Consider the following 576,716-nt stretch of genomic DNA (forward strand, 5'->3'; position numbering starts at 1 on the left):
CATAAAACAAACATTTAAATGAAACCTCTGCATGTCTTAGCCTAGCCTCCATACCTGGGAGGGGGTGTTAAATGGGGCGAAGTATTAGGCATAGTGGATACTTCGGGAAGAAGAGGTGTAGGAGGGTTAGGTGCGGTTGCAGGAATAGTTCTAGACAATAGCGTCTGGAGAGCCTGAGCTATCTGATCCATACGGTGGTCCTGCTCTACAAACCTAGCCCTATGAGAAGCCATTTGCTGAGCTAAATCTGCGGGGTCCATGGCCCTATCGTAATGTAACGAAAATATACCCCAACTCACAGGATTCAACTCAACAAAAGACAACACAGAGGAGAGATATGTCTACCGGACCTTAGAATGGCCGGACTCGACGTATATGAGAGGAGACAGAGTCAGGAACGATACGAGGTCAAGGGCACAAAGAGATAGCGTAAACTAGGACTAGCCGGGGTCTGGTACACAGTAAACAGCAAGCCGGCAAACAGAACAGATAAGGATAAAGAGATAACGTAGTCAGAAACAAAGCCAAGTTCAATACGAAGGAACACAACTGAACACAACAAGCGCTAAAGGGAACTGCAACAGAAACCTGGAGACTGGGAATCCCAGGGATGGATTACAGGAGTGAACCCAGAAATCCCAGCATAAAGAAAACCAGACATAGAATAGAAAACCCAAAACCAAGAAAAACTAAACAAGAATTGTAACAAGAGTACTGGATACCAGAAGCCATTGCCAGACATCTTCACAGAACAGAGCAGGACGTGACAATCACAAACAAACGTTAGCTGAGACAGACCTACGTGAACTCCTATCCAACAGGAAGGATCTTGTGTCACTTCTTGCCTACTAGCTAGAATGCTTAAAAATGTAGGTAGTTGATATAAATCGGGAAAGAGATCAATATATTTACAAAAACAGTAGGCACTATAGGTGCCCAATGGACAACACGTGTCTACCCAGGAAACTGGTGGCCAGCAATATTAGGGTAATAGTCTCCCCGTATAGAGGAGTTTCAGTCTTTCCACGTTAGCGCCCCTAGAGGATACACAGGCGAGTGCCCGGTTATCTCCCTCAACCAGGGAATCTATGTGAGAGTTGACTATTCCAACTGTGTAAGTAGAGTCTCCCACCTCGGTAGTCCCTGCGTGTATGTAGATTCTGGTCCAAATGTCAATCAAGTAAATGTGTTATGCCTACACCCCCTTGGCTAGTTCGATAGTATGTCATGTTGCAATTCCAAAGGTGGGCTCCCAGAGGAGTCCCCACTGTGTAGAACGACCAACTCCCAAAGAGGTATCAGTGCTCCCTGTTCGCGATGCACCAAGGGGTAAGCAGAGTATGTCTGTTCCACGGGACACCAGAAGGGAGCTACTCACGACAACCAGGCTCTGATCCTGACGGGTAGTATGGACAAGCCGTAACACATACAAAAGGTGCCTTAGTGCAGCGACCTATCTTGCCTGCTTACCCCTCGTCCCTCATTCCTACCCGGTTTCCTCAGTACATTATAACATGCATCATCAGGACATTATAATGTGTTTCTTCAGTATATTATAACATGCAGCGGGACATATCTTTCACCATTGCCTGACCGGGCATGCACATTTCCTAAGGTTAGCAAGGGCATGATTGTGGTGGGTCGATGACAAGCAGAGGGGGAAAAAAATAAAAATAAAAACAATAAATATTTATGGTAAAGCAACCTAGCCAACCTGCTCCCCCCCCCACCTCTGCCCACCTATCTACATGGCAGTAAGGTAAGCATTAGTGTTACATTATATCATGCAACTGTACATATCTTTCAACATCGCCTGATAGGGCATATCCATTTCCTTAGTGAGGTTGCAAAAGAGAAAAAGAAAGAAAAAGAAAATTTAAAGGGGGAAGAGGGGGTGGCCCAACTGCAACCATTCACTCCCTATGACATATGACCACACATATCTATTTAATGCTATCTAAAAGGCACATCCGGTGCGAATAAGTAATGTAAGCAACATAACATAACCACTAGAAATCACTTAGCAATTTCAGCGTCCCATTTGCAGCTAAGTGTTCCTTATGGTAACTTCTCCAGTGCAGCCCCTAAGGTTGTGTGATCTGAGACTGTGTGGTCTATAACTCCCACGTGAGCACCCAACTGATGCGGATCACGGCCAGTTCGGCCCTGATTGTGCCTTTCAGGGAGGTCCCCATAGCCTCTGCATCTGCCTTAGTGAACATAGCCTGAGAAATTACCTGTGAGGCATGTATCCCCAACAGTACCCCAGGGGCAGGTCCCAGGGCCCCACGTCCGGGAGCTCAGCGTGACACAGGGTGTGGAGGGTCATGGGGAGTGCAGGGACTCTTAGTGCAATCCATTTGGACCAGGTATCTTGCTGTTAACAGCTATTTCAGGGACCTGGTGTCAGGAGCCAAGGTATCAAGCGGCCATCTCATCTGCGTGCCAAGCCACACCCCTTCTGGAAGGTAAAATTTTTAAATTATTTAATATGTTAATATTTTTGTATAATCTATTTGCCAAAGTGGAGGAGGTTGCAGTAAGCACTTCTTGCAATTTGCGTTAAAGAGGAACACAGTCTCACCCGTGGCCATCAGCCTGCCCTTATTTCCCCAACCCAAACACCGTGATTTCCTACCCAAGAGGGTTGATGCAATACATGTCCCTAATCCGTACCCCCGGGGCAGGACCCAGGACTCCATATCTAGGTAAGCAACTCAGCAGAACGAGGACAGGAGCACCGTTGGCACTCTCTCCAGTAAGGAATCCTTGCGTGGGTGCGCTTCAATTGAAGTACCCCTCGTGTTAGCCCGGGTCCCCACCTCCCCAAATCACATTAAACCCCATCTAGGTACTCTTAAACTTGTTATGGAAGTCACAACTGTGGGGCTGGAGCAACCAGTCATTATGTGTGGTATCGTTCGGCCAGAAGCAGCGGGGGTCAGTGTAGGGTAGGGCATCTATTCTGGCCTGAGCGCTGTTATCTCGGCGGTAGAGTGGTCAGATGTAGTATCCAGTTTTGCACCGTTGCCTAAGGCAGCTCGATGGTTCAAAGACACCATGGTACATCTTCTGGTGTTTTTATCGTGGCCCAGGTATTGATACCGGAGAAACTGACGGAAGCCAAGCACAGAGAGATGGACACAGGTTTCTTCAGGAAGGAAGAGATTCTTTATTCGATTCACCGAACGGGACTCAGAGGGACTAATGTCACCAAAATACAACAAGATCTGAGCCCCGGACAATAGTGTAGGTGTAATGATATTGATGTTACAAAGTGTTGGAGTCCAGTAGCCAGATCAGCAATGTTTTCTGCCAGAGGTAGCCACTCGTTACCCAGGTGGTTGAGCCCCTGAGCCTTGAGTGGCCTTCTGGTCTTAAGCAGAGATGGGAGACTGGAACAGAGAGATGATAATCGTAGTGAGGCAAGCCGAGGTCAGTGGGAAGGAGAAGCAGCAAAGTCAAAACGGTCCAAAATCAGCAACAGGTAGGAGAAACAGGAACAAGCTTGATTAGAGAGTACAGGAACCACAATAATCTGGCAAAGGTACAGAGACAGGAAGTGGCTTTTATAGGACAAGAACCAGACACATGACCAGACACAGCTGAAGAGACTTGTCACTGATACCAATGCTGTAGAGTCAAGGATACCAGATCTCAGGTACATCCTCACATTACTCCCACCTCTACAGGCGCAGCCTCTGGATGCCCTATTTCCTGGTTTAGCAGGGTACTGTGCATGGAAAGACTGAAGAAGATCAGGAGCATGAATATTGTCCACTGGTTCCCACGATCTATCTTCTTCACCATAGCCTTTCCAATTAACCAAATACTGAAGCTTGTTGCGGAATATCCTGGAGTCAAGAATTTTTTCCACCTCGTATTCATCTTCACCATCCACGAGGACTGGTGGTGGGGCAGGCAGGGCTCGACCAGGGAAAGTATTTTCATGAAAAGGTTTAAGCAGTGCAACGTGAAACACCGGATGTATTTTCATGGAATCTGGAAGTTGCAGACGGAAGGTGACAGCATTGATCTGAGCGATGATCTCAAAAGGTCCCATGAACTTTTGACCCAATTTATGAGAAGGAATCCTAAGCTTAAGATTCTTTGTTGACAGCCAAACCTTGTCACCAACATGATAAACTGGGGCCTCCTTTCTATGCCTATCAGCAGCTCTTTTGTAACATTCCTGAGCCTCCGAAAGAAAGAGTCTTCTTCAACAGTTCTTGGGAATCTCGTAAGGCGGTTAGCCGGTCAGTGACTGCAGGAATGGAAGTAGTAATTGGGAGACTCACTAGAAAGGTTGGATGGTAACCATAATTAGCAAAAAATGGGCTCAGAGAAGTGGAGCAGTGTTGGGCATTGTTATAGGCAAATTCCGCCGTGGGTAGAAAATCCAGCCAGTCATCCTGCAGGTAACTAATATAGCACTGCAAATATTGTTCTAAAGTCTGGTTGGTTCGCTCAGTCTGTCCATTACTTTGTGGATGAAAAGCTGACGACAGATTTACATTAATACCTAGAATAGAACAAAAATATTTCCAAAAATGAGATGTAAACTGCACTCCCCTGTCAGAAATTACTTCATCAGGCACTCCATGCAAGCGAAATATTTCCCGAATAACTAGGTCAGCAGTCTGTTTAGCTGAAGGGAGACCACGAGCTGGTATGAAGTGACTCATCTTAGTTAACCGGTCCACAACAACAAGAATGGTAGTGTGTTCCTTAGAGGGAGGTAGTTCCACAATAAAGTCCATGGATATAGATCCCCAGGGACGATGAGGAATAGGAAGAGGCTGAAGCATGCCAACAGGGGATGAGCGAGGAGTCTTATGTCTCGCACATACATCACAAGAGGACACATACTTCTTAACATCCTCATAATATTTAGGCCACCAAAAGGATCGGGTAAGTAGTTCTTGTGTCTTTCGGATTCCTGGATGACCTGCTGGTTTTGAGTCATGGTAGAGACGTAAAACGTCCAGTCGCACTGATTCTGGAACAAACAGACGTTGTTGAAAAATCCAAAACCCATTAAGCATGGTCATATGAAGATCACGAGGAGGATCATGAAAAACTGGATCTTCAGCGTAGCCCTTTTTAATGCGAGACATTAGATCAGAAGGAAAGGTAACTCCTAAAAATCTACTCTCAGGCAAGATGGTGGCTTTGGTTACTGTAGTATGGAGGGGGTCAGCTATCCTAGACAAGGCATCTGCCTTGCCATTTCTGGAACCAGGGCGGTATGAAATCAAAAAATTAAACCTTGAGAAAAATAGGGACCAGCGTGCTGACAGTCTCTTAGCTGATTGAATACATTCCAGATTTTTGTGATCTGTGAGGACAGTAATTGGATGGGTGGCTCCCTCCAAGAGATGTCTCCATTCGGCAAAGGCAGCTTTTATAGCCAAAAGTTCTTTATTCCCTATGTCATAATTTCTTTCTGCTGGTAACATCTGGCGGGAATAGAAGGCACATGGATGTAACAACATCTTAGGTCCAGTCCTTTGAGACAGTATAGCCCCAACAGCTGAATCAGAAGCATCTACCTCTACAGTAAATGGCAATTCTGGCTGAGGATGTACCAGGATAGGGGCAGATGTAAACAGAGTCTTTAATCTGGAAAATGCAGTGTCAGCCTTATTGGACCACTGAAAAGGAGTCCCTTTACGTGTAAGTTCAGTGATCGGTGTAATAACGGCAGAGAAATTCTTAATGAAACGCCTGTAAAAATTGGCAAACCCCACAAATCTCTGAATATCTTTTTCATTCTTGGGGATGGGCCAGTCCAGCACAGCTTTAATTTTACTTGCGTCCATACTTAAACCTTTAGTAGTTATTACATATCCCAGGAATTGAATTTCTGTTTGTTCAAACTCACATTTTTCCAGTTTAATGTATAGGTGGTGGGTACAAAGGCGCTCAAGAACAATGCAGACCTGTTTTCTGTGATTTTCAAGATTATCAGAAAATATGAGGATATCATCCAAATATGCCACAACAAACTGATCCAGGAGATCCCGTAGTACATCATTGATTAGATGCTGAAAAGTTGCAGGGGCATTACAAAGCCCAAATGGCATTACTAGATATTCATAATGTCCGTACCTGGTTCTGAAAGCTGTTTTCCATTCATCATTTGGTCTTATGCGAACCAGATTATATGCCCCCCGTAGATCAAGCTTCGTAAATATTTTAGCTGAGCGAAGTCTCTCCAGAAGTTCAGAAATGAGAGGCAAGGAATAGCGGTTTTTAACAGTGATTTTATTAATGTCCCTGTAATCGACACATGGCCGTAGACTGCCATCTTTCTTTTCTACAAAGAATATAGGAGCTCCTGCTGGAGAAGTAGATGGTCGAATAAAGCCTTTGGCAAGATTTTCTTGTATGTATTCACGAAGTGCTTTCAATTCAGGCTCAGAAAGGGAGTATATACGGCCAAATGGGATAGCAGCTCCAGGTAGCAGCTCTATGGGGCAATCATAAGGCCTGTGAGGTGGAAGCTGATCAGCATTCTTCTTATCACAGACATCTGCAAAATCCCGATATTGTAGAGGAAGCTTAGTTAAGTTTGTATCAACCATTTCATTAATTGTTGTGGCAACAGGTGTTGCCTTAGAGGGTTGACATTTCATTAAGCAGTGTTCTGAAGGAAAGGACAAAGTTCTAGTCTTCCAATCAATCTGTGGGTTATGCAGAGCAAGCCAGGGTATACCCAAAATCACTGGAAACTGTGTTGAGGAAATTAGGTGGAAAGATATAGACTCATGGTGATTCACTTCCAGAATCAATTTTAAGGGCACAGTCTCATGTGTAACCGGGCCTGACGTAAGTGGAGAACCGTCTACTGTTTCCATTAACACAGGTGAAGATTTAGGGATAGACTGAATTTTATTTCCTGCTGCAAATTTAATATCCATAAAGTTTCCGCCTGCTCCAGAATCTATCATAGCTGTAGTTGAAATTTTATTATCACCATATTGCAAAGTGATAGGCACCACCAAATGAGGATGTTGAGTCATCATACCCTCTTCACCCTGAGCCAGAGAAAACAAGGGTTGTGTGACAGAATCCAGTTGGTCTGAAATCTGGGATTGGTGTTGAATCTGTGCACCCTCGGCAGTCATATCTATTGTTCTTTTAGACTTGCTAGGGCAATTGATGGCATAATGCCCTGCACTACCACAATACAGGCATAAATTGTGAGTGCGTCACCACTGTTTTTCTTCATTGGATAATGACCCTCTTATTAGATCTACCTGCATAGCCTCAGGTTCAGAGTCCGTAGGTGTTTGTGGGGTCGGAGTAGAAATTCTTGAATAGAAAGTAGGAGTAGCACTTGGTTTAAAAGAGCCCTGTCTTTCCAATCTTCTTTCTGAAAGTCTCCGATCAATACGGATAGCCAACCGCACAAATGCATCAAACTCAACAGGAAGATCAACACGAGCTAGCTCATCTTTTATAGCTTCTGAGAGACCCCTTCTGAAGTGGAACCTCTGGGCTGATTGGTTCCAAGTAGTATCAGCAACCCACTGTCTGAATTCAGCAGCATATTCAGCCACAGAGCGCCTCCCTTGATGTAAATGAAGGAGAGTGGCTTCTGCTGTAGCACAGCGATTGGGGTCATCAAAAACTAGGCACATGGCCTCAAGAAAGTCTTTTAAATTTCCCAAGACTGGACTGTCCTGTTCCAGAAAAGGGGAGCCCCAAGCCAGGGCTTCATCTTTGAATAGGGAGAAAATAAATCCCACCTTCTCTCTTTCAGATGGAAAACAGTTAGGTAACATCATGAAATGCAAACGGCATTGATTTAGGAAACCCCTAAATTTTTTACGGTCTCCTCCAAATTTTTCTGGTAGAGGCAAGCGGGCATCTTGTGCAGGTGTAACAGTAGTAGCAGCAGCAGCCGCAACATCATGTGCCCTGTAGCTGGTAAGCTCACTATGCATTGATCGAACTTCATTTTGCAGTTCAGCTACCTGATCTTGCAGCACTTGAATGGTCTGTGCCTGGGTCTGCATAGTTCTTGCATTATAAGCAACCTGCTGGGCCAATGCAGAATCTGATCCGACGGTCTCCATGAATGGGCCAGATTATTCTGTAATGATATTGATGTTACAAAGTGTTGGAGTCCAGTAGCCAGATCAGCAATGTTTTCTGCCAGAGGTAGCCACTCGTTACCCAGGTGGTTGAGCCCCTGAGCCTTGAGTGGCCTTCTGGTCTTAAGCAGAGATGGGAGACTGGAACAGAGAGATGATAATCGTAGTGAGGCAAGCCGAGGTCAGTGGGAAGGAGAAGCAGCAAAGTCAAAACGGTCCAAAATCAGCAACAGGTAGGAGAAACAGGAACAAGCTTGATTAGAGAGTACAGGAACCACAATAATCTGGCAAAGGTACAGAGACAGGAAGTGGCTTTTATAGGACAAGAACCAGACACATGACCAGACACAGCTGAAGAGACTTGTCACTGATACCAATGCTGTAGAGTCAAGGATACCAGATCTCAGGTACATTTGCAAAAGGCAGGCTGGTGTACTGGTAAGGAAGAGGTTTAGCAGCATGTAAACCTGGGTTCGAAACCCAGCAGAGTCAGTTCCTCACAGTAGGCTCCTTATATAGGCATGTACCGTTGAACGATGAGCTTCCCGGCCAATGCACCAAATGATACCGGAGAAACTGACGGAAGGCAAGCACAGAGAGATGGACACAGGTTTCATCAGGAAGGAAGAGATTCTTTATTCGATTCACCGAACGGGACTCAGAGGGACTAATGTCACCAAAATACAACAAGATCTGAGCCCCGGACAATAGAGTAGGCTCCTTATATAGGCATGTAACTCCTCCCATAATAAGCTCCACCCACACATACTCTTACCCAATCAATCGAACAAGAACTAACTTCCTGTTTGACCACATGGCTTGCCCAGCACAATGGAGGAGGGGAATACTACATCCTGTATTCTCGCACATGCTCCATACACTACTGATTGTATCTTTGCCATGTGCAACCAACCGACCGATACACCAGTATATGCACGTACACATGCCACGTGGTAATCTCGGCCTACTCAATTTATTTTTACCGAGAGTCCACCACATTCCCCCCTTTGATGCTTCTGATATTTTCACAATTCCAGAGGCATCACTTTAACCATAGTTTGCATATACCTCAAGCTGCCATGAACCAGACCAGACTTTGCGACTCCCTAAAGACGTGAATCCCTCAACATTCCTCTTCCTGCACTGGTTCTCCCTGATTTAGAGCCTCAAATCTATATATGGCCATAATCTGTGCAGCAGCCTTTCTCTCTGCTATATTTTCTATAATGCCCTGCACAGACCTAACTACCAAAGGAACAAGACATGGTAGGAGAAGACACAGCATTAAGATTAGCATGACTCCACCTACCAATGCCTTAAGTCCTCCAAACTGCTCATACCAATTACCAAACCAACTACTTGGATTATACCCTTTCCATACCTGAGTAGGCACATGCGCTAGTTTAACCATATGGCTAGTAAGCTCAGCTATTGCTTGCCCTTCATCATCTATTTGAAGACAGCAATTGCTTAGGTTAAACTTCCCACATACACCTCCCTCTACTGCCAATAGGTAATCCAAAGCTAATCTATTTTGGTAAACGGCTGTCCTCATCCTAGTATTATGCTTCGCTAAGAGATTGAGCGCTTGCGATGTCTCATTGGTAATTATCTCAACCACTGCCTGTAATCTTACAATACGGTTGAGCATATATATTGGGGTTCTATATCCAAAAGTACCATCCTCTGCCCACGTAGCTGGCCCATAATAATCTATAATACGCTGGGGAGGCCATTCATTATCTTCCCAGGTACCTATCTCTAGGGGTCCCCTTTTCTTCCTATGATTCACATCATATACTTTAACTCCCAAAGTCTCTCCTGTTTCAATAGGCAACAAGAAGAAGGATGGTTTGAGCATACCTAACACACATGCCCCTTCCCAGTCCTGTGGTAACTCCGAATAGGCTTTCTTACCACAGATCCAGTACAAATTTGCCGGGGCTTTCCAACTAGATTTGATAGATAGATCAAACCATACGTCCTTTAAATTGGTATAACTTGCAAACGGGTTGTATGCGGCAGAGCTCACACTATCTAGCAAGATATACACGCTAATACAACAATCTTTAACACATTTACAATTCCCAACTATCTATTGGCCTTGATGGACTACCTAAAACTATCTACATCCGTTTTGGTTAGCCACACTGCGCAAGCACCACATATAGCGAACTAGAGGGCGGAATTTACAACAGCACCCTTTTAGTCTATTTACTCTATCAAAAATCTAGTGGGTTCCAAATTTACACGCCTTCCCACTTAGCCAAGATAGGTTGAGATCTAGCGAACCGAATTTACACAGGCGCCGCTTAGTCTCCCGTTCCCTCCGACCTAGCGCTAGTCTAGACAAGACCCCGGTGTCCGGCTAGGGCTATTTACACCAGAACCAAAATTAAACGGGCTGACTACAGGGCGTTTAATTGAGCGGTGCGCCTTCGCTCCTTCCCTCCACTGGAGGGGGCAGATTCCAAATAACCCCTTATGGGCCTACCGCACAATCGGTATCCAATACCCCTAGTGGGTCCGCCGTCTAAAACAGAGGTCGTCTTACCTCCTCGTTCCTGAACCTGAGTTCACACTCATCGACGGGGACACCCCAGCACTTACTACGTAGAGGGCGATGATCTCCTGGACAACAGACCAGTGTCGCCGAGATGAAGGGAGGTCCACGCAGAAGTTCAGGGGTGCAGCCGTAGAGAACGTGGGCAAAGATAGACCATCTCACGCCTCTGCTTCTCAGCTACCGTTGAACGATGAGCTTCCCGGCCAATGCACCAAATGATACCGGAGAAACTGATGGAAGGCATGCACAGAGAGATGGACACAGGTTTCTTCAGGAAGGAAGAGATTCTTTATTCGATTCACCGAACGGGACTCAGAGGGACTAATGTCACCAAAATACAACAAGATCTGAGCCCCGGACAATAGTGTAGGCTCCTTATATAGGCATGTAACTCCTCCCATAATAAGCTCCACCCACACATACTCTTACCCAATCAATCGAACAAGAACTAACTTCCTGTTTGACCACATGGCTTGCCCAGCACAATGGAGGAGGGGAATACTACTGTCAGGGTACCTGTAGTCTCTACCTCTGATAAGAGGAGAGACTTAGACGTTTTCCCGTTCAGAAGGGCTGTTTCCTCCGTTCCTCGCGGTTCCTCCGGTCGGTTACACGCCGGCCGCGAGGGATCCACGCCCTTTTATGACGTGACGCTCAGTAGCCGACGTCATGACGCCAAGCCTGCTCGACCTGTCACTCAAACCCTGAACACGAACCAGGACTCGTCGGGGGTGTGATTACCTCCTAGAACCGGGGTATTTAATAGAGCTTCCCGCATTTGCTCATTGCCCTGTCGTGGTTCTAGCCAGTCTAGTCACTCAGTGCTCTTGTATGTCTATTGTCTCTTTGGTTCTGACCCGGCTTGTTTGTATTACTCTGCTTATCTCTGTTATCCTTTGACCCGGCTTGTCTCTCGCTTACCTGTCTTCTCGTTCCCTCGACCTCGGCTTGTCTCTGACCATTCTCTACTTACTCCTTACGTTAAGTCCGGCCATTCTAAGGTCCGGTATACGTACCTACTACACTTTGTACTCTGCGTGTTGGATCCCTGTCCCGATCCTGACAACTACGTCCTGTATTCTCGCACATGCCCCGTACACTACTGATTGTATCTTTGCCACGTGCAACCAACCGACCGATACACCAGTATATGCACGTACACATGCCACGTGGTAATCTCGGCCTACTCAATTTATTTTTAACCGAGAGTCCACCACATTCCCCCCTTTGATGCTTCTGATATTTTCACAATTCCAGAGGCATCACTTTAACCATAGTTTGCATATACCTCAGGTTGCCATGAACCAGACCAGACTTTGCGACTCCCTAAAGACGTGAATCCCTCAACATTCCTCTTCCTGCACTGGTTCTCCCTGATTTAGAGCCTCAAATCTATATATGGCCATTATCTGTGCAGCAGCCTTTCTCTCTGCTATATTTTCTATAATGCCCTGCACAGACCTAACTACCAAAGGAACAAGACATGGTAGGAGAAGACACAGCATTAAGATTAGCATGACTCCACCTACCAATGCCTTAAGTCCTCCAAACTGCTCATACCAATTACCAAACCAACTACTTGGATTATACCCTTTCCATACCTGAGTAGGCACATGCGCTAGTTTAACCATATGGCTAGTAAGCTCAGCTATTGCTTGCCCTTCATCATCTATTTGAAGACAGCAATTGCTTAGGTACACATGCCACGTGGTAATCTCGGCCTACTAAATGTATTTTTACCGAGATTCCACCACAGTATCACCCGCCCTCGCGTGAAAGCAGAAGGGGAAGCCCCACTGGTACGGAGGAGACTCATGATCAGGTTCAGAGCCCACCTTGCATTTAATGTGAGTGGTGACAGATCCTGGTACAGATTGATCGCTGCATTGCGGAATTGCCATACATGGCGTTCCCTGGCTTGTTGTATGATGAGTTACTTTTGCTGGAATGAGTGCACACAGCAGATAACATCACGGAGTTGGTGGAGGGCCCATTGTGCCCGGTCTAGTTGGAAATTCTCTGGGTCTTCATTTACCAGGATGAAGTTAAAAAGTGCTTGCAGTGTGGCCTCTAGCGGTTCCCTCTGTATGCTATCAGGTAGGCCATGTATCCTAATATTACACCTCCTACCTCTATTATCGAGGTCTTCTACTTGCCTTCTTATGTCCAACAACATGTTCCCTTATCTTGTTGCTGATATTTCAGCTGTGGTGTGCTGCTGGGCGAAGGTGACAGCTGTGTCCTTGAGGGAGGTAACTCTTCCCTGAAGGGAGGTAATATCCTGGCAGGTCGCGACCAGTTCGGCCCAGATTGTGCTTTTGAGGAAGGCCTCTATAGCTCCTGCATCTGCCTTAGTGAACATAGCCTGAGAGATTGCCTGCAGGTCAACTCTCAGTTGCGCCATCGGGTAGTGTGAGCCCGTATCACATGTCTCGTAGGGTCCCGTGGAGACCACCATGTGGCAGGTGGGCACTATGTCAGCCAGTTCTGCAGCAGTGGACAGGTACTCATCCATCGGCTGTGGTGCGCAGGGCATCTTAGTGCGACCCATTTGGACCAGGTATCTTGCTGTTAGCAGCTATTTAAGGGACCCTCAAAGGCACAATCCGTCAGGAGCCATGGTCTCAAACGGCCATCTCATCCACTTGCCAAGCCACAGCTTTTTAAATGATTTTATATGTTAATATTTTTGTATAATCATTTTGCTGACCATAGTTCAGCCACTCACAATGCAACATTGTAAGTGGCATTAGAGATTGGTCTAATTTAGCCAATAGGATATCCACCCATGAAAATACGCACTTACATTCTTGCATGCTGCTTCAATAATGGGAAAATGTAAGAGAAATAGAAAATGTTTAAAACATCTGAAGTAGTATTTGGTTGTCTTATTAATGTGACATTAACCATAGCTAAATATAACTTTGGTCACATGGAAGTTTTAGAAGATGTAAACAAGTGAAATTTCCTGTCCATTATTGATCTGTTAGCTAAATATTCATGTACAAAAATTGAACTAAAAAAAAGGGGGGGGGAGGACAAAAACTCTTTATCAAAAAAGAATAACATATAAATAAAACTTAGCTTTGATTTAACTCTTATAAAATTGTAAATATAATTATAAAAAGTTATAAAATTAAATGTAGAACAATGAAAATACCGTATATACTCGAGTATAAGACGAGTTTTTTAGCACATTTTTTGTGCTAAAAAACCCCAACTCGGCTTATACTCGAGTCAATGTCTGTATTATGGCAATTTACATTGCCATAATACAGACAATGGGGCTGTGGGGGCTGCAGAGATCTTACTTACCTCTCCTGCAGCTCCTGTCAGCTCTCTCCTCCTCCGCGCCGTCCGTTCAGCACCTCGGTCAGCTCCCAGTGTAAATCTCGCGAGAGCCGCGGCTCTCGCGAGACTTACACTGGGAGCTGACAGAGGGAGCTGAACGGACGGCGCGGAGGAGGAGAGAGCTGACAGGAGCTGCAGGAAAGGTAAGTAACGCTCTCTGCAGCCCCCTCTCCCCCCCACTGAACCACCAATGCCACTGGACCACCAGGGAAGGAGAGCCCCCCTCCCTGCTATGTATCAAGCAGGGAGGGGGGACGAAAAAAAAAGATAGTAATAATAATAAAAAAAATAATTAAATAATAAATAATAATAAAAAATAAATAATAATTAAATTAAATAAATAAAAATAATAATAAATAATAATAATAAAAAAATTAAAATAATAATAAAAAAAAATTGCCCACCCCCCACCAAGGCTCTGCAACACACACGCACACACACCACTCATACACACACTGCATTCATATACACACACTGCATTCATACACACACTGCATTCATACACACGCTGCACTCATACACACACACACTGCATTCATACACTCACACTGCATTCATACACACACACTGCATTCATACACACACACACACTGCATTCATATACACACACTGCATTCATTATACACACACTGTAAATAAATATTCAATTTTAGGATCTAATTTTATTTAGAAATTTACCAGTAGCTGCTGCATTTCTCACCCTAGTCTTATACTCGAGTCAATAAGTTTTCCCATTTTTTGGGGGTAAAATTAGGGGCCTCGGCTTATATACGGTAGCTAAGAAATGGCTAGGGGTAGATCTAAAAAGAAACAAAGTGTACTTATAACTATACTGCTGTGTCTTTGAGGGCAGCCCTTAAAAAGAGCTAACCACTAGTGATGTACCGAACTGTCCGCCGGCGAACAGTTCCCGGCGAAATTAGCGTGTTCGCGTTCGCCGCGGCGGGCGGACACATGCGCAGTTCGATCCGCCCCCTATTCGTCATCATTGGGCAAACTTTGACCCTGTGCCTCTCGGTCAGCAGACACATTCCAGCCAATCAGCAGCACTCCCGCCCTTCCACACCCTCCAATCTCCCTCCCAGCATCCATTTTCGATTCATTCGGAAGATGCATGCTTAGTGAGAGGAGGGAAAGTTTAGCTGCTGCTGATTAGATAGGGAAATTGATAGCTAGGCTAGGGTATTCAGTGTCCACTACAATCCTGAAGGACTCATCTGATCTCTGCTGTAAGGACAGCACCCCAAAAAGCCCTTTTTAGGGCTATAACATCAGGCTGCTTTTTTTTTTTTTTTTTCCCTGTGTAATGTAATTGCAGGTGCCTGCCTGCCAGCTTCTGTGTGAGGTTCACATTGGATACTGTGCCTACTTGCCCAGTGCCACCACTCATATCTGTTTTAACAATAGGTTAAGCTTTACATTTAAAATAAATCTTTTTTTTTCACTGTAATAGAAGAGCAGTTGCCTGCCTGCCAGCTTCTATGTGAGGTTCACATTGGATACTGTGCCTACTTGCCCAGTGCCACCACTCATATCTGTTTTAACAATTGGTTAAGCTTTACATTTAAAATAAATATTTTTTTTTCACTGTAATAGAAGAGCAGTTGCCTGCCTGCCAGCTTCTGTGTGAGGTTCACATTGGATACTGTGCCCACTTGCCCAGTGCCACCACTCATATCAGGCCCTGGGGAGATAGCGCAGCTAAGCGGACAAGGGCACATGTAGGAGTGTGGGGATAGATGCATGGGATTGGTTGTGAAGAATCTGTGGGTGTGATTATGTTTTGTTTAAGACAGTGTGGGGGAGGTCTTACCTCAGTGCCACTTGGGATTCGGGCCAGCAAACAGTTTCCTGTCTCCTGCTCCTGTTTGCCTGGGCCTGCAGATTGACACAGCTTGATGTTTGAGGCTTCTGGCTTCCCTCAGGGCTGCTGCAGCGTGGATTGTGGCCGGCACCTGTGGGCACAATGGGCAAGCATTAATGAGGTATGGCTACCGGTGTGGGCCCCCCCCGTGGCCTACCTCCCCCTGCTGCCTTCCCCTGGAGCACCCCCTGGGGTCTCCCCTGCTGCCTCCCCTGCGGCCCCTGCCCCTGGGGGCCGCAACAGCACTGGCAGGCGTTCCCACCCACCTGCCAGGCTCTCCCCTGATTCCACTCCTCGGGCCCGGTTGATGAGGTGGAGCCCGGGCCCGAGGCATCAACGGGCCGCGTGTCTGGGGGCTCCAGACACGCGGCCTACCTCCAGTTGCTGTGCTTTGCGGCCTTCCGCGGCTGCGCGCGTGGCACGGCCTTTTGCCACGAGGCCTGCCGCGCAGCCAGCCGCTTCCATTGGCGCACAGCCTGGGACTCCCAGGCCGGGGATGCGGCCTGGTACCGCCGCGCGGCCTTCTGCTTCCGCAGCCGCGCGGCCTATTGCTACAAGGCCGGGGATGCGGCCTGCCACCGCCGCGCGGCCTCCTGGTGCGGCTGCCGCGCGGCCTACATGTTTTCTCCTCATTTCACCATCCGCCCCGGCCGCCTGTGCTGGATTGCGGTCCGGGGGCGGTGGGCGGCGGTTCCAGCCATCCGGGCGGCAGGCGGCCGCCCGGCAACGGTCCGGGTCCCCCCGCGGCCCGCGGGGTGGTGTGGTGGTGAGTAGGCCCTTGCGGGCCGCGCGGGGTACCTTGGTACCGCCGTGGGGAGTCCAGGGGGGGTCCCCTTGCTCGTCGGGAGCCTCCTCTGCCAATGAGGAAGGCTCCCAGGGCTGTCTCACCTGTCCCCCTCTTTCCCTCCTTCCCCTGTTGGGCTGTCCTTTCCGCTGGGGGCCCCCCTTGGCTGGTCCCCCCCCCCCCCCTCCGCTTGCCTGGTTTCCTCTCCACCCGCCCCCCCCCCCCCCTCTTCGGTGGCCCCCTTTCCCCCCCCCCCTTTCTGCTCTAATTTCCCCCCCTCTCCCTCTCCCATCCTGTTCCCCCTTTTCTGCTGTAATCCCCCCCTCTCTGTCTCTCCCCTCTGCCCCCCCCCCTTACTAAACCTGCCCCCCCCCCCCCATGTAGGTCACTTACCTCGGCCATCTCCTCTGGGGCGTGGGCTCTCATCTTCTCTGCTGCTTCTTCTCAGGATACTGCTGCAGTTCATGGACCGTCCAGCAGGTGGCGCCTGGATCAGAGCTGATGTCTTCTGTGGATGTTGGGACTGCTGTTTCTTCGCCTCAGCCTTCTGTGAGCGCAGTGCCGGGCTTGGATCGCCAGGCTGCGACCGGTGAGTACGCTTCCCCCCTCCTTTTCGCGCTTCGCGTGCATACGTTGTTCCTTCCTTTATTCAGTCTGGTCCTCTTGCACACAATAAAAACAAAAAAAAAAAAGATAAAAAACAAATTATTACAGGACAGAAATAAACTGTAAATTGCCACATGGAATAAATCACAAAAAATAACAAAATAAAAAAAAAAAAAAAAATGATGAGAGATAAAAATACAATGACAAATACAGGAAGAAGGTTAAACGTTCAAAAAAAAAAAAAAAAGAAAACCTGAAATATAATCCAAGTACTTGGGTGCATGGACGCCGCTTCCCCCTCCCCCTTAATTGTCAATATGTATCGTATGTTTAAGTGCGCTTTCCTGCAGCGTCCAGGGTTCGCGTGACTCTGGGTGTTGCTGAGCTACTATGGCTCGCTTGGCTTGCGCGCAATGCTAGGGTGCAGATGGGGGGAGGGGCTTTTTACTGCAGGGGCGTTCCCTCCTGCCTCGGGGGTGCCTTGACTAAAAAGGAACATTAAGGTTTCCGGGTGGGTCATGGGGTACGTGCCGTGGACGGTAGCGCCCCATGGCGCATGTTCGAATGCACCCTGTGTTCTGGATAGCATGGTCGGGGTGAGGGCTCCCCGAGAATGCGCTGCTGTCAGAGCTGGGTTGGTGGAGGTACGTTTTGCACTTTCGTTGGCGGTGCGCCCCTTCTTGGCCTGGGGCGGGATGGACTGCGGCCTCTGGTGATACTTAGGACTCGCCTGGTGCCTCAGCACGGTGCGTTTCTCGTCCTCTCTGCAATCTGTCGGGGTGGGGACAGGGGTGCTCTCGGGGCAGGACCCTCAGAGTGCTCCTTTCGGGTGATGTGGGTCCAGTTTACCAAGAGCGCTCGATTAGCTTACTTCCCGATCGTTTAGTGGGCCCCTGGGGTCCACTTTGCGGGTCCCCCCTGGGGGATGTGGTGCCCATGGAGGAACGGGGTTGATGTAGCCTGATTCATTATTTACTCAGTTGTCGTTTCTCTCCGGGGCTGGGTTTTGAGTTGGTGGCTCACCACAGCGGTCTGCGTGGGTAGGGCTGACGAAGGCGGCTGTGGAATCGGTTTTCCGGCTGCTGCCGGTATGCCCGTCGAGTTGTGGTTTCGGGCTGTGTTTTTCTGACGGTCAGGATTAGGTGGCTATGTGCCTCCACGTGAGTTGCTCCCGATGTCGCTTGTGTGGGACCGTCAGTGGTGCATGTACGCGCTCTACTGCTACAGTGTTTTCTTGGGATTGGAGTTTCGGAGTTCCGTGGCCCGGGCCTTATCCGTGGGTCGGGATGTGTGCTCTTGTCTCTGGATAGTGGGATCAATTCCTGTAAGGGGAACGTCGGTGCCCCTGGCTGCGGTATGGGGCATCGGGCAGGAGGCGTCTGTGGTTTGGAGGGGCGTTGTGGGTTTCGGCCGCGCTACTCATGGTCTCTCCTGGGAAAGCTGGGCTTTGCCTGTTGGGGTTGCCCTTGGGACTGTATGGGGTTCCTGCAGGGGCCTCTTTTAACGCTGGCTTGTGCAATCTGGCCCCTGAGTCCTTTCCACTGGCTTCCAACTGTTTTGCCGCCGCAGTAGGTTTTGGGGATTTGGGTCTCGGTGGTGTGCTGCCTCTTGCCCAATACGCTGGCTCTGACGGACTCTGGTGTTCTTGGAGGTCCCCCTTTCTGGTGGCATGGTAGGCATGTGGTACCCAGCTCACGAACAAGGGGGTGGGTTTTCCTTGGGGACCATCGTGGGGTGATGCTGGCTGTCTTCACATGTTACAGTACCCTATACCCCGGAGGTACTCTGGTACTCTGGATCGGTGCTGTTTGAGTCTAGGGGCGGCTGGTCAGGGTTTGTCCGGTGGTTACCGATACGATGGCCGATGCTCTGTCTTGTTCATTATAGAGCGTACTCGGGTGGAGGTGTCACGGGGTCGATTTTTATGGCAGTGGAGGTGTGGTCACTTGGTCCAGCGGTCTGCTGAAGCTGGTCTGTAGGCAATCTCTGGGGCGGCGTGGGGCCCGCTCTAGTAAGGTTGGAGGGTTCGGGACGGATGGGTACGTTTCTTTTTGGGTTCCGGGATTTGACTGCTCATATACATGTTTGGTTCCGTTGAGTAAGCGTTGGAATGGACTTCCTTCAGGTTTCGCAGCTCGATGTCTGTTGTCGTCGGGAAGGGTACGTTGGTTGAGGTTGGCTGTTTCATCGATAGAATCTGTACAATTCTTGGATGTTGCAGGGTTGACTTTCTGCACCCTCCTGGGGTAGGTGGGATGCACGGGGTGATGGTTGGGCTCCTACCAAGCTGTGGAAGTCTCTACCTACCTCTATTGAAGTCTCATTCCATTTTGGTCCGCTTGGAGTTCCAGTGGAGAGTGGAGACGTCCAGCCGCCCAAGCTTATCCGGGCAGGCACTTGTTCTGGTGATTTATTCACTTTGATCTTGTGAGTGCAATCTTGTATCAGCGCATTATCTTTTCTTTTGCGGTATTACACTAGGTAATTTTTATTTATTTATTTTTTTTTTTTTTTTTTCTGTTCCTGTTTTAGATTATGTACAGCCGTATCTCATTCCCCTCTGTGTCTATGTATATGTTGTAAAGGTCGGGAACTGGGCCACGACCTTGAGAGGCTGTTGTAACTGCACCAGATAAGTGTGGGTGTATCTAGATGCCATTGTCACTAATTTGGAGGTATCATATGTAGATATACTGTTTTGTATTTTGTCCTAGCAAGCTGTAATGGGTTTCCAGGATGGTCTGTAATATACCGTTCCGATCGGGGGCGGTGCAGGGTTCCGTCATTTGCCTGTTTTCGTTGGGAGTACTGTTCCGTCCCTGGGATTGTTCGGCCTCCTCCCCGGTTTGTTTCTCGGAGGTGGGTTTTTCAACCCCGCGTCCATCTAGTTGGGGTTCTTCCTCTTGGGGGCTCGACTTCCTGGATAAGGATGGTGGGGAATTCAAAGGGCATTTATTTGGTTGGGGGCGGCTACAGACGCCGCCAGGCTGGGCGTGCCTGCGCCGATGGTTCGGAGGGCTCGAATGGCGGAGGTTCGGTGGTCTGGCTCCGGCTACGTGAAGGGAGTGTGGCTCCTCCTCATACGGGGTCAGCTGCCCCGCCTCATGGGGTACCAGGGGTTTTGTCCTCCCGGGGGTGGAATGACGTGGGTCGGTGGTGGTTTAGGACTTGGGTGCTCTTCGGTCGGGACATGTTACGCATTCTGTTTCTTCCCTGAGGTTCCCAGGGGCTAGGCTGCGCCTATCGCCCTTTCCTGTTGGCAGTGCACTCCGCAATGTGAGTGCCCTGGTGAGCTGCCGTCGGTCATCAGAATAGATGGGTTTCTAGGTTTGTCATGGCCATAACAAAATGACTAAACGTATGACGGACAAAATGAATAACTAAAACATGAACACTTCCGGTTCGCATTTTGGGTTTGGCCAAAGGTGGCCTGGGTATCTCGAAGGGAGGGGTGCGCTTGCTGGAGGTCGGACTTGACCTCTGTTACTCTAGCGCTGCGTGAAGTGGTGGAACAGGCCATGGCTGGTTGTGATGGGGTCCCCCGCTGATTTAGGCGTAAAACAGCGGGGTTGTGGCGGGGGTATGTCCTTGCCAATTGAGTTTGAGGTTACGTTTAAGTAGATGGAATGAGATGAACAAGTTTTTTAAGGTCTCAAACCTCCCCTGCTCTAAAGGTTTTAACTTTAGGTTGCCTGAGGTCTCGTGCCCATCGAGCGTGGATAAGTTCGGCTGATGGCAGGCATTGGAAGGATTTTTATGACGAGGGGGGAGGTGAGAGGGAGTGGTGATTAGGAACCACTCCATGTTTTTATTGGCAAGGACGGTTGGGTCACTGTATAACACTATGGGTGGAGTTATATATGTATATATGTTAATTTATGCTTATTTATGTCTAATGTTTTGGTTACAGAAAAGAAGAGATTTAATAAATAAAGTTATGGATGTGTTATGCAGTAATTTAGTTGTGATAATAAATGCTGTGGCCTGTTTCATCCATACTAAGTGGTCTGTCGTTATTGGGGGTGTTTAATGGGGTTAGATTTTGTTCTAGGCTGCATCGCAATTCCCCACTACGTACATACAAGGCCCTGGGGAGATAGCGCAGCTAAGCGGACAAGGGCACATGTAGGAGTGTGGGGATAGATGCATGGGATTGGTTGTGAAGAATCTGTGGGTGTGATTATGTTTTGTTTAAGACAGTGTGGGGGAGGTCTTACCTCAGTGCCACTTGGGATTCGGGCCAGCAAACAGTTTCCCTCCCGCCCACCCTCTACTATAATTTGTCGCAGCTAGCCGGGGGTATGTCCTTGCCAATTGAGTTTGAGGTTACGTTTAAGTAGATGGAATGAGATGAACAAGTTTTTTAAGGTCTCAAACCTCCCCTGCTCTAAAGGTTTTAACTTTAGGTTGCCTGAGGTCTCGTGCCCATCGAGCGTGGATAAGGTCGGCTGATGGCAGGCATTGGAAGGATTTTTATGACGAGGGGGGAGGTGAGAGGGAGTGGTGATTAGGAACCACTCCATGTTTTTATTGGCAAGGACGGTTGGGTCACTGTATAACACTATGGGTGGAGTTATATATGTATATATGTTAATTTATGCTTATTTATGTCTAATGTTTTGGTTACAGAAAAGAAGAGATTTAATAAATAAAGTTATGGATGTGTTATGCAGTAATTTAGTTGTGATAATAAATGCTGTGGCCTGTTTCATCCATACTAAGTGGTCTGTCGTTATTGGGGGTGTTTAATGGGGTTAGATTTTGTTCTAGGCTGCATCGCAATTCCCCACTACGTACATACATGTTTTAACAATAGCTTAAGCTTTAGATTTTAAAGAAATCATTTTTTTTCACTGTAATAGAAGATCAGTTAGTTGTCTGCAAGCGTCTGGGTGTCAGGCCTATTTCAGCGTGTGCTCTGTAGACCTGTTCCAGCGTGCTTTGACAGTTGCCAATCATATTTGGTGTCTCTATAGCGTGCTTTTAAAACCAAAATTTGTTTTTCACTGTTATAGATTGAATAGCAGTTACTTGTCTTCAAGCGGGTGTCTCAGGCCTACAGTGTGTGCTCTGCAGAACTGTTCCAGTGCACATTGCCAATCATATCTGGTGTCTCTATAGCGTGCTTTTAAAACCAAAATTAGTTTTTCATTGTTATAGATTGAATAGCAGTTACTTGTCTTCAAGAGGGTGTCTCAGGCCTACAGTGTGTGCTCTGCAGAACTGTTCCAGTGCACATTGCCAATCATATCTGGTTTCTCTATAGCGTGCTTTTAAAACCAAAATTTGTTTTTCACTGTTATAGATTGAATAGCAGTTACTTGTCTTCAAGCGGGTGTCTCAGGCCTACAGTGTGTGCTCTGCAGAACTGTTCCAGTGCACATTGCCAATCATATCTGGTGTCTCTATAGCGTGCTTTTAAAACCAAAATTTGTTTTTCACTGTTATAGATTGAATAGCAGTTACTTGTCTTCAAGCGGGTGTCTCAGGCCTACAATGTGTGCTCTGCAGAACTGTTCCAGTGCACATTGCCAATCATATCTGGTGTCTCTATAGCGTGCTTTTAAAACCAAAATTTGTTTTTCACTGTTATAGATTGAATAGCAGTTACTTGTCTTCAAGCGGCTTTGTCAGTCCTTCCTTCAGCGTGTGCTCTGCAGAACTGTTCCAGTGCACATTGCCAATTTACGTTGCACTCATTAGAACCAAACACTGTGGGGTGATTTCACCAAGGACCACACGACGGAACAGGATCTGATTTTTAGGGTCCTTCAAATTGAAAAGGAGGATCCGGTATTTATTCTTATATCTGCTGTCAGTACACAGGAAAAGTTTAAATATTTCTTGTTCTACGTTCTCTGCAACTCCACGCACCGACTCATCCAATACGTGAAGATCTGGGGTTTCTCTGACTCTCCTCAGTAGTGTATCAAACAGAGTCTGCACTGTGGTAACACGGACATCTTCAGGACATAACTCAACTATTTGCAGATAGGCAGTCTGCAGCTTCTCTTTTTCACCTGTTCTCTTCTTTCTCTTATGCGTATTCTTGTCTATATGCAGGTGGTCTCTTGCCTTTCTTTTAACCAATTCGTTCCTTCCATATGGTTTCAAAAGATCTCTGGCATCATTACTTTCAACGCAAATAACGTCATCATAGTTAGTCTCCTCATTATTCACCGGGAAGAGAGTGTTTGCACTGACTACCCACAGCATGCTCTTGCCATTGCCTACTCCACCTTCAACGACAGGGTCCAAGTCCCAAGGAGAAGGATCATTCACTTTATTATCTGTCTTTATTTCACAAGTAGTGCCTGGAACATCCTCATGGGTCACAAGATGTAAATCTGAACTAATGTCAACCCCAGGGTCTGGAAAATCATCAATTTGAAATTTTTCGAATAATCCCAGTGGGCTGCCACATTCTTCCTCCTCTGATGGTATTAAAGTTTGCAGAGATTCACTATGGGGTGGTGTCAAGCATTTTGGAGAACAATTAAGCATCTCCATCCAAATACGTTTCAGATGTCCTATCAGCTCTTCCACCCTATGCGATACTATGGGCAGGCTACCCGTGACGTCATTACTCACGGCCCTATTTCACGCGGACACTCTGTGTCAGTGTGTATCATGGTCTCTGTGGACAGGGAACAGTCTCTATTCTGCTCTGTGTCAGTGTGTATCATGGTCTCTGTGGACAGGGAACAGTCTCTATTCTGCTCTGTGTCAGTGTGTATCAGGGGTTTTGAGGACAGGCGTCAATCCATATCGGCCAAGTGACCCTATGTAGGGGGTACAGTCCCTATTCTGCTCTGTGTCAGTGTGTATCATGGTCTCTGTGGACGGTGAACAGTCTCTATTCTGCTCTGTGTCAGTGTGCATCATGGTCTCTGTGGACAGGGAACAGTCTCTATTCTGCTCTGTGTCAGTGTGTATCAGGGGTTTTGAGGACAGGTGTCAATCCATATCTGCCAAGTGACCCTATGTAGGGGGAACAGTCCCTATTCTGCTCTGTGTCAGTGTGTATCATGGTCTCTGTGGACGGTGAACAGTCTCTATTCTGCTCTGTGTCAGTGTGTATCATGGTCTCTGTGGACAGGGAACAGTCTCTATTCTGCTCTGTGTCAGTGTGTATCAGGGGTTTTGAGGACAGGTGTCAATCCATATCTGCCAAGTGACCCTATGTAGGGGGAACAGTCCCTATTCTGCTCTGTGTCAGTGTGTATCAGGGGTTTTGAGGATAGGTGTCAATCCATATCTGCCAAGTGACCCTATGTAGGGGGAACAGTCCCTATTCTGCTCTGTGTCAGTGTGTATCATGGTCTCTGTGGACAGGGAACAGTCTCTATTCTGCTCTGTGTCAGTGTGTATCAGGGGTTTTGAGGACAGGTGTCAATCCATATCTGCCAAGTGACCCTATGTAGGGGGAACAGTCCCTATTCTGCTCTGTGTCAGTGTGTATCAGGGGTTTTGAGGACAGGTGTCAATCCATATCTGCCAAGTGGCCCTATGTAGGGGGAACAGTCCCTATTCTGCTCTGTGTCAGTGTGTATCATGGTCTCTGTGGACAGGGAACAGTCTCTATTCTGCTCTGTGTCAGTGTGTATCAGGGGTTTTGAGGACAGGTGTCAATCCATATCTGCCAAGTGACCCTATGTAGGGGGAACAGTCCCTATTCTGCTCTGTGTCAGTGTGTATCATGGTCTCTGTGGACAGGGAACAGTCTCTATTCTGCTCTGTGTAAGTGTGTATCAGGGGTTTTGAGGACAGGTGCCAATCCATATCTGCCAAGTGACCCTATGTAGGGGGAACAGTCCCTATTCTGCTCTGTGTCAGTGTGTATCAGGGGTTTTGAGGACAGGTGTCAATCCATATCTGCCAAGTGACCCTATGTAGGGGGAACAGTCCCTATTCTGCTCGGTGTCAGTGTGTATCATGGTCTCTGTGGACAGGGAACAGTCTCTATTCTGCTCTGTGTCAGTGTGTATCAGGGGTTTTGAGGACAGGTGTCAATCCATATCTGCCAAGTGACCCTATGTAGGGGGTACAGTCCCTATTCTGCTCTGTGTCAGTGTGTATCATGGTCTCTGTGGACGGTGAACAGTCTCTATTCTGCTCAATGTCAGTGTGTATCATGGTCTCTGTGGACAGGGAACAGTCTCTATTCTGCTCTGTGTCAGTGTGTATCAGGGGTTTTGAGGACAGGTGTCAATCCATATCTGCCAAGTGACCCTATGTAGGGGGAACAGTCCCTATTCTGCTCTGTGTCAGTGTGTATCATGGTCTCTGTGGACGGTGAACAGTCTCTATTCTGCTCTGTGTCAGTGTGTATCATGGTCTCTGTGGACAGGGAACAGTCTCTATTCTGCTCTGTGTCAGTGTGTATCAGGGGTTTTGAGGACAGGTGTCAATCCATATCTGCCAAGTGACCCTATGTAGGGGGAACAGTCCCTATTCTGCTCTGTGTCAGTGTGTATCAGGGGTTTTGAGGACAGGTGTCAATCCATGTCTGCCAAGTGACCCTATGTAGGGGGAACAGTCCCTATTCTGCTCTGTGTCAGTGTGTATCATGGTCTCTGTGGACAGGGAACAGTCTCTATTCTGCTCTGTGTCAGTGTGTATCAGGGGTTTTGAGGACAGGTGTCAATCCATATCTGCCAAGTGACCCTATGTAGGGGGAACAGTCCCTATTCTGCTCTGTGTCAGTGTGTATCAGGGGTTTTGAGGACAGGTGTCAATCCATATCTGCCAAGTGACCCTATGTAGGGGGAACAGTCCCTATTCTGCTCTGTGTCAGTGTGTATCATGGTCTCTGTGGACAGGGAACAGTCTCTATTCTGCTCTGTGTCAGTGTGTATCAGGGGTTTTGAGGACATGTGTCAATCCATATCTGCCAAGTGACCCTATGTAGGGGGTACAGTCCCTATTCTGCTCTGTGTCAGTGTGTATCATGGTTTCTGTGGACAGTGAACAGTCTCTATTCTGCTCTGTGTCAGTGTGTATCATGGTCTCTGTGGACAGGGAACAGTCTCTATTCTGCTCTGTGTCAGTGTGTATCAGGGGTTTTGAGGACAGGTGTCAATCCATATCTGCCAAGTGACCCTATGTAGGGGGAACAGTCCCTATTCTGCTCTGTGTCAGTGTGTATCAGGGGTTTTGAGGACAGGTGTCAATCCATATCTGCCAAGTGACCCTATGTAGGGGGAACAGTCCCTATTCTGCTCTGTGTCAGTGTGTATCATGGTCTCTGTGGACAGGGAACAGTCTCTATTCTGCTCTGTGTCAGTGTGTATCAGGGGTTTTGAGGACATGTGTCAATCCATATCTGCCAAGTGACCCTATGTAGGGGGTACAGTCCCTATTCTGCTCTGTGTCAGTGTGTATCATGGTCTCTGTGGACAGTGAACAGTCTCTATTCTGCTCTGTGTCAGTGTGTATCATGGTCTCTGTGGACAGGGAACAGTCTCTATTCTGCTCTGTGTCAGTGTGTATCAGGGGTTTTGAGGACAGGTGTCAATCCATATCTGCCAAGTGACCCTATGTAGGGGGAACAGTCCCTATTCTGCTCTGTGTCAGTGTGTATCAGGGGTTTTGAGGACAGGTGTCAATCCATATCTGCCAAGTGACCCTATGTAGGGGGAACAGTCCCTATTCTGCTCTGTGTCAGTGTGTATCATGGTCTCTGTGGACAGGGAACAGTCTCTATTCTGCTCTGTGTCAGTGTGTATCAGGGGTTTTGAGGACAGGTGTCAATCCATATCTGCCAAGTGACCCTATGTAGGGGGAACAGTCCCTATTCTGCTCTGTGTCAGTGTGTATCAGGGGTTTTGAGGACAGGTGTCAATCCATATCTGCCAAGTGACCCTATGTAGGGGGAACAGTCCCTATTCTGCTCTGTGTCAGTGTGTATCATGGTCTCTGTGGACAGGGAACAGTCTCTATTCTGCTCTGTGTCAGTGTGTATCAGGGGTTTTGAGGACAGGTGTCAATCCATATCTGCCAAGTGACCCTATGTAGGGGGTACAGTCCCTATTCTGCTCTGTGTCAGTGTGTATCATGGTCTCTGTGGACGGTGAACAGTCTCTATTCTGCTCAATGTCAGTGTGTATCATGGTCTCTGTGGACAGGGAACAGTCTCTATTCTGCTCTGTGTCAGTGTGTATCAGGGGTTTTGAGGACAGGTGTCAATCCATATCTGCCAAGTGACCCTATGTAGGGGGAACAGTCCCTATTCTGCTCTGTGTCAGTGTGTATCATGGTCTCTGTGGACGGTGAACAGTCTCTATTCTGCTCTGTGTCAGTGTGTATCATGGTCTCTGTGGACAGGGAACAGTCTCTATTCTGCTCTGTGTCAGTGTGTATCAGGGGTTTTGAGGACAGGTGTCAATCCATATCTGCCAAGTGACCCTATGTAGGGGGAACAGTCCCTATTCTGCTCTGTGTCAGTGTGTATCAGGGGTTTTGAGGACAGGTGTCAATCCATATCTGCCAAGTGACCCTATGTAGGGGGAACAGTCCCTATTCTGCTCTGTGTCAGTGTGTATCATGGTCTCTGTGGACAGGGAACAGTCTCTATTCTGCTCTGTGTCAGTGTGTATCAGGGGTTTTGAGGACAGGTGTCAATCCATATCTGCCAAGTGACCCTATGTAGGGGGAACAGTCCCTATTCTGCTCTGTGTCAGTGTGTATCAGGGGTTTTGAGGACAGGTGTCAATCCATATCTGCCAAGTGACCCTATGTAGGGGGAACAGTCCCTATTCTGCTCTGTGTCAGTGTGTACCATGGTCTCTGTGGACAGGGAACAGTCTCTATTCTGCTCTGTGTCAGTGTGTATCAGGGGTTTTGAGGACAGGTGTCAATCCATATCTGCCAAGTGACCCTATGTAGGGGGTACAGTCCCTATTCTGCTCTGTGTCAGTGTGTATCATGGTCTCTGTGGACAGTGAACAGTCTCTATTCTGCTCTGTGTCAGTGTGTATCATGGTCTCTGTGGACAGGGAACAGTCTCTATTCTGCTCTGTGTCAGTGTGTATCAGGGGTTTTGAGGACAGGTGTCAATCCATATCTGCCAAGTGACCCTATGTAGGGGGAACAGTCCCTATTCTGCTCTGTGTCAGTGTGTATCATGGTCTCTGTGGACGGTGAACAGTCTCTATTCTGCTCTGTGTCAGTGTGTATCATGATCTCTGTGGACAGGGAACAGTCTCTATTCTGCTCTGTGTCAGTGTGTATCAGGGGTTTTGAGGACAGGTGTCAATCCATATCTGCCAAGTGACCCTATGTAGGGGGAACAGTCCCTATTCTGCTCTGTGTCAGTGTGTATCAGGGGTTTTGAGGACAGGTGTCAATCCATATCTGCCAAGTGACCCTATGTAGGGGGAACAGTCCCTATTCTGCTCTGTGTCAGTGTGTATCATGGTCTCTGTGGACAGGGAACAGTCTCTATTCTGCTCTGTGTCAGTGTGTATCAGGGGTTTTGAGGACAGGTGTCAATCCATATCTGCCAAGTGACTCTATGTAGGGGGAACAGTCCCTATTCTGCTCTGTGTCAGTGTGTATCAGGGGTTTTGAGGACAGGTGTCAATCCATATCTGCCAAGTGACCCTATGTAGGGGGAACAGTCTCTATTCTGCTCTGTGTCAGTGTGTATCAGGGCTGGGCTTTGAGGACAGGTGTCAATGTTAGGTGATTTCTGCCCTTTATGGATTAAAAGCAGACTCTGCATCAACTGTGCAATTTTCCATGGGAGTTTTGCCATGGATCCCCCTCTGGCATGCCACAGTCCAGGTGTTAGTCCCCTTGAAACAACTTTTCCATCACTATTGTGGCCAGAAAGAGTCCCTGTTGTTTTTAAAATTCGCCTGCCCATTGAAGTCAATGGCGGTTCGCCGGTTCGCGAACATTTGCGGAAGTTCGCGTTCGCCGTTCGCGAACCGAAAATTCCGGGTTCGCGACAACACTACTAACCACCCATATTGTTTGTCTAAATCGAACTTGGATAGAGGAGCAATTTAGCTAATCCCAAACCCCACAGGAAAGGTTGAATGAACCAACAAAAGCGGAAAATATCAGAGATAAATAATGAAAGAATAAATCAAAAGAAAAATCTTATCAAGAGTGTGTGGTTGTAATGTCTCTGTATTCGTAACAAGCTGCAGCATTGTCCCATATAGCTAAACACCAAAACACTAAGGTGTCTCAACATGGGTTTTGCCACTGACTGGCTCTTCAACAGCTCTTGTAGAGCCAGTCAGTGGTGAAACCCGCGTTCGGATGCCTTAGTGTGTTGGTGTTTTGTTATATGGGACAATGCTGCAGCTTGGTAACATTTTTATAAATAACCTTTGACTTGACATAATGACTATAGCATCTTTGCGTATGGCTTGAACTATACAGTAATACTTTCAGCTATTAATGGATAGAAAACCAGTAGTTCAAGAAGATGGAAAAATTGAATATTAACATTTTCTCACTCACCTCTTTAATAAAACTTTGACACTGAGTGGGTTAATCCACAGCTGAGGTGTGGCTGTAATCTTAGCATTGAGGTGTGTCTGACAAATGAAGAGACGCCTCTGTAAACCTGTACAGACACAGCACGTGTAAATTCTCAGAACAGAAGTTGCAGCGTGTGAACAGGATCCTTTTTTTGCTTATTCTGGATTGTTTTTCAGAACAATATTTAGCACATTTATAGGCACATTAAGAAACATATATTTGATTTCTCTCTATCTATCTGTCTATCTATATATATATATATATATATATATATATATATATCAAATTTCTTTCATTTTTTTTTTTTATATATACACTCAAAGAAATATACGACATCAGCCATGCTGGCTTCACCTTCCCCTCTGAAAACAGCTCTTCAATCAGAGGTTTTCCAGTGGCAAAATGAATCTTCACTTGCACTCCCATCAGATCACCGTCTGCGTATAGGATCATCTGGAGACCAGCGAGTCAAGGAACAAGTGATGATGACTGTTAGAAAGCAGAAGCCAAAAAGCTCACAATCATCATCCTTGAGCTACGCAAACAGAGGTATATTGAAATAGACCAAGCGAAGATAGCATGTGATTCCTGCTGAGGTTTATGAAGAAAGCACAAAAGTAGAAATATGTTTATGAAAATGAACATTGTATGATATACATAAATTTTTTTTTTACTTTAGAATGATGGTTTAATTGGTTTATAATACTCTTTAATTCATAATATTTTAAGACATAACTGTGACAAATTATTTAATTATTCGTTTGTAGATATTGGCACAATAGAACTTCAGAATACATTGTATTGCCCAATGTTATATACAACATTATTTAACAAATTAATTAGGGCCATTTAGATACATTTTATAATAATATCTATTTCTATATGTTTCCATCTTTTTGGTGTTTTGGTGACACAATACGAGGCATGTTGAGCCCATTACAATATTGGTTTCAGTCATACACCTATTTAATCTATGTAACCCTCTATGTCAGTGGTTCCCAACCTTTTTTCACTTGAGTTCCCCTTGGCAGCCCATATCCATAAATTGTAACCCTCCCATTAACAAAATGTTTGAAATTAATATAGTTGCATTTATTTCAAATTTATACATTTTCTCTGTCCCATATCCCCCTTTCTCTTCGCTAGGCTCTCCTTTCTTCTCCTCTGACCCAGGCTCCCACTGCTACTTCTCTGCCCCAGACACACAAACTGTCACACATGCAGACACACATAAACAAACACTGACACGCATATAGATACAGATACATGCACCTGCAGATACACAGATGCAAACACTGACACATGGTTATATACACATGCAGATACACATTTGCAGATACACATTTGCAGATACACACATGCAGACACACAGATACAATGATACACAAACATACAGATAAAACCAAAGACATATATACACAGACGCACAAAAACATACATACAGATACAAACACTGACACATGCAGACACAGAGAAAATAAAACACTGACACACATACAAGTACACAGATACATACCCTGACACAAAGATACACACACTGACACATATGCAGATACAGACACATGCATATACATACATAGACACAGACACAGATACCCACACTGACACACACAAATACACAGATACATACACTGACACATATACAGATACAGACAGAAACAGATACCCACACTGACCCACACACATACACATACACTGACACACATACAGATACATACCCTGACACAAATGCAGATACATACCCTGACACACAGATACATACCCTGAAAAAAATGCAGATACAAAGACACACATACAAATACACCCCCTGACACACATGCAAATATACACACATGTAGACACACACACACATGCAGACACACAGAGACACACACTGACCCACAGATACATATACCGACGAACATGCAAATACACAGACACATATATACATACCCTTACACACATACAGATACAGGGATGCTGTGTGTGAGTTGTGCTCTGTGCATGTGTGAAGGGTGCTGTGTTCATGAGGGGTGCTGTGTTTGGGAGGAGTGCTCTGCCTGTGTGTGTGAGGGGTGCTGTGTGTGTGTGTGAGGGTTGCTCTGTTTGTGAGAGGTGCTGTGTGTGTGATGGTTGCTCTGTTTGTGAGTGGTGCTGTGTGTGTGTGTGTGTGTGAGGGGTGCTGTGTTTGTGAGAGGTGATGCATGTGAGGGGTGCTGTGTGTGTTTGTGAGGGTTGCTCTGTGTGTTTTTGAGGGCTGGGTATTTCCTTAATCTCTCATTTTTGTTTGCAACATCCACACACAATTCCACAAGCAACCCCCAAATAAAGCCAACATTCATAGGTATCATAAACAATACCGCAAACCACTCATTAACATGTACACTAAAACAGCCCACATATGCACAAATATAATGCTAGAAAACAACTGCAGCACCCATGAATCACACAGCAAAATATGACAACATACACACCTCAATTTAAAAAAGAAAAACTGTCACGCCAAGGGACTTAACCCGTTAACACAATAAGGGTGTTCGGTGCCATCTACATTATATATTATATTGGGGGCTTTAAAGTCATTTCGGTGGCATAGAACGCCCTAATGGTTTTAAGCCTCAGTGCCCAAGGTGTACTCACCTTCACCGCAATTTGCTTCTGGGGGACTGCCTGGCAGCCCAGGAAGTCCCCCCTCTGCAATTTAGGCCCCTGGGGGCCATGTGTTTGCTCTGAAAGAGCAATCACATGGTAGGCATAGCTGTCTATCTGTCTACCTAAACTAACAGGCAGATAAAGCAATAAGCAATAATAAAGCAATCAGGGGAAAAAAATAAAAAATAAAATATATATATATATGTAATCCATAAAACGTGTATTTTTATATTGATAGTTCTAGATATCAATTTCAAAATAAACTTAATATGGAGTTATAACTATATATATATATATATATATATATATAGTTATAACTCCATATATATATGTGTGTGTGTGTATGTATATATAGATATATATATGTGTGTGTATATATATATATATATATATATAATATAAATACATACATTAATTGTATTTATTATACATATGAAAAAAATTAAAATAAGTACATTAAATAATTACAATATTATATTTATATGCAATTTCCTTATAAAATTATTTATATATATATACATAATTTCTGAAATATACATGTAGGATTTAAATACATATATATGTATATATCTAATTTCTATGTGTATATTTATGTATTCTTTTTACATAATTAAGTCATTTTATCAATTAATTTGAGGGACCAGCCCGAAAACCCAGGCAGCAAGTCCAGAGAATTTAATTTGCAACTCCTATGTAACTTTCCAAAACACCATAAAACCTTGACATGGGGGTACTATTGTACTTGGGAAACTTCACTAACCACAAATATGAGTGTTTCAAAACAGTAAAACTTATTACGACGATGATATCACCAGTAAAAGTGCAATTTTTGTGTTAAAAAAAAAAAAAAAGCAAAAAAAAAATATGAACTCTAACTTTGGCCAGCGTTTGTGACTAAGTGGCTACTTAAAACACTGGACATATCCCATTTTTAATACCCTGGGTTGTCTACCTTTTTAAATGGTATGCCATGGTGGGGTTAATTTTCATTTTGTTAGCTGCCACACAGTCTCAAATGCAACCTAGCCAATCTGGCAAATTTCAATTAGCAAAAACAGAAATTGGCAAATCTTATATTTGACCCTGTAACTTTCCAAAACACCATAAAGCCTGTACATGATGGGTACTGTTGTACTCATGAAACATTACTCTACACAAATACGCATGTTTTAGAGCAGTAAAATGTGTAACACCGATGATATCATCGATGAAAGGGCAGTTGATTTGTGAAAAATGCAAAAAAAAATATATATATAAGTGCTAACTTTGGCCAGGGTTTGTGATTAAATGGCTACTAAAAAAGACTGAACATAACCCATTTTGAATACCCTGGGTTGTCTACTTTTACAAATGGTATGCCAATATGGGGTTCATTTTCAATCCTGGGGTACAATACAGTCTAAAAGGTAACATAGGCCCAGCAAACCAACCTGACAAATTTCAATGTGCATAAATGGAAAAGGGGAAAGCCCTATATTTGACCCCGCTAAGTTTCCAAAAGCTCATAAAACCTGTACATGGGAGGTACTGTAGTACTAGCAAGACATTGCCGACTACAAATATGAGTATTTTATTGCAGTAAAACAGTATTATGACATTTACAGTTAAAATGTCATGCAGAACTTGAAAGATATTTTTTCTTCCTTTTTTTTAAATTTTATTTACATTCAGTTATGTTTCATATCTCAATATGTGATTTGAAATGAAAGCAATGTTTCTCCTGAACAAAATGATATACAATAGGTGTGGGTGCACTTAGTAAGAGGTGAATTATGGTTGAACAGTTCTACAACTCTCCCAGACTCAGCTGTAAAGGAGGTGGTGTAGGCATCCTTCTCTCCCCTCAATGTACCTTTCAACCAATCATTACTACCCCTGCCCTATCCTTTTCTTCTTTTGAAGTTCACACTGTCCGCCTATTTAAACCCACTCCTTTAAGAATTGCTATTATCTACTGACCTCCCCTCTTCCCCCCACTCGGTCATCCTAGGCTATTCATTGAGCACTTTTATTCCTGGCTTCCTCAATTCCTCTCATCTAGCACTCATTTCCTTAAACTTGGGGATTTCAATATCCCAATGAACAACTCCAACTGCACTGATGCCTCTCGTCTGCTCTCTGTTACCTCCTCCTTTGGCATCACATAATGGTCCAATTTAGCAACCCATACAGCGGGAAAAACTCTTGATCTCGCCTTAACCAATCTCTGTACCGCCTCTAATCTCTCCAATATTCCTTTTCCTCTATCTCACCACCATCTGCTGACTTTTGACATCGGCATACCCAAGACCCACTTGACACCACCGTTTTAACATCAATCTCACAGAAACCTCCACTGTCTTGACCTAGAGCATTTCTCCACTAATCTCCAAACTCTCTTTTTACCTATCTCAAACCTCACCTGTTCTAGCTCTGCAACCTCCTTCTATAATTCCACCCTCTCCTCTCAACTAGACATCACAGCACCTCCTACATTTAAATGCAGCAAGCGCCCCCAACAACAACCTTGGCACAACAAGCTGACTTGATACCTCCAAAAATGCTCCCGAACTGTTGAACGCTGTTTGAGAAAGTCTCATTGTGCGTTGACTTTCTTCACTATAAATTTATGCCGCTCTCATACAGCTTGGCTCTTTCCTCTGCAAAAGTAAATTACTTCAATACTTTCATAATCACACTCTTCTCCCTATTGTTCCTCCTCCATCTACTAACTTGACCGCCTCAGACTTTGCAACTCACTTCACTGACAAGATCTCTACAATCAGGGAAGAGATCTCACATCTGGAAGAAAGAACATTTCGTCTAAGGCAAAGGAAAGTTTTTTTTTTTACTATAAGAACAATAAGGATGTGGAATTCTCTTCCTGAGGAAGTGGTTTTATCAGAGTCCATACAGATGTCCAAACAGCAACTAGATGCATACCTGCAAAAACAGAATATTCAAGGATATAATTTTTCAATGTAGGGTAATAGCTGCTTGGTCCAAGGATAAATCTGACTGCCATTCTGGGGTCAAGAAGGATTTTTTTTCCTAGTTTGTTGCAAAATTGGAAGTTCCCCAAACTGTTTTTTTTTCCTTCTTTTGTATGAACAGAAAAATACAAATGTGAGGAAGGCTGAACTTGATGGATGTAAGTCTCTTTTCAGTTATGTAACTATGTAACATCTTTCTTCTTCCCTTTACAATATTTCCCCTAACCTCACTCCCTCTGCTGTTCTATGTTCATTCGCACCCACTACAGCGGAAGAGGGTTCTCCTCTGCTCCAGTCCTCCCGCCCCCCACCTGCTCCCTAGATCCAATTCCCTTGCATCTCATCAGTACTTTGTCTTCTCTTTCTCTACCTCTCACTAAAATTCTCAATCTCTCTCTCTCCTCTGGCATATTTCCATCGCCCTTCAAACATGCAACTGTAACCTCAATTCTAAAGAAGCCCAATCTTGACCCTAACTCCCCGTCCAACTACCGTCCTACCTCACTACTGCCTTTTGTGTCCAAGATCCAAGAGTTGTGTATGTGAGATTGACAGACTTCCTCGAGTGCAACTCTCTGCTAGACCTGCTTTAGTCTGGTTTCTGCGCTAAACACTCTGTGGAAATGGTACTGACCAAAGTATGATCTACTCGCTGCAAAATCTTGTGGTCACTACTCTATCCTAATTCTCCTTGACCTTTCTGCAGCTTTTGACACTCTGGATCATCAACAGCTTCTTCTCATGCTCCGCAATATCGGTCTTCAAGATATTGCTCTCTCCTGGTGCTCCTCCTACCTCTCCCAGTGATCTTTCAGTGCTTCTTTCTCTGGCTCTGCTTCTTCTCCCCAACTCCTCTCTGCTGGCCTCCCATCATAAACTCATAAACCCTTTGGCTTCCAATATCATTGCTATGTGGATTACATGCAAATCTGTCCTCTCCTGATCTCTTTCTTGACTTGTGTCTCTGACTGCCTCTCTGCTATTTCTAACTGGATGGCTGCCCACTTCCTTAAACTCAACTTGACCAAAACTGAAATTCTGGCCTTTCCTCCCTCAAGTGTTGCTACTCCTGTGTCTGTCTCCCTCCAAGTCAACTGTGCTACCATCAGCTCTACCATGCATGCTCGTTGCCTAGGTGTTCTCTTTGACTCTGACCTCTTCTTCCCATCTCATGTTCTGTCTATCGCCAAATCCTGCTGCTTCCAACTCAAAAACGTTGCGCACATCTGACCCTACTTAATGCCAGATGCAACAGGTGCAGGTCCATTCCACTGTCCTTTCTCGCCTTGACTACTGTAATTCGCTTCTCAGTGGTCTTACGTGCTCCCAACTTGTGCTGTTACAGTCCATAATGAATGCGGCGGTGGGGCTCATCTTCCTGTCCGCCTGCACCTCCCACGCCTCACCCTTCTGTCAGTCCCTACATTGGCATCCTGTAAAATATAGGGGTCAATTTAAAATTCTGGTTCTTGCTTTCAAATCTCTACATAACGCTGCTCCAACCTATCTATCCTCCCTAATACATAAGTATGTCCCGTCTAGGCCCTTACACTCTGGTAAAGACATCTATCTTCTGTCCGTACTCCCACTTATGATGCTCACCTTCAAGACTTCTCGATGGCTGCACCGTTCCTGTGGAACTCTTTTCCCTCCTCAGTTAAATGCCCACCAAGCCTCCACTCCTTAAAAAAAATCATAAAAAAACACTTCTTCATAAAAGTGTATCAATTAAACTGTTAATAGCTCCCGACTGATTCCTCTCTTGCAACTGTCATTAGTCTAATAATATCCTTACCTTTTGTGTCACTTTACCCGACTCCCTCTAGCATGTAAGCTTATTGACCCTCAACCCCTCTGTTCCTCTGTGTCCAACTTGTCTGGTTACAACTACATGTTTGTTCATCCACCCACTGTAAAGCGCTGCGGAATTTGTTGGTGCTATATAAATACCGTACATACTCGAGTATAAGCCGACCCGAATATAAGCCGAGGTCCCTAATTTTACCCCCAAAAAACTGGGAAAAAACTCGAGTATAAGACTAGGGTGGGAAATGCAGCAGCTACTGGTAAATTTCTAAATAAAATTAGATCCTAAAAAAAGTATATTAATTGAATATTTATTTACAGTGTGTGTATATAATGAATGCAGTGTGTGTGTATATGAATGCAGTGTGCGTGTATATGAATGCAGTGTGTGTGTATATGAGTGCAGTGTGTATGACTGCAGTGTGTATGTATGACTGCAGTGTGTATGTATGAATGCAGTGTGTTTGTATGAGTGCAATGTGTGTTTGAATGCAGTGTGTATGAGTGCAGTGTGTGTATGACTGCAGTGTGTGTGTATGAGTGCAGTGTGTGTATGAGTGCAGTGTGTGTAACGGAGTGCAATATTAAAATCCACGATCTCCGCTGGTATTAAGGGTAAATCCACAGTCAGCGCTGAAAAGTAAGGCAATATCCCAAATCCCCCAGTAACCGGACGAAACCCAGTTCTGGGAGTCAACTGAGGTCTTTATTCGCAGGCTTCCATATTTATACCATTCCCCATGCAAGGGGTTTCCAGACAGACTTAGCAGGGGTAATACAGTAGGGGACTACATGGGGGACTTACCCAGGGCCGGATTAACATAGGGGCTGATGGAGCTGCAGCTCCAGGCCCAGGCCCATGGAATAGGCCCATTTAAAAAAAAAAAAAAAAAAAAATTTTTTTTTTTTACACACTACTCTTAGGTTTACCACCTGACTGTTTTTTTACTGGCACAGCTGGTACTTGAGGCTGCCTGGCTGTGCTGGTATTGCAGTAATACCGGCAATACAAATACAGGTAATTTTCTCAGAATAAATGGAGATTACTCTGCAATACCAGCACCGGCCAGTAGGGGTCACTGTGTGTGGAGAGAGGCAGGGATAGGAAGTTAAAACATATCCCTGCCTCTCTCTACTACTCAATGACCATGGTCCAGACAGTCCAGACAGTAGCTCTACAGCTCAGGTAAGTGAGGAATGGGGGGAAAGGCAGCAGGGACATATGGGGACACTGAGACACATGGGGACACTGAGACACATGGGGACACTGAGACACTAGGGGACACTGAGACATTAGGGGACATATGGGGACATATGGGGACACTGAGACACTAGGGGACACAGACACTAGGGGACAGATGGGGACACAGACACTAGGGGACACTGAGACACTAGGACACAGACACTGGGAGACCTGGGAACACTGAGGCACTTGGGGACACTGGAAAACATGGGGACACTGAGACCCTAGGGGACACATGGGGCCACTGAGACACTAGGGGACACATGGGGACACAGACACTGGGAGACCTGGGGACACAGACACTTGAGGACACTGGAAAACATGGGGACCCTGGGACACATGGGGATGCTGAGCCACATGGGGATGCTGTGAGACATAGTGACATTGGGAGACATTGGGAGACATTGGGACATGGATACACTATGTCCCCATGTCCCCCAGCCAGTGTCCATATTGTCTCAGTGTCCCCAAGTCTCTCAGTGTCTGTGTCCCATGTCTCTCAGTGTGCCTAGTGTCCCTATATGTTCCAGTGTCCCCATGTCTATGTCCCCATGTCTCCAAGTGTCTGTCTCCCAGCCAGTGTCCCCTAGTCTCCCAGTGTCCCTAGTGTCTTAGTGTCCCCAAATATTTCAGTGTCCCCATGTCTCCCAGTGTCTGTGTTCCTAGTGTCTCAGTGTGCCTGGTGTCCCCATGTCTCCCAGTGTCCCTATATGTCCCAGTGTCCCCATGTCTATGTCCACAACTGTCCCCATGTCTCCCAGTGTTCCCAAGTGTCTGTCTCCCAACCAGTGTCCCCTAGTCTCCCAGTGTCTGTGTTCCCATGTCTTAGTGTCCCCAAATGTTTCAGTGTCCCCATGTCTCCCAGTGTCTGTGTCCCTAGTGTCTGAGTGTCCCCGTTTCTCCCAGTTTTCCTAAATATCTGTGTCCCCATGTCTCCCAGTGTCCCTGGGTCTCTCAGTGTCCCCATGTCTCTGTGTCCCCAGTATCCTAGTGACATGGGGATACACTGAGACATTGGGACACTGGGAGAAATGGGGACACAGACACTGGGAGACTAGGGGACTGGGCAACATGGGGACACTGACACTGTGATACATAGAGACACTGAGACACTGGGTGACTTGCAAGACTGAGACACTGGGAGACAGGGAGACACTGGGAGCAATCCATCTATACAGCAGAATCAAACTGTGAGTAGTTTGTTGGTGATTTTACTGGATTTTCTCTGATGTCACTCCTTGTGATTTACATCATGTGATGTCACGCATAACTAATTAATTATACCAATGATTAAGGCTGGTATTTTTTTCCAAGAAATGTGGCAACCTTAACTACTCTTCACATACTCTTGCTTAACCCCTTAAGGACCAAACTTCTGGAATAAAAGGGAATCATGACATGTCACACATGTCATGTGTCCTTAAGGGGTTAAAGGAGCACTATAGGGTCAGGAACACAATCATGTATTTCTGACCCTATTATGTTAAAACCACCACCCTGGCCCCTTCTTGCCTCCCTAATATAGTAAAATATTACTTGTATTTAAGTCTGCAGCTGCTGGCTCAGAAGTAGTGGTCTGAGCAAATTACAATACTTCCCCATAGGATTGGCTGAGACTGTCAACTAGGCAGATCAGAGGCAGAGCCAGCACAAGTCCAACGTAGCCCTGGCCAATCAACATCTCCTCATAAAGATAAATTGAATCAATGCATCTCTATGAGGAAAGTTCAGTGTCTGCATGCAGAGGGTGGAGACACTGAATGGCAGTGCTGCACACTAGGCAGTACTGCCCCAGGAAGCACCTCTAGCAGCCATCTAAGGAGCGGCCAGTGGAGTTATTTTCTCTGAAAAGACAGTGTTTACTGCAAAAATCCTGAATGGAATGATTCTACTTACCCGAACAAATACAATAAGCTGTAGTTTTTCTGGTGACTATAGTGTCCCTTTAAGTTTGGAAGCTTAAGAGCGATGTATGGGAACAAAACTTGTGTGGACTGGCTGACATTAAAATTAGTTTAGGTAATGCAGACGTTGGTCTCTCTAACACTGTGGCATGTCCCCTTTCTTCTACACTCACTACATACACCTTCTCTCTGTCTCAGACTATATATCAGGAACTTCTGCCTGCTAGTAGGAAGGTAAGGAGACAAGTGGACCAGCGAGTGCTAGGGGGCAGTCCTTAGAAAGCATGGAGTGAGCGCATCATTAGACAGATTTATGTCAAGCTCAAGGTGCTGCCTGCATAGTATGCCCTTAGTTGGACAGCCTGCAGGATTGGCAGGCAGCCTGACATGAATTCATGCCAGACTGACCTTCCAATTCTTTGGACAAACATGCTCCCTTTTTGGGCATGTTCACCACATTTGGCAGGTCTTGTCATGTGATTCGCGCCAGTGGCACACCCTTTTACCCCGCCCATTGACTTCCTGCTTCACTGGACACTGCTGTTAGGGGTTATGGATTTCCTTGAAAGATGAAAGCATAAATAAGAGAGAAATTAGCATAGAGTATGTGTTTGTTTCCCTCCAGCACCATCTCCATCAGATACATGACGCTTGGGAGGTATGACTGTTTTAGTGTTTTTGGTTGATAAGATTACGTAATTAGGCCCATCATAATTGTCAGCACCAGGCCCACTATGCTCTTAATCCGGCCCTGGACTTACCATTCTGGACATTTCTCCCATCAGGCACTGCTGCACGAGAGGGATACTCCCACTGGAATACACCGTTAAGTGGATTATCCCTCCGTGCAGTAAAACCGACAATTCACATTAAAATCCATAACTTCCATATAATTCACTATTTTTTCACGAATGGATGGTCGGTAGATAGCTGGGGTCTGGGGTTATATTTCGTGAGAATACCGCTCAGATCCCAGCTAAAACTACCGAACGGCGCACAAAATAAACGTAACCATCGAGTTCGGTTTAAAACTACCGAACACCGATGGGAAACATAATGTGATACGGGCGGCACTCCCGACCGCTCTGGAAGTCCAGCGGTGTTCATGTTGTCGAGTAGCCATTTTCAGTTCCAGGCATTAGACGACCAAACACCGCTGAAGAGACAAAGGATCCAAGATGGCCGACCGCCGCGTGGTCGGTAGTCGGACGACGGCCACCTAGGAAAGCCTTTAATTACCGATTGCAACATTGTTGCAATCGGTTAACGAGCGCCACACGTCCCTTAATGTGTGGTCTATCAGAGGGGCCTATATTCGTTTCACGAACAGCCCGGATAGTCGCTGTTCGTGAAACAAAGTACTTGAATGCTAGTGGCTTACGACTGCTAGCATACGAATTACAATGGCCACATAAGACACAGCAAAATACATACATAACATAGCATAAAATACAGACAACCTTTTGACATGTAAAGTCCAGTGTTCCAGAAGTGGCTAGGTCTGCCACAGTGTGTATGTATGAATGCAGTGTGTGTGTATGAGTGCAGTGTGTGTATGAGTGCAGTGTGTATGTATGAATGCAGTGTGTGTGTTTGAGTGCAGTAGGTGTATGAGTGCAGTGAGTGTTTGACTGCAGTGTGTGTGTGTGTGTGAGTGCAGTGTGTGTGTGTATGAATGCAGTGTGTGTATGAATGCAGTGTGTGTGTTTGTATGAGTGCAGTGTGTGTGTGTGTGATGCAGAGTGTGATGCAGATCCTTGGTGGGGGTGGGCATTTTTAATTTTTTTTTTGTTATATTATTATTTATTTATTTTTATTATTATTTTTATTATTATTTTATTATTATTATTATTAATGTATTTATTTTTTCGTCCCCCCTCCCTGCTTGATACATGGCAGGTGGGGGGGGGGGGCTCTTCTTCCCTGGTGGTCCAGTGGCATTGGCAGTTCAGTGGGGGGGGAGGGGGGCTGGCATAATACAGACTGGGGTTACTTACCTCTCCTGCAGCTCCTGTCAGCTCCCTCCTCCTCCGCGCCGGTCCGTGCAGCTCTTCTGTCAGCTCACAATGTAAGTCTCGCGAGAGCCGCACTATGACCCCGCGGCTCTCGCGAGACTTACACTGGGAGCTGACAAAGGTGCTGAACGGACCACCGCGGAGGAGGAGGGAGCTGACAGGAGCTGCAGGAGAGGTAAGTAACCGCACACAGCCCCCAGTCTGTATTATGGCAATGTAAATTGCCATAATACAGACAGTGACTCGAGTTTAAGCCGAGTTGGGGTTTTTCAGCACAAAAAATGTGCTGAAAAACTCGGCTTATACTCGAGTATATATGGTAACATAATAGTAATAATAATAATAATAATAATAACAGCAAATTCCAGGTTTTGTTTACGTTTTGATCACAACTGGGTCCGTCCTTCAGGGGTTAAAGATCTTGTTTTGTAATACTAAGAGGTTGCATATTCCTTTCATATATGCAAGATAATATGCATATATGACATAGGATTATACATTTCCTAACTATAGGGTGGTAAAATAAAAATGGTCAGAAAATCAAATCAAATGCAGGGTTGGAAAGTACAACCCATTGGGTCTGATATGTAATGAATAAACAGAAAAAAAGTACCATGTAGGAAACTCACAACCTTTGTATTACAAGCTTACAAGTACCAGTTAATAAGATTGAGTAATTAAATGTTTTAACAATTTTACACAGGGTGAAAATTTTTGTAGAAAAGTTATTCTAACATATTGAGTCATTTGTAAGCTGTATTATATTGAGTTGCAAACCAAATAAACATGCCTGCCTCTCAAAGCAAATTCATATACTCCAGCTATCCCACACACAAATGTATACTAATAACACCCAAGTATAATTATATATATATTTGTATTTATTTTCAATAATTATACTTGGGTGTTATTGGTATACATTGCGTGTGGGATGGCTGGAGTATATATATATATATATGTGTGTGTATATATATATATATATATATATATATATATAAATAAATATATATATATATATATATATATATATATATATATATATATATATATATATATATAATATAAGCCTGGAGTTGTGGGTGAGGTTAGCTTTGGCTATTTAAAGTACTCCCCTCCCTTAGCCAGTATCCATATCGTTATCATTTATCATCACTTATAGTTTCTTGGCTCTTGTTTTTTTTTTTTTTTTTTTTCTAATTCCCGTGGTTTGCTGTCACTGTAAAATCTATTCTCCAGCATTGGGCCTTCTCAGCATTCGCAGAACTGAAGGCCTATCCATTTGATGGAATTGCTCTCTTCACTCAGGGTGGTTTCAGCCTAGCTGGCCTCAAGTTCAGCTCTGTTTGATTATGTTCTGGTGTATTTCAATCAACATTTGGCTCCTATTCAACCTCTTTTGGATGAAATTCGGTTTCCTCCAAAGATTCGTAAAGAGACAGGTCGTAAGTAAGAGGCCTAGCCCGCGGTTAGACTCCCTGGTTATATTGTCATTACTTATCAATATATACTAATTTTTGGACTATTTAGAATTTATAATATTTACATTCAGCTGTTAATATATATCATGTACAGAATTGCTATATTTTTGAGATATACATTTTATGTTTTATAGATAAACAGTTGTAATCGATATATTTCAACCCCACCTGAAAATCAGGCTTATTGTCAATATTTACAGACTTTATCTGTATCATCATCAGGTCGAGGTGAGAACGTTCTAATGAGCATTCTAAATGGGTTATCGGGGTGGACCCATTCGGGAGGCGAATTAATTTAATTCATGGAGGCACTCCCGAACGGGGAGCAGGCATTTTGCATGAACACACAGGGTAGTATACGTAATAAAGACCTGGGGAATACATGAACAACTGGGGTTCCTTTACATGGACGATGCAGGAACTCTCCCTACATATCAATTTTCTAGAGTTGCTGGCAAGAGCCTTCACCATATGCAGCCTGGTGAAAGGGAGATCCAACTGCTGTACTCTCCTCCGCATGGATAATGGCTCCGCAGTATGCTACGTCAACCATCTGGGTGGCACATGTTCACATACGTCGGCGGAACTTACAAAGGAGATTTTCAATAATGGGACCGGATGTCTGATGAACACAAGGTGTAACAATGTTAATGTTCAAAATGCCAATTTCTATTGAAATCCAAACTTTTCATAAAATGAAAAAAGAGAACACATGCCAAAGTGCTTGAGGGGTCTGGAGTGTCCTTTAAAAGTCTGGAAAGGTAGTCATAACTTTAATAGTATCGTACACACAGAGCTGTATCTACCGCAAGGCAAATAAGGCATTTGCCTTGGGCGGCACTTTCCAGGGAGCAGCAAAAAAAATCGCCCCAAATGCCCATGGTAATGCCTTGTTTGCCTTGTTTTATGGGGGCCTAAGAGCTGGCCGGCTGGCCACCTTTGGGTTTCCCCTGGGCAGGCGGCCAGTTGTTTCATCGTGCAACCCGCATTGATGTCAGGAGATGGCATATGACATCACTCTGGGTTCCGGCATCACTATGTGGCTCACGAGGGAGCTGAGCAGGGAGATCACAGCTCCCTCGTTAACAGCTAAGCGTCCACCCTCCCGTCTGCCTGCACGTTTGCCCGCCTTCCTTCATGTCTGCCCACCTTCCTGCCCAGCAGACCCACTGGACCCCAGGTGAAAAATCCATCCAGCTCTCCCAAAAGTAGAATGGCTGGGTAGATTTACATTTTTAAAAAAATAATAATAATTGTTAGTGTTGGGGGGAAGTGTGTGTGTGTGTGTGTGTCTGAGTGAGTGTGCGTGTCTGTCAGTAAGTGGGCACATCTGTCAGTGCTTATGTGTGTCTGTCAGTGAGTGAATGCATCTGTCAGTGTGTGTCTGAATGATTGTATGTGTCTGTCAGATTGTGCCAAATCAGTGAGTGTATGTGTGTGTGTATGTCAGTGTATCTGAGAGTGTGTGCTGGTCCGTGGGTGTGTTTCTGTCAGTCAAAATGTGTGAAGGGGCGGGTACATTTAAATTAGGAGGTGCCCGAGATCTGTCATGCCTAGGGCAGCAACATTTTAAAATACACCACTGCATACACATGTTCAGACATGTAAGAATTCTAAGGGGAGGAACCAGGGCCGGACTGGCCTACCGGGATACCGGAAAAAAGGGGGGCAGTAATGTATTGGGGAGGGGAGGGGGCTAAGGGGAGGGCAGTAATGTATTGGGGAGGGAGCGGGGTCAGTAATGTATTGGGGAGGGGAGGGGGGCAGTAATGAATTGGGGAGGGGGGAGGCGGGTCAGTAATGTATAGGGGAGGGGAGGGGGGGTCAGTAATGTATTGGGAAAAGGTGGTCAGTAATGTATTGGGGAGGGGGGTCTGTAATGTATTGGGGGAGGGGAGGAGGGTCTGTAATGTATTGGGGAGGGGAGGAGGGTCTGTAATGCATTAGGGGAGGGGGGGTCAGTAATGTATTAGGGGAGGGGGTCAACTGTATATTTGGGGAGGAGGGGGGTGACAGCAGTATATTAGGGGAGGGGGGAAGCAGTGTATTAGTTTGGGGGGGAAGATCTGACTTGGGAATTTGAGATGAGGCAATAATTATATTTTTGACATTTATACTTGTGGCCCAATGAATATTATATATATATATATATATATATATATATATATATATATATATATATATATATATATATATATATATGTGTGTGTGTGTGCGTGTAGAAGGAAATGTAAATAGAGAGGCTACATGGGTGAGGGAATTATATTTTTTATATATATTTATTAGGAACTGTGGGAAGGGGGTTGGATGAGAGCATTAAATATTATATTTATGGGTTAGGTACTGTATTATATATTATTGGTTTAGTGCAGGGGTAGGTAACCTTCGACACTCCCTTTGTTTTTTGACTACATCTCCATTAAGGCTTGCAAAGCATCATGGGAGGTGTAGTCCACAACATCTGGAGTGGCAAAGGATGTCTACCCCTGGTTTAGAGCATAGGTGTATAACCATTCGGCTTCCCCAGGCGGTTTTCCTGACACTATAGTGCCCTGAGGGTGCCCACACCCTCAGGGTCCCCCTCCCGTGGCGCTAAAGAGGTTAAAATCCCTTCAGTTACTTACCTTAATCAAGCGCCAGGCTCCCTCGGCACTGGTGACCTCTCCTCCCTGGCTGACGTCAGCTCCCCCGTCCGACGTCACTGGAGCTGAATGCGCATGGCCGCGCGCACATTCAAAGTGTCCATAGGAAAGCATTTCTCAATGCTTTCCTATGGACACTCTGCGCGATGTAGGCGAAATGTGCCTCCAGCGTCGCAGATGCGCCTCTAGTGTCTGTCCGGAAGACAGCCACTAGAGGCTGGATTAACCGCAAATGTAAACGTAGATGTTTCTCTGAAACTGCTATGTTTACATGTGAAGGGTTAAAACCTGAGGGACATTGCACCCAGGCCACTTCATTGAGCTGAAGTGGTCTGGGTGACTATAGTGTCCCTTTAACGTTGTTACGGTGTTATATGCCGTCTGCATTTTAATGGGCTGTTAAGCTGAATCCTGATGACTCCGCAATACTTGCCTATCCTGCGATCTGCTCAGAGGGACTGGCTGACTGCCCAGGCAACACCCTTCGGGAAATCAGGCCCACTTTGTAACTTTCCAAAACCCCACAAAGCCTGTACATAAGTTGTAATGTTGTGCTTGTGAGACATTGCTGAATACAAATTTGTGTGTTTTATTGCAGTGAAAGCTAACAGTATTATGACATTCACAGTTAAAATGCCATGCAGAATAAAAAAAAAAAGAAAACATTTAATTTCATAACTTTTGTTAGATTTTATTCATATTAAATTGTTTCATATATGAATACTTGATGTGAAATGAAAGCCCTATTTCTCCTGAACAAAATGATATTTAATAGGAGTACAGTTAATATGAAAGAGGTAAATTATGGTTGAACAAACTTATAGCACAAGTTGCCAGTTTTGTTTTGACTACAACTTGTACAACTGGTTCAGTCCTTAAGGGGTTTATTTATATATTTCATTTGTTTAGTACAGTGCTTCCCAAATCAGTCATCATGGCCCACCAACAGTCCAGGATTTATGTATTTCCCTATTTTATTCCAATGGATATACTAACAAAACCTGGACTGTTGGTGGGCCTTGAGGACTGGTTTGGGAAATGCTGGTTTAGTAGATAACTCCCTTATTTGTTATCCTTATGTGGGATTGCCATATTTAGGGACAGGGCTGCCATCAGAAATTTTGGGGCCCCTGACAAAGCACAAGGTCTGGGCCCCCCCGCCCCCTCCCTCCCGGGCCCGCCCACGCCCTACCTAGTCCGCTGACAATGATGCGGGACTGAATGTGGTGTGTATTGTGGAAGTGAATTAGAATGTGTGTAATGGATGTAGTGTTTGTGTGTATTAGATAATGTTTGTGCAGTGAATGCAGAGTGTGTGTTTGTGTAGCGGATGCAGTGTGTATAGTGAACGCAGAGTGTGTTTGAGTAGTGGATGTAGTGTGTGTACAGTGATGTAGTGTGTGTTTGTGTAGCGGATGTAGTGTTTGTATGTACTAGATGAAATGTGTTTAGTGGATGCAGTGTCTGTAGTGGATGCAGTGTGTGTATTAGACACAGTGTCTGTGTATAGTGAATGCAGAGTGTTTCAATTTGTGGTGGATGTAGTGTGTGTACTGTGAATACAGGATGTTTGTGTAGTGGATGCTGTGTGTACAGTTGATGCAGAGTGTTAGTGTAGTGAATGCAGAGTGTGTGCATAGTTTAGTGAATGCAGAGTGTGTGTTAGTGTGTAATAAATGCAGTGCCGGCGCGTCCATAAGGCGGCACAGGCGGCTGCCTTAGGGCGCCACAGAAGGGGGGCGCAAAAATCCAAATCTCTGGCACCTGGCCAGAGACTTGGATTTTTAAATATTTCTGACACCCTAAGCCCACAGCAGCCGCGCCTCACAGCTCACACACTGCCCGTGTTTTGAAGGGCAGAGCTGCTGCTACGGAGACACACTATGGAAGCCTGGATGCTGTAGGACCTCCCTGAGGCATTGTAACAGCCCTGCAGAGGTTTGATTGGCTGCTGTCTGCAAAGCTCCGCCCCCTTGCTCTGTATCAGCCCTCCCATAACATGACGTATGTCATTAGACCGCGAGGGAGTGGGAAACAAGCTTCAACTCTGAAGGCTGGCTCCAGCTCCTACAGGTAGGAGCTGCCACAACACACATGCTGCCTGTTACAGTGAGGAGCACTATCGGGCAGAAAGGAATTAGTAGCTCTCAGCAACAGGAGCTCAGTGTGCATGAGGAGCTACAAGGACTAAGGGTGCATTAACTATGGATGTGTCTCCATGAGTGACTGTGAGTAAGTATCTGGTGTGTGAAAGTGAGTGGTTGTATGGGTATGTGAAAGTGAGTGTGTTGTCTGTGTGTGTCAGAGCATAAATGTCTGACTGTGAGTGTGCATGCCCTGCATGCATAATTGTAAGTCTGTGTCTGTGATTTGTGTGCATCTATGAGTGTGACTGCAGATGTATGCTGTGAGTGTGTATCACTGTAAATGTGTATGAGAATATTTATGATTGTGATTTTATTTGACTGTAACTGAATGTGTTTGTATGTAATTGTTATGTATATCTCTGAGAATTTATGTTCCTGTGTGACTGAGGGCAGTGTGTGTATGACTGTGTGCCCCTATCTGTGAGTGAGTGTTTTGTGACTGTTACACTGTAAGTGTGCAGAGCAGAAGTAGCTGGAAAAGCTTATAAAAGGGTGCACACAGGGAACCTGGAAGGGGTTAATTGACCTAATGGCTATGGGAAGCTAGCCATGATGTGAATTGAGGAGAAAGGGGTACATTGCAGAGAAATATGGAATTTTAGTTTAGGAGGGTATAATTGCAAAGAAATAAGGACTTCCAATTTTTAGGAGGCATGGAGTAAACTGCAGGCCTATGTGATTATTAATATTGCTTAGGGAGGGGGTTAATTTTCAGGAGGCTACCACCAGAAACTCTGTTATTGAGCTAAGCCCAGCCATGTAGGACCTCGCTTATTGGTTAAGAGCTTCAGCTAAGCGCTGTTAGCCAATGAGAGAGTTAATGCATGGCTGGGCGTACCGTGTTTCTCCGAAAATAAGACCGGGTCTTATATTAATTTTAGTCACACAAAACACACTAGGGCTTATTTTCAGGGTAGGGCTTATTTATTTACGGTTCCGGTATGTACATTGAACCCCCCCTTTAATTAATCCACCCCCCCCTTTAATTAATCCACCCCCCTTTAATAAATCTGCCCCCTCTAATTAATGCACCCCCCCTTTAATTAATCCACCCCCCTCTTTAATAAATCCACCCCCTCTAATTAATCCACCCCCTTTAATTAATCCACCCCCTTTAATTAATCCACACACCCTCTAATTAATCCACCACCCCTTTAATTAATCCACCCCCCTTTAATTAATCCACCCTCCCTTTAATTAATCCACCCCCTTTAATTAATCCACCACCCCTTTAATTAATCCACCCCCCTTTAATTAATCCACCCCCCTTTAATTAATTCACCCTCCCTCTAATTAATACACCCCCTCTAATTAATCCACCACCCCTTTAATTAATCCACCACCCCTTTAATTAATCCACCCTCCCTTTAATTAATCCACCCTCCCTTTAATTAATCCACCCCCCTTTAATTAATCCACCCCTCTAATTATTCCACCCCATCTAATTAATCCACACCCCCCCTCTAATTAATCCACACCCCCCTCTAATTAATCCACACACCCCCTCTAATTAATCCACCCCCCTCTAATTAATCCACACCCCCCTCTAATTAATCCACACACCCCCTCTAATTAATCCACCCCCCTTTAATTAATCCACCACCCCTTTAATTAATCCACCCTCTCTTTAATTAATTCACCCCCCTTTAATTAATTCACCCCCCCTTTAATTAATTCACCCCCCCCCCCTTTAATTAATTAAGTCCCAGGCATAAAATACCGGTATCTACTCACAGTTCAGAGTCCGACCACTGGGTGCCTCACCGCCCGGAATGGATCCTTCCGCTGAAGATCCGTGAAGGCAGACTGACGGCGCTGCGCACGTCGTCATCACGCTGCGCACGTCGTCATCACGCTGCGCGATGCCGCGGCCCGCAACGCTCCTCCCCCTCCTCATAGAAGAAGGAAGTCCCGCCAAAGGTAAAATGCCTAGGTCTTATTTTCGGGGTAGGGCTTATATTGCAGCCCACCCCGAAAATTCGGCTAGGGCTTATTTTCGGGGTAGGTCCTATTTTCGGGGAAACACGGTAGGTCAGTGGCACTAACCAGAGCTTTCTTGTAGGCCTTTCCAGCAGCAGGGGAAGTGTTACATGCCTATCAGTCCCCAGGGGACCAGTGTGTGTGTGTGGGGAAGGGGGGAGGGGGGGCAAAATCAATTTTTGCCTGTGCAGCCAAAACTCCTTGCACCGGCCCTGAATAAATGCAGAGTGTGTGTTAGGGTGTAGTGAATGCAGAGTGTGTCAGTGTAATGAATGTAGTGTGTGTGTAAATTTGTAGTGAATGCAGCGTGTGTGTTAATGTGTAGTGAATGCAGAGTGTGTGTTAATGTGTAGTGAATGCAGAGAGTGTGTTAATGTGTAGTGAATGCAGAGAGTGTGTTAGTGTGTAGCGGATGCAGAGTGTGTGTTAGTGTAGTGAATGCAGAGTGTTAATGTGTAGTGAATGCAGAGAGTGTGTTAGTGTGTAGCGGATGCAGAGTGTGTTAGTGTAGTGAATGCAGAGTGTGTTAATGTGTAGCAAATGCAGAGTGTGTGTCAGTATAGTGGATGCAGTGAGTGGGTTAGTGTGTAGTGTATACAGAGTGCATGTTGTATTAGTGAATGCAGTGTGTGTATTGTATTAGTGTATGCAGTGTGTGTGTGTTGTGTTAGTGTATGCAGTATGTATGTTGTGTTAGTGTATGCAGTGTGTGTTGTATTAGTGTATGCAGTGTGTGTTGTGTCAGTGTATGCAGAGTGTGTGTTGTGTTAGTGTATGCAGTGTGTGTTGTGTTAGTGTATGCAGAGTGTGTGTTGTGTCAGTGTATGCAGAGTGTGTGTGTTGTGTCAGTGTATGCAGAGTGTGTGTTGTGTTAGTGTATGCAGTGTGTGTTGTGTTAGTGTATGCAGAGTGTGTGTTGTGTCAGTGTATGCAGAGTGTGTGTGTTGTGTCAGTGTATGCAGAGTGTGTGTTGTGTTGGTGTATGCAGAGTGTGTTGTGTCAATGTATGCAGAGTGTGTGTTGTGTCAGTGTATGCAGAGTGTGTGTTGTGTCAGTGTATGCAGAGTGTGTGTTGTGTCAGTGTATTCAGAGTGTGTGTTGTGTTAGTGTATGCCGTGTGTGTGTTGTGTCAGTGTATGCAGAGTGTGTGTTGTGTCAGTGTATGCCGAGTGTGTGTTGTGTTAGTGTATGCAGTGTGTGTGTTGTGTCAGTGTATGTAGTGTGTTGTGTCATGTGTGCAGTGTGTGCAGTGTGTGTGTGTGTTGTGTTAGTGTATGTAGTGTGTGTGTGTGTTGTGTTAGTGTATATAGTGTGTGTGTGTGTTGTGTTAGTGTATATAGTGTGTGTGTGCATGTTATGTCAGTGTATACAGTGTGTGTGTGTGTGTGTTGTGTCAGTGTATGTGTGTAAATGTGCAATCTGGGGTGAGGGGGAGGGGGGCATTTTAACATAATAAAAAAAAAAAAATAATTAAATTGTTTCTCCCCCCTCCCTGCTTACCTGTGTCTAGGGAGGGGGGAGATTCCATCCCTGGTGGTCCGGTGGCATGGTGGGGCCCCCCGGCTTCCCTGTTACCGCAGAGGGGGCCCAGGCAGCACACAGCCTCTTCTCTCCTCCAATAACTCTCGCGAGACCCGCGGAGCGTTGCCATGGCAACCGGGTCTCGCGAGAGTTATTAGCAGAAATGAGAAAAGAAGAGGCTGTGTGCTGCCTGGGCCCCCTCTGCGGTAACAGGGAGCCGGGGGCCCGCGGCTGCACACATAGATAGCGATATTCGCTATCTATGTGTGCAGAGAGGGAAAGTGGGACCCAGGACTGCCAGAGCAGCCCGGGCCCCCCAGGGCCGCCGGGCCCGTGACAACTGTCATGGTTGTCACCCCCTGATGGCGGCCCTGTTTAGGGATGCCAAATTAGGGAGCTATCTGCTAAAGACATGCACATGTATATACGTAACAGAGATATACATCAATCACATACACACACACACACACACAATTATGAGGGCCACCCAGCCTCCCTATGTGAGGGCTAGAGTGTTGCAGCCCTGACGGCAAGTGGGCTGCATTACAAGCAGCTCAGAGTTGGACATGCCTGGTTTATGGTGATTATGTGAATATGAACAGTTACCAGGTTGGAGTCCCCATGGCTACCCTTTCTGTTATGCCTAGACAGCATCATTGAAGCCCTATGGTTGGCTCAGTGTAATAGGAACTGTAGTTCCCAGCTGACATTGTTGATACTCTGTAGACAGTGGTGTATCCTGGTTTTGTGCTGCCCTAGGCAGGACAAAACTCAGGCGCCACCCCCACCCAACCTTTCCCCCCGCCCTGCATTCTAAATACACACACACACATTCACTGACAGATACGCATACACTAGCTAACAGAAACACACACTCGCTAACAGAAACACACACTCACTAACACACACTCACTAACAGACACTCACTAACAGACACTCACTAACAGACACACACTAACAGACACACACTCACTTGCCGACACAAACTAGCAGACACACACACTCACTAACATACACACACTCACAGGCAAACACACACACTAACAGACACACACAGTCAGACACACACACTAACAGATGCACACAGTCAGAGACGCACACAGACGCACACAGTCTTACCTTTGGGAATGCTGGGGGGGGGGTCTCTTCCTCCCTGGTGGTCCAGTAGCTGCTGGGCGAGTGGCACTGGCTGGCGGGCGGGCGGCTGGCGAGGGAGCACTTCCTCTGAGCTGTCTGCTCAGCTCCCTCGCGCGCCTCAGAGTGAGGCTGGGGATCGGAATATGACGTCATATTCCGGCTCCCAGCCTCACTTTGCGGCGTGCGAGGGAGCTGAGCAGACAGCTCAGAGGAAGTGCTCCCTCGCCAGCCGCCCACCAGCGCCGCCCGACCGCCCAGCAGCCCAACATTTGCCTTGGGCATTTGGGGGCGGCTTTTTTTGCCGCCCCCTGGAAAATGCCGCCCAAGGCAAATGCCTTGTTTGCCTCGTGGCTAATACGCCCCTGTCTGTAGAGATGAGTATAACTGGGTTTTGCCAAGCTTGTGGCTGTTAAACTATAAAGGAACACTATAGTGTTAGATATACAAACCAGCTGGCAAAGGGTTAATAACCCTTTTGTCACTTATCTGATTCCAGCGCCAATGTCCATCAGCACTGGGTCAGGCTCCTCCTCTGCCGATGTCACTGTGATTCTGAAACCGCCACACGTATTAGGGCATTTCCTAAGGAAAGCAGCTTTCCTACTGGGTTTTCAATGGCGCTGGATGTTCTCATGCACAGTGTGAGGACATCCAGCGTCCTTTAATGGATCTCTGTTATTCAGCCACTAGAGGAGGAGAACAGAAACTGCAATAATTAACAATGGAGCGTTAATGGGACAGGTGCACTGCACCCAGACCACTTCAATGAGATTAAGTGGTCTTGGTCCCTTTAGTGTCCCTTTAACTGGACTTTGCCACGGCTGTGGCTGTTAGACTGTTTTTTTATTAACTAAACTTTGCCTTGCATGTGGATTTTAGATGGTCATTTATTAGCTGGATTTTGACATGCCAGTGGCTGGCAGACTGTTATTAACCTATTATATGAAAGTTAATTGTTTTGGTGCAGGAGGAGGCCCTCAGAGGCACTCTTACCTCAAGAGGTTAAACTGTTCTCAAATGGTTTAACCCATAAGTTGCCTCCAGCGCTGGTCTCTACTCGTCCCCTGGCAGCATCTGCCATTTGAATTTTAAAATTCAGGAACCGCGGAGTGCTGCCGGGGGAGGCGCCACTTTCTGACAGAACTCCGCTCTTCCTGAATCTCAAAATTCTGAAGCCAGATGTTGCTAGGGGAGGAGTTTAGACAAGCGCTGGAAGCAACGTAGAGGTAATCCCCTCCGGGGGCATCCTGATAGCCAAACAACTTCATTTAGATGAAGTTGTGTTGGTGCCTGAAGTGTCCCCTTGAAAACATTTTACTTCACACATTTGTAAAGTACTGCATTGTGATTTATTTCTTCTAATTCTTGTACCAGTACCAGTGAGGTCATACAGAAACAACCTGGACTCTGGAATATTGCTGAGATTTTAGACCTGCACAGAAGGCAGAGCACAGGGTGAGACGTCATTCAGAGAAATATAGTGACAAAAACTGTTATATGTATTATTTTAAACACGTAGATCGTGTTTGCATAAGTGAAAAAAGGATGTTGAACAACTCGGTGCCAATACCTTATTTGGCCCAATATGATGCATATCATCAACAACTTGAAAATTCTACATTCCAGTTGTACTTGCAATGCAGGGTTTGCATGTATTATTCCAGGGCTTGGCAAACTTCTGTAGCCTTGAGGAGCCAGACCAAATCAGGAGCAAGAGAAATGTAACTTCCGTAAAGTTTTATAAAATACAATCAAAAAACTTAGGAGCCAGCAGCAGCAATTTTAGGAGCCATGGCTCCCGGGATTTGTCAAGCCCTATGTTATTATATTTATCTTTACTTGCAGTGCAGGTTTCACGCATATTCTCCTGTTGATCTCTACCTGCCGTTGCAGGTTTTCATGTGTTATTCAGTTGATCTCTACCTGCCGTTGCAGGCTTGCTTGTGTTATTCAGTTGATCTCTACCTGCCGTTGCAGGTTTTCATGTGTTATTCAGTTGATCACTACCTGCCGTTGCAGGCTTGCATGTGTTATTCAGTTGATCTATACCTGCCGTTGCAGGCTTGCATGTGTTATTCAGTTGATCTATACCTGCCATTGCAGGTTTGCATGTGTTATTCAGTTGATCTATAACTGCCGTTGCAGGCTTGCATCTGTTATTCAGTTGATCCATACCTGCCATTACAGGCTTGCTTGTGTTATTCAGTTGATCTATACCTGCAGTTTCAGGCTTGCTTGTGTTATTCAGTTGATCTATACCTGCCGTTGCAGGCTTGCTTGTGTTATTCAGTTGATCTATACCTGCCGTTGCAGGCTTGCTTGTGTTATTCAGTTGATCTATACCTGACGTTGCAGGCTTGCTTGTGTTATTCAGTTGATCTATACCTGCCGTTGCAGGCTTGCTTGTGTTATTCAGTTGATCTATACCTGCTGTTGCAGGCTTGCATGTGTTATTCAGTTGATCTATACCTGCAGTTGCAGGCTTGCTTGTATTCTTTGCTTGATGTCTGCCATATGGTATTGCGTTGATCTATACCCGAAATGCAGGGTGGGAATTTGTTTTTCAGTGGATTTGTTATTCTCTGTACGGTTAATCTATAATCTATATGCTTTATGCTTTTTACCTTGCATTGCTTACTTTGGATAGTCAAGTCTTACTTGGTTGATGTATATAATGCTTTTGTACATTGGCTTAAAGTGCCTGATGTTGCGTTCATAAAACATGTTTAATGCCAGGCTTTAGCCCTGGCAAGCTTTTATTTCTGAATATATATCAGAATTTATTATTTGGCTTCATTGGGACATGTTTCAGTCTTTATCATTTTCAAATGACCCAGCGGACAATTTTAATCAATTTGATTAGAATCACCATTCTAATGCATCCACTCCCATAGTTTGGGATTCTGGATCGTTTTGCCAATGGTTCAGGTGTAATTAATTTGTGTTTTGTAGCTGAATCAAATATAGCAAATATATCTTCTTTTTTTAGTGATTGCCATGGATAAGAAGGATGAAAGTAAAAGAAAACAGAAAGGTGGAGCAGAAAAAGAACGTGAAAAAAAAAATGTTAGAAAAAGATGCACACCAGTATCAAAAAGTCAGTAGCTTGTTTAAGATAGTGGCAACAAAGCATGACTTACCACGCGTATCTCCACATGAAGACATTGGCGCTAGCTGTAGCACAGGAATGCATAGCGCTATGCAAAGCACTGTACAGTTGGATATAGATACCGATGCAGGTGAAGATATTCACCACAGTATTGGAGTTCCTGTTGAGGGAGAAACTGATGAATAGTGATGTACCGAACTGTTCGCTGGCGAATAGTTCCTGGCGAACATAGCGTGTTCGCGTTCGCCGCGGCGGGCGGACACATGCGCGGTTCGATCCGCCCCCTATTCGTCATCATTGAGCAAACTTTGACCCTGTGCCTCTTGGTCAGCAGACACATTCCAGCCAATCAGCAGCACACCCTCCCTAGCAGACCCTCCCACCTTCCTCCCAGCATCCATTCTCGATTCATTCTGAAGCTGCATGCTTAGTGAGAGGAGGGAAAGTGTAGCTGCTGCTGATTAGATAGGGAAATTGATAGTTAGGCTAGGGTATTCAGTGTCCACTACAATCCTGAAGGACTCGTCTGATCTCTGCTGTAAGGACAGCACCCCAAAAAGCCCTTTTTATGGTTAGAACATCAGTCTGTTTTTTTTTTTCTGTGTAATGTAATTGCAGTTGCCTGCCTGCCTGCCAGCTTCTGTGTTAGGCTGGATGCTGTGCCCATTTGCACAGTCAGTGCCACCACTCATATCTGTTGTCACAATAGCTTAAGCTTTACATTTAAAAAAAAAAAAATTCACTGTAATAGAAGAGCAGTTAGTTGTCTGCAAGCTTCTGGGTGTCAGGCCTACAGCCTGTGCTCTGCAGACCTGTGCCAGTGCACATTGCCACTCATATCTGGTGTCTCTGTAGCGTGCATTTAAAACCAAAAAACTTTTTTCACTGTTATAGATTGAATAGCAGTTACTTGTCTTCAAGCGGGTATGTCAAGCCTACAGCCTGTGCTCTGCAGACCTGTGCCAGTGCACATTGCCACTCATATCTAGTGTCTCTGTAGCGTGCTTTTACAAATAAAAAAAGGTTTCCAGTGTAAGCTAATAGCAGCAAGTCAGTGTCCTTCAAGCGGCTGTGTCAGGCCTACAGCCTGTGCTCTGCAGACCGGTGCCAGTGCACAATGCCACTCATATCTGGTCTCACAGTAGCTTGCACGCATAGTACCACTAATCCCCAAAAAATGACAGGCAGAGACAGGCCACCCCGCAGGGGCCATCGTGGTCATGGTGCTGTGATTCCCTTTGGCCCTAGAATAATGCCCAGTTTTCAGAGGCCATGTACCCTGAACTTGAAAAGTTCTGAGGACATAGTTGACTGGCTAACACAGGACACCCAATCTTCTACAGCCTCCGCTCGGAACCTTGACGCACCATCCTCCTCCAGCTTAGCTTCAGGCACCTCTCAAGATACCACCCGCCTGCCGCCACCACAGCCGCTTTACTTGGTATGTCAGAGGAGTTATTCACACATCCGTTTGAAGAAATGAGTGATGCGCAACCATTATTGCCAGAGGATGTAGATAACAGGGATATGTCTCAGGCAGGCAGCATTACACAAATGGACGTACGGTGTGATGATGATGATGTTGTACCCACTGCTGCTTCCTTTGCTGAGTTGTCAGATACAAGTGAAGCGGTTGATGATGAAGATGCGTCCATGGATGTCGCGTGGGTGCCCGCTCGGCAAGAAGAAGAACAGGGTGAAAGTTCAGATGGGGAGACAGAGAGGAGGAGGAGGAGGAGGAGGAGACGAGTTGGAAGCAGGGGGAGGTCGTCGCAAGGAGCTAGTGGCACAGTCAGACAGCATGCATCGGCACTGTGCCAATCAACGCATGCTGTGTTCACCACCAGAATGCCGTCATTGCAGAGCTCAGCAGTGTGGAATTTTTTTGTGTGTCTGCCTCTGACAACAGCGATGCCATTTGCAACCTGTGCCAAAAGAAACTGAGTCGTGGGAAGTCCAACACCCACCTAGGTACAACTGCTTTGCGTAGGCACATGATCGCACATCACAAACGCCTATGGGATCAACACATGAGTACAAGCAGCACGCCTACTCTAAGCCGCCATCCTCCTCCTGGTCCAGCATCTTCAGCCACGTCAACCACTGCTGTCCTCCTTGCCCCCTCTCAACCATCCTTCACTTCGTCTCCCGCCTTGAGCAGTTCACGCTCATCTGCCCACAGTCATGTGTCTGTCAAGGACATGTTTGAGCTTAAGAAGCCAATGTCAGAAAGTCACCCCCTTGCCCAGCGTCTGACAGCTGGCTTGTCCGAACTATTAGCCCGCCAGCTTTTACCATACAAGCTGGTGGAGTCTGAGGCGTTCAAAAAATTTGTAGCTGTTGGGACACCGCAGTGGAAGGTACCCGGCCGAAATTTCTTTTCACAAAAGGCAATCCCCAACCTGTACTCGATTGTGCAAAAGGAAGTAATGGCATGTCTGGCACACAGTGTTGGGGCAAGGGTCCATCTGACCACTGATACCTGGTCTGCAAAGCATGGTCAGGGCAGGTATATCACCTACATTGGGTAAACCTGCTGACTGCTGACAAGCATGGAATGCGTGGCTCTGCAGAGGAGTTGGTGACACCGCCACGACTTGCAGGCAGTCCTGCTGCCACCTCCTCTACTCCTCCTACTCCATCCTCTTCCATAACCTCCTCGGCTGAGTCCTCTTCTGCTGCTGCGTCTTGCTCCACATCAACGGCACCCCCTCAGCTCCCCAGGTACTATTCCACATCCCGGATACGGCAGTGTCACGCCGTCTTGGGTTTGACTTGCTTGAAAGCAGAGAGTCACACCGGATAAGCACTCCTGTCCGCCCTGAACGCACAGGTTTAAAAGTGGCTGACTCCGCAGCAACTGGATATCGGCAAAGTGGTTTGTAACAATGGAACAAATTTGTTAGCGGCATTGAAGTTGGGCAAGTTGACACATGTGCCGTGCATGGCACATGTGTGTAATCTGATCGTACAACGCTTTGTGCATAAGTACACAGGCTTACAGGATGTCCTGAAGCAGGCCAGGAAGGTGTGTGGCCATTTCAGGCGTTCCTACACGGCCATGGCTCACTTTGCCGATATCCAGCGGCGAAACAACATGCCAGTGAGGCGCTTGATTTGCGACAGCCCGACACGTTGGAATTCAACACTCCTAATGTTCGACCACCTGCTCCAACAAGAAAAAGCCGTTAATTAATATTTGTATGACCGGGGTGCTAGGACAGCCTCTGGGGAGCTGGGAATTTTTTTGCCACGTTACTGGACGCTCATGCGCAATGCCTGTAGGCTCATGCGTCCTTTTGAGGAGGTGACAAACCTAGTCAGTCGCACCGAAGGCACCATCAGCGACATCATACCATTTGTTTTCTTCCTGTAGCGTGCCCTGCGAAGAGTGCTGGATCAGGCCGTAGATGAGCGTGAAGAGGAAGAGGAAGAGTTGTGGTCACCATCACCACCAGAAACAGCCTTATCAGCATCGCTTGCTGGACCTGCGGCAACACTGGAAGAGGATTGTGAGGAAGAGGAGTCAGAGGAGGAATGTGGCTTTGAGGAGGAGTAGGAGGAAGACCAACCACAACAGGCATCCCAGGGTGCTCGTTGTCACCTATCTGGTACCCGTGGTGTTGTACGTGGCTGGGGGGAAGAACATACCTTCATTGACATCAGTGAGGAGGAGGAACGTGAAATGAGTAGCTCGGCATCCAACATTGTGCAAATGGGGTCTTTCATGCTGTCGTGCCTGTTGAGGGACCCTTGTATAAAAAGGCTGAGGGAGAACGGCCTGTACTGGGTGTCCACGCTACTAGACCCCCGGTATAAGCAGAAAGTGGCGGAAATGTTACCGAATTACAACAAGTCGGAAAGGATGCAGCATTTGCAAAATAAATTAAAAAGTATGCTTTACACAGCGTATAAGGGTGATGTCACAGCACAACAGGAATCTAACAGGGAGAGAGGTGGAAGTCATCCTCCTCCTCCCACGACCACGCCGGCAAGGACAGGACGCTTTAAAGACGTGTTGTTGATGGAGGACATGCGAACCTTTTTAAGTCCTAAGCATCGCCACAGCCCTTCGGGATCCACCCTCAGAGAGCGACTCGACCGACAGGTAGCAGACTACCTCGCCTTAACTGCAGATATCGACACTCTGAGGAGCGATGAACCCCTTCACTACTGGGTGTGCAGGCTTGACCTGTGGCCTGAGCTATCCCAATTTGCGATAGAACTTCTGGACTGCCCCGCTTCAAGTGTCCTGTCAGAAAGAACCTTAAGTGCAGCAGGAGGTATTGTCACTGAGAAGAGAAGTCGCCTAGGTCAAAAAAGTCTAGATTACCTCACCTTTATTAAGATGAATGAGGGATGGATCCCGAAGGGACTGACACTGGGCGATAAATTCGATTAAAAAAGGCCTGATGAGATGAGCTGCCTTGGGCTAAAAATGGTCCACACGCTGCTGTATTTTAGCTCTGAATGCCGGTTGACTTGCGTGACTTATCCGCCACCAACTAGGGTTCAAGCCGCCATGTTTTAGGGCACTTTCTGCCTGTGAAACAAACATAAATTTTTCTGGCCGCTGCTACGGCAGCGGCTGCAACAATACAAATTTTTTCAGGCATATGTACATGCCTAATTTTTAGGCCCACTGGTGCTGCACTGTGGCTTCAAAAACCAAACCAAAAAAAAGGCACATAGTGACCCTATGTAGGGGGAACAGTCCCTATTCTGCTCTGTGTCAGTGTGTATCATGGTCGCTGAGGACGGGGAACAGTCTCTATTCTGCTTTTCCATTTCTATTTCTTCTTAGATAACAAAAAAATTCTGAGACGACATTGGCATGGCTATTCACTTGTGTGATCTGTCATCAATTGTCATTTGAATGTTAATTTGAACTGTAGAAACAAGAACTTGAATCTGACAATTTTTATTTTATCAGAGAACTTGTTCGGGATACAGAAAGGAAAAAAGGGAGGGTAAGCGGGGAAGGGGGAAACCTGGGGACAGGCTACGGTAGGGGAAGAAGAACGGGGGAAATAGACTTCGGAAGCCCCTCATCTCCCTTTGTCTCCTTCTTAGTTAGCACGCTGTGTGCGGTCACTGGCTCTATTCCCTTATCTAACTACTTAACTATGTACAAGGTGCGTGTTTGTTCCGTTATGCCCTGTAGATTGTTTAACCTCAGCTTGGTATACCTCAATGTTGGCTGTTGTATCATGGTGTTTGGAGTGGTTGTCTCTCTGCGTCAGAGCAGTTAGGTCTTAGGAGTGGTACTATTCATCCTTCGTGTATATATTTATATATGTGATATGTTATTGTTCTAACACGACCCCCTCCTCCTCCTTCCTCAGATACCTCCCATATGTTCCTGGCTTCCACTTTGTGGTGTGGGGGGTGTAGCCGCTGGCAGGTTTTTGTTTCATATGCTAGGTTAGGGAGATCTGTTGGAGAAGGCTAGATCTCTCCGGTGGCTGTTGTTGTTTCCACCCTCTGGCTATTAATAAGTTGGCAGCAATCAAAATATGATATGTTAGGTCGGCATGTGCTTTTGGGAATGGGTCAATCGAGATGAAGAGTAGGGCATTTTCTGGTCTCAGGTCTCAGGTCCCAGGTCCCAGGTCCCATCTTTCATCTTATTTGGTGCTTAAACTACATTAGTTCTGATGCCAACCAACATTCTAGGTCCCCAAGGTTACTGAGCCTGTACATCGGTTGTTAACCCGGATCCCTAATATCAAGCGTCCAATGAGTTAACCATCAGTCCTGGAATGTACATGACTTAATTTCTGCACACCATGTCTACAACAATCCATGCTTGCAACATTGTTTGGAGAGTCTCTGGTTCTGCCCATGATTGGTTGTCTCTCTAATATTATCCATGGCCCTTGTTCTGTTCAACTCTATGGTTCTGCCCGTGGCCATGGTACCACTAGTGTGAGATGGGGAAAACTATAGTTCTCAACCCACTCCAAGTGCTGTTATTTTTTTTTATTTTTTTTTGGTGAGGCTTTACAGGACAGAGTGCTTCTCCACGGGACATGTTAACTCACGGGCAGCTGGCTCATCAAGGAACCAGAGCAGCTTTCCATGTACAGGTAAGACACGTGCAGCCGGTAAGGGTTCAGGCTCTTCTTCTTGGAGGATACGCTGCAAGACACAAGCATTGTAAGTCTACTTAGAGTACTTAGCCCCCCCTGCAACCCCCACGCTACGCCTCTGCACTGATAGGAGACGCGGAAGGTATTAAACTGATCAGAACAATACTAAACACACCACTCCTATCTGGTGGCACATTAGCTTGCCCGAGCAGTGCCCCAAAATTGAAGTAAGAGGACCGACCAAGCATCTTCTTCCATCTCCCTGTTACAGAAATCGCTGCCATATCCATACCAATTGTACATAATGTCCTTGATAGTTTTCCAGGGCCAAATCTTGTCGCCTGTTGAAAGAGGTGACCTTGCTCTGGTCCCAGGTGTGCGGTTCCTAAAATGGCTGCCATATACACGTCCACTGATAGGAGACGCGAAAGGTATTAAACTGATAATAATAGTACACCACTCCTATCAGTAGGTCCCCCCCATTGTGATTTATGCCCCCCACCCACCGTGCAGGGGTGGGGCCTGGGGGGAGGACACTAGGTCCCCCCATTGTGATTTATGGCCCCACCCACCACGCAGGGGTGGGGGCCGGGGGGGGAGGACAGTAGGTCCTCCCATTGTGATTTATGGCCCCCACCCACCGCGCAGGGGTGGGGGAGGACAGTAGGTCCCCCCCAGTGTGTATCAGGGTCCCTGAGGACAGGTGTCAATCCACATCTGCCAAGTGACCCTATGTAGGGGGAACAGTCCCTATTCTGCTCTGTGTCAGTGTGTTTCAGGGATCCTTAGTATAGGTGTCAGTAACAGTAAGCTTACTCAGCCACAATAGCCATCGCAAGCAGAATGATAACAGGTGTAATAAGCTTGGTATGTCATATGGATAGACAGTACAACATTTTTGGTTATAAATGTATGAGGATTAGACAATGGAAAAAACATAACATATTATGAGAAACAAGCATTGTTTTCAACGTGTATAGTACGATTATAGTGCAGTCAAGTGTCGGCTGGCCCTTCCTTTAAGAGGAAACTGCACTATTATGACATCAGGGTTCAAGAGATTAGCGTGATGGCGTGCCTATTTATTAGAGCACTGTAAGAGACATATTGATGGGCCAGTTCCTATGTACTTTTCTAGCGGTCTGTAGAAGAGAGAGGCACAGTCGGGGTCTATACCCTTATAAGCCTGCCGGACTGATATGTCAAAAGTGTCCGGTGAAGCTAACTGAGGGAGCATATAGAGTGTGATACCTTATGTGTGGGTCTCTTAGTGACTGCTTAGTTGATTGTGTGGTAACTTGTTGGTGACATACAGGTGTACGTGCCAGGGGGACCACTATGGCCACAGGAAGGCAACAGCCCCCGGATGTTCGTGCGTGTGAGTGAGTGATTGGCGGCATGGGGTTTGGAAATGGGTTCGCTTAGTGCTGGCGTTGCAGGATCATGGCTAACAGATTGCTGGGCCTTGGAACCAATGTATTAATTACAGAGTTGCAGTATACGTAGTGCTAATTTGCATAGCCGAGGCAGTGGTAGGAAAAACAAATCAATACAGGAAAAATGAAAAAGGGGAGGGACGAAATGACCACTGTGCGCAGCTGCAGTAAAGAGTCCCCGGCAAACAGAGATTATACATGACATCTGTGCTGATAATCGAAAACAGGTGTCCCAGTAAAACTTAGAGTAGTCGTCCGACACAGGTTGCCAGGTTATACGGGTACAAAAAACAAAACAGAAACAAAATTAAAAAAAACACACCATATAAGCAGAGATAAGCGATCAGTCCTTGAGTCTTACGTATGGGTATCAGATTATCATTAAGTCCCGGCACTGAAGGCTATAATGTTGTCTTGTCTCAAATATCAGAGGCTTTAGGTTTATACCTCTGTGTTCTCTGGTTTGTGGGTTCTCTATCAGTCCGTGCCCAACATAAGGGATGGAGTCCAGGGGTGCTTGGGGGCCTGGTGTTGTTAGGGGTCATCCCGGCTTCTCTGGGTTGGTCTTCTGTGTAGTCAGGTTGTGGCCTCAGCTCGAGAGGTTTGGCCCTTGACCCTGCTTACAAAGTCCCATGTGGCCTCGGGATCCCAGCCGTGAGGGTTTGTTGGGCGTAGCGAGTCCAGTGGCAACCCCAGTGCCTGTAGGTGATTTGTTGCGTCTGGCAGGTCTCGTATGGTAATGACGGTTTCTCTGTGAGGTATTTGTAGTGACCGGGCTTGGCTCCAGCGGTAGCTGATTTTCTTCACGCGTAGTTGAGAGGTAAGGGGTCGGAGTGACCGCCTCCAAGCGAGGGTTACCCCAGATAAATCAGCGAAGAAGGTCAGGGCCTTCCCCTCGAAGTTGTATGGGGTTTGTCCTCTGATGGCCGCCAGCACGGCTGCCTTGTCTTTAAGGCTTTGGAACTGTAGCACTAGGTCTCCTGGCAGGTTTTGGGAGTCGGAATATGCCCTCTAGTTGCATTGCTTTGGCTTGCTTTGGCTTGCTTTGGCGTAAGTATGGGCGTCAGGAGGCGCCTAGCAAAATGCGGGAGTTCCTCCGGTGGTACCGTCGTCCCTGTCGTCTCATGTCTTCTAGCGTGTCAAATTTGCTTTCATACTTGTTGCTCTGTTTTGTGAGCTCTTCTACTTTCTGCTGTAGTTCGGTAATTTGTTTTGTGTGGGCCTGAGGACAACATCTGCTGGGTGAATGGAACATACAGCTTCACATACCGAGCGCTGCAGAACAGTCGAAAACCATGCATTCTTCTCCCATGAGAGTAACCAAAGACTGGCAAACTGTGGCAACTGCCAAGTGACTGTTTTACTTTACAAACTTACCTGCCTGCAAGCCCCTTGCCAACTAATGGCGTGGTAACTAGTGATGTACCGAACGGTTCGCTGGCGAATAGTTCCCGGTAAACATAGCGTGTTCGCGTTCGCCACGGCGGGCAAACATATGCGCGGTTCGATCCGCCCCCTATTCGTCATCATTGAGTAAACTTTGACCCTGTGCCTCACAGTCAGCAGACACATTCCAGCCAATCAGCAGCAGACCCTGCCTTCCAGACCCTCCCACCTGCATCCATTTTAGATTCATTCTGAAGCTGCATTCTTAGTGAGAGGAGGGAAAGTGTAGCTGCTGCTGATTTGATATGGATATGGATAGCTAGGCTAGTGTATTCAGTGTCCACTACAGTCCTGAAGGACTCATCTGATCTCTGCTGTAAGGCCCTTTTTAGGGCTAGAACATCAGGCTGCTTTTTTTCCATGTGTACTCTAATTGCAGTTTCCTACCTGCCAGTTTCTGCGTCAGGCTCACAGTGGATACTGTGCCCACTTGCCCAGTGCCACCACTCATATCTGGTGTCACAATAGCTGCATCTAAAAACCCCAAAAAAAATTTCACTGTAATAGATTGAATAGCAGTTAGTTGTCTTCAAGCGTCTGTGTGTCAGGCCTACAGCGTGTACTCTGCCAACCTCTGCCAGTGCACAGTGCCACTCATATCTGGTGTCACAATAGCTTGCATTTAAAAACAAAACACGTTTTTTCAATGTTATAGATTGAATAGCAGTTAGTTGTCTTCAAGCGTGTGTGTCAGGCCTACAGTGTCTACTCTGCCAACCTCTGCCAGTGCACAGTGCCACTCTTATCTAGTGTCGCAATAGATTGCATTTAAAAACCCAAAAACTTTTTTCACTGTTATAGATTGAATAGCAGTTAGTTGTCTGCAAGCGGGTGTCAGGCCTACAGCGTGTACTCTGCCAACCTCTGCCAGTGCACAGTGCCACTCTTATCTAGTGTCGCAATAGATTGCATTTAAAAACCCAAAAACTTTTTTCACTGTTATAGATTGAATAGCAGTTAGTTGTCTGCAAGCGGGTGTCAGGCCTACAGCGTGTACTCTGCCAACCTCTGCCAGTGCACAGTGCCACTTATATCTGGTTTCACAATAGCTTGCATTTAAAAACAAAACAAGTTTTTGACTGTAATCTGATAGCAGTCAGTGTCCTTCAAGCGGGTGTCAGGCCTACAGCTTGTACTCTGCCAACCTCTGCCAGTGCACAGTGCCACTCATATCTGGTGTCACAATAGCTTGCATTTAAAAACCCAAAAACGTTTTTCACTGTTATAGATTGAATAGCAGTTAGTTGTCTTCAAGTGGGTGTCAGGCCTCCAGCGTGTACTCTGCCAACCTCTGCCAGTGCACATTGCCACTCATATCTGGTGTCACAATAGTGTGCATTTAAAACCAAAAATATTTTTTACACTGTTATATATTGAATAGCAGTTAGTTGTCTTCAAGCGTGTGTGTCAGGCCTAAAGCGTGTACTCTGCCAACATCTGCCACTGCACAGTGCCACTCATATCTGGTGTCACAATAGCGTGCATTTAAAAACCCAAAAACTTTTTTCACTGTTATAGATTGAATAGCAGTTAGTTGTCTTCAAGCGGGTGTGTCAGGCCTACAGCGTGTACTCTGCCAACCTCTGCCACTGCACAGTGCCACTCATATCTGGTCTCACAGTAGCTTGCATGCATAGTGCCACTAATGCAAAAAAAATGACAGGCAGAGGCAGGGCACCCCACAGGGACCATCGTGGTCATGGTGCTGTGATTCCCTTTTGCCCTAGAATAATGCCCAGTTTTCAGAGGCCACATACCCTGAACTTGAAAAGTTCTAAGGACATAGTTGACGGGCTAACACAGGACACCCAATCTTCTACAGCTTCCGCTCGGAACCTTGACGCACCATCCTCCTCCAGCTTAGCTTCGGGCACCTCTCAAGATACCACTCACCCGCCTGCCACCACCACCAACACTAGCACCACAGACGCTTCACTTTATCTGTCAGAGGAGTTATTTACACATCCGTTTGAAAAAATTAGTGATGCGCAACCATTATTGCCAGAGGATGTAGATAACAGGGATATGTCTCAGTCAGGCAGCATTACACACATGGACGTACGGTGTGATGGTGATGATGTTGTACCCACTGCTGCTTCCTTTGCTGAGTTGTCAGATACAAGTGAAGCGGTTGATGATGACGATGCGTCCATGGATGTCACGTGGGTGCCCGCTCGGCAAGAAGAACAGGGCGAAAGGTCAGATGGGGAGACAGAGAGGAGGAGGAGACGAGTTGGAAGCAGGGGGAGGTCGTCGCAAGGAGCTAGTGGCACAGTCAGACAGCATGCATCGGCACCCGGGGTCAGCCCGACAGCACACCAATCAACGCATGCTGTGTCCACCACCAGAATGCCGTCATTGCAGAGCTCAGCAGTGTGGAATTTTTTTTGTGTGTCTGCCTCGGACAACAGCGATGCCATTTGCAACCTGTGCCAAAAGAAACTGAGTCGTGGGAAGTCCAACACCCACCTAGGTACAACTGCTTTGCGTAGGCACATGATCGCACATCACAAACGCCTATGGGATCAACACATGAGTACAAGCAGCACACAAACTCAAAGCCGACATCCTCCTCCTGGTCCAGCATCTTCAGCCACATCAACCACTGCTGTCCTCCTTGCCCCCTCTCAACCATCCGCCACTCCGTCTCTCGCCTTGAGCAGTTTCCGCTCATCTGCCCACAGTCAGGTGTCTGTCAAGGACATGTTTGAGCGTAAGAAGCAGAAGAATGTCAGAAAGTCACCCCCTTGCCCGGCGTCTGACAGCTGGCTTGTCTGAACTATTAGCCCGCCGAACGAAATTTCTTTTCACAAAAGGCAATCCCCAACCTGTACTCGATTGTGCAAAAGGAAGTAATGGCATGTCTGGCACACAGTGTTGGGGAAAGGGTCTATCTGACCACTGATACCTGGTCTACAAAGCATGGTCAGGGCAGGTATATCACCTACACTGTGCATGGAATGCGTGGCTCTGCAGAGGAGTTGGTGACAACGCCACGACTTGCAGGCAGGCCTGCTGCCACCTCCTCTACTCCTCCTACTCCATCCTCTTCCATAACCTCCTCGGCTGAGTCCTCTTCTGCTGCTGCGTCTTGCTCCACATCAACGGCACCCCCCCAGCTCCCCAGGTACTATTCCACATCCCGGATACAGCAGTGTCACGCCGTCTTGGGTTTGACTTGCTTGCAAGCAGAGAGTCACACCGGACAAGCACTCCTGTCTGCCCTGAACACACAGGTGGAAAAGTGGCTGACTCTGCAGCAACTGGAGATCGGCAAACTGGTTTGTGACAACGGAACAAATTTGTTGGCGGCATTGAAGTTGGGCAAGTTGACACATGTGCAGTGCATGGCACATGTGTGTAATCTGATCGTGCAATGCTTTGTGCATAAGTACACAGGCTTACAGGACGTCCTGAAGCAGGCCAGGAAGGTGTGTGGCCATTTCAGGCGTTCCTACACGGCCATGGCTCACTTTGCCGATATCCAGCGGCGAAACAACATGCCAGTGAGGCGCTTGATTTGCGACAGCCCGACACGTTGGAATTCAACACTCCTAATGTTCGACCACCTGCTCCAACAAGAAAAAGCCGTTAATTAATATTTGTATGACCGGGGTGCTAGGACAGCCTCTGGGGAGCTGGGAATTTCACCACCAGAAACAGCCTTATCAGCATCGCTTGCTGGACCTGCGGTAACGCTGGAAGAGGATTGTGAGGAAGAGGAGTCAGAGGAGGAATGTGGCTTTGAGGAGGAGGAGGAAGACCAACCACAACAGGCATCCCAGGGTGCTCGTTGTCACCTATCTGGTACCCATGGTGTTGTACGTGGCTGGGGGGAAGAATATACCTTCATTGAGATCCCTGAGGAGGAGGAACGGGAAATGAGTAGCTCGGCATCCAACCTTGTGCAAATGGGGTCTTTCATGCTGTCGTGCCTGTTGAGGGACCCTCGTATAAAAAGGCTGAAGGAGAACGACATGTACTGGGTGTCCACGCTACTAGATCCCCGGTATAAGCAGAAAGTGGCTGAAATGTTACCAAATTACAACAAGTCGGAATGGATGCAGCATTTGCAAATTAAATTAAAAAGTATGCTTTACACAGCGTATAAGGGTGATGTCACAGCACAACGGTAATCTAACAGGGGAAGAGGTGAAAGTAATCCTCCTCCTCCCACGACCACGCCGGCAAGGACAGGACGCTTTAAAGACGCGTTGTTGATGGAGGACATGCAGAGCTTTTTAAGTCCTACGCATCGCCACAGCCCTTCGGGATCCACCCTCAGAGAGCGACTCGACCGACAGGTAGCAGACTACCTTGCCTTAACTGCAGATATCGACACTCTGAGGAGCGATGAACCCCTTCACTACTGGGTGTGCAGGCTTGACCTGTGGCCTGAGCTATCCCAATTTGCGATAGAACTTCTGGCCTGCCCCGCTTCAAGTTTCCTGTCAGAAAGGACCTTCAGTGCAGCAGGAGGTATTGTCACTGAGAAGAGAAGTTGCCTAGGTCAAAAAAGTCTAGATTACCTCACCTTTATTAAGATGAATGAGGGATGGATCCTGAAGGGACTGACAGTGGGCGATACATTCGACTAAAAAAGGCCTGATGAGATGAGCTGCCTTGGGCTAAAAATGGTCCACACGCTGCTGTATTTTAGCTCTGAATGCCGGTTGACTTGCGTGACTTATCCGCCACCAACTAGGGTTCAAGCCGCAATGTTTTAGGGCACTTTCTGCCTGGTAAACAAACATAAATTTTTCTGGCCTCTGGCTGCAACAGTACCTAATTTTTCAGGCATGTGTACATGCCTAATTTTTCGGGCCTCTGTGGCTTCAAAAAACAAACCCAAAAAAAGGCACATAACAGGGATTAAACTGATAGGAATAGTACTACTTAACACACCACTCCTATCTGGTGGCACATTAGATTGCACGCGCAGTGCCCCAAATTTGAAGTAGGAGGACCGACCAAGCATCTTTTTCCATCTCCTGGTTCCTAAAATCGATGCCATATACACGTCCCCTGATAGGGCGCCAGCTCGTTATTCTCTTGGGCGCCAGCTCGTTATTCTCTTTTTCACTTCACTAGGGACACTTTACTGCACTATGGGCACTTAGACCCACTCTTTGTCTTGCACAGTGTTATTCCTAGCCAGCATCTGTGATGGGAAATCAGGCAGTCACCTAAACGTTTAGATTGTGCTTTAGCTTAGAACACCCTTGAAGGTGTTTAAGGAGATTAGGGCTAGTTTAGAGGATTCTTCTTAGAGTCTTTATAGCCCTTCTACCTATCCAGCATTTCTGGAAACTAGCTAAGAGAAAGGGTGGCTGTGTGTCTGTGATACGTTTAACTTTATATCACCTTATTGACACTTTTTATGACAGCATCACTCCGGTCTCCATACTCTCTGCCTATACCCATCTATTTAGAGGGAATTTCCTTGCCCCTTGCAATATTATATAATAGGTAATAGTATTACCATTATTACGCAATTCGTCACTATAGGGGAATGAGTATAGTATCCCTTTGTTATTTATAAATGATACAATAAAGACTTTTGTCCATTACTCAATTTACTTTAACAAAGGGTACTAACCACGGTATTAGGAAGCATTACTCTGCTTTCCCTTTCTCCCTCTATTATACACCTATGCTCACTAGGATTTGTAGGTATCACTTTATTATAGTTGTCTAACCTTTTCCTATGCCAGTTTTAGATCTCCTTCTTGGGAGATTTTTTCTTTTTTCAGTTTTAGCATACCTGGGTACAAGCCCTCGGTGGGGCTGGCACCACCACCTGACCACATTTCCTCGTTTCTTCCACTCATACCGCTTTTTCCATCTTTGAAGGGGTTTGGCGAAACAAGGAAATAGTCCTCTACTCATAACAGGGATTAAACTGATAAGAATAGTACTACTTAACACACCTTATAATAATGCAGAGAGAGGCAACGCAGAGAGAGGAGTCTGAAGAAGAGGAGTCAGAGGAGGAAGGTGGCTTTGAGGAGGTGGAAGACCAAACACAGCAGGCGTCCCAGGGGGCTTGTTGTCACCTTTCGGGGAAACTTGGTGTTGTACGTGGCTGGGTGGAGGAAGAGACCTTCAATGACATCAGTGAGGACAAGGAATGGGACATGGCTAGCTTGGTATCCAACCTTGTGTAAATGGGGAGTTTGCGGTTGTGCAAATGGACTGTTTGCGGTGCGTTAAACGGGGAGTTTGGTTTGTCACTGTGAAGCGGGTGTAACCCTTACACTAACTGATCAATACAACATCATACGGTAGGTCCCACCTCATTATTTTTATGGCCCCCACCCACCGCTCACGGGTGGGGGCGGGCGGGAGGACAGTAGGTCCCCCCATTGTGATTTATGGCCCCCACACGGGTGGGGGCCGGGGGGAGGACAGTAGGTCCCCCCCCTTATCCGTATTTACTGAATATTCCCCTGTATAACAATGTTTGGCATTTAGTGAATATTCCCTATTCTGCTCTGTGTCAGTGTGTATCAGGGTCTCTGAGGACAGGTGTCAATCCATATCTGCCAAGTGACCCTATGTAGGAGGAACAGTCCCTATTCTGCTCTGTGTCAGTGTGTATCAGGGTCCCTGAGGATAGGTGTCAATACATATCTGCCAAGTGACCCAATGTAGGGGGAACAGTCCCTATTCTTCTCTGTGTCAGTGTGTATCAGGGTCCCTGAGGACAGGTGTCAATCCATATGTGCCAAGTGACCCTATGTAAGGGTAACAGTCCCTATTCTGCTCTGTGTCAGTGTGTATCAGGGTCTCTGAGGACAGGTGTCAGTACATATCTGCCAAGTGACCCTATGTAGGGTGAACAGTCCCTATTCTGCTCTGTGTCAGTGTGTATCAGGGTCTCTGAGGACAGGTGTCAATCCATATGTCAAGGTGTCAATATGTCATATGTCAGGTGTCAATCCATATCCATTGTGATTTAGGAATGTTAGGTGATTTATGACCTTTATGGATTAAAACCAGACTCTGCATCAACTGTATAATTTTCCATGGGAGTTTTGCCATGGATCCCCCTCCGGCATGCCACAGTCCAGGTGTTAGTCCCCTTGAAACAACTTTTCCATCACTATTGTGGCCAGAAAGAGTCCCTGTGGGTTTTAAAATTCGCCTGCCCATTGAATTCTATGGCGGTTCACCCCGTTCGCCGGTTCGCGAACATTTGTGGAAGTTCGTGTTCGCCGTTCGTGAAACGAAAATTTTATGTTTGCGACATCACTAGTTGTAACGTATGGCATATACATACATGTTTTACCGTTTCAATGGTTATCTTTTGCATTTTTCTTCAGATTTTACACTGGGAATTGTTTGGGATATATGGGATACCCCTTTAGCTCTACTTATAGCCCCAATAACCAACACTACTAGAAATACGCTTCCCTAAGACGACTCGTGCACGGGAGTTTCCATGACCTCTTACTGCATTGGCCCAATTCTACACATAATTCCTTCATGCTGACCAAAAGAAACGGGGTCAGACACCCACCAATGATCACCCGTGCCTCCCTAAGCAACGCAACCAGGGACTGCGGTCCAACTGGTCGCTGTAATATCTACCCTTACCCACTATTAGCAGTAAAGTCGCACGCCAGGTGGGCTATCCACCTTCGCTCCCCACAGGCTCTTCAGAGCCATGATTCTGCCATCGCAACGCACTTGTGCTGCCTCGGATGTCTCATTGTACATATGTTTTACCCTATTCCTGTCCTGTTTTAATACACCCTCTGTCCACCAGTAACAAGTTGCAACCTATCCACCAATTTATACGCACGGCCCAACAATTTGCTAATGACATGTCTCTAGTAAGAGCGGGCCCCTTTCGCTCCGAGTTTTGCTTACTCCTCATTAATTCTGACAAATATACCCTATCAGCAGCCCTCTCAAGCAATCACACATGGGTCTAAAACTCATTTCCATAAACACCAAAGGTCTGAATTCACCCAATAAATGAAGACAGGCCCTGACAGAAGCAAAAAAACAGAGCGCAGGTAGCTTTTTATCAGGAAACCCATTTCAAATTGGGTAGCCAACCGAAATTCGGCTCAGCTCACTTCCCACATGGCTACCACTCATGCTATTAGAAAAAGAAGAGTGTCTATATTGATTAGCAGTGATGTCTCATTTCAACTGACTAAAAAACTAGGAGACAAGAAAGGGAGATACCTACTACTACAATGCTACCTTAATAATGAGCCTTACACCCTGATTAACATATATGGACCTTATACCAACCAAGGCGAATTCCTAAACAAGATATTTGCCCTAGCAACCCTTCACAAGTTCGGGATGGTTATTATAGGAGGGGATACAAACTTTCTGATGGACAGCACCATAGACACTACATCCTGTACTAACATTGCCCCCTCCACGGAACACAAATTGACGACAGAGGCTGCCGCCTGATGCACGCAAATCTTACACCACGATTACCTCGACCCATGGAGGATACTACACCCAGCAGACAGAGACTATACCTTCCACTCTATGGCACACAACACATACACTAGGATAGACAGATTCCTCATATCCGCCACAACAATCCACACCATTCAACAAGCTGACATAAGACCAATTACACTGACCATACAGGAACGCTTCCCATCCCTAGGAACAGGCACCTGGCGACTTAACGATTCCCTACTGAACGACCCTGAATTTGTCAACACAGTGAACAAAGAGTTTGTCTATTATTACGAGGCAAACAACACGAAGGATTGCTCGATTGAAATGATATGGCTGGCGGACAAAGCAGTAATTCGCGGCCTCCTTATCAAACAAGCTAGCTACACTAAGAAACAAAGAACCAAACAATACACTGCACTAATTGAAGAACTCACAGCACTGACTCACAGCAACAAAACAACCCCCTCCAACACACTAAAAGCACGGATCTTAGCCATCCAATCCGAGCTCAGAAATATAGAACTCCAAAAAACAACGTATCTCCTACGAAGATACAAACACAACTTTTTTGCACAAGGCAATAGAGCAGGAACGCTGCTAGCATCGCAACTAAAAGTGAAAAAACTCAACACCAAGATTGCATATCTACACACAAAACAGGGCTAAAAAATTTTAAACCCCCAAAACATGGTTAATGAATTTGCCTCCTACTACAACGACCTATACAATCTCGCAGATGACACCCAAACCACGCCCCCTACCATAGAGTCTATTCAAAACTTCCTCACAGACGTTCATCTACCCCAATTGACTCAAGCTAACATTGACTCCATATCCACACCATTCACAGAACTGGAAATCAAACAGGCCATTCATCAATTACCTAAGCATAAAGCGCTGGGCCCTGATGGATACACCAACAAATATTACCAAGCATATGCGGATACACTTGCCCCACACCTGACGGCACTGTTTAACGCCTGCTACTCTAATGGCCAAATCCCAAGTGAAATGCTGACAGCTCATATCTCCACACTACCCAAACCAGGAAAAGACCCTACACAATGCCAGAACTTTCGGCCCATCTCGCTACTCAACGGCGACGTAAAATTATATGCAAAACTGATGGCAAACCGACTGTCTGTGATCCTCCCTTCCCTCATACATAACGATCAATCAGGCTTCATCAAACATAGACAAGGGTCAGACAATACCAGGAAACTGCTGAACATCCTATCCCATATGCACTCAAACAACAGCTGGGGCCTCCTCCTCGCCCTTGACGTGGAGCCTTTGATAGGCTAAATTGGACCTACATGTCCCAAGTTCTACTGCATATCGGCTTCCCACCCGCGTTTCTACAAGGCATAATGGCCCTCTAAAACAATCCCACAGCCCGAGTATCCAATGCAGGATTCCTGTCCACACCGTTTCAAATTACGAACGGGACCAGGCAGGGGTGCCCATTGTCCCCCCTGTTGTTCGTCCTGTCACTAGAACCCCTAGCGCACAAGATAAGGTCACACCAACACATTAAAGGAATCCAGATGGGTAAACAGGAACACCGACTGTCCCTGTTTGCAGATGACATACTACTAACCCTAAGCAAACCTGACAAATCACTACCGGCACTATTGTCTCTCTTAGACTCATATGGTGCAGTCTCTTATTATAAGCTGAACAGATCCAAAACCCAGGCCTATAGCCATCCCAACCTTATCTTTACAAGCGCTCCGACAACAACACAATTTTGATTGGCGCACTAACCACATCACATACCTGGGGATCAAGATAGCCCCTAAAACGGGAGAATTATTTGCGCACAATTTCAAACCACTAATCTCTCAATGCAAAACCGACATTCTCAAGTGGAAGTCAATCCACCTCTCATGGTTGGGAAGAAATAACACAATCAAAATGATACTGCTCCCAAAAGTCCTATACATTTTACGCATGTTGCCAATACACATCCCTGTCTCGTTCTGCAAACGGTCCTTACGACCTTCTTGTGGGCTCCAGGCAAACCAAGGGTACCTGCATCCCTACTACATAGGCAAAGCTCTAGGGGAGGAATAGGTCTACCTAATATACTATCCTACTACAAAGCCGTCCATATAGAAGCAGCAATAAAATTACATACCCCAGATAAAACGCTCCAATGGGGGCAGCCATGGACAGAGACTGACAGACCTACTGTGGACCCCCAAAGCATTACGCCCAAACCTACCGGGCCTATTCCCCACTACAAAACTAGCAATGTGCCACTGGGACCTCCTTCAGAAACAACTCCACACCCACCTTCGATTCCCGAAGGTCACATGACCCACATATGGTGGGGCTGTAAAGACCTACAACCACTGTGGTCCGCAGTTTATGATCTATTCCGAGCAGTAGACCCGGATCTACCTCCCTTAGACGTACAAGCTGGCCTATTCTTGAAACTACCCAAGACCATACAGGCCACACACAGGCAACCATTCCTACTCTCTATACTAGCGGCTAGGAACCAGATAGCTACGCACTGGAAACAGCATAAATGCCCACCTGTTCCACAGCTACTAGATACATTTAAGCAATATTACATATATGAAAAAATGTCTCTTCTATCTGCCAAACACACTGCGATCTTCAACAGAGCAGGGAAACCATGGCAAGACAAGGGGTTTATTGGGTAACTGTAATCTGAGTCAAATGCAAATTAAACATGAACTACTATGTTACTATATGCTTGATTGTGTTAGACCATCCATGTTAGAATATTCATTAAAGATTGTACTCTGCGACTTGATACTGTATAACATGTATAAATGACAACACCCCCCCTCTTTCCTTCTGGACCCCTTCCCCCTTCCTCATGTTAATATTGCAAAACGAAATAAAATATTCAAATTTGAAAAAAAGTGCAACAAGTAGCAAAGGACGTGGTGGCTTTGTTACATTAATTTCAAAAACTACAGTCAACACTAGTGATGTCCCGAACTGTTTGCCGGCGAATAGTTCCTGGCGAACATAGCGTGTTCGCGTTCGCCACGGCGGGCGAACACATGCGCGGTTTGATCCGCCCCCTATTCGTCATCATTGAACAAACTTTAACCCTGTGCCTCACGGTCAGCAGACACATTCCAGCAAATTAGCAGCAGTCCCTCCCACCTCCCTCCCAGCATCCATTTTAGATTCATTCTGAAGCTGCATTCTTAGTGAGAGGAGGGAAAGTGTTGCTTCTGCTCATTAGATAGGGAAATTGATAGCTAGGCTAGGGTATTCAGTGTCCACTACAGTCCTGAAGGATTCATCTGATCTCTGCTGTAAGAACAACACCCCTAAAAGCCCTTTTTAGGGCTAGAACATCAGTCTGCTTCTTTTTTTTTGGCTCACAGTGGATACTGTGTCAGGCTCACAGTGGATACTGTGCCCACTTGCCCAGTGCCACCACTCATATCTAGTGTCACAATGGCTTAAGCTTGACATTTAAAAAACAAAAAAAAATGTTTTCACTCTAATAGATTGAATAGCGGTTAGTTGTCTGCAAGTGTCTGGGTGCCAGGCCTTCAGCGTGTACTCTGCCAACCTCAGCAAGTGCATTTGCCACTCATATCTGGTGTGACTATAGTGTGCCTTTAAAAACAAAAAACTTTTTCACTGTAGCTAATAGCAGTTAGTTGTCTGCAAGCGTCTAGGTGTCAGGCCTTCAGCGTGTACTCTGCCAACCTCAGCAAGTGCATTTGCCACTCATATCTGGTGTGACTATAGTGTGCCTTTAAAAACAAAAAACTTTTTCACTGTAGCTAACAGCAGTTAGTTGTCTGCAAGCGTCTGGGTGTCAGGCCTTCAGCGTGTACTCTGCCAACCTCAGCAAGTGCATTTGCCACTCATATCTGGTGTGACTATAGCGTGCCTTTAAAAACAAAACAAAGTTTTTCACTGTAAGCTAATAGCAGTTAGTTGTCTGCAAGTGTCTGGGTGTCAGGCCTTCAGCGTGTACTCTGCCAACCTCAGCAAGTGCATTTGCCACTCATATCTGGTGTGACTATAGCGTGCCTTTAAAAACAAAAAAAAGTTTTTCACGGTAGATAATAGCAGTTAGTTGTCTGCAAGCGTCTGGGTGTCAGGCCTTCAGCGTGTACTCTGCCAACCTCAGCAAGTGCATTTGCCACTCATATCTGGTGTGACTATAGCGTGCCTTTAAAAACAAAAAAATATTTTCACTGTAAGATAATAGCAGTTAGTTGTCTGCAAGCGTCTGGGTGTCAAGCCTTCAGCGTGTACTCTGCCAACCTTAGCAAGTACATTTGCCACTCATATCTGGTGTGACTATAGCGTGCCTTTAAAAACAAAAAAAGGTTTTCACTGTAACCTAAGAGCAGTCAGTGTCCTTAAAGCGGGTGTCAGGCCTTCAGCGTGTGCTCTGCCAACCTCTGCAAGTGTACTTTGCCACTCATATCTGGTGTCTCTATAGCGTGCCTTTACAAAGAAAAAATTTTTTTCACTGTTATAGATTGAATAGCAGTTAGTTGTCTTCAAGCGAGTGTGTCAGGCCTACAGCGTGTACTCTGCCAACCTCTGCCACTGCACAGTGCCACTCATATCTGGTCTCACAGTAGCTTGCACGCATAGTACCACTAATCCCCCAAAAAATGACAGGCAGAGGCAGCCACCCCGCAGGGGCCATCGTGGTCGTGGTGCTGTGATTCCCTTTGGCCCTCGAATAATGCCCAGTTTTCAGAGGCCACGTACCCTGAACTTGAAAAGTTCTGAGGACATAGTTGACTGGCTAACACAGGACACCCAATCTTCCACAGCTTCAACTCGGAACCTTGACGCACCATCCTCCTCCAGCTTAGCTTTAGGCACCTCTCAAGATACCACTCACCCGCCTGCCGCCACCACCAAAACTAGCACCACAGCCACTTTACTTGGTATGTCAGAGGAGTTATTCACACATCCGTTTGAAGAAATGAGTGATGTGCAACCATTATTGCCAGAGGATGTAGATAACAGGGATATGTCTGAGGAAGGCAGCATTATTGATGATGACGATGCATCCATGGATGTCACCTGGGTGCCCGCTCGGCAAGAAGAAGAACAGGACGAAAGTTCAGATGGGGAGACAGAGAGGAGGAGGAGACGAGTTGGAAGCAGGGGGAGGTCGTCGCAAGGAGCTAGTGGCACAGTCAGACAGCATGCATCAGCACTCGGGGTCAGCCCGACAGGACGCCAATCAACGCATGCTGTGTCCACCAACAGAATGCCGTCATTGCAGAGCTCAGCAGTGTGGAATTTTTTTTGTGTGTCTGCCTCTGACAACAGCGATGCCATTTGCAACCTGTGCCAAAAGAAGTTGTGGGAAGTCCAACACCCACCTAAGTACAACTGCTTTGCATAGGCACATGATCGCACATCACAAACACCTATGGGATCAACACATGAGTACAAGCAGCATGCAAACTCAAAGCCGCCATCCTCCTCCTGGTCCAGCATCTTCAGCCACGTCAACCACTGCTGTCCTCCTTGCCCCCTCTCAATCATCCGCCACTCCGTCTCCCACCTTGTGCAGTTCCCGCTCATCTGCCCACAGTCAGGTGTCTGTCAAGGACATGTTTGAGCGTAAGAAGCCAATGTCACCAAGTCACCCCCTTGCCCAGCGTCTGACAGCTGGCTTGTCCGAACTATTAGCCCGCCAGCTTTTACCATACAATCTGGTTGAGTCTGAGGCATTCAAAAAATGTGTAGCTATTGGGACACCGCAGTGGAAGGTACCCGGCCGAAATTTCTTTTCACAAAAGGCAATCCCCAACCTGTACTCAATTGTGCAAAAGGAAGTAATGGCATGTCTGGCACACAGTGTTGGGGCAAAGGTCCATCTGACCACTGATACCTGGTCTGCAAAGCATGGTCAGGGCAGGTATATCACCTACACTGCGCATTGGGTAAACCTGCTGGCCGCTGCCAAGCATGGAATGTGTGGCTCTGCGGAGGAGTTAGTGACACTGCCACGACTTGCAGGCAGGCCTGCTGCCACCTCCTCTACTCCTCCTACTCCATCCTCTTCCATAACCACCTCAGCTGAGTCCTCTTCTGCTGCTGCGTCTTGCTCCACATCAACGGCAACCCCCCAAGTCCTCAGGTATTATTCCACATGCCGGATACGGCAGTGTCACGCCGTCTTGGGTTTGACTTGCTTGAAAGCAGAGAGTCACACCGGACAAGCACTCCTGTCCGCCCTGAACGCACAGGTGGAAAAGTGTCTGACTCCGCAGCAATTGGATATCGGCAAAGTGGTTTGTGACAACGGAAAAAAATTGTTGGCGGCATTGAAGTTGGGCAAGTTGACACATGTGCCGTGCATGGCACATGTGTGTAATCTGATCGTACAATGCTTTGTGCATGAGTACACAGGCTTACAGGCCAGGAAGGTGTGTGGCCATTTCAGGTGTTCCTACACGGCCATGGCGCACTTTGGCGATATCCAGCGGCAAAACAACATGCCAGTGAGGCGCTTGATTTGCGAATTCAACACTCCTAATGTTCAACTGCTTGCTCCAACAAGAAAAAGCTGTTAATGAATATTTTGTATGACCGGGGTGCTAGGACAGCCTCTGGGGAGCTGGGAATGTTTTTGCCACGTTACTGGACGCTCATGTGCAATGCCTGTAGGCTCATGCGTCCTTTTGAGGAGGTGACAAACCTAGTCAGTCGCACCGAAGGCACCATCAGTGACATCATACCATTTGTTTTCTTCCTGGAGCGTGCCCTGCGAAGAGTGCTGGATCAGGCCGTAGATGAGCGTGAAGAGGAAGAGTCACCATCACCACCAGAAACCGCTTTATCAGCATCGCTTGCTGGACCTGCGGCAACGCTGGAAGAGGATTGTGAGGAAGAGGAGTCAGAGGAGGAATGTGGCTTTGAGGAGGAGGAGGAAGACCAACCACAACAGGCATCCCAGGGTGCTTGTTGTCACCTATCTGGTACCCATGGTGTTGTACGTGGCTGGGGGGAAGAACATACCTTCATTGACATCACTGAGGAGGAGGAACGGGAAATGAGTAGCTCGGCATCCAACCTTGTGGATGTCTTTCATGCTGTCGTGCCTGTTGAGGGACCTGTTGAGGGACCCTCGTTTAAAAAGGCTGAAGGAGAACGACCTGTACTGGGTGTCCACACTACTAGACCACGCCGGCAAGGACAGGACGCTTTAGAGACGTGTTGTTGATGGAGGACATGCGGACCTTTTTAAGTCCTACGCATCGCCACAGCCCTTCGGGATCCATCCTCAGAGAACGACTCGACCGACAGGTAGCAGACTACCTCGCCTTAACTGCAGATATCGACACTCTGAGGAGCGATGAACCCCTTGACTACTGGGTGTGCAGGCTTGACCTGTGGCCTGAGCTATCCCAATTTGCATAGAACTTCTGGCCTGCCCCGCTTCAAGTGTCCTGTCAGAAAGGACCTTCAGTGCAGCAGGAGGTATTGTCACTGACAAGAGAAGACGCCTAGGTCAAAAATGTCTAGATTACCTCACCTTTATTAAGATGAATGAGGGATGGATACCGAAGGGACTGACACTGGGCGATACATTCGACTAAAAAAGGCCTGATGAGATGAGCTGCCTTGGGCTAAAAATGGTCCACACGCTGCTGTATTTTAGTTCTGAATGCCGGTTGACTTGCGTGACTTATCCGCCACCAACTAGGGTTCAAGCCGCAATGTTTTACGGCACTTTCTGCCTGTGAAACATCAATTTTTCTGCAACAATACCTAATTTTTCAGGCATGTGTACATATCTAATTTTTCGGCCCTCTGGTGCTGCACTGTGGCTTCAAAAAACAAACCAAAAAAAAAGGCACATAGTGACCCTATGTAGGGGGAACAGTCCCTATTATGCTCTGTGTCAGTGTGCATCAGGGATCCTTAGGATAGGTGTCAATCCATATCTGCCAAGTGACCCTAGGTAGGAGGAACAGTCCCTATTCTGCTCTGTGTCAGTGTGTATCAGGGGTTTTGAGGACAGGTGTCAATCCATATCTGCCAAGTGACCCTATGTAGGGGGAACAGTCTCTATTCTGCTCTGTGTGAGGAGGAGGAATGGGAAATGAGTAGCTCGGCATCCAACCTTGTGCAAATGGGGTCTTTCATGCTGTCGTGCCTGTTGAGGGACCCTCGTATAAAAAGGCTGAAGGAGAACGACCTGTACTGGGTGTCCACGCTACTAGACCCCCGGTATAAGCAGACAGTGGTGGAAATGTTACCGAATTACAACAAGTCGGAAAGGATGCAGCATTTGCAAAATAAATTAAACAGCATGCTTTACACAGCGTATAAGGGTGATGTCACAGCACAACGGGAATCTAACAGGGGAAGAGGTGAAAGTCATCCTCCACCTCCCACGACTACGCCATATCTGCCAAGTGACCCTATGTAGGGGGAACAGTCCCTATTCTGCTCTGTGTCAGTGTGTATCAGGGTCTCTGAGGACAGGTGTCAATCCTTATGTCAAGGTGTCAATATGTCATATGTCAGGTGTCAATCCATATCCATTGCGATTTAGGAATTGTAGCGGAGTAGAGGTATTATCCAAGGTATCTCCGCTGCTAGACAGGAAAGGTAATCCAAGACAGGTACAAGACAGGTAGCGTAGTTACAATCCTTTCCCTCCAAGAACTAGACGACACATAGCTTGGAGGTCAACTGAGGTTTTATTCACACACTCACAGTATTTATGGGATTTCCCATGCAAGGGGTTTCCCTACAGACAATTCAGGGGTGAGGAAACAGGGGACTACGTGGGAAACTGCACAAGAGGGACATTTCTCCCATAATATACTGCTGCACGAGAGGGACACTCCCACCAACATACACTGTTAAGTGGATTATCCCCTCGTGAAGCAGAAACCATATTTTACATTAAAATACACGAGGAATATTGTTCGTCAGATTTAGACGAACGGGTGTTCGGTAGATAGCTGGGGTCGGAGCGCACATTCCCTGAAAGTACCGCTCCGATCCCAGCTTAAATAGCCGAACGCCGCATGAAATACATTTATTTTCTAAGTTCCCCTCAAACTACCGAAGGATATCATAGAAACCTAATAACGAAAGACCGGGGCTCCCGAACGGCTTGGAAGTCCAGCGGTATTCGTGCCGCCGAGCAGCCGATTTTAGTTCCAGGCGCTCGACGACCAAATACCGCTGGGCTAACGAAGGATCCAAGATGGCCGACCACCGCGTGGTCGGTACCCGAACGACGGCCACCCTGAATCCTCTTAATTTACCGTTTGCAACAATGTTGCAATCTTTAACGAGAGCCACACGACCTCCTGAGGGTGGTCTCCATTCGGCAGTTTGTTCGTACACGAACAGATATGGAATCACTGTTCGTGGAACGATTACCTGAATGCCGACGGGTTTTTATGCCGCCAGCATACGAACGCTATGAACCTGCAATACATTACACCCGCGTACTCTTGGTTCTTAAAGCGGTACGTACATGTTAAAGGAAAAACAGTTTTAAAAGTGGCTGCTGCTGCCACAATGCTCCCCCAGAACCAAGCCAGCATACACAGTCTGATCCCAACGGATCGGCTTGGGGATGTCTGGAGGAGTACCCACAGATCACTTGTCCAGTTCAGTTTGTCGAGATAACCCGTCGGCATTTCCATTTAGCTTTCCTGGGCGGTATTGGATGGTAAAATCAAAGGGCTGCAGCGCCAAACTCCAGCGCAGCAGCCGGGCGTTGTCCCCTGACACCCGGTTCAGCCAGACCAACGGGGTGTGATCTGTGAGTAGCGAAAAGGTTTGTCCGTACAAATAGGGTTGCAGTTTCTTGAGGGCCCACACCACGGCAAGGCATTCCTTTTCGATGGCGGCGTAGCTTACTTCTCTGGGTAAAAGTTTTCTGCTTAGGTAAGCTACCGGATGTTCGCCGCCATCTGCTCCGACCTGGCTCAGTACTGCTCCCCATCCAAACATAGAAGCATCTGTATGAACGAGAAAACGTTTAGTTGGATCAGGAGCAGCCAGAACAGGTGCATTAACAAGGGCAGTTTTCAGGAGTTGGAATGCCTGTTCACACTCTGGGGCCCATACTACTAACTTAGGGAGGTTCTTGCAGGTTAGATCGGTGAGGGGTTTTGCCAGGGTACTGTAATTAGGTACAAACTTCCGATAATACCCTGCGGTACCCAAAAAGGCTAGTACCTGGGTTTCAGTGCGGGGGGTTGGCCATTGTGCTACGGCCTCTATTTTGGCCGTTTCTGGTTTCTGTTGGCCACTGCCTACTCGGTGTCCTAGGTATTGGACTTATGCCATCCCTATATGGCATTTACTGGGTTTAAGGGTTAACCCTGCCTCTCTGATGCGGTCCAGGACGGCCCCTATGTGGTTCAGGTGATCCGTCCAGGAGTAACTAAAAATCGCTATGTCGTCCAAATAGGCGCACGCGTATTCTTGAAACCCATCTAATAGTCGGTCCACCATCCTCTGTAATTTTTCATCCCAAATGGCATGACCCTAAATTGGTACAGGCCAAATGGGGTGACAAAGGCCGACTTGGGGATAGCGTCCTCGGCTAACGGGATTTGCCAATACCCGTTGCAAAGATCAATGGTGAACTAAATAGGTGGTGGCACTTATACAGAGGTCAAGATAAGGACCGGTGGATCAGTGTCACAATGCCCTGTAATAACTCTCCCGGAAGGGAATAACCCTTGTTGTAAGTAAATAGAAAGAAAAAGAAGGAACCAGAGAGAGTCCCTGAGGTGGAGAGTTATAATGAGAAAATGGGGAATCCCTACCTTTAATAATCCTAAGGGAAAAAACAAACAATGGGGAAGGTACAGGACAGGTTTAACAGGAGTAAGAGGTAGTGCCAACAGTCAAAGGACAATTAGTGTGACAGGTCCCCCTTGGGGTCAGGAGGTGCCTAACTATATCCTCAGTGGACTGGGCTCCCCTTAGCTCTTGTAGAGGGATCTAAGGTAGTAGGTGAAACTTGCTGCAAACGGAGGAGCAAATAAGGGGAAAGTCCTCTATCAGGGGACACAAACAGGGTCCCGACGTGGACCTGAGCAGGACTACTAAATACAGAGGACTAACCCTGAATACCTCGGCACCATATAAAGAGTACTAGTGCCTACTGTTACCAGAATACCCTAAGGCTCCCCCAGACAGAACCCTTGTGATACAGAGCAACGAGAGACCCCTAGAAAGGGACACACAAGATCCCAAATTAATCTAAGCAGGAACGCTGAGAGAAGAGGTCTGACCTTAAGTACCTCGGCACTGTATGGGAGCAGCTAGTGCCTACTATAACCAAAATCCCTGCCTGTCCTAATAAATGAAAACAAAATTAAATTAAATAATCGAATCCATGAGTGCTACCAAAAAAGTGTGAACAAATTAAATAAAGTCTAGCTCGCCGGGGGTCGCGTAACTAGTTAGTAGTTTCACCTACTACCTTAGATCCCTCTACAAGAGCTAAGGGGAGCCCAGTCCACTGAGGATATAGTTAGGCACCTCCTGACCCCAAGGGGGACCTGTCACACTAATTGTCCTTTGACTGTTGGCACTACCTCTTACTCCTGTTAAACCTGTCCTGTACCTTCCCCATTGTTTGTTTTTTCCCTTAGGATTATTAAAGGTAGGGATTCCCCATTTTCTCATTATAACTCTCCACCTCAGGGACTCTCTCTGGTTCCTTCTTTTTCTTTCTAAAGATCAATGGTGGTTAGATATTTACCCCTGGCCATTTTACTAATAACTCGTCTATCCGGGGCATGGGTTAGGCTTCGGACACTGTTTTATCATTGAGCCTCCTATAATCTACGCAGAAGCGGGTTGTTCCATCCCGCTTCGGCACTAGTACCACTGGGGATGCCCATGGGCTATTCGAAGGCTCAATTACTCCTAACTGCAACATTTCCTTAAGCTCTTTGTACATATTCCCCCTGACTGCCTCGGGGATGCGGTAGGGCAGCTGACGGAGAGGTGTTTGGTCTGGGGTTTCTACCCGGTGGGTGGCTAACGGGGTATATCCGGGGAGGTTGGAAAAGGTATCTCCTTTTTCCCTAATTAACCTTTGGGTCTGAGCTTTCTCCTGGGGGTTCAAGCGCTCTCCTAACTGTACGGCGGCTAGATCCTCTTGGTGGGTTTCCCGGGCGAGAAGGTCAGGCAGGGGTAGGTTATCTGCGTCCTCGGTGGCCGAGGTGCAGCTGGCGGATACCTCCTCCGTGCGCTCTTGGTAGGGCTTCAGCATGTTCACATGGAGCATGCGTCTGCCCCCTGCCCCGGCGCAGGGGCCAATTATATAGGTGGTATCGCAGACTTGCTCTATCACTTTGAATGGGCCCTGCCAGGAAGCCTGCAGCTTGTCAGTAGGGACGGGTCATAGGATTAATACCTTCTGGCCGACCTGAAAGCTACGGTTCCTGGCTCCCCTATCATACCATCGGCGCTGTCGTTGCTGAGCCGCTTGGAGGTTGGTACGTACAGCCTGGGTTAAAGCCTCCAAGCGGTCCCGGAATTCTAGGGCACATAGGGTACGATAGGAGGGCCATTAGTGGTCGTTCCCCCCTCCCAGTGTTCTCTGATTAAATCTAGGGGACCCCTCACTCTCCTTCCGAACAACAATTCAAAAGGGGAGAACCCCGTGGACTCTTGGGGAACTTCTCTGTAGGCAAACAGTAAGTGTGGTAAAAACCGCTCCCAGTCTTTTTGTGTGTCTACGAACGTTCGGATCATTTGTTTCAGCGTTCCGTTGAAACGTTCGCAGAGACCATTGGACTGAGGGTGGTACGGGGAGTTAAGGATAGCTCTAACCCCGCATGCTTCCCAAAGCTGGTGAGTGACCTCTGCCATGAATTGGGTGTCTCTATCTGAAATAATCTCCCGGGGTAATCCCATGCGGGAGAATATGCGCATAAGGGCATCCACTACGGTCTCAGCATGTACATTGGTCAGGGCCACCGCTTCGGGGTACCTGGTGGCGTAGTCCACTACGGTCAAGATATACTTCTTGCCGGAGGGACTAGGTTTTTTCAGCGGTCCGATTATGTCTACCGCTATTCTACTAAAGGGCTCCTCTATGATGGGTAGGGTGTGGAGTTTGGCCTTGTATCGGTCCCCCCTTTTTCCAACTCCCTGCAGGTATCACAGGTATTACAACAGTGCTTAATATCCTGGGAGATCCCTGGCCAGAAGAAATTTAGCATCAGCCGATGTTTGGTTCGGCTGATCCCTAGGTGACCTGACAGTGGTATGTCGTGGGCTATTCGCATTAGCTCCTGCCTATACTTTTGAGGCACAATTAACTGTTTTATAGGAATGGGAATAGATCCAGCTACTACTTTCTCAGTGTACCGGTATATTTCTCCCCTTCTAGGCCTGCCTGGTTCTTATCTATCCGGTCTTTGTAAACCTGTAGGGACGGGTCTAGGGCGACCTCGCTACCAAATTCTAACGGGGCATCCCAGGGTAGGACAGTGTGATTAAGAAGAGCCGGGCTTACCTGAGCCTCAGAGTCGGTGGGTGGTGCCGTGGTGCGAGCCTGTTGACGGGTGACGACGGGGTAAGCCTCTTGTGGAGTTGGTCGTGTAACAAAAGCGGAGGTTAGTTCCCCCAAGTCATTCCCCAAAATAACATCTGCAGGCAAGTCCTGCATCATCCCCACTTCCACTTGCCCTGCCCCCGCTCCCCAATTCAAATGTAGTTTGGCAGTGGGGACCTTGTAAATGGCTCCCCCTGCCACCCGTACTGCTATACAGTCTCCCGTGAGATGTTCTGTTGCCACTAGGTGGTTCCAGACCAAAGTGATGGTGGCCCCGGAATCTCTCAACCCCTCCATCCATTTTCCTTCTACATGGACCACTTGTCGGTGACCTTGGCGGTTGTCAGAGGCCGCTTGCACCGGGTTTACTTCGTGGAGGGTGCCTAGTGGTTCTTCCATCTGGGTAGGGGTGGAAGGTTGGGCAAATGCTCCTGTCTGATAGCAGTGTACTGCTGCTCGAGGGACAGGTGGTTGTCTTTGAGGGGGCCAGGATGGTCGGACCCTGTTTCGGGGACAATCTCTTTGTACATGTCCCAGCTGGTTACAGGCATGGCATCAGATATGTGCCCGGTTGTTGTATCTGTGAGGCTGTGGATGGTAGGTCCCTCCTGGTCGGGGAGGGTCTACCGGGTTAGGTCGGGGAAGGTTTGGTGGAGAGTACACTTTAGGTGAGGAGTGCTGTTCCCGCCTGATATCCTGGTGCTCATCAGCTAGTTTAGCGGCCTCTTGCAAGGTACAGGGTTTACGATCCCTTACCCAGTTCTGTAGTTCTGGTAATAAGCTCGTGTAGAACTGTTCCAGTAGCAATAACTGCATTATCTCCTGTGGAGTGATGGCTTTTGCTGCCTCAACCCACCCGGTGGCTGCACGCTGTAGGCGGTGTGCGAACTCAGCGTGTGAGTCCTTCTCTTGTTTTTTCAGTGCCCGGAACTGCAGTCGGTATGCCTCAGGTGTAATGGCATATCGTGCTAGGAGGGCTAGTTTTACCTTCTGATAGTCCCTGCAGTCCTCTTCAGGCACGGCTCGGTACGCTTCTGCTGCGCGGCCTGATAGGTTACCAGCTAACAAAGGCACTTGATCTTGAGGGCTGATTGCATGCAGCTTGCATAACCGTTCAAAGTCCTGCAAATAGCCATCAATGTCGCCCTCTGTATCCATAAAGGCTTTAAACGCTTGGTATGGAATCTTTGCTTTTCCTGGCAGGGTAGGGACAGGCGTTGTGCCTCCCTCCCCCGCTTGCTAGTTCATCTGCGACCTTCGAAGCATGATGTAGTCCTGCACATCTGTGTAAACCCTGTCCGCGATCTGTTCAGCTAGGGCTGGTGAGAACAAAGCCATCCTGCTCCTATATTCCTTAGCAAATTTGGTTTCCTCCTCCTCCCTTGGAGGTGCTGCAGCAGCTGCGGCTCTGTCTCCTTCCATGAGTTCTGCGATTAGAACAGCCTTTGCTTTGTTGCTTGCTATTCTCCCTCTCGCTTCCAGTAATTCCTTTAATGTGTTCCGTTTCAAAAGGGAATAATCCGTTTCCATTCACCGACTGTTCGTGTGTTTCTCTGTATTCCCGAACTCCGGTTTCATCCGAATGGTTTAACTCACGGATTAGTATTTCTTTCCTTCAATTAATTTAAATTCCTGCCGAACTCTTCTTGCTGTGTAGTTAAGATCCCGCCGCTTGCCACCAATTGTAGCGGAGTAGAGGTATTATCCAAGGTATCTCCGCTGGTAGACAGGAAAGGTAATCCAAGACAGGTACAAGACAAGTAGCGTAGTTACAATCCCTTCCCTCCAAGAACTAGACGACACATAGCTTGGAGGTCAACTGAGGTTTTATTCACACACTCACAGTATTTATGGGATTTCCCATGCAAGGGGTTTCCCTACAGACAATTCAGGGGTGAGGAAATAGGGGACTACGTGGGAAACTGCACAAGAGGGACATTTCTCCCATAATACACTGCTGCACGAGAGGGACACTCCCACCAACATATACCGATTATCCCCTCGTGCAGCAGAAACCATATTTTACATTAAAATACACAAGAGGAATATTGTTCATCAGATTTAGACGAACGGGTGTTCGGTAGATAGCTGGGGTCGGAGCGCACATTCCCTGAAAGTACCGCTCCGATCCCAGCTTAAATAGCCGAACGCCGCATGAAATACATTTATTTTCCAAGTTCCCCTCAAACTACCGAAGAATTCCATAGAAACCTAATACCGAAAGACCGGGGCACCCGAATGGCTTGGAAGTCCAGCGGTATTCGTGCCGCCGAGCAGCCGATTTTAGTTCCAGGCGCTCGACGACCAAATACCGCTGGGCTAACAAAGGATCCAAGATGGCTGACAGCCGCGTGGTCGGTAGCCGAACGACGGCCACCCTGAATCCTCTTAATTTACCGTTTGCAACAATGTTGCAATCTTTAACGAGAGCCACACGACCTCCTGAGGGTGGTCTCCATTCGGCAGTTTGTTTGTTTCACGAACAGAGATGGAAATCACTGTTCGTGGAACGATTACCTGAATGCCGACGGGTTTTTATGCCGCCAGCATACGAACGCTATGAACCTGCAATACATTACACCCGCGTACTCTTGGTTCTTTTCCAATGTATTTTATTTTTCGTTTGACATAAATAAGAATAACATGAAAAACCACAATGATGAAGGGGGTACAGAAAAGAAAAAGGGAGGGGGAAGGAGAGGACAGCGGCATATATCACATCTGCTTTGAAGTCACAACAGTTGTATACATAGACGGTTTCATCCAGTTTGTACAAAGTGTAAAAAAATTGGTACAGTTGACAGATTAACAAATTAGTTACTAAGCATATAACAAATCAGTTCAGGAATACCTGGTAGCGATGTGTGAGATGGCCTATACGCATCTTGTCCTAATTGGGTAGTGGGGGGGAAGAGGGAGGGAGGCAGCAGCGCGTGCTAACCTGTGACCGCTATACTACCTACGTTGCGCTAGATATTCACTGGCCCTATATTTAGTATTATTTGTCGTTTGGCTGTTGGCCAATTTTTTTTTCTTTTTTTTTCTCATGTACATGTTTCTCCATGCCGGTATTCCACCCATCTGTGCCAGCGTGTCATGTGTTTGGTTTGATTACTGGTCAGACGACTAGCCATGCATTCGTACGTGTAGGTGGAATCTAGTCTACTTAGGATCTCTGACAGGGTAGGCGTCTGTGTGGACTTCCACTTATGGGCTATAGCAGTCTTAGTTGCCGACAAGCAGTGGATCATCAAATAGAGTTCGTCTGCAGGGAGGGTGTTCGGGAGGATGTGTAAAAAAAAGCTTTCAGGCCTCATAGGCTCCCCGATCCCTAAGTGATTGCGTAGGAATGACGCCACATCATACCATAGTGTGGTGATCTTTGGGCAAGTCCAGAATATATGGTTCTGACACCTCCAACACATGTTATCTGACCCTGGGTAGATGTGAGCTAGTTTGGAGGGAACCAGATACCAGCGCATAGTCAATTTGCAATATGATTCCCAATGGGTGAGGCTACGGGAGGCCTGTTTAGTTTTCTTTTGGGCATGGTACCATGTGTCTATCGGGAAACAGTTCCCTATATCTACTTCCCAATTTGTCATGTATGAAGGTTTTACTTGTATGTTTTGGAATAACAGTGCATGATAACACATAGATAGTGCTTTAACCTTCGGTAGTTTCCCCATACATTTTTGGATAAACGGCGGCAGGAGGGCTGGCTGCTCAAGCCGGAGTCCGCACTCTAGTGTTATATTCCTAATCCGTAGGTAAGGGAACAGTTCTCGGGATGGTAGTTGGTATTCCCTAGCTAATTCCGGAAATGGTTTGATGCCCTGGGGCGTCAGTAGGGAGCGAACATAGTGGACCCCTTGTCTCAGCCACGGGTCAACCTGGAGGTTCGAAGTCCGGGCCGTCAGAGCCTGTAGCGGCGCGGCCATGAGTAGGTTGTTTTTCCTGAGAAACAGTGGGGAAGTCTGTCTCCATGTATGGAGCATGGTTTCCGTGACTGGTAACAAGGATTTTGAGGTGGGGAGCTTAGTGCCCGCCCAAAGGATAAGAGGGATCGTGTTCATGGGCATACATGCATTTTCCAGCGCTAGGCATACCGGAGGAGATGCTCGCTCAAGGATCGTGAAACCCTGTGCCAATATTGATGCTTTGTAGTAAAGTTTTATGTTGGGTATGCCCAATCCGCCTTTAGCGAAAGAGCACCACAATGAGTTTTGTGCTATCCTCGGCGGTTTTCGTTTCCAAATGTGTGCGTTAATTGTGGCCTGAAATTTATGTAAAATGGGGTTAGGGATTGTGATAGGGAGGGTGCGAAAGAGATATAATATGTGAGGTAGTATCATCATTTTAATAGTGTGGATTCGCCCCAGCCACGAGATCTCCTTGTCTTCCCATTTTTTAAGTTGTTGGTCTAGTCTATTAATGAGCGGTAAATGGTTTTCTCTTATTATCGCTGCGTGTGATGTGGGCAGTTTAATGCCCAGATCCGAAATAGAAGTTGACCGCCAATCAAAGGGATATTCTGATTTCAGTTGTGTTAAGGTGACAAGTGGGAGCCCTATCGCTAATGCCTGCGTCTTTTGGCATTATTCTTGTAGTAGGACATCCTCCCATACCTCTCCAGCAGTGCTAGCAGGATTGGCAACGTTGTCTCCGGATATGTTAAAAAAAGGAGAACATCATCCGCAAAGAGGGCTATCTTTTGGACCCCCAACGGAGTATCGAGTCCTCTAATTGCATGAATATTCTTAATGTGTCTGATCAGGGGTTCCATGCATAAGATAAATATTAAGGGGGACAGGGGGCACCCTTGTCTAGAGCCGTTGGTAATTCGGAAAGGCTGCGACAGAAAACCAGAATTGAATATTTTGGCGGCAGGATTAGAGTATAAGGCCATAATAAATTTCAGGAAGACTGGGGGGATACCCATGTGTGACAGTACCGCCTGCATATACGTCCAATTTAAGCGATCAAATGCTTTTTCTGCGTCTAACGCTAAAAGCATGCCTTTTTGGTTGGTGGTTTTGGCCCAAGTGATTAAGTTTTAAGAAATGACGTGTGTTGTCCCCCGGTTGTCTGTTTGGAACGAAACCTGCCTGTTCTGGGGAGACTAAGTCTTGTAGGATGGGTTGTAAACGCGTAGCTAGTAGTTTGGCGTACAATTTCACGTCCGCATTGAGCAGCGAAATCGGCCTCAGGTTGGCACATTCGGTGGGAGGTTTGCCAGGTTTGGGGAGCGTAACAATATGGGCTAGCAGCATCTCCTCCGGAATGGTCCCTGATTCCCTAAAAAAATTAAAGAGGTTCATAAAAGCAATTGGGGAACCCATCAGGGCCAGGAGCCTTGTGTTTGGGAAGTTTGAGAATTGCGGTTCGCACTTCATTTTCTGTGAAGCTGGCTGTCAATTTAGCGCTATGGTATGCAGTCAGGCAAGGCAAGTTCGCCTCTTTCAAGAAGATGTCTATCTCCGTCTCTAGTGGCTGGTGGAGGCTAGTGTCCTGAGTGAGGTTGTAAAGCTTGTTGTAAAATTTAGCTAGTTTGTTCACTATATCTTGTGGATTGAATAGTTTTGCCCCCGTGGCTGACGTCATAAAGGGGAGTTTGGACTGTATATATTGGGATTTTAGGCGTCTTGCAAGCATTTTACCTGCCTTATTGCCGTGCATATAATGGGAGAGTTTCAGCTTGCGCAGCTGTCTTTCTAATGTTATTAAAGACAACGCGTGTAGCTCTTCTCTTCTCCCAATTTGTTGGGAGAGTTTTTTGGTTGGCCTTACTTTGTTATCTCTGTCTAGTGTCTTGAGGTGTGTGAGTAGTTTGTCAGTTTCATTGTGTACCTTTCGCTTGTGTATCGATCCGGCTTGGATTAGGAGCCCCCTCAATACTGCCTTAAGGGCCAGCCATTTAGTGTCAGTGCACAAGGGGTCATTTTCATGGATTTCATAGAATGATTCAATGCATTTACACAGTGTGGTGGCAGTGGCCCGGTCCTCAATGAGGGATTCGTTCAAGCGCCACGCACTCCGCCCTCGGGCCGGGTACATGGCCCTGAACGTAACAATTACTGGGGCATGATCCGACCAAGTTCTGTCTCCTATTTGCACCTCCACAAGGTTCGTAAGGGAACCCTTGTCCACCCAGCACATATCTATGCGGGAATACGTGTGATGGACCCGTGAGAAATAGGTGTAGTTTTTCTCCTCTGGGTATAGGGTGCGCCACATTTCGTAGAGATCGTGCCTGTGTAATAGGGCATTAAGATGATAGCTCATAGTGTTGGCTTGTTGGAGTGGATGTTTGCCTTCAATTCTTTTAATGTCTAATTCTGGGTCTAGCGTGCAGTTTAAGTCCCCACAAATTATAGTATGGCCCACCCTTATTTTGCTTATTTTGTTTAGCGATTTTTTTATGAAGGAGGTTTGGGAGTTATTGGGTGCATAGATGGAATCAATCGTGAGTTGCATTCCGTTCAGTGTGCCCACCACTATAAGGAGTCTGCCTTGTACATCCACGTAAGAGTTATTTAATTGGAAAACCCAGTCTGAATGGAACAAAATGGCCACTCCTTTAGTTTTATTTGGCGATAGTGCGTGGTACACTTGAGGATACCTGGAGGGTAGGAAGGGAGGAGGGTTCTGTAACGGACCGTTTCAGCAGAAAAGGGAAAAAATCAGTTCAGGCGATAATCCCCTTTTCACAAAAAGGCACAGCTACTGTAAAAGCATCAAAACTCACGAATTGGATATAGGCGAATGCATCAAACTCCCGAACTGTATACCAGGGAATAAGATAGCACTCCAAACTGGAACCTCACGAATAGCTGCTAGCAGACGAACAGGAAAAGCAGACATCAGCTTACACTCCTAGCAATCAATCTTCCAGCAGCATACAGTGAATCCCCCCAAGAACGAGACAAGGCTCCGTGTTGAGGGTCAAGCAGTGGTCTGTTTATTGAGGGCTACCTGCCCCTGTATTTATGCAGGTCTCCCACCTGGTGGACACTCCCCTAAGGGACCAGATGGAAGACTGAAACAGCAGACAGACATGTATCATTTTCGTACACACAGCCACAATACTTTCCCACAATGCATCCTGGTTTCCTCCTCTCTGTCCTGGAGGATAATTAATGAAGTAATTCAATTATATCCCAGGACAAAGGCCAGACTCCATTATGCACGTGGTGACACAGAAACAGACTATCACTTTAAAATACATAAAGACACATTCTATACATAAAACACAGACATGTAACATATCCCCAGATAGCTCAGGTCTGGGTGCACATTATTAGGTGAATGGCACCCAGACCACCCGAATACAATTTAAGTGCCATGGAGCTAAAGTCTTTAATTATATGAACAGGCTCCATGGCATTGCTATCTGGGTTAAAGCATTCACATAAAACAAAATACCGAATTTCCCTGCATTCACCAAATCCATACGAATGAGAACCAGGGGCTGGAGGTTCAGCGGTGCCTGCATGTAAAAGTGTCCGATTTTGGTGCATGAAAGCCGGGCAGAAAAGCGCTGCCTGCCCGGGGAGCTCCAGAACACCGCCACCTAGCGGCCGCAAAGTGTAACAGCAGGCACAAAGTTAACAAGCAATTAAGCTGCGGTTAACCGCAGCTTCAGGGAGGTAAATAGGAGGCACACTCCAGCTTCTGGGTGGCCAATTAACAACGCCGGCCGGCTTCCCACGGTTCTGGGGAGGTTGGTGAACGGCTGTATGTTCGGTATATGAAATCTACCGAACTGCTGTGCAGAAAGGGAGAAATAAATCCTTCTACACAGTAAAATTAACCCTTTAGCTGCCGGTCCATAATCCAAAGGCAGCAGGCGTGCAACCAGGCTCCTCCAATACAATGTGGCGAGATTGGTTTCGTCACAGGTTCTTAGTGCACATATGTGTCTCCTGGAGACATATTATTGCTGCCTTAGATTTGAGCATATCTTTGATCGCTACGCTCCTTTTGTACGGCCTATTTAGGCCATTCACGTTCATAGAGAAGCATTTAAAAATGGCATGCCATTAGTGAGTTCAAAATATTCTGGGTGGCTTAATAGAGGTGGGTCTGCATCCACACAGGAGTGCGGCCATCGGGAGAGCTATCCAATCAATAGGCATTTGAAGATGGCTAGACGCCTGGCAAGGCTTTACGGAGTTACAGGAGATCAGCGCTGACTGGGTAGGGGGGGGAGTTTAACCAGGGTAAAACAGAGAATAAAAAAATTAAGTATATACAACGTCTCTCGAACCAGAGAGAATGACAAGGGATACAATGGGGAGACTACTCGCTCCTTATCCATTGAAAGTCCCGTCTGGGGGTCGTGCGGAGCGGGTCCGCACCCGGGCCAAATAGTTGTCGTTGGGCCGCATCGGTGGTAGTGATTACCGAGGGGATTGTCTTTGCTGACAGCAGCCTCTCTAACAACGGAGTTCCCAAAGAAACATAAATTAGGATCCTATACGGTGCCACTCCGGGGGACCTTTGATAACAGTTGTGTTATATAGTAAACTATTATACATGCGGTTTTTTTTTTTTTTTATATAATATACGTTTTGAGAGGCCTGATTTAGCCACCATCAGTTCCTTGCGCTCTACTTCTTCATAAGGGCTGTGTGATACGTAAGGGTATACTGCGGTAGTGATCTGGGTTGGGATTTGGGGTAGCATGAGAAATCAGTGGCAGGTATTGTTGGGGATATCACAGCAAAATAAGCATACATTAACATACTAACCACATTTCAAATATCAGTGTGCAAAAAAGGTACAGCCCCAGTTAAGCGTGAAGCAACCAGTTGGGTAGAGACCTCTATGTCCAATATGTGAGTTAAATTCTCTTGAGAGTTTAGATATTGTTTATGCTTAGGGTCATAGTGTGGTAGCTATCTAGGTTGGGATTTGTGATAACGTGAGTAAATGTGACAAGTATTGATAAAATCACAGTTACCTAGGCATATATTGATAGGCTGAGCCACATTACAAACAACAGTGTGCGTAAAAGGGTACATCCCCAGCTGAACGTGGACTAACCAAGTGGGTAAAGGCCTCTATGCCCATTGCATGTGTTATAGCCTCCTAGAAACTAGTACCAGAGCAAATGTGAATCTACTAAACACATGGAGCAGTAAAAGTGTTATAATAAGTACGGGCACTGGACTAAAGCATAATGGAGTCTGTTAAGAATTGTGGTTGCCATTTTTTTTTTTTTTTGCACATTTTTACTTTGTTTAAAGTGTTCTACTGCACTTATTTAAGCCCCCACATAAATACCAGTCTTGTCGTCCGGTGTTATCAGCCAAGTCCAATACGATAAAGCAGGAATGAGGAAAGAGCTTAGGACCTTCAGGTGGCAAATGAGCGATAGTTCTTTTGACGATCCGATCTTGTAAAATCACAGTCATTTGATTAGGTTCCTCGTAGCACTATTAGTGTGTCCTATGTTGAGAGGAGAGAAGGCCGCCGTCTTCAACTTTCTTCTAGCGGGGTGGTAGGCCCACCATCTGCCAGTCCGGCCTGATCTTCTTCGGCGGGGGTGTTACAGCTACAGATGCAGAGGCCTGGCCTTGTGCGTTCCATAAGCCCCATTTTGTGAGCGTGGCCAGTCCTCCTATCGGGTCTTCTATAATGTGAAGCTTGTTGTTTCTCCACACCAGGAGTTTGGTGGGAAAACCCCATCTATACGCCTGCTCGTGGTTCCGCAGGGTTTTGGTGATGGTGGAGAATTCCTTCCTTCTTGCCATTGTTAGTGCTGACAGGTCAGCATATAACGAGATTGTGTTGAATGGCTCCGGCAGCGCCGGATTTGATCTGGCCGCCTTAAGGAGTGCTTCTTTGGCTTTAAAATAATGAAAGCGAGCAATAATATCGCGCGGCACTTCTGCTGCCAACCTGGATGGTTTTGGGATGCGGTAGACTCTGTCTAGCTCCCAATTAACGTCTTGTAGACCGGGCACCAGTGTGGAGCTTAGGGTTTTAATGTAGGTGGGAAGCTGGTCAGTTGTAACGGTTTCTGGGACCCCATGGAATCTCACATTGTTCCGGCGGGAACGGTCTTCCATATCCGCCATTTTTTGCCAGAGCTTCACATTTTCATCCTCCAGCTTCTGAACCTTATCAGATAAGGTATTGTGAGCTGCGCAGAGATCATCAGTTTTCCTTTCAACTTGATCTGTGCGGTCCCCCAGTTCTTCCAGTTCTTGGTGGATGCCAGACACAATGGATGTGAAGTCGTCTTTAATCGTTGTTCTTAAGTCCATGAGCATAAGTTTCAAGTAGCCTTTAGTTATATGGCTGTTGTCTGTTGCGTTTTGTGAGAGCGCCTCTGTGTTGTTGTCAGTCTCAGGAGACTGGGCTCTGCTGACGGCGCCATCTTGGGCCTGCTTCTGCCGGTCCTTTCTGTGCTGACGGACCGCGTCCATTAGTTTCATCTGCTTAGAGGGCGACATAACACTCCTCCAGACTGTCCCACTCGGTTTTGGGTCTATTTGTGCAGGTAAGGGAATATTTGGTTGCTCGTTCGGCCCAGGTTAGTACGGAGCTCCTACTCCATGTGACCGTCCGTGCCGGAAGTTGGACACACCCGCGTACTCTTGGTTCTTAAAGCGGTACGTACATGTTAAAGGAAAAACAGTTTTAAAAGTGGCTGCTGCTGCCACAGGAATGTTAGGTGATTTATGCCCTTTATGGATTAAAACCAGACTCTGCATCAACTGTGTAATTTTCCATGGGAGTTTTGCCATGGATCCCCCTCCGGCATGCCACAGTCCAGGTGTTAGTCCCCTTGAAACAACTTTTCCATCACTTTTGTGGCCAGAAATGGCGGTTCGCCGGTTCGCGAACGTTTGCGGAAGTTCCCCTTCGCCGTTCGCGAACCAAAAATCTTGTGTTCGCGACATCACTAGTCAACAATATCATCTGTGTAATTTCAGCACTTTTGAAAAAAGGTATTGCCCAAGAGATCAGAGATGCTGGCATGTTCTTAATACAGCTCGATACAACACAGGATATAAACGTCTCAGTCCAGTGTTCAATAATAATTCGGTATGTCACAGATGTGGTCCATGAACGTCTGGTTGCTGTGGTAAATTACACATCCACGACAGGGAAGGCTTTATGTGAACTGGTTTGCAATGTATTGGAATCCATGGAAATTGATGTTACGAACTTCTAATATGCAGGGTCAGTACAACGGATTAAGCACATGGCTGAGTAATAAAGCACCTGGCCAGATTCATGTGTGGTGCTATGCACATGTACTAAATTTGGTGATGATGGATGTCACAAAGATATCTGTTCAGGCAATATTGTTGTTTGGCTTGTTAAACTCCTGTGCTGTATTTATCCGTGAATCCTACCTTCGGATGAATGTATGGCGTGAAAAGTCTCAGGAAGAAAGATTTCGATCTCTTTCTGTGATTGGAGAAACAAGATGGTGGTCCAGAGATGCAGCACTTACAAAGGTGTTTGGTTCGTTTAATGATCCAAGTCAAGCCTTGTATGTAGATTTGATCGAGACCATGGCTGAAATATCACGTTCTGATCATTTTAATGCTGACATCAGATACAAGGCTGGAACTTACTTAGAATCCCTCAAAAAATTCCACACACTTATAACGGCACAGCTGTACTTATTTGTTTTCAAAAATACCACTCCACTATCCTTGTACCTGCAAACACAAGGTATGGATGTATTGCAGGCATACCAAATGGTGACAGAAACGGTAAACAACTTGCAAGCACATACCAAAAAAAAGGAAAGGTGAAGCGCTACATACAATGCTCAAATATAGTCCACACTTTCAGGAGTATTCCCTTCCCAAAAGGTCGTAGGGTGGATGAAGTTTGGTACCCAAATGTTCTGAAAAACAAATTAAATCTTCATAGTGCAACTCTGTGTTTCCATGAATAGATTGTAAACTTATATATAGAACCACTCACATTTAGTTGAGCTTATAGCCAAGCTCAGGAGTACACGCTTTCAGGTCCGTAAAGGCGACCTTAACCCTTCTTCAGTACTTTTCTTCGGATGTGGCTAGAGCTCAAGCGAGAAAATATATAGTACAATATCGTCTATAACCAGTATTCAGTATAAAAAGAATATAGGGATTATACTCACAAGTCAAGAGCCAACTTATAGGCTCAGTTGATGCACAATGTGTAGTTCAGGACTACACTCCTTTAAGAGCAGGAACCAGTAGCCCAGGTAATTTATAAAAAATATATTTATTTATTAAGCATTAAGATCTAAAAATGTAATGGCCAATTACAATATATAAGAACCAATATACTTAAACAGGTAAATAACATAAAATAACTATGTATACAAATACACTGGGCATAAAGGTGATACTAATTTGCAATTTCCCAGGACGCGTTTCGCCAACACAATGTCGGCTTCCTCAGCTAGGTGCAAAAGTTTTCCAAGTGTTCCTTCTACTGTCAGAAGTCCTGCTCTTATACCTTCCTGTTCAATCTTCAATCCGACGTTCAGCTGTTCTCTGGCGCGCTCCTCTTCCCGCCTCTCCGACTGCCTCTGCATGTGTCTCAAGCCTCATTCTCATTCACGTTCACTTCCGCATGTGACGGCGTGCGTCTCAAGCCTCGTTCTCATTTCCGTTCACTTCCACATGTGACCGCATACCGGTGAAGAAATGCTAGTGGTACTATTAACCCTGTAGGTACCGAGAGCTGTACACTCTCTCTTCCGATGTCCTTAATATTTGTACATGGCATTCATAACCAGAGAATGTATTAGAATGAAATAGACATATATGCACATATCGGAATCCCAATTTCTATATAGGAAATAATCATTATATATACACACTATTTTCAAGATAAATACACTGTATCTAGTATTATAAAAATGCTAAAAATTCTAGATCATAAAAAATCTCCCCTTCTAAAGAAAGGGGGGACACAAAACTATAAAAACAATTTTATAACTATTCTAGTAAGATGAACATTGCACTTATATCCATGCATATCAGAAAAAACGAGAAAAATATATATAATAAACCAGATGAATATCCATGCATATCAGAAAAAACGAGAAAAATATATATAATAAACCAGATGAATCATAACATAAGAATAAAGGGTAGAATGCATCAAGAAGGCATACAACTATCCTAAAAAATAATAATAATATATCTCCAGCACAAAATCTAAAATAGAAAATAAATCCTTAAAAAATTAGTCTAAAAAAATGGCAAATTTCGAATTCTGAATTTAAGCCGTAGGGGATGAGGGTATTTAGCTCGAAGATCCACTTCATTTCTTCCTTGCTGAGTTTCTTATTAAAATCCCCCCCCCTCCAACTTGCAAGCACATGATCGTGATTCCTGTAAAAACTGGTTTGGAATCGTCACAGTTAAATCTTCTTAATTTCTTCTTGTCTTCAGTTGATTGATATATACGTCTTTTGTATATATGGTCTTGGGCCAAATGCTCGCCACAATAATATATGTCTATATTATTGAAAAGTACTAATACGCAATCTGACTTACGGTTTCTTCAGGTTTATTCTTAGTTACTGATACATAATAAAACAACAAATGATGTTACAGGATAATGGACATTCAACAGCAGATGGTAATTGCTGGACTTCTTTACACCCTTACATCTTTACATCGAGAGAGAGCCAGAGAGAAGAGACCTCGTGTATCTTTGTTCAATTACTATAAATGTGCCCATACTGACGTAAGAGCATGACTCTTGCTATATAAGGACAAGACCCCGAAATCCACATTCCAGAGCTCTCGGACAAAGAAAGCCTTGTGACTTATTGATACCATCTGTTACTTATGTCAATCCACACATCCATATATATAATCAATAGAAACATAGAATATGCAATATTCTACAATTCCCAAATGATTATAGATGTTACAAAGAAGTTTGCAGTCTGGGCAAACAGCAAGTTGGATACAACCGACTGCAAAGTTTTGATTGAGGACTTTCCATCACCTCAAAGAATACAACGTAAGAAAAGAATGGCTGGTGAGCTTGGCGGTGTACAATGTGACCTTGGACAAGATCATTAATAGTCTGCATAGCCGATTAACAACACATGGTCAGTTATTTGCAGATTTGGCATGTTTAGATCCCAAAAAGATATTTTACTAGACCTTCCCAGCAGTGCATTAGAACGGCTGAGTAGACTTGTAATTAAATTTGACTCCATTGCAACTAAAGAGAAACTGCAAAGTGAGCTACTTGATAATGCATCAAAGTGGCAAAGATTGAAAATGTCACTTGATGAAGAATATACTGATGCTAACAATGAAGGTCAAGATGAAGACACCATCCATTCTCATCTTATCTCTGAAACTGAGGAACAGCCATACTCCAATGTTGGTGATAAAAGTGGAAAGTGCAAAACTTGTAAGAGCTGTATAGCCTGCTGCTACAATGTATTATTCCGTTACAACTTATACAGTCTAACGTATAGTTCACTTTTTAATGCATACAAATTGACACTGACACTTTCCTCTTCGCAAGTAGCATGTGAGAGGTATTTTTCAAAACTTAAATACATCTTGACCAGACTAAGAAATTCCCTCTCTCAAACACATTTGGAGGCCTTTATGCTAATGTCCGTGGAGAAAGAGGCCTTGATTGGACTAAACAATGAAACCATCATTGATGTTTTGGCTTCGAAAAGCAGCCTGCTGCAAGGGATAGTTACATAGTTACATAGTTAGATAGCTGAAAAGAGACTTGCGTCCATCAAGTTCAGCCTTCCTCACACCGGTTTTTTGCTGTTGATCCAAAAGGCAAAAAAAAATTCCTTCTTGACCCCAGAATGGCAGTCAGATTTATCCTTGAATCAAGCAGTTATTACCCTACATTGAAAGATTATATCCTTGAAGATTCTGTCTTTGCAAGTATGCATCTAGTAGCTGTTTGAACATCTGTATGGACTCTGATAAAACCACTTCTTCAAGCAGAGAATTCCACATCCTGATTGTTCTTACAGTAAAAAAACCTTTCCTTTGCCTTAGACGAAATCTTCTTTCTTCCAGTCTAAATGCATGGCCTCGTGTCCTATGTAAAGTCCGGTTTGTGAATAGATTTCCACACAATGGTTTGTATTGGCCCCGAATATATTTGTATAATGTTATCATATCCCCTCTCAGGCGACGTTTTTCTAAACTAAATAGGTTTAAATTTGTTAACCTTTCTTCATAGATGATATGTTCCATTCCTTTTATTAATTTTGTAGCCCGCCTCTGCACTTTTTCTAGTGCCATGATATCCTTCTTTAGAACAGGTGCCCAAAATTGCACAGCATATTCAATATGTGGTCTTACCAGTGATTTATAGAGAGGCAAAATGATATTCTCGTCCCGAGAATGAATGCCCTTTTTCATGCATGACAATACCTTACTGGCCTTGGCCACTGCTGATTGACATTGCACATTGTTGCATAGTTTGTTGTCTATAACAATTCCCAAGTCCTTTTCGTGTGTTGTTATCCCTAATTCACTTCCATTAAGGGTATACGTTGCTTGTGTATTCTTTACGCCAAAGTGCATAACTTTGCATTTTTCAACATTAAATTTCATCTGCCATTTGAGTGCCCAGTCCTCCAGTCTATCTAAATCCTTCTGCAGCAAAGTAATATCTTGCTCACATTGTATTATTTTACAAAGTTTTGTGTCATCTGCAAACACTGAAACATGACTTTCAATGCTGTCTTCAAGATCATTTATAAAAATGTTAAATAGAAGCGGTCCCAGAACAGACCCCTGAGGGACACCACTTGCCACCTCTGTCCAGCGTGAAAATATACCATTAACGACAACTCTTTGTATTCTGTTTTTAAGCCAATGTTCTACCCAAGAACAAGCATTTTCATCGAGACCGATTTCCTTGAGTTTGAACACTAATCTTTTGTGTGGAACTGTATCAAATGCCTTGGCAAAATCCAAATAGATCACATCCACTGCAACACCCTGATCTATACTTCTACTTACTTCTTCGTAGAACGCAATCAAGTTAGTTTGACATGACCTGTGCTTCATAAAACCGTGCTGATTTTTGCTGATAACCATATTCTTCTCAAGGAATTCTTGAATATTATCCCTTAATAACCTTTCAAATATTTTACCAGCCACAGAAGTTAAGCTCACAGGTCTATAATTTCCAGGCAAGGATTTTGAACCCTTTTTGAATATAGGAACCACATCTGCCTTCCTCCAATCCTCCGGAACACTTCCTGAAAGAAAAGAATCTTGAAAGATTAAAAACAGAGGTTCACTTATTTCTACACTTAGTTCCTTAAGTACACGTGGATGGATACCGTCAGGCCCTGGAGCTTTGTTTATATTAACTTTCTTTAGTTGCTGCAGCACATTGTCTTGAGTTAACCAATTACAATTATTCTGCTTGCTTACATAATGTTGCTTACATAACTTACAAGCATGTCAGTAAATTACAATGTTGGTCAATATTTATTTTTCTAAATTTTGACTGGATTCATTTTTTGTTTTTTTAAGTTATACCGTATTTATCGGTGTATAACACGCACCGGCGTATAACACGCACCTCATTTTAGGAAGGAAATTCCCCCCCCTCCCATAGTATTCTCCCCCCCTCCCATAGTGTTCCCCCCCCCTCATCCCATAGTGTTCCCCCCCTTTCAATAGTATTCTCCCCCCTCCCATAGTATTCTCCACCCCCTCCCATAGTGTTCCCCCCCCTCATCCCATAGTGTTCTCCCCCCTCCCATAGTGTCCCCCCCTCCCCTTGTCCCATAGTGCACTTTCCCTCCCCTTGTCCCATAATTACTTACCTGTCTTGAAGCGTGGGCCGGCTTCACAGCGCGCACCGCGGTACAGGAACTTCAATTGCAGGTTCCGGTTTCCGGCGGGACTGAAATGAAGTGTGCACACTGAGTGAGCACTTGCTTTCAGTCCCGCTGGAAACCGGAACCTGAAATTGAAGTTCCAGTACCGCGGTGCACGCTGAACACCGGCCCACGCTTCAATACAGGTAAATAAACCTTCACATTCGCTCCATAAGACGCACAGGCATTTCCCCTCACTTTTTTTTGTAATTCTTTATTTTGCAATGACACAAAGCAAGACGTATGGTTTGGCTCATGCAAGAGCCCCATATTTCGTTGGGTTATGGTTACACAGTTTGCTGAAACATTAATACATGAGCCCAGAGAAGGTCAGCTCTCATTTGCGTACATGTGTCCTGTACCAAGTATCATCGTTTTAGTAACATAAAAACAAAACAAAACACGTGAAAACAGAACATAACTTTGTAAAAAACCTGGGCCGGGGTACCGGTATTCCCGGACCCATGGAGGTCGAGTGGGATGGGGGGGAGGAGGGGGGGAAGGCGTGCATCCTGGTCGTCAGTTCGATCATAGCAGTATGACCAGTCTGGTTATGGAACCTATCTATTTAGGTAGTTCCCAGGTCTTGGCAAAAGCTTTTGTGGAGCCACGTACTCTGGCCGTAAGGTCATCCATGAGATGACAGTCCTTGATTTTGGATATAACCGTGGATATTGGGGGAGGGTCTGGCTTTAACCATGTTTGGGCCAGGGCCCTTCTGGCTGCTAGGGTCATTTTGTTGAGCAGGCGTTGGTCCGACATGGGCCAGTCATCTACAGGCCTGGCTAATAGAAAGGTCCAAGGGTTTAATGAAATATGTCTGTCCATGACTTGAGAACTCAATGCTTGGATTGCCGTCCAGTAGGGTTTAATTTTGGGGCAAGTCCACCACATGTGAACATATGTCCCTTTTTCACCACAATTGCGCCAGCAGAGATCATTGGGTGTCTTATTCATGTGGTAGAGTTGCACCGGGGTGGTGTTCCACCGGAGCATTGTTTTATAGGACTGTTCCTGCATTGTAACACATATTGAGGTTTTAGTATTTGCCTCCCATATATCCTGCCAGTCAGTGCCTTCTAAGGTCTCCCCTAAGTCAGATTCCCACCTATCAGTGTAGTGGAGTGTTCCCCATTCTTGGGTGGAGGAGCAGAGGTGGGAGTATAACTGTGAGATCATGCCCTGTTGGTATCGTTCTGCGTGACAGATCCTTTCAAAGAAGGTCTGTTTGGTTTTAGCGGCTCTTTTCTAGGTTGGCGTAGTTTCGCAGTTGAATATACCTTAAAAAGTCGGCTGGGGTTAGGGTAGTTCTGGTTTGTAGGTCTTCAAAGGGGATTATCGTGTCTCCTACGTATAGGTGGTGGACCCTTTGGAGGCCCGCTCTTTCAAGGCCTTTAAAGTCCCAAGGTCGCATACCCGGGGTGAAGGCCCTGTTTCTTAATATAGGGGTGAGGGGGGAGGTGGTGGTTGTCAAACCGTATTTTATGTCCGTTTTGTCCCACAATTGAATAGAGTTAGAGATGGCTGGGCATGTTGTTCTTGGGAGGGCCCTGCATTCACTGGGTGTCCAAATGTAGAATTGCGGGAGATCTGATTGCATGAGTGCTGATTCGAGGTCCACCCACCTTCTGGTGTCTGGGGGGGGGGTGTGCCACATCGCTATTTGGGATAGTTGGGCTGCTAAGTAGTAGAAGTAGAGGTGGGGCGATAAAGTATGTTGCGGGCTACTCTGTGCCTTTTGTTTTGCCATATGAAGCGGTCTATTGTCCGCTGGAGTGGTATTAAGTCCTGTTTTGTGACTGGTATGGGCAGGGCTTGAAATAGAAATAGGATACGGGGTAGGACATTCATCTTGATCGAGTGGATCCTCCCTATCCATGATATTGGTTTATCCGTCCATGTCTCAATGTCTGTAATGAGTTTGGCTATGAGCGGTGTGTAGTTTAGGCTGTATAGCGTTGTGGGGTCTGCCGGTAGCTTTATACCGAGGTATGTGAGTGAGGTGGACGAGATGCGAATGTGGTACTCTGATGCAATTTGATGAATGGCCGGTTGTGTAAGGTGTAATGGGAGGGCGCTGGATTTCTCCATGTTAACTTTGTATCCCGATAGCTCGCTATACATCTGGAGGAGGGGCAGTAGTGCTTGCATGGAGGGGATAGGGTTGGTTAAGGTGAGGAGTACATCGTCCGCGTACCCTTAGACCAGGAATTCCTGGTTTCCTATTGTGGCTCCTGTTATTTCGGGGTGTTCCCTGATTGCTTGGAGGAGGGGTTCGAGGGTGAGCGCAAATAGTAAAGGGGAGAGTGGGCAACCTTGTCGGGTGCCATTGCGTATGTCAAAGTGAGGGCTGTGTGCCCCTGTTATCATTATTTGTGCTGTGACGTTTGTATATAGTGCTCGTACTGCTGTAATGTATGGAGGGGGAATGTGTAAGTGGTCCAAGAGGGTGAACATGTAGGGCCAGTTCACGCGGTCAAACGCTTTTTCGGCGTCTAAGGAGAGGACTAAGGACGGTGTTTTGGCTGTGGTGAGTGTCCAGATAGTGTCTATGTTTCGCCTGGTGTTTTCGAATAGTTGCCTGTTGGGGATGAACCCTAACTGGTCTGCGTGGATTAAGTGTGTCAGGTGTGGATTGAGTTGTGTGGCCAGTATTTTGGCTAGTATTTTGCAGTCGTGATTTATGAGTGATATTGGTCTATAGGCCTCTGGTTGGGTGTGGTCCTTGTCTGGTTTGGGTAGGAGTATGATGTTGGCTTGTGTTATGTCTTTGGTGGGGGCTGCTCCGTTCATGAGGTCCCGGAATAGGGTTTCCATGTGAGGGAGCAGTTCCTCTCTAAAAGTTTTGTAGTAGCTTCCCTTATAGCCGTCTGGGCCTGGGGCTTTGTTGCTTTTTAGGGAGGATACGGCTAGGATAATTTCGTCTGTGGTGATCGGTGTCGAAAGTTCTGCAATAGCTGTCGTATGAAGTTTAGGGAGGTTTAGCTTTGTTAGGAAGTTTGAGGTACCCTGATGGGGGCTTATGTCAGCAAGGTCCCTTGTTGTGGGCTGGTTGTATAGTGCTTTGTAAAAGGATGTGAAGGTTTGCGCTATCTCTGATGGTGAGGTTTTCAGCTTTCCGTCGGGGGCTCGTATGGATGTGATGTGGGGGCGTTGTGATCTGGGTCGTAGCATGCGGGCGAGGAGTGTGTCCATCTTATTAGATTTGTCATAGTATGTCCTTTTGGTCCAGGTCAGTGCGCGGGCTGTTTCGTCCAGCAATAGTTGTCTGATGGTCCTGCGAGTGTCTAGCAGGTGTTGCAACGTTTGCGGGTCTGGGTCTGTTTTATGTCGTTGTTCTGCTGTGCGTAGGGCGTCTAATAATTGTGTAAGTCGTTGGGTTTTTAGTTTCTTTTTGTGTGTCGCAATTTTGATGAGATGGCCGCGAATTACGGCGTTGTGGGCGGCCCACACTGTTGCGATTGGGACATCTGGAGTCAGGTTGTCTGCGAAATATGTATTTATCTGTTATTTAATGTCGTCTACAACTTGTTGGTCTTTTAAAAGGGAAGTGTTAAGTCTCCACGTCCATGGTGTGGAGCCGCAAAGGTCTGCCAGATATATTGCAATATCTGCATGGTCTGACCATGCTATGGATCCGATCTCAGTTTTTTGGGTCTTTGCGAATCCGGTGTCGTTGGTGAGGAACAGGTCAATGCGGGAGTAAGTGTCATGGAGAGGTGAGTAGTCCCCTCACTTTTGAGGGGAAAAAACGTGCGTCTTATGGAGCGAAAAATACGGTAATTACTTTTAAAAGTTGTTAAATATTTTATCCTCTAAAACTTTAGAAAACAGTTTACACATTGCAACCTCCTAAAGCAGGGCTGTCCAACATGCGCCCTCCCCAGATGTTACTGAACTACAACTCCCATAATTCCCTGGCCATCTGTTTCATTAAAAGAATCATGGTAGTTGTAGTTAGCAACATCTGGGTGGGGCACAGGTTAGACAGGTATGTCCTAAAGGGTAATGAGCCCTGTTTTTATCTACTGTTAAACAAATTTACTTGTTTTAAAGCACTTTTTTGAGTAATGTTTGTACATTACATTTTGAAAACTGTTGGGTTGCTTGCCGTGGTGCCGTTTTCCTGTTCTAAAATTGGACTAGAAAGCTAGTCAGCAATCAGTGGCGTACACACACTCCATGGGGCCCCGGTGCGAAACTGATCCGTGCCCCCCCTACCCTGACCCTCTTCCCCCTGACTGTGGGCCCCTCCCCCCGCCAACACATACATACAGACACAAACACAGACAAAGACACAGACATAGATACACACAGATGCACAGACACACACATACAGAGACACAGACATACATACGGATACACACACACATACAGAGACACAGACACAAACATACATACACAGACATACATACAGATACACACACAGAGACACAGGCACACACATACATACACACATACAGAGACACAGACATACATACACACATACAGAGACACAGACATGGACATACATACAGACATACATACACACATACACACATACACAGACACAGACATACATACAGAGATACAGACATACATACACACAGACACAGACATACATACACACATACAGAGACACAGACACAGACATACATACAGAGACACAAATACACAAAATGTTTCCTACCATGTGTGACTTTCCCTGGGGTCCAGTGGTGGCTCAGCCTGATGGTAGTCAGAGTTCCCACTCTGACTCCCTCTTCCTTTCTGTTTCCTCCCGCGCGGGCTCTCAGTAAGCTGGGAGGAGTGACGTGCGGTCACTTCCTCCCAGCAGTGATGATGTAATCACAGGGGGCCCGGCCAGCGCAGACCGGGCCCCCTTACAATCCATGTCCATCGGGTGGCCCTGACAGCATGGGCCACCCGATGGACCCCTTAACATGCAGCCTCGGTGGTTTGCCGCACGGGCCGGGGTCGCAAAGCGTGGCAGCTGCTACCCGGTCGTGGGGGCCGCAGGGCGGCCGGGCCCCCTAGAGTGCCGGGCCCGGTTGCAGCTGCGACCCCTGCGACCACGGTACGTACGCCACTGTCAGCAATATGTTTCAAGGTATTTAAACTTTATTGAATTCCAAAGGTTTTCGCACATTTTGTACTGTTACAGAATTAACAGCAAGTTTATTATAACTGTTAAAATATTTAATTACTGTCTAGTATAACATTTGCACTTTTTGTTACCTCTAAAAGTTTATTTGCATTTACTACTGTTTTGTGTGTTTATGAGTAATTTATATGTGTTAAGTTAATACATTTTGGAAACCATTTGTGTTTTCTATACTTGGAAGTAAAGCTCTTTGATTATTCTTTATTTGGACAATTTTGATGGGGCAGACACAATTACATGGGATAATAGTCTACTGTGATATTTGGAACAATGGGGGTTCTACATAAAGAGCAATTGTGGGGCAAAGTTCTAAATGTGGTCTACTCACCCTAGCAATAAATGGTCTACTCTTGATGATTGCTCCACGTTTACACTTTTTTTTACTCTTTATGTATAAGGCCTTGTGTGCTTTTATATCTCGTATCTATAAATAATTCACTCTTCAAATGTGCTTTAAAATGCATGATTTTACCTTTATGAACAAGAAAATGACGTTGTGCCGGTATAATTAAGCAATGCTTTGGGGCTGGTATGTAATTTTTTCCAGGGCTGGTTTTCATACCCAGTCCGGCTCTGGGAGGAACCTTAAGGTACTCAACAATCTAGTGAGCGTATTTCTGACAGCGAAATCTTATGGGTACTGTACTAAATATACTAGGGTACACATAAGATTGTGCTGTCACTATGTCAGTGTTTTGTGTTTATTTATTTTTTGCAGATTCACAGATGTATCCTCTATATTTTGTATTTTTGTTCTGCTGTTTGGGATAACACCTGTGACATCCCTAAGGGAAGCTGTACATTTACTATAGAAGATACGTTTTGTACCAACATTATACACCTTTTGGTGAAGTTGTGGAAATTTGTGTATATATAACCTTAATAATGACTGTGGAAGATGACAAATTAATGTAGAAAAGTGCTAATTATGGAATGTAAATAGCTAGAATAAATGCCTGATGGTCAGGGAAATACTTTTTAAAGGAAAACTCCAGTGCCAGGAAAACAATCCGTTTTCCTGGCACTGCAGGTTCCCTCTCCCTCCCACCCCCCAATCCCCAGTTGCTGAAGGGGTGACAACCCCTTCAGTCACTTACCTGAGGCAGCAACGATGTCCCTCGTCGCTGCCTCCTCCTCCGCGCCGCTCCTCCTTCTGACTCCGTCGGCCGGTGGGTGAGACTGATCCCGCCCACCAGTCGAGGAGACCTAATGCGCATGCGCGGCAATGCCGCGCATGCGCATTAGGTCTCCCCATAGGAAAGCATTGAAAAAGATTTTCGATGCTTTCCTATGGGGAATTGAGCGACGCTGGAGGTCCTCACACATCGTGTAGATGTAGAAAAGTGCTAATTATGGAATGTAAATAGCTAGAATAAATACCTGATGGTCAGGGAAATACTTTTTAAAGGAAAACTCTAGTGCCAGGAAAACAATCCGTTTTCCTGGCACTGCAGGTTCCCTCTCCCTCCCACCCCCCAATCCCCAGTGAGGACGTCAAACGATGCTCTAGCACAGATAATCTGTGCTATGAGTCAGGAAGTTCCCTCTAGTGGCTGTCTAGTAGACAGCCACTAGAGGTGGAGTTAACCCTGCATGGTAATTATTGCAGTTTATAAAAACCTGCAATAATTACACTTGCAGAGTTAGGAGTAGTGGGAGTTGGCACCCATCCCACTCCAATGGGCAGAAGTGGTCTGGGTGCCTGGAGTGTCCTTTTAAGGCCTGTAAAACCCCATGGGCTATACACACCTGCAAGGCACATTATGCATGTTCGAAAGATCTAATAATTGACAAACTAGAAGGTGTTAGATCGGTTATTTCCTTTTAACATGAGCTGTTTTCTTGTTATTCATGTTATTATTGGGAGGTGGAGTAATCTCCTATGAGTTAGTAAATTATTTCAGTTCAGTATTCTTCTCTCTTTTAGCAGGATCAGCGTATGAAATTGGGGTGGATAATTACAATGCAAACCGCAACAGCACCGGCAATCATTATGCAAAATATCAGAGTGGTGGCACTCTGACCTATCAGGTAAGTAGTTTATGAACAAGCACCTCTGGATTCTGTATTAGGAGAGCAGACTAACAACAACCTAGTCTAGAATATATACAGGGTTATTCATTAAAGTGAGAATTCAAAGTGAATTAAAATTTTAAAGGATCACTATAGTGTCAGGAAAACAAAGCGGTTTTCCTGACACTATAGTGCCCTAAGGGTGCCCCCACCCTCAAGGTCCCCCTCCTTTGGCGCTGAAGGGGTTTCAGCAGCTTACCTTAATCCAGTGCCGGGTTCCCTCGGCGCTGTTGACCTCTCCTCCCCCGCAGATGTCAGCTCCCAAGTGGCGCGGAATGCGCATGCGCAGCAAGTGCCGCGCGTGCATTCAAACAGTCCATAGGAAAGCACTTCTCAATGCTTTCCTATGGACGTTCTGCACGCTGAATGCGAATTTTGCATCCAGAGTCGCAGATGTGGCTTTCAGGAAGACAGCCACTAGAGGTTGGATTAACACTGTTTCTCTGAAACTGCTATGTTTACATCTGAAGAGTTAAAACCTGAGGGACCTGGCACCCAGACCACTTCATTGAGCTGAAGTGGTCTGGGTGACTATAGTGTCCCTTTAAGGTCAGAGTAATCAAACTGAAAGCAATATCTAACTTTGAGTTTCAAATTTAAGTTTAAATGAGCAGATCTGGAAAAATTGTAGAATTATTTTTTATCTTTTGTATTCTTTATTTTTCACGTGCATAAATAGACAAAGAAGCTTGCAATGCCACGACAGCAGTCGCAAGTGCATTACGATACAGTGGAATACATTTGCATGCCTTTTAAGAATGCTACACTTTTTTTTATATATGATATAACGTAGTCACATTGGCTTTGCAAACATGTCCAACTAATTAAACTAGCTTGAGAGTTTGTCAGAAGAGGGGACAATATAGGGTATTTAACAAGTCAGGCTGAACTAACTGACAAACTGAATAAAAACAACTAGATGCATAACATTAATTAATCCCTTAAGGACACAGCTTCAGAAGCTTGTCTTACGCTTAATGACAGAAGCAATTTTTGCATTTTCTTGCTGTTTGCGTTCAACTGCAATTTGCATCTCTCTCGTTTATTGCACCGACACATATTATATACTGTTTTTTAAAGGACAGAAAGGGCTTTAATTTGATGTAACATATATATATATATATATATATATATATATATATATATATATATATATATAAATGCTTATTTATTATCAAAAAAATACAGAAAAATGCAAAAAAATAAATAAAAATTGTGTGTTTTTTTTTACAGTTTTTGCAATAATAATGTGTGCATAATTAGTGCAGGTTAAAGAAAGTAATTAAAATAAATTAATTTAGTTGTTCTGATTTACAGAATATATAATGTGTCTGGGATTTTGAATTTTTTGTGGTAGTTACAGGCAGGGGTCAAGTCCTGGAGAAAAAAGTGTGGGAACTCACCCATGATTCCCACACCCACCCTTAAAAAATAAATAAAAAAAATTACACTCCTATGCTTATAGTGCAGTGCAGGGTGTGTATAATGAATGTAGTGTGTTTGTAGTGAGTGCAGAGTGTGTATAATGAATGCAGTGTGTTTGTAGTGAGTGCAGAGTGTGTGTAATGAATGTAGTGTGTTTGTAGTGAGTGCAGTATGCATAATATATGTAGTGTGTTTGTAGTGAGTGCAGAGTGTGTATAATGAATGTAGTGTGTTTGTAGTGAGTGCAGTGTGTGTATAATGAATGTAGTGTGTTTGGAGTAAGTGCAGAGTGTGTATAGTGAATGTAGTGTGTGCAGAGTGTGTATAATGAATGCAGTGTGTTTGTAGTGATTGCAGAGTGTGTATAATGAATGTAGTGTGTTTGTAGAAAGTGCAGAGTGTGTATAATGAATGTAGTCTGTTTGTAGTGAGTGCAGAGTATGTATAATTAATGTAGTTTGTTTGTAGTGAGTGCAGAGTGTGTGTAGTGAGTGCAGTGTGTATAATTAATATAGTGTATTTGTAGTGAGTGCAGAGTGTGTATAATGAATGTAGTGTGTTTGTAGTAAGTGCAGTGTGTGTATAATGAATGTAGTGTGTTTGTAGTGAGTGCAGTGTGTATAATGAATGTATTGTGTATAATGAATGCATAGTGTTTGTAGTGAGTGCAGAGTGTGTATAATGAATGCAGTGTGTTTGTAGTGAGTGCAGTGTGTGTATAATGAATGTAGTGTGTTTGTAGTGAGTGCAGTGTGCATAATATATGTAGTGTGTTTGTAGTGAGTGCAGAGTGTGTATAATGAATGTAGTGTGTTTGGAGTAAGTGCAGAGTGTGTATAGTGAATGTAGTGTGTGCAGAGTGTGTATAATGAATGCAGTGTGTTTGTAGAAAGTGCAGAGTGTGTATAATGAATGCAGTGTGTTTGTAGTGATTGCAGAGTGTGTATAATGAATGCAGTGTGTTTGTAGAAAGTGCAGAGTGTGTATAATGAATGCAGTGTGTTTGTAGAAAGTGCAGAGTGTGTATAATGAATGTAGTCTGTTTGTAGTGAGTGCAGAGTGTGTGTAGTGAGTGCAGTGTGTATAATTAATATAGTGTATTTGTAGTGAGTGCAGAGTGTGTATAATGAATGTAGTGTATTTGTAGTGAGTGCAGAGTGTGTATAATGAATGTAGTGTATTTGTAGTGAGTGCAGAGTGTGTATAATGAATGTAGTGTGTTTGTAGGAAGTGCAGTGTGTGTATAATGAATGTAGTGTGTTTGTAGTGAGTGCAGTGTGTATAATGAATGTAGTGTGTATAATGAATGCATAGTGTTTGTAGTGAGTGCAGAGTGTGTATAATGAATGCAGTGTGTTTGTAGTGAGTGCAGGAAACCACGACAAAATGCTGGGTCACTGCTATAGCGCTGTGGCGGCGTCATATGAACTACGTGAGCAGGAACGGGTACCGGAGTGGGAATGGGTTCGGACACAGCAGCAGCAACCTCCTGAACGGCAGGTTGCAAGTGTGCAGTACGAGCCAGTATGGTTTGTAAAGCCTGAGCAAACTGGTCCATATGGTGGTCTAAACCATCCATTCTAGCCTCCTGGTTAACTAGTAGCTGTGGAATGTCAGCAGGTTCCATTTTGGCCCTGTTGTAATGTCACGATTCGGGGAACCTAACACGCTAACAGGTCACAGATAGTAAAGGGTGCAGTACCGGTCCTTAGAATGGCCGGTTTAAGCACACTAAGAATAGTCAGGAGACAAGCCAAGTAGAGGGAGCCAGAAAACAGGAGAGCGAGAAACAAGCCGAGGTCAAAGGAATGGAGAAATCAGGAGAATCGGAATAACGAGCCAAATATACGGTAACCAGAGAGACCTACTAGCAAAAAGAAATTCAGGTATCAAAGACCACAACAGGGCAACAGAGAGACAGGAAAGGTAAGTATTTAAATCCTTATCTTAATTCTGATTGGATAACTTCCAATCAGAATTAACAATCACACGTGGGGGATATCTATACCCCCCACTGTGATTGTTGTGCTGTAGCTTTAACGCCGGGTCACGTGAGTGACCCCGGCGTTCAGATATCAGTGCCGGCTCCCAGCTTGCAGCATTATACATGCTGCCGCTGGGAGGAGGAGAGGAGGACGCGAGCGTCGTGTCAAGAGGAGAGGACGCCGCTCGCTGACCGTTGAGGGGACCGCGGGCGGCGACGGACCGAGGGTGAGTGCTGCGAGAGGATTGCAGCCTCCCCTCACAGCTGCCCGCGGAGTCCTAACAGGGGGAGGTCGTCACAAGGAGTTGGTGGCACAATCAGACAGCAAGCATCGGCACCCGGGGTCAGCCCGACAGCACGCCAATCAACGCATGCTGTGTCCACCACCAGAATGCCGTCATTACAGAGCTCAGCAGTGTGGCATTTTTTTTGTGTGTCTGCCTCTGACAATAGTGATGCCATTTGCAACCTGTGCCAAAAGAAACTGAGTCATGAGAAGTCCAACACCCACCTAGGTACAACTGCTTTGCGTAGGCACATGATCGCACATCACAAACGCCTATGGGATCAACACATGAGTACAAGCAGCACACAAACTCAAAGCCTCCATCTTCCTCCTGGTCCAGCATCTTCAGCCACTGGCACACAGTGTTGGGGCAAGGGTCCATCTGACCACTGATACCTGGTCTGCAAAGCATGGTCAGGGCAGGTATATCACCTACACTGCGCATTGGGTAAACCTGCTGACGGCTGCCAAGCATGGAATGCGTGGCTCTGCAGAGGAGTTGGTGACACCGCCACGACTTGCAGGCAGGCCTGCTGCCACCTCCTCTACTCCTCCTACTACATCCTCTTCCATAACCTCCTCGGCTGAGTCCTCTTCTGCTGCTGCGTCTTGCTCCACATCAACGGCACCCCCCCAGCTCCCCAGGTACTATTCCACATCTCGGATATGGCAGTGTCACGCCGTCTTTGGTTTGACTTGCTTGAAAGCAGCGAGTCACACCGGACAAGCACTCATGTCCGCCCTGAACGCACAGGTGGAAAAGTGGCCGACTCCGCAGCAACTGGATATCGGCAAAGTGGTTTGTGACAACGGAACAAATTTGTTGGCGGCATTGAAGTTGGGCAAGTTGACACATGTACCGTGCATGGCACATGTGTGTAATCTGATCGTACAACGCTTTGTGCATAAGTACACAGGCTTATAGGATGTCCTGAAGCAGGCCAGGAAGGTGTGTGGCCATTTCAGGCGTTCCTACATGCCCAAGGCGCACTTTGCAGATATCCAGCGGCGAAACAACATGCCAGTGAGGCTCTTGATTTGCGACAGCCCGACACGTTGGAATTCAACACTCCTAATGTTCGACCGCCTGCTCCAACAAGAAAAAGCCGTTAATGAATATTTGTATGACCGGGGTGCTAGGACAGCCTCTGGGGAGCTGGGAATTTTTTTGCCACGTTACTGGACGCTCATGCGCAATGCCTGTTGGCTCATGCGTCCTTTTGAGGAGGTGACAAACCTAGTCAGTCGCACCGAAGGCACCATCAGCGACATCATACCATTTGTTTTCTTCCTGGAGCGTGCCCTGCAAAGAGTGCTGGATCAGGCCGTAGATGAGCGTAAAGAGGAAGAGTTGTGGTCACCATCACCACCAGAAACAGCCTTATCAGCATCGCTTGCTGGACCTGCGGCAACGCTGGAAGCGGATTGTGAGGAAGAGGAGTCAGAGGAGGAATGTGGCTTTGAGGAGGAGGAGGAAGACAAACCACAACAGGCATCCCAGGGTGCTCATTGTCACCTATCTGGTACCCGTGGTGTTGTACGTGGCTGGGGGGAAGAACATTGAGATCACTGAGGAGGAGGAACGGGAAATGAGTAGCTCGGCGTCCAACCTTGTGCAAATGGGGTCTTTCATGCTGTCGTGCCTGTTGAGGGACCCTCGTATAAAAAGGCTGAAGGAGAACGACCTGTACTGGGTGCCCACGCTATAGACCCCCGGTATAAGCAGAAAGTGGCTGAAATGTTACCGAATTACAACAAGTCGGAAAGGAGGCAGCATTTGCAAAATAAATGAAAAAGTATGCTTTACACAGCGTATAAGGGTGATGTCACAGCACAACGGGAATCTAACAGGGGAAGAGGTGAAAGTAATCCTCCTCCTCCCACAACCACGCCGGCAAGGACAGGATGCTTTAAAGACGTGTTGTTGATGGAGGACATGCGGAGCTTTTAAGTCCTATGCATCGACACAGCTCTTTGGGATCCACCCTCAGAGAACGACTCGACCGACAGGTAGCAGACTACCTCGTCTTAACTGCAGATATCGACACTCTGAGGTGTGATGAACCCCTTGACTACTGGGTGTGCAGGCTTGACCTGTGGCCTGAGCTATCCCAATTTGCGATAGAACTTCTGGCCTGCCCCGCTTCAAGTGTCCTGTCAGAAAGGACCTTTAGTGCAGCAGGAGGTATTGTCACTGAGAAGAGAAGTCACCTAGGTCAAAAAAGTCTAGATTACCTCACCTTTATTAAGATGAATGAGGGATGGATCCCGAAGGGACTGACAGTGGGCGATACATTCGACTAAAAAAGGCCTGATGAGATGAGCTGCCTTGGGCTAAAAATGGTGACCCTATGTAGGAGGAACAGTCCCTATTCTGCTCTGTGTCAGTGTGTATCAGGGTCCCTGAGGACAGGTGTCAATCCATATCTGCCAAGTGACCCTATGTAGGGGGAACAGTCCCTATTCTGCTCTGTGTCAGTGTGTATCAGGGTCTCTGACGACAGGTGTCAATCCATATCTGCCAAGTGACCCTAGGTAGGAGGAACAGTCCCTATTCTGCTCTGTGTCAGTGTGTATCAGGGTCCCTGAGGACAGGTGTCAATCCATATCTGCCAAGTGACCCTATGTAGGAGGAACAGTCCCTATTCTGCTCTGTGTCAGTGTGTATCAGGGTCCCTGAGGACAGGTGTCAATCCATATCTGCCAAGTGACCCTATGTAGGAGGAACAGTCCCTATTCTGCTCTGTTTCAGTGTGTATCAGGGTCCCTGAGGACAGGTGTCAATCCATATCTGCCAAGTGACCCTATGTAGGGGGAACAGTCCCTATTCTGCTCTGTGTCAGTGTGTATCAGGGTCCCTGAGGACACGTGTCAATCCATATCTGCCAAGTGACCCTATGTAGGGGGAACAGTCCCTATTCTGCTCTGTGTCAGTGTGTATCAGGGTCTCTTAGGACAGGTGTCAATCCATATCTGCCAAGTGACCCTATGTAGGGGGAACAGTCCCTATTCTGCCCTGTGTCAGTGTGTATCAGGGTCCCTGAGGACAGGTGTCAATCCATATCTGCCAAGTGACCCTATGTAGGAGGAACAGTCCCTATTCTGCTCTTTGTCAGTGTGTATCAGGGTCTCTGAGGACAAGTGTCAATCCATATCTGCCAAGTGACCCTATGTAGGGGGAACAGTTCCTATTCTGCTCTGTGTCAGTGTGTATCAGGGTCCCTGAGGTCAGGTGTTAATCCATATCTGCCAAGTGACCCTATGTAGGAGGAACAGTCCCTATTCTGCTCTGTGTCAGTGTGTATCAGGGTCCCTGAGGACAGGTGTCAATCCATATCTGCCAAGTGACCCTATGTAGGGGGAACAGTCCCTATTCTGCTCTGGGTCAGTGTGTATCAGGGTCCCTGAGGACAGGTGTCAATCCATATCTGCCAAGTGACCCTATGTAGGAGGAACAGTCCCTATTCTGCTCAGTGTCAGTGTGTATCAGGGTCAATGAGGACAGGGGTCAATCCATATCTGCCAAGTGACCCTATGTAGGGGGAACAGTCCCTATTCTGCTCTGTGTCAGCTTGTATCAGGGATTCTTAGGATAGGTGTCAATCCATATCTGCCAAGTGACCCTATGTAGGGGGAACAGACCCTATTCTGCTCTGTGTCAGTGTGTATCAGGGTCTCTGAGGACAGGTGTCAATCCATATCTGCCAAGTGACCCTATGTAGGGGGAACAGTCCCTATTCTGCTCTGTGTCAGTGTGTATCAGGGTCCCTGAGGACAGGTGTCAATCCATATCTGCCAAGTGACCCTATGGAATGGGAACAGTCCCTATTCTGCTCTGTGTCAGTGTGTATCAGGGGCTCTGAGGACAGGTGTCAATCCATATGTCAAGGTGTCAATATGTCATATGTCAGGTGTCAATCCATATCCATTGTGATTTAGGAATGTTAGGTGATTTATGCCCTTTATGGATTAAAACCAGACTCTGCATCAACTGTGTAATTTTCCATGGGAGTTTTGCCATGGATCCCCCTCCGGCATGCCACAGTCCAGGTGTTAGTCCCCTTGAAACAACTTTTCCATCACTATTGTGGCCAGAAAGAGTCCCTGTGGGTTTTAAAATTCGCCTGCCCATTGAAGTCTATGGCGGTTCGCCCGGTTTGCGGAAGTTCGTGTTCGCCGTTCGCGAACCGAAAATTTTATGTTCGTGTCATCACTAGTGAAGACTAGTCTTTCAAGAAGCTTTGAGGAAAAAGGGAGCAGGGATATAGGACGATAGTTAGAGGGGGAGGATGGGTCGAGACATGTTTTTTTTTAAGATGGGTATACAGTTGCATGTTTCAGGACAGCAGGAACAGTGCCAGAAGAAAGACAGCAGTTGAAGACGTGTGTTAAGGAGAGCAAAAGACAAGAGGAGAGAGATCTAATAAGGTGAGAAGGGACAGGATCGAGCGGGCAAGTGGTGGGGCGAGAGGAAAGGATAAGTTCAGCCACCTCTTGTTCAGTAGCCTGGGAGAAGGTCGGAAGAGTTGGAGAGGCATGATCCAGGGGAGGTTGAAAAGGTGAGGGGCAAGGTGGTGAGAATTATTTCCTTATCTGTTCAATCTTGTCAGTAAAGTAGCAAGCAAGACTATCAGCTGTAAGGTTAGTTTGGGGGGTGGCCACAGCAGGGCAAAGAAGAGAGTTAAAGGTATCAAAGAGACGCCTGGGATTGTGGGAGCATGAATGAATAAGAGAAGAAATGTATGACTGTTTGGCAAGGGCAAGGGCTGTGCTGTATGAACGCAATATGAATTTGTAGTGTAGAAAATCTGACTCTGTGTGAGATTTCCTCCAGCAGCGTTCAGCAGAACGTGAACATCTTTGCAGGTAGCGTGTTGATTTAGTGTGCCATGGTTGGGGGCATGTCCTCCTTGCGTTGTGTATTTGGAGAGGGGCTGCAGCATCCAGGGCTGAGGTGTGGGTAGAGTTATATGAGGAGATAGCCAGTGAATGGATAATAGTTTTAAATTGATATCAGCTGACAGCTGCTGGATGTTTATAGAACTCAGATTCCTTCTGAGTTGAGGGGGGTTAGGTTGAGGTTGTTGGGGGAGGGGGCTATTGAGAGCAAATTATAGGAAATGATTAACTGAGAGAGGAAATTGAGTGTTGCAGATGGTAGAGGCTGTACAATCATGAGTGAAAATAAGGTCTAGAGTATTGCCTGCTACATGGGTGGGGGAATTAGCCCAAGGGAGGAGGTAATAGAAAGTAGTTTTGAGGCTGCTGAGGTCAAGGGTGAGTTAATGGGAATGTTGAGGTCTCCAAGAATTACAGATGGAGGAGAGGAAGTAAGGAAGCCAGGCAGCAAAGTGGTCAAGGAAGAGAAGTGGGGAACCAGGGGGACAATAGATAACCACAATGTTAGCAGAGACGGGTTTGAAAAGGCGGATTTAATGAATCTCAAATGATGAGAAAGAGAGGAAAGGGGTGTGGGTAGAGGTTTGAAGGAGCAGTGAGGTGAGAGCAGAAACCCTACGCCAGGGCCGGATTAACATAGGGGCTGATGGAGCTGCAGCTCCAGGCCCAGGCCCATGGAAAAGGCCCATTTAAAAAAATATATATATATTATTGTTTTAACTTTTTTTTTTTCACACTACTCTTAGGTTTGCCACCTGACTAGTATTTTAAGGCACAGCCAATATTTGAGGCTGCCTGGCCATGATGGTATTGCAGTAATATCGGCAATACAAATGCAAATATTTTTCTCAGTATAAACGGAGATTACTCTGCAATACCAGCACCAGCCAGTAGGGGTCACTGTGTATGGAGAGAGGCAGGGATAGGAGAGAGGCAGGCATATCCCTCCCTGCCTCTCTCTACTCACTAATACGCAGAGGAGCAGCTACACAGCACAGATAGTTCAGACAGCACAGGGAAGTGAGGGATGAGGGGAAGGCAGAAGGGAGACATGGGAACACTGAGACACTAGGGGACACATGGTGACACTGAGACACTAGAGGATACTGGGACACATGGGGACACTGAGACACATGGGGACACTGCGAGACATGTTAACTTTCCTTAGTTGCTGCAGCACCTTGTCTTGAGTTAACAATTACAATTTTTATGCAAGTTTTTAGCAGCAATCATTTGCACATCTAATGCCATGGGTTCATCCTTAATATAAACAGAGGAGAAATAGTTATTTAAAATTCTTGCCTTTTCCTGGTCTTCATTAACTAACACCCTTATTCCAGTTTTTAGTGTACCTACACTTTCATTGTTTTTTTTTTTTTTATGTATATGCTTAAATAATGCTTTGGGGTTGGTTTTGCCCTCTTTGGGTATCATTTTTTCATTTTGAAGTTTAGCAAATCTAATCGCCTTTTTGCACGCACTATTGGCTTCCTTGTATCTTTTATAAGATGCATCTGATTTGTCTGATTTAGATGCTTTAAATGCCATTTTCTTATTTTTAATCTCTTGTTTTATTTCTCTGCTAAGCCACATTGGTTTCACTGTGTTTCTTTTATATTTATTACCCAATGCTACATACTGAACAATTTACCTTTCTAATATTTGTTGGAAGATTTTCCATTTATCCTCAGTGTTCTTTTCACAACAGAGTTTATGCCAGTCAATATATTATAAAGCTGCCCTTAACTTATAGAAATTGGCCTTTTAAAAATTATATGTTTTAGTACACCCCATGTGCTTTTGTTTTTTTGATTTTATTTCAAAGGACACTATATTGTGATCACTATTTCCCAAGTAATGACCTACTTGAATATTGGTCAAACATTGTTTGTTAGAACCAGGTCCAGACAAGCGTCCTTTCTAGTTGGTGCTTGTACAAGTTGTGACATGAAGGTGTCATTTAACAAGTTCAAAAACCTAATTCCCTTTGCTGAGCTACTAGTTCGTCTGTCCCAATTTATGTCCTGGTAATTAAAATCTCCAATAATTAAAGTGTTACCCAGATTCGCAGCTTTCTCAATTTGCTCAAACAGCTGTTGTTCCTCGTCACTGGGTCACTGAGCTAGTTCTTGCTCGTGGGTCATTTTTCTCAGATTGTTAAAAGAGGAATTATCAGAGTTAGAATTTACAGCTATTCAAAGTATATTTCTATTACTTTGTGGTCAGGGCACCAGTCCAGTTTTTTGGGTTAATGCCCCCTAGCCCTTTGACCCAGTATATGATATACATCTTCTCCCATTTCTTCTTTTTTTTCTAGATTTTATTCATATCATATTTTCTTTTTTATAATTTTTTTATTAAGGAGTTAATTCGTATTTTACAATAATAATGAACAAGAACAAAAATGATACAGAAATATAAACAATAAAAAAACTGGGGAATAATGCAATATATATAATCATCCAGAAGAACACATTTTAAAAATTACCAGGGCTGAATCATCATAGTGTAAAATGTTATGGAGTGTTTATATCATGTTAATAACTGGTCAAGTGTAGTTCATGAATGTAGGCCATACCTCTGTCTGATATATTTCTCCCAAGTTGCCCATCATGTCACCGAGTGAAGTACTTCTTTAATATTTGGTATGTCAATAGATTTCCAAAGACATGGTATGGCTGTAATAGAAGAAATCAAATGATACCCTAACATAATTTGTTTGTATTTGGGTAGGTCACCTGGAAGTTTTTAAATAAACAAATGCTCAGGAGTCAAATTGTCAATTGAGTCATCTATTTAAGCAAGTCATGAATAGATTTTCAGTATGAGCTTGATTTAGGACTTGTCCAGAGCAGGTTGCACAAAGAACCCACTTGGCCACACTCTCTTCAGCATGCATTTGTAATCGTAGCTTAAAAAGCCTTGAGGGAGTGAAATGTCCAGTTTGCTGTGATTCAGATCCTGCCCGGACAGTCCACAGTGATCAACTATAGACTCAACAATGGTGCGGACGAACTAAGGCTGTCACAGGGCTGGAGGGAGCATTAAGTCTCCCTTCTGAATCCCCAGCAATGCTCCACCCCTGGACTCAAGCCACACCTTCCACATGCAAGCCTCGCCCCTGCACACATGCTGCTGACCTGGAAGGAATAGGTCAGAAAATGGAGACTTCACCTTCCAGTGCTTCCACAGTTTTCCGCGACAGGTAGACTTCAGCCCATGCCAGTGATTGTGTGTGTCCCTCCTAGTGAGTGAGCTAGTATGTATGTGTGTCTGCGTGGGAAAGACCTCTCCTCCAGGAGAGTGTATCAGGAACAGCTCTTAAAAGAGCTAAGTGATTAGAACTCAGGGGAGTATACAAAGTATAGCAATCCCCAGTGTGAATATAGCAGTTCCCTACAATAATGAGACAAAGCTACATATTGAGGGTTAAGCAGATCAGAACAGAATGAACTGAGGCTTTATTGCTTCTTATCTACAAGGTTACCACCCACGTGGTAACTCAACTCAACAACCAATAGTTTACAGTAACACAGTTAAACACTCCCATTTATTACTGTAAATTCCCCCCCTCTGCTTGGGAGATAATTGAGTTAATTGCTGTACCAACTCAATTATCTCCAAGCGAAAAATACACTTTCTACAAATTTTTCATAACTTTAAAATTATACATCACATTCACTTACATTTTCTGAACGGGCATAATTATGGGAACAACATATGAAAAAATCATCCAAATCGGTTCAGTGGTTCGAGAGATAGCTGGAAGTCACATTTGACTGACCGCAAGCATGGCTTTTATGCCCAAAACAGTTCCACAGATTTGGGCTGTGCAGCTGGTCTATCTTCTCCTTCAAAATAGGTACAAATTGCACGAACGGATCTGTTCGTGCATACTGTCATTGCAAGCATCTCGTTCGTGAGCTTCTTCTCTTAGAATAGCACTCCGTTCGTATGGATTTAGCCAAACGCACGGACGGTAGAAGTCTCAGCGGTGTTCGTGGAAATAGTAGCAGAAAATAGTTCCAGGTGTTCGACCACCAAACACCGCTGAGCGTGTTCGGCTAAACAAAACTGCCGCTGCCACGTGTTCGTTCATACGAACGCCGACCACCCAGCCGTTCGTCAATTAAGCTCCTGAGAGGTTAACGAGCAGCACACTCCACTTGCGGGTGGTCTGGCTGTTCGTCAGTTTGTTCGGTAAACGAACACCATTAACACAATCCATTCTGCAATCCCCATTCACTAATCCATTGCAGGAAAAATGCACGAACAACAGTTTTTCCCCAGTCCTGAACCAGAGTTTAACGCAGGGGCCATAGTCACAAGGCAAAAGGCTAGCCATTAGTCCTCTCCAAGAAGTGGGCAATTCATCACACCATGAATTCTTATCCAAGAGTTACAGAATATGCATGAAGATCTATATCCAGCATACACAGACACACGTACACACCCACACTCATGTACATATACCTTTACACAAGTAGTGCATATGTACAAGTATAAACAAGAACGTGCACACTATTCCCAAGTACATACAATATACATATAAATACAACCAAATGCCCAAATATATGTACATGCACACCTACACATACATCCACACACAAGCACTATTACATGTACCTACACATATACCAATGTGCCTACACATACATATACCTATATATTAGTATATGTACACATCCACCCATTCACATTTTATACACACACACACACACACACACACACACACACACACACGTATACGCATACACATAAGTACATAAACACATTTCCATATACATACACACAAACGCATATACATACATGCACATGAACTGATATACACAAATATAAATGCACAGTCACATATATAAGCATACATATGGGAGTATGTATGGGAGTATATATACATAGAGAGAGAGAGTGTGTATGTATGTATGTATGTATGTATGTATATATATATATATATATATATATATATATATATAAACATGGGCACACACTCTGCATGGCACAATGACTTGTGGGGCTGGCATAAAAGATTTTCCAGGACTGCTTAGTATCCCCAGTCCGGCCCTGGAGACAAAGGGTGAGAAAAAAGCTAAGTCGGTTGTGGTGTGCCAAAACTGACGTACGAGTAGGCCTGTAAATAAAGAGGGTAAAGGATTCCATGAAAATATACACTTTACTGCACACGTATTTACAACACCAGTCTTTTGAATGCATGCCTTAATTCTAGTTCGGGTTGTGGCATATATATGTTGTATAATAATTTCATGTGTTCGGGTAAATTTTTGCTTGAAGTGGCTGAAGCTGCACCTATCCGAAGCAATGTCCTGTCAACGTCGATGGATCAAGACCTAGTTTCAAGAAAATTGTTCTAACATACCACATGAATTTGGTTGCTAGTGGTTGACCGTGTAGCAATAACAGGGGGAAAATGTTAAATAAGTATGTTGTATACCTGCGGAGTACAATTTGGTGGTGTTGTAAGATAATTTAAGGAAAAGGAGGCAAAAGGCAGCAAAAGACACCATCTGTGAACCGAAAAAAAAAACCTTAAGGACACATAACATGTGTGACATGTCATGATTCCCTTTTATTCCAGAAGTTTGGTCCTTAAGGGGTTAAACTGGAATCTGATAGCAGGAAACAAATTGTGAAAACAATGTCTTACTCCTGTTGCATGTCTTCTGTGTATTAGTGGGTAACGCAGCTTGTGTGAGCCACCTGCTGTGAGCCGCTATTTGTCCTATCCACTATCAGGTCTGAGAAGGCTGGGGCTCTGCAAACGTGAGACCAGGCTGTTGGGTGCAGGTTAAAGAAAACCTGAAAGTGAGAGTGGGATAGTACGTCAACGGCTAGATTTTGACATATCGGAATATGAACATACACCAGATAGAATAGTCTGGTAGCCACCAACCAAGTCAAATGTCTAATTAGTCTCATAATAGTGACCCTTTTACTTATTTCACAAGCTGCCACATTATCGAAGAAACATTTAACCGACTGACCTTGTCATAATGTTCCCCAAGTGAATTTTGACTGCCACAATGAGATAAACTTCAAAGAGGGCAGAGGTCTCCTGAAAGGCCTCCACAGGCCAAGAATCTCTAAACCACCTATCACCATAAATGGCATCAAAGCTCGTGTGAGCAGCCGCATGAATCCAGATGACCAGGGAATCCTCAGACAATGGGGGAATGAACATGGACCTTCCATTCAAATTATCCAAAAACTGATGCCACATAAGCAAATCGGCTTTGGCATTTTGATTGAGAGATCAAGCTATTGTTATCTGGGACACCAGGCAGAAGGCATAGCAGCCTGAAAATAAAAGAACAACCCTGTAGGATAATCTTCATGGCAAGGTTTATTGTGCCTAATAAGGATTGTAAATCCCTATATGAACAAGCTCTCAGATTTAAGAATTTGTTCAAGTCATCCCTAATTCATAGGAGCTTATCAACAGGAAGACTAGCTGGCAGTAAAACTGAACCCAATTGAATACCTAGTGAAACCAGACAGGTGGTAGGACCAACAGTCATGTCTGACAGATGAACAGCCAGCCAAGAAAACAGCGCTTGGAGACTGTTGACGGATGTGGAACATTGATCCATCTTCAACAGTCAAGAAATCACCAAGGTATGGAATCGCCACAGGACCCTTGAGGACGTTGAAGATGAGCCAACACAGAATGTCTGCGAAGACATTAAATATCATTGGGCTGCTTTTGGTCCCAAAAGTTAACCTGGTAGCAAAATAATAATTCTCTCTCCATTTGATACTGTGCAGATTGTCAGACTTATTGTGGATAAGATTGAAATTAACGGATTTTGTAGCAGAATGTAAACAGACACTTTTTTTTTTCTTACTCTGTTCACTGCCAGATCAAACAGATCGGAATGTGACCAATGTAAACACACTGAGCAGAGATAAGGCATCTTTAAAAGAAGACACTAGACATAGAAACCTAAGTGTTAGGAAGGGGATCTCATTAATGTAACAGAACGCCTGTACTCCGACCGAGTACCTTCTTTTGATGCTCCTAGTGCTTCCCGAGGGCTCCAAGCACTCCACTAGACACCATAATCACCGCAGACCCCACAAACCGCCACAGCTTGGTTGGGGTCTCACCATCTTTCTCCTACTCTGGGCCCAAGACCAGGGACCAGCTTCCAGTATGCAGACCTCTCCTAATCCAGAGAGCAGAAACCAGGAACAAGAACAAGCTCTTACTCTGGGGAGTATTGTGATATAGCAATCCCCAGAGTGTAGGAAATTCTCCAATCCCCCAAACATGAGCTGAAACTTGAAGGTACAAGATGATCTCTTTAATCAGCACCAAAGGGCTTTCTTTTATGCAAGTTTTCAGGCCAGAGACAACCCCCTGGACCTGGTGGTAAACTGTGGCAAAGGGGACACAAACCCTTAATGGGGACATTAATTAACAAAATAACACTCCCACATACACAGTAAAATCCCTCCCCTATCTCCTGGAGATAATTGGCTTAAGGAACTACAGTAAACTCAATTATCTCCAGGTACATAAAATATCTCCATTTTACACCACCAGTAAAATAAATACATAAAAATACATAATTCCTATTATATTACACAGAACCCCCACATTTATCCTATCCCCAGATAGCTCGGGTCTGAGAGTGCAATATAGGTGAACATGGCTCAGATCCCACATACAGAGTAAATTTGCCATGGGGTTAAAGTTTTGCAAGGGCTGATGAGAGATTGAGGAGGGACAAAGCAGTGTCCCTGGGGCAACGCCCTGCTGGAGAACAATGGGATAGGTATTAAATTGGGAGGGGAAGAGGCACATTCTCCCATGGAATCAAAGGGGCATAAACAGGCCCGGACTGGCCATCGGGCACACCGGGCAAATGCCCGGTGGGCCGCGGTGGCCAGGGGCCGAGGCCGGCAGGGGAGGTCCCAGGATCTCCCCTGCCGGTCTATGCAGGGCCGGCACTATGCGAGCGCCGGCCCCGCTGTTTGCCACGACGGGCCGGTGGGGAGATCAAAGATCTCCCTCACCGGCCCACTGAAATAGACATGCGGCTGGGGAGGGAGAGGACCCGGCGGAGCTCTATCTTGCAGCTCCGCCGGGTTCCTCTCGCGAGATCCGGCGCGTTGCCATGGCAACGACCGGATCTCGCGAGAGTGAACTCTAGCCCGCAGGCTAGAGTTCACTCACCCACTGGACCACCAGGGAAGATGTCACTATGCCGGTCCCCCCTCCCACTCACCACCGTGCCGGACCCCCCCTCCCCTCCCAGGCTAAAGGTAAGAAGGGAGAGGGTGGGGGATATAATGCATGCTTATTAGAGTTTTATTTTTTTTCCCAACACAAAATCCCTTTTAACATTCACCCTCAGCACCCTCACACACATCACTCTCAGCACTCTCACACACATCACTCTCAGCACTCTCACCCACATCACACTCAGCACCCTCACACACATCACTCTCAGCACTCTCACCCACATCACACTCAGCACCCTCACCCACATCACTCTCAGCACCATCACACACATCACACTCAGCACCCTCACACACATCACACTCAGCACCCTCACACACATCACACTCAGCACCCTCACCCACATCACTCTCACCCACATCACTCTCAGCACTCTCACCCACATCACACACATCACTCTCACACACATCACTCGCAGCACTATCACTCGCAGCACTATCACTCGCAGCACTATCACTCGCAGCACTCTCACACACAGCACTCTCACACACAGCACTCTCACACACAGCACTCTCAGCACCATCACACAAATCACACACAGCACCCACACCTCACACACAGCACACTCTCACACAGCACCCACACACAGCACCCCCACAAATCACACAGCACCCTCACACACAAAACACACACACAGGACCCTCACACACACAGCACCCTTAAACACAACACCCTCACACACAGCACCCTTAAACACAACACCCTCACACAGCACCCTTAAACACAACATACAGATACACGGCACCCTCACACACATACACAGCACCCTCAAACACAGCATCCATCACAAACACATACTGCACCCTTCACGTACACACCACACCCCCACAGACACTCACTGCACCTCTCACACATACACACAGAACCCCAACACACTGCACCAAACACACACACAATGCTTTCAAACATATTATATATATATATATATATATATATATATATATATATATATATATATATATATATATACACACACACACTGAAGGCACCCCTCACACACATATTGCACCCCTAAACACATTACATTCCAGACACACACTAGATCCCTTACCCAACTCTGGATCATATACACACACTAGATCCCTATATACACTCTGATTCCGTTATATACACACACTCACTAGATCTCCTACACATTCTGGGTCCTTCAAACACACACTAGACTCCTGTATACACACACACACACACACACACACTACATTCCTAACATACACACTCTGGATCCCTTATACACACACTAGATTCCTTGTAAACAAACACATGCTACACCCCTAAACACACACTCTCTACAACCACTACATCACCTATATACACACACACACACTATAGCCTGTATGCACACACTTACTACGTCCCCTACAGGGCCGGCCTTAGGGGTGTGCGAGCTGTGCGGCCGCACAGGGCGCCATGGACCAGGGGGCGCCCTGTGGCTGACACAGCTCGCACTTTTTCCTAGTGACAGCCTGTGAAGGAGAGCTCAGAGCTCTCCCCTAATACAGGCTGCGCTGTGTAGCGTGGCCGCGCTCCGCCCCCTGCCTCTTAATGCTGCCCTCACTGAGAGTCCCCAGACTCCCCACTCGGATCTCAGTGAGAGAAAAGGGGCGGGGTTAAACGCCGATCGGAGGCGGAGCTACATGGGAAGCGGGGCGGAGCTACAGGCAGGCGAACCCTCTGGTAAGTTAGGGGAAGCAGTAAGGAGTTCCTGTTCCCCCATCTACCACCACACTGCCCCCTGCTCCCCCATCCACCCTAACCGTGCCCCCTGCTCCCCCTACCCTAACTGTGCCCCCTGCTCCCCACCTACTCTAACTGTGCCCCCTGCTCCCCCCTACCCCAACTGTGCCCCCTGCTCCCCACCTACTCTAACTGTGCCCCCTGCTCCCCCCTACCCTAACTTTGCCCCCTGATCCCCACCTACTCTAACTGTGCCCCCTGCTCCCCACCTACCCTAACTGTGCCCCCAGCTACCACCACTGTGCCCTTTCTCCCCCAGCTACTACCACTGTGCCCCCTCTCCCCCAGCTACCCTCTGTGCCCCTGCTCCTCCACCTTCCCACTGTGCCTCTGCTCCCCCAGTTACCCACTGTGACCCTGCTCTCCAACCTACAACTACACTACCCCTGCTCCCCCAGTTACCCACTGTGCCCCTGCTCTCCTACCTATCACTACACTACCCCTTCTCCCCCACTGTGCCCCATGTTCCCCCACCCACCACTACTTTACCTCTGCTCCCCCACCTACCAATACACTACCCTTGCTCCCACAGCTACCACCACTGTGCCACCTGGTCCCCCACCTACCACCATTGTGCCCCCTGATCCCCCACCTACCACCACTGTGCCCCCTGATCCCCTACCTACTACTACAATGCCCCTGCTCCCCCAGCTACCACTACACTACACACCTATTGACACACACCGTACATGGATAAAGGGGTATGATGGGGGGGGGGGAGGGGGGCGCTGTGAAGATTTTTTGCACAGGGCGCCTTAGGGCCTAAGGCCGGCCCTGATCCCCTATACACACATTCTCTACAGCCCCTAGCCACATATGCATTACATTACACCACAAACACAACACTACTAAAACCGACGTTATTACACAATACCACATGACAATCAACACACTCTACACACACACAATCCCACAAGCAGGCTCCAAACACATGCACAATACTCTTTCCTGGCCCTTTTATCTCCTGGTATCCATTTATAGAGACACCAGAGACAAGTTGCAAGGAAACACAGTGCAAGCATGTTATTAAATTTGCTTGCACTGTGCAGAACAAATACAGTTTTTTTTTTTCTCGTGCTAGAGCTCTTTAGCAGAGCTCTGCCCTGGAAGATGATTGACCCAACGCTCACTTTGAGAGGGGGCGTGTTTGTCATTGGTGATGACGAAACACACCCTCTCTGCCCCGCCCCCTTCTTAGTGGGCCACTGTGCTAAAAAAATGCCCGGGCCTAATTTTTCTCCCAGTCCGGCCCTGGGCATAAACAGTCTTTTAAAAGTCCCAATATGCCCACATATAATTTTTAAAGGGCCATACACCCCAGGGCCATAGTTATGAGGCAGGAGGCTGGCATTCAGGCTCCTCCAAAAGCCAGGGGCAAAGGTCAGTTGGTCACATAAAAACCGAGTGACAAAAGACAGTTTGTCACAATTATTATTAAGCTAACATTAGCTAGATGTGTGTAAAAAGACAGGTATACATCATATGTTATAACATACCATAGGACAGTGTAACTGGAAAACCAGACATAGATACCTGTAATTAGTTTTAATTATGAGAGAAGTCTATATTATTGGAGGTTTCTGCAAGACCAAAGTCCAGATGCGTCATATAAATACTTTATAGCTGAAATACTAAATTAAAATCGTGAATATACATTTTTAATACCTGTATAGGGGTTGCCCAGATTAAATTGTGAAAAGTTTAACTGCGGGGGGGCGTGGTTTGGCCGCGATCGAAGATGGCCGCTTAAGGGACGAGCTCCGACCCACACAGCAAATATAGCAGGCTTACCTACCAGCACGGCATGGAAATGGGGCGCACTAAACGCCCTGACGGCTCCCAAACCCCCAGGCATCCAGCGACTACCGCACAAACGGGTCCCATGGACGGGTACCTGGCCCCGGCATCCGCCGAGTACCACGAGGCCGCGGGCGCAAGCATGGCCGACTCCCCGGCCCACTCACCAATAACGGAGGCGGCTGCACCCACGCTGGCGGAGATCAGTGCGGACATTAAGGCAATAAAAGCCCTGGCAGCAGCAATGGTCACCAAAACTGACATGCAGACCCTCTCTGATAATCTACATGCGGCGATCCGCACGGAGGTAAACTCACTTAAGGCCGAAATCTCCACACAGGCCTCCAGGATACAGGCAGCTGAAGCTTCAGTGCAGGCTGTTGGAGAGAGGGTTGAGGCTTCAAATCTGGCTATACACAGGCAAGGCAATATTCTTCTACACTTAAGACGCCAAACTGAAGATCTTGATAACAGGGGCCGCAGATCAAACATTAGGGTCCGCGGCCTACCAGAACCCGAGGGGGCGGAGGTCGTGGAAGCAACACTACAGACACTGTTCCGCGACATACTAGGCTCAGATGCGCCAGACTCCATAACGTTTGATAGGGCGCATAGGGCCAACAGAGCACGCACGTCTGATAACACACCGAGAGACATTATATGCTGCCTACACTCCTACAAACTGAAGGAGAAAATAATGAACAAAGCCCGCGCAAGGCCCACCTGGCGTTTCAACGGCGCAGAAGTTGCCCTTTACCAAGACCTGTCTCCCCTCACGCTTGAGGCCCGCAGGGCCCTGAGACCCATCACAGCGCTACTCAGAGATAGAGGGATCCCATACAAATGGGGTTTCCCCTTTATGCTATTGGCCAGACACCATGACGACTGGCTCCCGCTACGCTGGCCGGAGGAGGTGCCCAGGTTCCTACAGCGCCTCAACCTTCCGCCTACGGAGGTCACCGACTGGATCCTGGGGCCAATGGACCAGAGGCAGGGAATTCACACTCCGAACCTGCAGCGAAGGAGACGAGACGTCACACCTAGGCGCCCGCAGGCCCGCAGGCAACTGATACCCACGGACCCGGAGGAATAAGGTTATGCTCCCCACCTACACCCACCAGGCATGGAAGACCGACCATGACACACCAACATATCACGGCCTGCTGATACCCACAGATGCCAACGCCATCCCGCGTACAGCAGAAGTCAGATAAGTACTGTTCACGCATACACATGTATGGGGTCTCACACATGACCGGGTGTTGCAACACCTTCCTAACACGCCCTTGGGTAAGGGAGGCTACCCCAAGTTGAATGGGGAGGGGGGCCTGACGGGGGTGGGACGCACCGCTTGGCTTGCCCGTGGGTTGGGGCACCTACAAGAAATATCCCACATATGTACGTAGAACATGAACTGTGTCGCTATACGGGACTGTTGAAATGCTGTATACACGTGCACATGTGCGGAGACTTACGCACGACCGGGTGTTGCCACACATTCCTAACATGCCCCTGGGGAAGGGAGGCTGCCCCGAGTTGCTTGGGGAGGGGGGCCTGATAGGGATGGGACGCACCGCCTGACTTGCCCGCGGGTTGGGACCCTTGCAAGGAATGCCCCACTTGTGCACGCGGAACATGAACTATGTCGCTATATACGACTGTTGGTTACTTACGGGACGCTTGAGCACCTGATATATTGTGGGTTTTTCTGATGCTGCAAATGTGATTTGGTCAGGTCATATTAATCACTTAACAGCTGCCTATAACACTATCTAAAAGATAGATGGAGGGAGGTGGGGAACAATTGGGGGACATATTTGGGTATGTGATCTTATTTCGTTAATACTGATGTACCGGGCTGTAATGGGTGAGATGGCTCTGGGGGTGGGAGTATGGCAGGGATGCTGCTGTGCCCTAGGGACACGGAGGGAGTAGGGGATATATGGAGAGTTAAACTGGGACTACACCTATGACTCACTAGTAGCACAAGATACCTAGGGTTGCGGGGATACGGGTGGGTCTGGCTGAGTGGGGGGGCGGTCGGTTTCTGAGTGGTACTGGGGAGTGATGTTATATGTTTACTATGTCGCATTGTCAGTTCCTTGCACCGTAAGACAGTCGCAAATTGAGACGTTCACCCACGGCGGACAGGCTCGCACGCGCCCATACCACCTAGCGCCTCTCTCTCCTCCCCCACGGACGGCTAGCTCCGCTTCCTATCCCCAGAATAGGGGACCCAAGACAGAGCCCGCTATGGGAGGTGGGGGGACCCAGAACGCACTCCACACGCAGCCGGCCCGGCCCGGCACGACCCACGACCTGAACTAACTTAAGATAGCAATGGGCTACCCGCCCCGACATAGGGAAGGACCAGCAACCACTCACACCATATATCCCAACAGATGTTAACCCATACCCCCATATTACGTGACCGTACTAATCGATATTTTCACTGTACTAGCCATTGAATTCAGATTGGGAACAAGTGGGACACGGACACCCCTCTGAGAGTTCATACACTACTACACCACTAGACACTGAGCCTCTGCGGCCGACCGGACAGTGGCTCTGGACTTCTTCGGTCTCACCACCACCCCGACTTACACCTGTGTAGACCACACTACTGGGGGACCCAACACCGCGGCTGCCCTAGCTTGCTAGGGAACGGTACGGTCTTGTAATCCACCCAGCTACACAGGACTCCCTCGTATTGAAGGGATAACTTTGACTCTTATTGACATCACACCTCTGAGCACTCACACCGGGGGCCTCCTGGGACGGGCTGAACTGGGCGTGGGCTGAGCCGCCCCCAACTCGTGGGAATTGTGACTCACGAAGGTTTTACCTTCCCTCTTCTCTAACTGTACTTATATTCTTTTTCCCCATCCATCCCCCCCCCCCCCCCCTCCCTCTCCCACCGGCAGTTGACGTGCGCGAGGGCCACTGGACCCAGACCTCCTGAACACGACTACGGAGACGCCAGCGACACAGTAGCACCTCTACATGTCGTACACAGTAGCACCTCTACATGTTCTCACGCAGAACTGCCGAGGCCTTAACTCGCCTGAGAAGCGCACACACCTCCTAAGGGAACTCCATCGCAAACGGATCTCAGTAGCAATGCTACAAGAAACGCACCTCAAATCCTCGGATACCCATAGACTGAAAGACAGAGGTTACCCAATCAACTACCACAGCACTCACCCCGAAGCCCGAAAGGTTGGAGTTGCGATACTGTTGGCTGCTAATCTTGCCTTCACTTTGCTGGACCAAAAGACAGACCCTAACGGTAGGTTCCTTTTTATCAAAGGCACGATTACGGGGAGGACATACACCTTTGCCCCTATTTATGTGCCCAACGCAAAACAGGCGATGTTCTTGTGCAAAACATTCCGCCAACTGGCAATATTCACGGAAGGTTCGCTCATCATAGGGGGGGATTTTAACGCACCGCTTGATCCGTTGCTGGACTCCTCGACAGGACACAGCAGTATACCACAAACCGCGATCAGGGCTATAAAGAAGACCATGAGGGACTCAAGACTGGTGGATGCGTGGCGGACCATACATCCAACGACTCGAGATTATACGCACTACTCAGCCATACATAGGAGATACTCTCGCATCGATTATGTTCTTATACAACAGGAAGGCCTACGACACCTACAGTCAGCAACAATCGCACCAACACAATGGTCGGACCACAGCGCAGTGTCCGTGAAGCTGGACTCCCCGCTGTTCAGGCCCACCAAGACGGAGTGGAGACTGAATGAGTCGCTCCTGTCAGACCCAGGAGTGCAGGCTGCCCTGACAGAACACCTCACCAACTACTTCAGGGAAAACGACACGGAAGAGGTGTCAAAAGTGACGCTATGGGAAGCGCACAAGAGTGTACTTTGAGGCCATCTCATCAGGATTGCCTCTCGTAAAAAAAGGGACTCACAGCGACGTATGTTGGAGCTCACCGACCAGATCTCCCGACTGGAAGCACAACACAAGCGATCACAACTCGAAGAGCATTATCGCTCACTCCTGGATGCTCGCCGACAACTGGCGGACCTGGTAGCCAGCAAACACCATAGGGCGACACAACGATCCAAGGCCTTCTTTTACATCCATGCTAACAAGGGTGGGAGGCTCCTGGCCCGCATGATCCGACCCCAACAAGCGAGGGCGCAAGTACATGAACTACGGAAGACCGATGGCACACTCACACAATTCCCAGAAGCAATTGCCACTGAATTTTGTAACTACTACCGACAACTGTACAATTCCACACCGTCACTTCCCGACGCCCGCGGAGCGGACCTACAAGACGCAACATGGCGTTACCTACAAGGTTTCCAACCAGACGCTCTAACACCAGAAGAAGCGGAACTACTGGAGGCCCCGATCACCACGGAAGAGGTACAGGCGGCGATTAAGGCAGCGAAGAAAGGGAAGGCCCCGGGACCAGACGGACTCTCGGTGGGATACTACAAATCATTCAGAGACATTCTTACGCCACATCTAATGGCAGCCCTCAATCGACTCCAGCAGGGAGACACATTCCATCAGGAAACGTTAGCAGCTACTATCACGGTAATCCCTAAACCCGGCAAGAACCCCGAAAACTGCAGTAGCTACCAGCCGATCTCGCTTCTCAACGCGGATGTGAAGCTATTCACCAAGATCATTGCCACCAGACTACAAAAATATGTACCGCGCTTAATACATCCGGATCAAACGGGTTTTGTGCCGGGAAGGGAAGCCAGAGATTGCACACTCCGGGCGTTTTCCATACAAGCATTAGCCCTTAGGGAGAAACCAGGCCTACTAATGCTCTCAACAGATGCCAAAAAGGCTTTTGACCGGGTAAACTGGAGCTTCATGATGGCGACACTACGAAAAGTGGGACTGGGAAGAGGTATGATGACTTGGATTGAAGCGCTCTACACAGACCCCAGCGCCAGAGTAAGGGTGAATGGTGCGCTTACGGACACCTTCACCATTCACAATGGCACACGACAGGGTTGCCCACTATCGCCACTCCTGTTTGCCATCTCGCTGGAACCGTTCCTGGATAGAGTGAGACATACACCAGAGATCAGAGGGTTTAGGCATGGGACCCAGGAACACAAGGTAGCTGCATACGCAGACGACATGCTCTTCTTCGTAAACGATCCAGCTGAATCCCTGCCGGTCTTGATGCGAGAATTCGATATGTATGGCCAGTTATCAGGGCTGAAGCTCAATTTAACTAAATGCGAACTATTAGACGTCTCAACCCCGATGAACACAGGAGAACGAATTCAACGTGAGTACCCCTTCCATTGGTGCCAGGACCAGATGCGATACCTAGGAATATGGATACCCAGGAATCCGAAAGAACTGTATGCCAAGAATTACATCCCCCTCTTGCGCACAATACTAAACGACCTTAAGAGCTGGAATTACGACCACATCTCCTGGCAGGGGAGTATATCGGTAATAAAGATGAACATTCTCCCGCGGCTACTTTACCATTTTCACACCATTCCCTGGCACATCCCGCCAGGATTTTTTACATCTCTTAAGTCGGCGGTGATACAATACGTCTGGAAGGGAGAAAGGGCACGACTCAGCTTTGACAAGCTATGCCTACCTAAGAATTGGGGGGGCCTGGCTTTACCAGATATCCGCAAATACTTCCATGCCACGGTACTGCAGCGGATCAGGGACTGGCATGTGGCATCTGATGACAAACTGTGGGCGGCGTTGAATAGAGAAGTCATAAACAAAGCCCTCCCCAGACTCACATGGCATAACTCGGCGGACGTAACTTCGAAGCTGGGCGCTGAATCACCCGTCACTCAAACGTTAAAAACATGGTCTCACCTGAGACGAAACCAACATATCTCCCCACAGCCGAGCCCCCTGATACCGATAACTCATAATTCGGAGATAGGCGGAGGACTACATCGTTCTTCCTGGCCAATAGAGGGAAGTGGAGACTTTGTCCCAATATTCGAGGTCCTCAGTAACGCGGGACTACGAAATCTTCGGGAATGGAGTGGAATACCACAACCGACACTAATGCACAGATTTCATTACGCGCAACTACAACATTTTTACTACAACCTCCCCAACAGGGTAGCGTTACATAGAGAACAGACGTGGTTTGAACGCTCCTGCATGACCGGCTCCGCCGCCGATGGCAGTGTCTCAGTCATCTACCAACAGCTAATAACAGGAGACCGCACACGGAACACGGCGTTCAAGAGAAGATGGGAAGAGCTGACGGATAGGACGTTTACTGACACACAATGGGAGCAGATATTGATTTTGCAGCACAAGAGCTCCATTAGTACCAACTACCAGGAGGTCAACTTCAAGCTACTCTCCCACTGGTACAGGACTCCATCCCTATTAAGTAGAATATTCCCGGGGTCTACAGACACTTGTTGGAGATGTGAAACCCACACAGGCACAATAAGACACATCTGGTGGGATTGCGCAAAGATTACGCCGTTTTGGGAAGACATACAACGGGAAATGACAATCATCCTGGGTGACCTACCTGACTTCAACATAGAAATGGCTCTACTCCATCACACGGAAGGCTCAATAGCCCAATACAAGAGGTCGATAATCCGCCACCTACTAAATGCGGCCAAAGCATCCATACCCGCTAAATGGAAACAAACACAACCACCAACTATGACAGACTGGCTTCAGAGGATAGAGGACATACACACGGCCGAGGCGCGATACGCAGAACTGCTCGGAAGGAGCACCAAACATGTCGAAGCCTGGACCCCGTGGTATGTATACCTCTCAAGACCGGGAGCAAGAAGACCGTAAAGCACACTATTTCACACGGTTCAGGAGTGCCCGGGCGCGCGCTGACGTATGGTGCCACCTATAAACCCAACCCTCCTTCCCCCCCCCCCCCCACATCTGTGTCCCCCCCCCCCCTCCTTCCTCCCCCCCTCTTTTTCTCATTTTCACAACGTACAAGGTTTCTACTCAAACCCACGCGACCTACTTCTGGGACACAGTGGCGGCGGCTCGGACTGGCCCGGGGAGGTTGGATCAGGGGTACCCGACTGTGAGGATGCGCGAGCTATAGGCGAAATAGGCGGTAGATCCCAGGGAGGCGTACCAATACTATCACCACAAGCTGACTAAAGGGACAACTAGGGAACTGACCATACTGAGAGGTGACCCCAAAGTATGACACACTAGACCGACGAAAGGAAGGGAATAAAACATACGCCCTACGACACTCCAAGGCACCTCATCAGACGTCTGACTGACGGACTACTGAAGTAGACAGACACACTCAAACCACCTATGTAACACGAGGGACTACTAGAATTCCCATCTTCGGGAGATCCCAGATTAGGGTGCGGATTTGGGGGTGGCGCCCTTAGTGGTGCATTGTAAGTGCTTGGAACTCACAATCTCGCCTGCAACACAACACACTTAGCTTAACATCATATGCCTACACATCTTCGACACTACCCCCAACTGGGGATGTGCAGGTTCTCTCAGCCATATATGTCACATCTAACCATGTTTGAGACTGAGGTACTGAGACTTACCTACTCTCTTGGCTATTAGGTCTATATGCCAGGTCACTTGGAAGGACTGCGGAACAGGGGCTTCGAGATATCCTCTTGTTTAACCTTGCTTGTTTGATTATTGAAGTTACTGGAACTGTTTTAGCTCTAAAAGATGCATCTATCTATAGTCGTTCAATTGTTTAACTTGCTCAAATTACCTACGCTTTACTGATTGATTAACAGCCATATGACGCTTGCTGAATGTTAGATGAGCAGAAGCTAACAATGCTTATTTTCAACGTTGAGTTACGATCTGATATACCGTATATACACTGTTGTGGTGTATGAATATTTGTGATTCTGTACTCACCTGATCGTCATAATAAAGAATTTACAAAAAAAAAAAAAAAAAGTTTAACTGCAACGTCTCAAGCCTTTATTGTAGATAGGAACATATTAGCTATCTGTGATCGTTGAGAAGTAGGTAGACATAACATCTCTTTAATAAGATGAGGATATATCTTGGTGGCAGCCATCTCAAACCATTGAGAAGATCAGGGTCTAAACTAAATTTAAAAGCTGCAGCAGCAGCTTTAGTGGCATGAAAATAATGAATAATATCTGGAAAATCCATACCTCCACTATTTCTGTTTTTTTTGCAGTACAAATCTGTTCCCTATTCCAGATAAATGACAAAAGGGTAGAGTGAACTTTCCTAAAAAATGACAAAGGAGTTCTGAGCGGGATCGCTCTAATATAACATAACATTTTGGGAAGTATATTATTTTTTATTGAATTGATCCTACCTAACCAAGAGATCTCTAGACCACACCATTTCTCCATATCTTCCCGAAGTGTGGGCCAAAACTTACCCACGTTATAATTATGCATCTTAGACAGGTTTTTGCACAGGTTAATGCCCAGATAAGAAATATAAGAGTCTCTCCAGTCAAAAATCATATCTTTCTTTTGATCATGGGACAAAGAAAGCAAGGGCTTAAGTTTTGCCAGTGTTTAATTTGTATTATGAAATTTTGCAAAATTCCAGCAGGATAAACACTAGCGGTGTAATCAAGGACAATGGGTTTTTCAATGATGGCCTAATGTCATTCGCAAATAGACCCATTTTTGTACTGGATCCCCAACTGCCTCCTATCTCTGCACAGTTTCTTATAATTTCAGTCAAGGGCTCCATCGCCGGCACAAACATAAATGGTGACAATGGACACCCCTGTATGGTCGCATTGGAAAATTCAAAGCCTGTTGCAGAGATCTTTGCTGTTGGAGAAACAGCATAATGCAAAAACAGCCCTGGAATACTAAATAGTGACATGACCTTCCATAAATTGAGTCATATTGAATGCCTTCTCCGCATCCAAAAATAAGAGCAGAGAAGGTGTACAAATTAATTTAATTAAGGATCAACTTTATATATCGCCTCGTACTATCTGGGGCCTGATGGCTTAAGACAAAGCCCACCTGGTCTTTATCAATTAATAAGGGAAGAATTTGAGCAAGTCTAATAGCTAATATTTTAGAGTACATTTTGATGTCATTATTAATTAAAGATATGGGACATACATTGTGACAAGCATTTGGAGCTTTACCAGGTTTGAGCAAAGTCACTATATGTGCACACAAGGCCTCCCCGGGCATTTCACCTGCAATCCAATAATGGTTAAATATGAAGCTAAAATACCTGAGAAGGACCTATTATATGACATAGTTTAAAACTATCCAGTCCCAAAACTTTATCATTGGTATCATAATTATAGCATCTAAGACTTCAATTCAAGACTTCAATTATGGACAAAGGAGAATTTAGAATATCTAATTTATCAGCCGAAATCTGTTTCAAATGAACTAATTTTATCCGAAGTGGGCTGAATCACATAGGGTCCAAGACCAAATAATATAATTTTTTGTAATCGTCAGCGAACGTATTACTAATTTTAATGGGGTGGGTTATTTCTACACCATTATCATTAATCAAATGTTCAATTCTAGATTGAGATAGTCTGTGTCCCAGCTTAGAGGCCAACAAAGGAGGAAAACCTTATTTCCCTTAGAATAAAAAACCTGTTTCAATTTGTTTAGCATCAAGGCTGTGTGTTCAAACTGCAAAGTATTAAGTTTGACACTTACATCTGAAATCATTGCGGTGAAGAGGAGTCATATTTATTTGCCAAGTTTAAATTTTACAATTCTTTATCCATCACATGAACGGACAGAAATCACTCTCTAAGGACTGGCCTGTGGCAATCCCACCCCCCTTCCCACCCCATACTGCCTGTTCCACCTTAAGGTAGCCCCAGCCCTGCCATCCTGGTTTGTTGGACAGAAAATAAGGCCAAATTGACAACCGTTTATAATTCAGAAATCAGCACATTTAAATAAATTTTTTTAATTAACTTTGACTCAAATAAGGAATTTAACTATTTCTTGCATTCCTGCATTCCCAAAATCTGGATGCCAGAACCTTCTTTGTATAGTGGGCAATTAAAGTTTCTGTCAGATTTACAGAAAGACACAGATTTATAAAAAAAAAAAAAATCATGTCATTTTAATAAGCACTACCCAGAGATTTGGATCTACTAAATATTGTGGCTTATTAATTCCTGAGCATCTGACAGTGCTCACTACAGTTGACTCAATAGCTTAACCCCTTAAGGACACATGACGTGTGTGACACGTCATGATTCCCTTTTATTCCAGAAGTTTGGTCATTAAGGGGTTAAACAAAGGAAACCACTTTGCACTAGTGTTGTCGCGAACCCGAAATTTTCGGTTCGCGAATGGCGAACGCGAACTTCCGCAAATGTTCGCGAACCGGCGAACCGCGCGAACCGCCATTGACTTCAATGGGCAGGCAAATTTTAAAACCAACAGGGACTCTTTCTGGCCACAAAAGTGATGGAAAAGTTGTTTCAAGGGGACTAACACCTGGACTGTGGCATGCCGGAGGGGGATCCATGGCAAAACTCCCATGGAAAATTACACAGTTGATGCAGAGTCTGCTTTTAATCCATAAAGGGCAGAAATCACCTAACATTGACACCTGTCTCAAAATACTCAAAATTAGACTCAGAGAACATGTCTACAACATCAAAAGGGGCTTTGAGCAACATTCTCTTTCCAACCACTTTAGAACACACCACAACAGAGATCCAACACTTCTTTCTTACTGTGGGATAGAGAAGGTGGAAATACCATGGAGGGGAGGCGAACCAAGCAAAACCCTAACATACCGGGAAATGTTCTGGATCTATACCTTAAAGACCCTGACCCCTTTGGGTCTGAATGCTGAACTAGAATTAGCTAACATACTATAAAGGAGAACCGGAACTGTAATTAGCTTTGGATTATCACTTACTAAAAAGAAATAGCTTAAGCCTCAAATTCCCGATTTCTCTCAAGTTCGGAGTTTTTCTAGAAAAGAAGTAGTATATTAGTCTCCACATCTTCTCATGTGTTTCTGTCTTAACTATGGGCTCTGAGCTCTAGGTTCATCTAAAGATTTAGAATCCAACATTTTTTTTTTTTTTTTTTCTTTCTTCTAATTTTTTATAAACTTATAAAATTATCACGCTTTAGGATGTCTTGTTATTGAGTTTCAGTCCTGATGGGAAAACTCGAAACAAAGCATATATCCCGAAATCATTTACAGTATGACTATACTTGTCCTTATGCTAATACATAATTTAAATACAATCTAAACACTTTCAATTAATGATATCACATCAAAATGTGATTATATGCAATTATTGCAAATGTCTGTTTTTATGACTGTTCCATGACAAACGTAAATAATTATGTCAGAATTAAGCTAGATCTATAAATTTGTAATAAGTATCACTGCAGAGTAGCTTTATATTTCAATTTCAATTTGATGTGTTATGAGTGCAGATGCACTGATTTTAGTCCATATAAACATTGTATTTTACTATATTTTACCATATGTTTTATAAGCAAGCTTTACTCAGCACTCCCCTATGTAAAACATTTATTTTTCATTTATTTTTCAAAAAAAGGAGTGTATCCCTTTAAGAAATTTAAATTTTTTTACCCGGCAAGGTATAAAACTGCCACATCAAGCCTCAAGCACCTATCTTGAAAAAGCCCTCTGTGGAAGGGCGAAACGCGTCGATAGGGTGCTTTTTTCTTCATTGAGAACTACCATTTGCAGCAGACTGCACCAGCGCCTACCAGAAGCCGGTTTTTCCAGCCAGCGTTTTCCCTCTGAACATATTACCGACAACCTACCCGAGTGCACCGGAGAGGAGCTGTCATAGGGAAACACACAAGCCGCTGGGACAGATCTTTTTGCCTGCAATATATATTACGATGAGTACTACATTTTATTTTATGTAAGAGTCTTATGTTGGGGGGGGATCCTTTTAACTTTGTTCCTGTATATTGGACAACAAATACCTTTTTGATACAGTATTACGCTATGTATCTTTCCCTGTCTCCGTTTTTCTAAAGGTATCTCAACTCACTTTCGAGTCCCTGCAAATCATTACGAAATTTGGATTTTTTGTTCAGGACTTTGTTACAGATAGAACATTTGGACACATTTTTATCTTTTTCCCTTATTTTCTTTTTTCTGTGATCTATATGATTTTTTTATATTATTGTTTTTTTTCATATTAAATGCCCCCTTTTTATTTTTAAAGGGGAATATCTACTAAGCGCTGAAACTCATATGCCAATGTAAGGATTCAGAATATTCTTTCAAACCCTTACACATTGTGTGTACGTATTTTTTGTCTTAAGTTTGTGGCTTTAAAGAGGTTCACGTCGTTTCTATGATGTGCATAACATGTTCTTGTAAATGTTTGTTAAATTTTTCCTGGAATTGTGATTTTTGAATCTGAATAAAGATAGTCAAATCCCTGATACACACTGACACAGAGCAGAATAGGGACTGTTCCCCCTACATAGGGTCACTTGGCAGATATGGATTGACACCTATCCTAATGATCCCTGATACACACTGACACAGAGCAGAATAGAGACTGTTCCCCCTACATAGGGTCACTTGGCAGATATGGATTGACACCTGTCCTCAAAAAACCTGATACATACTGACACAGAGCAGAATAGGGACTGTTCCCCCTACATAGGGTCACTTGGCAGATATGGATTGACACCTGTCCTCAAAACCCCTGATACACACTGACACAGAGCAGAATAGGGAATGTTCCTCCTACATAGGGTCACTTGGCAGATATGGATTGACACCTGTCCTCAAAACCCCTGATACACACTGACACAGAGCAGAATAGAGACTGTTCCCTGTCCACAGAGACCATGATACACACTGACACAGAGCAGAATAGAGACTGTTCCCCGTCCACAGAGACCATGATACACACTAACACAGAGCAGAATAGGGACTGTTACCCCTACATAGGGTCACTTGGCAGGTATGGATTGACACCTGTCCTCAAAGCCCATGATACACACTGGGGGTAGCTACTGTCCTCCCCAACCCCTGCGCAGTGGGTGGGGGCCATAAATCACAATGGGGGGACCTACTGTCCTCCCCCCCTCGGCCCCCACCCCTGCGCGGTGGGTGGGGGCCATAAATCACAATGGGGGGGCCTACTTTCCTCCCCCCCGGCCCCCATCCCTGCGCGGTGGGTGGGGGGCATAAATCACAATGGGACGGACCTACTGATAGGAGTGGAGTATTGTTCATATCAGTTTAATACCTTCTGCGTCTCCTATCAGTGGACGTGTATATGGCAGCCATTTTAGGAACCGCACACCTGGGACCCGAGCAAGGTCACCTCGTTCAAGCTGCTCTGGTTCCTTGATGAGCCAGCTGCCCGTGAGTTAACATGTCCCGTGGAGAAGCACTCTGTCCTGTAAAGCCTCACCACAAAAAAATTAAATAAATAACAGCACTCGGAGTGGTGAGTTTAGTAAATGTTCATATCAGTTTAATACCTTCCGCGTCTCCTATCAGTGGACATGTATATGGCAGCCATTTTAGGAACCGCACACCTGGGAACCGAGCAAGGTCACCTCTTTCAACAGGCGACATGATTTGGCCCTGTAAAACTATCCTGGATATTATGTACAATTTCTATGGATATGGCAGTGATTTCTGTAACAGGGAGATGGAAGAAGATGCTTGGTTGGTCCTCTTACTTGAAATTTGGGGCACTGCGCGGGCAAGCTAATGTGCGACCAGATAGGAGTGGTGAGTTTAGTATTGTTCATATCAGTTTAATACCTTCCGCGTCTCCTATCAGTGGACGTGTAAATGGCAGAGATTTTTAATTGTTGAATCACCTCCCCTTTTTAGGCCAAGGTGGGAAGATGCTTAGACCACTGGTATATTGGTGCCATCTTGGAGGATTTTTTTTTGGTTTGGTTTTTGAAGCCACAGTGCTGCACCAGTGGGTCTAAAAATTAGGCATGTACACATGCCTGAAAAATTTGGTATTGTTGCAGCCGCTGCTGAAAAATTGATGTTTGTTTCACAGGCAGAAAGTGCCCTAAAACATGGCGGCTTGAACCCTAGTTGGTGGCGGATAAGTCACGCAAGTCAAACGTCATTCAGAGCTAAAATACAGCAGCGTGTGGACCATTTTTAGCCCAAGGCAGCTCATCTCATCAGGCCTTTTTTAATCTAATGTATCGCCCAGTGTCAGTCCCTTCGGGATCCATCCCTCATTCATCTTAATAAAGGTGAGGTAATCTAGACTTTTTTGACCTAGGCGACATCTCTTCTCAGTGACAATACCTCCTGCTGCACTGAAGGTCCTTTCTGACAGGACACTTGAAGCGGGGCAGGCCAGAAGTTCTATCGCAAATTGGGATAGCTCAGGCCACAGGTCAAGCCTGCACACCCAGTAGTCAAGGGGTTCATCGCTCCTCAGAGTGTCGATATCTGCAGTTAAGGCGAGGTAGTCTGCTACCTGTCGGTCGAGTCGCTCTCTGAGGGTGGATCCCGAAGGGCTGTGGCGATGCATAGGACTTAAAAAGTTCCGCATGTCCTCCATCAACAACACGTCTTTAAAGCGTCCTGTCCTTGCCGGCGTGGTCGTGGGAGGAGGAGGAGGATGACTTCCACCTCTCCCCCTGTTAGATTCCCGTTGTGCTGTGACATCACCCTTATACGCTGTGTAAAGCATACTTTTTAATTTATTTTGCAAATACTGCATCCTTTCCGACTTGTTGTAATTCGGTAACATTTCCGCCACTTTCTGCTTATACCGGGGGTCTAGTAGCGTGGACACCCAGTACAGGTCGTTCTCCTTCAGCCTTTTTAAACGAGGGTCCCTCAACAGGCAGGACAGCATGAAAGACCCCATTTGCACAAGGTTGGATGCCGAGCTACTCATTTCCCGTTCCTCCTCCTCACTGATGTCATTGAAGGTATGTTCTTCCCCCCAGCCACGTACAACACCACGGGTACCAGATAGGTGACAACGAGCACCCTGGGATGCCTGTTGTGTTTGGTCTTGCTCCTCCTCCTCCTCCTCAAAGCTACAATTCTCCTCTGACTCCTCTTCCTCACAATCCTCTTCCAGCGTTGCCGCAGGTCCAGCAAGCGATGCTGATAAGGCTGTTTCTGGTGGTGATGGTGACCACAACCATTCCTCTTCCTCTTCACGCTCATCTACAGCCTGATCCAGCACTCTTCGCAGGGCACGCTCCAGGAAGAAAACAAATGGTATGATGTCGCTGATGGTGCCTTCGTTGCGACTGACTAGGTTTGTCACCTCCTCAAAAGGACGCATGAGCCTACAGGCATTGCGCATGAGCGTCCAGTAACGTGGCAAAAAAATTCCCAGCTCCCCAGAGGCTATCCTAGCACCCCGGTCATACAAATATTCATTAACAGCTTTTTCTTGTTGGAGCAGGCGGTCGAACATTAGGAGTGTTGAATTCCAACGTGTAGGGCTGTCGCAAATCAAGCGCCTCACTGGCATGTTGTTTCGCCACTGGATATCGGCAAAGTAAGCCATGGCCGTGTAGGAATGCCTGAAATGGCCACACACCTTCCTGGCCTGCTTCAGGACGTCCTGTAAGCCTGTGTACTTATGCACAAAGCGTTGTACGATCAGATTACACACATGTGCCATGCACGGCACATGTGTCAACTTGCCCAACTTCAATGCCGCTATCAATTTTTTTCCGTTGTCACACACCACTTTGCCGATATCCAGTTGCTGCGGAGTCAACCACTTTTCCACCTGTACGTTCAGGGCGGACAGGAGTGCTTGTCCGGTGTGACTCTCTGCTTTCAAGCAAGTCAAACCCAAGACGGCGTGACACTGCCGTATCCGGGATGTGGAATAGTACCTGGGGAGCTGGGGGGGTGCCGTTGATGTGGAGCAAGACGCAGCAGCACAAGAGGACTCAGCCGAGGAGGTTATGGAAGAGGATGGAGTAGGAGGAGTAGAGGAGGTGGCAGCAGGACTGCCTGCAATTTGTGGCGGTGTCACCAACTCCTCTGCAATGCCACGCCTTCCTTGCTTGTCAGCAGGTTTACCCAATGCGCAGTGTAGGTGATATACCTGCCCTGACCATGCTTTGCAGACCAGGTATCAGTGGTCAGATGGACCCTTGCCCCAACACTGTGTGCCAGAAATGCCATGACTTCCTTTTGCACAATCGAGGACAAGTTGGGGATTGCCTTTTGTGAAAAGAAATTCCAGCCGGGTACCTTCCACTGCGGTGTCCCAATAGCTACAAATTTTTTGAACGCCTCAGACTCAACCAGATTGTATGGTAAAAGCTGGCGGGCTAATAGTTCGGACAAGCCAGCTGTCAGACGCTGGGCAAGGGGGTGACTTGGTGACATTGGCTTCTTACGCTCAAACATGTCCTTGACAGACACATGACTGTGGGCAGATGAGCGGGAACTGCTCAAGGCGGGAGACGGAGTGGCGGATGGTTGAGAGGGGGCAAGAAGGACAGCAGTGGTTGACGTGGCTGAAGATGCTGGACCAGGAGGAGGATGGCGGCTTAGAGTAGGCGTGCTGCTTGTACTCATGTGTTGATCCCATAGGCGTTTGTGATGTGAGATCATGTGCCTACGCAAAGCATTTGTACCTAGGTGGGTGTTGGACCTCCCACGACTCAGTTTCCTTTGGCACAGGTTGCAAATGGCATCGCTGTTGTCAGAGGCAGACACACAAAAAAATGGCGACATTCTGGTGGTGGACACAGCATGCGTTGATTGGCGTGCTGTCGGGCTGACCCCGGGTGCCGATGCATGCTGTCTGACTGTGCCACTAGCTCCTTGCGACGACCCCCCCCCCTGCTTCCAACTCGTCTCCTCCTCCTCTCTGTCTCCCCATCTGAACTTTCGCCCTGTTCTTCTTCTTGCCGAGTGGGCACCCACATGACATCCATGGACGCATCGTCATCATCAACCGCTTCGCTTGTATCTGACAACTCAGAAAAGGAAGCAGCAGCGGGTACAACATCATCATCATCACACCGTACCTCCATGTGTTTAATGCTGCCTGCCTTAGACATATCCCTGTTATCTACATCCTCTGGCAATAATGGTTGCGCATCACTCATTTCCTCAAACGGGTGTGTGAATAACTCCTCTGACATACCAAGTAAAGCGGCTGTGGTGCTAGTTTTGGTGGTGGCGGCAGGCGGGTGAGTGGTATCTTGAAAGGTGCCTGAAGCTAAGCTGGAGGAGGATGGTGCGTCAAGGTTCCGAGCGGAGGCTGTACAAGATTGGGTGTCCTGTGTTAGCCAGTCAACTATGTCCTCAGAACTTTTCAAGTTCAGGGTACGTGGCTTCTGAAAACTGGGCATTATTATAGGGCAAAAGGGAATCACAGCACCACGACCACGACGGCCCCTGCGGGGTGGCCTGCCTCTGCCTGTCATTTTTTTTTGGGATTAGTGGTACTATGCGTGCAAGCTATTGTGAGACCAGATATGATTGGCAATGTGAACTGTAACAGTTCTGCAGAGCACACACTGTAGGCCTGACACACCCGCTTGAAGACAAGTAACTGCTATTCAATCCATAACAGTGAAAAACAGATTTTGGTTTTAAAAGCACGCTATAGAGACACCAGATATGATTGGCAATGTGCACTGGAACAGTTCTGGAGAGCACACGCTGAAGGAAGGACTGACAGAGCCGCTTGAAGGACACTGACTGGCTGCTATTAGCTTACACTAGAAACCTTTTTTCTTTGTAAAAGCACGCTATAGAGACACCAGATATGATTGGCAATGTGCACTTGAACAGTTCTGCAGAGCACACACTGTAGGCCTGACACACCCGCTTGAAGACAAGTAACTGCTATTCAATCTATAACAGTGAAAAACAAATTTTGGTTTTAAAAGCACGCTATAGAGACACCAGATATGATTGGCAACTGTCAAAGCACGCTGGCAGTGTTGTGCAGGGCACACGCTGAAGGAAGGCCTGACAGAGCCGCTTGAAGGACACTGACTGGCTGCTATTAGCTTACACTGGAAACCTTTTTTCTTTTAAAAGCACGCTAAAGAGACACCAGATATGATTGGCAACTGTCAAAGCACGCTGGCACAGGTCTGCAGAGCACACGCTGAAGTAGGCCTGACACCCAGACGCTTGCAGACAACTAACTGCTCTTCTATTACAGTGAAAAAAAATTATTTCTTTTAAATCTAAAGCTTAAGCTATTGTAAAAACAGATATGAGTGGTGGCACTGGGCAAGAGGGCACAGTATCCACTGTGAACCTCACACAGAAGCTGGCAGGCAGGCAACTGCTCTTCTATTACAGTGGAAACAAAATTTTGGTTTTAAAAGCACGCTATAGAGACACCAGATATGAGTGGCAACTGTCAAAGTACGCTGGCAGTGTTGTGCAGGGCACACGCTGAAGGAAGGCCTGACAGAGCCGCTTGAAGGACACTGACTGGCTGCTATTAGCTTACACTGGAAACCTTTTTTCTTTGTAAAAGCACGCTAAAGAGACACCAGATATGATTGGCAACTGTCAAAGTACGCTGGCAGGGTTGTGCAGGGCACATGCTGAAGGAAGGCCTGACAGAGCCGCTTGAAGGACACTGACTGGCTGCTATTAGCTTATACTGGAAACCTTTTTTCTTTGTAAAAGCACGCTAAAGAGACACCAGATATGATTGGCAACTGTCAAAGCACACTGGCACAGGTCTGCAGAGCACACGCTGAAGTAGGCCTGACACCCAGACGCTTGCAGACAACTAACTGCTCTTCTATTACAGTGAAAAAAAATTATTTCTTTTAAATCTAAAGCTTAAGCTATTGTAAAAACAGATATGAGTGGTGGCACTGGGCAAGAGGGCACAGTATCCACTGTGAACCTCACACAGAAGCTGGCAGGCAGGCAACTGCTCTTCTATTACAGTGGAAACAAAATTTTGGTTTTAAAAGCACGCTATAGAGACACCAGATATCATTGGCAACTGTCAAAGCACGCTGGCAGTGTTGTGCAGGGCACACGCTGAAGGAAGGTCTGACAGAGCCGCTTGAAGGACACTGACTGGCTGCTATTAGCTTACACTGGAAACCTTTTTTCTTTGTAAAAGCACGCTAAAGAGACACCAGATATGATTGGCAACCGTCAAAGAAGCTGGCACAGGTCTGCAGAGCACACGCTGAAGTAGGCCTGACACCCAGATGCTTGCAGACAACTAACTGCTCTTCTATTACAGTGAAAAAAAATTATTTCTTTTAAATCTAAAGCTTAAGCTATTGTAAAAACAGATATGAGTGGTGGCACTGGGCAAGAGGGCACAGTATCCACTGTGAACCTCACACAGAAGCTGGCAGGCAGGCAACTGCTCTTCTATTACAGTTGAAACAAAATTTTGTTTTTAAAAGCACGCTATAGAGACACCAGATATTATTGGCAACTGTCAAAGCACGCTGGCAGTGTTGTGTAGGGCACACGCTGAAGGAAGGCCTGACAGAGCCGCTTGAAGGACACTGACTGGCTGCTATTAGCTTACACTGGAAACCTTTTTTCTTTGTAAAAGCACGCTAAAGAGACCCCAGATATGATTGGCAACTGTCAAAGCACGCTGGCAGTGTTGTGCAGGGCACACGCTGAAGGAAGGCCTGACAGAGCCGCTTGAAGGACACTGACTGGCTGCTATTAGCTTACACTGGAAACCTTTTTTCTTTGTAAAAGCACGCTAAAGAGACCCCAGATATGATTGGCAACTTTCAAAGCACGCTGGCAGTGTTGTGCAGGGCACACGCTGAAGGAAGGCCTGACAGAGCCGCTTGAAGGACACTGACTGGCTGCTATTAGCTTACACTGGAAACCTTTTTTCTTTGTAAAAGCACGCTAAAGAGACACCAGATATGATTGGCAACTGTCAAAGCACGCTGGCACAGGTCTGCAGAGCACACGCTGAAGTAGGCCTGACACCCAGACGCTTGCAGACAACTAACTGCTCTTCTATTACAGTGAAAAAAAAATATTTCTTTTAAATCTAAAGCTTAAGCTATTGTAAAAACAGATATGAGTGGTGGCACTGGGCAAGAGGGCACAGTATCCAATGTGAACCTCACATAGAAGCTGGCAGGCAGGCAACTGCTCTTCTATTACAGTGGAAACAAAATTTTGGTTTTAAAAGCACGCTATAGAGACACAAGATATGATTGGCAACTGTCAAAGCACGCTGGCAGTGTTGTGCTAGGCACACGCTGAAGGAAGGCCTGACAGAGCCGCTTGAAGGACACTGACTGGCTGCTATTAGCTTACACTGGAAACCTTTTTTCTTTGTAAAAGCACGCTAAAGAGACACCAGATATGATTGGCAACTGTCAAAGCACGCTGGCAGTGTTGTGCAGGGCACACGCTGAAGGAAGGCCTGACAGAGCCGCTTGAAGGACACTGACTGGCTGCTATTAGCTTACACTGGAAACCTTTTTTCTTTGTAAAAGCACGCTATAGAGACACCAGATATGAGTGGCAACTGTCAAAGTACGCTGGCAGGGTTGTGCAGGGCACACGCTGAAGGAAGGCCTGACAGAGCCGCTTGAAGGACACTGACTGGCTGCTATTAGCTTACACTGGAAACCTTTTTTCTTTGTAAAAGCACGCTAAAGAGACCCCAGATATGATTGGCAACTGTCAAAGCACGCTGGCAGTGTTGTGCAGGGCACATGCTGAAGGAAGGCCTGACAGAGCCGCTTGAAGGACACTGACTGGCTGCTATTAGCTTACACTGGAAACCTTTTTTCTTTGTAAAAGCACGCTAAAGAGACACCAGATATGATTGGCAACAGTCAAAGCACGCTGGCACAGGTCTGCAGAGCACACGCTGAAGTAGGCCTGACACCCAGATGGTTGCAGACAACTAACTGCTCTTCTATTACAGTGAAAAAAAATTATTTATTTTAAATCTAAAGCTTAAGCTATTGTAAAAACAGATATGAGTGGTGGCACTGGGCAAGAGGGCACAGTATCCACTGTGAACCTCACACAGAAGCTGGCAGACAGGCAACTGCTCTTCTATTACAGTGGAAACAAAATTTTGGTTTTAAAAGCACGCTATAGAGACACCAGATATGATTGGCAACTGTCAAAGCACGCTGGCAGTGTTGTGCAGGGCACACGCTGAAGGAAGGCCTGACAGAGCCGCTTGAAGGACACTGACTGGCTGCTATTAGCTAACACTGGAAACCTTTTTTCTTTGTAAAAGCACGCTAAAGAGACACCAGATATGATTGGCAACTGTCAAAGCACGCTGGCACAGGTCTGCAGAGCACACGCTGAAGTAGGCCTGACACCCAGACGCTTGCAGACAACTAACTGCTCTTCTATTACAGTGAAAAAAAATTATTTCTTTTAAATCTAAAGCTTAAGCTATTGTAAAAACAGATATGAGTGGTGGCACTGGGCAAGAGGGCACAGTATCCACTGTGAACCTCACACAGAAGCTGGCAGGCAGGCAACTGCTCTTCTATTATAGTGGAAACAAAATTTTGGTTTTAAAAGCACGCTATAGAGACACCAGATATGAGTGGCAACTGTCAAAGTACGCTGGCACGGTTGTGCAGGGCACACGCTGAAGGAAGGCCTGACAGAGCCGCTTGAAGGACACTGACTGGCTGCTATTAGCTTACACTGGAAACCTTTTTTCTTTGTAAAAGCACGCTAAAGAGACACCAGATATGATTGGCAACTGTCAAAGCACGCTGGCAGTGTTGTGCAGGGCACACGCTGAAGGAAGGCCTGACAGAGCCGCTTGAAGGACACTGACTGGCTGCTATTAGCTTACACTGGAAACCTTTTTTCTTTGTAAAAGCACGCTATAGAGACACCAGATATGAGTGGCAACTGTCAAAGTACGCTGGCAGGGTTGTGCAGGGCACACGCTGAAGGAAGGCCTGACAGAGCCGCTTGAAGGACACTGACTGGCTGCTATTAGCTTACACTGGAAACCTTTTTTCTTTGTAAAAGCACGCTAAAGAGACACCAGATATGATTGGCAACTGTCAAAGCACGCTGGCACAGGTCTGCAGAGCACACGCTGAAGTAGGCCTGACACCCAGACGCTTGCAGACAACTAACTGCTCTTCTATTACAGTGAAAAAAAATTATTTCTTTTAAATCTAAAGCTTAAGCTATTGTAAAAACAGATATGAGTGGTGGCACTGGGCAAGTGGGCACAGTATCCACTGTGAACCTCACACAGAAGCTGGCAGGCAGGCAACTGCTCTTCTATTACAGTGGAAACAAAATTTTGGTTTTAAAAGCACGCTATAGAGACACCAGATATGATTGGCAACTGTCAAAGCACGCTGGCAGTGTTGTGCAGGGCACACACTGAAGGAAGGTCTGACAGAGCCGCTTGAAGGACACTGACTGGCTGCTATTAGCTTACACTGGAAACCTTTTTTCTTTGTAAAAGCACGCTAAAGAGACACCAGATATGATTGGCAACCGTCAAAGCACGCTGGCACAGGTCTGCAGAGCACACGCTGAAGTAGGCCTGACACCCAGATGCTTGCAGACAACTAACTGCTCTTCTATTACAGTGAAAAAAAATTATTTCTTTTAAATCTAAAGCTTAAGCTATTGTAAAAACAGATATGAGTGGTGGCACTGGGCAAGAGGGCACAGTATCCACTGTGAACCTCACACAGAAGCTGGCAGGCAGGCAACTGCTCTTCTATTACAGTTGAAACAAAATTTTGTTTTTAAAAGCACGCTATAGAGACACCAGATATTATTGGCAACTGTCAAAGCACGCTGGCAGTGTTGTGCAGGGCACACGCTGAAGGAAGGCCTGTCAGAGCCGCTTGAAGGACACTGACTGGCTGCTATTAGCTTACACTGGAAACCTTTTTTCTTTGTAAAAGCACGCTATAGAGACACCAGATATGAGTGGCAACTGTCAAAGTACGCTGGCAGGGTTGTGCAGGGCACACGCTGAAGGAAGGCCTGACAGAGCCGCTTGAAGGACACTGACTGGCTGCTATTAGCTTACACTGGAAACCTTTTTTCTTTGTAAAAGCACGCTAAAGAGACACCAGATATGATTGGCAACAGTCAAAGCACGCTGGCACAGGTCTGCAGAGCACACGCTGAAGTAGGCCTGACACCCAGATGCTTGCAGACAACTAACTGCTCTTCTATTACAGTGAAAAAAAATTATTTCTTTTAAATCTAAAGCTTAAGCTATTGTAAAAACAGATATGAGTGGTGGCACTGGGCAAGAGGGCACAGTATCCACTGTGAACCTCACACAGAAGCTGGCAGGCAGGCAACTGCTCTTCTATTACAGTGGAAACAAAATTTTGGTTTTAAAAGCACGCTATAGAGACACCAGATATGATTGGCAACTGTCAAAGCACGCTGGCAGTGTTGTGCAGGGCACACGCTGAAGGAAGGCCTGACAGAGCCGCTTGAAGGACACTGACTGGCTGCTATTAGCTTACACTGGAAACCTTTTTTCTTTGTAAAAGCACGCTAAAGAGACACCAGATATGATTGGCAACTGTCAAAGCACGCTGGCACAGGTCTGCAGAGCACACGCTGAAGTAGGCCTGACACCCAGACGCTTGCAGACAACTAACTGCTCTTCTATTACAGTGAAAAAAAATATTTATTTTAAATCTAAAGCTTAAGCTATTGTAAAAACAGATATGAGTGGTGGCACTGGGCAAGAGGGCACAGTATCCAATGTGAACCTCACATAGAAGCTGGCAGGCAGGCAACTGCTCTTCTATTACAGTGGAAACAAAATTTTGGTTTTAAAAGCACGCTATAGAGACACAAGATATGATTGGCAACTGTCAAAGCACGCTGGCAGTGTTGTGCAGTGCACACGCTGAAGGAAGGCCTGACAGAGCCGCTTGAAGGACACTGACTGGCTGCTATTAGCTTACACTGGAAACCTTTTTTCTTTGTAAAAGCACGCTAAAGAGACCCCAGATATGATTGGCAACTGTCAAAGCACGCTGGCAGTGTTGTGCAGGGCACATGCTGAAGGAAGGCCTGACAGAGCCGCTTGAAGGACACTGACTGGCTGCTATTAGCTTACACTGGAAACCTTTTTTCTTTGTAAAAGCACGCTAAAGAGACACCAGATATGATTGGCAACAGTCAAAGCACGCTGGCACAGGTCTGCAGAGCACACGCTGAAGTAGGCCTGACACCCAGATGCTTGCAGACAACTAACTGCTCTTCTATTACAGTGAAAAAAAATTATTTCTTTTAAATCTAAAGCTTAAGCTATTGTAAAAACAGATATGAGTGGTGGCACTGGGCAAGAGGGCACAGTATCCACTGTGAACCTCACACAGAAGCTGGCAGGCAGGCAACTGCTCTTCTATTACAGTGGAAACAAAATTTTGGTTTTAAAAGCACGCTATAGAGACACCAGATATGATTGGCAACTGTCAAAGCACGCTGGCAGTGTTGTGCAGGGCACACGCTGAAGGAAGGCCTGACAGAGCCGCTTGAAGGACACTGACTGGCTGCTATTAGCTTACACTGGAAACCTTTTTTCTTTGTAAAAGCACGCTAAAGAGACACCAGATATGATTGGCAACTGTCAAAGCACGCTGGCACAGGTCTGCAGAGCACACGCTGAAGTAGGCCTGACACCCAGACGCTTGCAGACAACTAACTGCTCTTCTATTACAGTGAAAAAAAAGTATTTCTTTTAAATCTAAAGCTTAAGCTATTGTAAAAACAGATATGAATGGTGGCACTGGGCAAGAGGGCACAGTATCCAATGTGAACCTCACATAGAAGCTGGCAGGCAGGCAACTGCTCTTCTATTACAGTGGAAACAAAATTTTGGTTTTAAAAGCACGCTATAGAGACACAAGATATGATTGGCAACTGTCAAAGCACGCTGGCAGTGTTGTGCAGGGCACACGCTGAAGGAAGGCCTGACAGAGCCGCTTGAAGGACACTGACTGGCTGCTATTAGCTTACACTGGAAACCTTTTTTCTTTGTAAAAGCACGCTAAAGAGACACCAGATATGATTGGCAACCGTCAAAGCACGCTGGCACAGGTCTGCAGAGCACACGCTGAAGTAGGCCTGACACCCAGATGCTTGCAGACAACTAACTGCTCTTCTATTACAGTGAAAAAAAATTATTTCTTTTAAATCTAAAGCTTAAGCTATTGTAAAAACAGATATGAGTGGTGGCACTGGGCAAGAGGGCACAGTATCCACTGTGAACCTCACACAGAAGCTGGCAGGCAGGCAACTGCTCTTCTATTACAGTTGAAACAAAATTTTGTTTTTAAAAGCACGCTATAGAGACACCAGATATTATTGGCAACTGTCAAAGCACGCTGGCAGTGTTGTGCAGGGCACACGCTGAAGGAAGGCCTGTCAGAGCCGCTTGAAGGACACTGACTGGCTGCTATTAGCTTACACTGGAAACCTTTTTTCTTTGTAAAAGCACGCTATAGAGACACCAGATATGAGTGGCAACTGTCAAAGTACGCTGGCAGGGTTGTGCAGGGCACACGCTGAAGGAAGGCCTGACAGAGCCGCTTGAAGGACACTGACTGGCTGCTATTAGCTTACACTGGAAACCTTTTTTCTTTGTAAAAGCACGCTAAAGAGACACCAGATATGATTGGCAACAGTCAAAGCACGCTGGCACAGGTCTGCAGAGCACACGCTGAAGTAGGCCTGACACCCAGATGCTTGCAGACAACTAACTGCTCTTCTATTACAGTGAAAAAAAATTATTTCTTTTAAATCTAAAGCTTAAGCTATTGTAAAAACAGATATGAGTGGTGGCACTGGGCAAGAGGGCACAGTATCCACTGTGAACCTCACACAGAAGCTGGCAGGCAGGCAACTGCTCTTCTATTACAGTGGAAACAAAATTTTGGTTTTAAAAGCACGCTATAGAGACACCAGATATGATTGGCAACTGTCAAAGCACGCTGGCAGTGTTGTGCAGGGCACACGCTGAAGGAAGGCCTGACAGAGCCGCTTGAAGGACACTGACTGGCTGCTATTAGCTTACACTGGAAACCTTTTTTCTTTGTAAAAGCACGCTAAAGAGACACCAGATATGATTGGCAACTGTCAAAGCACGCTGGCACAGGTCTGCAGAGCACACGCTGAAGTAGGCCTGACACCCAGACGCTTGCAGACAACTAACTGCTCTTCTATTACAGTGAAAAAAAATATTTATTTTAAATCTAAAGCTTAAGCTATTGTAAAAACAGATATGAGTGGTGGCACTGGGCAAGAGGGCACAGTATCCAATGTGAACCTCACATAGAAGCTGGCAGGCAGGCAACTGCTCTTCTATTACAGTGGAAACAAAATTTTGGTTTTAAAAGCACGCTATAGAGACACAAGATATGATTGGCAACTGTCAAAGCACGCTGGCAGTGTTGTGCAGTGCACACGCTGAAGGAAGGCCTGACAGAGCCGCTTGAAGGACACTGACTGGCTGCTATTAGCTTACACTGGAAACCTTTTTTCTTTGTAAAAGCACGCTAAAGAGACCCCAGATATGATTGGCAACTGTCAAAGCACGCTGGCAGTGTTGTGCAGGGCACATGCTGAAGGAAGGCCTGACAGAGCCGCTTGAAGGACACTGACTGGCTGCTATTAGCTTACACTGGAAACCTTTTTTCTTTGTAAAAGCACGCTAAAGAGACACCAGATATGATTGGCAACAGTCAAAGCACGCTGGCACAGGTCTGCAGAGCACACGCTGAAGTAGGCCTGACACCCAGATGCTTGCAGACAACTAACTGCTCTTCTATTACAGTGAAAAAAAATTATTTCTTTTAAATCTAAAGCTTAAGCTATTGTAAAAACAGATATGAGTGGTGGCACTGGGCAAGAGGGCACAGTATCCACTGTGAACCTCACACAGAAGCTGGCAGGCAGGCAACTGCTCTTCTATTACAGTGGAAACAAAATTTTGGTTTTAAAAGCACGCTATAGAGACACCAGATATGATTGGCAACTGTCAAAGCACGCTGGCAGTGTTGTGCAGGGCACACGCTGAAGGAAGGCCTGACAGAGCCGCTTGAAGGACACTGACTGGCTGCTATTAGCTTACACTGGAAACCTTTTTTCTTTGTAAAAGCACGCTAAAGAGACACCAGATATGATTGGCAACTGTCAAAGCACGCTGGCACAGGTCTGCAGAGCACACGCTGAAGTAGGCCTGACACCCAGACGCTTGCAGACAACTAACTGCTCTTCTATTACAGTGAAAAAAAAGTATTTCTTTTAAATCTAAAGCTTAAGCTATTGTAAAAACAGATATGAATGGTGGCACTGGGCAAGAGGGCACAGTATCCAATGTGAACCTCACATAGAAGCTGGCAGGCAGGCAACTGCTCTTCTATTACAGTGGAAACAAAATTTTGGTTTTAAAAGCACGCTATAGAGACACAAGATATGATTGGCAACTGTCAAAGCACGCTGGCAGTGTTGTGCAGGGCACACGCTGAAGGAAGGCCTGACAGAGCCGCTTGAAGGACACTGACTGGCTGCTATTAGCTTACACTGGAAACCTTTTTTCTTTGTAAAAGCACACTAAAGAGACACCAGATATGATTGGCAACTGTCAAAGCACGCTGGCACAGGTCTGCAGAGCACACGCTGAAGTAGGCCTGACACCCAGACGCTTGCAGACAACTAACTGCTCTTCTATTACAGTGAAAAAAATATATTTCTTTTAAATCTAAAGCTTAAGCTATTGTAAAAACAGATATGAGTGGTGGCACTGGGCAAGAGGGCACAGTATCCACTGTGAACCTCACACAGAAGCTGGCAGGCAGGCAACTGCTCTTCTATTACAGTGGAAACTAAATTTTGGTTTTAAAAGCACGCTATAGAGACACCAGATATGAGTGGCAACTGTCAAAGTACGCTGGCAGGGTTGTGCAGGGCACACGCTGAAGGAAGGCCTGACAGAGCCGCTTGAAGGACACTGACTGGCTGCTATTAGCTTACACTGGAAAACTTTTTTCTTTGTAAAAGCACGCTAAAGAGACACCAGATATGATTGGCAACTGTCAAAGCACGCTGGCACAGGTCTGCAGAGCACATGGTGAAGTAGGCCTGACACCCAGACGCTTGCAGACAACTAACTGTTTTTCTATTACAGTGAAAAAAAATTATTTCTTTTAAATCTAAAGCTTAAGCTATTGTAAAAACAGATATGAGTGGTGGCACTGGGCAAGTGGGCACAGTATCCAATGTGAACCTCACACAGAAGCTGGCAGGCAGGCAGCTGTTCTTCTATTACAGTGAAAACAAATTATTTCTTTTAAATCTAAAGCTTAACCTATTGTAAAAACAGATATGAGTGGTGGCACTGACTGTGCAAATGGGCAAGGCATCCAACCTGACACAGAAGCTGGCAGGCAGCCAACTGATCTTCTATTACAGTGAAAAAAAAATATTTATTTTAAATCTAAAGCTTAACCTATTGTAAAAACAGATATGAGTGGTGGCACTGGGCAAGTGGGCACAGTATCCAATGTGAACCTCACACAGAAGCTGGCAGGCAGGCACCTGCAATTACATTACACAGGAAAAAGAAAAAAGAAAAAAAGCAGCCTGATGTTCTAGCCCTAAAAAGGGCTTTTTTGGGTGCTGTCCTTACAGCAGAGATCAGATGAGTCCTTCAGGATTGTAGTGGACACTGAATACCCTAGCCTAGCTATCAATTTCCCTATCTAATCAGCAGCAGCTAAACTTTCCCTCCTCTCACTAAGCATGCAGCTTCAGAATGAATCGAAAATGGATGCTGGGAGGGAGGTTGGAGGGTGTGGAAGGGAGGGAGTGCTGCTGATTGGCTGGAATGTGTCTGCTGACCGAGAGGCACAGGGTCAAAGTTTGCCCAATGATGACGAATAGGGGGCGGATCGAACTGCGCATGTGTCCGCCCGCCGCGGCGAACGCGAACACGCCGGGAACTGTTCGCCGGCGGACAGTTCGGTACATCACTACTCTGCACACATATAAAAAGAAAATCCCCCAATTTATTAAAGTATACAGTGAATCTATACAATAATGCAATACAATACAATACAAAACAAACTCCATAAGTGAAATGTAGCTACTAAAATGTTAATTCAGTGATTTGAAGTGGTCATGATGTGTGGAGTCTGTATGTCGGTACATGTAGTTATTAATCACTCTGCTGCCAGAGGTGTAATTCATTGCATCATTTGCCAGCCTGTGAAAAATCAATTCATTATCAACTTTCTTCTAGATATTTTATGTTATTTGAAAGGACAATATGTTTCTATCTAATAAGTATTATTAAAGTAATCATAATATCCTTGGGGTATTTAGGGTGTGGTGTTCTAACACACCCGCTTTCTCTCCTGTTTTTCCTCCTTTTTCAAAACTGTTTCCACAGCAACAGATAAAGACAGAAATTGTGCTCCTCCTGTGCTTGGGGCCACTATGGTCACTCCCTGCTGCTTAATCATGGAATTTCTAAACCTTAATTCCTGATTGGGAGATAGCACTGGGTTCTGCATTAATATTACTATCAGAGACAAGTTTATGATTTCAAGCAGAGTAACAGTGACTTTTTTATACTAAGGAATAGAAGAAAAAGTTGTGTGAATACAATGGACAATTTATATTTTATAATGATATAGTATATTTATTTATTATATAGTATATTTATCTTGTTCAACATTTGCTCAATAATCAATTCCATTATCTTCTATCTATATTCTATTTACCTCTTACACTTTACCTCTGATTATTATTTATAGGCCTCTCTCTTATTTATAGGCCTCTCTCTATCCCCATTGTGGCTGACCGCCTGGCACCCCTACTGGGTGCCTCCGCCAATCGATGCTCCTAGTGCTCACCGAGTACTCCAAGCACTCCACCAAACACCATCAACACTGTAGTCCCCACTTCCAGCAGTACAGCTTCGTTGGGGTCTCGCTGTCCTCCACCCATCCTGGACCCAAGACCAGGATCCAGCTTCCAGTGGGTAGACCTCTCCTCCAAAAGAGTGCAGCAATATGCTCTTAAAAGAGCAAGTGATTATAATCCCAGGGAAGTAGAGTGATATAGCAATCCCCAGAGGGAATATAGCTGTTCCCTCCACACATGAGATGAGGCTCTATGTTGAGGGTGAAGAGGAACTGTTTAATGGTAGCCACAACTGGCCTTTTATGCAGGTCCCCATGCACCCGAGAGTAAACCACAGTAGAAACAAATACACAATCACATTGGCTCTCAGATCCAGGACACTCCCATACATAATAGGTTAATTCCTCCTCTGTACCTGGGGGATAATTGAGTCAAACACTGTATTAATTCAATTATCTCCAGTCCCAAAAACACACATTTTTATAACATATTAGAAATACCCCCAAAGTACATGGAAACTCCATTATAGTCATATCTCCTAATAGCCCCGATCTGGGTGCCAACATATCTAAAAATCACCCGGATCGGTTCAGGGGTTTAGGATTTCCATGGGTGTCTTAGTTTGACCGACTGCATGCATGGTCCCATGCCCAAAACAGTTACAGAGAATCAGGGCTTGCGGTCGGTCTAGTTCTGTAGCTCACAATATAGCAAAAATATGAATGCAACCAGTTTGTATGTATACTTAGTCTGCGTCTCTTGTTCGGCAGTTTGTTTCCACCGAACGGCACTCTTCTCAAGCGAATCCAGTCAAACGAATGAAGAGATGGAAGTCCCAGTGGTGTTCGCGCCGTCGAGTGTCCGATTATAGTACCATGCACTCGACGGCCAAACACCGTTGTATACTGAACCATAGAGGGGAAAAGGCACAAACAAAGCCTTTCTACAATCCTGAACCATGGTCTAATACATGGGCCATAGTCCTGGGGCAAGAGGCTGGCAAGCAGGCCCCCCCAGGAACCAGTGGCGAGGTTACTTTCGCCACACCCATGTTGTCTATCTTAAATTTTATATCAATGTTATTTCCTCTGCTGCTTTGTTTCAGCCTCTCTATGCTTTATTCTACTTTGTCTGTCACTGCTGTCTACAAGTCATTTGCCATGTCTCATTTCTTCCTCTCCACACTGTCTCCGGAGTGGGTGATAAGGCTCAGATTTCATAATGTAAATTAGGCACTTGGACATTTCATAACACTAATAGGAGATCGAAATAATACTTCCCTGTCAGAAATAGGACAGTTGACAAAGTATCGGACTAGCTGGTTAGGCACTTCTGGTACAGTCTGAAGGCCCAGCAGTGGAGAGTTCCTGCTCCCTCCAGAATTCCAGAATTATATGAATATAATATATGAATTGTGAAGGTGACTATAGCTGTGATTGGTACATTTGGTCTTCTGCCTACAGCCAGAATGGCAGAATAGACAACTTCACCACTGGGTTTCGGAGGGGCCTGCTTGCCTGCCTCTTACTATGGCCCCTGGGATGTATTGTGTTCAAGGACTGTGTTTGTGCCCTCTTCGGCATTTAGAGTTAGCACTTCAAATTTCCAAAGTGGTTCGAAGTGGGACTTTGAACTGTCAAACAGCTGGACCACCCGCAAGTGGAGTGTGCTGTTCGTTAATCTCCCAGAAGCTGTGGTTAACTGCAGCTTAATTGATGATTGGCTGGGTGGTCACCATTCGTATAGTAAAACACGTGGCGACGGCCATCTCCTTTCGTTGAACGCGTCCAGCAGTGTTTTGTCGTTAAGTGCATGGAACTAAAATCGGACACTCAGCGTCATGAACACCTCTGGGACTTCCACCTCCAGTTAGGTTCGACTAGAATTGCATGAACGGAGCACCGTTCTGTAGAAATAATCTACCGAACCAGATACACTCAGTGACTCTGTGCATGAACGGCTCCGTTTGACTATTTGAACGTTACTTTGACTGTTTGAAATAGACCGGCCATATAGCCTAATTCTCTGGAACTATTCTGGACATGAAACCATGCGTGCGGTCAGTCAAAAAGAGACTTCCAGGAATTTTCTGAACCCCTGCTCTGATCTGAGTGATTTTTGGAGGGGATATGTTGTGTTTTGGGGTACTTATTGGACTTTGTGAAAAAAGTGTTTTTTCTGCCTGGAGATGATTAAGTTAATGCATTATCTGCCTTAATTATCTCCCAGGCAGAGGAGGGGGTGGGGGATTGTGTATACTGTATGGGAGTGTCTCACTGTATAACTCTGTTTTTATTGGTTTGTTAACTTTGTGTCCATGTGCCCAACAAGGTCCACATGGGTGTAACACTTGTTGGGAAACTTGCATAAAAGGCCAGTGTGCCTCCATTAAAATTGAGTTCCTCTCCACCCTCAACTTGAGTATTGTCTCTTGTGTGGAGGGGACAGCTATAACACTGCAACAGATTGCTATAATCATTATACTTGGAGCCTCTGAGCTATTGTAAGAGCTATTCCTGCTTGACTCTCTGGAGGAAGAGCTGTTCACCAACTGGAACCTGAAGCCTTGTCGTAGGTCCAGGGTGGGTAGGAGATGGCGAGACCCCAACCAAGCTGCGGCTGTTCTGGGGTCTGCAGTTCTTATGGTATCTGGAGGAGTGCTCGGATTCCTCAGTGAGCACTAGGAGCATCCGTCAGCGTACAGGAAGCTCTGTTACATGGTTGTTACTCAGGAACAGGACAGATATGTGCAGCATCAAGTGATTACATTGCCGCAACTGCCACGCTGCTCTCCTTGGTTCCTTCCAACAAGAGAGCTTATTAGCCATTAGGAAACAAAAGAGAAAGGTCAAAGTCATCGCTGTTCCACAGCACTGCAAAGAACATGACAAGGATGTTAATTTTTAATGCCAAAGTAGGAAGAGTGGATCTTTAAAGATAAAGGATTGTAGAATGGTAAAAGGAGTGAAGAGGGACCTTTAAAGGCAAGGGGAGTGAAAAGGGCCCTTGTGTACAGGAATGACAAAAAAGAATTGGGGGAACACCCAGAACATGCATTCTGCCAAAGTGACCAAAATGCATACATAAAAAAGTTACAGCATACACATAAAAATACATTTTTAAATCGTTTCCTACACTAATTCCAAACGTGGGATACAAAGTTGGGAGACCCACCCAATCCCCTACCTTTGGGAGTGATGGTGTGGGTCCTCTCCCTAAAGTTCTGTGGTTCCTTTCCCTGGGGTCTTGTGTGGGGCTGCTTGAATCTTCTTGTCCTTCCTCACTGCTCCCTCGCATGCTGTTTAGTGATGCCAACGACAAAGTGATGCCATATTTTGGCTCCCGACATTAGCACAGGGGTGAGCAAGGGTTCAGTGAGGAAGACCAGTAGCTTCAGCACTCTCTCACCACCCATGCTCAGCCCACATGCCGTAGTAGTAGCACAGACAGAAAGGGCCAGTGCAAGGAAAGACCAGCGTCTTGCTCCCCCCACCCAAAACAAAAAATTACAACTTTGTGTGTCTTTTTCTTCCCCAACCCCTTTGTGTGTCTTTTCCCCTTTGCAAGCTCCTTTGTGAGTCTCTTTGTCTCCTCATTCACTCCCCTTGTCTCTTTGTCCCCCATCCCATCTATGTGTCTATTTGTCTCCCACAGCCTCTCTGTGTGTCTCTTTGTCAGCCATGCCCTCTGTGTGTGTCTTTGTTCCCCCAGCCTCTCTGTGTGTCTTTGTTCCCTCTAGTCCCTCTGTGTGTCTTTCCCAACCCAGCATCTTTGTGTCTCCTCTGTGTCCTCCCCAACCACTTTGTGTCTCTATATCCCCCAGCCACTCTGTGTCTCCATAGCCGCCAGCCCCTCTGTGTGTCTCTTTGTCCCCCCAACCTCTCTGTGTGTAACTTTGCACCCAGAGCTAATATGTGTGTCTCATTGTCCCCCAAACCCACCCAGCCCCACTCTGTGTATCTTAGTCCCTAAGCATGCCTCTTTGTCCCCCCCCTAGCCCCTCTGTGTGCCTCTTTGCCCCCTCAGCCCTCTGTGTTTCTCTTTGTCCCCACTGTCCCTTTGTGGTCTCCCTCCCTGTCCATTTGTGGTCTCCACCCTATCCTCTATGGTGTCTCCCATCTCCCCCCCCCCATTTCTATTCCCCCCTGTAAATTTATGGTCTTTTCTATGAATCTATGATAGAGGATGCATCCGGGGCAGTCGGGCCCCCGAAAGTGACAGGCCCAGTCTCACTCTGGTAGTTTTGCAATTTGGGCAATCAATAAGGTAAGTAAATGCATGGAATGAGGAGGAGTTTCGAACAGAGATCAAGGGAAGGGGGTGTAATGAACCCAATGTACTTTGTATAGCACGTTCATTTGCACACTCCCAAACACCTGCAAGGTTGTGTGAATTATAGCTTGCTGTCGTTCGCATACCCAAACATCAGTCGAGACTTGATGAAGGGTTTAACAGGAATGTTTTATTATGGCCAGATAGCCTACTTTTAAACACAGACGCAGAGTCCTCGGAGTGCATCGGTACCCCCTTCAGGTAGCCCAAGTCATTCCCTAAAAGTACTTCGGCTGGTAGGTCTTGCATAATCCCGACCTCCAGGTGCTTAGCTCTGAACCCCAGCTGAGATGGAAGTTTGTGAATGGCACCTCCTGCTTCCCTCACTGCAACTTTATGTCCGGTCCGGGCCTGAAGGTTCACCTAGTTTTAAGGTCGTGACAGTGTCACGAGTGCTTTTTGCCTTCTACGGTTACCCACTACCAATGGTGTTCCTGGTAGTGGCCTGCTGCTGGCATGGGATTCACCTCATGTAAAACAGTCCACTGTTCCTCCAGGCAACTTGGTGTCTTGGTAACAATGTGCTGCAGTCCGATGTGGCTGTATATTCCAAGCTTCCCCTATTCCAGTTTGGGTAATTGTTTTTGAAATGCCCGGGTTGGCTGCACCCATGGCACAAGGGTCCAGTTCTCCGGAATGGCGCCGGCATTGGCAAAGGGGTCAATGGAGTGTGCCTGGATGGTGGAGGAGTGCTTGGCCTGAAAAGGGGAAGCCCTCAGCTGTGTTCTGACTTCCTTCCATCATGGTATTCATCAGCTTACCTTGCTGCCTCATCTTATGATCCCTTACCCAGTCCCAGATCTCTGTAGGTGCATGGTCAAAGAACTGTTCCAGCAGCAATAGTTGTAGTGCGTCATCTAGGGTGGTTGCCTGGCATCCCTGCATTCAGTTCTTGGCTGCCCAACGCATCCGCAAAGCCCATTTGGCAAAATAGTCTCTGTTACACTTTCTTAACCCCCCAAATTTTCTCCTATAGGCTTCAGGTGTTACAGCGTACTGAGTATGGTCGTGGTCGTAATGGTCGTGTATATCTGAGTTGGGTACTGCCCGGTAGGCTTCAGCTGCTGTGCCTGACAATTTGCTAATTTTTGTCCAGGTCTTCCAGAGCACACTGTCTCTCAAATCCTGCAGATAGGCATCGATATCTATTTCTCCAGCTGTAAAATTTGTAAGTGCAGCATAGTTCACCTTCTTTCGCTGTCCTACATTAATGGATCCTGGTAGTGATGCTGTTTCTCCTTGATGTATGCCAGTTCTGGTTTGCCATGCTGTCTGTGCTGCCATGGATTGTTCCATGATTTGCACAATCAACTCCTGTGGGGGGGGGGTCTCTTACAGAAACATAGGTAAACCACGCATAGGCGTCTCTGTGTCTGGGATATAAGTGAGTTTACTTTACTTAAACTAATGTTTCATCTACCCGGCCTGGCAGGAAGCTGTTCTTTGCTCTCAATAAGCACTTCCTGTCAGGCTGTGTGAAGGATACAGAAGATCCTATACTGAGGTCCGTTGCTCGGCTATGGTACATGCTGTGACCAGCAGGAGGGAGTGCTGTGCTGTGTACTCCCTTCCTGCTGGTCACCTAGATACTGCACCCCCTGGGCCAATGCACCCTAAATGGCTGCCTAGATCGCCTAGCAGTCGCACTGGCCCTGCAGATAGAAAATGCATCCGGGGCAGTCGGTCCCCCAGTAGTTAGTCCCCTACTAACACTCTGGTAGTTTTGCCACTTGGACAATCAATAAGGTATGTAAATACAGGGAAGGAGGAGGAGTTTCTAACAGAGATTCAGGGAAGGGGAGTGTAACAAACCCCATGTACTTCGAATAGCACGTTAATTTGCACTCTCCCGAACTCCTGCAATGTCATGTGCATTAGAGCCATTTGTCGTTTGTAAACCCAAACATCAGTCTATACTTGATGAAGGGTACAACAGAAATGTTTTATTATGGCCAGATGGCTCACTTTTATACACAACCCCCCAGCAGGGGGACTCCAGCAGAAACAAAGATAAAACACTCCCAGGTGTCTCTGTGTTACTTAAACTATTTATCTCCCAGGCATTAGAGGTACAGTGAATAAAACATAAAACACCCCAAAACAAACATGATTTTAATAGGAACCCCCACAAGTCCTATATCCCTGGATAACCTGGATCTGAGCGCTATTTGGGCAATTTGGGCTCTCAACAAATACAGCCAAATCGCCACCGGGGTAATGTTTTGACTGACCGTACACATGGCGTCTGCCTAAATTAGTTTCAGAAGAAAAGTGGAGCAGTCGGTCACTTTTGGGAGTTCCAAAATGAACAAAATACCAAACGGTTTCCCTGGCTCATAGGTAGCGATTGTGTGTCTCGTTTGCGCATACCTTTCCACCGAACAACGATTTCTTGGTTTGTCGGGAACAGAAGCAGGCGGCGGTACAAAGTCACCAAGGTTCGTTAGAGTATCCATCTTAGAGTTCCATACACTCGATGATCAAGTACCTGCGTTTGGGAGGCAAGATGCACGTGCCTTTCGGTTATACGAATGGCGGCTGCCCACAGAGAGCACTTAACTTTGTGGTTACTTTGAAGATAATGAGCCAGGGGGTGGTCTTCGTTCGGTAGATAGAAATAAATCCAAGGGAAAATAACTTGTGCTTAGAAAAATAACAAGGTTTCAGGGTAGGTTGTCACAGGGGGACATTTCAAATGGAAATGGAGGGAAAATGGAGATCTTCTGTATTTTGGCATGTAGCATGATTTCATACAACACTGAAAATTATTGGTGCACGAGTCTAGTGGGAATGTGGGAAGTTGCCAGAGTATGCTTGATTAATTGTGTAACTGTGATAGTTTGAAGAGATCAGTGGGGCTAAGTTGGAAAGGATAGAATTATTTTTTTTAGTAGTTGCTGTTCATTGGATATAATTTAATCTTAATATCCCTGGAGGTGTAAGGATTGGGAATAGTATGATATCGGAGTTTTTATTAGCACATTTTCCTCACGTTAATTGTTAAACATTGAATATGGTGCCGATGTAACATATGAAATAACTAAAATGACAATCTAGGATAATATTAAGGAAATATGTAAAGCACAATAGTCATGGTTTGTAATACTAATGAAACATTAGTATTTTTAATAGCATATTATTACAGTTTTAATATTAAGGGTAATTGTATATCCTACACCTTGTCCTTTAATCCTTCTGCATCCAATTTTTATAATAATATTAAAATAGTATGTAAAGGACAATTATGTTTTGAGTTAATAAAGAAACTGATCTATTTGTTTTAGCATGTTCATACACGCTTTGTCCTTTAATCCCTCTGCATCAAGTTTTTTTTTAAAATATTAATATTAAAATAGCATATTTGTTAGCTCTTTAGCAATTACCTGTATAGTTTGTCAGACAGATTTTATGTTTTATGAAGGCATTAAATGAGAGAGTTTTATTTTAAAAGAGCTTGTCTCTGTAAAACATGTTTGTCATAAATCTTCACCCAAAATGCATTTAATTTCTCATATGCTATCCAGGCAGATCATATTTACAAGGTTACCTCCTCTGCGTCCCTATTAAAAAGCAGGGTGTGTTTGGGATGGTGGAGTAAAGTTTCCACAAAACATAGATGTGGCAATCCACAGTCCATTGCTTCATTATTTATTAAATCATTGTAATCCCTCAGATTCCTTTGTGAGAATTACTATTCACACAAATTAATTCTCCTTTATGTCAAGACACAGACATAGACAGGATGCAAAATGTTACAGCAGCAGAAGTTTTGAAAAATGCCATAAAATATAAATCATAGCATACGACAAGAACCTCAATAGTGAAGCTCAAATATTTTTAATATTATATTTTTTAAATATATATATATTTAACCTGGGCTACTCTTACAATAAAACTGCAGATGCATTATAAGGGCTGTGATTAAGTGCTCATGTTTTTCTAACAAGCAGTGTAATTCATATGGATGTACAAGGCAAAAACATTTCTTCTCTTTTTAATAACACACTTAGCTTCATTGAATATGTAATGGTGAACTGTATATCAAAGGAATCATAAAATGGTACAGACACGATAAAACTTCTCTTTTATTTAAATAAAGTTAATAATATTCATGGGTCAATTATAGTTTAAACATATATACATTAGCAAAAAAGCAATTATGGTAGTTAACAAATGAAAAAGCTTTGATTTTTATTGGCTCTCTGGCATTTGTAGTGGAAGTGGAAAACAGCGTTAAGCAGACCTCAGGTACGAATTCAAAGCATTCCAGAATGGTTTAAAGTGGCTCTGTCACCTCAAACATACTATTATCCTATTGTTTCCTCTGCTCTTCCTCTTTCAGGATCTGTTTTTTGTTCATTTCTGATCTATGTCTTTTTAAAACATAAGACATAGTAGGGGTTCTTTTGTCTTATGTATGTTTTCTACACTTGCCAATCTTGACAATGATCAAGTGACATGCATTTTTACAAAACTCAACAATTGTGAAAAAAGTGGTGTTTAAAACAAGCTCAACTTCTTTTGTCAAGTTAACAAATCATGCAAGGAACTATTTCTGGTACAAGGAGATGTGCTTAAGGATGCAGGCTTATTGTGGAGCTTTCTGCAAAACAATAGTTTTTTGTGCAAAAAAAGGCAGCAAATTTGTATTTGTGTCAATAGTATCCCTTTAGTTGCCTCAAAAGATGACTGATGGGAAATGGCAAGATGGTGGGCAGAAGCTCTGGTAACTTTTCTAATCATAAATCATGACCTCAATATTCAGTCAATTGATTTAATATTGTTGGATTAGGTTTCCAAATTATTTTGATATTGTTGGATAGACTTCTAAAATAATTTTTCCAACAAATTAAAATATCAAAAATATATATCCTATATACAAATTAATATATAAAAAAATATCAAAGTATTACAAAATATTAATATTTCTCCTAATATTAAATCATTTTTTTGGAAAGCTTATACAGCAATATTAAACAAAGGAAGAAAAAAATAGCCAAATCCAATGCTCTTCTCTCACTGCTCCCGTGCCCATTGTGACAACACAGTTCTAAAGAATAAAACAAACAGCTCCACCACCAGTTGTGGTATGTATGCATACACAGATAAATGATTTATTCAGAAATAAAACAACATACAAATAATGACACATCATATAACTAAAACAACAACCATAATATTACTAACTAACAATAATATCTAAACAACTATAAATCATCAGATCCCACACACAGTTCACCATGATAACCTTAGCTCATGTCTGCTCACATGTCTGCTTAGTAGCACGGCCAAGAAAGAACAGGGAGGAATGGAGATGGGGGAAGTGGTTATCTCTTTCTGACTTGCACAGGTATTGAATTACCTGTAAGAAAGGGATACATGAGCTTGGTCACATGAACCCTAGTCACCATATTAGTTTGATAACATAATTTCACCACACCAACTATTGAATGAGAAGAATTGGGTGTAATTTTAAAATGGAATGTATACCACACCTTGTTATTATTATTATTATTATTTGATTTATATAGACCCATCAGAAGGAAAAGTCTTGGAGGCGAGCGTTAGAGGTGGGAGTACGGACAGAGGATTTACGTAGAGTAAACAAACAATACAAAGTCCCAATATGTAACAAATAGATACCACCACACTCTAAAACACCTGTGTGATTACCTCTCTATTCACACATAAAGCAAAATATACATACAGATTAGGTGGAGTGTAAGGTGGGCCTTGGTTGTAGGTATCACAGACAGCTGAAAATATACAAAAAACACAACCTAGTGCAATAAGGTCAGATACACGTACATAAATGATTAAGAGTAGGTATTGTACTCAAAAGTACAGAGCCAATAACATTAGGCTCAATGTGCAGGCTGGTGGGACTATTAGGAGGGATCCCACTCCCTAGCTGGACAGGATGGGATTATGTTCTGAAGATCCTCCACCCAAAAATGTTCCAGGACATAAGGTGTAGTTAAAAAGCTAATTTATTTGGAACAGTGACACAAAATAACAAGCAGTAGACACCGCAAAGTTTTTAGTAAAATAAAATATTTGCAAAACGCGTTTCGCCTAAATAGGCTTCTTCAGTTGCATAAGTATCTTGTCCTGACGACTGTCTTCTTCTGTAGCTCTCCTTTGATTATCAATCTCGATCTGCTGTGATAGCCGCGTGTAGCTCTTCCTATGAAGCTACTCTCCGCCGTCCTCATTTTGATGATGTACGTCCGGTTTTGCTCTGTACTTGGAACCCATATGCGTTCCACTTACGATCTCGCTCTGTGCTTGGAAGTTCCACATACGATATAAACTTGTTCATTGTAATTGTCTATTTACAATGTGGGTACTCCGGAAAAACAAATGCAGAGAAAAGAAAATGGAAAAACGATATGTTAAAGAACGGGAATCCATTCCACATATAAAAGATGGTGTCAATATGTAGTAATACTGCAATCCATAGTGTATAAATTACAAGACATTAATCCAGTTACTAAGCAATGTGTAGGGGTTACAACAAGCTTTAAAAATGGGTAAGCACATAAGAGTAATAAATCCATATGATGTGTTAAGAAAGGGCATTCTGTTAAAAAGGGAGACATCCATATTAAATATGGGCAGTCCATAAAATACTTAAATAAAATATATAGTAATCACAAATTAATTTAATAAAATATGTTTGATTTAAATTAAACTTAAATTAGTTAAAAAGTTACCAAGAACTATTTTTAAAAAACTTTTTAAAACCCAATAAAAAAAGAAAAATTAAAATTGAAGGCTAGAAATAACAGTCACAGGAAATGTCACAATTAAAAATCTAAATTCAAAGGGATAAGGGTGTTCAAATTCCTTCCCTATTTTATTAGTGTGGTTGCCACCTCTCCAGTCTTTCTTTACCAATTTGAGGGCACAGAAAAAAAGCTCTATGGGGTTCTGATTGTGCATACTTTTAAAGTGCTGAGATACGCTATGGTTTTCAAACCCTTTTTTTATATTGCGTATATGTTCGCTTATTCGGACATTTAGGGGACAATTACAATGGACAATAAAGTTTATATCGTATGTGGAACGCATTTGCACTCCAAGCACAGAGCGAGATCGTAAGTGGAATGCATATGCGTTCCAAGTACAGAGCGAAACCGGAAGTACATTATCAAAATGAGGACGGCTGAGAGAAGGGTCATAGGAAGAGGACGGAAGCAGTCCACGGCTATCCCAGCAGATTGAGATTGATAATCAAAGGAGAGCTACATAAGAAGACAGCCGTCAGTACAAGAGACTTATGCAACTGAGGAAGCCTATTTAGGCGAAACACGTTTTGCAAGTATTTTATTTTACTAAAGACTTTGCGGTGTCTACTGCTTGTTATTTTATTTTGTGTCACTGTTTCAAATAAATTAGCTTTTTAACTACACCTTATGTCCTGGAATGTTTTTGGGTGGAGGATCTTCAGAACATAATCCCATCCTGTCCAGCTAGGGAGTGGGATCCCTCCTAATATTCCCACCAGGCTGCACATTGAGCCTAATGTTATTGGCTCTGTAATTGTGAGTACAATACCTACTGATAATCGTATATGTACTTGTATCAGACCTTATTGCACTAGGTTGTGTTTTTTTTATATTTTCAGCTGTCTGTGATACCTACAACCAAGGTCCACCTTACACGTCACCTAATCTGTATGTATATAGAGGATATACGTAGGTCTTTGTCAAAGGGTGGTGAAATTTTGGAACGGGGTATGCTGATGTCAAATGTTAGTAGATGGTGGTCAGACAAAGGAAATGGAACAGTGGAGAGATTAGAGGTGGTACAGAGATTGGTGAAGATGAGGTCAATAGTGTTTCCTGCTGTATGAGTTGCTGAAGTCGACAACTGCATGAGGCCAAAGGAGGAAGTTACAGAGAGCAGACGGGAGGCTCAGGGCAGTTGAGGTTGTTGATTGAGATGTTTAAGTTACAAACTATATTTAATTACCTAATTACCATATCAAAGGGTTATAATAAGTCACTGCCATTTTAATTCTACTTATTCAAGCAATTTATATTTATACAAGCAGCATATGTAAAATACATGCAAATATATGTAATTTATAATCCCATCAGGATGAATGACATGTCAGGATTGGCACTATAATATGGCATTTGTGTAATTCTTATTTTTAAAGTTTTAAATACAACCATTTTAGTTTGCACAAGAGTATGACACAGTGTAGTTGTAAGTTGATAATGTAGGAAAGTAAATTCAGGTAAGAATTCAGGTAAGAATTCAGGTTGACTTAGGGCATAAAAAGGTAAACACAAATATATGAAAAATTTGAAGTAAAGGAAGAGGATAGAAGTCTGATTTCAAACATAGGCCTTGGCTTAATGTTTTTGGATACACTTTTCAAATAATTTAATATTTCTGGATAAGCTTTAAAAATGCTTTTGAGAAAACTAGAATATCCCCAAGGGCCAGAGCCGTCCAAGTGGGGATGTCACCTTCTAAAGTCTTCATAAAATATACCAGGATCCCTGAAGGTATCACATGGTAAAATATCAGCTTTAATATGCTTGTGTGCATTGTATACTAGTATTGGCTATTTGCATCTTACCATGTCCTTTATATGTGTTTTGATTATAATAAGAGTTTTAAGAGAATAACATTTTCCATTGATAAAAAGTACCATTACATTTTTCATTGATAAAAAAGTACTATTACTATTAATACCCACTCTTACACTTAAAAAGGCATAGTGGGATAATTTCACTTCCAGCATGTACATGAGTTCTAATATTCTTATATTCTTACTCTCCTGCAGCCTACATACAATGGTACCCTGAAGAAGGATAGTCACCGATTTAGCTCGTACAGTCAGGTTGACACTTGGGGTCGTCAGCGAAATATGTCTGTTGGTGTTCCAGTAAGTCCTGGAAGCGACTTCAATTACATGCAGACTCTCAAAAGTAGCCGAAGTGAGCCAGACCTCGCAGGTCCTGAAGGAAGGGCTACATTGCGGCAACAGAACCAGCACAACTATGTGCAGAACTACAATTACCAACAACACCAACCGCAGCGCTCAGGCCGGGGAGCTGTTAATAACTCAAGCATATACAGCCATCATAGCACACAGCAGAGGAAAAGAGGCACCCTGCCACCTACACGTACTCCATCGTCTATTTCAACAGTGGCTCAGACACAACAGCAATCAATTTACAGCACTGTGCATAGAAATGATTTGCATAAACAGGATCATTATGGAACCATGAATGTCCCATCCAGGTGAAGGAGCATGGAAAATGGAATGGAAATTTATGCAGCCAAATTGAAGCTTGTTTTACCTTCACAGTGTGGGCTATTTAACCCTTTAAGGACCAAACTTCTGTAATAAAAGGGAATCATGACATGTCACACACGTCATGTGTCCTTAAGGGGTTAACTTAAAGGACCACTCTAGGCACCCAGACCACTTCAGCTTAATGAAGTGGTCTGGGTGCCAGGTCCAGCTAGGGTTAACCCATTTTTTTTTTATAAACATAGCAGTTTCAGAGAAACTGCTATGTTTATAAATGGGTTAATCCAGCCTCCAAATCCTCTAGTGGCTGTCTCATTGACAGCTGCTAGAGGCGCTTGTGTGATTCTCACTGTGAAGATCACAGTGAGAGCACGCAAGCGTCCATAGGAAAGCATTGATAATGCTTTCCTATGAGACCGGCTAAATGCGTGCGCAGGTCTTGCCGCGCGTGCGCATTCAGCCGAATGGGAGGAGAGGAGGAGAAGAGCTCCCCGCCCGGCGCTGGAGAAAGGTAAGTTTTAACCCCTTTCCTCTCCCCAGAGCCTGGTGGGAGGGGGTAACTGATGGTGGGGGCACCCTCAGGGCACTATAGTGCCAGGAAAACGAGTATGTTATCCTGGCACTACAGTGGTCCTTTAAGTGTCAAGTTTACTCCTCTGGTAATATTACATGGATAGTCGGGTTGGCCATCAAGAGGAGACACTAGCAGACTAAAATGCACATACCAACAAATATATTCACTACAGTGAGCATTCAATGTGAATCAATTGTCTCTAAAGGGAAAATTATCTCTACTGTGGCCTTGAATTTGAAATCCACATTGAATTCCAACTTTAGTAAATAATCCTGCAAGTGATTTTATGTCAATATACAAACCACTTGATAGTGTAAACAAATTTTATAATTAAGTGTTTAAAATTTGTAAAACACACTCCACAAAAAATACAATAAACAGTAGTATATAAAAATGCACATGTGCACAAGTGAAAATGGAAATACAGCTGCATAAAGGAGTAGAAACAGATGAAATAGTGGATGCCAATATACACTAGTTTAGCGCTTCATTTATTATAATTAACTTATATATAAAAACAATTAGTGTGTAATGCAACATCACCAGATAGAACAGGGGCTATTCACCAAAACCTTCTCACCCTGCACATTTCGTCCTGGTAAGACTTCCTCAGAAAATAAAAAAATAGAACATTACAAATGAGAGAGAAAGTGAATCTCTCTGCATGCATTGTATTGTGTTTGAAAAGCTCAGACCCGAAACCACTTCTTTTTAATAATATTGTCAACTAGAATTCAGCCCACTTGTTTTAAACATCAAAATCCAAAATTTGAAAAAAAGAATAATTGTAACGAGCGCTAATTTGTACTAATAATTTCAATAAATCAATATAACAAAAATTTAAATATAGCTGCTATACATTCAAGTGTACCCTTACAATAACACCGTAACAGAAAATGCAAACAGAAACGAATGTAGCGCTTTGTAGTATAAATAAAACTAATAAATAACCTTTTTGTCAATTTTGGTTGCAGTTTTCTCTTTTTAAAGGAACGTAAAATATTGACATTTGTAATTGAATGCAAAATATGCACTGCCTGTTCTATTCAGCAATTGAGAGTACCTCTTTAAAAAAAGGATGTACAAAACTGGAATAAAATATATGTGTTGAAAGCACAATCTCAGTTTAATCCTCTGCCTTACTCCTCACTCTTCTCTGAAGGGCACAATTTCACACAATTTCACACTGATGTTTCACTGCATTCAGTGTGAAATTGTGCCCTTCAGAGAAGAGTGAGGAGTAAGGCAGAGGATTAAACTGAGATTGTGCTTTCAACACATATATTTTATTCCAGTTTTGTACATCCTTTTTTTTTTTTTTTGAATTTGCCAATTTTTATTTTTACAGTATAAAGTAAGCAGGGATGGGATACAGAAGGGAAGAGGGGGGGGGGGGGTCAGTAATTTGCATAAGGTAATCAGTGGGGTACATGAATTTCTTTGGTTTGGAGTCAGCATAATATATTCCTGGTTTCACAGATAACAGGGTGCATAACATAACGTATCGTCTAGTAACCATAACTCGGATTACACATTGTCACACGGCAAAATCGTGGGGAATTGGATACAGAAAGGAAGGGATTGGTACAGAGATCAGTATGAGATGGGTAATGTGAAGCAACGTTGAGCATCAATATCTGTTTACAGGGATTCAACATGTCACATATTTAACTGGGCAGGTGAAGCAGTACGCTTTGAGACATATACGGACACATAAAAACGTATAAGAATCGTGTGTACATCCTTTTTTTAAAGAGGTACTCTCAATTGCTGAATAGAACAGGCAGTGCATATTTTGCATTCAATTACAAATGTCAATATTTTACGTTCCTTTAAAAAGAGAAAACTTCGACCAAAATTGACAAAAAGGTGATTTATTAGTTTTTTTATACTAAAAAGCGCTACATTCGTTTCTGTTTGCAAAATCCAAAATTTGTATGCACATTCTGGCTTAACATAATAAAAATTGTAGCCTACAGATACTGTTCACAAATGTTTCTAATTATTTCAGCCAAAATACATTTTTAAAATCTCTTTCTTTGATCTCCCCAACATCCATTGTGCACATTATCCATAATTTTATTTTTACCCAGACTTGCTTTTTTTATTACCAATTTTGCTAATTGCCTGTATTATACATTCCTTTTCTTAGGATGGATTCTCGTGAAGATTATGATGGAATGTTTATGACCATAGAGAAAGCAATGGAACAAATTTCATGCCCAAATGAAAAATTACAGATATCTGGAGCCAATTACATACAGCATGCATGTTACCAGGATGAGAACGCAAAGAACCTGGTAGAAACCTAATTTTATTCTATTGTTATTTTTTATAATTCATATATTTTTCTTTCTTTCTTTCATTACATTTTTGTCTTCTTCATTTCACTGAAATGTATCCTGCATCTCTCTATTTCTTGTACACTTTAATGTATTCAACTAACCAAAACATAAGTGCAAGATATATAAACAGTAGATATCATGCCTCTTTATTGTCTTCCCGTTCTGAAGTTTAAACCCTACAGCAGATATTTATCCACCAGATATTTCTTTATTGTCCTATTCTGCCTAATAGTACTGCCACATACACATGCTGGGGAAATTCCTGGGTAACATTAAAACACTAAGGTTGTCTAAAGGTTCCCATCTATGTTGATTCACTTTTAAATGTGGCTCAAGGATCAAGACAAAGCAAAACTTCAAAATAGTTCTTCTTTCCAGTATGTACCATGGGTTTTACATTGGCTTAAAGTTTGACAAGGGGTGTGCCAGGTGTGTCCAGTTATACCCCCATGCAGGGACAAATTGTCCCCACTGTCCCCAGTTTAGGTCTCCATTGCTACATTAGTATGTATTTGGGTTATCTTATGTGGTAAAGCAAATATGCATAACTGTATAAATATATTCATAGAAATTATTTTTATTTATACAACTACTTATTATTATTAGAGTTAAAATGTGTAATTGGACTTACAATTTTTGAATGAGCAATCTTAACTAAAGTTTAGAGAGCATAATTCTCTGGATGCATACCCTAATGAACCTATGTTAGTCACCAAGACCATTTTGGATTAATTAAGTTTTTTTTTTTTTTTTGGTGCAGACATAATGTTCCTGCTGCTTTATTGCATATTTCACTTTGTTTAGAAGTTAAACAACTTAATTTCTTCAGCCTAGGCACACCCGCCCCATCAGGGTGATTTACATACTTCCTGAACAGAAGTATTCATTTTGGAACTTGTTTTGACACATAGTTTTTACATTATAAATTCTAATCTCCTGCTCTGTTAATTGCTTGCTACTTCAATGCAGCTCTCTTTCTGTGAGATTAAATAAAGTTCTAAAAAGAAAAAATAAATAAAAAATTCACAGAAACTGAATTCTGACTAAATGAGAACCATTTTGCTAGATCTCTTCATTGTTGATTTAATTTTTTTCAATTCTTTATTTATGCATCGACAGGCATTCAGTGTGATATTAATGTTGGCTTACGCAGAAGCCTGGTCATCCGCTGTTGCTCAAATTGTGTTACAGAAAGGAAGGTTAGGTTAGTAGCGTGCATAACATATATTGGTGGTACAATTCAAGTGGCTTGAGCAAGAAGCCATTGTTGTGTTTTGTTTTGCTTTGCCGGTCGTGGTTTTTCTTTTACTTTAAGTAAACAGGAAAATATATACAACAAAAGAACAAAAAAGAATAAAACTGTGGGTAAGGTTAGAAGTATTATCCTGAATTGCACAAGTGAATATTTGTCTGTGAGTGAGCGCTAATACGTCTTGTATCTATATATCGTATTGTTCCCAGAGGGCCCATACCTTTTGGAATGTGGTGGTGGTGTTGCAGACCTGTGCTGTCATCTTGTCCATTAAATAATTGTCCCTGATTTTGGAGATCACTAGAGAGATTGGGGGTACTTTGGGTTTAATCCAGTATTGTGCCAATGCTCTTCGAGCCGCTAAATTAAGCATATTCAGTAGTCTTTGGTCATGTTTGTCTAGCCCCTCCGTTGGTCGTGATAGTAGGCACGCCCAGGGGTCTAGTGTTATTCGTTGTTGTAAAATTCTGGTGGTTATGTCTGCTATTTTCCCCCAATACTCTTTAACTCTGGTGCAGTGCCACCACATGTGGATATATGTACCTTTTTCTCCGCATAGCCTCCAGCAGGTGTCTGTGGGACTCAGTTGTTCATGTGGCATTATTTGACTGGGGTTGTGTACCACCGTAGCATTATTTTGTATGCTTGTTCCTGTAGGGCCGAGCATATGGACACTTTTGCATTTGCCTCCCAAATGTCTTGCCAATCTGTCCCCTCCAGTGTTTCGCCCAGATCTGCTTCCCATTTGTCTGTGTATGTCTGTGTGCCCCATGTTCCTGATTCTAAGCATATGTGGTTGTATAGTAGTGAAATTAATTTCACTGGCATCTTTTATTTTAGGCAGATTTGTTTAAAGAATGTAGTGGGTTTGGCATTTGCAGTTTTAACCTCTTTGCTTTGTGCGAAATCTCTCAGTTGGACATATCGGAAGAAGTCGCAGTTTTTTAGCAGGGCAAGGGTTTGTAAGTGTTGGTAGGATACTAATTGGCTGTCTATATACAAGTGAGTGTAGCGCTGTAGGCCCATGGCTTCTATGCCTTTAACCCCTTAAGGACCAAACTTCTGGAATAAAAAGGAATCCTGACATGTCACACACGTCATGTGTCCTTAAGGGGTTAAAGTCTCTTGCCCTAAGTCCCGGTGGGAATGCCCTGTTGCGTAGGACAGGGGTCATTGAGGACGGTAGGTCCGTGAGTTTGAATTTCTGTGCAAATTGGTCCCATAATCTGATGGAGTTTAGGATGGCTGGGCAATCTGTCCGTAAGAGTACTCTGTGTTCAGATGTGGAACTGTGGGAGGTCCGATCCCGCCATGAGGGATTCTATGTCAACCCATCAGCATTGATTTATTGGGCAGTGCCAGTGGGCTATTTGTGCTACTTGAGCTGCGGTATAGTAATGGTGGAGGTGGGGCATTCCCAGGCCTCCTTTCCATTTGGAATTGTATAGTATTGTCCTGGCTATTCTGGGTCGCTTTCTCTGCCACATAAAGACTCTACTTCCTTTTGTATGTTAGCTAGATCGCTCTTGGTGACTCGGGTCGGGAGTGCTTGGAATAAGAACAATAGTCGTGGTAGTATGTTCATTTTTACGGAGTGTAGGCGACCTAGCCATGTGATGGGTTTGTCCGTCCAATTTTCCAAGTCGGTTTTAAGCTTAGTGATTAGGGGTGTATAATTATGCTTGAATAGTGTGTTGTGGTCCGCTGTCAGTCTGACGCCGAGATATGTGAGTGCGTCTGTGATGGTTTTGATGTGGTATGTATGTCTGATGTGTTGTATCTCTTGTTCTGGTATATGGAATGGCAATGCTGTTGACTTGGTAAGGTTGGTTTTGTACCCTGACATGTCCCCGTATGTTTGCAGTAGCTTATCTAGATTGGCCATTGAGAGGGTTGGTTCTGTGAGTGTGAGGAGTATATCATCTGCATATGCTGCTGCTTTAAATTGTTCCTCCCCTAATTGCACCCCTTTAATGTTCGGGTTGGTTCTGATGAGGTGTAGGAGCGGTTCTAAGACGATCGCAAATAAGAGTGGTGAGAGAGGGCATCCCTGCCTTGTTCCGTTGCTCACTCGGAACGGGGATTTCGGGGCTCCTGTTATTATGGTTTGCGCTTGGAGCTTTCATTGCTGTGATGTAAGGGTCGGGGAAGCCTTGTGTTTGTAGTAAGTGGAACTCTATCAAAGGCCTTTTCGGCGTCAAGGGAGAGGGCAAGGGATGTTAACTTGGATTTCGACATGTGCCACATCAAGTCTGCGCCTCTGCGCGTATTTTCATATAGCTGGCGTCCCGGCATGCAACCGACCTGATCTAGATGTATTAATTTGGGTAGCAGAGGTGTTAGCCTCTTCGCCAGTATTTTAGCAAATATTTTGAAGTCGGTGTTGATGAGGGAAATCGGTCTATAGTTTGTGTCTAATGTAACGTCCTTGTTGGGTTTGGGCAGTAGGATTATGTTGGCGGTAGCCATGTCGCGGTCTGGTGTGCCCCCCTGGATGAAGTCATTGCATAATTTGGTGATGTAGGGTGCCAGTTCCGTCTTAAATTTTTTGTTGTAGCTCATATCGTAGCCGTCAGCTCCAGGTGCTTTGTTTCCCTTAAGGGCGGATATCGCTGCTTCTACCTCCTCATGTGTAATGGGTTCCTCCAGATTGTTGGCCTTCTCTGTTGTTACCCTGGGTAGGTCGATGTGAGATAGGAAGTCTGCTACACGGGTGATATATTGGGTCTGAGCATCGCCCTCCAGGGGTGTGTGGTTGTATAGTTTCTGGAAGTATTCTGTGAAGGCATCGTTAACATCTTTTGGGGTGTTAACTAGTTTGTTGGCTGTGTTACGAAGCGCTGTGATGGGTTTGTGTCTCTGTCTGGGTCTAAGTGTCCGCGCCAGTAGTGTGTCCATTTTATTAGCTTTTTTCATAGAACATGCGCTTTGACCAAATTATGGAGCGTGTCACTTCTGCTATGGTGTGCTCTTTAATCGAGTGTCGTATGGTTTGAAGTTTTGTGTATGTGGTGGTGGAGGGGTTTTGTTTATGTTGTTGTTCAAGTTTCCGCATGGCGGTTTGTAATTCTAGGAGGTGTTTCGTTTTTGTTCGTTTTTTATATGTGGCTGTTTTCATGAGATGTCCCCTCAATACTGATTTATGCGCTGCCCATAGTGTTGTTGGGTTAACGTCGTCCGTGTCGTTAGTGATGAAATAGTCTGTAATTTTCTGTCTCGTCGTGGTGAGTATTTCCTCATCAGTGAGTAAGTTGGCGTCGAGCCTCCATGTCCAGTTATTGTGGTGTTGAACGTTTCCTAATGTGATCGCTACATCAGCATGGTCTGACCATGTGATGCTGTTTATCTCCGAGTGAATTAGTTTGGCCATACCCGCTCCGTTGAGGAGTATATTGTCTATTCTGGAATATGTGTTATGTGGGGCTGAGTAATATGTATAGTCTGTTGTGTCTGGGTGTTGGAGTCTCCAAGCGTCCGTGAGTCAGGTGTGCTGGAGAAAAGCGTGTAGAAGCTTGTCTTGTCCCCCCTACCCTGTGATCGCTGTGTCCCCGGTTTGGAGCTGTGGTCAGTTGCTGGGCAGGGAACAGCGTTGAGGTCCCCTCCCACCACTAGTATGCCTCCTTGCAGGGTGGCGAGTAGGGATTCTATGGTGTCCCAATAGGCACTGTCTCGGTTGTTGGGCGCGTATATGTTTACGATATGTAGTTTGGATTTGTAGTGATTGCCAGTGATGGCTATGAATCTACCCTCAGGGTCTATCCGTGTGTGCGTGACCATGAATGGGCAGCGCTTATGTAGGAGTACATACAAGTACATTTGTGTGTATGTCTGTTTGTGTGTATGTCTGTCTGTGTGTATGTCTGTTTGTGTGTATGTCTGTCTGTGTGTATGTCGGTCTGTGTGTATGTCTGTCTGTCTGTCTCTCTGTGTGTATGCATGTCTGTCTCTGTGTGTGTGTGTGTCTGTATGTCTGTCTGTCTGTGTGTATGTCTGTCTGTATGTCTGTCTCTGTGTGTGTGTGTGTGTGTGTGTGTATGTCTGTATGTATGTATGTCTGTCTGTCTGTGTGTCTTTCTGTGTGTATGTATGCATGTCATTATGTGTGTATGAATGTCAGTGTATGTATGTCTGCATGTCATTATGAATGTGTGTATGTCTGTCTGTCTGTATGAATGTATGTCTGTATGCATGTATGTCTATCTGTATGCATGTTGTTATGTGTGTATGAATGTCAGTGTAGGTATGTCTGTATGTCATTATGAATGTGTGTATTTATGGATACCTGTGTCTGTATGAATGTATGTATGCCAGTATGAATGTATGTATGTCTATATGTCTGTATGCATGTATGTCTATCTGTATGCATGTCATTATGTGTGTATAAATGTCAGTGTATGTATGTATGTATGTATGTCATTATGAATGTGTGTATGTATGGATGTCAGTGTCTGTATGAATGTATGCCAGTATGAAGGCATGTTTGTATGCATGTATGTCTATCTGTATGCATGTCATTATGTGTGTATGAATGTCAGTGTATGTATGCCTGCATGTCATTATGAATGTGTGTATGTCAGTATGAATGTCTGTCTGTATGTCATTATGAATGTGTCTGTGTCTGTATGTCCTTATACATGTGTGTCTGTATGTATGTTAGTATGTGTCTGTCACTATGTACGCCTGTGTGTCTGTATATGTGTGTATGTCTCAGTATATGTGTGTCAGTATGTATGCCTATATGCGTATCAGTATGTGTGTCTGTTAGTATGTATCAGTGTGTGTGTGTGTGTGTGTGTGTGTGTATCTGTGTCCTTTTGTATCAGTAAATGTGTTTGTGTCTGTGTGTGTATTCCTGTGAGCGGGATTTGGAGGCGGTCTCTGTGGGCGGTTTAGGAGGCGCAGACCCTGAGCTCAGTTAGTTAAAATTTCTGGTGGCGGCCCTCATGGTGAGAAAAGCATTTAAGTGCAAGGCCAAAGATTAGTTAATAAGGCACAGACAAGGGATTCCCACATATAAATCATGTTGAGCGGGTGTAATGTCAGTGTATGTATGCCTGCATGTCATTATGAATGTGTGTATGTCAGTATGAATGTCTGTCTGTATGTCATTATGAATGTGTCTGTGTCTGTATGTCCTTATACATGTGTGTCTGTATGTATGTTAGTATGTGTCTGTCACTATGTACGCCTGTGTGTCTGTATATGTGTGTATGTCTCAGTATATGTGTGTCAGTATGTATGCCTATATGCGTATCAGTATGTGTGTCTGTTAGTATGTATCAGTGTGTGTGTGTGTGTGTGTGTGTGTGTATCTGTGTCCTTTTGTATCAGTAAATGTGTTTGTGTCTGTGTGTGTATTCCTGTGAGCGGGATTTGGAGGCAGTCTCTGTGGGCGGTTTAGGAGGCGCAGACCCTGAGCTCAGTTAGTTAAAATTTCTGGTGGCGGCCCTCATGGTGAGAAAAGCATTTAAGTGCAAGGCCAAAGATTAGTTAATAAGGCACAGACAAGGGATTCCCACATATAAATCATGTTGAGCGGGTGTAATGACGGGTCAAGCACTCTCTTTGATGCAGTTCCAGAGTTCACATTAACCTACACCAACCAGGGGTAAACTAGAGTCCCTCCAAGTCTCAACGGCATCCGGCTAGTTGAGCCAGATTACATAATTGTGGATTCCCCCAGTAGTACCTCCGACTGCTGAAGAGTCCCTGCATTATATCTCAATGGTATCCTCTTGCATGTCGCTTTGTGTTTTACTGAGGCACATTTACCTAAATTTGGGGCCCGGTGCACTGCCGCAGCTCTGAACTTCTGCTGCAAGTTTTGAGTCGGCATTTGCAATGAGTGGTCACACGATTGGCTCAGGACAGGCTGGTGAATATGTTTCTCCATTTTGCTCCAGAACTTGTCGAACTTGTCGCCTTAGGTTTTTCCTCTGTGGTGCCGTGGATCGATGCAGCATCATTGGCTGAATCGCTGAAGTTACGGTGTCACCTCAGGTTCCCAGTAGATCTGAATAGCCACTCAAGGGTGGACTGGAGGGGGGGGGGGGGTAATGAGGCTCCTGTTTATTGTTGATTGCTATGAAACAATTCTAGCTCAGGAGATGGGTCGCATCCCCCGACCTGTGCGCATCGGGCCGCATGATCTGAGCTATGCAGCAGATGAGCTCCTATCAAACTTTTAAACCCTGCAGTGAGCCTCAGCTGGTTCAAGAATAGGGTATGCCACTTAAATTGTTACCACTGAGGCTGAATAAGGATTATAACTGCAGTTATGGTTGCATATAACTGCATATATTGTTGTATAGTTAAGCTGCATATAATGTAAACAAAACAATTACATATTAAAAATATAATTAGAAAGAAGACTTCTGATGGCATTTATAGTTTTTTCTTGCAAGGCATTTAGGTGTACAGCCCCCTCACTATTATTTTTTGACAATCTTTGTGTTAGTTTTTCCATATTTTTGTACCTTGTAAAAAAAATCATAGGAAATGGCCAATGTATACCGAGTTGTCTTCTGTAGTTAGGCTGTTATCAATTAGTCCCCCCACTGGTTCCCCCCCCCCCGCCTCTTGTCCCCATAACCATGTTCTATAACTATGTGTGGTTCCCATCATATTAAAACTAGGTCTCTGTTGTGAAGAGAATGAAGAAAGAAAGGAAGGAAGGGAGAAAAAAATAGGTGGTTCCGCCCCCTTGCTTGCAATGCCCCCACCTGATCAGCTACCACTCCCCTCCTAGCTGTTTGCAGACACCTCCCCCATTCCATGCTACTGCCTATGTCTTACTCCCTGTGTGCATTTAGTTGTTCTCCTTTTAATGTGGCTGCGTATAGTAGTCAAGGGGTCAACATTTCTACAAATTTCACTGACCTATCAAGTAGGGCGGCTGTTTGCTCTTACATCGCCCTGATCTCTTCCACCCAACTCCGGAATGTTGGAACTTCATGCTGTTGTATAATTCTTCTCTCACCACTAGTGATGTAACGAACTGTTCGCTGGCGAATAGTTCCCGGCGAACATAGCGTGTTCGCGTTCGCCACGGCGCACGAACACATGCGCTGTTCGATCTGCCCCCTATTCGTCATCATTGAGTAAACTTTGACCCTGTGCCTCACGGTCAGCAGACACATTCCAGCAAATTAGCAGCAGACCCTCCCTTCCAGACCCTCCCACCTCCTGTACAGCATCCATTTTAGATTCATTCTGAATCTGCATTCTTAGATAGAGGAGGGAAAGCGTAGCGGCTGCTTATTTGATAGGGAAATTCATAGCTAGGCTAGGGTATTCAGTGTCCACTACAGTCCTGAAGGACTCATCTGATCTCTGCTGTAAGGACAGCACCCCAAAAAACATCAGTCTGTTTTTTTTTTTTTCTGTGTAATGTAATTGCAGTTGCCTGCCTGCCAGCTTCTGTGTCAGGCTCACAGTGGATACTGTGCCCACTTGCCCAGTGCCACCACTCATATCTGGTGTCACAATAGCTTAAGCTTGCATTTAAAAACAAAAAATGTTTTTCACTGTAATAGATTGAATAGCAGTTGCCTGCCTGCCAGCTTCTGTGTCAGGCTCACAGTGGATACTGTGCCCACTTGCCAAGTGCCACCACTCATATATGGTGTCACAATAGCTTAAGCTTGCATTTAAAAACAAAATATTTTTTTTCACTGTAATGGATTGAATAGCAGTTGCCTGCCTGCCTGCCAGCTTCTGTGTCAGGCTCACAGTGGATACTGTGCCCACTTGCCTAGTGTCACCACTCATATCTGGTGTCACAATAGCTCAAGCTTGCATTTAAAAACAAAAAATGTTTTTCACTGTAATAGATTGAATAGCAGTTGCCTGCCTGCCAGCTTCTGTGTCAGGCTCACAGTGGATACTGTGCCCACTTGCCCAGTGCCACCACTCATATCTGGTGTCACAATAGCTTAAGCTTGCATTTAAAAACAAATTATTTTTTCACTGTAATGGATTGAATAGCAGTTGCCTGCCTGCCTGCCTGCCAGCTTCTGTGTCAGGCTCACAGTGGATACTGTGCCCACTTGCCCAGTGCCACCACTCATATCTGGTGTCACATTAGCTTAAGCTTGCATTTAAAAAAAAAATGTTCACTGTAATAGATTGAATAGCAGTTAGTTGTCTGCCAGCTTCTATGTCAGGCTCACAGTGGATACTGTGCCCACTTGCCCAGTGCCACCACTCATATCTGGTGTCACAATAGCTTAAGCTTGCATTTAAAAACAAAAAAATGTTTTTCACTGTAATAGATTGAAAAGCAGTTAGTTGTCTGCCAGCTTCTGTGGCAGGCTCACAGTGGATACTGTGCCCACTTGCCCAGTGCCACCACTCATATCTGGTGTCACAATAGCTTGCATTTAAAAACAAAAAAAGATTTTTCACTGTAATAGATTAATTAGCAGTTAGTTGTCTGCAAGTGTCTGTGTGTCAGGCCAACAGCATGTACTCTGCCAGTATGCACAGTGCCACTCATATCTGGTGGCACAATAGCGTGCATTTAAAAACCCACAAAGCTTTTTTTAACTGTAATAGATTGAATAGCAGTTAGTTGTCTGCAAGCATCTGTGTGTCAGGCTCACAGTGGATACTGTGCCCACTTGCCCAGTGCCACCACTCATATCTGGTATCACAATAGCATGCATTTAAAAACAAAAAAAGATTTTTCACTGTAATAGATTAATTAGCAGTTAGTTGTCTGCAAGTGTCTGTGTGTCAGGCCAACAGCATGTACTCTGCCAGTATGCACAGTGCCACTCATATCTGGTGGCACAATAGCGTGCATTTAAAAACCCACAAAGCTTTTTTTAACTGTAATAGATTGAATAGCAGTTAGTTGTCTGCAAGCATCTGTGTGTCAGGCTCACAGTGGATACTGTGCCCACTTGCCCAGTGCCACCACTCATATCTGGTATCACAATAGCATGCATTTAAAAACAAAAACATTGTTTCACTGTTATAGATTGAATAGCACTTAGTTGTCTGCAAGCGTCTGTGTGTCAGGCCAACAGCGTGTACTCTGCCAGTGCACAGTGCCACTCATATCTGGTGGCACAATAGCGTGCATTTAAAAACAAAAAACTTTTTTCACTGTTATAGATTGAATAGCACTTAGTTGTCTGCAAGCATCTGTGTGTCAGGCCAACAGCATGTACTCTGCCAGTGCACAGTGCCACTCATATCTGGTGTCACAATAGCGTGCATTTAAAAACAAAAAACTTTTTTCACTGTTATAGATTGAATAGCAGTTAGTTGTCTGCAAGTGTCTGTGTGTCAGGCTAACAGTGTGTATTCTGTCAACCTCTGCCAGTGCACATTGCCACTCATATCTGGTGTCACAATAGCGTGCATTTAAAACCAAAAAACTTTTTTCACTGTAATAGATTAATTAGCAGTTAGTTGTCTGCAAGCGTCTGTGTGTCAGGCCAACAGTGTGTACTCTGCCAGTTTGCACAGTGCCACTCATATCTGGTGGCACAATAGCGTGCATTTAAAAACCCACAAACTTTTTTTTCACTGTAATAGATTGAATAGCAGTTAGTTGTCTGCAAGCATCTGTGTGTCAGGCTCACAGTAGATACTGTGCCCACTTGCCCAGTGCCACCACTCATATCTGGTATCACAATAGCATGCATTTAAAAACAAAAAAATGTTTTCACTTTTATAGATTGAATAGCAGTTAGTTGTCTGCAAGCATCTGTGTGTCAGGCTCACAGTGTATACTGTGCCCACTTGCCCAGTGCCACCACTCATATCTGGTGTCACAATAGCTTGCATTTAAAAACAAAAAATATTTTTCACTGTAATAGATTAATTAGCAGTTAGTTGTCTGCAAGCGTCTGTGTGTCAGGCCAACAGCATGTACTCTGCCAGTGTGCACAGTGCCACTCATATCTGGTGGCACAATAGCGTGCATTTAAAAACCCACAAAGCTTTTTTTTTTTAGCTGTAATAGATTGAATAGAAGTTAGTTGTCTGCAAGCATCTGTGTGTCAGGCTCACAGTGGATACTGTGCCCACTTGCCCAGTGCCACCACTCATATCTGGTATCACAATAGCATGCATTTAAAAACAAAAACATTGTTTCACTGTTATAGATTGAATAGCACTTAGTTGTCTGCAAGCGTCTGTGTGTCAGGCCAACAGCGTGTACTCTGCCAGTGCACAGTGCCACTCATATCTGGTGGCACAATAGCGTGCATTTAAAACCCAAAAACTTTTTTCACTGTTATAGATTGAATAGCACTTAGTTGTCTGCAAGCGTCTGTGTGTCAGGCCAACAGCGTGTACTCTGCCAGTGCACAGTGCCACTCATATCTGGTGTCACAATAGCGTGCATTTAAAAACAAAAAACTTTTTTCACTGTTATAGATTGAATAGCAGTTAGTTGTCTGCAAGTGTCTGTGTGTCAGGCTAACAGTGTGTACTCTGTCAACCTCTGCCAGTGCACATTGCCACTCATATCTGGTGTCACAATAGCGTGCATTTAAAACCAAAAAACTTTTTTCACTGTTATAGATTGAATAGCAGTTAGTTGTCTTCAAGCGGGTGTGTCAGGCCTACAGTGTGTACTCTGCCAACCTCTGCCACTGCACAGTGCCACTCATGTCTGGTCTCACAGTAGCTTGCATGCATAGTACCACTAATCCAAAAAAAAATGACAGGCAGAGGCAGGCCACCCCGCAGGGGCCATCGTGGTCATGGTGCTGTGATTGCCTTTTGCCCCAGAATAATGCCCAGTTTTCAGAGGCCACATACCCTGAACTTGAAAAGTTCTGAGGACATAGTTGACTGGCTAACACAGGACACCCAATCTTCTACAGCTTCCGCTCGGAACCTTGACGCACCATCCTCCTCCAGCTTAGCTTCGGGGCACCTCTCAAGATACCACTCACCCGCCTGCCGCCACCACCAACACTAGCACCACAGCCGCTTCACTTGGTATGTCAGAGGAGTTATTTGCACATCCGTTTGAAGAAATGAGTAATGCGCAACCATTATTGCCAGAGGATGTAGATAACAGGGATATGTCTCAGGCAGGCAGCATTACACACATGGAGGTACGGTGTGATGATGATGATGTTGTACCCGCTGCTGCTTCCTTTGCTGAGTTGTCAGATACAAGTGAAGCGGTTGATGATGACAATGCGTCCATGCATGTCACGTGGGTGCCCGCTCGGCAAGAAGAAGAACAGGGCGAAAGTTCAGATGGGGATACAGAGAGGAGGAGGAGATGAGTTGGAAGCAGGGGGAGGTCGTCGCAAGGAGCTAGTGGCACAATCAGACAGCAAGCATCGGCACCCGGGGTCAGCCCGACAGCACGCCAATCAACGCATGCTGTGTCCACCACCAGAATGCCGTCATTGCAGAGCTCAGCAGTGTGGCATTTTTTTTGTGTGTCTGCCTCTGACAACAGCGATGCCATTTGCAACCTGTGCCAAAAGAAACTGAGTCGTGGGAAATCCAACACCCACCTAGGTACAACTGCTTTGCGTAGGCACATGATCGCACATCACAAACGCCTATGGGATCAACACATGAGTACAAGCAGCACACAAACTCAAAGCCGCCATCCTCCTCCTGGTCCAGCATCTTCAGCCACGTCAACCACTGCTGTCCTCCTTGCCCCCTCTCAACCATCCACCACTCCGTCTCTCGCCTTGAGCAGTTCTCGCTCATCTGCCCACAGTCAGGTGTCTGTCAAGGACATGTTTGAGCGTAAGAAAGTGTCAGAAAGTCACCCCCTTGCCCAGCATCTGACAGCTGGCTTGTCTGAACTATTAGTTGGTGGAGTCTGAGGCGTTCAAAAAATTTGTGGCTATTGGGATACCGCAGTGGAAGGTACCCGGCCAAAATTTCTTTGCACAAAAGGCAATCCCCAACCTGTACTCGATTGTGCAAAAGGAAGTAATGGCATGTCTGGCACACAGTGTTGGGGCAAGGGTCCATCTGACCACTGATACCTGGTCTGCAAAGCATGGTCAGGGCAGGTATATCACCTACACTGCGCATTGGGTAAACCTGCTAACGGCTGCCAAGCATGGAATGCGTGGCTCTGCAGAGGAGTTGGTGACACCGCCACGACTTGCAGGCAGGCCTGCTGCCACCTCCTCTACTCTTCCTACTCCATCCTCTTCCATAACCTCCTCGGCTGAGTCCTCTTCTGATGCTGCGTCTTGCTCCACATCAACGGCACCCGCTCCAGCTCCCCAGGTACTATTCCACATCCCGGATACGGCAGTGTCACGCCGTCTTGGGTTTGACTTGCTTGAAAGCAGAGAGTCACACCGGACAAGCACTCCTGTCCACCCTGAACGCACAGGTGGAAAAGTGGCTGACTCCGCAGCAACTGGATATTGGCAAAGTGGTTTGTGACAATGGCAAAAATTTGTTGGCGGCATTGAAGTTGGGCAAGTTGACACATGTGCCGTGCATGGCACATGTGTGTAATCTGATCGTACAACGCTTTGTGCATAAGTATACAGGCTTACAGGACGTCCTGAAGCAGGCCAGTAAGGTGTGTGGCCATTTCAGGCTTTCTTACACGGCCATGGCCGATATCCCCTTGACCCATTCTTGACCCAATTTGCGATAGAACTTCTGGCCTGCCCCGCTTCAAGTGTCCTGTCAGAAAGGACCTTCAGTGCAGCAGGAGGTTTTGTCACTGAGAAGGAAAGTCGCCTAGGTCAAAAAAGTCTAGATTACCTCACCTTTATTAAGATGAATGAGGGATGGATCCTGAAGAGAATGACAGTGGTGATACATTCGACTAAAAAAGGCCTGATGAGATGAGCTGCCTTGGGCTACAAATGGTCCACACGCTGCTGTATTTTAGCTCTGAATGCCGGTTGACTTGCGTGACTTATCTGCCACCAACTAGGGTTCAAGCCGCAATGTTTTAGGGCACTTTCTACCTATAGTACTACTTAACACACCACTCCTATCTGGTGGCACATTAGATTGCACGCGCAGTGCCCCAAATTTGAAGTAGGGGGACAGACTAAGTATATTTTTCCATCTCCCGGTTCCTAAAATCGATGCCATATACACGTCCCCTGATAGGACGCCAGCTCGTTATTCTCTGGGGCGCCAGCTCATTATTCTCTTTTTCATTTCACTAGGGACACTTTACTGCACTATGGGCACTTAGACCCACTCTTTGTCTTGCACACTGTTATTCCTAGCCAGCATCTGTGATGGGAAATCAGGCAGGAGATTAGGGCTAGTTTAGAGGATTCTTCTTAGACCTCTCTGTATAGCCCTTCTACCAATCTGTATAGCCCTTCTACCAATCGAGCATTTCTGTAAACTAGCTAAGAGAAAGGGTGGATGTGTGTCTGTGATACATTTAACTTTATATCACCTTATTGACACTTTATCACTCCGGTCTCCATACTCTCTGCCTATACCCATCTATTTAGAGGGAATTTCCTTGCCCCTGCCAATATTATATAATAGGTAATATTATTACCATTATTTCACAATTAGGTCTCTGAGGACAGGTGTCAATCCATATCTGCCAAGTGACCCTATGTAGGGGAAACAGTCTCTATTCTGCTCTGTGTCAGTGTGTATCAGGGGCTCTGAGGACAGGTGTCAATCCATATCTGCCAAGTGACCCTATGTAGGGGGAACAGTCCCTATTCTGCTCTGTGTCAGTGTGTATCATGATCTCTGAGGACAGGTGTCAATCCATATCTGCCAAGTGACCCTATGTAGGGGGAACAGTCTCTATTCTGTTCTGTGTCAGTGTGTATCATGGTCTCTGAGAACAGGTGTCAATCCATATCTGCCAAGTGACCCTATGTAGGGGGGACAGTCTCTATTCTGCTCTGTGTCAGTGTGTATCATGGTCTCTGAGGACAGGTGTCAATCCATACCTGCCAAGTCACCCTATGTAGGGGGAACAGTCTCTATTCTGCTCTGTGTCAGTGTGTATCAGGGGCTCTGAGGACAGGTGTCAATCCATAGCTGCCAAGTCACCCTATGTAGGGGGAACAGTCTCTATTCTGCTCTTTGTCAGTGTGTATCAGGGGCTTTGAGGACAGGTGTCAATCCATACCTGCCAAGTGACCCTATGTAGGGGGAACAGTCTCTATTCTGCTCTGTGTCAGTGTGTATCATGGGCTCTGAGGACAGGTGACAATCCATATCTGCCAAGTGACCTTATGTAGGGGGAACAGTCTCTATTCTGCTCTATGTCAGTGTGTATCATGGTCTCCGAGGACAGGTGTCAATCCATACCTGCCAAGTGACCCTATGTAGGGGGAACAGTCTCTATTCTGCTCTGTGTCAGTGTGTATCATGATCTCTGAGGACAGGTGTCAATCCATATCTGCCTAGTGACCCTATGTAGGGGGAACAGTCCCTATTCTGCTCTGTGTCAGTGTGTATCAGGGATCCTTAGGACAGGTATCAATCCATATCTGCTAAGTGACCCTATGTAGGGGGAACAGTCTATATTCTGCTCTGTGTCAGTGTGTATCAGGGGCTCTGAGGACAGGTGTCAATCCATATCTGCCAAGTGACCCTATGTAGGGGGAACAGTCTCTATTATGCTCTGTGTCAGTGTGTATCATGGTCTCTGAGGACAGGTGTCAATCCATATCTGCCAAGTGACCCTATATAGGGGGAACAGTCTCTATTCTGATCTGTGTCAGTGTGTATCATGGTCTCTGAGGACAGGTGTCAATCAATATCTGCCAAGTGACCCTATGTAGGGGGAACAGTCTCTATTCTGCTTTGTGTCAGTGTGTATCATGGTCTCTGAGGACAGGTGTCAATCCATATCTGCCAAGTGACCCTTTGTAGGAGGAACAGTCCCTATTCTGCTCTGTGTCAGTGTGTATCAGGGATCCTTAGGATAGGTGTCAATCCATATCTGCCAAGTGACCCTATGTAGGGGGAATAGTCCCTATTCTGCTCTGTGTCATTGTGTATCAGGGTCTCTGATGATAGGTGTCAATCCATATGTCAAGGTGTCAATATGTCATATGTCAGGTGTCAATCCATATCCATTGTGATTTAGGAATGTTAGGTGATTTATGCCCTTTATGGATTAAAACCAGACTCTGCATCAACTGTGTAATTTTCCATGGGAGTTTTGCCATGGATCCCCCTCCGGCATGCCACAGTCCAGGTGTTCCCTTGAAACAACTTTTCCATCACTTTTGTGGGTTTTAAAATTCGCCTGCCCATTGAAGTCAATGGCGGTTCGCCGGTTTGCGATCCGAAAATTTTGTGTTCGCAACATCACTACTCACCACCAATACTTCCAATTGGTATTCTTTTGAGAGAAATCCATTCTGCGTTGTGTATTTATCTTTATCCCCTCGTCCAGATAAATATATGACTAGCACTACTAAGGTATTCTACCCGATATTACAAATAAACAGCCAATACCATAGTTTTTACCAGAGAGAAATCTTTACTTAGAATCTGCCCAGTTAAATATCACAGAAGAAGAATGTTACAAAGTTATTGTATTACAGAGTTACAATACATTCATAACACTCACACATTCCATATATCTAATAATATCTACTGTAGTGTGTATGTGCTGTGAGATGTTGTGCGCAGCATATGTGTCTTACCACACCTAATCTAATGTGTTTTCAGTATCTTCTATTTTTAAAGGAATTGGTTCCCATGTGGTAAATAGCAAATTCCTCTGCGCAATTGATATGTAAATGTGATTTACTTTCCCAAGGCCCAAAGTGTTGTCTATCCTGTTATTTTATTTAAAGGAACACTATAGTCACCTAAATTACTTTAGCTACTGTAACGGAGCTCCGTGTACTCCGACCGAGTACCCTCCGTTGATGGATGCTCCTAGCGCTCTCAGAGGACTCCAAGCACTGCAGACGACACCACAACCACCGCAGGCTCCACAACCGCCGGAGCTTAACTGGAGCCGCGCCGTCTTCCTTCCACCCTGGAATTAACCTCCAGCATTCAGGACCGTGTGGGGAAGACCTCTCCTCCAGGAGAGCGGATCCGGAACAAGCTCTTAAAAGAGCTAAGTGATTAAGCTCAGGGGAATATGCAGAGCATAGCAATCCCCAGTGTGATACAGCAATTCCCTCCAATAACGAGGCGAGGCTACGTTTTGAAGGGTCAAGAAGAACTGAGGACTGGGACACCCAGCCTGCTTTTTATTACAAAAAGGTACACACAGGACACTCCCAGGGGGAGGATGAAATTAACCAATCACATGCATGGTACCACCCCCACGCCTCCTCCCCTCAGATAAACATGTAACCTAATTATAGCATACAGTAAAAATACAGTTTTCACACATACACTGTAACTTTAAAACTATACATTCAATCTCCATAAATTACATATTTGAACTCAGCATACATCAAACATAAACACTTCCAAAAATCAGCCAAATCCCTCCAGTGGATCAAAAGTTAGCTGGAGGTCCCTTTATGACCGACCGCAAGCACAATTTCCTGCCCAAAACAGTTCCATAGATTTGGGCTGTGCGGTCGGTCAATTTCATGCCGAAAAACGACTAAGTCCCATTTTGAACGGGACTTAGTCTCTGGAGCTGAAAAACGAAGTGTAGAAGAAGGTAAGGGTCAGCGGTGTTCGGTAAAATGTGTAGCCGATTTCAGTTCCATGAATTTGGCTACACATACCGCTGACCTCGTTCGAATGAACAAAGATGGCCACCGCCACGTGTTCGTTTGTCGAATGGCGGCCACTTCGAATACTTCGGCACTTCGGCTGCATCCGAAGTGCCCATTTAAAGCTGCAGCACTGTTCCAAATTATTTAAAGGGACAGTCTTATAAAATCAAATCTGCTAAAAGAGTCTTTAACAGGTAATACCTTCCAGGGGCCATAGTCTTAAAGGGTATTGTTACCCAAAGTCTCAATATGGCCCCACACAGTTCTTAAAGGGCCAGCAGCAGCCCAATATAGGTTAATACGTTTTCAGGGGCACAATCTTCCAGGGGCCATAGTCATGAGGAAGGAGGCTGGCAAATAGGCTTCTCCACAATCCAGGGAAGCAGGGCAATTTTCCATTTAAAGGGCCAGTTACAAATAGCGATTTGTAACAGCTACATAAAGCAGTTTCAGTGTATAGATCATTCCCCTGCAATTTCACTGCTCAATTCACTGTCATTTAGGAGTTAAATCACTTTGTTTCTGTTTATGAAGCCCTAGCCACACCTCCCCTGGCTATGATTGACGGAGCCTGCATGAAAAAAAAACTGGTTTCACTTTCAAGCAGATGTAATTTACCTTAAATACTTGTATCTCAATCTGTAAATTGAACTGTAATCACATACAGGAGGCTCTTGCAGGTTCTAGCAAGCTATTAACATAGCAGGGGATAAGAAAATCTTAATTACACAGAACTTGCAATAAAGAAAGCCTAAATAGGGCTCTCTTTACAGGAAGTGTTTATGGAAGGCTGTGCAAGTCACATGCAAAATTCTATACCAGCCCAATGATTCATAAACAAAGGGATTTAACTCTTAAATGGCAGAGGATTGAGCAGTGAGGCTGCAGGGGCATGTTCTATACATCAAATCTGCTTCATTAAGCTAAAGTTGTTCAGGTGACTATAGTGTCCCTTTAAGTGTTAACTCTCCCAGCCATCCCTTTGCCTCTAACCTAAGGTGTGTTTTCCTAGATAGAGACTCCTTTGAAGACCAGTTGATATGTACATGTGATCGGTGCCTTTCAGGTGTTGTATCTATCCAACTATCTAAACAGAAACTCCCTTTGAAGATAATTCCTGACCTCCCATACACACAGACTTAAAGGACCACTCTAGGCACCCAGACCCCTTCAGCTTAATGAAGTGGTCTGGGTGCCAGGTCCCTCTAGGATTAACCCTTTTTTTTTTATAAACATAGCAGTTTCAGAGAAACTGCTATGTTTATACTAAGGGTTAATCCAGCCTCCAAAACCTCTAGTGGCTGTCTCATTGACAGCCGCTAGAGGCGCTTGCGTGATTCTCACTGTGAAAATCACAGTGAGAGCACGCAAGCGTCCGTAGGAAAGCATTGTAAATACTTTCCTATGCGACCGGCTGAATGCGAGTGCGGCTCCTGCCGTGCATGCGCATTCAGCCGATGACGTCGCAAGGAAGAAGAGGAGGAGGAGGAAAGCCCCCCGCCCGGCGCTGGAGAAAGAGGTAAGTTTAGCCCCTTCCTCCCCCCAGAGCCCGGCGGGAGTGGGTCCCTGAGGATGGGGGCACCCTCAGGGCACTCTAGTGCCAGGAAAACGAGTGTTTTCCTGGCACTAGAGTGGTCCTTTAATCAAGCACATATTAAACAGATTATATATATATATATATATATATATATATATAATCATCATATTTTCCCCAACACACGCCATATCCGTAGGGCTGGGATCAGGGCCAGACTGGGAACTAAAATCAGCCCTGGAAAAAAATTCTATACCAGCCCAATCTTGCGTCACGACAGCATAGTGTGCTCATATAGAGGGTGAAAAAATAACTTGAAATTGAAAACTCTTACTCCAACGAAGGAACGCATATAGGGCTTGAAAATAAACAAAAGAGCGCCTTTTCTTTAAGTAGACGTACATTTGCATGTAATCAATGTTTCAGTACAACTACTTTGGTCTATTAAGGACATTTTAGTAATGGTACTGAAATGCTAAATGTCTGCAGTTGCACAACTAAAAAATAAAGTGATCTGGTTAATTTTGAAGTTCTATGTGTGTGTATATATATATATATATATATATATATATATATATATATGACATTAATGACATTTATGTGTGTATTATGCATATATAAATGTATATTACTATATGTGTAAATATTATAGGCATAGTTATATGTTACTAATACACACATCAATATACATGCATATATATGTGTGTATTACTGTCAGGATCACATCAATTTACGTCTATTACCTTTACCTCGTTTAGTGTATCTTGTCTCCAATTGTCTCCTTTTTTTTCTCTTACAGCGACCCTTGTGCATCTTAGTTCATCCCAGTCCATGTGTGTTTCTTTTTACCCTTCTCCAGCCTCTGTATTTCTCTTTCCCCCAGCCCCTTTTGTGTTGTTCTTAGCCCCAGACACTTTGTCTCTTTCTCCCCTTCCAAATCTCATCTGTGTGTCTCTTTCTAACTCCAGACTCTGCGTGCCTCTTTTTCTTCTCCCAGCCACTCTCTGTCTCTTTTTCCCCAGCCCAGCGTTGCCTCCCACAAATCTTGTGTCACTTTGTATCCCACGTCGCTGCTTCTTCCTCCGCTGACGCTCCTCCCTGTGATTGCGTCAGCCGGTGGGCGAGACTTAGAGCTCCCTATAGGAAAGCATTGAAAATGCTTTTCAATGCTTTACTATGGGGAAATGAGTGACGCTGGAGGTCCTCACATAGCGTGAGGACGTCCAGTGACGCTTTAGCACAGGTTTCCTGTGCTATGATCCAGGAAGTGCCCTCTAGTGGCTGTCTAGTAGACAGCCACTAGAGGTGGATTTAACCCTGCAAGGTAATTATTGCTGTTTATAAAAAACTGCAATAATTACACTTGCAGGGTTAAGAGTAGTGGAAGTTGGCACCCAGACCACTCCAATGGGCAGAAGTGGTCTGGGTGCCTGGAGTGTCCCTTTAAGGTTCTTTCACCCACCAACTCCTAAGGGGGCTTCAGATGTCCATATGTTGTCACGTCTCTCACTATGATTTGGTGCTTATTATATAAGAATCAAAATCATCTATAGTAGCATCCTCCTGGGTAGGCTGGGTTCGATGTGATGGGTACCTTTGCCCCTTTAGTGTGGTAGACTCATAAATCTGAGCCTGTACTTCCTATATAGGCCCGACTTTAGGGTGCTGACAAGACTGGAGCAGGGTTTCTGCTTTGTCTAGCCATACTGCCCCTGGAATTTCACCTTGCAAAATTTCGTTCTCCATGCCTGTCCATATTTTGATGTTGCTATGGCAATCAACAATTCTGACTAGGTGAGTTGTTTGGTAATATTTAGCAGACTAGGGAGCCCAACCCCTCCCATGGTTTTTGATAGCATGAGGTGTCTTATTACCACTCTGGATTTGTGTCCTTCCCAGATGAACTGTATGATCGCCGATGTTAATGTTGTGAAAAAAGCTTTGGGGACTATTATGTGTACGGCTTGAAGGAGGTATAGTGCTTTCAGCAGTAAAGTCATATTTACTGCATTGCAGCGACCGAACCATGATATATGTTGTGCAGTTCAGGCTTTCAGTTCCCATACCAGTGTTTGCAACAAGGGGGCAAAGTTTAGGGTGTACAAGAGGGATAAGTCCCTCAGCACCTGCACTCTCAAATATATGATGTGTGTGGCGCCATCTGAAGGGAAAATGTTGTTGTAGTCTTTCTGCCTCTTTCGTCTAACTTGCTATTTAAAATTTCAGACTTATCTTTGTTTATCTTAATGTTGCTCAATCTTCCATACTGTTCCAGCCCATTGAGTATACAGGGTAGTGAGATATGTGGTATGGCTACCATAAACAGTATGTCGTCTGCGTATGCAGGGACTTTGTGTTCAAATGTTCGGCATGTAAGCTCATTGAGCAGGGCCCTCAACCCCTCTGTTCCTGTGTGTCCAACTTGTCTCTTTACAACTACTGTTCGTCCACCCATTGCAAAGCGCTGCGGAGCTTGATGGAGCTATATATAATAAATGTTCGGGTGTGTAGTTCAGAAACCCTATCATTATTAGTAGGCTTAAGGGAACATCCTTAAGGTGGGACAATTTTAAAAGGATGGCTAGAGGGTTAGCAACCTAAGATAGAGGGTGGAAAAATGGAATGTCCATCACCACTCATTTTGAAGAAATATCATCCTGATGCCCGTTCGGGGTTGAAAATGGCATGTACACTTTCCTTACTAGATGAATTCACCTCCGCACCTGATGTCTATAGGTGGTAACAATTGGCATTGTTCAATTATAGACCTCATCACAACAGCTTCCTAGTTGGTAATTTTGTTTTTCCCCTTCACTGGTAGGCTGTAGGAAGAAAAAGCAAAGGCTGCGCCAAAATAAAACTAAATAAAAATACAATAAAATAAGTCCCCCCCAAAAAATATAGATAGGAAATAATTAGTCCCAATAAAAGAAGAATAGTAAAAAAAAATATATGAAAATGTCTGTTGCACACGTCGCACTGGTAGGATGTTCTCTCTTTCTATGATGCTTTGGATCCTCCCGTGATATGAAAAACACAAAAGGGAAAAGGACCAATTGTGCAGGGTGTGGGGTACGTGGCAGAAGAAGAATAAAATGTAATAAACTCACATTTGCATGAGCTATAACCAGCTCAAGGGTAACAGGTGTTCTGCAGTATAATCCCTGCTAGTAGGATATCACAAAATTCTTTTCCACTTTGGGTCTGGTGCTGTCCAATTCTCAGGAGAAGGGGAAAAAATATGGACAACAGATAGTGCTCTCCTAAGATAAAATGTGGTATAGATAAAAAATGAAATAAATATACTCACAAATTTAAGTGCAGATGACACTGCACTTGAGATATGGCGTGGGCGGAATAATCCCCACCTCAGGATATATAAAATGCCAGGAAAAGGAGATATAAAATTATGATGATAAAAATATAAATGGCACAGAAATAAAGCCAAACGTAATTTATTATTTAAAATGTACAATAAAATCCATTAACGCGTTTCACCACTAGGGTTTTATCAAAATGGAATAACATTAAAACCTGGCAAGAATAAAATATATATAGGTGCACTGTTACTTTAAAAATGGCGCCAAAAATAACATCAATTAACATAAGCCAATCACAGTTAGGCTCAAAGCATATGAGGAATAAAACTTATGGTAATATTAAAAATAGGTATAACCTTAACCCCTTAAGGACACATGACATGTGTGACATGTCATCATTCCCTTTTATTCCAGAAGTTTGGTCCTTAAGGGGTTAAATAAAATGAGTGTCTTGTGTATACCAGACATAGTGGGCAAGAGTAAAATTAAAAATGAAGCATTATTGCTCAAATGGAGTTGTGTAAATGTTGATAACCAGCGCGTCACGTGACCCGCGCGGAATTATGGGAAATGTAGTGCGCGGACCACGTGATCGCACTTGCCCACATCTAATGACCATTCTCAGTGGGCGGTGATTTCGAGCGCCGCGTCACGTGATCCGCGTCACACCAGAGCAGTGTGACACAGGAATCACGTGATCGGCGCTGGGGAACTTGGGAAATGTAGTCCAAAAACCCGAAATGGGTTATGAATAGAAATAGCTCACATAGGAATATGGAGCATCAGCAGGGGGGTTATTATACATAAGGACCACATAATTGGAGTACTGGGTAAATTATGTCCAGTGAACATGTAAATGTTCAGTGAACATGTTACACAGAAATTAACCTGTTAGTGGCAAGTATAGACAGTATATATGGTGGATGTATATACAGTAGCAGCATAATAATCATCACATTAGTGCAAAGGGGAGTAGCAGCATAATTTTGAGTAAAATGTTATAAGGGGCAACAATTGTTTTGTAAAATCATATATGAGACCATACATATACAGACAAGGATAAAATATTAAAATATGAAATATAAAAAATATCATATGAGAGATAAAAAAAAATAAAAAATACCAGAATATAAATAAGGGTATATCAGCTAAGTGGTCATATTGGGGGCATTGCTGTCAGAACCATGCTATCTAACGAAAAAAAGAGTCCCAGACACTCAGATTGATTTTATTATAGAAGGCATTGATATTATTTTAAACAATAACTATTTTTGGTTTTTTAACTCATTTTACCTCCAAAAGAGAGGGACAGCTATGGGGACCAGGTTTGCTCCCAGCTATGCCAACCTCTTCATGGCCGACTGGGAATCTAGTGCCATTTGGGGGCAGCATGCGTGGGAGCAAAACCTGGTCTCCTATTTTAGATATATTGATGATTTGTTTTTTATATGGAGGGGCTCGGAGGACTCACTTAATGCTTTTATCTCACACCTCAACTCAAATAATAGAGGGATTGTTTTAACATGCGAATACAGCAGAGATATAATCAATTTTTTAGACTTAAGTATTTTTATTAAAGAAGGAGTAGTGCATACAAAAACATTTTTTAAGAAAGTATGTACCAATACAGCAATCGATCAGACCAGCTGTCATTATAAACCATGGCTTGAGAGCGCTCCTAAAAGCCAATTTTTACGAATGCGACGGAATTGCTCTCATATTAATGATTTTAATGAACAATCATTGTTTTTAAAAAATCAGTTCACTGAGAAAAACTACTCACCTACAAAACTGGAGAATATTATAGCAACAGTAAAAAGTAAACCTAGAGAAAATCTCTTAACTTATAAAGAAAAAGACACCTCAAAAGCCCCTATCCTTCCCATAATTTTTAATTATAACAACAAAAGTGGTTTTATTAAAAAAACGATTAAGAAACACTGGCACCTTCTGAGACAAGATGACCTTCTTAAAGAAATATTACCAACACAGCCTAAAATTGTTTTTAGAGGTGCACCAAATTTTAGATCAATTTTAACTAACAACTACACCAGAGAAGTAAAAAATACGCAATCCACTTTTTTAAATGGGATGACGGGTTTTTATAAGTGCAAACGTTGTGTTGTATGTAAGAGTACTAATCCCACTATCCAGTCCAAAATCACTAGCTTTAAATCTAATACAACCAATAAGAGTTATACCATTAAAGATTTTATTACATGCCATACTACCAATGTCATTTACCTATTGGAGTGCTCATGTGGCCTCCAATATGTTGGTATGACTACCAGATGCCTTAAAACGAGACTAGCTGAACACTGCCGCAATATAAAAAATGGATATGCTAATCATTCTGTATCAAAACATTTTGAAAAACATAATCGGGACCCTAAACTTCTTAATTGCATAGGTATAAAAAAAATGCAAAGTCCCCTGGAGAGGTGGCAATATTAAGAATATCCTAGGCAGAAATGAGATGGAATGGGTATTCAACCTACAGACCTTAGCCCATCAAGGCTTAAATGTAGACTTTGATTTATTTAATTTTTTATAATTATGCGGTTTATCCACCTATTGTGGTCATTTGGGGGTTATCCTATCCATAGTTGTCACCTACGGCATTATGGTCTGGGATGCCCCCAATATGACCACTTAGCTGATATACCCTTATTTATATTCTGGTATTTTTTATTTTTTTTTATCTCTCATATGATATTTTTTATATTTCATATTTTAATATTTTATCCTTGTCTGTATATGCATGGCCTCATATATGATTTTACAAAACAATTGTTGCCCCTTATAACATTTTACTCAAAATTATGCTACTACTCCCCTTTGCACTAATGTGATGATTATTATGCTGCTACTGTATATACATCCACCATATATACTGTCTATACTTGCCACTAACAGGTTAATTTCTGTGTAACATGTTCACTGGACTATTTACTGTTACCCAGTACTCCAATTATGTGGTCCTTATGTATAATAACCCCCCTGCTGATGCTCCATATTCCTATGTGAGCTATTTCTATTCATAACCCATTTCGGGTTTTTGGACTACATTTCCCAAGTTCCCCAGCGCCGATCACGTGATTCCTGTGTCACACTGCTCTGGTGTGACGCGGATCACGTGACGCGGCGCTCAAAATCACCGCCCACTGAGAATGGTCATTAGATGTGGGCAAGTGCGATCACGTGGTCCGCGCACTACATTTCCCATAATTCCGCGCGGGTCACGTGACGCGCTGGTTATCAACATTTACACAACTCCATTTGAGCAATAATGCTTCGTTTTTTATTTTACTCTTGCCCACTATGTCTGGTATACACAAGACACTCATTTTATTTAAGGTTATACCTATTTTTTTTTTGTAAATATAATTTTTATTTTGTTTTCGTTCAGGGTTTTGAGACTCGCAGGTCTCTAATTATATTAGAATATGTAGACAGGTTTATCTTACATTAACAGAAGGCCTCGGGCACGCAGGCCCTCACGGGTGAGTTTTCAGGTCGATACAATTTCACATGTGCTTGAGCGAGAGTATTTTTAATATTACCATAAGTTTTATTCCTCATATGCTTTGAGCCTAACTGTGATTGGCTTATGTTAATTGATGTTATTTTTGGCGCCATTTTTAAAGTAACAGTGCACCTATATATATTTTATTCTTGCCAGGTTTTAATGTAATTCCATTTTGATAAAACCCTAGTGGTGAAACGCGTTAATGGATTTTATTGTACATTTTAAATAATAAATTACGTTTGGCTTTATTTCTGTGCCATTTATATTTTTATCATCATAATTTTATATCTCCTTTTCCTGGCATTTTATATATCCTGAGGTGGGGATTATTCCGCCCACGCCATATCTCAAGTGCAGTGTCTATTGCACTTAAATTTGTGAGTATATTTATTTCATTTTTTATCTATACCACATTTTATCTTCAGAGAGCACTATCTGTTGTCCATATTTTTTCCCCTTCTCCTGAGAATTGGACAGCACCAGACCCAAAGTGGAAAAGAATTTCGTGATATCCTACTAGCAGGGATTATACTGCAGAACACCTGTTACCCTTGAGCTGGTTATAGCTCATGCAAATGTGAGTTTATTACATTTTATTCTTCTTCTGCCACGTACCCCACACCCTGCACAATTGGTCCTTTTCCCTTTTGTGTTTTTCATATCACGGGAGGATCCAAAGCATCATAGAAAGAGAGAACATCCTACCAGTGCGACGTGTGCAACAGACATTTTCATATATTTTTTTTTACTATTCTTCTTTTATTGGGACTAATTATTTCCTATCTATATTTTTTGGGGGGGACTTATTTTATTGTATTTTTATTTAGTTTTATTTTGGCGCAGCCTTTGCTTCTTTTAACCTGTACATTCTCACTCCAGAGGGTTAGAGGGTGACCCTCTGTAAGGTTGCTGCCTACTTTGCATATTATTAGCGCTAACCTATTTTTCACTTTTTTCTTGTAGGAAGAAAAAAGTTGCACTATAAACAGCTTATTCTAATACTTCATCTCACTGCTGCTAACTGCTTACTGCTTGGTAATTATGCGCCCCACTAGCACCATGTCTGGGGAATAAGAGAGAATGTTTATATATTATATGTGTATGTTTATATATGCTTATTTATTTATTTTTTAATGTGATGACTGATGAGCTATCACTACAACCAGCTACTGGTCAGCTACCACATGACTCGGAATGCTAAGGTTATTTATTTATTTAGTTTTTTTAATTCTTTATTTTGACGTGCAGTGAGATATCACAACTAGAGTTGGGCGGACACCTGGATGTTCGGGTTCGCCAAGTTCGGCCGAACTTCGTCAAAAAGTTTGAGTTCGGCTCAAACTTGACCCCGAACCCCAGGGGACCTGAACTTTTGGGCACTAAAATGGCTCTAAAAAAGTCCTGGAAAGGGCTAGAGGGCTGCAAAAGGAAGTACAATGGGAGTAGGACAAGTGCCCTGCAAACAAATGTGGATAGGGAAATCACTTAAAATAACTTAAAATAACATAAAAATAAGCAGCCACTTAGTAGATAACTCCCTAATTCCCACGGTATTAGGGAGCTATCTGCCAAAAGGCTGAAAGACCTAAATTGGTCTTTCAGCCACATTTACTAATACTAAGTAAAGATTACTTAGTATTAGTAAATTCAGCCCTTACTCGCTATACCGCGAGTAGGGGCGTGTCTAGTAAACAGTGAGCAGCCAGTGACTGCTCACTGTAAAATACAAACAAACAAAAAAAAACCTATTGGCCCCCACCCCTGAACGGCGGGTGGGTGCCCTAAAGTAAAATAAGGGGGGCCTATTGTCCTCCCCCCCGGCCCCCATCCCTGAGCGGCGGGTGGGGGCCCTAAATAACAATGAGGGGGGACCTACTGTCCTCCCCTCCGGCCCCCACCCCAGCGCGGTGGGTGGGGGCCCTAAATAACAATGATGGGGGGACCTACTGTCCCCCCCACTGGCCCCTATCCCTGCGTGGTGGGTGGGGGCCCTAAACAACAATGAGGGGGGACGGACCTACTGTCCTCCATCCAAGGACCCCACCACTGCACGGCTGGTGGAGGCCCTACATAACAATGAGGGGGGGGATCTACTGTCCTCCACCCCTGGCCCCCACCCCTGAGCGGCGGGTGGGGGACCTATTGTAAATTCCTAATAAATTGAAAATTCCAAAGAACTTTCCCACACTGTGTAAAATGACACAGAGCACTCTGATTGGATGGATTTCAAGCTAACTATCAGAGTGCTCTGTGTCATTTTACACAGCGTGGGAAAGTTCTTTGGAAAATTTTTATTAAGGGCCCACCGCCCAAGGGTGACGCCAGGGGGGAGGACAATAGGTCCCCCCCTCATTCTTATTTAGGGCCCCACCAACCGTGCAGGGATGAGACCGGCGGGAGGAAAGTAGGTCCCCCCTTATATTACTTTAGGGCCCCCACCCGCTGTTCAGGGGTGGGGGCCAATAGGTTTTTTTAGGGGGGGGTTTACAGTGAGCAGCCACTTGCTGCTCACTGTTTACTAGACACGCCCCTACTCGCGGGATAGCGAGTAGGGGCTGAATTTACTTATACTAAGTAATCTTTACTCAGTATTAGTAAATGTGGCTGAAAGACCAATTTAGGTATTTCAGCCTTTTGGTAGATAGCTCACAAGCTGCACTGGCCAATCGCAGCCATTAAATCGCTGAACGCCGAACTCCACCCCGAACATACAGTGAAATGTCCGTGTTCGGGTCCGAGGTCCAAAAACTGTAATGTTCAGTATGAACACAAACTTTTCAGTTCGGGTTTGCTCAATGCTAAGCGCAACCAAATGTATAAAACAAAGGTTAACCTGCGCAGAGGTAGAAATAGTCATCATGAGTAGAATATACAATGTATCCTCTTCACACAGGCAAATACAGACAATAGCAGTTTACTAATAAGCTTGAGAGTTTGTAAAAAAGAAATAATAGGCGTTCACTATAGGATTCCCAAATCTCGTGAGTGGATAGAATATGAGAAAAAAATGGAGGAAACCACTCCCAAAATGTATGTACAAAATACTATATGTACACAGGTCTTCAGGGATTTGTACACAATTGACCTCAAAGATAAAAAGACTAAGTCAAAAATAATAGTGCAGTACAGTTTGTACAATAAGTGTTATTTCCACTCATATTTGATTGAGCTAACTTAGAGCTGTGCTGTATTGCACGTGAACAGAACAATCCCTGTCTAAGGATAGAGGATGATGTGATCGTCACAGGTGCTTCAAATAAAGTGCAGTTTGCAGGACATGTATAGAAGTAAGTACAAAAAAGAAACTCCAATGGTGAAGTAAGTACTAGGCATGTGCATGGGGAGAATAATCGGCTCGGATCGGCATTCTGAAATTCGGGACTTTGGCAATTTGGCACTTCGACACTTCGACACTTCGGCAACTTCGGATCTTCGGCAACTTCGGAACTCCGGCAATTCAGGACTTTTGTTGCAGCCGCTTGGTAGATAACTCCCTAAGTTCCACGGTATTAGGGAGTTATCTACCAAAAGGCTGAAAGACCTAAATTGGTATTTCAGCCAAATTTACTAATACTAAGTAAAAATTACTTAGTATTAGTAAATTGCGCCCCTACTCGCAATACCGCGAGTAGGGGCATGTCTATTAAAGAGTGAGTAGCCTGTGGCTGCTCACTGTTAAAAAAAAAAAAGGGTCCCCCCTCCCTGAGCGGGTGGGGGCCCTAAAGTAAAAAAAGGGGGGAGGACCTATTGTCCTCCCCACCGGCCCCCACCCCTGAGCGGCGGTGGGGTTATTGCATGTTTTAAGGTCACTATGATATGTTTTATATTACTGTATTTTCCTGCCTGTGATAATTAAGTTAGTCTATTGTGTTGAGGTAATTGTATCACAGACAGAGGGGAGGATTTCTGATGTAATGAATGGGAGTGTTAGCTGTGTTGTAATGTGTTGATTGGTTGTTCTTCAAAACCCTGTGGGCAGTACTATGTTTGTAGAATGTGAATAAAAGAGGCTGTATGTGCCAGTACAGGGAGTTTTTCTTGACCCTCAAAATGTAGGCTTGTCTCGTGATTGGAGGGGACAGCTATATTCACACTCGGAATTGCTATGCTCTGCATACTCCCTTGAGCTTTAATCACTTAGCTCTTTTAAGAGCTTGTTCCTGATACGCTCTCCTGGAGGAGAGGTCTTCCCCACATGGTCCTAGAGGACAGAAGCTGATCCAGGGTGGACAGAAGACGGTGAGACTCCAGTTAAGCTATGGCGGTTGTGGAGTCTGCGGTGGTTGTGGTGTCCGGTGCGGTGCTTGTGGTCCTTGGCGCAGGCTAGGAAGCGTCCATCAACGGAAGGTACTCGGTTGGAATACGGGGTGTTCCATTACAGAAACAATAGGAAAAAAAGTGTGTAAGAGATTGAAAAACATATGAATGTATTACTAAGTACGGTTTCTAAAGTATATAAGGATGCTTATTACCTATATAGGTCATAGATATTGTAACGGCTACCCCAGTTGGTGAGAGAGTATCAGCCGTTGGAGACGTCCTTTTTCCCGGCAAGTTGCTGTGTAGTGGTGGAGTTGCTTATTCCCATGCACTGGATCTAAGTGAAGAGTAAGGCAGAGTTATTAAAAGAGCCAGGTGGTTATGCTGCAGATCCCCTTCCAAGAACGAGACAAGGCTACCTTTTGAAGGGTCAAGAAGAACTAAATTTTAATGGCAGATACTCTCCTTTTATGTGATGCTGCCCGTGCAAGGGAGACACCCACACAATTAACACAGTAACCAATAAAACACAAGGTACAACCCACACATCTCCTCCCCTCAGATAAGCATTTAACATAATTAATATCCGAGTTTTGGATGTACCCCAAATATGTGGGGGGAGCGTGGGGGGAGCAACATATTTAAAAATCACCCTGTTCGGGTCAGGCGTTCGGGAGTTATGGCACTTTAACGTTTTGACCGAACGCACAGGTACAATAGCCGAAAACAGTTCCACAAGTTTTGGCCTTGCGGTCGGTCTTTGTTAGTGGGTTAAAAAGTGCCAAAAGGCTTGCCATCCATGAGCACCTTGGTGTTCATTAGAATCCCCATGCATTACTTAGTCTTTCTACCGAACGGCGGGGCGTTCGGTAGTTTTGTCACGAATTTCTGGTAGTCTGGAGGTCTCAGCGGTGTTCGCCTAATAGAGTGTCCGATTTTAGTTCCAGACACTCGACAGCAAAACACCGCTGTTCGGGAGTGAAGATGGCCGCGTCCACGTGTAAAACTCCCAAAATGGCGGCCACCCAGGGACTTAAACAAAACGTTCATGTATTTTCAATTAAGGATGTATTCACCGACCAGGGAGGTAAATTGCAGCCCAAATAGGTATCAGGGTGGTCCGGTGTTCGGTAGTTTGCATTCATATGATGAATGCAGGATCCGTATAGTTTAGGTGACACAATTGAACGAATGCTTTAATCTACCGAAAGGCTTTAAATCCCCACGAAAGTAGGTAAAACATCCAGTTTGTAGACAGCTGGTGTCCTTTGCTGAATAAAAGGTATATATTTATAATCCGTGTGTCAGGGTGGCGGTCCGGTGCCTGGGACCCAGACAGTGTCTGGGCGGCGGTGCAGGACCGGGACCCAGTATGCCTGATGTTCAGAGTAGGAGTCACAATGTGGAGGTGGATTAGCAGGGTCTGGTGCAGGGTAACCACACGCCCCATGGTGTTGAGCACCAGCGTTTGTGCAGCCACATACCAAGACCCTGAATCAGCTTCAGCGGATACCAGGAACTAGGAGCTTGGAAATTAACCAGACCTCCCAGGAGCTGAATAGGGAGGCTATGCAGCAAGATTGTATCCAGTACTAGAAACAAGGCAAGACTAGAGATATACACCATATGGTTTGGAGGGGCCTGTTTGCCAGCTTCCTGCCCTGCGACTGTTGACCTGGGGTGTATTGCCCTTTAAGGAACTGAGTTGGGGCTTATGGACTTGTATTATACTATTACTGACCATTTAAAAACTGTATTTGGGCATAAGGGATTTTTATAATGCTGTTTCTGGCCCTTTAATTACTTTGGAGCAGTGTTGCAACTTTAAATTGGCACTTCGGATACAGCCGAAGTGCCGAAGTGGCCGCCATTCGACAAACGAACACGTGGCGGCGGCCATCTTTGTTCATTCGAACGAGGTCAGCGGTATGTGTAGCCAAATCCATGGAACTGAAATCGGCTACACATTTTAACGAACACCGCCGACCCTTACCTTCTCCTGCACCGAGTTTTCAGCCACAGAGACCAAGTCCCGTTCGAAGATTCGAACGCACGTTTGAGTCATTTTTTTCAGTGTGAAATTGACCGACCGCACAACCCAAATCTATGGAACTGTTTTGGGCAGGAAAATGTGCTTACGGTCGGTCATAAAGGACTTCCAGCTAACTCCATGAATTGAACAAAGAAAAGAAAGCTAAATCTTTAGGTTTCTCTAGCAGGGACATCGAATGTCTAAACACTCTAGTCTCCCTCCTTGACGAGAATGATACACAACCACCATTTAAATACACTGAATTAAAACCTAAAAGTCACTTTACTCCCAACTTTTCATCCTTCAGAAATATTGATTTATTCCTTGAGGCTGTCAAAAGCGAGATTGAGGGTATACAATATAATAACCTCCACTCCTTCCCTTATGACAACCTGTCCAAAAAGGAACAGACTGCCCTTAAATCACTTAAAGACAACAACGATGTGATCATTAAACAGGCAGACAAGGGGGGCAATGTTGTAGTCATGGACACATCTAACTATGAGAAAATGGTGAAGAAGGTTCTGAACAATGAAGATACCTACATTACTATCCCTTCTGACCCTACTAATACTTTTCTCCAGAGTTACAAAGCAATTTTGGATGAAGGCCGCAGTGGAGGGTTGCTATCGGATGGGGACTACCACTTTATCCTCAACCGTCAACCAAGGATAGCAACCTTCTACTGCCTGCCGAAAATCCACAAATGCTTGGAGGATCCACCAGGCCGCCCAATAGTTTCTGGGATTAACAATCTCACCCAGAACGGCAGCCTTTATATTGATCAGATCCTTAGACCTTTTGTCGAACGTTTACCCTCATACATCAGGGATACAAAACAGGCCTTATCTTTACTTCTTAACCAAAAGATAGAACCAACTGCAAACCTGTGTAGCCTTGATGTTGAGGCACTTTATTCCTCCATCCCTCACCAAAGGGGGATCAAACATGTCAAACATTTTTTAGACAGAAGAGGCCCTGAATATCAAGCACACACTACCTTTACCCTAAAACTTCTTAACTTCATTCTGTCCCAAAATTACTTCTTGTTCCACAATAAGTACTACCACCAGGTGAGAGGTACGACGATGGGCACAGCTTGTGCTCCATCGTATGCCAACCTCCACCTGGGCTGGTGGGAAGAACAGATGAGGACATCTGACAGTCTCTCTCCCTTTATACCCAAGATTATTTCTTGGCACAGGTATATTGACGATGTCATTATAGTGTGGTAGGGCACCTGTGAGGAATTCAACAATTTCGTGTCCCTCCTAAACATCAACGAAGATAACCTTAGATTTACTGCAGAATTTGGGGGCTCAACTTTAAATTTCCTGGACCTAACTATTTCGGTCTGTAATGACGGCTCCTTAAAAACCACCCTTTTTAAGAAACCATCTGCATCCAACTCCCTATTGAAATGGGACAGTTTCCATCCTAGCCCCTTAAAGCAGGGTATCCCCACAGGACAATATCTCAGGCTGCGGCGCAATTGTACAGATACATCGGACTTCCAATTGAAAGCCAAAGCTCTGAGACAACAGTTCAAGGAGAAGGGGTACCCCAACAGGTGCCTCAAGAGGGCCTATAAAAGGGCACTGTTAACTGACAGGGAGGACCTATTGACAGAATCACCCTGTACTGACAACACTACTAAGAAAATAATCAGGATGATAGGGACTTTCGACACTGGCTGGAACGAGGTCAAACATTCCATCCAGAAGTTTTGTCCCATTCTCCTTAAAGACATCCATCTTAAGGATGTATTGAGCCCTCAAGCCTCCATAACAGCCCGGAGAGGTAAGAACCTCAGAGATATTCTTGTTCCCAGCCATTTTTCGATTAGACAAAACACAAATCCCACATGGCTGGGACGCAAGATCCCAACAGGCTCATATGCCTGTGGCAGATGTGTGGCCTGCAGATATATCCTCAGAGACTCCAAAAGCGTAAGTGACAGTGAAGGCAAACAAACCTTCCAAATTTCCCATTTTTTCAATTGCAACTCAATGGGGGTAGTATATCTGCTCACTTGCAGTTACAAGATGATGTATGTGGGTAAAACATTCCGGGCTTTTAAAGAACGCATTAAGGAACACGTCAGGTCCCCAAAAAACCGTCTAGACACCCCAATCTCTAGACATCTCAAGGAATGTCACGATGGGTCCTCTAAAGACATACGATTCTGTGGCCTTGAACTCGTAAAACGTGAACAGAGACGAGGTGATTACGACAAGATCCTACGTCAAAAAGAGTGTAGGTGGATCTATAAACTGAATACTCTAAACCCTAAAGGTCTAAATGAGGGATTTTCCTTCTCTCCATTCATTTGATACATAAGGCACCAGTCAAAACTGATGTGCTTATAGTATATTTTCCTTTTTTCTTTTTTCTTGATATTATGTATTTTCTAAATGTTAATCTACTGGCAACCAATATACAGTGTGTGGATTAATAGTGACCGCTATATGTACACAGCTCACGGTAATACTAACCTCCGAATACCAACATTTTTTACAAGATCATCATGTTGCTACTTGTCAACAGGTGACTACCCTATGTCTAATCGACTCAATAAGATACACTTCTAGAACGAGGTGCCCCATTGGGGACCCATGTGCACTGGTTCAGCACCCACACCACTATAACCTAGACTACTGTCGTTACAGCGGGGATGACTACCTCGACATATAATGAAGAGGTCCGCTGTATTGGGAGATGCTTTGTATCCAGGCCATACTGCCGGAGAGATACTCAGCCCCCTATAGTGGAGCGATCACACCCTCGTCTGATGATGAACAGACAGACTTTGTATTTCTGTCTCAATGATCTCAGTAGATCCTGACTTATTCTGTACCTATATACTGAGTCATATATAAGATATACGTATTATGGATACTGTGCACCACTTTGTATTTCCACAGTATAAGCCACCGGTACTCGCTCCCTTTTAGGGACAAAAGGGCCCTGCACTAGTTTAGCAGTGATGCCCCTTTTTCCCAACACGCCCACCGGCCCCTCTAGGATTGGCCTGGAGAGGGAGTGGGTGGTGAAATCCACTTAACCTCGAGTAAGTACGGATTGGATGATTATCAAGGGGAGGAGTGGCTAGACCCCCCTTTTAAACAGGTCCGGGAACTCACACTGAGTAGCTCTTGAGAAAGGCGTCCAGTAACGCCGAAACGCGCGTCGAGCTTGCGGGCTTGCTCTTTGCCGATGCATTCACTCTGAAGTTTATACTTACCTGGGCTCCCACTATGTCTGTGCCGGTTCTAGCATGTAATTTTGAGGGATACCATTAGGCTGCCTCGAAGCAGCAGTTGAGTTTGCTACAAGGTAGTCAGTTAGTTCAGGGCGTGTTTATAGGCATGTTACTTTGTATCCACTGGGATTTGAACTCACCTATACGTCCATACTAGTAACGACTGCACTTACCTCTCTGCTACTCTCTATCTGCCGCTATCCGCTGGTTCCATTACTTAAGTTTTGAGGGATAGAAATAGGCTGCCTTGAAGCAGCAGCTGTTTTGGATGTGAGCTGGATACTTGGTTAAGGACATTTATACAGAGGTATTTATCACTAAGTCTATGCTGGTAGGACTGTTCACTTCCCCATGGTGTCACCTATTACACGGAGGAATAGTTGAACAGATCCGATATAAATTAACAGCTGAACAGACCGTGAGAAAGCTTTGCCTATACTTCTCTGTACATTTATGCTAAGTAACCACGATAATTACCAGCTCCATATACCTTTACCGCTGCTTTTGCAGCAAATATCCACTCTTTATTATCTTTGCTGCTCTGTCTTGCTAGAATCTGATTTGACTATTAGCTTTACCCTATTTAGGGGAGGTGGATGCTGGTCATTTTGATCCTTTTTTTAGGTCTCTGCACTCCTATCCATCCCTGCTCCCTATAACATATATGGGTACCTATATGGGAACATTTCCAGGTTTTTAATAGGTGGTTTTGCATCTTTCACTTTAAACACTTTTGTTAGGGTGTGTTCAATATTATTTATTATTTTAAATTTTTTTTCGGGTGAATTTGTTTACCAATTACTTGAACACTTTTGCTAGGGTACATTTACTATTAAAATTTAATATTTATTTTTGTCAGGTAAACTTGCTTACCAATTACTATAAATAAAGGTTTATTACCATACTTTTGTGACCCTCTACCTAAGGGAGTAGCTAGAAGAGGGAATGGACTCCACCCATTTTTAGTGGGCGGTTCTCCTTTTTCCCATTTTCTTTCCTTCTGTCTATTCCTTCCAGCTAACTCTTTAACCCCTGGATGGAATTGGTTGAATTTTGGATATGTTTGTAAATAAAGTGTGCTGAGTTCGAATATGTTTTTAGGAAGATTGAATGCATAGTTTTAAAGTTATACAAATGCATAAAAAAGTATAAGTTTTAGCTTGGAGATAATTGAGTAGATACAGTAAGAAACTCAATTATCTCCCAAGCAGAGGGGAGGGAATCTGTGGGATCTAACCATTGTCTGATTGATTAATGTCTAATTGCCTGTGGGCCTCTTCCTTGCAGGGGAGCACTGCATAAAAGCAGAGTACCTGCCATTAAACAAGAGTTCTTCTTCACCCTCAATCTAGAGCCCTGTCTCTTATTGGGGGAATTGCTATATCACTACAAGGGATTGCTATGCTCTGCATGTTCCCTTGCATAATCCCTTCTAAGCTCTTGTAAGGGCTTGTTCCTGCTTCACTCTCTTGGAGAAGAGGTTCACCCACTGGAACCTGGAGCCTTGTAGTAGGTCCAGGGTGGGTAGGAGACAGCGAGACCCCAACCAAGCTGCGGTGGTTCGTAGGGTCTACGGTAATTGTGGTGTCTGGCGGAGTGCTTGGAGCATCCTTCAACGGAGGTACCCACTTGGATCCGTTACACACCCCTCACCCCTTGCATTCATTGCATCCCTACACACACTACATATATTATAAACACTGTGCATACCGTATACACAATCTGGAAGCTATACACACTAGATCCCCTTAGACACACACCACCTACACACACTACATTCCCTATACACACTCTGGGTCCACTATGAGTCCTACAAGCAGCCTCCAAACACATGCACAGTACTCTTTCCTAGCCCTTTTGTCCACTTGTAGAGACACCAGAGACAAGTCATAAGCAAGCGCAGGGCAAACACTGCGAGAGCACTTCAGCATGGCTGTGCACATGGACTGCCCTGGAAGAGCACTGAATCAACATGCTCACTTTGAGCGTGCGGATTCTTTTCATTAGTCATGATACAACACACCCCTCTGGACCCACCCCCTTCCTTTTAGGCTGCTCTGATTAAAAATGCCCAGTCTGGTCCTGAACATTCCAAAGCTTGGGCATAAATAGGGAGAGGGGGTTGGTAGTATTAATTTACGTTAGGAATGGCTAGGCACTCTGAGTGGAGGAATCTAATGGCAATACATTTGAGGCAAATGGTTGACATTAGCATGTCCAACCCTCAAGCCGTTAAAAAAAAAAAAAAACCCGCTGCCCATTACTGTGAGCTGGAGGAGGACTTTGGGATGTAATTTTTCTATGAATTGCCCTTATCTGTCATGTGTGACAGATGATGGGGACAGTTGGATATCTCTTCAAGTTATTATTTAATTAGTCCCTCCTGCTGCCCTTGGGTGAAGCTTTAAGGACAAACATATCTCTTTCCCTCCCAACATGCTTTTTTTTATAGTCTCTCTAGTGATTGGACAACAAAAGCAGTCCAGTCTCTAATTTTATTAAAAGTGAGTGTAACGGCACCCCGGGCATAAAAGGGTTAAAAGTCGTTTGGGAGATATTCCCTTTCCAGATACAAAGTCAGCTACCAAAGACACCAATCCGCCGAACAGGAAGAACCATACGAATACTCCAAACCATACGAATGCTTCAAACAGCCGAACAGGAAAAACCATACGAATAGGTTTACACTCCAGACAGCCAAATAGTAAAACCATACTAATAACCCCCCCCCAATTACAAGACGAGGCTCTGTATTGAGGGTGAGCAGGTGATCTGGTTTAATGGGGCTATCTGCCTGGTATTTATGCAAGTCTCCCACCAGGTGGACACTCCCCTAGGGGACCTGGTGAAAAACTGTGACAAAAAGATACAGTAGCCAATCAGAACATTACAGAGATAAACACTCCCACAGGCACATTGTAAACCCTCCCCTCTATCCTGGAGATAATTGGGAAGTAACTCAATTATCTCCGAGGATAGAGGCAAAACTCCATTTTACACATGGCAATACAAATACTTAAAATTATATAACTACTAAACTACCGAATACAATACACACATTTAACATATCCCCAGATAGCTTAGATTTGAGCGCACATTAATACCGATTGGCGCTCAGATCACATACATACAGTTCAATCGCCATGGAGCCAAAGTCTTTCACATAGTCTTTCGTTATACGAATGGGCTCTATGGCATAGCCAAAGTCCCGAATGGCCCGGCATTCGTATAAACGAATGAAAACAAGAGAAGGGAGGTCGGCGGCTTCAGCGGTGTTCGTGAAGAAAAGTGTCCGTTTTCAGTTCCATGAGATAGTCGACAAACACCGTTGTGCATTCAACGGTTTAAGATGGTCGCCGCCACGTGTTCGGCTATACGAATGACGGACACCCAGCGTTCGTCAATTAAGCTGCGGTTAACCGCAGCTTCAGGGAGGTAAATTGCTGGCACAGTCCATACCCAGGTGGTCCGGTCATACATACGTTTGTTCGGTAAATTCAATTTACCGAACGCCATAGCAGAAAGGCACGAACAAGCATTTCTACAGGGATAAATAAAAGTTTTAACATAGGGGCTATAGTCTTGAGCAACCAGGCTTCTGCAGGACCTACTGGTGAGGTTAGTTTCGTCACACCTCTCCCCTTTCCCAAAAAGACTAACAAGGTACCTGACCTCCTGTCGGTCAGTGCCTTGGTTAGTCCAGCAACCCACCCACAAAACATAATTATTAGCGTAGCCCACCCACAATAAATGGTAACTGCACCTGGGGAAACGTGTAGCCTGTCTGTGTCCAGGGGCTTCACCAAGGCTGTGTTGGACACTGGTACTCTGGATCGGTTGGTTGCTTGGTGGTTCATCTGAAGTAGCCTGATTTGAGCTTAGCTGGGAAGAGGACTTGGGTGAAGCTCCCCTTTCAATAAACGGTCCTGCTGCTGGGGATCTGGACAGGCATTCCCGCATCCCTGTAGACCGCGTGCAGAGACCGCGGTCCCATCTGAACCATCTGGGAGAATAAAGTCTCCACCGTTGGGAAATAAGCAGCCACTGGGAGGGAGGACACTGCTCTCCTCTCCCTTCAACTTACCCTGCCGCTGGGGAGGGAGACCGATTGTCTCTGCTTCCAATACATTGTCCTGCTGCTGGGAAGCGAGACTGGTTGTCTCTGCAACCTGTAGGACACTCTGCCGCTGGGGAAGGGAGACGATGCTCTCCTCTCCCTGTAATTCCCACTGCCGCTGGGGAAGGGAGACGGTGCTCTCCATTCCCTGCAATTCACACTGCTGCTGGGGAAGGCAGATGGTGCTCTCCATTCCCTGCAATTCACACTGCCACTGGGGAAGGGAGCTGGTGCTCTCCATTCCCTGCAATTCACACGGCCACTGGTGATCTGGGCCGACTGCCCAGCATCCCTGTAGGACCAGTGGAGAGACCTCGGTCCCATCTCCACCTGCCGGCTGGAGGTCCTTCCAGTAAACCTCCACAATATCTTCCCAGCTGAAGGGCTCTGGATCTGGATCTGCCACTCTGCTTTCCTGTCGGGTATTCTCAATAGAGTGGAGCAGATGTTCGTAGTCCTGCTCCAGCTCCCACTCCAGGGTCACTAGGTGGGCTAGGTCTTCCCAATTGTGCATACCCTCCCTAGAGTGAAAAATGTCCTGAAGTCGGGTCTGTGTAGGGCTCCCGAAGTCAGGCTCCGAAAATGCCTCCCATAACAAGCCAGGGCCATCAGACTCCTCTCCCTCTGGGTTGTCATGCTCTGCCGTCCAGGGTATATACTGAGCTGCATACCACCAGAGCACCTGGTAGGCATCCTCTAGCCACAGCTCCTGCCTTACCTGGTGCTCCAGTTCCTTTATCCAATCCTCCAGGGGCTGCTCTCCCAGGAGGGGCATCCTCAGTGCCAGTTGTGTCTGCTGTCGCTGCTCCTCACTGGGGAGTCCCTCGCCCCGCTGGTGCTGTACATCCAAAAGGGCCTTGTACCAGATGCCTTTACGGACTGCATCCCGATCGTCCATGTCAACTTCCTCGTATAGAAATGCTGGTACCATCGCCAGGGTCGCTGTACTGAGACAAGCGTTGCTCTCAATTTATAAATCCAGGAAACGGTGTTGCCTTGTAGCTGTCAGATCGTTATTTAATGATCTTACCTTGAGTGGGGAGTCCGACACGCAGAGTTAGAGCACCCTTTGCAATTTTACACAAGCCAAGGGGACTCGAGGTAGAAATCCCCAAGGCTTGTGTAAAATATAAAAGGAATACCAAAACAGGAACAAAATGATCTGACAATGTGTAACAGCCAAGGCGGGGTTTATATAGGGATATATCAGCCACTTATCAGGAACAGGTGTGCAGGGTCCAGGCGTAGAGACTAGGAGAACAGGATACCAGGAAAAACTTGAAAATAACCAAAGATGCATGGAGCCCAAGGTAAGGTTACTGACTGGGAAGCAGGAGACCCAGGTTCAAACCCAGTCAGGCCCAAATACACAATATTGTGTATGGCACGATGTCAATCAAGACATCGAGACAAGGTGCTACAGCTATTAAAGAAAATATATGTAAATAAAGCTCCGGGACCTGAAGGTATTCAGCCACGAGTACTTAAGGAGCTAAGTGGGGAAATAAGTGAACCTCTGTATTTCATTTTTCAAGATTCTTTTGTTTCAGGTATTGTAGAGGAGGATTGGAGAAAGGCAGATGTTGTTCCTATATTTAAAAAAGGTTCAAAATCCTTGCCTGGAAATTATAGACCTGTGAGCTTAACTTCTGCAACTGTGAAAATATTATTAAGGGATAATATTCAGGAATTAATTGGGAAGAACTTTGTTATTAGCAATGATCAGCATGGTTTTATAAAACATAGGTCATGTCAAACTAACCTAATTGCATTCTATGAAGAAGTAAGTACAAGTATAGGGTGTTGCAGTGGATGTGATCTACTTGGATTTTGCCAAGGCATTTGATACGATTCCTCACAATAGGTTAGTCTTCAAACTAAAAGAAATTGGTCTAGATGAATATTCTTGTTCTTGGGTAGTGTAACGAGTATATACCCCTACACGCAGGATCCAGCCAAACAGAAGACAGCACAGAGGAGAGATACGTCTACCGGACCTTAGAGTGGCCGGACTCGACGTAATAGGAGAAGTACAGAGTCAGGAACGATCCGAGGTCAAGGGCACAAAGAGACAGCGTAAACGAGAACTAGCCGGGGTCTGGTACACAGGAATCAGCAAGCCGGCAAACAGTACAGACAAGGATAAAGCGAAAACGAAGTCAGAATACAAAGCCAAGGTCAAATACGGAGAAACACAACTGAACACAACAAGCACTAAAGGGAACTGTAGCAGAAACCACGATAGGGCAAGGAACTAAGGGAAAAGGGTGAGTATAAGTAGCCTTCAAACTAATGTGATTGGCTCCTGTCACTTCCACACCCCCAACAGGTAAGTGTATGGGGTGATTGGCATGACAGGAGCCAATGGGAGCCTTTTTGCAATTTAGGCTCCCACTGTCTCTTTAAGAGCGCGCCCGAGACTCGCGGCGCGCTCTTAGCTGCAGGCGGGACACGTCCGTGCCCGTCTTCCTGTTAGGAGAGTCGGATGAGCCGCGCGCCGCTCGTGCAGCCGCAGGACCGCGCGCGGCTTGAAGAGAGGACCGCGGCCGGCCCCCGGATAAGGTAAGTAATGCTACAGTACCCCCCCCTGAGGACACGCCCTCCGGGCGGGCAGGACCAGGCCTGGCAGGAAAAGGCGAATGGAAAGAACGTACAAGGCGGGGAGCATGAACAGCATCCGCAGAAATCCAACTGCGCTCCTCAGGCCCATAACCCTTCCAATGTACCAAGTAGTGAAGCCGACCCCTAAGGAAACGAGAGTCAATAACAGCAGACACTTCGAACTCCTCATGACCCTCCACAGAGACAGGAGGGGAGGGGGAGTATGCCGGGTATAGCGGTTGCGTACGTAAGGCTTCAACAACGAGGTGTGAAATACATTAGGTATACGCAGATTCTTAGGCAGACCCAAGGCATAAGAAACGGGATTAACCTTATGTATAATGCGATAAGGACCAATGAAGCGGGGAGCCAATTTCATAGAAGGCACCCGGAGGCGAATATTCCGTGTGGAAAGCAAAACCCTGTCCCCCACAACATAGGAAGGAGACGCTCTGCGATGCTTGTCAGCCTTAGCCTTCTGGCGAGCAGCAGAGTCCACCAAAGAATGCTGAACCTGCTCCCAAGTATTACGCAAACCAGCCAAATGCTCATCCAGAACTGGCATGCCCTGTGAGGAGAATGCAGCCGGAAGAACCACGGGATGCAGGCCATAGACAACGTAAAAAGGGCTATTGCCGGAAGAATCATGAGTGGCGTTATTCCGAGCAAATTCAGCCCAAGGAAGCAGGTCAGACCAATTGTCCTGATGGTGAGACACAAAACAACGGAGGTACTGTTCCAGAGACTGGTTGGCACGTTCAGCAGCTCCATTAGACTGGGGATGATAAGCGGAAGAACATGAGAGAGAAATACCCATCTCCGAACAAAAGGCTTTCCAGAACCTGGAAATAAATTGGCTACCCCTATCGGATACAATAGATAAGGGAATACCATGTAATCGGAACACTTCTCTAGCGAAGATAAGAGCCAGTTCCTTGGAAGTGGGCAACTTGCGAAGAGACACAAAGTGAGCCATTTTGGAAAACCGATCTACTATCATTAGGATGACTGTGTTACCATTCGAAGGGGGTAATTCAACAATAAAATCCATTGATAGATTAGACCAAGGTCTCTCGGGAACGGGTAACGGATGCAACAGCCCACAAGGAACTCTACGAGAGGATTTCATACATGCACAAGTAGTACAAGCACTTATATAGTCAGTAACGTCCTTACGTAAGGTATCCCACCAGAAATACCGAGAAACGTCTGACACCGTTTTGGAAATACCAGGATGTCCAGCGGTCTTAGTATCATGATACAGTGACAGAATATCCCGTCTCTCGGGAACGTCAACGAACAATTTATCATTAGGCCTCTCGCTAGGTGCCATGCTTTGTTTCGCTTGTATGGCCTGCAAGAGGGACGAGGAAATAGACAATATAGTAGTTGCTATTATCCTGTCTGGGGGAATGACAGGAGTGACATCAATCTCCTGTTTGTCAATAGTCTCGAACTGTCTGGACAGAGCGTCCGCTTTAGTGTTCCGATCACCTGGCCTATAGGTGATTATATAACCACCTAGCCTGCCTTGAAGACAATCTTTTAGCTTCGCTAAGGTAGGATAGGTTCTTATGATCCGTAAATATGAGGATAGGATCCTTAGTGCCCTCTAACAAATGTCTCCATTCTTTGAGTGCTAAAATGATAGCAAGGAGTTCGCGATTACCCACATCATAATTCCTTTCTGCTTTGGACATTTGTTTAGAAAAGAAGCCACAAGGATGCAATGGCTTGTCAGGAGACTCTCTTTGGGATAAGACAGCACCTACCCCTATATCGGAAGCATCAACCTCAAGTATATATGGCAATGAGGGGACAGGATGCTGTAAAATAGGTGCAGAGGCGAACGTAGTCTTAAGAAAGTCAAAAGCCTGAAGTGCCTCGGTAGACCAGGCACGTGTATTGCCATCCTTTTTAGTCATACGAGTAATAGGTGCTACGATAGACGAAAAACCTTTGATAAAACGTCTATAATAATAAGAGAAACCCAGAAAACGCTGGATGGCTTTCAGACCTTGCGGCAGAGGCCATTCTATGACCGCAGCGAGCTTCTGGGGATCCATCCGAAAACCCTTAGCGGAAATCAAATACCCTAAAAACTGGACCTCGGATTGGTCGAATAGACATTTTTCTAGTTTGCAATAAAGACCATTAGCAAGAAGGGTCTTCAGAACTGTCGTAACATGTCTGTGATGAGTGTGTAAGTCTGTAGAATATATTAAAATGTCATCCAAGTACACAATAACAAATTAGTGAATAAAGTCCCTTAAGACATCATTAATAAATTCTTGGAATACTGCTGGGGCATTGCAAAGCCCAAATGGCATGACGGTATACTCATAATGACCTGACCTAGTGTTAAAGGCTGTCTTCCATTCGTGGTCCTTTTTTATACGTATCAAATTGTATGCTCCTCTAAGATCTAATTTGGTGAATACCGTAGCATGTTTGAGCCTGTCAAACAATTCTGTTATTAATGGTATAGGGTAAGCATTTTTGATGGTGATTTTATTAAGACCTCTATAATCAATGCAAGGTCTTAAATCACCTTCTTTCTTTGATATAAAGAAGAACCCCGCTCCAGCCGGAGAAGAGGATCTCCTAATAAATCCCTTTTCTAATGATTCTTTAATGTACTCCTCCATGACACGGTTTTCTTGAACCGATAGAGGGTACACCCTGCCATTGGGAGGTATAGTGCCAGGCAACAAGTCAATAGCACAATCGTAGGGTCTGTGAGGCGGTAATTTGTCAGCCTCTCTTTTATCAAAGACAGTCTTTAAAGATAAATACTGAGAGGGTATAGCCGTAGATAAAGGAGGAACAGTAGGAACGTTAATAGAATTCACAGGCGTGACTTCAATAGTACATGAGTCATGGCAGGCTTCACTCCATGATTTTATCTGACCTGTCTCCCAGTCAAAAATGGGATTGTGGGCACGTAACCATGGATACCCTAACACCAACTGTGAAGAGGGAGAGGTGATGACCTGGAACCGAATGGTTTCATAGTGTAGAACCCCTGTGTACATGTGTAGCGGTGCAGTCTCGAGAGTAACAACTAGAGATATCAATGGTCTACCATCTATGGCCTCAACGGTCAAGGGTATCTCCTTCTCCCTGATGGGAATATTGTTTTTCTTTACAAAACCAGAGTCTATAAAATTCTCAGCTGCCCCAGAGTCAACCAGGGCGTATATATTTTCAACTATACAACTCTCTCCCATATGTAAAGAAACAGGGAGAAGCAGTCTGTTAGGAGGCAATGACTTAGAAATCACACCCAAGGCCAGTCCCCTATAAGGTCTTAGGTGCGAGAGTTTTCCGGGAGCAAAGGACACTCCTTTACCATATGGTCTCTCCTACCACAATATAGGCAGAGTCCCTCCCTTCTCCTATGTAATTTTTCATTATCAGAGAGTTTGGCAACCCCTAATTGCATGGGTTCCTCATCAAATACTTTTACACTCTCCGGTGTATTAACTCTGGGGTGAATAGGTGTAACAAAACGTCTATTCCTGTTCTTTTTTTTTTTTTTGTAAATATTTGTTTATTCATTTTCATGGATTTTAAATAACAGTGAGACTCGCAGGTCTCCAATTTGTATCCATTTGTGTCAGCATGTCAATTGAACGTTTCGAAACTCGCAGGTTTCAACAGTTTTGTGTACATCATTCGTTTTTTTTTTGAGACTCGCAGGTCTCACCTCATTTTATAATGCTGTGGCTCGTGAGCCCTGAGTGGTAGTCTGTAGCAAATGTGTCGTGCTGGATTCTTTGTCGTGTATGTGTGTACCCTTTGTTAGGTCCTGTCTCGTGTGTCGGTCTTGGGTCGTAGCGTCCCCCACCCGAGGGTGGCTATGTGGTGTCTTTCTTATGTGTCAGTTAGTTACGGTGCATTGATCATCTGGCCGGGTGTGTGGCTCTTTGTGTAGTGTTGAAGTCGTGAATGCCTCGTCCGTGTGGCGTTGTGTCAGTATCACGGTTCGGTGTCTGGGTGCGTAGTTTTGTGTGTGGTGGTGAAAGGTTTTGGGGGTTGGGTCGTTTTTGTTGCGGGAGACGTGTGGTCACCAGGACTCTCTATAACTGCGTTGTCTGTCATGGCACTGGTCCGGGCCACCCCGCCGCCCCCCCTCCTTCCCGTTGTATTGGAGCCTATCCATGAACTCAGTCTTACTGGTCGTCAGTATCCAGTGCGTCCATGTTTCCAGGTATTTGTCTGTCAGGTTGTTTGCGCTCATGTTAAGTTCCTCTATGGCTCTAAGTTCTTCCATTTGGGAGAACCATGCTGTCAGTGGGGGCGTCATTGCTTGCTTCCAGTATTGTGGAAGTACTTGCTTGGCCACGTTCAGAATTCTGATAGTGAGTGACTTTTTATATCGGGATCTAGGTGTCCTCGTATGGTGGAGGAGCATGGCCTCTGGGAGTAGGGGTGGTGGTGCGTCAGAGAATGTTTGGAGCAGGTCGTGTATACCCTTCCAGAAGGGTTGGATGGCCTCACAGCTCCACCAAAGGTGTAGCATGGTGCCGGCTTCTTTGTTGCATCGCCAGCAAAGATCAGTGTGGTCTGGGTACATGGCGTGAAGCATGGTGGGGGTGCGGTACCAGTTCGTCAGTAGTTTGAACGCCGTTTCCTGGGTCCTGCTGAATACCGAGCAGTGATGCGTTAAGTAGCATATCTTTTCCCATTCCCCTTCAGTGAGTGTTTTACCTAGTGCTTGTTCCCATGTCCCCATGAACTTGGGCGTCTCTGTCGGGGTTTCCCTCTGTAGCGTGGTATAGAGGAGTGAGATCCCATGGGGTTGGGGGTCGGGATCTAGGCATAGTCTCTCAAATGTGGTGTGGGCCCTTGTTCGCGCTGTGCCTCCAGGGAGGGTGTGTACGTAGCTCAGTAGTTGTCTGTACCCAAGTGTCTGGAGGGGGGTGGGGTGCTGCCCTCTAGCAGGGTCGGTAACGTCTTACAGCTAGTCCTATCTAGGAGGTGGTACAGTCGAGGCGTTTCGTGGCGGAGCAGATCTCTGAATGCCCTAGGGTCCATGCCCGGTGGGAAGCTTTCGTTGTGTGTCAGGGGGAGGAGGGGGGACGGATACGGCGCCAGTCCGTATCTCTTCAGTGCTGTCTTCCATACTCACATGGTTGCTGTTGTGCTCGGCACGCCCCGTCCCTCAGTCCCTCCCCACGTCTGCCATGGCAGGGTGGATAGTGGCCTGCCGGCCTCTACCTCCTCTACGTCTTTCCATCTCTTATGTACCCCCTCTTTAGACCACTCCATGATTCTCTGTAAATGGCATGAGTCATAGTATAGGGCGAAGTCTGGCATAGCCAGGCCGCCCCTGTCTTTGGGTAGTGTCAGTGTGGCCATTCTGACTCTCGGTCTCCTTTGATTCCATACGTATTTCCCCATTGCCTGTTTTAGTGTGCGAAAGAAGGATCTGGGGATAGTGATAGGGAGTGCCTGCATGAGATACAATAGGCGTGGGAGGAAATTCATTTTTATGACCTGGATCCTGCCGAGCCAGGAAATGTGAGGGTATGCCCAGGATCCAGGACTTAGAGAAATTAATTTTTAGATTGGATATTTCCCCAAAGACCCGAAAGGCGTTTAGGATGTTTGGGAGTGATACCTCTGGATTGGTGACAAAAAACAAGAGGTCGTCGGCATACGCCGCGATCTTGTGTTGTGTGTCCCCCCTCCCGAGTCCCCTTATGTCGGCGTTGTGGCGTATGTGTGACAGGAATGGCTCGAGCGTCATCACGAAGAGCAGGGGTGATAGTGGGCATCCCTGCCTGGTGCCATTGCCTATGTGGATTTCAGAGGTCAGGGCTCCGTTGACTATGACGTGGGCAGTCGGTCCCTTATACAATGCTTCTACCCATCCCCGAAAGTGTGGGCCCAGTCCCAGATGCGTCAGTGTTTGGAACATGTAGCTCCAATCTACCCTATCGAAGGCCTTCTCTGCGTCCGTGGATAGCAAGAGAACGCCCTCGTCCCCGCTCCTCCATCCGTGCATGAGGGCCAGTGCTCGGGTTGTATTATCCCTTGCCTCTCGACCTGTGATGAAGCCCACCTGGTCTGGGTGTATTAGTGTGGGGATATGTGGTTGGAGACGTGTTGCCAAGATTTTTGCCAGTAATTTGATTTCACAGTTAATGAGTGAAATGGGCCTATAGTTCCCGCAGTGTTCCCTGTCTTTGCCCTCCTTTGGGATGATTGTTATGTGCACGGTCAGTGATTGTTTGGGGAGGTGATGGCCCTCTCTCAGTGCGTTGAGAGCTTCCAAAAGAGGGGGGTATAGGTGTTCCGCGAATGTTTTATAATAGCGCAGTGGCAGTCCGTCTGGGCCTGGACTTTTACCTTGTTTCGTCATTTTGATGGCCTGAGCCAGTTCTTCCGTTGAGATGGGTTCATCTAGCTGGTCTGCGGCTCCGCCATCTATGGTCGGGAGGGGGTGGGTAGATAGGTGCTCCTGTATTTTCTGTGGTAGGTTGGCTCTCGCCTTGTCTGTTTGGGGTTGTGGAATGGTGTAAAGGTTTGCATAATAGCCCTTAATTACTTCTAGGATCTTAGCGGGGAGGCGCTGTATGTTGCCCTGCGCGTCGCGTATTTTGTCTATATACGTCGTCCGTCTCCTATTGGCGAGCATCCTGGCCAGCAGTTTACCGCTTTTGTTGCCATGGAGCTGAAAAAAGGCCCTGTGTCTAATAGCTTCCCTATGGTGTTTCCTATGGAGAAGGCTAGTCAGGTCACGTCTCAGTTGTAGTAATGTGGCCTGTTGTGTTTTGCTCGGGGTGGTTTTATCGAGTGTGTCCAGTTTTTCTATTTCCCGGACGAGGTCTGTCATCCTGCTGTCTGTCTGTTTTTTGAGGTACGCTCCCTGTCTAATAAAATGTCCCCGGATCACACTTTTGTGTGCCTCCCACCTGATGGTCGGTGAGGTTTGTTCGCCTGTGTTTATCGTAAAGTATTCGTTGAGTGCCTCTCCTATATCCGCAGTCAGGTTCGGTCTGGTTAATAGGTACTCATTTAACCTCCATTTACTGAATTTGGGTCGGTATAGGGGGGATGAGATTGTCACAGTCACTGGTGCGTGGTCTGACCACGTTGCCACTCCGTGGTCAGCGCTTTGTATTAAGGACAGATGGTAGTGCGTGGTGAAAAGATAATCCAGTCTGGTGTATGCTCTGTGGGGGTGGGAGAAAAAGGTGAAGTCTTTCTCATCTGGGTGGTGGGCCCTCCAGCAGTCTATCAGTTTGTGGCGGGCCAGTAGGGTCCTGATCGAGGTCAGGTGTTGTGTCGGGACCCGTGATGTGCCGGAAGAGGAGTCCCATCGCGGGTCTAATGCTACGTTGAGGTCCCCCCCCACGATGGTGACCCCTTCCGCAAAGGCCTGCAGTTTTCTAAGTGTGCGTGCTAGGAATTTGTGTTGCCTGTGGTTGGGGGCGTAAAGGTTTGCGATTGTGTATGTCTGCCCTGCTATTGTACCCTTCAAGAAGAGGTATCTACCCTCTCTGTCCGTCATCTGTCCCAGCTCATTGAAGGGTATTTTTCTGTTGAGCAGGATAGCTGTACCTCTGGACTTCCCTGCATGCTAGTCGCTGTAGTACCCCGTCGGGAAGTGGTGGTCAGTGAGTTTGGGTCTAGCCCCTTCTCGAAAATGTGTCTCCTGAATCAGGACTATGGAAGCCCGTTTGGTGTGGAAGTCTCTCAGTGCCCCTGAGCGCCTCTCCGGTTTATGCCTCTGGCATTAATGGAGAGGACAGAGAGGCATTCCGGGACCAGTGCCATTTTGTCGTGGTGTGTAGGTGGTTGTATCGGGCAGGTTGCTGAGTCCTGTCGGGTCTTGGGGTCTTGGGAGGCGTTTGCTTAGTGGGTTAAGTCGGGTGGGGGAAGAAGGTGTAGTGTGTGTAGGTGTGTGTGGATAAACTCGTCCCTGACTAGTGTCGGGGCGGCGGCAGCGACGGGGAGCAGTCGGGTCCGTGGCCACCTGTGGTCCACGGGTACTACTCGACTAACTGAGGTCGCTGTGCCCTGTGGGGTTGTAGGAGAAGGCCGGGGGGCTCCGGGTGGTTCCAGCCCTCCCCGTGTCCCCGTGTATGGGAGTGGTTGGCGTGTACCTTAGTGTAGTGGTCTCGGTTCGTCAGGTCCGTGTGGTTCCCCTATCGGCTCTTTCGGTGCTATTGGTGTCGTCTGTGTAGTCCTCGTCCATGGAGCATGAGATTTCTGGGCTCCGGGTCTTATGTCACAATTGAGTTGCGGATGCCCGCGGTGTGTACTTGCAAAAATAACAACAGAACATCAGTGAGATAACAAGAAGGATCATGGTAAAACCATTAACAAACAATCTAGTGACCGTTAAACAGTATCTCTATTCACAATACCAGCGCCTGAGTTACAGAGTGCATGCCTCGCCCCTCCTGTGTCCACTCGCCCCTTTAGGTTACATACCCTCCTTAGTGTTGGGCCCCTCTCCCCCTCCCCCTCATTTTCCCTTCTTCTACCCCAGTTCCCGTGCTTTGTTCCCTGTTGATCATATGTGCACCCGGCCGGGACCTGGAGAGGACGGCGCCCGGTCTCCCGCGCCTTCAAGTGAGCCGGGCCCCCGTTAGTCAGGTAGGCCCCGACCCCCCCCTGCCCGTGCGTGAGTGGGACCCGCCGGTGGGGCCCGGCCCCTGCTCGGTTAAGTCATCACAGGGTGCACGGGGCCCCCGCGGCAGGGCCCAGTCCAATTGGGGTGTCCCCCCTCCCCGCCCTCCGTGTTGGTGTCCAGTGACAATATGGTGTTAAGCAGAAAATATCGGATTATCAGAAGTATGAGTAGCAGGATCCCTGATTACATATGGAAAACCTCTTGAAAAGCAAAGGACTCAGGACGAATTATAGTCTGCACTGGTGGAGTCCTAAATCTCCTTTGCAAGCTATTATCAAAGTTTAACATACGTGTCACAAGAAAAAACCCCTGAAAGAGAAATAATAAAACCGCTCTATGTCCTGATTTCCCCCTTCGGGGCTAGGTTGGGGTGAGTCTTTCAGTTCAATTCGGTCATGTTGGTCTGAGTGGGATGGAAACATTCGTGATCCTTACTCATCTCTGTAGCCTCGTTTCTGTACCGTATGTCAGCTATAGACCAGGCGGCTAGTTAGCAGCAATCAAGTATGCTGTTGGGGTAAGGCTGCTTGTGGGACTTACGCTAAGGGAACCTCAGGGTCCATGTTGTGGTCCCTCGTCTGGGGTGCCTCTCCTTGGGTTCCCCTCTCCCCCTTCCACCCCCACCCCAGCAAGGGTCGCCCCTCGGAATGCCCTGCTTGTGTCCGTTCCCCTATTCCCCCTCCCCCCTAAGTCTAGTGTTTGGTGCGATTAGTTGGTCGGGTTGCCTGGTGTGTAGCGGTTGTGAGGCCTATTATCCCCCTCTCCCCCCTCTCCCCCCGGGTCAGCCTCTAACGTGAGTGATCGAGCAGGCCCTTATTGCAGAATGTTTATGAGCGGTTGCACCCCTGGTGGGAAAAATGTCACTGGTAAGGTTACTTGCAGTTGATCACTGTTTCGGCCTCAGTCCTTGTTATGCTGCGGTCCCCGTGGGTCTGGTGGTTTGCTGGCGAGTCCCTCTGCTGCGGTGAGGTATGGTTGGGGGACCTCGGGCCGCAGGCAGCGCCGTGTAGAATGCGAGGGGGTCCGGCCATGTCATGGTGATGGGCGGGAGTTGGAGTTCTGTGGTGAGGTCTCCGATGTCGTCAGAGTGACGGACCGTAAAGGGACCTTTTGGAGTGTTGACCTGCAGCCCGGTTGGGAAATTCCACCGATACCTGATTCTATGTGCTTGTAAGATCCTGGTGAGGGGCTTCATCGCCCGCCGGTATGCCAATGTAGTCGGTGAGAGGTCCGGGTAAAGCTGGATATCGACTACATTTAGTGTGACTTTCTCTGTGCCTCGTGCTTTGCGCAGTATTTCTTCCTTTATTTGGAAGCTGGCTAGACAACAGACAATGTCCCTCGGGGGAGCCTCCGGTGGGCCACGTGGCCTTAACGCTCGGTGGGCCCTTACAAATTCTAGAGCCGTGGTCGCCGGTTTGCCCAGGAGTTTGTTAAAGAGCTCCCTGAGGGTATCCGGGATGGGGGTGGTTTGGTCTACCTCTTCGGGGATCCCCCTTACCCTGATGTTTTGCCGCCGGCCTCGATTATCCAAATCTTCCATATGCAGGGCCATGTGTCTCATCTGTTCCGTGTGGCGGTGCAGAGTATCACTGTGAGCTGACTGAGCGGAGGACAGGTGATCGCAGTCCGCTTCCAATTGAGACACCTTATTGTGTAGGCCTTGGATATCCTCCCTCAGGGAGTGTAGTTCCGCGGTGATCGAGGCTCTCAGTTCCGAGTTGGCTACTTTCAGGTCCTGTCTGGTCGGGAGTGCCCGGATCATCTGTACCCAGTCCGCTTGGAGATCTGGGGGTGTCCGGGTCTGCGTCTCTTGCTGTTCGCCGCGTGGCGATGTCGGGCGGGAAATTCCGGACTCCTCCGAGTCATTGGAGGCCTGGGAGGCCATGTCTGCGGGTCGTACCAGGTATTGCCTTAGCGAGGGGGCCGCCAACCCCTTAGTCTTGTCGGCAGGTTTGGGTGTGTGCGGTGCCCGGTGAGTTTTGCCCATGGTCGCCGTGATTTAACCCCTTAAGGACCAAACTTCTGGAATAAAAGGGAATCATGACATGTCACACATGTCATGTGTCCTTAAGGGGTTAAGCGCTGGGACGAGGATTTAGTTTGAGCCTGCTGGGGAGCATCAGGTTTACGCCGCCATCTTCCTCGGCCTCCAAGCCACGCCCCCCTATTCCTGTTCTTGGTATAGAGCCTGTCACGAATCCTATTATCTATATCGATGAGGTAGTCAATAAGGTCCTCTAAGGCAACAGGAAGCTCCTTAGCTGCTACCTCATCCAATATAGAGTCTGATAAGCCTTCCATGAAGGCAGTAGTTAACCCATTGTTGGTCCAATCTACCTGTGAGGCAAGGGTACGAAACTGTATAGCGTAATCAGCCACAGACCTAGAACCCTGTTTAACCCTCATTAATGCTCTCGCGGCATTCTTAGACCTTTTCATAGTGTCAAAAGTTCTGCGAAAAGCTGTAAGGAAACTGTGAAAGTCATGCACCATAGGTCCATTAGCCTCCCAAATAGGGTTTGCCCATTCAAGTGCTTTGTCGGTAAGTTGGTTTATAAAGAACCCAACTTTAGACCTCTCTCTGTGTGAAATGAACGTGGATACATCTCAAAATGAAACTCTATTTGGTTAATGAACCCTCTGCATGTCTTAGAATCCCCTCCATACCTAGGAGGAGGCGTTAAATGGGCCGTAGCATTAGGCACCGTCGATACTTCAAGAAGCAGGGGTGTAGGAGGGTTAGGTGCGGTTGCTGGAATGGTTCTAGCTAAGAGCGTCTGGAGAGCCTGAGCTATCTGATCCATACAGTGATCCTGCTCTACAAATCTAGCCTCATGGGACGCCATCTGTTGAGCTAAATCTGCGGGGTCCATGGCCCTATCGTAATGTAACGAGTATATACCCCTACACACAGGGTCCAGCTAAACAGAAGACAGCACAGAGGAGAGATACGTCTACCGGACCTTAGAGTGGCCGGACTCGACGTAATAGGAGAAGTACAGAGTCAGGAACGATCCGAGGTCAAGGGCACAAAGAGACAGCGTAAACGAGAACTAGCCGGGGTCTGGTACACAGGAATCAGCAAGCCGGCAAACAGTACAGACAAGGATAAAGCGAAAACGAAGTCAGAATACAAAGCCAAGGTCAAATACGGAGAAACACAACTGAACACAACAAGCACTAAAGGGAACTGTAGCAGAAACCACGATAGGGCAAGGAACTAAGGGAAAAGGGTGAGTATAAGTAGCCTTCAAACTAATGTGATTGGCTCCTGTCACTTCCACACCCCCAACAGGTAAGTGTATGGGGTGATTGGCATGACAGGAGCCAATGGGAGCCTTTTTGCAATTTAGGCTCCCACTGTCTCTTTAAGAGCGCGCCCGAGACTCGCGGCGCGCTCTTAGCTGCAGGCGGGACACGTCCGTGCCCATCTTCCTGTTAGGAGAGTTGGATGAGCCGCGCGCGGCTCGTGCAGCCGCAGGACCGCGCGCGGCTTGAAGAGAGGACCGCGGCCGGCCCCCGGATAAGGTAAGTAACGCTACAGGTAGAACATTGGCTTAAGGATAGAGTACAACGAGTTGTAATTAATGGTAAATTTTCAGGCTGGACAAAAGTGGTAAGTGGTGTCCCTCAGGGTTCTGTTTTGGGACCACTTCTATTTAACATATTTATAAATGATCTTGAAATAGGCATTAAAAGCCATGTTATCAGTGTTTGCAGATGACACAAAACTTTGTAAAGTAAAAAAAATGTGAGCAGGATATTGCTTTGCTGCAGAGGGAATTGGATAGATTGGGGGACTGGGCACTAGAATGGCAGATGAAATTTAACGTAGAGAAATGCAAAGTTATGCACTTCGGGGTTAAGAATGCACGAGCAATTTACACCCTAAATAGTAGTGAACTAGGGATAACCACACACAAGAAGGATTTGAGAATTGTTATAGACAACAAATTAGGCAGCAATATGCAATGTCAATCGCAGTTGCTAAGGCCAGTAAGGTTTTGTCATGTATAAATAGGGGCATAAATTCTAGGGATGAAAATATAATTTTGCCTCTTTATAAATCGCCACACCTTGAATATGCTGTGCATTTTAGTTACGAAGAAAGGTTAAAAAAATGAAATCTGTTTAGTTTGGAAAAACTGCGCCTGAGAGGGGATATGATAACATTATACAAATATATTCAGGACCAGTACAAACCTTTATCTGGAAATCTATTCATAAACAGGGCTATACATAGGACACAAGGTCACACATTTAGGCTGGAAGAAAGGAGATTTCATCTAAGGCAAAGAAAAGTTTTTTTTTTTTACAGTAAGAGCAATACGGATATGGAATTCTCTGCCTGAGAAGTTGGTTTTGCCAGAGTTATTACAGATGTTTAAACTGCAATTGGATAAATACTTGCAAAAACATAACATACAGGGATATGATTTCTAATTAGTGGGGTAATAGCTGCTTGATCCAAGGAGACATCTGACTGCTATTTTGGGGTCAAGAAGGATTCTTTTCCTAGTTTGATGCAAAATTGGAAGCGTTTCAGACTAGGTTTTTTGCCTTCTTTTGGATCAACAGAAGCTTCAGAATTAATCTAAATTGTATGCTGTCTAGGAGGTGGGAGGGTCTCAGAGGGAGGGTCTGCTGCTGATTGGCTGGAATGTGTCTGCTGACTGTGAGGTACAGGGCCAAAGTTTACTCAATGATGACGAATAGGGGGCGGACCGAACATCGCATATGTTCGCCATCCGTGGCGAACGTGAACACACTATGTTCGCCAGGAACTATTCGTCTGCGATCCGTTCGGGACATCACTAGTTACTGGTTGTGGGGGGATAATGAATAATAAACACAGGTTACTGGCTATGGGAGGATAATGTATAATAAACACAGGTTACTGGCTATGGGGAGGATAATGTATAATAAACACAGGTTACTGGCTATGGGGGGATAATGTATAATAAACACAGGTTACTGGCTATGGGGGGGGGGTAATGTATAATAAACCAAGGTTACTGGCTATGGGGAGGATAATGTATAATTGTCCCTGACAATAATAAACACAGGTTACTGGCTATGGGGGGATCATGTATAATAAACACAGGTTACTGGTTGTGGGGGATAATGTATAATAAACACAGGTTACTGGCTATGGGGGGATAATGTATAATAAACACAGGTTACTGGCTATGGGAGGAATAATGTATAATAAACACAGGTTACTGGCTATGGGGGGATAATGTATAATAAACACAGGTTACTGGTTGTGGGGGGATAATGTATAATAAACACAGGTTACTGGCTATGGGAGGATAATGTATAGTAAACACAGGTTACTGGCGAACTTCCGCAAACGTTCGCGAACCAGCGAAGCGGGCGAACCGCCATAGACTTCAATGGGCAGGCGAATTTTAAAACCAACAGGGACTCTTTCTGGCCACAATAGTGATGGAAATGTTGTTTCAAGGGGACTATCACCTGGACTGTGGCATGCCGGAGGGGGATCCATGGCAAAACTCCCATGGGAAATTACACAGTTGATGCAGAGTCTGGTTTTAATCCATAAAGGTCATAAATCACCTAACATTCCTAAATCACAATGGAAATGGATTGACACCTGACATATGATATATTGACACCTTGACATATGGATTGACACCTGTCCTCAGAGCCCCTGATACACACTGACACAGAGCAGAATAGGGACTGTTCCCCCTAAATAGGGTCACTTGGCAGATATGGATTGACACCTTTCCTAAGGATCCCTGATACACACTGACACAGAGCAGAATAGGGACTATTCCCCCTACATAGGGTCACTTGGCAGATATGGATTGACACCTATCCTAAGGATCCCTGATACACACTGACACAGAGCAGAATAGGGACTGTTCCCCCTACATAGGGTCACTTGGCAGATATGGATTGACACCTCTCCTCAGAGACCCTGATACACACTGACACAGAGCAGAATAGGGACTGTTCCCCCTACATAGGGTCACTTGGCAGATATGGATTGACACCTATCCTAATGATCCCTGATACACACTGACACAGAACAGAATAGGGACTGTTCCCCCTACATAGGGTCACTTGGCAGATATGGATTGACACCTGTCCTCAGAGACCCTGATACACACTGACACAGAGCAGAATAGGGAATATTCACTAAATGCCAAACATTGTTATACAGGGGAATATTCAGTAAATAAGGATAAGGGGGAGGGGTCTAATGTCCTCCCCCCGGCCCCCACCCCTGCGCGGTGGGTGGGGGCCATAAATCACAATGGGGGGACCTACTGTCCTCCCGCCCACCCCCACCTGTGAGCGGTGAGTGGGGGCCATAAAAATAATGAGGGGGGGACCTACTGTATGATGTTGTATCGATCAGGTAGTGTAAGGGTTACGCCCGCTTCACAGTGACAGACCAAACTCCCCGTTTAACGCACCGCAAACAACCGCAAACAGTACATTTGCACAACCGCAAACTCTCTATTTGCACAAGGTTGGTTAGCCATGTCCGTTCCTTGTCCTCAATGATGTCATTGAAGGTCTCTTCCTCCACCCAGCCACAAACAACACCAAGGGTCCCCGAAAGTATGCTAATAAACTGAAAAAAGAAAAAATCTCCCAAGAAGGAGATCTAAAACTGGCATAGGAAAAGGTTAGACAACTATAATAAAGTGATACCTACAAATACTTGTGAGCATAGGTGTATAATAGAGGGAGAAAGGGAAAGCAGAGTAATGCTTCCTAATACCGTGGTTAGTACCCATTGTTAAAGTAAATTGAGTAATGGACAAAAGTCTTTATTGTATCATTTATAAATAACAAAGGGATACTATACTCATACTCATACTCATACTATACTCATTACACTAATTGTGTAATAATGGTAATACTATTACCTATTATATAATTTGGCTGGGGCAAGGAAATTCCCTCTAAATAGATGGGTATAGGCAGAGAGTATGGAGACCGGAGTGATAAAGTGTCAATAAGGTGATATAAAGTTAAATGTATCACAGACACACAGACACCCTTTCTCTTAGCTAGTTTCCAGAAATGCTGGATAGGTAGAAGGGCTATAAAGACTCAGAGAGGTCTAAGAAGAATCCTCTAAACTAGCCCTAGTCTCCTTAAACACCTTCAAGGGTGTTCTAAGCTAAAGCTCAATCTAAACGTTTAGCTAACTGTCTGATTTCCCATCACAGATGCTGGCTAGGAAATACACTGTGCAAGACAAAGAGTGGGTCCAAGTGCCCATAGTGCAGTAAAGTGTCCCTAGTGAAGTGAAAAAGAGAATAACGAGCTGGCGCCCTATCAACGGACGTGTATATGGCATCGATTTTAGGAAGCGGTAGATGAAAAAAGATGCTTGGTTGGTCCTCCTACTTCAAATTTGGGGCACTGCGCGTGCACTCTAATGTGCCACCAGATAGGAGTGGTGTGTTAAGTAGTACTATTCCTATCAGTTTAATCCCTGTTATGTGCCTTTTTTTTGGTTTGGTTTTTGAAGCCACAGTGCAGCACCAGAGGGCCGAAAAATTAGGCATGTACACATGCCTGAAAAATTAGGTATTGTTGCAGCCGCTGCTGTAGCAGCGGCCATAAAAATTGCTGTTTGTTTCCAAGGCAGAAAGTGCCCTAAAACATTGCGGCTTGAACCCTAGTTGGTGGGGGATAAGTCACGCAAGTCAACCGGCATTCAGAGCTAAAATACAGCAGCGTGTGGACCATTTTTAGCCCAAGGCAGCTCACCTCATCAGGCCTTTTTTAGTCGAATGTATCGCCCACTGTCAGTCCCTTCGGGATCCATCCCTCATTCATCTTAATAAAGGTGAGGTAATCTAGACTTTTTTGACCTAGGCGACTTCTCTTCTCAGTGACAATACCTCCTGCTGCACTGAAGGTCCTTTCTGACAGGACACTTGAAGCGGGGCAAGCCAGAAGTTCTATTGCAAATTGGGATAGCTCAGGCCACAGGTCAAGCCTGCACACCCAGTAGTCAAGGGGTTCATAGCTCCTCAGAGTGTCGATATCTGCAGTTAAGGCGAGGTAGTCTGCTACCTGTCGGTCGAGTCGTTCTCTGAGGGCTGTGGCGATGCGTAGGACTTAAAAAGCTCTGCATGTCCTCCATCAACAACACGTCTTTAAAGCGTCCGGTCCTTGCCGGCGTGGTCGTTGGAGGAGGAGGATGACTTTCACCTCTTCCCCTGTTAGATTCCCGTTGTGCTGTGACATCACCCTTATACGCTGTGTAAAGCATACTTTTTAATTTATTTTGCAAATGCTGCATCCTTTCCGACTTGTTGTAATTTGGTAACATTTCCGCCCCTTTCTGCTTATACCGTGGGTCTAGTAGCGTGGACACCCAGTACAGGTCGTTCTCTTTCAGCCTTTTTATACGAGGGTCCCTCAACAGGCATGACAGCATGAAAGACCCCATTTGCAAAAGGTTGGATGCCGAGCTACTCATTTCCCGTTCCTCCTCTTCAGTGATCTCAATGAAGGTATGTTTTTCCCCCCAGCCACGTACAACACCACGGGTACCAGATAGGTGACAACGAGCACCCTGGGATGCCTGTTGTGGTTGGTCTTCCTCCTCCTCCTCAAAGCCACATTCCACCTCTGACTCCTCTTCCTCACAATCCTCTTCCAGCGTTGCCGCAGGTCCAGCAAGCGATGCTGATAAAGCGGTTTCTGGTGGTGATGGTGACCAAAACTCTTCCTCTTCCTCTTCACGCTCATCTATGGCCTGATCCAGCACTCTTCGCAGGGCACGCTCCAGGAAGAAAACAAATGGTATGATGTCGCTGATGGTGCCTTCGGTGCGACTGACTAGGTTTGTCACCTCCTCAAAAGGACGCATGAGCCTACAGGCATTGCGCATGAGCGTCCAGTAACGTGGCAAAAAAATTCCCAGCTCCCCAGAGGCTGTCCTAGCACCCCGGTCATACAAATATTCATTAATGGCTTTTTTCTTGTTGGAGCAGGCTGTCGCAAATCAAGCGCCTCACTGGCATGTTGTTTCGCCACTGGATATCTGCAAAGTGCGCCATGGCCGTGTAGTAACGCCTGAAATGGCCACACACCTTCCTGGACTGCTTCAGGGTGTCCTGTAAGCCTGTGTACTTATGCACAAAGCGTTGTACGATCAGATTACACACATGTACCATGCACGGCACATGTGTCAACTTGCCCAACTTCAATGCCGCCAACAAATTTGTTCCGTTGTCACAAACCACTTTGCAGTTTCTGCGGAGTCAGCCACTTTTCCACCTGTGCGTTCAGGGCGGACAGGAGTGCTTGTCCGGTGTGACTCTCTGCTTTCAAGCAAGTCAAACCCAAGACGGCGTGACACTGCCATATCCGGGATGTGGAATAGTACCTGGGGAGCTGGGGCTGGGGGTGCCGTTGATGTGGAGCAAGACGCAGCTGCAGAAGAGGACTCAGCCGAGGAGGTTATGGAAGAGGATGGAGTAGGAGGAGTAGAGGAGGTGGCAGCAGGCCTGCCTGCAAGTCGTGGCGGTGTCACCAACTCCTCTGCAGAGCCACGCATTCCATGCTTGGCAGCCGTCAGCAGGTTTACCCAATGCGCAGTGTAGGTGATATACCTGCCCTGACCATGCTTTGCAGACCAGGTATCAGTGGACAGATGGACCCTTGCCCCAACACTGTGTGCCAGACATGCCATTACTTCCTATTGCACAATCGAGTACAGGTTGGGGATTGCCTTTTGTGCAAAGAAATTTCGGCCGGGTACCTTCCACTGCGGTATACCAATAGCCACAAATTTTGTGAACGCCTCAGACTCCACCAGCTTGTATGGTAAATGCTGGCGGGCTAATAGTTCAGACAAGCCAGCTGTCAGATGCTGGGCAAGAGGGTGACTTTCTGACATTGGCTTCTTAAGCTCAAAGATGTCCTTGACAGACACCTGACTGTGGGCAGATGAGCGGGAACGGCTCAAGGCGAGAGACGGAGTGGCGGATGGTTGAGAGGGGGCAAGGAGGACAGCAGTGGTTGACATGGCTGAAGATGCTGGACCAGGAGGAGGATGGCGGCTTTGAGTTTGTGTGCTGCTTGTACTCATGTGTTGATCCCATAGGCGTTTGTGATGTGCGATCATGTGCCTACGCAAAGCAGTTGTACCTAGGTGGGTGTTGGACTTCCCACGACTCAGTTTCTTTTGGCACAGGTTGCAAATGGCATTGCTGTTGTCAGAGGCAGACACACAAAAAAAATGCCACACTGCTGAGCTCTGCAATGATGGCATTCTGGTGGTGGACACAGCATGCGTTCATTGGCGTGCTGTCGGGCTGACCCCGGGTGCCGATGCATGCTGTCTGACTGTGCCATTAGCTCCTTGCGACGACCTCCCCCTGCTTCCAACTCGTCTCCTCCTCCTCCTCTCTGTCTCCCAATCTGAACTTTCGCCCTGTTCTTCTTCTTGCCGAGCGGGCACCCACGTGACATCCATGGACGCATCGTCATCATCAACCGCTTCGCTTGTATCTGACAACTCAGCAAAGGAAGCAGCAGCGGGTACAACATCATCATCATCACACCGTACCTCCATGTGTTTAATGCTGCCTGCCTGAGACATATCCCTGTTATCTACATCCTCTAGCAATAATGGTTGCGCATCACTCATTTCTTCAAACGGGTGTGTGAATAACTCCTCTGACATACCAAGTAAAGCGGCTGTGGTGCTAGTTTTGGTGGTGGCGGCAGGCGGGTGAGTGCTATCTTGAGAGGTGCCTGAAGCTAAGCTGGAGGAGGATGGTGCGTCAAGGTTCCGAGCGGAGGCTGTACAAGATTGGGTGTCCTGTGTTAGCCAGTCAACTATGTCCTCAGAACTTTTCAAGTTCAGGGTACGTGGCTTCTGAAAACTGGGCATTATTATAGGGCAAAAGGGAATCACAGCACCACGACCACGACGGCCCCTGCGGGGTGGCCTGCCTCTGCCTGTCATTTTTTTGGGGATTAGTGGTACTATGCGTGCAAGCTACTGTGAGACCAGATATGATTGGCAATGTGCACTGGAACAGTTCTGCAGAGCACACACTGTAGGCCTGAGACACCCGTTTGAAGACAAGTAACTGCTATTCAATCTATAACAGTGAAAAACAAATTTTGGTTTTAAAAGCACGCTATAGAGACACCAGATATGATTGGCAATGTGCACTGGAACAGTTCTGCAGAGCACACACTGTAGGCCTGAGACACCCGTTTGAAGACAAGTAACTGCTATTCAATCTATAACAGTGAAAAACAAATTTTGGTTTTAAAAGCACGCTATAGAGACACCAAATATGATTGGCAACTGTCAAAGCACGCTGGAACAGGTCTACAGAGCACACGCTGAAGTAGGCCTGACACCCAGATGCTTTCAGACAACTAACTGATCTTCTATTACAGTGAAAAAAATGATTTCTTTAAAATCTAAAGCTTAAGCTATTGTTAAAACAGATATGAGTGGTGGCACTGACTGTGCAAATGGGCAAGGCATCCAACCTGACACAGAAGCTGGCAGGCAGGCAACTGCTCTTCTATTACAGTGAAAACAAATTATTTATTTTAAATCTAAAGCTTAACCAATTGTTAAAACAGATATGAGTGGTGGCACTGGGCAAGTAGGCACAGTATCCAATGTGAACCTCACACAGAAGCTGGCAGGCAGGCAACTGCTCTTCTATTACAGTGGAAACAAAATTTTGGTTGTAATAGCACGCTATAGAGATACCAGATATGAGTGGCAACTGTCAAAGTACGCTGGCAGGGTTGTGCAGGGCACACCCTGAAGGAAGGCCTGACAGAGCCGCTTGAAGGACACTGACTGTCTGCTATTAGCTTACACTGGAAACCTTTTTTCTTTGTAAAAGCACGCTAAAGAGACACCAGATATGATTGGCAACTGTCAAAGCACGCTGGCACAGGTCTGCAGAGCACACGCTGAAGTAGGCCTGACACCCAGACGCTTGCATACAACTAACTGATCTTCTATTACAGTGAAAAAAAATGATTTCTTTAAAATCTAAAGCTTAAGCTATTGTTAAAACAGATATGAGTGGTGGCACTGACTGTGCAAATGGGCAAGGCATCCAACCTGACACAGAAGCTGGCAGGCAGGCAACTGCTCTTCTATTACAGTGAAAACAAATTATTTATTTTAAATCTAAAGCTTAACCAATTGTTAAAACAGATATGAGTGGTGGCACTGGGCAAGTGGGCACAGTATCCAATGTGAACCTCACACAGAAGCTGGCAGGCAGGCAACTGCTCTTCTATTACAGTGAAAAAAAAATATTTATATTAAATGTAAAGCTTAACCAATTGTTAAAACAGATATGAGTGGTGGCACTGGGCAAGTAGGCACAGTATCCAATGTGAACCTCACACAGAAGCTGGCAGGCAGGCAACTGCTCTTCTATTACAGTGGAAACAAAATTTTGGTTGTAAAAGCACGCTATAGAGACACCAGATATGAGTGGCAACTGTCAAAGTACGCTGACAGGGTTGTGCAGGGCACACGCTGAAGGAAGGCCTGACAGAGCCGCTTGAAGGACACTGACTGTCTGCTATTAGCTTACACTGGAAACCTTTTTTCTTTGTAAAAGCACGCTAAAGAGACACCAGATATGATTGGCAACTGTTTTTACTAAATTACTTCATAATTACCCTCATAACCACACTCTCCTGCGAAACCAAACTACTATTTCATACATTTAACTATCTGCTTCACACTATTGTTCCTCCTCCACCTACTAACTTGACTGCCTCAGACTTTGCTACTCACTTCACTGACAAGATCTCTACAATCAGGGAAGACATCTCTCATCTTTCTTCTTCCTCTTACAATACTTCCCCTAACCTCACTCCTTCTGCTGTTCTATGTTCATCCACACCCACTACAACGGAAGAGGTTTCTGCTCTGCTCAAGTCCTCCCGCCCCACCACCTGCTCCCTAAATTCAATTCCCTCGCATCTCATCCGTACTTTGTCTTCTTTTTCTCTACCTCTCACTAAAATTCTCAATCTCTCTCCTCTGGCATATTTCCATTGCCCTTCAAACATGCAACCATAACCCCAATTCTAAAGAAGCCCAACCTTGACCCTACCTCCACATCCAACTACCGTCCTATCTGGCTACTGCCTTTTGCATCCAAGATCCATGAAAGAGTTGTGTGTGCGAGATTGACAGACTTCATCGAGTCCAACTCTCTGCTAGACCAGCTTCAGTCTGGTTTCCGCGCTAAGCACTCTGTGGAAACGGCATTGACCAATGTATCCAATGATCTGCTCGCTGCAAAATCTCGTGGTTCAGGAAATTCCTTGAAGTCTCTTTTTGACCGACTGCACGCATGTTTTCATGCCCAAAATAGTTCCAGAGAATTAGGCTGTGTGGCCGGCTTATTTCCAATGAGTAAAGTTCACTAAGTCAGTGTCGAAGTGCCATTTGAATTGTCGAATGCCGCTCGACTCCCGTCAACGAGTCGAAGTCCTAGAGAAGGTAACTGTTCAGTGGTGTTCGTGCCATCACGTGTCCAATTTGAGTTCCATGAACTCGATGACAAAACACAGCTGAATTTGTTCGACTGAATAAAATGGCCACCGCCACATGTTCGAATGTTGAATGGTGGCCACTTTGACTACTTCGACACTGGCAGAAACAGTGCCTTAAAACCAAACAAGTCACAGGGACCGTAATCCCAAGGTAAAAGGCTGGGCATGAGTCCTCTCCAAAAACCAGTGGCGAAGTGGCTTTCGCCACAGTCTAATACTATCCTTACCTGTTGTGTCACTTTACCCTACTCCCTCTATCATGTAAGCTCATTGAGCAGGGCCCTTAACCCCTCTGTCCCTGTGTGTCCAACTTGTCTGGTTACAACTACATGTTTGTTCGTCCACGCACTGTAAAGCGCTGCATAATTTGTTGGTGCTCTATAAATAATAACATAATAATAATATGTCATGGGAGTCCCCCATGGTCAGAACAGTAGGTGAGACCTCCAGAGAGGCTGGCGCCTGGGTCATTAAGGGCAGCTGCAGCCTATGTCCCTTTGAGCTCTTGGGGTAAGTGGAGTCGGCTTTTGCGATGGTCTCCCCATCTCATTGGCAGTGGGCAGTCTGTCTTGTCTGCCTGATATCCCCTGCCTGTTTGCGGGTCCTCTGCCCATGCGGTAGGCCTTAGGAACTCGGTTGAAGTATTTTGCCATTGGGGTGAGGAAAAAGGCATCAGTGTGTGCAGCAGGGTGCTCTGAAGTCCTATCTGCCCGTTCCAATGTCGCCAATGTCTTGATGGAGCTGTTATCTTGTGCATTAAGCATCTTAATAGCTCAGAACTGTGTGAAATGGCATCCACTCAGGTGCGCTGGCAAGCCCTGCCCTCATAAACAAAGTAATTTAACTCCTAAGTGTCAGAGAATTGAGCAGTAAAAAAGCAGGGGCATGAATCTATACACCAAAACTGCTTTGTTAAAGGGACTCTATAGGAACCCAGACCAGCTCATTGTAGTTTTTTGGGTGCACTGTCCCAGGTCCCTTAACCCTGAGCAGGTAATTATTGCAGGTAACTGCAATAATTACCTGCTAGGGTTAACTCTATCTCTAGTGGTTGTCTACCAGGCAGCCACTAGAGGGACTTCTGGGCTGTTAGGTGCCCGACTGACTGTTAGGCGCACGACTGGACATCCTTACACTATGAACGGGGACATCCAGCATCATCCAAAACCCCAGAAGAAAGCATTGAATAATGCTTTCCTATGGGACTGTCCTAATTCGAGCGTGGCCATTGCTGCGCATGCACGTTAGGCCTCTACCGCTGGCGAGAGAGGAGAGAAGGCAGACCTGAGCCACCACTGAGGGTTTTAAACCTCATCTGCACCACGAGTGGGGCCGGGGGTGGAGGGTGTTGAAGTGATATAATAATCAGTTTCTTGCTGTTACCATCTCTCTCTTTCTTTCACAGGTGTACCAGAGTAATGGCATCACAAAGCTTATTAGCCTTCTCCAGAGTCCAAATCAGAATGTGCAATTGGCAGGAGCTGGAGCCTTGAGGAATATTGTTTTTAAGAATACCCCAAATAAAATTGAAACAAGTCGTCAAGGAGGAGTGAAGGAAAGTGTCAGCCTACTAAGAAGGACCCCTAATTATGATATACAGAAGCAACTGACAGGTACGTGCCACAGTAGATAACATTTAAATAAAGATAACTATAATATAAACAATATATTGCTGAGGACACAGGACTTTAATGCAAAGTATAAATGTAATCCTGCAAGTATAGTTTGGGATTAATAGAAGAGTTTATAAATACAGATTTGTGTAATACTCTGAATTAATTGATGTGGTGTCATAAACTGATTCATGGACAATGTTAGGGTTTTAAGGTGGGAAGTGAGTGGGCCGAATTCAGTATATCTAGGAAGTGCCATACAAACACCTCTTGAGCGTAAACCCCTGGTCTTTTTGACACCCAGCAACACCATGGAGTATATTGTTAATAGACAGTAATTTTTCAATGTAAATATGTTCCACAGGCCTACTCTGGAATCTGTCCTCCACAGACCAGCTGAAAGAGGAACTTGTTAGGGAAGCCCTTCCTGTTCTAAATGACTGTGTAGTTATCCCATTTTCTGGATGGTCAGATAATCCTACATCTGGTCAAAAGAGTGTGCTAGACCCTGAGGTATTCTTCAATGCCACTGGATGTTTAAGGTGAGATACCATAATAACTTAATTCCTGTGTTTAGAGCATGACTTCTTATTGATACCTACAGCTCATTTTTTCATTTTATTCCTTTCTTCATACGAATTGGTAGACTGAACAACTCAAACAAGGCAGAAATTGACGACTAAAATCCAATTTTAACTTATTTTTGAGTAAAAGTCAGTTCATCCAATCCTTTAGATTTGCTCAAAATATTGCATACCTGCCAACACTAAAACCAGGACTGAGGTGATCAGATATTCAATGTTGGAAAAGTTCATGTCATCCCAGTACACGTTTGTCAGGTTGACAGGAAAGGCACTGGAATTTACTTGTTTTTATGGACTTTTCTATAATTTACTGACTCTGAGGTTGACAAATAATGGGACAGACAAATACCCTGGAAATGTATATACATAATGTTTAACTTTGCAATAAAAAAATGGTTTTGTGCACACAAATCCCTTTGGGGACCCAGACAGCAGAGCCAGCACTACCATCTATTTTAAGCATTCCTACAGTTGCACAGTCCAGTGGGGAGATCTATAGACCTCCTTGACCCATCCTTCGCTGTTTTCAGAGCAGGTCTGCACCTCCGTCTGGATGCAGATTGCTGCCAAAGTTCCCTCCCATTCGGAGACCAGAAAAAAGCAATCAAAGGGATGTAACTCAGAAAAAAAAGATAAAAGTTAAGATTCAAATGTAGTTTTTTTTTCCACGTTTGTAACATATGTTAAAAGGCCTGAACTTGTGGAGGCCTGAATTTGTGGGAGGAGTAAGTCCCCTACTTAAACTCCCAGCCCCTACTCACCTCTGCCTTTCAGCTGATTGTTTTGTCCCCATAGCAACAAGCACTTCCTGTCCAGCTTCCCTCCAGAATTTTTTCCTGTTTCCAGCAGTCAGACGTCCTGACCAGTCCTCTGTCCGTTTGAGGCCTTCCACTCGGTTCCCGGTCAAGGTACCCGGTTTCCGGTCACGAGACCGGCACGTTCACGTAAGTTAGGCGTAGGAAATAGCGCCCCGCTATTTCCCGCCGTTCGGGCCTAAAAACGTAGGGGTAGGCTCCCTCTATCATATTCGTACAAATACACGCTTTTTTAACCGATTTCAGTGTTCACGCCAAAACAGACGAACGCTCGGCACTTTATCACTGCTTTTACATATTCGTACGGAAACTACCTAATCTATTATTATTTATATACACAGTAATATTATTACGGGCATTCTCTTATTTCCGTTTGGTCACCCAGGACCAATCTATTTTGTACGATTAAAACACAAACACCTTGCTCTAAATCCATATTCGGCTAGTTCTTATTCAAATAGGCTACAGTATGCACTAAGTTCTATTTCACGAATTCTACTTTTCTTTATGTATATTCCCTGTTCGGTCATATTGCTACTGATACCTTTTTTTGTCAGTTTGGGGATATAATTAGCTTGTTTAAAAATCTGCCTTGTGATTTTCTTTCTATGTTAACCAGTTAATTTGTTTTACTACTTTTTAAAATATCCACGTCTATCATAAACGTACAGTTTCTATACACTGTGGCAGGATGGCCAGGCTCTTCACAAACTTCAAATGCAACAGTCAGGATAAAATAGTACTGCAGTTTATTGTCACTTTCCACAATATATACAAGGTTGTGCTCTCCCACAAAATAAAACAAAAAGAAAATAAATCCTACTCCAACTTGGAGACTTACTAAACAGTATTACTAACTATCCAACTGGCCAGCTAATCTAGTTCCCAGTTTTAAACAAAATGAAATACAGCACTTTAAGCAGGTTTCACACAGTACCTTTGTCTCAGGCTTAACTGCCTCCTCTCTCCCAGCTGTTAGACTCTCTGTCTTCAGAGGCTAACCTTTTAAAACCCTAGTGCTGGTTAATTACATTCACCTGGTATATAACATTCAAGGGGTGACTCCCACCAATTAACCCCATCATGCTGGGAATAGAGAACACTCCAATCTATTACTAACAGAAAGCCTCTCTGACCTTGCCACAACACATATTTACCTATTAAACACTTTATTTTGTCACATATACTAATAAATACTGTTTATAAACACAATATCTGGCACATAAACGTCTGTACTATTCATTTTCCATATAATCACGCTGTCACATATTTTTGGCTTTACAGACTGCATCGGTTTCTCGCTTTTTCTGCGCTAAAGTTGTTTATTTCAAGGTCTTTTATTACAGGAACAGGTATTGTATTTTATCACTTTGCATTATAAAGCCATAGGCCTAAAATGTTTACATATTGGGTTTTATTACTTACCTCCACACCTGTCGTTAACTATGGAATTTTTCTTCGGTTAACCCTTAGCTCCAGTATTATTCTAGGCTTCCCCCGGTTCTACACAGTAAAACCGTTTCGCATAACGTAATTTCTTTATGTCAAACCAAGGTATAGTTCACAACTCGTTTGTTACTACACCTCATATAAAACCTATCACGGTCTCAAGTTCATTACTACTTTTCCACAGGCTTACGCCCACGGTACGTTAATTCTTTACTATTATTTCTACTCAGACATACGATCATACAGCCATCAGGCTCCGGTAAACACCAAAACCTGACCCGGTACTCAGCCATACCTTCAGGTACTTACGTCTATACCCAAATACGTCCAATCGTCACCCCAAGGCCTCATCCAGCCTTCTCACGAATATCTATTTCAGCCCAGTCACACACTTAAACCTTCCAGATCCCTCAATGCAGGATCTCACGTTGCGCCCCTAACAAACAACCTACTCCCAATTCAAATCATACGCCACCACGATACGCATAAATACGTCAACATCTGTCTTAAAGCCTCAGGACTCTTCCTCAAGGACAGCATAAGACGAGACTTACCACACTTATTACCACCAGAAGGTTCCAGATACCATTCGCAAGAAGTCAAGGTTAGTATCTACACAACATTCCAGTCCTCTCACCTTATCCTTAAATATACAATCGAACTGGCTACAGGGTATAGGCTAATGCCTTAGCGCACCCTATCAGAAATCCCGTCCCAACGAGGCCTTCCATCCCCCCCCACCTCAACACGGAGGTACGGCCCCACGCCCAAATCATAGTTACAAGCCTCGCATGCCCTACTACAGGGCGCTAGTCAGGGCCTCACCTGTCACGGCCACACGTTTTGATTTCTCTCTACTGTCACCGAGAGGCCAACATCCCGCCACCACGTCTGTGGCAACTACGTCATAAGCCAAATCATAGGTAGAGCCTCTCACCGCCACTTGGCATTAGCAGGGCCTCACCTATCCAAACATTCAACAGTTACGTTTTTCGCTTTGGCATCTAGCATTACAGTCCAGTTCTTCCATATACACCACCCCACATACCCCGCCTACTTACCTTACGCCCCTTCTAATATATCTTTCACATAATCATTCCTTTTAGAATGTCCCAAGAACCTATTCCAACCAAAGAATTGACAGAAGAAACTCCATTCACGCCTACCAGACCCGGGTCTCCAGGCGAATCACTCACTCTTTCAATCCCCACGTCCTTGAGAGCATGGACTATTCCCAAAATTACGGCCGAGCTTAGGCTCAGGGGAATCCCCTTTCCGGCCACAGCTAGGAAGGCTGAACTTTATAGGCTACTTACTCACCAAGCCCCCGAGCCCAGGCCAGGGACTAGCTCTCAAGGACAACCACCAAGCAACAGCACGGCCACCCAGGATACCCTGGCAGAGATCTTGGCCAATCTACAGACCCTCAATAGCAGGCTATCTAAGGTGGAAAGCGCCATCTCCTCCCCAGGTACTACCACGGTAGTCCCAGTCGCTTTCAAGGCTGTACCTACTATACCAACATGCCCTCCTATACTCCCCCCTCCAGCACCGGGCACAGCCATTACACCATTTGAGTCACCAGCACACTCCGTCCCTGACTCTATCAGGAAAGATATCCTAGACGGGAAGGATGTGTGTCTGGTGTCCTTGCTCATAGCCTCACAGGATGTACTTGAGAACAAGGCATTCAATTACGGTGATATCTCTGTGGTGCTCAAGACAAGGGATCCCAGGCTTAATCATCTGGTGGATTATCTCACCACAGGGTTCACTAAAGGGTTTCTCACGGGTATTGTAGCCATTCCCCCAGGTACACTAGAATGCCCTAATCTCCAGTCAGCACGTTTAGACCCAGTCTCCATAGACACTCTCATTGCCTCTGAAATCACCAACGGTTTCATGATCGGCCCCTTCACCTCTTCACCATTCTCCTCCTGGTGCACTAACCCCATTGGTATTGCTATTCACAAATATTCCAAAAAAACAAACAAAAAAAAAAACAACAAAAAAACAAAAAAAAACGTCTAATTATTGATTTATCGGCACCGCACTCATTCCAGCAGACGAATTCTCACTTCAGTACGTAACCATCGACGACGCCATACAGTCCATCATATCATCTGGTAATCGACCCTGGCTTAGCAAAACGGACATCACAAACGTTTAAATTACTACCCATGCACCCCTCACTCTGGCACTTACACGGTGTTAAATGGCGAGGGAAATATTACTTCTCTACACGACTCACTTTCGGTTCTCGAAGCAGCCCCAAACTGTTCGACATTTTCGCAGAGTCACTATGCTGGCTGCTTCTGAACGTCACCAGGTGTCACTCCGTTATCCACTACCTTGACGACTTTTTACTAATAGAGCCAGGGTCACCTTCACCCACAGCAATCAGAAGCACTACTGCACTATTTTCCACACTTGGAGTCCCTTTGTCCACAGCCAAAACTATAGGCCCCACAACTAAATTGACCTTTTTGGGGATAGAACTGGACTCGGTTAACCTCAGAGCTAGCCTCCCCCACGACAAACTGTCACGTTTGAGAGGGGAGATGACTTGTTCCTGCGGAATGATGTTTGCACTAGAAAATAACTTCAGTCCCTTCTCGGATCCCTGAACTTTGCAATGCGCATCATTCCGCAGGGAAGGTCTTTCATATCCAGACTCCTTTGCCTGCTGCACGGAGTTCCGGACTCTGGCACAGTTTCTTTGGACCCCCACGCCAAGGCTGACTTAGCTATGTGGGGGACGTTTTTGAAGGACTGGAATGGAATCTCCATGTTTATTCCCCCTCTCTCCACCTCTTCACCCATCATCCACACAGACGCAGCAGCCAATACCGGTTTTGCAGCCATTTTTGGGAACCACTGGTTCAGGGGCCATTGGCCCACTGATTCGGATGCCTTGCCAGGATTCAGAGAGACCTCAGCACTATTTGAAATTTATCCCATTGTGGCGGCCGCACACACCTGGGGTCATCTCTGGTCTGGCAAGGCAGTCAAATGCTACTCTGATAACTCGGCAGCTTGCGAAATCGTGAACAAAGGGCGATCATCTTCCCTGACCATCATGCGGCTGATTCGCAAGCTGACCTGGTTGGCAGCATCCGGCCAGTTTCACTTAGTTTGTTTTCACATCCCGGGTATTCACAACACGGCCGCTGACGCTCTTTCTCGTTGTCAATTTCAGGCATTTTCTCAGGCACTGCCAACGGCTCACCTACAACCATCAGGACACCACGGTTCCACGATCTAATCCTGGATTAAGCACACTCTTGAACCGCGCTAGAGCTCTCACTCACCAAGCATTATCACCAAACACGGCTATCACTTACAATAGGGCTCTTAATATATTTAATAAATTCACAGCAGAGTTCGGTTTACAAGGTGACTTCTCTATTCAAACCATGGTGGCTTTTGCCTCTTTTTTCCACCTACACCTTAAACTATCTCACAACACCATTAAACTATATCTCACGGGGGTCCAGCACCACAGCCTCACCTTTTTTTCCTAACAACACACCTTTCCTGTCTTCATACCCCGTCAAAAAGGTTTTGAAAGGAATATCAAAGGTTTCACCTCCACTCTCTACCATTAGATTACCTATAGATGGGCCTATCTTCAGGTCACTTAGCAATCTCCTTGACACAGCCCCATTCGACATCGGCACAAATACGGTGATCAAATCTGCTTTATATCTCGCTTTCTACGGTTTTCTCAGACCTAGAGAGTTCACCGTAATTTGTCAAGGAGATACGAAGCTAAGACTTAAAATATCACACCTCACTAAGATCACTACCAACTTTCGATCCCTACAACTAAAACCAACCGGTCACTACACCCTACTATAATTCCTCTCTTCCCTACTGATAATGCCTGGTGTCCGGTAAAAGTACTAGACCACCTACGGTCAACTCTGCACGGTCACCTACTGGACTCTCCGCTCTTAACACTACAAGGGCACCCGTTAACCACAGCAAAATTGATGGTTCATATCAGAATTCTGTTATCTAAGCTCGGACACAACCCGATTGCATTCTCTAGGCACTCCTTCCGTATAGGAGCAGCCTCTAGCACTAACACACCAGTCCATATCATCAAGAGACTGGGGCGGTGGAAATCCTCCATATATACTGCATATATTCCACAGCCGGAGAAAGAGCTTCGCCAAGCTTTCAGCAACTTGGTTTTGTAAAAAATGCAATAAAGTGTGTATTTCTCGAATTTATCTTTTTGCCCTCTTTTATTTACAGGCCCACTCGTACGTTGGTTTCGGCACACCACAACCAACTTTGCTCACAGTTACTATCCATTACGTATTTAAATTCCGAGCACAAGTTAAAAGGCCTGAACTTGTGGAGGCCTGAATTGTGGGAGGAGTAAGTCCCCTACTTAAACTCCTAGCCCCTACTCACCTCTGCCCTGTTATAATTACATTCTCCTTGGTGGGCCCTCTTTTATTTACAGGCCCACTCGTACGTTGGTTTCGGCACACCACAACCAACTTTGCTCACAGTTACTATCCATTACGTATTTAAATTCCGAGCACAAGTTAAAAGGCCTGAACTTGTGGAGGCCTGAATTGTGGGAGGAGTAAGTCCCCTACTTAAACTCCTAGCCCCTACTCACCTCTGCCCTGTTATAATTACATTCTCCTTGGTGGGCCCTCTTTTATTTACAGGCCCACTCGTACGTTGGTTTCGGCACACCACAACCAACTTTGCTCACAGTTACTATCCATTACGTATTTAAATTCCGAGCACAAGTTAAAAGGCCTGAACTTGTGGAGGCCTGAATTGTGGGAGGAGTAAGTCCCCTACTTAAACTCCTAGCCCCTACTCACCTCTGCCCTGTTATAATTACCACTCGTACGTTGGTTTCGGCACACCACAACCAACTTTGCTCACAGTTACTATCCATTACGTATTTAAATTCCGAGCACAAATATATATATATATATATATATATATATATATATATATATATAATCGCTGCACAATACAGCAAGTATTAAGTACTCTGAGTGATCTAATACCAACTAATGGATCCCTGAAAGGGTGTACTTGAAACATGGAAGCATAAATTGGTTTATTGTTTAATGGTTTTCAATATGATACATATGAGATATGTGTTGGTGGAGGTTTATTTATCTTAAACCAAACTCTTTGATATATGGCAGTACAGCAGAGCTTGATGTTTGTTGAGCTAAGCTAGTAACCTTGGTTAGATCCTAATATATAAATGATTATATCCCAGTTCAAGCATTTTAGCTGTTTTTATAGGCAAAATGAACTGTCAGCTCTCCTGCTAAATGAACTGACAATATCAATTAATTTGAAGCCTGTTTTATCAAAGAATATGTGGGTTTTTTCTAGGGGTTCATATCTGCTGAAAAAAACAGATGGTTTTTTATCCTTGTTATATTGCTTAGACATTGTGCTATATTAACTAACTGGAGTCTTCAACAGAATTATATATCATATTATATGTCACTAATGCATTAAGTAAGACTGCTAACAGGTTGCGCTGAACAGAAGTGATGTAGGACGCAGAGGGAGGAGCTCAGGGTGATGGACCGGTGTTCTATCAAATTCCCCTACCTCGTGAAAATCCCCTACCCTCGTCACTTTCGGTGAGGGAAATCAGCTGGATCCTGTACTGCACATGCATGCTAGCACTCCTGCTACTCCTCTACAGCAAGGTCCTGGAAGGTAAGTAAAGCTAGTTTTACACTTTCATTATAGTTAGTGCATTCACTAAGCTTAGGCACATGGGACATTCAGGGTTAAGTGAGGGTTCAAATTAGGGATAGGTAAGTTATTCTAACCTCTCTCACACTCTATTATTACCCTAACCCTTGGGGTAAGGGTTAAAATAAAGTGTGAAAAATAACCATTTATAGATATTCCCCTAGTGTGAAATATCACTAAATATAAACAAGTCGCTAATCCTAACCCTAATTTGAACCTTAACATTAACCCTTAATGTCCCATGTCCTAAGCTTAGTGAATGCACTAACTATAATGAAAGTGTAAAACTAGCTTTACTTACATCCCAGGACCTTGCTGTGGAGGAGTATCAAGGAGTGCTAGCACGCATGTGCAGCACAGGATCCAGCTGATTTCCCTCACCAGAAGTGACGAGGGTAGGGGATTTTCACGGGTAGGGAAATTTGAGGAAAAAAAATAAAAGACAAAAAGGGAGAGAGGGGAAAAAACGGGAAGGGGAACGGAAAAGAAAGGAGGAAAAAAAGGAGGAGAAAATAGAATAAATTTGAAAAAAAGGAAAGAAACATTTTTGATTTTTTTTTCAATATCTCATTTACGTATTTAAAGGAACTAAATCACCTTCCTTACAATTAGTCTTGGATGAAAAGATTATACTTCTAATCCATTGCTACTCAAAGGAGTCTCTTATAAGAGAACAACATATTTTCAAACCTTTCCCTATTAAAAAACCTTATAAAACAAGGCAGGCGGAGTCTAGCAACAGTGTAAAGCAGACCTGTGGTGCCTGGACTCCCAAATCCGGGGCTGATTTTTGGCCATTTTCCCAAGCTATTAAGCAGCTACACCCTACATCACAAGTTGGGGGTACACCTCTGTGTACATCGACACCTCATTTAAGGCGGAATCTTGCCAGAGACCTGAGGTGCCCTGATGTGGCATACTATAGAAGGAACTGAGGAGAGGCAGCCAATCTCCCTCGACTCCTGTCCTGTAACCTGTCGAGGATGCTCTCCTACCCCCCTTTGGCCAAAAGCCACCCAAGGCATTGCCTCACCTCATCACCCATGTGTGCGGAGGATCCCACGCCACCGCTGGCTTACACCAACCAGATCCCCCACATACCTCGGCCAGGGAGCCAGCCAGAGTCTGCAAACTCATGATGCAGGCCCTCACACGGACCTGGGGCCGGAAAAGTGCCATGTTCTGGCGTGGATATGCCGATCATCACCTGAACTCTGAGCTTCCCAACACTGGGAGTCGGCTGACTTTACCAACAGGCATACTGTTTTCTATCTGAATCATCACTGATTGAAGTAGACGTGTTCTAAGTTACTTACCTACTTATTTCCCATAGCAATTTGATTTCTTATCTTTTAATTTTGTTTTTAATAGCCCACTCAGTCCCAGTGGCCTTATTACTGTCCTGTCTTATAGCATGTTTGACCTGCACTTATTATAAGCATAACAAAACATGAGATGTATCCTGCTATACCAGTTGCACATTTTACATGTTTTATGATGCATTCTGTACTTGCCTACCATGTGCTGGTATTCCTTGTCAATTAGCAATGCCTTTACTCACTCCTACCAATGACCTGCGTTTACATGTTATCGTTCTTACTTTCTTTTATTTCATTATAAAATAGGCTAATTTATGTCTGTCCTGACCTGCTACCGCATTACCATATTGAACCAGCTCTGCATTATTGTGGATATCTGTATTTGATCCTGAACAATTATATTTGTTTGTCTAGTCCTGTCACAATGATACCGTTGCAAATCAAGTTACTGATATGCCTCAATAAAAACAAAGATTAAAAAAAAAAAACCCTCATAAAACAAGGAAATGATCCTCGCATGGCTATTTTGAGCCATGCAAAAAAGGCATCTATCTGTAAAACACTTATACTCTGAATATATCCCTGTTTAGAAAATAATCTTATATTCTTAAACTCAAATGGAATGTTTCCCAAAAATCATCACATCTTATATGCTCTTTTCATAAAGAACATCCTATAAAATAATATCTTAAATTGATATTCTTGAAAACAAGAGAAATCTCAATTTATCTTTCCTGGTAAAATATTTTATAAATAAAATATTTTATAAATAAATAAATTGGGAGAAACTATTCTTCAAATAGCTAAAAAAAAAAAAAAGGAGAAAATAGACTCAATAATAAAACTCAAAAGAATAAAGATGAAAAACTGGAAAAAAAAAAAAACTAAAGAAATTAGCTTGTATATTCTCACCAGTGACCACCAAATCATCATTACTGGATTCCACTCAAACTCTAACTAATATATCAATTGTTGTTGGAGACACAGAAAATCATATCTAGACGCCTCAAGAGATTTAGATTCACATATCACTACAATGGATTTATAAAAAAAAAGTACCGTATATACTCGAGTAAAAGCCGAGTTTTTCAGCACATTTTTTGTGCTGAAAACCACCAACTCGGCTTATACTCGAGTCAATGTCTGTATTATGGCAATTTATATTGCCATAATACAGACTGGGGGCTGGCAGAGCTGTTACTTACCTCTCCTGCAGCTCCTGTCAGCTCCCTTCTCCTCCGCGCCGGTCCGTTCAGCACCTCGGTCAGCTCCCAGTGTAAGTCTCGCGAGAGCCGCGGGGTCATAGTGCGGCTCTCGCGAGACTTACAGTGTGAGCTGACAGAAAATCTGCACGGACCGGCGCGGAGGAGAAGGGAGCTGACAGGAGCTGCAGGAGAGGTAAGTAACAGCTCTGCCAGCCCCCTCCCCCCACTAAACTGCCAATGCCACTGGACCACCAGGGAAGGAGAGCCCCCCCTCCCTGCCATGTATCAAGCAGGGAGGGGGGACGAAAAACATAAATATTAATAAAATAAAATAATATTTATAAAATAAAAATAATAATAAAAAATATTAAAATAATAATTTAAAAATAAATAATAATAGAACAAAAAAAATGATTTAAATAATAATTAATAAAAACAATAATCAAAATGCCCACCCCCCACCAACACATATACAAACACACACTGCATCACACACACTCACACTTCATTCATACACACACACTGCATTCATACACACACACTGCACTCATACACACACACTGCACTCATACACACACACTGCATTCATACACACGCACTCACACACACACTGCACTCATACACACACACTGCATTCATACACACACTGCATTCATACACACACTGCACTCATACACATACTGCACTCATACACACACACTGCACTCATACACACACACTGCACACATACACACACACTGCACACATACGCACACACTGCATTCATACGCACACACTGCATTCATTATATACACACACTGTAAATAAATATTAAATTAACAATTTTTTTAGGATCTAATTTTATTTAGAAATTTACCAGTAGCTGCTGCATTTCCCACCCTAGTCTTATACTCGAGTCAATAAGTTTTCCCAATTTTTGGGGGTAAAATTAGGGGCCTCGGCTTATATTCGGGTCGGCTTATACTCGAGTATATACGGTACTTGGAACAACAATGTCCTGGCTAATCATGGCAGCATATACACATGAGTTAGCTCCACTCCTCACAGCCGATAGGACAGGAAAAACAAGGGGATTTAAAGGGAGGCTCCATTCCTATGGTCCTTAGTCTTTTTTCCTGTCCTACAGCCCTTAGGGTGTGAGCAATTTGCGCCCTTTACTTATGGACATATGTTTTTTCTCTTCATTGCTTTATTTGTTTTTGTTATTTTAAAGTGCCTGTGGTACATTATGCAGTTGTGCTTTTATACTGTGATGCATTTAAGCTGTGATGTCTTTAAACTGGTGCATTATACAACTGTGCCTTATGCTGTAATATCTTTAAACTGTGGTGCATTATGCAGTTGTGCTTTTATAATGTGAGGCATTTAAAAATTGATGCATTTAATCTGTGTTGCATCTAAAACTGTGTTGCTTTGAAGCTGTGGGGCATTATGCAGCTGTTCCTTATGCTGTAATGTCTTTATACTATGATGCCTTTAAACTGTGGTACATTATGCAGCTGTGCCTTAGACTGTAATGTCTTTTAACCTATGAGGCCTTTCTACTGTGGTGCCTTTAAACTTTGACATTTGCACCTTGTTGCCTTTTAACCACATTGCAGGCACTCTTACATTGTCTTATGCTTCCCCCTTGGTCCCGGTGATTTATCACCGTTCCCTGGGTGTTCAGGGGCCATGTATGCTGCAGACTGAGCTCTCTCCCTGGTCTCTAAACAGCAAACACACTTGGAAAAGTGTGCAGTTTGTTCCTTAAAGGTCCCAATACAGATGACTTGCATTGTGGGAATACAAGTTGCGGCAGCCATCTTGGATAAGGGCAATTGCCAGAAAGTACCTAAAATGAAGGGAAAAATACAGTAAACATCCTAAGGTGTTTCACTTGTGCTAGTAGCTGGCACAGATCGACCACGTCCTCTCCTTGCAACAGGAGCTCCACCAACACCAGCAGCACCATGACCAGGGCCACGTCCCTTATTTGACGCTCTCCTCATTCTTTGCGTTCACCACCCACCAAACTAACAGATGTTTTATGTCAGGCGACAATGTAACCGCCAATAGGCAACAACTTTAAAAAAAAAAAAAATGTTTAGTTTATCTGACTGCAAGAAATGCACCGCAGGCCGCAAATGTACTATTTGGCACCAAAACAATTAGAATTTTTACAATTGCGCTGTAAGCGCAGTATTTTATGCTTCTATTTGACTCTCAGATATGAAGAGCATGCCCCAAATTAACTATTTAGCAGATTAGCACCCAGAAAATAAGAATGTTTCAAACTGCGCTGTAACCGCACTTATTGATGCTTCTATTTGACTCTCAGATATGAAGTGCACCCCACTAATGTGCTATTTAGCAGTTTAGCAGCAAAACAATTAGAATGTTTACAACTGCACTGTAACCGCACTATTTGATGCGTCTATTTGACTCTCAGATATGAAGAGCATGCCCAAAATGTACTATTAAGCAGATTAGCTCCCAGAAAATAAGGATTTTTACAACTGCGCTGTAAGCGCATTATTTGACGCTTCTATTTGACTCACAGATATGAAGTGCACCCCACTAATGTACTAGTTTGCAGAATTCTTTCCTAATCTGTCCCTAACAGCTGCAGCATCCTCTCCCTACACTAATAAGAGCTCATGTGCGTGCGGCGCTACGCAACTCCAGCTTATATATAGAGGCTGGGTCACATGCTGCACTGGCCAATCACAGCCATGCCATTGGTAGGCATGGCTGTGATGGCTTCTAAGGGCACACGAGTCAAACGCTTGTTGATTGACTGCCCTGCAGCCTTTCAAAACGTGCCATTAAATCGCCGAACACCGAACTCCAAACCAAACATACAGTGATATGTTCGTGTTCGGGTCCGTGGTCCAAAAAACATAATGTTCGGTACGAACCAGAACTTTACAGTCCAGGTTCGCTCAACTCTATCCAGAACACTATCTAGATGATCTACTTCTGGTAGCCTCAGACCCACAGAAGGCAGGCACACAGAGGAATATAGTTATTTCAGAACTCCTGCTTGATGAATATTTTTCCCTATCTAAGGAACAGTTCCACAGATTTTGGAAGTTTTCTCTTCCAGTTTCTTCATTTTTGCTTGGTGACAGCAAGAAAGTATATGCAACTACTAGTAATCCTGGTATCCACCATTAGACTTGTCAGATGGGCCCAATGGCATATCTGGATTCCTCAAAGGTCCTTCCTATCTTGGTTTAACAAGAGAAAGATTAATTGGTGCCAGCCACTGACGATGTCCCCATCAGTGGAGTTACACCTTACCTGGTAGCTGAACAGAGAGAATATATCTCTGGGTTGCCAGTGAACAGAACCTCATTGGTGAATTATAAGCTCGGATTCCAGTTTTCAAAGATTGGTTGCACAGTGTTTGGACCATGTTGCACAATATTACCATTTAATTGTATGGAATGAAGTCATTTTCAGGGCTCTTCTTCACTTCAGAGGATTGCTGAAGAACAAGTGGGTACAAATTTGCTCAAATATCAATGCCACTGTATCCTATATCTACCAAGGTGGGTCTCACAGCTACGTATTGATGGAACTACACACTGAGTGTGTTGAAGCCAATATGTGACGTACCACTGGTATCACGGGCTCTGACTAAACCATTATTCGAACCTGTAGCAGGAGCTTCAATAGTGGTAGCACAGAAAATGCTGGTGGCTGGTACCTCAGCAAGGAGAATGTGTGAACTCCAGGCTAGGTCCTGTGAAGCCCCATGCACTAATTGTCAACAGGATATGGTTGTCTTGCATATAGCACCTGAGATCCTGAATAAGGGGAAAGCTTATCAATGCCATTATCTAGCTGTACCAAAGGGTACCCATTGAGCATTGATGCCCCTGGTGCTTTACTTCATGTAAACAGCAATTCAACTCAAGCCTCCACTGAGGGTGTTGAAGCAAATATGTGACGTACCACTGGTCTCACGGGCTCTGATTAAACCATCATTTTAACCTCTAGCAGGAGCTTCCATGATGGTAGCACAGAAAGTACTGTTGCTGGTGGCTAGTACCTCAGCAAGGAGAATGTGTGATTTCCAGTCTTGATCTTATGAAACCCCATTTACTAATTTTCAACAGAATATGGTTGTCTTGCATTTGGCACCTGAGATCCTGCCTGAGGGGAAAGCTTATTAATGCCATTCTCTACCTGTACCGAAGGGTATCAGGGAACTCTTAACTCATGCTGTTGCAGCATTGTGGGCTTCCATGGAGATGGTTTCTGCTGACACTTTTTGTAAAGCTAGTATTTGAACCTCTTTAGACACGTTTGTCCGGCATTTAATACTGTTCGTTAAAGCAGTCAATGATGCGCAATTTGGACATCAAGTTCAATCTTCTATCTATAAAACAGCAAAAAGTGATAGGTGAGAGCCAATTTGGAGTACCAGAATCCAGCTATTGTTATGACATGCTGTTAGTCTGAGCCAACTTATTAAGTGGCTCATGACCATGTGAGTTGAACCAGTTATTTATTTCATACTTACTTAATTTCTACGGCATTACTCTATATACGCTGTATTTTGTTTGCAGATTTTACAAGATTGCTTGATTTACATGTGTCAAAGGGTAAAGTAGTATAGAGTGCTCTCACCTATCACTTTTTGCTGTTTTATTGTATTATTTTAGATGTGAATAAGTGACTCACATTTGGTGATTTAGGAGCACCACATTTTTAAACCTTTTTAACCTTAATTCTTTTTTCACTTATATCAATCTTCTATCTATGTTGAATTGTTCTGATTATTTGATTGGCAGTTATTAACATTTCTGTCCCTCCCTTTGTTAGTTTGGGTATTCCCATGTGTATATGCTGCCATGATTAGCCAGGAGAGTGGAAAATGTATTACTTACTTACCATAATTTTCTTTTCCTGGCTATTATTCATGGCAGCATATACTACCCACCCATCAATGCCTCTATGTATCTACTGTAGAGCTTGTTACTGACTAAGAACCGTAGGAATGGTGCCTCCTTTTAAAGCCTTTGTTGTTTTTCCTGTCCTATCAGCTGTAAGGGGCGGAGCTAACCAATGTGTATATGCTGCCATGAATAATTGCCAGGAAAAGAAAATTACGGTAAGTATGAATTAATTTTCCACTTTATTCGACTTTAAAAAGATATTGAAAAAAATACAAAAGAAATAATGGCTGTGATTAGACGTGTAGAACAAAAAATTGAAAACAATAGCAATTATAGGAATTTCAGAAGAAAATAAATACAGCAGATGAAATAATCAAAAATATAAACTCTAAAATCAACTTATTAGAAACCTATATTCAAAACCTTGAAGATAGACAAAGAAGAATAAACCTTAGGATAAGAGTTCTTTCAGAAGACATTCTCCAACAAGATTTGGAAGACTTCTTTACTGAGTTATGCATTGCATTAAACATTGGAGGGCATAACAAAAAAACTTTTTGAACGAATACATAGAATACAAAAGCCAAAGGGAGTTCAAAGAGACCATGCCTAGGGACACAATCATTAGATTCCACCCATATAATGCCAGAGAAAAATAATTTAGGCATTCAGAGACGTGTCAGTATTTCCAAAAATTATTCAACATCTGAAATGCTTCCCCGATTTATCTAGAAATTTCACAAATAGTGAGAACAAAGCGTATAAAATACAAATGGGGCTTCCCTGTGAAACTAATTGTTCAATATGAGAATTCCACTTTAGTTTGTGAATCGGTACAAAAGGCATGGCTTAAGGGGAAATAGCTTAATGAAACCCCTGATACTTGAGAAATAAATGCATTGATGTTACAGCAAATATTGTGTAAAGCAAATTAACCATTTATAAGTATATATGATGTAAATGTAAGTTTTTTTTCTTTATTTTTTTTGTGCTGGTCTGCACAAGTAGTTTTCTGGCAAACTCAATGGCAGGACTGAGGTTTAAGGAGTTGTTTAACTAAATGTGTGACTGGGCTGAACTCACTGTACTACAATTGTTTTGTGAAACACTTACAGAACCAAATAATTTTAGTAAATTGGATAGTCTTAGTTAATAGGCTCCATGCCTCCATGAATTTCTAAATTGATTTATTGTATTTTTTTTTTACAGAGGAATAGACTAAACATTTAAACTAACGTCATTGTAATTCTACACAATTTTCTAGGTAGACATAGGCACATACGGAACACTATTGAAACACTTTAGATTATTATAGATGATTGAAACAATTAATATATATATAAAATTTGATTCCATTTTTTTCTCTTCTTAAATTACACATTACTATTTCACATTCTAAAACTATAATAAAGCAACATTATAAACACTTAAAGAGAATACTTAAGATGTACTTTTTTAGGCTCTCTGGCAAACTCAATGACAGGACTGATGTTCAGGGAGATGCTTAACTATATTTGTGGCTGGCCTGAACTTACTGTACTACAATTGTTTTGTAAAAACACGTATAGAACCAAATAATTTTAGTAAATTGCCTGAATTTCTAAATTGCTCTGTTTGGTTGGTGAAGAATTATTTAACCCCTTAGTGACCAGATCGTTTTTCAATTTTCTTACCGTTTAAGACCAGGGCTCATTTAACATTTCTGCGGTGTTTGTGTTTAGCTGTAATTTTCCTCTTACTCATTTACTGTACCCACACATATTATATACTGTTTGTCTCGCCATTAAATGGTCTTTCTAAGAACAATATTATTTTCATCATATCATATTATTTCCTAAAAAACAATTATAAAATATGACACACTTATTCTAACTTTGCCCCCCAAAATCTGTTACACATCTGCAACCGCCAAAAAACACCCATGCTAAATAGTTTCTAAATTTTGTCCTGAGTTTAGAAATGCCCAATGTTAACATGTTCTTAGCTTTTCTTGGAATGTTATAGGGCTATAAGTACAAGTAGCAATTTGCTATTTCCAAACCAATTTTATTTTCAAAATGACATTGTAACATTGATATGTCAGAAATCCCTGAATAACCCTTTACATGTATATTTTTTTTTTAAAAGAAGACAACCTAAGGTATTAAACTTGGGGTAAAAATGAAAAACAAATAATAATAATTGGTGATTTTTTTTGACATATAGCAATTTAAAAATACATGTACTGAGAATTTTAAGGGTTACTGCCAAAGAACACCCCAGTTTGTGTTCAGCAACATCTCCTGAGTACAGTGATGCACTAATTCTACCACCAGTCTTTGTCAACCTTTTGGGTAGTAATTTTTTGTGTTATTTTTCACACACATTGTACTTTAGGCATGGATTCTCAGTTCCTGTTATGTATTACTGCCACCACAATATGTGTTCAGCAACATCTCCAGAGTACAGTGATACCACCCATGTATAGGTGTGTCAGGTTCTCTTGGGGCTAAAAGACCTTATTCGGAGGGTGCGCATTCAAGTTTTCCAACTTGGAATTTTCACAACTGGTCATCATGCACCCATGTCCTATTTGGGACATTTTTGGATTCTCAGTTCCTGTTATGTGTTACTGATAAAGAACACCCCAATATGTGTCCAGCAACATCTCCCGAGTACAACAGTGCCCCCAATGTACAGGTTTTATGGGTTTTTGCAAATTTACCAGGGTCAAATGTAGGGCTATCCCCTTTTCCATGTTTGCACATTGAAATTTGCCATATTGGTTTGCTGGGCCTATGTTGCCTTTGAGACCGTATAGCAGCCCAGGAATAAAAAATAACCCCATCATGGCATACCATTTGTAAAAATAGACAACCCCACAGTATTCAAAATGGGTTTTTTTCGGAAGGTTTCCATACAGGTATCATACACATGCCTTCAGGTAACCTAGAATGCCATAATTTGCAGTCGGCACTGATGAATCCCACAGCCGTAGACACACTCATAGCACAAGAACTTGCTGAGGGCTTCCTGCTAGGGCCTTTCCAGTCCCCACCATTTACTACATGGAGAACGAACCCTATCGGTATTGTCACGGGGGAAAAACTCCTTAATACAAAGATTAATCATTGACCTGTCAGCAACCCATACCTCAGCAATTCCAAGTCTGAACTCACTGATTCCTTCAGAGGAGTTTTCCCTACAGTACACCACCATTGACAATGCCATTGCAGCTGTCATTAAAGTGGGGGGTAGGAGCATGGCTATGCAAGACAGATATAGTCACTGCTTTCAAACTGCTACCTATACATCCTACACTCTGAAACCTACATGGAATTAAATGGAAAGGCTGGTACTATTTTTTTTTTCTCACGACTAACTTTTGGATCAAAGAGTAGCCCCAAAATCTTTTACATTTTTGCACAAACATTATGTTGGTTACTTCTGACCATAAACAGATGCCCCACAGTCATCCATTACTTAGATGACTTCCTGATGGTCGAAAAGAGCACCTTTCCACCAAGTAGCCTCAGGGAAGTCATCAGCCTCTTTGACCAATTAGGAATTCCAGTATCACCAAAGAAAACTGAAGGTCCAGACACTATCATTAACTTCCTAGGCATTCAATTAGATTCCATTTCCATGCAAGCAAGCTTGCCGCATGACAAAATAGGGAACATACTAACTTGCATCAATCAATATCTTCATTTAGGTTCCTGCAATCGTAAAGAATTACAATCACTATTGGGTTCTTTAAACTTTGCAATGCGAATTATTCCCCAAGGGTGCTCATTCATATCTAGATTGCTTCGTCTTTTCCCACATTTTTCCAATGACGATAGCCGACTTACCCTAGATGCCCAATACACATCAGACCTGCTTATGTGGCAGAGTTTCTTAACTACATGGAATGGAAAGAACATATTCCTCACAGAATTGTTAGAGAATTCACCAACCATTTCGTCAGACGCAGCGTCTACCACGGGCTTTGCAGCCATCTATGGGAATGAATGGCTTTTGGGTAGCTGGCCTGCAGAAGTCCAGAATTTGAATGGTTTTTCCACTACCTCAGCCCTATTCGAGATTTACCCCATTGTAGCGTCTGCTGTGACTTGGGGTTATTTGTGGTCAGGTTATTCGGTTTGTTGTTACTCAGATAACCAAACCACATGCCACATTATTAACAAAGGCTGTTCATCTTTAACGATCATGACATGTCTCAGGAAATTAACTTGGCTAGCGGCTAGTCACCAATTTTTCTTGGCATGCATTCATGTACCAGGGGTCTGTAATATTGCAGCTGACCATTTGTCTCGTTTTAAACTCCAGGCATTTCACCAAGCCCTTCCCACAGCCACTCAAGTATCCACAGCTGCCCCCTCGTTTCAGAATCTGATCATGGATTAGATATCCTTTTGCGACACAGCCGGAAGTTATCAAAACTGTCTCTCTCTGCCAACACACAAAGAACCTATGATAGAGCTTTTGTGTTATTCAAAGTTTCCTCTTGGAACATAACATTACTCATCCTTTCATTATGACAATGTTACTAGGCTTTCTTTTTGCCACCTCAAACTTCAATTATCCCATAACACCATCAAATTATAACTCACAGGCATACAACATCATATGCTAACCCTATGGCCAAACAATCAGTTCCATGTCATCCTACCAGATTAAAACTATACTCAGAGGCATTCAGAAATCCATTCCCCCACGTATTTATTCCCCAGCAGGGGGACTGCCTGTCAGTACTGTGGACCCCTGTTGTGGCCATGTGACCGCTCTTTTAGGGGGTCCTAAATTGCAGAGGGGGGACTGTCTGGGCTCAGCCCAGACAGTCCCACTAAGAAGAAGACCGCTAAGGGGTTAATTTAAAAAAAAAATTTTTTATTTTTTTGTAATATTTACTGAGTGCCTCGACCCTTCGAGGCACTCAGTACAGGCGGAGCATTGGAATCCGGGGGGGGGGGAGCGAACACCCAGTGTTCTCCGGCGGCCCGGCAGTGAGGGGGTGTTTCAGCAGTGCCTTGAGGCATCGCTGCAATACCATTAGAGCTGCTTCCAGCACTCTAATTCCCCACGGATAGAGTTGAGCGAACCCGAATCGCAAAGTTTGGGTTCGTACCGAACATTACGGTTTTTGGACCCCGGACCCGGACCGCGGACCCGAACACGGACATTTCAGTGTATGTTCGTGTTCGATGTTCGTGTTCGCAGATTTAGTGGCGCATTTTGAAAGGCTGTAGGGCAGCCAATTAACAAGCATCTGACTCATTTGCCCTTAGAAGCATCACAGCCATGCCTACTAATGGCATGGCTGTGATTGGCCAGTGCAGCATGTGACCCAGCCTCTATATATATAAGCTTGAGTCTCGTAGCGCCGCACGCACATGAGCACTTATTAGTGTAGGGAGAGGATGCTGCAGCTGTTAGGGACAGATTAGGAAAGAATTCTGGTGTTGAATCTACAGCGATTATTCAAACTACAGCGATTATTTTAGTGGGTGATATACTACATTTTTGTACCCTGCCCTGAGCCCAGTGCAACAGAGAGTGCAGTGCACTTGCAACAGCATGTGTGCCAGGTACATTACTTTAATCCTGTTCTGGTAGCTCAGTGGGCAACATCTAGGCATTTTTAAATACTGCAATTTTTTGGCAGCTAAAAAGTACATTTGCGTACTGCATTTCTTGCAGTCTAATAAAACCCTTAATTACTACTGTTACATTGTTGATTTAAAAAAATCACACTTTTTTTGTGCAAAATAGTACATTTGCGTCCTGTGGTGCTTTCAGCGCACTTTGAAAAATTCAAATTGTTTTGGGTGCTAAAAAGTAAATTTGGGGTGTGCACTTCATATCAACAGAACCATCAAACACTGTGCTTACAGCGCACTTTTAAAAATTCTAATTGTTTTGGGTGCTAATGCTAAATAGTACATTTGCGTCCTGCGGTGCACTTCATATCTGAGAGTCAGAACCGTCAAACACTGTGCTTTCAGCGCATTTTGAAAAATTCTAATTTTATAACATGACAGGAGGCTTTGTATTTGCTTAAGTCTCTCCACAGCAGCACAGAAAAAACAACCAATCAGAAAAAAGTTAGGTACTATAAAACTCGCCTCCCCGTACATCATCCCCTCTTTCTTTGCTGCTCCGCATCAGTACAGGTCAGAGTACCACTGCCTCCTGCTTCTAGTGGGTGGCTTTGGGATTTATTAATATTTCTGTGTTTTATGTCATGTTTTATTATTTGGGAGCATGTTTGGTATAACTAGCTTATGCCTTATGTTGCATTGGGCCTGGTGGGGAGTTTTGTTTTCCTTCTGGCTCCTTTTTCCATTTTGGGGCTCTTTCTCCTGTGTCTGTCTCCTTAATATTTATATTTCCCATCTGTTTGCCTTCCTGTTTTTGCCCTTGCGGGCGCTTTTTACCGCTCAGGGGTTACTGGAGACTGACCTGTTCTGCCTCCTCCGTTTCCTCCCGAGCTTCGGGACCGCGGAGTGCACATCCAGCGGTCCTGTGTGTCTTTTTAGCTCCGGTTGCGGAGTGCCGCGGTATTGACCGCGACCGGCTCGATCCGCGGACCGCATGTGTCTGCCGGGTGGAGGAGGGAGCAATAACGCATGCCCCCTCCCCACCTGTTAAATTAGTGCCGGGCGGCCGTGAGAGGCTTGCTCTCCCCATCGGGGAGCCAGGAATCAAGTTAGACCGCGGCCTGAGGCCCTGTTCTAACCGGCGGTCTGGGAGCAGTCCCTCCCCCCTGCATCATGCCTGGATTCTCCAGCCTTCAGTGTATTTCAGTATATGCATTTTTATTCATGAAGTTATTCATTGGTGGGGGTGCCCCACACAGGGTATTACTCCAAACTTCATACACTCCTTTTCAAAGGGGAGTCTGAACCCTGCATAATACATACCCCTTTATTAGAGGCTTACATCTGTTTTTCTTAAATCTAAGGGCCCCTGGACCTATATGTACAGAGGGGAACCCTTCAATGCAGTGACCCTTAATGCTACCATATACATTTTAAAGTGACTTGGCCTGCTCTGTCTGTGCCACATTGCCTGCACTGAACAGGGATTGCAGCCTGGATACGCCAGTGACCAGGGGCTGCAGGACATTTGGGAAACACCATATTTCCTATTTAGTGCTCTTAACACACTTTTGCCCTACCAGGGAGGCTCGGTTTATCGAGTTGGGTTTGCACCGATTACCCTAGGAGTCTATATATATATATATATATATATATATATATATATATATATATATATATATATATATATATATCGAAAATTCTGGCACTCTTCCCATGTATCTTCAAACAAATTCAAAAAATTGACCAGGGTGCTTCTCTGTGCTCAAATATATAATCAGGACAAATGAGAGCACTCACTGGATTTGTAATGAATCTTATATTAAATCATAAGCAAAGAAGTAAATCAACGTTTCGACCGTCAAGCGGTCTTTATCAAGATGCCACAACAATAAACAAGTGAAATATAGATCACACAATATTCAAAATATGTTAAACTTACCCTATCACCAAGTAACCCCGTTAATCCGACCTTTCCTGTGTTAAACGCCGTTGAGTGCGTCCACCCGTGCGTGCGTGATGACGTAATGTCATGTGACTTACAACCCGATCTGTGGCCTAGTAACGGCAAACACTGTTAATGTGAGGATCGTGAGAGTTAAAACCATACATGAAGGAGAAATTCCACTGTAATTAAATGTTTACATTGAACCTTTTATACGTGAATGCAGAAATAAATGTGTCACCAGTTTCACATTAAGACACTGATGTAAAACTACTGCCAGGCGCTCGATGTGAGATAAATAAGATCTATAAAGATGTGGTGATATGCATAGTATGGATGTAAATGCTAACCATGTAATATGGAGTGTAAGAATTGTGACTGATGACAGCCTGTTTTGTAAATGTTATAAAAAATTGTGGTATGGATGTAAAGTGTCAAACAAAATAGCCATAAAAACACACTGTGATAAAGACAAAATCATGCAACAAATGTATCTAAGTGACAGCGCTATGTGAAAAGAGATAAAATTACTAAACGACCACCTGGTGAGTCTAATGCTGTGAAATAGTGACAGAAGCAAAGACCAACTGCCATTGATCTAAAACAAATACATATTGTCATTGACTGCCAAAAAAAATTAGTTTTTCACTAAAAAATATCACAAACTAGAACACAAAATATCAGAATATGATTGCACAAAATCCTCTAAATGAACCATAATCTCTAATCAGACAGCAGTCTACACTTATAAAACATAGTTTTAACGAGTATTCAAAAAACAGCTAGATGAATTATATTCATTTAGTCCTTTCGTTTGGACCGTGTCCAGATTCTTAATCCAGAAAATCTCTCTCTGTAATGAAGCCTTCCATCTGTCACCACCCCTGACCAATGGTGGAATATGATCAATTGCAATGAATTTTAGGGTTGGTAAGCGATGTTGAAACTCGAGAAAATGCTTTGCAACAGGCTTCTCAGTCTTTCCAATCCCGAAAGGCCGTCATAATACCTGAGTAGTATAGCAACTAGGTGTATCAGTTTTCACTAAAATATCGGATCCAATCATTATAATTTCATTCAGAAAGCCAGAGGTTTTCACAAATCATTAAAAAGAGATGGGATATATTATCCTCCGACAAATCACTAAATACCATCTTTTCTCAACATCCCCGGATTGCATTCAGCGCAACAAGAATTTAAAGGATATTTTAGTGAAAACTGATACACCTAGTTGCTATACTACTCAGGTAGAAAACGTAAGGAAAGGTTGTTTCAAGTGTCCAGGCTGTGTCACTTGTGGACACATGCTTACAGGATCTTCATTTGCACATCCACACACAGGCAAACGGATTCAGATGAAACATGATTTAACCTGCCTTAGTGATCATGTCATTTATCTTATTTCATACCATTGTGGCAAGTACTATGTAGGAAAAACGGACGTGACAGTACAAGACCGCATTTATTTCTGCATTCACGTATAAAAGGTTCAATGTAAAAGTTTAATTACAGTGGAATTTCTCCTTCATGTATGGTTTTAACTCTCACGATCCTCACATTCACAGTGTTTGCTGTTACAAGGTTTCTACGTAAATCCCAGACGGGCAGCCATGGCTCGCACCAGCCCGGTGGCGGCACATCCCCATGGAGAGTTTCGTTCAGATGCATGTACAGGGACCAGTGCTCAAACGACAACAGGGGGGCACAGTATTTCCCTGACTTTAACAACGAATCCTTTAGCTGCAGACATGGTATCCACTTGGGGTCTAGGTAGTTTATTTCTACGTCATGCTTAGCGCTTGACCCTTTCAGTTGGGTTTACCTGTCTTCTACCTTTCCTGTCTGTCTTTTACCTTTCCCCGAGGTACTTATTTTCCCTTTTTCTATACCTGCAGTCTGTTATGTCTTGGTTTTCATGTCTTTCCTTTTTTTCTATCGCTCGGGTCACCGAGAGACCTGACTTGGCCCCCTCCGACTTCCCGGGCTCTCGTGGATCGCGGAGAATGTCTCCAGTGTTTTCCCAGACTACCGCAGGATCCAGGCGGCGGTCTGTAGATTCCATAATTGTTTTCTAACTATTGCAGTTTTCTCGGTCTGTCGCCATTATTAGACCCTTGGACATAGCCCCAAGCTGGAGTATGCTCCAACGATTATCAGGATTTTTATCTTCGATTGTATACACCTCTCAGTCACCTGAGGCAGAGAGTGCTTTCTGGATCAGAGGAGAATGCCTCTCAGGAGACCGGCCCAACTCGTCTAGTTTTAGAGGATGAGCTTACTATCATTCTGGAACTGAGAGGGACTCTGGTTTGCATAATAAGAGGGTGCGGCCCTTTCATGACCTCAGCCCAGATCGAAAACTGATGTGCAGGATTAGAGGGGACCGTTTCTGTTTTACAGAACCCGTCACTATATTGCCGTTGGAGGGCGCGACCCTCCCCTAACCTCTGCCTGAGGCTGATATGGATACAATTGCAGGTGGGTAGTGTCTCCCACCTTCATATCCAGAGCCAGACACTACCATAGACCATGAGCCTATTACTGTTAGAGGAGACGGCATTTACAGTATTTGAGAGTGCGGCTCTCTCATACACTGATACTGAGCTCCCCTAATGATACAAACCAGAATAACCACTTATAGTGTTTCCTCAACTACCACAGGCATGGCAGTTTCTGGATTCTGCTGCCCCTCCTTGAGAACGAACACGGCACTTGGCACTACCCTACAGGGTTATTTAGCCTACTATCGGCCCGTTTCACCCTACGGACGTATACCAGTACAAGATCTAGTGTCTTCATAGAAGGACGTCCCGCCTATAGTCAGCACAATTCGAAGGTCTGTGTTACTTAACGTAATTTGCCGCTGATACAGAAGCTCTTGCATTACAGACTATGACAACCTCATCGAAATAACGAGGAGACGCTGCTTAGTAGCGACTGGGTGAGAGGAGAGTATCCCTCCATTGAATCTAAGGACTGTGCTACTATTTTTGTTATAGAGGTGCTGCCTGGTCGGGCAGGATAGTCCAGGTTTACCCTAGCTATCACTGTTACATCTCTAGAATTGGTTCGCTGGACCCATGCCTCTATGTCACCACCCAGGATGTACTCACTAGGGTATTATGGAGGGAGATTCCTTACCTCATTTACACGCTCCCCTGATGCATTATTGGACAGGGTAGAGACTGTTTGGAACTGGCTGTCTCGATACAGCTCCTAGGATTGGCACACTTTATGGGTACCCTATACCTCCCTTTTTTATTTACTCCAGGAGATTGTATGTCTGATGGGTGAACCCCAACTATTACAAATGTGTAGGTTTTGGCATAACTGGTGTTAGCCGAACTAGCAAACACACCGTTTTGGACACACTGTCCAAACTATTTTTTTCCCCTCTATCAGGGGTAGCGTGTGATTTGAGGCCTTCATGGAATGTACAGGCACTGCCTTTACTCAGACAACGGGAATAGGGACGCCCTGCACCCGGTCTACAGACACGGCGTACGCACTGGTCAAGACTGGAGTCCCGGTCGATTTTTGGGCTCCTGATGGTTGGCGGTCCTGGGATAGGTGACAGGACTGCCCCTACTGCTCCGACAATGTATCTAGAGAACATGATTCGGATATAGAGGGCATTCCTTTTATACACTAATTCCTTCACGGGAACCGTCCTGAGTTTTGAATGTCGCTCATCCGTCTATTGAGATACTGTTAAGGAGGACTGTTTAGACTCTTGGGGAACCCTGTTTAACGTTGAATCGCACACAGAAGTCACAAAGTCGGGACTGTTACGATTCGGGAACCAAACACGCTAACAGGTCACAGAAAGTAAAGGGTGCAATACCGGTCCTTAGAATGGCCGGGTTAAGCACACTAAGAATAGTCAGGAGACAAGCCAAGTAAAGGGAGCCAGAAAACAGGAGAACGAGAAACAAGCTGAGGTCAAAGGAATGGAGAATATGGGAAAATCGGAATAACAAGCCAAATAATGGGTAACCAGAGAGAGACGCACGAACAGACTGCAATATAGGTATCACAAGACCACAACAGGGCACTGAGAGACAGGAAAGGTAAGTATATAAATCCTATGGTTAATTCTGATTGGATAACTTGAATTAACAATCACACGTGGGAGATATTTACACCTTCCACTGTGATTATTGTACTGTGACTTTAACACCGGGTCACGTGACCGACCCTGGCGTTCGTAAAAGCGCGCGGGCTCCCAGCGTGCAGCGTTATACATGCTGCCGCTGGGAGGCGAGAAGGAGGACGCGAGCGGTGCCTGGAGCAGAGAGGACGCCGCTCGCTGACAGGTAGGGGAAGGGGAGACCGCGAGGGACTGAGGGTGAGTGCTGCAAGTGGATTGCAGTCTCCCCTTACAGCCGCCCGGCGATGCCCTGACATAACCCCTCCCCTCGAGGACCGAAACCCAAGACCGCTCCTCAGGGCCGTAACCCTTCCAATCTACCAGATACTGCAACCGACCTCGAGAGAAACGAGAATCAAGGAGAGCAGCTACTTCGTACACATCACTGGAAACCGCGCGGAGGGAAGCGGGACGCCTGAGAGGACCAGAGAACCGATTGCAGAGTAAGGGCTTCAAAAGGGAGGTGTGAAAGGTGTTAGGTATATGAATGGAAGGAGGCAAGGCCAGGGAGTAGGACATGGGATTTACCCTACGCAATACCTTATAGGGGCCAAGGAACTTGGGCGCGAACTTCATCGAGGGAACCCTGAGGCGGAGACTCTTAGAGGACAACCAAACCCTATCACCCGGAGCATAAGAAGGAGCCGCACACCTACGACGATCAGCAAATGTCTTCTGAGCAGTAGCCGCACGAAAGAGAGCAGCATGGACCTGATCCCACATCCTCCATAAGGAGGTGAGGTGCTCGTCCAAAGCGGGCATTCCCTTGTCGGAGAACACACCGGGAAGGACAGAGGGTTGGAACCCATAAGCAACCATAAAAGGACTTAAGCCAGTGGACGAATGAGTCACAGTATTCCTGGCGAATTCAGCCCAGGGAAGGAGATGAGACCAGTTGTCCTGGTGTGCATTCGTGAAGCAGCGTAAATATTACTCCACAGACTGATTTGCTCGTTCAGCAGCCCCATTAGATTGTGGATGATAGGAGGAAGTGAACGACAAGGAGACCCCATCTCAGCACAAAAGCCCCTCCAAAACCGAGAGACAAATTGAGGACCACTGTCGGATACAATATCCTGTGGTATACCATACAAGCAGAACACCTCTTTGGCAAACACTTGAGCCAGCTGAACCGCAGAAGGTAGTTTTTTAAGTGGAATAAAGTTACAGTCAAAATTACTGTCTGTCCATCAGATGAAGGAAGATCCACAATAAAGTCCATGGATAAATGGGTCCATGGTTTCTTGGGTACAGATAGGGGCATTAGGAGTCACGGGGGTTTAACATTAGGGGACTTACACTGTGTGCAAACACGACAAGCCTGCACATAATCCACTACGTCTTGTTTAAGTGAGGGCCACCAAAACTGTTGAAGGAGACCCTTGTATGTTTTGGTAACCCCTGGATGACCAGCAGTTTTGGCGGTGTGAAATAAAGCTAACAGCTTCTTTCTGTCATTCACGTTCACGTATAATCTACCTACAGGTGTCTCAGAGGGCGCTTGGGATTGGTATGCCATGATACCATCAAGGAAAAGAGACGAAACAACCAAACGGGTAGCAGCTATTATCTTAGTTGTAGGCACAATAGGTTCAGGAGAGGGGGCAATCGACTCCAAAATTTCGTATTGTCGGGAGATAGCATCAGCTTTGACATTACGGTATCCGGGCCTATATGTGATAATGTACTGAAAGCGTGAAAGAAATAAAGACCATCTGGCCTGACGAGAGGACAACCTTTTAGCATCAGCTATATAGGAGAGATTCTTATGATCAGTTATAACCAGGATTTTGTGTCTGCCTCCCTCTAATAAGTACCTCCATTCCTTAAAAGCCATCACAATAGCCAATAGTTCTCTATTCCCGACGTCGTAATTCTTTTCAGAATCAGACAGCCTTTTAGAAAAGTAACAACAGGGATGGAGGGGTTCGGTATGCGATCGTCTTTGTGATAACACCGCTCCTACACCTGATTCAGAAGTGTCAACTTCCATAACAAAGGGAAGGGAAGGATCAGGATGGTGTAGCACAGGGGCAGTGGCAAATGCCTTTTTGAGAGTCTCGAAGGCCTCAAGGGCTTCAGGAGTCCAAACCCTGGGGTGCAAACCTTTTTTAGTCAGCTTCGTGATCGGAGAAATAACTGACGAAAATGTTTTAATAAACCTCCGATAGTAATTGGCAAACCCTATAAACCGTTGGATTGCCTTAAGTCCTTGGGGAAGAGGCCAAGACAGTATGGCTTCTAACTTAGAAGGATCCATGCTGAATCCCTGTTCAGAAATGACATACCCTAGGAATTGTACAGATTTTTGGTCGAATAAACATTTTTCTAACTTGCAATAAAGACCGTTCAGGAAAACAATCTCTTTTGCACCATCCTCACATGATTATGGTGTGACTCCAAATCAGGAGAATATACGAGTATGTCATCAAGATAGACTACGGCACAGATATGCAGTAGATCTCTAAGGACATCATTTATGAGGTCTTGAAACACAGCAGGAGCATTACACAGTCCAAAAGGCATGACTAAATACTCATAATTTCCACTGCGTGTATTGAATGCTGTTTTCCATTCATCATTTTCTTTTATACGAACCAGATTATAAGCCCCCCTAAGGTCTAGTTTAGTATAATATCTAGAACCTGTAACACGATCAAACAACTCAGTGATGAGAGGGATCGGATAAGTGTTTGACCGTTATATTGTTCAGACCTCTGTAGTCTATACAAGGCCTCAAATCGCCCTCTTTCTTTGCAACGAAAAAGAAACCAGCACCAGCAGGAGAAGAGGAACTTCTGATAAAACCTTTACTTAAGGATTCCCGTATGTACTCCTCCATAACCTGATTTTCTTTCTCAGAAAGCGGGTAGACCTTACCCCTAGGGGGCATAGTACATGGCAACAGGTTTATGGCACAATCATAATCAAGGTGTGGAGGTAGCTTATCAGCCTCCCATTTTTCAAAAACCAATGCAAGGTATGCATACATAGAAGGGACAAAAACAGAAAGCAGTTTAGCAGTGGGCACATTAAGTAGACATACAGAACGCACACGGGCCATACAGTCTCGTTGACCAGATTCCCCCCAGGAGAGTATATATAAACAACCCCAATCAAGTACTGGGTTGTGTTTAATAAACCAGGGAAAACCCAGAACGATGGGAGCGTAGGGGAGTCAATTATTTGGAAGGTTAACCTTTCCCTGTGCAAGGCACCCACGGTCATAACAATTTCTTGGGTTTCCTGGGTCACCAGGTTTTTTTTAAGTGGTCTACCATCTATGGCCTCAACGGCCAAGGGTGTGGCCTTTTGGATCAGAGTCAAGGCTGCGGTTTTAGCAAAATTCTCATCCATAAGGTTGTCTGCAGCACCTGAATCGATCAAGGCTTTGGTTGTTATAGTGGTTTGATTGACCAAAAGAGTAACTGTAATAAACGGTCTAGAGATGTACACATGAGGGGAAAAGGTCATAACACCCAAGGCCGACCCCTCTCTAGGCCTTAGGTGCTGAAGTTTCCCTGCAGATTAGGGCAGGTTCTTCGGAGATGCCCCCTCTTCCCACAATAAAGGCATAAACCCTCCCTTCTGCGATATGCCCTTTCAGCTTCAGTTAACCCTATAGCACCCAATTGCATGGGTTCGGGAGATGGTTGTCTAGGAGGAGGTAAGGCTAGTAATGCGGTACTGGGTAAAGCAGGTAGCACCGGTGTATTCATCCGTCTTTGACTACGCCTCTCTGTAATACGGTTGTGATAAGAATGACATAATCTATTACATCATCCAGAAGCACAGGCAATTCCCTGGATGCTATCTCATCTAATATGTAAGCGGCCAAACCCTCCTGAAAGGCTGTTACGAGGGCGTCGTTATTCCAAACCACGTCAGCTGCTAGAGTGCGGAATTCAATAGTATAATCCGCTACTGATCTATTACCCTGTCGGACCCTAAGCAGAGCTTTGCCAGCAGAAGCAACCCTACTGGGTTGATCAAATGTGCGTTTGAAAGCAGTCAAAAAGTCTGCAAAGGACATTGGGGATGCATTTTCCACATGGGATTAGCCCATGCTAAAGCTCTCCCGGACAGGTGGTTAATCAAAAAAGCAATTTTGGTTCTATCAGTGGGGTAGGAACGAGGATTCATCACCAAATGAAACCACGACATAACGCTGGATCACCGCTATAGCGCTGTGGTGGCGTCATGTGAACTACGTGAGCCGGGATGGGTACTGGATCGGGAATGGGTTCTGGCACAGCAGCAAAAGCTTCTTGAATGGCAGGTTGCAAGTGGGCAGTACGAGCCAGTATGGTTTGTAAAGCCTGGGCAAACTGATCCATATGGTGGTCTAAACCATCCATTCTAGCCTCCTGATTTACTAACAGCTGTGGAATGTCAGCAGGTTCCATGGTGGCCCTGTTGTAATGTCACGATTCGGGAACCTAACACGCTAACAGGTCACAGAAAGTCAAGGGTGCAATACCGGTCCTTAGAATGGCCGAGTTAAGCACACTAAGAATAGTCAGGAGATAAGCCAAGTAAAGGGAGCCAGAAAGCAGGAGAACGAGAAACAAGCCGAGGTCAAAGGAATGGAGAATACGGGAAAATCGGAATAACAAGCCAAATAATCGGTAACCAGAGAGACGCACGAACAGACTGCAATACAGGTATCACAAGACCACAACAGGGCACTGAGAGACAGGAAAGGTAAGTATATAAATCCTATGGTTAATTCTGATTGGATAACTTCCATTCAGAATGAACAATCACACGTGGGAGATATTTACACCTCCCACTGCGATTATTGTACTGTGACTTTAACGCTGGGTCACGTGACCGACCCTGGCGTTCGTAAAAGCGTGCGGGCTCCCAACGTGCAGCGTTATACATGCTGCCGCTGGGAGGCGAGGAGGAGGATGCGAGCAGTGCCTGGAGCAGAGAGGACGCCGCTCGCTGACAGGTAAGGGACGGGGAGACTGCGGGCGGCGAGGGACTGAGGGTGAGTGCTGCAAGTGGATTGCAGCCTCCCCTTACAGCCGCCTGCGGTGCCCTGATAGGGACGCACTCTCCCACTGGAGTACTACCCAGGAACGGGGTCGGGCTCGAATCTGTCTACCTGACCTTCTCTACCTGGACAGCCTCTACTTCGGATGGGGGAAGCTATACACCCGGTCTTGCTATGTCTATTATCTGGAGTCAGCTGTCCTTAGCGAGGGGATTTACCATTTTACCTACATAATAGGGAACGCTATGAGATCACGGTTCGCTAGGCGAAGATGAAGATATTCCTTCTTAGGGATGCCTAGACTGCAGACCTCAGAGGCATAAGCCTGGGTCCCGCGTCCTGCGATCCACTATTGGCGATAGCAGGTCCTGACAGTTATGGATACAGATTCTTAGTTACCTCCCCCTATTATACCCTACCTTGCGCGTGATGTACATACCATAAGCCCTTCCATGGGCTTCTGGCAGGAAGGATTGTACAAGCAGTTATTCAGATTATTCCACTCTCCCCCCAAGTCAGTCGACAGTCTCGAGGACGGAGATCCTGATCCAGACCCTCGTTCTCCAGGACCAATTTGTTTTTTGTTTTTTTCCTTCAACTCACCTACTCTTCGAACCCTTTTCGACTCCTTAGCGGTCCATACAACTACAGCTGGTGACGACTCCTCTCCATCTAGGCTGGTCCCAATTACCTCTTGGCTTTGGACCAACTTTTCACTCCTCGACGAGGATACTTTGGATGGGATTTCTCAACCACTGGTTACTACTGGTTACGTTTACCTCATTTTGGTATTTCTAGGGTCAAGCACCGTTTCACTACACAGATTCAGTTTGAACCCTGATAGGACGTCTCTTGGAGGTACTTGGCCTACCACAGTCGCAAGTTCCACAGTCCAATTGGAGTACTGGATTCACTTGGTAAACGACTACTTTGACCCGCACTTTTACCAACATAATTGTTTCCTTCCCGGATGAGTCCACTTGACTGGTAGATAATGAGGGAACGAAAATACCCTATTTGGTTCTGGGACGGAATTGGTGATGGACTCAGACGACTTATCTGAAGTTGGAAATTTGCCTACAAGGCCACATCACCTGGTGATTCTGGCACGATCGAAGAAGCCATCTCCCACATCAAAGGTCGAGACCTGGTGCCAGTTTTTCTCGCGATCCTATATCCACAGATGACCTTCGGTATTTTACACCTGCTAATAGACCAGCTTTGCAGTTCATGGACGTCTGCCAGGAAACAGGTTGCAGTTTTTCCCATATTTTGGGGTACATCGACAGCTGGCATCTTCGTCGATCCGTCTGCTGTAACTTCTCGCAGTTGGAAGGTCCATTTGGGATTGATCTAGTTATCTCCCGGATAGGTACCAGCGACACAAACAGCGTTAGATTTGTTGGCTGAGCGTTAAAACAGCAAATACGAAGCCTCCTGTCATGTTATAAAATTGTAGATTATGCTATCTTTAGTTTACCTATAATCTTAATTTTATTAAGGACAGGAGGCCAGTATTTCCCACCCATTCATATCCCTCCCTTGTATAATTTTAATAGACTGGGTTCATCAGGTACTTATGCAACTCTGCTTGTTGTCTCTGCTACCTGTCTCTGGTTCTTGAGTCCGTTTCTGAAGTAAGTAAGATTTCTGTATATTATGGTATTTCTGGGGGAAGCTATGCACCCGGTCTTGCTATGTCTATTATCTGGAGTCAGCTGTCCTTAGCGAGGGGATTTACCATTTTACCTACATAATAGGGAACGCTATGAGATCACGGTTCGCTAGGCAAAGATGAAGATATTCCTTCTTAGGGATTCCTAGACTGCAGACCTCAGAGGCATAAGCCTGGGTCCCGCGTCCTGCGATCCACTATTGGCGATAGCAGGTCCTGACAGTTATGGATACAGATTCTTAGTTACCTCCCCCTATTATACCCTACCTTGCGCATGATGTACATACCATAAGCCCTTCCATGGGCTTCTGGCAGGGTGGAGCTGGTTCAGGATTGTACAAGCAGTTATTCAGATTATTCCACTCTCCCCCCAAGTCAGTCGACAGTCTCGAGGACGGAGATCCTGATCCAGACCCTCGTTCTCCAGGACCAATTAGTTTTTTGTTTTTTTCCTTCAACTCACCTACTCTTCGAACCCCTTTCGACTCCTTAGCGGTCCATACAACTACAGCTGGTGACGACTCCTCTCCATCTAGGCTGGTCCCAATTACCTCTTGGCTTTGGACCGACTTTTCACTCCTCGACAAGGATACTTGGGTGGGATTTCTCAACTACTGGTTACGTTTACCTCATTTTGGTATTTCTAGGGTCAAGCACCGTTTCACTACACAGATTCAGTTTGAACCCTGATAGGACGTCTCTTGGGGGTACTTGGCCTACCACAGTCGCAAGTTCCACAGTCCAATTGGAGTACTGGATTCACTTGGTAAACGACTACTTTGACCTGCACTTTTACCAACATAATTGTTTCCTTCCCGCATGAGTCCACTTGACTGGTAGATCATGAGGGAACTAAAATACCCTATTTGGTTCTGGGACGGAATTGGTGATGGACTCAGACGACTTATCTGAAGTTGGAAATTTGCCTACAAGGCCACATCACCTGGTGATTCTGGCACGATCGAAGAAGCCATCTCCCACATCAAAGGTCGAGACCAGGTGCCAGTTTTTCTCGCGATCCTATATCCACAGATGACCTTCGGTATTTTACACCTGCTAATAGACCAGCTTTGCAGTTCATGGACGTCTGCCAGGAAACAGGTTGCAGTTTTTCCCATATTTTGGGGTACATCGACAGCTGGCATCTTCGTCGATCCGTCTGCTGTAACTTCTCGCAGTTGGAAGGTCCATTTGGGATTGATCTAGTTATCTCCCGGATAGGTACCAGCGACACAAACAGCGTTAGATTTGTTGGCTGAGCGTTAAAACAGCAAATACGAAGCCTCCTGTCATGTTATAAAATTGTAGATTATGCTATCTTTAGTTTACCTATAATCTTAATTTTATTAAGGACAGGAGGCCAGTATTTCCCACCCATTCATATCCCTCCCTTGTATAATTTTAATAGACTGGGTTCATCAGGTACTTATGCAACTCTGCTTGTTGTCTCTGCTACCTGTCTCTGGTTCTTGAGTCCGTTTCTGAAGTAAGTAAGATTTCTGTATATTATGGTATTTCTGGGGGAAGCTATGCACCCGGTCTTGCTATGTCTATTATCTGGAGTCAGCTGTCCTTAGCGAGGGGATTTACCATTTTACCTACATAATAGGGAACGCTATGAGATCACGGTTCGCTAGGCAAAGATGAAGATATTCCTTCTTAGGGATTCCTAGACTGCAGACCTCAGAGGCATAAGCCTGGGTCCCGCGTCCTGCGATCCACTATTGGCGATAGCAGGTCCTGACAGTTATGGATACAGATTCTTAGTTACCTCCCCCTATTATACCCTACCTTGCGCATGATGTACATACCATAAGCCCTTCCATGGGCTTCTGGCAGGGTGGAGCTGGTTCAGGATTGTACAAGCAGTTATTCAGATTATTCCACTCTCCCCCCAAGTCAGTCGACAGTCTCGAGGACGGAGATCCTGATCCAGACCCTCGTTCTCCAGGACCAATTAGTTTTTTGTTTTTTTCCTTCAACTCACCTACTCTTCGAACCCCTTTCGACTCCTTAGCGGTCCATACAACTACAGCTGGTGACGACTCCTCTCCATCTAGGCTGGTCCCAATTACCTCTTGGCTTTGGACCGACTTTTCACTCCTCGACAAGGATACTTGGGTGGGATTTCTCAACTACTGGTTACGTTTACCTCATTTTGGTATTTCTAGGGTCAAGCACCGTTTCACTACACAGATTCAGTTTGAACCCTGATAGGACGTCTCTTGGGGGTACTTGGCCTACCACAGTCGCAAGTTCCACAGTCCAATTGGAGTACTGGATTCACTTGGTAAACGACTACTTTGACCTGCACTTTTACCAACATAATTGTTTCCTTCCCGCATGAGTCCACTTGACTGGTAGATCATGAGGGAACTAAAATACCCTATTTGGTTCTGGGACGGAATTGGTGATGGACTCAGACGACTTATCTGAAGTTGGAAATTTGCCTACAAGGCCACATCACCTGGTGATTCTGGCACGATCGAAGAAGCCATCTCCCACATCAAAGGTCGAGACCAGGTGCCAGTTTTTCTCGCGATCCTATATCCACAGATGACCTTCGGTATTTTACACCTGCTAATAGACCAGCTTTGCAGTTCATGGATGTCTGCTAGGAAACAGGTTGGAGTTTTTCCCATATTTTGGGGTACATCGACAGCTGGCATCTTCGTCGATCCGTCTGCTGTAACTTCTCGCAGTTGGAAGGTCCATTTGGGATTGATCTAGTTATCTCCCGGAATAGGTACCAGCGACACAAACAGCGTTAGATTTGTTGGCTGAGCGTTAACACAGCAAATACGAAGCCTCCTGTCATGTTATAAAATTGTAGATTATGCTATCTTTAGTTTACCTATAATCTTAATTTTATTAAGGACAGGAGGCCAGTATTTCCCACCCATTCATATCCCTCCCTTGTATAATTTTAATAGACTGGGTTCATCAGGTACTTATGCAACTCTGCTTGTTGTCTCTGCTACCTGTCTCTGGTTCTTGAGTCCGTTTCTGAAGTAAGTAAGATTTCTGTATATTATGGTATTTCTGGTTATTACACTGGGTGACTACATGTTTTGTTCAGAGTACATTTAATTGGCTAACCAACCTTTTCGATTTTGTTTTTTTCTCTCATTTCAGTTTACAGTCCATCAACACTATCTGGTTTGGCAGCTCCTCTCGGATGGTGGACATTGTCGTATTCATTGTATCTAGGACTTTGTTTCTCCCCATAAAATGTTCTGCCTTTTCTTCTGTTTTTGTCGCAGCTTGAAAGAGAAAATGATGTATGGGGAGGGGAGTTTTATAGTACCTAACTTTTTTTCTGATTGGTTGTTTTTTCTGTGCGGCTGTGGAGTTCTAGTAAAGAGAGACTTAAGCAAATACTCGCCTACTGTCCTTAATAAAATTAAGATTATAGGTACACTAAAGCTAGCATAATCTACAATTGTTTTGGCTGATAAAAAGTTAATTTGTGGCCTGCACTTCATATCTGACAGTCAAATAGAACCATCAAATACCAATATAACAATTTTGTAATTCGGGGGCAATACCCTCACAAGCCAAACTGAGAGGTCAATTTATAGGGAAAACTGTTGCCTGGATACGATTCTAAAACAATCCCCATATGTCCTTTGCAGAGTTTACATGCTGGAAAAACACAGGTGCCAACTGCTGTGGCTTTCTGCAAAAAAGTTAATAAAATAAGCAAATACATTTAGCACTCTGTGTCCTTTAAAGGAAATATGGAACATTGCAATAAGACAAAATTTAGGTTTCTATGCTTAAGGCATGTAGATGAATCACACTGCAAATGAATACCTGCAGATGAACAAGAAATTAAAATATGATATGCAATCTGATATTGCAACCACAGTATCTGCTGCATTCTGTAGATTATACCACAGAGCTGTTGGAATGATTTAAACTCCCATTGCTCTAAGCAATAGTTAGTTAATAGGTTATTAGGCTGGGATTTCTATCTATAGATCTATTTGCCATGTTAAGCTACACACATCATCATAGGTATCCAAACCACACAAATTAACACAGTCACACCGTTACACAGAAAATAAGGGTAGCGACTTATAGAGTGTACCATTTCACGTGATATCTATTTTTTTAAATATATATAGGCCAAGCAAAATCTGATATATATATATATATATATATATATATATATATAAAATTACACTAGTCAAGTTTGAGATGTTAAAAAAGGATCTGTATTCTAGGCCATACATTTAGATTGTAGCAATGATGTTATAATTAGCAAATCCTAACAATATAAACATTAAATACATAGTTGGACCAGATCGCACAGAACTTGTCATCTGCTTTCTTATGGACTCTTAGACATTCAACACTTTTTAAACTAGTGCCATTAAAAAAATAAATAATAATCTTTATTTTTGCACTGTTAGAAATATGGTAGTACGACAATATAGGCTTATGCAAAAGCCAATTCACAATACTTGTTATTTGGTTTACAAAAAGGAATGACATGTTAGTTAGAGCATGTGGCATTACACATGTTGGTAATTGATTCATTTGCATTCCATCAGATTTTTACTTTTTGTTATTTTTTTTAACAAAAACGTTAATTGAACTATAAAAAGAAAAAAAAGGGGAAAAAAACTAGAAGGAAAAGATATACCATGATAATGGCACAAGGGGATGGGTTTGGGAGGCCGTTCTTTTGGCCAGTGTGTAGATCGGCTCACTAGAATTGGTTCCTTGTTGTAAGCCAAGGTGCTTAGTTCGGAGACAGTTTGGTGTCTATCTGGTGTGGGCGAGGAGAGAGAGGGAATGGGGGTGCCATAAGGCTTTCTGAGCTTGTTGGACTCTAGCCCAGGTTCTTTTGTGGGCCAGTGGCCGTGACCTGGGCTAAAATCTTTGGGTGTCTTCGTTGGGTCCCTTATTCTCAGACTGCTGTGTTGAGGACTCGATCTCCCTCCTTCCTGGGTGGTGTGTTCCTGTGTTTTGTAGAGTGTGGTACCGCGACCATTCGGTGCACTCTGTCAAGTTTTACTGGGCAGATGGGGGTAGACTAGGGGAGGTGGAAAGTGGGCAGAGTACTTGGTGGTTATAGAGGAGGGTGCTCAGGTAGATGGTTGGTCCCCCCCCCCCCCCCTCGCGCGTGGGTATCGTGGTAGCTGAGGATGTGGGGTGGTGCCAGTCAGTTGTGGTTATCAGGTTTGAATGTTTCTAGTTAAGACTCAGTTTGTTCTACCGTACCACATTTCAGCATAGCTAACAGTTTTGGTTGTCAGATTAAATAAAATGTACTGTTATATGTGTTTCTAGACAATAATGTTAATCAATCTTGTTACCTTTTCTACTACAAAAAAAGTGCAGCATACCATGTAATTTATCTGTACAACATCTGTCATGTCATGTCATCCATCGCTATTGTCTTAAGTAGTTAACTCTGCACTTTGAAAAATAAAGAATTTTAAAAAAAGACTCAGTTTGCTGAGCCATGAGTCCCAAATTTTGTAAAAGTGGTGAGATTTTTCGTGTATTTTTGCTGAGATCATTTGCTGAGACCATTTCCATTGCTTACTTTGTTTTGCGAATGACTGTCTTTAGTGTAGGTGTGTTTGGTGAACCCCAGAGCTCTGCTATAGCTCTTTTTATTGCCAGGGCTGTTCTGTTGGTTTGTTTTGGGCTCTGGTTAAGGAGTCCCATGGCTTGGAGAGGAGCCAAATCCATGGGTCTTGTGGGATGGTTGTTTGTAGGAGGTCCGAGACTAGCTTGGTGACCTCTGCCAACAGTGGGGTCAGTTTGGGGCAGTGCCATCAGAGGTGGATATATGTCCCCCTGTCCCTACAGTGTGTAGTTGTCTGTGATCTGACCCTAGCAGACCGGGCTCTGGGTGCAAGCTTTTTCATAGGTTGTGAGTTGTGTGGCGGCTGCTGTCTTTTTTTCAGGGTGTTCTAGGAAGGTTTTTAGTTGAAGGTATCTGAAGAAGTCATGGGTGTTGTATGCTGTGACATTTCGTGGTAAGTCTTTATAAGGGATTATGCTGCCTCTCGCGAAGAAGTGGTACAGGCTATAAAGGTCGTTTTGTTCATAGTGAGCAAAATCTTTGGGTGTCATGCCTGGGGGGAATGCCCTGTTGCGCAGGATAGGGGACATAGGTTTTGGGTTATTGATGATGGGGAATTTCTTGGTGATGTTGTTCCATGCGTCTATAGAGTTGGTGAGTGATGGGGGTAGAGGGGGTGGCAGAGGGCATGATTTCCTTGGTACCCAGAGGTAGAGAGATGGGTAGTAGAAGCCAAAGAGATCATATTCTAGATCTATCCATCTTTTGGTTCCTGTAGGGGCGTGCAGATTTAGAATTTGGGTGAGTTGCGCGGCATGATAGTAATATTGGAATTGAGGCATGCCCAGTCCCCCTGATCTGTTGGGGATGTGCATGGTCATTCGTTTCACTCTAGGCCATTTGTTGGCCCATATCAATTTATCAATTTGTTTTTGGAGGTATTTAAAGTCCAGTGTTGGGATTGGAATGGGGAGGGTTTGCAATTGGTAGAGGAAGCGTGGCAGTAGGTTCATCTTGACCGATGCTAAGCGTCCCGGCCATGACTGAGACAACTCCTGCCATCGTCTGTGGCTCATCTCTGCATTGAGGGGAATTTAAGTGTGTATGTTTGGTGTAGTTCTGCTGGCAGGTTGATGCTCAAGTATGGTATGTGTGATGTTTTATAGCGGAAGGCGTATGTGTGGTTTTGTCTTCCGGTGTTATGTTAAGCGGTAAGGCTTTTATCTAAATTTAAGCGGTAAGGCTCTTATCTAAATTTAGTCTGTACCCCGAAACTCCAGAGAAATCATTCAGGAGATGTAGTAGTGGTGGTAGGGAGGTTAGCGGGTTGGTAATTGTCAGTAGGAGATTGTCAGCATACACTGCCACTTTATATGATTGGGATTGGACTGTAATGCTCGTAATCATTTGTGTAGAGCGGATGAGGCGGATTAGTGGCTCCAATGAAATAGCAAAAAAGGATGGGGGAGAGTGGGCATCCCTGCTGCCCGCCATTGTGTATGGGGAAGGAGGGTGCATGTGTGTTCGGTACTTAAGAAATTCGGCAATTTATGAATTTGGACATTTGGAAGCGTCCGAATTGACGAAATTTGTCCGAATTTACATTCATAACAAAACAAATTGCACATGTCTAATAACAATTCTCAAGTCCTTCTCGTGTGTGGTTATCTCTAATTCTCTTCCATTAAGGGTATAAGTTGCTTGTGTATTCTTGACGCTGAAGTGCATAACTTTGCATTTTTCTACATTAAGTTTCATCTGCCATTTGAATGCTCAGTCCCCCAGTCTATCCCTCTGCAGCTATGTAATATTTTGCTCACATTGTATTACTTTACAGAGTTATGTGTCATCTGCAAACACGGAAAACACTTTCAATGCTTTTTTCAAAACAATTTATAAACATGTTAAATAGAAGGGGTCCCAAAACGGAACCCTGAGGGACAACACTTGCCACCTCTGTCCAGCTTGATCTTTACCCATGGATTACCCACTGTTTATGACTAAGACTGGATATACCCCATTTGCAATAACTTGGGTTGTTTACTTTTGCAAATTGTATGCCATCATGGGGGTAATTCTCATTCCTGAGCTACCATACGGTCTCAAAGGCAACATAAAAAAATCTGGCGAATTGTTATGTGAAAAAATGGAAATGCAAGTCTTATATTACACTCTGTAACTTTTGAAAACACCTTAAGACCTGTACATGGTGGGTTTTGTTATACGCGACTTTGCTGAACACATTTTAGTGTTTCAAACCTTACAACTTATCTCAACAATTATATCATCAGTGAAAGTGCCGTTTGTGTGTGAAAATGCAAAACACTGCACTTCCATAGACAAGATCATTGTAGTGATATGTTTTACGGTTTTGAAACACTAATATTTGTGTTCAGCAAAGTCACCCGAGTAAAACAGTACCCCCCCCCTATGTACAGGTGTTATGGTGTCTTGGAAAGTTACAGGGTCAAATATAGGGCTTGCAAACTATATTCTCTGGATTTTTCTGCCTGCGTTGCTAGGCAAGTCCCTCAAATTGTAATTAATGAAATGACTTAATCATGTAAAAATATTACATAAATATATATGTAGAATTTAAATGTATATGTATATAAATATATATGTGTGTGTGTGTGTATATATATATATATATATATATATATATATATATATATATACCGTATTTTTCACTCCATAAGACGCACTTTTTCCCCTCAAAAGTGAGGGGAAATGTCTGTGCGTCTTATGGAGCGAATATGAAGCTTTACTTACCTCTCTTGTAGCGTGGGCCGGCTTCACAGCGCGCACCGCGGTACAGGAACTTCAATTTCAGGTTCCGGTTTCCGGCAGGACTGAAAGGAAGTGCGCACTCGGAAACCGGAACCTGAAATTGAAGTTCCAGTACCGCGGTGCGCGCTGTGAAGCCGGCCCACGCTATAAGACAGGTAAGTAATTATGGGACCAGGGGAGGGGAGAGGGGAAAGGGGGTGGACAAAGGGAGGGGAGAGGGGAACACTATGGGAGGAGGGGGTAACACTGTGGGAGGGGTGGAGGGGGCAACACTAGGGGAGGAGGGGAGGGGGGAACACGAGGGGAAGGGGGAACACTAGGGGAGGAGGGGAGAGGGGACACTATGGGATGAGGAGGGGGAAACACTATGGGATGAGGAGGGGGAAACACTATGGGATGAGGGGGGGAGAACACTATAAGAAGGGGGGAACACTGTGGGAGGAGGGGAGGGGGAGAACACTATGGAAGGAGAGGAGGGGGAACACTATGGGATGAGGGGGGAGAACACTATTGAAGGGGAGGGGGGGACACTATGGGAGGGGGGGAGAACACTATTCAAGGGGGGAACACTATGGAGGGGAGGGGGGAACACTATGGGATGAGGGGGGAGAACACTATTGAAGGGGAGGGGGGGGACACTATGGGAGGGGGGGAGAACACTATTCAAGGGGGGAACACTATGGAGGGGAGGGGGGAACACTATGGGATGAGGGGGGAGAACACTATTGGAGGTGAGGGGGGACACTATTGGAGGGGGAGAACACTATGGAGGGGAGGGGGGGGGCACTATGGGAGGGGGGAGAACACTATGGAGGGGCGGGGGGGGGGCACTATGGGAGGGGGGGAGAACACTATGGGAGGAGGGGAGGGGAGGGAGGAACACTATGGGATGAGGGGGAGAACACTGGGAGGAGGGAACACTATGGGATGAGGGGTAGAACACTATGGGAGGAGGGGAGGGGGGAACTTTATGGGATGAGGGGGAGAACACTATGGGAGGAGGGGAGGGGGGAACACTATGGGAGGAGGGAATGGGAGGGGGGAACACCATAGGATGAGAACACTATTGGACAAGGGGAGGAGGGGGTTAAAGAACACTTGGACAAGGGGATGGGGGTTAAAGAACACTATGGGACAGGGGAGGAGGGGTTAAAAATCACTATGGGGCAGAGGAAGGGGGGTTAAAAATCACTATGGGATAGGGGAGAGGGGTTAAAGATCATTATGGATCAGGAGAGGGGAGTGGGTGGTAAGGAACACTATTGGACAGGGGAGAAAAAAAAATATTCTGAACAAACTTTCCCATAGTAAAAAACACTATGGGATAGTTTGTTCAAAATATTTTTTTTCTGGGTTTCCTCCTCTAAAAACTAGGTACGTCTTATGGTGTGGTGCGTCTTATGGAGCGAAACATACGGTATATGTGTGTGTGTATGTACATGTATATATGTATATATTTGAATTTTTGTAATTGTTTTTATTTATATATAGATACATATGTATTTATAACTTCATTCTAAATGTATTTTGATTTAAATATATGTATATTAATATAAAAATACAGTTAGAGTGAAAGTATACAGGTATATAATGCTTTTAAAATGTTATTTTAATTTTTTTAAATGTGTTTTTAATTTTTTTTCAATTTTCTTATTGATTATTTTTATGTTTTTTTTATATATATATAAATATATATAATGAAGAAAAAATACCGGCACTCTAGGTCTTCCAATAGTTGTTATTTATTGTTCACTCCAATGTCAACGTTTCAGCCCTAGTCCAGGGCTTTCATCAGGACACACAAAAAGCATTTTGTAAAATGACCAGCTTATATAGGGCTAAGTACCTCACTAAACGCCTACCTTACCAGCTGTCCACAATCGGGCATCACTTCCTGCTTCTCTGCGCATGTGTATGACGTCAGGGATTCCCTCCTCGTCAATGCCCAGCTGAGCGCATCACATGACGCGGACACGTCACGTTGCCCCGGCAGCCGAAATAACATTGCGGCTAACAACGGAGCTATCGTGTTAACGTATGCCGTTGGGGGAAAAATTACCCCTCCCGTCTATATTTCTGTCATCTCCGCTGGGATTTCAAGGAGAAGGGAAACCCGAAGTCCACTAGAAGAGTTCAAGCCGAAATTGTTATGTCACAATATAACTATAATCAATTAGATTCTAAATGTTATAAACAAGTTATTTGTATTCTACAATAAAGTGAGAAACAATGTGTAATCCAAGTGCATAAATTAAAGAAACAATGGATAATAGAACGTGACCTTTGTACTATGTTCTTATATTCTCCATTAGCTTCTGTGTGCTATGTATAATAAGGTAAAAATAGTTAACGGGCATACTCCCATGTACTAATTACTAAGAAATAATGGCAAAATCTAAAAAGTGATGACTGAGTATGAAAAAAGAGCAAAAACTAATATTAACCACATGATGTGGAGGTGAAACCACTAGAGTTAGTGAGTGTATCAAAAACTGTGAATAATAATCCCCCGTCCTATATGAAGGGGTTTATTAGCTATATCCATTATCTGGAGTGTTGCTACATATACTGTAACATAGTATCGTGACTTATGTGAAAAAAGCTTAAGTATACATAATATCTAAAGTGTTACCACTTGTCAAATCACTTTGTACCCTGCTTTTCTCGTCGAGATATGCAGGAACTGTGATGACCATAAAAAGTAATTAAGACAAAGAAAAATCTTATTATAGGGATAAACTGTAGTTATTGTGACAAAAAATACGATTCTCGGCTTTTATAATGCTACACATGTTCAATGTTCGTAATACATCCGATTGAGTATAAAACCAGCTAGGTAAGCGTTATAGGTGGGTAACTAGTGCATAATTGCATCATGTCAGAATATTTTTTATAAAAAATTGTTTTTGAAAAAATATATTTACATTAAAATAACGAGTAGAAAAAAATATTTCCAAAAGAAAAAATAGAGTTACTATGGGAATTAGTGTAAATTCATAAGAATGGGGTGAACGAACATTTTTCGTTTAACCCCCTTGGGGCCACTGTATCCAATTCCACTGTCCAGTACGTTTCTCGCTGTAATAGGAGTCTTGCTCTATCTCCCCCTCTAGCGCTCTCTGGGACATGATCAATGGCCAGACATCTTAAAGTGGAGAGTTGATGTTGTTTCTCAAGAAAATGTCTGGCCACAGGTTTGTCCGTCTTGCCATCACGGTAGGCTAGACGGATACTTGACCTGTGGCCTCTAATTCTCTCGCACAGAGCTGTCTCAGTTTTTCCTATATAGCTGAGTCCACATGGACATGTCAGCTTATAGATCACAAATTCTGTGTGGCAATGGATCCTATGGGCTATTTTATATAGTTTGCCCGTGTGTGGATGGGAAAAAGTTTTGGCCGGAATAATGTGGCCACAGGTCACACACCCCAGGCATCTTACGCAGCCATTGTTCTTGAACTTCGTTGTGCTTGGATTATAGCAGTGGACCGGATCTGTTCTTACCAATATGTCTCTTAAGTTTTTATTTCTCTTAAAACAGAACATAGGTGGTTGTTGAAATTGTTCTGGTAGTGTTTGGTCCTGTCGCAAAATATTCCAATTACGTTTGATGGATTTTGTAATCTCTTGGCTTGCTGTATGTAATTTCATTGGAAAAACCAGTCTTTTGTTGTCCTTTGACCCAAAGTTCATAGTTTGCCTGTTGTGATGTAACTTGGCCTTCTGTAAGGCTTTGTCAAGGTCTTGATGTGCCTGGGGTGTGTGACCTGTGGCCACATTATTCCGGCCAAAACTTTTTCCCATCCACACACGGGCAAACTATATAAAATAGCCCATAGGATCCATTGCCGCACAGAATTTGTGATCTATAAGCTGACATGTCCATGTGGACTCAGCTATATAGGAAAAACTGAGACAGCTCTGTGCGAGAGAATTAGAGGCCACAGGTCAAGTATCCGTCTAGCCTACCGTGATGGCAAGACGGACAAACCTGTGGCCAGACATTTTCTTGAGAAACAACATCAACTCTCCACTTTAAGATGTCTGGCCATTGATCATGTCCCAGAGAGCGCTAGAGGGGGAGATAGAGCATCCGCTGGGGCTCTCACCGGCAATCACAGCGCGGGGACATCGCGGGATCGCAAGGAGAAGTTAACCCCTTCAGGACGGAGTCAATAGTGCACGTTCTGATCAAAACAAAACGTAAACAAAAACTGAAATTTGCGCTATATGTCTGTTCACCCGTAGTTCCCCTCTTTCAAATTATATGCACCCACACTTATTATATATCATTTTGTTCAGGAGAAACAGGGCTTTAATCTATCATTAACTATTCATATATGGAACATCATTTATTATGAATAAAAGTAAAAAAATGTGAGAAAATAAGATTTTTTTTTAAATTTGCATTTCCGTCTGAACTTTTAACTGTGAATGTCATAATAATGTTAGGTTTTACTGCAAAAAGATGCACATATTTGTAATCAGCGATGTCTCACGAGTACAGCAGTACCCCCCATTAACAGGTTTTATGTTGTTTTGGAAAGTTACAGGGTCAAATATAGAACATTCCTTTTTCAAATTGAAATTTGCCAGATTGGTAATGTTACCTTTGAGACGGTGTGGTAGCCCAGGAATGAGAATTACCCCCATAATGGCATACCATTTGAAAAAGTAGACAAGCCAAGATATTGAAAGTGGGGTATGTTTAGTCTTTTTTAGTAGCCACTTAGTCACAAACACTGGCCAAAGTTAGCGTTCATATTTGTTTTTGTGTGAAAAAAGCAAAAAACGAATATTTGGCCAGTGTTTGTGACTAAGTGGCTACTAAGAAAGACTGGACATACCCCACTTGCAATACCTCGGGTTGTCTACTTTTGCAAATGGTATGCCATCATGGGGGTAATTCTCATTCCTGGGCTACCATACGCTCTCAAAGGCAACATAACCAATCTGGCAAATTTCAATGTGAAAAAAATGAAATGCAAGCCTTATATGTGACTCTCTAACTTTCCAAAACACCATAAAACCTGTACATGGGGGGTACTGTTATTCTCGGGAGACTTCACTAAACACAAATATTAGTGTTTTAAAACAGTAAAACATATTACAACAATAATATAGACCATAAAAGTGCAGTTCGCTTGTAAAAAATGCAAAAAACTTCACTTTTACTTAAAATATCATTGTTGTAATACAATTTACCAGTTTGAAACATGAATATTTGAGTTCAGCGAAGTCTCCCGAGTAAAACAGTACCCCCTATGTACAGGTTTTATGGTGTCTTGGAGAGTTACAGGGTCAAATATAGTGCTTGCGAATTAAATTCTCTGCACTTTCTCCCTGTGTTGTCAGGCATGTCAATCAAATTTTAATTAATCAAATCACATAATTACATTAAAAGATTATTTAAATATACATGTAGAATTTTAATATATATGCATTTATAGGTATTTAAATTCTACGTGTATACTAATGTAATCTTTTATGTAATTATATGTATTTATCTATATATATATATTTGCGGTTATTTGTATTTTATATATATATAGATATAGAATGTCATTCTAAGTGTATTTTGTTACCGATATATATATATTAATAACAAAATACAGTTAGAATGAAATTACATATGCATATATAATTTATATTACATTTTGTTTCAATATTTTATTTATTTATTTTATTATTTTATTTATTTATTATTTTAATTATACGTATTTATATATAATATATATATGTACATCTATTATATATATAATATATATACATATTATATATATATATAAAAATATATTTAATTTATTTTTACACTTGTCTTTTATTTATTTTTTTATACTTCCCACCAGCAGGGGGACTGTCTGATATTTCAAACAGTCCCCCTGCTGGCAGATCCACAGCCAGCTATAGAGGGCCATGTGATCGCTCTTTGAGAGCGATCACATGGCCCCCGGAGGCCTGATTTGCCGTGGGAGGGCTGCCTGGGCTGTGAGGCAGTCCTCCCGAAGCGGATCGCGGCGGAGGTAAGTACATCTTACCTCCGGGGGCTGGAAGCTGCCAGCTCTGTTATCTACCCCGAGCGTGACTCGGGGTTACCGCTTCTGGCAGCGAAAATTAACCCCGAGTCACGCTCGGGAATACCGCTAGCCTGGTTAAAGCACTTTTTTGTAGTTTTACTAATATGTGCTCTAAACTGGTCAAGTACTAATAAGGCAGGTTTTTTCAGAAGCCCTCCAGGACGTTTGGACCACACTTTTTCAATCCATACTCTCATTCCATTTTCGTCCATCCATCCTTTCTCATGAACATGAACAACAACTCCTCTTGGAATCGTTTTCCTTTTGAAAATCAACATGGGTGGCAATTTGGTGCCGTCTGCACAGCAAGACAACACAACCGTGTAATGGGTTTTCTCATGTCTGGAGGTTTTCACGGTGATTGTTTTGGCACCTTTCAGATCAACAGTCCTATTAGATGGCACATCAAAGGTTAGCGGGACTTCATCCATATTCCCAATCTGGCCAATTTCATACCCATTTTTCTTCCTAGCATCAATGACAAATTTATGAAAAGAAAGAATCTTAGATTCATATTCTTTTGGCATTTTTTGCGCAATTCTGATTTTGGTGCGCATAGCAAGGCCACATCGCTTCATAAATCTGTAGCACCACAATGGTGATCCAATAAAATCGTGAATGCCTTTCTCTACAGCAATGGTGTTTGGCTTCATATATTATCATTTTTGTAGAGACTGAGAAGCCATTATTCCGGTGATTTGTGATCCATTCTTTCATGGCCACGTCTAACTGTGGCCACTTTGCAGCATGTACACGAAGAGTGTGCTTACTTTTATCCACTTTTTGCAGCTGATCCTCCTGTTTCCTCCACTCTCTTATAATTTTTTCAGTTGGAGGTGGCCCAAAATGTCTCTCCGCTGCTCTGTTTCCATGCTCCTTAGCATACTTTACTACCTCTAGTTTAAAAGGAATCTTATATGCTAGTCTTTTCTGCTTGCTCATCCTTGTATGTGGAATGGGGGAAGGTTTCTGCAAGAAAATACAGTGATGAAGGAACTGTCAGTAATGTACCGTATCTCCAATGTGTACCACTGAGCGCTGACCGTACCTTTAAATAATGGCATCATAGCTAACATACGTAGTACCGTAAGTGATATCTATAAAATTCCACAAGGAAAATAAATGTGCAAATTCAACTTGCACTTTTCAGAGAACTGCCCCATTAATCTGATCCCTGACAATTTAAATAAAATTAATATTATATTCAATATATATTAATGTACGGTAATTACCGTACATGTTGTAATATGTTGTAATATATTACAACATTTTGTGGGAATATAATTAGCCATAGCTGATTAAACATACAGTGTTTAATCAGCTATGGGTTTTGATCACTGCTAACAGTGCTGTTTAAGTGAGGAAAGCTAGGTGGCGATAGATCTCTTACCTCAAATCCCAGCAAGACCACTGCTGTTGAAGTGAGGGAAGCTAGGTGGCGATAGATCCCAGCAAGACCACTGCTGTTCAAGTGAGGTAAGCCAGGTGGCGGTAGAGCCCGGCTACGAGCGAGTGGGGAAGAAGCACGGTGCTGGACAGACGCAATACCGGAACCCCAGGAGCCTCCTCTCTGCCGCACGGAACCCCAGAAGCCTCCTCTCTGCCGCACGGAACCCCAGAAGCCTCTTCTCTTCCGCACGGAACCCCAGGAGCCTCCTCTCTGCAGCACGGAACCCCATGAGCCTCCTCTCAGCCGCAGGGAACCCCAGGAGCCTCCTCTCTGCCGCACGATCCACATTTCATCCCTGCACTCCGGCGTTTTGACTCAAGGTACCACACATTCGCTCCATAAGACGCACATACATTTCCCCTCACTTTTGAGGGGAAAAAAAGTGCGTCTTATGGAGCAAAAAATACGGTACTTATGATCATATATATATACTGTGTGTATATATGTATATATGTATGTATGTATGTATATATATATATATATATATATATATATATATATATATATATATATGATCTAAGTACTTTAATTTACTTTATGGAACTTTTTTTAACTTTCACTTTTTTTTTTTTTTTTTTGTCAATCTTTCTTTTATTGAAGCATATTAGATTGGATACAGAAATAAAGAGAGGGAAATGCAAAAAAAAACGATTTACAGTAAAGGGTACGTACATCGGTAGCTTAAAAATTTACATTTCCTGAGTGATGATGCTTCTTTTTTAATTATGTTAACGTGTCGTGTAACAAAAGCGTGTTGTAGCTAGTATCAGTGTCTAACCTGATAGGCTATAGAAGAGTAACATTTAGGCTATGCAAAACTTAGGCACATAGTAAATAAGTAGTGTGTAAGGCCACAGCAGAAAAAACCATAAGTAATCCTCATCTTGGCTAAACAGTGAGGGCTTTCATAAAAAATTAAACATGCTTAATGAGAAAACTGACGGCATAAAAGTGTAGTTGCTGCACATTCTTAAGTGATTATGGTCAGGCTAAATAAGATATCAACTTGTAAAAATATAGGTCACCTGCAGTATGGCTGCTCGTTATGTGATACGGTTGCCTAATGCTATATCTGTATAGTGCTCTAGGTGAGATAGCTTAGAAAATAAAATAAACTAAAGCAGAACAAGGGAACACAACATTACAAGCTTAACTGAGGCCCCTAGGGTCTCTCAAGGCGACGCACTCTGCCCCCTCGGCCCTTCACTCCGCACGAATTTGGGAAGGTATTTAAATCAGGATTGCAGTGGGCTAGTAACATTTATAAGCAGGCTTGTAGTGCCCTAGAAAATAGTACAGGAAATCTGCTAAAATGCTAGGGCACGCTTATGGAGTTGTCGACATGCTTGGCAACATAAAAAAATAACAATAAAAATTAAGTAAGAGGTCAGGCCTAGGTAGCGAAGTTAAGAAAGGCAAACATGACTCTAGGCTGACATTCTCATGGTATCATAGTAGTTAAGGAGCGTCCAAAGTCCAAAATGAAATATTAACTGAGTCACTATACAAAATAAGAAAAGCAGTGTGCAGGGTCTGTACGGCATAGCGGCTGCAGGGTTGTGTAGCAAGCCTGCAAGTCAAGTGCAGTCCGAGCTTCAAACAGTTCAGTTATTGCCCCGAAAGGGGTGGTTGCCAGCAGGTGGGTGCTTCAGACCTGGTGTAGGTAAACCGGCGACGACATATAACAGGAATGCAGGTTTGTTCTCAAGCTTGGGCCGTCCGCCAGTGTCTCCTACTAGTGTATCAGTTCCAGTCCCGAGTCAGCCGACTCCGCACAAGGGCCATGTGGGAGAGACAGTCCCTGCAACTGGGGGAGGCCACAACTCCACTCCGGTTTGTTCGCGTGTGGCAAGAAGCTGTATTGCGGACTGGTAGGTGTTTGTGTTCCGGGATTTCAGAGCATAGGCATGCTGGTCAAAGGTGTTGTGTATGTTGGCCCCCAGGGTCAGGGGATCGCCTCTGGTGGCAATCAGTTGCGGATATGTGGCGGCCGCCTGCCGGCCCCAGGCTTTCGTGAAGGCCTGCACCATTAATCCACCAACTCGGTAACTCTGTGAGGCCGGGTTGATCCTCTGTCGGGAGCCGTGTTGAGCTAGGGTGTTACGCCACCGCCTGCGGTGGCTTGCTCTGCGGCGGTGTGGTCGATGCTTGGGAGGGTTGCTCCTATCGGTCTTTGGCCCGGGAAGGCTTGTGGGGCGGCTTTTGCCAGTTGCCGCTGTAGCCCCTGACCACTGTCCCCTTTGGGGGTGGTTTGGGAAGTATGCTTGCTTGGTCAACTTCGTCGGTGGGCCATAATTACGTGGGTCGGGGATGTGGAGGGGGTTAACGCCCTGTGGGGTCCCCTTCTCCCTCTTACCCGCTTGTGGTTGCACGCTTTTCTGTTCCCCAGTTGCTGTCTTCAAACGTTCCTCTAGTTTCTCCCAGAATCGGGTGAAGTGGTCATCGATGCGTTGTAGCACGCCATCTATTATAGTGTTCCCGTCTAGATTGGGCTGTTGCCTGTTTCTGACGGTAAATGCGTCCGTCATGTTGTGAGGGCTCGCTGGGCGGATAACGACCTTAGATGTAGCCATCAGCAGGCTGTGCGGTAGGTGAGGTGTGTTAATGCGGACCGAGATAACCCCCGTCGGTCCAGTGGGGGGGGGGGGGAGGTGTTCCCCGAGGTGTCCAGCCGCTGTTAGTGAGTCCGGGGAGCGGCCGTCTCCCCAGGCCTCTTCCACGTGTAGGCCGCAAACCTCTTTTCAGCAACGATTTGGTCGGGAAAGGTACCGTTCGATTCGGCAGCCTCTCCCGGGTCTTGTGGGATAGTTTGCGGTAGGCAAATGTCGTTTTTGGGGCTGGATTACCCCGGATTGTGTCCCCAGATGCAGGAGCCCTAGTCGGGCACGTCTGGTCTGCTAAGCGGTTAGGCTCCGCCCCTAACTTTCACTTTTAACATTTTTTTTACAGGCAGCAGGGGGACAGCCTGAGAGTAGTAACATCAATGCAAATTTGTGATTTATGTGGGAAAAGGAAAAGGAGGTCTTATGGCATGACTGGTGTGCAGATTTTTGTTTAACATTGTTATATATATATATATATATATATATATATATATATATATATAAAATCATAGTTAATGCAATGTTAAACACAAAAATACACACCAGTCAAGCCAAAATACTTGCTTTTACCACAGAAATCTCGCTTTCACAGTGCTCTCACTACTGCAAGGGATTCTGGGTAGGTGTATGCAAATGAGCTCCACAATATATATTTAGTGTATATATATATATATATATATAGTTCAAGTAGCGATTGTAGCCGTATTAGTCAAGTGATGTAGATGTAAAAAAGAGACAAAATTTGTATCTTGTAATACCTTTTTTATTGGACTAACAGAATTTTAGTTTGCGGTAGAACCTCCATTATGTGTAGACCTATGCTTTCCCATACTCTTATGCATGTATGCTTATATATGTGACTGGGCATTTATACTTGTGTATAAAAGTGCATCTGTATGTATATTTGTGTGTGTGTGTGTGTGTGTGTATATATATATATATATATATATATATATTTGTGGTCGGTTAATATCGTATAGTGAAATACCCTGTGATTGGAATCAAGTCGTTGTGGTGTGCCGGTACCAACGTAGGGGGTAGGCCTGTAAAAGAGGGCCTCCCCGAATGAATTGTATAAGAGGGAGAGGTGGGTGGGGTGAACAGCGTGCGTACGGCAAGGTAGGAAGGGGGGAGTAGCGTTTATATAGGAACGCTTAACTCCTCCCACAAATACAGGCCTTACGGCTTTAAACTTGTGGTCGGTTAATATCGTATAGTGAAATACCTTGGGATTGGAATTAAGTTGGTGTGGTGTGCCGGAACCGACATAGGGGGTGGGCCTGTAAAAGAGGGCAAAAAGGAAATGCAAGAAAACACACTTATTGCACTATAATTATCATCTAAAATCCGTTTGCCTTACTTCTTATCCGTTAGGAATGTTCCTGCATAATGTAGCTGACTTCTAGGACTCTAATTATGTGTACCGGCATACTGCTACTGGATGCCGTGCTTATTGAAAGGATGTGCTGAATAGGAGCCAGTGGTCCCAACCTACTCTAATGCCAGGAGTATGAATGTAGAACCGTATTTAGAAGTACTTAGGGAATGATTAGTATGTCAAGTGTCTTGATTGCCTGGTTTGAATGTTGGCGTGACATGATGTAGTGTTTGTACCTTCTTAAATCTTCCTTGAGGAGACATGATTTGCCAGTCTGATTAGTTGAGATCGTGGAGTTGTAGGGTTCCGGAACCCTTGTACGGTTGCAGGCATATAGATTTAAGACCTGGTTGTGTGTGAGGATGCTGTTTAGGGAGTCTGATGCTGCCCACAATTCCCATCTGTGGACGTACGTTACTGTAGAGTGATAAACCAATATCATCTTTTGATATTTTTAGACGGGGTATGGTTTGAATAAAAGGTGGCAAAAAAGCAGAATAGACTACAATTGTACAGTATACCTGTGAACGTTGTGTACCACTGAGTCTTGAAAAAATGTCACGTTCTGTCGTACGTATTCTTAGTGCAATTGAAAAACGCTATAGGCGATCACTTGTTGTCGAGTTCCAATAGCCGGGCGACCGAATTAGGATGTTAAAATGCAGATCATGAAATTCGGAAAGTTACCGTGATGACAAGGAATTGGGTGTTGTAAGTTGGGTGAGGTACTAGGCCAATTGACTCTTGACCAGGAATCCCTAATAGTTATGTGGATCCTTCCACCCAGGATAGTGGATTAACTGTACAAATTGGGAGTTGGTCGGAACCAGGCGGATGAACTCATAAACCCAATTCGAGCTCTATTGACTCCCTCTACCTGGCCCGGACTGCAATGCCGAAGGACCTTCTAATCCTGTTTCCGTCAGTCTGTGAACCATCTACTCAAAGGTGGAGAAGGTGAACGATTGTACTGAATATGTTGCGGACCGCCATGCAGTCGGCCTAACTGAGCCGGGCTGATGTTCTCTAAGTTAGACAGATTATTATTGAAGATCTGAAGCGTAGCCAGAATGGAGTTTTAGGTCTCCTGTAATGTCTGAGATTCCTCTTTGTGAGCTGGACGCCAAGACAGAATTGTCAGTGTCCAGCTCGGTGGTTGCGTTAGGGAGGGATGGTCCTTGTCCGATGTTGCCTTTTTAGGACATACTGAAAAAGAATATCACAACAACAATGAACTGATGAACAACAATACGGTTAAGCAATATAGAACTGGCTGGCTAACTAGTGCCGAATTGAAAAGCTCTCTACCCCGTGACAAGTGAGGCCCTGCTAGTTGCCAAGCGGCTGGTGAGAGGCTCTACCTATGATTTGGGTGTGGGACTCGAGCCACTAGCGTGGTGGCGGGGTGGCGGCCTCTCGGTAACAGTAAAAGATCCAAAACGTGTGGCCGTGTCAGGTGATGCCCTAACTATAAACCCGATAGGTGGGTGAATGCGAGGCTCTAACTATGATTTGGGCCGAGGGGCGAATTCTCCGTGTTGAGATTGGGGGGTTGGCCTCGTGGGACCAGCTACGTTGTACCACTAAGGCCAGCTCCTAACCCTAGATAGCCAGTTCACTGACCCTAGGCGGGGGCTTGATAAGGGGATAACGCAACGTGTTTGGATAACCCAAGTTATGGTTTGTGATAGGTACCTGGAGATTCCCAGTCGGAGAAAGAGAAAAAAGGGGGGGAAGGAGGAAGAAAGAAGAGGAAAGGAACTGTGGTCTAGGGAGAGGATAGAAAGAAAATTATATGCAGTATAGCACAGTTCTTGGAGACATAGCTGATAGTACAGTATACTTAGACCCTATTCCTGAAGGGAGATGTATGAAGGCGTTGTGCCAAGAAAGCGTGGTAGTACCTGACGGAGAGAGGAGGGTGAAATTAGCAAGGCAGTGAGTAACAAAATGATTGTTACGGATAGTGAGTATGAATGAACGTATGACGAGTTGTCGAGTATAGCCGTGGCCTGACGAGGCAAGGCAGGAATCAAGCCCCCGTACCCCAATACCCCATCGTGTAACAACGTGGCCTTGTCGAGGCAGTTGTTTGAAATGTGAATGAAAAACGGATTTATACCTGATCGAAACGGGCGACAATAGCAAACCAGTAATTTGTCTAAGGGTAGCAGATGACAATATGCAACAACAATAGTAATTGCAAAACTAATGTATAACTTTTTTTTTTTTTTATTCAAAATTATGCGCACGTAAAATAAATATTTCCCTTAATGTTTTTGGCCGCCTGCTGATTATAGACACCCAAAATCTGAATATTAAAGGGAATTGTTTTCTGCCTTATTTTATTTGAATAAAATCAGGTGTAGATAGGATTTGGTAACAGGTCTGCCTTAAGTGGACCTTCCATGGAGCGCAGAACTATATAAAGTAATTTAAGAGATTATCAACATCCTCCTTATCTCCTGGGTAAATATGTCTATTTAAGTTAAAGCACAAGAATGACAAAAACCTCACAGTAATAACCTTACAATTACAGGACAACTTATTTTTCAATTACAGAGCCAGCCTCTAACTGAAACTGAGCTTCTACTTCTTAATGACACACATAATTAAAAATGTCAATCTCTGTTGATTGATTTGAGGGAACCAAATTTGATGAGTATGAGACTGGCTGCAGGAATCAATACGTACATTGAACTAATTGCAGTAGGGGAACCACCTTTGACATAAAAAAAAAACATTGGTGGGGAGAAAAAAAAACGTACAACGGGATTGTGCATTGTCGAACGGCAAATAGTCCGAACGCGGCTATTTGCCGATTACCTGGTTTTCGTATTTAAGGTGGTTCGTTTAGGGGACCAAATTAGATGAATATGCACGAACGGAGGAGCGGTGGCACGGAGAGGACGCCGAGACCGGAAGAGCGGTGGATGAGACCGGAAGTTCAGCTGTCACGGAAGCGAGGTGAACAGCGTGCGTACGGCAAGGTAGGAAGGGGGGAGTAGCATTTATATAGGAACGCTTAACTCCTCCCACAAATACAGGCCTTACGGCCTTAAACATATATATATATATATATATATATATATATATATATATGTGTGTGTGTGTGTGTATGTATAAAGTGTACCATCTTCTCCACTGTCTGCTTGTTTTTTTTTTTCTCCTTCTCCCCCCTCACTCTGATCTTCAAAAAGATATTTATTAGACGATATTGGACGATGTCTATTTTCTATCAAACCTGTATCTTATTTTCACTCATGTCGCCCGGTTCGGCTCTTTCTACGTTCATAGACGCTTATTTTTATTCAAATGACAGCATATATGAAACAAAGTGGGAAGTGCTGAAATAAAATAGAACAATATTATACTTAAATCTGATTTTCCAATGGCCAACAGGAATGGTAAGTCTTTATAGGAGACAAAAGCAGGGATGCTCGCATAGTGAAATATAGTTTATAAATAAACATTTATGACAAGCTCTGCTTAGAACTACTCACATTTGCCAGAGCCACTTATAGCAGGCTCCGGCTGTGTCAGCATATAAGAGGGATTTGTCCTGTTACCCTGCAGACCAAATAAAGAGTTGCCAGGATGTAGTAGGTAAAATAGACAGGATACTTTATTCCTCTAAAATTGTTAAAAGCACAAAACACAACTCGTTTCGACGGTAGCCGTCTTTCTCAAGTGTATAATAATTTCACATTGCACGCTTCCACATTTATACATCACAAGACAATCAAATCTGGCACCAAATTCTGGCATACAGCAGTTCCGGGATTGCGGGTGGTTACTCATGCGTTCCAAAAACCCCTTCCAGTATCGGCGTCTTGCGTTCCACCTGTTACTTCCGGGTTAATTAACTCTTTGTCCCATTGATTTCATATACTTGGTTGCAGATGGGAATTTGTTGAATCGTCCATTTGTATGAGTGAAAGTTCCATGTAGGTACATAAATCATACATAACAAATAAAATAATGAATGGAACAATGTTATTATTGAGTTTCACTTTGCAGAAAAGAAAAGTGATCTTCACTAATCATTCAAATAAAAGGAAAAAAAAATAGTCACTGGTAAAAATCACATTGGAAATAAAATAGTCTGTTTCCAAATTTTAAATATATAAAAAATATATAAAAACTCCAACTTAGTCAAGATAAAAAATATAAATACTTAAAATTAAATTAATGAGACAGACTCACAATCAATGTTAAGACTCTTTGGGGTCATACTGTCCAAATTAAAAAATGTTTTATTTCATTTCATTCTTGTTTAACCCCTTAAGGACACCCTTCCCAATTCCCAATTCCCTTTTATTCCCAATTCCAATTCCCAATTCCCTTTTATTCCAGAAGTTTGGTCCTTAAGGGGTTAAACTAGATGGAATATTAGTCCCTCTCCAATGTCCTAAGATATGTTGAACACCAAAGAATAGCACTAAAACCAAGGTCCTCGCATTCCTGGGTACCGCAGGTTACTACAGGAAATTTGTAGCTAATTTCAGCACCCTAGCTAAACCTCTCACGGATCTAACACATAAAAACCTCCCCAAGATAGTAGTATGGGCCCCAGAGTGTGAACAGACCTTCCAACAGCTCAAGACGGCACTCATTAAATCACCTGTACTTTCTGCTCCTGATCCAACTAAACGCTTTCTCGCCCATACAGACGCTTCTATGTTTGGATTGGGAGCAGTACTGAGCCAAGTCGGAGCAGATGGCGGCGAGCAACCCGGGGCTTATCTAAGCCGGAAACTTTTACCCAGGGAAGTAGATACACTGCCATTGAAAAGGAGTGCCTGGCGATGGTGTGTGCCCTCAAAAAGCTGCAACCTTACTTGTATTACAACCCGTTGGTGTGGCTGAACAGGGTGTCAGGAGACAATGCCAGGCTGTTGCGCTGGAGTTTGGCGCCACAGCCTTTTGACTTTACAATTCACTATCACCCTGGGAAGCTAAATGGCAATGCTGACGGGTTATCCAGACAAACAGACCTTGAACAGTGATCTGTGAGTACTCCTACGGACATCCCCAAGCCGATCCTGGCCTGATTCAGGACGTCCTGTAAGCCTGGGTACTTATGCACAAAGCATTGTACGATCAGATTACACACATGTGCCATGCACGGCATATGTGTCAACTTGCCCAAATTCAATGCCACCAACAAATTTATTCCGTTGTCACAAACCACTTTGCCGATTTCCAGTTGGTGCGGAGTCAGCCACTTTTCCCCCTGTGCGTTCAGGGCGGACAGGAGTGCTGGTCCGGTGTGACTCTCTGCTTTCAGGCAAGTCAACTCCAAGACGACGTGACACTGTATCTGGGATGTGGAATAGTACCTGGGGAGCTGGGGGGTGCTGTTAAAGTGGAGCAAGACGCAGCAGCAGAAGAGGACTCAGCCGAGGAGGTTATGGAATAGGATGGAGTAGGAGGAGTAGAGGAGGTGGCAGCAGGCCTGCCTGCAAGTCGTGGCGGTGTCACCAACTCCTCTGCAGAGCCACGCATTCCATGCTTGGCAGCCGTCAGCAGGTTTACCCAATGCGCAGTGTAGGTGATATACCTGCCCTGACCATGCTTTGCAGACCAGGTATCAGTGGACAGATGGACCCTTGCCCCAACACTGTGTGCCAGACATGCCATTACTTCCTATTGCACAATCGAGTACAGGTTGGGGATTGCCTTTTGTGCAAAGAAATTTCGGCCGGGTACCTTCCACTGCGGTATACCAATAGCCACAAATTTTGTGAACGCCTCAGACTCCACCAGCTTGTATGGTAAATGCTGGCGGGCTAATAGTTCAGACAAGCCAGCTGTCAGATGCTGGGCAAGAGGGTGACTTTCTGACATTGGCTTCTTAAGCTCAAAGATGTCCTTGACAGACACCTGACTGTGGGCAGATGAGCGGGAACGGTTCAAGGCGAGAGACGGAGTGGTGGATGGTTGAGAGGGGGCAAGGAGGACAGCAGTGGTTGACATGGCTGAAGATGCTGGACCAGGAGGAGGATGGCGGCTTTGAGTTTGTGTGCTGCTTGTACTCATGTGTTGATCCCATAGGCGTTTGTGATGTGCGATCATGTGCCTACGCAAAGCAGTTGGGTGTTGGACTTCCCACGACTCAGTTTCTTTTGGCACAGGTTGCAAATGGCATTGCTGTTGTCAGAGGCAGACACACAAAAAAAATGCCACACTGCTGAGCTCTGCAATGATGGCATTCTGGTGGTGGACACAGCATGCGTTCATTGGCGTGCTGTCGGGCTGACCCCGGGTGCCGATGCATGCTGTCTGACTGTGCCATTAGCTCCTTGCGACGACCTCCCCCTGCTTCCAACTCGTCTCCTCCTCCTCCTCTCTGTCTCCCCATCTGAACTTTCGCCCTGTTCTTCTTCTTGCCGAGCGGGCACCCACGTGACATCCATGGACGCATCGTCATCATCAACCGCTTCGCTTGTATCTGACAACTCAGAAAAGGAAGCAGCAGCGGGTACAACATCATCATCATCACACCGTACCTCCATGTGTTTAATGCTGCCTGCCTGAGACATATCCCTGTTATCTACATCCTCTAGCAATAATGGTTGCGCATCACTCATTTCTTCAAACGGGTGTGTGAATAACTCCTCTGACATACCAAGTAAAGCGGCTGTGGTGCTAGTTTTGGTGGTGGCGGCAGGCGGGTGAGTGCTATCTTGAGAGGTGCCTGAAGCTAAGCTGGAGGAGGATGGTGCGTCAAGGTTCCGAGCGGAGGCTGTACAAGATTGGGTGTCCTGTGTTAGCCAGTCAACTATGTCCTCAGAACTTTTCAAGTTCAGGGTACGTGGCTTCTGAAAACTGGGCATTATTCTAGGGCAAAAGGGAATCACAGCACCACGACCACGACGGCCCCTGCGGGGTGGCCTGCCTCTGCCTGTCATTTTTTGGGGGATTAGTGGTACTATGCGTGCAAGCTACTGTGAGACCAGATATGATTGGCAATGTGCACTGAAACAGCCGTCAGCAGGTTTACCCAATGCGCAGTGTAGGTGATATACCTGCCCTGACCATGCTTTGCAGACCAGGTATCAGTGGTCAGATGGACCCTTGCCCCAACACTGTGTGCCAGACATGCCATTACTTCCTTTTGCACAGTCGAGTACAGGTTGGGGATTGTCTTTTGTGCAAAGAAATTTTGTCTGGGTACCTTCCACTGCGGTGTCCCAATAGCTACAAATTTTTTGAACGCCTCAGACTCCACCAGCTTGTATGGTAAAAGCTGGCGGGCTAATAGTTCAGACAAGCCAGGTGTCAGACGCCGGGCAAGGGGGTGACTTTCTGACGCTTGCAGACAACTAACTGCTATTCAATTTATAACAGTGAAAAAAGTTTTTGGGTTTTAAATGCACGCTATTGTGACACCAGATATGAGTGGCAATGTGCACTGGCAGAGGTTGGCAGAGTACACGCTGTAGGCCTGACACCCACTTGAAGACAACTAACTGCTATTCAATGTATAACAGTGATATAAGTTTTTTGGTTTTAAATGCACGCTATTGTGACACCAGTTATGAGTGGCAATGTGCAGTGGCAGAGGTCTGTAGAGTACACGCTGTAGGCCTGACACCTGCTTTAAGGACACTGACTGCTATTAGCTTACACTGAAAAACATTTTTTTCTTTGTAAAAGCACGCTATAGAGACACCAGATATGAGTGGCAAAGTACACTTGCTGAGGTTGGCAGAGCACACGCTGAAGGCCTGACACCCAGACGATTGCAGACAACTAACTGCTATTCAATCTATTACACTGAAAAAAAAAATATTTTTAAATGTCAAGCTTAAGCTATTGTGACACCAGATATGAGTAGTGGCACTGCTCAAATGGGCACAGTATCCACTGCGAGCCTGACACAGAAGCTGGCAGGCAACTAACTGCTCTTAAATCTATTACAGTGAAAAAAAAATATTTTTAAATGTCAAGCTTAAGCTATCGTGACACCAGATATGAGTGGCAAAGTACACTTGCTGAGGTTGGCAGAGCACACGCTGAAGGCCTGACACCCGCTTTAAGGACACTGACTGCCATTAGCTTACAGTGAAAAACTTTTTTTCTTTGTAAAACCCGCTATAGAGACACCAGATATGAGTGGCAAAGTACACTTGCTGAGGTTGGCAGAGCACACGCTGAAGGCCTGACACCCGCTTTAAGGACACTGACTGCTATTAGCTTACACTGAAAAACTTCTTTTCTTTGTAAATGCACACTATAGAGACACCAGATATGAGTGGCAAAGTACACTTGCTGAGGTTGGCAGAGCACACGCTGAAGGCCTGACACCCGCTTTAAGGACACTGACTGCTATTAGCTTACAGTGAAAAAAAAAAATTTCTTTGTAAAAGCACGCTATAGAGACACCAGATATGAGTGGCAAAGTGCACTTGCTGAGCTTGGCAGAGCACACGCTGAAGGCCTGACACCCGCTTTAAGGACACTGACTGCTATTAGCTTACAGTGAAAAACGTTTTTTCTTTGTAAATGCACGCTATAGAGACACCAGATATGAGTGGCAAAGTACACTGGCAGAAGTTGGCAGAGTACACGCTGAAGGCCTGACACCTAGACGATTGCAGACAACTAACTGCTATTCAATCAATTACACTGAAAAAAAAATTATTTTTAAATGTCAAGCTTAAGCTATTGTGACACCAGATATGAGTGGTGGCACTGGGCAAATGGGCACAGTATCCACTGTGAGCCTGACACAGAAGCTGGCAGGCAGGCAACTGCAATTACATTACACAAAAAAAAAAAAGCAGACTGATGTTCTAGCCCTAAAAGGGCTTTTTGGCGTGCTGTCCTTACAGCAGAGATCAGATGAGTCCTTTAGGACTGTAGTGGACACTGAATACCCTAGCCTAGCTATCAATTTCCCAATCTAATGAGCAGCAGCTACACTTTACCTCCTCTCACTAAGAATGCAGCTTCAGAATGAATCTAAAATGGATGCTGGGAGGGAGGTGGGAGGGAGGTGGGAGGGTCTGGAAGGGAGGGTCTGCTGCTAATTTGCTGAAATGTGTCTGCTGACTGTGAGGCACAGGGTCAAAGTTTGCTCAATGATGACGAATAGGGGGCGGATCGAACTGCGCATGTGTTCGCCCGCGGCGGCGAACGTGAACACGCTATGTTCGCCGGGAACTATTCGTTGGCGAACAGTTCGGTATATCACTAGTGATTAGCATATCCCCTTCTAATGTTGTATATATTGTGGTGAAAGTAACCTTCTCACTGTTTTTTGGAGGGGCCTGTTTGCCAGCCTCCTGCACTGTCACTATGGCCCTGGGATGTATTGCCCTTTAAGGAACTGAGTTTGGGCTTATGGACTTATATTGGACTGTGTATGGCCCTTTAAGAACCGTCTGTTACTTTGGTGAACAATGCCCTTTTAAGACTATGGCCCCTAGAAGATATTGCCTGTTAAAGACTATTTTAGCAGATTGGATTTTAAAAGACTCTTGCTGCCCCTTTAAATTGTATTGGAGCAGTTCTGCAGCTTTAAATTGGCACTTCGGATGCAGCCTGAAGTGCCGAAGTAGTCGAAGTGGCCGCCATTCGACAAACAAACATGTGGCCACTGCCATCTTTGTTCATTCGAACGAGGTCAGCAGTATGTGTAGCCAAATCCATGGAACTGATATCGGCTACACATTTCAATGAACACCGCTGACCCTTACCGTCCCCTACACTCCGTTTTCAGCTGCAGAGACTAAGTCCCATTCGGCTATACTAAGCTAAATGCACGAATGGCCCCTTTCGTGCATTCGGATGGGACTTAGTAATTTTTCTGTGTAAAATAGACCGACCGTGGCAGTGCAAGTTACAGAGAGCTGAAGGTGTTGTCCTTCTTCCCCAGCGGCAGTGTGAGTTCCAGAGAGCTGAAGGTGCCATACTTCCTCCCCAGCGGCAGTGTGAGTTCCCGGGAGCCGAAGGTGTCATCCTTCCTCCCCAGCGGCAGTGTGAGTTCCAGAGAGCCGAAGGTGTCGTCCTCCCCCCCCCCCCCAGCAGCAGTGTGTCCTACAGGGAGCAGAGACAGTTGGTCTCTTTCTCCAGCAGCAGGACAATATTACGGGGGTGGAGACAGTCGGTCTCCCTCTCCAGCAGCAGCCTGTGATTCAGGGAGAGGAGCACAGCACCCTCTCTCCCCAGCGGCAGCTTACCCTACTAAGGAGAGACACCAATCTTCCAGACGACGCAGATGGGACCGTGGTCTCTGTGCCTGACCCACAGGGATGCTGGACAGCCTGTCCAGATCCACAGCTACCATCGCAGGAGTATCAGGAGGAGACCCCCATGTTCCCCTGGCTACTGAGCCGGACTATGTCCCCAGCACCCCAGCAGAAGAGCTGGCAGCTGGGCAGAGTGCAGTTGGCCTCTGCCCTCCCTTTGCCCTTGTCCAGAGCCTGATGTCCTGCAGGCTATACCAGTGGAAGAGCTGGCATCAGGGCAGAGCGCCGCTGGCCTCTGCCTTACCGACCCCTTGTTGCAGGACTGGCCTGCACCCCCTCACCCCAGCAGAAGCGCTGTGATCAGGGCAGAGCGCCGCTGGCCTCTACCCCTCAAGTCCCCACAGCGTGTTGCCCCATCACCCCAGAGAAATACTCATATGCAGTAACTGATGTGGGTGGGCTGCTCTTGCACTTTGCTGTTGTGGGTGGGTTGTCAGACTAACTCAGGCACTGACTGACAAAAGGTCAGGTACCTGGTTAGTCTACCCCCCAAAGGGGAGATATGTTGCGAAAGTAACTTTGCCACAGTTTTTTGGAGGGGCTTGTTTGCCCTGCGACTATGGCCCTGGAATGTATTGCCCTTTAAGGAAAGTTGGGGCTTATGGACTTATATTGTACTGTGTATGGCCCTTTAAGAACCGTCTGTGACTTTGGTGAACAATGCCCCTTTAAGACTATGGCCCCTGGAAGATATTGCCTGTTAAAGACTATTTTAGCAGATTGGATTTTAAAAGACTCTTGCTGCCGAAGTAGTCGAAGTGGCCGCCAATTGACAAACGAACACGTGGCGGCGGCCACCCTTACCTTCGCCTACACTCCGTTTTCAGCTGCAGAGACTAAGTCCTGTTCGGCAGTTTGAACTCGCTGCTATACTAAGCTAAATGCACGAATGGCCCCGTTCGTGCATTCGAATGGGACTAAGTCATTTTTCTGTGTAAAATAGACCGACCGTGGCAGTCCTAAAGGACTCCCAGCTAACTTTTTATCTACTGGACGGATTTGTCTGATTTTTGAGGGTGTTTATGTTTAAAGTGTGCTGATTCTGAATATGTAATCTTTGAAGATTGGACGTATATTTTTAAAGTTATAGTACATGTATAAAACTGTATTTTTCCTGCTTGTGATAATTATGTTAACCCAGTGTGTACCATAATTATATCACAGGCAGAGGGGAGGATTTTCTGTATAATTGCTGGCAGTGTTTTCTGGAATGTACATGTGTTATTGGTTGTTCTTTAAAACCCTGTGGGTGGTCCTATGTAGGGAAAACCTACATAAAAGAAGGCCCTTTGGTGCCAAGTAAAAGAGTTCTTCTTCACCCTCAATCTAGAGTCCTGTCTCTTATTGGGGGAATCTGCTACAAGGGATTGCTATGCTTGTCATACTCCCTTGCTAAATCACTACTAAGCTCTTGTAAGAGCTTGTTCCTGCCTTGCTCTCTGGAGGATGTGTAGGTGCTTATGGTGTTGGCTGCAGTGCTTGGAGACCTCAGGAAGCGCTAGGAGTATCCATCAACGGAGGTACCCAGTTGGGGTGCCAGGGGATCCGTTACATATATGTTCTTATATCCTGATCTTAAAGGGTCTAGATGCCTTCCCCACATATTGCAGGCCACACAGGCATACTAGAACATACACAACTTTATTGGAATGGCATGTAATAAAATAATTAATAAAAAAAATTCTCTTATTGGCAAGAGTGAAAGTGGTCAATTCTTTCTGTGTTCCTTCTCATCTTACACCCCATACAATCACCACAATAAAATAAATCCTTTTATGTGCTCCTAATTTTAGATAGAAAGCTCCCTTGTTCTTTTTCTAAAAAACTAGTACCGTATATACTCGTGAATAAGTCGAGTTTTTCAGCACATTTTTTGTGCTGATAAACCCCAACTCAACTTATACTCGAGTCAATGTCTGTATTATGGCAATTTACATTGCCATAATACAGACAATGGGGCTGTGTAGGAGGGGGGCTGGCAGAGAGTGTTTACTTACCTCTCCTGCAGCTCCTGTCAGCTCCCTCCTCCTCCGCGCCGGTCCGGTCATCTCCCCTGTCAGCTCCCAGTGTAAGTCTCGCGAGAGCCGCGGGGTCATTGCGCGGACACGAGACTTATACTGGGACTTGCAGAGGGAGCTGACCGGACCCGCGTGGAGGAGGAGGGAGCTGACAGGAGCTGCAAGAGAGGTAAGCGCTCTCTGCCAGCCCCCTCCACTGAACTGCCAATGCCACTGGACCACCAGGGAGTGAGAGCCCCCCTCCCTGCCATGAATCAAGCAGGGAGGGGGGACGAAAAAAATAAAATTAAAATATAATAAATAAATAAATAAATAAAATGTATTAAATAATAAAAAAATGATAATAAAAAAATATACTAATTAAAAAATAATAATATTAAAATAATAATTAAAAAAACAATAATAAAAATGCCCATTCATTCATACACACACTGCATTAATACACACATACACACACTGCATTAATACACACATACACACACTGCATTCATACACACACACACTGCATTCATATACACACACTGCATTCATACACACACTGCATTCATACATACACACATTGCATTCATACACACACACTGCATTCATACACACACACACTGCATTCATACACACACACACACTGCATATATACACACACTGCACTCTCACACACACACACTGCACTCATACACATACACTGCACTCATACACACACTGCACTTACACACACACACACTGCACTCATACACACACTGCATTCATACACACACACACTGCACTCAAACACACACTGCATTCATCATATACACACACTGTAAATAAATATTCAATTAATATAATTTTTTTAGGATCTAATTTTATTTAGAAATTTACCAGTAGCTGCTGCATTTCCCACCCTAGTCTTATACTCGAGTCAATACGTTTTCCCAGTTTTATGGGGTAAAATTAGGGGCCTCGGCTTATATTCGGGTCGGCTTATACTCGAGTATATACGGTAGTTAGAATCTGTTTAAGATTTTGAGCACTCGATAATGTTTGGTTTTACACCTACATATGTTTTCAGGTCATTATCCTGCCGCAGAATATGCCAATTTTTATCAAGGATTTTTCTCAAACCTCCTGCATTAGTATTCTAGTCAAAGATTATCGGGACTTCTTCATTTTTAGCTGATTCTAATTTGGTCTCATAGTCAAGTAAAGAAGATCTATCACAATTCCTAATTTTAGTGATGTCATTCGTCAGGGCATTCTTGTTATATCCCTTATTAAAAAAAACTGATTTCTTAAAATTATGGCTTGTTCATCAAAATCTTTAATATCCATGCAGTTCCTCCGGAGTCTTAAAAATAGTCCATTGGGGATATTATCCAGCCAAGGTTTGAAGTGACCGGTACTTCTATGAATGTAGCTGTTAACATCAACTTGTTTAAAAAAAGTTTTTGTTTTAATTTGCCCTTCTAATATAAAGATGTTCAGGTCCAAGAAGTTAATATTAGTATTGTTAAATTCATGGGTAAGTTGGATATTCCAATAATTAGAATTCAAAAAAATTGATAAAATCCGCTGCAGAGGCACAGTCACCCTTCCAAATCATAAAGATGTCATCAATATATCTCTAATAGAGAACCAGGTTCTTCCCCCAGCCATGTCCAGAGTATACAAAAGACTCCTCCCAATGGGCCATAAATAAATTGGCGTAGCTGGGGGCGAACCTGGTTCCCATCGCTGTGCCTCTGCATTGGAGAAAATCATCAACCTCAAACCATAAAAAATTATTTGAAAGTATAATATGAAAACCCTAAAAAAAACAATATTTGGTTATCTGGGAAAATGTTAGACTTTTTTAGGAAGAAGCGAACAGCTTCTATTCCTTTTTCATGTAACATGCTGGTATATAAACTATTAACATCACATGTTAAGAGTAATAGTCCTTCATCCCAGCAAAAAGATTCCAGAATTTTTAACAAACTCATTGTGTCTTTCAAGTATGACGGACATTTTTTAATTAAATCCTGCTGCTGGATATCTATATATTTGGACAAGGGTGATAATAGTGATTGAACCCCGGAGACTATAGGTCTCCCTGGTGGGTGTATGGGACCTTTGTGTATTTTTGGCAATATGTATAACACTGAAATTCTTGGGGAATCTAAAATAAGAAATTTATACTCTTGATGGGGCTTATTTTTATTCGTATGCATTCATACGAATCATGTGATGTATTGCGGTAGAAACGGGCGAACACGATTCTTCCAGATTGCCTGTCTCCAGCATTTTACGTTTGCACATTTGTCTGTTACTTCAAGACTGGTACCCCCTCCTGGTTAAAACTAGATATTACAGTTAGATTATAATTATCTCGTGGTTATTCCTATTCATACAAATAGTAATTTTACTTGTGGTGTATAAAGCCTTCTATTTAGCTGGCATCTCATATCTTTATGATGTTTTACCCACAGGTGAATTACAGAGGTATTAGTGAGAGGAATTGTTCTTGTTTATGTCAACTTCCCTATACTGTCATTTTAGTTTAGTAAATTGGTATAAACTTGTCTTATTTAGATAATCCCTCCTGGTTTCGTTAGTATCTTGATATTTCTGTAGGTGTCAATTTAAACAAGACTGTTGTCTTTACACAAGTTTTCCAGTTGTGGCACATTCGCAAAATTCTCCCCTCGCTCCTAGGATTGGTCGGGTCCATGATCTGGCCCATACATAGGTCTATATACATATCTCACATACTCAGATACTGTATTATGTTTCATTTTTAGGTTTACTTACGTACTCCTATCCTCCTTCCCCTAATTTCTACTAAGAATCATAATTTCTGATTCTAACCTTCACAGGTATGACATTTACATTCCCTATTTTTAGCCCCTATTAGCACTGTGCTGGCTATCAATGATTAGGTTGCCCATCTAGGTTATGTTTCTGGCCTCCGGCCATAGGCTAGTGACCCCGCAAGGCCAACACCCATCCTCATACTCTAACATTTTCGCCCATTGGTCCAAAACATAACTATTCGCCTCGCATGGTTGCGTATAGGGCCTCACCTGTCACACCCATACTATCTTCTGCTTTAATTATCACTGAGAGTCCAACACCCCGCCACAATGTTTCGGTGGCCTCAAATCCCCTCAGGCCAACACATAGCTAGAGCCTCTCAAGACACTTGGTACTTAGTAGGGCCTCACCTGTCACACTTGTTTTAGTTAATTTTTCACTGCTTGGCATTAGCTAGACCTGATTTTCACTTATTACTGATGGTAATCATATATATATATATATATATATATATATATATTTATATATATATGTGTGTGTGTATATATTTGTGTATGTGTGTGTGTATATATGTGTGTTTCTCTTAGTAGGTGTATAAAATAATTTTCCATTATTCTATCTAAATTCCCACATTTTAATTCCCAAATATGTAAAACCTTTGTGAAGTAGAAAGTTAAATTCCTGATAAATTTTATTTATTTCAGCCTTCTCAGTATTTTTAAATAATGCAAGTGTTTTAGACCTATTCAGCTTATAATTAGAAATCTTACTATATGCTTCTAGTTCATTCATTACTTGAGTGAGAGATAGGGCAGGATCAAATATGTACAAGGGTCATATCATCTTCCTCTACGTTTTTATTTCTTATTATGGCTGCAAGTACTTCGATGGTAAAATATATTGGAGACAGGGGACAACTTGTCTCGTCCCATTTTTTAGTTCAAACCACGTTGGCACATATTTAGGGCCAACAGTTCTGGCCATTGGAGCTTTATATAATGACATGATCGCCTTATGAAACCAGGCTGACAAACCAAAGACCTCCACAGTTTCCATGAAGCCCCAGCTGACCCTGTCGTAGGCTTTTTCTGCATCCAATGACAGAATCAGAAGGGGCCTCTTTTTCTGGTCTTTCAAGTTGATACAATCAATTATCCTTCTCGTATTATTACTAGCCAATCTTTCTGGTACAAAGCCAATCTGGTCAAGATGGATTAGATCCAATAAAACCATTCTGATTCGCTCAGCAATGATAGAAGCAAACAATTTCACATTGACATTGATAAGGGAGATAGGTCGATAACTTTTGAAGTCTGATGGTTCTTTTCCTTGTTTTAAAATGGGTAGTATATTGGCCTTCAACATCTCCTCAGGAAACTTTCCTTTCTTTACAGCATTGTTAAAAGTTTTTTAACCAGATGTACTGATATAATATGTTTAAATGTTTTGTAGAAGCCATTCCCTAATCCATCTGGGCCCGGGGTTTTAATTCGGGCTAATTTATCTAATGCCTTAACAACTTCTACATCTGTGATTTCTTTATTAAGTATAGCCAGCTGCCATGCAGAGATTTTTGATACATTCAAATTTAAGATGTATTCATCAATATCATTTACCTGATCAATCTCTGGTAAGTTATACAGCTCCTGATAAAAACGATTAAAGGCATCACCTATTTCCCTGTACATCTCCTCTCCCTGAACTATTTTGTCAACATGATTATTTGATCTTTTTTTTTTGATTACCGGTAGTTAAAATTTGATCAGCTCTATTTATAACCATAAAGTAACCACCACAGCGGAATTAGAGACTAAAACCATTTGATCTCCTGATACTCATTGGAACTTATCTACAATTACTTTTTACTTATTTTTTATTATTATTATCATATATTTTTTCTTTTTTATCCTTTATTTATTTATTATTTTTTAATTTGGCGCAACCTTTCTTTGTTTTTACTGTGTATTCCTTATATAGAGGGTTAGAGGGTTACCCTCTATAAGGTCGCTGCCTGTCTAATATATTATTAGCGCTAACCTACACCCCTTTTCTTTTACTCTATTATATCTGTAATAGTAGCTAGTTTTCATTTTAAGCATATTATCTATTCTTTTTAATTTAATTTTATTTTTAATCTCTGCTAATTTAAGTAGATTTTTTGTTTTTTTTACTCAAATTTATCTTCAGTTCATTTGATGTCTTATATAACTGAATGTGTAACTCTGGGAGACTAGATCCTGTTTTTTTTTTTTTTTTTCATCTTCATTAATTTAATGCAATGGCCTCTGATTACCGCTTTGTATGTACACAATATCATCTTCAACATCTGGAGTTTGATTTTCACTAAAGAAGCAGGATAACATTTTCTCTAAATACTCTCTATTCTCTTTATTTTGTAGCAATGATTCATCTAATTTCGATGTGGTATTAGGATATCTCTTTTAGTATCATCCAAATCCATTAAAACAATATCATGGTCAAACCAGATCATAGGTCTGATTTTAATCCTACTCGCTCTCTCCAGTAATTTCTGTTCTCCCATAATTAAGTCTATTCTTGATTGAGAATCATGTGGTCAATAATAAAAATAATGTTCTCTTAAATAGGGGTTGTGTACCCGTCAGATATTGAATAGTGCATTCTTTTTTACCAACTTGTTGAATATTTTTGCATATTTAAAACTTTTTACCTATAATTCCATTTTTTTTTTTTTTTATCAGACATCTGGCAATTGAATTCTCTTGCTATTATTTAAGTGCCCATAACAACTCTTTCAGCTCTTTTTAGGACAAAATTCAAAAGGCTTAAGGGATTAGTATTGGATAGATAAACATTAATGAGGGTAAATACTTCGTCATTTATAGTGCAAACTACTGTAAGGAATCTTCCCTCAGGGTCTTGATCTTGATGTCTTATTTTAATTTGCAAGAACATTGAAAAAATTGGCCACTCCACCTTTTTTTTTCTTTAGGTCTTGAAGCCCTAATTACTGTGGGAAATTGTCTTCCATACCATCTTTTCTTATCTACTTGTCGCGAATGCGTCTCTTGGACAAAGGCTATTTGAATTTTCTCTTTTTTTAAATACTCTGCAAAACCCATCTTTTTTTGTGCGATATTAAGACCCTGAGTATTTATAGAGGCTATCCTAATCATACCAATTTCTCTTTTTTTCCAGTATGGGGATAGTGAAATAAAGTTTACAAATAAATATTCACATATTGTAACACAAAATCATAGACTAACATAGTACACTACTCTCATACCGAAAGCACTAACTAAAGGCCTTCTCTTCATCTTCTCTAAGTGTGTTGCAATTGTACACACACTGAGTTCTAACTAGAACTTAACCCCTTAAGACCGGAGGGCGTACTATTACGTCCTTTTTAAAGCGGCTCTAAACGCCGCAGGACGTTATAGTACGCCCTCTGTTTTTTTGTTACTTACCCGGTCGCCGGCGATCCCACGCCGGCGATCGCGGTTGGGGGGACTCCCAGGGAGCCCCCCGCGGCACCTCCATCCTCTTCAGCCCCCCGGGCCATGTGAGAGTGAGGTCCTTGCGAGGACCTCACAATCACATGGCCGGGATAGCTGGCTGCAGCAATGCCAGCAGGGGGACTGCCTGTAATGACAGGTGGTCCCCCTGCTGGCTGGAAATCAAATTAAAATAAGTGTAAAATTAAAATAAGTGTAAAAAAAAATATATATATACTTAGATCATATATATATATATGATCTAAGTATATATATACACATATACACACATACACATACACTGTCTAGGTGTATTTTAATATTAATATATATATAATTATATATATATATATTAATATCAAATTGCACGTAGACTGATACCGATCAAATATATATATAATTATTGTTATATATATATTTATATATAATATATATAAAAAAAATGTAAATACGTAAAAAAATAAAATAAAAAATAATTAAAAATAAAATATTAAATATATAGATGTTTTATTTCGTTCTAACTGTATTGTGATATTAATATATATATGTATATCAAAATACACGTAGAACGAAATAATATATATATCTATATACATAAATATATACGTATATATCACTATATACCTATATATAAATAAAAATATTTTAAAAAGATTATATATATACGTATATATACACATATGTATATATATATATATATTAATTCTACACATATATTTATGTAATAATTTTACATAATTAGGTATCCTAATTAATTACAATTAGCGGGACCTGCCTGACAACCCATGCCGAAAGTATAGGGAATTTAATTTGCTAGCACTATATTTAACCCTATAACTTTCCAAGACACCATAAAACCTGTACATGGGGGGTACTGTTTTACTCGGGAGACTTCTCTGAACACAAATATTAGTGTTTCAAAACAGTAAAATGTATTACAACGATGATATCGCCAGTAAAAGTGACGTTTTTTTCTCATTTTTCACGCACAAACAGCACTTACACGGACGATATTATTGCTGCAATACTTTTTACTGTTTTGAAACACAAATATTTGTGTTCAGCGAAGTCTCCTGAGTACAACAGTACCCCTCATGTACAGGTTTTATGGTGTTTTCAAAAATTACAGCGTCAAATATAAGGCTTCATTTTTTTCACATTAAAATTCGCCAGATTGCTTACGTTGCCTTTATGACCCTATGGTAGCCCAAGAATGAAAATTGCCCCTATGATGGCATACTATTTGCAATAGTAGACAACCCAAGGTATTGCAAATGGGGTATGTCCAGTCTTTTTTAGTAGCCACTTAGTCACAAACACTGGCCAAAATTTGCGTTTTTTGCATTTTTCACACACAAACAAATACCAACGCTAACTTTGGCCAGTGTTTGTGACCAAATGGCTACTAAAAAAGACTGGACATACCCCATTTGCAATACCTTGGGTCATCTACTATTGCAAATGGTATGCCATTATGGATGTAAATTTATTTCCTGGGCTACTATACAGTCTCAAAGGCAACGTAACCAATCTGGCGAATTTCAATTTCAAATGTAACACACTATATTTGACCCTGTAACTTCCCAAAACACCATAAAACCTGTACATAGGGGGTACTGTTTTACACGTGAGACTTTGCTGAATACAAATATGTGTATTTTATTGCAGTAAAAGCAAACAGTATTATGACATTGACAGTTAAAATGTCACGTAGAACTAAAAAAATAAAAAAAATCTTATTTTCTCCCATTTTTTTCATATTAAATTATGTTTCATAGCTAAATATTTGATATTAAATGAAAGCCCTGTTTCGCCTGTATGAACACGTGGAAAATGAGTTGGCCACCATTTTGTCCCACGAAAGCATGAAGCAGTGTTCGGTCGTCAAGTGCATGGAACTGAAATAGGACAGACTAACTGGTGAACACCGCTGAACTTCCATCACCGCCTGCTTAGTTTCCTTACATCTCAGGAGAGCGCTGTTTGGTAGGATTGTTCGCACAAACTAGGCGAACAATTGATACCTAGGAGCCAGTTAATCTGTTTGGTTCTTCATTTGTTTTGGCACCCCAGTGGTGATTTGACTGTGTTTGTGGGATCTGAGTTCTATTTGGACATTTTGGGAGGACAGATCCAGGCTATCCAGCGATATAGAACTTGTGGGGGTCCCTTGTAATATTGTATATGTTTTGGGGTGTTTTGAACATTTTACTTCTGTGCCTGGGAGATAATTAGTTTAAGCAAAGTACACTTAATTATCTCCCAGACACAGGGATGCCGGGGAGGAATTGTATTGAACTGTAAAGAGACCCCCTGTGGTGGTCTGTGTATAAATTGCGTGTACCATGTCCCATTAATGCATTTCACTCCCAGCATTAAGTCTCGGCTAATGTCTATGGTGGAAAGCCTTTAATCACTCCAGAGCTCTAATCACTTGGAAGCTATAATCACTTCACAGCTATCTCACTTAAATCCAGCGCAGCAGAGTCCTTGAGAGGAAGAAAAGAACGCTTGTCAGCTTTGAGTAGATCAGCATTTGTTACTTATGTTCACTAGGCCTTTTACAGCTTCAGTACCTGTACGTATTCTGTATGTCTGCCTCCTGTGCATTCAGGCACTCATTGGGCCTACATGGTTTAGTAGTTATATGGCTAGGTGTGGCAACTGACAGTCTAAATTTATGTCAGGCTTAATATTGGGCCTATACATGTGGTTAGCATTTATGGTACTACCTGTTAATAACTTGTCTTATTTCACTTTCAGTCACTTCTTACATTGTTTTAAGCACTTTCTGGGCTCTGCACAGGCCTAGTCACGCATTCTTTAAAATTTTGTCGGTCCTATTTATGTCTGTTCTATGGTTATACTGCCATATACATGGTCCTCGTCTAAGTATGTTATTGTCACACTTGCAGTAATATTTGGCAATCAGGACATGCCACAAACCAGGTACACCACTTGGAATTCATCAATAACTATAGTAAATTGCAAGCAGTCTACTCAAATATTTTCAGCAGTTATTAAAACCCATTGAAGAGATAACAAAACAAGTACAGTAGATAAATAAAAATAAGTTATTTTTATAAATTTATATGCTCACTCTAAATTCAGTGGTAGACAGTGGCTCCAATGAAGTGCGCAAGTAACTTACAGTCTTTAGAGCCCACCCTCGTCTCTATGTATAATGCTCCGTAATGGGTATGATGGTCAATCTGCATGTAAGGTAAAATTATGAAGTCCCCACGAGAGACATATACATTTCTCAGTCCCTCAATTGGCATTACACAACATATGCTTCATATTCATATGGCCCTACTACAACCATTTTAGAATCTGTGTCATGATCAGTGGTACCATGTTACTCAAATGTCTTATCTCTAATTAATAGTCCTGCCATTACCGGCCTCAAGTTGGTTATACAGACATTATGATGTGGACCAGGTCCGTCATTTTGCTTCTCTATGTGTGAATTTTGCTACTGCTCCACAGCTCAACAACCATTAATCAACCCACGTCCTATCATTTCATACATCCACTAATTCTCATACTGCCCCGCTACTTATGAACTGCAATAAGCTCTCTCAGCCTTCTACTCCTCTACATTGACATAAAGTCTATCTAGATCTTAACTACATATGCTTCATATGCCCCTTGGCGGGCTTACCGCTACAACCTAATTTTGACATTCCTGCCACTAAGGGATTATGTATTGCCCATTATTATGCTACATTTAAGTAAACCATGTCATTATGTCATTTATGCAATGTGCAAAGAATGTGCAAAACTGTGGAAAAAAGAGTTTTGTTTTTTTTTAACAAGAAAACACTCAAAAAAACTGAGCAGAATGAGCCTGTTCTGACTGTAACAGCTCCAAGTAACACTCCCTCTCCGGGGAGTAAAAGAAAGAGGCAGCCAATCCACATTACGATTTATTACACATAACCTTACAGTAGTTTCTTCCAGGACACCCCCCTTCAGTAGCAATACAAATTCTCCGGTTGCTTGAGTTCTTTTTTTCTCCTCAGTAACCAGATACACCGCAAGCAAAGACTTCCGGGAGGCAGAGTTTCAAAGCTGTAGGCCTGCTCATGCATTCGTTCGTATGGGTCGAGTGTGATGGCGTGTTTCACAGTCTATACAGCTTCTTCAGATCTGATGACTCGTTTCGCCGTCTACACAGCTTCTTCAGATCTGAACAGATCTAGTAGATGGCGAAACGCCGTCCCGCTTGTTCTGCTATTTTTCGTGTGAGATTGAAAATACAGTGCAATACAGGCCCCAGCCAGTAGGTGGTATGGAGAAAGACAGGGATAGGAAGCTGTGGTGTATCACCAAATTAATATATATATATATATATATTACACAAGGTTCGTCTACATTAAAAGGTATTTATTTAGAAGGCAACAACACAATACTATAAATGTATCACAAACACACAGCCCAGACCCACGGAGCAACAACCCTTTTTAAATCTATCTATCTATATAGTAATCCCCTTCCCCACACGTTTGATCTCACCCACGGTTAGGCCTTCACCTCTTGTAATGGCTCACTGCTGCAAGTCCAACATCACAGGCATTTCATACAGTTCCACACAAAAGATTAGTGTTCAAACTCAAGGAAATCGGTCTCGATGAAAATGCTTGTTCTTGGGTAGAACATTGGCTTAAAAACAGAATACAAAGAGTTGTCGTTAATGGTAAATTTTCAAGCTGGGCAGAGGTGGCAAGTGGTGTCCCTCAGGGGTCTGTTCTGGGACCCCTTCTATTTAACATTTTTATAAATGATCTTGAAGACAGCATTGAAAGTCATGTTTCAGTGTTTGCAGATGACACAAAACTTTGTAAAATAATACAATGTGAGCAAGATATTACTTTGCTGCAGAAGGATTTAGATAGACTGGAGGACTGGGCACTCAAATGGCAGATGAAATTTAATGTTGAAAAATGCAAAGTTATGCACTTCGGCGTAAAGAATACACAAGCAACGTATACCCTTAATGGAAGCGAATTAGGGATAACAACACACGAAAAGGACTTGGGAATTGTTATAGACAACAAGCTATGCAACAATGTGCAATGTCAATCAGCAGTGGCCAAGGCCAGTAAGGTATTGTCATGCATGAAAAAGGGCATTCATTCTCGGGACGAGAATATCATTTTGCCTCTCTATAAATCACTGGTAAGACCACATATTGAATATGCTGTGCAATTTTGGGCACCTGTTCTAAAGAAGGATATCATGGCACTAGAAAAAGTGCAGAGGCGGGCTACAAAATTAATAAAAGGAATGAAACATATCAGCTATGAAGAAAGGTTAACAAATTTAAACCTATTTAGTTTAGAAAAACGTCGCCTGAGAGGGGATATGATAACATTATACAAATATATTCGGGGCCAATACAAACCATTGTGTGGAAATCTATTCACAAACCGGACTTTACATAGGACACGAGGCCATGCGTTTAGACTGGAAGAAAGAAGATTTCGTCTAAGGCAAAGGAAAGGTTTTTTTACTGTAAGAACAATCAGGATGTGGAATTCTCTGCCTGAAGAAGTGGTTTTATCAGAGTCCATACAGATGTTCAAACAGCTACTAGATGCATACTTGCAAAGACAGAATATTCAAGGATATAATCTTTCAATGTAGGGTAATAACTGCTTGATTCAAGGATAAATCTGACTGCCATTCTGGGGTCAATAAGGAATTTTTTGTCCTAGCTTGTTGCAAAATTGTGCTTCAAACTGGGTTTTTTTGGTTTTTTTTGGGGTTTTTTTTTTTTTTTTTTTCTCTTTTGGATCAACAGCAAAAAACAGGTGTGAGGAAGGCTGAACTTGATGGACGCAAGTCTCTTTTCAGCTATCTAACTATGTAACTATATCTATGTAACTATGTAACATCCACCAAGGAAGAAAAGGAAGCAACAGAGTGTAACATGGTTCCCCATGCTAGCACATGGCGTCTGCCCACGTCTGCTCTGCAGCACAGCCAAGAAGGAACAGAGAGAGATGAGGATAGGGCGAAGTGGTTATCTCTTTCCTGACTTGTAAAGGTATTGAATTACCTAATTACCATATCAAAGGGTAAAGCTTATCCCCCTGTAAGAAAGATCTACAGGAACTTGGTCACATGACCCCTGGTCACCATATTAGTTTGATGACAGAATGTTACCACATTCCCTCACTTTTTCTTCTCTTATGTTGAGCACATTAAAAAATAATAATATATCCCTCTTATCTATCTAAACTATGAGATCTGAAGTAGGAAAGGGGAGCACAGGAATTCTAGTGAGTGAGATGAGTAAGGTAAAAGAAAACAGTCAAATAGGGGTTGCATCACCCCACATTCCCCCACTTTTTCTTCATCGATGTTGCTCCATTATCTAGTTATCCCTCTAGTACAAGAGAACCTAGTGGGAGCAAAAACCTGATATACAGGAGAAATTCAACCCACCGTCCCTCCGGAATAGTTCCCTCAGCGACATAAGTTTAAATAGACATACATTTCCTATGGCTGTCAATTACACAAAAAACAGAACTTATAGAATTTTGGTGCGTTTGTGTGTGTGTTAATGTTTATGTGTGTGCAATGTAAAACTTTATTGAAGAATGTATGAGAGACAGAGAGAGAGAGAGGGAGGGAAGAGAAAAAAAACAAAAAAACATTTCAAATATATCCTCCTCTTCAAGTTTCTTTCTCATCTATTTCATTGCCACACAAAAGTATAGTGTAATTATGAGAATGAGTACTAGTGGCAGAGTTTGTAGAGCGTGTAGGACTGGATGTGATATTTGCGGAATTCCATATTCTTAATCCAGTTCCGACTCCTCCCAGAAGGGCTGCAAATATGTCCAGTTTTTCCTGACTCCCTGCTTTGCCTAAACCACTGCCGCCGTTGTTCCGGACACCTTGGAGGAATAGAAGGATTATTAAAATGTAGACTCTAATCTTTTTAAACTGACTCCCTTTTTTGGAGTATCTTCTGCCCGCATTGCCTGTCTCCCATACATACTGTGATACAGCTTATACTTATCCATCCTGTAACAAGGATCCACCACAATCTTCTGTTGACACACATCATCATCCTAATGCAGCTTTGCCTTGCTCTGTGGGAACACTAGATCTCATCATTAGAAATGTATAGCTATATGGGAGACTGGAAAACTCAGAGAAAGAATCAAAACAAAAGAAAAACAAACATACATACAGATGTAGAGAGATACAAAAATTATGAGAGTTATTGATTGCTGGGCTCTCCCAATTGATCAATCTTTTCCTCCTCTCTCATCTGTTCCCTCAGTGCTTTCACATCTGCCTCCAATCTTTCAGTCTGTCTCTTTAGGTCCCAGTAGTCTCTATTCCCTTCTTTATTCCTCCAATTATCCCATTCCCGTCTATTGGTCTGATGCTCATCCCATCTATGGTTCCTTCTCCAATTATTCTCCCAATAACTGTTCCTGTTGTTTCTCCGTTTTTCTCCCCAATTGTGATTTTCCCAGTTAATATCTGTCCTTTTTAGCCTCTCCCAGGTATTTTTTTTATTCCAATTATTATTGATTACCTTAGGCCCCTCCCATCTATTTCTCCAATTCTCTCCCATTACATTACTTCCTTTAGCACTGTCCTATTCCTATGGTCCCTCTGTGGATCTCTCCATCTTTTGTCAAAGTCCTGTTTTGGTCTCCAGTTCTCATTATCCCTCTTGTTCTGGGGTACATCCCACCTCTGGTTTCTCCATTTACCATCTATATCTCTACCAGAGTCAACCTTGATTGTTCTTATGGCTGAAACAGAGAAGGCCTGTTCTGAGGAAGGATGCTTGATCCACCAATTGTCAGCTCTAGTTGGTACCATTTCTAAGTCTGCTGGTGTTGGATCACAAAGCCTCACAAATTCTTGACACTCCCAGGGAAGGGCTTCCATTACTTTAGCAATGTGTTCTGGTGAGCCCAAGACCAGAGGCTGTTGAGGTTGGCGTAGCGTATACCAGAACAATATCCTTTGAGCTACCTCTCTAGGACCATCTGCTGGCCTCATCATAATATTAGCTATTTCTTTCTCAATGCTGAGTAGATAGAAATTTGTTGCAGCAATTCTTCCTGCCTGATCAGACACACTGTTATTAAATCCAAATAGTCTGCTAGCCAAAGGACCCATAGCATATTCTAACAGTTCTGTCCATTCTTCTAAGTTAAGACCTCCTTTTTTCGCTCTATTTGCTCCCCTCATAAACCAATGTGTAAAGGTGTTAAAGTCGTCAGTTGGCATACTACCCCACCATTTCTGGAAATCATCTTTGTCTGTGATTGACATAGTCCTTGTCTGTCTAGAGAAGCTAGTAGGCATTTCTCTTACATTAAAATGTTCAGTTATTATTATAGGGGCTTGTGGGACACAATTCACAATTGGCACATTTCCATTGTGTTTTGTTCCCACTACTGGTTCTTTACTTTCAGATATAAAATAAGACTGGCCTGGGCATACTCTAGGAATCTCCTTATCCCATTTATTTGTGCTTTCTTTAATTTTCATTTTATATTCCATGACTAGGTCTTGGAGTTCAGTGATCTTAGCACTATATGCATCTCTCTGTTGTTCTATTTCTCTTAACTCCTTTTCTAGTTCCCCAACAATTGTAGTTGTTCTCAAAGCTGCAATTTTTAAATAATCACTTTTGTCCATTGCTTCTTCCATTTTATTTGTTGTTTCCAAATTATGCCGGCGTAATTCTACAACTGTGTCTATTAGGCCTCCTATTGTGGCTACAACCGCTTGTGTGACCAAACTTTTTCTTTTCTTTGTTCTATACTTTTTGTTATTTACAATTTGTGTTAGTACATCCATTAATCTCTCCTCTTTTTCAATGTCTGGGTTAGCTGGCTCTGGAAGCTCATATGGACCATCATGTTTTTGAATATGTTTCTTAAAGTACTCACGTACTTCTGTGGAAAAGTATTTGGCCCCTTGAAAAGACATTCCTACTCTTTTACTCACCCAAGTAAGAACCCAATTTAAATCAATTTGCAACTAAAGTAGCACGCTTCTGAATAGCCAACAATAGTTGATGTCTATTCAGTAGGCCAGGTGTAAATAGAAAAAAAAACAAAAAAAAAAAACTCTATTACCTTCGTAGGCTAAACACAATGGGTGGGGAACACAATATCCACAACTCTGCTGTGAAGCTTGACTTAGGATATGCCCTAAACACACACCCAGTTTTGTTGTATGTAGCAAAATAGACTACTATCCACAATGCACATTATATTTACCTTAGTATGGTGAAGGTAATACTTTCTAATTAACTTCTAAACCAGTAGTACCTAAATTAGCATATTAAAATATAATAGCAAGGTCTGGAGGGTAGGAGTTATACCTGAACTAGGATATTCAAGACACACACAAAAAGTATTAAGTATGGAAGCCTATAGTGTATTAAAATGCAGGCCCGAAATAAAAAAAAATATACATAATTTCTCTATGCCTGTACTATGATAGAATATTTGAAACACACACAAAAAAAACCTTTATTATACCTTTGTTTTATGTAGCAAAATAAGCTAGTATGAAATAAAAGATTAAAAACAATATGATCAAAATTGAGGCCTATGCTGGTAGTGTATTAAAAAATAAATGAAGGCCTGAACAAACTACTAGGCCTGAACTATGGTAGTAAAACACAACAAACTCAGATATTTGAAACACACAAAAAACTGTGATAATATATTCAAAATTGAGGCCTGATGCCTAATCTGGTACATTAAAATGGAGGCCTGAACTAGATTTCAAACACAATCAGCCCTTGATTTCCCATGCAGAGGATAATTAAACACAGTAAAGGAGTTTAAGCATGTGTGTGATAGGCATAAGGCTATCCTAATTATAAGATAAGGCCAGGGACTAGTGAAAGTATTTCGAAAACTGGGCAGACTAGATGGGTCGAATGGTTCTTATCTGCCGTCACATTCTATGTTTCTATGTTTCTATGTTTCTATGTTACTTTTTTTTTTCTCCCCAAAAAATAAATCTGACTATCTATTAATGTGTTATTACCTCATAATTAACCTTTGTAGAAGTCTAAAATTCGTGGTCGCCAAATGTGGTGTATCACCAAATTAATATATACCGTATATACTCGAGTATAAGCCGAGTTTTTCAGCACATTTTTTGTGCTGAAAAACCCCAACTCGGCTTATACTCGAGTCAGAGTCTGTATTATGGCAATTTGCATTGCCATAATACAGACTGGGGGCTGTCGGGGCTGCAGAGAGATGTTACTTACCTTTCCTGCAGCTCCTGTCAGCTCTCTCCTCCTCCGCCGGTCCGTTCAGCTCTTCTGTCAGCTCACAGTGTAAATCTCGCGAGAGCCGCGGCTCTCGCGAGATTTACACTGGGAGCTGACCGAGGTGCTGAACGGACCGGTGGAGGAGGAGAGAGCTGACAGGAGCTGCAGGAAGGGTAAGTAACATCTCTCTGCAGCCCCCACAGCCCCCTCCTACACAGTGCCCATCCACTGGACCACCAGGGAAGGAGAGCCCCCCTCCCTGGCCAGCTAGCAAGCAGGGAGGGGGGACGAAAAAATGTATAAATATTAATAATAATAAAATAAAAAATAATAATAAAATAAAAAAATAATAATAATAAAAACATGTAATGAAACAAAAAAAATATTAAAATAATAATTAAAAAATAAAAATGCCCACCCCCCACCAAGGCTCTGCATCACACTCTGCATTACACACACACATACACACACTGCATTCATACACACACACACTGCAATCATACACACACACACTGCATTCATGCACACACACTGCATTCCTACACACACTGCATTCATACACACACACTACATTCATACACACACAGCACTCATACACACAGCATTCTCATACACACACACTGCACTCATACACACAGCATTCATACACACACAGCATTCATACACACACACACTGCACTCATACACACACTGCATTCATACACACACACTGCACTCATACACACACACTGCACTCATACACACACACTGCACTCACACACAGCATTCTCATACACACACACTGCACTCATACACACACACTGCATTCATACACACACACTGCATTCATACACACACACTGCATTCTCATACACACACACACAGCATTCTCATACACACACACTGCACTCATACACACAGCATTCATACACACACAGCATTCATACACACACACTGCATTCATACACACACACTGCACTCATACACAGCATTCTCATACACACACACTGCATTCATATACACACACTGCATTCATATACACACACTGCATTCTCATACACACACACTGCATTCTCATACACACACACTGCATTCTCATACACACACACTGCATTCTCATACACACACTGCATTCATTATATACACACACTGTAAATAAATATTCAATTAATATAATTTTTTAAGGATCTAATTTTATTTAGAAATTTACCAGCAGCTGCTGCATTTCCCACCCTAGTCTTATACTCGAGTCAATAAGTTTTCCCAGTTTTTGGGGGTAAAATTAGGGGCCTCGGCTTATATTCGGGTCGGCTTATACTCGAGTATATACGGTATATATATTACACAAGGTTCGTCTACATTAAAAGGTATTTATTTAGAAGGCAACAACACAATACTATAAATGTATCACAAACACACAGCCCAGACCCACGGAGCAACAACCCTTTTTAAATCTATCTATCTATATAGTAATCCCCTTCCCCACACGTTTGATCTCACCCACGGTTAGGCCTTCACATCTAGTAATGGCTCACTGCTGCAAGTCCAACATCACATCCACCAAGGAAGAAAAAGAAGCAACAGAGTGTAACATGGTTCCCCATGCTAGCACATGGCGTCTGCCCACGTCTGCTCTGCAGCACAGCCAAGAAGGAACAGAGAGATGAGGATAGGGCGAAGTGGTTATCTCTCTCCTGACTTGTAAAGGTATTGAATTACCCAATTACCATATCAAAGGGTAAAGCTTATCCCCCTGTAAGAAAGATCTACAGGAACTTGGTCACATGACCCCTGGTCACCATATTAGTTTGATGACAGAATGTTACCACAGAAGATACATCTATAATTACAAGAACTGGTAATTATAGCTTTTATAGCTGGTCTCTACAATCATGAGATGACACTCTATGATGAGGGTAAGCAGGAACTGATTTTAATAGGGCCACACTTGGCCTTTTCTGCAAGTCCCAATGGAAGGGCTTCACCCACATGGACCTTGTGGGGAACTACAGTATAAAGTCACAGACCAATGACAACAGTGTTCAAATGCAAGACACTCCCATATACAATCATACAATCCCTCCCTTCTGCCTGGGAGATAATTGAGACAGATACTGTATTAACTCAATTATCCCTAGATGAAAAATAACACAATTTGCAGGTTACCTAAAAGTTACTCACATAATCCCCACACACTGATAGCCCGATCTGGGGGAGTAACAGATTTAAAAATCAATTCAGGGGTTTAAGAAGTTTAAGAAAGTAGATTTTGACTTTTATAACTTTTTAAGAATTTATCCTATTCGTTCCTATACAATACCCTTTTTTACCTTCCTTTATATTGTTTTTTCCTATACATATACATTTTAAGTTTAACTCTCAACTCTTTTTATATTATAAAAAACAGCTATAATTAACTGTATCGTTTTTAGTTTATCTACTTCCTGCTAATATGTCTTTTGAAACATGTCATGTGACCTCATTTAGGGTCAAAGGTCAAATAAGAAACCATTTTCAATTAGCTGATTGTTTGGACCCTATATAAACCCACATGTGCCAGGCTAACACTATGAACACTTGAAGAAGCCCCTTGTGGTGAAACGCATTGTGTACTTTTAATTTGTTTTACTACTATGTTAATAAAGGTATTTTGGCTGCTTTTACATTGCGTGTGCCATTTTACTCTTTTTACTCCATTAATATTATTTTATCATTTTATTGCCTGGTACCCTGGTTTTACTCCCAGTAAGAACTACTCAAGAAAAAGTATTCCACCAGCCCTATCCATAGAGCAGTTTGTCTGTTCTGGTAAATGTGATTAATATTCTCTTATTTTTTCTTACGGTTGATTTTATACATTGAGTACTGTGACAGATCCATCTGTATAACTCTTATTGCTGGTTCGTCTGTTTTGCCTCCCTTCGTGGAATTACCTGTCCGTATGCCCCTGTTTGTTTATTATAGAATTATACCGAACAAAACTACCAAACGGACGACCACCCAGAATAGAAGTGTGCTGCTGGTTAACCTCTTGGCCCCAATTAGAACGTTGTTGTTAACCGCAGACACCTCTTCATTCTAACCGTATGCAGGGTGGTCGTCGTTCGTATGCCGACCACGAGGCAGCGGCCATTTTAAACACGCAAAAGACCAGCGGTGTTCGATGAAGATCTTATGGAACTATAAACGGACACTTTTCCTACCGAACACCGCTGAAACTACCGATCGCCCTCCTTTTTCGATGAGGCATACGAACACCGGTCCGTTCGGGAGTGTGGATGATACGAATGGACCTAACCCAGATAGCCATCCCATGGAGTCAATCGTATACCGAAAGACATGTGAAAGACTTTGACTCCATGGCGATTGAACTTTGTGCATTGGATCTGAGTGCTCTTCGGTAGTAATATGCACTCAGATCCAGACTTTCTGGGGATACGTTACACGAATCCAATGTATTTGGTATTTGTACAGTTATGTATTTTTATGTGTTTTTCATATACCATGTAAGAGGCGGTTTGCCTCTATCCTGGGAGATTATTTGATTTCTTCCCAATTATCTCCAGGATAGAAAGGAGGGATTTACTTGTGTAAAGGGGAGTGTTTAAACCCGGGCCACTGTGATTGGCTACTGTACAATATATGTCTCAGTCTTCCATCTGGTCACCAGATAGGAGACCTGCATAAATACCGGGCAGGTAGCCCCCATTAAACAGATTCCTGTTTTACCCTCAAGACGGAGCTTGGTCTCGTGTTTGGGGGGATTGCTACTTGGAAGTATTTATTTCACCAGTTTTAGCTGTGGGAGGAGTTCGGCTGATTTTGTGTTCATGGATTTACCGCATTCCCTTGCACTCCGTTCGGGAGTTTGGCGGTCTGCTGCATAGAACCTGTGTCTCTGGAAAGGGGGAATATCGGCTAAACGGCGGTTTCATTCATTTAAGCTGTGAGTGTCTTAACACGTACTATTGTTGTTTTTATTTATTGGTCCACACATCATTGAAACCATTCTTCCAGTGGGGATTATACCACTGTACACCTGTCATACTAGAACTACTTTAAAGCTCTCAAAAACGTCATAGGACCATGTGGCAGAACCAGCCTCACCACTGGGCATTGGAGAAGACTGATTGCCAGCCTCATGCCATGTGACTATGGCCCCTGAAATGTATTGCCCTTTAAGAAACTTATTTGGGCTTATTGGATTTTGAAACACTTTTTTCTGCCCCTTTGAATACATGGGAAAGTGTGCCCCTCCCCCGTTTCCTGTCTATTGTTTTCCAGCAGGGCGTTGTCCCAGGGACACTGCCAGACCAGTTGGAACTTGCTGTTTTGCCCCTCCTCTGTCTCTCATCAGCCCTTGCTATGGTTTAACCCCATGGCGATTTGACTGTGTTTGTGGGTTCTGAGCGCTGTTTGGATATATTGGGCGCTCAGATCCAAGCCATCTGGGGATAGGTTGAATGTGGGGGTTCTGTTCAGTATGATAGGAATTGTGTATTTTTGTGTATTTTTGCTGTTGTTGTGAATAGACATTTTTTGTACCTGGAGATAGTCCAGCCATGCGTCAGTGGTCACAAAGGAATTTGACCTAACTTTAAAACCAATGGAAGGAATTGTCTGATTTTTGAGTATGTTTGTATTTGGAGTATGCTGATTCGGAAAATGTGATGTACACTTTTAAAGTTATGAATATTGTGTAAAACTGTATTTTCCTGCCTGTGATAATTACATTAGCCCATTGTGTTCAGTAATTGTATCACAGGCAGAGGGGAGGATTTCTGCTGGTATGAATGGGAGTGTTTAGCTGTGTTGTAATGTATTGATTGGTTTGTTCTTCAAAACCCTATGTTTGTAAAATGGGCATAAAAGCAGAGTGTTTGATTAAAAGCTTCAGTTCTACTTCACCCTCAATTTGGAGTGCCGTCTCTTATTGGGGGAATCTGCTACAAAAGATTGCTATGCTAGTCATACTCCCTTGCTATATCACTACTAAGCTCTTGTAAGAGCTTGTTCCTGTCTTGCTCTCTGAAGGAGTCTACTGTGGTTATGGTGCCGGCTGGAGTTCTTGGAGCCCTCAGGAAGCACTAGGAGCATCCTTCAACAGAGGTACCCAGTCGGGGTGCCAGGTGATCCGTTATATTTTCTGGACATACTGCAACATTATCCTCTCCTTCTTTCCACATGCAGACCACAGACACACCTGATATCCCAACAAGAAAATCTTTCTTGAGCAAGTTTGTGATTGCTCCTCCGGAAAGTATATACCGTCAACTTTTATTGGACTCTCTATCTTGGACATATATTTAATATTTTAAAATTTATTTTTTTATTATTTATTTATCTTATTTTATATTTGTTTGTATTTTAGATATTTTATTCTATCCCATTTTATGTGTATATATATATATATATTGTAGACCTATTTAAGGCATCTTATGTTGGTTTTAATATTCTCACTAGTGTCTTTTTAGAGTGGCGCTAATCCTCTACACTTTTTTATATTTTGTACTTGCCTCACTACTATAGGGATAGAGGGATTCCCTTCCTTTTGGAGGAAAGCTGCCTTAATTTAACTTTTTCCAGTTTGTTCTATCAGCGCTGACCCTTTACTACTGTTTCTAATGCCCATATTGGGTTATATTGCGAATATTCCAGAACACCTACAAGGGTGAGTTGACAGAGTGTCTGACTGCATTGAAAAGCAGTCTTGGTTATTCAGGCTGCTTGACAAGTGATCCTGGTTGTGGACTCAAGTGAAGATAGTCCGATATATGGACTGCGGATGCGCAGTCTGTAAAGTCCTGGTCGGTCGAGCTCTGGCAGCAGTAGCAGCTGCAGTGGATAACACGTGCCTTCAGTCTGGATAACACGTGTCTGTGGTCTGTGGTAAGAGTTGTCAGTGGGGTCGTTGTTCTTTAAGGTCATGCGGACTTATTGTGTGTTTCATTTTATTCTGCGGAGGTGCAGGTTAGGCCGGCTCCAGCCAGGACCCCCAGGGTCTGTACAGCTCTATGTTTCACCAGCAAACAATGGGCCACTGCTGCACTGCCTGGCCTGCTCTTTGTAGGAGTGGTATTCCACTTGTCTCGTTGGGGTCATGGTGGTTTATTTTGCACCTGTATAGCCAGTACCTGTAATCCAAGTATCTTGACACGTTCAGGAATGTCTTTGGGGCAAATAACTGTGATGGATAGGCCCTCGAGTTGTATGGTTAAGCTAAGTGGGAAGCCCCACGATAACTAATGCCTTTGGTGGTGAGTGCCTCAGTGAGGGGTCGCAGTGTTCTGCAGGCCTGGAGGGTGGACCAGACAAGGTCTTTGTAGATAGTTATTGTGCCATTGTTGTATAAGATGGGTCCTGATGTACAGATTTTTCTGAGTAATTCTCCTTTAAAAAAGCATAGTAATGCAGTCTGCAAACTACGTCTCTGGGAGACTCTGAGGGTGCGGATATGGGTCTCAAGGCTCTATGGCCTCTATCAAAAGCAACAGTCATTCCCTCAGGCCTATTAAGGATGTTGTTAAAGATGGTAGTCAGTATCTGCATTAGGTTTTTGTGGCCTTCTAATTCAGGGACCCCGTAATTCACAGATTATTTCTGCAGCTCCTATTATCCAGGTATCAACATACCTATGAATATGAGACAAGTTCAGGAATGTCCGCTGGGGATTGCTGCCTCAATTGAATCATCTCCGTAAGGGTGGTATCTCTCTCCTCCTCCAAGTCGGTCACCCTGGTTTTAATCTTCTCCATTTTGCTGCGTATGGAGGTTATGTTGTTGTGGAGCAGTTTTTAACACCACCATTTTGGATTTCTGCAAAGACCATGGCTGGTCAGAGAGATATCTCTTCATCTGTGTGGTATTTTCGCCGCCGGTGAGTAATGGTCCTGGCAGGGATGTTCCAGGGATCTTTGGTACCTATTTAGTGGGCATATCATGCATTTATTGCAAGTGTGCCTTGTGCCTTGTGTTGCAGGAGCTCCGAGTTCAAGTACCCATCTTGGTGTCTTGGTAGTCACACCCGCTCATCTGCTATGATTTGATATGTAACCATACTGATATCTAATGATGTTCTAAGGTTATATAGATCTATTATTATATATTTATAATATTACTTTAAATGCCTTTCTCATACAAACTTCAATTGCATTTCATTGGAATTTGCAGAGACAATAGGGTCTTGTAAAACTCCCAGTTTCCTATCTACTAAGTTTCATTCTCATACCATCTGTGTTTGCAATTGACTTTTCAGCAGAAAAGAGAGAAAAACATATTTGGGAACTGACAAGATGGCAATAGTTGTGACAATTGACCAGCCATTTTAGGCAATATGCCTGACATCATAACCAATATGAAGTTATGGTCCTAGGGTATATTGTTAAGGGCTTGGATAAGGGACATGGAATCTTTAAAAAAATATATATATATTTTTTTTTTTTACAGAAGGTTAGAGAAGGATGTCTAGATACTCTCATAAATTGCTTAGTACTGACCCAATACCTGAAACGATTAGTTGCCCGGATGGGTTTTGTTCGTCTTTGGAAAGAAGTATATGATGGGGATGTTAGCATGAGAAACATTTAAATGAGGAAACTATTGTTTTTTAAAGGATGTTATAAGTTTTACCCTTTTCTAAATAAGTTGTAAGTTTTTCATTTGGATGGCTGGATCATAAAGGATTATTTTTATAAATGATTTCATCATTAAATTATTTCAATACTTTTTTTCAAAGTATAAAATGATCTGCTCGTATCCTTGATTTTTAGACATTGTGATGCACCAGCAAACTTTTCTGTGGTAAATTATTTTGGGTGTGAGAAACCTTAGAATGTTATGTATATTGCTGTTTTTATTGTAAACTTTGTCTGGGTTCCAAATCGATTTGTGTCTAATAGATCTAATACTGCCCTAAATTTAGGTCCATAGGTTGACGTTTGGTGAGTTTAAGACTTCCTAAGCATTGTTTACCCTTGAAGACATTGTGAACAGAGTAGGAGGACATAAACGTTTTGTAGCTGGGAAACACCTGATGTTGTACGCCTGTGAGATATCATTTTATGGTGGTATGAAATAGTTTTAGGCTGAGGGGGTAAAAATAAGTGAATGCCACCATTGTGTCAATTGCAAACAGGGTGCTATTCTAAAATTCAGTAATGAAGTTGTTGAAAATAGTGAGGTCTCGTTTGTTTGAATGTCTCGTATTTGTGGATAGGGCCGCTTGTGCTAAGGATCTTCCATGGGCCACGAGACGATCTATTCCAGAATGAGGTCCTGGAATGCTGGGGTTTTGATAGGATGTCTCATTGCTGTAGGTTGAACTTGTTAAAATACCTTTAAGTTAGAGCGGGACAGTGCATAAGCTGCTATGTTGTGGCAGCTTGAGACATGGTATGTTGCTGCTAACCATGTCCATTTCCTGATCAGTCTTATAGTCCATAAAGTGGAACTACCTTTTGTTGATGATTTCACAGGCAGCTATGCTATCTGAATAGCATTTGACATATTTCTATGTCCATAAAGACCACCCTACATGTATGGCAGCCACTATAGAGCAAATGTTGAATATTTTTGGAAGTAGTTTTTAGTTTGTTTTTAGTTATAGCTATTTTAGGGGGATATCTGTGTGTGCAGGTGACTATTACTGTGCATAATTATTAGGCAACTTAACAAAAAACAAATATATACCCATTTCAATTATTTATTTTTACCAGTGAAACCAATATAACATCTCAACATTCACAAATATACATTTCTGACATTCAAAAACATAACAAAAACAAATCAGTGACCAATATAGCCACCTTTCTTTGCAAGGACACTCAAAAGCCTGCCATCCATGGATTCTGTCAGTGTTTTGATCTGTTCACCATCAACATTGCGTGCAGAAGCAACCACAGCCTCCCAGACACTGTTCAGAGAGGTGTACTGTTTTCCCTCCTTGTAAATCTCACATTTGATGATGGACCACAGGTTCTCAATGGGGTTCAGATCAGGTGAACAAGGAGGCCATGTCATTAGATTTTCTTCTTTTATACCCTTTCTTGCCAGCCACGCTGTGGAGTACTTGGACGCGTGTGATGGAGCATTGTCCTGCATGAAAATCATGTTTTTCTTGAAGGATGCAGACGTCTTCCTGTACCACTGCTTGAAAAAGGTGTCTTCCAGAAACTGGCAGTAGGACTGGGAGTTGAGCTTGACTCCATCCTCAACCCGAAAAGGCCCCACAAGCTCATCTTTGATGATACCAGCCCAAACCAGTACTCCACCTCCACCTTGCTGGCATCTGAGTCGGACTGGAGCTCTCTGCCCTTTACCAATCCATCCATCTGGCCCATCAAGACTCACTCTCATTTCATCAGTCCATAAAACCTTAGAAAAATCAGGCTTGAGATATTTCTTGGCCCAGTCTTGACGTTTCAGCTTGTGTGTCTTGTTCAGTGGTGGTCGTCTTTCAGCCTTTCTTACCTTGGCCATGTCTCTGAGTATTGCACACCTTGTGCTTTTGGGCACTCCAGTGATGTTGCAGCTCTGAAATATGGCCAAACTGGTGGTAAGTGGCATCTTGGCAGCTGCACGCTTGACTTTTCTCAGTTCATGGGCAGTTATTTTGCGCCTTGGTTTCTCCACACGCTTCTTGCGACCCTGTTGACTATTTTGAATGAAACGCTTGATTGTTCGATGATCACGCTTCAGAAGCTTTGCAATTTTAAGAGTGCTGCATCCCTCTGCAAGATATCTCACTATTTTTGACTTTTCTGAGCCTGTCAAGTCCTTCTTTTGACCCATTTTGCCAAAGGAAAGGAAGTTGCCTAATAATTATGCACACCTGATATAGGGTGTTGATGTCATTAGACCACACCCCTTCTCATTACAGAGATGCACATCACCTAATATGCTTAATTGGTAGTAGGCTTTCGAGCCTATACAGCTTGGAGTAAGACAACATGCATAAAGAGGATGATGTGGTCAAAATACTCATTTGCCTAATAATTCTGCACTCCCTGTATATATATGCAAATCCTATGTGGGCTAGAGCATCTATACCGATAACAGGGGAATTATCAGTCAGTGGGGAAATGAACATGGCAATATGGCCTTCCTATTCCAATTTAATAGGAAGTCTCACCACATGTTAAAGTCAAGTCTGTGTGAATAGAATCTGCGCGCTATTCGGTAGTTTTGTGCGCTCAGATCCCAGCTATCTGGGGATATGTGAAATGTCTGTGTGTTATGTGTAAAAGGTGACTTTATGTATTTTAAAGTGTTTTACTGTCTTTGTGTCCCCATGTGCATAATGGAGTCTTGTCAGTGTCCTGGGAGGTAATTGGATTACTTCTCCATTGTCTCCAGGAGAGAGGGCTCTGTAAAACACTTTAAAAATACATAAAGTCACCTTTTACACATAACACACAGACATTTCACATATCCCCAGATAGCTGGGATCTGAGCGCACAAAACTACCGAATAGCGCGCAGATCCTATTCACACAGTTCAATTGCCATGGAGCCGAAGTCTTTAACTACACGAATGGGCTCCATGGCATAGCTATCTGGGTTAACACATTCACATAAAGTCGGGTCCATAGTCCAAAGGCAAGAGGCGGGCAAGCAGCCCCCTCCAAGGACACGTGGCGAGGTCGGTTTTGCCACACTTCTCCACTTTACCCCCCAGACTAACAGGGTATCTGAACTCCTGCCGGTCAGTGCCCTGGTTAGTCCAGCAACCCACCGACGAAGCACAAACAGCAGTACCTCCCACCCACAATAAATGTTTACTCCACCTGGATAAAGTAGCAGCTTGTCCAGGTCAAGGATCCTCACCACGGCTGTGCGGGGAGCTGGTAGACTGCCTTGGTGGGTTGCTGAGTGGGCAGAGACCAGCGGTACTCTGCCCTGGTGCCAGCGCTACCACTGAACTAGCCTGATTGGAGCCTGGTTGTGGGAGGGTGAGACCGACCGTCTCCCCTCTGGGTACACAGCTCTTGGGCTGGGGGACAGGACCGACCATCCCTACCCCTTGTGCTGCAAGTGCAGAGACTATGGTCCCATCTGCACTGTTGGGGGTGTAACATCTCCCCTTGGTGGGTTAGGCTGCCGCTGGAGAGAGGGTGTAACAAGCTCCTCTCTCTGAACTGTAACGAGACTGACGGTCTCTGCTCCCTGCAGGACACTCTGCCGATGGGGAGGAAGGACGGCACCTTCTGCTCCCTGGGGTACACACTGCCGCTGGGGAGGAAGGACGACACCTTCTGCTCCCTGGGGTACACACTGCTGCTGGGGAGGAAGGACGACACCTTCAGCTCCCTGGGATACACACTGCCGCTGGGGAGGAAGGACGGCACCTTCTGCTCCCTGGGGTAGACACTGCCGCTGGGGAGGAAGGACGGCACCTTCTGCTCCCTGGGGTACACACTGCAACTGGGGAGGAAGGACGGCACCTTCAGCTCCCTGGGGTACACACTGCCGCTGGGGAGGAAGGACAACACCTTCAGCTCCCTGGGATACACACTGCTGCTGGGGAGGAAGGACGGCACCTTCTGCTCCCTGGGATACACACTGCCGCAGAGGAGGAAGGACTGCACCTTCTGCTCCCTGACACACACACTGCTGCTGGGGAGGAAGGACTGCACCTTCTGCTCCCTGGGGTACACACTGCCGCTGGGGAGGAAGGATTGCACCTTCAGCTCCCTGGGATACACACTGCTGCTGGGGAGGAAGGACTGCACCTTCAGCTCCCTGGGATACAATCTGCCGCTGGGGAGGAAGGACTGCACCTTCAGCTCCCTGGGACTTACTCTGCCGCTGGGGAGGAAGGACTGCCCCTTCTGCTCCCTGGGGTACACACTGCAGCTGGGGAGGAAGGACTGCACCTACTGCTCCCTGACACACACACTGCCGCTGGGGAGGAAGGACTGCACCTTCTGTTCCCTGGGGTACACACTGCCGCTGGGGGGAAGGACGGCACCTTCTGCTCCCTGGGGTACACACTGCCGCTGGGGAGGAAGGACGGCACCTTCTGCTCCCTGACACACACACTGCCGCTGGGGAGGAAGGACTGCACCTTCTGCTCCCTGGGGTACACACTGCCGCTGGGGAGGAAGGATTGCACCTTCAGCTCCCTGGGATACACACTGCTGCTGGGGAGGAAGGACTGCACCTTCAGCTCCCTGGGATACAATCTGCCGCTGGGGAGGAAGGACTGCACCTTCAGCTCCCTGGGACTTACTCTACCGCTGGGGAGGAAGGACTGCACCTTCTGCTCCCTGGGGTACACACTGCCGCTGTGGAGGAAGGACCGCACCTTCTGCTCCCTGACACACACACTGCCGCTGGGGAGGAAGGACTGCACCTTCTGTTCCCTGGGGTACACACTGCCGCTGGGGGGGAAGGACGGCACCTTCTGCTCCCTGGGGTACACACTGCCGCTGGGGAGGAAGGACGGCACCTTCTGCTCCCTGACACACACACTGCCGCTGGGGAGGAAGGACTGCACCTTCTGCTCCCTGGGGTACACACTGCCGCTGGGGAGGAAGGACAGCACCTTCAGCTCCCTGGGATACAATCTGCCGCTGGGGAGGAAGGACGGCACCTTCAGCTCCCTGGGACTTACTCTGCCGCTGGGGAGGAAGGATTGCACCTTCAACTCCCTGGGATACAATCTGCCGCTGGGGAGGAAGGACTGCACCTTCAGCTCCCTGGGATACATACTGCCGCTGGGGATCCTCACTGGACCAGTCTAGGAGATCTGCTACCTCGGGTATCGCTGGTTGCTGTTGGGAAGGAGGACCGGTTGTCTCTTCCCGGGCCTCATTGATGAGTCGCAGATAATCCCCCTCCAGGTTCCATTCCTGGGCGACCAGATACCGTAGGTCTGCCTCGAGGTCAATAGCGCTAGGGAGCCCCAGCATGTCTTCTCGGTCATAACACAGGTCCCAGAAACGCGAGTCGGTAGCTTTCCCAAAGTCCTCATCGTCAATATTGTCCCAAAATAGGCCAGGGCCAGCGTAATCTCCACCCTCTGGGAACTCATACTCTGCCATCTCGGGGATACACTGAGCTGCGTACCACTGTATCGCCTGGTATGCGTCGTCGAGCGCCAGTTCTACATATACTAGAATCTCGAGTCTAGTCACCCACGCTTCTTCGGTCTTTTTCCTCAGGAGGGGCAAACGCTCTGCCATTCGAGCCAGGATTCGCTGCCTTCTGCTGCGGCGCCGATCCCCTCGCGAATACTGTACTTCCTCTAGGGCTTCGTCCCACAACCCGGCTCTGGCAGTCTCTCTGTACATCAACATGTCCTCCTCTGATATTGCTTCACACCACCCTCAATTTGTAATCCAGGAATGGTGTTGTCTGTAGCTGTCCCTCTGGTTGTTGGAACGATCCCGCCGCTTGCCACCAATTGTAATGGACCGTTTCGCTCAGAAGGGGATAAAAACTGTTTAGGCAATAATCCCCCTTTACATAGACCAGCAGATACTGCAAGCACCAATCTCCCGAACTGCAAACTGTACGAATCTTCCAACTCCCGAACTGGAAACACACGAACCCTGGAATAGCTGAACAGGAAAAGCATACAATCCGCTTACACTCCTGGCAGTCAGCATACAATCCAATTCCCCCAATAACGAGACGATGACATCACAGTTACATCCCACATATTCCCTCCCCTTATCCTGAGAGGAAACTCAATTACACATACAGTTAAAACAAACTTTCTACCCAACTTTCATAACTCTAAAACCATACATCACATTCACATAAAAATACATATCCTCAATCAATCCATTCAGGGGAACAACATATTAAAAAATGGCATGAATCAGACCAGGGGTTCAAAAGTTAGTAAAGTATCTTTTAAAAACCCCTGCCAGCATGGCTTTCCGGCTCAGACCGGTTTTAATGAGCCCACTCTCCTGGAGACAATGGAGAAGTAATCCAATTACCTCCCAGGACACAGACAAGACTCCATTATGCACATGGGGACACAAAGACAGTAAAACACTTTAAAATACATAAAGTCACCTTTTACACATAACACACAGACATTTCACATATCCCCAGATAGCTGGCATCTGAGCGCACAAAACACGAATAGCGCGCAGATCCTATTCACACAGTTAAATTGCCATGGAGCCGAAGTCTTTAACTACACGAATGGGCTCCATGGCATAGCTATCTGGGTTAACACATTCACATAAAGTCGGGTCCATAGTCCAAAGGCAAGAGGCGGGCAAGCAGCCCCCTCCAAGGACACATGGCGAGGTCAGTTTCGCCACAGAGAGTTATATTTGTATTACTCCATAAATGAACTGAGATGACTGAAGCAAAAATCTGCCATTTAAAGGGCCGACAAGGCCTAATATGCTACAACTGAGATCACGGCAACTTAGGTCTGTATCACGGCCCAGAGTGGCCGATATAGAAACACCTCCAATCACGGGAGGGTGGGAGACTCCTAAGTAAAAAATACCTCCCCATAACACTGACTACACATATGGAAGGAAACAAAAAATGGCCACAGAAGGCACGAGGCCTGAGGCACACGACAATCACAACACACACACAGGGGGACAGATGCACACCCAGAGCCCATAGGAGGCTCATGGCTCCTGATAAGCCATGTGACAAATTCACATCTTAAATACACTGGACACGTACATAAATAGTGGATCATGGCGGGACAGTACTGCTCCATACTGGGGACCCCTAAATCCACCAGCGGGAGGGCTCCTGCCCCTGAAATATTCTGGCCATTTGTAAGACCAGAAAATGTTGTTTTACTGTATGAGTTACAGAAGTGTTTACATTTACGTTATTTGTTACACTATATGTTATTATGTTTTACTTTTTGTTTTTATGGCTCAAGCTAGAAAATTAAGTGCACACTCCTCAATCTGGCCCACAGCACCCTTACGGACCCGATACACAGCCTACCACACCTCATGACTCTCATAACACAATATGGAGACGTCTCGGGCTATAATGTAAACCCATCTAAAACAGTAGCACTACCATTCCACATATCCGCTGCAGAGACGCTGACCATTCAACATCGTACCACTTTAGAATAGAACCAAGGGAGCCTAAATATCTGGGCATCACACTGACAACGGACCCTTCATCCCTATATAAGTGTAATTACACACCACTCATTCAAGCCCTGATACACGACCTAGAGACATGGAACGATAAACCAATATCCTGAATAGGACGAGTACACACAATAAAAATGAACATTTTGCCGAGATTACGATTTCTGTTCTAGGCATTACCTATAAGGATCACAAAGGGAGACTTGACAACGATGCAGAAAGCTATAGATTTCTTTATATGGTAAAAAAAGCGCCCTAAACTGGCCCGAAATATACCATATAGACCCAAAGACAGAGGGGGCCTGAGCCTACCCAACATATATCAATATTAACAGGCGGCCCAACTAGCGCAGATTATCCATTGGCACTCACCCCCAGACCGTAGATGCTGGGTAGACATAGTCACTAATGACAGGAGCGAACCTACCCCAATTTTACTTGTGGGTACCTAAAGCACAAAGACCTATATTGAGGACCGCTTGCCCTGCCATCCTGAACTCCTTGCAAATCTGGGACCAGGTAAAGGGTAAATATGCGCTGGGAAACGACTCCTTGCCACTAACCCCAGTCCTCAGGAACCGAGCGTTCCCTCCGGGACTAACAGCCAGGGACTTCAGAGGCATAGAAGCCACAGGACTGCAACGATACGTTAACAACAACATAGTCACCTTTGAACACCTTAACACTTAACACTAAGGCCCCACTCCAAACTAGGGACTACTTCCGATACTTACAACTCAGGGATTTCATCCGCACACCAGAGATCCAAACAGCAGCGAACACGAAACTAACTTTCTTTGAAAAGCTCTGCTACGAGGAAAAGACACAAACCAAACTAATTACACTCTTATACCAACACATTAGCTCGGAATCAGGGGAATCGGGAACCCTCAGATACACAGATAAATGGAAAGCCGACCTGGGGGAGACCCTTGAGGGCATAGACTGGCAGGAAATATGGGAGGCATGCACCAAGGTGTCCATGTGTGTTACACTCCAGGAGCAATGCTATAAGACACTCTTTAGGTGGTACACAACACCGGTAAAACAATACCACATAAAATTAAGAAACACGGACACATGCTGGTACTTATGCGGCAACAAGGGCAGCTATATACACATGTGGTGGCAGTGCCCAAATGTACAGACCTTTTGTGGCAAAGTGGTATCCCTAGGCTCCCGGGTATTGCAGAGAAGGCTGACACTGGACCCATGGGGGTGTCTGCTATCTAGACCCACGGAGGGACTAAACAGACATGAGCAGAAACTACTTAATATGATATATCTAGCAGTGAGAAGGGCTCTGTCACAAAAATGGGCCTGTCCGGACCTGCCTAGCATGACCCTAGTACACACGAAACTACGAGATAATTATCTCATGGACAAGTTAACAGCTCAGGTCCGAAATACCACCACCACTTTCACCAAGGTCTGGGAACTGTGGGAGCAATATGAGGAGTCTGCCTCAGTGGCTTAAATTACTGCCTGCCATACATATACCCACACCCAAGGGCAAGCATATCACATCAAGTAGGAGTACGAATAACAAGCGTTTCATGGAATAGTTGAGCCTTTTATGTTTAATACTCACTGTTTTATTTGAACGTTTTTTCTTAAGAGGTGACTATGATAAATTTCTAAGGCAAAGGGAATCCTTTTGGATTTATAGATTAAAAAATCCAAGGGGACTCAACAAAGGATTCTCTTTTTCACCCTTTTTCTAAGAATAATTTTCTAATCTTTCAATAATCTCAAATTTGCACTATCCATTTCATAGGATGCGTTCCCTCTTAAAATAATATTTGTGGTGAATATTTTTCGTCCCACGTGATCAAACTGGTAAAACTCAAGTTTTAAACTCAAAAGGCTACATTTTGAAGGATCTAATGAATCCCAGTATGATACAGACCTATCTCTTCCTTTCTGTTAAAATACCTTCCTAGTTGAATTCCACCGAGAAAGGTAATTTATATTCACATATTTTTATAATAGCAAGGATAAAATGGAGACAAGGAAAACTTAAAATAAACAATAAACAATAAACAATAACAAAAATAAAGTGTTTTTATATTGATACCCCGCTCATCCAATACATATGTATATTTCTTACACATCATTTTAAACTCTTCTTGAGCTTTACTTGATGCCATACTTAATAATCAGCCTCATGAAATCAGGAATCCCAGGGTATCTATTTATACACTTTTGCTACATGCCATTTTTTTGATACATGGTTTCATATTTTGTTTCCATTTCTCTCCTTTATACTGGATATCATGATCTTGTATCATACGATATATTTCTACAAATGTATATGGGTCTTTATGATATACCAGCAAGGTATCTCTGTATCCTATCAGATTTCTCAAAACCCACTGACGATAGAAGTACGGGATTATTCACATCCCCTTCTATCTGGTAGATATGAGCAGCTAATTGATTTTCGCTCGTGGTAAGCAGTCTCACAGCCACTGTCCAGATGACGTCATCCTTTGCATGACGTGTTCACTGGGGGTGTGTTCTTCATCCCTTTAAAAGGCAGACTGGATACCCTGCAAGGCTCACTCTTAAAAAGGCGCCTGAGAGCGCTGAAACGCGCGTCGAGTCTTGACGCTTTAAGTTAGGGCAGTTTACTCTATGTAACCTTTCATTTATTTATTTAAGATTTGGGAACCACTTTTTTCATGTCAAACTTACCTTTCCCCAACCGCTTCCTCTTCTCTCCCTCTCCCATGATCTGTTCTTCATTTCTTCCTATCTGCTCTAATTTTCTTTAAAACATAAGACAAAGTAGGGACTATTTTGTCTTATGTATTTTTCCTACGCTTGACTTGTTTTTACCAAGGGGAGGAGCAAAGTCTGCTCCATTTCCTGTGGTCAATTTTCCCATAATTCTCACCTCCTGCTGCTTCATTCAGCGTTCCAACCCCGGCCAAACTACCAAATTTTGTTCTATCAGAATTAGAACAGTTTCTCCATTCATATTAGGATGCAATTCGAGACTTTGTTTGGGTCGGAATTTCATTCAAAAGTAGATGGGGGGTGACGCGGGGGGGGGGGGGGGACAGACAAAGTGTCCTAAACTAAATGGGGGACCTAGTGTCCTCCCGTGGCCATGTGTGGTGGGTAGGCGCCCCAAGATACAATATGGGGGGACCTATTGACTTCCCACCAGTCCCCACCCATGCTCAGCGGGCCCCAAGATGCCATGGGGGGGAACCTACTGTCCTGTGACCCCTGATCCCCACCCATGAGCGGCGGGTGGAGGCAATAAGTTACAATAGGGGTGGACCTATTTACCCCCCCGGTCCCCACCCATGTGCGGGGACCCTAAAACACAATTAGGGGGGAGGACCTACTGTTAAAAAGGCAGGCTTATGGTTCAAAAAAAAAAAAAAAAGTTGTGCAAAAACTATATACATTTGCACATGCAAATGATACAGCATATTAATGAGACCAAAATGTATCAACTGCATTACAATTGTATAGGTGTCTGGACTGTCCCATTAATGAACAACTCATGTTTCTTCATATGCAAATTTCATCCTGTACATTCATGTGTATCATCGCTTACCATTTTTTAACACTTGGTTTCAGGTTTGATATAGGTTTGATATATAAACATGTCCCTCACCCTTTTTTTTCTATTTTTCTTAAATAATGCATAACCATTTAAGTTAATATCCCAATTCAGTGTTAAACACTTTGTGTTTTAAAATTGGAACACCCATATTAATACGATCTATATAGAAAAGGATGCACATAATGCCATTTTTTTTTAAATATGGTTTTATTTATTCCGTTTAAGTGAATTATGTCTTTAGTTTCTAATACCAGTGGAATACATCACTCTGTGTTGTTAAAAGATAACAAGTATCTATTAGGATTTTTGAATTGATAAAAATTCCTCTTTGTACCAGGCAGCACATATTTTCAAATGATGTGGTTTGGATATGATTTTCACTGCTCTATTTTCCTCTCCATGTTTTCAATTTGACAGAAACTTAAGCTCTGCTGATGTTGGCCGTCAGGCTATGCGTAACTACCCAGGGCTCGTGGACTCATTAATGCATTATATCCAGCGTTGTGTAGTCAGTAATTGCCCAGATGACAAGGTAATTTTCAATTTTGTGTATATTGCAATTTCCTTTTCATTGCATCCCTGTTCTTTTTTAGCATGTCTCTAATAGATCAGTTAATATTATATTAATACATTATTAATAAACAATGACTTGTTAATCCAAGAAGAGATTTTCATATTGAGGTTATGGAATTGTTATCATTTTCAATCAATTATGATCCCCTTCCATTGTTAGCTCTGGATCTCCTGTAAGAATGTGAGATGCAAGAAATTGAACCTTGTGCACTAAGATTATTTTTAGCCTAAATTACTATGTGACTATGATTTTTGGGATTTATTTTAAATCTATACTATATTTCCTACTTTTATAGTCGGTGGAAAACTGTGCTTGCATTCTGCACAATCTGTCGTACCACTTGGATTCGGAAGTACCCAATAAGTACTCCCAAATGAATGAGCACATCTCCCGCAATCAACAAACGGAAAAGACCTCCACAGGTTGCTTCAGCAACAAGAATGATAAAACACAGGTGATTTAGTGTTTAACTTTTAGTTTTCCCTTGATCTAGTTTTAATTCATCATGTTTCTCTTTCTTATTCTGACTCTGCTCTGTTTCTTCTTTGGTCATCTACATTTTCCCTTTTCTAGAATAATAACTTGGAGCTGCCCCTGCCAGAGGAAGAAGCTAATCCTAAAGGAGCCAGCCTCCTGTCCCACTCCAGTGCTATAAAAACATACCTGGCCCTTTTAGGTCATAGCAAAAAGGAATCAACATTGGAAGCATGTGCAGGAGCACTTCAAAATCTGACTGCCAGCAAGGGACAGGTAAAGTTCGTGTCTAGGATATACATAGAAGGGTACTAGATATATTATTGTGTGAAGATAGTCTGAAGTTTGTTTATAATACCAACCTAGTTTGAGACCGACAGGGTTATTTGCTAATGTGAGCATTCAAAGTGAATTACTAGAGATGTCCCGAATAGTTCGCTGGCGAATAGTTCCTGGCGAACATAGCTTGTTCGCGTTCGCCACGGATGGCGAACATATGCGATGTTCGGTCCGCCCCCTATTCGTCATCATTGAGTAAACTTTGACCCTGTACCTCACAGTCAGCAGACACATTCCAGCCAATCAGCAGCAGACCCTCCCTCCCAGACCATCCCACCTCCTGGACAGCATCCATTTTAGATTCATTCAGAAGCTGCAATCTTTTTTTTTTTTTTTAGACAGAAGTGTGTTATATTTGAGCATGCTAGGCTGAACGTGCGTATATCATGGCTAGTTGCACTGAGGGTATGAGTATATAGCAGTACATTGTTGTGAAAGATGGCTGTCATGTTTAGGGTGTAGCTTGCATGTTATCAACTGTGTATTTATATCAGCAGCTCCACCACTAGTTATAAATCAAGTGTGAGTCGCCCAATGAGATGAGACTAGTGAATAACATAATACATGAACGGTTAAGGTAAAGGCATGTAAGGAACTACGACAATAAACTCTTTAGGAGGTGAAATAATGACATGTTTAAACGCTTGCTACTTTACGATTAGTTAATGTGCAGAGAGCAGTTCATGCAATCAAAGGCATGGTGTGGAGGATCGGCTATAGTGGGACATGCTTGGCAGGCTGCTGTTTACTGCTTGTGCTCATCCGATCCCTTCTGGGTGCCAGGTGCAGTACCTGGGAATCCCTGATACCTGGAACAACAAAGGCAAGTCTCTGGCTGAGTGCCGGGTTCGCGGCTTGAGGTGGTGGAAGCTTGTTTTTTAGGTGGTCGGATCTGTCCCGGTGGTGCTTCACGTCCGGTGCGGGATTGTGGTGGCTTAAGGTGGAGGCGAGTGCTTGACGTGGGGCAGGCTCTGCATTTCTGTTTGTGCCTCTGGTCCCGTCTTCGACACCTTTTGCGTTGGTGGATTTTTATGGGGACTACTTTGCTTAGCTGTGGTGGAGCTTGTTGGGGCTGTGGTGAAGCTTGTTGGGGCTTCCTGCTTGTTATTTGCTTCCAAAATTGATTAAAGAGTCTGTCCAGCTTAGACTCAATATCCTGCCATGCTTTGCTGGTACCAGGAGGACACGCGGCTGCCGCCATATTGGGAGAGTCGCAGATGAGTATGTCAGCCTGGGCGGCTGTGCTCTGTGCGTCCATTGGCTCTCAGGGGTGGACCGGGATAACCCCCACCGGTCCGAGGGGGGGTAACGGAGCTCCTGCCAGGCATCCCAGGATCGGGAGATCGGCCGCCTCTCCCGCCCGGTGAGCACCAGGCCACACTTGCCACGCGGAGGTAAGTAAGACTTTGTCGAGTTGCTGACCGCAATTAAGCATGTCGGGTCGGTCAGGTAGGAGCAACATTGCTGGGTCATCCCCTTCTGGGGTGAAATTCGCTTGTTGATAGCTGCTTAAAGTGCGTCTTTCCTCCATGACAGCTAGGCCCCGCCCCCCCGGAAGCTGCTTTCTTAGTGAGAGGTGGGACAGTGTAGCTGCTGCTGATTTAATAGGGAAATCGATAGCTAGGCTAGTGTATTCAGTGTCCACTACAGTCTAATCTCTGCTGTAAGGACAGCACCCCAAAAAGCCCTTTTTAGGGCTAGAACATCAGTCTGCTTTTTCTTTTTTTATTTCCTGTGTAATTTAATTGCAGTTGCCTGCCTGCCAGCGTGTGTGTCAGGCTCACAGCGTATACTGTGCCCACTTGCCCAGTGCCACCACTCCTATCTGGTGGCACATTAGATTACACGCGCAGTGCCCCAAATTTGAAGTAGGAGGACCAACCAAGCATCTTTTTCCATCTCCCGGTTCCTAAAATCGATGCCATATACACGTCCCCTGATAGGGGATGTAACAGGGATTAAACTGATAAGAATAGTACTACTTAACACACCACTCCTATCTGGTGGCACATTAGATTGCACGCGCAGTGCCCCAAATTTGAAGTAGGAGGACCGACCAAGGATCTTTTTCCATCTCCCGGTTCCTAAAATCGATGCCATATACACGTCCCCTGATAGGGGACGTAACAGGGATTAAACTGATAGGAATAGTACTACTTAACACACCTTATAATAATGCAGAGAGAGGCAATGCAGAGAGAGGAGTCTGAAGAAGAGGAGTCAGAGGAGGAAGGTGGCTTTGAGGAGGTGGAAGACCAAACACAGCAGGCGTCCCAGGGGGCTTGTTGTCACCTTTCGAGGACCCTCGGTGTTGTACGTGGCTGGTTGGAGGAAGAGACCTTCAATGACATCAGTGAGGACAAGGAACGGGACATGGCTAGCTTGGTATCCAACCTTGTGCAACTGGGGAGTTTGCAGTTTTGCAAATGGACTGTTTGCGGTTGTTTGCGGTGCGTTAAACGGGGAGTTTGGTCTGTCACTGTGAAGCGGGCGTATCCCTTACACTACGTGATCGATACAACATCATACCTGATGCTTTAAAGCACGTTATTCCAAACAATTTAGGAATGTTAGGTGATTTATGCCCTTTATGGATTAAAACCAGACTCTGCATCAACTATGTAATTTTCCATGGGAGTTTTGCCATGGATCCCCCTGCGGCATGCCGCAGTCTAGGTGTTAGTCCCCTTGAAACAACTTTTCCATCACTATTGTGGCCAGAAAGAGTCCCTGTGGGTTTTAAAATTTGCCTGCCTATTGAAGTCTATGGCGGTTCGCCCGGTTCGCCCGTTCGCGAACATTTGCGGAAATTCGCGTTCACCGTTCGTGAACAGAAAATTTTATGTTCGCGACATCTCTATGAATTGCAAGTCTAAGGACAAAAGAGCTGAAATAGAAACATTTTCTAAATGTGATATGCTGTCTATTCAACTACTCAACTACTAGTAATGTACATCGTGCTCTGATATATTACAGAGCCCACAGTAATGCAATGTGTACTAGTATATTACAGAGCCCTCCCCCCCCCCCCCTATAAAGTGCACAAAGTACAAACTGCAGATTGAGGGTAGTTTTGTAATTTTCCAAATATTGCAGAACCCCTAGTAATGTGCAGCATGTACTGGTTATTATAGAGCCCCCAGTATTGTGCAGGGTGTATTGGGATATTACAGAGCAACCAGTAAAGTGCAGTGTGTACAGGGATAGTACAGATGCCTTAGTATTGTACAGTGTGTACTGGGATCTTACAGTGTCTCCTGTAGTGTGCAGGGTGTGTACTAGGGTATTACAGAGGAAAGTGCAGTGTGTTCTCAATATTCCAGAGTAATGTACAATATATATTAGATGTTACAAAACCCCCAGTAATGTGCAATATGTACTGGAACATTACAGAGCTTTCAGTAATATTCAGGATACACTGGGATATTACAGAGGCCCCAATAATGTGTGTTGTATTGGGATATTACAAAGGTCCCATTAATGTGCAACCAGTAATGTGCAGGGTGTAATGGGATGTTACAGAGCCCCAGTAAGGTGCAGGGTCTATTCGGATATTACAGAGGACTATGTATTTGGCAGTGTGTACTGGGATATTACAGAGGACCTTATAATTTGTAGAGTGTACTGGGATATTACAGAGCCCCCAGTAATGTGCAGGATGCACTGGGATATTACAGAGCACCCAGTGATGTGCAATGTGTATTGGGATATTACAGAGCCACCCAGTAATGTGCAGTGTGCACTGGGATATTTCAGACCCCCAGTTATGTGCAGTGGATATAGGCATATTACTGAGGCCTCAGTGATGTGCATTGTATAAAGGCATATTACCGAGGCCCCAGTGATGTGCAGTGTATAAAGGCATATTACCGAGGCCTCAGTAATGTGCAGGGTCTATTAGGAAATTACAGAGGACTATGTATTTGGCAGTGTGTATTGGGATATTACAAAGGACCTTATAATTTGTAGTGTGTACTACAGAGCCCCCAGTAATGTGCAGGGTGCACTGGGATATTACAGAGCACCCAGTGATGTGCAATGTGTATTGGGATATTACAGAGCCACCCAGCAATGTGCAGTGTGCACTGGGATATTTCAGACCCCCAGTTATGTGCAGTGTATATAGGCATATTACTGAGGCCTAAGTGATGTGCAGTGTATAAAGGCATATTACCGAGGCCTCAGTAATGTGCAGTGTATTTGGTGTTTATGTAAGAGAATTTTCGAGAGAATTTGAGATAGCTGAAATAGAAACATTTTCTAAATGTGCTATGCTGTCTATTCAACCACTCAACTACTAGTAATGTACATCATGCTCTGATATACTACAGAGCCCACAGTAATGCAATGTGTACTGGGATATTACAGAGCACCCCATAAGGTGCATCTCGTGCCCCAGTACAAACTACAGATTGCAGGGAGTTTTGTAATTTTCCCAATATTGCAGAAACCCTAGTAATGTGTGTTGTATAATCCTTCTCTCACCACCAATACTTTCAATTGGTTTCCTATTAAGAGAAATCCACTCTGCATTGTGTATTAATAGTGAATGTAATATCCCCGTGTCACCTCTTCCAAGAACTAACATATATCTTTATGCCCTTGTCCAGATAAATATATGACTAGAACTACTAAGGTATTCTACCCGATATTACAAATAAACAGCCAACACCATAGTCCTTACCAGAGAGAAATCTTTACTTAGAATCTGCCCAGTTAAATATTACAGAAGAAGAATGGTACAGAGTTATAGTTAAAATACATTCATAACACTCATACATTCCATCTATCTAATAATATCGGCTACATTGTGTATGTGCTGTGAGATGTTATGTGCAGCATGTGTGTCTTACCAAACCTAATCTAATGTGACTTCCCCAACAATGTGCAGCATGTACTGGTTATTATGGAGCCCCCAGTATTGTGCAGGTTGCATTGGGATGTTACAGAGCAACCAGTAAAGTGCAGTGTGTACAGGGATATTACAGAGCCCTTAGCATTGTACAGTGTGTACTGGGATCTTAGAATCTCCTGTAGTGTGCAGGGTGTGTACTAGGGTATTACAGAGGAAAGTGCAGTGTGTTCTTAATATTCCAGAGTAATATTCAATATATATTGGGTGTTACAGAACCCCCAGTAATGTGCAATATGTGCTGGAATATTACAGAGCTTTCAGTAATATTCAGGATGCACTGGGATATTACAGAGGCCCCAGAAATAGGTATTGTATTGGGATATTACAGAGGTCACATTAATGTGGAACATGTACTGGAATGTCTCAGAGCCCCAGTAAAGTGCAGGGTGTAATGGGATGTTACAGAGCCCCAGTAATGTGCAGGGTCTATTGGAATATTACAGAGGACTATGTATTTGGCAGTATGTACTGGAATAATTCAGACCCCCAGTAATGTGCAGTGAGGCAGGTGTATACCTGTAAATATGGTGTTTTTGTAAAAGAGAGTTTGAGGGAGATTTGTGCAAAAGGAAAGGCCAGAGTAAAAGAAACTGGAAATGGAGACCGGTGAAAAGAAAGATGGTAAGCTAGAATGACATTGCTACAGCTTTACTGGGGTCCTTATGGAACTTTTTCACCTGACCAGGCTGCAGCTCTCCTTCTAGGCAGGTATCGTCCCTTCTGTCTATTCCGCTGCAACCCTTCTTCCAGGCAGGTATCATCCCCTCTGCCTATTCTGCTGCAGTCCTTCTTCCAGGCAGGTATCAACCCATCTGCCTGCAATGTGATTTATATTGCCTTTCCAAAGGCACTTGCAGCTCTCAGGCCTAGCTCTTTTGATTTATACCAGAGCTAGAGGGATTGTGCAGCTAGCCAAAAAAATCCCTAAAAATCCACACAGGGCACCCAGTTCCAAATGGAACTAACATGCAAAGTTTTATATTTACTTGGGTACTAGCCCATATGATTATTACATGAAGATAGCTGTGATAAACTTAATAAAATACAAATAACCAAAACATGTCAGAAAACATACAGGGAATTATAATAACATTTATAAAAGGGTGGGGTAGACAATATTAACCCCTTAAGACCGGAGGGCGTACAATTCCGTCCTTTTAAAAGCGGTTCTAAACGCCGCAGGGCGTAATTGTACGCCCTCCGTTTTTTTGTTACTTACCCACGCCGGCGATCGCGGTTGGGGGGACTCCCAGGGAGCCCCCCGTGGCACGTCCGCCCTCTTCAGCCCCCCCGGGCCATGTGAGAGTGAGGTCCTTGCGAGGACCTCACAATCACATGGCTGGGATAGTTGGCTGCAGCAATGCCAGCAGGGGGACTAACTGGTAATGACAGTTAGTCCCCCTGCTGGCTGGAAATAAAATTAAAATAAATTAAATAAGTGTAAAAAAATATATATATACTTAGATCATATATATATATATATTATATATATATGATCTAAGTATATATATATACACATATATACACACACACACACACTGTCTAGGTGTATTTTAATATTAATATATATATATATATATAATTATATATATATATATATATATATATATATATATATATATTAATATCAAATTACACGTAGACTGATACTGATTAAATATATATATAATTATTGTTATATATATATTTATATATAATATAAAAAATAAATATGTAAATACGTAAAAATATAAAATAAAAAAATAATTAAAAATAAAATATTAAAAAATATATAGATGTGTTTTATTTCGTTCTAACTGTATTGTGATATTAATATATATATATATATATATATTTATATCAAAATACACGTAGAACGAAATAATATATATATATCTATATACATAAATATATACGTATATATCACTATATATACCTATATATAAATAAAAATATTTAAAAGAAATTATATATGTATATATATATATATATACGTATATATACACATATGTATATATATATACATATATTAATTCTACACATATATTTCTGTAATATTTTTACATAATTAGGTATCCTAATTAATTACAATTAGCGGGACCTGCCTGACAACCCATGTCGAAAGTATAGGGAATTTAATTTGCTAGCACTATATTTAACCCTATAACTTTCCAAGACACCATAAAATCTGTACATGGGAGGTACTGTTTTACTCGGGAGACTTCGCTGAACACAAATATTAGTGTTTCAAAACAGTAAAATGTATTACAACGATGATATCGCCAGTAAAAGTCAAAATGAGGCTCAGTAGTGTGTGTGGCCTCCACGTGCCTGTATGACCTCCCTACAAAGCCTGTGCATGCATGCTCCTGATGAGGTGGCGAATGATCTCCTCCCAGACCTGGACTAACGCATCTGCCAACTCCTGGACAGTCTGTGGTGCAACGTGATGTTGGTGGATGGAGCGAGACATGATGTCCCAGATGTGCTCAGTTGGATTCAGTTCTGGGGAATGGGCGGGCCAGTCCATAGCATCTATGTCTTCGTCTTGCAGGAACTGCTGACACACTTCAGCCACATGAGGTCTAGCATTGTCTTGCATTAGGAGGAACCCAGGGCCAACCGCACCAGCATATGGTCTCAAAAGGGGTCTGAGGATCTCATCTCGGTACCTAATGGCAGTCATGCTACCTCTGGCGAGCACATGGAGAGCTGTGCGGCCCCCCAAAGAAATGCCACCCAACACCATTACTGACCCACTGACAAACCAGTCATGCTGGAGGATGTTGCAGGCAGCAGAATGTTCTCCATGGCATCTCCAGACTCTGTCACGTCTGTCACATGTGCTCAGTAAGAACCTGCTTTCATCTGTGAAGAGCACAGGGCGCCAGTGGCGAATTTACCAATATTGGTGTTCTCTGGCAAATGCCAAACGTCCCGCACGGTGTTGGGCTGTAAGCACAACCCCCACCTGTGGATGTCGGGCCCTCATACCACCCTCATGGAGTCTGTTTCTGACCCTTTGAGCAGGCACATGCATGTTTGTGGCCTGCTGGAGGTCATTTTGCAGTGCTCTGGCAGTGCTCCTCCTGTTCCTCCTAGCACAAAGGCGGAGGTAGCGGTCCTGCTGCTGGGTTGTTGCCCTCCTACGGCCTCCTCCACGTTTCCTCATGTACTGGCCTGACTCCTGGTAGCGCCTCCATGCTCTGGACACTACGCTGACAGACACAGCAAACCTTCTTGCCACAGCTCGCATTTATGTGCCATCCTGGATGAGCTGCACTACCTGAGCCACTTGTGTGGGTTGTAAACTCCGTCTCATGCTACCACTAGAGTGAAAGCACCGCCAGCATTCAAAAGTGACCAAAACATCAGCCAGGAAACATAGGAGCTGAGAAGTGGTCTGTGGTCACCACCTGCAGAACCACTCCTCTAGTGGGGGTGTCTTGCTAATTGCCTATAATTTCCACCTGTTGTCTATCCAATTTGCACAACAGCATGTGAAATTGATTGTCACTCAGTGTTGCTTCCTAAGTGGACAGTTTGATTTCACAGAAGTGTGATTGACTTGGAGTTACATGGTGTTGTTTAAGTGTTCCCTTTATTTTTTTTGAGCAGTGTGTGTGTGTGTGTGTGTGTATATATATATATATATATATATATATATATATATATATATATATATATTTATATATATATATATTTATATATATATATATATATATATATTTATATATATATATATATATATATATGTATATATATATGTGTGTGTATATATATATATTACATAGTTACATAGCTGAAAAGAGACTTGCATCCATCAAGTTCAGCCTTTCTCACATTTGTTTTTTGCCGATGATCCCCCCCAAAAAAACAGTTTGAATCACTTCCATTTTTGCAACAAACTAGGAAAAAATTCCTTCTTGACCCCAGAATGTCAGTCAGATTAATCCTTGGATCAAGAAATAGCTTCTTGATCCATGGATTAATTTGACTGCCATTCTGGGGTCAAGAAGGATTTTTTTTCCTAGTTTGTGCTTATATCCTTGAATATTCAGTTTTTGCACGTATGCATCTAGTTGCTGTTTGAACATCTGTATGGACTCTGATAAAACCACTTCTTCAGGCTGAGAATTCCACATCCTTATTGTTCTTACAGTAAAAAAAACCTTCTTTGCCTTAGACAAAATCTTCTTTCTTCCAGTTTAAATGCATGGCCTCGTGACCTATGTAAAGTCCGGTTTGTGAATAGATTTCCACACAATGGTGTGTATTGATACTGGATATATTTGTATAATGTTATCATATCCCCTCTCAGGCCACGTTTTTCTAAACTAAAGAGGTTTAAATTTGTTAACCTTTTTTCATAGCTGAAATGTTCCATTCCTTTTGTTAATTTTGTAGCCCGCCTCTGCACTTTTTCTAGTGCTATAATATCCTTCTTTAGAACAGGTGTCCAAAATTGCACAGCATATTCAAGATGTGGTCTAACCAGTGATTTTTAAAAAGGCAAAATGATATTCTCATGCCAAGAATGAATGCCCTTTTTCATAAATGACAATACCTGACTGGCCTTAGCCACTGCTGATTGACATTGCACACTGTTGCACAGTTTGTTGCGTTAATACAATGTTAAACAAAAATATGCACACCAGTCAAGCTTTAAGACTTGCTTTTCCCACACAAATCACACACTTGCAGTGCTGTTACTACCACAAAGGATTCTTGGTGGGCATATGCAAATTAGTTCAACAAAGAGTCACATTTTTGCCTCATTCCATTTTAAATATGGATTCCTTCGAGTCTGTGTTTGCTGTATACAACATCTTTGAAACACAACTTGGCAAAAGATGCAAAGCCGGTGAACCACTCATGGACAGCTGTTTCATTGGTAATGCAAATCATCAGCATGAGGTTGGTTACTGACTAGCTACTGAGGATTGGAGGTACTTGCAAAGCAACAACCAAAAATGCTAGTCAGTAACCAACCTCATGCTGATGAGTTGCATTAACAACAAAACAGCTGTCCATAAGTGGTTCACTGGCTTTTCTCCTCTTCCTGAGTTGTGTTTCAAAGCTGTTGTATACAGAAGACACATACTCCAAAGTGGAATTATGAGGCAAAAATGTGGTCCTTGAGCTCACTTGCATATGCCTACCCAGAATCCCTTGCAGTAGTGAGAGCACTGTTCAAGTGAGATATCTGTGGGAAAAGCATGTCTTGACTGGTGTGTGTATTTGTGTTTAGCAATGTATTAACCCCTACTTTCATCCACACTTTTTTTCCCCGCCACAACTCTTTGGTATATATTTGTGTTCGGGGCATAAAAGCCGTAATGAGAGCATATTATAAGTAGTTTTGTAAGGTCCTTATGTAAGACATACTGTAAAATGAAAAAGATGGTCATTAGAGTATTGCCGTGTAAAACTAGTAGAGGTTGATCAGGGGAACCTTGAACAGAGGTTAGGTAGTTATCTATAATTTTGATGGGGCACCATTATTGGTAGGGTAATAGGGAATTTTTATAAACTGTCCCCTCTGGCTAGTTTTGGTATGGCTGAGGGATAGTACATAGTGGTTTTGTATATTTGTGAGGTGAGATTTCTTAATGTAGTCTGGATAAGTTTATGGAAGTAAATTCTGGGGAAGTGAAGTTTATGGAAGTAAATTCTCTTGGTCTGAGAAGCAAATAGAAAGCTAGATAAATGGCAGCTTTTATGACATGATTTGTGTGTGGTTCGAAAGCTGCAGTATCAATGAGATCGGAAAGTGACTGGAAAAGTTGACTGTGACTAGGTAATCTAGAGGGCGGAAGAGTATTACTTGAGTTTTTAATGTCTTTCAACATAGTTTTAATTTGATAGGATGACAGAAAACTGTGTCTGTTAGGCCATAGGGTCAGTATGGGTGTTGTATACTGCTTTAATATAATTTAGTAGTGTTAAGACGATTTTTAGTGAAGATGGCAAAAAGAAGTAAAAGCTACCAATGTCGCCATAGAAAACTTGTTTACAATATTAAATTCTAGCAAGAACCGGCTACAGTACTGCAGAATTCGTTGGCACTTTATAAATGATAATATCCTGTGACTGACTGCCTGGCACCCCGATCGGGTACCTCCGTCAATCGCTGCTTCCTAGTCGCCTTGAGTACTATAAGCACCGCACCGGACATCATCAGCACCGTAAACCCCACAATCCTGTGCAGCTTGGTTGGGGTCTCTCCGTCCTCCACCCACCCTGGACCCAACTTCCAGTGGGTAGACCTCTCCTAGACCAGAGAGCATAGCAGGAACAGCTCTTATAAGACCTAGTGATTATGCAATCCATCATCCCTGCTTGGGAGATAATTGGATCAGTAACTGTACTAATTCTAATCCAATTATCTCCAAGCACAGAAAAACATACTTTTTTTAAAACTCCCCAAAAGTACCCTAAAAATACATAAAATCCCACAAATTGTATGTTGAATGTTACATTCCCGGATAGCCCTGATCTGGATAACCAACATATCCAAAATCACCCAGATCAGTTGAGGGGTTCAGAAATGTTATGGAAGTCATAGTTTTTACTGACCACAGGCTGTCAGGGTTCCGCGGGCGGCTCTTAGGGGTGGCTGCAAGCCGCTCGCAGAACTCACCCTCGGTTCGAGACCGCCTGTGTAGGTCGGCGAGCCGTGTCCTCACTGCCTCGCACGCTGCTCGCATCCTCCTTCTCGTCCCCCGGCGGCAGCGTGTATAACGCTGCACGCTGGGAGACAGCACATTTATGCAAACGCCGGGGTCAGCCACGTGACCCGGCGTTAAAGTCACAGTATGACAATCACAGTGGGAGGTATAGATATCTCCCACGTGTGATTGTTAATTCTGATTGGAAGTTATCCAATCAGAATTAACCACAGGGTTTATATACTTACCTTCCCTGCCCCTCAGTGCCCTGTTGTGGTCTTTGATACCTGTATTGCTGTTTTCTTGTAGTTCTCTCTGGTTACCGATTATTTGGCTTGTTTCTCCGACTCTCCTGTATTCTCCATCCCTTTGACCTCGGCTTGTTTCTCGTTCTCCCGTTTTCTGGCTCCCCTTACTCGGCTTGTCTCCTGACTATTCTGTGTGTGCTTAGCCCGGCCACTCTAAGGTCCGGTACTGCACCTTTTCTGTGTCTGTGTGTGTGTGTTAGCGTGTTGGGTTCCCCGAATCGTGACATTACAACAGGGCCATAATGGAACCTGCTGACATTCCACAGCTATTAGTTAATCAGGAGGCTAGAATGGATGGTTTAGACCACCGTATGGATCAGTTTGCCCAGGCTTTACAAACCATACTGGCTCGTACTGCACACTTGCAACCTGCCGTTCAGGAGGCTGCTGCTGCTGTGCCTGAACCCATTCCCACTCCGCTACCCGTTCCTGCTCATGTAGTTCATATGACGCCGCCACAGCGCTATAGCGGTGATCCAGCATTGTGTTGTGGTTTCCTCAACCAAATTGATATCCATTTGGTGATGAATCCACGTTCCTATCCCACTGACAGATCCAAAATTGCCTTTTTGATAAACCACTTGTCTGGGAAAGCTTTGGCATGGGCCAACCCCATGTGGGAGAATCCGTCTCCTATGTCCTTTGCAGATTTTTTGACGGCTTTCAAACGCACGTTTGATCAACCTGGTAGGGTTGCCTCTGCTGGCAATGCTCTGCTTAGGGTCGACAGGGTAACAGGTCCGTAGCGGATTATACTATCGTATTCCGCACTCTAGCAGCTGAAGTGGTTTGGAATAATGATGCCCTCGTAACAGCCTTTCAGGAGGGTTTGGCTGCCTACATACTGGATGAAATAGCATCCAGGGAATTGCCTGTTCTTCTTTATGATGTTATAGATATATAATTCTATATAATTCTATATAATTCTTATAGACAACCGTATAAGAGAGAGGCGTAGTCAAAGACGGATGAACACTCAGGTGTTACCTGCTCTCCCCAGTACTGCATTACTAGCTTTACCCGCTCCTAGACAACCATCCCCCGAACCCATGCAATTGGGTGCTACGGGGTTAACTGAGGCTGAAAGAGCTTATCGTAGAAGGGAGGGGTTATGTCTTTATTGTGGAAAGAGGGGGCACCACTGTAATGCCTGACCTAAATTACATGGAAACTCCAGTACCTAAGGCCTAGAGAGGGGTCGGCCTCGGGTGTTATGACTTTGTCCCCTCACGTGTCCATCTCCAGACCGTTTATTACGGTTTCTCTTCTGGTCAATAAAACCACTATAACAACTTGATCGATTCAGGTGCGGCAGACAATCTTATGGATGAATACTTTGCTAAAACCGCTGCCCTGACTTTGATCCAAAAGGCCATACCCTTGGCCGTTGAGGCCATAGATGGTAGACCATTTGAGAAACCTCTGGTGACCCACGAAACCCAAGAAATAATTATGTCTGTGGGTGCTTTGCACAAGGAAAGGTTAACCTTCCAAATAATTGACTCTCCTACTGCTTCCATCGTTCTGGGTTTTCCCTGGTTAGTGAAACACAACCCAGTACTGGATTGGGGTTGTTTAGATATACTCTCCTGGGGGGAATCTTGTCAACAAGACTGTATGGCCCATGTACGTCCTGTTTGTTTACTCAATGTGCCCACGGCTAAACCACTTTCTGTTTCTGTCCCTTCTGTGTATGCAGACCTTGCATTGGTTTTTTGAAAAAAGGGAGGCAGATAAGCTACCCCCACACCGTGACTATGACTGTGCCATAAACCTGTTACCGGGCACTATGCCACCTAGGGGTAAGGTCTACCCTCTTTCAGAAAAAGAAAATCAGGCTATGGCGGAGTATATAAGGGAATCCTTGAGGAAAGGTTTTATCAGAAGGTCCTCCTCTCCTGCTGGTGCTGGTTTCTTTTTCGTTGCCAAGAAAGAGGGTGACTTACGGCCATGCATAGATTACATGGGTTTAAACAATATAACGATCAAGAACGCTTATCCTATCCCTCTATTTGATCGTGTCAAAGGTTCTAGATATTTTACTAAACTAGACCTCAGGGGGCCTTATAACCTTGTTCGTATAAAGGAAAATGATGAGTGGAAGACAGCGTTTAATACACGTAGTGGACATTATGAGTATCTAGTCATGCCTTTTGGACTGTGTAATGCTCCTGCTGTGTTTCAGGACCTCATAAATGATGTCCTTAGGGACCTACTGCATGTCTGTGCCGTGGTATACCTTGATGACATACTTGTATATTCTCCTGATTTAAAGTCACACCATACTCATGTGAGGATGGTGCTTAAGAGATTGTTGCAGAATGGTCTGTATTGCAAGTTAGAAAAATGTTTGTTCGACCAGACTTCTGTGCAATTCTTAGGGTATGTCATTTCCGAATAGGGATTCAGCATGGATCCTTCTAAATTGGAAGCCATACTGTCCTGGCCTCTTCCCCAAGGACTTAAAGCTATACAGCGCTTTATAGGGTTTGCCAACTATTATCGGAAGTTTATTAAAAAGTTTGCATCACTTGTTACCCCTATTACGAAACTAACAAAAAAAGGTTTGCACCCCAGGGTTTGGACTCCTGAAGCCCTTGAGGCCTTCGAGACTCTCAAAAAGGCATTTGCCACTGCCCCTGTGCTACACCATCCTGATCCTTCCCTTCCCTTTGTTATGGAAGTGGACGCTTCTGAATCAAGGTGTAGGAGCAGTGTTGTCCCAAAGGTTATCGTATGACGAACCCCTCCATCCCTGTTGTTACTTTTCTAAAAGGCTGTCTGATTCAGAGAAGAATTACGATGTCGGGAACAGGGAACTATTGGCTATTGTGATGGCTTTTAAAGAATGGAGGTACTTATTAGAGGGATCTAGACACAAAATTTTGGTTTTAACTGATCACAAGAATCTCTCCTATATAGCAGATGCCAAAAGATTGTCCTCTCGGCAGGCTCGATGGTCTTTATTTCTTTCACGCTTTCAGTACGTTATTACATATAGGCCTGGTTACCGTAATGTCAAAGCTGATGCCATCTCCCGACAGTACGAACCTTTAGGGTCTATAGCTCCCGCTCCCGAACCCATTGTACCAGCGTCTCAGATTATAGCTGCTACTCATTTGGCTATTTCGTCTCCTTTCCTTGATGGTATCAAGACATACCAAACCCAAGCACCCTCTGAGACACCCGTTGGTAGACTATACGTGAAAGTAAAAGACAGAAAAAAGTTGTTAGCTTTATTTCACACCGCCAAAACTGCTGGTCATCCGGGGATTACCAAGACGTACAAGGGTCTCCTTCAACAGTTCTGGTGGCCTTCACTTAAACAAGATGTGGTGGATTATGTGCAGGCTTGTCGTGTCTGTACACAGTGTAAGTCGCCTAATGTTAAACCCCGGGGACTCCTGATGCCCCTGTCTGTACCCAAGAAACCCTGGACTCACTTATCCATGGATTTTATTGTGGATCTTCCTTCCTCTGATGGACAGACAGTAATTTTGACTGTGACAGATAGGTTCTCTAAAATGGCGCACTTTATTCCGCTTAAGAAACTTCCTTCTGCGGTTCAGTTGGCTCAGGTGTTTGCCAAAGAGTTGTTCCGGTTGCATGGTATACCATTGGATATCGTATCCGACAGGGGTTCTCAATTTGTCTCTCGGTTTTGGAAGGGCTTTTGTGCTGAGATGGGGATCTCCTTGTCGTTTACGTCCTCCTATCATCCTCAATCTAATGGAGCTGCTGAGTGGGCTAATCAGTCTGTGGAGTTGTATTTACGCTGCTTCACGAATGCGCATCAGGACAACTGGTCTTATCTTCTTCCCTGGGCTGAGTTCGCCAGGAACACTGTGACACATTCGTCTACTGGCTTAAGTCCTTTTATGGTTGCTTATGGGTTCCAACCCTCTGTCCTTCCCGGTGTATTCTCCGACAAGGGAATGCCATGGACGAGCACCTCACCTCCTTACGGAAGATGTGGGATCAGGTCCATCTTGCTCTCTCTCGTGCAGCGGTTGCTCAGAAGAGATTCGCTGATCGCCGTAGGTGTGCGGCTCCTACTTTTGCTCCGGGTGATAGGGTTTGGTTGTCCTCTAGGAATCTCCACCTCAGGGTCCCCTCGATGAAGTTTGCGCCCAGGTTCCTTGGTCCCTATAGGGTATTGCGTAGGGTCAATCCTGTGTCCTACTCCCTGGCCTTGCCTCCTTCCATGCGTATACCTAACACCTTTCACACCTCCCTATTGAAGCCCTTGCTCTGTAATCGGTTCTCCGGCCCTCTCAGGCGACCCGATTCCCTCCGCGCAGTCTCTAGTGACGTGTACGAGGTGGCTGCTCTCCTCGATTCTCGTTTTTCTTGGGGTCAGTTGCAGTACCTGGTGGATTGGAAGGGTTACGGTCCTGAGGAGCGGTCTTGGGTCTCTGTTTCTGATTTGCACGCGCCCTCTTTGGTTTGCTCCTTCCATGTGCGTTTTCCTTTGAAGCCTTCTGCTTCCCGCCCTCTGGGCGGTCTTCGAGGGGGGGGAAGCAGAAGGTCTCCTCCTCCTGTGTAGGTCGGCGAGCGGCGTCCTCACTGCCTCGCACGCCGCTCGCATCCTCCTTCTCGCCCCCCGGCGGCAGCGTGTATAACGCTGCACGCTGGGAGACAGCACATTTATGCAAACGCCGGGGTCAGCCACGTGACCCAGCGTTAAAGTCACAGTATGACAATCACAGTGGGAGGTATAGATATCTCCCACGTGTGATTGTTAATTCTGATTGGAAGTTATCCAATCAGAATTAACCACAGGGTTTATATACTTACCTTCCCTGCCCCTCAGTGCCCTGTTGTGGTCTTTGATACCTGTATTGCTGTTTGCTTGTAGTTCTCTCTGGTTACAGATTATTTGGCTTGTTTCTCCGACTCTCCTGTATTCTCCATCCCTTTGACCTCGGCTTGTTTCTCGTTCTCCCGTTTTCTGGCTCCCCTTACTCGGCTTGTCTCCTGACTATTCTGTGTGTGCTTAGCCCGGCCACTCTAAGGTCCGGTACTGCACCTTTTCTGTGTCTGTGTGTGTGTGTTAGTGTGTTGGGTTCCCCGAATCGTGACACAGGCATGGTCCCATAGCCGAAAGTAGTTCCATAGAATAGCGGCTAAGTCCCCCCGAAGTCTGTTCTCCGTTTTCGGGCATGCGAACAAGATGGCCGCCACCTTGTGGTCGTCCATAGGAATTGCGGTCACCTAGACCAACACTTAGACCATTGTGGTGGAAATTGCAACAATTTGTCAATTAAGCTTAACAAGCTCCAGGGTGATCTCCGGTTCGTGTGGCTGTACGGTAAACGACCCATATAGTCCCAAACATAGCCTGTTATAAGTCCAAGAGGGTTTAACACAGGGGCCATAGTCACAGGGTAGGAGGCTGGCAAACAGGCCCCTCCCAAAACCAGTGGTGAGGTTACTTTCGTCACATATCCCTTATTAGATTTTGAGCTATAACCAGCTTCAGATCTGTACTGGGACCCACCAAAGGGCAGGCTATTTGTGTTGTTGTCAGTACTCTCTTGCAACTTGCTTTTTTTTGCTCTCCCTAAGTTTAAAAGGTAATACAGGCATGGACCCCTCGCTCATGGTACCTAGAAGGATATTGGCTATACCTCACTGACAGGGGCGGACTGACCGGTCGGGCACTTCGGGCATGGTCCGAGGGCCCGGCCGGGAGGTGGGCCCGCCATCAGGGGGCCCTGCGGCACACACTGAGGGGGCCGGCTGCGTTCAGGGCCGGCCCTTTAAATGCTGCAGCCGCCTGAGCGCTCTGTTAAGAGCGCTCAGGCGGCTGCAGTTGCTTCTTTCCTCCCCTGTAGCGTGGCCGAGCTGCTCTGCTGTCCGCGGTGCCCGGCCGGAGTGATAGGAAGGTGCACACCTGTTCCGCACGGAGTTTCTGTTTCCTGTACCCGGCCGGACTCACAGGAAGTGCACACTCAGTGTGCACCTTCCTATCACTCCGGCTGGGCACCACGGACAGCAGAGCAGCTCGGCCACGCTACAGTGGAGGGGGGAGTAAGAAGAGAGGGCGGTAAGAAGAGAGGGGGGGTAAGAAGAGAGGGGGGGGAGTAAGAAGAGAGGGAGGGGGGGAGTAAGAAGAGAGGGAGGGGGGAGTAAGAAGAGGGTAAGAAGAGGGGAAGGGGGGAGTGAGAAGAGGGGGGAGGGGGGAGTAAGAAGAGGGGGAAGGGGGAGTAAGAAGATAGGGAGGGGGGAAGTAAGAAGAGGGTAAGAAGAGGGGGAGTAAGAAGAGGGGGAGGGGGAGTAAGAAGGGGGCTAAGGAGCGAGGGAGGGGGGAGTAAGAAGAGAGGGAGGGGGGAGTAAGAAGGGGGTAAGAAGAGGGGGGAGTAAGAAGAGGGGGAGGGGGGCGTAAGAAGAGGGGGGATGGGGGAGTAAGAAGAGGGAGGAGTAAGAAGAGGTGGTGTAAGAAGAGGGGGAGGTGGGAGTAAGAAGAGGAGGAGGTGGGAGTAAGAAGAGGGGGAGGAGGGAGTAAAAAGAGAGGGAGGGGGGTAAGAAGAGGGGGAGGGTGTAAGAAAAGAGGAGGGGGAGGGGGTAAGAAAAGAGGAGGGGGGAGGGGAATAAGAAGAGGGGGTAAGAAGAGGGGGAGGAGGGTAAGAAGAGGGGGGAGGGGGTAAGAAGAGGGGGGAGCAAGAAGAGGGGGAGGGGGGAGTAAGAAGGGGGGTAAGAAGAGAGGGAGGGGGGAGTAAGAAGGGGGGTAAGAAGGGGGGAGTAAGACGAGGGCAACTGCCCCCCCTCCCCTCCCCTCCCCTGTCCGCAAGCACCGTGCGGGCAGCCAGCAGGGGAGGGAGGAAGAGAGGACCCGGGAGCTCAGCCTGCAGCTCCTCTGGGTCCTTCTTGCGCGAGCACAGATCGTTGCCGCGGTTGCCACGGCAACGTTACGGTTCTTGCAAGAGTAAACTCTAGCCCTGGAGCTACGGGCTAGAGTTCACTCTCAACACTGTGACCACCAGGGATTCCTGGTGCTCACAGTGGTGAGAGTGAACTCTAGCCCCATAAACACACTGCCCCCACACACACACACCATACACATTCACACACTGCCCCCAAACACCACACACACACATACACTGCCCACCCATACACACACAGCCCCCCATACTAACATTGCCACACACATACACAGCCCCATCATACACACATTGCCCCACACACCCTACACATTAACACACTACACCCCCTCACACACACACCGAACCTTTCACACACACTGCACCCCTCACACATTGCACCACTGCTCCTATACCCTACTACAGCCTCATATCCCAGCAGACCCCAGGTAAGTTGTCAAACTGTTCTTAAACGGTTTGACTACTTACTCTGGGAGGGGGGCCCGGCCCTCCTGGCACCATAACCACTACACAGAGCAGTAGTGGTTATTGTGCATGGATTATTTCTTTAAATAATCTACAAGTGCCCCAGTAGCCAGCAAGCCAGCCAGCCCACAGGCCGACCAGCCAGCCCACAGGCTGGCCAGTAGCCAGCCAGCCCACAGGCCACCAGTTAGCCCACATGCCAGTAGCCAGCCCACAGGCCTACAGCAAGCCACATGCTTACAGCCAGCAAGCCCACAGCCTGGCAGACGCAGCCAGCAAGCCACAGCCTGCCAGCCAGCAAGCCACAGCCTGCCAGCCAGCCAGCCGCAACCAGCAAGCCCACAGCCTGCCAGCCGCAGCCAGTAAGCCCACAGCCTTCCAGCAAGCCCACAGACTGCCAGCCAGCAACAGTAATTAAGGTAAGAGGAGCCAACTTGGCCTCGGTATCAGCGAGCTATGTTGTGTTGCTATATTGTGAATAGGAACCAGAGTGTTGGAGAGACCCCCCCTCCAGGCCCCATTAGACTCCATTGTAGTCTCTAATGGGACCTGGAGGAAATTCTTTCTAACACACTGTCTAAAGGACACTGAGATAGCCTCTGCTAGAATGACCCCCCCCCCCGCCACCCCCCCCTCCTCAATTGTAGTCTCTACTGGGGCCTGGAGGCGACTGTTTCCAGCAGGGACGCTGAGATGTCCTCTGTTAGAAAGACCCCCTTCCAAGCCTATTAGACTCAATTGTAGTCTCTAATGGGGCCTGGAGGGGATTCTTTCACACTCTCTAAATGACACTGAGATAGCCTCTGCTAGAAAGTCCCCCCTCCATGGCCCATTAGCCCTCAATTGTAGTCTCTACTGGGGCCTCGAAGGGATTATTGCACTTTTGTTCCTTGTGTCTAAAGATTGTGTAGGGTGTGGCTGGAGGCGGTGCATGGAGGCTGGACAAGAGTGGCGCTTGCTGCGGAGTATGGGTGGGGCTTGTAAGGGGGCCCTTGATTTATTTTGCCCGGGGGCCCTGAGGGTTCTCAGTCCGCCCCTGCTCACTGACGATGCCTAACAAGGTTGAAACATTGTCTGGGGTTGCTGAATCACTCATACAGAAAGAGCCAGCCTGCATTTTGGATCTGTATTGCTCTTCTGGGTGGGATCAGTCTGATATGCAAATGACCCTGGTTCTTTTTGTAATGGCACAAGAAGAGCTAAAACCAGCTTGAGATCTCAGCGGGGACCCACTGAAGGGCAGGCTATTTAAGCTGCTGTCTATTTTCAGTACTCTCTTGCAACTTTTTTTTTTTTTTTTTACATTCTTTATTTATAAGCGCATGGTATTACAGACATAGCTGTTATGCCCCTACAGAATGAACGAGCCTATATAAGCATCGTACAATAAACAAAGTTAAGGTATTGACTGCAAAAAAAAAAATGCACATTTTTTGTTATTGAAAAATGAGATGGTCAGAACTTAGATTAAACATGGCTTAATATAAGCTAGGCCAATCTGAAAGCTGAAAAGCAAGACATCAGGTTATCATGCTAGCCAGGTAAAGGTTAATCAAATTAGATCTATGAGTGTGTTAGACCATACAAGCTTGGCTCAATTTTTATGACCTTAGGAATAAAACGTAGCCATATAAAACTATATCACAAAAATAATAAAAATAATAATAATAATAAAGGTGTGTGTCCTAAAGACAAGAAAAGGTAGAAATAAAGATAAGGCTTTGTTGGGTAACTGAGATGCTGTCCGCTGCTGTATTATGGTAAATTGATGGTAGACTCCCAGACAGTCTCAACCAAAACCCATGGGTGGCATAACCGCAACACTGTCAGAGTAGAATTTGTGCCAGAGTCGGGGCAAGGACCGGTATCCGTGTCCCAATGGCTCGGGTACTGCAACAGTCCAAGACTATCCTCTGCTGAGGGCGGTCAGAAGATTGGGGTGATTTTCGCTGCTCTTTACAGGCAACCTTCTGCCGATGTGTCTCTTCAAGTAGGTCACTTAGTCTCCGGTTATTCCTCATTTTTGACTCCCTCTTAAGTTCTGCTGCAGCAGCTGTATGGCTTTGCTGGATTTTGAGCCAGAAGTGCTGGAAGATTAGATAAAGTCGCATAAGAGAATCAGCAACTAAATCGCGGGAAGCCCTCCGGGAGGATCTCTTGTTATATGAGCCCACGAGATGAGTATCCTCCATTTTAGAATGTCAGCAAGCATTGCACTACAGCTCTTATGGTGTGGTAAGTAACAGTAGGTTAGCTCGATCTGCTCTAAGGGGACCGGGATATCCCCTGCCAGTCCAGAGGGTGGGGTGGGGTGGGTGCGAGTGCAGCAGATCCGAGCTTAGAATGACGAGCCATATCCCCACTACTTCATCACCATCAGGCTGCAACAGAAATTCTGTGCACTCAGTGGAGAAAATTCACTTGTGTGGTATCAAACAGTTTGCCCAGATCCACTGACCTGGGGTGCAATTTAAGTAAATTATGATGGTCATCAGATAGGGTATAATACCCAGATTTCTGCTGTATTTCAGAAGCTCAAGTGATGCAGCCTTTGCAACTTTTTTTTTTTGCTCTCTTTTTAGACATTTTATTGTTTTCTGCTATTTATGTTGATATGATTTGTCAGGAATGTATTTGTTCTTCTTTAGTAGATATATATATATATATATATATATATATATATATATATATATATATATATATATATATATATATATATATAATCAATTATTTACACAATTTGCCCTTTTTCAATATGAATGCTTTTTAATGTGGACAATTACTTGCTACCACACGGCCGGGCACAGCATCGCATATAGGATCATTAGTGACATGGGGTCTGGGCAAGTGATGGCTTACACATCTAGATTCAACAGGAACCACTTCATTGTGTTGCCGAACATGGTGTCACGTAAAGGATTACAAGCGGCGCCACGTTCTGTGCGTGTGCTTTATACCGTGATGAAGGATATGGAGTCCTCTAGGGGAGCCAAAAACAGAACACACATGTTCCTTCAGGATTCATTGGATATATAAATCAGAGTTTGGGAGGAAGTTTGCCAGCACTGGAAGAAGGCCTTGCAGCTGAAACACTGTGGCGGGACTCTGCCACTAAGTACCATGCCCACTGAGTGTTTGTATAGTTTTCATTGTATTTTGTGTTCCCAATGTTTATTCCCACAGTAGTCCCTAGTATTCTGTGTTTCCCCATGTAAACTGTGAGGTATTCATGTATTTTACCAGTCAAACTGGGTTCGTGCCATTCTCCTGGTTGGTCAGCACAAGTAAGCGTTGATTGGTCGCTGCAGGGCGCAGGCGACCAATCAGAGAAACCCAAACCCCTCCTGTCTGGGATTGTGTTGTGTTGAATGGGGACCCCCTGTGGGGTCTGTGCATAAAAGAAGCCTGTTTGCAATAAAGGATAGCCTCCAGAACTGTGTGTCGTCCGTTTACTGGAGGGAAGGAAGTTTTAACCCCTGTGTCTGCTGTTCCAGCTTGCAGTGAATTCAGAAGATGTAACCCTTGTGTCTGCTGTTCCACACTGACACAGTATAGATTGGTATTTACATTGAAATTCACATATACTGCACTTTTTATATTTATATGTTCAGGCTAGGTATGTGCGTCCGAGTAGATAACATAAAAACTTGGATAGTGCATCACTGACACGGTAAGCTCTAAAATCATAAGTATGGAACAAATAGCATGCCATATTATAATTCAACTAAGAGTAGTTACAGAGTAGTTACAGAGGTTTCAGTAGAAGTTGCTAACGGCAACTAAAGAACTTTACTACCACTGGGTACTCATCATATAAGAGTAAGTGAGGGGAAGCACGGAGGTTCCTGCTTTGCCAACAAGACCAGATGAGTATAGACAGATCCATAGACTGAAGTCTTTATCCAACTCCACAGGTAGCCATGTTAGGTAAACTGCATCCATGAGAGGTAGGGTGTCTCCATAGGCCCCAAAGTGCCCCTAGTATCTGTACTTTTTGCTGGAAATCTGCAGGAGGTTTGCAGTGCCAGGTTTCTTCACACCCCAGAGCACAGGCTTTAGAGAGAGTCGTGTCCGTATGTCTCACGATCCTCTGTCTTAGTTCGGTGGGATCTCATGCCCGAGGTAGCTCTGATTTCCAGGCTACTCTTCGGGTGCTTATGAGCCTGGTCAGTGATGCCTCCTCTTGGGCCACCTGAGTGGGATGCAGGCTTTGCAGGTGGAGTGTACAGTAGCTTGCGGCATTGGATGCCCTCTCAGAACTCCTGACAGAGCTTGTCGAAGTGAGTTTCAAAACTCTCTCTTCATGCTCGAATTGTGGAGCTCTCTTGGCATCGTGTATGCTAAAGTGCAGCTTCCATCTTGAGTGTACCATGCGGTGGTCGATGTGGCAAGAGGTTTTGTTGAGTCGGAGAGGTGAGTTTCCCGAGCGGGGACCGGGATAACCCCCAATGGGGGTGGTTGCGGGGCAGTGAGCGTAACTTCATGCTTGGAATGTAGCCCTTGGTCAGGAGATCTGCTGCTTCCCCCGGTCACCAGATATACTAGGCCACGTGTTCGGACTGCGAGAAAGCACAGAGGAACAACAGAAATTACGCTTTGATGTGTTACAGGTCGTTGCTGGGCAAGTAACAGCTTGAGTGGGGCTTCAGCCAGTGTAGTTTTGTGCTGTAAATGCTTTTGTTGAGTTCAGGCCAGCTGGAGCCATCTTAGCTGCCAGGCCCCGCCCCCTCTTTTTTGTAGTTTGAATAAATTTTTTCTTGTGAAATTACCTGGAGTCCTGCATCCTGTCTTTGAGAGGAGATCCTGTAGCCATTAGACAGAGCCTGGTATGACTGTTGGTAATGTGAATGGAATTTTAACCATTACAGTTCACACTATGTTGTTGCTTTCTGGTTCTTTTTTTTTTTTTTTTTAGCTATTTAGTACTGTTCAGTTGCATCTGTATATACTGGACTGTGGATTATTAAGTATACATTTACATATTTTACTCACTTTTTATTTTGTACACCTATTCTGTGTCTCTCCTTCACCCTCACACTTTTGTTCATACTTCCATGGACAAAAGTTTACTTTTCTCTCCTTCCACCAAGTGCTTACACTTGTCCTTTCTATACTAGGCTGCTCACTTGTCCTGACTTCCATCATGCTCCAAACTTGTCATGTCTTCCATTTATTGTCATGCAATTGTCCTTCCATCCACCCCAAGGCTTGGAGTAGTAGGTGTGATCTATGTCTGTGTAAGACACCTTTGGGTGGAGGGAAGGGGCAAAGCACTGTTGGTACTTTAGAATACCCTCAACACTCCATGGTGGTGGTCTAGTGGAAGACTGTGAGGTCTGCATCACCGATGAGTTTAAGACACAGTCATTGCTGCTCCTAGACCACAACACTGCTGAGTGTGCACTAGGATCATGAGGGAGGTTACAGTGTACTGCCTACAAACTCCCCTGCAGCAGATAGAGTACACAGAGCCAGTTTGGAAGATATATAGAACTTATTAGGAGTTTTTTTCCTTTGAATGCAAAGCTTCCTCACAACAAATATTGATTTGATCTTTGTTTTTTTTATCTGTTCACTCACCTGGAATTTTGCTCATTTGTAAAAATAAATCACAATTTCTATTTTTAAAACTACATTTTCCAGGTATCAAACTACTTGCATTATGTGCATTATACGCAAAGGGAAGATGTTTGGGCATGGTACTTTTTCTCAATTAAGTTTTTTACACACCTTTATGTCTTATATCCTCAGATGTCCAATGGCATGAGTCAGATCATTGGATTAAAGGAAAAGGGACTTCCTCAGATTGCCCGCCTCCTCCAGTCTGAAAATGTGGATGTGGTGAAAACAGGAACTTCCTTGCTCAGTAACATGTCCCGTCATCCAGCACTTCACAAGAGCATGGGTTAAAAGATATTACATATATTCTTGTCTATATGACTCTGTGGATTCCTAATTCACCATATCATTCCTAGCTAAGACTCTAAATACTTTGCTTATTTATTTATTTATTATTTTACATTTAGGTTCGCAAGTCCTTCCGGATGTTTCCCGTCTGTTATCCCAAACGTCTGGGGGATCATCAAACTCTGAAGACATCTTGTCCTCAGCCTGTTATACAATGAGAAATCTTGTGATGGCTGAGCCTCATCTAGCAAAGCAGAGCCTCTCAGGGAATTTGCTTGGAAACTTGGTTAACATGTGCAAGAGTGGGTGAGTTACTCCATGCATAGCTTAACATAATTTCCACTCTTGTGTTCATTCAATAAAGTGAGAATTCATAGTGAATTTCACATTTTAGAGACCAGTTCCACTACCCTGGGTTGGTTCCCTTGTGCCCCGCTTTTGGGGACACCATTGACCTATCCCCAGAAAGCAAGGATGATTTTGTTACATAATTAAGTAATTTTATTGCTTACAATTTGAGGAACATGCCTGACATCCCAGGCAGAAAGTCCAGAAAGCTATATTTACTAGCACTATATTTAACCCGGTAACTTTCCAAGACACCCTAAAACCTGTACATGAGGTGTACTGATTAACTTGGGAGACTTTGCTGAATACAAATATTAGTAATACAAAACAGTCAAATGTACAACAATCATAATATTGTCAGTGAAAGTGATGCTTTTTTCTATTTTTCACACACAAACAGCACTTTGATGATATAATTGTTGCAATGTGTTTTACTGTTTTGAAATATAAGGTTTGCATTTCTTTTTTTCCACATTGAAATTTTATGCATTGGTTATGTTACCTTTGAGAGTGTATGATAGCTCAGGAATGAGAATTACCCCTATGATGGCATACCATTTGCAAAAGAAGACAACCCAACGTATTGCAAATGTGGTATGTTCTGAGGATGATGTAAGTGGATTATTTGAGCTTAGGTGCCGGAGCAATTTCCTAAGCAGCCATTTTGCAAAGTGATTGGCCACCCCCACACAATATGTAATTTTTATAGTAATCAATGCCATTTAAAGTTAACATTGGTCAATTAAAACTAAAAAAATTGGGGGGCGGAGCTTGACCAACAGCCATGACCAACAGACGCCATGTTTGCAAGCTCCTCCGAACAAACTAACAAAAACCTAAATAAATCGAAATCGAAAGCCCAGCCAGACCCCAAAAGTTGCCAGCTATGACCTTCAACGTCCCCTGAGGCGATAGATGCCTTTTTTTCAACCGAAGACCCAGCCCACGTTATCCCTGCCGAGCCTGGAAGCACTCTTTCTGCAGCAGGTGAACAGCAACTATCACCAGGCATCACCCGACGCCCTAGCCCACATGCCAGCTATGGGCCGACACTTGCAGAAGACGACGGCAGCGGAGCACAGAGATATTGGAACAATGTTCCAGAGGCCCGTGCAGCCCCAACCCGCTCCGGTGGAGGCCACGCGATGACCTTCGTCCCGAGATCTAGTACTGTGAGGGCGGCTGGACCAGGCACAAACCCCGAAGACGACCCGACAGGGGTGACTGCTCAGCCGGGGGCCCACTCGCCCTGCCTACCGGGCCTAAGTTCACCATGGGACTGCATGCTCCGGACTATATGACTATATGAATAGCATGACTTATAACCATATGTTTCCCCCCCTGTTTCTCCCTTCTTCTCCCTTCCTCTCCCATATCCTATTCTTATGATTTTGCATTTGTTTAACCCACACAAGCGACAGGGCAAAGCAAACACTCAGGCACAACACTTAAGGTCGGGGAGCTATAGCTCCATCTCCCGTAATGGGGACCGCTAACACCCCACCGCATATAGAATCGGGGACAACCCCTGCTTCTCTCACTCACAACCCCCCAAATACTCACATGGAAGGAGCCACCAAACGCAATACATGGTGTGGGACGGGACACCTCTTAACCTCCCGAATCTAACTCACCCTCGGGTGGGACACACACCAACACGGCCAACATAACATACACAGAGTGAAATGTAAATCTAACGATCTCAAAAATAAATAAAAATAAATGTATTACTTGCAATTCTAAAAGTGTTATTTATTTATTAAAATGCCCTTGTGGTCTATAATACATTGGCATGAACACTAGTAATTTAAAAAATAGGTTAGCTGAACACTATTAGATCGTTTCTAGGGGTCTACCAACCACACAGTATCAAAACACTTTTTAATTAACAATAGAGACCCTAAATTTCTAAAATTCTGTGCAAGAGAAACACTACCCTGCCCCCATGACGAGGTGGCAACATGGTAAAAATGTTGGGTAAAAGAGAAGTGAGATGGGTGTTTGTTCTAGACACACTAAACCCCATAGGTTAAATGCTGACTTTAATCTTTTTAATTCCTATAATATATTGCTGCTATTCTTTATTTTATATCACGATTTAAAGGACCACTCTAGGCACCCAGACCACTTCAGCTTAATGAAGTGGTCTGGGTGCCAGGTCCAGCTAAGGTTTTTTTATAAACATAGCAGTTTCAGAGAAACTGCTATGTTTATAAATGGGTAAAGCCTTCCCCCAAAGCCTCTAGTGGCTGTCTCATTGACAGCCGCTAGAGGCGCTTGCGTGATTCTCACTGTGAAAATCACAGTGAGAGCACGCAAGCGTCCATAGGAAAGCATTGATAATGCTTTCCTATGCGACCGGCTGAATGCGCGCAGCTCTTGCCGCGTGTGCGCATTCAGCCGACGGGGCGGAACGGAGGAGGATCGGAGGCAGAGAGCTCCCCGCCCAGCGCTGGAAAAAGGTAAGTTTTACCCCTTTTCCCCTTTCCAGAGCCGGGCGGGAGGGGGACCCTGAGGGTGGGGGCACCCTCAGGGCACTATAGTGCCAGGAAAACGAGTATGTTTTCCTGGCACTATAGTGGTCCTTTAATGTGCTCACTATCTATTATATCTATATAACATTTTTATATTATATATTTTTCCCCCAATTAGTGTTACCCCATGTTTAATTTTTACAGATTATAAGTATATTTCCCTTATACTTGTTTACTTTATTTTATATTGCATATATTTTTTTTTATATATTTCCAGTATACCTTTTATTTTGAGTTGTATTACTATATTGCCCATTTTTTTCCTTATTTTATCATATCCATTCTCTTTTTATTAAATTTGTCACATTTTACATCCACTTTATACACCCTCTAATCATATGACTTTTACTTTGACACTGGTGCCATTTGTTGGAACTGCTTCCTATTTTTTCTTGTGGTGTATCTAGCCTTATCTTTCCTTGTTTCGGTCTCTTTTTCCTCTTTGCCTGTTCTGTGTGTTCAGTGAATTATTTTTTTTGTTGATTGCACAGATCGCAGCTACGCGATTAACATGATCTGTGACATGGATCCATTTTGTATCTACCCCTTATTATACAATATATTATTTTAACATCAAATAAACAGTTATTTACATTTATCAATACAAGATCCATAATGGCTGGAATATCTGTATATTTGTCCATTGATAACTGTATATTTGTCCATTGTATTCTTTAACCCCTTAAGGACCTCGGACGTATTGCGTATGTCCGACAAAAAACAGTCCTTAAGGATCATGGACATACCTGATATGTTCGACGGGAATTAGAGCACTGGAAGCAATCAAGATCGCTTCGAGCAGCTCTAATGGTATTGCAATGATGCCTCGATGTTGAGGCATCACTGCAATACCACCGTCACTGCTGGTGGCTTCTGGAGATCACTAGGAGATCACATGGAGCCCGGTAGTGAGACAGAGCAACAGAAGCCTTCAGACAGGCTTCTGATGGTCTGCCTGTACTGAGTGCCTCGAGGGGCAGGTGTTAAAACCTAGTAGAGGTTAGAAAAAAAAAATAGTTAAATAATAATAAAAAAGATTAACCCCTTTGTATTAACCCATTTGCTTTGTATTGTGAAAAAAATTGTAAACCGAGGCATTATTTTCAATGGATTTTCATTTGTAAAACAAAAATTATGTTAACCGAGGCATTTGTAAACCAAGGTCCCAATGTGTATATACAGGGAGTGCAGAATTATTAGGCAAGTTGTATTTTTGAGGATTAATTTTATTATTGAACAACAACCATGTTCTCAATGAACCCAAAAAACTCATTAATATCAAAGCTGAATATTTTTGGAAGTAGTTTTTAGTTTGTTTTTAGTTATAGCTATTTTAGGGGGATATCTGTGTGTGCAGGTGGCTATTACTGTGCATAATTATTAGGCAACTTAACAAAAAACAAATATATACCCATTTCAATTATTTATTTTTACCAGTGAAACCAATATAACATCTCAACATTCACAAATATACATTTCTGACATTCAAAAACATAACAAAAACAAATCAGTGACCAATATAGCCACCTTTCTTTGCAAGGACACTCAAAAGCCTGCCATCCATAGATTCTGTCAGTGTTTTGATCTGTTCACCATCAACATTGAGTGCAGCAGCAACCACAGCTTCCCAGACACTGTTCAGAGAGGTGTACTGTTTTCCCTCCTTGTAAATCTCACATTTGATGATGGACCACAGGTTCTCAATGGGGTTCAGATCAGGTGAACAAGGAGGCCATGTCATTAGATTTTCTTCTTTTATACCCTTTCTTGCCAGCCACGCTGTGGAGTAGTTGGACGCGTGTGATGGAGCATTGTCCTGCATGAAAATCATGTTTTTCTTGAAGGATGCAGACTTCTTCCTGTACCACTGCTTGAAAAAGGTGTCTTCCAGAAACTGGCAGTAGGACTGGGAGTTGAGCTTGACTCCATCCTCAACCCGAAAAGGCCCCACAAGCTCATCTTTGATGATACCAGCCCAAACCAGTACTCCACCTCCACCTTGCTGGCGTCTGAGTCGGACTGGAGCTCTCTGCCCTTTACCAATCCATCCATCTGGCCCGTCAAGACTCACTCTCTATTCATCAGTCCATAAAACCTTAGAAAAATCAGTCTTGAGATATTTCTTGGCCCAGTCTTGATGTTTCAGCTTGTGTGTCTTGTTCAGTGGTGGTCATCTTTCAGCCTTTCTTACCTTGGCCATGTCTCTGAGTATTGCACACCTTGTGCTTTTGGGCACTCCAGTGATGTTGCAGCTCTGAAATATGGCCAAACTGGTGGCAAGTGGCATCTTGGCAGCTGCACGCTTGACTTTTCTCAGTTCATGGGCAGTTATTTTGCGCCTTGGTTTCTCCACACGCTTCTTGCGACCCTGTTGACTATTTTGAATGAAACGCTTGATTGTTCGATGATCACGCTTCAGAAGCTTTGCAATTTTAAGAGTGCTGCATCCCTCTGCAATATATCTCACTATGTTTGACTTTTCTGAGCCTGTCAAGTCCTTCTTTTGACCCATTTTGCCAAAGGAAAGGAAGTTGCCTAATAATTATGCACACCTGATATAGGGTGTTGATGTCATTAGACCACACCCCTTCTCATTACAGAGATGCACATCACCTAATATGCTTAATTGGTAGTAGGCTTTCGAGCCTATACAGCTTGGAGTAAGACAACATGCATAAAGAGGATGATGTGGTCAAAATACTCATTTGCCTAATAATTCTGCACTCCCTGTATATATATGTGTATATGTATATGTATATATATATATGTGTATATGTATATATATACACACACACACACACATTATGTGTGTATATATATATATATATATCTACACACACACACACATATACACATACATACATACATGAGAAAGTCAGGATGCACACTCAGGTCTTTAAATCAGTGCAATGTGATTTAATCAATAATCAGGCATACAGCAATAGAATCAACGTTTTGACCCCAGCGGGTCTTTTTCAAGATGTCCTGATGAAAGCTCCCTAGAGGAGCTGAAACATCGATTTCTTGATATTTGGAGCAGTAAAACTTTAAAAAATTCCTTGAGTGCCGTTTTTTTCTTTTTTCTACAATTGAGCCACCAGAGCACCAGGTACAACTTTATTTTTTACGTTGGAGTGCAGGGGTTATTTGCATTTATATATATAGAGCATAAGAGCAGACATTAGACTGTGAGAGTAGGACCTGCCAAATATGGGGTACATTGACGTTGTGGCAGGCTTATGCAATGTATGATCATATAATGTAACTAAATCCCCATTATTTTTTTTTTGCTGTTTTAAAAAAAATAAAAAATAAAAATAAAAAAAAACTTTTACAAACTAATAAAATCTGTCAACATTGAAGTTGAGTTTAGTAGATAGGAGAGTGCGCTGGATCTTGTGTATTGTTTATTATATATATATACATACATATACATATATATATATATATATATATATATATATATATATATATATAAATAGTTTTTTTTTTTTTTTTTTTTAACAAATTAAAATGCTAACTTTGGTCAGCATTTGTGACTAAGTGGCTACTACAAAAGACTGGAAATACCCCATTTGGAATACCCTGGGTTGTCTACATTTGAAAATGGTATGCCATGATGGGGTTATTTCACATTCCTGGGCTACCATATGGTCTCAAAAGGCAACACCGATCCAGCAAACAAATCTGGCAAACTGAATTGGGCAAGCCCTATATTGACCCTGTACCTTTTCAAAACACCATAAAACCTGTACATGAGGGGTATTGTTATACTCGGGAGACTTTGCTGTATACAAATATGAGTGTTTACAACAGTAAAACTTATAAAGATGATGAAATCACCAGTAAAAGTGCAATTTGTGTGTAAAAAAAAAAGCAAAAAACAAATATGAACGCTAAATTTGGCAAGCGTTTGTGGCTAAGAGGCTACTACAAAAGATTGAACATACCCCATTTTGAATACCGTGGGTTGTTTACTTTTACAAATGGTATGCCATGATGTGGTTAATTTTCATTTCTGTGCTGCTATACAGTCTCAAAGGCAACATAGGCTCAGCAAACCAATCTGGCAAACTTTAATGTGCAAACATGGAAAAGGTGAAAGCCCTATATTTGACCCCTGTAAATTTGCAAAAACCCATACAACCTGTACACAGTTGTACTCTGGAGATGTTGCTGAACAAATATTGGGGTGTTCTTTGTCAGTAACACATAACAGGAACTGAGAATTAGAATTAGTGCATGGAATGTGTTAAAATAACACCATTTGAAATACCCTAGGGTGCCTACTTTTCAAAAATATATTGGGTTTCATGGGGATTGTGATGGAACGTCCGCCAATCAATGCTCCTAGCGCTTACCAAAGACCCTCAGCACCGCACTGGACACCATAGCCACCGCAGGCTCCACGAACCGCCGTTGCTTGGTTGGGGTCTCGCCATCTCCTCCAGGAGAGTATAGCTGTGGGAAGGACCTCTCCTCCAAGAGAGTATAGCTGTGGAAAGGACATCTCCTCCAGGAGGGTATAGCTGTATAGCTGAAGAGAGCTCTTACAAGAGCTAGCAGTGATATAGCAGTTCTAGCTGTTCCCTACAACATGAGATGAGGCTGCAAGTTGAGGGTAAAAAGGTCTGGTTTAATGAGCACAAAGGCATTTCTTTTATACACATTTTCAGGCACACCCCCTGGACCTGATGGAACACAGGGACACAAACTAATAGGAACAATAATTATCACAGTAACACTCCCACATACAGTCAGCAAGTCCTCCCCTCTGCCTGTGATACAATTAACAAAGACAATGGACTAACTCAATCAACTTTAGTAGAAAAAACATACATTTTTACAAACCCCAAAATACAACATATCCCCACAAAAAGTCACATCCCCTGATATCCCTGATCTGGGTGAACAACATATCCAAAAATCACCCAGATCAGTTCAGGGATTCAGGAATTCCCTGGAAGTTTTATTTTTGCCCCACTGTGCACATGGTCCCATGCCCAAAACAGTTCCATACACTCAACGACAAAATTTGGACATCTGGACAATTTAAGATGGCCACCGCCACATGTTTTAATCTGTTCCAGGAAAAAAGTCCAAGGGGCAGAAACAGTACTTCTGAACATGGCTTATGACAGGGCCCATAGTCCCAGGGTAGGAGGCTGGAAATCAGGCCCCTCCAAAAGCAAGTGGCAAAGTGCAATTCGTCACAGGGATAAATTACATTGGCCGGCTTCAAAAATGTCCCAAATAAGACATGGGTGCATGATGACCAGTTGAGAAAATTCCAAGTTGGAAAACTGGAATGCACAACCTCTAAATAAGGTATTTTTAACCCCCAGAGAACCTGACACACCTGTACATTGGTTTTTACATAGTTTACATATTTATATAGCTGAAAAGAGACTTGCGTCCATCAAGTTCAGCCTTCCTTACATATGTTTTTGCTGTTGATCAAAAAAAACGGCAAAAAACCTAGTCTGAAGCACTTCCAAATTTGGAACAAACTAGGAAAAAATTCCTTCTTGACCGCAAAATAGCAGTCAGATGTCTCCTTGGATCAAGCAGCTATTACCCCACTTATTAGAAATGATATCCCTGTATGTTATGTTTTTGAATTCCATATCCTTATTGCTCTTACTGTAAAAAAAACTTTCTTAGATGAAATCTCCTTTCTTCCAGCCTAAATGTGTGACCTATGTATAGCCCTGTTTATGAATAGATTTCCAGATAATGGTTTGTACTGGCCCTGAATATATTTGTATAAAGTTATCATATCCCCTCTAAGGCGCTGTTTTTCCAAACTAAAGAGATTCAAATTTTTTAACCTTTCTTCGTAACTAAAATGCTCCATTCTTTTGATCAATTTTGTAGCTCGTCCATTACTTTTATCAATTTTGTATGGTGGTATCACTGTACTCAGGAGATTTTGCTGAACACATATTGGGGTGTTCTTTGGCAGTAATACATAACAGGAGCTGATTATCGATGCCTAAAGTACAAAGTGTGTGAAAAATAACACAAACAAATTACTACCCAAAAGGTTGAAAAAGACTGGTGGTAGAATAAGTGCATGGAAAGTGTTGAAATACCACCATTTGAAATACCCTAGGGCAGTGATGGCGAACCTATGGCACGCGTGCCACAGGTGGCACGCCGGGCCCTCTCTGTGGGCACGCGGCCATAGGTTCGCCAATAATGCAGAGTAGGAACCTGCCTGCCCAAAACAGCAGGCGCCTACTCTGCTTCCGTGTCGGGAGGCAGGTGGAGGGATCTGTGATGCAGCTCCCCTGTCCTCCCGCGCGATTCTGTGTGGAGCGTTGCCGTGTGTTACCATGGCAACGCTCCACACAGCTTAGCGCGGGAGGACAGGGGAGCTCCCGACCCGGAAGCAGTACCACCGGACCACCAGGGTGAAGAAACTAATTTTAAATACTTTTATTTTTTTTAAACATGTTTACCCCCCAGCAGTACCCCTACCCCCTCACACACAGTACCCCTACCCCCCAGCAGTAACCCTACCCCCCACACACACAGTACCCCTACCCCCCAGCAGTACCCCTACCCCCCTACACACACAGTACCCCTACCCCCCCACACACACAGTACCCCTACCCCCCCACACACAGTACCCCTACCCCCCAGCAGTAACCCTACCCCCCCACACACAGTACCCCTACCCCCAGCAGTAACCCTACCCCCCCCACACACAGTACCCCTACCCCCAGCAGTAACCCTACCCCCCACACACACAGTACCCCTACCCCCCCAGCAGTACTCCTACCCCCCACACACACTGTACCCCTGCCCCCCCAGCAGTACCCCTACCCCCCACACACTGTACCCCTACCCCCCAGCAGTACCCCTACCCCCCACACACACAGTATCCCTACCCCCCCACACACAGTACCCCCTAACCCCCCCCCCCCCACACACAGTACCCCTACCCCCCAGCAGTACCCCTACCCCCCCACACACACTGTACCCCTACCCACCCACACAGTACCTCTACCCTCCCCAGCAGTACCCCTAACCCGCCACACATCCCCTACCCCCTAGCAGTAACCCTACCCCCAACACACACATTACCCCTACCCCCCAGCAGTACCCCTACCCCCCACACACACACAGTACCCCTACCCCCCACACACACAGTACCCCTACCTCCCCACACACAGTACCCCTACCCCCCAGCAGTAACCCTACCCCCCACACATACAGTACCCCTACCCCCAGCAGTAACCCTACGCCCCCACGCACACAGTACCCCTACCCCCATCAGTACCCCTACCCCCCACACACACTGTACCCCTACCCCCCCAGCAGTACCCCTACCCCCCAGCAGTACCCCTACCCCCCACACACACAGTACCCCTACCCCCCCACACACAGTACCCCTAACCCCCACACACACACAATACCGATAACCCCCCCACACACAGTACCCCTACCCCCAGCAGTACCCCTACCCCCCACACACACTGTACCCCTACCCCCCACACACAGTACCCCTACCCCCAGCAGTAACCCTACCCCCACACACACAGTACCCCTACCCCCCAGCAGTAACCCTACCCCCCCACACACACAGTACCCCTACCCCCCAGCAGTACCCCTACCCCCCACACACACTGTAAACCCTACCCCCCAGCAGTACCCCTACCCCCCAGCAGTACCCTTACCCCCCAGCAGTACCCCTACCCCCCCACACACTGTAGCCCTACCCCCAGCAGTACCCCTACCCCCCCACACACAGTACCCCTACCCCCCCACACACAGTACCCCTAACCCCCCACACACACAGTACCGATAACCCCCCACACACACAGTACCCCTACCCCCCAGCAGTACCCCCCCACACACTCTGTACCCCTACCCCCCACACACAGTACCCCTACCCCCAGCAGTAACCCTACCCCCCACACACACAGTACCCCTACCCCCCAGCAGTAACCCTACCCCCCCACACACACAGTACCCCTACCCCCCAGCAGTACCCCTACCCCCACACACACTGTACCCCTACCCCCCCAGCAGTACCCCTACCCCCCAGCAGTACCCTTTCCCCCCAGAAGTACCCCTACCCCCCCACACACTGTAGCCCTGCCCCCAGCAGTACCCCTACCCCCCACACACACTGTACCCCTACCCCCCACACACAGTACCCCTACCCCCAGCAGTAACCCTACCCCCTACACACACAGTACCCCTACCCCCCAGCAGTAACCCTACCCCCCCACACACACAGTACCCCTACCCCCCAGCAGTACCCCTACCCCCCACACACACTGTAAACCCTACCCCCCCAGCAGTACCCCTACCCCCCAGCAGTACCCTTACCCCCCCAGCAGTACCCCTACCCCCCCACACACTGTAGCCCTACCCCCAGCAGTACCCCTACCCCCCACACACACAGTACCCCTACCCCCCCACACACAGTACCCCTAACCCCCCACACACACAGTACCGATAACCCCCCACACACACAGTACCCCTACCCCCCAGCAGTACCCCCCACACACTGTACCCCTACCCCCCACACACAGTACCCCTACCCCCAGCAGTAACCCTACCCCCCACACACACAGTACCCCTACCCCCAGCAGTAACCCTACCCCCCACACACACAGTACCCCTACCCCCCAGCAGTACCCCTACCCCCACACACACTGTACCCCTACCCCCCAGCAGTACCCCTACCCCCCAGCAGTACCCTTTCCCCCCAGCAGTACCCCTACCCCCCACACACTGTAGCCCTGCCCCCAGCAGTACCCCTACCCCCACACACACAGTACCCCTACACCCCCACACACAGTACCCCTAACCCCCACACACACACAGTACCGATAACCCCCCCACACACACAGTACCCCTACCCCCCACACACACAGTACCCCTACCCCCCACACACACTGTACCCCTACCCCCCACACACATTACCCCTACCCTCCCCAGCAGTACCCCTAACCCCCCACACATCCCCTACCCCCCACACACACAGTACCCCTCCCCTCCCCAGCAGTACCCCTAATCCCCACACACAGTACCCCTACCCTCCCCAGCAGTACCCCTACCCTCCCCAGCAGTCCCCCATACCCCCCTACACACAGTACCCCTACACCTCCACACACACACAGTACCCCTACCCCCCACACAGTACCCCTACCCCTCAGCAGTACCCCTACCCCCCACACGCACAGTACCCCTACCCCCACACAGTACCCCTACCCCCACACAGCATCACTCCCCTCCCCCACATCCAGCATCCCTCCCCTCCCCTACACCCCTACCCACACATCGCCTCTACCCCCCACACAGCACCCCTACCCCCCACACAGCAACCCTATCCCCCACACAGCACCCCTACCCCCCATACAGCACCCCTACCCCCCACACAGCACCCCTTACCCCCCACACAGCACAGCACCCCTACCTCCCCACACAGCACAGCACCCCTCACACGCACATACAGCACCCCTCACACACACACAACACCCCTCACACACACACAACACCCCTCACACAGCACAGCACCTCTACCTCCCCACACAGCACAGCACCCCTCACACACACACATACAGCACCCCTCACACACACACAACACCCCTCACACACACACAGCACCCCTCACACACACACAGCACCCCTCACACACACCCTCACACACACACCACCCCACATACACACACAGCACCCCACATACACACACACACACAGCACCCCCCCAACACACACAGCACCCCCCCACACACACAGCACCACCCACACACACAGCACCCCTCACACACACACACACACACACACACAACACCCCTCCCACACACACACACATCACCCCCCCCACACACTACACACACACAGCAACCCTCAGACACACACAGCACCCCTCACACACAGCACCCCCACACACACAGCACCTCACACAAACACATACACTATACCCCTCAATGCAGTATGTGTGTGTATTCAGCAGTCTGTGTGTGTGCGTGTATTCCGCAGTCTGTGTGTGTGTGTGCGTGTATTCAGCAGTCTGTGTGTGTGCGTGTATTCCGCAGTCTGTGTGTGTGTGCGTGTATTCAGCAGTCTGTGTGTGTGTGTATGTATTCAGCAGTCTGTGTGTGTGTATTAAGCGGACTGTGTGTGTGTGTGTGTAATCATCAGTCTGTATTCAGCAGTCTTGTGTGTGTGTGTGTATTCAGCAGACTGTGTGTATGTATTGCATTTGTTGGAGATACTAATAAATATGAGCTTAATTTTATCTATTTATATCATTATTTAAAATTTGTATCATTGAACTCTCTGTTGTTGTGTTCTTTTAAAACAAAAGTTGTTAATTAGTTCGGACAACAGTAAGAGTTGTTTTTTATAAAATTAATCCTCAGTATTAAGGTTTAATTGCCGTGTTGGCACTTTAAGGAAAAAAAAGTTGGCATATATTGCGGTTTGGGCACTCGGGCTCAAAAAGGTTCGCCATCACTGCCCTAGGGTGTCTACTTTTCAAATTTATATGGTTTGATGGGATAAATTACATTGGCCGGCATCAAAAATGTCCCAAATTGGATGTGGGTGCATGATGACCAGCTGGGAAAATTCCAAGTTGGAAAACTGGAATGTGCCCCCTCCAAAATAAGGTATTTTAGTCCCCAGAGAACCCGACACACCTGTACATGGGTGATATCACTGTACTCAGGAGATGTTGCTGAAAACATATTGGGGTGTTCTTTGGCAGTAAAGTTCTCTGTACATGTATTCTTAAATTGCTATGTGTGTAAAAAAAAAAACAATTATGTTTTTAATTCTTTTTTTTTATTTGGCATAGATTGGTAGTAAAATGGTTGCATAAAAATAGTCGAAATGGGGGGCGGGGCCAGACCGCCAAGCAGAGTAGATGCATGGTACTCTAGCTCCTGCAATTTACAGGCAATTTGGTCCCAAAACGCAATTTCTGGCGCTGAGACACGGCAGGCAACTGCACTATGAGGTGCTAGCTCTGAAGATCAGCCAGTGACTCGATTCTTGGCCCCTTTAGGGGAGAAAACTGAGCTCCATGACAAAGGCCTAGTCAAGCCTACCCAGGTGGTGAGTAGGGTGGACGGCCGCCACCCTGCTATCCTGCCTGACTGCAAAATGGGGGTCCCCTAATACAATGGGGTGATGGCCCTGCTTCCCCCCCTCTGGGCCGGTGGGGGTCATCCTGGCCTACCCTGGTGCCCTACTCTGATCGGAGACGTCGCCTAACCTTTAAGATGGCGGCTGAGCCTGACCGCCACTCTGTGGAGAAGGTGACTAACCCCCTCTCAGGGCTCTTGGCGCTCACAGCGGGCAACTCTGGAAGAAATCGTCTGAGCAACTTACCTATCCTGAGACCCGGCCTGGGGTGCTACCAATCAACACTGAGTACCTTGTGCGGAGATCATCTGACTGGCAAAGCAGTTCCCGAGGTGATCAGGCTGCAAGCTGGTACGGACCCACGATGCCGAGATACACAACTGATAGCTGCCTCTGCACATATCCAGTTCCCAACCGCAAACGGCTGATACCACCTGACAAGCCATACCACGGCATCAGGGAACCACTCGCAGATGGAGCTGAGAAGCAAATGACTGTAGCCTGCCAGTGATGGGAGCTAGCTGCTCTCTGCATGAGGACTGGGGTTGCCTACTCTCTGACCCCTGAGTAGTAATTATCAGGGTCACATTCACCTTCCCACTGGGAAGAGAGTCTCTGTTCAGGGGCCCATGGGTCTTTAATCACTGTGGCATGATTTCCTCATTTTTTTTATGCATACACTAGCTTAGCACACTTGCCTTTCTCACCTAAACTACTTTAACTATGATTTCCTTTTTTGTTTTCATTTCCTTTTCTCATGCCTGCTGTCAGGAAGCAAAGTGCACATATTATACCTCAGTTGATTTCCTATTGACAGATGTGATACCTTGTCGTAAGCACCTACTACCAGTCTGCACAGCCACCTACATGCATGTCCTCTTGTCTGTCATTTAACTACCTAGCCTTGGGCAAGGATCCTCATAACCTGTCACTGACAGTATAGATTGCACAGTATCTGATCCAGTATAAGCACCCTGACAGATAAGCAAGACCAGCCTGAAATAGCCTTTTTGTTATTCACTGTTTTTATTAAGTTTACTAACTCAGCTAATATAACTGCATTCCAATTTTATGCCATGACAGTGTGTTGATTTAACATGCCTGCAGAGGCCTGATTTTGCTGTTGTGGCAATACAGGTCAGCTTGTATTTTATTATATGCACCAAAAATAAAGAATTAAAAAAAAAAAATAGTCAAAATTCCCCAAGTTATGCCTTAGGTTATCTTCTTTTAAAAAAACATATGCATGTGAAGGGTTATTCAGGAGTTCCTGACATATCAGTGCTGCAATGTAACTTGCGTTAATTTTGAAAAAAAATGGTTTGGAAATAGCAAAGTGCTACTTGTACTTATAGCCTTATAACTTTAAAAAAAAAGCTAAGAACATGTTAACATTGGGCATTTCTAATCTGAGGACAAAATGTAGAAACTATATATATTAAAATAATTGTATTAACACTAAATTCTGATATGATAAAAATAATGGTATTTTTAGAAAGACCATTTAATAGGAAGAAAAATGGTATATAATATGTGTGGGTACAGTACATTAGTAAGAGGAAAATTACAGCTAAACACAAACACAGCAGAAATGTAAAAAGAGCCCTTGTCCTTAACTGTAAGAAAATTGAAAAACGGTCTGGTCACTAAGGGGTTAAGCTAATTACAGACTAAACTAAATAAATCATAAAGTGCTACCCACAATGGAAAAAGACTACACTATACTAAAGTAAAATGCACGCTTATACTAAAGTCAAACACAGCTTTGTCAGGGGCCCTGACAAAGGCCGAAATGTTCATCAGGCTTTAGTCTAGTGTGGTGGGGGGAAATAAGCATGTCCCCCTACCAGTTTTATTTGATTTAATAGGCCCCACCCATTGGTCACATGCTTTGTCCACCACTCCATTATTAAATTAAAAGTCCACCACCCAATTCCCATGGGATGGAGCCTTAGGGCGACTGCGCAGTAAAGTTTAGTAGCTATTCCCCCCAGGGCCAGATTAAGAGCCCAGTGGGCCTGCTGCTGACAATTATGATGGGCCTAATTACAAAATCTTATCGACCTAAAACAGTCATACCTCCAAAGCGTCATGTATCTGATGGAGATGGTGCTGGAGGAAAACTCATAGGATAAGGCTATGAGAAAACACATACCCTATGCTAATCTCACATTTTCATCTTTCAAGTAAACCCATAACCCCTAACAGCAGTGTCCAGTAAAGCATGTTGCTTATTGATGGGGTAAAAGGGTGGGCCCCTGACACAAATCACGTAACCAGAACTGCCGAAAGGGGCGAACATACACAAAAAGGGAGCATGTCTGTGTCCCCGTGTATCTCAGTGTCCCCATGTCACTAGGACACTAGGTGACATTGATAGACATTGGGACACTGGGAGACATAGGGACACTGATATACTAGGAAACACTGGGAGACCTGGGGACACTGAGACTCTTGGGAACACAGGGAGACATGGGGACACTGGGTGACTTTGAGACATGAGGGGAGACTGGGAGACATGGGGCACTGGGACACTGTGATACATAGGGGACACTGTAGACTTGATAAAAACCTGGGTACAGGTCAAAACATTGTGGTGTCCAATAAACCTGCTTAAATCTATCACAGTGAGTGCCTGAGATTTCTTTCTTTTATACTAGGGGACACTGAGACACTTGTGGGCACTGTGAGAAAAGGGGACACTGGGAGACTAGGGGATTCTGAGAGACAAGAGGACACTGAGACACTAAGGACACTGAGAGAAACCAGGGACACTGGGAGACATGGAGCACTGAGACACTCTGATACATAGGGGACACTGTGATACATAGGGGACACTGGAGACTTGATAAAGACATGGGTACAGGTCGAAACGTTGCGGTGTCCAATAAACCTGCTTAAATCTATCACAGTTAGTGCCTGCCATTTTTTCTTTTATACTAGGGGACACTGAGGCACTAGGAGACATGGCGACACTGAGACACTGGGAGACTAGGGGACTTTGGGAAACTAGGAAACACTGAGACACTAGGGACACTACGGACATTGAGAGACACCAGGGACACTGGGAGACATTGGGATACTGAGACACTAGGGACACTGGGAGTGCCCCATGTCTCCCTGTGTCTCTCAGTGTCCCCATGTCTCTTAGTGTCCCCTAGTTTCTCAGTGTCCCCATGTCGCCAAGTGTCCCCTAGTGTTTGTATCCCCATGTCTCCCAGTGTCCCTTAGAGTCTGTGTCCCCATGTCTCAAAGCGGTCCGATGTCACTAGGACAATAGGTGACACTTAGAGACATTGGGACACTGAGAGATACCATGGGACTCTGGGAGACTAAGGACAGGGACATTGAGAGACACCAGGGACACTGAGACACTAGCGACACTGGCTGGAAGACATGGGGACACTGAGAGACTAGGGGCCACTGGGAAACATGGGGCCACTGTGTCCCTAGTGTCTCAGGGTCTCCATGTTCCCCAGTGTCCCAATGTCTCAGCGTCCCCTAGTCTCTCACCGTCCCCATGTTTCGCAGGCTAGGAGCTGCTGTCTGGACTCTCTGTGCAGAGCTGCTCCCTCATGGATCAGTGTGTAGAGAGAGGCAGGGAGGGAGATGCTGTAACTGATTATCCTTGCCTCTCTCCACACAAACAGACCCCTACTGGCCGGCACTGGTATTGCAGAATAATCTCTGTTTATACTGAGACATTTGTATTGCTGGTATTACTGCAATACCTGCACCGGCTAGGCAGCCTCAAATACCTGAGAAATACTTCTGATAAATATCTGGCAAAAAAAATGGGCCTGGAGCTGCAGCTCCATCAGCCCCTATGTTAATCCGGCCCTGATTCCCCCGCTATGTGCTTCATGGCATCTGTGGGCATATGGAGTTTAAAACTTTTTTTTTAACTCTGCAGACTTTTTTTTTTTTTTATATACCGTATATACTCGAGTATAAGCCGAGTTTTTCAGCCCATTTTTTGGGCTGAAAAACCCCAACTCGGCTTATACTCGAGTCAGAGTCTGTATTATGGCAATTTGCATTGCCATAATACAGACTGGGGGGAGAGGGGGGCTGGCAGAGCCACATATTAAACTTACCAATCACACACAGAAAGACAGACATCACCGTGCAGACCAGGCGGAGTTCGTCGAAAGATAGACACACAACCCAATGGCAACATTCCATAGTACTTGCCTTTCACTGTAAATAAGTTTATGTTTCCACCTATATACCTTATCTTGTATTTTGTATTTCTTAATTACATTATATACATACAAATTTGGGTACTTCGCAAACACAACACTTTAAGGGACAAGCTTACCAGCAGATGAAACAACCTCAAACATAACAGCTAACTAGTACAAAATGTAACATATGCAAATAGTGTATAATAGAACAAAGCTGTTAATCTCAAACAAATATGTTATGTAATGCAAACAAAAATGTTATGTAATGCAAAATGTCTACTGGGCCATGTGGCCTCTTTCTCCTTATTTCTTCATTCTGTATCCCCCCCCCCCCCCATTGTTTTGCGTTGTACTACAAATAAAAAACTGTCAATTACCGTATATACTCGAGTATAAGCCGACCCGAATATAAGCCGAGGCCCCTAATTTTATCCCAAAAAACTGGGAAAACTTATTGACTCGAGTATAAGACTAGGGTGGGAAATGCAGCAGCTACTGGTAAATTTCTAAATAAAATTAGATCCTAAAAAAAATATATTAATTGAATATTTATTTACAGTGTGTGTATAATGAATGCAGTGTGTGCGTATGTGTGTGTGTATGAGTGCAGCGTGTGTGTATGAGTGCAGCGTGTGTGTATGAGTGCAGTGTGTGTATGAGTGCAGTGTGTGTGTGTGCATGAATGCAGTGTGTGTGTGCATGAATGCAGTGTGTGAATGCAGTGTGTGCAGGGCCGGTGCAAGGATATTTGCCGCCGTAGGCAAAACAATTTTTGCCGCCCCCTCCCCCCCCATATGTCCTGACTTCCCCTCCTCCTCCCTCAGTGGTCCTTACCTCCCCACCCCCGTGTTCCTTCACTCCCCCCACCCAGTGGTCCTGACTCACCCCTCCCCTAGTGGTCCTTACCCTCCCCTCCCCTAGTGGTCCTTACTTCCCCCTCCCCTCCCATAGTGGTCCTTATCCCACCCCCTCCCTCTCATAGTGGTCCTTATCCCCCTTCTCCCTCCCATAGTGTTCCTTATCCCCCCCCCATCCCTCCCATAGTGGTCCATATACCCCCACTCCCTCCCATAGTGGTCCTTATACCCCCCCTCCCTCCCATAGTGGTCCTTATACCCCCCTCCCTCCAATAGTGGTCCTTATCCCCCCTCCCTCCCTCCCATAGTGGTCCTTATCCCCCCTCCCTCCCATAGTGGTCCTTATACCCCCCTCCCTCCCATAGTGGTCCTTATACCCCCCTCCCTCCCATAGTGGTCCTTATACCCCCCCCTCCCTCCCATAGTGGTCCTTATCCCCCCCCTCCCTCCCATAGTGGTCCTTACCCCCCCCCTCCCTCCCATAGTGGTCCTTATACCCCCCTCCCTCCCATAGCGGTCCTTATACCCCCCTCCCTCCCGCGGCTCTCGCGAGATTTACACTGGGAGCTGACCGAGGTGCTGAACGGACGGCGCAGAGGAGGAGAGAGCTGACAGGAGCTGCAGGAAAGGTAAGTACAGCTCTGCCAGCCCCCCTCTCCCCCCCACTGAACTGCCACTGGACCACCAGGGAAGGAGAGCCCCCCTCCCTGCCATATATCAAGCAGGGAGGGGGGACGAAAAAAAAAAAAAAAAAGAAGAAATAAAATAATAAAAAAAAAATTAATAATAAAAAAAAGGGGTATAAGGACCACTATGGGGGGGGGGGGGGTATAAGGACCACTATGGGAGGGGGGGGGGGTATAAGGACCACTATGGGAGGGGGGGGGTATAAGGACCACTATGGGAGGGAGGGGGTGGGTTAAGGACCACTATGGGAGGGAGGGGGGTATAAGGACCGCTATGGGAGGGAGGGGGGTATAAGGACCACTATGGGAGGGAGGGGGGGGGTAAGGACCACTATGGGAGGGAGGGGGGGATAAGGACCACTATGGGAGGGAGGGGGGGGATAAGGACCACTATGGGAGGGAGGGGGGGGATAAGGACCACTATGGGAGGGAGGGGGGGGTATAAGGACCACTATGGGAGGGAGGGGGGTATAAGGACCACTATGGGAGGGAGGGGGGTATAAGGACCACTATGGGAGGGAGGGGGGGATAAGGACCACTATGGGAGGGAGGGAGGGGGGATAAGGACCACTATTGGAGGGAGGGGGGTATAAGGACCACTATGGGAGGGAGGGGGGGTATAAGGACCACTATGGGAGGGAGTGGGGGTATATGGACCACTATGGGAGGGATGGGGGGGGGATAAGGAACACTATGGGAGGGAGAAGGGGGATAAGGACCACTATGAGAGGGAGGGGGTGGGATAAGGACCACTATGGGAGGGGAGGGGGAAGTAAGGACCACTAGGGGAGGGGAGGGTAAGGACCACTAGGGGAGGGGTGAGTCAGGACCACTGGGTGGGGGGAGTGAAGGAACACGGGGGTGGGGAGGTAAGGACCACTGAGGGAGGAGGAGGGGAAGTCAGGACATATGGGGGGGGAGGGGGCGGCAAAAATTGTTTTGCCTACGGCGGCAAATATCCTTGCACCGGCCCTGCACACACTGCATTCACACACTGCATTCATGCACACACACACTGCATTCATGCACACACACACACTGCACTCATACACACACTGCACTCATACACACACGCTGCACTCATACACACACGCTGCACTCATACACACACACATACGCACACACTGCATTCATTATACACACACTGTAAATAAATATTCAATTAATATATTTTTTTTAGGATCTAATTTTATTTAGAAATTTACCAGTAGCTGCTGCATTTCCCACCCTAGTCTTATACTCGAGTCAATAAGTTTTCCCAGTTTTTTGGGATAAAATTAGGGGCCTCGGCTTATATTCGGGTCGGCTTATACTCGAGTATATACGGTAATTGACAGTTTTTTATTTGTAGTACAACGCAAAACAATGGGGGGGGGGGGGGGATACAGAATGAAGAAATAAGGAGAAAGAGGCCACATGGCCCAGTAGACATTTTGCATTACATAACATTTTTGTTTGCATTACATAACATATTTGTTTGAGATTAACAGCTTTGTTCTATTATACACTATTTGCATATGTTACATTTTGTACTAGTTAGCTGTTATGTTTGAGGTTGTTTCATCTGCTGGTAAGCTTGTCCCTTAAAGTGTTGTGTTTGCGAAGTACCCAAATTTGTATGTATATAATGTAATTAAGAAATACAAAATACAAGATAAGGTATATAGGTGGAAACATAAACTTATTTACAGTGAAAGGCAAGTACTATGGAATGTTGCCATTGGGTTGTGTGTCTATCTTTCGACGAACTCCGCCTGGTCTGCACGGTGATGTCTGTCTTTCTGTGTGTGATTGGTAAGTTTAATATGTGGCGTGTAATGTCATGTCTCATCGTAGACAGATGGGAGGTGCGCTCTAAAGTTCTGCCACAGGTCATACGACTGTACGTTTGTGGGCACCTGAGGTGTAGCAAACCTTTCATATGCCACATTTGTGGATATCAGACCGATTACCTCTTCTATGGGAGGGGTTACATCTGATCTCCAATACCTGGCTATTATCGTTTGTGTTGCTACAATTATTAAAAACATTAATTTACGGACGTGTTTTAGTTGGTTGAGAGGGATAATGTGAAGTAAGTAGGCCTCTGCTGTTAGCGGCAAATGTGTCCCCATGCTTTTGTGAATAATTCCTTCTACCTTAACCCAGAGTGGCCTAATTCGTGGGCACGACCACCAAATATGATACATGTCCCCGGGTGTCTCCTGGCATCTCCAGCAGACGTTGCTTGTTGATTGGTACATTTTGGACAACTTGCTGGGTGTCAGGTACCACCGGTATAATATTTTCCTCGCTACTTCGAGGTGTGAGGCGCACTGTGATGAGCCCTTATGAGCTGTAAATGCTCTGGCCCATTCTTCGGGTGTCAGGTCTCTCCCTAGGTCTTTGTGCCATTCCCTCTGGAAACCCCATAGCTGTGCTTTCGGTTCTCCTACAATAGAGTTGTAGCAGAATGAGAGGGTTTTTGTTGGGTGTCTTGTGCTGAGACACTTGCTTTCAAAACGTGACATTTGTCCCGTCGCTTGGGTCTCGTGTGTCTTATTGTGCTCTCCCCCAATTGTGCCGTGGAGTTGTGTGTATGAGAAGTGGGCTGTTTGTGGTATTTTATGTTGGGTTTGTAAATCTGCGAAACTCTTCAGGACCCCTGAATGGGTCAGCTGATGTAGGTGGGTTATCCCATGTGAGGCCCACGTCTTATAGTTGAATGACGGGTTCAACACATGTAGGGACCTCAGTGGGGTCGCTGGGGACCATCTGGATGGCGAGCAAACCCTATACCTGTTCTTGTCCCAGATCGAAAGCATCAACCTAGTAGTCGGTAACATCTTAGGTGTTTGGGGTCGTAATTCTCTAGGGGCCCACAATAGGTGTGACAAGTGTTTCCCCCCCAGTCTGGCTGATTCCAGTGCCACCCATTGTGGGGGCTGTGCTATGGCGTGGCAGCCTATTACATTCGCTAATTGTGTGGCTCTGTGATATTCCCTGACGTCTGGGAAGCCCACTCCTCCCTCTTTCACTGTGCGTGATAGGAGCTTCCATGGGACTCTTGGCTTCTTGTTTTGCCAACTGAACCTGAGAAGCGTCACTTGTAGGGCCTTGAGGAATTTAGGGGGGGTATTGATTTGTAGTGAGCGGAATAGATACAGGATCTTTGGCAATATCACCATTTTAATAGCCGCACACCGCCCTTTCCAAGACATATATTTTCCCTCCCAGGTCTTTAGAGTGTGTTCTATCTCTACGTGCAGTTTTTGATAGTTCATCGTGAAAAGGGCATTATGGGATCTCGTCAGTTTAATACCCAGAAAAGTAAGATAGTCCTGTCTCCAGTCATACTTAAATGCTGTCCGTAGTCTGTCCATGATGTCTCTCTCTATACCTATTCCCATTGCTTGAGTTTTTGTGGTGTTGAGTTTATAATAGGATTGTGCACTGTATTTCTGTAGTTCTTTTTGGAGGTTGGGGAGGGAGATGATTGGTTGGGAAAGAGTTAGTAGTACATCGTCTGCAAACAAATTGATTTTGTAGTTTCGGTCATTTATTTGGATTCCATGAATGTTTGGCTTGCGTCTAATTGCTTCAGCTAGTGGTTCCAGGGCCATTACATATAGAAGAGGTGACAGGGGGCACCCCTGTCTGGTCCCATTGGTAATGGCGAACGGGTCCGATTGGAACCCCGATGTAGTCACCACTGCATTTGGAGAGCTATATAAGGCTTTAACTGCTGTTAGATATTGTTGTGGGATCCCAAATTTCGTTAGAACTGCCTCGAGAAACCGCCAGTTTAGTCTATCAAAGGCTTTCTCGGCGTCAAGGGAGACTATGAGGGCTTGCATGTTGTCTGCGTGAATAGTTTGAATGATATCTACTACTTTCCGGGTGTTGTCTGATCCCTGTCTCCCGTGCACAAATCCCACTTGGTCGTCTGAGATAATTGATGGAAGTATGTTTTTAAGTCGTGTGGCTAGAATCTTGGCATAGAGTTTTGTGTCAGCGTTTAATAGTGAAATAGGGCGAAAGTTCTGGCAGAGTGTTGGGGGTTTGCCTGGCTTCGGTAGGGTTATCACATTAGCCGTTAAAAATTCAGGGGGGAAGGACCCCGTCTGTCGTGCATGGTTAAATGCTAGTGCGAGCTGCGGGGCCAGGAGGTGTTTGAATCTTTCGTAATATTCATTGGTGTACCCGTCGGGTCCCGGGGCTTTGCTTTTAGGGAGGGATTCTATACACTCAATTATTTCGTTTACTGTGATTGGGGATGCAAGAATCTGTTTTTGGGATTCAGTTACCTCTGGTAGTGGAATCTCTGCTAGGTATGCTTGTATACTAGTGTCTGAGGGATTTGGGGTGTTTAGGTCATCTTTGAGATTATATAGCTGGCCATAATATTGTGCGAATTCCTTGCATATCTCTGCGGGTAGGTGTAGTTTAGTGCCTGTTTTATGTATTATGTGCGCAATTCGTGTTTGTTGTTGTCTGTCTCTCAAACGTTGGGCCAGGAGTTTGCTCGCCTTGTTGCCTTGTACATATGTGTGCATTTTTAGTCTGTTGAGCATGAATCCAAATTTGTGTAATCTGATCTCTTTGAGCTTCTCTTGTAGGGCAGTTATTTGTCGTTTGTGGTCTAGACTTGGAGACGTTTGGTTTTCCCTATGTAGTTGTTCTAACTGCTGTGTAGTTTGAGACAAATCTTTATCGGCTTTCTTTTTAAGGTATGATGATCTGCTTATTAGTGTGCCTCTAATTACAGCCTTATGGGCTAGCCATAGCACATGTGGGTTTCGGACTGACGCAGTGTTTGTGGCGAAGTAGTGCTGTAGGTCTTTTTCTAGTGTAGTACAGAAATCTGTGTCCTTTAGGAGTTGTGCATTCAGACGCCAGGGGCTTCTGTGTTTATATTCGTATGAGCTTGTAATTGTTGTTATGACTGGGGCATGATCAGACCAATGAATGGGCGCTATCTCACAACCCATCACCTGGGACATGGATGTGTCATGCATTAGACACCCATCAATTCTCGAGTAGGAGTTGTGTGCTTTGGAGTGGTGGGTATATGTTTTTTCTTTCGGATGAAGGGCCCTCCACACATCTCGTAAGCCGAACGTGGCTAACAGATTTCTAATTGCTTTGCTTTGTTTTTTAAGGGTGCCATAATTTGGGGTAGAGGGAGATCTGGTGGAGTCCACTGTTGGGTCAAGAACATGGTTCAGATCTCCGCTAAGTATCAGGGTGCCTTTTCTTACTGAAACTGCTTTTGTGAGAACCCCGTGAAGGAAGTTCCTTTGATTGGCGTTTGGGGAATATATGTTGACCAAGGTGTAGTCTGAGTCATTGATAGCGCCCTGCCAAATGATGTAACGCCCCCCTGGATCTATAATGTGTGTGTTTGGTGAGACAGTCAGGTCCTTACTTAGGAGTATGGAGACTCCTCTGGATTTGTGCGGTGTCGTGGTGTGGATTTGGTGGGGGTATTTTTGGGTACACAGGGATGGGTGAGTGTCGCCCCTGAAGTGCGTTTCTTGGAGATATACGATATCCGCCTGTGTTTTGCATATGTCCTTTTCTAGTGCATGACGCTTGAAGGGGATATTCAAACCCTGCACATTATGGGAATATAGTTTAAGACTGAATGTGAGTGACTGGCGGTTGTGCTGATCTTGTTTTGTGGCTTGAGTTTAGATCATTGGATCCCCTTATGTTGTCCGTCCCGTGACGTCTAAGTGTAAACCCCAGGAGGTATCCGGGTCTCTGGAGGAGTCTTGTGTGGCCCCAGTTAAGTCTGTGCGTGCGAGGGTGTCTGTGTGTGTGTAGCATTCGGAATTCTTTCCTCTCCAGATCTTTATAGGTATCCGTATATTCGATCATAGACATTGCCAAGAAAAAAAAATAACGATAACAGTAAACATATAAATATAACCATAACCAAAACATTTTCCCGGGTATTGCGCCCTACAGGAATGCGCGGATAGATTAATTCCTGCTAGTTTCTCCCACTAGCTATGTCCTACGCGGGGGTGCGTGGAACCAGGTCGAGACCTTGGATACCCAGCCGACCTTGGCCCCCAAGCCTCCGGCTCTGGTATGTGACCCCTGTGAGTTATATGCTTAGTCCGATTAAGGAAATCACTGCAGGGCTTAGGGCCGCTAAATAAAGTTATAGCGATACTACCCCGTACTAACTATGGGTCTCATAGTATGGTGTTTCTTTGGGTGTTGGGCGTTGGGCGGGAGGAGGTGGGTGCCATGTTAGACATCGACTTGCCCTGCCCGGATAGGGGTAAAGCGGGCCTAGTGTGGTTCCCAGAGGTGAAGCCGCCCCCCCCCTGTGTAGTCTACAAAACAGAGCCCTCGGCCCCCCTCCCCCCTGTTGCTGACTCTTGCTGCTACAGCATATCCCCTATTAATCTCTGGCACTATGCAATAGAGTACCATATGAAGCGCAGAGTTAAGTTATATTACCCATTTTCCGATCTTGTTTGAAATAAGTCAATTCTCACAAGTCCCTTGGGTCATTCGTAGCTATAATATCCAGGTTGCCTCGTCTATAGGGTAGGCTACCCAAATAGAAGATGATTAGCAGCCTGTCAACCCTGTTACATGTCCGTCGCCGATCTGGAGGACTTGGAATGTCTGGTTTGCTTCCACTCCGGTTGTATCTCCATTGGTCGTTTGGATCTTTCGGGCTCGGTTGTCGTGATGTTGATGCCCCAGCTTCTTAGCATGCGGATCGCAGTGCCTACATCCGTCGCTGCGTGAGTTTTACCTTCTCTGGCTATAAGCAGCTTGATTGGGAAGCCCCAGCGGTATTGGATGTTTCTGTTTCTCAGCTCTGATGTTACTTCTTTAAAGGCTCTCCTGCGCTTCAGGGTTTCGGCGGAGAGGTCAGCGAACACTTGAATGGCTCTGTATTTTTCCGGCATGTCTTGTGGCGAGTGTTTGGATCGGAGAATCGCCTCTTTGACATGATAATAATGTAGCTTCGTGAGGACGTCCCTAGCTGTAGATGCCGGTAGGTGTTGCGGTTTCGCCACCCTGTGGGTTCTGTCCAGGAGCAACATGCTGTGTGGGATATCAGGAGCTAGTGCTTGAAACAATCCCGTTAGGTAGGCCACAAGGTCTGCGGCTGGGACGTCTTCAGGTACTCCTCTTACCCGTAGGTTCTGGCGTCGGGATCTATCTTCCAAATCGATATTTTTTAGCTCCTGGTGCTCTAGCCGATCTTCCATTACCTCTAGTTTGGTTACTATGCTGTTGTGTGATTCAGCATAGTCAGCCATTTTGCTCTCCATGTGGGCTGTGCGGTTACCAAGGTCTAGGATGTCCCTCCTCAGGTCTGCAATAGCTGCTTGCACTGTGTTCTGGATTTTAATAGTTACAGCGTCCAGCATTTTCTGGAATTGATCTCCCTGAATTTGGATGGTGTCCTGTGGGGAGTGTGGCCTCGACATTTCTCTGTCGTCTCCACTGACGTCGCCATCTTGCTGTAATGGGGCCGCGGGCTTTTGACTTGCCTGTTTCGCGGCGAAGGAGTGTTTTTCCTTGGTCTCCGTCGCTTTCCTTGATCCTCTTTGTGCCATGCTGTAGGTACCGTACTCCTGCCGTGATTTTGGGCTGTTTAAATGCTTTTCACACTGCTTTAGAAGCCGTTAGCCGGGGAGCTCCGTCTCTATGCGTCCATACAGCTCAAGCGCAGGCTCCGCTCCCTCCTCTGCAGACTTTTTAATGAATTTATTTTACTTTAATGTGGTGGCTGGCTAGAAAGCACTGGTCAGCTCTGGTCTGCCTAACAGTTAATACTCACACTGCCAATGCTTTTTAACTATTTGCTTGCTGGCTGCTAGTATTGCAGGTGGACAAATAGTTTGAATTATTTTAAAATGCAAGCTAAAATTAAAGCATCCAGGCACAAATTTAAAGCTTTCAGGTCGGAGTTTTCACTAGTCCAGCAGCATTCAGTCTGGCTAAAATCCAGACATAATCCAGGCCCATTTGGTGCCTGAATTGCAAAATGCAGACATTGTTAAATAGTGTGAACAATGTCCAGATTGTGTCATCCAAATGGCCTCACATACAGCCAGAAGACTTTGCACTGTGCCTCTATCCTCATTGTACTCTCACGTCTGATGCTCACCTTCAAAATTTATTTAGCTGCACCCATCCTGTGGAACTCCCTTACCTGCTCTGTTAGCCTCAACCAATCTCCATTTCTTCAAAAATAATTGAAAATGCACTCCTTCAGGAAAGCATGTTGATAACATTGTTAATAGCATTCCTTCCCCAAATCTTTCTTCCTCTCTTGCAACTGTGCTATGAAAAAATAAAAAATAAGCCCTCATTGAAAACCATTATAGCAACCTACTTTTCTACCTTACCCTTACCTTTTGTGTCACTTTACACAAAACCATTATAGCAACCTACTTTTCTACCCTCCCATTACCACTCATAGGGGTGGCCCTGTATGTGAAGAATAGCATAAAATCTAGCCTAATAAAAGTAAGTGAGGCGAACATAGAGTCCATTTGGGTTACGTTAGAATTTGGTGATCACCCAGTAACTCATGTAGGTGTGCTTTATAGGCCCCCAGGACAAATAGAAGAGTTAGATAATCTACTAGTTGAGGAAATCGCTAAAGTGACAATGAAGGGGGAAGTTATCCTCATGGGTGATTTTATTCTTCCTGATGTGAATTGGAAAAACAAAATAGCTGCTTGTGCCAAGAGCGCACACATTCTAAACTCCCTACTGGGATTGTCTCTAAAACAAGTCGTTGAGGAGTCAACTCGTAAAGAGGCCATACTAGATTTAATGTTAACAAATGGAGATTTGGTATCCGATATTACTGTAGGTGAAAATTTAGGATCCAGTGATCATCAGTCAGTGTGGTTTAATATAAGAACAGTAAAGTAATAGAGGTACAGGCACTCCTTGGTTCAAGACGGGTACTTTATTAGGAACCACAACAGTAACGTTTCAACCCCAAAAGGTCTTTGTCAAGCAGACCTTTGTGGTCGAAACGTTGCTGTTGTGGTTCCTATTAAAGTAAAAACCAAAGAAAAGGTTACCTGCGCTCTCTCCTTAATCCCTATGTATATTTAGACAAATGGAGGTCTAAATATACATAGGAATTAAGGAGAGAGTGCAGGTAACTTTTTCTTTTCTTTGGTTTTTACTATATATTGGGGCTGTGGTCCTTGCTGCCGGCCCAGAATGATGGGAGTGAGTTCCTATTAAAGTACCTGTCTTGAACCAATGAGTGCCTGGACCTCTATTACTTTATTAATTTTTGGAAATCTGGTGTTTGATTCCGGTTCAGCAAGCACCCTGGCTCAGATTTATGGGAGTGAGTGCAGTTCCACACACACTACTAAATAATAAAAGAACAGTGACTGAGTCACACCACACAAAAACAAATGTTTTAGACTTAAGAAAAACAGACTTTTCTAAAATTAGAATATGTGTAAAGGAGTCATTATCAGACTGGAGCAATTTAAATGGAGTCCAAGAGAAATGGGGTTATTTAAAAGTTGCACTGCTGAAGGCAACAAAAAATTGCATTAGGCTTGTCAGTAAAAGCAAAAAATTCAAGAAACCACTGTGGTACTCCACAGATGTGGCCGAAGTAGTAAAAAACTAAAAGTGAGCATTTAGTAATTATAAAAAATACCTAAGTGGCACTTATCTGGCTTCAAGGTCAGGCCTGCGGCCAGAATCTTGTCCAGAACTACCCCTACATGAACCAGGTGGTCTTCCCAAGACTCACTGTAGATCGCAATGTCATACAGGTATGCACATACAAAATCCTGAAAGCCATCGAGGAGCTTATCCACCATACGTTGGAAGGCAGCCGGGGCATTTTTCATCCCAGATGGCATGACCCTAAACTGGTACAGGCCAAACGGGGTGACAAATGCCGACTTGGGGATAGCTTCCTCGGCCAGGGGAATCTGCCAATAGACTTTGCACAGGTCTATTGTAATTAGATAATGTCTCCTGGCTATACGATTGAGCAGTTTGTCCACCCGGGGCATTGGGTAGGCGTCAGTGGTAGTCTTTTCATTGAGCCGCCTGTAGTCCACACAAAACCTGGTGATTCCATCCTTCTTAGGTACAAGGACTACAGGTGAGGCCCAGGGATTGTCTGAGTGCTAAATGACTCCTAACTGAGTCATCTCCTGTATCTCCCTCCGCATTCCTCCTCGGACTGCTTCTGGGATACGGTAGGGCGGTTGTCAGAGGGGTGCTTGTCCAGGGGGCTCTACCTTATGTATGGCCAGGGTAGTGTATCCTCGTTCTTGGGAAAAGGTAGCCTGCTTTTCCCACAGAAGCTGTTTGGCTTGCTCAGTTTCTGTGGGGCTTAACCGGTCTCCTAACTTCACTAGACTAGTGAAGTCAGTTTGGGGATCCCTTTCTAATAGGTCAGGGAGGGGTAAACTCGGAGTCATTGGTAGCTGGGGTACATCCCGCAGCGATATCTTCCTGCCTTTCCTGATATTCCTTCAACATGTTCACATGAAAGGGCCGTTAGATCCTTTCATCTGCACAGCTGGCAATGCCTTATGTAGTGTCACAGAGTTGGACCACTACTTTATACGGGCCCTGCCAAGATGCCTGCAGCTTGTCCGTTTTCACAGGTTTGGGCACTAGGACCTTTTGCCCAACCTGGGAAGTGTGCTGTCTGGCACCCCGAACATACCATCTTTTCTGTCTCCCCTGGGCCGCCTGGAGATTCTCTCTGACCATCAGAGACAGTTGCTTCATGCGGTCCCGGAGTTCCAGCACACTCCTTCCCCGTATCCTCTAATGAGATCCAGGGGCCCGCAGACCCTTCTCCCATAGAGAGAACCCTGTAGATTCCTGGGGTACCTCTCTGTATGCAAATAACAGGTAAGGTAGGAATCTCTCCCAGTCTCTGCAGGCGTCTGTAAAGGTCCTCAGCATTTGATGAGGGTTCCATTAAAGCTCTTGCAGAGACCGTTGTAAGGTGGTATGGTAAGGTGAACTCAACACGGGGCTTAATAATGCACACTTTCCACAACTGCTGGGTGAGAACAGCAGTGAATTGTGTCCCCTGATCTGATAGGATCTCCTTAGGGAAGCCCACTCGGGTGAATATTTTAACCAGGGCATCGGCTACTGTCTCTGCCTCGATATTGGACATAGCTACTGCCTCTGGATAACGTGTGGCATAGTCCACCACGGTAAGAATGTACTTCTTCCCGGATGGACTAGGTCTAGCTAAGGGACCCACAATGTCAACGGCTATGAGGTAAAAAGGCTCCCCAATAATAGGCATTGACATGAGTCTGGCCTTAGGGTGGTCCCCCCACTTTCCTACGCATTGGCACGTGTTACAAGTCATGCAGTACTGTTGCACATCCCTATTAAAACTGGGCCAGAAGAAATTCTGGGTAATCCTATGGGCCGTGCGGCATACTCCTAGATGTCCTGCTGAGGTAACATCATGCCCGATTCGCAGAATTTCCAGCTGGTATTTCTTGGTACTACCAGCTGTCTCTTCTGTTGTAGATTTCTTGGGGATCCTATATAGCCTATCTCCCCCCCCCCCCCACTCATAGAGTTAACCCATCTGCTCCCCTCTCCCGGGTGTCTGCCTTGGCCCTATACTTCTGAAGGGTCAGATCTTCCCGTGTCTCTTTCCCAAATGCCTCTGGGGTATCCCAGCCTAGGGGAGCCTGTTCTAGGGTAATGGTCCTTACCTGGGTCTAAGCAGCAGGTGGGCCGGTTCCAGCAGCACGGGTCTGGGCACAGGTAGTCACAGGGTTGGCCTCCGCTGGGCCCAGCGGGGCATAGGCAGAAACAAGGGGGGCAAATCATTCCCCAGTAAGACATCAGTCGGCAACTCCTTCATGATGCCCACATTCACGAATCCTGAACCAACTCTCCAATCCAAGTGAACGTGGGCAGTGGGTAACCGGTAGACGGTTCCTCCAACTACTCTAATGGCTACAGTGTGCCCCGTGTGTTCACTTTCCGGGATCAAATTGCGCTGTAGCAGGGTCAGAGTAGCTCCGGTGTCTCTGAGCCCACTGGCTGTCTTCCCATTAACCAGGATAGTCTGTCTGTGTTGCTGTCGATTATCCCGGGCAGCTGCATGGACAGGGTCAGCCTCATGTAAGACTCCACAGTGCTCTTCTGCTGTGTTCCCCACTTTGATGGAGTGGGCAGCAGGCATTGGTGCATGAGGGTTCCCTCCACCCGGCTTCCTCCAGGACTGAGACTGATGGGAAGAATTCAAAGGGCAGTCTGGTCGCTTATGTCCGACTTGGTCACAGTGGTAACATTTTGGTGGTTGTGGGTTGCTGTACTGGGTATAGCTGGACAGATTTTGGTAGGCGGTAGATAGAGAGGGTGCCACAGGTCGGTAATCCGATCGTGATGTTGCTTTCACCACCGGGGTGTCTGTCTTGCGGGCGTCGGTATACTCGTCCCCCAGGCGAGCTGCTTCAAGCTGGGTGAGAGGTCTTCTATCTCTGATCCACTCTCGAATCCCAGGACTCAGCTTGTCAAGTGCTCCAGCAAGAATAACTGCAGCACCTCTTCCCCGCATACCACCTGGCATCCATTGACCAGTCGGATGCCGTGCGATGTAGGCGGCATGCCCCATCTGTGTAAGAGTTCCCATTTTGTTTGGTAGCGTCCCGGAATCACCTCCGGTATGCCTCAGGAGTCACAACATACCTGGCCAATAGTGCTTCCTTTACCAGCCCATAATCCACAATATCCTCATCAGGAATAGCCCAGAATGCTTCACTGGCATGCCCGGAGAGTTTCCCGAATAAAATTGTGACCCATTCGTCTGTGGGTACTCTGTGCAGGGATCATTGCCGTTCAAAATCGACAAGGTACATGTCGATTTCTCCATCAGCTTCCACAAAATTTATAAAAGCTGCAAAGTGTACTTTTCTCTTTTCAACCGGAACTGCTGTTACCTCTGCTGCTGCAGCACCTCTTTGCGGAGTCTGGCGCCGATTAGCATCCACGACCACTATGACTTGTGTTATTATATCCATTGGGGGATTTGGTCCATAGTGTGCCAATCTTATCTGAATGGCCCGTCAAAACTCGCCTCTTCGGCTGGTTCAGTAATCCTTTCGGCTCAATCCATCTCCAGCAATTCGGCAATAATATCACTCTTTTTGCGGTTACTAGCCGGTCGACCCGGGTTCTCCAGCAAATCCTTGAGGGTAGATCGCTTTAGTTGCTCATAGTGTGCCTCCATTCGCTTAGGTCGCCTTGTAGCTGACCTTCCGGGGTGGGAGAATCATCCCACCGCTTGCCACCAGTTGTAACGGCACCCCGAGTAGGTGAAGGGGTTAACACCGCCAAAGCTGTTCTTTTTCCCGAATACGAATTCAGCTACCGAACACTCCTAAGCGCCGAACAGGAATCATATGAATTAGCCCCCCAAGCACGAGACGAGGCTGTGTTCAGGGTCAAGCAGGATCTGTTTAATGGGGGCTACATGTCAGCCTTTTATGCAGGTCTTCCAGCAAGGGACACTCCCATAGGGACCTTGTGGAAGACTGAGACAGTTTTTACAGTAACCAATCATGTACAAATACAGAATGCAAAAACTCCCACACAAACAGTACAACTCCTCATCTCTATCCTGGAGATAATTGGGTTAAGTGCTTGAAGTAACTCAATTACCTCCAGGGATAGAGAATATCCCCATTTTACAATAATAGTAAAAACACATTAAAATACATATTTCCTAATATAACTAACAGAACCCCCACACTCAACATATCCCCAGATAGCTTAGATCTGAGCGCTAAATATAACAGAGCAGAGCTCAGATCTCATACATATAGTCAAATCGCCATGTAGTTAAAGTTTATACATTTTGCATTCAATGAAACGAATGAGCTCCATGGGTTTACTATCTGTTATAATTCCATTCGTGTATTGTCAATTTACCGAACGGCACGGCGTTCGTATGAATGGGAACAAAGTGATGGATGGTTGGTAATCTCAGCAGTGTTCATGGGAAACAGTGTCCTAAATTAGTTCCATGTAGTTGAAAAAGAGGAGTGGGTGTAGTTGGACTCACCAGCTCCCACACACTCCAAATAGGTTACTAGAGGTATATACAGGGGGCTTAACCCCAGAGAAGTCAGAAAAAGAAAAAAATAATGAAAACTGAATATGGGGAACACTCACATACAATGAGTGTAGACCAGATCCGTCTTCATGGGTTATATACCTCAAAATAGTGGAAGTCACATATAAAGGAAGGGGGGAAAAGAAAAAAACAGAAAAAAAACCGGGTAAACCTTTATTAAGAAGACAGATGCAATTAAAAGTTAAAAAAAGGCCGTAAAAAATGGCCACAAGTAGGTGCCAATGCACACTGAAACCTAAACGGTGGGCAAATAAATTGTCATAGAGTAGATACTCATAGGGGGCCAGAAGCTCCAAGGTATAGGTATCTAGACAAAGAGGAGGTCAAGAGAGCAAAAAATATATTATATCCTTGTGGGTACTCAGTGCCCCTGTCTCCAGGGTATATTAACTCAATATAGCACTATTATACATGAAAGTGCAAAAACTTGTGGTAAGGGGTATAGAGGGCTATTATTACTGCAAAAGGAGGGTGTGTAGAGGGTGGGATACACAGGAGCGAGGGAGGTACTCCAACAAAAGGAGATACAATCTTGCTGCTACACAATGCTGCCCGTGTCCATACCTATCCCATAAACCCCACAAAACGTCTCAAGCTTGCCCTAGGATAGCTGTCTAGCTCACATCAGTGAGTGTCAGGACTAACTGCTACTTCAAGGCAGCCTCAAGATATCCCTATATCCCCAAACCAAAACGATATGAACAAATGTATCACAATCTCTCCCACCCCTTAGTAGATGAGCCACATAGTGGAAGCTTCAAACATACAAAGCATTTGCCCATCCGGATAGGAAATGAAAAAAGTTAAATAAGGTTATAGACTCAGTCTAAGGAGTAAGCATCGGCTTAAATCATTCCAGGTTTCAGGTAGAGAGTCTAAGTGTGAGCATTGGCTCAATGTTTAAACGCTCAACGCGCGTTTCGGCGTATCTACACGCCTTTGTCAAGAGCTGAGAAGTCGGCAGTCCAGTTGCCGGTTTTAAAGGGAGAAACTGTGCTTCTATTGGCGGAAAAGCCGCCAATCACTGTGCAGGGGGCGTTCCCAAAGCGCCCCACGTGGGTTCCCTCACACCTGCCCTCCTATTGGTGGAAGCTTCACCAATCAGTATGTAGGGGGCGTTGCCGGGTTGCACCACGGTGTGCTGGTCCCCTCCTCCATTAGATGTCAGCCACTCCGAGGAAAAAAGGGGGGGGCAGGGGAGGAGAGATCAGGAGCTCCGTTTGGATCCAAAGTTAGAATAAGTTAATCAGTAAGTCCCAATACATTATACATATTCAGCATTGTATCTAAAGTTAGGATACATTTACCAGTAAATCCCCATATATTATACACATTTTGGATTGATTAAAATCGCATTAGATGCGTATTGGACTCGATATGAGCAGCCATAACGAAGGTCTCAGTGTATAAATAGTGATTCAAAAAAAAAAAAAACTGACCAAAAATGTGCATAGGGGACACCAGTAAAGATCTCCTAAACAGTGCTGATCAAGCCAATCCTCAGATGTTGTATTAATTCCCCCTTAATGGGGTTAATCTTTTCTGGTAAGGAAAACTGTCTCAGTATAATGCCTGATGCCATCATACAGATGGTATAATACAGTACAAATAAGTACCCCGGTGGTTATATAGTATATAATGTAAGCGGGATTTAATAGACTTGGAAAATGTTCATAAACGGTGCATAAATATGACTTTATTAAAGCGCACAATGTGGATGTGCCAAACCCATAAGCGACAAATGGATGCTGTTATTCCCATATTTACTGTTATTTGTACTTTCAATAGAGGGTAACAGTAATGCTCAAAGGAAAGAAAGTAGGAAATAAACAGAGGTTTGAATATTATGTCGCTAAAAAATATATGTATATGGGAGACGGGAACCAAACGACTCCCACTAATTATAGTGAGAGAAGACAAAAATCCCCCCACAAGAGAAAGAGAAATATGATGTGTACAAAAATTAATTATAATAAGACAGTACAAAAATACATTAATTTGACGGGTCTTCCATCCAAGGAAGTATACCTAATGAGGACGTTAATGTAATGAAATTCTTGAAAATAAGCATAGTCATAACAGATCCTTCAATATAATAGAGTTTCAGATACTGGATTCAACCAGGAGATAAATGGCTGCTCCAAAAGGGTATTAATATATGGAGCCGATTGCGAGACGGTGCCCAGGATCCTATAGGGTGTTTATTAATATGAAAAAAGAGGGGTGTCTTTGAGCGGATGGAAAGAGAGAGCAAAGGAAGCAAAAAGGTGGCTATCATACTCAGATGAATGGAGCAAAGGAAAAGCCCTCATTGAGCCCCTTGGGATTTAGAGTCTTCAAATTGAAAATCCACCTGCATTCCTTCTGGCGCAGGATTTTATCAAAATCCCCCCGTCTCTGTTCTCGCTTCACCAGTTCAAGCCCGCAGAAACGTATATCTTTGGATGAGCCCCCATGTTTATCTTTGAGATGTCTGGAGATTGGTGTCTCCATGCGGTTTTTTGTGCATCTCGCATGTTCCTTCATGCGTTCCTTGAAGGGGCGGAAGGTCTTGCCAACATACATTAGTTTACAGCTGCAAGTAAGGAGATATACTACCCCCATAGAGTTGCAGTTGAAAAAATGTTTAATTTGAAAAGACTGTTTTCCTTCGCTATCCTGGACTCTCTTGGAGTCTCTTAAGATGAGTCTGCAGGCTACACATCTGCCGCATTTGTAAGTGCCAACTGGGATGGAGCTGCTTAACCAAGTGGTCTGGGGGTTCTGTTTGGCCACGTAGTTGTAGTTCCATGTAGTTGTCAACGGACACCGCCGGGTGTTCGACTGTCCAAGATGGCGTCCGTCACTTGTTCGTTCATACGAACGACGACCAACCAGCCGACCGTTGGGGAGTTGGAAGTGTCTGCGGTTAACCACAATGTTAAAAAGGACAGAAAGGTTAATGAGCAGCACACTTCCCTGCTGGGTGGCCTGCCATTCGGTAGTTCATTCGTCTTTAGATGAATGCAAGCAGGACACATACGAGCAACCGGGAACTGACGAACAAACAGACGAAATAGGTCTTAAATAATAATCCAGAGGCAGGGAGATCTGCCACAAGGGTGATTATTTCTGATGTAGGGCAGACAATGTAATAGAGCAGCAGGAAATGCTAGCAGAATGCTTGGTTGTATAGGGAGAGGTATTAGCAGTAGAAAGAGGGAAGTGCTCATGCCATTGTACAGAACACTGGTGAGACCTCACTTGGCGTATTGTACGCAGTATTGGAGACCATATATCCATAAGGATATTGATACTTTAGAGAGAGTTCAGAGAAGGGCTATTAAACTAGTTCATGGGTTGCAGGATAAAACTTACAAAGACAGGTTAAAGGGACTTTACATGTATAGCTTGGAGGAAAGACGAGACACGGGGATATGATAGAAACATTTAAATTCTTAAAGGTAATCAACACAGTAAAGGAGGATACTATATTTAAAAGAAGACAAATTACCACAACAAGAGGACATAGTCTTAAATTAGAGGGGCAATTGTTTAAAAATAATATCCGGAAGTATTACTTTACTGAGAGGGTAGTGGATGCATGGAATAGCCTTCCAGCTGAAGTGGTAGAGGTTAACACAGTAAAGGAGTTTAAGCATGCGTGGGATAGACATAAGGCTATCCTAACTATAAGTTAAGGCAAGGGACTAATGAAAGTATTTAGAAAATTGAGCAGACTAGATGGGCCGTATGGTTCTTATCCGCAGTAACATTCTATGTTTCTATATGTTTCCTTCTATAATGTTTGAGCAGGGCCCTCAACCCAATCTGTACTTGTGCGTCTAACCCGTCTTGTTGCAAACACTTGTCTGTTAATCTGCCCGTTGTACAGCGCTGTGTAACTTGTTGACCCTTTATAAATATTATTATTTATAATAAAAAAGGCAGAGGCAAAAATAGTAGATCAGCAGCTATTTGGGCTGTGGTCTTTACTACTCTGTTGGAAAGTGGAAGTAGTGGTGCCACATCATCCCAGTGTAGCATCTCTGAAATGGTGAAAACATGCCTTTTAGAACAGAGCAAATAGTCTGCTGTTGTAATTGAATGAAATATCCCCCTTGAGAGGATGTTTGGAGTAAGATAGGGCTGCAATTCTTTACTCTGTAAATCAATGCAGTTTTTCATTAATTTAGTCACTTTTTACATCAGGTCCATGCAACTAGCACTTCCAGTGCCACCCTGTCCTTAGGCTCACGCCTAAAGGCTGCTGCTGTTCTGACTGAGAGAACCCCTTTCTGCCAATCTGCCACCTTGTCACTGGTCTTCTGTTCAATTCTTCTTAATTTACGGCACTGTACCTGCAATTGCATGCAAATGCATGTTTAAAAATAATTACATTGAGTATCTTGAATATGTATGAACTATGAATATGTATGAACTATGAATATGTATTTAGCTTCATTTTAATTATTTGCTCTCCGTTAGCATTAATCCTGACCAGGGCCGCCACCAGAAATTTTGGGGCCCCTAACTCAACTCAGGGTCCCGCCTCCAAATACCGCCCACAGGGTCCGCCTCCAAATACCGCCCACAGGAATACACACACACAGACACAAACACACACACTGATACAAAAGGACACAGATACATACTAACAGACACACATACTGAAACAGACATACACGCATACAGGCATATATACTGACACACACATACTGAGACATACACACATATACAGACACACAGGCATACATAGTGACATACAGACACATACTAACATACATACAGACACACATGCATGAGGACATAAAGATACATACATACATACACACTGACATACATACACACTGACATACATACACACATACAGACATACTGACATACTGGCAGACATACAGACACTGACATTCATACACACATACATTCATAAGGCATACAGACATACACAGACATTCATTCATAATGGCATACATACATACATACATTCAGACTGACATACATGCATATATACAGACATACTGACAGACATGCATACATACTGACATACATGCATACAGACATCCATACACACATACACACATACACACAGACATACGTTCATAATGATATGCAGACATACATTCATACTGACATACAGACATATATAATGACATACAGACATACATTGATACTGGCATACATACATATATACAGACATACATTCAAATATAAATACATACTGGCATACATGCATACATATATACATACATACTGACAGACATACAGACATACATAATGACATACAGACATACATTGATACTGGCATACATACATACATACAGACATATATACATACATACTGACATATATACATACAGACAGACCTACAGACATACATAATGACATGCATTGATGCATGCATACATACATGCATACATTCAGACTGACATACATGCATATATGCAGACATATATACATACTGCCATACATGCATACATCCATACACAAATACACACAAACATTCGTTCATAATGATATGCAGATATACATTCAGACAGACAGACATAGACAGACATAGACAGACAGACACACACACACATACAGTTCATTTTCCAGCCACCCTCTTGTCTCTTACCTTTTCTTTGCAGGAGGGTGGTTGGGGCTGATGGAGTAGTCGGCTGGCTCTCCCTCTTCACTGCCGGGCGCGCGCTCCTCCCGTGCGGAGTGAGCTGGGAGGAAGTGACCACTTCCTCCCAGCAGCACTTGCTGCGACTGCTTTTTTTTTTTTTTTAAAGGGGCCTGGTCGCGCTATAACACGGCCACAGCGCTGACCAGGCCCCTGAAGATATAGGGCCCATCAGGTAGCCCTGAGTGTGTGGGCCATCAGCGTGTGGGCCCCGGTGCAAATGCACCGGCAGAAGTTCCGCCGCTACACGTGGGGCCCGGGCGGCCCTGATCCTGACTCAAATAAGATTCAATCATTTCTGTGGAGAACAGTTGAACAAAAGTTGGTAATTAAACATAAGTTTTACTGGCTTTTTTTTTTTTTACTGAAAACAATAGCTGTAAAAATAAAATGAAGACATTTTTAAATAATTGATCACTTCGTTGCCATGAACTTCTATGTAATTTAGCAATCTTTTGTTTAGCCTGCAATCTCTTTGCAGAGCTGGGAAGAGGCCACCATGAACTGACACAGTCACAAATTGTTCATGGTAGCATTTCCAAAGATTTAATTCATATCACAGGTTATATTGCATTCTTTAACAAGGCGTGCTTTTATTCTTCATCCGATCAGATAGTTACACCTGGTCTTAATGTATAGAGAGGGTGAGGAGTTTGGACATTCTTGCTGTTACTGGGCAGGTTAGTAGTAAGGTGGATGTTTAATTAATGCTGTATTCCTGGCACTAACGATCCCTCTGTCTACCTCCTCTCTTGTGCCCCCTCCAACCTGGTAAATAAAGGGTTAAAAACCCTGTATTTACTTACCTGATCCCAGCGCCGATGTCCCTTAGCGCTGGATCAAAGCACCGCCACCTTATCCGTCCCGCAATGAGCGGGATCAAATGCGCAATTGAATCATTGCTTTCCTGTGGGGAAAAATTGGATGCTGGAGGTCCTTATGCAGAGCGTGAGGATGTCCAGCGTCAGATAACGGACCAAAAGTCAGTTTCGATTCAGGAACCGACCTGTGGTGTTTTTTTCTGACATGTAATCATCGCATGTTCTTTTGGCCTCTGTGGTAGTGTTGTTAGGTATAATGTATGAGTGTAACATCTGCTTGTAATCCCAGTTTAGAGAGACTTGTTCCCATAGTGCACATTTTCTGGGAACCATGGTCGTTTTTCAGGCTCTCGCTATCAACGTATTTGCTGCTGTTAGGAGTTGGAATGTTTAATAGTATGTGTGTGTGTATATATATATATATATATATATATATATATATATATATATATATATATATATATAAAAATTATGAAAAAAGCCAGCAGAAAAAAATGTACCTTACAGTTTATTCCAGTACAGTCAACGTTTCAGTTAATTCGAGAACTTTCCTCAGGACATAAATCATGTACATGACAATGCTGACTATAAAAAGAAAGATTCACTTACCCAACCTCGATCACCTGTGTGCCGGTGTACACCTCTTCCCCATGCGCATGCGTGCGTCTATGCTCCACCCCTAATGATGATGTATCATCCGGGACCATTAAGTCCGTTGCCAGGGTAACGTGTATACAAACATCCTCCACCGAAACAGTGCTGTGTGTGTACACACATATATCAGAACCGATCGTGATATATATTCTCTAATATAGACTAATGATAACAAGAAATAAATGTAATATGAAAGTGATCCGTGCTTCAGATAGATTCCTGTGATCGTTAGATCGCTGATCCGTGAATACATACATATCAGATATAAAAGTCAAATGCAGAAAAGAGTGCTAGTGCATACTGGTGTAAAACACCTAGTTATTGTGATATATGTACACCTACTAACGTGTACGAGGATTATAGCTCTTATGAATGTGTATTCAAAACAGCTGGTTGAAGTGACAGTGGGAGTGTAGGGCCCCCTAGTGGGCCTTAAACGTAATTAATGGAGTCTTCTAATTGGACTGAAGTGTAAGCAGGAAATGTTGTTGTAGCATGGTGGGAGGGGCCTCTCCTTACCCTTTGTAAGAGCCTCCTCCGTTTCCTGTCCTCGGCGTTTGGTAGGCCCACCAAAGAGATTCAGAGATTCCATCCATCCTTCTTCACGGCGCCCTGCAATGGAAGAACAAGAGATGAGTATTGGGAATTTTTCCCCAAATCCTCCAACTCCTGCAGCACCCTCTGTGCCTATCTCCAGGCATCTCCAGTTTCTCAGATCTCTGCCCTCTCTGGCTCTGTCCTTCCATCCACTTCTGTGCAGTTTCAATCTTCTCCTCCTGTTCTTTCTTCTCTGTTACCTGTAATGTGCTCACCCCCTCATGTATCCCCAGCCCCCCTCACACATACAGCAGAGGCCTTGCAGCACCTGGCTGCTCAGCTGGCCTCTCTCCCCTCCCAGGCTATCTCTGCCTTGGCTGCATTTGCACAGGCAGCCAAGGATATGGATGCCCAAGACATCAATCACCCCCTGCTATCCCCTGGCTCACTTACCCCTACCCCTGCATCTCAACGGGTGCTTCAGGCCAATCCACCTAGTGCCCCCTTGGCTCCCTCACTGTCCAGCACCTTCAGAGAGCTGCCCCCAACTCCGGTGGCACCACGTGGCCCATTAACGGCCGCCAGGCGCACCAGAAGTGACGCGGCCATCACTTCCGGTTTTGCAGATGTCACTTCCGGTTTTACCGATGTCACTTCCGGTTTCGGCAATTCCACTTACGGTATCGCGGGAGACACTTACGGTCACACAGGTCCCAGAAACCGACCCACAAAAGAGCTCACACCATTTGAAATCCTAAGGCAGAGCAAGGGCACAGCCCCAGGTGGGCCTATTCCCAGGCAGAAGCCAAGAAAAAGGCAGAAAATCACCAGTACTGGGTCCAGACGGCACAGGGCTTCTACATCCCAGGTTTTTCAGCCTTCTTATCAAGGGTACAGGCCAAGGGGATCCAATCACTCATCCTTACCTGTAAATCAAAACACAGATGTTTACACTATTTTTTTGGGGGGGGGCTACCAGACCCAGAATTGCCAGTTTCACCATTTATTGCTAGTGGGGGTACATCTTCAGTTCAAGTACCTTACACTGCTCCACGGGAGGTAGTGCCAGAAGGGAGTGCACCCGCTGTAACTACTTCAGGCTCTATTGACCCTATATGCACTACCTCTACTATTGCTGACACAGCGGCTGCCATGTCTTCTGCCCTCGGTGCTCCAGTTTTATCCTCTGTTTTCCAGGAGGTGCTGCTGAACATGGAACGCCCCTCCAATCGCACGTTCCCCAGAGCGTCCCCAGAGGTGAAGGCGAAAATTTGGGTGTTTCAGTATGTCCGCATTTTTGAGCTCTCTAAGGAGGCTTACAGGTTAAAGGAGAGGGCTGATGGTAAGTTGGGTATGAAACGTCCCAAACGCCTAGAATCATTTGATGAATGGCAGCGCTGCTTTAGGGTATTGGCTTCCTGTCTCTTGGAAAAGCATCCAGCCCAGGCCATTCCGGTTATAAAGTACATGGAGACGATGGATTATATTTATCATCACTTTCGGGAGGAGGCATGGAAAGAATACGATTCAGAATTCAGTAGGCACATGGCAAGTACTCCCTCTCTGTCCTTTGGGGTACAGCATATGCACCTGTGGTCACACTTGGGGCCAGAGAGGATCTTGCCTCCCGAGGCAAACGCTCTACCAAAGTATACAAGCACGTTTCGCCGGGCCGTACGAAAGGGACGCGAATGCTGGAAATTTCAAGATAAACAATGTGACAAGGGAGCTGCTTGCTCCTTTTGTCACATCTGCAGAGTCTGTGGAGGTGGTCACCCCGGAGCGGATTGCAAGCGACCTCTTCAGTCGCAAGCCTCCTATAATCGCTCAGTCTCCTCTAGCAAAGGCTCCAACTCCAAGAAATGGCTGAATTTTTACCCACACAGGCAGCAGGCAGAGTGGATTATGTCCGGTCTTCGGGAGGGTTTTGTGATCCCAGTTTTCAACTACTCCCCTGGTAAGGTTCCACCAAGGAATTTACAATCCGCATATGCCTTCCCACAAGTGGTCAGGGACAAATAAGCGAAGGAGGTGTCCCTAGGTAGGGTTGCCGGCCCCTTTAATTTCCCACCTATAGAAGACTTGGTAATTTCACCATTGGGTGTAGTGCCCAAAAAGGAGGCCGGCAAGTTTAGGCTCATTCAGCACTTGTCATACCCTGACGGGGCCTCAGTTAACGATGCCTTCGACCCAGCCCTTAGTTCAGTCCACTACCAGCCATTTGAGGATGCGTTGGAATTGGTACGGCAAGCGGGACAGGGAGCATTGATGGCGAAGCTAGACATTGAGTCTGCTTTTCGCCTTCTCCCTCTCCACCCATCATCATTTCGGTGGATGGGTTTTAAGTTTGATGGGGCATATTACGTAGATAAGTGCTTACCGATGGGCTGCTCAGTGTCGTGTGCCTTCTTTGAATCATTTAGCTCATTCTTGCACTGGGCCGTGGCCTCGGCAGCAGGCAGCACATCAGTAGTACACTACTTAGACGATTTCGTCCTGGTAGGTCCAAGTGGCTCTTCTCATTGCTCCTATTTGATGTCCGTCATGAGGAGTCTCTTAGCAGAGTTCGGGTGTTCCCCTGGCAGAGGACAAGTCCGAAGGGCCTACTCAGGTGGTTTCCTTCCTGGGCATTGAAATAGACACCTCCTTAATGCAGTGCAGGCTACCACAGGACAAAGTTGAGAGGATGCTGCTTTCGGTTCGTACGGCTGTGGCAGCGCGGGTTTTGTCTCTGAGGGATCTGCAATCCCTTTTGGGCCTCCTCAATTTTTCATGCAGGGTTATCCCCATGGGTCGGGTTTTCAATAGGTGTCTAGAGATGGCTCTCCGCGGCAGCTCTAACAGCAAAACTAAGATATCCTTGTCCAAGGACATGTTGGAAGATCTTCGTGTCTGGGGGTGTTTTTTGAAGGACTTCAACAGAGTTCGTTTCTGGCAATCGGGTCCTGTGTCCAATCAGTCTCTCCATTTGTTTACGGATGTGTCAGGTTCATGTGGTTACGGGGCATATTTTCAAGGGTCTTGGAGTGCTGCCCCATGGCCATCTTCTTGGCTTGCTAGGGGCCTTACAAGAAACCTTACGCTACTAGAACTTTTCCCCATACTGGTGGCAGTGGAGTTGTGGTGCTCACCCTTCCGAGACCAATCAGTCATTTTCTGGACCGACAACTAGTCGGTGGTTCACGCTATCAATCGGTTGTCTGCCTCGTCGCCCCTGGTAGTTAGGTTGCTCCGCTTGCTAGTTCTCAGTTGCCTGCAACACAACATTCACTTCACAGCTCGCCATGTTCCCTGGGTCAATAACACCCTGGCGGATGCTTTGTCACGTTTTCAGTGGGATCTTTTTAGATCCCTTGCACCATCTGCAGCAGCGCAGGGCACTGATTGTCCACCCTTTCTCTGGCAGATGATGGACAATGGAACCTCCTTTTCCCCTTGGTGAGAGCTTCGCTGGCCCCTCTAACATGGAGGTCGTACATCCGCTGCTGGGGTGAATGGATCAGTTTCTCTCTGGGTCTCGGGCTCCGTGACGTGGAGGCCACACAAGGGGCGGTGTTGAGTTGGCTGGCAGCATTGCGTTGCCGTGGCCTTTCTAGAGCTATGGTGGGGACCAGGCTCGCTGCCCTTTCCTTCTTTCTGAGATTTGCAGGTAAGCCAGATCCTCCAGATTTTTCATGGTTAGACAGGTACTCAAAGGTTGGAGCAGGTCAGAGAGCCCATAACCCCTGCTCGTCTGAAAGCACTCCTGCTGGCTTTACAGTTAATTTGTTCTTCTGCATTCGAGGTCTCGCTTTTTTGGGCAGCGTTTGCCCTGGCTTTTCATGGTGCCCTACGGATGGGGGAACTGGTAGCCCTATCAACCAAAGCGGCAGGCCATGGGATGCAAGCTGCTCATGTATCCCTTTCACCTCAGGCAGTTCTGCTTTTCATTCCCCGTTCCAAATCCGACCAAGAAGGGCGGTGAACATGGGTGTCCATGCCAGCCTCGCATGATATCACCCTTTGCCCAGTGCAACTAGTTAGTTCCTTTGCTCGCTTGCGTCCCCCGCGCTGTGCCCAGTTCCTAGTCCACGCGGATGGTTCAGCGTTGTCACGCTTCCAGTTTAATAGAGTATTGCGCCTAGCGGTACATCAAGCAGGGTTGTCCACCTGCCATATCACTTCCCATTCTTTCAGAATTGGCGCAGCCACTTGCGCAGCTACGCAGGGCCACCCCCCTGATGCACTTCGGCGCTTAGGGCGATGGAGGTCGCAGCGGTACAAGTTATATGTCAGGCCCCTATCGGCTGAATAAGTTGATGTGTGCCGTGTTTTGTTCCATTTACTCACTCTGCTTTCATTTCAGGAGCTGCACCTCACACACGTGTATGGTTAGTGGGTCACTCAGTCATCCACTGGGCTTCCTTACACGCACGCTCATCATCATTGGGCCAAGCACTGGGGCTCCCAGTCTCTCGGGTGTGTGTCCGCTGGTTGGGACAGCGTGGGCTTTGCTGTCCGGCCCTCCCGGAGTTGCTACAGGAGGTGGGGGAGTCCGCACATCCTGGTGCTCCATCTCAGGGGCAATGATTTGGGGTCTAGTCCGGTGCTAGACCTAGCTAGGGTGGTCTGCTCAGATCTCCGCTGGCTTTCAGCCTGGTTACCGGGCGTGCGGATCGGATGGTCCAGCGTGTTTCCCAGGTTGCAGTGGAGCAGGTTCTCCTCTCTGGGAGCTGCTTACAGGGCAAGGAAAAAATTCAATAGGTTGGTAGGTAGGGCTGTTGCTGAGCTGCACAGGTTCATCATTGGGCATCCGGGCATTACTGCCCAACGTGTTGAGCTGTTTAGGCCTGATGGGGTCCACCTCAGTGCTGCAGGTATGGACCTTCTGCTGGCTGATTTTCATAAAGCTCTGCTGCACAGGGTGTAACCTGTGCTGCACAAAAAAAAAAAATTGTTTGGTTTGCGGCAAGAGACGGTATCTCTTGTGGCGTGAGGGTGCGGCTTTAGGGCGTGGTGCAGAGATAGAGGACGGGAGTGATGGCGGCAAAGAGGCTGGGTTTCCCCCCTACTGGGTAGTGGCCCAGCGGGGGGCTCCCACCTGCAGTATGTGTACAAGGTGGCCGTGCTGAAGATTCTCCCTTGCTGTCCTTATGCCTCTGCTTGGGCGGATGCAACAGGTGCTCTGCTGCAGGATTAGGTTGAGCCGCATCCTCGGGTGGGCTGTGGAGTGTAACACTCAGCGCCGCCAACCTAACTAAGATTGTTTACTTTTTATATATATATATATATATATATATATATATATATATAAACTGAAAAAAATCAAGATGCACTCACCGGTCTTCAAATATGAGGAAACAATGGTGCTTTATTAATCCATGTGTGGTATACAAAATGTGTATACCACACATGGATTAATAAAGCACCATCTTTTCCTTATATTTGAAGACCTGTGAGTGCATCTTGATTTTTTCAGTTCATATATTTGACGCCAAAGATTTGCACCGAGGCAAAATATACATTGTTGCCCTTTTCTAAGGAGAGTGCCAAGCTTTCATCTTTTTTTATATATATATATATATATATATATATATATATATACATACACGTTACGGCCGTTCCGTTGAATGGTTTTCGATGATGCCTTGATCGATGTACTCAATAAATGCAGCCAGTGATGGACCTCCCAACATGGTGTCTGTGTTAATTATTTCAAGAGGAACGCTGGGTTAGGGAGGGGTTTGAAGGTTAGGTATTAGGCTAAAACGAAGTGACATAGGAGATTACCCATTATGCCATCTGTATATAAGACAATTTGTTAAAGTGACCATGCAGAAAACAAGTGACTAACCAAATATGCAAGACTGGTGTGAAAAGTGCACAGTATATGTGAACTAAGGTGCAAATATGCAATTTTATGTAAATTGTCATATGAATTGCAAACAATTACTAAAAATATACGGAAACTTTTTAAAACTTGGGAGATACAGCGCTAGCTTAATGCTCAAAGGGAGAGTCGTATAGTCAAATACTATTTGTTAGATTAGTACAGTATGCCAAATAAAATAATAGACTAATAGCTAAGTTAGTGGTAATAATGATTAGCCCTCTCCACAGATTCTGCTTAGACGAATATTATTCAATTTTTCTCTGTCTATCTTAAGCAGACAGAAATACATTTTGATCTAATCTTCTTATAAGCTTAGGATATGTCTGTGGACACTATACTGAGTGTAAAATTATGGGACAATATTTCTATTTGATATCCCATGACATATTATTGCTTTTATAATGATTTCTAGATCTTTAAACATTAAGGAGATCGTGGGAGTGCTATAGAAAATTAAAATCAATAATAATAAAACATAGAAGATCCTCAACCAACTAATCCAAAGGGAACTAAGTAAATGGCATAAAAGATAATTTTTCATTAAGTCCCATTGGTGCAATAGTGTTCAGTTCCCTAATTCAGAAGGTCTCTCTTTGTAACTATAAGGATGCTCGATTGCCGCCCCTTCCAGAGATTGGGATATGATCAATTGCAATACATCTGAGAGAGGTTAATGGGTTTTTATATTCCAGAAAATGTTGAGCCACTGGTTTGTCTGTGTTTCCATCCCGAACCGCAGTCCTTATACTTAATCTGTGCCCACGGATTCTATCGCACAGTTGTTTCTCAGTCTTTCCTATGTAGTTTAATCCACATGGACATGACAACTTATAGATCACATGATCTGTTTTACAAGTTACCCTGTGTTTGATAGAATATTTTTTCCACGTGTGAGGATCAAACGATTTCGTGGGAATAAGGTGTCCACACGTGACACACCCAAGGTATCTAACACATCCAGGGTTAAGAAATTTCCTCTGAACTTGAAAGTAACTTTGTTCAGGATCAGTGCGGACCAATAGTTCTCGCAAATTTCTTTCCCTCTTGTAGCATATCACTGGTTTCTGACGAAATATTGTAGGTAGAGTGGAATCCCCAGTCAAGTTGTTCCAATTTCCTTTCACTATTTTCAATAATTTGGTGCTTGCTGTGTTAAACTTCATTGGAAACGTTAGTTTCTGTAATTCTTTTGAACTGAATATTCCAGGTTCCTCTTGAATGGTTTGTCATGCTCTATTCAGGGCTGCGTCAAGTATGAATCGGTTATACCCCCTATTTGAGAACTTGTTATACATTTCTCCAATTTGATATTCAGCATTTTCAGGAAGAGAATTATTCCTAAACACTCTTAAAAATTGTATGGGAGAGATTTCTAACTATGCTCAGGGTGTGCACTCGATACATGGAGAATAGTATTCCGGTCGGTAGGTTTTGAGTAGAGTTTATATTCCAATTTGTGATTGAGAATGAATATATCAAGATCTAAATATTGTACGGTCTTTGTATCGATATTGGCTGTCATTTTGATTGGGCTGGAAAGATTGTTGATCTCTTGTACAAATGCATTAGCTTCTTCTGTTGTACCCTTCCACAATATCAAACTATCATCGATAAAGCGTACATACTTGATGATCCTTTTTGAGTATGGTTTTAGTATATATTTCTACTCGAAATGGATGTACCTGAGCATTGTATATACCATCTGGCTTCAAACCTGAAATAATTCAGTTGAAGACAGGGCCAGACTGGGCAGAAAATTCAGCCTGGGCATTTTTTAATTACAGCGGCCCACTAAAAAGGGGGCGGGGCCAGATAGGGTGTGTTTTGTCATCACCAATGACAAGAACGCCCCATCACAAAGTGAGCATGTTGGTTCAATGCTCTTCCAGGGTAGACCATGCGCAGAGTTCTGCTGAAGAGCTCTGGCATGAGAAAAAGACCCTGTATTTGTTCTGCACAGTGCAAGCAAATTTAATAACATGCTTGCACTGTGTTTGCTTGACTTTTTTCTCTGGTGTCTACATAGTTGGGATACCAGGAGACAAAAATGCTAGGAAAGCATATTGTGCAGTGTGTGTGAGGGTGTGTGTAAGGGGTGTAGTGTGTGTGCGAGAGGAGTGCAGTGGGGGTGCTGTGAGTGTTAGGGGTGCTGTGAGTGTCAGGGGTGCAGTGTGTGTGTTTGTGTGAGTAGTGAGGGTGCTGTGAGTGTCAGGAGTGCAGTGTGTGTGTTTATGTGAGTGAGGGTGCTGTGAGTGTTAGGGGTGCAGGGTGTCTGAGTAAGTGAGGCTGCTGTGACCTGTATGATTATTTCCCCCCTCCCTGCTTACCTTATGCCTGGGAGGGGGGATCCTGCTGCTGGCATCCATCCCTGGTGGATCCATCCCTGGTGGTCAGATAGTGCAGGCCCTGCAAAGACCGGCAGGGGAGATCCTGTGATCTCGCTGCCGGCCTCGGCCCCACGGCCATCGCGGCTCACCGGGCATTTGCCCGGTGTGCCCGATGGCCAGTCCGGGCCTGGTTGAAGAGTTAGCATAAGAAGTTCCATAACATTCAATGGAAGGACCATGGTTATGTGGTTAACTGGATAACATTTCTCTCATAGCTTCTATTCCTGATTCGTGGGGAATTGGCGTGTAGAGACTTTGGACATCTAAAGTCATGAGTGCAAAGTTATCGAAACCAGAATAATATTCGTCTAAGCAGAATCTGTGGAAAGGGCTATAATTATCACTAACTTAGCTATTAGTTTATTATTTTATTTGGTATACTGTACTAATCTCACAAATAGTATTTGACTATACGACTCTCCCTTTGAGCATTAAGCTAGCTCTGTATCTCCCAAGTTTTAAAAAGTTTCCGTATATTTGTAGTAATTACTTGCAATTCATATGACAATTTGCATGAAATTGAATGTTTGCACCTTAGTTTACATATACTATGCACTTTTCACACCAGTATTGCATATTTGGTTAGTCATTTGTTTTCTGCACGGTCACTTTAACAAATTGTCTTATATACAGATGGCACTGTCACTTTAACCAGCTGTTTTGAATACACATTCATAAGAGCTATAATCCTCGTACACTTTAGTAGGTGTACATATATCACAATAACTAGGTGTTTTACACCAGTATGCACTAGCACTCTTTTCTGCATTTGACTTTTATGTCTGATATGTATGTATTCATGGATCAGTGATCTAACGATCACAGGAATCTATCTGAAGCACGGATCACTTTCATATTACATTTATTTCTTATTAGTCTATATTAGAGAATATATATCACGATCGGTTCTGATATGTGTACACACACAGCACGGTTTCTGTGGAGGATGTTTGTATACATGTTACCCTGGCAGCAGAATTGGTCCCGGATGATACGTCATCATTAGGGGAGGAGCATAGACGCACGCATGCGCACGGAGAGAGGTGTACGCCGGCACACAGGTGATCAAGGTTGGGTAAGTGAATCTTCCTTATTTATAGTCAGCATTGTAATGTACATGATTTATGTCCTGAGGAAAGTTCATGAATGAACTGAAACGTTGACTGTACTGGAATAAACTGTGATACATTTTTTTTCTACAAGTCCTTGTGTGCTGGCTTTTTTCATCGTTTTGTATGTTGTGGAGCCGAGCACCAAGCAAGGAATAACCAGGAAAGCAGGAGTGCAGAACCTTCACGAATTGTGTGTATATATTGTGTTAAAGTGAAGGCAGATAGGCCTATAACATTTAACCCCAGGGGGAGTATGTGTAGTATGTGTTGTAGGCAACACAAACCAAAGTTTAGTTATGGGCCCCTGGGGTGGAGCATTTGGACAGCAGGGTGGGCCCATGCTCCACTCCACAGTTTGCATACAACTGGGAGAAAAAAGTTCCATGCCTGAGAGTTGATCTGTCTCCAACCCACTGCTCAGCTGCAGATAATCATTGCTGGCTTCCTCTCTGGAAGCAGGTAGGAGAGACGCTATTCTCTCCTGTGAGAGAGTCAAGGAGAATGAGCACTGGGAGTGCAGAAGGAAAGCAGTTAAGGCTGGCTTGGAGCACTGGGAGTGCAGAAGGAAAGCAGTTAAGGCTGGCTTGGAGCACTGGGAACGCAGAAAGGAAAGTAGTCAAGGCTGGCTTGGAGCACTGGGAGTGCAGAAAGGAAAGTAGTCAAGGCTGGCTTGGAGCCCCGGGAGTGCAGAAAGGAAAGCAGCAGACTAGCTGAGAGCACTGGTGTGTGAAAAGGAGAGATAATTTTGTTTCTTTCTAGAAGGAATGGAAGCCACATGCGGAGTGTGGAGTGCAGAGATCTGACAAAGGCACTAGGTTTAATAATAAATTATTGTTCTGTTATAGTTTAAACCCTTGAGAGATAGGGAACTTGATGTTAGTAAGTGCTCATACCGAGCTAGGTTTTGTTTAGGGATTTGGGTTACTGTTCTTTTTTCATTTGCTGCTGTATCTGTGATGGAGTTTGTGACGAGAGCAATCTCGCCACATTGCATTGGAGAAGCCTGGTTGCCCGCCTGCTGCCTTTGGACTATGGCCCTAGGAGATTGGGCCCTTTAAAAACAGTATTCGGCCATACCAGAGTGTATATCACTCATTCTGGCCCTTTAAATACAGTGGGGTCATTCGGTACTTTCCCTGTGTGAGCGTTGATACTCCAGATAGCAATGCCATGGAGCCCATTCATATAATAGACTATGGGAAAGACTTTAGCTCCATGGCAATTGAACTGTATGTGTGTGGTCTGAGCACCATTCGATAATGTGCGCTCAGGCCTAAGCTATATGGGGATATGTTGCATTTATATGTTTTATGTAGTAATTGTGGCATTGTGTAGTTTTATGTCTTTTTGCAACCATGTGCTAAATGGAGTCTGCCTCTATCCCTGGATATAATTGGATTATTTTCCCATTGTCTCCAGGACAGAGGGCTCTGTGGAACCGGTTTTGAGCCAGATAGCCATGTACCAGCCAGGGCCCAAAATATACTTTACTAACTTTTGAACCCCTGGTCTGATTCATGCCATTTTTTAATATGTTGTTCGCCTGAATGGATTGATAGTGAATATGTAATTATGTTATGTGAATGTGATGTATGGTTTTAGAGTTATGTTGTTAGTTAGTTGGGTAGAAAGTATGTTTTAACTGTGTGTGTAATTGAGTTTCCTCTAAGGATAAGGGGAGGGAATATGTGGGATGTAACTGATATGTGATTAGTTGTTTTATACCTCGCTGTGGGCAGTCCTGTATTTGAAAAGACTGTAATAAAAACCAGGCTGGGTGTGCCAGCACCTCAGACCACTGCTTGACCCACAACACGGAGCCTTGTCTCGTTCTTGGGGGGGATTCACTGTATGATGTTGGAGACTGATTGCCAGGAGTGTAAGCTGATGTATGCTTTTCCTGTTCGTCTGCTTGCAGCTATTCGTGAGGTTCCAGTTTGGAGTGCTATTTTGTATCCAGTTCGGGAGTTTGGTGTTCTGCAGTAGCTGTGCCTGTCTCTAAGAAAGGGGCATATCGCCTAAACGGATTTTAACCCCTTGTCTGCTGAAACGGTCCGTAAGAGAGTTTAACAATAAAGTGCCTGGAATTAAGTTGCCTTAAAAGACTGTGCATGTTTGTGCACAAGAGGACCGTGCTACCTGCAGACAAGGATCACAATATATATATATATATATTTGTGTACGGCACATTTAGAGTACGTATGGTATAATATGAAGAACAGTAAGAGCAAAGTCAGTTGAGGTGTGCCGAAACTGACGTAAGGTTAGACCTGTAAAAGAGGGCCCACCTAGGTGATATGAAAATAGAGGGTGCGGTGCAAGGGGAACTTCCGAGATCGTTGACGACAGGTAAGCAGGAGCTCAATGGTTTTAAATATGGGTCATAGTCCCTCCCACAATTACAGGCCAAGCCTTCCATTTGTGTACAGCACATTTAGAGGATGTATGGTATAATATGAAGAACATTTAGTAAGAGCAAAGTCAGTTGAGGTGTGCTGAAACTGACGTGAGGTGAGCCCTGTAAAAGAGGGCAAAGATATAAGAAGCGATTCTTATTGGTCAGACATGTTTGTTAAGCAATACATTACTTAGACATTTCATGGAAAGCTAATCTTATTTCTTTCTCTGGATTAGGGATGTATCTGTTGTATGCGGATGATTTCCACCGTCCCGTATTTTTAATGATATGTGTTGGTACATGATTACCGGAGGCTGCTGTGGCTGCTCCAATACGGAATGAATGGCCAGAGAATGAATGCGGGTTGTGTCCTAGCCGGAGTAATAACGTACAAATGTAAAGCATGAATTGTTTGGTGGTTAGGGGTTTCCCTTAAATGGCTAATAGTGGGGATTCAGGGTTGGTAGAAAGTTGAGTTTCCACTAGTTTATCCAGAACGTGGATTGGACACCATTTGGTAGAGGTAGGATAATATCTACTGGTGGACCAGTTTGGCTAGTTTTGGTATGAGCGATTGATAGAATATAGTGGTCCTGTGTTTTAGTAAGGTGTTTTTGCTGAAGGCATGACGTAGTCGAATGCCTTCTCTATGGAAAATTCTTTAGGTCTCAAGAAACCGTAGAAGGCTATATAGGCTACGGATTTGATTATCAGGTTCGTGACCTTTTCAAAAGGGGACTTGTCTAATAAATCGGAGATATTCCTAAACAGTATACTATCTATAGGATGCTAGAAATGGAGTTTTGCTGGGATAGCTAGTTAACATGTAGTGTTGTATGCCTGTTAAGTAAAGTTTGATTGTATTGTAAGCTAATTTAAGAGATATGTGGCAAAACGTTGCTAATGCGACCATGGTTTTTATGGAAAAAACATTTATTACATAATAATCACGTTTTTTAAACAAATCATATGCTCTGGAATAGGCTTTTTTTTTGTATTAAGTGATAAACCAGCTTTTGCGAGCGACCTACTATGGTGTAACAGGGTATTTAACGCATCATTAGGTCTGTGAAGCTTGAAGGATCCCTGAGTTGCAAGTTTGCTGACGGATGGACTCTGAAAAATTCCTGCAAATTAGAGCGTGAGAGTGCGTCAGCTGCGTTATTCAGAATACCTGGAACATGAATGCAATTTATACAGAAGTGTAGATTTGCCGATAGCCAGGTAAGTCTCCTTACCAAGTTCATAAGTGTAAGGGACTGAGAGCAGCATTTGTTAATGATATTACATGCCGCCAAGTTATCTGAAAAGCACCTGACCAATTGCCCTCTCCATTCTTTACCCCATATGTGTGCAGCAGCTGCGATTGGATAGATTTTGAATAGTGCTGAGGTGGTATTCAAATTCTCTAGCGAGGTAGTCTCTAGTGGCCAAGAGTCGTATACCCACTCATTACCAAAAATCGCTCCATAACCTATGGCACCAGTCCAAACTACAGGGGAATTGTCAGAAATGGGGGGGAATGAATAGCGACCTGCCATTCCAAGAGGACAGAAATAGATGCCACTTTTTTAAGATCTGCTCTAGCTGGTTTGTCTATGAGAGCTGTGGAGTCGTTGTCATGGAGACCGTTTAAGAGAGAATTCTGGAAATGAATGACCTCCCCTGTGGAATTATCCTCAACGCAAAATTAAGTGACCCGAGTAGTGACTGTAGTTGTTTCCTGGTGCAAGAGCCTTGTGATGTGCAGATGTTGATGTATGAAAGAATTCTGTCTATTTTCTCTTGGGGCATGCTGGCTTGCATAGAAACGGAATTGAGTGTCATACCCAGGAAAGTAATCTCTGTGTTGGGACCTTCTGTTTTGTCTGGGGCTACAGGAACTCCTAAATCTCTGAATAGAGAGAGCACAAGATGTAGGCTGCTTGGTGTGCAGTGGTGTGGTTCGATAGTAAGGAAGTCGTCTAAATAGTGGCTGACTACTGGACATCTGCACTTGTTAAGTAGGAGCCAGGTTAAAGTTTCGGCCAAGATATCAAATATCTTGGGGCTAATTTGGAGCGAAAGTTAGTCTGGTAGCGAAATAATACCTGTCTTCCCACTTAACGCCATGCAAGTGCCAGAGTGACTGATGTATAGGTAGCAATATAAACGCATTAGTTATGTTGGTTTTACTTAACCAGGCAGCCTTTCCGGAATAAATGCATATGGCATCATCAATTCTTGCGTACTGAAGGGAGAAATCATCTGACGGAATCAGTGCATTTAAGCTAGGTGTAGTGGAAGAGTGAGGTGCAGAAAAATAAATAATGAAGTCTCTTTTAATTGTTAAATTTCCCTGTAGCTATGCCTAGAGGGTTTGTTCTCCAGGAGGTGAAAGGTGGTGTTGTGAAAGGCCCTATCATGAAACAGTTGTTAACTTTTTTAAGTAGGAGTTCTTGTATGCTACTGGGGACTGTGAGAAGTGACTGTAGGTTAGGGCATTCCAATATATATGTGGGGGTGTAACAAAACCTGTGTGAAAACCGTTAGTAAAACCAGATGTGAGAAATTCTACCAGATTTAAAGAAGGATAATTAGACAGGTAGCATTGCAAATTAGGAACGTTTATTGGAGTGGAGGATCTTTTAGGGTACAGCCTGTTTGGGCACATTGTTTTAGCGTGCTCCCTGTAACAAAGTGAGCACACGTGAAGAAGTCTGCAAGCACTGTAACTACAACCACCAGTGATACCGGAGAAACTGACGGAAGCCAAGCACAGAGAGATGGACACATGTTTCTTCAGGAAGGAAGAGATTCTTTATTCGATTCACCGAACGGGACTCAGAGGGACTAATGTCACCAAAATACAACAAGATCTGAGCCCCGGACAATAGTGTAGGCTCCTTATATAGGCATGTAACTCCTCCCATAATAAGCTCCACCCACACATACTCTTACCCAATCAATCGAACAAGAACTAACTTCCTGTTTGACCACATGGCTTGCCCAGCACAATGGAGGAGGGGAGTACTACATCCGGTATTCTCGCACATGCTCCGTACACTACTGATCGTATCTTTGCCACGTGCAACCAACCAACCGATACACCAGTATATGCACGTACACATGCCACGTGGTAATCTCGGCCTACTAAATTTATTTTTACCGAGATTCCACCACATTCCCCCCTTTGATGCTTCTGATATTTTCAGAGGCATCACTTAACCATAGTTTGCATATACCTCAGGTTGCCATGAACCAGACCAGACCTTGCGACTCCCTAAAGACGTGAATCCCTCAACATTCCTCTTCCTGTACTGGTTCTCCCTGATTTAGAGCCTCATATCTATATATGGCCATTATCTGTGCAGCAGCCTTTCTCTCTGCTATATTTTCTATAATGCCCTGCACAGACCTAACTACCAAAGGAACAAGACATGGTAGGAGAAGACACAGCATTAAGATTAGCACGACTCCACCTACCAATGCCTTAAGTCCTCCAAACTGCTCATACCAATTACCAAACCAACTACTTGGATTATACCCTTTCCATACCTGAGTAGGCACATGCGCTAGTTTAACCATATGGCTAGTAAGCTCAGCTATTGCTTGCCCTTCATCATCTATTTGAATACAGCAATTGCTTAGGTTAAACTTCCCACATACACCTCCCTCTACTGCCAATAGGTAATCCAAAGCTAATCTATTTTGGTATACGGCTGTCCTCATCCTAGTGTTATGCTTCGCTAGGAGATTGAGCGCTTGCGATGTCTCATTGGTAATTATCTCAACCACTGCCTGTAACCTTATAATACGGTTGAGCATATATATTGGGGTTCTATATCCAAAAGTACCATCCTCTGCCCATGTAGCTGGCCCATAATAATCTATAATACGCTGGGGAGGCCATTAATTATCTTCCGAGGTACCTATCTCTAGGGGTCCTCTTTTCTTCCTATGATTCACATCATATACTCTCTCCTGTTTCTCCTACTCCTGTCTCTCCTGTTTCAATAGGCAACAAGAAGAAGGATGGTTTGAGCATACCTAACACACATGCCCCTTCCCAGTCCTGCGGTAACTCCGAATAGGCTTTCTTACCACAGATCCAGTACAAATTTGCCGGGGCTTTACAACTAGATGTGATAGATAGATCAAACCACACGTCCTTTAAATTGGTATAACTTGCAAACGGGTTAGGTGGTTCTGAGACATTTGAAGCCGACCACCAGGTGGTATTCTTTGTATTATCATCATAAGCTTTTTGCCCTAGACAAGTCAGTTCTCCTACAGATGTATTAAACATTATTCCTTTCCTTGCTATGCAAACATAACCTATGATGGAGGTCTTTAATCGCCACTCAGATTTACCTCTAACACTCATTTGATAATCGGCTTGAGAAGATATTATTTGTTCAACTGTCTCAGAACCAGAATACATTACCTCCTTTGCTTCCCAGGGCCATTGGTCTCCCATGTTAGTACCTCCACACACATAGCAGTTGGTCACATTAAGACTACCAGCAATACTTTCAGCTAAATCAATAAACAGGTTTTTAGCATTATGGGGGATCTTATTTTCTACACTCATCTCTTCATAAAAAGAATGGAAAACCTGATGAGTTTGGGATGCTACGTGTGACGAACCCTTCTGCATAGACCTGTATTGCTGGTTCGTCTGTTTGCTTTGAGTTCGTGGATTTCCTGTCCGTATGTCCTTGTTCGTATGTTTTCCCTAAGTACCGATTGAAACTACCGAACCAACGGCCACCCAGGAGAGGAGTGTGCGGCTCATTAACACCTTGACCACAATTAGAACGTTGTGGTTAACCGCAAACACCTCTCCATTCCATTCGTACGGGTGGTCGTCGTTCGTATGCCAAACACGAGGCGGCGGCCATTTTGGACACGAGGCGAATCAGCGGTGTTCGGTGCAAAACCTATGGATCTAAAAACGGACTCTTTATCTACCGAACACCGCTGGAGACGGCCGCCCCCTTCTATTTTCTTTGAGGCGTACGAACACCGGTCAGTTCGGGAGTTTCTCTAATTCGTATGGACTTACCCAGGTAGCCGTCCCATGGAGTCATTCGTATACCGAAGGACTTATGAGAGACTTTGACTCCATGGCGATTGGACTGTGTACATCGGACCTGAGCGCTATTCGGTAGGAATATGCCCTCAGATCCAGGCTATCTGGGGATACGTTGCACGAACACTATACATTCGGTACTTCTGATTTTATGTATTTTATTGTATTTTTCGTATTATGTTTTAAAATGGCGATGGTCCCTATCCTCGGAGTTAATTAGGTTTCTCCCTAATTATCTCCAGGATAGGAAAGAATGACTTATGGGTAAAATGGGAAGGGCTTGTGTTAAAGCCACTGCGATTGGCTACTGTATAATATATTTTACAGTCTTCCACAAGGTCCCCTAGGGGAGTGTCTACCTTGTGGAGACCTGCATAAATACCGGGCAGGTAGCCCCCATTAAACACATTACTGTTTGACCTTCAAGACGGAGCTTTGTCTCGTTTGTGGAGGGATTTACTATTGGGACAGCGTTTTCGTTTATTTCTAGCTGTGGAAGGATTTCGGATGGATTGCTGATCGGGAGTTGCCGTATTCGTATGCTCCGTTCGGGAGTTTTACAATCGGTTGGACTAAAATTGCATTTCTGGAGAAAGGGGATTATCGACTAAACGGCGGCTTCATTCCCCTGGCGGTGAGTGTCGTAACACTACGGTATCGGTCTCTATCCCTATAAATAATATTGTCCCAGGATCCAAACCCGTCCCATATATCTGAAACCCAAATAAGTTTCCGAACCTATCTATAAATTGTTCAGGATTATTGATAAGTATATGGACTGGGTTATATTCCATAGACTTACAATATGGTTTGGTAGGCAACTTAGTAACAATCATATCCCTATCTACAGTCTGTCCCCAAGTTGCCCACCCCACACAAGACCAATATGGACAATAATTATAATCCCTATCTGGGCATTTTGGATTTACATACTTGTTTCTACTACTGGGGCAAATATACTTATCATTGGACCCATACGTTCTCTCCCACTTAAGATCCCCGCATACATTCCACGGCTTTCTACCACTTGATATCGCCTTACATACATCAAATAGCAGAACACCCGAAGAATGTACAGTTTCTAATACTGTTTTATTTATTAGGGTCCCCTGTGAGTCTCCATTCCGGAGGGTCAACCAAATTGTACGGGGTTGATACTCTGGATTGAAGCACTTAGGTTCTCCTACTCCTAAATGGCATACACTATAATCTATACCTAGGTATCTACACCTAGATACATATACTTTACACTCATATTGTGAATTCCAAATAAGGGTCTGGGAAATATGATTACCTGTTTTAGTAGTCTTAATGCAAACCTCACAGCTAGGTGTGTCGGTACCTCTACCTTCCTGAATAATTAAAATCATAAATATATACATTATCAAAAGCATTTCTTTCGACGTCTTCATCCTCAGTCTTCGTCTGTGCGATGGCACCTCAGCTTCCAGGATGTAAGGGCTGCAAGGAATGGAGTTCTGCAGGTCCTCTCTTCCCTTCACAGAGGTCCCTTCAAGACACCCTGGCTATGACACATGGGTAAGTGGTCAGGCTTTATTATGGCCGTCAAAACACTCACTTGCTGATCTCTTTAAACACACTTGAAATCCCGATATCTCCTCGTCACTCCGACTGAGTCGTGCGCTTTAACCGGATCTTGCAGGGATTCTCTGGATCTGATGTAGCTTGCCAAGAATCTACTGCTGCTGGTTTAACCCTGGAGTGATGAATCCACGGAGTCACTTCAGCCACCTTTATAGCTGTAGGGGTAGACAAAAGAACAACATAAGGACCCCTCCACTTAGGCCCTAATGGTACACTGTTCCACTCTTTTATCCATACTTGATCTCCTGGATGATAACTATGAACAGGGGGATAAATATTCACAGGTAATCTATCTTGTACCCATTTCTGTACCTCCTCCATAGTTTTACCCAACTCTACAACCTGCTGCCGGGTAATTCCTTCTCCCAACTGACTCAAACCCCCCCTTAAGTTACCAAGTACGGGAGGTGGACGCCCATGCATGATTTCAAAAGGTGAGAGACCCATCCTTCTGGTAGGTGTACTACGAATATGCAACAGAGCTATGGGCAAAAGAACATTCCACTTAAGCTGAGTCTCTTGACACATCTTTGCCAATTGGTTCTTAATAGTTCTGTTCATCCTTTCTACTTTACCAGAGCTCTGAGGTCTATATGCCGTATGAAGCTTCCACTTAATACCAAGCATATGAGTCAGTTGTTGTAGGCACTGGTGAACAAAGGCTGGACCATTATCCGATCCTATAGAGCATGGTAGTTCATATCGGGGTATTATTTCTCGCAACAGGAATCGCACAACTTCTCCTGCTTTCTCTGTACGAGTAGGACATGCTTCTACCCAACCTGAGTAGGTACACACAACTACTAGTAGGTAGCGATATCCACCAGATTTAGGCATTACCGTATAGTCTATTTGAAGATCAGACATAGGGAGTCCCCCCATATACTGTACTCCTGGTGGTTTCACTGGTCCTTGCCTTGCGTTATTCTTGGCACATATCACACATCTTCGTACAATGGCTTGAGTCAAGTTGGACAATCTTGGTATGTAGAAATGTTTCCTGAGAGATTCTTCCATACTATCTCTTCCAGAATGTGTCCCGTTATGATAGTTCTGGACAATTTCTACAGCTAGTGATGCTGGAATAACTATTCTTCCATCTTCTAACTGATACCATTTGTTCTCTAGGTACTTTCCAGCTTCAGCCTTTAACCACGCTTCTTCTTGAGCTGTATAAACTGGAGTCCATTGAGACAGTGGAGTCGGTATAAGAGCAGCTATATGTTCCACATACTCCTGTCTTCCTGATTCAGCGGCACGCTTAGCTGCATTATCTGCCATCCAATTTCCTTTGGTTACATCACCATCACCTTTCAGATGCGCCCGACAATGTATAATACCAACTTCTTTTGGTTCCCACACAGCAGTAGTTGTAATATCTCAGCTGCGTACTTGATTTCTTTACCCTCTGAGTTCAATAATCCTCTTTCTTTATACAAAGCTCCGTGGGCATGAGTGGTTAAAAACGCATACTTGGAGTCCGTGTAGATGTTCACTCTTAAACCTTCTGCCAATTGTAACGCTCGTGTTAGTGCAATTAGTTCTGCCTTCTGTGCCGATGTTCCTTTTGACAATGGCCGAGCTTCTATCACCTTGTCTATGGTTGTTACTGCAAATCCTGCATAGCGAATCCCTTCTTTCACATAACTACTGCCGTCAGTATAGTACTGGACATCAGGGTTCTGAAGGGGAAAGTCACGAAGGTCTGGTCTACTTGAGAACAATTCATCCATCACTTCCAGGCAATCATGTTGACTCTCAGTAGGTTGTGGCAAAAGGGTAGCTGGATTCAAGGTGTTAACAGTCTCTAGATGCACTCTTGGGTTTTCACATAACATAGCTTGATACTTAGTCATGCGGCTGTTACTAAACCAATGATTGCCTTTATAGTCTAGCAACATTTGTACTGCGTGCGGGACTCGCACATAGAGTTCCTGACCCAGAGTGAGTTTATCAGCTTCGGCTACCAGCAGGGCGGCGGCAGCTACGGCTCTTAGACAAGGTGGAAGACCACTGGCCACTGCATCCAGTTGTTTGGACATATATGCAACAGGTCGTTGCCATGATCCCAAGTACTGTGTCAATACTCCCACAGCCATTCTTCTTTGCTCGTGTACATATAAGTAGAATGGACGTGTATGATCAGGTAGACCTAATGCTGGGGCACTCATCAAAGCCTTCTTCACATCTTCAAATGCCTTTTGCTGTTCAGGGGTCCACAGGAAGGGATCGTGCTCTGTACCTTTTATAGCTGCATAAAGAGGTTTCGCCAATATCGCATAACTGGGAATACATATCCTACAGAAGCCTGCTGCCCCCAAGAATTCCCGCACTTGTCTTCTATTCTTGGGTATTGGTATTTGGCATACAGCTTCTTTTCTCTCTGGCCCCATTATTCTTTGACCTTCAGAGATATGGAATCCCAGATACTTGACAGTTGGCTGACACAACTGAGCTTTCTTCCTGGACACCTTGTATCCTGCCTTCCAGAGAATGTGTAGTAAATCATGTGTTGCTTTCTGACATATTTCTCTAGTAACTGCCGCTATGAACAAATCATCTACGTATTGCAATAGTACACACTCTCCTGCGATGGACTTGAAATCCAGTAAGTCTTGACTTAACCCCTTAAGGACACATGACGTGTGTGACATGTCATGATTCCCTTTTATTCCAGAAGTTTGGTCCTTAAGGGGTTAAAGCTGATCCAAATAGGGTAGGTGAGTTTTTAAACCCTTGGGGCAGTCTTGTCCAAGTCATCTGGCGTTTTGAGCCCGTTACAGCATTTTCCCATTGGAATGCGAAGATACACTGGCTTTCCGCAGCAATTCGAAGGCAAAAGAAGGCATCTTTGAGATCTAGGACAGTGAAATAGGTAGCCCCGCCCGGAATTAAAGCAAGCAGGTTATATGGATTGGGCACAACTGGGTGTATACTTACGACCGCATCATTGACTGCTCTCAAGTCCTGCACAGGGCGATACTCATCTGTACCGGGCTTTTGAACAGGCAACAATGGGGTGTTCCAGGGGGAAGTACAGAATTTTAGGATACCATACCTTATGAACTTATCCAAATATGATTGTATGTTCTTCTTGGCCTTTTGTGGGATATGATATTGTCTTAAGCTCACTGGATAAACCCCCATTCAGTTCAATTCGAATTGGTGGAATATTGCGAGCAAGTCCCGGTGGGTTGTTCTCTGCCCACACTCCTGGTATATTGAACAAGGATTCATCACTCTTAGGGTTTTTGCTAGTCAACACTGTATAAAGTCGCCACTCTTCTTTCTTTGGTACAGATATTGTCATTATACCTGAAGGTCCATTAAACTTTAAAGATGTTGTTCCATTGGGTAGAAACGTTATCTGTGTTTCTAATTTTGACAACAAATCACGTCCTAGCAGTTGGACTGGACATTCAGGCATATAAAGAAATTGATGTTTCACTACGTGGCCTCCCAATGTACAGAGTCGACTTTTAAGAACTGGTTTAGCAGCACTCCTTCCAGTTGCTCCTATTACGGTGATAGTTCTTCCAGATGGAGGAGCAACTAGGTCAGTCACCACCGAATGTTCAGCACCAGTATCAATCATGAAAGCACTCCTTTTTCCCCCTATTGCTACATCGACCATAGGCTCCGCTCGGCCAAGGGGGATGGAGCCCGGTCGGTATCAATAGTCCTCCATGACTGTGTCAGCCAACCCTACAAAGTCCCTATCTTCTCTATCTGCGCTGCTGGGTAGTACCTATCTCCACTAACACTTCCTCTATTGTTACCACTATTCCCTCCAGAACCTCCTCTACCTCTCGCTCTGCCTCTATAATTACCATATCCTGCCCTAGGTCTGTCTCTCTCATACTGTTCCCTTTGTGGACACTCACTTCTCCAATGCCCTTCTTCCCTACAGTACGCGCACTGATTCCTACTCAAGGGTTCCCTATTCCATTTACTCTCGCCTTTATCCGTTCCCCTATACACTTCCTTTTCCCTTCTATCTACGCCTGCGATAGCTACCGCTAGCATATCTGCTTTTCTACGCATCTTACGCTCTTCCTCCTTCTTTGTTTCTGTTTCCCTATTCATATATACTTTATTTGCTACCTCCATTAGTTGGGTTATGGACATCCCTACAAACCCTTCTAACTTTTGTAGCTTGCGCTTTATATCTCCGTAGGCTTGGCTGACAAAGGTGGAGTTAACCATCCGGGAATTCTCAGGAGCCTCCGGATTAACCCCTTAAGGACCAAACTTCTGGAATAAAAGGGAATCATGACGTGTCACACACGTCGTGTGTCCTTAAGGGGTTAAAGGGGGTATACAAACGGTATGCCTCCAATAATCGGTCATAAAAGACACTGGGCGATTCATCACTGTTCTGTAATACCTCAGCCGTCTTAGACATGTTAATCGCCTTTTTCCCTCCAGCTTTCATGCCAGCAATAATAGCGTCCCTGTAAGCTTTTAAATGGACCATGTCTGCGCCATTGACATTCCAATTTGGATCGGTGTTTGGATAATGGGCTGCGGCCCATGCTGCTGGGTTGGCCTGATTTTGTGTACGGGCCTCTTCTTCCAGCGCTTTAATTGCCGCTTGATTTATCCTTGTCCTTTCCTCATTATTAAACAATGTCATCAACAATTGCTGGCAATCAGCCCAAGTGGGATTGTGTGTCTGGACTATTGAGGTGAACAAATCCGTCATGGCTTGAGGCTTTTCGGTGTAAGAGGAGTTATGGGTTTTCCAGTTAAATAGATCGTGGTTGTAAAGGGACATAGACGAAGACTGGATCAGCATATTGTATCTGGCCGTCATCGTTAATGTGTGTCAGGCCAGGAGTCAATCGAAGAGGCATTTGATAATGTCGGGGTTGTAGGATACCAGTCATTTGTCGGGTTAGTATGGAGCTTCGTTGAGATGCGTCAGTTAGGGGTTCCGGTCGAGGGGTAGTAAGACAAGGGGATGGGGACGCTTTACTAAGGGGAAGGTTGGTAAGTAAAATATTCCGGGCCGGGCTAGGAGGAGCCTGACCGGAAACTAGATATGGCGCCAAATCTGGGTAAGTGGAGTTAGCGGAAGTAGGTATCGGAAGGGGAGGGTTTGAAACAAGGGGGCTCGGCTCTGAGCTAGAGGAGGGAGTAGGTGGGGACAACGGGGCAAGGGGAGGAGCGTTTCCAACAGCACCTCCTCTTCCTCTTCCGGTGGAGGAGGAGTAAGGGGGCGGCATGGGGATTTTAGACTCAGGGGGCGTGTCCAAAATGGAAGTGATTACGGCCTTAGTGGACAAGCGAGTCCTGGCCACCATGAGGCGACATTGTTCCTCGTGGCATACTCGGATCCATTTTGGCGAGTCATTTACGGCCTGCCTCCAACAGTCAATATATGGAAACTGGCCGTAAAGTTCAGGCCTACCTGATACAGCCACGTGTACACGCTGTACCAGATTAGGATCCAAACTGCCACGTGGTGGCCATGCGGCAACCAAAGTAGGCCATTCCCTACTACATAAAGTAGTCAGGCGTGCTGGAGACATCTTTACCCCAAAATCACATACAGTATATCCCTTTTTAAAGTTCTTTAACATACATCCTAAGGGATCCAAAACCGGTGAATCTGACGCGCCCATACTTAACAATGAAGCGTCGTCTCCAACAGAAACTAAACAAACACTCTTCCAACGGTCACACCCGTTCCCTCGGCAACAGCACCACGTGGTACAGTTACTAAGCGAAACGCACACAACAAAACACTCAAGGAATTCCCGTACACACACAGCTGTTACACCAGTCACTAAGTAACTAATACTGTGCCCTCTGGCGAAACTATACAGTCACCCACGCTATAATTCCCTATATCAGAATTACCCGTCTATAACATACCCCAGTAACATCGTCTTTACAAACAGTAGTTATAGTACGGTTAGCATTGATTAGAGTACAATTTAAAGTCACAGTTCAATTAGTAGTGGTTATGGTGTTAAACATGCAACATAGACGACAGTTATTAGTACTTATTCACAGTATCAGTAATTATACATGGTTATGGTACCGTGCGCTATAATACAGTTACACACTATTCACACTCTCGCTAGACGGCAGAGCTCACACTATCTAGCAAGATATACACGCTACTACAACAATCTTTAGCACATTTACAATTCCCAACTAATCTATTGGCCAGTACCTTGATGGACTACCTAAAACTATCTACATCTGTTTTGGTTAGCCACACTGCCCAAGCACCACATATAGCGAATTAGAGGGCGGAATTTACAACAGTACCCTCTTAGTCTATCTACTCTATCAATAGTCTAGTGGGTTCCAAATTTACACGCCTTCCCACTTAGCCAAGATAGGTTGAGATCTAGCAAACCGAATTTACACAGGCGCCGCTTAGTCTCCCGGTCCCTCCGACCTAGCGAACGAAATATACACCCTAGAACGCTAGTCTAGACAAGACACCGGTGTCCGGCTTGGGCTATTTACACCAGAACCCCGCCTGACTCCAAACCAAAATTAAACGGGCTTACTAAAGGGCGTTTAATTGAGCGGTGCGCCTTCGCTCCTTCCCTCCACTGGAGGGGGCAGATTCCAAATAACCCCTTATGGGCCTACCGCACAATTGGTATCCAATACCCCTAGTTCCTGAACCTGAGTTCACACTCATCGACGGGGACACCCCAGCACTTACTACGTAGAGGCCGATGATCTCCTGGACAACAGACCAGTGGCACCGAGACGAAGGGAGGTCCACGCAGAAGTTCAGGGGTGCAGCCGTAGAGAACGTGGGCAAAGATAGACCGTCTCACGCCTCTGCTTCTCAGCTACCGTCGAACGATGAGATTCCCGGCCAACGCACCCAATGATACCGGAGAAACTGACGGAAGCCAAGCACAGAGAGATGGACACAGGTTTCTTCAGGAAGGAAGAGATTCTTTATTCGATTCACCGAACGGGACTCAGAGGGACTAATGTCACCAAAATACAACAAGATCTGAGCCCCGGACAATAGTGTAGGCTCCTTATATAGGCATGTAACTCCTCCCATAATAAGCTCCACCCACACATACTCTTACCCAATCAATCGAACAAGAACTAACTTCCTGTTTGACCACATGGCTTGCCCAGCACAATGGAGGAGGGGAATACTACATCCGGTATTCTCGCACATGCTCCGTACACTCTTTGCCACGTGCAACCAACCGACCGATACACCAGTATATGCACGTACACATGCCACGTGGTAATCTCGGCCTACTAAATTTATTTTTACCGAGATTCCACCACACCAGCACTGAAATTATTACAGACTTGAGCTTTACCCCAAAAAACGATTGGCCTACCTAATTTGTCTCTCAATTCTCTCTGTGTCGTGTTGGGTTGATATTCAGAGTTAGCATTACTGGTTGAGGGAATTGCAACGTTTTCAGGACAAAAGTTGACCGTATGAGCTGCTGAAGAGCATATAGCGCAAGAAGTAGTTTTGAGGTCTGCAAAATGTCTTAGAAACAGTTCGGTGTCTAACTGTCCCCAGTCGGTATTTGTATTATATTGGGACAGTGATGCGGCTGATCTGGATGAGAATGATTTGTGATAGTCGTAAAGGCATAGGATAGGCTACATCCCAAATCCACGACACGCCCACACACTTCCACAAACTATGGGACCCATGGTTGAAAGGAGACCCCTCCCTACCCTGGTAAACACAAACTCAGCCAACACTGAAAACACACTCTCAAGTCCCAGCAAACAAGAGGCGAACAGGGTACAGACCCACCTAAGACAGCACACTTAACACAGCAATCCTTAACCCCAAAATACCCCCTCACCCCCACTGATCGGACTGGGGCCGCGCTTGGCGGTTAACACCCCTAACCCACTCCTACTCTCCTCTTACCACTCAACCCTCAATCTATTTCCCCCCCCATATAACCTCCCACCTCCCCCCCGTACCAACCCCTGCACAGATTCACCAGGAAACAAACCACAGCCACGCAGCCACAATACACTCCTAAGCAAACAAAACCCCCAAGGGGCAGAAAGACAACAGCAAACCACTAGCAGACCGGACTAACATGGGCACATAACCACAGATAGTCCAACAAAGATTCGGGTACCGGTCTAACGATGCCCACCCATTGAACCACAAATACAAACCCACAACAGACAAATGGCCATCACAAACCCAACACAGAAAGTCCCCTTCACCAGAGACCTGGATAACAACACCACATAGGCCCACCAACCACAGGAATAGCATTACAATTAAACAAATCCCTCCGGGGAACTTAACCGCCTAACAGAAGAAAACAACCGTATACGGATGACAAACAACCTCAGACACACACTAAAGAGAACCCTGAAATGCATACCAGGCACCGACAGGTCATCAAACGTATATGACCTGTTCTCGATTACGTCTTGAGAGGCTATAAGTAGTGAATCTGATCTGGTTGGGGTGCTGGTAACAGACAAGTCATCTCCTTGTATGGAAGCGTTAGACATGCTATGGGTGTGAGGCAGATAGCTTGGTTAGTATGGTACTCGTGCAGTAACCCAGATTACTAAATTAGTGCCCTAATGCGAAATTGTATTAACTTACTATTTTAGGTGACAGGTGACGCCCTAACTACTTGCCAAGTGGCTTTGAGAGGCTCTACCTATGATTTGGCTCATGGGGCCTTTGTGCCACTGAGGTGTGTGGTGGGGTGTTGGCCTCTCAGTGACACGTATAAGATTGTAATATAGATTGACGAGTGAGGCTATAACTATGCGTTGGGCCGATAGGGCTCGAACCTCTGATGGAAGGAATGATTGTAGGCCTTGCGTGACCATTTAACTATAGGCGAAGAGGCCTATGGGATTATACCTAATTGGCGAGAGCTTATTATAACCTTACAAATAACCTTACTGGGTTTTATTTATTTAAACGTACCTGCTGTTTGTCCTGTATGACGTATTCGGTAGTGGAAAAAATTACTCCTACTTGATCCTAAAACATGTCATAATAATTGAGTTACAACCTAACCCTCAGGTAAAGACCATTGAGATTACACCGCTAAGCATAAGAGTAGATGCTAACCGTATAATAAATTAAAATATGTTAGGAAGTTTTTTGCTTGTAGGGCCTGGTAGGGCGGTAACTAATGTGGGAAAAACGTGACTTATTTATTTATAGTTCTTGTTACCAGAAAGGAATACATTAAAAATATAAGTAGGTAATCTAGGACATACCTCTTTAAACAATGCAGTTGTATTTAACCAAGAAGGCACCGCTGCAACCAATGTCCGTAATTGTATAATCTTAAACAGGAGGGAAAATAAAACGTCCTTAATTGTTATCTTATTTATATACTGCATAGCCTAGTAAGGATCAAATTGTAAAACATGAAATGCATTAGGGGAGCATGACCGTAACAATTGTATAGATGTATACGACAAAACTGGAGCATAAAAGAGACTCCCAATTATCCTATTTAACATACTTATATACCTATGTAAAATACATTAGCTATGGCTTGAAGGGAAATGACCGTGCAGGGATTAGCCGAACGGGCTTATAATAAAAGTACTTCAGTGACTGTATGAACGAAACTGCCATTAATATATATACAGTCTGTTAGGGATATTTGTGTCGTTCGTTTAGTTCAACATGAATTAAAATGTAAAATGAACGTTTAATTGAAAGACTTAGTGAACCAGACGAATTTTAACACGAAATGCTGTTACAGTATATGAAATGCTTTAACATAGCTGTTTAAACGAATGGAACTTCTACTGATATGTATGAGTAAATTGCAAGCGTGGCAAATAAACGAAAGTTTACCCGAAATAAATAAACGAAAGTTTACACGAAATGAATAAATGAAAGTTTATACGAAATGTGGGTTTTACATGAACGGCAGCTACATATATATGAACGGTTTTTACATAAGAGTTTTAGGCGAACAGATTTTGCTGACATTGTATGAATGGAACTGTGCGTGGAAACAGCCAAAAGTTTTAACGAATGCCAGATTATATGAAGTGCAGCGGTATGTAAACGAATGGATATTACTAGAGTTACAGTCGAACGGAAATTTTTAAACGAACGTGTGATTAACGACAAGTACTGGGGTGCGTTCGAATGATTGAGTATAACTTACAGTTAGCCGTTTGTATGCTGGCTTCCTTTGTTATACTCACGAACTCAGTTAGAAAAGAAAGTTTGAAACGGACTGCCGGCGGGCGGGAAAATGACGTCAGGGTCCTGTGAACCGGAAGTAAACAGAAGAACTTCCAAGATCGTTGATGACAGGTAAGCAGGGGCTCACTGGTTTTAAATAGGGGTCATAGTCCCTCCCAAAATTAGAGGCCAAGCCTTCCATATATATATATATATATATATATATATATATTTATTTATTTATTTTAGGTATTCCTGTTGGTATCATAAACAGTATGCCTTTTTCTGGTGTTTTCTACTGCTCTGTTTGGAGAATGTTGGATAGTTCTGTGTTGAACATTTTCCAATATCATTCGATTGTCAGGCATGACCACCAGACATTCAGCATCGTTCCCACCCCATCCCACATCTACAGTACTTTGGGCACATTGGGGTACATTCGGGATAGTTTATTGGGCACGTAATAACATTGGTACTGTATTTTCCTCATAAGATGTGTTGCCCCTGTGTGCCATGAATGCTTTTCCCCCACTGTTCGTCTAATAGTGTGTATCCTAGTTCTTTATGCCATGCTTCCCTGAAGTTCCATGTCTCGTGTGAATCCGTGTTTAACAGTGCGTTGTATGTGATTGACTGATAATGATAATGTCCTAGTCCGGGTCAGTGAGGTGCACAGCTTTTAAAAATGTGAAAGTGGGATCATGCCTTTACCTATGTCACAGTTGTCTAATATATATGACTTGCAGATATGAAATGAGTAATTTATTCGGGAGTTCAAATTTGGACTGTAAATATGGAAAAAAAAATATCTTATTGTTAAGTAGTTGATGCAGATGTGTGCAGCTGTGTGAGGCCCATATTTTTTTATCCATTGTTGCGACGAGAATATTCACATAAAGTCTGTTGGGGTAAGAGGCTGCAAGTTTTTCTTCCCCAGCCTGCATGAGAACCTTTTTATCCACTTTAAGCATTCTGTGATTTGCAAGAGTGGTGTGACAGAACCCTCTGCCCCTTGGAATTTTAACTGGAACAGTTTCATACATGTGGCGGCGGCCATCTTAAATTGTCCAGCAGTGTTTTGTCGTCGAGTGTATGGAACGGTTTTGGGTATGTGCACGGTGGGGCAAAAATAGGACTTCCAGGAAATTCCTGAACTGATATAGGTGATTTTTGGATATGTTGTTCACCCAGATCAGGGCTATCAGGGGATGTGACTTTGAATATGTTGTATTTTGGGGTACTTTTTGGGGTTTGTAAAAATGTATATTTTTTCTGCTTGGAGTTAATTGAGTTAGTCCATTTTCTTTGTTAATTATATCACAGACAGAGGGGAGGGATTGTGTACACTGTATGGGAGTGACTGAATGTAAAACTATGTTTTTATTAGTTTGTTGTTCCTGTGTCCCTGTGCCCCACAAGGTATAAAAGACCAAGCTGTTCAATAAACCCTCAGATCTGCGGAGTTCCTGATTTACCCTCAACACAGAGCCTTGTCTCGTGCTTGTAGGGAAAAGCTATGCCTGCTGCAATTGGGATTGCTCTATAATCACTAGCTCTTCTAAGAGCTGTTCCTGCTCCACTCTACCGCCTCCCTCTCTCAAAAGAGGAGAAGAGACATCTCCTGGCGGCGAAAACCCCTCACTCTACCGGGGTGCCGCTACAATCTTTTGGTTCCCCACAGTTGCCCACCTATAATCAATAAAAGAGTTTGGAACCAGGGCCTGATAGCAAACACTATGCCAACTCCGGGTGCCCACTTTGGTCACGAGTAGTGGTTCAGGGCCAGCTATCTTGCATCTCCAGAGACCACAGGTGGTGACCACAGTGTCATCCACCTGTATTGGGCAAAAGTCCCTCAATGCTCGGTCTGTTGTTTTTCCGCTAGTTTTGTGAGGATTCTATGTAGAAAGTTTCTTTGCTCTATGTTGGGCGCTTATAAATTGACTATGGCATATTGTATCCCATTGAATGTACCGAGGACTAGAACATATCTTTTATCTTAGTCTAATATGTGGGAGTGAGGGGAGAACGCCACATGCCAATCCTACCAAGCTTCTGATAAGGGAAGGGAGGGGCCAGCGGCACTCTGGCCAGATGCCTGCTCTTCTGCTGGTGGGGGGCTGTCAGCCATGGTGACCGCCACTTGACTGCCCAGCATCACCATGACCCGAGGGCAGAGATTAACAATGATCTGCCCCACTGCTGGCACTTTACCAAGGTCTCCCTTGCTCCTAGTTGTGGGGCCATCAGTGCTTGGTGTGCAAAGGCCAGCGGCGCTCTGCCCTATAGCCAGTGCTTCAACTGGGTTAGCCTGTTCACAGTCAGGCTCAGGTAGAAGGAAAAGGGAAGGCCAGAGGCCAGCTGCGCTATGCCCTGATGCCAGCTCTTCTGCTGGGAGGGTGTCAGTGGAGACCACAGTCCCATCCACTACACCTGGAACCCGATCAGTAACCTGCCGCTGGAGAGAAGGGTCAACTAGATCTAAGTCTGTGTGATCTAAATGGCCACTCCCCAACAGAGCCCACCCAAACAAAGGAGCCCTTGATGCCCAAGTGACGGCGTACCAGCGTTTCGTCACAAGAACCTTATCTATAACATTATGAAGCATGGTTTTACTATACATATATACAAGAAACCCGGAGCATGAAACATTTTCTATACGCATAACATTAACAGTACTTGCTTTTGACCTGTATTTAGTTATTGTCAGATTTCAATGTGGTCTTGTGCAACATCTGCCCGATTTTCAACGTCTCTCCCTCGCAATGTACTGTATGCTGATTCCTAGACATGTTTTTGTCTTTATGTGCACAGTTTGGTGCTTAAGTGGTGAGGTGCTGTTTATAATTTTTTTTATGTATTTATTAATTTTTAATAATGTACATTCATGCGTGTTGAGTTGTCGTGGGTGTGTTTGTGGATACTAGGTTTACCTCGTGAACAGGTGACATTGTATAGTGTCGTGTGTCAAACCTACCCCGAATAAAATAAATCAAGGCATATGTGTGTACTGGATATGTTACGCTGTCCAGGTGTGTTGCCTATATAGCCCTGGATCTTTCCTCCTGCAAGGGCAGTTTTTTATGACACTCCTATCTTGTGACCCAGTGAGTGAGCTTGTACAAGGTACTGGTGTACCAGTGTGCTGGTGCTCTCTAAATATTCAGGCATGATCTAGAAGGTAGTGAACCGCCCAGTGGGCTTCCATCGGGAGGTACATACTGCCGGTGTGCAGAGGGATCTAATGCACTAAAGTAGTTGGCCATCTTCTAAAGGGCCTACGCCATTCTAACAGCCTCAAGAATAATTGATATAATCTTTAACAGACTCTCAGTCTGTAACTTTCCCAACCAGTCTATTTGTCGATGCACTCTCTTAGTGCCTCTTGGCTGCTTTCTTCCGCTCCAAAGGCAACTTTCCTTTCCAGCTTTCCTTTCGGGCATTCCTGCCCTTTCGTCCACAGAGCAGGCATACCCCATTCCTGGAGACTTCTCTGTCCTCCTTCTGGATAACTTTTATGCCGCCATCTTTAAACACAAGCACCTTCATGGGGAAACCCCACCTGTATCTTTTTTTTTTTTTTCTGGTTCATAATCCTGCTTTTAATTCTTTTTTTTTTTTTTTTTTTTAGTTTTTATTTTATTTTTAAATCTTGAAAACAATTGTACAAAGTACATCGGTATCATTTCAAAGTGCAAGGTTACAGCTTGTTGCGTAAAACATTCATGGATACATAGTAATAAGTGAGGTTAAACACAAGTTTGTATAACATTTTTAGCTGGTTGCATTTGTTTTGGTTACGGACTATGTTACAGAGAGGTGGGGGGAGGGGAGAGGCTTAGTGTGATTAGATCTATGGGGAGAGGCTTACTGTTAGTGTTACGAGTGTCAAAGGTGTTGGCTAGTCCCTATTGGTGCGCTTAGGGTGTGTTAGTACGAATTAGTTCCAGGGATCCCATTTGTGGGAAAAAAGTTCAAATCTCCTGGTTGTGGCGTATGTGATTTCCTCCATCTGTTTAACCGCTTCTACTCTCATTATCCATTCCCTAATAGAGGGGGGGAGGGGGTTGGTTTGTTTCCATTGTTTGGGGATTAGTTGTGCTTCAGCCATTATTAAGTGGGTGATCAGGGATCTGACTGATTTTTTTTTTAGATCAAATGGGATCAGTAGGAATAGAAATAGCTTTTGTGTGAATGGGATTCGTACTTTAATGATGGACTGTATGAGAGTGTGTATTCTCCTTCAAAATTTGGCTATTAGTGGGCATTGCCACCAGATGTATGAGTGGTGTGTGTTAGGTTGGTTACATCTCCAGCAAGCATTGTCAGGTGTGTTGTGTATTTTGTGAATTTTTGCAGGGGTGAGGTGCCAGCGGGTGAGTCGTTTGTATCTGCTTTCCTGGTCTAGTGTTGAAGCGGTTGCATTGTGTGCCATTGTAAATACGGAACGCCATTGTTGTTGTGATATGTCGATTTGAAGTTCGTCTGTCCAATGGGTCGTGAATTTAGGGAGAGTTAAGTTTTAGTTAAGTCTGGTGGCCTTGTATCAAGTTCAGCCTTCCTCACATATGTTGTTGCTGTTGATCCAAAAGAAGGCAAAAACTAGTATGAAGCACTTCCAATTTTGCCACAAACTAGGAAAAAATTCCTTCTTGACCCCAAAATGGCAGTCAGATGTCTCCTTGGATCGAGCAGCCTTAACCCCACTAATTAGAAATGATATCCCTGTATGTTTTGTTTTTGTAAGTATTTATCCAATTGCAGTTTAAACATCTGTAGTGACAAAACCACCTCTTCAGGCAGAGAATTCCATATCCTTATTGCTCTTACTGTATAAAAACCTTTTCTTTGCCTTAGATGAAATCTCCTTTCTTCCAGCCTAAATGTGTGACCTCGTGTCCTATGTATAGCCCTGTTTATGAATAGATTTCCAGATAAAGGTTTGTACTGGCCCCGAATATATTTGTATAAAGTTATCATATCCCCTCTCAGGCGCCGTTTTTCAAAACTAAACAGATTTAATTTTTTTTTAACCTTTCTTCATAACTAAAATGCTCCATTCCTTTTATCAATTTTGTAGCTCGTCTCTGGACTTTTTCTAGTGCCATGATATCTTTCTTTAGAACAGGCGCCCCAAAATTGCACAGAATATTCAAGGTGTGATCTTACCAGCGATTTATAAAGAGGCAAAATTATATTTTCATCCCGATAATTTATGCCCCTATTCATACATGATAAAACCTTACTGGCTTTAGCAACTGCAGATTGACATTGCATATTGCTGCCTAATTTGTTGTCTATAACAATTCCCAAATCCTTCTCGTGTGTGGTTATCCCTAATTTCACTATCATCTAGTGTGTAAGTTGCTTATGCATTCTTAACCACATAGTTCATAACTTTGCATTTCTCTACGTTAAATTTAATCTGCCATTTTAGTGCCCAGTCCCCTAATCTATCCAAATCCCTCTGCAGCAAAGCAATATCCTGCTCACATTTTATTACTTTACAAAGTTTTGTGTCATCTGCAAACACTGATACATGGCTTCCAATGCCTATTTCAAGATCATTTATAAATATGTTAAATTGAAGTGGTCCCAAAACAGAACCCTGAGGGACACCACTTACCACTTTTGTCAAGCCTGAAAATTTACCATTAATGACAACTCTATCCTTAAGCCAATGTTCTACCCAAGAACAAGAATATTCATCTAGACCAATTTCTTTCAGTTTGAAGACTAACCTGTTGTGAGGAACCGTATCAAATGCCTTGGCAAAATCCAAGTAGATCACATCCACTGCAACACCCTATACTTCTACTTACTTCTTCGTAGAATGCAATTAGGTTAGTTTGACATGACGTATGTTTCATAAAACCATGCTGATTATTGCTAATAACAAAGTTCTTCCCAATGAATTCCTGAATATTATCCCTTAATAGCCCTTCAAATATTTTTCCAGTTACAGAAGTTAAGCTCACAGGTCTATAATTTCCAGGCAAGGATTTTTAAATATAGGAACAACATCTGCCTTCCTCCAATCCTCTGGTGCAACACCTGAAACAAAAGAATCTTGAAAAATTAAATACAGAGGTTCACTTATTTCCCCACTTAGCTCCTTAAGTACTCGTGGGTGAATACCGTCAGGCCCCGGAGCTTTATTTACCTAAATTTTCTTTAATAGCTGTAGCACCTTGTCTCGAGTTATCCAATCACAAGTTATCTGCAAGTTTTTTGCAGCAATCGTTTGCATATCTCTTGCCATAGGATCCTCATTAATATATACTGAAGAAAAATAGTTACTTAAAATTTCTGCTTTTTCCTGGTCTTAATTAGCTAATAAACCCACCTCTGTTTCCAGTGTACCTACACTTTCATTTTTTGTTTTTTTTGGAATTGATGTACTTGAAAAAATGTTTAGGGCTGGTTTTGCATTATTTAGTTATCAATTTCTCATTTTCTAGTTTAGCCACTTTAATTGCCTTTTTGCAAGAGTAATTGGATTCCTTATATCTTAAATAGGATGCATCTGATTTGTCTGATATAAGTGCTTTAATTGCCCTTTTCTTATTTTTAATCTCTTGTTTTACTTCTCTACTAAGCCACATTGGTTTTAATTTGTTTCTTTTATATTTATTACCCAATGGTACATACTGAGAAATGTACCTTTCTAATATTTGTTTGAATAGTTTCCATTTATCCTCAGTGTTTTTATCACTAAGGTGTTTATGCCAGTCGATATGTTGTAGAGTTGCCCTAATCTTATTGAAATTGGCTTTTTTAAAATTATATGTTTTAGTATACCCCACTTGCTTTTGCTTTTTTAAGTTTATTTCAAAAGTTACCATATTGTGATCACTATTTCCCAAATGCTCCCCTACTTGAATATTGGTTAAAAGATCAACATTGTTTGTTATGACGAGATCCAGACAAGCATCCCTTCTAGTTGGTGCTTGTACCAGTTGTGACATAAAGGTGTCATTTAACACATTCAAAAACGCGAGTGAGTATGGCACAGTACTTCAAATTTTGTAAGTTCTCTGTCTCCCCTGGATAGGACAGTGGCGGATCCAGAGCCTGATCTCGGGAGGTGCACTTGTAGATTATTTAAAGAAATAATCTAGACACAATAACCACTACAGCTCAGTGTAGTGGTTATGGTGTCTATAGTGCCGGGACCCCCTCCCAGAGTAAGTAGTCAAACCGTTTAAGAACAGTTTGACAACTTACCTGAAGTCTGCTGGGAAATGGGGCTGTAGTAGTGCATAGGAGCAGTAGTGTGTGTGAGTGGTGCAATGTGTAAGGGGTGCAGTGTGTGTGTGAGGGGGACAGTGTGTGAGCGTGTGTGAGAGCGGCAGTGTATGTCAGGGATGCAGTGTATGTGTGGGACAGTATGTGTGTGTAACAGTTGCAGTGTGTGTGTGAGTATTGCAGTGTATGTGAGTGTGGGCAATGTGTGTATATGGGGCGGCAGTGTATGGGGGCAGTGTGTGTGTATGGGGCAGTATGGGGGCAGTGTGTGTGTATGAGGGGGCAGTTTGGGGGGCAGTACGGGTCTATGGGGGTCAGTGTGTGTGTGTATGGGGGCAGTATGGGGGTCAGTGTGTGTATGGGGGGCAGTGTGTGTGTATGGGGGGCAGTGAGTGTGTGTATGGGGGGCAGTGTGTGTGTATGGGGGGCAGTGTGTGTGTATGGGGGCAGTGTGTGTGTGTATGAGGTGCAGTATGGGTGTATGGGGGACAGTGTGTGTATGGGGGGCAGTGTGTGTGTGTATGGGGGGCAGTGTGTGTGTGTATGGGGGCAGTGTGTGTGTATGGGGGGCAGTGAGTGTGTGTATGGGGGGCAGTGTGTGTGTATGGGGGGCAGTGTGTGTGTATGGGGGGCAGTGTGTGTGTATGGGGGGCAGTGTGTGTGTATGGGGGGCAGTGTGTGTATGGGGGGCAGTGTGTGTGTGTGTATGGGGGGCAGTGAGTGTGTGTATGGGGGGCAGTGAGTGTGTGTATGGGGGGCAGTATGGGTGTATGGGGGCAGTATGGGTGTATGGGGCAGTATGGGTGTATGGGGCAGTATGGGTGTATGGGGGACAGTATGGGTGTATGGGGGACAGTATGGGTGTATGGGGGCAGTGTGTGTATGGGGGGCAGTGTGTGTATGGGGGGCAGTGAGTGTGTATGGGGGTAGTATGGGTGTATGGGGGGCAGTGTGTGTGTATGGGGGCAGTGTGTGTGTGTATGAGGGGCAGTATGGGTGTATGGGGGCAGTGTGTGTGTATGGGGGGCAGTGTGTGTGTGTATGGGGGCAGTGTGTGTGTATGGGGGGCAGTGTGTGTGTGTATGGGGGGCAGTGAGTGTGTGTATGGGGGGCAGTGAGTGTGTGTATGGGGGGCAGTATGGGTGTATGGGGGGCAGTATGGGTGTATGGGGGGCAGTATGGGTGTATGGGGCAGTGTGTGTGTATGGGGGGCAGTGTGTGTATGGGGGGCAGTGTGTGTGTATGGGGGGCAGTATGGGTGTATGGGGGGCAGTATGGGTGTATGGGGGGCAGTGTGTGTGTAATGGGGGGCAGTGTGTGTGTGTGATATAAGGGTATGGGGGCTTTTTTTTAATATATATATATTTTTTATTTAAATAAATATTCTATGTCCCTTCTTACCTTTACTGGGGGGAGGGGGGACATTTCCCTGGTGGTCTGGTGGGCGATTCATTGGTGGTCCCAGTGGGGAGAGTGAACTCTAGCCCACGCTCCCGGGCTAGAGTTCACTCTTGCGAGATTTGGAGCGTTGCCGTGGTAACCGCGGCAACGCTCCAAATCTCGCGAGAGGAGGACCCAGAGGAGCTGCAGCCTGACCTCCGGGTCCTCCCTCTCACTCCCTCCCCCGCCGGCCGCCACCAGAGCGGGAGAGACAGTCGGTATTCTCGGGGGGGGGGGGCAATCCCCTGGATTCGCCACTGGGATAGGAGTTGACTGGTTTGAATGAAATGTGTTGCCTATAGTGTAGGTATTGGTTACCTGTTAGTTCAGTGTTAGGTAGAAGTTGTGTTAGTTGTTTAATCGTGTGGTCTTGTAACATGTCTAGGAGCCTAAGATCTTTCCCGTCTTTGTATAGTTGGTATATTTTTCCAGAACGGCCCTCTAAGAATGATGGGTTCTTCGTAAGTGGGTATAGGGGGGATGGGTATGGTGCAATAGTTGTGGCTCAAGAGAGTGTGGACCAAACCTTGATTGTTGCTGTGATTGTTGGGTGCGAGTTGCGGTGGATATGGGGGGCACCTGTGTGGATCCATGGGGTCAAGTGTAGGGGTGTCTCTGAGAAGGAGCTTTTGATATGTACCCAATGGTGCGTTGGTATGAGTTTGTTGCACTCGTATATTCTAGTCAGATGTACAGCTTTATGATATCTATCAACGTCCGGAAGGTTGAATCCTCCCATCTCTCTGTTTTGGGTTAGCAAAGCGTGTGCTATTCTAGGTCGTGAGTGAGACCATATGAAATTAGTGCTGAAAGTTCTAGTTGTTTCAAAGAATTTTTTTGGTATTATAATGTGTAATGTCTGGAGAAGATATAATATATGTGGGAGTATATTCATCTTTACTATGTTTGTTCTACACAACCAGCCAAAGCAGGGCTTGTGCCATATCTTCAGGTCTGTTTGGATGGATGCTAGTAGTGGAGGAAAGTTCATATAGCGATTCAAGTTTGGTCGGGAGGTGTACCCCCAGGTATGTGATGGATTTGTTGGCCCATGTGAAATGGAATGACTTTTGGAGTTGGCTATCTAGTGATTTTGTAGTATAGATTGGTAAGAGTTCACATTTAGTTAGGTTGGCCTGAACATTGGAGACCCTGCTATATTTGTCCATTGCTGACAATATATTTGGTATTGTGGACAAGGGATTTGATATTGTGAATAATAGATCATCTGCGAAATCTTATATTCCTGTTGATGGATTGTGAAGCCCTGTATCTGTTGATTGTCTTGAATCCCCTGGAGGAAAGGTTCTAGAGCTAGAATAAATTAAAGGGGTGAAAGGCGACACCCCTGTCTGGTACAATTTGTGATATTTACTGGTTGGGATAGCTGGCAATTGATGCGCAGTCGGGCTGTGGGCGACGAGTAGATCGCGTCTAGCCATCCTGCCATTGTGACCCAAAGCCCAAGTGACACATCGTGTGGGATATGAGTGTCCAGTTCACACTATCAAATGCCTTTTCGGCGTCAATTGCCAGTAGAGTGCTTTGCATTTTGTGTTTTTGGGCCAAGTACATTAGATTTATGATTTTTGTCATGTTATTTTTAGCTTCCCTACCTGGGACGAAGCCTGCTTGGTCTTGGTGAATAAGTTTTGGGAGGAGGGGTTCCAGTCTGGTGGCCAATATTTTTGTTAGGATTTTTAGGACTATATTGATCAGTGAAATTGGTCTATGACTTCCACATAAAGCGGGGTCTTTTCCTGGTTTGGGGATCAGAGCGATGGTCGCTCCCAGGGCTGATTTGGGGATAGTTGTGGCCAGTCCCTGTGTATTGAATGCATTTATGAAGGGTTGGGCCAAAGTTTGAGATAGGAGTTTATAGTATTTGCCCGTGTATCCGTCAGGGCCTGGGCTTTTACCCAGTGGAACCCCACCTGTATCTTATGCCATGGTTTCTTAATATCTTGGCCGCCGATAGATTTGCAAAGATCTTAACGCTGGAGTAGTCCTCTGGCTGGGTGTTGTTTCAGCTGGCTTTCATAATGTGTTCTTTTATGCTGTAGTAGTGGGCTCTTAGGAGTACGTCCCTTGGTGTTGAATCTGGCAGATGCTTAGGTCGCGGGACCCAATGTATCCTATCTGCCAGCGGTTCGCAGGAATTTCAGGAGCATATGCGTGGTGCAGGCTTCTGGCGTATGCAGGTAAGTCTGCCGGGTGGATACTTTCAGGGACCCCTCGTAGCCTCAGATTGTTTTTACGTGCTCGGTCTTCATGGTCCATGAGTTTAGACTCCAAGAGGATGTTTTTGCTCTATACTTTACGCATGGCTCGCCAGATCGTTGTGCGCTGTGGTGAATTCATCAAGCTTGTTTTCCACGTGGATTTCCTCAGCGTGTTGACCAAGGAGTACCAGCTATTTTATGAGATTGTTGGATAACGCTTCCAGGGCCAGGATTTTGCTATCGGTGAATGACGATAAGTGAATGCCTTTTCCTCAGCTCATCAACGCGTTTTATGTATATATTGCTTTCAAAGATAAAAATTGTATTTGGGACTTGAGTATATGTACCCAGATTTTGATATGAACTTTTCAACTTTTATTTAAGCTGGTCGTGACATGAAAAGCCCTGCGACAGGAGGGCACACGTACCTTTAAGGAAAATTGACTGGCATTGTAATTGCACAAGGTATATATACTATAACCTCACTATCGTGACAAAGTCCGCCAAGTACGGGTGAAACGCATTGATGAGCTGAGGACAACGCCTTCACTTTCCGTCATTCACCGGTATCAGCAGAATCTTCCAGCAGTGTAAAGTTACAGCGTCCCTCCATTCTTCCTTCCAATACTGCGGCTTGAAGAAAGAATTTTATACCAATTCAGCTGCTCCGACGGAGTGGTAAACCTCTTTTCTCTATACACTGCCCATCTGCATGCACTAGACTATACAGTGGTTATTCTAACTTCTTAACCACGTTCTTCATATGTGGCAAAGTTCTTTATAAGGGGTTTCAACAAATTTAAATCAACTACTGTTTTATTATATTCCGCTTGCAGTATCCTTTCAAGGGACAACAAAATAATACTGAACTGCGGATACAGAATACAATTTTATTTTTGCCACAATATCAAAGACACTGTTATCAACCTTGATATGTTATATCCACCACTGTGGAGGTAGGAAATAGACTTTTTGTTAATAACTCAAAAGAATCCAAAAGAATCCATGTTTAAAATGGAATGAGGCAAAAATGTGATTCTTTGTTAATCTAATTTGCATATGCCCACCCAGAATCCTTTGCTGTAGTAACATCACTGCAAATTTGTGATTTCTGTGGGAAAAGCAAGTCTTATGGCTTGACTGTGTAACTACGGCTGGTTCCCTTATTTACCACTATAATGTCTTAAAGCATAGAACTTAGCAGGGCTAACCATACAGATATCTTTTGTCTTTTTAGGTATTTATTATATAAAAATATAAATATAGACATATAAAATCCATTACAATAAATGATAGCAGAGTTTATAAGATTAAACTAAATGCTTGCAAATATCATTAATAGATTAACATACCCTCCTGAACATGTCAACATGTCAGCCTCTCTGTCATTTTAAGATGGAGCAGCGTCTGTCTCCAAGTCTCTCCTCTGTTCCTTAACATTTAAAAGTACACCTATTTATATCTTAGGTGTCTTCATTTTAAGGTCACCATAGTTCATATATGAAAAAGTAACACTTCTTTTACTTTATTCATTTTAGGACCTCTCTTAACTTGGCAAAAATACAGGGCCATAACTAAAGGGTGTACACGTCATGAAAATATTCTTGGCTTAGGTCAAGATAGCATCTTAAAGTCCGAACATCTTTATATACTTAGGGTTACCACAGTATATTATGTACTGAAAGAGTCGTAGCGTAGCCTTGAAGCTTGTTTATGCATTATTGCTATTGTAATTCGTCTGGGACAAAATGGCTCAAACATATACGTATGCACTGAAGGTAGGTAAGAGGTTATTGCTTAAAGAAACAGTTATGAAAAACAATATGTTCCATTTCTAACACCTTGTCAGTTTGCAATATCTCTTAGAGACAAAGTACACCGTTTGAGAAATACAATATTTGCATTTTAAAACTTGTAATATTTGCATTTGCCCATAACTGGTGTGCAGATTTTTGTTTAACATTGTATTAAATACCTATATATACATACATATATGTATTTATAACATTATTCTAAATGTATTTTGATTTTAATATATATGTATATTAATATCAAAATCAAAATACAGTTAGAACAAATTTAAACCTGTATATATTTTTTAAATTAAATTTTTTTCAATTTATTTATAATTTTTTTTTTTATTTATATATATATATATATATATATATATATATATATATATATATATATATATATATATATATATATATATATATATATATTATGCAATTTCTGGCACTCTTCCCAAATAATAATACATACCAGGTGCTTCTCTGTGCAAAATACTATAAACAAAGCAAGAAATGAGAGCACTCCATGGATTTGGTAAATCAAATTACTGTATTCAAATAGCACGCAAAAAAAATAAAATAAATCGACGTTTCGACCGTCTAGCGGTCTTTATCAAGATGCTGTCATATACAAAAACCTCAAATATATACATAAACGCTTGTTAAACTTACCCAATCACCAAGTGCTCCCTGTGTGTCCAATCTGCCATGTAAATGAAGCCGCAAATCGCGGATCGTTGTGTCAATTGCCATAAAGTGACGTGTGGTGAAATCACCATGTGTTGCCTAGAGACGGCAAAGCTGTTTAAAAACCAAATGTCGGCAGAGATTTAAAATCAATACGGAGGATAAATAAAATTATATGTTGCATATGTGTTTTCATAAATGTCTAAGCAACTGCCTAACTGATTGTTGGACACACTAGCTCACTCTAGTGTCCAACGATCAGTTAGGCAGTTGCTTAGACATTTATGAAAACACATATGCAACATATAATTTTATTTATCCTCCGTATTGATTTTAAATCTCTGCCGACATTTGGTTTTTAAACAGCTTTGCCGTCTCTAGGCAACACATGGTGATTTCACCACACGTCACTTTATGGCAATTGACACAACGATCCGCGATTTGCGGCTTCACTCACATGGCAGATTGGACACACAGGGAGCACTTGGTGATTGGGTAAGTTTAACAAGCGTTTATGTATATATTTGAGGTTTTTGTATATGACAGCATCTTGATAAAGACCGCTAGACGGTCGAAACGTCGATTTTTTTGCGTGCTATTTGAATACAGTAATTTGATTTACCAAATCCATGGAGTGCTCTCATTTCTTGCTTTGTTTATATATATATATATATATATATATATAAATTATAAATAAATTGAAAATAGTAATATATAGTTAAAAGCCTTCTAAGTGTATTTTACTATATACAGAAGTGTATTATATATATATATATATATATATATATATATATTTGAAGGCTTAGCCTGTAGTTGTGGGAGGGGCTTGGTTTCCCTATAAAAGGGCTACCAATCCACTCTCACCTTACCGTTAATGGTCTGGCGAGTCTAAAACGTTAACTTCCGGTTCAGACCGCCATCTTGGATTCTTCTTACCTGTTCCTCGTGGTCTCCTGGTCCAGTGCTCTCCTGGGTTGTCCGGTGCTCTCCAGGCTCTTCTTCCTGCCGCCGGCGTCCGCACAGCTTGTCCGGTACTTGCCGCCGCAAAAAAAACGTAAGTTAGGCCCGCCGTAAAGCAAACTGCTGCAAAATTCACGGCTTTACACGGCGGAGCCCCATTCGCATCAACCGCACGCGGTACTTTTCATTCATATAAAGCACGCCGCTCTGCGATTTTACCACTCGCATGTTTCATCACTGAAACTAACGAACGCAGCATTCGGCTATACACATAGCATTTTTCTTCTCGGCTCAATTAAATGTATCTATTCGTATGTACCTATACTCCATCTAATTCGCGCAATTACTCACGAATTAAACACAATTTTCATCCAATTCTCAAGGGGAATTTCGCCCCTACCGGTCACAAACTATATTACACTCATAAATTCTATTATATATATAAATATCTACACTTGATTTTCCCTGACATCTTCCCACAGGTTTCCTTACCAGGGAATCGTACCAGGATTTGGGGTTCTGACATCTGTATCATTTGTATTTTTCTTTATAGGTGGGTAGGAATTTAAATATGATTCATGTAAAGGCCAATAAAACATAGGATATTAGTTAAGTGTGTAATTTACTCTTCTAGGTTCTCAGTCATTGGACGGTAGCTTTTACAAGCAAGAAATCCGTCACTTTCTTTCGGTTAAATCCCCTCTGCTGATTATCGGGTAGGTTCTGGTTCTAAGGTCCACGATCTGGCCTAACCATTACCTATATATAAAGATATTTATAGATCATCTTATACCCACAGGTCAACTACTCGACACTATCACAGTCACTCTTCATTGAGAGCTCGGCCTGACTCACATATCAGGTACTACGCCAGAACCAATTACTTTCTATGCTTTAAGGGGTACTGGTCCTAGGTTATGTGGCCCAATTAGATAAAAAAAATTCTGGTCTTAATCCATAGGCTAGTGGTCTCTCGAGGCCAACATCCCCATCCTCATACTCGGAGGTACTACGCCCCTCGGGCCAAATCATAGCTAGCCGCCTCGCAACAATGCAAAGAGAGGGCCTCACCTGTCACTCCCAAACTTTCTTATGCTTTAATTGACACCGAGAGGCCAACACCCCGCCACAACGTTCGGTGGCCTCAAACTTCCCCTCGGGCCCACGCATAGATAGTGCCTCTCAAGCCGCTTGGCAACTAGTAGGGACTCATCTGTCACGCTCAAAAAGCTTAATTGTTTCACCGCTTGGTATCTAGCTAGCCCACCAGTACCCACCCACAAACCCATTACATACGACTGATCATATCAATTTTATAATTTCAGTTATGTCACTAACGCCTGATATCCCTGTGAGGAACTATCTCTACCTAGCACACCCGCTAGGCCTGCCACCCCTGGTCCTGGTACAGATGTGAATAGCCCTGCATCCCTTAGATCATGGACCATACCACGTCTTACAGCAGAACTCAGAAGACGCTGCATTCCTTTCCCAGCTACAGCTAGGAAGGCGGAGTTGTATAGGCTACTGAACGCTACCACTGACAACTCCAAGGCAGGGGAAGGCCCTAGCGGGACCCAAGTACCAGCTTTTCATGCTATGATGACGTCCCTTATAGCATCCATTGGCACAATAAGCAACAGGCTGGACAAATTGGAGGCCGTTAGTGCTAGTCAGTCCACAACAAACACGACGGTCACCACTCAGCCTCTTGCCAATACCTTGCCCGGTAATACCCTGGCAGCTACGGCAATTATAGAATCTATTGATCCCTCACATATGGTCCCAGCTCACCTTAAAAAGGACATTCTGGAGGGCAAGGACGTTAAACTAGCTTCATTGCTCATTGCCTCCCAGGATGTCCTAGAGAACAGGACCTTTGCTTATGGGGACATTTCGGTAGTCCTAAGGGCTAGAGACCCTCGCCTGAACAAAAAATTGACCATCCCAGAATTTGTATTAGGGTTTGGTATCTATAGAGATGTATACTGCACTGTTTACCCAGGGAAAAGAGCTGAGCTGGATGCGTACATGCACAAGATGGTGGATCTGGGGCACAAATACGGTGGTACTGCATTTTATGTTTACCACCGTTCCTTCTCTGCAAAGGTGGCTGCAGCTCTGGCTCAATTCAATTTAAGCATTAATTGGAATAAGTTGGACACTGAGCTGTTCTGCAGGCACTTTGCAGGCCTCAGACCCCCAACTTGTGCAGTATGCTCATCAGCAACCCACAGCACAAAGTTCTGCCCTAATACAGCCGAGGTTGAGAAAAACCAAGCAGCAATAAACCTCCCAAGACCTACTAAAGGTTTAAAAGATAAATTAGGAAGAGATATTGTCTTCTTAGGCAAATCCCAAGTGTGTAACAATTTTAATGCAGGCAATTGTGGTTTTAGCTCTTGTAGATTGATGCACGTATGTTCACACTGTTTTAGGTCCCATTCCAAGACAATGTGCCCAAATAAAGCTTTTCCAAAACCCTATCTCACATGCGTGAACCTCAGCTTATTCACCGATTTGCTACATCTACACCCATCACGACATTTCAGTGACTATCTTATAACAGGATTGTCGGAGGGTTGATTGTCACAGGGTTGATACATTTACCTACAGGCACACTGGAATGTGACAACCTACTATCCACACTAGAGGACCCACAGCTAGTACAAAAACTCATCACGACCGAGGTGAACCAAGGGTTCTTGCTGGGTCCTTTCCTTTCACCACCCTTCACTTCTTGGAGAACCAATCCCATTGGGATTGTCACGGGAAAAAACTCCCTTAAACCCAGGCTGATCATTGATTTATCTGCACCACATTCCTCCACGGTCCCTAGCCTAAATTCCCTCATACCATCTGAAGAGTTGTCACTACATTACGCCACTATCAACCATGCCATTGGGGCCATCATTAAGGCAGGCACGGGGGCATGGTTACGTAAAACGGATGTAGTGAATGCCTTCAAATTACTTCCTTTGCACCCTACACTTTGGCACCTTCACGGCATTAAATGGGAAGGGTTATATTATTTCTTCACCCGTCTCACTTTTGGCTCTAAAAGCAGCCCGCGTATTTTTGACACATTTACAGAGGCTTTATGTTGGTTGTTACTTAATGTATGTAAATGCACCACAGTTATTCACTATTTAGACGATTTCCTCATGATTGAGAACAACACACTTCCACCCACAAGTTTAAAACACATGTTGGCATTATTTGAATCACTCACTATCCCAGTCTCCCCACACCAGACATTGGGGCCCGACACTCAGATGCACTTTTTGGGGATACAACTGGACACCGTACACATGCAGGCTAGCCTCCCTCATGAGAAAATTGAGCGTATCCTGGCAAGCATTGACCATTACCTACGGCAAGGTTGTTGCACCGAAAAAACTACAATCATTGCTGGGATCGCTTAACTTTGCAATGAGAATCATTCCCCAGGGCAGATCATTTATTTCACACTTACTATCCCTATTTCCACAATTTACCTCAGACACATCAAGTATTACATTAGACAACCATGCAACATCCGATTTGCGTATGTGGGTAATTTCTCACTTCTTGGAACGGGCGAGCCATGTTTATACCACCTCACTCTGACACTTCACCTACACTATGGACAGACGCAGCAGCAAACACAGGATTTGCAGCAATCTGGGGAGACCAATGGCTCGGGGAGCCATGGCCAACTGAGGTCAAATCACTCAAAAAATTCACAGAGACCTCAGCTTTATTCTTATTGTACCCCATCGTGGCGGCGGCCGTTACCTGGGGACCACATTGGTCCGGTCACACGGTTAGGTGCTATTCGAATAATATGGCTACTTGCCATATTGTCAATAAAGGCCGGTCATCATCCCTGGTAATTATGAGACTCTTAAGACGACTCACATGGGTAGCAGCCACTTGTCAATTCTTTATCACATGTATTCACGTTCCAGGGTGCACAAACATCGGTGCTGATCACTTGTCTCGATTTCGTTTTCAGGAATTCTTCACGACACTACCCACCACCTCCAGACTGGCAACTCCAGCCCCACTTTTCAAAGACATGAATAAGATAATGGATTAAAAGCTTTGTTAGATCACGCACGTCACATTTCTTACATGGCACTTTCTGTAAATACTAGAAACACTTACGATAGAGCATTTCACATATTCAATAAATTCATCACTGATTTCCACTTTAACGACATGTTCATGTTAGAATCAATATTGGGTTTCACTTCCTTTTGCCACATTAACCTTAAACTATCATTTAACACAATAAAACTATACCTTACGGGAATTCAACACCACATGCTTATCCAACAACCCAACGCTATGAGTTTCCTGTCCTCATATCAAATCAAGACAGTACTTAAAGGCATTAAGAAATTGGACGCACATGTCCCCTCAAAACGCCTACCCATAGATGACATATTCCATACACTAGTCAATTTGTTAGATTCCTCTCCTTTTGAGCCCAGGACGAATACGGTAATAAAGAAAGCTATATATTTAGCTTTTTATGGATTCCTCCGTCCCAACGAATTCATCACTAAGACCATTACAACCCCCGATTACTTGAGAACTATGGACTTAGGGAAACAGAACGACCATTACCTACTCATGCTAAAACAATCAAAAACCAGCACCATACTGTTACGATCCCCTTGTACCCTACTCATAACAAATATATATACCTCCCATAGTTCTTTCGGTGATTACATCAAAATCACAACATAGGCACGAATTTCAACCAGTACTCAATGGGATTTTGCCCTTACTGGTTACAAATGTTATTACAGTCACTTATTAAAATTCTACTAAAGTAAATATAGATGATGAAGCCTGGATGTTGTGAACTAATATTCCTGACCTTTTTCCACAGGTTCATATCAGGGGTTTGTACTTAGGAATTGTGAATTCTGACGTATGTGTCAAATTATATTTACTTTCTCGGTTGGTTGGAATTTGATTTGATTCATTCTTGGGACCAAATGATACATGTTGAATTAGTTGGGTATGTAAATGTACTCTTTTAGGTTCTTGAACTTGACGGTAGCTTTTACAAGCACAAGAAAGCCGTCATCATCTTCCGTTTAAATTCTACCCTCTGCATAGTGTCTAGTAGGTTCATTTGATTTCAGGCACACGATATGGCCAAACTACTACCTTACACTCAGACGCTTATATATCAATTCTCATGTCTCATGTTTATAAATGATCTTAAAGACAGCATTGAAAGTCATGTTTCAGTGTTTGCAGATGACACTGAAACAGATGACAGTGTTTGCAGATGACACTGAGTCCTGTCTCTTATTGGGAAAAAATGCTATATCACTACAAGGGATTGCTATGCTCTGCATACTCCCTTGGATAATCACTTCTAAGCTCTTTTAAGAACTTGTTCCTGTTTTGCTCTCAGAAGGAGTCTACGGTGGTTGTGATGTCTGGCGGAGCGCTTGGAGCCCTCTGTAAGCGCTAGGAGCATCCTTCAACGGAGGTACCCAGTCGGGGTGCCAGGTGATCCGTTACAACCGGTGTATTCATTCAATTGTATGATTTAATCCTTCATCTTCCACCTCAAATTTTTGGAAATGCTGATATAAAAAGTTTTTTGTTTTTTTTATTGATTTCTTCTGGGATATTTCTGAAACATAAATTGCATCGATCTGTCTTATCATTGTGTTCATCCTTTAGAGCATAAAGTCTTGCTTTTCTTGAGGAGAAGAATACAGAGTATCAAGATTCTGCAGCTTTCCTTATTATGTACTGTATTTGTTTAATACATTCATTAGCATTTTTATTTCTGTAATGCCTTTTTTGATTTCTGATATTAATTCATCCATAACTTTCTCAAGGCACTTTCTTAGAAAAACTTGTTTTCTGTTTGTTTGTTTTTTTATTGCAAAAAAATAGAGAACTTACCCAGTCAGGAGTGTAAAGAGGGTGATGTAGATTAATTTAGAAATAAACAAATATGTTTAAATTTCTATCTGTTCCTGTCCAAATCTGAGATGATTAAATTGCGTATACGCAGAAGTAAGTTCACACTGACACATGGAGTTCAGGTTAAAAGCACTTCAGAAAATTTAATGGCATCTGGGCAAAAAAACAGGCTTACAACCCCTATAAGAGCAGAATGACATCATCATTGAATATCAGATAATAACAAATAAACATCATTAATTGGATTAAATGTTAAGTGGCTATGTCAATGTCCACCCATCAATATTATTAATTGGCTCAGGGATTTGAGTGACTAGTGGGGCACCCTCCCATCATGGGATGTCGTCTTTACTCGATGGGAGGGGGAATCTGGCGGCTAGCCATTTTGGGTAGTTAGTGATGTCAGATTCGTGATCAGGCTCAGGCTTCTTTTTATGAATAGAACATTTCATTAGTACAGTGTTCTCATGGCCTTCAGATTATACTATGTTGCAAATTACAGGAGATTCAGCAATTCCGGGGTTAGTCATGTCTTTATAGAAAATACAGTCTCTATTCATTATACTAAATGCTGTTAGGAAATTCTGTCATGTAATGTAGACAAAATGGAGGGTCTGTCATAATGTGAGGTTATGTGAGATTAAAATGGAGTTAGTACAATAATTCAATACAGGTGCAATAAAGATTTTTAAATAATTCTACATCAGTCCCCCCTATGAAATGTTAGATTCTAAAAAATATAAACTTTATTGGTTAGTTCCAGAAGACAGGTTAGCCCAAAGGCACAAAACCCTATGAAGTAACGGTTCTTAAAGTCTTCTTAGTTCTTCAGAGGGACATCATAAAATAGACAAGCTTACATTACCATATGGACCTGTGTTATCTGGAGTATAGGCACAACAAGTCATGGTGACAGGTAAATGTTATTGGTTGCAATAGATATAATAAATGCAAATTAAAATATTATTATTATCAGTGACGGTTGGGAAAATGGACTCAAACTTTCCTTTTACTGAAAAATCATCTGGTACCCCCCTTGGCACACCTATGGCATCAATATATATATGTGTCAAACTTTCCCTTTAGAGGGGTGCTCCTCTTTGTGTTCTGAAGCATGAATGTGGTGTGTCAAGAGTACCTTGTCATGTATTATGTGTATGGACATAATAACCTTGGCTAGGGCACATTTGCTTATGCATCGTAGTATTAAACCTGTCCCACGCTACATCAGCGTAGGTGGACTCGGATCATTTAGTCAATATTAATATCACCACAAATTCAGGATGGGCAAAAAATCCTGAGGAAGCTTGGCATTTGGATCTCTTTAGCTTCACGAGGTCTCCTTTTGGGGTCCTCGGCTTTCCATCGATGGCAGGTGGTCAGGCATTATTATGGCCATCAAACACCTACTTGTTGGTATCTTTTTTTTTTTTAACAAGTCATTTTTCCTTTAGAGTCAAAAGTGTGTCAAAATCAACAAATGTTACTTCCCATGTTGCAGAGAGAGAGAGTCTTGAATCTGGAACAATGAATCCACTGAATGATCTCTGCAACTTTCACAATGCACAATTGGGTATATGGTCTTGGTTGTCATATTGATGACCGGCTAGGCTTCTGGCCATCCTGACAAAATGTCTATTATAACTAGTGCATATTTGACCCAGCAGCTCTTTGTCACCTGGATTCTTGAAAGGGATAGTGAGAGTTAGCTAGGTGCTTAGGATTCTCCTCCTCTTCTGCCTGAGCTGTCCTTGGCACAAATAACACAGGATCGGCAGTAACTGATGATTAGAGGAGTAATTCTAGGTGCTTTAGAGTATTTAGAGATCAAAGAGTTCATGAGGGTCTTGGATAGGTATAAAGTTCCATGGGCCCACTGCCCAGTACATGTTTTTGGGTAAACAGAACTTGAGAGTGTTGGAGTACAGCCCGTCTTTAAGGGTTGCCCCTTTCTGTTTTTCCAGCTTTGTATTTCTTCAGGGTCAGCAGCTGCTTGTCATTCTTTCAGAAGCTTGAGATCTGTGGGTAGGATCTACATGGTGAGTATAGAAGTTTCTTCAGCGGACACCCTTCTGTCCACTTCCCTTGGTGCACTTGTGGCTTGGTTGGCAGCTTGGTCAGCTGAGTGGTGCTTCTTATCTTCCAGATTGATCCAAAATAATGTGCTGCACCCAGGGCATATCTTGAGTGTAGATATTGGCATGTCTTCCTTCAGGCATTTTGTATGCCACTGAGAAGGCTGTCAATTCAGCGTCTCGAGCAGATGTGGGGGAGGAAAGTGAAGATGCTTGACGTACCTGATCTTCTGTAGCAACAGCAAATCCAGTATGGTACCTTTCCTCTTTATCCGCAAACAGAGTGGAGTCAGGATCTGGTAAAGCTACTGCATGCTCTGTTGAAAGGTGTCTTGTTTCTTCTTTCATCTGTTCAAAGCAACCATGAGGAGCAGTAGAAGAGGTTTCCTCACCTATTTCTGTGTGAGATTGGGGGTATTTGTCTTTCTATTTACCGTTCTCTTGCTGACCCCCCTCTGTAGAGTTGTGAATTGATTGTTAGTGTTTCATGTTTTGTTCTAATGAGTCAGGTTCCTTTCATGAGATTTCTGGGGACTTAGTGAAGAAAAAACATGAGGGACAGCCACCTCCCTTACAGGTGTCTTACTTCCATGGGAATCTGGGTCAGGACCGCACTATTTCCTTGAGAGTGCCCAAAACAGTTCTTTCATGATGAAGTACACCTCCACCAGTCTGAATAATTTTTCGTTAGAATAATTTTTTGTTAGTGTGGTATTCCCCCCTGGGAAGTGGCGGAAGAGTGGCCAGAGCAACTTTTCTTCAAAATATAATGTTGTCAGGTAGAGGCAGAGTTGTCTATGAGCGGAGGAAATTGGTAAGGAATAAGAAGGGAGGAAGCATATAAAGGATATAGATATGGTAGTGGGGAGATGGAGGAATGAGTAGTGGATAGAGCGAGAGGGGAAGAAGGTGGAGTAGGAAGGACAGGGGAAGTAGGAAGAGGAGAAGGTGGAGTAGGAGGAGGAGAAGGTGGAGTAGAGGGAGGAGTAGAAAGAGGAGGGAGGAGTAAGAGCAGGAAGAAGGAGTAGGAGGAGGAGAAGGTGGAGTAGAGGGAGGAGTAGGAGGAGGAGAAGGAGGAATAGAGGAGAAGTAGGAGGAGAGAGGAGAAGGTGGAGTAGAAGGAGAAAGTGGAGTAGAGGGAGGAGTAGGAGGAGGAGAAGGAGGAATAGAGGAGGAATAGAGGAGAAGTAGGAGGAGAGAGGAGAAGGTGGAGTAGAGGGAGGAGTAGGAGGAGAAGGTAGAGTAGAGGGAGGAGTAGGAAGAGGAGGGAGGAGTAAGAGCAGGAGGAAGGAGTAGGAGGAGTAGAGGAGAAGTTGGAGGAAAGAGGAGAAGGTGGAGTAGAGGGAGGAGTAGGAGGAGGAGTAGAGGAGAAGTAGGAGGAGAGAGGAGAAGGTGGAGTAGAGGGAGGAGTAGGAGGAGAAAGTGGGAGACTGTAGATGAAGGGGAGGGATCGGTGGAAGGAGTAAGCGGGGGTGGGCAGGTAAGGGAGCAGACAGGTGATGTAGCAATGGAGGATACATCAGAAAACAAGACTAGGTAGAAATGCAATGGAGGCTGCAAATAGCCCATGTACAACAACTATTAACTGGCCCTATGCTTTCCCTAGAGAAAAATAATAAAAGGCTAACATGCTCATCTTGTCTGCACAGGCCTCGAACGTTTCACTCCGTGGGTGCCCCGCAGTGGCTAGCCCACCACTTCTCCCACACCAGACTTGTGCCCGTGGAGACAGACGCTATCCCTGACTCTTGTTCTTTATTTTCTTAATTTATATCCAACATTTCAAAATGTAATTCCTACTTATATCACAAATATACATTATCACAATTTTATGTCTCGCAAATGGGGTAAAATTTATTCTACTCTTCACTGATAATGTATTTTTAAAACATACAAAATCGACAAATAACATTGTATTCTGCGAAATAAATAAAAAAGATAATGGAGATTTTGTTAAGCTTATAAATAGCTATACATTAATTCACATTTCTTGTTCTCCAGTTTCTGGCTGTTAATGACAATGTACAATGTAATAGAGCAGCAGAAAATGCTAGCAGAATGCTTGGTTGCATAGGGAGAGGTATTAGCAGTAGGAAGAGGGAAATGCTCATGCCATTGTACAGAACACTGGTGAGACCTCACTTAGAGTACTGGATACAGTACTGGAGACCATATCTTCAGAAGGATATGGATACCTTAGAGAGAGTTCAAAGAAGGGCTACTAAACTGGTTCATGGATTGCAGGATAAAACTCACCAGGAAAGGTTAAAGGATCTTAACAGGTATAGCTTGATGAAAAGACGAGACAGGGGAAATATGATAAAAGCATTTTAAATACATAAAGGGAAACAACACAGTAAAAGTGGAGACTATATTTAAAAGAAGGAAAACTACCATAACAAGAGGACATAATCTCAAAAATAGAGGGACAAAGGTTTAAAAATAATATCAGGAAGTATTACATTACTGAGAGGGTAGTGGATGCATGGAATAGCCTTCCAACTGGAGTGGTAGAGGTTAACTCAGTAGAAGTGTTTAAGCATGCGTGGGATAGGCATAAGGCTAAGCACTTGCTGCTAGTAACAGATCTAGAATCAATACACTATAATGCCCAAAGTCTCAATTCCTATGCATATGCAATAATAAAATATCTGGTCTTACAACAAAAATTATGTTAGTCAGTCAGTCTTTTAATCTTGGAGGCAAACATTATCCAGTAAAAAACAGATTGGAACACACTCCCACCTTATTCATTTGTTAATAGTTATGCTTATAATGTTAACTGGTTCCTTTTCAATTTGATCAAAACATTTTGAAACCAATCCTTAATTGTATTACCATTTGTTCAAGAAATCTTCGTTTATTAGAAATTTATTTTAGTAAATGTTCTTTAAGATAACCCCTCTTCCAGCATGTTATCAATTTTTGTACACAAAGTTAAAACACACTTGTTACTTACACGTGAATCGATACACATATATATTCTATCTACATATTAACCATCACTTGTCACAGACACTTTCCTGATATAGGGAAACTAATAGCAGGATTATTTTAGTAATTGTAACTTTCTTGTTCATAATATGTGGGAATTAAGGAAGACAGCATGTCTTAGGATAGGATGAGCATGGTAGGAGTAGATCTCGTCAGCCTTGGATGGCCAGAATTGACACGATATATGGGCGGATATGACCTCACTAAGGGCAGAGTGAGGGCACTTAAGGACAACCTTCTTTTGTTCTAGGGGCCATTTTCTTTTAGGGCATTTCAGCTTAGCTACACTAAGTTATAGCCTAATAAAATAAATCAGAGAAGCAACATTCTGTTAGGCAAAATGAAATACTAAACTATGGACAGACTTGACGGATTAAATAAGACAAATGAAAACATACATTTAACAGCCCGTGAAGCTTTGGAATAACATGGTGCAAAAATAAACTCACGGGATGCAACTAACCTCCCCCATCATTCACCAGCTATTAATCACCCAACACGTCCAAATACATATACAACGCCACGGAACCTGCTGGCGTCACACAAATGGCAACAACAACAACAATACACAAACCCTAGAAACCTCCTATACGACACATCACTCCTATGTAAGTAGCAAAATACAGAATTAGAATATTTTCTAGCAAAAATTCCATTGCCAAGTCTTATCAGTAGTTCTGAATAACTCTACGGAAGAAAAATCTGAATCGCAACCCCCAGAGAGAGAGAGAGAGAGACTGCAAGCAGAATCTCTTTAACCATGTCAATGCTGTACAGTAACAAGACAGAAGGATAGCTACATTACAATTATTGCAAAAGCAAAGAGACACAAAAACACAACATTTAGTAATACTCTCAGTGATTAAAAAAAATACAAAACCCCCACCCTCTACCAGGGTAATGGCGAACACAAAATACAAAAAACAATTATTATGATATACATACATTCTTAACCCTTTGTGATCTAGTTCTTCCTCAACCCAACCTTCCTGCTGAATAGCTCTTGCTACTCTGTACCAGTAAAGCATTATCTGTAAGCTTGCTTTCTTCTCTGTCAGTAATCTACGCCAGCTTTCTGGCTGCAATCTACCACATGAAGGCACAGCAATTTTACACACTTTAGCAACCTCTATCTTCAACTAGATCACACGCGCTAGCCAGCCCTTATTGGGCTTTATAATCCCTGTCTCATATCCCCCTATAAAAGGCGTCCCAGATATAGGGGAAAGAAGATGAAACAGAGTGTCTACAATGGTCGGCTGCCACCTGAAAGGGTGGGTCCCTCCAAGTGCATCTTCCCAAAACGCAGACTAGTCACTAATTCCGTGTACCCGAGGTGGTAGCCACGGATTGGAGCGGGGTGAGAAGTGTGTGACCAATCACTTCTCTCACAAGAGAAATAGGAGCGGATAGTGTAAAATAATACAGGAAGTATAGAAAAGGTAAAAGTAAAGTGGAATTTTAGAGACAGACACAGGAGTTTGAATGACTCCCAATTTAAACAAAAACAACAGTACAATTGAAATACAGTGCATGCATCACAGTTCAAATAAAATCAACAGTAATCCCTTTCCTTTACTCGTGTGACCAAAGTCACCTCCCTCAACCTCGTAGTGTCCCCGCTCGGAGAACGACTTCCTCAAGTCTCACTACCAGCGGCCACAGGAAACAGCAACCATCTCCGACCCGAATCCTGTATAGCCTCCCTTGTTACAGCAGTCCACTAAGTGTGGCCACCTCTATCCTCACTCCCGTAGCGCCCCTACGGACCCACCCGTAAGTCTCACTACTACGTGGTGCTGGAGACAAGCAATACCTGCTTGAATCCGCCCGCCACAAATAAAATTGGAATTCCACCAGCCTCAGCGCTCGAAGCTGGAGGGTACCACCTCTCTGCAAGCAGAGTTATGTGCACAATGAGGCTAGCTAGGCTATCAAAGTGACACCAGAAGGACCCCCAGGAAACTATGAGTCTACACAATCTCCACAGATCCAACACCCTCTTTTTCCTTACAAACACACCCAGGCAACAGATAGACTAAATGCAGGTAAAAAGTATTAACAAATAAGGTATAGGCTCTCTGGGCAAGATATTACCTGTCTTTGATGTCCTCTTGGCAGCAGTCACAGACACTTGAATAGATAAATCTGAAAGGGGAAAGAAACATACCGGGCTGCTGCAGTCAGTCTCCACCGTGTATTTAGAGGTGATCAATCTCCATCTTTCCCCTGGGATTCACCCACCCAGGTCTTCTTGGACAGCTGCCAGATAGGTCATAACCCAGGCCCCACGTTGGATGCACCAAATTGATGTAGATTAATTTAGAAATAAACAAATATGTTTAAATTTCTATCTGTTCCTGTCCAAATCTGAGATGATTAAATTGCGTATACGCAGAAGTAAGTTCACACTGACACATGGAGTTCAGGTTAAAAGCACTTCAGAAAATTTAATGGCATCTGGGCAAAAAAACAGGCTTACAAGCCCTTATAAAAGCAGAATGACATCATCATTGAATATCAGATAATAACAAATAAACATCATTAATTGGATTAAATGTTAAGTGGCTATGTCAATGTCCACCCATCAATATTATTAATTGGCTCAGGGATTTGAGTGACTAGTGGGGCACCCTCCCATCATGGGATGTCGTCTTTACTCGATGGGAGGGGGAATCTGGCGGCTAGCCATTTTGGGTAGTTAGTGATGTCAGATTCGTGATCAGGCTCAGGCTTCTTTTTATGAATAGAACATTTCATTAGTACAGTGTTCTCATGGCCTTCAGATTATACTATGTTGCAAATTACAGGTGATTCAGCAATTCCGGGGTTAGTCATGTCTTTATAGAAAATACAGTCTCTATTCATTATACTAAATGCTGTTAGGAAATTCTGTCATGTAATGTAGACAAAATGGAGGGTCTGTCATAATGTGAGGTTATGTGAGATTAAAATGGAGTTAGTACAATAATTCAATACAGGTGCAATAAAGATTTTTAAATAATTCTACATCAGTGGGATACATGCCAGGTGCGTGTACCCAGTGTAGTGGAAGCCAAAACAGAAAAAAATCTCTTTAAATAAAAAGACTCTTAATAGAGTCTAGTAAAAAAAAAAATCACAAACCTCTATATACTAAAACAACCATCTTTTAAAACAAATCTGGTTCCCGGGAGAAGGAAAATTGAAGAAAAGGGTCTTTGCTTATGGTAAAGCTAAGTAATTCCTAACAATACGGGGGGGATATCAGTGCCCCCTATAGGTAAAATAAAAATATCCTGCGCCTGCTAGAAGCCCAGATTTTTACATTAAAGTAAAGTAAAAATAAATGAAAAACAAATATAGAATAAATTATACTTAGCTCATTCACAAAAGTTTTATTGGCACAGTTTTTTAGACTTTCTGCTCTTCACATCCATCTTTACTATTATCGTGGGACCTTCCAGGTGAGTAAGTCCACGACCCCATAGAGCAAAGGAAAGTGAAGCGGTCATGCCTTCCACCCTCGCCACATCACTAAGTTTTATCACCAAAACCTGATGCTCCCGAGAATCCGTCTTGACAAACTCCTCACTGCTCTCCGGGACTCATCACCACTGCCACCCTTCCTCTGCCTTATGCTGGGACAAATGGTCTGGCTTCTCCATTCCTGCCTCTTTACCCTGAAAACGCTGTCCCCACCCCGCCCCACCCAGAGTGCCTGTTACGTGCACTTTAACACACTGTTCCTCATTACTCTTATAAACCCCCCCCCCCCCCACCCCCCTTGCAGGTATCTGGAATATGGCAGCTTACTTCTCCCTTCCAGCTATAATGGGCTGGTTACTGCATTACATCTATCAATTCTGGACCTTGTTCTGGTAGACAGCCTGGAGGAACCATTACACAACATCTCTAACTCACATTTTCTCAGCCTTGGTCTACATCACATAGATTTTTCCAACTTCCCACTTTACCATGACATCATTGTTGAAATCAATAGTAACATCACATATAACCTAACACATGGTCTTTCTACAAGTTTGGTATATAAATCACATACATTTCTATGAATGGTTTAACTGATATGTGGGAAGATGTCACTAGTGATACCATTAATTATGATGACATATTTATGAAGGTAATGCCATGTGTAATGTTATCATGTCTGACATACCATATTGATATGTTTCTATAATTTCATTTTCTATGATTTGTATTATGATGTTTTAGGTAATATAGCTAGGGTAGCCACCTACACATAGATATAAATGAATATATAGATGTCCTTTGTACAGTATTAACATGTAATATCCTTTTAGATCCTCTCCTAAAGCTGCAGAGGCTGCTCGACTCTTCCTGACAGACATGTGGGCTCAGAAGGAGTTGCAAGGGCTCCTCAAACAGGTAACTGACTTGTGAGTCTAATGTAACTATTGTTAAGAATTAGGTCTAATTATTTATATAACTCTTGTTCAGAGATTATGCCTGATATATATGACATTATATTTAATAAAAGAATCATGAAGAGAAACCCTGAGTTAATCAGCTAATGTTATTTTATGGAGCTCCATTTGTCAGAAGATTACAAGGCTTCATGGGATTTTTTTTCTCATAAAAGTTCAATACTCACTAAACTAACATCCATAGATTACAGCAGTATCAACATAAATTTGATGTAGACTCCATAGCGTATGCCTAATGCACAGCTCTATCAAAAGAAAAGAGAAAAATCCCATATAATAAAATTATCCTGAACTGACTTTTTGATTGAAAAATAATTATAATTAAACTGCAGCAAGGGAGCCGTAGATAGCATATGGAGATATACTCAAACAGAAACAGCAGAAATAGAACAGGATGGCACTAGTCTAATTCAAAGTGCACATGCTCATAAAGAAATCATTAAATAGTGTCACTATTAGGCATGCAGCAAACCAAATAAACCCTAGTAAAGAGATCCTAGATAAATACTTGATAAATTGCGCAAACTATTTAAATATTCTATAACATGTTCACTAAGATGCCCTAATTATAAAAAACAATTGGTGATCCACACAGGTGTAGCACAATCATCAATGTGGCAATTATCAAATAAAAACTATAGATATACTTGCACTAACAAAATATATTGTTTGTTTCTCTACAAAAGATAAAAAAAATACAGAGAATATAGTGCAATATTGTAATACATTAAAAGATAATAAAGGAGCTTTAAAAAAATTAAACTCACAAACATGGAGTGGTTATATAGTACCACCCCAAACTAAAAGGTTCTGGGGGTGGATCAGCCCCTAGTGTGCGTAAAATCCAAATCACTCACCACCAGCCGATAACCACTTTTCCAAAACTTTATTCAAACTTAAAATCCACTCTGTAGTACACAAGGGAAAGCAGTTTGGTATATGCAGTTCAGTCCTTTGGTATATGCAGTTCAGGGATCCTCTCGGATTCACTGATATTAGGCAGTTCTTATTTCACACTGATAGCTGTAGCTCACTCTGACACTCTCAGTCTGTTTCCAGGTTCGGTATGCTGAACAGTATGAAATATACAGTATAAAAGCAAAAATCCAATAGGCATGAAAACAATAGATAAATAAACATGATAAATTCTCCATGCCTCCCAATGTACCTCCCCTCTCACTTACATGCATGTACTCATAAAACTAAGATACAGTCACACACACACATTAAAATATACAAACACACAATGCAACTTACACAACGTGTGAGATTTATCAGGGTAAAAGCAGAAGCTGTTCAAAGAGCAATCACCGAAAACCATTGGAGCACTTCTTAACACTAAGCATTTTGCTTTACACCCCACCCGCCCTCCGAAACCACACACACACTTGCCTACTATACTGTCTTTTGAAGTGTGTGGGGAGGTACGGGGGGAAGGGGGGGCAGGATTGTGACATTATAATCCTGTCCCTCCCGCCATAGATTACTAGTGTCTGTGTTTGAAGAGTACCAAACCCTATCACACCAACAAGGTGGGATTTACATAGTGGGCAAAACATGTATTTATTTGTGTGTGTATTGCATTGTATGAGTGTATATCTGTGTATGCTTATGTCTGTGAATGTTAATGTTTTAGAGATTGTATTATATGCATGTCTAGGAGTGTGCCAGGAGACTGTAAAATGTTTTTTGTAAATTGCACCTTAGGCAGCCATGGTTCTGTATGCATCAGGATCCTGTATGTACTTTGTTAATGGGAGGCTCAAACTGTGTATGAACCATGATGTATATGGTTTTGCCATTACAGAATGGTCTGGACAAGAGCATCATGGGATCCTTAGCAAGCTCTGTACTCCGGAACACTGTGTCTCGAGTCCTTTAAAACTCTGTTCAATGGAACCTTTTTTTTGAAGGTGAGAATATATGTTTATTGTATTCGTTTTCCCCACATTCTTGTTTGTGTGTTAGCTTTCAGTAGTATTGATTACATATCAGCCTATATTTAGTGACTAACAGGCTTACTTGTTAAAAAAAAAAAAAGCCAATAAATATGATTCAGAAAGAACATTTGTTGGAGATTTTTTCTCAAGCAGCCAACCTGTTATCAGGTTCGACTGCTAGAGTTTCAGCTGGCATTAATATTGGGTAAAAACCAGCCTATAATGTTTGACTGGGTTTTGCCTATACAATATAATTAAGTCCTATGCTAGGTTTCCAAAATACTTTTAATTCATCATTTTTCATAATAGCAATGATGATACTTTTATTGTTTGATTAGTTAATTTTTGTAGTTTTAGAGCAAACTCTTTAAAACTTCATAAACATATCGTTCCTGTAGCCACTGTAATGGACCTTGTAACGAATCGACGGGCACCCCGACTGGGTACCTCCGTTGAAGGATGCTCCTAGCGCTTCCTGAGGACTCCAAGCACTGCAGCATACACCACAACCACTGAACCGGAGAAGCATATGAATGCTCTCAAGCATATGAATGCTATAAACAGCTGAACAGGAAAAGCATACAATCAGCTTACACTCCTGGCAATCAGCATACAATCCAATTCCCCCAATAACGAGACAAAACTTCGTTTTGAGGGTCAAGCAGAACTCACTGTACGGGCACATACAGCCTCTTTTATTCACAATCCACAAACATAGTACTGCCCACAGGGTTTTGAAATACAACACACACAGACACTCCCACACAAAAACCTCCCCTCTGCCTGTGATATGATTACTGAACACAATGGGTAATATAATTATCACAGGCAGAGAAATAAAGTTTTATAAAACATATCACAGGGACCCCAAAACATGCAATAACCCCATACAAAGTATATCCTCGGAACCGGGGGTTCTGGGTGAACCACATATCCAAAATTCACTCAGATCTGTTCAGTGGTTTGGAAGATACAGTTTAATGCAGATTCCGCAGAACATATACAGGCTATATAAAAAATAATTACTGTATAATGTGTCCCCTGTCGTATAGTTTAAAACTACTGCACGATGTCTTTGTGCACCAAATACCCGCAAAGTGGCACTGTGTAGAAAAGTCCAAACAGTGTCTGTGAGTTAAAATGGCCGCCATCCATTGTTCTCACCATGTGCTTCATCCATTGTTCTTACCATGATACATGACATGGTGGCCACCCAGTAACTCCACAGTATGTCCCCAGATGGTTCTTAAAGGGCCAGCAGCAGCATAATAAAATACAATATGCCCAAATATTGTATTTAAAGGGCCAAATCTCCCAGGGGCCATAGTCAGCAGGCAGGAGGCGGGCAAACAGGCTTCTCCAATGCCCAGTGGCGAGGTTGGTTTCGCCACAGACCTATTGTTTTATGTGCTAAAATGTGAAAATATTCTCTCACCATATAAATTACTACATATAGAATACTAAAATAATTGTTATATTTCTTTCAACAGATTGAGAGTAACGTGAATTATCACAAAATAACCATGCCTACAATGATTTAGAATTGAGCATAATTGTGTTTCTTTAAAATATTTGTATGTGCATTACATAAATAAAATTTTAGTTTCTGCAAATATCTGTACAACTAATATCTGTATTTTTCTTGAGGTAAAATGCCAATATAGTAGTGCTTCACTGGAAGCAGATAGTGAATCAACTGAATGCCATGGCAAATTCAACCAGACTATACACTATAACTGCTTCAACAATTTCAAAATGGTTTAACGGTTAATTATGGTCCAACACAGAGAAGGATTAAGGGCCCTAAGAAGGTTATCAATTTGCCCCCTGATTTTTTTTTTATTTCACACAAGGAAGGTTAATGGGGCCAAGCAAATTCATGGTCAAGGGCCCTGTCTAACCCGTGGGCTCTAGGCTGTTTATCATGCTCTGGGCCCCAGGCACCAAATTCTGGTTTCCTCTAAAGAAAAGGCTGCCTTATACCATATCAAATCATACCAACAGTAGCAGGGAGTGGCTATTTTGTCAGAAGAGGCTGGGCTACATGCACCTAAAAAGCCTAATGAAACTGTTTGGAAAATGTTTCATTAGAAACAGGGGCTGTGCACAAGGGTTCCAAGCACCATAACCATTTTAGTGAGTTGAAGATAGTTATAAAAGACAATCCTGTATAACAGAGAACATATGGGTCAATGCTCTATTGTTATCAGTAATTTGTGTGTACAAATACATTTACTTTGCAAGTAGAAAGACAATAACTGTATACTGTATATCAGAATGTAAAATAGCTAATTCATACTTTGTAACTTCTTTAAAGTGGCTTTGCCACCTTTTAGGGCCTTGCATAGTTTGCAAAGACACCAGATGGTGGCATCATCACTTGGGGAGAGGTGTCCATAGAGAAAGCCCTTTTCACCTTAGTAATCACTAGTGATGACTTAAGGCTTAGTGACAGGGCTTGACAATTGTAGCACCAACATTTTGTCAAGATTTGTCAACAGTAGGGGGAAATATATTAGACAAAATTAGTCCCTACTTTGCCTTATGCAATAATTTGACTGCATTCAACTGAAATTCTAGCACATTCGGTGTATTTAATAAAGATGGTATATTTGTCTGGGGAGTGTGGGGGGAGGGAGGAAGGGGCAGGTGGGGCTTGGAGGGGGGTGAAAGACCACCTTAAATTATATTAAAATACCATATAATTTGATTTATTTTTCTCCCCATCATTTTCAGGATTCAAACGCCACCCCCTCCACTTTTCAAACGCACTGGTAACTGCAAAGCTGCGCAGCATCAGACAAGCTATGCTTAATAGAATATAAAGGGCAAGAGTTGGAAGAATATTAAATAGGTTGTGGAAGAAGAGTAAATCTACAAACATTTTAGGACATTGCACAAATATTAAGCATTATATATTTTTTTTCAATGTTTAATGCACTTTGAGAGTTGTTCATGTTTTGTACTGTCCCTTTACAAACCTGGATTTTAATAAATATTAAGATTGAACTGAAACAATCAGACTGTACATAAATGACATCTCAACTCCCAACTGCTTTACATTTGCTTAGAAAGGGACAGGTGACAAATTAGTGTACCTTATGTAAAAACTGATATTTTTCTTCAATATGTGTAAGGTGTTTCAAACGCAAGCTGTGTAAGAAATTAGATGTAACGCTGCTTATAAGATTTCTTTGTTGCCTATGATAAAAGTAGTAATCCTGCAAAGACTAACATGAAACAGTTATCTATATATCACAAAAAAATTTAAAGCACATCTGAATGAAAAAGAATAATCTCCAGCTCAGCCATTTTCACAGTTTAGCTAATGCCATTCAAATTAAACCCACAAAAATTCAGTTGAATAACTCTAACATGATCAGAATGATCATTTCAAAAGCTAAATGTATGCACTCTTACGTAGCACACACTTATCTTGTTTGTTGTTATTGTTGCTTATATTTAATTACACATAATAAATGCCATTGTCTTGTGGATGGAGTACTATACTCTAACAGGGTTAATTTGAAGCCAAAGTAACAAATGAAAGCATAGCTGATTTGGGCTTTTAATTTGGCTATTTTCACTTTAAATTTGAAATTCAGTTTGACTTCTCCCTCTGAGAAAAAACATGTAAGTCATGGGAGAGAAATCGTAAAGAGTAATTCTAGAGTATCCCTTTTCATTCATATAGAGTCTTTACAGCTTTTAAGTCATACATATAACTATATATTTGTTTCAGATAAAGCAAATAGAACAAAATTCACAATGTGTTGCACATTTTTACGTTTTGTGTATTAAGCACTGGTCTGTTACTAAAGAGTTTGTCCTCTTTTTTTTATTTTGCAAAAAGTGCAGATTTCAATAGGTATTGACACTTTTATAAATTAACTTGGTTACACCCCCTGGCTGTGAAGCACTCAACAGGCTCGGTTGTTTCTTGGTTTGGTTAGCTCAGTGGAGCTAAACTCAAGAGGCAGCTATTTCCCAGATCACCTTCATTGCAAAGACTTCTCATTGAGCTGCATTGGGAAGTCTCTGATTAGACAGCCATATAAAGTCTGGGCAGGATAAGTCAAGGTGGGCTGCAAAAGCTGCAGGAAAAAAAAAAGATTTTTTTAGATATAAACTTAATAAAAAAAAATGCAAAATTAAATGCATGCATGTTGTTGTTTGGGGGTATAGCTACTAAATAGTGATTTGTTTTTATTTTGTATGTGGGCAGTGGTGTGTCCCTTCAAAGGCTTTGGTCCTAATAAAATATAACTTAATTGATAGCATCCTCTATTAAAAGGCAACCAGTGTCAAGGCTGCCAAGTTATATGCACCCAATGCTCTAAAGGAGCTGCATTATTATAAAGGTTATTAAATAATGGATGTTATCAACTCTCATGACAGGCATTATTTTTTATATACTGCTACCAAAATATTACTGGGGATACAGATTACGAGTAGGTCTCTAATCTAGAGAGCTTACAATCTATATAATTTAAACAAGATCCAAATACAATAAAAAAACCTAAATACAAAGATTTTCTATTTGGCATTGCCAAGTATGACCTCCAATTTCGGATAAGCTTTTCAAATGATTACAATGTACAACTTTACTATTGATCTTATGGAAAGTTTTTGTAGATAAATAATTTGAAAAGTTGCTCTAACAGATTGTTTTCATGTAAAAAGTTTATCCCAATGAAATACATTATTACAAGATTGTAATAAATTATTTTTTCAGTTTCAAATTTTGTCAGTCTCAAATTTTGTAAATCCAGATGTAAAATTGTAACAACAAAACCACTTATAAATCTAAAGCTGCATTTTAATAGTAATACATTGTTTTGCTTCTTCTTTGGAAATGTTGTTTTCATTACCTGTGTCAATGATTTTAGATGGTAAAGTCTCCGGGGCTGCTTTGCACTAAACTATGTCATCATCACTCTGTCTATTTACTAAATAAAATATGAAACAAAATGTGTGTATTTTTTACTACAAGTTATTTTTCTTTTATTTGATCTACTATATTGGCTTGCACTTAAGCTAAAAAAAAAAAAAAATTAGATTCTTAGATAATAGACGTTAATTTTGATTATATTTAATAACGTCAGATTTCGATTATCAAAAAAATCCACAAACATTTATTTATGTATTTTCTTCTTGAGTTTTCACATACAACTATTTTTTTTTTACATTCTTTATTTTAGCCCTACACTCCAGGGGGCCTGGCCACATTATCAACCCCTGCAATCGTTATCTACTAGCATACCTTAGGGGCCAGTACACAGCTGCACTGGCCCAGCAGTGACATAGCCATTGGATGACCCATGCACTTAGGGCCACCCGAAGGCAATGTGACTTCAGGGACCCAGTCTGCACTGCGGTGCTTAAATAGCGCAACCAGGCCTCTCTAATGATGCAATTGCTGGAGGAAGTGACAGCTGGCCAGTCACTTCCTCCCAGCTTTCAAGGAGCAGAGGAAGACATAGCGGAGGGGGCAAAGAGGAGGGGGGTGCAGCCTGGGAGTTCCTCTGACTCCCAACATCCTGAGCCAGCTGACCTTATCCCACGGAAAAGTAGGAAGCAGGAGAGACAGTGGCTTAATAATGTTTATTTTGCATGTGTATATTTTGTGTGTCTTTTTGTGTGTCTGTATGTATTTATGTTTCTTTGCATGTGTATATATGTCTGCCTGTGTATCTGTATGTGTAAACTTGTGTCTGTGTATTTGCATGTGTCTTTGTATCTCACTGTCAGTCACTGTATCTGTCTGTTTGTGTGTCTGTATGTGTATCTTTATCTTTGTGTGTATCTGTTTGTTAGTATATGTGTGTTTGTATATCTGCATGTATCTGTGTGTCTGTGTATCAGTCTGTACGTCCTTTTGTAAATGCATGTGTATCTGTGTGTTTCTGTATCTGCATGTGTGTCAATGTTTGAATGAGTATGTAGCGCTTTTGTATTATGAAAATGATATGATTCACCTTTGAAAAAAATGAGGAGTATTCCCTTGAATATCGAAAATGTGTTGATATCTATAAAAGACAATTAAACATAGTATAGATCGTATATGATTTTACAAGGATTATATACTAATATTTAAACTCACACACAAAGAGCTATAGACCCAGCTCTGGTGTGAATCACTTCTGGGTCCGTATAGGCGAGCCACCCCTATTTTCAGAACGAAAATTTCTTGTCCTGCAGGGGGGAATGAGAGCACATACGATTGCGCAGTATTGCTGATATTATCCTTAATGTATAAAACAAATTCTCAAATGGGTACTTACCAAACTGGAGTCAATATGAATGACTCAATTCCAAAGCGTTGTGCAGGTTTGGGACTGCACTCCCATCTGTTTAGAATGAATTCGGGAACCAGGATAAAATGAATAAAGTAAAAACTAAATTTATTATAACAATGTTAAAAAATAAAAAGGCAACAATGTCCTTTTAAAAATGGAGCAATGCCCTCTAAAACCGGAACGCATTTCACCACTTCACCGTGGCTTCTTCAACCGGAGAGAATGAATTCAAAGTCCCTTGGTTCCTTATCCTTCTTAAATACCGCTGAAATTAAAGGTGAAGGGTCAAAGCAGGTACACCACAACACGTTGTTACCACCCACAGGTAGAACGTGTGCGGTCCATGCCTCCCTCTCACCTTACTCTCAAAGACGGACAGTACTTTTCCCTTCTGGGGTTACATCAGCTATGTTCATTTCGTATTGAGTTCGTTCCCATATCGGGCAATATTAACCCGTTAATTTCCACAGTCCATATTTGTTCGTATATACATAAATAAAAGAAACAGAAGGGGAAAAGAAAAAAAAGTATTCAATATGTGTTTTTATTCATTATAATAATTTATATATCTTACACATGACTGTATCGTTTCTTGCTTTATTCAATTAGATAACTTGTTACAATAAGTTAGCAGAGACTAGATACATTATTTGCAATTGTCTCCTTTCTAAAAAATAATAATTCATGAGTATATTCAATTACTTTAGTTTCTATTCAATTTATTTCTATATTCACTGTAGATTACATATCTAGGGATATCTTACGATTTCCATAAATTACAGGATTTATACATTCGTTTGTTCATGCAATTTTAATCTCATTTTGTATCTTTTTCGAAATTCTAACCCTTGTTCTTCCGTTTAATTTAGATGAGAGGTAGTTAACTAATTTTGGTCTTGTTTGTGTCGCAAATTTATCTCCCGTGTTGGTACCACTTATATCGTTTTTACTTTTATTATTCCATTTATAAATGATACTGGAGAATATTTCTAAAGACTTCTTTCCTATTCTTATTGTACTGATATTTAAAATCATTTATGGTAAATGCACATGAAGAAAAAGAAAAAGGAAATGGCAGAGTCAGGCAAAAGGGAAATTCTTTTGATTATAGAAGTAGTAAAATAATAGAGGACAGTGAGGTGGGAAAGTCGTAATATAGGAAATGGCAGAGTTCGAAATCGGCGTTCAAACCATAGGGGATTAATGTGTTTAATTTATATATCCATTCCATTTCAGACTTGCCAAGTTCTTTAATAAAATCACCACCTCTCCAGTTTTTGTTCAACTTTTTAATCCCCATAAACTTTAAACCTTCTGGTTTCTGATGATGGAAGAAAGCACCTTGAAAATGTTCTTAGAATTTTAAAATTTTAATGATTGGGGTATTAAACTCACTAGCGTATGGATTACCAATTTAAACAACGGTATATAATATGCGTCTGTGCAATAAATTAGTAAAATGCATGTAATTGCAGTTGAACGCAAACAGCAAAAAAATGCAAAAAATGCCGTTGTCATTAAGTGAAAGACAAGCTTCTGAAGCTCTGTCCTTAATGGGTTAATTTTGCATAGCTATAATTTCAATTATTAGCGGCATCAGGTATTTTGATATGTCTTTGTATCCTTGTCACCCCTTTACTAAACTCCTTTTCACCCATTTACTAATCCCCTGTCACCCATTTACTACACCTCTGCCCCTATTTACTAAACCACTGTCACCCCTTTACTTAACTCCTGTCCACCCTTTACTTAAAGGGACACTATAATCACCAGAACAACTACAGCTTATTGAATTTGTTCTGGTGAGTGGAATCATTACCTTCAGGCTTTTTGCTGTAAACACTATTCAGAAAAAATGCAGTGTTTACATTACAGCCTAGTGATAACTTCACTGGCCGCTCCTTAGATCCTTACTGGGTCATGGCTGCCTAAAATGCATCCAAACATTCAGTATCTCCTCCCTCTGCATGCAGACACTGAACTTTCCTCATAGAGATTCATTTCATCTCTATGAGGAGATGCCGATTGGCCAGGGCTGTGTTTGAATCATGCTGGCTCTGCCCCTAATCTGCCTCCTTGTCAGTCTCAGCCAATCCTAAGGGGAAGCATTGTGATTGGATCAGACTACCACTTCTGATGATGTCAGCAGACTGCTTGTTTTTCTGAGGCAAACAGCATGCAGAGTTACAGCTTCAGGCTTGACTACAGGAAGATTTTTACTATGTTTATGGAGGCATGAGGGGCTAGATGGTGGTTTTAACACTATAGGGTCAGGATTAATACAGGTTTGTGTTCCTGACCCTATAGTGATCCCTTAACTCCTGACCTCCCTTTACTTAACTCCTGACCTCCTCTACAAAACCCTTGCCCCTCATTATAAAACCTCTGCTCTGCTCTACAAAACCAATTGTTACAAATGGCTATTTGTAACTGGCCCTTTAAATGAAAAATTGCCCTGCTTCCCTGGATTGTGGAGAAGCCTATTTGCCAGCCTCCTGCCTCATGACTATGGCCCCTGGAAGATTGTGCCCCTGAAAAGGTATTAACTTTTATTGGGTGTGTATGGCCCTTTAAGAACCGTCTGGGGACATATTGTGACCTTGCTGAACAATGCCCCTTTTAGACGATGTCCCCAGACCTGTAAAATAACTTGTTCCTGGCTTTCCCCCACTTGGTTCAGTAAATAGGGCTTACTGAACCAAGTATTACACAGGCGGACCACCCAGAAGCTAAAGTGTGCAGGCAATTTACCTCCCAGGCTGTGAGGTTACTGCCGGTTAATTGCACGTGGCGGCGGCCATCTTGGTTTACTCGAATGCGGTCAGCGGTGTATGCTAAAGATTCTGTGGAACTAAAATCGGCTACACATTTTGCCGAACACCGCTGACCCTTACCTTCTTCCATACTGAACTTGCAGCTCCAGAGACTAAGTCCCGTTCGAAATGGGACTTAGTCGTTTTTTCGGCATGAAATTGACCGACCGCACAGCCCAAATCTATGGAACTGTTTTGGGCAGGAAATTGTGCTTGCGGTCGGTCATAAAGGGACCTCCAGCTAACTTTTGATCCACTGGAGGGATTTGGCTGATTTTTGGAAGTGTTTATGTTTGATGTATGCTGAGTCTGAATATGCAACTTTTATTGAAATTGGATGTATGGTTTTAAAGTTACAGTGTGTGTAAAAGTGTATTTTTATTGTATGTAATAATTGGTTTAACTGTTTATCTGAGGGGAGGGAATGTGCGGGTTGCACCAGATGTGTGATTGGTGATTTTATGCCTCCCCCTGGGAGTGTCCTATTTGCATGTAACCTCAATAAAAGCCAGGCTGGGTGTTCCAGCATCTCAGACCTCTTCTGACCCTCTAACTTGCAGCCTCGACTCATGTTTGTAGGGGACAGCTATAATCACTACAGGGATTGCTATGCTCTTCATACTCCCTTAGCTACTGAGCTCTTGTAAGAGCTCTTGTTCCTGATCCTGCTTCGCTCTACAGAAGGAAGAGGTTCGCCTATTGGAACCTGGAGCCTGGTCGTAGGTCCAGGGCGCAGAGCAGACGGCGAGATACCAGCCCAGCAGCGGTGGTTCGTGGAGTCTGCAGTGCCTATGGTGGCTGCGGTGCTGATGGTCCTTTGGTGAGCGCTAGGAGCATCCTTTTCTACGGTCCAACTTCCAGCCAGCCTGGAGGCAACCGTAACACCAATGTCACTGGTTTACTAACCCCTTGTCACCACTTTAATAAACCCCTTATCCATGGGCATCCGCAGGAATTTTTCCGGGAGGGCGGCATAATTGTAATGACATCCATGCTTGGTCCCTTTTTGACATTTCATGAAGGGGAGGAGCATAGTCACTATCACATAAAGCCAGGGTGAATAGCGTTTTCACAACTATGGTGTCAGTAATACATGTTTGTATTCCTGACACTATAGTGTTCCTTTAAGCAAATTAAAGGAACATTCTAGTCACCATAACAACTTTGTCAAAATGAAAATGCTATGATGCCAGCAAGCCCCTGGGTGCTCTTTCCTTTAAGGGGTTAAACCGCTCTCAAATGGTTTAACCCCAAAGGCTTCCTCCAGCTCCAGATTTCCAGGTCGCTGAGTGGTATTCGGCTTCTGAAACGGAGTGTCAGGAAGTGCAGATTGACTTCAGGCATTGGTGCTACAGATTGGCTAGAGTGGTCAGTTGACGCTCTAAGCCAATCGCTAGTTCCCGGTTCATAACAATGCTTTACTTTTTTATGAATGGGGAGCTACTGATTGTCTTAGAGTGCCAGCTGACCGCTCTAGCCAATCAGCGACATCCCTCCCCAGCAGCTCTGTGCTTCCTGACACTCCGTAATAAAAGTGAACACATTAACACGGATATTTCATTTTACCTGGGGAGATGAGAAGGTCCAAAGTTTCCCTGTCAGGCCCAGGTACCAAAGCCTTATGATTTGGTGTCCAGAATAAAGTGGAGGGTTCACTTCACTTGTCCTTCCTGCTCCGATCTCATTTTCTTCTCCTTCATTTGACAGTCTTCTTTTTCTTCTGACACTGTCTTCTCTCCTCCTTGGCTCCTCCCCCTTCTGCTCCTTTCTCTATCTGATCCCTTTCTGCTCCTTCTCTTACTTTGCCCCCCACGTGCCTCACTTCCCTGATCTGTAGGCTCTCTCTGCCCCCCACTTGCCTCACTTCCCTGATCTCTGGGCTCTCTCTGCCCCACCCCCCCATGCCTCACTTCCCTGATCTGTAGGCTCTCTGCCCAGCCCCCCATGCCTCACTTCCCTGATCTGTAGGCTCTCTGCCCACATGCCCCACTTCACTAATCCATCCGTCGACAGTGCTGCCCAAGAATAGGCGCACAGAGCATGACAGGGCTGCGCTGCCTCTTGAGGCCCTTGGAGACGGTTGTTATGGATCCGGCTGGCAGGCACCTGCTGCGGGATGCACTTCGGATGTCCAGGATAGCAGAAGTGGGTTCATGGCAAAGCAGGTAGGTCAGGCTGGTCGCACTTGGTTTGGCGGCGGGAATGACGCGTGAGGAGAAAGCAGTGGGGGGGGGGGGGGGGACCTGTCTCCCGGCAAGGTAAACTCACCCAGGGAGGTACGGCCCCCAGAGCAGATCCAGGAGCGTTTCGTGTTTCCAACTCCACATTGCCAGCCCAAGACATTGTGCTGCCTGGGTCCAAGACTCTTCCTCTCCCAGTCATGCACACGCACACACAAGCACATTGACGCAGTCCCTCATATACACCCTGGAGGGGCAAGGGAATGCTAGTAATGGATTAAATTGATTCACAACTGCTATGCATCCCTTCCCTCTCCTGTCCCTCACTGGCCAACTCCACATATAACACTAACCTCACCTCTGCCTTGAACGCTGCAGCCCCGCTCCTAAGCTGCACCTCGAGGAGGACACTCCCCCAACCTTGGCATACTAAATCAACACGCTATCTGCACAGTTGCTCCCATTGTACTAAAGGTCCCGCACCCAGACAGACTATCTTCATTATAGATTCATATTTTGTTCATGCAGCGCAGCCCTTGCCCTCGCTAAACAGTCATACTTTTCCTCTCATTAGTTCATGCTCCCGCAATCCCAGGCGTCTTTGACACCTTTAACTCTCTTCTCTGCCTTGCTGTGGCCACCCCCCAAACTAACCTTACAGCCGATAGCTTTGCATGCAACGATTTTGTCCTAGCTTGTTGCAAAATTGTGCTTCAAACTGGGGTTTTTTTTTTGTTTTTTTTTGCCTTTTGGATCAACAGCAAAAAACAGGTGTGAGGAAGGCTGAACTTGATGGACGCAAGTCTCTTTTCAGCTAACTATGTAACTATGTAACTGTTTGCCTTTCTTCTATCTCTGGCTGGATGTCCTCCAGTTTTCTGAAACTCAATCTCTCTAAAACTGAACTCCTTGTCTTTCCTCCTCCTAATACTGATCCTCCTCTCTCGCTCTCCCTTCAAGTCAGTGGTATTCACATTAGTCCATCCTTGCAAGCGTGCTGTCTTGGCGTCATACTTGACTCTGGCCTCACCTTTGAGCCTCACATCCAGTTTGTTGCTAAATCCTGTAGATTCCAACTTAAAAACATAGCCCGCATCTGCCCCTTTCTTCCAAAAGATGCTACCAAGGAGCTTGTCCATGCTCTAGTAATTTCCTGCATGGATTATTGTAACCCTCTCCTGATTGGTCTTCCCAAAGGCTGTATCGCCCCGCTACAGTCTGTAATAAATGACGCCACCAGACTAATATTCCTCTCTAGTCGGTCCTCTCACACCTCACCCCTCTTACATTGGCTTCCTGTATCTTATAGGAGTCAATTCAAAGTGCTAACCCATACATATAAAGCACTAAGCAAATCTAGCCTCTCTTATATCTCTTCACAGATCCATAGGTATGCCCCTCCTTGTTCCCTCCACTCTGCCCATGACCACCTCCTGACCGCTGCTCGCTCCCGTACGGCCAACTCGCACTTACAGGACTTCTCCCAGGCGGCTCCCTTCCTATGGAATAGCCTGCTACCGTCATCAGACTCTCCCCTAGTCTTCAATCATTTAAGAAAAACCCATCTCTTTAGGAAAGCTTATGGCCTCCCAGACTAACCTCTACCTCACATACCTGTCTTGCTCTCTCCTATAGGGCAGCACTTTACTCTCTCTTCCAACTCTGCTTCACTCCCACCTTATTTGATTGATATTTCCTGTCCTAATGTGTTTTCTACCCCACTTCCTATAGACTGTAAGCTTGTTTGAGCAGGGTCCTCTTCAACCTATTGTTCCTGTAAGTTTTCTTGTAATTGTCCTATTTATAGTTATATCCCCCCCTCTCATAATATTGTAAAGTGCTACGGAATCTGTTGGCGCTATATAAATGGCAATAATAATAATAATAATTAAATGCATAATGCAAGCCAATGAGCAGTAAATACAAAAAAAAGTGTATATGTATATATATATATATATATATATATATATATATATATATATATATATATATATATATATATATATATATATATATAGTGTAGAAAGGCCATTAGGCCTGAATTTGTGGGAGGAGTAAGTCCCCTACTTAAACACCCAACCCCTACTCACCTTTGACGTTCAAGTGTTCTTCTACTTCCGGTTCGCGAGTCTTCACGTGCGCGTCATTTCCGGTCCGGACGTCCCCTGTATCAGCTGCACGGCTGAATCCTCCGTGCTACCAGCGGTCCTGCTCTGTACTACCGGCGGTCCGGCAGAAACCCCTGGTCTGCTTCCTGCCTAATCGTGAGTCCTCTCATTTCCGGTCCCCTCCACATCGCTCGGTGGTTCAACAGGGGCCCGGATCACTAATGACAGAAATCTTACCGGGGACCACCCACGCTCCCCTCATACCACGGTCTTTCTAAATACCCATCGGGGGGATTCTACACCCCCCACCCCCTCACGGTCTTAAAATCCGGGAAACGTTTTTTTTTTATTATTATGCCAGGGGGATTTATACATAAGAAATTAAAACTCACTGTTTAAAAAAGCCATGCTTTTACTATGTGGGGAAAGAAAGTCTTGCCAGTTTCCATATTATGCATTTACACATGTATTACAAACATTCATTCATACTTTTTCAAATATAGTCTGTAGCTGTTCACATACCTAGTCTATTGGACTAACATCGCCACCTAGTGTTTTTTTATGGTATTTACTGTTATTCTGTAGTACATACAGCTTCCCTGCTAGTAATTACTATTTACATAGTATTTTTACTATGCCTTAAAACGTACAAATAATCTCTGCCCTGTTAAAATAAATCTCTTTGATCTCCACAGATCGCACTTTGCCACATAGTACATGTGCAACATTGCAATTAAAAAACTGGGGTTCTTATCCTTAAATCCAGTTTCCTTTCTACGCTACTACCAACCGTTCGCTCATTTTATATTTCAAACCCTGCTTCTTGTCCTTTAAATCAGGTATAGTATTTATATGTTACTTTTATTTTCTGTTTGAGGTAACTCAGGCAGCCAACAAGTTACACTCGTCAACTCACTCTGCGCTCATGCGTTACGCCCACTCAGATTTACATCTGTCTCAAACCCTTAGGTTCTACTACGACAGCATCAACAACTTGCCCCGTCTAAATTCGGAGGAATCCTCGATAATTGTACCTTATCCAGGTATAGTTTTCTTTAAAATCTTCAACATAGTACTTCAGTTTCCCATGAAAAGGCCACAGATAGCCTTCACAGTCCATGCCCCCCTTCCCCCCCCCCCCATTAACTCATACGGCACCCTTTCGCCACGCTCACGCAGATCTACATCTGTCTCAAACCCCTTCGGCTCTGCTACGACATCACAAACCACTGGACCTCTCTCTCATACACTGGAAGAAACAAGTCCACAGGTATAAGCTCTTTCATGGTTAGTATCCTACCAGCACATAAACGCCAATTACCCCATAGTTGTTACGTGAACTGGCTCACAGGGTCTGAACGCCAGACCTAGCTCACTGAGGCATTTACAAATCATCTCCCAAACCTCAACACGGAGGTACGGCCCTACGCCCAAGTCATAGTTAATCGCCTCATTCGCCCTTCTACAGGGCCGTAGTCAGGGACTCACTCGTCACGGCCACACGTTTTGAAACCTTTTAAATGTCACCGAGAGGCCAACATCCCGCCACCACATCCGTGGCAACATAATCCACTTCGGCCAAATCATAGATAGAGCCTCTCACCGCCACTTGGTATTAGCAGGGCCTCAACCGTCACTAGTCTAAGTTAAGTTTTTCTTTTCGGCAATAATCCTACAGTCCAGTTCATATAAGCTCCCCCCCCCACACCCCTTGAAATAGTTTTCTCAGACGCCCCTACTAAAACCAACTCATTTAATTCATTTCTAGAATGTCACAAGACACATCTCCCATGGACGAGGTACCTGATGAGGATATTATATCAACCCCTATCAGACCAGAGTCCCCAGGAGTTTCTCTCGCCCTGTCTACCCCTACGTCTTTGAGAGCATGGACAATACCTAAAATCACTGCCGAACTTAGGCTCAGGTGCATCCCCTTTCCGGCTACAGCCCGAAAGGCGGAATTATACAGATTGCTAACCAACCAAGCCCCAGAGCCTAGGCCAGGCACAAGCTCTCAAAGCCAACTGGCGCCGGCATTGCTACCCAGGACACCCTCGCGGCAATCCTGGCCAACCTGCAGACCCTAAACAGCAGGTTAAGCAAGGTGGAAAGTGCCATAGCCTCCCCAGGTAACCTCCCTGTTCCTATAGCCCCAATCCCGGCTGTACCTACGGCACCAGCACCCGTACCTACACTTCCTCCTCCAGCTCCTGCTCCAGTACCGTCGCCTTTTGTGTCACCAGCTCACTCCGTCCCAGACTCCATTAGGAAAGAAATCCTAGATGGGAAGGAAGTGTGTCTGGTGTCATTACTTATTGCCTCCCAAGACGTACTGGAGAACAGGGCTCCAAGAGAGATCCAAGACTCAACAAAAAATTGTCTATCCCCAATTTCGTGTTGGCCTTTGGGATATACCGAGATGTTATCTGCTCGGTATATCCCCACAGGAGAGAGGAACTGGACCTCTATCTCCATAAAGTGGTGGATTTGGGCGTTAAGTACGGGGGCTCATCTTTCTACGATTATCACAAATCGATATCAGCGAAAGCGGCGACCCATCTGAAATAGTTTAATGTCAGAATTAACTGGTGTCAGATGGATACGGAACTATTCTGTCGCCATTTCGCTGGTCTGAGGCCCCCGTCCTGCGCTATATGCAACTCCTCAACCCACTTGGCTGATTTGTGCCCTTCTATGGCTGACCCAGCCACCCCCTCTACCACCCCTCAATCCTCTTCCACTCCCCACCTTAAACAGGAAGGCGGCCAGAGGGACATCTCCTTTTTGGGGAAGACGTAGGTGTGCAACAAATTCAATGCAGGTTCCTGCAGCTTTAGCGCTTGTAGATTGTTGCACATCTGCTCCATATGTTTCAGGGCACACACGAAGACCATGTGTCCGGCCAGGTTGTCCCCTAACAAATGACTAACCGATGTTAATATCGACAACCTGGCCTTTTACCTTAAAGACCATCCAAGCAAACATCTGGTGGAGTACCTAATAACAGGGTTTACTCAGGGTTTTTTCACGGGTCTCGTAGCCATCCCCCCAGGAATACTGGAATGCCCTAATCTCCTATCAGCCTGTCTAGACCCAGAGGCCATGGATCTTCTCCTCTCCACTGAAATCACTCAAGGCTTCATGATCGGCCCCTTCCCCTCCTCACCGTTTTCCTCCTGGCGCACTAACCCTATCGGTATAGCTGTACACAAGTATTCTAATAAAAAACGTATAATTATCGATTTATCTGCACCGCACTCCTCTTTTGTTCCTAGCATCAACGCACTCATCCCCGCACACAAATTTTCACTACAATACGTTAAAATAGACGACGCCATACAATCCATCATGTCAACTGACAGCAACGCTTGGCTTAGCAAAACAGACATTACCAACGCTTTCAAACTGCTGCCCATGCACCCATCACTTTGGCACTTGCATGGTGTTAAATGGCGAAACAGGTACTATTTTGCCACACGTCTCACTTTCGGTTCCAGAAGCAGCCCCAAACTGATATTTTCGCGGAAACGCTATGGTGGCTGCTTCTGAACATTATTAAGTGTCACACAGTCATTCACTACTTGGATGACTTCCTCATCATAGAACCAAGCACACGCACACCCACCGATATCCTCAGCACCTCTGCACTTTTCACCACCCTCGGGGTACCTTTGTCTCCCGCCAAAACAGTAGGCCCCACCACTAAACTCACTTTTCTGGGCATAGAGCTAGATTCTGCTACCTTCCGCGCCAGCCTTCCCACTGAAAAACTCGTCCGCCTGAGAGGGGAAATAGACATGTTCCTGTGGAGCGATGTATGCACCAGGAAAGAACTTCAGTCCCTATTGGGGTCCCTGAATTTCGCGATGCGCATCGTTCCGCAGGGCAGATCTTTCGTGTCAGGGCTCCTTTGCCTGCTTCACGGGGTACCGGACGACTGCCCAATTGCGTTGGACCAGCACGCCAAAGCTGACCTACTCATGTGGGGGCAGTTTTTATCCCTATGGAACGGTATCTCCATGTTTATCCCTCCCCTCTCAGACTCCTCTCCTTGCATTTACACTGACGCTGCAGACAACACGGGGTTTGCAGCTATATTTGGTAATCACTGGTTTAGGGGTCACTGGCCAGCTGAGACGGATGCCTTGCCAGGGTTTAGAGAAACTTCAGCTCTGTTTGAGATTTACCCCATTGTGGCAGCCGCACACACTTGGGGTCACCTCTGGTCCGGCATGGCAGTAAAGTGTTATTCCGACAGCTCGTCAGCTTGCGATATCTTCAATAAAGGGCGCTCATCCTCTCTTACCATCATGCGGCTGATTCGCAAGCTGACCTGGTTGGCAGCAACCATCCAGTTCCACCTAATTTGCCTTCACATCCCGGGTATTCACAACACAGCTGCTGACGCTTTATCTCGATCTCAATTTCAGGTGTTTTTCCAGGCACTCCCGTCAGCCCACCATCAACCATCCAGAACACTGAATTTTCACGAACTAATCTTGGACTAAACACACTTATGCACCACGCCATGACACTCACGCACCAAGCACTATCACCAAGCACTGCAATCACCTAAACTAGGGCACTTAACATTTTCAATAAATTTACTGCTGAATTCGGATTACAAGGCGATTTCTCAAACCAAACCTTGGTGGCTTTTGCCATTTACATTTAAAACTGTCACACAACACCATTAAATTATACCTCACGGGGGTACAGCACCATAGCCTCACAAATTTCCCTAACACCCCCTTTTTATCATCATATCCCATAAAGAAAATCTTAAAGGGGATCTCTAAAGTATCAGTTCCATCTATCACCATCAGACTACCTATAGATGGGCCTATCTATAACAAGACGGGGACAGAAAGGCAAAAGCAATTACGAGGCAAACCCCCAATGAGAAAGTAACACAGAGTGTTAGACCAACAAGAAATACAAGTACTTGAACATGGCCTTTCATTTGTACCCACTGTGGCCCCTAATGTATTCAGATGGAATGTAGAACTATTTAAGTTTGGAAGGAACATGCGACTTAAAGACTACTACAATAGACCAAAAGAACAAGAGAAATCACAGATCCAAATGAATATTGATACACCAAGTCATTCTACAATCAAATTTAAACCTAAATCTGATTTTGACCCACAGACCCATAAGGCTTCAATAAAAACATACCTCTCCACAGTGGAAAAACAAACACAAGATATTATATGTAATCATAAAATTACAAAGAGAAACATCACAGCAGCACAGATGAAAATGATCAAACAACTAGCTGAAGACCCTACTATAGTGATTAGAGCCGCTGACAAAGGGGGAGGTATTGTCATTATGGAATATAGCGACTAAGAGAAATCAGACGACAACTACAAGACACTACAGTCTATGCGCATCTACCAGGTGATCCGACGATGACAATAGCTACCACTATAGAGAACACTATTTATGGGGCTTGAAGCTGGATTTATAGATCTACCACTTTACAATTACTTATTGAAAAGAAACCCAAAGACTTCAATAATATACACTATACCTAAAATTCATAAGAATCCCATTGAGCCACCGGGGAGACCTATAGTGTCAGCAATAGGAGGATTATTGGAACCAATTGCGAAATGGTTAGACACCCTATTTCAAGCACCTATAGCAGAGATACCTACTTGTATCAAGGATACACCGACACTTATAAGGGAAATAAACACACTAGACTTTGGTGAGGATCCCATCATATTGATTACAATGGATGTATGCAATTTGTATACAATAATTCCACATCTGGAATGAATAGAAGCCGTGAGACAGATTCTCTGTACGGCTACTACATATGAAGGACCCCCAATAGAGTATGTCTTGGAATTGCTGGCTCTTACTCTTGAACAAAACTACTTCAGGTTTGAAGAGGATTTGTTTCTCCAAGTGGCAGGCACGTCCATGGGGCAGCAATGGCCCCCCATGTATGCCAATTCCTATATGCATATCTATGAGAAACAATATATTTTCTCTAGATACAATCAATATATCACGGCATATTATCGTTACATCAACGATTTGTTAATTTTTTGGAAGGGTACAGAATTGGAAGCTCAGCAAATGATACAGGAATTGAATACACTACAGACCCCGGTCAGATTTACGTCTAATATAAGTACAAGCAAGATTCACTATCTAGATCTAGAAATATCTACGAAAGAACAAGGCATAACTTACTGTCTATACAAAAAAGACACTGACCGTAACACTGCTGCACAACAATAGTGCACATCCTAACATGCTGAAAAAATCCCTTCCCAAGGCACAGTTTTTAAGAGTAATACGAAACAATTCGGACGAACAAAAAAATGAAAGAGCAATTGGAAGAGATGAACAACAAATTTCTCGAAAGAGGCTATTATAGACAGGAACTCCTAAAGGCACAACAAGAGGCACTAAATGCCAGTGCAGCTATACGGACAAAGAAATCCCCGGCTATAGTATTTCCTATGGCCTATGGCCTATAATGACGCCTCTCCAAAGATTGCAAAAAGCATCAAGCAAAACTGGAAAATGCTTGCAAGTGACGATACTCTGCCCAAAGTGTTCAAGGAAAATCCACTTATCAGTTTTAAGAGAAACACAACACTGAAGGACATTTTGGTACACACAGATCCCACAAAAAGCTATAGCCAAGAAGCAGCCGTTCAGAACCAAGGAAGTGTTCGCTGTTTAGGGTGTGTAACGTGTAGCCACATGACTCCAGCAAAGTCGTTTCAACACCCACACGATAATAGGAAATTCAAGATTCAACATACCATCACATGTAAAACACCATTTGTGATCTACAAACTATCGTCCTTGTGGGTTAGTTTATATCGGAAACACAGAAACCCCACTGTGTGAAAGAATACGTGGACACAGATCAGCAATACGAGTGGCTTACAGAGATGGACATTCAGAACAACCAGTGGCACAACATTTCCTACAAATGAAACACCCTCTCTCGTCTCAAGTTTGTTGCAATAGACCACATACCTGTACCCAAGCGAGGAGGTGATCGTGGTAAAATACTCCTGAACAAAGACAGAGTGGATCTTTAAACTGAGTACAATTGCCCCTAAAGGACTTAATGAAGTGTTGTCATACCATTCATTTATCTAATTTATTTAGTATGATGAACCCCTTATTGCAATAGGATAACAAAATATTTAATAATTTTGTTCAATAATTTTTTAGAATTTTTTTTTATATGTATGTTATATATAGTGTTTAGGATAGTGGATCAACTTTATTAGGAAATGCTTAATTATTATTAATTGTGGATTTATACATTATTGTTATTTTATTTATCACCATAAGCACTTTTTGCATGACTTTATTACATGCCTGTGCACTATAAGCATTATAAGCATTATATAGCTTCATTAACTTTATAATTTATTGTAATCAATTGTTTCTTCTATTTAACCTTTATCTTCTATTCACCATCACCCCCTTTAATGGCTCGTATTGGGATATATACATGCTATTAAATACATTTGGTTATTTCAAATCTGGGTTGCCATGGTAACCGGACGCACTAGAATCACTTCCTGGTAGAGTTCCACGTGATACACAACGTTGCCTAAGCGACGCATGACATCACGCAACGTGGGGGCGGAGCCTCGTCCGCGCACGGAACAACGGAAGACGCCAGGGCCATCACTCCCACTATTCTGAGCACAGGGGTAAGTCATTTTCTGCTAATTACACTTACATTTTAGGTATATAAATGCATTTTTAGTTGTTGATCAATGTATGCCTGATCCTGCTGAAAGTTCCAGAGGGAACTGAAACGTTGATCTTTTAATATGAAAAACAAACTGTAAGTTTTAACTTTATCAAGTCCGTGAGTGCTGGTCATTATCTACAATTGTATGCTGTTCCCTGGACTGCAAGCACCCGGCCAACATTTGCTGAGAGCGTGAGTGCAAGGATTTTCTCTCTCTCTCTCTATATCTATATATACACACACACACACACACACACACACACACATATATATATAATGCCAATGAACATTTAATGCGCAAACTTGGTATATCATGCCAACGAGCAGTTAAAGAGTAAACTAGGTATTTCATGCCAGGGAGCAGTAAATATGTAAATGTGGCATAGCATGACAATGAGCAGTAAATGCATAAAATTTGTATATCATGCCAATGAGCCACATGTGCCTCCAAAACGCCTGCTAATTCCATGTGCCCTCAAACAGCCAGCCAGTGACATCTCTGGGGATAGTGACAGTTTGAGGGGAGAGTGACAGTACGTGTAAGGGTGACATTGTGTGTGCTAGGGTGACATCCCCTCCTTCCATGCATGTCTCTCCCACCGGTGTCTCTGTTCACATCCCCTCATGTCCCCCTACCCCTTCCATCTCATTGCTCTCCCCCTCCACTTAAGTCCCCCTAGCCCTGTTTCTCCCATCTTCCCTTCTTACCATGTCCCCACCCACCTTCCATCCATTGCTCTCTCCCTCTGCTCTGTGACAGATCCATCTGTATAGACTTATATTGCTGGTTCGTCTGTTTGCCTTTATTTTCGCTGGATTTCCTGTCCGTATGCCCCTGTTCGTATGATGCTGGAATACCGATTGAAACTACCGAACAAACAGCCACCCAGGAGAGGAGTGTGCTGCTGGTTCACCTCTTGGCCCCAATTAGAACGTTGTGGTTAACTGCAGACACCTCTCCATTCCATTCGTACGGGTGGTCGTCGTTCGTATGCCGACCACGAGGCGGCGGCCATTTTGGGACACGAGGAGGATCAGCGGTGTTCGGTGCAAATCCTATGGAACTAAAAACGGACTCTTTATCTACCGAACACCGCTGGAGACGGCCGCCCCCCCTTCTATTTTCCTTGAGGCGTACGAACACCGGTCAGTTCGGGAGTTTCTCTAATTCGTATGGACTTACCCAGATAGCCGTCCCATGGAGTCATTCGTATACAGAAGGACTTGTGAAAGACTTTGCCTCCATGGCGATTGAACTAGGTACATTGGATCTGAGCGCTATTCGGTAGAAATATGCACTCAGATCCAGGCTATCTGGGGATACGTTACACGAGCCATATTCATTCGGTATTTCTTCAGTTATGTATTTTACTGTATTTTTCTTATTGTATTTTAAAATGGCGATTGTCTCTATCCTGGGAGATAATTAGGTTTCTTCCCAATTATCTCCGGGATAGAGAAGAAGGATTTATGGGTAAAATGGGAAGGGCTTATGTTGAAGCCACTGCGATTGGCTACTGTCCAATATGTTTTACAGTCTTCCACAAGGTCCCCTAGGGGAGTGTCCACCTTGTGGAGACCTGCATAAATACCGGGCAGGTAGCCCCCATTAAACACATTCCTGTTTGACCTTCAAGATGGAGCTTGGTCTTGTTTGTGGAGGGATTTATTATTGGGACAGCGCTTTCGTTATTTCTAGCTGTGGAAGGAGTTCGACTGAATTGCTGATCGGGAGTTGCCGCGTTCTTATGCTCCGTTCGCGAGTTTGACGATTGGCTGGATTAAATCTGCATTTCTGGAGAAGGGGATTATTTACTAAACGGTGGCTTCATCTACCTGGCGGTGAGTGTCGTAACATGCTCCATGTCCCTCTACCCATCCCATCCTTCCCCTTCTAACCATGTTCCCACCTCCCTTCCATGGCTATCTCCCTCTCCTCATGTCCCTATGCCCTTCCATCTCATGGCTCTCCCCCTCCCCATATGTCCCCCTATCCTTGTCATCCATGTGTCTCCCCCCCCCCCTTCCCTTCTAACCATGTAACCATCTCCCGTGCATCCATGGCTCTCTCCCTCCCCTCATGTCTCCACCCCCCTTCCATCTCATAGCTCTCCCCCTCCCTCTTTATGTCCCGTGTTATCCATGTTTAATACCCTGCCATTAGGGTTGCCACCTTTTTTCTGAAAAATATACCTGTAAAATCTACTTACAGTTACATTCTGCTGTATAGATGGATTGCTCCCAGTGTCTCCCTGTCTCCCAGTGTTCCCAGGGCCGGCGCAGTCATTTCTGCTGCCTAGGCAAAAATCCATTTTGTCGCCCCCTCATATATGCAACTACAATCTCACAGAGGTTTATTAATTAACTCTGAATTGAAGTGAAGTGAACTGAAAACCAAATTGCAAAGTTTAAGCAAAAACTGCTGAACTGTGACTGTAGCGGAGTTGGAGAATTCTTCTAGATCAGCTATTTTGGCCTAAATTTTGCCATATGGTTTCCAGTTATTTGTCAATTTGTCCATTTGTCTAAATATACATAGGAATTAAGGAGAAAGTGCAAGTAACATTTTCTTTTCTTTGGTTTTTACTATATATTGGGGCTGATGTGTATTGTAGTCGTTGCTGCTGGTCCAGCAGTAATGGGACTAAGCGCAGGCCTTCTCTTTTTGTATTTGGTTTCCAGTTATGTCTGCCTAATACATGCATCCATAAATCCATAATGCCTAATACATACATCCATACCAGGCCCGGACTGGCCATTGGGGCAAATGCCCAGTGGGCTGCAATGGGCCGGACCTGCTGTGTGCCTTCATGGGCCGGTGGGGAGACAAACTATCTCCCCACCGGCCCACAGGCACTGAGATGTGGCTGGGGGGTAGGGAGAGAGGACCCGGGGAGCTCTATCCTGCAGCTCCGCCGGGTTCCTCTTGCGAGGTCAGAGCGCTGCCGCGGTTATTATGGCAATGCTCCGATCTAGCGAGAGTGAACTCTACCCCAGGAACAACAGGGTAGACTTCACTCCTCACTGGACCACCAGGGATTTCCCACTGGACCACCAGGGATACAAGGTCCCCCCTCCCAGGCAAAGGTAAGAAGGGAGGGGGGACATAAATATTACAATAATTAAATAAAAATAAGAACACATACATATATTTTTTATTTTTACTCCACAGCACCCCACACATGCACACACACACACACACCCCTCACATGCGCGCACACACACACACACCCCTCACATGCGCACACACACACACACCCCTCACATGCGCACACACACACACCCCTCACATGCGCACACACACACACCCCTCACATGCGCACACACCCCCCTCACATGCACACACACCCCCCTCACATGCACACACACACACCTCACATGCACACACACACACACACACACACACACACACACACCTCACACACACCTCACATGCACACACCTCCACACCTCACATGCACACACACACACACACCTCACACATGCACACACACACCTCACATGCACACACACACACTACACCCCTCACATGCACACACGCTACACCCCACTGCACCCCTCACATGCACACACACACACACTACACCCCAATGCACACACTACATCCCTCATATGCACACTACACCCCAAACATCTCCACACACACACACACACACAATAGATCACCTATAGGCACACAATGCACCACCTACACACACACTACATTAAAGACATACACACTCTGGATCCCCTATGAACACACTAGATCCCCTGTAAGCAAAGACACACTACATAATCTATACACACATACACTACAGCTCCTATGCACACACTCGCTACATCACATATACTCACTCGCTCTACAGCCCCTGGCCTGGCCTGTACCATACGCTTTTCTTACACTATTGTCCTCTGGTATCTCACTTATGGAGACACCGGAGAAATGTCACAAGCAAACAATGCACAAGCATGTTAATACATTTTTTTGCCCTGCATAGAACAAATACAGGGCCTTTTTTCATGCAAGAGTTCTTCAGCAGGGCCCTGTGCATTGAACCAACTTGCTCACTTTGAGAGGGGGCGTGCTTGTCATTGGAGATGACAAAACACCCCCCTCTCTGGCCAGCCCACTTCTCAGTGGACCTGTCACGGCTTACCTTGGTGGGAGTCGAGTATGCAGAGATATGCTGACCCTTGCAATTAAACACAGGCCAAGGTGGTCAGGGAAGAACTCACCTGGCCTGTGAGTCTGTGCACGGGGGCTGTTCAGGATAACCAGGTCGAAGTACAGACAAGGACTAGAGAAGGAGAATCGTTGTGGGTAAGCCAGAGGTCAGTGGGTGCCAGAAATCAGGATAAGCGAGTAAAGAGCCCGGGTCAGAGGATGCCAGAAGTCGGGGTACAACGAAATAACAATCCAAGGTCAGGAGAACACGGAACAGCAATACTCGAACCAGAGTCAATGAACTGACACTGCCCTTAGGGAGGGGCAGTGTCTTATACCTTGTTAATTAGGTATCAGATTCAGCTGGAGAGTTACTGACAGGTCTGAGCCTTGTGAAGTCTAGCCCCCTAGTGCTGCAGGCAATTCAAGAATAAACAGGAGTTATCCAAAGTCCTGAAATGGCTCAGAGGTAACATAGCAGGATACAGTCCAGAAGAACCACGGTTCAAATCCCCTGTTGGCCGCTTCTGGGGTGACCACGTCTGGCAGTTGGGATGTCATGGTGGCCATCATGACAGGACCGCTGTGATTAAAAAAAATGCCAGGGTTGAATTTTTTCCCCAGTCCGGCCCTGATCCATACAAACATACTGCTTTATACATAGATCCATACACACATACTTCCTAATACTATATTATAATATAATTTAATATATAATGATTTATTTACATAGTCATTCACACTCACTGACACGCACATACTCTCACTAACATACATACACAATGTCACTTGCACACCAACACACACATACTCTTACTGACAAACACACACATACTCACTGACACACATGCTCACTGACAAACACACACACTCACTGCCTGACAGACACTCACTCACTGACAGACACACACTCATTCACTGACACACACTGACCAGCATACACACACTCACTGTCACAATTTTATTTTCTGAGGCCCATCTAGCCTCTCTATCTTTGTAATCTTTAAGCTCATCTTGCTCTACTCCCTCCCGTGCTGATTAGTGATGCCAGGACTAGAAAGATTCCATAACCTGGCTTCCAGCATCACTAAACAGAGCACAAGGGACCATAGCAAGAACTGCAGGAAGATTGTCAGCCTGCTCAGTTTAGGCGGCTGGCCCAGGGAACATGGAGGCGACCGCTGAACGGGCTGACAAACACTCAGGCAAGTGTCAATGCGACCTGGGATTTGTCAAGCATTGTTATTTTAAAATAGTGATTTTTTATTTTTTTTACCAATGTGGTGTTCCTTGTAGTTGTGCATATATACTAAATGTATAGGGTATATACACTAAATAGTGATTTATGTTTTCTTTTTACCAATGGAGTGTTCCTTTAATGTACAGTTGCATCTATACTACCAATACCAACTATATCAATATAATATATTTATATAAATATATTCAAAACAGTGATTTTTTCAGAAATGCCAATGCAGTGTGATTTTTAAGCAACACATACACATTATGGCAATTGGCATTTAGTTAGTGATGTTAGGTCTGTGATTTTATAAATTGAGAACTTACTTATCTGCTGTCTGGTCTCTGGCAAAGCGCACTAGTTAGCTCTTTCTGTCTCAGAAGGAAGATTAGAGCAATACATTTTGTCACAGCAGAGGTTGCTGTCACTGACTTATTTTTTCTGCCCAGCCTTCTCACAGCCTCTCTGGAGCGTAGCAGAGACAGTATCAGAGCCCTGGGGAAGGGATATGACGTTGACCTTTCGTTACATCATATCTTCATCCCCCTCCTCCAGAGTTCAGACCGCCAGCCTGGCTACACAAGCCCCTTCTCCATGGTAAATGCTCCTATTTACCGACCTCCCGGCTCCCCCCTTTTCAGCATCGGACAGGCACTAAGGGCTGTTAAGGGCATCAAAGCACTTTCCACAGCCAGCTCTGACTGCTCGGTAAGCTGTTTCTTTGGGAGCGCAAAATCAGTTGTCGGTTTCGCCTACAGTTCCGCAAACTTGTTAAATTTTAGTAACTGGTTCGTGCCCACTGTTGCGAACCGGCTGAATCCCACCACTGCCTGCACCCCTCCAGAAAATTCTTCCCACCCTCTATAAAACCTAGAGGCGGCTCTCTAATTAGGCGGTTTAGGCCGCCTAAGGCCTTACGCTGGCCAATCAGAGCGTTGCCGTGGGTTATCACGGCAACGCTCTGATGATCTCGCTTGATTACTTGGTCTGCAGCTCTGCGGCTGCAGACCGGAAACGATGGCCACTGGACCATCAGGGAGCCCACACTGAACCACCAGGGAACCCACTGGACCACCAGGGAAGAAAGGGTATGTTGTCTCCCACCTCTCCCTATCAGACCCCCTTCTTTCTCACATCACCCCCTCCCTCAGCATCACCCCCTCTCACCATCACCCCCTGTCACCACCCTCAGCATCATCCCCCCTCACCATCACCCCCTCAGCATCCTCCCCGCTCACCTCCCTCAGCATCACCCATCTCACCACCCTCAGCATCACCCCCCCACTATCACCCCCCTCAGCATCACCCCCACCTTACCACCCTCAGCATTACCCCCCTCCCTCACCATCAGCCCCCCTCACCACCCTAAGCATCACCTCCGCCCTCACCATCAACCCCCTCCCTCACCATCAACCCCCTCCCTCACCATCCGCCCCCTCCCTCACCATCCGCCCCCTCACATCACCCACCATCACCCTCACATCAACCCCACTCACCATCAACCCCCCTCCCTCATCAACTCCCTCTCACCATCACCCCCTCAACTCCCTCTCTGTCACCATCACCCTCTGTCACCATCACCCCCTCTCCCACTCACCATCACCCCCCTCTCACCATCACCTGCCTCTCCCACTCACCATCACCCCCTCTAACCATCACCTGCCTCTCCCACTCACATCACCCCCTCTCACTATCACCCGCCTCTCCCTCTCACTATCACCCGCCTCTCCCTCTCACCATCACCCCCTCTCCCTCTCATCATCACCCCCCCCCCCAACATACACACAACACACTTCAAGTAGCTACCCCATACACATAGGGTCCCCAAAAAAACGCAAACATGCTCACAGAGACATACATGCACACACAAGAATACTCTCTGTCAGACACACTCTCAGGCACATACACACGTAAACTGTGCATCAATGTGTATATGTTACAGTGTGCATGTATTGCAACTATTTTTTTCACTTTTTTGTTAGTGGGGCTTCATGTATAAGTTTCACCTAAGGCCACCTCTGATAAAACCCCTGCCACCACTTTACTAAACTCTTTGTCATCCCTTTACTAATCCACTGTCACCCCTTTCCCAAAACACCTGTCACTCCTTTACCTAATCTGTGTGTAACGGAGCTCCAGTACTCCAACCGAGTACCTCTGTTGATGGATGCTCCTAGTGCTTCCCGAGGGTTCCAATCGCTTCTCCAGACACCATAAGCACTGCGAACCGAACCTCTCTTCCTGCAGAGAGCAAAGCTGGAACAAGCTCTCAAAAGGGCTTAGTAATTATAGCTAGGGGAGTAAGTAGAGTATAGCAATCCCCCAGTGTAAATGCAGCCTTTTCCCCACACATGAGACAAGACTCTATGTTGAGGGTAAAACAGGAACTGTTTATTGGCACTTATATGCAACTTTTTACACAATTTTACCACCCACATGGTTTTGTGGCACAGCCTATCAAACACGTACATTACAGTTAAACACTCCCATTCATTCCAGCAAAATCCTCCCCTCTGCCTGTGAGATAATGGGTTAACATAATTACCACAGGCAGGGAAATACACAGTTTTATACAATATTCATAACTCACAAAATATACATACAATCTCCATAAGAGTTACATATTATTAATCAGCATACTTCAAATATACACATATCCAAACATCAGACAATTCCCTCCAGTGGTTAAAAAGTTAGCTGGAAGTCCTCAGAACAATTACTAAGTCCCATTTGAATGGCTTACTATACTGTGCGTTCGAATCGTCAGCCGAAGCGTCAAAGTGAAGGAGAATGTAAGGGTCAGCGGTGTTCATGCAAATGGGTAGCCGATTTTTGTTCCATGGATTTGGCTGCACACACCGCTGAACGTGTTCGACTAACAAAGATGGCCGTCGCCACGTGTTTGATTGTACGATCGCCGGCCACCCAGCGGTCGGCAATTAACCTGAGGTTAACCGCCAGCCTGGGAGGTATATTAGCCGCACACTTCCACTTCTGTGTGGTCCGCCTGGTCGGTAATTGGTTCGGTAAGCCCCATTTACCGAATCAAATAGGAAAATGACATGCACAAAGAAGTTTAACAGTCTGGGGACACTGGGGACACAATTTTAAAGGGACATTGTAACAAAAAGTCTTCATATGCCCATATACTGTTTTTAAAGGGCCATAATCACAGGGCAAGAGGCTGCCAAGCAGGCCTCTCCAGGACCAAGTGGCGAAGGGCACTTCATCACACTGTGCTCCCCTCTAGAATAACCCTGCCCGCTGTACAAAACCCCTGCCCCCCTCTACAAAACCACTGGTCACCATTTTACTAATCCACTGTCACCACTTTACTAAACCCCTTATCACTCCTTTACAAAATTCCTGCAACCCCTCTACAAAATCCCTGTCCCACCTCTATAAAATCCCTGCATCCCTCCACAAAATTATTGCCACCCTCTAAAAACCCCTGCCACCACTTTACCAACTCCTTGTCATCCCTTTACTTAACCCCTTGCTCCTCTCTACAGAACCGCCGCCCCCTTTTAAAAAATCCCTGCCCCCCTCTTAAAAACCCTGAAAGTGCTTTACTAAAGCCCTTGGCATCCCTTACTAAAACCCTGTCACCCCTGCCCCTTTCTACAAAATCTTTGCCTCCGTCTACAAAAATAATGTCCCGTTTTTCAATTCCCTGTTATTCCTTTACTAAACCCCTTCTCATCCTGTCACCACTTTGCAAAACCCCTGCCACCCCTTTACTTAACCCCTAACCGGCTCTACAAAATCCCTGTTGTGCCTTAACTAAACCAATTCTCACCCCTTTGCTAAACCCCTGTTACCACTTTACTAAACCCCTTCCACCCCTTTACATAACCTATGCCCCATTTACAAAATCCCTAACCCTCTACAAAATTATTGCCACCCTGTAATACTCAATTATTGACAAAATGGCACACAACTGCAGATAACTGTAACTGAGAATTTTATTACTTTTAAATAAAGAAATATTAACTTGTACTGTCTCTTTAATTCCTTGCAGAAAATAAGCAGCAGTAGAATTGCAGAGGTTTAGGATAAGGCAAACGTAGTCCAAGCAGAGAGGAGTTCCCAAGTAGATATATTAATTGGTAGTTGATTGATCAGTAAAGTATAAGTATTAATTGGAAGCAGAGTTATTAGTTTAGGTGCAGGTAATAGTGTGCAAGCAGAGATGCAAGATAGGTATTATCCAGCCTTGAGCCAATTAGTTTTACTTAGCTTTGTAGGGGTGGCAGTCCAGTTTGGTGAGAGAGGTTCCTACAGTAGATCGAAGTTACAGCAGACAAGAGAATATCCAAAAGCAATTCCGAGGTCGAAGGAGAGGAGAAGGTGGGTAAACGTGTTAACAGTCCGGGTCCGATACACAGTAGAGGTAGTAAGTAATTTATGTTTGAAGTTCGCGGGAGCTTTCAAGTTGATCCAGCACTGTGGCGTTGACGCGGTCTCCCTATGTATCCTGGGAACGACCGCGTCAGAGGAGGGGGAGTGGCCGCGCTCCGTCTACCCGGAAGTCTAAGGGTAGCGGATGCCGGAAGGTCTGACAGTACCCCCCCCATAAGAAGCAGCCACCGGATGCCATCAACAAGGTTTAGACGGGTAGCGTGCATGGAACGCTTTGATTAGTCGACGAGCATGTACCGCGGAGGAGAACACCCAGGAATCCTCGTCAACTCCATAACCCTTCCACCGAACAAGATACTGTAAGGAACCACGATGGATCCGCGAATCCAGGATCCTCTGGACCTCGTATTCCTCCTCACCTTGCACCAGAATAGGATCAGGAGCAGTAACAACATCCCTTAGGAAGGGGTCGGAGAGGTGTGGTTTAAGCAAGGAAACATGGAAGACCGGATGAAGTTTCATGGTAGGAGGAAGTTTTAATTTGACCACGTTTTCGTTGATAATCGACAATATATGAAAAGGGCCAAGAAAGAGAGAACTCAGTTTCTTTGAGGGACGGTTGGTGACAATGTTCTTTGAAGAGAGCCATACAAGATCACCTACATTATAAGTAGGGGGAGGTTGTCTTCTAGCATCGAAAAACTTTTTCTGAGCCAACGATGCGTTTTTAAGGTTTTCACGCAATTTGAGGAAGAGGGTAGACATGAAAGCGTTATGATTGGAAACGTAGGGGTTAGAAGAAGGAAGCCTTTGATCAGGAAATGAAGAGGGATGGAACCCAAAATTTGAAAAGAAGGGAGTCATTTTGCTACTTGCGTGTACAGAGTTGTTGTACGAAAACTCCGCCATTGGTAACCATGTGATCCAATCATCTTGTAAGTATGAGCAATAACATTGTAAGTATTGTTCAACGCATTGGTTAACTCTTTCTGTTTGTCCGTTGGTTTGGGGATGATAGGCAGAAGATAGTTTGCGTTGAATACGGAGGGAGGAACAAATCTCGTTCCAGAATTTGGAAGTGAACTGTGTTCCTCTGTCCGATATGATTTCCTCAGGAAGTCCATGAAGTTTCACTATATTGTCGATGAATATTTTGGCAAGTTCAGATGAAGAGGGTAACTTCCTCAAGGGAATAAAATGGGACATTTTGGTGAAACGGTCTACCACTACTAGAATGGTGTTATGATGTTGTGAAGGAGGGAGTTCTACTAAAAAGTCCATCGAAATGGACTGCCAAGGTCTTTCAGGGATAGGTAGGCTTAATAATTGGCCGAATGGTAGATGATGTTCAGACTTGGATCTTAGACAGGTTGGACAGGTTTTGACATAGGATTCGATGGTTTTGTCCTGGCGAGGCCACCAATAATATCTTCTAGACAGTTCCAGTGTTTTCTTTGTACCAGGATGACCCGCCAAAGGGGAATCGTGAATCAAGGCGAGTATTTTTTTTCTGAATAAGGGAGGAATATATAACCTGTTCTTGAAGTAGTAGATACCGTCCTTTTTTGTTAGTTTGTTTGTTTTGGGAAGCTCAAGAGCTTCTTCCTTAAGATGTTTAATATCATCTATTAATGACGAAATGATGCCTATGATTTTAGAAGGGGGAGTTCCACTTATAGGAAGATCTTGGTGAATTCTGGACAGGGCATCTGCCTTTTTGTTTCTGGATCCGGGTCTGTAAATAATTTGAAAATTGAACCGAGCAAAGAAAAGATTCCATCTTACTTGTCTGGCAGAAAGAGTTTTGTTAGAATGAAGATATTCAAGGTTTCTATGGTCAGTATATACAATCACAGGAGTGTGTGTCCCTTCAAGAATATGTCGCCAGTTTTCGAATGCTGCTTTAATACTCAATAATTCTTTTTCTCCTATAGGATAATTTCTTTCAGCAGGAGACATAGATCGTGAGAAAAAAGCTACTGGATGGAGAGGATCTTGAGGCGTTTGGTGTTGAGAAAGGACAGCCCCGATAGCTGTGTCAGAAGCATCTGTTTCCATGACGTAGAGGAAAGCAGGATTCGGGAGTTGGAGGATGGGAGCAGTTGTAAACCTCCGCTTTAGTTCATCAAAGGCTGCTTGAGCCTTTTCGTTCCAAGCAAAGGATTGTTTACTGCTATTGAGCAGGTTAAGTGGATGAGCAACATTGGAGTAGTTTTTAATGAACTTCCTGTAGAAGTTGGCGAATCCAAGAAAACGTTGTAAGTCCTTTGTATTAGTAGGAGTAGACCAATTGATAATACAATCTATTTTGGAGGTATCCATACTTATTGTATGAGGGGAGATAACGTATCCCAAAAAGGTGATTTCATTAACCTCGAAAATACATTTTTCTGGTTTTGCGTATAATTTGTGAGTTCTTAATCTGGATAATACCCATCTCACGTGTTTCCTGTGTTCCTCAAGGTTGTTAGAGTATATGAGAATATCATCTAAGTAAATGATAACACAAACATCTAGAAGATCCCTGAAGATATCGTTTATGAAATGCTGAAAGGTTGCAGGGGCGTTACAGAGCTCGAAGGGCATGACAAGATACTCGTAAAGGCCATATCGAGTCCTGAACGCCGTTTTCCATTCATCATTGGCCTTGATTCTAACAAGGTTATACGCCCCACGAAGATCAAGTTTAGTGTAGATGGTAGCTGTTCTTAATCTTTCGATCAACTCATTTATCAGGGGAAGAGGGTAACGATTCTTGACAGTTATTTTATTTAAAGACCTGTAATCGATGATGGGGCGTATAGTCTGGTCCTTGTTTCTTACAAAAAACATGCTGGAAGCAGCTGGTGAACAAGAAGGTCTAATGAATCCTTTACGGAGGTTTTCATCCAGGTATTCCTTGAGGGTTTTTAACTCTGATTCGGAGAGAGGATAAATGTGCCCAAAAGGGATAGGAGCACCAGGAACCAGGTCAATTGGACAATCATAGGGTCGATGAGGTGGAAGTGTCTCCGCTTCCTTTTTACTGAATACATCAGCGAACTCAGAATAAACGGAAGGTATAATTGATTCTTCAGTAACTTGTAAAATGGGGATGTATTGTAGACATGTTCCCTTACAGTATGCAGAGTTAAAGGTGAGAGAAAAGGGAGCCCATGTAATATGCGGGTTGTGAGTCCTTAACCAGTCGATTCCTAATATAATTGGATAAAGAGGAGAATTGATAACATCAAAAACAAGAAAATCGGAATGAACATAATTAATAGTCGTTCTTAAAGGGACAGTTTCAAAGCGAATGGGCCCCGAGGATATTAGGGAGCCATCAATAACTCTGACAGAGACGGAATTACGTTTTTGAACACAAGGAATTTTATTTTTTGTTACAAAGGAAGAGTCCAGGAACACCCCATTAGCACCAGAATCAATAATGGCCTCAGTCGTAATTCTTTCTTTGTCCCACTGCAATATGAGAGAAACAGAGGAGAAATGAGAGGTTGGTTTTGAAGGAAGTACACTCATTATAGTCGTGATAGAAGCATGCTTACCGCCTCTTGGACGTTTCAATAGAGGACATTCTGGGACCACATGTTCTTGTGAAGCACAGTACATGCAAAGGTTCATTTGTCTTCTTCTGGTTCTCTCTTCTGAAGTAAGAGGACTTCTCAAAACCCCTATGTCCATAGGTTCTGTGGGAGTTAATTGTTTCTCAGGTGCCCTTGAAGAAGTGAAGGGTTTTTTCCATAGGGAACTAGTGAGTGATTTCTCGGCTTTTCTTTCCCTAAGTCGTCTGTCAATGCTGATTGAAAGTTGGATCAGAGTATTCAGTGTAGTAGGTAGTTCAGTTCTGGAGAGTTCATCCTTGACAGCTTCAGATAACCCAATACGGAACTGGTTACGTAGGGTTATGTCATTCCACTGGGTTTCTGGTGCCCATCGTTTGAATTCAGCAATGTAATCTTCGACAGTGTCACGTCTAAACATTTGTTATGAAGGAACACAACTGCAGATTTCGTATAGTTTGAATATTTATTATAAAAAGTAAAAGGTATTGACTTTAATTCCAATTTACAGGTACTGTAGCTTTAAGTAATAAACGATAACTGAAGTCCACAATTATAGGCACTGTAGCTTTAAGTAGTAAACGATAACTGAAGTCCACAATTATAGGCACTGTAGCTTTAAGTAGTAAACGATAACTGAAGTCCACAATTATATGCACTGTAGCTTTAAGTAGTAAACGATAACTGAAGTCCACAATTATAGGCACTGTAGCTTTAAGTAGTAAACGGTAGTAATTTAGCAGATACTGAATCATAAAGAGTCCTTTAGAAGTAGTAATTAATTAGGTGATAAAGTTACAATAGCTGTTCCATAGACTTTAACTGAAGCAAGACAGATGCAGCTAACTGATACAAGTATGAGTTGAAGTTAGCTGTAACGGGTTTGTTTTAACGAAGGACTTTGGAGACAGGAAATAACAGCTTTGAGATGCAACGCTTATCACAGAGGTTTTACTTAGCTTCCGGCACATAGAACACTGGTTCCCGAGATCTCCTCAGAGGCGGTTTATCCTGAATGGTGAGAGTTCAGCTTTTGTCGTGGATGAGGAAAGGTGAAGGGAACTTGAAGGCTTCCAGTCCGGTCTGGTAACAGAGGGCTTTCACAACGATGTTGCAGCCGGTTCGTGAGTACGGAACGTAGTTCAATAATCCAGCGTCGATCAGCTGGTGCGGTCAGATTAAATAGGGAGACCGTGTCATAAAGAGGTGTGGCTAAGCTCCGTGGAACCAGGAAGTAAGAGGATATCATAATTAAGGCATGACAGTATCCCCTCCTTAATGAGCAACCTCTGGGTGCTATTGACTTGGCTTAGAAGGGTAACGTTTATGAAATCTGGAAATTAATTTGTCAGCATGAACGACAGAGGAGTTTTCCCATGTATCTTCATCAATTCCATATCCTTTCCATCTGATGAGGTATTGTAATGAGCCACGATGGATCCTTGAATCCAGTATACTTTGAATTTCGTATTCTTCTTCACCCTGGACCAATATGGGATCAGGAGAAGTAGTGCCATTTCTTTGGAAAGGGTCAGGATGATGAGGCTTCAACAAGGACACATGAAAAACAGGATGTAGCTTTAAAGTTGGTGGAAGTTTCAATTTAACAACATTACGGTTGATAACCGATATTATTGGAAAAGGACCAAGAAAAAGAGAACTTAACTTCTTTGATGGACGATTTGTAGAGATGTTCTTTGAGGAAAGCCAGACAAGATCACCGATTTTATATGAAGGTGAAGGTTGTCTTTTTGTATCAAAAAACTTCTTTTGATTGGAGGAGGCCAATTCTAGATTCTCATGCAATTTCGTGAATAAAGAGGACATATGAGAGATTTGATTCGAATCGGAGAGATTAGATGAAGAAACTGTCTGAGCAGGAAATGAGGAAGGATGAAATCCATAATTGGATAGAAATGGAGTCATTTTACTGCTGGTATGAAAAGAGTTATTGTATGCGAATTCTGCCATAGGTAACCAAGTTATCCAATCGTCTTGTAAGTGAGAGCAATAACATCGTAGATATTGTTCTAAGCATTGGTTGACTCTTTCAGTTTGTCCATCTGTTTGAGGATGATATGCAGATGATAGTTTACGTTGGATATGAAGAGTGGCACATAATGCATTCCAGAATTTGGAGGTAAATTGAGTTCCTCGGTCTGAAATGATTTCGTCTGGCAGTCCGTGAAGTTTAACTATGTTATCAAGAAATATTTTCGAAAGTTCAGAGGATGAGGGTAACTTCTTTAAAGGAATGAAATGAGACATTTTCGTGAAGCGGTCTACTACCACTAAAATGGTGGTATGATGATGAGAAGGAGGTAATTCTACCAAGAAATCCATAGAAATGGATTGCCAAGGTCGTTCAGGAATTGGTAAATTCAATAATTGACCAAATGGTTGATGATGGACATGTTTTGATCTTTGGCATACAGAACAAGATTTGACATAAGATTCAATAGTTTGGTCTTGACGAGGCCACCAATAGTATCTTTTAGACAATTCAAGGGTCTTTTTTATACCTGGATGACCTGCCAGAGGAGAATCATGAATAAATTTGAGTACTTTAATTCTGAAAGAGGGAGGTACGTAAATCCGGTCTTTGAAATAGTAGAGACCGTTTTTCTTGGATAATTTAATTGATTTAGGAAGTTCGAGAGCATCTTCACTGAGATCTTTAATGTCATCAATAAGAGAAGATAAGATTCCAATGACTTTAGGCGAAGGAGGTTCAATTTTAGTGTCTTTATGGATCCTGGAAAGGGCATCAGCCTTTTTGTTTCTAGACCCAGGTCTAAAGACGATTTGGAAGTTGAACCGGGAAAAAAAGAGATTCCATCTTACTTGTCGAGCAGACAGTGTTTTATTGGAGTGAAGATATTCGAGATTTTTATGGTCAGTATAAATGATTAAAGAGTTCTGAGCGCCTTCAAGAAGGTGTCTCCAGGTTTCTAAAGCCACTTTGATACTTAATAATTCTTTTTCTCCTGTAGGATAATTCTTTTCGGCAGGAGATAATGATCGTGAGAAGAAGGCGACAGGATGAAGAGGTTCTTGAGGAGTTTTGTGTTGAGAGAGGACAGCTCCAATTGCAATTTCCGAAGCATCCGTTTCAAGGACATAAAGATATGAAGGATTTGGAAGTTGAAGAATAGGAGCTGTTGTAAACTTTCTCTTTAATTCAGTGAAGGCAGTTTGAGCCTTCTCGTTCCAATTGAAGGGATGTTTTTTACTGTTAAGTTGATTGAGTGGGTGAGCTATCTCAGAGTAGTTTTTAATAAATTTTCTGTCGAAGTTGGCGAACCCTAGAAATCGCTGTAATTCTTTTACTGTAGAGGGAACAGGCCAGTTGATGATACAATCGACTTTTGAATTATCCATACCTATTGAATGAGGGGAGATGACATAACCTAAGAAGGTTATTTCTTTGACGTGAAAAATACATTTTTCGGGTTTAGCGAATAATTTGTGAGTTCTGAGTCTTGATAACACCCATCTGACATGTTTTCTATGTTCCTCAGGAGTGTTGGAGTATATGAGAATATCATCTAAATAAATGATGACACAGACGTCCAATAGATCTCTAAAGATATAATTTATGAAATGTTGAAAAGTTGCAGGGGCGTTGCAGAGGCCAAAAGGCATCACCAGATATTCGAAGAGGCCATATCTTGTTCGGAAAGCAGTTTTCCATTCATCATTAGCCTTTATCCTGATGAGATTATATGCCCCGCGAAGGTCAAGCTTAGTGTAGATGGTAGCAGTTTTCAATCGTTCAACCAGTTCATTGATGAGAGGAAGAGGATAACGATTTTTAACTGTTATTTTGTTTAAGGCTCTGTAATCAATGATAGGACGTATAGTCTGGTCTTTGTTTCTTACAAAAAACATACTTGAGGCAGCAGGTGAACTAGAGGGTCTAATGAACCCTTTCCGTAGGTTTTCATCTAGATATTCTTTGAGAATTTGTAATTCAGCCTCAGAGAGAGGGTAGATGTGCCCAAAAGGTACTGGGGCACCAGGTATGAGGTCTATAGGACAATCGTAGGAACGATGAGGCGGGAGCGTTTCAGCTTCTTTTTTACTGAAGACATCTGAAAAGTCTGAATAACAAGAAGGTATGGTTGGTTCTTTGGAGATTTGAAGAATAGGAATTTGCTGTAAACATGTTTCTTTACAATAATGTGAGTTAAAGGTGATAGAGAAAGGAGACCAAGAAATTTGAGGGTTGTGGTTTCATGAAGAATCGGTCCCGAAGAGATAAAGGAGCCGTCAATCACTTTAATAGGAACAGAAATGGCTTTTTGAACACAAGGAATTTTATTCTTTGTTACAAAGGTTGAATCGATGAATACTCCATGTGCACCAGAATCGATGAGAGCTTCAGTCACAATTCTCACCTTATCCCACTGTATTACAAGGGATACAGGTGTGAACGGAGTGGTCGATGTTGAGGGGAGTGCACTGAAGATCGCAGAGGTATAGGCTTGTCTACCGGCCTTTGTCCGTTTTAATAAGGGACAATCAGAGACCAGATGATCTTGAGAGGCACAATACATGCATAGGTTTAATTGACGTCTTCGGTTCTTTTCTGCAGGAGTGAGAGGACTTCTTATTACCCCTATTTCCATAGGTTCACTTGGTAAGGAAGTCTTTTCTGGAGCTTTTGAGGGAGTAAAAGGTTTTCGGTCTTTAGAATGAAAAAGGGCTTTTTCTGCCTTTCTTTCTCTTAATCTTCTGTCAATGCTGATTGATAAGTGAATTAGAGCGTTCAAAGTAGTAGGGAGTTCTATTCTAGATAGTTCATCTTTTACAGCTTCAGATAAACCAATTCGAAATTGGTTGCGCAATGTGATGTCGTTCCATTGCGTTTCTACAGCCCATCTTTTAAATTCAGCAATGTAATCTTCAACGGGTCTATTTCTTTGTTGTAGAGTTCTGATTGTTAAATCAGCTGTAGCTTGTTTGTTAGGATCTTCATAGAGAAGAGACATGGCTTCAAAAAATTCATCCAGTGAGTCTAAGATGGGGTCGTCGTTTTCCAGAAAGGAATGGGCCCATGACATAGGTTCACCTCTTAGAAAGGAAATAACCGAACACACTTTAGTTCTTTCTGTAGGATAAGATCGAGGTTTCAAAGCAATTAATAATTTGCAGGTGTTGAGGAACTCCCTGTATTTTGAACGATCTCCAGAGAACTTTTCAGGGTTACATACAGCAGGATCACTAGCCGAGTGCAGAATAGTATGAGGAGTATGAGTTTGTAGATCTCTGACATAAGTGAGAATTCTTTCGTTGGTAACTTGCAGGTCTTGCACACCTTGGGCTAGTGTATCAACTCTTTGATTCAGCGTAGTTATAGTAGAATCAAAATCTGCTGGATCCATTACAATGGCTGGATTATTCTGTCACGTCTAAACATTTGTTATGAAGGAACACAACTGCAGATTTCATATAGTTTGAATATTTATTATAAAAAGTAAAAGGTATTGACTTTAATTCCAATTTACAGGTACTGTAGCTTTAAGTAATAAACGATAACTGAAGTCCACAATTATAGGCACTGTAGCTTTAAGTAGTAAACGATAACTGAAGTCCACAATTATAGGCACTGTAGCTTTAAGTAGTAAACGATAACTGAAGTCCACAATTATATGCACTGTAGCTTTAAGTAGTAAACGATAACTGAAGTCCACAATTATAGGCACTGTAGCTTTAAGTAGTAAACGGTAGTAATTTAGCAGATACTGAATCATAAAGAGTCCTTTAGAAGTAGTAATTAATTAGGTGATAAAGTTACAATAGCTGTTCCATAGACTTTAACTGAAGCAAGACAGATGCAGCTAACTGATACAAGTATGAGTTGAAGTTAGCTGTAACGGGTTTGTTTTAACGAAGGACTTTGGAGACAGGAAATAACAGCTTTGAGATGCAACGCTTATCACAGAGGTTTTACTTAGCTTCCGGCACATAGAACACTGGTTCCCGAGATCTCCTCAGAGGCGGTTTATCCTGAATGGTGAGAGTTCAGCTTTTGTCGTGGATGAGGAAAGGTGAAGGGAACTTGAAGGCTTCCAGTCCGGTCTGGTAACAGAGGGCTTTCACAACGATGTTGCAGCCGGTTCGTGAGTACGGAACGTAGTTCAATAATCCAGCGTCGATCAGCTGGTGCGGTCAGATTAAATAGGGAGACCGTGTCATAAAGAGGTGTGGCTAAGCTCCGTGGAACCAGGAAGTAAGAGGATATCATAATTAAGGCATGACAGACAGGTCTGTTTCTTTGCTGCAGTGTTCTAATGGTTAGATCTGCAGTCGCTTGTTTATTAGGGTCTTCATAAAGAAGAGACATGGCTTCAAAGAAGTCATCCAGGGAATCCAAGATGGGGTCATCGTTCTCCAGAAAGGAATGAGCCCAGGCCATGGGTTCACCTCTTAGAAATGAAATAACGGAACAAACCTTAGATCTTTCGGTGGGATATGATCTAGGTTTTAAAGCAATCAACAATTTACAAGAATTGAGAAACTCTCTGTATTGGGACCTGTCTCCAGAAAACTTTTCGGGGTTGGAGACAGCAGGGTCACTAGCCGAGTGTGTAACAGTATGAGGAGTATGTGTTTGCAAATCCCTTACATAAGTAAGGATCCGTTCATTGGTGATCTGTAGATCTTGCATGCCTTGAGTAAGCGTATCCACTCTTTGGTTCAATCTAGTGATTTCAGAAGTGAGATCTGCTGGATCCATTAGGAGGGCTGGATCAATCTGTAATACTCAATTATTGACAAGATGGAACACAACTGCAGATAACTGTAACTGAGAATTTTATTACTTTTAAATAAAGAAATATTAACTTGTACTGTCTCTTTAATTCCTTGCAGAAAATAAGCAGCAGTAGAATTGCAGAGGTTTAGGATAAGGCAAAAGTAGTCCAAGCAGAGAGGAGTTCCCAAGTAGATATATTAATTGGTAGTTGATTGATCAGTAAAGTATAAGTATTAATTGGAAGCAGAGTTATTAGTTTAGGTGCAGGTAATAGTGTGCAAGCAGAGATGCAAGATAGGTATTATCCAGCCTTGAGCCAATTAGTTTTACTTAGCTTTGTAGGGGTGGCAGTCCAGTTTGGTGAGAGAGGTTCCTACAGTAGATCGAAGTTACAGCAGACAAGAGAATATCCAAAAGCAATTCCGAGGTCGAAGGAGAGGAGAAGGTGGGTAAACGTTTTAACAGTCCGGGTCCGATACACAGTAGAGGTAGTAAGTAATTTATGTTTGAAGTTCGCGGGAGCTTTCAAGTTGATCCAGCACTGTGGCGTTGACGCGGTCTCCCTATGTATCCTGGGAACGACCGCGTCAGAGGAGGGGGAGTGGCCGCGCTCCGTCTACCCGGAAGTCTAAGGGTAGCGGATGCCGGAAGGTCTGACACACCCTCTATAAACACCTGCCACCACTTTACTAAACCCCTTGTCATCCCTTTACCCTGTCACCCCTTTACTAAAACCGTCACCCCTTTACTAAAACCCTGCCCCTCTCTACAAAACCCCTGACCCCTTCTACAAAACCCTGAAACCGCTTTACTAAACCCCTTGTCATAAGTTTACTAAAACCCTGTGTGGCTGCCACTCCGAGAGAAGAGGGGTTTTCGCCGCCAGAGATGTCCTTTTCCCCCTAGTGTGAGTAATGCCGTAGTATTCCCAAGCAAAGATCCAAGCAGGTATAGCTGTTCCCCAGAGGTGGCTCTAGACTTTATGAAGCCATACACATACCTGTGTATGTGCCTGAGAGTGTGTCTGACAGAGAGTATCCTTGTGAGCATGTTTGCGTTTTTTTGGGACCCTATATGTATAGGGTTGCTGCTTAAAGTGTGTTGTGTGAATGTGGGGGGGGGGGGGGTGATGGTGAGAGGGAGAGGGGGTGATGGTGAGAGGGAGAGGGGGTTATGGTGAGAGGGAGAGGGGGTGATGGTGAGAGGGAGAGGGGGTGATGGTGAGAGGGAGAGGGGATGATGGTGAGAGGGAGAGGTGGGTGATGGTGAGAGGGGGTGATGGTGAGTGGGAGAGGGGGTGATGGTGGGTGATGTGAGGGGGTGATGTGAGGGTGAGGGGGCGGATGTTGAGGGAGGGGGTTGATGGTGAGTGTAATCGAACCTTCCGTTGATGGACGCTTCCTAGCTTGCGCCGAGGACCACAAGCACCGCACTGGACACCACAACCACCGCAGACTCCACAACTGCCGTAGCTTAACTGGAGTCTCGCCATCTTCCGTCCACCCTGGATAGGCTTCTGTCCTCCAGGACCGTGTGGGGAAGACCTCTCCTCCAAGGAGAGCGTAACCGGAACAAGCTCTTAAAAGAGTTAAGTGATAAAAGCCCAAGGGAGTATGCAGAGCATAGCAATCTCCAGTGTGAATATAGCTGTCCCCTCCAATCACGAGACAAGACTACGTGTTGAGGGTCAAGAAGAACTGAGGTTTAATGACACACACTCTGCTTTTATGCAATTCCCCCCTGCAAGGGAGACACCCACAGACAATTATACATTACCCAATCACACAATGGTTACATCCCACACATCTCCTCCCCTTAGCCTGAGAGGTAACCCAATTATCCTTACAGTTTAAAACATAATTTTTACCCAACTTTCATAACTCTAAAACTATACATCCAATATTAATAAAAGTCACATATTATTAATCAGCACATTCCAAATACAAACATACCCAAAAAACATTTGAATCCGTTCAGCCGTTCGGGAGATAGGTATAAGTCACTTTTGACCGACCACAAGCACATTTTCATGCCCTAAACAGTTCCATGGATTTGGGCTGTGAGGTCAGTCTATTTTACACAGAGAAAATGACTAAGTCCCATTCGAACGAGTGTTCGAATCTTCGAACAAGACTTAGTCTCCAGTCGCGGTGTCGAAGTAGCATAGAAGGTACGGGCCAGCGGTGTTCGTGCAATTGGGTAGCCGAAAACAGTTCCATAGATTTGGCTGCAAACACCGCTGATCGCGTTCGAATAAGTTAAAATGGCCGCTGCCACCACGTGTTCGTTTGTCGAATGGCGGCCACTTCGACGACTTCGGCACTTCGACTGCATCCGAAGTGCCAATTTAAAAGTTGCAACACTGCGCCAAAGTAATTAAAGGGCCAGGAACAGCATTATAAAAAATCCATTATACCCAAATACAGTTCTTAAAGGGCAATACATCCCAGGGCCATAGTCGCAGGGCAGGAGGCTAGCAATCAGTCCTCTCCAATGCCCAGTGGCAAATGGCAGTTTGTCACATATCTCCCCTTTGGGGGAAGACTAACCAGGCACCTGACCTTCTGTCGGTCAGTGCCTAAGTTAGTCTCGCAACCCACCCACAAATAAACATTGGCAGAGTAGCCCCCCCACAATAAATAGTACTGGCCTGTAGGTCCCAGGTTGTAGGGTTAAAATGCAGCACCCTCTGCCTTCCTGGTGCAGCTGGGCAAATAGCTGGTGGTACTTGGTGGGCAGAGGCCAGCGGCGCTCTGCCCTGATGCCAGTGCTTCTGGTGGGGTGAAGGGGTGCAGGCCAGTCCTGTAACAAGGGGGTCGGTAGGGCAGAGGCCAGCGGCGCTCTGTCCTGATGCCAGCTCTTCTGCTGGGATAGCCGGCAGAATGTCAAGCACTGTACAAGGGTCAAAGGGAGGGCAGAGGCCAACTGCACTCTGCCCAGCTGCCAGTTCTTCTGCTGGGGGAATTGGGGCATAGTCCTGCACGGTGGCAAAGGGAACGTGGGGGTCAGTGGGGGTTAACATCTCCACTGTTAACCCTGGGCCCAAGTTAGGAGTTAACTGGGGAGGGGAGAATTGGCTTACCTCCTCCTGCTGATACTTCTGCGGCTGCTGGGAAGGGAGGTTGATGCTCTCCGCTCCCTGTGGAACATGCTGCGGCTGGGGAGAAAGACCGGTTGTCTCCTCTCCCTGGAAGGCACACTCCATCTGGGGAGGGAGGTCGATGCTCTCCTCTCCCTGTAGCTGGGTCTGCCGCTGGGGATCTGGGCCACCTGCCCAGCATCCCTGTAGGGCCGGTAGAGAGACTGCGGTCCCATCTCCACCCGCCTGCTGGGGGTCCTCCCAGGACCAGTCTATGAGGCCCGCTGCCTCGGGTACCTCTGGTTGTGGTTGGGGAAGGAGACCGGTTGTCAATCTAACCAGTTATTTAAACATTTAAACATTAAAAAACAAAGACCTAATACATGACATACAGGTATAGCAAAAAATAGACCCATTAAGGACTGAATATATTACATTCGGGACTCCTAATTCTTAACTACCCTATGTACATCTTGATGTTAATACATTGGGCCCCAGTCAATCATCTATATGGGGAGAAGGTGGAGTGCGCCGTGAGAGGCACTATCCCCAACCTTATAACATTCAAGGGGGTATCTTTCCATCCATATTTAGGTATAGGTAAGGGCTCTCTCTCCATCTTTAGTTGAAAAGAAATTTGTGCTTTAATCATTGCCCACATTGGGGGGTCAATTTGTTTCCAAAGTTTTACAATAAATTTTTTTGCTGCTACCAAGATATGAGTAACCATATATTCATACCTTTTTGAAAGTTTAGGCCAGCCAAGGTGTAGCAATGCAATTTCAGGCAAAAAGTCCATATAAATCTCTACAAGATTCTCTAATATATTATATATTAATTTCCAAAATGGTTTTAATTTCAGACAATTCCACCAAACATGAATATGAGATCCCTCTGACTGATTACATCGCCAACATAAAGGGGAATATGAGGAGAAAATCCTATTTATTTTCATTGGGACCAGATGCCATCTAGTTAATATCCTGTATTGTAGCTCTATGAGATTTAGGCAATGAATCGATTTCTTAACTTTCGTTATTATCTTATACCAGTCTGAAAGTATTTCTATTCCAAGTTCCTTTTCCCACTTATTTTTAATGTTAATAACCAAATCTGGATAGAGATCTCCCTCATCAAACTATGGTACTATCACCATATTTTAATAGAGACTCCATACCTATGATTTCATTGTCTGTTTTGCAAATAAAACTTCTCAAATAACTTTTTATTCTAAGATAAGAGAACACTTCTTTTGAGGGTACCGTATATACTCGAGTATAAGCTGACCCCAATATAAGCCGAGGCCCCTAATTTTACCCAAAAAAACTGGGAAAACGTATTGACTCGAGTATAAAACTAGGGTGGGAAATGCAGCAGCTACTGGTAAATTTCTAAATAAAATTAGATCCTAAAAAAATTATATTAATTGAATATTTATTTACAGTGTGTGTATATAATGCAGTGTGTGTGTATGAATGCAGTGTGTGTGTATGAGTGCAGTGTGTATGTATGAGTGCAGTGTGTGTGTGTTGCAGAGCCTTGGTGGGGGGTGGGCATTTTTATTATTATTTTTTTAAATAATTTTAATACTTTTTTTGTTGTATTATTATTTTATTATTTTTTATTTTATTATTATTTCTTTATTCTTTTCGTCCCCCCCATCCCTGCTTGATACATGGCAGGGAGGGGGGCTCTCACTCCCTGGTGGTCCAGTGGCATTGGCAGTTCAGTGGAGGGGGGCTGGCAGGAAGCACTTACCTCTCCTGCAGCTCCTGTCATCTCCCTTCTCCTCCGCGCCGGTCCGGTCAGCACCTCTGTCAGCTCCCAGTGTAAGTCTCGCGGCCGCGCTATGACCCCGCGGCTCTCGCGAGACTTACACTGGGAGCTGACAGAGGTGCAGACCGGACCGGCGCGGAGGAGAAGGGAGCTGACAGGAGCTGCAGGAGAGGTAAGTAAACGCACACAGCCCCTTGTCTGTATTATGGCAATGTAAATTGCCATAATACAGACATTGACTCGAGTATAAGTCGAGTTGGGGTTTTTCAGCACAAAAAATGTGCCCAAAAACTCGACTTATACTCGAGTATATACGGTAAGTAGAATATTAAAGCTAATTAATGGAACGGTTTGATATGAGAGCCCGTCATTATGTCTGCTAGAACGTTTATACCATTATTTTTCCATATAGACATATTAATTCCTTCCATATTATATTCTAGCAGATTTATACTACAATTAGCTGATACTGTTCTCCCAAGATAAGTTATACTCCAGTTTAAATCTGGACCAGAACCTTAAGATCTCATATGTAAAGAAATGTCTTCCGAATTTATTCTCCACGATCCTGTCTAAGTACATCATTTTGGGGTCGATCCAGAGTAATAAGGATAAGTGTCAGGGACCAGGAACCAGACAGAGACGGAACTAGATGCAAACACACCTTTATTGATAAATAAATAAATAAATAACAAAAGCAAAGTCCAGGAATCAAGCAGGGGTCAGTCACCAGAGCGGGTAGTCAGACAAGCCAGGGATCAGGAGCACGGAGAGCAGCGGAGTCAGGAACAAGGCCGGAGTCAGGAACCAGGAACAAATAGGAAACACAGGAACAAGGAGACTTCTGGGAAACAGGAAACCACGCAAGGGCAAGGAGGTTCTGGGCTTAGCTGCTTAAATAGGCAGAACTGATTAGCAGCAGGGTTGATTACTACTCACAGGTGAGTAACCGTGGCAACAAGCAGAAGGAGCTCATAGTAATTGCAGCTGAAACTCAATCACTGAAACAGAAAAGGGTTGCTGTTTAAAACAGCAAAGAAACCCTGACAATAAGTCTGTTATTCCCAGCATAGCTTTTTGAAGATCACCCCACATGTCATTGGAATTTGGTTTAAACCACTTAGATAAATGTTTAAGAATAGCTGCATCGTGATATTTCTTAATACTGGGGATAGCTAATCCACCTTTATCTATGCTTTTTTCCAGAATCTTCCTTTTTATTCTTGGCTTTTTCCCATTGTTTATATAATCATAAAATTTGCTTTGGACTATAGCCAATTTAGATCTACCGGTATATAAATATAAAGGTATAGCTCCAAATGCCTAATTCCATAATGGGAGCACGTTAGATTTTATAACATTAATTCGGCCTGTAACGGAGCTCCGTGTACCCCGACCGAGTACCCTCCGTTGATGGATGCTCCTAGCGCTCTCAGAGGACTCCAAGCACTGCAGACGACACCTCAACCACCGCAGGCTCCACAACCGCCGTAGCTTAACTGGAGCCGCGCCGTCTTCCTCCCACCCTGGATCGGCTTCTGTCCTCCAGGACCGTGTGGGGAAGACCTCTCCTCCAGGAGAGCGTATCCGGAACAAGCTCTTACAAGAGCTAAGTGATTAAGAGCTCAGGGGAATATGCAGCGCATAGCAATCCCCAGTGTGATATAGCAGTTCCCTCCAATAACGAGACAAGGCTACGTATTGAGGGTCAGAAGAGGTCTGGAGGATTCAGCGGTGTTCGCCTGTTTGCGTATCCGTTTTCAGTTCCATGCGGTTACAGGCAAACACCGCTGTTCGCACACAAGATGGCCGCGAACACGTGGAAAAGTCCCGAAATGGCGGCCACCTATTCAGAGCACAAAGAATTCGCATGAAATCATGCGAACGGCTGTATTCTCCAGTAATGGCATTCTCATGCACTATATTCGCCTAAATCCCCTGGCTGTTAGGCCACATCAGCAGTCCAAACCCACAGCACAGATAAAGGGAAAAAGACAGTCTAATACAAGTCCATATGCCGGAATACAGGGTTTGCAGTGCAATATAGTCCAGGACCATAGTCGCAGGGGAGGAGGCGGGCAAGCAGGCCTCTCCAGGACAAAGTGGCGAAGGGCACTTCGTCACACATCTCCCCTTTGGGGGGAAGACTAACCAGGCACCTGACCTTCTGTCGGTCAGTGCCTCCGTTAGTCGATCCACCAACCCACAATAAACAGATGTCCGAGTGGCCCCCCCACAACATTAAAGTACAGGAACAGCCTACCCACAACACACAGTTACTGCACCTGGGTATTTGGCTGTGGTAATGAGGCCACATGCCGAGGGTACTTGAAGGGCAGAGGCCAACTGCACTCTGCCCAGATGCCAGCTCTTCCGCTGGGGTAACCTGCAGGACATCAGGCTCTGGATCAGGGACAAAGGTAGGGCAGAGGCCGACTGCGCTCTGTCCAGCTGCCAGCTCTTCCGCTGGGGTAGCCTGCAGGACATCAGGCTCTGGACCAGGGACAAGGGTAGGGCAGAGGCCGACTGCGCTCTGTCCAGCTGCCAGCTCTTCCGCTGGGGTACTGAGACCATAGTCCGGCTCAGTAGTCAAGGGAACATGGACGTCAGGAGGGGTTAGCATCGCCTCCGTTAACCCTGGTGCCACGCTAGGGGTTAGCTGGGGAGGGGAATTTGTACTTACCCCCTCCTCTGGGTGTCCCGGTGAGGGTAGTTGGGGATCTGGAAGGGCTGTCCAGCATCCCTGTAGGTCAGGCACAGAGACCACGGTCCCATCTGCGCCGTCTGGAGGATTGGTGTCTCCCCTTGTTGGGGGAAGCTGCCGCTGGGGAGAGGGGGTGCTGTGCTCCTCTCCTGGAAACACAGGCTGCCGCTGGAGAGGGAGACCGCCTGTCTCCACTCCCTTACCATGGTCCTGTTGCTGTAGAGAGGGACCAACTGTCTCTGCTCTCTGTAGGACACACTGCTGCTGGGGGGGAAGAACGGCACCTTCGGCCCCCTGGGGTACACACTGCCGCTGGAGAGGGAGACCGCCTGTCTCCGCTCCCTTACCATGGTCCTGTTGCTGTAGAGAGGGACCAACTGTCTCTGCTCTCTGTAGGACATACTGCTGCTGGGGGGGAAGGACGGCACCTTCGGCCCCCTGGGGTACACACTGCCGCTGGAGAGGGAGACCGCCTGTCTCCACTCCCTTACCATTGTCCTGTTGCTGTAGAGAGGGACCAACTGTCTCTGCTCTCTGTAGGACACACTGCTGCTGGGGGGGAAGGACGGCACCTTCGGCCCCCTGGGGTACACACTGCCGCTGGAGAGGGAGACTGCCTGTCTCCACTCCCTTACCATGGTCCTGTTGCTGTAGAGAGGGACCAACTGTCTCTGCTCTCTGTAGGACACACGGCTGCTGGGGGGAAAGGACGGCCCCTTCGGCCCCCTGTAACTCACGCTGTTGTTGGGGCGCAGGGACGGAATACTTTGCCCTCACTGCCCGATATTCGGCTTCCATCTGCAGATACTCCGCCAGTTCTCTCCTTATTCTTGGTACCATTTCCTCGGTTAGAAGGGACCCGTAGATATCCAACCGCCGCTTCAGCATAGCGTCAAACTGTACGTGACTATACCAATAGTCCAGTTTGGCTGGGTGTTCCCAGGATGCTGTTCCTCGCCCTAGGGAAGCCATCCTGTTGTAGCCAGGGGCGCTGCCCAATGGCTAGCGTTGCCCTCAATTGTAACTCCAAACGTTACCCGTGTCTCTGAGCTGCTTCTCCTCGCACTAGGATGCCATCCCACCGCTGCCACCACTGTAACGGAGCTCCGTGTACCCCGACCGAGTACCCTCCGTTGATGGATGCTCCTAGCGCTCTCAGAGGACTCCAAGCACTGCAGACGACACCACAACCACCGCAGGCTCCACAACCGCCGTAGCTTAACTGGAGCCGCGCCGTCTTCCTCCCACCCTGGATCGGCTTCTGTCCTCCAGGACCGTGTGGGGAAGACCTCTCCTCCAGGAGAGCGTATCCGGAACAAGCTCTTACAAGAGCTAAGTGATTAAGAGCTCAGGGGAATATGCAGCGCATAGCAATCCCCAGTGTGATATAGCAGTTCCCTCCAATAACGAGACAAGGCTACGTATTGAGGGTCAGAAGAGGTCTGGAGGATTCAGCGGTGTTCGCCTGTTTGCGTATCCATTTTCAGTTCCATGCGGTTACAGGCAAACACCGCTGTTCGCACACAAGATGGCCGCGAACACGTGGAAAAGTCCCGAAATGGCGGCCACCTATTCAGAGCACAAAGAATTCGCATGAAATCATGCGAACGGCTGTATTCTCCAGTAATGGCATTCTCATGCACTATATTCGCCTAAATCCCCTGGCTGTTAGGCCACATCAGCAGTCCAAACCCACAGCACAGATAAAGGGAAAAAGACAGTCTAATACAAGTCCATATGCCGGAATACAGGGTTTGCAGTGCAATATAGTCCAGGACCATAGTCGCAGGGGAGGAGGCGGGCAAGCAGGCCTCTCCAGGACAAAGTGGCGAAGGGCACTTCGTCACACGGCCCATCCAGGAAAGTTCCAAAGATTTCCATTTATTTAGCATTTTAGTGGTCTGACTCAAGAAAATACACTTTTAAATGGGGAAACGATAGCATTGAATATCGAGGTATTATCCTTACTTCCCAAGCAGGGAAGATAACTAAGGTTAACTGGGAGGCTTCCCAGTTAACCTTAGTTATCTTCCCTGCTTGGGAAGTAAGGATAATACCTCGATATTCAATGCTATCGTTTCCCCATTTAAAAGTGTATTTTCTTTTGAGGGAATCTCTGATATCACGGTCCAAATTCCAGCTCATTAAGATTGATTTGCTGTATTAAGCCTGTAGTTGGGCATGGCACTATATATATCCAATTCCTCAAGGAGACAGTTTAAGGAATTTTCAGGATATGTTAGTATAAGTATGACATTATCAGCATATAGGCTTAATTTTGTCTCTCTATGATCATATTGGATTCCCTTGATATTTTGATTAATTCTGATAAGTTTAGTAAGTGGTTCCAGAGTGAGAATATAAAGCATTGGGGAAAGAGGGCAGCCCTGCCTGGTTCCGTTTCGAACCTGGCTGAGGGATTATTACAGGGAGTGCAGAATTATTAGGCAAGTTGTATTTTTGAGGATTAATTTTATTATTGAACAACAACCATGTTCTCAATGAACCCAAAAAAACTCATTAATATCAAAGCTGAATATTTTTGGAAGTAGTTTTTAGTTTGTTTTTAGTTATAGCTATTTTAGGGGGATATCTGTGTGTACAGGTGACTATTACTGTGCATAATTATTAGGCAACTTAACAAAAAACAAATATATACCCATTTCAATTATTTATTTTTACCAGTGAAACCAATATAACATCTCAACATTCACAAATATACATTTCTTACATTCAAAAACATAACAAAAACAAATCAGTGACCAATATAGCCACCTTTCTTTGCAAGGACACTCAAAAGCCTGCCATCCATGGATTCTGTCAGTGTTTTGATCTGTTCACCATCAACATTGCGTGCAGCAGCAACCACAGCCTCCCAGACACTGTTCAGAGAGGTGTACTGTTTTCCCTCCTTGTAAATCTCACATTTGATGATGGACCACTGGTTCTCAATGGGGTTCAGATCAGGTGAACAAGGAGGCCATGTCATTAGATTTTCTTATTTTATACCCTTTCTTGCCAGCCACGCTGTGGAGTACTTGGACGCGTGTGATGGAGCATTGTCCTGCATGAAAATCATGTTTTTCTTGAAGGATGCAGACTTCTTCCTGTACCACTGCTTGAAGAAGGTGTCTTCCAGAAACTGGGAGTTGAGCTTGACTCCATCCTCAACCCGAAAAGGCCCCACAAGCTCATCTTTGATGATACCAGCCCAAACCAGTACTCCACCTCCACCTTGCTGGCGTCTGAGTCGGACTGGAGCTCTCTGCCCTTTACCAATCCATCCATCTGGCCCATCAAGACTCACTCTCATTTCATCAGTCCATAAAACCTTAGAAAAATCAGTCTTGAGATATTTCTTGGCCCAGTCTTGACGTTTCAGCTTGTGTGTCTTGTTCAGTGGTGGTCGTCTTTCAGCCTTTCTTACCTTGGCCATGTCTCTGAGTATTGCACACCTTGTGCTTTCGGGCACTCCAGTGATGTTGCAGCTCTGAAATATGGCCAAACTGGTGGCAAGTGGCATCTTGGCAGCTGCACGCTTGACTTTTCTCAGTTCATGGGCAGTTATTTTGCGCCTTGGTTTCTCCACACGCTTCTTGCGACCCTGTTGACTATTTTGAATAAAACGCTTGATTGTTCGATGATCACGCTTCAGAAGCTTTGCAATTTTAAGAGTGCTGCATCCCTCTGCAAGATATCTCACTATTTTTGACTTTCTGAGCCTGTCAAGTCCTTCTTTTGACCCATTTTGCCAAAGGAAAGGAAGTTGCCTAATAATTATGCACACCTGATATAGGGTGTTGATGTCATTAGACCACACCTCTTCTCAACACAGAGATGCACATCACCTAATATGCTTAATTGGTAGTAGGCTTTCGAGCCTATACAGCTTGGAGTAAGACAACATGCATAAAGAGGATGATGTGGTCAAAATACTAATTTGCCTAATAATTCTGCACACAGTGTATAAAGAGCCTGTATCGCATGAAGTATCCATCCATTAAAGCCTCTGTTAACTAAGGATTGAAACATAAAAGGCCAGCTTACACGATCGAAAGCCTTATTCGCATCTAGTGAGCGTAGGATAGTCGGTTCTGTCTTTCTGTTGGTTAAGTCGATCAAATCTACTACTCTGCGAATATTATCAGAAGGGTATTTTCCCGTAACATATCCTGTTTGGTCTAAATGGATTAAAGAGGGAATTATGGATTTTAACCTATTTGCTATGATAGCGGAATATAGTTTTATATCGGCATTGATTAATGAAATAGGTCGATAATTTTCAATCTGGGTCAGATCTTTATTATTTTTTAAAATAGGGATTATATTTGTCTGGAGTAAATCCGGTCCAATTTCCATATTAGCTGGAAAGAATTAAATAGTTTAACTAAATATTTACAAAGGTCGTCTCTCAGAATCTTGTAATAGGAACCAGAAAATCCATCTGGGACGGGTGCTTTTTTATTTTTTATTTTATCTATTGCTATTCTCACTTCATTTTCCGTAATAATTGGTTAAGATTTTTACTTTACTCCACTGTGAGAGGGGATAACCCACCTTTCTCTAAATATTCTTAAATCTCTGAAATTGTTTTAGAGTTTTTTAAATTGTACATATCATAATAATAGGATCCAAAAGCGTCTCCAATTTCTGATGGAGAATATATAGTTTGTCCTTTACTGACTATTTTGTATATCCTTTGGGAAGCAGTGTGCTTTTTTAATTTAGCCATCAACATTTGATCTGCTTTATTTCCTTTAAGATAATAAATCTGGTTAAGCTTAGATAAGGCTGCCTTGACATTGTCTAATAATTTTTGGTTTATCTTTTCTCTAATATTATTAATTTGAGACGCTAATTCCTCTGATGGGTTTTCCTTATTTTTTCCCATATCTTCGGAAAGAGCTATATACAATTCTGCCAAGGTCAGGCCTTGCTCCCGCTTTGGTCTAGCGCCCATTTTTTATCAGATGGCCCCTCGCCACACATTTCTAAGCACACCAATTTTTTTCAAACCATATGTCTGGGGTTATATTCTCATCAAAAAAGAGCTTGGTTATTTCTTTCATATGTTTGCGTTTTTTCTCTGCCTCCAAAAGAGTCTTATTAAGTCTCCAAGATGTACGGGGCCTTATCTCATATTGGATTTTCAGATCCCCAAAAATTGCATTGTGATCTGACCAGGTTATTTCGATAAATCCCATCTTTTTTATCATCTGAAGGGATATAGATTCACAGAGGACTAAATCTATACGCGAATAGGAGTTGTAAACCCTTGACCAGCGTGTACAATCCTGTTTGTCAGGGTGAAAAGTGCGCCAGACATCACGTCTGGCAAATCTGTTAAAGCTTTGGGCTTGCCTAAAAAAACCTCTCGTGATAGTTTGTGATCCTTTGGTATCCTTTTATCTAAGGTAGGTTCCATAACCATATTAAAATCTCCAGTCCAGATGACTGGTCCTTTTCTGATTCTATCAATTCTCTCGATTATCTTATTTAAAATACCTATCTGTTCCACTGCCGCAGCATAAACATTAATTAGTGTTAATTGGAGTTTGATTTATGTTACAAATAAGAATATCATATTTAGTATCATTCATTTTCTTGATATAATAATTCAACAGCCAAGGAATTAGCGGCCAAAATTGAGACACCTCTTTTTTTCCCCTCTAGTCTGGAGGCATTCGTTAGAACTTTAAATCCATGAAATGTCATCTTATCAATATCTTTTACTAACCAGTGAGTCTCTTGAATCATGCAAATGTCAATTTTATCTTTCCAAAGTGAGTAAAGAGAGTATTAGGAGAATTTAACCCCTGCATGGTCAGCGATAAAAATGTTACCTTATATCTTCGGTATCCCCCATCTCTCCCCCATTTTGCTATTACCAACAAACAACAAAAAAACATTTAACATAAAATGCCAAATCTCCATTAGCCCAAGAGATTTTGGCTACAGCATTGGCCCATATTCTCTTCCAATGCATTATCAAGTTTAACGGTCTACAACCTCTGACAGGGAAAAATTCCCCTCTGCAAACTTCTCATATATTTAATCATAGGGTAAGAGTCCAACACAACATATATATCATTTTGATTACTTAAAGAGATAAGAACCAAATAAATCTAAGGGTACTTAACAGTTTTTATGGGAGTATCTATTTTGTACACCCCTATCTGTAATCCCCATTAATAACTTGTTGGGGGGGAGGGGTAGTTCAGGATGTCTCTGAGATTTAGGACTATTATGAATTTTAGCTATATCGACCTCTCCTCCTATAAACCTTATAGTATCTATTATATATTTCCAATATTAAATGACACATATATTTCATTATATAGTAGATTAATAATTATAGTGTATATTATTTATCTAAAGTGCATATTTTGTGCTGACTCTAAATTAATAATAAGAATAATTTCCTAAATGAGGGAAAATGAACTCCTTTATGGTGCTTCTTACATAAAAATGACCTTCCTCCGTTCTATTACAACTTGATAATCCACTTTATATTTGGATTTCATATATTACAAACGTAATTAGTTATTAAACAAACAAAAGTGGAAACCACCCAGAATACGTATACGTATAAAAATAGAAAAGGGGACAACCTGATGTAAATCAAATGTCCTTGAATCAAATCTATGAAAAAATTGAAATAGCTTGCATAGCGTAAAAAAGTATATATAAATAGTGGATATAAGTGAGATTGGAAATACACTCACAAACAAACGATAATTCAGGCCTTTCACCCTCTCAGGGGTTGTATGATGAGTGTAGGTATCCTCCGACACGATATATGTAAATGTAAAAAATGCAATATAGTGAAGTACCGTATATACTCGAGTATAAGCCGAGTTTTTCAGCACATTTTTTGTGCTGAAAAACCCCAACTCGGCTTATACTCGAGTCAATTGTCTGTATTATGGCAATTTGCATTGCCATAATACAGACAGGGGCTGTGGGGGCTGCAGAGAGATGTTACTTACCTTTCCTGCAGCTCCTGTCAGCTCTCTCCTCCTCCGCCGGTCCGTTCAGCTCTTCTGTCAGCTCACAGTGTAAATCTCGCGAGAGCCGCGGCTCTCGCGAGATTTACACTGGGAGCTGACCGAGGTGCTGAACGGACCGGCGGAGGAGGAGAGAGCTGACAGGAGCTGCAGGAAAGGTAAGTAACCTGTCTCTGCAGCCCCACAGCCCCCTCCTACACAGTGCCCATCCACTGGACCACCAGGGAAGGAGAGCCCCCCTCCCTGGCCAGCTAGCAAGCAGGGAGGGGGGACGAAAAAATTTATATATATTAATAATAATAAAAAAATACAAATAATAAAATAATAAAATAAAAAATAATAATAAAATAAAAAAATAATAATAAAAAAATGTAATGAAACAATTTTTTTTTTAAAATAATAATTAAAAAAATAAAAATGCCCACCCCCCACCAAGGCTCTGCATCACACTCTGCATTACACACACACATACACACACTGCATTCATACACACACACTGCACTCACACACACACACACACTGCATTCATGCACACACACTGCATTCATACACACACACTGCATTCATACACACACACACACTGCACTCATACACACACACACTGCATTCATACACACACTGCACTCATACACACACACTGCACTCATACACACACACTGCACTCATACACACACACTGCACTCATACACACACACACTGCACTCATACACACACACTGCACTCATACACACACACACTGCATTCATGCACACACACTGCATTCATGCACACACACTGCATTCATGCACACACTGCATTCACGCACACACACTGCATTCATACACACACACTGCATTCATGCACACACACTGCATTCATACACACACACTGCACTCATACACACACACTGCACTCATACACACACTGCACTCATGCACAGCATTCTCATACACACACACTGCACTCATACACACTGCACTCATACACACTGCACTCATACACACTGCACTCATACACACTGCACCAGGGCCGGACTGGGAAAAAAATTAGGCCCGGGCATTTTTCAATCAGAGCGGCCCCCTAAGGTAGCGGGGCCAGAGAGGGTGTGTTTTGTCATTAGTAATGACAAGCACGCCCCCTCTCAAAGTGAGCATGTTGGTTCAATGCGCAGAGCCCCGCTGAAGAGCTCTGGCATTAGAAAAAGGCCCTGAATTTGTTCTGCGCAGCGCAAGCAAATTTAATAACATGCTTGCGCTGTGTTTGCTTTTAAATTGTCTCTGGTGTATCCACAAGTGGGATACCAGAGGACAAAAGGGCCAGGAAAGTGTATGGTGCATGTGTTTGGAGCCTGCTTGAGGGATTGCGTGTGTGTACAGTGTGGTGTGGTATTGTGTAAATAGGTCAATTTCATTTGTGTTTGTGGTGTAATATGTGTGGCTAGGGGCTGTAGAGAGTGTGTGTATAGATGGCATAGTGTTATAGGGGATGTAGCGAATGTGTGTATACAGGCTGTAGTGTGTGTGTGTGTGTATAGGTGACGTAGTGTGTGTAAGGGTTGTAGAGAGGGTGTGTTTAGAGAATGTTGTATGTGTTTGCTTACAAGGAATGCAGTGTGTGTGTGTAGGAGTTCTAGTGTGTAAAGGACCCAGCGTGTGTATAGGAGATTGTGTGTGTGTGTGTGTGTATAGAGGATTAAGAGTGCATATAGGGTAAGGGATCTTGCGTGTATCTGGAGCGTAATGTGTGTAGTGGTGCAGTGTGAGGGGTGCTGTAGTGTGTGTATATATATATATATATATATATATATATATATATTTGGACGTATTGTATGTGTGAGGGGCGCAGTGTGTGTGTATGTAAGAGGGGTGCTGTGTGTGAGGGTGTTTTTATCTGCCGTCCCGTCACATTCTAGGTTTCTAAATTTCTTAACTCACTGAGGGTTATTATATATATATATATATATATATATATATATATATATATGTAGTAGTTTGAAAAGCACTCCAAGGACTTCATATAAGGTGAAAATAAACTTAGCTTTATTCTGCAACAACCAAGGTGATTGACGTTTCAGTCCTACAACAGGACTTTCATCAGGACATCCTGATGAAAGTCCTGTTGTAGGACTGAAACGTCGATCACCTTGGTTGTTGCAGAATAAAGCTAAGTTTATTTTCACCTTATATGAAGTCCTTGGAGTGCTTTTCAAACTACTACATATATTATTGATGCCGACAAGCACCGGGCTATAAATTTCTAACTATACTGGAGTGCAAGCTTTTGGACATTGTTATATATATATATGTGTGTGTGCGAGGGTGCTGTGTTTGAGGGTGCGCTGTGTGTGTCTGGGTGCGCTGTGTGTGTCTGGGTGCGCTGTGTGCGTCTGGGGGAGCTGTGTGCGTCTGGGGGGAGCTGTGTGTGTCTGGGGGTGCTGTGTGTGTCTGGGCGTGCTGTGTGTGTCTGGGGGTGCTGTGTGTGTCTGGGGGTGCTGTGTGTGCCTGGGCGTGCTGTGTGTGTCTGAGGGTGATGTGTGTGTGTGTCTGGGGGTGCTGTGTGTGTGTCTGGGGGTGCTGTGTGTGTGTCTGGGTGTACTGTGTGTTTGGGTGCTTTGTGTGTCTGGGGGTGCTGTGTGTGTTTGGGGGTTGTGTGTGTGTGTGAATGTATTTTGTATTTAAATGAAAATATATATTTTCGTATTAATAATAATAAAAAAAAAAAGTATATCCCCCCCTCCCTTCTTACCTTTAGCCTGGGAGGGGGGGAGCTGTTCTGCCTTGGGGTGGGTGGCCGTTCTGCCGTGAGGGGGGAGGGAGAGGATCATGCTTCCTTCCCTGGTGGTCCAGTGGTGAGAGTGAACTCTAACCTGCAGGCTAGAGTTCACTCTCGCGAGATCTGAGCGTTGCCGTGGTAACCGCGGCAACGCTCAGACCTCGCGAGAGGTCCAGCAGCTCCGCCGGTCCTCTGTCCTGCCTCCCTCCCTCGCTCTCCTGCCGGCAGCCGCACCTGAGTGTCTCTGGGCCGGTGAGGGAGATCTTTGATCTCCCCACCGGCCCATGGAGGCAAAGAGCAGGGCCGGCGCTCGGGTAGCGCTGGCCCTGCAGGGGCTGGCAGGGGGAGATCCTGTGATCTCCCCTGCCGGCCTCGGCCCCACGGCCATCGTGGCCCACCGGGCATTTGCCCGGTGTGCCCGATGGCCAGTCCGGGCCTGCACTGCACTCATACACACTGCACTCATACACACTGCACTCATACACACAGCATTCTCATACACACACACTGCACTCATATACACACTGCATTCTCATACACACACACTGCATTCTCATACACACACACTGTAAATAAATATTCAATTAATATAATTTTTTAAGGATCTAATTTTATTTAGAAATTTACCAGCAGCTGCTGCATTTCCCACCCTAGTCTTATACTCGAGTCAATAAGTTTTCCCAGTTTTTTGGGGTAAAATTAGGGGCCTCGGCTTATATTCGGGTAGGCTTATACTCGAGTATATACGGTATGTTTAGAAATATACAAAATCACATTTATTCATTGCACTTACAAAATAGCAGCATAAAAAGGCATCTCTCCATATACATATGGAACTCCTGGTAGTGGTAGTAGAGTGTCCACAGTGGAGGTCCAAGACCAATAGAAGAAATGCAGGATCCAAACCAATAAATAAAAACAATAAGCATATATAAAAGTTCGGTTGTATCTGGTTACATCCAACGCGTTTCGTCCTGTCAGATGTCGGACTTCTTCAGGGATAACCTCGGGTCCATCTCTGATGGTATATATATCTTCATAAGCAATTTTCGGAATCCGATACACATGAAAATAAAACTTGCGTTTCGCTAGTGAAACGCAATAATCGAGCGCGAAATCCATAGAGCCTCTCAAACAGTTCCGGGTTGTAGTGCGCATGCGCGTAAAAACGCGCATGCGTCAACTCAAAAGACCGTTACCTACAAGGGACAAAAAACAGAGAACGGCGAAAATATCGCCTGAGCAAATGACCGTGCAAGTTCTATCAATAAAGATCTAAGTATAATGGCGAAATGAATACCCCATATTGTTGATATGTATAGCATGTACACACATATATATCTCAATGCAACTAATGCATATAAAGAATATTACAAAGAATATATATGTAAGTGTGTATCCATATACACGTACAAGTATACAAGTATTTCAATACTTGATTCCATTCATTTTGCATGTTTTTATGTAATATATGAATTCCACCTATATGAGGGTTAATATACCTTTAACTGTATTGTATACACTAAGTCAGACTCTAATCTAGTCCCCATTTATAGTTATATATAGAGTTTATGGATACACACTTACACATATATATTCTTTGTAATATTCTTTATATGCATTAGTTGCATTGAGATATATATGTGTGTACATGCATGGGCGTAGGAACCAAAAAAAATCTGGGGGGGATAGCATTTTTACTCGCCGGGTATATTCTTATTCCGTAAACTAGGAGTTGTTTATCCCATTGTACAGCGCTACGGAATTTGCAGTCGCTATATAAATGATTAAATAATAACATTAAAGGGTCACTACAAGGAAGGGGTTTTACTTACCCGGATACAGCGCCGGGATCTTCCTGATTAGAACCACCCCTACCCTTCCCATGAATATTAGAACCACCCCTACCCCTTCCATGCACAAAAGAACCCCACCTACCCCTTTCACGAATATTAACCCCCTACCCCTTCCATGCATATTAGAACCCACCCTACCTCTTCCATTCATATTAGTACTCCCCTACTCCCCTAACCCTAGCCCTCGAAAGATGGCATTTGCCAATACATGTAAGCAGGGCCGGTGCAAGGATTTTTGCCGCCCCCCCCCCATGTGTCATCACAATGCCCCACCCATATGACCTGCCATGTTAACTAACGCTAGTGCTGCAGTGCCACCGTGTTTACATTAAAAGGCCTGCAGGGACAGGCTATAGACACCAGAACCACTACATTAAGCTGCAGTGCTTCTGGGGACTATAGTGTTTCTTTAATGTGAGGTAAATTAGAGATTAGTGCCACGAATAATATGCTAGATTGCCTACTTACAACCAGATGATGATGATGATGGACTCTAGCTGCAGTCTGGCTCCACTGGTCTGGTGTAGAACAGGCTCTCTGGAGGCTGTTTGTAACTGTGCTCCAAAAAATCAATGTTCTGTGAGAACGGGAAGCAGCTCCATTTTTTTGGGGCCCTTTACACAGCTCAAGGTCTGGGTCCCAGGGTCCACCTTCACGTTCCACCAATGAGTTTGTTCACAGGGGGTGGAGTGTGTAGGGGATGTCCTGATATGTGTGTAAGGAATGCATTGTGTGAATCTGTGTTTGTATGTGTAAGGGCTGCAAGGTGTGATTCTGTGTATGTACGGGATGCAGTGTGTGTGTCTGTAAGGGGTGCATTGAGTGTGTGTACGGGGTGCATTGAGTGTGTGTAAGGAAGGCATTGTGTGTTTCTGTGTGTGTAAGGATTGCATGATTGTGTGATTGTGTGTGTGTGCACGGGGTGCATTGAGTGTGTGTAAGGATGGATTGTGTATTTCTGTGTGTGTAAGGGTGGCATGATTGTGTGATTGTGTGTGTGTGATGGATGTCAATCTCTCTCCCTCGTCACTCTCTTTCTCCCCCTCCCTCCCTTGTCACTCTCTCTCCCCCTCCCTCGTCACTCTCTCTCCCCCTCCCTTGTCACTCTCTCTCCCCCTCCCTCGTCACTCTCTCTCCCCCTCCCTTGTCACTCTCTCCCCCTCCCTTGTCACTCTTTCTCCCCCCTCCCTGTTTCTTTCCCCCCTCCCTCCTTGTTTCTTTCCCCCCTCCCTCCCTGTTTCTTTCCCCCCTCCCTGTTTCTTTCTCCCTCCCCTCCCTGTTTCTCCCCCCCCCCGTTTCTTTATCCCCCCTCCCTCCCTGTTTCTTTATCCCCCCTCCCTCCCTGTTTCTTTATCCCCTCCCCTCCCTGTTTCTTTATCCCCTCCCCCTCCCTGTTTCTTTATCCCCATCCCTGTTTCTTTATCCCCCCTCCCTCCCTGTTTTTTTATCCCCCCCTCCCTCCCTGTTTCTTTATCCCCCCCTCCATGTTTCTTTACCCCCTCCCTCCCTGTTTCTTTATCCCCCCTCCCTCCCTGTTTCTTTATCCCCCCCCTCCCTCCCTGTTTCTTTATCCCCCCTCCCTCCCTGTTTCTTTATCCCCCCCGTTTCTTTATTTCCCCCCTCCCTGTTTCTTTATCCCCCCTCCCTCCCTGTTTCTTTATTCCCCCCTTCCTGTTTCTTTATCCCCCCTCCCTGTTTCTTTATCCCCCCTCCCTCCCTGTTTCTTTATCCCCCTCCCTGTTTCTTTATCCCCCCTCCCTCTCTGTTTCTTTATCCCCTCCCCCTCCATCCCTGTTTTTTTATCCCCCCTCCCTCCCTGTTTCTTTATCACCCCCCTTCCTGTTTCTTTATCCCCCCTGTTTCTTTATTCCCCCCTTCCTGTTTCTTTATCCCCCCTCCCTCCCTGTTTCTTTATCCCCCTCCCTGTTTCTTTATCCCCCCTCCCTCTCTGTTTCTTTATCCCCCCCTCCCTCTCTGTTTCTTTATCCCCCCCCCCTCTCTGTTTCTTTATCCCCTCCCCCTCCATCCCTGTTTCTTTATCCCCCCTCCCTCCCTGTTTCTTTATCCCCCCTCCATCCCTGTTTCTTTATCCCCCCCTCCCTGTTTCTTTCTGACCCCCTTCCTCCCGTTTCTTTCTCCCCCCCTCCCTCCCTGTTTCTTTCTCCCCCCCCTCCCTGTTTCTTTCTTCCCCCCTCCCCTACCTGTGTTGTAGCGTGGCCGAGCTCTGTACTGTCCGCGGGTACAGGGATCTTTTGTTTCCTGTACCCGGCGGACTAACAGGAAGTGCACACTCAGTGTTCACTTCCTTTTAGTCCGACCGGGTACAGGAGACAGATGTACCTGTACCGGCGGACTATACAGGACTCGGCCACGCTACATTGAGGGAGTGACAGGAGGGAGCGCTGAGCGCTTCCCTCCTGTCAGCCCCTCTCCTCTGGCTGCGCCCTCATGGACGCACCAGCCCGGGCAGAGCTGCAGCCGCCTGAGACTCTCTGCAGAGCACTCGGGTGGCTGCAGCAAAAGGGGGGCCGGCGGAGCTGGGGGGGATTTCCCCATTACCTGTCCCCCCCGCATTATTTGCTGGGGGGGATGCGTCCCCCCCATCCCCCCCGGTTCCTACGCCCATGTGTACATGCTATACATATCAACAATATGGGGTATTCATTTCGCCATTATACTTAGATCTTTATTGATAGAACTTGCACGGTCATTTGCTCAGGCGATATTTTCGCCGTTCTCTGTTTTTTGTCCCTTGTAGGTAACGGTCTTTTGAGTTGACGCATGCGCGTTTTTACGCGCATGCGCACTACAACCCGGAACTGTTTGAGAGGCTCTATGGATTTCGCGCTCGATTATTGCGTTTCACTAGCGAAACGCAAGTTTTATTTTCATGTGTATCGGATTCCGAAAATTGCTTATGAAGATATATATACCATCAGAGATGGACCCGAGGTTATCCCTGAAGAAGTCCGACATCTGACAGGACGAAACGCGTTGGATGTAACCAGATACAACCGAACTTTTATATATGCTTATTGTTTTTATTTAGTGGTTTGGATCCTGCATTTCTTCTATTGGTCTTGGACCTCCACTGTGGACACTCTACTACCACTACCAGGAGTTCCATATGTATATGGAGAGATGCCTTTTTATGCTGCTATTTTGTAAGTGCAATGAATAAATGTGATTTTGTATATTTCTAAACATACTTCACTAAATTGCATTTTTTACATTTACATATATCGTGTCGGAGGATACCTACACTCATCATACAACCCCTGAGAGGGTGAAAGGCCTGAATTATCGTTTGTTTGTGAGTGTATTTCCAATCTCACTTATATCCACTATTTATATATACTTTTTTACGCTATGCAAGCTATTTCAATTTTTTCATAGATTCGATTCAAGGACATTTGATTTACATAAGGTTGTCCCCTTTTCTATTTTTATACTGATACGTATTCTGGGTGGTTTCCACTTTTGTTTGTTTGTTATACGTTTTCATAGGTGGTTGTGAAGTTCACCTGGGGCTATCCACAGTATACGTGTACATCTCTAGTGTATATACTTTGTTTGTTTTTTTGTTTCAGTAATTAGTTATTAAGCCTCAAAAATATAGTGCTTGAATAAAATCCCAATTTTTTACAATATTTAAAGTTTGAAGAGAGAATAATTATTTCTTAAATATCCCCTATTCTCTATTACAACTTGCTGATCCTCATTATATTTGGATTTCATATATGACAAATGTGATTAGTGATTAAGCATTCAAATTTTTTTTACAGTATTTACAGGAGTAGAGGATAATTATTTCTTAGATATCCCCTAATAAATTAGTCCCAAGCTTGTCTATTCTCTCTTTGTCTTCTCTCAACATCCTCCTTCTACCTCTCTCCTCCCTCTTCTTCCTCTCTCTCTATCTTTTATTAATGAGTAAAACATATCTATATCTATGTACCATCTAATTTCTCGAGCCATTCGTTGGCCTTCTCTTGATTTCTAAATATTAATCTTTGCCCATCTTTATAGACAATCAGACTTTTTGGTAATCCCCAATTATATTTAATGCCCTTTGAGCACTTTGCCTCTGTCTCTTTATTAAAGATTTTTCTGGCAGCTCTCGTTGCGTAAGAAAGATCCTGAAAAATGTTCAAATCCTTATTTTTCTCAGGTTTCTGTTTAAATTCAACAAAAGCCTTCATTAATGAGGATTTAAATCTGTAAGATGTAAAGGCAATAATTATATCCCTGGGGATGGATTCAGGGACAGATGGTGGCTTACAAATTCCTGTTTCGTTTCGGGTATATTTCTGATTCTTACATTATTTCTGCGAGCACGGTCCTCCAGATCAGTTATCTTATTCTGCATCTTGTGACTACCTTTGATTCCAATGACCTTAGATGCTCTTTAGATTCTAACGAAGAGACCTGTATAGTTTCTATCTTAACTTCTAGGGCCATGACCCTGTTACCCAGAGCAGATAACTCATTCTTTATCTCACGTGCATTACTTTGAATTTCCGATCTTATAGGTTCCCATTGATTTTCTAGGGAGGATTTTAGTTCTGGAGAAATTATTGTTTGCTCAGAATTAAAAGATACATCTGATTGATCTGTCAATGATAACTTCCCAGATGACAATTTATTTTTTGACATTGCCGGGGAATTTATAGAGCTTTTTGATGTATCTTTTTGGGCGCTAAGCGAGAAAAAGCCTGAAAGATAATTATCTTTTCTACTTTGTTGTTCATTTATCAATCTTTTCATATCTTTCTTTGTTAAGGTCTTAGTTTTTCTTTGCTAGACATTTTTTTTTTTTTTTATATATAACACTTCAGTAAATATTCAAGTTTTAAATATATATATATAAGTCCCAGCTATTTGTTTCCTACTGTTGCCTGGGCCTATATTTTATATATACAGAAGTAAGGTTGAGTCCAACTTTATTTGTTGTAGGTTTAAATAGGATAAGAATATAATGTTCAAATTAATTTTGAACTCTTTCTTTCTTTCTTTCACCTCTTCCTCTCGCTCTGCTGACTTATTTCTTCTCTATCTTCTTCCTTCTTTTCGGTCTTATATTTGACTGCTAAAATAGTGTTCAATGTTAAAGCATCTTTAAGGGCTTCTTCAAAATGTATTCATACACATTGCTTCCATTACATCCAAATTAGATAGATCTTCATTTGATAGATGTATCAATACTCCTTTATTGTATTTGCTTATGGCAATGCTTTTATCATGAATATTCTTCTATTTTAAATTCATTAACGAGTTAATTAACAATAGTGATTCATTCAGCAGATTCAAGGTAGGGATTCATTTAGCAGATATGCCCTAATTTCCTCACCTCCTCCTTTCCCTCCTTTCCTTTTCTTCTCTTCTCTCTCCCTTCTTTTCTTCACTTTTTATAGATGTCTATAGATCCCATAGAGTTTTGTTCAATAGTACATAGATTAGATTTAATGTATCCACATTGTTTCAATAGTTTGCAACTGTTTAATGCAGCACCATATTTACCAATACAGTGTACATATGTAACTTATCTGTATCTGTATCGGCCCTTCTGATCGTGCTTTAGTTAGACTTCTTTCCCTATTTCACTTCCGAAGCCAGCGTAATCCCCTTCATGCTGCCATAGGGACCTCGTGGACATCGTTTGTAAATCGTCCAGAGGGGTCGACAGCCTCATCGTGCACCATCTGTGGGGTCCCCCGGTACCACTGAGTTCAATTAATCCGCAGCTTGGGAAAACAGCTGGCCGCGGTGAGAAATCCACTCCTTCAGCTCAACTCCAGCGCCGGCGCTCCCCGGTATGTTCTGAGGGCAGATAGTCCACGAGGAAAAGGGGGAGGACTCCACTCGAGTTTGCTGTCGAGGATTCCCTGCACCCAGAGGCGCCCTGTGCGTGCGTGCACAGTCATGTCATCTTGCCGAATTATTACGTAGATAGGTCTTTTGAAATTATACAGCAGATTCAAGGGCCTGACGGTATCCATCCACGTGTACTTAAGGAACTAAATGTAGAAATAAGTGAACCTCTGTTTTTAATCTTTCAAGATTCTTTTCTTTCAGGAAGTGTTCCGGAGGATTGGAGGAAGGCAGATGTGGTTCCTATATTCAAAAAGGTTCAAAATCCTTGCCTGGAAATTATAGACCTGCGAGCTTAATTTCTGTGGCTGGTAAAATATTTGAAAGGTTATTAAGGGATAATATTCAAGAATTCCTTGAGAAGAATATGGTTATCAGCAAAAATGAGCACGGTTTTATGAAGCACGGGTCATGTCAAACTAACTTGATTGCGTTCTACGAAGAAGTAAGTAGAAGTATAGATCAGGGTGTTGCAGTGGATGTGATCTATTTGGATTTTGCCAAGGCATTTGATACAGTTCCACACAAAAGATTAGTGTTCAAGCTCAAGGAAATCGGTCTCGATGAAAATGCTTGTTCTTGGGTAGAACATTGGCTTAAAAACAGAATACAAAGAGTTGTCGTTAATGGTAAATTTTCAAGCTGGACAGAGGTGGCAAGTGGTGTCCCTCAGGGGTCTGTTCTGGGACCCCTTCTATTTAACATTTTTATAAATGATCTTGAAGACAGCATTGAAAGTCATGTTTCAGTGTTTGCAGATGACACAAAACTTTGTAAAATAATACAATGTGAGCAAGATATTACTTTGCTGCAGAAGGATTTAGATAGACTGGAGGACTGGGCACTCAAATGGCAGATGAAATTTAATGTTGAAAAATGCAAAGTTATGCACTTCGGCGTAAAGAATACACAAGCAACGTATACCCTTAATGGAAGTGAATTAGGGATAACAACACACGAAAAGGACTTGGGAATTGTTATAGACAACAAACTATGCAACAATGTGCAATGTCAATCAGCAGTGGCCAAGGCCAGTAAGGTATTGTCATGCATGAAAAAGGGCATTCATTCTCGGGACGAGAATATCATTTTGCCTCTCTATAAATCACTGGTAAGACCACATATTGAATATGCTGTGCAATTTTGGGCACCTGTTCTAAAGAAGGATATCATGGCACTAGAAAAAGTGCAGAGGCGGGCTACAAAATTAATAAAAGGAATGGAACATATCAGCTATGAAGAAAGGTTAACAAATTTAAACCTATTTAGTTTAGAAAAACGTCGCCTGAGAGGGGATATGATAACATTATACAAATATATTCGGGGCCAATACAAACCATTGTGTGGAACTCTATTCACAAACAGGACTTTACATAGGACACGAGGCCATGCGTTTAGACTGGAAGAAAGAAGATTTCGTCTAAGGCAAAGGAAAGGTTTTTTTACTGTAAGAACAATCAGGATGTGGAATTCTCTGCCTGAAGAAGTGGTTTTATCAGAGTCCATACAGATGTTCAAACAGCTACTAGATGCATACTTGCAAAGACAGAATATTCAAGGATATAATCTTTCAATGTAGGGTAATAACTGCTTGATTCAAGGATAAATCTGACTGCCATTCTGGGGTCAAGAAGGAATTTTTTGTCCTAGCTTGTTGCAAAATTGTGCTTCAAACTGGGTTTTTTGATTATTATTTATTTATTTATTTATTTTTGCCTTTTGGATCAACAGCAAAAAACAAATGTGAGGAAGGCTGAACTTGATGGCCGCAAGTCTCTTTTCAGCTATCTAACTATGTAACTATGTAACTATGTAACTATGTATACAAGTATTGGACCTCAAATAAAAGAGAAGAAACAATACTTGTATAATTTCAAAAGACCTGTGTGACACGGCAAGGGTATATAATTTATTATTACACCCTTGGAATATTATCCTTTAATGTAATTCGTGTAGTAAATGGCACAAATTACAGAGATGTTATTGCTGAGGTCATCTTTTGAAGCTGGGACCCCCACAGTTGATAGTTCACAGTTGGCTCCCAGACTTTGTGTCGTCTAGTCCTTGGGGAAGAGGGATTATTATTACGTTGCCTTTGTTTTACCTGTTATTTTTTTCCTGACTACAGAGGCGGCTCTCTAATTAGGCGGTTTAGGCGGCCGCCTAAGGCCTCGCACTGGCTGGGGCCTCGCGGCCGCCTAAACCGCCTGTGGGCAGAGTGTGTCAGGTCCTCGGTCAGTGACCGAGGACCTGACACCAGGAGGGGGCCCGGCGGCTTGCCGGTATGCCGCCGGGTGCGAGGCCCCTCCTGGCTGCCCGGCCACCATCGCAGGCACCGGTCTGCAGCTCCGCAGTGTGCAGAGCTGCAGACCATGTGACTCGCGAGAATTGGCCAATCAGAGCGTTGCCGCGGGTTACCACGGCAACGCTCTGAAATCTCGCAAGATTACATGGTCTGCAGCTATGCAGAGCTGCAGACCGGAAGCAGTGGTCACTGGACCACCAGGGAACCCACTGGACCACCAGGGAAAGGTAGGCTCTCCCTCCCCATCACCCCCCACCACACTCAGCCTCACCCATAGCTTCACCCCCCACCCCCACCATCCTCACCCCCCACCGCCATCACCCCCACCACCCTCAGCCTCACCCCCACCTCACTCAGCCTCACCCACAGCTTCACCCCCACCCCCCACCATCCTCACCCCCACTACCATCACCTCCACCACCCTCAGCCTCACCCCACCAGCCTCACCCCACCCTCACCATCACCCCTCCCCACCCTCACCATCACCCCCACCACCCTCAGCCTCACCCCTACCACCATCACCCCCCACCACCCTCAGCCTCACCCCCCACCACCATCACCCCTCCCCACCCTCACCATCACCCCCACCACCCTCTGCTTCACCCCCCACCACCCTCTGCTTCACCCCCCACCACCCTCTGCTTCACCCCCCACCACCCTCAGCCTCACCCCCCCACCACCCTCAGCTTCACCCCCCCCACCCTCAGCTTCACCCCCCACCACCCTCAGCATCACTCCCCCCACCACCCTCACCATCACCCCCCACCACCCTCACCCCCCACCACCCTCACCATCACCCCCACCACCCTCAGCCTCACCCACCACCATCACCCCTCCCCTCCCCACCCTCACCATCACCTCCACCACCCTCAGCCTCACCCCTCACCACCATCACCCCCCACCACCCTCAGCCTCACCCCCCACCACCATCACCCCTCCCCACCCTCACCATCACCACCCTCTGCTTCACCCCCACCACCCTCAGCCTCACCCCCCACCACCCTCAGCTTCACCCCCACCACCCTCAGCCTCACCACCACCCCACCACCCTCATCAACACCACCCCCCACCACCCTCAGCATCACTGACCCCACCACCCTCACCATCACCCCCCACCACCATCACCCCCACCACCCTCAGCCTCACCCCCCACCATCCACAGCCTCACCCCCACCACCCTCAGCCTCACCCCACCACCCTCAGCCTTACCACCCCCCCACCACCCTCATCATCACCACCCTCAGCATCACTCCCGCCACCACCCTCAGCCTCACCCCCCACCACCCTCAGCATAACCCTCCGTCACCACCCTCAGCCTCACCCCACTCACCATCACCCCTTCCTTCTCACATCACACCCCTCTCACTCTCACCATCACACTCCCTGCTCCCTCTCACCATCACACCCCCCGCTCCCTCTCACCATCACAGCCCCCGCTCCCTCTCACCATCACAGCCCCCGCTCCCTCTCACCATCACTCCAACGCTCCCTCTCACCATCACTCCAACGCTCCCTCTCACCATCACACCCCCTCTCCCTCTCACTCTCCCTCTCACCATCATCCCCCTTTCACCATCACCCGCCCCTCACCATCACCCCCCTTTCACCATCACCCGCCTCTCACCATCACCCCACCCATACACACAACACACTTCAAGCAGCTACCCCATACACATAGGGTCTCAGACAAAACTGCAAACATGCTCACAGACATACATTCACACACACAAGGATACTCTCTGTCAGACACACTCTCAGGCACATACACAGGTAGACAGTGCATCAATGTGTATATGTGACACTTTTTTGTTAGTGGGGCCTCATGTTTGCGTTTCGCCTAAGGCCTCATAAAGTCTAGAGCTGCCTCTGCCTGACTACCAGCGGAGATACCGTGATTATACTGCTACTCCGCTTCAGTGAATAATTAGGACTTCTGTATTTTATCCTTTTTGTTTTTATCTGTTGTTGGTGTAAATAACTTGTTTATCATATATTGTTATATGCACTGTGACTATTCTTTGTTCATAATAAACATTCATTTATTAAGTTCTGCCTTTGTCTGGTTAAGAATCATGTTACCTGAATAGACTAATTATTTCTTTTAGTAATTCCTTAAATATTGTACTAAGTAACATTTGGTGGGTTTTAGTGTTGATTTACCTGGGGGACCAAGGCACATCATTTATAAATTGTCTTGGTGGTGGCTGCGTTAAAATAGTAATAGTTATATTATTATGTTTAAGTGTGGGTGGTGTTAAAAAGGGTGATTTTGTCATTATTTCCGGTCTAGTGAAAACAAATACTGTACTTTAACCCTTTCACCACCACAACTACGTCACGCACACTCTTGGAGTAGGGTGCGTTTGTGACACTGTGTACGTATTAAGTTTGTTACATAATCTTTGGGCGCTGTTACTTTTCTTTTCTTCTTGATACTTTACTACCCACAAGGTCTGGGAATCCTTGTACTAGTTACTGCAGCCCAGTTGGACCTTGTACTATACTGTAGTGAGCGCCTATTACCTTTTCTTTTTACCATACACTCGAATACCAAACACCGCTGTATGCATTCACGAAACCAAGATGGCTGCTGCCTCGAGTTCATCCATACGAATGGCGGACACCAAGTCAACCGCTTAGAATGTTGATAATTGCGGTTTGCAAAAGTGTGAAGGCGGTCAGGCAGGTCAATGAGCGGCACACGACTGTTCTGGGTGGTCTGTCCATTCGGTACATCGTTCTGTATACGAACCAAATGGGTCAATCTATTCGGTTATGTTAGTGAACCGGACCAGCCAATATAAAACAATAATTCAGGGACACCTGTCACCCTTTTACTTAACCCCTGCCCCTCCCTACAAAATCTCTGTCCCTCTCTACAAAATCCCTGCCCCCTCCCCACTTTAAGACCTCTGCCCCCTTCTACAAAACCCTGAAACCGCTTTACTAAACTCTTTGTCATCCCTATACTAAAACCCTGTTGCCCATTTACTTAATGTCAGGGGTGGCGGTCCGGTGACCGGGACCCAGTATGCCTGATTTTGATAGTAGGAGTCACTGTGTGGAAATGGATTATCAGGGCCTGGTGCAGGGTAACCGCACACCACCTGGTGTTGAGCATCAGCGTTTGTGCGGCCACATACCAGGGCCCTGATGCAGCTTCTGCGGATCCCAGGTGCCAGATGACAATAAGCAGACCTCCCAGGATCTTAATAGGGAGGCTCTGCAGCAGATATGTATCCAGTACAGAAACAAGGTAAGACTAGAATAGACACCAAACAAGAAAACAAGACTAAACTAGGAGAATCCAGAACCGGAGCAGGACAGAAAGCAGAACCCAGAACATGTCCACAAGACATGAAGAAAACAAGAACAGGGCAAGACAGGATTGTACATGAACTGGGAATACAAGACAAAATAAAACAAGACAAGAGATACAAGAGGAGACCTAACTAAGTACTGTATATGTAAAACATTGGAGATTTAGACATACATAAATGGCCAAGATGTATGCAGACCACCACTGCGCCAAAGTACTCCAATTAAGGTGGGTCCTAGACTGCCTAGATATGCATGACTAAATAAACAATAATAAAACACACACATTGTAACGGATCACCTGGCACCCCGACTGGGTACCTCCGTTGATGGATGCTCCTAGCGCTTCCTGAGGGCTTCAAGCACTCCAGCCGACACCATAACCACCGTAGACTCCTCCAGAGACCAAGGCAGGAACAAGCTCTTACAAGAGCTTAGGAGTGATTATAGCAAGGGAATATGCAGAGCATAGCAATCCCTTGTAGCAGATCCCCCAATAAGAGACAAGACTCCAAATTTAGGGTGAAGTAGAACTGAAGCTTTTAATCAAACACTCTGCTTTTATGCCCATTTTACAAACATACCACCGCCCACAGGGTTTTTCAGAGCAACCAATCAATACGTACAATACCCACAGACACTGCCACGCAAAATCCTCCCCTCTGCCTGTGATATGATTACTGAACACAATAGATTAATGTAATTATCACAGGCATAGAAATACAGTTTTTACACATGTACTGTAACTTTAAAAATATGCATTCAATCTTCATAAAAATTACATATAATTCAGCACACTTTAATTATAAACATAGTCAAAATTTAGCCAATTCCATGAAGGGTGTCACGATTCGGGGAACCCAACACGCTAACACACACACACACACACACACACAGAAAGTGTGCAGTACCGGACCTTAGAGTGACCGGGCTAAGCACACACAGAATATTTAGGAGATAAGCCTAGTAAGGGGAACCAGAAAACAGAATAACGAGAAACAAGCCGAGGTCAAAGGGTAGGATAAAGTCACAAAGTCAGTATAACAAGCCAGGGAGTACGTAACCAGAAAGCACACGTTCAGTATCAATACTCTAAAGCAAAGACCACAACAGGGCACTGAGAGACAGGAAAGATAAGTATAAATATCCTTGCCTTAATTCGGATTGGATAACTTCCAATCAGAATTAACAAACACACGTGGGGGGTATCTATACCCCCCACTGTGATTGTTGTACTGTCGTTTTAACGCCGGGTCACGTGAGTGACCCTGGCGTACTGATATGGGTGCCGGCTCCCAGCGTGCAGCGTTAGACATGCTGCCGCTGGGGGGAGGAGGAGGAGAGGACGCGAGCGGCGTGTCAAGAGGAGAGGACGCCGCTCGCCGACCTGTAAGGGGAGGGGGGACCGCGGGCAGCGACGGACCGAGGGTGAGTGCTGCGAGCGGATTGCAGCCTCCCCTCACCGCTGCCCGTGGAGCCCTGACATAACCCCCCCCCCTCGAGGACCGCCCGGAGGGCGGGAAGCCGAAGGCTTCAAAGGAAACCGCGCATGAAAGGAGCGGATCAAAGAGGGTGCGTCCAAGTCAGAGACAGAAACCCTCCGGGCCGTAACCCTTCCAATCAACCAGATACTGCAACCGACCTCAAGAGAAACGAGAATCAAGGAGAGCAGCCACCTCATATACGTCACTAGAGACCGCGCGGAGGGCATCGGAACGCCTGAGAGACCCAGAGAACCGATTACAGAGCAAGGGCTTCAAAAGGGAGGTGTGAAAGGTCTGCACATGGAAGGGGGCAAGGCCAGGGAGTAGGACACAGGATTCACCCTACGCAACACCTTATAGGGACCAAGGAACTTGGGCGCGAACTTCATCGAGGGAACCCTAAGGTGGAGATTCCTAGAGGACAACCAAACCCTATCACCCGGAGCATAAGAAGGAGCCGCACACCTACGACGATCAGCAAATCTCTTTTGAGTAGCAGCAGCACGACAAAGAGCAGCATAGACCTGATCCCACATCTTCCGTAAGGAGGCGAGGTGCTCGTCCAAAGCGGGCATTCCCTTGTCGGAGAACACACCGGGAAGGACAGCGGGTTGGAACCCATAAGCCACCATAAAAGGACTTACGCCAGTAGAAGAATGAGACACAGTGTTCCTGGCAAACTCAGCCCAGGGAAGGAGATGGGACCAGTTGTCCTGGTGTGCATTCGTGAAACAGCGTAAATACAACTACACAGACTGATTTGCTCGTTCGGCAGCTCCATTAGATTGCGGATGATAGGAGGAAGTAAACGATAAGGAGACCCCCATCTCAGCACAAAAGCCTCTCCAAAACCGAGAGACAAACTGAGGGCCCCTGTCAGATACGATATCTTGTGGTATACCATGCAAGCGGAACACTTCTTTGGCAAACACCTGAGCCAACTGAACCGCAGAAGGTAGCTTCTTAAGCGGAATGAAGTGCGACATTTTGGAGAACCTATCCGTTACAGTCAAAATTACTGTCTGCCCATCAGATGAAGGAAGATCCACAATAAAGTCAATGGATAAGTGTGTCCACGGTTTCTTGGGTACAGATAGGGGCATAAGGAGTCCCAGGGGTTTAACATTAGGGGACTTACACTGTGTACAGACACGGCAAGCCTGCACATAATCTACCACGTCTTTTTTGAGTGAGGGCCACCAAAACTGTTGGAAAAGACCCTTGTAAGTCTTGGTAACCCCTGGATGACCAGCTGTTTTGGCTGTGTGAAATAAAGTTAACAACTTCTTTCTGTCTTTTACTTTCACGTATAGCTTACCAATAGGAGTCTCAGAGGGTGCTTGGGATTGGTATGACTTGATACCATCAAGAAAAAGAGACGAGATAACCAAACGGGTAGTAGCTATTATATTAGTTGTGGGTACAATGGGCTCAGGAGTGGAGGTAATAGAATCTACAGGTTCGTACTGGCGGGAGATAGCATCAGCCTTGACATTTCGATAACCAGGCCTGTATGTGATTATGTACTGAAAACGTGAGAGAAATAAAGACCATCTAGCCTGACGAGAGGATAACCTCTTAGCATCTGCGATATAGGATAGATTTTTATGATCGGTTATAACCAGAATCTTGTGTCTAGCTCCTTCTAACAAGTACCTCCATTATTTAAATGCCATCACTATAGCTAATAATTCCCTGTTCCCGACGTCGTAATTCTTTTCAGACTCTGACAAGCGTTTAGAAAAGTAACCACCGGGAAGGAGGGGTTCGTCATACGATTGTCTTTGTGACAACACTGCTCCTATACCTGATTCAGAGGCGTCTACTTCCAGTACAAGGGGAAGGGAAGGATCAGGATGGTGTAACACAGGGGCAGTGGCAAATGCCTTTTTTAGAGTCTCGAAGGCCACAATAGCATTAGGATTCCAAACCCTGGGGTGTAAACCCTTTTTTGTCAGTTTAGTGATAGGGGAAATAATGGATGAGAAGTTTTTAACAAACTTTCTATAATAATTGGCAAACCCTATAAATCGCTGTGTTGCCTTAAGTCCTTGGGGAAGGGGCCAGGACAGTATAGCTTCTAATTTAGAAGGATCCATGCTGAATCCTTGTTCAAAAATAACATAACCCAGGAATTGTACAGAAGTTTGGTCGAATAAGCATTTTTCTAATTTACAATAAAGGCCGTTCTGCAACAACCTCTTAAGCACCATCCTAACATGAGTATGATGTGTCTTCAAATCTGGAGAATATACAAGTATGTCATCAAGGTAGACTACAGCACAGACATGCAGTAGATCTCTAAGGACATAATTTATGAGATCCTGAAATACGGCAGGAGCATTACACAATCCAAAAGGCATGACCAGATACTTCGTGTATTGAACGCCGTTTTCCATTCATCGTTCTCCTTGATACGAACAAGGTTATAAGCCCCCCTGAGGTCTAGTTTAGTAAAATATCTAGAACCTTTGACACGATCAAACAATTCAGTAATGAGGGGGATCGGATAGGCATTTTTAATCGTTATATTGTTTAGCGCTCTGTAGTCTATACACGGTCTCAAATCGCCCTCCTTTTTTGCCACAAAAAAGAAACCAGCCCCGGCAGGAGGACCTTCTAATAAAACCTTTACTTAAGGCCTCCCGTATGTACTCCTCCATGACCTGGTTTTCTTTCTCAGAAAGAGGGTAGACCTTACCCCTAGGAGGCATAGTACCCGGTAATAGGTTTATGGCACAGTCATACTCACGGTGTGGGGGTAGCTTATCTGCCTCCCTTTTTTCGAAAACCAAAGCAAGGTCTGCATACACAGAAGGGACAGAAACAGAAAGCGGTTTAGCCGTGGGCACGTTAAGTAAACAAACGGGACGTACATGAGCCATACAGTCTCGTTGACAGGATTCCCCCCAGGAGAGAGTGTCTAAACAACCCCAATCAAGTACTGGGTTGTGTTTAACTAACCAGGGAAAACCCAGAACAATGGAAGCAGTAGGGGAGTCAATTATTTGAAAGGTTAACCTTTCCTTGTGTAAAGCACCCACAGACATAACTATATCTTGGGTTTCATGGGTCACCAGAGGTTTCTCAAGTGATCTACCATCTATGGCCTCAACGGCCAAGGGTGTGGCCTTTTGGATCAAAGTCAAGGCTGCGGTTTTGGCAAAGGTCTCATCCATAAGGTTGTCTGCCGCACCTGAATCGATCAAGGCTTTGGTTCTTATAGTGGTTTTATTGACCAAAAGAGAAACCGTAATAAATGGTCTGGAGATGGACACATGAGGGGACAAAGTCATAACACCCGAGGCCGACCCCTCTCTAGGCCTTAGGTGCTGGAGTTTCCCTGTAATTTAGGGCATGTATTACAGTGGTGCCCCCTCTTTCCACAATAAAGACATAACCCCTCCCTTCTACGATACGTTCTTTCAGCCTCAGTTTACCCCGAAGCACCCAATTGCATGGGTTCGGGGGATGGTTGCCTAGGAGCGGGTAACGCTAGTAATGCAGCACTGGGTAGAGCAGGTAACACCCGTGTATCCAGCCGTCTTTGACTACGTATCTCTCTAATGCGGTTATCAATAAGGATAACATAGTCTATAATATCATCTAGAAGGACAGGCAGTTCCCTGGATGCTATCTCATCCAGTATGTAAGCGGCCAAACCCTCCTGAAAGGCTGTTACGAGGGCGTCATTATTCCAAACCACTTCAGCTGCTAGAGTGCGGAATTCGATAGTATAATCCGCTACAGATCTGTTACCTTGTCGAACCCTAAGCAGAGCTTTGCCAGCAGAGGCAACCCTACCGGGTTGATCAAACGTGCGTTTGAATGCTGACAAAAAATCTGCAAAGGACATAGGAGACATATTTTCCCACATGGGGTTTGCCCATGCTAAAGCTCTCCCAGACAGGTGGTTTATCAAAAAGGCAATTTTGGATCTGTCGGTGGGATAGGAACGTGGATTCATCACCAAATGGATGTCAATTTGATTGAGGAAACCACGACACAATGCTGGGTCACCACTATAGCGCTGTGGCGGTGTCATATGGACTACATGAGCAGGAACGGGTACTGGAGTGGCAATGGGTTCGGGCACAGCAGCAACCGCCTCCTGGATGGCAGGCTGCAGGTGTGCAGTACGAGCCAGGATGGTATGCAAAGCTTGAGCAAACTGATCCATACGGTGGTCCAAGCCATCCATTCTAGCCTCCTGATTAACTAGGAGCTGTGGTATGTCAGCAGGTTCCATTATGGCCCTGTTGTAATGTCACGATTCGGGGAACCCAACACGCTAACACACACACAGACACACACACAGAAAGTGTGCAGTACCGGACCTTAGAGTGGCCGGGCTAAGCACACACAGAATAGTCAGGAGATAAGCCGAGTAAGGGGAACCAGAAAACAGAATAACGAGAAACAAGCTGAGGTCAAAGGGTAGGATAAAGTCACAAAGTCAGTATAACAAGCCAGGGAGTACGTAACCAGAAAGCACACGTTCAGAATCAATACTCTAAAGCAAAGACCACAACAGGGCACTGAGAGACAGGAAAGATAAGTATAAATATCCTTGCCTTAATTCTGATTGGATAACTTCCAATCAGAATTAACAAACACACGTGGGGGGTATCTATACCCCCCACTGTGATTGTTGTACTGTTGCTTTAACGCCGGGTCACGTGAGTGACCCCGGCGTACTGATATGGGTGCCGGCTCCCAGCGTGCAGCGTTAGACATGCTGCCGCTGGGGGGAGGAGGAGGAGAGGACGCGAGCGGCATGTCAAGAGGAGAGGACGCCGCTCGACGACCGGTAAGGGGAGGGGGGACCGCGGGCAGCGACGGACCGAGGGTGAGTGCTGCGAGCGGATTGCAGCCTCCCCTCACCGCTGCCCACGGAGCCCTGACACAGGGGTTAAAAAGTTAGCTGGAAGTCCTTTTATGACCGACCGCAAGCACATTTTCATGCCCATTTTCTTTGCCTTAGATGAAAGCCTAAATGCGTGACCTCGTGTCCTATGTATAGCCCTGTTTATGAATAGATTTCCAGATAATGGTTTGTACTGGCCCCGAATATATTTGTATAATGTTATCCTATCCCCTCTCAGGCGCCGTTTTTCCAAACTGAAGAGATTTAAATTTTTTATCCTTTCTTCATAACTAAAATGCTCCATTCCTTTTATCAATTTTGTAGCTCGTCTCTGCACTTTTTCTAGTGTCATGATATCTTTCTTTAGAACAGGTGCCCAAAATTGCACAGCATATTCAAGGTGTGGTCTTACCAGCGATTTATAAAGAGGCAAAATTATATTTTCATCTCGAGAATTTATGCCCCTATTTATACATGACAAAACCTTACTGGCCTTAGCAACGTCAGATTGACATTGCATAATGCTACCTAATTTGTTTTCTATAAAAATTCCCAAATCCTTCTCGTGTGTGGTTATCCCTAGTTCACTACCATTTAGGGTGTAAATTGCTTGTGCATTCTTAACCCCGAAGTGCATAACTTTGCATTTTTCTACGTTAAATTTCATCTGCCATTTTAGTGCCCATCCCCCAATCTATCCAAATCCCTCTGCAGCAAGGCAATATCCTGCTCACATTTTATTACTTTACAAAGTTTTGTTTCATCTCCAAACACTGATACATGGCTTTCAATGCCCATTTCAAGATCATTTATAAAAATGTTAAATAGAAGCGGTCCCAAAACAGCTTGAAAATTTACCATTTATGACAACTCGTTGTACTCTATCCTTAAGCCAATATTCTACCCAAGAACAAGAATATGTTCATAAAACCATGCTGATTATTGCTAATAACACAGTTCTTCCCAATGAATTCCTGAATATTATCCCTTAATAGCTGTTCAAATTATTTCCCAGTCACAGAAATTAAGCTCACAGGTCTATAATTTTCAGGCAAAGATTTTGAACCCTTTTTAAATATAGGAACAACATCTGCCTTCCTCCAATCCTCCGGTACAATACCTGAAACAAACGAATCTTGAAAAATTAAATACAGAGGTTCACTTATTTCCCCACTTAGCTCCTTAAGTACTCGTGGGTGGATACCGTCAGGCCCCGGAGCTTTATTTACATTAATTTTCTTTAATAGCTGTAGCACCTTGTCTCGAGTTATCCAATCACAAGTTATCTGCAAGTTTGTGGCAGCAATCATTTGCATATGTCTTGCCACAGGATCCTCATTAATATATACTGAAGAAAAATTATTTAAAATTCCTGCCTTTTCCTGGTCTTCATTGACTAACAGACCCATCTCTGTTTTCAGTGTACCTACACTTTCATTTTTTTGTTTTTTTAGAATAAATGTACTTGAAAAACATTTTGGGGTTGGTTTTGCATTCTTTGGCTATCAATTTCTCATTTTCAAGTTTAGCCACTTTAATTTTCTTTTTGCAAGTATTACTGGCTTCCTTATATCTCATAGGATGCCTCTGATTTGTCAGATTTAAATGCTTTAAAAGTCCTTTTCTTATTTTTAATATCTTGTTTTAGTTCTCTACTAAGCCACATTGGTTTTAATTTGTTTATTTTATATTTATTACCCAATGGTTCATACTGTGAAATGTACCTTTCTAATATTTGTTTGAATAGTTTCAATTTTTCCTCAGTGTTTTTATCACTAAGGAGTTTATGCCAGTCGATATGTTGTAGAGCTGCTCTAATCTTATTAAAATTGGCTTTTTTTAAATTATACGTTTTAATATACCCCACGTGCTTTTGCTTTTTTGAGTTTATTTCAAAAGTTACCATATTGTGATCACTATTTCCCAAATGCTCCCCTACTTGAATGTTGGTTAAAAGATTAACATTGTTTGTTATAACGAGATCCAGACAAGCATCCTTTCTAGTTGGTGCTTGTACCAGTTGTGACATAAAGGTGTCATTTAACACATTCAAAAAACGGATTCCCCTAGCTGAAGTACTAGTCCCTCTATCCCAATTTATGTCCGGGTAATTAAAATCTCCAATAATTAACGTGTTACCCCGATTTGCAGCTATTTTGCTCTAACAGCAGTTCTTACTCATTAATATTTGCATTTGGTGCTTTATAACATATCCCAACCAATAATGTATTTCCCTTTGTTTGCCCCAAGCAGATATCTACCCATAAAGCTTTTTCACACTGGAAAAATTACTAAGTCCCATTCGAACGTGCGTTCGAATTGCCGAACGGGACTAAGTCTCTGCAGCTGAAAATTCAGTGTAGGAGAAGGTAAGGGTCAGCGGTGTTCGTGGAACAGTTTAGACGATTTCAGTTCCATGAATTTGACTCCACACACCGCTGACCGCATTTGAATGAAAAAAGATGGCGCCGCCACGTGTTCGTTTGTGCTAACGGCGGCCACCCAGCGGTCGGCAATTTACCTACAGCAGGCTCCCAGCCTGGGAGGTAAATTGCCTGCATGCTTCCAGTTCTGGGTGGTCCGCCTGTGTGGTACTTGGTTCAGTAAGCCCCATTTACTGAACCAAGTGGGAAAAGGGCTCAAACAAAGTATATTAGGGGACAGGGGACACAGTCGTAAAGGGGCATTGTTCCCAAAAGTCACAGTATGTCCCCAGATGGTTCTTAAGGGGCCAGCAGCAGCATAATAAAATACAATATGCCCAAATACTGTATTTAAAAGGCCAAATCTCCCAGGGGCCATAGTCAGCAGGCAGGAGGCGGGCAAACAGGCTTCTCCAATGCCCAGTGGCGAGGTTGGTTTCGCCACACACCGCACTTACCTGCAAGAAAGGGGTAGAGAACTTGGAGCAGCTGCCTGCTGGAACCAACTGAAACAAAAGGATAAATGGAAAAGGAAAGGGTGTGGCAACATAAAACAAACATATAAAGGAATTCAGGAGACTGGGAATTCCAGGAACGGAATACAGGAATGAACCCAGAAATCCCAGCATAAAGAAAACTAGACAGAATAGAAAACCAGAAAAAACAAGAAAAACTAAACAAGAATTGCAAAAAGAGTACTGGATACCAGAAGCCAAGGCCAGACATCTCCACAGAACAGAGCAGGATGTGACACTTAATCCCTGCCCCTCTCTACAAAATCTCTGCCCCCTCTAAAAAAAACCAATGTCCCTCTCTTCAAATCCATGCCATCCCTTGCCATACCCCTTCTCATCCCTTTGCTAAACCCCTGTCACCCCCTTACTTTTCCCTGCCCTCCTCTATAAAACCTTTGCCACCCATTTACTTAACCCCTGACCCTCTCTACAAAATCCCTGTCATAGCTTTACTAAACCATTTCTCACCCCTTTGCTAAACCCCCCGTCCTCACTTTACTAAACCCCTGCCACCCCTTTACGTAAATTGTGCCCCCTTTACAAAATCACTGTCCCCTCTACAAAACCCCTGCCCCAATCCAAAATCCATGCCTCCCTCTATGAAACCCCTGCGTCCTTCTACAAAACCCCTGACCACCCCCCACTACAAAATGTCTGTCCTCCCTTTACAAAATCCCTACCCACTTATACAAAACCCTGGTCACCCATTTACTAAATCCTTACACCCATCTATAAGATCCCTCTACAAAATTCTTGCCCCTCTCTATAAAACCCCTGCCAACACTTAAAACCCCATTGTCATGCTTTTACTAAAACCCTGTCACCCCTTTACTTAATCCTTGCCCCTCTCTACAAAATCCCTGCCCCCTCTACAAAACCCCTGCCCCCTTCAACAAAACCCTGAAAGTGCTTTACTAAACCCCTTGTCATCCCTTAACTAAAACCCTGTCACCCCTTTACTTAACCCCTGCCCTTCTCTTTAAAATCCCTGTACGAAATTCCTACACTCTCTACAAAACCCCTGCTCTCTCTAAAAAAAACCTTGTCACCATTTACTAATCCACTGTCACCCATTTACTAATCCACTGTCACCCCTTTGCAAAACTCCTGCAATCCCTCTACAAAACCACTGCAACCCCTCTACAAAACCCCTCCCCCCTCTACAAAATCCCTGCACCCCTCTACAAACCCCTGCTCCTCTACAAAACCCCTGCCCCTCTACAAAACCCCTGCAACCACTCTACAAAACCCCTGTCCCCTCTAAAAAATCCCTGCACCCCTCTAAAAAATTCTTGCCACTCTCTATAAAACCCCTGCCACCACTAAACCCTGTGTCATCCTTTTACTAAAACCCTGTCACCCCTTTACTTAACCCCTGGCCCTCTCTACAAAATCCCTGCCCCCCTCTACAAAACCCATGCCCCTTTCTACAAAACCCTGAAAGTGCTTTGATAATCCCCTTGTCATCCCTTTACTAAAACCCTGTCACCCCTTTAAGGTACTTTTGGGGTGTTTGTAAAAATTTATGTTTTTTCTGTGCTTGGAGATAATTGGATTAGATTAGTACAGTTCCTGATCCAATTATCTCCCAGACACAGAGGAGGGATTATCTGATTTTGTATGGGAGTGTCCTGGACCTGAGAGCCAATGTGATTGTGTATTTATTTTTACTGTGGTTTACTTGCATGGAGACTGTGCCCCTTGCATGGACACTGTCATAAAGGGTCAGTTGTGGCTACCATTAAACTAAGATTTGTTTTACCCTTCATGAAGCCTAGGCTCATGTTTGGGGTACTGGAGAGCAATGTTCACACATTCTTAAAAGAGCAGCCTGCTTCACTCTCTGGACTAAGAGAGGTCTACCCACTGGAAGCTGGCTCCTGACCTTGGGTTGGTAGAGGACAGCGAGACCCCAACCAAGCTACGGGTGTTTGTGGGGTTTATGGTGGTCCAGTGCAGTGCTTATGGTGTACTAGGAAGCAGGCTCGGACTGGCCATTGGCCACAGGATCTCCCTGGTCGGCCCATGCAGAGCCCAAACTATCCGAGCGCCGGCCCTGCTGTGTGCCTTAATGTGCCTCCATCTCCCTCACCAGCCCACAGGCACTTATATGTGGCCACCAGCTGGGGAGCGAGAGAGGACCCAGTGGAGCTCTGGCCAGCAGCTCCGCCGGGTTCCTCTTGCGAGACTAGAGTTCACTCTCACGGCTCCCCTCCTCCCCCCCCCCCAGGCTAAAGGTAAGAAGGAAGGGAGGGATATAACTTTTTTTTAATACACTGCTCAAAAAAATAAAGGCAACACTTAAACAACACAATGTAACTCCAAGTCAATCACACTAAAAAAAAATGTCCCATCCACCCAGGTGACTATGGGTCCCCAAACCCCTAGTAACCCCCTCCCCCCAAAAATGAATGATCCCCCTACCTATCCCCCTCATCCTAAAAATAATGAGGGGGGACCTTTAACTAAGAACATGTTGGTTAAGAACAATTAGTTAAGCTTTAGATTTAAAATAAATATTTTTTTTCACTGTAATAGAAGAGCAGTTAGTTGTCTGCAAGCGTCTGTGTTTCAGGCCTACTTCAGCGTGTGCTCTGCAGACCTGTGCCAGCGTGCTTTGACAGTTGCCACTCATATCTTGTGTCTCTATAGCGTGCTTTTACAACCAAAATTTTGTTTCCACTGTAATAGAAGAGCAGTTGCCTGCCAGCTTCTGTGTGAGGTTCACATTGGATACTGTGCCTATTTGCCCAGTGCCACCACTCATATCTGTTTTGACAATTGGTTAAGCTTTACATTTAAAATAAAAAATTTTTTCACTGTAATAGAAGAGCAGTTGCCTGCCTGCCAGCTTCTGTGTGAGGTTGGATGCCTTGCCCATTTGCACAGTCAGTGCCACCACTCATATCTGTTTTAACAATAGCTTAAGCTTTAGATTTTAAAGAAATAATTTTTTTTCACTGTAATAGAAGATCAGTTAGTTGTCTGCAAGCGTCTGGGTGTCAGGCCTACTTCAGCGTGTGCTCTGCAGACCTGTGCCAGCGTGCTTTGACAGTTGCCAATCATACCTGGTGTCTCTTTAGCGTGCTTTTACAAAGAAAAAAGGTTTCCAGTGTAAGCTAATAGCAGACAGTCAGTGTCCTTCAAGCGGCTCTGTCAGGCCTACTTCAGCGTGTGCTCTGCAGACCTGTGCCAGCGTGCTTTGACAGTTGCCACTCATATCTTGTGTCTCTATAGCGTGCTTTTACAACCAAAATTTTGTTTCCACTGTAATAGAAGAGCAGTTGCCTGCCTGACAGCTTCTGTGTGAGGTTCACATTGGATACTGTGCCCACTAGCCCAGTGCCACCACTCATATCTGTTTTAACAATTGGTTAAGCTTTAGATTTAAAAGAAATATTTTTTTTTCACTGTAATAGAAGAGCAGTTAGTTGTCTGCAAGCGTCTGTGTTTCAGGTCTACTTCAGCGTGTGCTCTGCAGACCTGTGCCAGCGTGCTTTGACAGTTGCCACTCATATCTTGTGTCTCTATAGCGTGCTTTTACAACCAAAATTTTGTTTCCACTGTAATAGAAGAGCAGTTGCCTGCCTGACAGCTTCTGTGTGAGGTTCACATTGGATACTGTGCCCACTAGCCCAGTGCCACCACTCATATCTGTTTTAACAATTGGTTAAGCTTTAGATTTAAAATAAATATTTTTTTTTCACTGTAATAGAAGAGCAGTTAGTTGTCTGCAAGCGTCTGGGTGTCAGGCCTACTTCAGCGTGTGCTCTACAGACCTGTGCCAGCATGCTTTGACAGTTGCCAATCATATCTGGTGTCTCTTTAGCGTGCTTTTACAAAGAAAAAAGGTTTCCAGTGTAAGCTAATAGCAGCCAGTCAGTGTCCTTCAAGCGGCTCTGTCAGGCCTTCCTTCAGCGTGTGCCCTGCACAACCCTGCCAGCGTGCTTTGACAGTTGCCACTCATATCTTGTGTCTCTATAGCGTGCTTTTACAACCAAAATTTTGTTTCCACTGTAATAGAAGAGCAGTTGCCTGCCTGCCAGCTTCTGTGTGAGGTTCACATTGGATACTGTGCCTACTTGCCCAGTGCCACCACTCATATCTGTTTTAACAATTGGTTAAGCTTTACATTTAAAATAAATATTTTTTTTTCACTGTAATAGAAGAGCAGTTAGTTGTCTGCAAGCGTCTGTGTTTCAGGCCTACTTCAGCGTGTGCTCTGTAGACCTGTTCCAGCATGCTTTGACAGTTGCCAATCATATTTGGTGTCTCTATAGCGTGCTTTTAAAACCAAAATTTGTTTTTCACTGTTATAGATTGAATAGCAGTTACTTGTCTTCAAGCGGGTGTCTCAGGCCTACAGTGTGTGCTCTGCAGAACTGTTCCAGTGCACATTGCCAATCATATCTGGTGTCTCTATAGCGTGCTTTTAAAACCAAAATTAGTTTTTCACTGTTATAGATTGAATAGCAGTTACTTGTCTTCAAGCGGCTCTGTCAGTCCTTCCTTCAGCGTGTGCTCTGCAGAACTGTTCCAGTGCACATTGCCAATCATATCTGGTCTCACAGTAGCTTGCACGCATAGTACCACTAATCCCCAAAAAAATGACAGGCAGAGGCAGGCCACCCCGCAGGGGCCGTCGTGGTCGTGGTGCTGTGATTCCCTTTTGCCCTAGAATAATGCCCAGTTTTCAGAAGCCACGTACCCTGAACTTGAAAAGTTCTGAGGACTTAGTTGACTGGCTAACACAGGACACCCAATCTTGTACAGCCTCCGCTCGGAACCTTGACGCACCATCCTCCTCCAGCTTAGCTTCAGGCACCTCTCAAGATAGCACTCACCCGCCTGCCGCCACCACCAAAACTAGCACCACAGCCGCTTTACTTGGTATGTCAGAGGAGTTATTCACACACCCGTTTGAAGAAATGAGTGATGCGCAACCATTATTGCTAGAGGATGTAGATAACAGGGATATGTCTCAGGCAGGCAGCATTAAACACATGGAGGTACGGTGTGATGATGATGATGTTGTACCCGCTGCTGCTTCCTTTTCTGAGTTGTCAGATACAAGCGAAGCGGTTGATGATGACGATGCGTCCATGGATGTCACGTGGGTGCCCGCTCGGCAAGAAGAAGAACAGGGCGAAAGTTACGATGGGGAGACAGAGAGGAGGAGACGAGTTGGAAGCAGGGGGGGGTCGTCGCAAGGAGCTAGTGGCACAGTCAGACAGCATGCATCGGCACCCGGGGTCAGCCCGACAGCACGCCAATCAACGCATGCTGTGTCCACCACCAGAATGCCGTCATTGCAGAGCTCAGCAGTGTGGCATTTTTTTTGTGTGTCTGCCTCGGACAACAGCGATGCCATTTGCAACCTGTGCCAAAGGAAACTGAGTCATGGGAGGTCCAACACTCACCTAGGTACAACTGCTTTGCGTAGGCACATGATCTCACATCACAAACGCCTATGGGATCAACACATGAGTACAAGCAGCACGCCTACTCTAAGCCGCCATCCTCCTCCTGGTTCAGCATCTTCAGCCACGTCAACCACTGCTGTCCTTCTTGCCCCCTCTCAACCATCCGCCACTCCGTCTCCCGCCTTGAGCAGTTCCCGCTCATCTGCCCACAGTCATGTGTCTGTCAAGGACATGTTTGAGCGTAAGAAGCCAATGTCACCAAGTCACCCCCTTGCCCAGCGTCTGACAGCTGGCTTGTCCGAACTATTAGCCCGCCAGCTTTTACCATACAATCTGGTTGAGTCTGAGGCGTTCAAAAAATTTGTAGCTATTGGGACACCGCAGTGGAAGGTACCCGGCCGGAATTTCTTTTCACAAAAGGCAATCCCCAACTTGTACTTGATTGTGCAAAAGGAAGTCATGGCATGTCTGGCACACAGTGTTGGGGCAATGGTCCATCTGACCACTGATACCTGGTCTGCAAAGCATGGTCAGGGCAGGTATATCACCTACACTGCGCATTGGGTAAAACTGCTGACGGCTGACAAGCAAGGAATGCGTGGCATTGCAGAGGAGTTGGTGACACCGCCACGAATTGCAGGCAGTCCTGCTGTCACCTCCTCTACTCCTCCTACTCCATCCTCTTCCATAACCTCCTCGGCTGAGTCCTCTTGTGCCGCTGCTTCTTGCTCCACATCAACGGCACCCCCCCAGCTCCCCAGGTACTATTCCACATCCCGGATACGGCAGTGTCACGCCGTCTTGGGTTTGACTTGCTTGAAAGCAGAGAGTCGCACCGGACAAGCACTCCTGTCCGCCCTGAACGCACAGGTGGAAAAGTGGCTGACTCCGCAGCAACTGGATATCGGCAAAGTGGTGTGTGACAACGGAAAAAATTTGATAGCGGCATTGAAGTTGGGCAAGTTGACACATATGCCGTGCATGGCACATGTGTGTAATCTGATCGTACAACGCTTTGTGCATAAGTACACAGGCTTACAGGACGTCCTGAAGCAGGCCAGGAAGGTGTGTGGCCATTTCAGGCGTTCCTACACAGCCATGGCTCACTTTGCCGATATCCAGCGGCGAAACAACATGCCAGTGAGGCGCTTGATTTGCGACAGCCCTACACGTTGGAATTCAACACTCCTAATGTTCGACCGCCTGCTCCAACAAGAAAAAGCTGTTAATGAATATTTGTATGACCGGGGTGCTAGGACAGCCTCTGGGGAGCTGGGAATTTTTTTGCCACGTTACTGGACGCTCATGCGCAATGCCTGTAGGCTCATGCGTCCTTTTGAGGAGGTGACAAACCTAGTCAGTCGCAACGAAGGCACCATCAGCGACATCATACCATTTGTTTTCTTCATGGAGCGTGCCCTGCGAAGAGTGCTGGATCAGGCTGTAGATGAGCGTGAAGAGGAAGAGTTGTGGTCACCATCACCACCAGAAACAGCCTTATCAGCATCGCTTGCTGGACCTGCGGCAACGCTGGAAGAGGATTGTGAGGAAGAGGAGTCAGAGGAGGATTGTAGCTTTGAGGAGGAGGAGGAGGAGCAAGACCAAACACAACAGGCATCCCAGGGTGCTCGTTGTCACCTATCTGGTACCCGTGGTGTTGTACGTGGCTGGGGGGAAGAACATACCTTCAATGACATCAGTGAGGAGGAGGAACGGGAAATGAGTAGCTCGGCATCCAACCTTGTGCAAATGGGGTCTTTCATGCTGTCCTGCCTGTTGAGGGACCCTCGTATAAAAAGGCTGAAGGAGAACGACCTGTACTGGGTGTCCACGCTACTAGACCCCCGGTATAAGCAGAAAGTGGCGGAAATGTTACCCAATTACAACAAGTCGGAAAGGATGCAGCATTTGCAAAATAAATTAAAAAGTATGCTTTACACAGCGTATAAGGGTGATGTCACAGCACAACGGGAATCTAACAGGGGGAGAGGTGGAAGTCATCCTCCTCCTCCTCCTCCCACGACCACGCCGGCAAGGACAGGACGCTTTAAAGACGTGTTGTTGATGGAGGACATGCGGACCTTTTTAAGTCCTATGCATCGCCACAGCCCTTCGGGATCCACCCTCAGAGAGCGACTCGACCGACAGGCAGTGGTGTATCCTGGTTTTGTGCTGCCCTAGGCAGGACAAAACTCAGGTGCCCCCCTCCACCCCCCTGCGCCACCCCCACCAAGCCCTTCCCCCCGCGCCACCCCACCCAACCCTTCCCCCTGCCCCGCATTCTAAATACACACACACACACATTCACTGACAGATACGCATACACTAGCTAACAGAAACACACACTAACTAACAGACACACTAACAGACACACACTCACTCACTAGCAGACACAAACTAGCAGACACACACACTCACTAACAAACACACACACACAATCACAGGCAAACACACACACTAACAGACACACACAGTCAGACACACACACACACTTACTAACAGACACACACACTCACAGGCAAACACACTAACAGACACACACTAACAGACACAGACACACACTAAAAGACACAGACACACACTAACAGACACATACACACACACTAACAGACACACACACTAACAGACACACTAACAGATACACACTAACAGACACACACACTAATTAGCATTGCAGGGATCTCTCCATATCTCAATTCATTGTCACCAGTGGCACTATAGTTTATATTGGTAGAACAGTTTTGACACAGCTTGTTTCCCATAACATAAAAAGTGCAGATGTATATTGCCTCACACATGTATACCCACTTATTTAAACACCCCCCCCCCCCAGCCTCCTTACCTTTGGGGGGGGAGGGGGTGTTTCCCCTGGGGTGTTTCCCTGGTGGTCTAGTGGCTGCTGGGCTGTCGGGCGGCACTGGCTGTCGGGCTGTCGGGCGGGCGGCCAGCGAGGGAGCACTTCCTCTGAGCTGTCTGCTCAGCTCCCTCGCGCGCCGCAGAGTGAGGCTGGGAGGCGGAGCCGGAATATGACGTCATATTCCGGCTCCCAGTCTCACTCTGCGGCGCGTGAGGGAGCTGAGCAGACAGCTCAGAGGAAGTGCTCCCTCGCTTGCCGCCCGCCCGACAGCCCGACAGCCAGTGCCGCCCGACCGCCCAGCAGCCCACCGGCATGTCTGTTAGCCGCAAGGCTAACAAGGCATTTGCCCTGGGCATTTGGGGGCGGTGTTTTTTGCCGCCCCCTGGAAAATGCCGCCCAAGGCAAATGCCTTGTTTGCCACGCGGCTAATACGCCCCTGCCGACAGGTAGCAGACTACCTCGCCTTAACTGCAGATATCGACACTCTGAGGAGCGATGAACCCCTTGACTACTGGGTGTGCAGGCTTGACCTGTGGCCTGAGCTATCCCAATTTGCGATAGAACTTCTGGCCTGCCCCGCTTCAAGTGTCCTGTCAGAAAGGACCTTCAGTGCAGCAGGAGGTATTGTCACTGAGAAGAGAAGTCGCCTAGGTCAAAAAAGTCTAGATTACCTCACCTTTATTAAGATGAATGAGGAATGGATCCCAAAGGGACTGACACTGGGCGATACATTCGATTAAAAAAGGCCTGATAAGATGAGCTGCCTTGGGCTAAAAATGATCCACACGCTGCTGTATTTTAGCTCTGAATGACGTTTGACTTGCGTGACTTATCCACCACCAACTAGGCTGCAAGACGCCATGTTTTAGGGCACTTTCTGCCTGTGAAACAAACATCAATTTTTCTGGCCGCTGCTACAGCAGCGGCTGCAACAATACCAAATTTTTCAGGCATGTGTACATGCCTAATTTTTAGGCCCACTGGTACAGCACTGTGGCTTCAAAAACCAAACCAAAAATTAAAATCCTCCAAGATGGCACTGTCACGTCTAAACATTTGTTATGAAGGAACACAACTGCAGATTTCTTATAGTTTGAATATTTATTATAAAAAGTAAAAGGTATTGACTTTAATTCCAATTTACAGGTACTGTAGCTTTAAGTAATAAACGATAACTGAAGTCCACAATTATAGGCACTGTAGCTTGAAGTAGTAAACGATAACTGAAGTCCACAATTATAGGCACTGTAGCTTTAAGTAGTAAACGATAACTGAAGTCCACAATTATAGGCACTGTAGCTTTAAGTAGTAAATGATAACTGAAGTCCACAATTATAGGCACTGTAGCTTTAAGTAGTAAACGGTAGTAATTAGCAGACACTGAATCAGAAAGAGTCCTTTAGCAGTATTAATGATTTAGGTGAAAGAAGTTACAATTGCTGTTCCATAGACTTTAACTGAAGCAAGACAGATGCAGCTAACTTAGACAAAATATGAGTTGAAGTTAGCTGTAACGGGTTTGTTTTAACGAAGGACCTTGGAGACAGGAAATAACAGCTTTGAGATGCAACGCTTATCACAGAGGTTTTACTTAGCTTCCGGCACATAGAACACTGGTTCCCGAGATCTCCTCAGAGGCGGTTTATCCTGAATGGAGAGAGTTCAGCTTTAGTCGTGGATGAGGAAAGGTGAAGGGAACTTGAAGTCTTCCAGTCCGGTCCAGTAACAGAGGGCTTTCACAACGATGTTGCAGCCGGTTCGTGAGTACGGAACGTAGTTCAATAATCCAGCGTCGATCAGCAGGTGCGGTCGGATTAAATAGGGAGACCATGTCATAAAGAGGTGTGGCTAAGCTCCGTGGAACCAGGAAGTAAGAGGATACCATAATTAAGGCATGACAGGCACCAATATACCAGTGGTCTAAGCATCTTCCCACCTTGGCCTAAAAAGGGGAGGTGATTCAACAATTAAAAATCTCTGCCATTTACACGTCCACTGATAGGAGACGCGGAAGGTATTAAACTGATATGAACAATACTCCACTCCTATCAGTAGGTCCGTCCCATTGTGATTTATGCCCCCCACCCACCGCGCAGGGATGGGGGCTGGGGGGGAGGAAAGTAGGCCCCCCATTATGATTTATGCCCCCCACCCACCGCGCAGGGGTGGGGGCCGAGGGGGGGAGGACAGTAGGTCACCCCATTGTGATTTATGGCCCCCACACACCGCGCAGGGGTTGGGGAGGACAGTAGCTCCCCCCAGTGTGTATCAGGGGCTTTGAGGACAGGTGTCAATCCATACCTGCCAAGTGACCCTATGTAGGGGGAACAGTCCCTATTCTGCTCTGTGTCAGTGTGTATCAGGGGTTTTGAGGACAGGTGTCAATCCATATCTGCCAAGTGACCCTATGTAGGGGGAACAGTCCCTATTCTGCTCTGTGTCAGTGTGTATCAGGGGTTTGGAGGACAGGTGTCAATCCATATCTGCCAAGTGACCCTATGTAGGGGGAACAGTCTCTATTCTGCTCTGTGTCAGTGTGTATCAGGGGTTTTGAGGACAGGTGTCAATCCATATCTGCCAAGTGACCCTATGTAGGGGGAACAGTCTCTATTCTGCTCTGTGTCAGTGTGTATCATGGTCTCTGTGGACGGTGAACAGTCTCTATTCTGCTTTGTGTCAGTGTGTATCAGGGGTTTTGAGGACAGGTGTCAATCCATATCTGCCAAGTGACCCTATGTAGGGGGAACAGTCTCTATTCTGCTCTGTGTCAGTGTGTATCAGGGATCATTAGGATAGGTGTCAATCCATATCTGCCAAGTGACCCTATGTAGGGGGAACAGTCCCTATTCTGCTCTATGTCAGTGTGTATCAGGGGTTTTGAGGACAGGTGTCAATCCATATCTGCCAAGTGACCCTATGTAGGGGGAACAGTCTCTATTCTGCTCTGTGTCAGTGTGTATCAGGGGTTTTGAGGACAGCTGTCAATCCATATCTGCCAAGTGACCCTATGTAGGGGGAGCAGTCTCTATTCTGCTCTGTGTCAGTGTGTATCAGGGGTTTTGAGGACAGGTGTCAATCCATATCTGCCAAGTGACCCTATGTAGGGGGAACAGTCTCTATTCTGCTCTGTGTCAGTGTGTATCAGGGGTTTTGAGGACAGGTGTCAATTAAAAATCTGCCAAGTGACCCTATGTAGGGGGAACAGTCCCTATTCTGCTCTGTGTCAGTGTGTATCAGGGGTTTTGAGGACAGGTGTCAATCCATATCTGCCAAGTGACCCTATGTAGGGGGAACACTCTCTATTCTGCTCTGTGTCAGTGTGTATCAGGGCTGGGCTTTGAGGACAGGTGTCAATGTTAGGTGATTTCTGCCCTTTATGGATTAAAAGCAGACTCTGCATCAACTGTGCAATTTTCCATGGGAGTTTTGCCATGGATCCCCCTCTGGCATGCCACAGTCCAGGTGTTAGTCCCCTTGAAACAACTTTTCCATCACTATTGTGGCCAGAAAGAGTCCCTGTTGGTTTTAAAATTCGCCTGCCCATTGAAGTCAATGGCGGTTAGTGCGGTTCGCGAACATTTGCGGAAGTTCGCGTTGGCCGTTCGCGAACTGAAAATTTCGGGTTCGCGACAACACTATTAGCTTACACTAGAAACCTTTTTTCTTTGTAAAAGCACGCTATAGAGACACCAGATATGATTGGCAACTGTCAAAGCACGCTGGCGCAGGTCTGCAGAACACACGCTGAAGGAAGGACTGACAGAGCCGCTTGAAGGACACTGACTGGCTGCTATTAGCTTACACTAGAAACCTTTTTTCTTTGTAAAAGCACGCTATAGAGACACTAGATATGATTGGCAACTGTCAAAGCACGCTGGCACAGGTCTGCAGAGCACACGCTGAAGGAAGGCCTGACAGAGCCGCTTGAAGGACACTGACTGGCTGCTATTAGCTTACACTGGAAACTTTTTTTCTTTGTAAAAGCACGCTATAGAGACACCAGATATGAGTGGCAACTGTCAAAGTACGCTGGCAGGGTTGTGCAGGGCACACGCTGAAGGAAGGCCTGACAGAGCCGCTTGAAGGACACTGACTGGCTGCTATTAGCTTACACTGGAAACCTTTTTTCTTTGTAAAAGCACGCTAAAGAGACACCAGATATGATTGGCAACTGTCAAAGCACGCTGGCACAGGTCTGCAGAGCACACGCTGAAGTAGGCCTGACACCCAGACGCTTGCAGACAACTAACTGCTCTTCTATTACAGTGAAAAAAATATATTTATTTTAAATGTAAAGCTTAACCTATTGTTAAAACAGATATGAGTGGTGGCACTGACTGTGCAAATGGGCAAGGCATCCAACCTGACACAGAAGCTGGCAGGCAGGCAACTGCTCTTCTATTACAGTGAAAACAAATTATTTATTTTAAATGTAAAGCTTAACCTATTGTTAAAACAGATATGAGTGGTGGCACTGACTGTGCAAATGGGCAAGGCATCAAACCTGACACAGAAGCTGGCAGGCAGGCAACTGCTCTTCTATTACAGTGAAAAAAAATTATTTATTTTAAATGTAAAGCTTAACCTATTGTTAAAACAGATATGAGTGGTGGCACTGACTGTGCAAATGGGCAAGGCATCCAACCTGACACAGAAGCTGGCAGGCAGGCAACTGCTCTTCTATTACAGTGAAAAAAAATTATTTCTTTTAAATGTAAAGCTTAACCTATTGTTAAAACAGATATGAGTGGTGGCACTGACTGTGCAAATGGGCAAGGCATCCAACCTGACACAGAAGCTGGCAGGCAGGCAACTGCTCTTCTATTACAGTGAAAAAAAATTATTTCTTTTAAATGTAAAGCTTAACCTATTGTTAAAACAGATATGAGTGGTGGCACTGACTGTGCAAATGGGCAAGGCATCCAACCTGACACAGAAGCTGGCAGCTAGGCAACTGCTCTTCTATTACAGTGAAAAAAAAATATTTCTCTTAAATGTAAAGCTTAACCTATTGTTAAAACAGATATGAGTGGTGGCACTGACTGTGCAAATGGGCAAGGCATCCAACCTGACACAGAAGCTGGCAGGCAGGCAACTGCTCTTCTATTACAGTGAAAAAAAATTATTTATTTTAAATGTAAAGCTTAACCTATTGTTAAAACAGATATGAGTGGTGGCACTGACTGTGCAAATGGGCAAGGCATCCAACCTGACACAGAAGCTGGTGGGCAGGCAACTGCTCTTCTATTACAGTGAAAAAAATATATTTCTTTTAAATGTAAAGCTTAACCTATTGTTAAAACAGATATGAGTGGTGGCACTGACTGTGCAAATGGGCAAGGCATCCAACCTGACACAGAAGCTGTCAGGCAGGCAACTGCTCTTCTATTACAGTGAAAAAAAAATATTTCTTTTAAATGTAAAGTTTAACCTATTGTAAAAACAGATATGAGTGGTGGCACTGGGCAAGTACACAGGAAAAAAAAAAAAAGCAGCCTGATGTTCTAGCCCTAAAAAGGGCTTTTTGGGGTGCTGTCCTTACAGCAGAGATGAGATTAGTCCTTCAGTATTGTAGTGGACACTGAATACCCTAGCCTAGCTATCAATTTCACTATCTAATCAGCAGCAGCTAAACTTTCCCTCCTCTCACTAAGCATGCAGCTTCAGAATGAATCGAAAATGGATGCTGGGAGTGAGGTTGGAGGGTGTGGAAGGGAGGGAGTGCTGCTGATTGGCTGGAATGTGTCTGCTGACCGAGAGGCACAGGGTCAAAGTTTGCCCAATGATGACGAATAGGGGGCGGATCGAACTGCGCATGTGTCCGCCCGCCGCGGCGAACGCGAACACGCTAAGTTCGCCGGGAACTGTTCGCCGGCGGACAGTTCTGTACATCACTAGTAATATGTATAAGGGGTGAGGTGGGAGGGATGAACCAGGCAGCATCAGCCCTGTGGTGTAGGGGGCCTGAGTTTAAATAGCAGGGTAACCCCTCCCTCAACTTCAGGCTACGCCTTCCAATTTGTAGTCGGGGACAAAAGCCGTATACATGATAAGTTAGATATACAAGCAAGTCGGTAGTGGTGTGCCGAAACCAACGTATTGGGTAGGCCTGTAATAAAAGAGGGCAAAAAGTTGAATAAGATACCCTATTACACATCTTTACGTTGCAAGATTTGTAAGGTTTGTCCTACTCAACTCTAGCTCTGGTTGTGGTATGTATCTGGTAATATACTGTGGATTTCCAGCGTCCTAATGTTTATGGTGTGAGCACAGACATTTGTCTGGAACATAGGCGTGCGCAGCCTATTGTATAAGGGTGTGCACCCTAAAGCACAAAAACACATGCCGCGTGTATATATATATATATATATATATATATATATATATACACTGCTGTGTGTGTGTGTAGACGCTGTGTGTGTAAGGGCGCTGTGTGTGTGAGGGCGATGTGTGTAAGGGTGCTGTGTGTGTAAGAGCGCTGTGTGTGTAAGGGCGCTGTGTGTGTGTGTGTGAGGGCGCTGTGTGTGTGTGAAGGCGCTGTGTGTGTGAGGGTGCTGTGTGTGTGTGTAAGGGCGCTGTATGCGTGTGTAAGGGTGCTTTTAGTGTGTATATGGGGAGGGTGATGTGTGTGTGTGTAAGGGTGCTGTGTGTGTGTGTGTAAGGGTGCTGTGTGTGTGTGTAAGGGTGCTGTGTGTGTGTGTAAGGGTGCTGTGTTTGTGTGTGTGTGTGTGTTTAAGGGTGCTGTTAGTGTGTATATGTGAGGGTGATGTGTGTGTGTGTGTAAGGGTGCTGTGTGTGTTTAAGGGTGCTGTTAGTGTGTATATGTGAGGGTGATGTGTGTGTGTGTGAGGGCGCTGTATGTGTGTGTAAGGGCGCTGTATGTGTGTGTAAGGGTGCTGTGTGTGTGTGTAAGGGTGCTGTTAGTGTGCATATGTGAGGGTGCTGTTAGTTTGTGTGTAAGGGTGATGTGTGTGTAAGGGTGCTGTTAGTGTGTATGTGTAAGGGTGATGTGTGTGTGAGGGTGCAGTTTGTGTGCTGTATGTGGGTGCTGTGTGTGTGTGCTGTATGTTTGGGGGATTGTGTGTATTGTGTGGGGGCCGTTTGGTAAATATCCCCCCTCCCTTGTTACCTTATGTAGGGAGGGGGGACCTTGCTGCTGCTGCCTTCCCTGGTGGTCCAGTGGAGGTGGGGGCAGATTTCTTAATATCCCCCCTCCCTTCTTACATTATGCCTGGGAGGGGGGGATCATTTCTGCTGCTGCCTTCCCTGGTGGTCCAGTGGAGAGTGAACTCTAGCCTTGCAGGCTAGAGTTCACTCTCGCGAGATCTGAGCTTTGCCGCGGTAACCGCGGCAACGCTCAGAATCCCGCGAGAGGACCCGGCGGAGCTGCTGGCAAGAGCTGCCCGGGTCCTCTCCTGCCTCCTTCCCTGCCTGTGGGTCGGTGGGGAGGGAGGCTTAGAGCAGAGCCGGCTCTGCATGAGCCGACAGGGGAGATCCCGAGATCTCCCCTGCCGGTCTCACTCCAGAGGCGTGCCGCGGGGATTAGGGTGTGCCCAGGCACACCCGGCACACCCCGTGCGCACGCCTATGGTCTGGAAGCAGCTGATGCTGCCCTGATTCCAAAAAGGCATTGGGGTTGAGTCCCCGCCTAGTTAAGAGGGTTCTGAGGTACATTATGAATTTAGCTGTAGTGAGTGGATTGCTAAATAGGGGCATATTGAGATTTGGTCCAGTGAGTAATAACCTGTAAAGGTCCGACATTTTGACCGGCACCTTATTGTCCGTAGGATAGTCCTTATGTCTCTACGTATTACATATGGTAAGAGGATGTAAACAGTTTGGTACTAGGATAGGCACTTAAGATATGGTGTTGTATTCCAGCCAGGTAAGTTTTGTAGTGTTAAGAGAGATTTTTTAAATTGTGTGCAAAAAGGAGAGGAGTGTCGCAATGGCGACTAGTGAACGAATATCGGTATTATGGTATAATGAGCTCAATTTAAAATTCTGGTTCTTGCTTTCAAATCTCTATATAATGCTGCTCCCATCTATCTATCCTCCCTTATACACAAGTATGCCCCGTCAAGGTCCTTACGATCTGCTGAAGACTTATGTCTATCTTTTGTCCGTACTCCCACCTCTGATGCTCGCCTTCAAGATTTCTTGAGGGCTGCACCGTTCCTGTGGAACTCACTTCCCTCCTCTGTTAGATGCTCACCCAGTCTCCACTCCTTCAAAAAAATCGTTAAAAGCCCACTTCTTCATAAAAGCGTATCAATTAAACTGTTAATAGCTCCCAAAAAAACACAAACAGAATCGGGATACGGCTGTATGATCTATGGAGAAAACATACAAAAACAAAAATAGTGTGATACAGTATATACAATAAATCTTGCGCTGTTAACAAAATGCACTTACAAGATGGTGAAGGAAAAAGCGCTCATAAGGTGCCTCACCTGATAGTATGGGGGGCCAGTAATCCCCTTGCCGGTACGAAATAGCCAATGGTACACGGGACTCCGAGTAGGTAGCAATCAAAATCCAATTGTTTTATTTTTTTAAAAAGGTGAAAAACACACCATAAAATTAAAAATTAAGAATGCGGCAATAGGTCCAACGCGTTTCGTTCAAACAAGAACTTCTTCAGGGACCGCAACAATCATAAAACCACATACAATATCCCAGATTGTAAAATACATCCTACTCCCCCCTTAATACAACCCCTTTAAATAGGGCTAGTCACAGTGTCCAATTGGTCAGTACTGTGGGTGTTTTCTGTCTTCCAAATCTCCATTGGTCCCAGGGTAGCTTCTCTCAGCTGATAGCATTTTCGGCACTTTGTTGAATCAAATTGAGCGCGTTCGGGAAGTGTATGCGATCTCATACTTCCGCGTTCCATATGCGTTCCAAGTGCGTTCCAAATGCGTTCCATCTATATATTACGTTCATAGCAGCAAGAAACACAAGTGCAAGTGCACTTAAATGCAAAATAACAAAATAACAACGTGCTGGTCTATATGAAAGAAGAAAATATATTAATATCCCAAATAAAAGATTCCAATGTCATTTATAATGTTGGAAAAAAGGGCAGTTATAAAAAACTGTCAATTATTTAAATTCCAGTATATATATATATCATTCTGAGTCTGGATGACATACAAAAGGAAAAAATTCCCTCAAATGTGAAATCTCACCAATACTGTGTAAATCCCCAAAAAGACAAACTGCCAGACATGAGGCATATCACATTAACATGTCCCATAGTCGGGTCTGGCTTGCGGGCAAGATGGCTGCCTGAGACCTCGCTCCTAATACCGGGTCCCAATACACGCAGCTAACAGCTACCTACCTGGTCCAGATGGGCCGCACACGCAAGTCCTGTCCCCACCAGCAACCGCGCAGCACTCAGACACCTTCCCGGACCGGACCGATGGACGAGTTCCTGTCCACGCCGGTGGAGCTCTCTGGAACCGTGGCCACACACCACGTGGAAGCCTCTTCGGAGCATGACAGCCCGGGTCCCTCCGAGCCCGGCGAGACGTCCTCACCCTATCCCATGTCGCAGCTGAGGGCCGACCTGTGTGACATCTCACAGGCAATGTTCACTAAGGCAGATGCAGGGAATCTGGAGGCCTCCCTTAAAGGTACCATACGTGCAGAATTGGCAGGATGTCACTTCCCTTCAGGCCAGGATGACAACACTAGAGGCTTCAGCCACCACCTCCACCCAGCGACACCAAGCTGCTGAACTAGCAACCACAAGGCAGGGAAACATGCTGCTGGATGTAAGGAGACAGGTAGAAGACCTGGACAATAGGGGCAGGAGAAACAATATTAGGATCCGTGGCCTACCTGACAGTGTGCAGGGGGAGCCGCTTGAGACCACGCTGCAAGCGCTCTTCAATTTTATCCTGGGAAATGACGACCCAGAGACCTTCCAATTGGACCACGCACACAGGGCTCTCCACCAACCCAGGTCAGATGGCACGCCCTGGGATGTCATTTGCTGCCAACACTCGTTCCACCAGAAAGAACGTATAATGCGCCAGGCCAGAGACCGCCATATATGGCAATCCTGCAATGCAGCGGTCAGTCTGTATCAAGACCTGTCACCGCTCACTTTGGACGCCCGGCGGGCACTACGCCCTATTACGAGTCTCCTACGCAACCACAACCTGACGTACCGGTGGGGCTTCCCCTTCTGCCTACATGCCAGATCAGGCGAAGCTTGGGCCACCATCAAGACGCCAGAAGATGTGCCAGGGTTCCTCAGGGCCCTTGAGCTACCCCACACAACAGTTCAGAACCACCCTGCCACCTGGAGAACAACGAGCGCGCCCACGTCAGCCTCGGGCGCCCCACTCGCCTCCCGCCACAGCTGGCAGGGCCACGCCACACAGATCGGAGGAATGAGAGCGCTGAGTTTCGCCTAGAAGCTGTACACCAAGTCACAGGTCTGGGGGCTGTTTGTGGGTTGGGGGGGGCTGTTTGTGGGTTGGGGACTGCTGCCACACTGGTGACATTCAGGCCTACTTTCCAGACCCATGAGTGGGTGCAGTCGCTACGCCTTTACCACTATGTACACTTAATTAAGAGGCTATCCGGGACGTGGGGTCTGGGAACCTGCCCCAGGGATACTACTAGGGGACTAATTACACAACGATCCTCTCGGGGTGGGGTTTCTGGACTTCTAGTTTTGGGTGGCCGGGGCCTCTGGGAAGGCTAAGCGGGGCTTGGGGTGGGGGCAACAGTCCGCTTGCTAAGGGGAGTCTGGGTGCCGATCGGGGTGTCCGTGACTGGGGTGGCAGAGGTTGTCTCCCTTCCTGGACTGTGTGGGGGTCTGTACCGTGGGCTGCAAATACTTCTGCTGGCCCCCTGGGGGGGGGGGCTCGGGGTCAACCCCTGGGGCACCTCTAGGGTTGAGTCGCGTGCCTCATGGGGGGACGCCTGTGGCCCTCCGCCTTGGGGGGATGCAGGCATGGGAGGGGGAGTGCCCCAAGGGGCCCGGCTTGCCTAGACAGGGGTGGAGTGCCCCCCTTCACTCACCTGAACAAGACTGCCCACAGGGAGTACGTCCGACCAAGACAGGGCTCATCAGTTACTATTTGAATATTGGTTTAAGTTATGTTTTACTCTCCCGCTTCTTCCTCCCCCCCCCCCCGTATTCCTAATTCCTATTTACACATAACGTCAGATAGCGTTACACCCTAACTGGCCAGGCTAAAAGTTGTACCACGTTGCAAGTTAATCATTGACAGGAGTGGGGCTAAACTGCGGAAGACACGCTTGGAGCTTTAGGGGTGGGGGCGGGGATGACATTCAGGCCTGACCCCGCTTCGAATTCTGGGTATGCATCACGAGCTGTATAGTATAACACACAGTTACCGATATCGCAGTCCGTCCCCCCCCCCAACACGGAGCCACCCCAACCACACCATACCAAACAACACAACACACAGGCGGCCTGGGGTGGGCACATGCTACGCTTCCTAGATACCTCTTGGCGACCAGTACCCTGAGGCCAACAAATAGGGAGTCTAAGGATAACTTACATCCACACCTGACTGATGACATCTGGACCGAGGGTTACACACCGGCTGGGACTACCGGGGTGGGAGACTGAGCCGACACGGCTGAAACTAACACCTGACAATCGGAATAGTCTGGGCGTCTGGCCGCGCATCCCTAGGGGACGTTAACGCGGGAGGAGTGACGAACCTTTGCACGGACACTGATTGGACTACCATCCTAATATTGGTGGTCCCCAGTGAACCGGGCAAACACGTGTTGTCCATTGGGCACCTAAAGTGCCTACTACTACATTTGTAAATATTGTACTATCTTCCCTGCTCCCTCGGGGGGCTTCTTCCTTTTAACTGTTTCTTTTCCCCTCTTTGGCTACCCCTACTCTATCCCTTTTCCTTATTCCAACTCATCCCACAGGTCTAGAACATGGCGCCCCCGGCCTTCGCGTCGCTCCCGCTACACGTCCGCACATTCAACGCACGGGGCCTCAACGTCCCCGAACGCCGCTCCAGATTGCTGAGGGAACTGTGGTCTTCCCGGACGTCGGTTGCAATGATACAGGAGACACACTTTAAGCTGGGTTCGGCACCAGCGCTGAGAGACAGGAGGTTCCCTACTGGCTACTTCGCATCACACTCTCTGGGCAAAAAAGCCGGGGTGGCAATACTGTTCTCACAAGGGACGCCGTTCGTCCTCATGGATCGTGAGATGGACCCTGAGGGGCGATACCTTTTTGTGAAAGGGCGTATCAACTCACAGCTTTACACTTTCGCCACAATATATGCCCCCAACTCCCGCCAACACATATTCATCACAAAGACGCTGCTAGCAAATTTCTCAGAAGGGCTGTTGATATTGGGAGGCGACCTCAACGTGTCTTTGGACCCTTCTATGGACATGTCAAGGGGAAGGAGTGCGACTACATATCCGCGTATTAGATGTATCAAGAAAGCCTTGCGGACTTTACACTTGGTGGACTGCTGGAGGACTCTCCATCCGGAGACAAGGGACTACTCGTATTATTCGGCAGTACATGGATCGTACACGAGAATAGACTACCTCTTTCTCCCCCAAACTTACTTGACCTTACTCCA

At 44.6% G+C, this 576,716-nt stretch overlaps 1 protein-coding gene across 2 annotated transcripts; it reads left to right on the forward strand.

Annotated features, from left to right (window-relative positions):
• Nucleotides 1-30,073: 30,073 nt before the first annotated feature.
• On the forward strand, nt 30,074-478,409 carry PKP1 (plakophilin 1). 2 transcript variants are annotated; one of them, XM_063453188.1, is made up of 14 exons: nt 30,074-30,320; nt 111,253-111,356; nt 174,781-175,241; nt 177,981-178,128; nt 244,366-244,573; nt 244,938-245,115; nt 346,666-346,780; nt 347,118-347,276; nt 347,396-347,572; nt 372,609-372,762; nt 372,884-373,070; nt 472,564-472,648; nt 474,515-474,620; nt 477,384-478,409. In XM_063453188.1, exons 1-13 carry the CDS (start codon nt 30,113-30,115, stop codon nt 474,587-474,589), a joined length of 2,259 nt encoding a protein of 752 aa, XP_063309258.1. In that variant the 5' UTR covers nt 30,074-30,112; the 3' UTR covers nt 474,590-474,620; nt 477,384-478,409. The 2 variants fall into 2 exon arrangements, with proteins under 2 accessions (XP_063309258.1, XP_063309259.1); XM_063453189.1 differs by having other exon boundaries at nt 111,256-111,356.
• The last annotated feature ends 98,307 nt before the right edge of the window (nt 478,410-576,716 follow it).

Source organism: Pelobates fuscus, chromosome 1 (assembly GCF_036172605.1).
Source record: "Pelobates fuscus isolate aPelFus1 chromosome 1, aPelFus1.pri, whole genome shotgun sequence".
Taxonomy (NCBI): domain Eukaryota; kingdom Metazoa; phylum Chordata; class Amphibia; order Anura; family Pelobatidae; genus Pelobates; species Pelobates fuscus.

Excerpts from the sequence above, each read along its gene's own strand:
- PKP1 (XM_063453188.1), top strand. The coding sequence starts at position 30,113 with ATGCTGGCTTCACCTTCCCCTCTGAAAACAGCTCTTCAATCAGAGGTT. Across the intron at positions 175,242-177,980 it reads ACCATGAATGTCCCATCCAG|GATGGATTCTCGTGAAGATT; the intron begins GTGAAGGAGCAT and ends TCCTTTTCTTAG. Across the intron at positions 472,649-474,514 it reads TGCAAGGGCTCCTCAAACAG|AATGGTCTGGACAAGAGCAT; the intron begins GTAACTGACTTG and ends TTGCCATTACAG.